Source organism: Dermochelys coriacea, chromosome 3 (assembly GCF_009764565.3).
Source record: "Dermochelys coriacea isolate rDerCor1 chromosome 3, rDerCor1.pri.v4, whole genome shotgun sequence".
NCBI classification, from domain to species: Eukaryota; Metazoa; Chordata; order Testudines; family Dermochelyidae; genus Dermochelys; species Dermochelys coriacea.
The window spans coordinates 158,743,262-159,287,514 of record NC_050070.1 but is presented as its reverse complement, the minus strand read 5'-3'; the positions used below and the strand labels follow the sequence as shown (position 1 = coordinate 159,287,514).

General features: G+C 41.5%; 3 protein-coding genes across 9 annotated transcripts; 2 read left to right on the top strand and 1 right to left on the bottom strand.

Annotated features, from left to right (window-relative positions):
* The first annotated feature begins 18,325 nt into the window (after positions 1 to 18,325).
* On the top strand, positions 18,326 to 50,298 carry PSEN2 (presenilin 2). Of its 5 annotated transcripts, none has more exons than XM_043511661.1 (13): positions 18,327 to 18,477; positions 19,669 to 19,735; positions 26,693 to 26,820; positions 27,539 to 27,700; positions 28,438 to 28,664; positions 29,892 to 30,033; positions 31,772 to 31,839; positions 33,239 to 33,459; positions 34,138 to 34,236; positions 37,641 to 37,718; positions 38,640 to 38,762; positions 44,649 to 44,767; positions 48,890 to 50,298. In XM_043511661.1, the coding sequence occupies exons 1-13, from the start codon at positions 18,445 to 18,447 to the stop codon at positions 49,043 to 49,045; spliced, it is 1,623 nt and encodes a 540-aa protein (XP_043367596.1). In that variant the 5' UTR covers positions 18,327 to 18,444; the 3' UTR covers positions 49,046 to 50,298. The 5 variants fall into 5 exon arrangements, with proteins under 5 accessions (XP_043367598.1, XP_043367596.1, XP_038249779.1 ...); XM_043511662.1 differs by lacking the exon at positions 26,693 to 26,820 and adding an exon at positions 18,581 to 18,590 and having other exon boundaries at positions 18,430 to 18,477; XM_043511663.1 differs by lacking the exon at positions 48,890 to 50,298 and having other exon boundaries at positions 18,326 to 18,477; positions 38,640 to 38,822.
* Positions 50,299 to 54,820: 4,522 nt separating this feature from the next.
* Positions 54,821 to 152,515, top strand: COQ8A (coenzyme Q8A). 3 transcript variants are annotated; one of them, XM_043511660.1, is made up of 15 exons: positions 54,821 to 60,682; positions 90,687 to 90,881; positions 95,031 to 95,441; positions 96,671 to 96,737; positions 118,098 to 118,172; positions 131,717 to 131,839; positions 136,550 to 136,635; positions 137,928 to 138,068; positions 141,232 to 141,313; positions 143,310 to 143,403; positions 144,735 to 144,876; positions 147,488 to 147,595; positions 148,967 to 149,032; positions 150,257 to 150,343; positions 151,053 to 152,515. In XM_043511660.1, exons 2-15 carry the CDS (start codon positions 90,705 to 90,707, stop codon positions 151,344 to 151,346), a joined length of 1,953 nt encoding a protein of 650 aa, XP_043367595.1. In that variant the 5' UTR covers positions 54,821 to 60,682; positions 90,687 to 90,704; the 3' UTR covers positions 151,347 to 152,515. The 3 variants fall into 3 exon arrangements, with proteins under 3 accessions (XP_043367595.1, XP_038249771.1, XP_038249772.1); XM_038393843.2 differs by lacking the exon at positions 54,821 to 60,682 and adding an exon at positions 67,060 to 67,613; XM_038393844.2 differs by lacking the exon at positions 54,821 to 60,682 and adding an exon at positions 78,662 to 78,723.
* Positions 152,516 to 156,552: 4,037 nt separating this feature from the next.
* On the bottom strand, positions 156,553 to 485,253 carry CDC42BPA (CDC42 binding protein kinase alpha). The gene is given in 42 exon segments (XM_043511659.1): positions 156,553 to 161,494; positions 162,947 to 163,104; positions 163,768 to 163,885; positions 177,775 to 177,892; positions 179,276 to 179,399; positions 185,610 to 185,694; positions 187,183 to 187,280; positions 189,602 to 190,195; positions 191,049 to 191,111; positions 193,768 to 193,984; positions 199,344 to 199,425; positions 200,139 to 200,278; positions 201,003 to 201,139; positions 201,881 to 201,986; positions 204,388 to 204,468; positions 205,218 to 205,337; positions 212,102 to 212,140; positions 218,339 to 218,415; positions 222,363 to 222,454; positions 224,586 to 224,734; positions 225,364 to 225,469; positions 234,623 to 234,747; positions 237,003 to 237,108; positions 257,043 to 257,287; positions 266,774 to 266,824; positions 266,826 to 266,885; positions 267,165 to 267,236; positions 267,238 to 267,261; positions 267,263 to 267,366; positions 267,369 to 267,405; positions 269,490 to 269,623; positions 278,600 to 278,722; positions 282,974 to 283,140; positions 285,403 to 285,482; positions 293,261 to 293,509; positions 294,105 to 294,305; positions 295,314 to 295,407; positions 351,578 to 351,726; positions 362,234 to 362,329; positions 370,794 to 370,877; positions 380,927 to 381,018; positions 483,560 to 485,253. Coding segments are annotated over 42 exon segments (5,307 nt in total). The 5' UTR covers positions 483,738 to 485,253; the 3' UTR covers positions 156,553 to 161,362.
* Between the last annotated feature and the right edge of the window lie 59,000 nt (positions 485,254 to 544,253).

Here is a 544,253-nt window from a genome sequence, read left to right as displayed (position 1 = left end):
ATTTCCTTGATTTCTGAAATGCAGCCATCTCTGGGTTAAACACTGTTGCAAAATCTCACTTTGTGACTGATCTCAGAATTAAATTCAGACTCAACTCTCACACTGTTTGCTGATACTAGCCAGGAAGCATTTTTTCCCACACTTTCCTTTTTTCATCTGTGCTATTCAAGAAGTAGAGTGAGGATTTACATACAAGCCACTAGGTAGTCTGTCCAATTCAAATTAGTTTCCATTGGTTAGACAGTTTTTCCATTTCACAGTTCAGGTAATGACAGCAGACAGCCTTCCCTGTTAATGAACAGCTGTGTCTGCAAGAAGATGAACGGTTTACTAATACTCTGAATTTACAGTCACTGGCATATTTCATCCAAGGAACTCAAAGCATTTTACAACGGTGAGTCTATTAGTCCCATTCTACAGATAAGGACACTTAAGGCAAAGAGAGTTGAAGTACCTTGCCCAAGGTTACACACAGAATGATGGCAGTTCTACATTGAAAACTTACAATCAGCATACCTACATCTCTCCAGGGTGTGAAAAATCCATTGGGCAGACAAGTCCCAGTGAAACTGACTAAACAGAAAGTGGGACTGACCAGCCCATTTTCCCTGCCTAAGCGGAAGAGTGAAAAAAGACCCCCCCAAAAAAAAGTAAACAGCAGAGCTGATGAAGCGTGAAAGAGATTTTAAAATTTGTCATCCAGTTTTCCTAAAAGCAAAACAAACTCCGGCCCCAGGCCCAGCCCTACACTCTGATCTGTAAAAAGAAAAGGAGTACTTGTGGTACCTTAGAGACTAACAAATTTTAAAAATAAAGTCCAGCCACGAGGAAGTCTCTGATCTGTGTAGAAGACCTTTAAGGTGTGCCTACACTGCATCAAAAGCCCCGTGGCACCACAGGGGCTGGCCTGGGTCATCTGACTTGGGTTCATGGGGTCAGGCTGCGGGGTTATACAATTGCAATGTACACGTTCAGACTCGGGCTGGAGCAAACCCGAATGACTACACTGCAATTTAATAACTTGCAGCCTGGGCCCCGGGAGCCTGCGTCAGCACTCTGACTTTGATCCAGCAAAGCACTTAAGCATGTCTTAACTTTAAGCACGTGGGCAGCCCTATTGGCTTCAGTGGGATTACTGGGTGGTTAAAAGTAAGCACATGCGTAAGTGCGCAATTTGCTGGATCAGGACCAGAGTGCTCAACATCTTGTAGGCTCAACCCCGTAATTTTATTTAAAATTTCATAGGTTTTTGCAGTAATTTTTACAGAATCTTATTGGTTTAATTCCAGGATTTTTCTACCTCAGAACATGTATGTATGTTAGCGGCCACATCTCTGTGATGCCATTTCAGAATGTGAAATCAAATAAATTTACCCTGGAATGTGAGAGACAAACTACTTGGGGAAGAAAATGGTAAGACAAAAGAAACCAGCAAAGGCCTTAATGACAGTGCTGAGGAATTTACCTCACTCAGGGTATTGTTACTGGTTTCAGAGTAGCAGCCCTGTTAGTCTGTATTCACAAAAAGAAAAGGAGTACTTGTGGCACCTTAGAGATTAACAAATGTATTTGAGCATAAGCTTTCGTGAGCTACAGCTCACTTCATGTTACTGTGATGTAGCAGTTTTGCAGTCTAGGAGCACTTAGATCATCCCACAGCATAAGTGCTACCATCACTCAGTGTAGACAACGAAGCGTAATTTACAAATGTCATGGTGTCTGACATGTGACTCACAACTCAGTGTGCCAATCTTAGGTCAGACTGTCAGAAAACAGAGCAGACACCCCAAACTGATGGTATATTCTATAATTAGATTCCACCAAGCCAGTAACAAATGTGCACTCCTGGATTACCAGATTAGTTTTACCATGGAGCTACTCACAGTCCCCTTAGGCTCTCCATCGCACCTTGCCACTCAGACAAGCTGGACTTCTGTGATGAAAGATTATTAAAACCAAAAATCGCCACACGTTAGGTTACTCCCAGCCCAAAAGGCCAATCACTTATCCCAAGTCCATGGATGCTCCGGATCTCACACAAAAAACAAAACCGATAGCCAATCCTTTAGTAAACTAACTAAAGATTTATTAGCTAAGAAAAAGAAATGGGGGTTATTGAGAGGTTAAAGCAGGTGAAATACATAACAGGTGAATCAGAGTTTGTAAGTTCAAATGATAGTAGTGATGTGGTATCTACTAGTTTCCCATAAGTCTTTCAGGGTTACCCAAAATGGCTTGGGGGACCTCTGTCTTGTACCTAGAATGCCCCCTGACAGCATCCAAATAGATCAGAGCTGCAGAATCATTCTCAGCATTCCTTCTTATAGTTAAAAAGAGTCTGGCAAGCTTTTCCATCACAGCACAGGTCCCTAGATTTACCATTGTTGAACACACTAAGACCAATGCTTTGAAGTCGACTTGTTTCTTCATTTACATTTCCAAGGCTCCAGTCTCCAATGGGTATACATAATGTAAACACAATGTGATAGCCAGAAACATTTCTTGATTGGTTTTCATGCAGCTTTACACATCAAGTCAATTCACATTTAAACACTAACACACATTTCAATCGAAGACTAATTAAGTACAGGATACAGACAGATGGAAACAATACAATCAACCTCTTGATTTCTATCAGCACAAGTGAATTGGTCTGAATACATATTGATACACTTAACCCTTCTTTGGTATTCATACACAAGTGAATTGCACTATTGCCATGATCTGAGCTGGTTTGTCTGTGTCACACAGCTGGTAACCTGTTTATTTGGTTCTGATGCTGTCTAAAGGCATTAACCTTCCTTCAAAATACCAAGACAGTACTTTTCTTGTCCATTAGTCTATGTTATAGCAAACCCCATTCAACTATTATGATTCAAATCCTTGGTCCACAGGGAGCTTGAGTGGCTAGGATGGGTAGGGGGACTCTCTGTGGGACACATTTTGGGAGCGGGGAAGGAATCTTTCCCCCAGCCTGCTCTGCAGCCACTACTTCAGCATCGGGGTTCCATTACCTGGGGCCAGTGCATTTCCCTTCCACAAGGAGGAAAAGGACCAGTATAATAGTGGATCTGTATGTGGAGATTTTGGCAAACCAGTAAAGTGTCTGAAACCACTATTGCTTATTGCTAAAAGTAGTCAAGTCAGCAGGCCATAAATTGGCCATGCAGTGGCCTTAGCATAACCAAGGCAGGTGGGGAGAAGCTTTGGGGTGCCACAGACCAGGCAGCTTGACCCCATGTCCTTCCTGCTAAGAATGTTGAATTTGCTGATATATGTATTTTAGGAAAACAGGAAGCTTGTCTATAACGTACCCTGAGGAATGTGTCTGTCAGGTTCCCAAGGCATGGACACTCTGAAAAAACCCCCTCCATATCTGGTTAATTGATGATCATAAGGAAACCTCTTGCTTGATCTTTAAAAATTGCTTGCTTAGCAAATTTTCTTTAAGGGATATGTCATTGTATTACTAATGTGGGGGAAAAGTTTGAGGTAGCGGAACTTCTCAGAAAGGGCTCTTCAGGGACTCTCTCTCTGGCTGCATCTTGTGTTCCCCACCGGCAGACAGGCTGCCGCTGTGCCACGGCAAAGCCATGCTCAGCTTCGGTAATTATCAAGGGTTGGGGGTGTTTTACCAGGGGTTGGGGGTGTTGCAGATGTGTGTAAGTGCTAGAGACTAAGTAAAGTTTAGCTTTAAGTGAAAGCACTCTTGTGTTGTTCTGTTTGTGCCATCCATCTATCGGTCAGACAGTTGTGTCTCCCCTGATTTATTTCCTGACAGCACCTCGCACAGAGTAAAAGTTACCAAGAGCTTTGGATTGAAAGAACCCCAGGTAACAGATCCATTGGCCCTGTCCTCACTCTCCCCAAAACAATCCCTTTCTACTGGGATGCAGGGTTCTCCTGTAGAGCAAACTTCATGTATGATTGCTATTTGTATTACAATAGCACCCAGAGGCTAGGTGAGGGATTAGGGTCCCATTGAGCTAGGCGTTATGCACTCACATATCTAGTAAGAGCCAGTCCCTCCCCCAAAGATCTTACAGTTTAAATAGACCAGACAGACAAAGGAAGAATTCTTATCCCTATTTTATCAGATCACATAGGCAGTCTGTGACAGAGCTTGGAATTCATCACCTAGGCTCTTGTTCAGTGCCTTATCCACAAAAAGCCAGCCTTCCTCAATTCTTCTGAATCCTACTTCCTTCCTGCAGTGGGTCTGGTGGTTAAGGGCTCTCCATACCCTCAGAAGAGTAGGCTTGACTGGACATTTGCTATGTAGGGGGTATCCATTCAAGGAATGGGGATAATCAGAATAGCTAGATTAGCTCAACATTGAGGTTAAAAGTCAAACTCAGACCTATTGAAAATATAGGGACATAACCATTCCAGTGGGAGAAACTTCAACAGTTAGGCTATGTCTATACTACAGCGGATGTCGGCAAAACTTATATCGCTCAGGGGTGTGAATCCCCCCCGCCCACCAAGTGAAGTAAGTTACTCCGACAGAAGGGCCAGTGTGGACACTGCTATGTCGGCAGAAGAGCTTCTCCCACCAACATAGCTTCTGCCGCTTACATCGGTGATTTTATTATGCCAGTGGGAGAGCTCTCCTGTCAGCCTAGAGAGTCTTCACCAGACACACTGCAGCAGCACCATTACATGTGTATGTGTAGACATGACCTTGTCTACAAAGACTTCACACCCCATCATTCAGAACTGCTGAATGCCTCCACTGTAGAGCTAACTATATTCACTGTAGAACTGGCTGTTTTGACTACAGGCCGAATCTTGCAGCCCTGACTCAGTCCAGAGTTCACCAGGAGTTTTACCTGAGTCAGGATGGCAGGATTTGACCTTAAAAAAAATATTTTCATGCTATGCTTCTGAGCCATGAAAATATTTTAACAGGGGAAATCATTTAACTGACATTTAAGATGGTTGCTTTGGATGAAACTGTGAAATGAATCAGAGGCAGTTAGGGAGCCCACAGCAAGAGGCCCGAAATAAACAAACATGAGATTAAACAGCTCTGCACTAGGCTATAGAAGATGAAAATAGAATTTTGGAAGGAAAGCAGAGGTTGAGTGAGATGATATTTAACAGCTGGCAGTGAGCACGGAGAAGTGGTGATCATTCATCTTCATTAAGGATAATAGTCACTTAGCACTTCAATGCCACTTTTCATCCATGGATCTCAAGACACTTTACAAAGAACAGTGATGCCAGGTCTACACTATAGACCTATATTGGTATTACTACGTCTCTCAGGGTATGAAAAATCTATACCCTTGAGCAACGCAGTTATACCAACCTAACCCCCCATATAGACAGTGCTATGTTGATGGGAGAGCTGCTTCTGTTGACATAGCTACTGCCTCTCGGGGAGATGGATTAACTGTGCCAATGGGGTAAGCTCTTTCCCACTGGCATAGTAACATCTTCCCTTAAGCGCTACAGCAGAGCAACTGCATCAATGCAGCTATGTGGATGCAGTGTTTTACGTGTAGATCTGCCCTTTGTATCATCACACCCACTTTACAGGTGGGAAAATGGAGGCAAGGAGAGATGAAGGCCAACAGTTTCAGAACTGGCCACTGCTTTTGGTGCCTCTGTTTTTGGGTGCCCAGATTGTGATAGCAGATTTTCAGAAGTGCTTGGCCCCCAAAGCTTCCACTGACTTCATGCAGAGTTGTGCCAGCTTAGCATATATGAAAATGAGGGTCAAGATGTCTCAAGTTGGGCACTCAAAATGGGTGGCCATTTGTGAAATGTTGGCCTACATGATATGCCCAGGGTCCTTACTGCACTTAAGAAAAAACACAAATGGGGACCATGAAAGGAGGTGTGTAACTCATTAGTAAAGTGTCAGACTTTCAAGTATCCAGGACAATCACAGATGTTAAGATTAATTAGCTAATTTGCCTCTCTCGAAGTGATCATGTCCATCACATGGGAAAACAACAAGGAAAGTGTCTTATGGTGAAAATGCTAGAAGAGTCTCCAGTTTTTGTTTTAAGTTTGTATTGTGATAGCAGGTGGGAACCCCTGTTAAGGTTGCATTGACTTTTGCACTTAAAGCATCCATTCAATCTCTGTTTTATAAAGACATGTTCTTGGTTCTGTTTTAAAACATACCTACAGTTTCAGCGTACAGTAGGAGAAACTAACAGCATGAGTCAAAACTGATTTAGTTAAATCAGTATAAACACCTCTGACACTCCTTTTTTGGTTTTAGTTAGGCTTAGCTGATTTAGTTTACATTGACTAGGAATGGTTTTAAACTCAAGCAAAATAAGCCACTGTGAAATCAAAATAGCAGCTACTCAGGGGTTTGCACCAGCTTCATTAATTGGCTTAAAAAGCAATCTAGTTAAACTGGTGCAACTTCTGTATTTAGACAGAGTCTAAGAAATAGTATGACATTTAATCCAAAGGAATTCCACTGATTAACGTGGAGAAGTAGGTGGACTTCATTTAGAGGAAGCAAATATTAAAATCAAAGGCCAGCTTGTTATTTTATAAAAGTGAAAATATCCCAGACGAAAACAAAACACGATAGCTCAGATTTCCTACCAAAGTAAGATAAAGTAAAGATACTTTAGCATATGCATAACTTCAACCATTTAAGTCAATAGGGCAACTCTTATGCTTAAAGTTATGCACATGCTTAAGGACCTTGCTGAACTGGGTCAATGATGGAAGCTCCAATGTGGACAAGACATGTCATTGGAACCTGCTACTTTAAAGAGGTGAGACACAGGAAAATTGGATGCTACTATAAACACATTTCTAATGCTTATTGGTGTATCTGTGAGAGAACCTTCAGATGAGGTTTCTTTGAGAAATCTTGGTGAGATCTAGTGCACCAGACAAAAGCAGCAAGGTTAGAAAAGAGATGTAGCACTGAATTAGGCACGTCTGACTAGCGTATCAGAATCTGTCAAATGGAATGCAATTTTAAAACAATAGCTTTAAATAGTGCCAGGGATTTTGCAAGAGACATTTTACAGATAAGCTCCCCATAAAGGGGAGCAGTCAATGAATTTCACATGTTTGATAAAATACACCTCAGAGACAGTCATGAAAGGTAACAGACTGCAAAGCAGTAATGTGTATAACAAGAGGTTCTGCTGCAGATGGAAATCCATATACAGAAGGTCTCTGCCCCCTAGTGTGTGTTCTAAGCATCTCTTATAGGATACAATGGGCCAGATGCAGAGATTACATCTACACAGCAACTGGGAGGTTGCTTCCCTAGTGCCAGTAGACAGACACATAATAACTTGAGTGGAGCTAGCATGCAAAAAATAGCAGGGTGACCACAGCAGTATGGGCTCTGTGAAAGGCTGGATCACAGAAACCCCCTTGGGGCTGCCAACTGATGTGCTGAGACTACCCCTGAGCCCGCTTTCCCTGCCAGCTTGGGAGTTCAGTGCCTTACCTGGTTTGAGCCAGACCCACTAGTCTGCTGCAAACCCAGACCCAGGTCTGAACCATGTCCCCCAACAGCTGCAGGCCTAAACTGAAAGCAGCCTAAGAAGTGTTCCTGTCTAACACTCGGATGCCCAATTCCCAATGCGGTCCAAATCCCAAATAAATCCGTTTTACCCTGTATAAAGCTTATACAGGGTAAACTTGTAAATTGTTCACCCTTTATAACACTGATAGAGAGATATGCACAGCTGTTTTCCCCCCTCCCAGGTATTAATGCATACTCTGGGTTAAATAATAAGTAAAAAGTGATTTTATTAAATACAGAAAGTATGATTTAAGTGGTTCCAAGTAGTAACAGACAGAACAAAGTGAATTACCAAACAAAATAAAACAAAACATGCAAGTCAATGCCTAGTACAGTAATAAAACTGAATATAGATAAAACCTCACCCTCAGAGATGTTTCAATAAGCTTCTAAAACAGACGGGACGCCTTCCTAGTCTGGGCACAATCCTTTCCCCGGTACAGCCCTTGTTACAGCTCAGGTGGTAGCTAGGAGATTTCTCATGATTGCAGCCCCCTTTTATAGCTTTGGCACAAGGCAGGAATCTTTTGTCTCTCTGGGTCTTGCCCCCTCCCGCTTCTATATGGAAAAGCACCAGGATTTAAAATGGATTTCAGTACCAGGTGACATGGTCACATGTCCTGTAAGACCCCAAGCCTTCATTCCCCCCAGCCTGACTCACAGGAAGGCCTGCAAGCAAACAGAGCCATCCACAGTCAATTGTCCTGGTTAATGGGAGCCACCAACATTCCAAACCACCATTAATGACCCACACTTTGCATAATTACAATAGCCCCTCAGAGTTATATTTCATATTTCTAGTTTCAGATACAAGAATGATACATACATACAAATAGGATGACCACACTCAGTAGATTATAAGCTTTGTAATGATACCTTACAAGAGACCTTTTGCATGAAGCATATTACCGTTACATTATATTCACACTCATTAGCATTTTTCATAAAATCATATAGAGTGCAATGTCACAGGCTCACTGCTTGAGTATGTACCCAGGGCGTTGGGCAGGATTGCGTGTGTGGGAAGCCCCCTCCCAGCTGCTATGTAGGTGTACCCAGAAATATGAATACTAATGGATAACTTGAATTTCTAGGTCCAGACACTCCCCTCCATTTCTGTGCGCAGAGGGCACTGTGACCAGGCAGATCCCACCTGAGAAGGATGGATCCCATCCACATCACTCCTAAGAACTATTTTTGTAAAAAAAAAAAAAAGTGTATATTTTTAAAAAACTTTTACTTTCTTTTATCCCAAGGTTGATGCTGCTCCCACTAAAGACAATGGGAGTTTTACCATTGATTTAAGCTTGGGCCCAAAATTCTGATTGCCCTACTCATGTGCACAATCCTGTCAGCTTCACTGGAACTAAGGCGAACAGGATTTGTCCTTCAATCAGCAAAACCAAGAGGAATCCCAGAGCTTCAGAGGGACAATACTGATTTTCCAGTCTATGACATTCACTCTGAAGGAGTCATCTGATTTCTGACCAACCTTGAGTCACGCCGCTAACTGGTTAATGTCCTACTAATGAACAAAATCTTCAAGAATTTACAGAAAGTCTTGCTGTGGGCATTAAAAAACAAAAAAAATCTCTCTCAGCCAGTAGTTCCCATGAGTGAGCCTTTGATTCTTAGAATCAAAACAGCTGATGGGAATCAAAACAGTGCTGGGAAGGGCAAAAGTAACTTGACAACTCCATTTCTCATGCTGTGATTTTTAAAGGATAGAAATGATCTAGTAGAAGTATTCTTAGCTTTGTTACTAATGCCTTACATTAGTAAAACTGAGGGCAAGACACTCTCCTGTGCCCAGATCACCCTGCTCTCTGCATTGAGTTGGCAGTCAGGGTGTAGATCAGAGGTGGACAAACTACGGCCCGCAGGCTACATCCGGCCCGTAGGACTGTCCTGCCCAGCCCTTGAGCTCCCGACTGGGGAGGCTAGCCCCCTACTCCTCCCCTGTTGTCTCCCCTTCCCCGCAGCCTCAGTGTGCCATGCCTCCAGCGCTCTGCCCGCTGCTACTGCCGGGCAGTGCGGAAGTGTGGTTGGCTCTGGCTGAGCGGCGGGGCTACAAGCTCGTGCTGCTCTGAGCGGCATGGTAAGGGGCTGGGGGGTTGGATAAGGGGCAGGGGGCCCCAGGGGAAGTCAGGGGATAGGAAGCAGGGGGCGGTGGATAGGCGTGGGAGTCCTAGAGGGAGTCTGTCAGGGGGCGGGGGTGTGGATAGGGTCTGGATAGTCAGGGGATGGGGAACAGGTGGGGGGTTGGATAGGCGTGGGAGTCCCCAGGGGCTGTCAGGGGGCAAAGATATGGATATGTTGGGGGAGCAGTCAGGGGACGGGAGTAGGGGGGTTGGATAGGAGGTGGGTCCCAGGGGGGTGGTTAGGGGTGGGATGTCCCGGGAGGGGGCCATCAGGGGACAAGGAGTGGGAGGGGTTGGATGGGTCAGGGATTCTGAGGGGAGCAGTCAGGGGGTGGGCAGTGGGAGGGGGCAGATAGGAGGCAGGGGGCAGGCTGTTTGGGGAGGCACAGCCTTCCCTACCTGGCCCTCCATACAGTTTTGCAACACCGTTGTGGCCCTCAGGCCAAAAAGTTTGCCCACCCCTGGTGTAGATGGTATTGCCTTGATGGCTCTTATTTGAATGAAAACCACTGAAATGAGTACAGTGCCCCAAACAGCTTGCATTCCATTATGTGAAACTAGTGTCTAGCACAGTGATTCTCAAACTTTTTTACTGGTGACCCCTTTCACATAGCAAGCCTCTGAGTGCAACCCCCCTTAAATATATAAAAAGTGTTTTTAAGTTATAACACCATTATAAATGCTGGAGGCAAAGCGGGGTTGGGATGGAGGTTGACAGCTCGTGACCTCCCATGTAATAACCTTGTGACCACCTGTGGGGTCCTGACCCCCAGTTTGAGAACCCCTGATCTAGCAGGACTGACCTGTGAGGATCATTTAAAGGAAGTTGGTATGTGAACTGCAGTCTGGCTAAAGTAGAGACATGAATGTTTATAAGTATCCAAAGGGTATAAAAACCAAGGAGAGGAGCCTTAGGCCAGATTATAACTCCCTGTGCTAGCCTTGCCAGTTGTCTCAGATTCCATATTGGTAAGTGAGGCTTATTCACCTTTGCAAAACACTTTGATATCCTTTGGTGGAAGAAGCTCATGAGTGATAAGTGTTAATTAATGTGATACTGCATTATCAACTCCATGTTGTCTGTTTTCCAATCCACTCTTGTGGTCCTCATGTCTAAGAACCTTCTATAGCAATAGTTATTTATCTTAATCCTGAATACACTTGCCCTCAAACAAAAAGACACACACAAAGGACCTAACAAACTTCTCTGCACTCTGTTTAGTGGCCTCTATTTTCACCTCTGCAGGAATACCCAGCTAGAGAAGTGGGAATTAGTGGGGAAGTAGGGTTTGCTTCAGAAGAGGCATAGGGCTCTGCCCCCAAACACTGAAATCTCCGGGGATTCATAGTAAACAAGGAGTTTATATAAGGATGAGCTTCGCCTCCCTAGTGTTGACTGGCCCCTCCAGCTCACTGAAACCATTGTTCATGGTTCCAGGACTTCCTCAGCCACCTGGTGCCTCAGGAAGTCTCTTGGGTGGGCAGGGTCCAGAGCATGTAGGGAAAACAGCATAAATTAACACAGATCATCTGCAGCAGTTTGCGAAGCTGTGGTCCTCATGTCTGGGCAGAGTGTGAGAATCCAGTGAGAATTGCAGGCCATCCCTTTCCCTTCCAACTTGGGAGCCCGGGTCCTCATGGAAGGGCTTTTCCTTTTGCATCGAAGTGGTACTTGCCTTTCCTGCACTCCTAAGGGTGGATCAGCAGGCACATTCTCCCCGGTGCTTGGAAAGCAAAGCATGTGGGAAGAAACTCATCCTTTGTTGGTGCAGAGCCCAGAGCAGGGATGGAGAGAGGGCAGCTTGCACATCCCAAATCCTGAAGCTTCCAAGGCTTGGTCTGGCCACAAGATCTAAGGATTGCCCTAGCCGTATTGTACAGCAGGGGTCGGCAATCTTTGAGAAGTGGCATGCCAACTCTTCATTAATTTAAGGTTTTGCGTACCAGTAATAAATTTTACATTTACGGGGGCCCCCGACAGAACCCTAGACTGGCAGCGGGCTGAGCGGGGCCGGCGGACGGAATCCCAGACCGGCAGCGCGGATGCCAGACAGAACCCCAGACCTGCAGTGCACTGAGCAGCTGGCAGTCTGGGGTTCTGTCCGCTGGCCCCTGCTAGCCGGGGTCCTGGCCCCCGGCCCTGCTCAGCTGGCTGCCGGCCTGGGGTTCCATCCATCCAGGCCAGCACCGGGCTGAGTGGGGCCGGCGGCCAGGACTCTGGCTGGCAGCAGAGTTCCACTAAAAATCAGCTGTGCCTCAGGTTGCTGACCCCTGGTGTAGAGGTTCTTGTAGGGGAAAGCAGGAACAGAGGTGGTTCTGGGCTTCTGCAGGGGTCTCCTTTGCCAGGGATACTGTTTGGGAAGACGGAAATAGGACAGATCAAGGAGCCTTAAGACAACAGTGGATGAGGCTCAGACTTTCTAGGTTCAATGCTGTTGCAGAACACTAGGGGGAGCTCCAGCATGCAGGGGATGCTGTTTCAATAGTCTGTATTGCCTACTTCAAAATCAGGAGTCAGGACCCCTTAGCTTAAGCACCACAAGGGGAGTTTTGTTTTTTTAAACTACAGTTTGGGTTCTTTTCCTTTGCCTTCTGGTTTGAGTCTGTAGAGTACACTCAGGTCATGTTTTCCAGTTTTTCTTCACAATCATGAGAGCTGAATTTTTTTTCCTCCCCAGGGAAAACAGAGATTCTCACAGTCATATGATTCCAGGAGCTGGTCCTTTAGAAGAAACACCAACTATCATGAGACTTGCAATAAAATTGCAAGAGAGTTGACAACACTGCCTATTCTCATAGCAAAAGAGAGGCTTTTGTTGGTGTTTTTGGAGGGTGGGGAGCAGCCTAGAGAATGTGCCTTGAACACAGTAAAACAGAGATTGATTCAAAACATTTAGAAACTAGAGAACATTGCACACCAAGTAATGCCTATTTTATGACAAATAAAATTTAGGAGCTTAACACTTTTACTGCTGGTCTGAGTCCTTTCCTACTGCTATATCAAGTCCAAGCATTGGGCTGTAAGTAGGGTTTTCATATTTTGACAGGTTCTGGATAAGAGTAATGTTTATCAGGGCACTTGGGACCCCTGCAATGAGCGTGTGCTGTGGATCTGCGGGATCGGTCGATGGTACACACGGCTCATGCGGTGCCTCATGGTCTCCGACACAATCTGATGGTCCAGGGACATCTACATCAAACACATCACCAGCCACCGACAAAACCAAGAGGTGTGAGCCGGTACGACATCGTGCATCAACTATGGGAAAGGGACTGAGAGACTTTTTCCATTAGACCAAATGAACTGGAACCATAAACTCACTGAACATTAAATCCCACCAAATGAGGAAACATCCATCCTCATCATCGTATCCGCTCATTATACTCCACAACGAACATAGCCATTATATGGACAACATACCCCCATATCTCAATGTCTGCACTTTGACCTGTTAAACTTTTACCCCCAATCGGGGAGATTGCAGATTACATATTCCTTACGCCACCTGTTTATAAACTGAATTTCGCACCCCTTGATAAACTTTATTCACTGATAACCAGAAACTTCTATGCCTAAACTCTGTACCATTTTTTTTTACTTCAACATTATCTTAATAAAATTATTAAATTTTAAAACATTTTAGATCTTTAGTATCATCAGTTCAATGTTGGCCTCCCTGGTAATTGGGCATTGTTGCTTATCTTGGATGGGATTACTGCTTTGATACACACATGCAGACCTCTGCCTAAGTAAATTGCTGATCCTGTAATCTAATCTGTGCCAGCTGACCTTTGTGCCTATGCAGAGTCCCACTTAAATCAAACCTCCTCACTGGTGTCAATGTCTGAGTGTGTGGCTCTGGTTGCAATACTATGCAGGGGTCTCCTGTGAGTAATTTTCTAGCTGACACTCCACTCCACCCCACCACCTTGGGCCCATGCCACTTCAACTGGTTTAGATCTCATATCTTGCTTGGTTCGCTGCTGTCTTATGACATCCATAACCACAGTATCTGCCATGTTATAAATATGGAAGTCAGTGGAACATTAGGCCCTACCTGGTATATGTATTAGTACAGCGTGAATGATCAGGGAACATTCAGCCAACTGTCAATCAGTACGTGCCCCTTCAAAGTAGATATGATCCTGAACAAAGTTCAGACTGAATCCAAATGTCCCTAGAATCTTGGAGTGTTTGAATCCAGATTTTAGTTCTGTCCATTATAATAATAGGGGCCACCCATACTGTTCAGAGCTGGATCCCAAATTCAGAATGAGGGGTTGGATTTGAAGCCACACAGCAGCATCTGGCACGCATACTAATTCAAGGACGCAGCAAAGGAATAGGTTTCCTGCTGTATGCCATTCCATGCCTGTCACCTGGTCAGCATCTCAGAGTTTGCAGTTCAAAAGGATGCAAAGTTCTGAAAGTCCAACAAATGTGCAGACCCACCTCAGTGTCAGCCAGTGTTTGTATGAGAAAGATGCATACCTTGATGTTACACAACTCCCCATTCTTCTCACAGCAAGACCCGCCGCTGCAGTGCTCTGCCTCAGTTTCCCCACTACATTCCTCAGCCTACTACAGCTGAAGAGGTGACTTGCTGAAGTGATTTTGCCCTCCAGCTAAATCAAAGTCCACCCCTTCTGGGGTACTCCTAGTCCAAAAACCAAAAATAAAACAAAGTCTTTGTCCCAGTGTCACACTGACCCAGGTCCTCCTTTCTAATTCCAGCACTCTTCTGCCCACAACTCTGGGTTCAGGTTTGGCTCTTCCCAGGCTCCTTTCCCAAGCAGCCACACCCAGGCCTTCCTACCTCAAGCCTTCCACAGGCCTCTGCCTGCCTCATGCTTTCCTCCAGCCCCACAGAGCTTTCTGCTCTCCCCTCCAGCCAGCTCTCTACTGCTGGGCTGCCTTCCTCTTAAGTCCAATTTTCCAGCACAGGTGTAGCAGGGAAAGGCTAGTTGATCAGGGCTGACTGACCCAAAGCCTCCTGGCCCTTAGATGGGCAGACCACCCTGTTACACTTCAGTAATTACTTTTCCCTGAGGGGTTGCAGGTTTCCAGGCTATGACAAATCTACTAAGGCTCTTGAGCAGGGGTGGCCAACCTGTAGCTCCGGAGCTACATGCGGCTATTCAGAAGTTAATATGCAGCTCCTTGTATAGGCACCGACTCCGGGGCTGGAGCTACAGGTGCCAACTTTCCAGTGTGCCTGGAGCTGCTCACTACTCAACCCCTGGTTCTGCCACAGGCCCTGCCCCCACTCCACCCCTTCCTGCCCCCTCGCCTGAGCCTGCCATGCCCTCGCTTCTCCCTCTCCCAGCCTTCTGCATGCCAGGAAACAGCTGATCAGGAGGTGCGGGGAGGAAGGGGGAGGTGCTGATCAGCGGGGCTGCTGGCATGCAGGAGGCTCTGGGAACGGGCGCGGGAGAGCTGATGGGGGGGCTGCTGATGTATTACTGTGGCTCTTTGGCAATGTACATTAGTAAATCCTGGCTCCTTCTCAGGCTTAGGTTGGCCACCCCTGCTCTTGAGGAACACGGTCTGTGTATTCTAGAGTAAATGTTCCAGAAACCCACACCACAGAATGATCCTCCTGCATGTCATCTAGGTAACTGAAGAGGCCTTTAATGCTATTCTGATGGATAGTGTTGTGCCTATTGCCACTGGAGAGCCAATGTAGCACCTCACTGTTTCACTTCTATCAGAAATCATGCTTCCAGCTGTTATTTATACCTCCTGACATTAAATGGCCATGACTCACTGCATATACCCGACAACTATAACAGTTTAGGCCAGATCAGCATGGTGCAACTTTTGCCCCTCCCATGAGGGCAACCCCTATGAATGTCTCTCTGTGTTTAGAAAAAAGGTCAGTCAGCTGACAATAGTTTCTGGAAAAAGAATGTGACTTTCTGCGCTGGAAAGCTGAGGTTTCGTTTGTCAGATCTTCTTAAGAGCCACTTCTCCCTCTATTATTTATGAAAAGTGCTTTAAGGAAATGACTGCACAAATTTGTTTGTATAAAAAAAAAACAAGCAGCAGAAAGCCTTTTTCCGGAGTACACACTAATATGGATTGGGCAGTCAGTAGAAAGGATTCTTTAGCTTCCTCTAAGGTCAGATGCTTCTAAAGGGGTGTATTCAGAAATAGCATGTGAAGGGACTCCCAGGCTGAAAGCTCCTTAGCAGGCACTCTCAAGGAAGGGGTCTGACAGACCACATTGTCTTAGAATTATTCACTCACATACCGCAGACACACATAACTAAAGCAGTTCTTTTCCCCCTGGAAACCAGATATAAACAGACAGAACATATACTTGGAGGGAAGCAGGCTGAGCCTTACATGACCACAGTCCAGTAGTGTTGCTAGTTAGGGTTGCCACCCTGCCCAGGTTTTCCCATGATTGTCTCTTTTTTGAGGTAGCTGTCCTGGAAAATCTGTAAGAGTGCTCAGCACACACTGCCAGTTGTCCAGTTTTATGGGCTCAGGAAATCCCAGTTTTTTGTACTTTGGAGGGGCATCCCTATTGCCATCTTGCAATTTTATTGTCAGTCTTGCAATATTTGGCATTTTCTTAAAGCCCCAACTCCTGGAGTCATATGAATACACAAGGTTCTCAGCTTTAATGTAAAAAAACAAAAGTAAGTTTCTAGTTCTGATAGTTGCAGGGGAAAATATGAATATCTTGCCCAAGTGCACCCTAGAGGCTTAAAAAAACAGAAGGCAAATAAAAAGCATCCCACATTTTTATTTTAAAATCTCATAATTTTTAAATTAATCTTGTGCTTTTAGGGGGCCTGTCTCATAATTTTTGAGCACTTATATTTGGCAATATTGCAGTAGTTTTTGTTCAGTCTCCCTTCTCCTCCTGGGACAGACAGACTAGAACTTTGGGAGTGCTGGTGTTGGGGAGAGAGGTAGACACCTAGTTTGATATAGATACTCCAAGATGTTTTGTTTACTCTGGTGACTAGAACCCGACAGAAGAAAGGAAGTCAAAGGGTCAGTTAGCCCAGAAAGATAAACCAAGAAGGCAAAGGCATTAACAAGGGGCACAGTTTTTAAACTGTCAGACCGTACTATGATAGTTTAAGATATATAGCTAGAAATGGCCCAAGTCAGAAGAAACCAAGAGTGAGGCAAGCAAGGTGACAGGGCTCTAGGCATATATACTGTAGTGCCAATTATCATAATATCTAGTAATCATTTCTTATGTAAGTTAAATCTGCACAGTGGGGTCCTTGGTGAACTTAATGGAGTTTTCTTCTCTAAGTTCTCACTTCCCAGGATAAGGGGACTGCATGGTGAATAATCTTTTTTAAAAACTCACTATCTTGCTGATTAGGGTCCAAATACTTTGTCAAGGAGGAGAGTATTGCAGGATCTCCTGAAAGCGGTCAGACTTACTGTAGAGTGAATACTTCCAGTTCTATGAGAGTGAGCCCACCTGCTCTAATAGAGAGTGAATTACTCCATCAGTTACTTTTGTATCTGCTAAAAACAAAACAGATTGGGAATTTTTTTTTTGCTGATATTCTTAATAGTATAGCAAAAAGAAAAGGAGTACTTGTGGCACCTTAGAGACTAACAAATTTATTAGAGCATAAGCTTTCGTGAGCTACAGCTCACTTCATCGGATGCATTTGGTGGAAAAAACAGAGAAGAGATTTATATACACACACAGAGAACATGAAACAATGGGTTTATCATACACACTGTAAGGAGAGTGATCACTTAAGATAAGCCATCACCAGCAGCAGGGGGGGGGGGAAAGGAGGAAAACCTTTCATGATGACAAGCAAGGTAGGCTAATTCACCATGAAAGGTTTTCCTCCTTTCCCCCCCCTGCTGCTGGTGATGGCTTATCTTAAGTGATCACTCTCCTTACAGGTTTCAGAGTAGCAGCCGTGTTAGTCTGTATTCGCAAAAAGAAAAGGAGTACTTGTGGCACCTTAGAGACTAACAAATTTATTAGAGCATAAGCTTTCGTGAGCTACAGCTCACTTCATCGGATGCATTTGGTGGAAAAAACAGAGGAGAGATTTCCTTACTCTCCTTACAGTGTGTATGATAAACCCATTGTTTCATGTTCTCTGTGTGTGTGTATATAAATCTCTCCTCTGTTTTTTCCACCAAATGCATCCGATGAAGTGAGCTGTAGCTCACGAAAGCTTATGCTCAAATAAATTTGTTAGTCTCTAAGGTGCCACAAGTCCTCCTTTTCTTTTTGCGAATACAGACTAACACGGCTGCTACTCTGAAAATAGTATAGCAGATGCTCAGACTACTGACAACTCTGAAGCAAAAGCTTCAGACCACTCCAAAATCCTCTGAACTACAATTAGTCAAACCGCAAGAATTCCTTAGCTGGGCTAAACCACGAGGGACCCAACAGCCCGGGCTCTGGAGCTGCGCTAGACCAGGCAAGCCAACAGGCTCCTATACAGCTCCAGAGCGCGAGCACGCTCACGCGCTGTATGACCCAGCCGCCAGCTGGGAAACCAGGGAACTCCGCCCACGCCCGCACACCGCCTTCCCAGTGGCGGGGCCTCAGCACCCTTCCCCGCCATTGGAGGAGAGGCTTCGGGGTGGGAGGAAGCAGGCGGTGGGTGGCAGCCGACTCGGCTAATCAGAGGCCGCGTTAATGCTAAGTCCGTGTTCGGAAAGGGAACGCGGCGGAGCCAATAGGAGCGGAGCGGAGCTGGGTCGGGTTGTGCCGGGGCTGGGTAAACAGGCTCGCGGCGCTCGTAGTGGTGCGGAGCCGGGTGCTGCAGATGTGGCTGGCGGAGAGCGCGACGCCGGGCCGGGTAAGGCTACCCCGGGCTGCGGGAGCCTCTGCGGCTCGGGCCGCCCGAGCTCTCCTTGCTCCGGCTTCCTGGAATTGCTCGCCCCGAAGTCCGCTGGGGTGGGGCAGGGCCGGGTGGGGGTCTGGAGAGCGCGGGCGCTGCCTTGAGGAGCCCAGCCCTGGGGGGGGGGGCACCGTGTCTCTGCGCCCCCAATGGGCCCTTCCTCGGACCCCCCGCTGAAGGGGCGCGACGGGGACAAGGCAGGCGGGCCGGCCCTGGTGTTGCAGCTCGGGGCCTCTGTGGATAACGCCCCCTTACAGCCCGCCCCGCCGAGGAGGGCTTGCGGGTGACCCCTGCCCAGCGTGTCACGGCCCTGCACGTCCACCCCCTCGCTGACCGACCTGTGTCTCCTGCCTCGTAGCTGGGGCGGTTGCAGTTGCGTTATTTGGGCTCAGTTTTCCAGGCACTTGCCTGGTGACCGTCCCAGGCTGGGGTTGACTCCTTGTCCCTGCGTGCACACTGGCAACGTGAAACCGCTGCCTTGGTAGGGAGAATGTGGACTCCCATAACGCTTAACCATAGGTGCTGGAACTGGGGCTGTGGCGGTCCCCCCGGCTGGAAGTGGTGTCCATGATATACAGCGTTTGCAGTTTTGTTAAATGTCTCTCAGTACCCCCACTATCAAAATTGTTCCAGCACCCATGCGCTTAACCCCTGTGCATAGTTGCTGTTAAAAGCCGTATTGGAAGGCCCTTAACTCTGGTTTCTAATGATACCTTTGGTTAAGGCCAAAATAACTTTAACAGTCTCTTACCCTTTATACTGTTAGTTCAGATCTGAAACAACCAATGAATTAAACTAAGCCAGTCAGTTTCACACCGGTGTTAGTTTTATTTTCTGTTTCTGATGCCCTAGTCTTGTGTTATGGTGTTTGGCTTGAGAAGGCTGCAGGACAGCTACCCACAAATTGTTTTAGAGGATTTTTTTTTGAAAACACTGGAGCTAAATATTATTTTTTGCATAGCTTCGTTCTTCCAGAATGAACTGATGTTAACATTGTTCCTTTCTGAATATTCCCTTTTTCATGAACTACAGCTACAGCATACTATCATGTTCATTCATTTATAGGTCTGTGATTTAAATTGGAGTGAACCTGGGGAGTTAACAAGTTAATCTTCTTGCTTTGTAAGTATTTCTTTTCTTTTTTTTAAGCATTGTTCGTCTGAGGATCTTCAAGCACTCAATGAACATCTAGCTTCACATCTCCCCTGTAAGGAAAGTGAGTGTTTGTCCCTATTTTCTAAATGAGTGATGAATCTATTGAATGGCTGGCTGCTAGGTCCTAGGGTAAGACTGAAGCAGAGCAATGAATGAAACCCAGGTCCTGATTCTTAGTACTAAAACAACAAAGAGTCTGGTGGCACCTTAAAGACTAACAGATTTATTTGGGCATAAGCTTTCATGGGTAAAAAACCCATTTCTTCGGATGCATGGAGTGAAAATTACAGATGCAGGCATAAATCTGCTAACACATGAAGAGAAAGGAGTTACCTTACAAGTCACGAGCCAGTGTTGACAAGGCCAATTCAATCCGGGGGGTGTGGTTCACTCCCAGTAATTGATGAGGAGGTGTCAATACCAAGAGAGGGAAAATTGCTTTTGTAGTGAGCCAGCCACTCCCAATCCCTATTCAAGCCTAAATTAATGGTGTTAAATTTTGCAAATGAATTGTAGCTCTGAAGTTTCTCTTTGAAGTCAAAGGTGCAACCTGAATCTTTGTTGTTTTTTGTGGATACAGACTAACATGGCTACCCCTCTGATATTCTTAGTACTGTGACTTAACCATAGGTAACATGCCCATAGTTGTAGAGATGAGCCCAAGATACAGCCTTGTGGTTAAGATACAGGATTGTTATTCCTCCTTCAAATATTTATCACTATTACCACTTGGTATTTGTTTGGAATGAATGTTAGTGATCTCGAATGAATGACCTAGAAAAATTCTCTGGCACGTGGTTCTCAGAATGTTTCATAGTGTGAATCAGCACCCAATACGCTTACTAGCAGCCTGCCCATTTGCAGTCATGTAACATGATGTAGTGACAGTTTCGTGTGATAGGCTCTGTTACTGGCTGTTGTGACCAAGCTGTATAGGAATGTTGTATAAACTTTAGGCTTTGAAAATGTTGCTGTGGATCACACTGAGATAAGTGAGACTTCCTTGACATTAGAAATCCAGCAATCTTTGCAAAAAGAAAGCTAGGCCATAGCTATAGCTAAGAAGTTATTGCACATCTGAGAAGGGTTTAATTGAGAGCCTGAATTTGGGTATACCTTCCAGAAGGGGAAGGCCTGACGGTTTCCCATGATGACTAGTGACAGCTTTACCTGGCAACGTCCCCGTTCTCTGTAAGCGGTAATTGCAACAACTTTCAGGCAACTATTGTAGATATCCATATGCATCCTCTAGCAACCCTACTTGAGGGTGGACTTTTTTCACCTACATGATCCCTACTCTTGTGTTCTGCTCTCATATTGGAATTTCCAGACATGTAGGGAGAGTGGACTGCCACAGCTGACAGAGTTTACTCTGTGGATATGAGACAGGGATTTTACCCTTTCAAAAATGTACAGAGTGAGGAGGGAGATAATAGGAAGATGGGAAAAATCTACTCTAAGTTATGCATACATCATTCATCTTATCAATATTTGAATTCATATCCTATTTGTTGCAGCAAATGTCTGTCAGACTTTCTACCTGAAGGGAAGCATGTTTGGTCAAAGCAACAAGACTGAAATGTTTAGAGTCCTTGGAACCACAGAGCCAAATCCAGGGGTGGATGATGATGACACAATATTTTTTACACCTTGGGGCCCTAGAATTTATTGGAGTCCATTGTACCCCAGCAGGGATAGTCTTACTACATGGTTGGCTGCCTGAAGAGTTTACAGTCTAAATAGACAAGACTGAGGGTATGAGAAAAGAAGCATTGTTCTAGTTTTACAGATGGGGAGCAGAGGCCTACAGACATGAAGTGCCTTACCCAAAATCACCTTGGAAGTTCTGTGGCAGAGCTTTGAACTGATCCCAGAATTCCTGAGTGACAGTCTTGTGGTGAAAGCACTAGAGTAACATTCCTCCCCTAGAGCTGACTTCTTAATACCAAGGCAGATGAATTCTGTACTGTGTACAATTTAATGGGAAGGTTAGGGTGGGGCACCTTTGGCTGAGTCACTAAAATTAAGTGTGGTCTACTCTGCTTGGTGGTTTAAAAATGTTTACAGAATTTCCTAGCAGACACATTTACTTCATTCTAGGCCAAGATTTCACCTCTCGTCACTCTTTAGAAATATGCTGGTTGATAGCTGACTATGTTGCTGTTGGCATATGGTTGATCTAGCGCTGTAGGATTCTTGGGATGAAAAACACTCTGTTCACCTACAGTATTTATCACCTCTTCTCTTAGGGCTCAGAAACAACTATAACAGTGTAACTGAAACAGGGATGTCCTATGCCAGTCCACTGAGCCTGTAACAATAGTTCTGAGAGGTGTGAACTGCCCCAGGTGTTAACTCGGATGCCCAGTAGTGATGATTTAAACGTCAACATTAAGGCTATACCTACACGAGAGCTTACAGCTGTACCGATGCAGCTGTGCCACTGTAAGATCTCTTGTGAGGCTGCTCTATGCTGACGGGAGAGAGCTCTTCCATCAACATAATTAAACCACCATGGCGGTGGGAGAAGCTCTCAATTTACTATGATTTGATATCTCATTTTGATGCCATAAGTGGGTGGTGGTTGGGAGTCGGGGGACACATAGTAGTGTCTCCTAATCAAGAAGGAACCAACCTCAGGGAGCCCAGCAGACCACATGGATGTAATCGGGCCCTGCTGAAGAGGGTCCCAGGCATCAATCAGTTTCATGCTTTGAATATCTACACAATTTACTGTGAGCCTCCTGTCATTTTGATGACTTGCATAGGTGATGCTTATTTTTGTGGGTGGAGTTTGTAAGAGTAACATCACCTCTGTATTTGTTTCCCCAGTTATTTTCTAAAATCTAACTCCCCCTTCCTTCTCTCTCTCCCTCCCCTCCCCCCTGTTTGGAGTGTTTACCAACAGCTGTGACCCTTGCAATCTAAACTTTAAGGAAAACCCTGTTTCTGTTGCTTCAGAGTGGCTTCCCTCACTCCCCCCATCTAAACATAGCTAGAAAAAAAAAATAGACTTCCTCACCTAATTAACACCAAAGGGAACTGTTTAAGTAGATCTCAACTTTCAAATCAATTAGTAAATCTCCTGCCAGTGTAGACAAGCGATTCTGTCCCCTGTACATACTGATATTCTATTTAATTTTCCAATGGACTTACTCTTGTGCAATACAAGGGGGCTTTAGCATGTGGTTCTGTGGAATAAGCCTAAAGGAAAACTCTACCTGTTGCAGTGGGATGATGTCACAGTGGGTCACATCCTCAGCTCTGTTAAAGTCAGTGGAGCGATACCCAGCTTGACCCACCCTGTGAAATAGATAGGAGAGTTAGAGCCAGGACTACTGGGTTCCATCCCCATCTCTGCTGCTTACTAATAGCAATTACTTAGTACCATAGGTTTCAGAGTAGCAGCCGTGTTAGTCTGTATTCGCAAAAAGAAAAGGAGTACTTGTGGCACCTTAGAGACTAACAAATTTATTAGAGCATAAGCTTTCGTGAGCTGTTGGTCTCTAAGGTGCCACAAGTACTCCTTTTCTTTTAGTACCATAGGGTCATCATTCCATTTCACTTTTGTTCTACGGGTCTGCAGGATCAGCCTCTTGACTCTGTTTGTTCTTTTTTTAATATAAACTGAGAGAATTGTAACAACCCCTGGCTCCTCAGAGGAGAAGTAGAAAAAGATGTGTGATTTTTGTAACTATTAGTATCATATTTAAAAACGGGTGTTGGTCTTCCTTATTCACGTTATTCAGAGGCTCATACTCGAGGAGTTTGAAAATATGAAAATGCAGACTTAACCTGCATTTTTTTTTTTTTAAAGCTGCTATCACTAGTGCCATAAAGGAAATGTGTTTGTCTCAACCTTTCCGGCTTTCTTTCCTAACTTCCTTTTCTGAAGTGTCTTTCCTTCTTCCAGCCTGAGCCTAGGAAAACTCATTGTCTATACACAACTTCCATTTGGTAAAATGGACAAATATATCTGACTCTGTGGAAGAAATTTTCTTTGCTTTCTGTTGAGTGGAACTCCCTCGCTGTCCTTGGGAGCCAGGAACCCCCTCTTGGTTCATATATATCTCCTTGCAGTCTATTGCTTCCATGAGGCCGGTCAACACTAATCCACCAGCCAAGTGGTGCAGAAACAAACTCTAATAATTTGACATCCTTTTCCTGGTCAGCTGGTGCTTTGTGTCTCCATTGTATTTCTGTTTGAAATGTGAGCTCCTTGAGCCAGAGGCCCGATCTTCCTCTGCTTTGCACAGATTTAAGCACACTGACAATGCTCAACAAATACATGAGAGAGATCAGATTGGATTCTAAAGTCTCCCTACTCCAAGGGAGCGCTCACTTAAACATATGAGATGTTTTGTAACAGACTCTGCTTGAGCTGCTAGACCTGAAATTTGACAGTCCAGAGCACAGCTTTTTAGAATCTGTTTAAAAAAAAAAAAAAAAAAAAAAAATAGCTGTGTTAGAAAAGCTGACTACCACAGTCTGTGGAAAGGGAGTGTGAATGTCCTTATTTAATCCCAATTTTGGGACTATTTACCAACCCCAAGGGGTAAATTCACATAAGGAATATGATGCAGAAAGGAAACTGCTTTGCATGGAGTCGATCATCTCTGAGATTGGTGACTAATTGAAGGATCAGTTGCTAGTAGGGATCTAGACTAGGCCTTGTAATACTATATTGTGATATCGGAGACTTTACACCAACACACCGTCAACACAAAACTCAATGAACAAGGGAAGGGGGGATTGGTAGAACTATATGGCTTGGTCTGACCTTATTAGCATGATTGGGATAGAATTACTCTGTCACATCTCTGCATTTCTCTGTGGTTTCTTTTATTGCCCTTTCAAAGAGATGCTGTCAAGCTTTTTTAAAACCTGATTTAAAATACAAAATGCCCTTCTGTATTGTATTACTATCCTTAAGATTACTGAAACTGCCAACCCCTAAGGTTAGTGAATGTGGAATACGTTTTGAGAATGTAACTGTTGTGTCTATTTGTTTAACTTCTGCACTTAGCCTGTTTTAACTAGCGAAGTTGTGCCATTTGGTGTCCCTTCCTGGGTCCTGTGGAGTAGCACCGCACTGTATTGTTCAGGTTGCAGAAACTGCGGAGGGATGCTTCTACCCAACTAACTGGGTTTCACTTGTGTGTGTGGGACATTCCTGACAATACTTGAGCTATGTAAAACCTAAATTTGGATCCAAACTGCTTGAGACTGGCCTCTTACTCTTCCCTTGGTTCTCTGGCATATACAGAAGCTGTGTGGAGCCATCTCAGCTACAGTGGTCAGAGGGTTAAATATTTATTATGATCGGGGGCATGTGTGACCTCACCTATTCTCACTTTACTGATTCAGAAGTATGTAGTGCCTGGATGATTGTTTTCACAACCATGAGCCTGACTTCACCTTTAAAGACTCAACTTCATGTATTCATAACTTGCCTAGTTTCTAGAAGCTTGGGCCTAAATTTTCAAGAAATGAGTGCATATGCACTCTCTCACAATTGTCTGATAAGCACCCATCAGCAGGTGACTTGCACTTGCAAGATGGACAGGCACAAAAGTGAAAGCATTCTCTTGAACTTGGGTCATTAGGTTTTATTCTACTGAGGTGAGAACGCAGCACTATTATGAAGCAGACAGCCAAAGACTGAGTGCTTCTACCATCTCTTCCACCTCTGAACTGTATTGCTTTTATTGATGATGCAGGAATTACACTGATACTTCAGGCTTTGAAGGGAAGGTAGGGAAGACTCTTCTGGAAAGAGTACATCACTTGGGAGATGGATTTTCTTTCTGAAACTTGCTCTTTGTGGGGGAATGGATAAAGTGAGTGAAGATCAGGAGTTGTGGGGGAAAGGGAATTGCTTAATTCCTCCTAAAGCTAAACGCAGTGAAAAGAAAGTAGAATCTCCCAGGTATCTTTCAGGCGACCAAGTCTGAAACTCTAGGCTATTCTCTCTCCCAGGAGATCCCACTGTTTAGACCATGAGTGTGAGAGTCAGGACTTGTCACAGACTAAATCAAGAGTCAGAACTGTGGCCAAGTCACTGAGCTTCTCTGTACTTTCACTTCAAGTTTAAAAGGGAGACAATATCTACCTCTTGGTCCATGTTGGGCTCCTTTGTCATGATCCTTGGATTAAATGCTCTATAGATGTCATGGGGAATCACATGCTTATAGCTTTTAAATGAATCAGTACAAACTGTCCAATGTCTGAAAGGTTTGGTTTTGCCCTCACTGAGAGTAGCCTGAAAAATGAATTTTGTCACTTCTTCTGGTTAACGGCCTCTCTAAGCTGAACTGTGAAATGCTAAAATGAATTCTCCTGGATTGAGCTGTCCTGAACCTGATGGAGTGCAAAAGCCTCTTTGATAGGGATGGGAGGGGCGAAGTAGGTGCATTCTTAGGGTTGACGGAAATCATGGTATCCTTTGGCTAATGCAGGCATGCAAGGGCAGTGCATGGAGTCTCTTCAGTGGATAAAATAAAGTTGTTCCTCTTGACTCTTCTCCATGTCACTTGTTGTTTCTGAGTAGCCACGTATAGAATCCAGCCTAAACAATGAGATCTGTGCTATTAAACTCCAAGATGTTTCCCTTCCAAGTTTCTTGCTCTTTCTCTATGAAACAATATAGCTGGAACAATGCTGGCTAACTTACAGTGAGAGAGAGCTCCTCTTTCAAGAAACTAGTTTTCTTACCATGCTTGGTGTAGGAGGGGAATCATTTCCTAGAAAATTCATAAGGCTGCTAGATACAGTAAAAGCTTTATCTGGCAAGTTGCGGAAGTGCCTGTAAGTTTAAAAAAAAAAAAAAAAAAAAAAAAAGAGAAAATATATTCCAGTTAACTGAGAGAGAGAGGGTGCAGGGTTGGGGCATGGGAGGGGTGTGGGCTCTGGAAGGGAGTTTGAGTGTGGGAGGGGGAGGGTTTTGGAATGTTGGATCCGGGTGGCACTCACCTCTGGCAGCTCCCTGGAAGTGGCAACCCGTCCCTGCTGCTCCTAGGTGTGGCCAATGGGAGCTGTGGAGGCGGTGCATGTGAGTGGAGGCAGTCCACGGAGCTACCTTCTGCACCTCTACCTGGGAGACAGCAGGGAGCAGGTCACTGCTTCCAGGGAGCCACACAGAGCCAGGTAGGGAACTTGCTGGCCCTCCGCCAACTGGACTATAAAGCCAACTTTCTATGAAGATTAGAAATGCTGGTCTATAGAGCTTTCCTGTTGGTATAGAACCAGATAACACAGTTTTTACTGTACTTACGTTTCAACAGATTGGCTTAACTATAGCCCAGGCTCTTAGTGACCAAAAATTTACCACCGTCTGGTTGCTGCTCATTGATCTATCCTGTGGGCATTGGACGCAATCTCCTTTTGAGCAGACAAATGACGGCTCACGACTGGCACTTGTCAGCGGTGAAGCTTTGGTTAGGCCATGGCAATTGAACTGCTTTCTAAACTTTAGAGGTCCTTCTTCTGTCTCAAAGTCAAGGCACCATGGCAAGGAGGAGAGAAGAGTTGCAACAGCCATGCATGCTGTGACTAAAAAGAGGACTTGACTCTCGCTCAGCTGCTAATCCAGCACTGAATTTCACTTCCCCATCCAACTGCTTAAAAGACGAAACAGGAAAAAAAAAAACAACCCCAAACCACTATCTAATTTCGTCTAAAGCATGATGCATTTTTCAATGTGCAAGTTTATCATGTTGTACTAAGATATGTAGTCACAACCCCTGCAAGAACATCCCCATTACAATTGCACTTCTTGCCTGTATTTCCAACTCTGTATCTGTGGCTTTTAGTTTGTATCATGACTTTAATGTTTTCTCTCTCTTCTCTTGTTGTTTGCTTCTAGGCACTATATGAGAGACTGATGATCACATTCATGAACAGTTCAGACAGCGAAGAGGAAGCCTGCAATGAGAGAACATCACTGATATCAGCAGAGAGCCCTCCTGCAGTCTCCTACCAGGATGGGCTGCAAGCACCAGAAGCAGCAGAGACGCAGATGTACAGGGTAGGTCTGCACTGTGTCTAGAAAGAGAGAAAATGTGGTATGATGCCATTGCTGCTCTTCTGAATAGATCACTTAGTGCCTTCCAGTGTATCCTAGAGTCAGTGAGGCCTTGTTTCAGAGGTACTGCAGTGTGTGTATTTCTTAAATAACAGCAATAGTCACTTCTTTCCCTATCTTTTCATGCCCCTCCCCTCCCAGTTGCTAGAGCTATGAGTTTTAAGCATGATCTGATACCTGTGACTTTCCTGAGGGATGTTCTCTCTGGACCTTTAATTAAACAACAAGGAAGCTTAAACTAGCTGCCTGAGCTATTCTCCAGAGCTTCCTCAGTACTGGGCAAACAAAACAGATGTTAAATAGGATCTTATGCAAGTAATAGTGAAGCAACCATGTAATGCAAGGACCGGATTGCTGAGAGAACAGATTCAAATGGCTGGGCATCAGACTCTTCAGCTGGAATTTCCTTCAAATTGTGTGCACTACCCCCTCCCCATTTTAAATGTCTGCAGATATTTATGCTTTAGACTTTATTTAAAAAAAAAAATCCAGTTCATAGCATGTCTGATGCAGGTGATGTTTGCATCGCTAGTCATAGGGCTTACATGCTCACTTCCATGTAGTGAGAGCTTTCTGCTATTTTATAGGGTGTTACTGTGTGTCACCAGGAAATCTAATGAATGAATGCTATGCATGGAAAATAAAAAGCATCTTATGCATATTCTAACCTCTCTTTACAGAAGAGGCATACTGGTGGCAGTTGTAGCCCTAGTGATGCTGACAGCGGTAATTCTGACTCAGGACTTCCAGTAAGAGACATTGCTGTGGACAATAAGGAGGAGGAACTGACCCTGAAATATGGAGCAAAGCATGTGATCATGCTCTTTGTGCCGGTCACGCTGTGTATGATTGTTGTCGTTGCCACCATAAAGTCAGTGCGCTTCTACACTGAGAAAAATGGGCAGTTGTAAGTAGGTTCCTAGAAGTAGCATGTGGTGCGTGGCTGTGATCTCTTGCATTACAAACACATTCTGTGTCCATATATGTAGAGATGCGTGCACCCAGAGGCCTTCCACAGTGGGATGAGAGAACCTTTACCCACTCAGTTAAAAACCTAACTCTGTAAACAGGCAAAGACTCAATTCTTTTGAATTGGGCTAAATATACTCAGTTCAGCTGACGGGAATGGACCCTTATGTATCCATTATAAACCAATGTGGGGGGAAAAGGGCACTGGAAGTTCAGATAGTCATCTGGATAGGACTTAAACTGATTTAACTCTGGCTACCTCAGAAATTGTGGTGAGGCTGCTTCCCACTACATTGTAAGAACTCAGGTTGGATTCCGTCCATCTCCCCCCTCTCCCCATTTTTTGTTGTTTTGTTTTAGGCGCCAGCTGGCAGCAAATGGGACATAGCACACTCGGGTGGACGGAAAAGTGTGTCTGTCTGCTGAATGATCTCTGTGGCTTTTAAAGACTTGCGTTAATAGGCACAGAGTACCATCCAGCCCTCTTGACCAGGGCCATGACTGAGGGCTGTAACGGGACTGGAGGATATTTCATAAGGGAATTAAAAGGGGACTGACACTTCCCTTGAATAGAGCTGAAGGAAATAATGTTAGGATGTATGAAAAACAAGAGAGTAATACTCTAGAAATCAATGGTGCAATCTTAACTTTTATCACACAAAATGTACAGCAGAAACAGAAGGGTCCAGAGACAAGCAATAAAAATGACTAGTGTCCTGGAAAGACCTCCATATGCTGAAAGAATGAAAAGTCTTTTAAATAAAGATGCTGAAGTTAATGGTCTCTTCCCTTATAAAAAGAAAAGGAGTACTTGTGGCACCTTAGAGACTAACAAATTTATTTGAGCATAAGCTTTCATGAGCATGAAGTGAGCTGTAGCTCACGAAAGCTTATGCTCAAATTTGTTAGTCTCTAAGGTGCCACAAGTACTCCTTTTCTTTTTGCAAATACAGACTAACACAGCAGCTTCTCTGAAATCTTCCCTTATCGTGATTCATAGGTTTCTCTGCTGTGGGTGCTCTCTAAGTACACTCTGGGGATTAGGGCTGGGATTCCAGTGATCATGGGAGTCACACACAGACATTGGAGGACACAGTTTATCTTGGTGGTGGTGTAATAGCATAGTATGTACCTGTCTACTACGCTGCGTCTCTATGCTCTGCAGGATCTACACCCCTTTTAGTGAAGATACACCTTCCGTGGGCCAGCGTCTCCTGAACTCCGTGCTGAATACCATCATAATGATCAGTGTTATCATTGTGATGACAGTGTTCCTAGTTGTGCTGTATAAATATCGTTGTTACAAGGTAAGGTATTTATGCTGGACAAAATATAAGTCGTATAGTAATCCAGTGAAAGCATCCCAAACTAGTTTTGGGACAACTTGTGTGTTGGTGAGAGACATATAGGCACTGCATTAGTTCTTTTCCTAGATTTTACACACAATAGGAATCTCCTTTCAGAGTAGCCATTACCAGCAATTATGGACTTTATTATCCTCTCTCTTCACGGCCAGTGGGCATTCACAGATAACTGACCTGATGGTGGCTTTATTTTTTTTGACTGTTGGGAGCTCAGAGCTAGATAGTTGTGAGGTGGTTTTTTTTTTTGGGGGGGGGGAGGGGGTTTGTAGAGAGTAAAACCAAAACTACACAGGCCCCATCTCCTCCACTCTTGTGTAACACCCTGTGTGACTGTGCAACAGTTGTTTGAGTTTTAGTCAAAGTTCTGCACTGAACAGAGACTGCATTTTTTCTGTCTCCATTTCTTGCAGTTGGTTTTGAGGTATGGTCAGTCTCTGGAATTTTGTAAGTACTTGAGAAAGTACACTTCCCATGTAACAGAGCTGTAAAAGTGCTCTGTCTAGGCTCCAGGATAACCTGGAGCTCAACTTGTGGATTTTTCTACCCCCACCCCAGCTATCCTCTCCTATAAATTAAAGGTCTGTGATATTTTTTTTGTACTATAGTCTCCATTTTGGCTTGAATTCTGTAGCTTTGAGTGAAGAGGTTTCAGAGTTTAAACTCTGTCCTAACTGATATTAGCAAATGAAGATGTCTTGATATAGCTACACTGTCCCATCAGTTTCCTCCTTTTCAAGCATGTGAGACCAGTTTTCTGAGGAAGTAGATAGTTCCTGGCTGTGAGGATTGGTTGGAGTTGTCTATGGTGGGTGGGGTGGGAGGAGGAAGAGGAGAGTTGTTTGAGGAAAAAGCAAATTCAGTTCTTGTCATGTTGTGTAAAGTGGCAGCAGGTTGCCCAGGAAGAGATGTGAGATTTCATTTATGGGGTAAGTGGGGGGCTAGAAATTGTGTGTGAGAGAGAGTGTGAAACTTGAACATACTAGTAGCTGAATGTCTTCCCAGAGAATAGAGAGGGAGAAATTGATCAAAGACAGAACCCTGTGGGGACACCAGCAGGCTATGGGGGAGGAGGGGAACTTACTAAGAGGTCAGGTGTGGAGGCAGAAGGACAATCTGAGCACAGTTGTGAAAGCCCAAGGAGGAAGTGATCTTCTGCTTTCACAGCTGATAAGTTTATCAGGATAACTGCTGATAATAGGAACCCTCCTCTGGCTTTGAGGAGCCAGTCTTTGGTGATATGAACCAGAGAACCTACCTACTGTATTTTCCACTCCATGCATCTGATGAAGTGGGTTCTAGCCCATGAAAGCTTATGCCCAAATAAATGTGTTTAGTCTCTAAGGTACCACAAGGACTCCTCATTCTTTTTGTTGAACCAGGGAAGTTTAAGTGTTTGTGGAGAGGTTGGAGGTCAGACTGCAGTGCATCGAAGAGGAAGTCAAAGCAGCAGGGTGCAGACTCAAAGAGCTTGGAAAGAAAGATAAGAATAGAGAGAGGGTGAGGTAACTGGATAGCCCTCTCCCTTCTCTATGGAGTGTACGGTGTATTGAAGGAAAAAGGAAGACTGTCAAAGGCTGGCAACCTGTGGATGTCCCTGACAACACTGGTGCACGCAACAGTACACCATGAGGAAAAAGCTATCCAGCCATGTCAGCTACTCTCTTATCTTTCCATTGAACAGTTTATCCATGGTTGGCTGATTCTTTCATCACTGATGCTGCTGTTCCTTTTCACCTACATCTATCTAGGGTAAGTGCAAACATTCTGCTTGTACTGTAGTAATTGAAGAATTTATTAAACTCTTGTGTTTGCAGTAGACAGCAAAACTTTACTAATTTGTACCAAGAAAAACTGAAGAGTACTTGTAGTGAGGCTGCCTGTTGCTCAGACTTCATTGTCTTTACAAAACGTGCTACGGTCCATCAGCTAGCATGCTGACAAAATATTGTCAAGGAAACTAAGCCTCAGTGGACAGTAAAAACTATGACAGATTTCAGAGTAGCAGCTGTGTTAGTCTGTATCTGCAAAAAGAAAAGGAGTACTTGTGGCACCTTAGAGACTAACAAATTTGCTCAAATAAATTTGTTAGTTTCTAAGGTGCCACAGGTACTCCTTTTCTTTTTTTTTTAGTAAAAACTATGTTTGCCTTATCTTTGCTTTTTAAAAATGATTTATTTGCTAATTTGCAACAGGTCTCCCAGTCATTAGTGTGAAGTGCTGAGGTTCTGACGTACCCTCCCCTTGAAGGCTCCCTGTTTGTAGAGTGCTGTCACTGAAGTTTGCCACTTGAATAGTGAGCTCTCAAAATGGGCTGTTGGTGCAGTAGTGGTACCTGAGAGCTGGGCCTGAGAGTGTGTGGTGTGTTTTGTTTTTGTTTCCCCCTGATGTGGGACGGGGGAGGGGGGGAATACTCTGACTTGACAGTGTGCCTTATTTTACTCTCTAACCACATCTCTGCAAATTTTTCTTTTCCCTTAATTTCAGTGCTGGGTCACACCTCGCGTCTAGCTTGCTAATGATATATTTATTGTCTTGAAAATTGTACCTTGCACAGGGCATTTCTCGTTTGCCATCTCTACTAAATGCTGTCCGCACTGCTGCATTCTTATTTTCAGCTATGTCTGGAAATTTTGCTCACCTGAGTGAGCAATCCAATCTTCGGTGTGTCTCGCTATTCACCCCAAAGTGTAAGGCAATGCAGTACTTGTGTGCTATCTAGTGTCCACCCTACTGCCATAAAACTATAGACAACTGGAAGCAGCCATTGACTGCAAGGCAAGTGGGCAATTAGTGATGGGAAGCAAAGATGGCACCTTCTGCTGTGAGTGAAAGCAAGGAGTTTGTGGAACTGTTGCTGCTTTCAGCTGGGCCGTGTGATTACCCGTCAGCCCACATTTGACAGCATGGCCTTCAGTTTCTGAGTGGCTAGCTATGGCACTGTAGAGGAGTCTGATGCTCGGAATGGGGAGGCTTATTTTACCAATCTCTCACAGCCCTTCTCTTGGGCAAGTGGAATTTTTTAATTCAGGACCTGACTTGCTTCATCTTAGTCAGGCCTGAGATATGCCTATTTGACTAGTGCCATGAAGGTGTCTTGCCTGTCAGCTGCATATTGCTTAGCTAAATCACCTTTGGTTTTGTTCTGCAGCGAAGTGCTGAAGACCTACAACGTGGCTATGGATTACCCCACCTTGTTCTTTGTCATCTGGAATTTTGGAGCTGTTGGGATGATTTGTATCCACTGGAAGGGTCCCTTGCACCTCCAGCAGGCCTATCTCATTATGATCAGTGCGCTGATGGCATTGGTTTTCATTAAATATCTACCCGAATGGTCAGCATGGGTCATTCTAGGAGCCATTTCCATTTATGGTAAGGGTTGGATGTGACTGTTTATAATGTCAGAACATGCAGAACCTATGCAGGAGGAATGACTGAATTTATGAAATCGCTTGGTGTGGACAGTGGGCTTTACCAGGAGTAACCTGGCAGTAATGCAAAACTCATTAGCTCGTTGTTGGGAAATCCTAGATTTTGGCATTAAGTAAAGTGTGGCTGAACCTGCGGAACTGTGGGAAACTTACCCCAGGTGACGTTCTAAATGATTTGGAGCTTTGAAGGGGGTAAGGTGGCTCACAGGAATGAAATGTACAAATGACATGAACTATATAAGACAAAATAAGGGTCTTGAACCAATGGATCTTGAAACATGAATAAAACTATGAGCTATCTGATCCTGTACACTATAGTCTCATTTTAAAGAAATGAAGGCCTGTTTGAGGCCACTTATAATGTTAGCACACTGAAAAATCTTATAACATTGAACTGGAAGATTGTATTTCAGCAAAGGGGATCTTCAAGCAGAAACTAAATATGAGATGTTGTTATGGTAATCTTACCAACTTTACATCATGACTGTTGTGCATGAAATATCTCTAGATGCCATTTTGAAGAGAGATGGGGGGTGGGGGCTGGAAATTGTCCATTAGATTTGAAATGTACCGAACATGTGGCTTGAGATTGGAGACTCCAGCCCTTTTCTCTTCACAGATCTGATCGCTGTGCTGTGTCCCAGAGGGCCATTGAGAATGCTGGTAGAAACTGCACAGGAGAGAAATGAACCTATATTTCCTGCATTAATATATTCTTGTGAGTAATCACTTCTAGATTTGAATGCTAGTGTTTTAACTGGATTTATATCCATTCCAAGCTTATAGCCCCACTGTACCAATGAGCAGCATTTTTCTTAACTCATTGCTCTCAAAACTAGCATTTATAAAGGTGTTGGCTAATTCAAGTTAACTAGTGGTCAATTAACTAACTACAATATGGCCACAAACCCTAGTCTAGACCTACCCTTAGAAAACCAGTTGTTTAAATGCTGATTTACCAGTTTTTATCACTTTAAATAACATTGGCATATGTGTTGTGTGGGTTATAGTCAACATCTTTCAAGATGGGAATCAGCCTATCGTGGCATTAAACACAAGCTATGTCAGAAGAACATTAAAGCTGCAAAGTCAAGCACTTCTATTTAGGAAATGTCAAAATAAAGGTTACATGTGTACATTGCATTATGTAGCACTTCCTATGTTCAAACCACACATCCCATTGACTTCAGTTGCAGTTGTGAGTGCTCAACACTTCTGCAAATCAGACTGTAGGGGTCTCAAGTTGAGCATGCAGAAAAGGAGGAATACACCATTTAGCTTTTCACAGGTGGTCACTTGGTTTTAAGTGACTTGCCCAGCATGCTGCAGGCACTCTGGCAAAGGCAGGGATAGAATCCAATTCTACAGGGCAGCATTCAGCTGCCTGAACCATGATACTGTCCTTTCTCTTCCTGCAATCCCCTTCCTCATTCACCACACACCTTCTAACCCTGCAACAAATGAAGCAGGGGTTCTTTGGACAACAGGCTCTTCCACTACACAAACCTTGATTCATCGTTGGTGCAGGTCCATCTTATGCACTGAATGAAGCAGGGGTCCAACAGGTAAAAAGTGATTATGCAATTAAAGACCATATGATGATGTACGTGCACAAGAGGGTTATGCTCTAAGGTGCTGGAGCATTCCTGCTCTGCACACAATATTCAGAGACTTGAGCTGCTAAATTGTAAGAAGTCTTCACTGAGCATGTACAAGCCAAGATTTTTTCAGAAGCTTAAAACTGGGCCAAAATTGGGCAGATGTTCACATGAATAGCAAAATTCACCTCCGTAACACACAGGGCACCCTCTGCTAAATTTCAAGTTCATGCTCCAAAGCATGGTGGTACTAAACTTCTCTCAAAAAAGGTCACCAGATTTTTTTTTTTTTTAAATATGAGCAAATAAATTTTTTCTTAGCCTCATCTTGCAAACAGCTACAGTCTTTTGGTTGGTGCGTTCCAAAAAAAAAAATTCAACAATAGGCATGTGCCCCGTGTGGAAAATTCAGCTCAAACCGTAAAGTTTGGTAACGTTTATAAGCAACTGAAAGCAGGGAGTTAGGGGAGATGTCGGGCAACCTTTATAATAGGTGGTGCTACCAGTCCCACTTATAAGATTTCTGTCTTAAAAGGTGGTATGCATGAGAACAAATGTCTCCTTCACAGAATCAGAAGTCCTAGAGAGAAACTTAAATCATCTGATTTGCACTAATATTTTAGCAGGTGTGACCACTGGACACAAAGGAAACCCATTTATGCCTGTGTTGATCCTTGCAAACAACTCTGAACTGGTATCTTTAAGGGTATAGTCTTATATTATTAGCCAGGACAGGGCAATAGCTGTTACAACAGTCTCCCAGCTACCTTCTTCTTTGTCATGTCCAATGCCTTAGAGAAATTTGGCGTGCATGCCCCAGATGTTGCATTGATATGACCACACCCATGCCTAAGACTGTGTGCAACGGTCCTGACAGCAGAATTACTCTGTAGGATTCCTACAGTCAGCCTCCGTGCTTTTTCTGTCTTGTACTGGTAAATCTCTACCATTAGCACACTGGTATCTGAGCACCTTTCAGTAGTGCATTAAGCAACGTCTGTCACGTGGCTGGTTCTTTCTCATCCTCCCTCCAGGGGGAGAATTGCAGGTGCAGTGTAGCTTTTTGTTGTTGGTTGTTACTCTCTGCTTCCCTATGAAAATGGGTAACTTTTTATTGGTGCAGCATTTTCCCCCACTCCCCCCATTTTTAAAACGTATTCTTCAGAAAAGGCACAATTATTTCAAAGGGCTTAGGACCTGTGCTGTTTAATGGTCTCACACCTTAACTAAGATATTAAACCCACGGTGTGGGGATTTTTATCATCTCTTATTAGTCTAGCCAGATTTCCTAGGCTGACAAATCTCTTACCAGGTTCCACCCTAAAAGGGAAGTGAAATGCTTATGTTAATAAATCCCTAAGATAGGGGGCTTATTATGAGAGCAGTGATGCTTTGGCTGGTACCACAGTCACATTGCTGCAGAAGTTATCTGACTGGCACCGAATATATGAGCATCCTGTATCTAAAGAGAGGTTCATCAGTCTGGCAGGTGGAAATTGACGCTGCTCTTTAAGCCTTTTCCTGGTTCATCCTGCTGCCATGGAGTGATTGGAAAGGACTTCTTTGGAATGTTGTGCTTTTTTTAGCAAGTCTTCTGTTATGCTGGGGGAGGGAGAGGCAGGGGGAAAGGTCTGGATAAAGTCAGACTCTCAGCACAGCTAATAAATCAAGAACTCCTTCTGTTGGAGAAGGAAAAAACACAGAAAATAGTAACCCAACAAAAAGTTTATTTTACCTGACATCCGTGTTTCTGTTGTAAGACCACAGTCTGCGGAGGCTTCCTTGCCGCAACTGAGCCTCAAATGGAATCGCAGTCTTTATATCTGCCTTGGCACTCTCAGAAACCATAAAGAAACCAGAGCCCTAGTGCACATCTCAAGTAAACTTCTGCTTCTTTTCTGATCTTAAAAAGGTCCCTGCCTTCCTTATTTTAGGGAACCATCTCAAAAGTAAACCCCAAACCAGCCGCTGGCTGGCTGCCCTTGGATATTCCCACTTACCTCCCAGGAGGCTCCCAACATTCCCCTTGCAGAAAAACGAGGGAAGGGGTGGCCAATCAGAAATAAACAGAAAAACCTCTCGCCACCCTAGGTAAGTGGGTTGCAGCATTCTCTCGTTGCCAAAGAATGTTACAGAAAACCTACCACTATCCCTCCCTTAGTGGCACTATTTCCTGGGCCGCCTCTTTTTCCTTTTAGCAGATCAAGTGAAGGAGTTGAGGTTCTGGGACCTTAGCTTTCTGAGAGCCATAGAAAACAAAATGGCTTCCTTGCATGCAATAACTTGTGGTCGGAGTACTGATACCTGTAATATGCTGCCTCCTATCTTGCCAAGTAAATGACTAGGGAATGAGAATATGCCAACCAAGATGTGGGTTTTGAGTGCATTTCCCCAGGGTGATTGTTTGGTTTCTTTGCCTGCTGTGTAAAATTCAGGATGAAAGTAGAGCCACTAAAATACTGTCTAGCTCCTCTGAACAGTCAGTGACCTATAATTCTCTACGCATTATTTCTTTTCCCTACAGCTGCTATGGTGTGGACAGTAGCAATGGCAAAGCAAGTCACAGCATCAAGGGACCTTACTCAGCAGACGTGGGATTCAGGTCCGTTTTGCTCTTAACGGAGAACTATGTACTGTAGTTAGTGTCTTTTGGTTTTCAAATTGCAAATCTGTGGCGCAATAAGCTTGTGCATGTTTTGCAGTTTGTTTCTATTGCATGCCAGACAGGACTGTAGTAAAACCTCACTGATTTGTTTTCTCTCTCAAATCCTCACCTGGCTTGTCAATAAAGATTAGCAGAGTGCTGTAGGGAGGTCTGGTGTTAAGGCTTCATTGCTTCTTTTATAAAAAAAGTGTTTTCTAATATGTATGAAAGTGCAGTTAGTAAAACCCCAATTATCTAAGTGCTTGGGGCACGACTGGATATTTCATGTAGTTTGCTTTAGATTGTAAGTTTAAAGCCAAACTACACATCTTAAAAATGAATGAGCTAAACCTGACGTGTGATGTAGTGTCTTGGGGCATGAGTGGGTTTTACTATAAATGGTTTTCCCATTTAATCACTAAAAATAGCTGCTTCTGTTGTGCTTCAGAAGCCAGTAATAGCTGTCTTAAACAGTATTTCCTTTTTTTAAGAAAGGAAACAAAACAAATGGACCTTAAGGCTTGATAACTAGGAACACTTATATTCAGAATAAACCAAACTAAACTAGATTGGTCAACGTACTAACTAAGTGTAGAGCAGCAATCACGCCCTGGATATGATGGAGTCTTTACTATTTCTGATGATACTGTAGGGGCATGCACTCTTGACAAAGCCATTTAGAATCTGTATTTAATCCAGTCCTAATGAACACTACAGTTTGTACAATGAGACTTCACCCACTCATCCCTGGTTTGGTATGGAGAAGCCCCTTCATAAAAGCTGCTTACTTCATGTTTCTCAAAACATGTTAATGTAGATGCCTTTGTTTTGTCTCTTCTTTGGTGTGTGGTTTGGTGTCTTTTTTGGGGGGGAACCCAGCTGAAGACATGAGAGAGATCAATGACAATCCTGCATACGTGGAGTCCGAAATCTCCGAGGCCAGGAGTCCAGCTCCAACCCATCCAACCACTTCCTTATTAGAGGAGCTGGAAGAGGAGGAAAGTAAGGCAAACGAGTCTTGAAAACTTGCTTTTAAATGGCATCCTGCCATACACCATAAGAGTCAAATTCTCCTACTCACATTGGGAGCACCTTCCTCTGAGTAGTTCTATTGAAACGAATGGGAGTATCTGAACAGTAAGTTAATGACTGAATGTGAGTAAGAAGGGTATCGGAAACTGACCCAAAATGATTTTCATGCTGCAATATCTATTCTAACTATGCTTAGAACAGGAGGCTCTTATACCTAAGGGCTGGTCTTCACACAGTTGTTTGTGTGGCTTTTTGTTTTGGTACCAATTTAATCATATCAGTTTAGAAATTGATGTAAGTATATTGCTTTCTAAATGGCTGTAGTTGTCAGGGGAACGCCCCTAGGGTGGATGCAGTTATAATTAAGGCTACATTTTAGTCACGGGTATTTTTAGTAAAAGTCATGGACAGGTCACAGACCATAAATTTTTGCTTGCTGCCCATGACCTGTCCATGACTTTTACTACATACTCCTAACTAAAACTTGGGCCGGGGGAGCTGTGGGCTCTCAGGGGGTAGGAGGGTTAGTAGGGCTGGCAGGCTCCCTACCTGGCTCCGACTGCACATCCCTGTAGCTCCTAGGGGGACGGGTGGCTAGGGAGGCTCCATGCACTACTTCTGCCACAAGTCTGCCCCCGCAACTCGCGTTGGCCAGGAACCACAGCCAATGAGAGCTCCAGGGGTGGGTCCTGCGGGCGTGGGCCGCATGCTGAGCACTCCCCCTCCCTCCCTGCTCCGGCTGCTCCACCTAGGAGCTGCAAGGACATGCTGGGGAAGCTGGGGAGACACCTCTTCCACTCATCCCCCTCCAGGTAATCGCTGCCACACACCCCTGCCCCAGCCCTGAGCCCCCTCCCACACACCCAAACGGCTGCTTCTAGCCCAGGGGTTGCCCCTTAGACAGCACTGGCCGCTGCAGAAGTCACAGAGGTCACGTAATCCATGACCTCCATGACAGACACGCAGCCTTAGCCCTGGTCTACACTACGAGTTTAGGTTGAATTTAGCAGTGTTAGATCAATTTTAACCCTGTACCCGTCCACCTAACGAAGCCATTTTTGTTGACTTAATGGGCTCTTAAAATCGATTTCTGTATTCTGTAATCCCCTGACGAGGGGATTAGCGCTGAAATTGACATCACTTGGTCTAATTTGGGTTAGTGGACACAATTTGACGTTATTGACCTCCAGGAGCTATGCCACGGTGCTCCATTGTGACTGCTCTGGACAGCACTCTGAACTTGGATGCACTGGCCAGGTAAACAGGAAAAGCCTCGTGAACTTTTGAATTTCATTTCCTGTTTGGCCAGTGTGGTAAGCTGATCACTACAGGTGACCATGCAGATCTCATCAGCAGAGATGACCATGGAGTCCCAGAATTGCAAAATTGCTCCAGCGTGGACCGAACGGGAGGTACTGGATCTGATCGCTGTATGGGGAGACAAATCCGTGCTATCAGAACTCCGTTCCAAAAGACGAAATGCCAAAATATTTGGAAAAAATCTCCAAGGTCATGAAGGACAGAGGCTATCACAGAGACCCACAGCAGTGCCGCATGAAACTTAAGGAGCTTAGGCAAGCCTACCAAAAAACCCGAGAGGCAAACGCCCGCTCAGGGTCAGAGCCCCAGACATGCCACTTCTGTGGTGAGCTACATGCAATTCTAGGGGGTGTCCCTACCAGTGCCCCACCCCTGTACATGTACTCCTGCAAGGTGGGAGTCTCGTGCAACAAGGATGAGAATTTTGGGGACGAGGAAGATAGTGCACACCAGGCAAGCAGAGAAACCGTTCTCCCTGACAGCCAGGAACTGTTTATCACCATGGATCCAATACCCTCCCAATCTGGGCTTCCGGACCTTAAAGGCGAAGAAGGCAGCTCTGGTGAGTGTACCTTTGTAAATATAATACTCTGTTTAAAAGCAAGTGTGTTTAATGATTACTTTGACCTGAAGACTTGGGATGCATTCGCGGCCAGTACAGCTACTGGAAAAGTCTGTTAACGTGTCTGGGAATGGGGCGGAAATCCTCCACGGACATCTCAATGAAGCTGTCCCTGAGGTACTCCCAAAGCCTTTGCAAAAGGTTTCTGGGGAGGGCAGCCTTATTGCGTCCTCCATGGTAGGACACTTTACCATGGCAGGCCAGTAGCACATTGCATAAGAAAGCATGGCAGTGTGTGGTCCTGGCGTTTGCTGGCATTCAAGCAACATCCGTTCTTTATCTCTGTGTTATCCTCAGTAGAGTGATCTCATTCATGGTCACCTGGTTGAAATAGGGGAATTTTATTCAGAGGTGGCCGTTCCTGCTGGGCTGTTGGCCTGTGGCTGAAAAGAAATCGTCCTCGCTGTTAGCCACGCGGTGGGGGGACCGGTGAAGCGATCATCCGAGAGAATTGGATGTGGGGGGTGTGTATGTGGGGTGGGGGAGGTGGGGATTAGTTAGGTTTGTGCTGCACTTTAACCCAAAAACATCAGCCCCTCCTTTTAAATGGCCAATGTGTCTCTTTTTTCAATTTTAATCTCCCTTTTTTTCCTCTCACAGCTGCAAATGTTTCAATGTTGTGACTAGCATCTCCGTCCCAGAGGCTAGGGCAGATAAGGCGAAAAAACCTCACTTCTATGAAATGTTCTCTGAGCTCATGCAATCCACCCAAACTGAAAGAGCCCAGAAGAATGTATGGAAGCAAACAATTGCAGAGTCCAGGAAATCACAAAATGAACGCAAGGACAGGAGGGATGTGCAAGAGGACATGTGGTGGGATCAAGAGGAAAGGTGGCGGCAGCATGATGAAAGGAGGCAGGATACAATGCTGAAGCTACTGGAGGATCAAACTCGTATGCTCTGATGTATGGTTGAGGTGCAGGAAAGGCACAGACCGCCACTGCAGCCCCTGTGTAATCAACCGCCCTGCTCGCCAAGTTTCATAGCCTCCTCACCCAGATGCCCAGAACGTGGGGGGGGGGACCCTCCGGGCACCCAACCACTCCACCCCAGAGGACTGCCGAAGCAACAGAAGGCTGGCATTCAATAAGTTTTGAAGTGCAGTGTGGCCTTGTCCTTCCCTCCTCCCCTACCCCTCCTGGGCTATCTTGGCAGTTATCACCCTATTTGTGTGACGAATTAATAAAGACTGCACGAATTTGAAACAACAATGACTTTATTGCCTCTGCAAGCTGTGATTTGAAGGGCGGAGGGAAAGGGGGTTGGCTTACAGGGAAGTAGAGTGAACCAAGGGGGTGGGTTTTCATCAAGGAGAAACAAACAGAACTGTCATACCGTAGCCTGGTCAGCCATGAAACTGGTTTTCAAAGCTTCTCTGATGAGCAACGTGCCCCGCTGTGCTCTTCTAGCCGCCCTGGTGTCTGGCTGCGCATAATCAGGGGCCAGGCTATTTGCCTCAACTTCCCACCCCGCCATAAACGTCTTCCCCCTTACTCTCACAGATATTGTGGAGCGCACAGCAAGCAGTAATAACAATGGGCTTATTGGTTTCACTGAGGTCTAACTGAGTTGGTAAACTGCGCCAGCGTGCTTTTAAATGTCCAAATGCACATTCTACCACCGTTCTGCACTTGCTAAGCCTATAGTTGAACAGCTCCTGACTACTGTCCAGGCTGCCTGTGTACGGCTTCATGAGCCATGGCATTAAGGGGTAGGCTGGGTCCCCAAGGATAACTAGGCATTTCAACATCCCCAACTGTTTTCTGGTCTGGGAAGTAAGTCCCTTGCTGCAGCTTTTCATACAGACCAGAGCTCCTGAAGATGCGAGCATCATGTGCCTTTCCCGGCCATCCCACGTTGATGTTGGTGAAACGTCCTTTATGACACACCAGTGCTTGCAGCACCATTGACAAGTACCCCTTTTGGTTTATGTACTGGCTGCCTTAGTGGTCCAGTCCCAAGATAGGGATATGCGTTCAGTCTGTTGCCCCACCACAGTTAGGGAATCCCATTGCAGCAAAGCCATCCACTATAACCTGCACATTTCCCAGAGTCACTACCCTTGATAGCAGCAGCTCAGTGATTTGTATTGGATACTTGGATCACAGCAACCCCCACAGTAGATTTGCCCACTCCAAATTGATTCCTGACTGACTGGTAGCTGTCTGGCATTGCAAGCTTCCAGAGGGCCACTCGCTTGTGAACTGTGAGGGCTGCTCTCATCTTGGTGCTATTGTGCTTCAGGGCAGGAGAAAGCAAGTGCCCTTAGGAATGTGAAAGTTTCACAGCCACTGGGAATCCTCGCAACGCTATGCGGTCCCACCAGTCTGTGCTTATTTCCCGGGCCCAGAATTGGCGTTCCACGGTATGAGCCTGCCCTGTTGCCACCGGGATGGCCAAATTGCCAGAGCCCGTGCTTTGAGAGAAGTCTGTGTCCATGTCCCCATCACTCTCCTCACTGTGCTGCCATCTTCTCTTCGCCTGCTTTTGCAAGTTCTGGTTCCGCATATACTGCATGACAATGCGCTAGGTGTTTAGAATGCTCATAACTACCACGGTGATCTGAGTGGGCTCCATGCTTGCTGTGGTATGGTGAGAGCAGAGTGGCGGCGGAAACGGTCGTTCAATGACACTGGTTTGGAGACCTACTGCACCGTCTACTGCCAGGACACAACAGCTGAGTGGGCTGCATGCTTGCTGTGTTATGGCGAGACGAGAGCAGCCAAGCAGAGTTTCAGCGGAAGTGGCCCTGCAAGACCACCAGGAGAGTAGAGCGGCAGCGGAAGCAGTGGCTGTCTAACTGCGAGGTGAATTCAGGAGAGCAGAGTCGCAGCGGAAGTGGGAACCCATGAGAGACAACATGGAGAAATTCACTATCAAGACAAGAGCCAGGAGAGCAGAGTGGCAACGGAAGCGGTGGTTCGATGAGTGGTTAGCAGTCCTACTGCACTGTCTGCTGAAAGCAATATGGCACCCGCATGGGGGAAAAAGCATGAAACAATTGTCTACCATTGCTCTCATGGAGGGGGGGCGACTGACAACATGTACCCAAAATCACTCGCAACAATGTTTTTGCCCCATCAGGCATTGGGAGCTTAACCCAGAATTCCAATGGGCGGTGGGAACTGTGGGATAGCTACCCACAGTGCAACACTCCGAAAGCCGATGCTAGCCTCGGTACTGTGGATGCACTCCGCTGACTTAATGCGCTTAGTGGGGACACACGCAATCGACTGTATAAAATTTGGTTTCTAAAAATCGACTTCTATAAATTCGACCTAATGTCGTAGTGTAGACATACCCTTAGTTGGTGTAAGGGCGTTTAAAGTCTGGTAATCATAAGATATGCTGATTTAAGCACTTTTTTTATCCTAGTATAACTGTCTGTGCTAGGGACTTGGACCCATTTTTAACTGTCTAAACCAGTATAGTTAAACTGGTACAAAATCTATATGTAGAGCAGCCCTTACCATGCAAATGTTTAGGATTTAATGGTGCCCACTAAGCTTGAGAAAGTGTCATGTGTGGGATCCAACAGGCCAAACAAGAGTAATGCTGTAGCTGGTTGGAGATTAGGTTTGCAGACGGGGGGAGAAGAGAGGAAATTCTTTCCCGTTGAAATCTTCTAACCAGCCCAAGGTAATTTTGACAGAGGAAATGTCCTGGAGTTTTTTGCCTCTATAGAGGAAAGTCCATTGGCTTCTGTGAAGTGAAAAAGTAGGCTGTCTGTACAGGGAGGATGCAAATAACTGTCCCACGGAACACTTTAATGTTGTCAGCATGGTGGTCTGAGTTGTTAGTCAAGAGTAGAAACTTTGATCAGTTGCACTGGAGGAGGGAGAAGGGATGGATGTAAAGCAAGAAAAACGGAAAGAAACAGGAGCATTGATGTGAAAATTTTTCACTTTTAACAGGGGGTGTCAAGCTAGGCCTTGGAGACTTCATATTTTACAGTGTGCTTGTAGGGAAAGCCGCTGCCACTGCTAGCGGAGACTGGAATACAACACTGGCCTGCTTTGTAGCCATCCTTATAGTAAGTAACACTGTAAAAGCTCTTTTTTTTTTTTTTTTTTGTAATGTACTTTATGGTATTGTACTATTGATTAACGTATCAGTAACTGGTCACTGTTAAATATTAAACTACTGCTGTGTAATATAGGGAGAAACCCACACACAAATCTACCCATCGTATTGTATGTAAAGGTGATCAGCATAGGCGGGCACTCTGATATCTCTGGGACAAGAATGTGATCAACTCTGGACTGTGCCTTTGGGCAAAAAAATCCTTGAACAAATAAGGGCTAGTCTAACTAAAGTGCTACAGCGGCACAGCTGTGCCTCTGTAGCGTGTCTGGTGAAGATGCTCTAAGAATATGGGAGAGAGCTCTCCCATTGACTTAATTACTCCACCTCTGTGAGAGGTGGTAGCTGTGTTGGCGGGCAAAATTCTCCCGCCGACATAGCGCTGTCTACTTAGGTTGGTGTAATTTACGTTGCTCAGGAGTATGGATTATAAATGGTAGTGTAGACATGCCTTAAGATCCACATCAGCTGCCAGGTGGAGACCATGGGGCAGAGGAACGAGGGTCTGGGAAAAGGAATTAGAATTGAACTGCTGGTGTTGTTGTTTCAGTGGCTAGATATCAGGGACTTTTGTCACATTTAAGAGTGAGTACTGAGATCTCTGGGCTTGACTGGCTAAAAAATCTGCCTCTGGACAACAGGAGCTGCTTCAGGAGGATAGAAGAGGTTTGTGCTTCTTTTGTATTAGTAACCCCTGACAAGTTGATGAGCTTTGTCAAGATAAAGAACCCTCATCAGTTTCAGGCTATCAGACAGAGGTGTGTTCTGTTCCATTGTTTGCTGGGAAGCAACAGAAATGCTGGAGACTGACTAACTCTGAAACAGTCCTCTTCATTGTGAAGAAATTACCATATTGTAGCTGTCATAGAACCCAGCCCTGCAAGAAGCTCAGCACCTTGCAAATCAGATCTCCGTGTGTGTTGAAGAGCACTGCTACGTGCTCTGATGTTGTCACTGCTGAGTCTGTAGGGTGGTGATTTTGAAGTTGTCAACATTCTAATGAAAGGTGCATGCTGGGCAATGGAAATTTAGTGGGCAAAAGAAGCAACTAATCCTAGTGTATCTAATGTAAGTAGAGTATGTGAGCCTAGCTTTAAACACAGCTTTCAAAACCTCACAGATGGGGGGGGGAGTGGCGGGAGGGAGAGTCCTATTAGGTCATCTAGTCCATCCTCTGGGCTGGTCTGTTCCCTACAGCAAGTGCTCTCCAGAATCTGCCCATGAGACTATCTGCACTGCACTGTTTTCCCTAAAATCTATTTCTAATGTGTTCTGGTTCCATCTGCTAGTTTTCAGCTCCAGAATGGTCTGTGGTGTTGTAGTGCTAAGCCATCCTTGTACAGACCTGCAGAAAGAAACCACACCCATTGAGGAGGGTGTGGGGACTGGTGCCAGCCCTGATGTATTTTTGTTCAAAGACTGTAGAGAGCCTGTGCTATCCATACAGAAGTGGAAGGGATATGGGGATTCATGTGGCTGCAGTAGTGGGCCTTAAACTGCCAGTTGCCTTAGATAAAGAAGTATTTTAGTTTGATAAATGTCAGTATTTTAAGTAGCCAAGCTGAAGCCCCAAGTACTCCCAAGCAATCTAGATCTAAATTCTGCAATAAAGCTTTCCCTGGTTTCTGTAGCCCTTTGGTATCGGTATAGGAATCCCAGTGAGGCAGTCTCTTATCTCAGTGTTTTTTTTAACACACTTTGGCAGTGCGACAGAACTACATTGCAGAAATCATTGGGGGAAGCTGGAGTTTTGGCAGCTGGACTGGTGTGGGGGGGACTCTTTGGGCTAGAATTCTCAAAGGAGCATAAGAGGGTACACCCATTTGAGAGTGTTAAGTCTTGGTGCTTTGGTACCTGGGAAGATGTTGAGTTGATTGGAGACTGTAAAAGCACAGTAATGATAATTGCATTAGCTGGATGTTTCTGCCAAAAAGATCAATAGTGAAGTAACTAACAATGGTAACATTTAAATTTATCTTGGGGTTTCAGAGTGAATGCCACATGGGGATGGATGGGATAGTTCAAACCACCTCATAGCTATTGTTTCAGACTGCCTGTGGGTCAGGAAGAAAACAATGAATCAATTACTCTTTTTTCACAACCACAATGGTTAAAATCATATTTTTCTCTCACTCCTCGTCCTACCTCGCCCAAGCTGGAGAAGCTCATGATCCAACCAGCAGACCAAATTCGGTGATATATCCCAGTCACGTGCCACCTGAGGCATGTTACGCATACACTAAGAAGTAGTACAAAATGAAAGCTTGGATTCTGGGCTGTGTTTCTTCAGCAAGGGGTTGATTTTGTGTGCCAGCCTGAGGCATGGGTTGCTGAGGCTTGCAGTAGTGCAGCGGTCAGCAACCTTTCAGAAGTGATGTGCCGAGTCTTCATTTATTCACTCTAATTTAAGGTTTCGCTTGCCAGTAATACATTTTTACATTTTTAGAAGGTCTCTCTCTCTAAGTCTATATTATATAACTAAACTATTGTTGTATGTAAAGTAAACAAGGTTTTTAAAATGTTCAAGAAGCTTAATTTAAAATTAAATTAAAATGCAGATCTTATCAGTTTAGTGCAGTGGTTCTTAACCTGGGGTGCGAGATGTCCTTTCTGGGGGTGCAAAACATGCAAGTTTTTTTTTTTTTAGAAGGCAAATCATCAAAAACACAAATTAAGCACAGGCACATAAGTACAACTACTTAGTTTCATCAAACCTATGTATTTATTAACATATACTTTTTTTAACAATTACTGTAATATACAAAGTTTTCAAGTTTTTAAGCTAATTGTAGTGTAATTTTTGATGAGAGCTGCAGAGCACTGGGCCCAGGCCAGGAGCAGAGCCCTGGGCTGGCTACCAGTACCCCAGGCCAACAGAAGGGCTGAGCAGGGCCGGACGCCGGATCTGAGTGGCTCAGCCCACTACCGGTCTGGGTTTCTGTCCGCTGGCTCCGGCCTGCTGGGGTCCCAGCCGCCGGCCCCGCTCAGCCTGCTGCCGGCCAGGGGGTTCTGTTCACCCAGGCTGGCAGCAGGCTGAGTGGGGCCGGCGGCCGGGACCCCAGCTAGCAGCAGCGTGCCAGTAAAAGTCAGCTTGCGTGCCACTGGTTGCCGACCCCTGCAGTAGTGCTTTACCTGTCTTCACTCCACTAATTTTCATTTAAAACAAATCTTCCCCTAAGCTCTACTTCTTGTTACTGAAGTGAAGTTTCAGACTTGGGGGAGGCAGTGGAAATTTCATCCCACCCATCGCTATATATTGAGATGAAATTGTCCTTGCATAAGAGTGGACTTCCCCCAAAGAGCCTGCCATGTGGGAGGGCAGGTTTGGAGCTTTCTTCACTTAGCGATGCTGGTGGTGTATGTGCCTATTGTAGTTTCGAAGTACTTAAATATCTTTTTTTTTTTTTCTCTCCTTCTCTCTCACTCAAAAACCTCCCAAAACTACAACTTTTGGCTCTGATGAAGATGCTCCATTTAAAACTGAGACCTTGGCCTGCTTTACAGCTACCAGTAGTATTTACTCCCGAATATGGAGAGAACTAGTCTGAGAGGAATCAGGGGTTTTTTTTTTTTTTGGTTTTGATTTTTTTCCATAGATCTTGACAACTGGAAAGGTGTTTAAAAATAGATCTTCTATGTGCTAATCCCTGTATGGAAAATGAAGCTTGCTGTTTGTAGCTGATTATAACTGGGACACTTATCTGTAACTGATCAGTAAATGCTACATAAAGGTATAGAACAAAGATTTGAAATATGTAAATAAATTAACTTTTCAATGTTAGTTGTATATTAACAAGGACATTTGGTACCTCTTGCTTATCCTGGCTGAGAGAGCTTGTGATCTAGATTGCTGAGGGAATCCCATGTCCGCTCAAACTGTGAGTCAGAAAATAGGCTGCCACTGTTTGTGAAGTGGGGGACTACATCCTATCCCCTCTAGCCCAGGCAGACTTCCCTTTTCTATGCAGTACATAGCATATTATTCATGTACTCTGGTGCCTACAATGAAAGCATTTCTGGGTCTGTTATTATGTGTAATGTCTTCTTTTGTTTTTGTTCCCCTCTATGGTAGGGTTTATGTCTGACTCTTTTATTGCTGGCTGTGTTCAAGAAAGCATTGCCTGCTCTTCCCATCTCCATCACCTTTGGCTTGGTATTCTACTTCTCAACAGACAACCTTGTGCGTCCTTTCATGGACACCTTGGCATCCCACCAGTTGTATATTTAAAGGTGAAGAAGAAAGATTAAGTTGGAAGGTGTGTGGGTTTTTTTTTTAAAAGCCTTGCTGTGAAGTATGGCATTTTAAATGAGGAAGTTGTATAGTTTTACACTTAGTGCCATATATTTTTAAGAAAACTTTTTAAAACTATCATGAGATACTTAGTAAAATCTAGTAGCTAACATCTAGGGCTTTTTCAAGGGAGTTAGGTACCCAACTTCCTGTGAATTTCAAGAGGAGTTGGGTACCTAACTCACTTGGGCTCCTTGAAAACCCAGCTTTGGCATTGGTACCTGAGCAGTACCTGAATGCACTTGATCTAAATATCGCCTGGTGTAAATAGAAAGAGTCTGTATATAGTACAGGCTGACCTAGAGATGAAGAACCTTACATGTGCATGTAGGGGAAGCCTAGGACCTGTGTTTAAGCTTTGACTTGAAGTTGCAAAGAGGGTTAATTGTATTCCAATACTTTGCACAGCACTTTGAAAGTGAAAAGTGCTAACACTAATTACAAGTAAGTCACAGAATCATAACTGGACAAGTGAGGTGGTCAGCATATATACAGGAGAGTAAACTAATGTAATTGGCTGAGTGTTAGAAATGAAGACTGCTATTCCCACAGGGATGTTTCCAACACTTTGGGCCCAATTCTGGAAGCCTCACTGAAATCCAGATCTGGTCCTTTGTCTAAAAAAATTGCTCATTACCCTAATGGGATGTGGCAAATGAAGTCTTGCTTTGTAATGAGATGTCCTTGGGTCAGATCTAAAAGCATGAGCCTGTACTGGCTGAGCTAAACGCTGAAAGGCTGTGTACAAACTCATAAACCTCTAAGCCACTCTGGAAGTGAGTTACATTTTCCTATCTTTTTCTGGCAGTTAAAGTGTTGGGAAACATCTTCTTTGTTCACCATTACAAACCTAGGATGACCAAAAAGGTTGGAAATGTGACAGAACTTCAGTTAAACTAATTGACCTATAGCTTCTTCTGTGTATACTTGGTCTGATTCCTATGTGTAATGTAATCACTATAGGGAGAACTGTTACCTCTCCTTTATAAAGAGATTCTTACACTGATCTAGGCTTGACCTATTTAATTTTTTTTGTATTGCTTAAATACTTTTTATGACAAGCTTAAAAAAACTATATAAATATTTAATGTAAGAGTGACTATTTTGGAAATACATTGCTACAGTTTGTATCAAAATGTGGATGCGACTTTTTTTTTTGATCTGCAGTCTGTTCTAAATAAGGCATGATTGAAACTGAAAATAATTATAAGTCTAACATGACCCCATAAAAACTACAGCGCTTGTTGCCAGCTAACATCACGTGTCTGACTCAAGCTTCCTGCTAGATGTGTTAACCATTCCATTTTTCAGTGTCAGGTTTCAGAGTAGCAGCCGTGTTAGTCTGTATTCGTAAAAAGAAAAGGAGTACTTGTGGCACCTTAGAGACTAACAAATTTATTAGAGCATAAGCTTTCGTGAGCTACAGCTCACTTCATCGGATGCATTTCCGATGAAGTGAGCTGTAGCTCACGAAAGCTTATGCTCTAATAAATTTGTTAGTCTCTAAGGTGCCACAAGTACTCCTTTTCATTTTTCAGTGTTCTTTTTCTTCCAAAAGTCCATTTCTAAGAAATATAACTCCTTTGATTTAGCTTGAGTGTCAAGTGCATAAACAAGCTCTTATTTTTCTTGAACAGTTAATCAATGTGCAAAATATACCATTGTGAAAGGCTTGTGTGAATGAATGTGATATGATCCCCAGGAGTAAAAATTAATGTCTGCAGATATTCTTTTTAGAAGAGGCACTGGATAATTTATTTTTAAAATTGTTTTTCCAATAGCCTCGTTAAATCTAGCCTACTTTGATATTTAAAAGGATGCTTATTTAATATCAATATATTAATAAAGATTCATTCAAATTGTTTAAAAAAACATTTTAATTTGGGTGTTTATAGGGATTTTATGTACCTCAGCTTGGATAAACGACTCAGTTCTGCTTTTTGTTTGTGTCGCTGTCATTTTTCTCACTACTGCTATGTGTTGGTTACAAATGCTCAGCAGAGTAGTTAATTGTTACTAAAAGGTGTTTCCATGGGAATCTAAAAATAATGAGCATATTTCTGTTTGGTTTTAAGGTTTGTGTAAGTGTTTTTGGTCTTTTAATAAAATCTCTAAATTTTGGGCCAGATTTTAATGTGATCACATCTAATATATCTAACTAGATGAATTTTTTTCCTCAGATAACATAGTGTGGAGTGGGTATAAAACTTTTATATACAGTGAAAAAAATCCTGCGGGCTACACATGTTTGTGGCCTATTTATTTGAGAACGAACTTATTTTTGGCGATCTGAAATTGTAAATGAAGGAACAAAGGGGTAACTCATCTGGTGTAAATTGACGTAACTCCACTGAGGCTGATAGTGCTGTACTGGTTATATCAGCTGAGGATCTAGCCTTGAATGCCTAAAATCTTTCTTTTGAATATAATTAAAAGGCAACTTGTACCAGACTCTGTTAGCTGCACTGAAAATATTATCGTGGAGGTGTGGTGGTGGAGTATATTGTGTGTCTACAGTAGAGCGGGTTTAACTGTGCAAAGTTTATATATAAACTTATGTGTACAACTTTTAAAGTGACCTTGGCTTATTTTTACGTAGTATGAAGTTCTCCGACGTGCACATGTGTTGCACAAAAGTTAGTTTGCTCAGGATATTAGTGTGGTGCAGAAAACTTGAAAAGGGAAAGGAGAATGGATAACCTGAGCTTTTTCCAAGCTGGAAGCTGCAGCACAGTGACCAGTATGTGAAACCTTTAACCTATGCACTTACAAGGTAAATCAGTTCTGTGACCCAACGTTTTAATATTTTAAAGTAAGTGGTTTTTTTGTTTTGTTTTTGTTCTTGGTCCGGTAAAGAACATAAGCATGTGCTTTAAGACCCAGCAAAATCAGTGGGATTTCAGGATATGCTTAAGTGCTTTGCTGAATTGGGATTTTAGTGGCCTTGCTAGTCAAGACATGGACTGTCTCCTACACTACATACAGAACATGTCGCACTGGAGCCCTGCTATGAGTAGGTCTCTGGCTGCTGCTGTGCTATAATAACTAATATCAGTAGGAGAGAACGGGACTCTACCAGGCACAGCACAGAGGCCAAGATTCTGTATCTTAACTGTGATAACATTCTTAAAGACAAACTTTTCAAAACTAAGCCAAATTTGGGTGTATGTGGTATAACAGAGCAGGATTTGGCCCATTCTCTCATGAACAAGTTAATCATCCACCAAAAAAAAGCAGCCATCAGTAATTCTCTATTGCTTAGAAATTTCTGCCAATGTTTTAATGTGGTGATATCTTACAGTCCTGGATGATGATGATGATGATAAAATCAATCACATTTTCAGCTGCCGTTTTCTCCTCTTTCACCCCAGTTTGAGGATCTTCAGGAGGCACTTGCTGTTTAAACTTGAAAGTACTACCCTTTCACCATAATTGTACCTGGGACTATATGTATCTGTAGAAGGCCAGAAGGAGCTTGCAAGCTTACAGTCCTGATCCAGCAAGCTGCTGTGTAACTGGTTGCTTCAGTTTGTGTCAAGCCTTCAGGGAATGCCTTACAGGGTCTGAGCCTTCATTAGATTTACTTCAGGGGAGCCATGCCACTTGCACTAGTTGAGGATGAGGCTGATGGTATCTAAGAGGAAGGACTGTTCCGGGCATACAGCATCTGTCTGAAAGGTAAGAGAGAAAGGAAACACTAAAGCAAGTATAGATGCTGGATAATTGTGCATTGGAGGCAGAATGGAAGTGGAGGATGCGGTGGGTGTATCTCATGTAGTGAGAGAAGCAGAAGGTGGCTTTTGGATAAGGGAAAAGGATAGGAATGGAGCATGGGAGGAGACTGGTCTAGCTAGTCTATTAGGACTTTGGTAAGCACCCAGTTACCTAGGGCCTGGATTTCAGAGGTGCCCAGCACCAAGAACTGCAGTAAATGGGGAGCTGCAGGTGTTCTGCCCTTCGCCTCCTTACTAGCTGGTATGAGATGCTGTAATGTTGGCTGTAGGCTGGGTAGAGAGGAAAGACTGACAAACATGGTGACTGGTACTGACTAGTCCCGTGTGTTCCCATGGATGTGATGAGAAATCCTCAACACTAATTGATCCCACTGCATGAGATGCCTTAAAAGGGATCACTGGTTTTATTTTCAAGCTATGAGGCAGAGAAGAGTGATACCTGTACTGAATGTGCCATATCTCAGCTATTCCTATGGAAAATTCCAGTTTCCAGACCACCTGAAGGGAGTGTGTCGGGGGGTATCTCTTTCAATTCTGCCTCCGATGTGGATTGGGGCATTCTGTCACTTCTGCTTCCTTCCCCACCTAGCCGAGAGACTGGAGGGTCTGTCCAGGTGAAAACTGCTGGTGAAGGTGGCTGATAAAACTCCAGCAGCTTCACTTGCAGATGTTGAAGGATCTACTTGTTACTTGGAGCATTTACCGCATCATTCAGAAAAGGGCGGGAGGTCTGTTGAGTCTATTGACCTGTCACCTTTTACCACTTGCTGCTGTCTGCTTCAGGGATGTTTTGAAGGGCCAATGTTGCACTGAAATCAGGTTTGTGATGCCTTTTGTCCATGTATAATATATCTTAAGCAGCAGCAAAGCCATGAACGAAGCTGGCATTGAGGGATGTGTACAATGCTGCTGTGCCACCTCTTAGCTAAGTCTCTCCAAGTGCTTTATGACCATGCATTAATTTAAGGCCCCTGACAACCCATATGAGCTCAGTGCTGTTATCCCCATTTTCAGATGAGGAAACAGAGGCACAAAGGGTGTAAGATACTTGCTCACTGTAGCATAGTGTATTGCTGTCAAGGCCAGAGAGAGAAGCCAGCAGTCTTGATTCCCGTTCCCCTGCTTTAACCACTAATCATCCAGTTTCCCTTCTACTACTACTAGCAGGGGTTAGTTTTACCATATAATCTCTTAACAACTTGTTCACTAAAGTAAAGAGTCTACAGCTCAAAACAAAGTTCCCAGTCAATTCTGTCTTACTCTTCTCAACCACATGATCTGTAATTTAATGGCACAGACTATTCCTAATATTCTGTTTGCTTCTAATTTCATCTGCATTTTAAATTGAATTTGGGGTAAGTTGTTTTCTTGATTTCCTGTTTTATTCACTTTCTGGACTTAAACAGCTATTGGAGCTAGAGATACTCTAGGATCACCACTAGAGGGCAGCACGTCTATAGGAAATAGCACCAACCATTTTAAAAGATCATTTTTAGGACCCTACCAAATTCAAAGACCATTTTGGTCAATTTCATGGTCATAGGATTTTAAAAATTATAAATTGCATTATTTCAGATATTTAAATTTGAAATTTCACAGTGTTGTAACTATAGGGGTCCTGACCGAAAAGGCAGTTGCGGGGGGTGTGCCAGGTTATTTTAAGGGGTGAGGGTGTCTCGGTATTGCCACTCTTTCTTCTGTGCCGCTGCTGGAGGTGGCGGCACTGCCTTCAGAGCTGGATGGCTAGAGAGTAGTAGCTGTTGGCAGGGAGCCCAGCTCTGAGCACCAGCACAAAAGGATGGCATGGTATGGTATTGTTACCCCTCCTTGGCCAGCAGCCACCCTTCTCTGGCCACCCTGCTCTGAAGGCAGCACAGAAGTAAAGGTGGCAATACCATGATCTCCCCCTGCCCCCCACAATAACTTTGCAACCCTTCTTTTGAGTCAGGACCTCCTGTTTGAGAAACGTTGGTCTCCCCCATGAAATCTGTTTACTGTAAGGTAAAAGCACACACAAGACCAGATTTCACGGTCCATGACACGTTTTTCACAGCCGTGAATTTGTAGTACCCTAATCACTTGGCTCTCCCTTCATACAACTTTTTTTTTCTCTCCTGCTGAAGTTAAAGCCTTTTGAACCTACCCTATTGCAACAAGATAGCAGGCCAACTTTGGTTTCCAAACATTGCCAGAGTTTTGGCACAGCTGGGGACAGATGTATGAGCTGATTCTGGTAGAAACTGTTCAAAATGTGCAGCCAGCCACAGTTCTGGCTGCATGTGCTGGGATATTGCATAGATTTTAATTTTTGGTTTGTGGGTGTGGCTTGCTTTTCTTTTTAAGCAAAGCTTGAAGGCCCTGCCAACTCCTGCTGTAAGTTAAAGCAGCCTCAAGTTTTCTAATGTGCATTCTGCTCTCCAGGGATCCTGTAGGTTCAGGGAAGCAAAACAGTAACCATAGTGCTTTGTGCTCTGTTCACACCCCCGGCCTGTCCCCTTCTGCTTTCCCCAATATGCCCCATAGGCAAGTGTTGGGGACAGCCCTTATACCAAATGTAGATGGGCCAGGAGCCCCCCTGTGCTTTTGTGGCTCCTCTATGGAGTGGTGAAAGAGGCCTTTTGTAACTGCGCCTAGGCCCAGTGTGTATTAATGAGGAAGAGTGGTAGTTCAGTTTAATAGGGACTTTTTTTTACATGTAATAGAGGTAGGAGGTTTTGTGTCCTTACCAAATGTCTCACCTAAGTAACTTACATGGCTCCCATTACTACAGTACCCAAACACCTCACAATCCTTAATGTCTTTATCCTCACCTCAACCCTGTGAGATAGGGTAGTACTCTTGTCCCCATTCTTCAGAGAGTTCCTAAGTGACTTGCCCAAAGTCATGCAGGAAATCTGTGTCGGAGCAGGGAATAGAACCAGTGTCTCAGGCGAAGGCCCTGAAGGCTAGATCATACTTCCTCTCATGCCTCATCTTTTACTATGGCCTTACTGTCATGCATCTCATATTGTGTCCTAAGTCAAGCTGCTGTGCATGCTCTGGGTACTGAAGGAGTTAACCAAATCTAAGCAGTGGGTTGTTTAACTGTTTTGACTGGTGCCAATAAGTGCATGGTTTGTCTGCATGGCTGAAGGTGTCCATGCTCAGCACTATTTATGGTATAATAAAAAAAGATATAAATAAACGGAGGCTTTGAAATGATGGCAGCTGGAGTCCTTTATAACTGGGCTAGGTACAGAGCCAAGCAGCTGCAGTGGAAGTTTCCCAAAACTGGGAGGTGCATGTGTCATCTGCAGACTGGACGAAGTAGCAGCTCTTGAGGCCATGTCAGGGTTAAACTAGTGCAGAAATAGTGTAACTTGCATGATCTGAGCATTCCAGGGATGTGCAAAATGAATGAGCCATGTAAGTCACAGAGATCAGCAGGAATAGCAACTAAGCAGAGGCTAACAGATCCCCATGCTCAGGACCTGATCCTTGACTCGCTTACATCAGTGTAAATAAGGAGTAACTCCACGGTTGTTCCTAATTTCAATGGAGTAAAACCATTAGCATTGGAACAATTTTTATAGTGGGGGTGCTGAAAGCCACTGGACAACGAATTCCTGTTTATGATGGAAACCACTTCAAGCCCAGGGGTACTGCAGCACCAGAATCACCTCTAGTTCCATCACCCTTGAGTAAAACCAATGCATGTGAGAGGGGAATCAGGTCATGTCCTTTAACATATCCCGCACCATCCTCAACTCTTCCAAGGCTAAACTCAGACCTACTGCAGCTACCAATGAAGTCAGGGGGAATTACATCTCTTTACAGAAGGGTCTAATTTTGTTGCCCATAAAATATCAAATTGGTGTAAATCACACACAGGAGTCACCAGATAATTGTGAGTTAAAAGGATTTTTTGCCACTTATGCCACCCCATAATTCATGCCAGTATTTGGTTGTGGGTCAGGAAAGTACCATACCACCTTTTAGTGCTGAATTTATTTTATTCACATTTAAATAATAAAAATCTCTCCAAGGCTCAAGGTGCCCTGAGATCAAATTAGCAGCACAATGAAATTGTAGCAGCATTAATATAATTTCAAACAGGAACTCAGCCAGCTACCCACAGAGAGTCATTTCCAGCTTTTCATCATGCTAGGAAGCATGCCCCAGCCTTCTCCAAAAACCCTATCAAACATGGCTTTTGCAGTGTGCCTGGAAGATTGACATTTTGGGCTACACTGAACCCAAAATAATTAGTAACTAAGAATCATGGATTGTGTGATCTTTTTAAAAACACCCCTTCCCCCCCCCCCATGATTTGTCATTGTGTGATTATGGTGGATGGGTAGGTAGGTGAATGAGATGGCGAACATATCAGTCAGTTTCAGAGAACCTTTAGTGCTGCTAAGTCAAACTCTGGGTCATACAGGAAGCTAACGCAGAGCAGGAGTGCTCAGCAGCCATGCTCTGGCCACACAAAGGCTTAGAACAGTGGACTCCCAGTGAGGTATTCATTTCCCTGCCTGGAAAGAATTCAAGGTTTAAAAAAAAAAAAAAAAAAAAGGCTGAAGACCTATAAAGGTCAGTTCTGAAGTGACAGTTCCTTTATCTAGATCTGCCCGCTGTTACCAATGCACATGCAAAGTTCAATGGACTTAAAGCTGGGGAAATAAAGGTTATTTAGGGCATGAAACAATGCCAAGACACCTGACTTTTTAAACTATTTCCAGGAGTTTTGCCATTTTCCCCATGACCATCCTGTGATTTCTCTAAAGCAATGCCATGATGCCAGGCTTACCCTGCCTAGGGTTTGAAAGCAGATTTGACCTTTTATATAGATTAATCTCAAGCAGCCCTATGTGTGAGTTTGTAGTGTGGCTAGTGCAGAAATGAATCAGCTTGCAGTGTGTAGCCATGGGCTGTCTTTTGAGAGAAGTGAGTGCAAGGTGGCACCTTAGGCCATTCCTACCTTGAGCCATTGGAGGCTAGACACCCAAGATGATCTCTCATGGTCCCTTCCAGTCCTGCAATTATATGATTCTATGGAAAAGTCTGGGATCCATAAGGAGGGTGAAATTACACTATTTACAGGTAGTTCCTCAAACATCAGACCCTGAGGACAGAGTCTGTTCCAGAAAAGCAACTAGGGAGAGCTTTACGGTTATACTAATAGCTTGCACTTCCCTACTGGCTTTCAGCTGAGGCTATCCAAACATCTTCTGCAGTTTAAAGGATCAAGCTTCATAACAGCAGTGTGAGGCAGAGGATTATCACTCAGCCCTGTTGTACAGATCTGATAAGTTAAATGGTTTGCTCAAGGTCCCAGGCTGAGTCTGTGGCAGAACCTAGATATGCTGACTCCTATGCTTGTGTCTTAACGTCAGGGCCAGTCATTCTTTTTCAGTGTCTTTAGTTTGCTGTTGAGCTGTTTTTTAGCTGACTGATGTGTGTCTGAGCTCAGCCAGAGATTTGCCACTAATTGGTCTTTATCTGCACAAATACAATGGAGGTAGAGCCCTATGGCTGAATTAAACCGCCTTCCCTGACTCACCTCAGGAATGGACCATCCGCTACCAAACAGCAGTAAAGGGGCCTTGTATAGCTCAAATGTGCAGATGTCTCCTATCTTCCACCCCCAAAGGACTGACTACGGGTAATGGGCCAGTCACTGGCACTGAGCTGAATTCTCTCCAAACTGTGAACCCCTGACAAACCAGTGACTTGCACCTAGAGCACATCCATTTAAATTTAAACATTCCAGCATTTCTGTCTGTTAGAGGGACAGAATCTTATTTCTATGAAGCTGTCCCCTCTCAGCTGGCTCTGCTGCCAGTATCGTGAGTGAAACCCAGACGTTCACCATCAGGACAGCCTGTTTACAGAAAGCAACCTTCAGCAATGTAGAAGAAAACATTGTCTTGTGAATAATACTTTCAGATTGGAGTAATGCATCCCCAATGCTTCTCACCTTCCAGCAGGAATAATTTAGAATGAATCTCTGGGAGTGAGTAGTAACTACTGAGAGCCAGTGCAGCTCTAACCAGCCCCAATTTCTAAGAAGCTGGATCCGGTAGGATTGTCCATTTTTTTCCTCATTATTAGTAACTGTGATCTTCCCTCTGAACAAGCCTGACACAGAGCCAGAATGTAAGACCTCCCCTTGCTTGTATGTAACTTGGCACAATGGTGGTTCTTCAGTATGCATCAATGTGGATACCACTGTTGATGTGCATGCATCTCATGCACAAAGCCAGGGGAGTTCTTTTACTTAGCAGTGTCTGTTGGGACCATCCAAGCTCCTTGTGCTCTCATATGAGGGCATAAATGACAGGGCAGACACCAGCCTTCCTCATTTCCCTCTGACCCCCCCCCCCCCCCCGGACATGTTGGGTCACCTAAATTAGTCAGTGGGAGACACTGACATCATTGGTGAGTGCTGTGCTAAGCCCCACCCGATCTTGGAGATAGGCACCTAAATCCAGGCTGGAGCCTGCGTCTGCTTAGCACTCCATTAATGGGAATCAGCTGCCTAAGACAGTTCTTGTGGGAATGAGTTAGGCACTGTAGGATAAGTGTAAACTTAAAGAGTTAAAGTTAGTTTAAGTTTGGTTAAGGAAATGTATGTGTTGTAAAGAAAGGTCCTGACTAGCAAGTAGAAGGAAGGCCTTGAAAATAATGAATTATAAGGCCAGATGATATAAAGTAGGGAGAATGTCTGGTTCAAAGATTAACTAATTGGATAAGGGGAAGTTTCTAAAAAGAAGGCCTCTGACCAACAGGGGTGACTACAGATGGTTTTAAATCAAACAGTGAATTTGTCTTAAAATGAGCTAACACAGCCCTTCCAACCCACACAGCAGTGGCAAAGCCTGTGTGAACCCAGGTGCAATGGGAAACTGTTGCACAGCAAAAAGGAGGGGAGTAAATGCCTTGGGAAGAACGGAGGTTGTAAACCTTATCTGGATTAAGAGGAAATAAGGGTGAATTGTCTCAAATTGGTTGCTGAAGTCAGTATAGGCAATTACATCACTTGTTAGTTAAAGGGTGTAAAAAGTAAACTCTTAAAGGGGTCACTGCTAATATCTGACCACTTTAGAGCAGACTAATATGGGTCTGAGCACCCTTGCGGTTCACCCATTTGTAAGTATCTTGATAAAATGCTTTTGTTACTGTTTGGATCTAGTGAGTTGCTTATTAGTTAGACTTTTTTAGGCATTTTTAGAGTAACTGCATAAAAGTACCATTTGGCTTTGGATTTAATAAAGGAATTTACAATTTCCCAATTAGTTTCAAATATTAATAATTCCAACGGGCTCTTGCCTTGATCCCATACAAAACAGCCAGCGGGTTGGGAGCCTGAGGAGGCAGCAGGGGTCAGGGATGCCAAAATACAAGTTTGACCAGGATGCCATTTTCTCTAAGGCCACTGAGCAATGGGATATTCTGATGTATTCTCCCACAGTCGCTCCTGTTGAAACTGTTCCATTGTGGATAAATAATGAAAGAGTGACTGGAGCAGAGAGACAGGACATAGGGTCTCCCACCTCCCATCCTAATCCCTGGACTACAGAGTTATTTTCTTACACACTCTCTCTCTCTCTCTCTCTCTTTTCCCCCCCGCCCATGCCTATTTTACTACTGGGGGAATTCTGTGCCACTGTGCATGTGTGGAATTCATGTCCCCTCGCAGAATTTTGTTTGTCTCTTCAGAAAATACATTCTGCAGTCACTCACCAGGGACTGCTGTGGCTCCAGAACAGAAGGCAGCTGCTCCTGGGTGGGAGCAGTGAGCTGCGGATAGGGAGGAGAAAAAGCTGCATTCCTCACAGCGCCCTGACTGCAGAGCTAGGTGAGGAGATATGGGATATGGGGGCGGGGAGAGGCAGACAGAGTGGGGCGCATGGGGCTGCTGGGAGGTCACAAACTGAGGTTTGGAAGGGCTAGTGGGGAAGACAGACTGGGGCAGGGGGTGAATGGGAGTGGGGGTGCAGGGCCACATGGGGACAAGGAAGGGGGTGACTGAGTGGGAGTGCAGGGACAGATGGGGACAGAGGAGGAGGGGTGGCTGAATGAGGGTGCAGGGAAACATGGGGACGGGGGGAGGAAGTGAATGAGTGGGGGTGCAGGGACACATGGAGATGGGCAGATGTCTGACTGAATGACAGAGGTTAAGGGTCAGCCAGGGTCTGCATGGGGGAGGCTTCCATACTCCCTAACAGTCCCTCAGCTCCCCCCACACTCCAATGATGCAAGTAGAAATCATTTCTTGCTGGTACTGCACTCATAGGAGGGACACAAGGGGGCATGTGACCCTTAATGTGACTCCTCCCCAGCCCAGGACTCCACGCTTTCCCTATCCCCTCCAATAACCCCCCTTACCTGTCTAAAATTTTATAATGGCATCTGTTGAACAGATGCAGTTGTAAAATGATACTTTGGGCCCCTGGTTCCACCTGTACTTCCAGATGTCATTGAGGGTCCAGCAGCACCCCAAATTGAAAACTTTTAAATGAAAGGAAGATAGGAAGGACAATCACCCAACTTTCTCTTAACACAGAGTGCCTCCCTAATGTCCAAACTAAGCTTCTGCCAGCTTACCTTTTATCTAAGTATTGCTCTCCACCAGGCACTAGGAAAGCAAAAATGGTGCGCCATCTGGGTTTGATGGAAAAGAGACACAGAACTGTGTGTGCCTTGTAGATCTTGATATAACTACAGCCCAAATTGTTTTATTATTTTCCTCAACATGACATACAGGAGGGGCAATCAAAATCAGCCTGGCAGAATGTGCGTGAGAACTGTCTGGAAAAGATAAGCAATTGATTTCTCTGATCTCTTGGGGCCAAATCCTGTTCCCATTGAGTTCAAAATGAGTTTTGCTATTAAGTTCAATGGGAACAGGCTTTGACATTTGGAGAGGAAAGAACAAAACCACTCAAGCAAGGGCTACGTTGCTTATACTACGGGTATCAAAGCCAGCTGACTCATTTGAGAAAGTCAGCAGACCTCTGATCTTTGCAGATTTCTCCCTTGCAATGGACAATCAATGAGGCTAGAACAGTCTCTGTACCATATCCAACTCATAAGTCCATCTGCAAGGAAATATGAAGGCTCCAGATTACCTTAAAGTCCACAGTTCCTTGGTTAGTGTGCTCCCATTAGTATATGTTCATAGTCCAGAGGCTGGAGCAGGAAAGAGGCAAAATGGAGATGTTTCCAGGCCAGGGCCTTTTCGCTTCTGCCAAGTAGAAGGAAAATTTGTTCTCACTGTGAAAGATGGTGTTTGGAGTCACGTGGGCAAGTTATATGTCCATCACCTCCACCCATATTCTAGTTAGAATGTTCACAAAAAGTCCATTAGGTGTAGACAGGTGTCTTCCAGGGTCCATTGTGAGCTAAGTGTTCCTGAGTGGGCCATTTAATTTGACTTGTCCCTTCATGTGCTAGCTAAATACCTCATGGGCGTTACCACAGGAGCAAACTGAGTAAACATAGCTAATATTCATAACTTCAGATACCAAGATGAATACACATGCATAGAAATAGCATAATCATAAGTACCAGCTATTTCACATACATGACTATTCCCAAAAGAGATTCTGAAAAATCACACCACATGCCTGAGACCCTATGTGCCAGCACCATGCCCCACTGGAGTTTTGTCATCTGTTATGTAACAACAGGGATGAAGCTAGTTACATGACTCTGTTTAGCTTAAAAGGACAAGATTGATTTTTAGCTGTTCAGGTGTCACTGCACTTTTAGTCAGTCAGGGCATACTGGCTGGCACACATTCAGGTTAAAGGGCTTCAGTGTTCCTTTGCAGTTAACTTTTTAATGTTCATAAACCTGGCATGTGCTGACGTGGTTTAAAGCATAACACAGGTTTTTAGGTTTGCAAATCTATGAACCCCTGCCTCTTTGAGATTTTGTTGTTTATTTTTGCTGGTCATAATATGGGAGGGTATCCTCTCTGCTCATTAGATTATGTATGTGTCTTGTAGCACTCTTCTGAACACCAGTTGGAAGGATTTTTTTTTTCAGTAAGTGTGGACTGATGCTTTCCTCTTAGAAGGCATGTAATTTTTTCAGACACATACTGATTAATACAGAAAACAATTGGTGCTGTTAAACTTTCTTCAAATTCCATAGAAAATTAAGTTTAGTTATATTTCCCAGTACTTTGATGAAATGGGTGTTTGTATATACGGATATCAACATGCTTAATTACTCATTTTCCCCTAAAATATGTAGTATTTCAGTCTGTTTATATGGAATATGGGAGTTGGGTGAGGAGCCATTTCAGCATATGTATGACTTATTAAAAGACAAATTTTAAGTAGGACTGTATCCTAAACTGCATTATGGTATTGTACCCAAACATTGCATTTCAATGGGAGATTCAACTTCCTTTAGAGGAACAGAACAGACTCCTGAAACTCTTCCACAAAAGTGGTCCATAGTCATGTAAATAGTCCCATTGTCTTCAATAGGATTGATCAAATGATTAAAAATTTACAGGAATAGATTCCAAATTTGTAAATTTTTCTGGATGAAACTGACAATGCCTGAGCTGTCAGATCAGAAGGAGCTTCATTCGAATAAAGGTGGACAGATGTGTGATAAGTCTTAGGTCCATTGCTAAGATGAGGAACATATTTTCAGCAAAGTTCCTGGCATATTCCTGAGGCAGCTGGTTTAAGTCCATCAGTGTCCGGCATTCTAATCTTCACTTATACTTCTTTCACCCACGAAGCTGGAAAATGAGGCATTTGTTTCCTATGTTTTGCTGCTCTAGTTCCAGTTAACAAAATGCATGTTAAACTAGATTTGCTGCAAAGAAGAATTCTATGTACACTGGTGACAACACCTGATTCCCATCAGGCTGCAGAACTGGACTGATATCAGAATTCAAACATCCTCTGGTCAGTGCAAGCAGAGGCATTCCTCTAATGATCTGGATTTGATGTGAGGCAGTATGAATGTCATGGATAATTCAGACCAATGGAGAGAAACAGAATCAAAAACACTTTTTAAACACACACCCTACACCCTACCCCCCTCTATAGGACTCCTGACCATCTTACCAGCACAATACATATACTAACAAACTTAAACAAAACCTTTGTGCTGTTAAAATCATATAAATGAATGCCCTCCCTAGCTGTGATATGTTCCTGTATGGGGGCGGTGAGGGGCTAGCCCCAAGTCTTTCCAGTACCCACTAAAAATCTTTTGCCGGTAGTGCATACTCGAGGGTACTGCCCTACTTGCACTCCTTTTCCCCCCCCCAACCAAAAAAACCCCCACTGTTCCATACTTTTCCCACCCACACCTAACAACCCTTCAGATTCACTCCCAGGTTCCTTCCCAGCAATGACTTCCCTCTCCCTCAGTTTCTGTATTACCCAAGACTCCTTGCCCAAGCCTTTGCATTGCTTCTGAGGGGGTGTGGGAAATACATTTCTGTATTGTAGTTAAAAAATGAATTATGACTCAAAGTTCTGTATTAATATGCCTAGTAAGGAATCTATTTGTCAAAAAACATTTCCTGAATCTTTTTGGTTGTCTGTATTATTACAGACATACTTGCTGACAGGTATTTACCAAAATAATTGAAACTGGTGTTGTGTTGTTTTGACAAAATATGCAGAATTTTAAAATACTGTGGGCAGAAGTTTTAACTTTTTGGCACAGAATTCCTCTAGCAGTACTATTTAAGTATTTATCCATAGTGGAAAAGTTGCTGGGCCAGAAACTTACAGGGCATCACAAAATCAGGGGGTATTCTTTGTGCCTTGCACAATAAGCATGAAAGATTCTTCAGGGGAAACTCAGATGACATAGGGTAGGCAACCTTTCCTACAAAGGGAGATGCTTCCCTTTCATAGAACTGGCATCCAAATTCAGTATAACAGTAGGCTAAATTAAGATAAATAGCTGTTTAAAGGAAGAAATCTGAAATAGATTTATTCTAGGTGAGAGTAAAGAAAATATTTCTGATACAGAAAATATTGTGGAATTAACCTTAAACGCGAGGGAGTTTTAGAGATGAGTATTGAAAATAAAAAGGTTAAAAATCTTCAGATTGAAAGCTCTTCAGGACAGGGATCATCTAGAACTACAAATCTGTACAACACCTAATACAAAGGGTATCAGGTGTTGATCCATCTGGTTGAAGATTCATGTTTGCCTACTTGGTTTTAGAGCCACAACTATTTTAGATACAGTCTGTACATAGGGTAGTCTCACCTCTATGGTGGTAGTTCAAATCCAGCCTGTCCTGGCACTGACTGAAACTTGTTACCCCATGCACATGATGAGTTAAAAGTTTTATAGGTCTCTGTTCAGTTCCTAGTGGACAAAGCACACCCATATAGCAGTCGGAGCATGGATTAACTGGATATACAAACTGATTTATTCTTAATAAACTCAGAGACAATATGCAACCCTTCTAAAATGCTTTACATGTTCCAAAGATTATCCAGTTAATCCTCATATCACCACTGCCAAGTAGATTTATAAATATAATCCCTATTTTAAAGATGGGGAGACTGAGGCAAAGAGGCCAGGCGCCTCAAAGCTATTTAGGTACTCAGCTCCCATTGAGATCAATGGGAGCTAGGCACCAAAGTACCTTTGAAGATCTGGGCTAGAGAAACTAACGCCAACATTTTCTAATATGGATGCCTAAAGTTAAATAGCTGCCTACATGTGGATGAAGGTAATTTACAGAGGTGCTGAGCACTGCATCTCCCACTGATTTAAATTCAAGTACTGATATGTAAATTTAGGGGCTTATCTTTATGCAGTTGCATTTGAAAATCTGGTCACAGCAAGTTGCTGACAAACGGTGGATAGAAATCAATTATTTTTAAAGTAACATTAGATTTTTAAATTTAAATAGTTAAAATGATTTTTTAATTTAAATTAAATACATCTTTTAAAAAATAAACCTATTTAAATTAATTAAAATACTAAGCAATGTTTGCTGCCAAACAGACCATGAAGAATGTATTTATTTTTATTACCCCTCCTCCCCCAGCAACTTTGAAACACCAGTTACTGGAGCCAGTGCTCTGGAAATATTCGGTGTGTGTGGTTCTATTTGCAATATATATCCACACACATCTTGACAATGGTAATGATTTTATATTTTAAAAGTTGATTTTTTAAAAATTGCTATTTACAGTAATGCAGTCAATAGCAATCTTCCTGGTACAGAGGGCACCACAAAATGATATTGCTCGGTGCTTGCTTGGACAATGGTTGGTATGTCCCTCCTTCTGCAGCTTCTCTATTGAAATTCATTCTGTTAGTTGGCATATATGTCTGCTGGTTTGTTTAATAAACTCAGCCTCCAGGCCCATGTCATGTATATAGCAGAAATGTTGGAATTCCTTTCCTTTCTGACAGTTTTGCCAAAAGAATTACCTTATTCTGTCCTAGATTAACAAAGTAACTCTCTCAAAACAAGACAGGCAAAGCAATTCAATTACATCCATGTCTCCGTGGCCGATAGTTACACTCCCCATCCATGCAGAGTAGGTGGACATCCCCACTTTATTTCCACTGTAGTGACATCCCTAACTTTGCCATTTCTTCTCCTGTCCCAGTTACTCCTGGGTATATCATGCCTCAATGTCACCCACATGCACTGACATCCCGCTATCACTTCCATTCTGGTGCTGATTTTTACCCCGTTACTTACTCGCTCCTTAGTCTTTTTCCCCTCTCCCAAGAGTAGACCAATTGTATGTGCGATTCTCAGCTCTTTGTACCCCATGATATTACCACAGGCACTATATGAAGGTGTAAGCTGAACACAGGTATAAGCTAGGCCTGGTCTACACTGGAAAGATGTATAAGCGTTATTCAGCAGGTGTGCACCGAGCTCCCTCCCCTGCTTCCAGTAGTGCTACCTGCCTTTTTACCACTTTGCTCTCTCACCCTCGCTGCACTGATCTAGAATAACAGAATTTCCCCCCGTTTCAATGCATCCATAGGCTCTGTCTACATTTCAGCATGTCCCAGGGACCGGCTGACCAGCACTCTGTCCTCTCGACCTGCTGCTCAGGGGGGTAAAAACACCAGCACCGGGGCTACACTAGAGCTCTTGCTATCAGCGGAGGGTTGAGGTGGGAGCTGCTGGGGGTGGGGGATCGCCTCGCCTACACACGTAGCCGGAACTGCAGTGCCCGGGGGGCGGGGCGGGAGAAGCACTGGCTGGCCGCAGTCCCTGGCCGGCCCCACGCCTGTGGCCGGGGCGGGACGCGGTCAGAGAGCGAGCCCTGCACACGGGGCAGCGGCACAGGGGCAGCCGCTCCCGGCCGGGCAGAGGGTTTGGGGAACGAGGGAGTTGGGGGTGGGCCGCAGGCGCCAACACCCAGGCGGCAAGTTCGCAGTTGCGTGCGGTGACCGCCCCCCAAGCCAGGCGGCAGCCCTGCAGCCTCCTGCCCGCCGCCAGGGAGGCCCGCCGCCGAGCGGGGATTCAGCCAGCCTCGCCTCCCCATTGGCTGGGGCTGCCCCCGCCCCCTTGTGGAGGAAACGCGGGGCGCACGGGCCCAGCACGTTCCGCTCCTAGTGGCCGGGGGCGGCCTCGCGCTCCCCCCAAGCCGCTGCGCCGGGGAGGCGGCCACAGCGGAGCCAATGGGCGCGCGGGGTGGGGGCGGGGCTGAGCCTGGCTTGGAGCCGCCAAGTTGGTAAACAAGCCCCGCGCCGCATGGGGCGGCTAGGCAGGCGCGCGCGGCGCAGTCGGACGTGGCGTTGTGCGGGGGCAGGTAAGCGGACGTCGCCCTTTCCCTGCGGGCGGTTGGGGGGAGGGGAGGCGTTGTGCCCCACCCCGCTCAGCTTCGGCATGGGGTTTCCGCCTCTTCTGCCCCGCAGCCGCGGGGGGAGGGGTGCCCAGGCCCTTCGCTGTGGGGGTGCCCAGGCCGTGCGGTTGTTCCCCCTCCCGCCCCTCCTCCTCCTCCCCCTCCGGGCGGCCCTCTGGCCGCTGCAGCCGCGGGCGCGCCCTTCACGCCGCTCTCCCGTTGCGGCGGCCGCTCCCCGCCCCAGGCCTCCTTGTCCCATCGGCTTTTTCATTTCGTGCTGCGGCTTGGGGCGGCTCTGGGCCAAGTGCACCTCCGGGCTGCGCCAGGCAGGTGGGAGCCTCTGCGGGGAAATCCAGCGTGCGGGGCCGTGGCCGTGAGGGTAACGAGTTAGGCACTGGGCGGGTTAAAGCAGCAAAGCACCATCAAGACCGAAAAGGTGGCCCCATCATGAGGCTGCAAACAGCAGACGCCAGGAAAGGAGGGGGGACGGGACCCAAAGCCAGTAATAAAGAACAGGAGGACTTGTGGCACCTTAGAGACTAACAAATTTATTTGAGCATAAGCTTTCGGGAGCTACAGCTCACTTCATCGGATGCATTATAAGCATAAGCTCACGAAAACTTATGCTCCAATAAATTGTGCCACAAGTCCTCCTGTTCTTTTTTGCGAATACAGACTAACACGGCTGCTTCTCTAGAGCCAGTAATGTACATCCACAGCCGTGGGTTTTAAGATTATATCGAATGTAAGTGGGAGCATGTCCTAGCCCCGCAAACAGTCATGGTAGGAAACCTCGAATTCCTCCAGATTCACAAAATACCCTTTTGCAGGCGTACGTGATTTTTTTTCCTTCCCTTTGCAGTGGCTCTGCTCCCTTTCCAGTCTTTCTCCTTTCCCTGTGCACCCCCTGTACAATTCAGTTGGTGTGGGGAGTGTTTGACCTTTGAATGTTCTGGGGGCCTGATCGTACACATCTCTGAGCTCTGTTCCTGTTTCTGAGCACCCTCAGATCCCCTTGACTTCAACACTTTTTGAGTAGACACAAGATCTTGTTCTTAGTCTTGATGGTTGTATGAACTGCATTTTGGTGTAGAAAGAAACTTTACCTTACTGGGGCCCTAATAAAATATGACTAGTGCCACGAGAGGTGTTTTGAAACCTGTGTGTGATAGCCACTTGGCCAATTTTGACTTGCTTCTGGGGTTATCCAGCGTGGTACCAGTGGCCCTGGGGCTGGTAGCCTGCAGCTGTGTTATGTCAGTTACAGATTTGTAATGGAAATAAGAGATCTAAACTTTTTTCTTCTATTGGGTGTGTATCCAAGTAGAAGCAAACAGATTCTGATATGGCCTTATGGAAATGAGACTTGGAAAAATAAAACAAACACCAGTCAACATTAGTTCAGAGCTCTTCATTTTAGAAGAGCGATGATTAAAGAGCTGGGTTAATGTGTTGCATTAGCAATATATGTCATTTGCCTCTTTATTAGGTAGAGGCTGAGAAATTATAACCATAAACAGTGTTTAAAGCTATCATTTTTGACTGATTGCTAGTGGTAAAAAGCACCACACTTGGATATTGGACCTTAATGCATAGTGTTGCTTAATATGTAATGTTTGCAATTCAGAATTTTCTCAATATTTGGCTTTTTGTATGATGTATTCTTTATATATATAAAAAACAGGGAGCCTTAGAAACCAGCCTATTTGAGGGTCATGATGCAACTTGATGAAGAAACTGATCCCTCCTCTGAATGATTCAGTGTAACAAGTTGCAAAGAGATGTAAAAAAATAATTACTTTGTATTGGTGTCTGTTAGTTGGTTTAATGTGTCTTCAGACCAAAATGTGAATGAAAATGTAGGCCATTCAGTATCTATAAAACTTTCAAGAAAAATAATCTTATTTCATATACAAAGAATCTACATTTCTTTGGAATCTATTATCTTGTGTAATAAAAATAGGCAGGAATTAATAGACCTACACTGATTTCTTCTGATAACCTTTTCAAAAGCATTTTGGATATAGATTGTTTGCACTGTTGTTGTATCCGTGTTGGTCCAGAATATTAGAGACAAGATGGGTCAGGTAATATCTTTTTATTGGACCAACTTCTGTTGGTGAAAGAAACAAGCATTTGAGCTTGCACACACAGGTGGTGGTCAGGTCACTAATTTGGATGTAGACCAGAGGTGGGCAAACTTTTTGGCCTGAGGGTCACATCAGGGTTGCAAAACTGTATGGAGGGCCAGGTAGGGAAGTCTGTGCCTCCCCAAACAGCCTGGCCTCTGCCCCCTATCCGCCCCTCCCACTTCCCACCCCCTCACTGCCCCCCTCAGAACCTCTGACCCATCCAACACCCCCTGCTCCTTGTCCCCTGACCGCCCACCCCTGGGACCCCCCCGGAACCCCACCCTCTATCCAACACCCCCCTGCTCCCTGTCCCCTGACTGCCCCGACCCCTATCCACCCCCCTGACAGGTCCCCCGGGACTCTCATGTCTATCCAACCCCCCCGTCCCCTGGGATCCGCTGGCCCTTATCCAACCACCCCGCTCCTAGTCCCCTTGCCATGCTGCTCAGAGCAGCAGGAGCTTGCAGCTGCCTGGCCGGAGCCATCCATGGTGCCCAGGGTCTGGGAGCTCAAGGGCCGGGCAGGACAAAGTTACTCAAACTTTAAACATTCAGATAAATGGATTGAAGTGCTGGCTATATTCACAATAGTTATTGACAGTCTATTCTAAACTGCTGAAATCTATGCTGCTGAGGCTGTGTATACACTTAAAAATGCCATGGTGACAGCTGCTGTTGCATTTCAGTATAGACACTCACTACAGTGGTGAGAGGGGTTCTCCTGTCACTATTGTTAATCCACTTCCCTTAGGTGCCATGTCTAGCACTGTCTACACCAGCATTTAGGTTGGCTTAAGTACGCCGCTCTTGGGTGTGGATTTTTCACATCCTTGGGTGACATAGCTGGATCGACTTAACTTTTCTTTGTAGACCAGCCTGTAGTAACAAATACAGTTGAGTTTTTTAAATGATTTTTACTTGATAGTCTCTGATAGTCCTTAAAATATGTGTTATGCACTACCTTAAGTCTTCTGCCTTTCCATAGCAGCCTTATAGAAAGTGTTTTGTACTCTTGGATTCTTTAACTTTGCTGGGATGCAGTTCTTGTTCAGTATTTTACAGTGTCCAGCAATGAGCATTGGATTAGATTTTAAGTATTGAATCCAAGAACCCAAAATTATTACTTTGGTATGGCATGGTGCTTGAATATCATTGACTTCAGGATAAAAGAATTATTAGCTAGACTAGAAACATCCTGAGATGGAAAAGTTGATGACAAAGTGGTATTTGTCTCAGTATAAACAAAATTCAGTGGTGTTTCCTGAGTTTGTCCTTGATATAGCAGGTTCTTTGACTGCTTCTGTTTCTGAGAAGATTGATGGAAGGAACAGTTTAACTGAAACTGATGTCGTTACCACTGTGATTTGAATTACTATCAGAGCAAACAGCTTAAATTTCTTTTAATATGTCACAGATGCTGTGTGTTTCTTTTACACTTTGTGTTTACCAGCAGTGACTTTTGTAACCTTGAAAGCTCAGATAAAACCTGATTGTAGTAATTCATGGTACATTGTCCTCAGATATGCAGGAGAAAAATGGGTGACCTTCAGGGCTATAGCACAGGGGGCAAGTGGCAAGCAGTTTCTGCTTTGTTAAAATAGTGTGATAAGGACTAGAAAAGGTCAAAAGAGAGAGGAAAGTTCTTTGTTTACCCTTTGATCACTAATCACTTTGTTTTGTTACTACCAAGGAACTGTATGTATGTACAATCAGACTTCCAGCTATTCTGTGCTATGCAATGCAGTAGTGAGTGTTTTATTTGCAGTATTTAAAAGCAGACTAAAAATAGCCGAGTTTGAATGTGTGCAAAATGAGGAGAATTTTTGGGGGGCTTGCAGTCCTTCAAAATAGCCCTCCTAAAGGCAGGTGGCAGTCTGTTATTTCTTATCTTTTATTGGACCAACTTCTGTTGGTGAGAGAGACAAGCCAACAGAAATTGGTCCAATAAAATATATTACCTCCCCCACCTTGTTTCTTGAATATCATGGGACCAAGGTGGCTACAACAACACTGCATATTTCTTATTATGTCTGTCAGATTGTGTGCTTTTTCTTCTTGGGGTTAACTCTTGTTGAGGATTTGTAGAAACTGACTGAGGGAGAATTGTTGATCACTGCATTGTAGCTTCCCCAGAATTACCTAGCTGTTAGTTCACACAAAATTTGTTAGTAGCAATTGGGTCAAGTTCATTGTGGGTGTCACTCTGACTTCAGTAAAGTGGCACCAAGGATGGCTGTGGTCCAGTGTGTCTTCATGACTTATTGTGTTCTTCCGTCAACCTGCCTACTGCCTCTCAGGGAGATGGATTACCTATGCCAATGGAAGAACTCCTCCTGTTGGCGTAGGCACTACAGCAGCGCAGCTGTGCTTCTGTGGCATTTTAAGAGTAGACAGACCTCTACTTTGTAAATGATATGAAACTTTAGCAGATTGCATTTAGACAAATTGGCTATGTCTTGAGCCAAGTTAAGAAGTGACATGGCATGCAGTTTTGCCCTCTCTGCCCATAACCATGTGTGTCACCGTCCCCCTTTTTTTAAGGCTTTTGTTTTTTAATTGAGGGATAATCAGTGAACAGATGCATGTTGATCTGCGTGAGAAAGATATTTAAAAATTATTTATAGAGCACCTCAAATGTGTAAGGTACTTTATAGAACATAGAAAACAGATGCTCTGAAGGTTTTATGATTACAGAACTTCTTGTTTAGAAATGTTATAAACTTAAATTTTGGGTTTTTTTGAATTATTTTATCCCTGAAACTGCTTACCTAACCAAATCAGAGTTTATAAGTAACTACTACCTCTAAGAAAGTGTGGAGATCCAACAACTTAATCTAGTCACCTTAGAATATAACCGTTGAACCCTAAAATAAAGGCCTGCACATCACCCTTAGAACATACAGATTCAGTACATGCAGACACAACGCATATAGTCTGCATGCACTTGAGACAATCACAGGGCTGTTTTGTCTCAAGTGCATGCAGACTATATGCAGATGTACAGTCAACATAGTTCTTCCTTTGTTCAAGTCTCTCCCTTCCCTTCCTTTGCCCCTGCTGTTACTCTATGCCCAATTTAGGGCTTCATTTATTCAGTATCACTGCTGTATTTGGATCGCCTCAGCTGTGTCATCTTCTCCTATCCCTTACCTGGGTCTCCTACCTGCGGCTCTGGCATGGTCTAATAAGGTGTCATCCAGTATTCGTAACTTTCCTGCAGCTTCTATTGTCTTCATTGTGGCAAATCCCAGCACACTGTGACATAAGACAAGTTTCAGAGTAGCAGCTGTGTTAGTCTGTATCCACAAAAAGAAAAGGAGGACTTGTGGCACCTTAGAGACTAACAAATTTATTTGAGTATAAGCTTTCGGGAGCTACAGCTCACTTCATCGGATGCATCTGATGAAGCAAGCTGTAGCTCACGAAAGCTTATGCTCAAAGAAATTTGTTAGCCTTTAAGGTGCCACAAGTCCTCCTTTTCTTTTTGTGATGTAAGAGTACATGTACATAATGATCAGGGCTGTGAGAAGGGTGGAAGAAAAAAATTGCAGTGAGAAAGAAAGCTAAGAGTAAAATGAGAATTTCTTTATCTTTTGTTTTTAAGGCACTCTCTGGAAATAAAGACTCTCCACAAGAGACAGTCATCTCGAATTAATCATATGTTTTATGCATATGAGCAAAGCTTATATTGATTGTGGGTGCATAGAAGGGAGGAGGCACAATTATAAACTCAACCTTTTTGAATATTTTAGAATTCCAAGACAGGAGTTTTTCAGTCTTGGCAAATGAGCAGTGAGATTCTGTGCTGTGTTTCTTGGAGGTGCAGCATACAACTTGCGGCTCAGGGGAAGAGGCATTGGAACACAAATGTAGCTTTTTGCCATTTTGGCGACCTTAGTATTCTGGGCTGCTCCTGGGGCCAAAACAATTCCTGGTGTAAAGTAAACAGCCCTGGAGTTATTCTAAATTAAAGCAGTCCATCTTAGGCTACCCATGAGCAGTGACGCTGACCGGAAGTCCTGTAGCCCTACCTGCTGTAGACCTAACTGTTGCACTGGAGCTTGTGAAGAGGCCTTCAATGCCTGCTGTTGGGGAGTTCTCCCCTGGCCACTACAGTGGTTTTACAGCAATATGTAAACTATTTTGGTATTAATACATAGCACTGAAGCTCTCTGTCTTCCAAGTGTTTTGTGCACGCTAATGCTCAAGGCACCCCGGTGATTATATTCATATAAATGAACAGGGAAACCAAAACAGAGAGGTTAACTAACTTTTCCAAGGTAAATATCAGAGCTGGAATTGGCACACAGGAATTTCTGGTTCCAATAGACCAGATTTCCCCCTATAAAAAGATGAAATTTGAGTATTTAGTTGGGCATTAAAACTGTGACTTATTTGACATGCAGCACCCTTAGGACTTTCTTTTGACATATCCCTGTATCCTATGCTTATGGTAATAAAGAGAACTTGTAGCAAAAACAGAACTGTAAATTTATTGTAGGAGCTAGGACTCCCGTTGCTAACTGGCCTATAAATAGGCAGCAGATCTTGTATGAATTATAAGAGGCTAAATTTGAACTTAACCCTAGCTTATGGGGCAAGTCTGGTTAGATATATGTACCTCCTAGATCGATAGTGAAAGGCTGGGGTAGCTGACCTCCTGTTCAGAATCATGATAGGATTATCTTCACCACATGGGCAGAGAATGTGTGCACTCCTATGAGTCCCAAGCAGTATGTGCATGTAGGGCAGTTGACTATATAAATAGTAACGTATGATAAGATGTGTGGCTCTATTTTGTATGTCTGAGGGGTGTAGGCACAAGATCAAAAACACATGGTAAATGTAGGTGCCTGGTGCAGCTGCACATTATATATAACTGCTCTTCATAAGTTACAGAACTCCAACCTGCATAGTTACACCTGATACCTGGGTAGTCAGAGCCTTCAACCAATCAGAGGCTTCCTTTTATAGTTACCATTGCTGAAATGGCTAGCAAATTGACCTGTTCTATGGTTAATTTTTTGCTCTGTGGGTGGGTTATTACTGTACATTCAGAGACGTATTATCATTAATTACTTCACAGAGGAAAAGCTCCTATTTTCTCAGCAATCTATAAATTGTCTCATGTTACAGGGTATTTATTTCTTGGGTCTGAAGGACTCCAGACTTGCTTCTGAAGTGTGCGTATAATTTATTAGTTTATAATCCCCATCCAGTTCTGTGTGCTTTCACAAAGTTAAAACTCCCCCCAAAAGAGAGCTGCTTATAGTGTAATACATAGCTGCTTATAGTATAATAGCCCCCAAAACATGAATTACCAGCTAATTAAGGAAAAATCCCTTGGTTATAAGCTGTATCCCACAACTTGGGGTTTGAATGGCCCTTCTGAGCTCTTTGCTACATGTTTGGAATTTAGTACTCTGTAGATATGCAACTTTCCATGTTTGCTGAAGATAGGGAACTGAACTTTGATAGGCCCTAAGTAGTTGGTAAAGAGATTTTTGTAGCTGGATAGAGCTGATTTGCAAGGGATTGTTAAGCAATTTTTATATATGAGAGGTTTGTGCTCTTAGCTTTATTTGAAATGTAGCTCCTGGGCTCAGTAAGCAGATCTTTCTCTTGAAACTGTCTTTCATTTGAAACAAAAATTGAGACATTATGGAACAATTTCAATCAGCAGTGGTTTATAAAAAAATCATTATTTTGGGCTGCAAATTATAGTGTCTGAAGCCTTTGTGTTCTCAAATTCTAGGATGTATAACAGACAAATGCAGAATAAAATCTTCATTTTTGTATAACTTTGCCTTAAATGTTACTGAAGGGACATAACTTGAAATCTGGTCAGTGTCAGAAAATGTGATAGTTTCAGGTGCTATTCCTGGGTCCCCCTTCAAATCTATGTGGTTTTGCAGTTGTATTTTCCAATTTTTTAACGTATTCCCTTCCCTGTTGCTGCATGAAAGAGCCACAAAAACAGGGGAAACTGATGAAAGACTGTCTTGCAAACACATGTGAGTAACTTTAATCATGTGAGTAGTCCCACTGAACTCAGAGTAAAGTTACACATATGTGTTTGCGGAATTGGAGCCTTAGCTTCCTATACAGTGGAAAGTGAATCAGACTATATATTTCAGCAAACTGAAGAAATAGGAAAAGTATGCTGTTTTTCCCCCCCTAATCTTTGGTACTCTACAAAAGTAATAGGTGCCTAGATACTACAGTGACAGCCATATAACTACCTAGATAGAAAGACTTTCAGACCAGAATGTTTTTTTGTTTTTGTTTTTTAAATTGGAAGTGTCTGTTTAAAGTGATAAACCTTTCCAGTGTCCACACACCACTTCAGTGTAGCTAGAAATTATAGTTACTGGGTAGGGGAATAGGCAGTTGATGCACAATAGTGCTCCCTAAGACTTATAGGGACAGACTGATTGCTTGAGAAATTAAATTATTGGCTCCGCTATGCAATAGAGTGCTATGACACACAGCCTTTGTCATGTTCTCAGCAGAATTGCTATTTTGTGATTGGGTTAAGGACTGCTTTTGTGGTGGTGGTGGTTCATTTTCTAGATAAAACCAAGATGGGAGGGAGAGGGGGAGAGGAGGCAGGAAGCAGGACTTCTTAAAATGTGTGGTGAAGTTCTGGCTGTTGAAACAGGAAATGGTACAAATGGTTTTGTTGGTAAACATACAGTATATGAGGCCAGTTGGAAAGTGAGGTCAGTCCTCCTTAATGGAAGGAATCAAAGCTTGTGAGGCATGACTGGTCCAGATTTCAGGTGCATGGCTCCTGCCTTTTAGAAGGGAAGGGGAATAGATTGCTTGTGATAGTCTCCTATCTTCTTGCCTGGGGAAGCTGCTGCTGCTGCTGAAGGGCCCAACTGATGTGTGAGATTCATGCAACTTGTTTTATAGATTCCTGGAGAAACTGGGAATAGCTTCAAACTTTATCTTTGCAAAATAGTCTATTTTAAAATCTTGATTAGAACAATAGAAGCACAGAACTATTCATGTGTCTTCCCAGTGTGAAACTTTGAATGTGGGGAAAAAAATGTTTGTGATGCATGGGCCAAATTCTGTGTTGACTTACACACCTACTGAAATCAAATGAGTTACACCAGATTTGTCCCAGTGGAACTGAGAGCAGAATTTGGGCTGTAGAACTTGTATTAGCAGGGTACGTGCAGTGTGTCAGGATGTACTGAGTGCAGTAAGTGGCCTATAATGAAGTGAATGCAGTCTCACATTTGTATCTTAATTGATGCAAGTGAATTATTTCTAGATCCCTGACCAGGGTAGAAAGAGGTTTAATCTATTCCGGGCATGTGGACCATGACTGTGTTTTTGCGTGTCCCCAGACAATGTCTGACCTAATCCGAATGAAGTAAATAAAACCGTCAGTCTAGAACATTCATTTTGCACTGATGTATCTGTGCCTAAAATAAAGTAGACTGCACGCTCACTCAGTGTCCAAAGCTGGCATCAGACTTTTTTTTTTAACCCCTATATTGTGTTTCAAGCCATGTATGGGGGAAACTGCTTGTGCAGGCTTCCTAGCCAGCCTATGCTAGTCAAAATGAGCACTAATCTTGAAATTTTGGGGAAGGAGAATGAGTTCTGGCTGTATTTGATGTTGCTTCAGTTTTAAATGTCACTGATAAATTTGTGCAAGGATGTTTAAAAATGTTCTATAGGTTAATTAAATTGTACGTCAGGGCCATCCTGCAAATATACCATGACTCCTAAAATAGAAGGGACTTGTTGGCTCTAAAACCAGTCAGTTCTTTAAACAAACCTTGTTGGGGGTTTTAGTCTATTATATAAAATCCTGCTCTTTTTATTGACTGATTTGATTCCTTTCTTGAAGAGGAAATGGCCATCCTTCCTTAAATGTTACTGTTTCTTGTGCTCCTTGCTTAGTTGAGATTTGGATGAGTCTGGACACAAGAAAGCCAGTTAACGAGAACAAACTCCTAAGGAGGGCAGGGTATTCTGCTATGCGGGGTGTTGGGGGAAGGATGTAGGTGTGCAGAACTTGAAGAGGCTGTAAATGAAACTGCCGCTAGTGTAGTATGGAAGGGTGGACATGGAATCAGATATACAAGGAGAAGTAGAAATAATCTTGATGTAAAGCACTCTGTAAGAGCTTGGTATTTATTTCCAGATTGTAGCCCGCTACACTTAATTCATGGTCACGCAAGGAGTTTATTGATTAAACTACTGCTTGTGCATTGTCTCAGTTAGCGTTTTTCTCCAAAATACCTACTGTTGCTACCACTAGTGGAGTTCCAATACTGATTGCCACTGGGGAGACTATCATAGATTAGCTTCTAGCATCCCTAGTCTCTTCTTGTTTGAATTAGATAACAGTGGCTGCAATGATGGTAAATTTTGAAAAAACTGTAAAGTAGACCCAGGTCTGGTCTACATTTAAAAACTACGGTGACATAGCTACTGTGCATAACACGGCTGCTACTCTGAAACGTAAAATAATGAAAACCATGGAAGGAGGAATTTTACTGGCTGAATTTGACTGTGTGGGTATCTGGTAGAACCACATGGGGTCAGAAGTTGACCAATTGATTCTTTTTTTTTTTTTTTTTTTAAATTGTGGAGGGGCTGATATAAATGCAAGAATCTAAGTTGTATCTGATAACGACTCTTGTTCAGTAGTTATACAGCTGGACTTTGATCCCATGCCTCACCGTATACTCTGAGAGAGTGCCTTGTTATAACTGCACACTTCTTGTGTGGTACTTGCTTTAAACCATCATTATAATGTTGCAACAACTCCTCCGAAGAAAAAGTTAAAATACATTTTGGCTCCCTGCATGTTCTTAATAGCATGCCATGTTCTGCTTTATTCCTTGATTTAGCTTGCAAGGCTTCAGCTGGGTTTGAAATTCAGTGAAGAGGCTGGAGAGCAGATTACTCACTGGTGTGGTATGTAGCTTAAAAACAAAAAATCCTACCTACCATGTTCACCTTGTTATATGTCCTAGAGTGACTTGATTCCAGCCTCATCAACAGCATTCCTCCATATTAAGAGCTGTGGGACTTTTTCCAGATATGCTTTGACCTATAAAAGGTTAACTAACCCAAACACTGTGGCTCTGATTATACTAGGAAAATAACCCATGGTTGATGTCTGTCAGCCAGCCACAGACCCTATTCTAGCCAGGCTAACAAACCATCTGACAGCTAGCATAAAAACATGACTTGTTTGTCAATACCTTGGATGCAAAGTGTACTAGTCTCTGCGTGCCTGTCCTGACAATGGTATAGGCAGGGTACAATGTGGTTAAAATGGTTTCTGAAAAGTTGAAGCTAAAGCCACTCCTTAAGGAAGTTGTGTGTTGAGAGTTTGCTAGCACAGTCCTTTTAGTAGTATAGGTGGAGTCCTAGTGGAACAGAGTCCTTGTAGAACAAAGCCTTCTTGCTGCAGTGGGTGTTCACAAAAGTTTGGCCCCTCTGCTCAATAACGGCCAAACCCTCTTCAACCCAGTGTGGCAGCTTGATGTGCTTCCTCGCTCCTCTCCCCCCCCCCCCCCTTTTTCAGTTTAACAACTTCGGTCTGTTCTCTTCCTGGGTCCCTGACTTGCTCTCATTAAAATAAATAGTTTTTGTGTTTTCTTCCTAATTAGCTATTGTTCCTTTTTTTATGATTGTTTTCTTCCATGCTTTCCTCTCCTTATCCTGATAGTCTCATTGACTTCTGCTTTCCCCATCCCTTCCAGAATAATAGTTTTGTGCTCTCCTGAGCATTGAGCTTGGGTTTTTTTAAGAAGGGAAAAACTGTCCTCCTGGGGAACATAATTCTGATGAAAAAGAATTTTAATGTTCTTTGCTTATAACTTCTGCCTGATAGTGGTAGGTGCTTCATTTCGTGCATTGTCTAAGCTTTAAAGGGTCATTCATTGCTACAGTGCTGTTTTCCTTTGCCCCGCTGCCCTTACTTTGATACTGACCAACATGTGGCAAGCAAGGGATGGGGAATTTAATGGGAGTTTACAGTAACAGTTGTATCAAAATACATGATGGTGTTGTCTGTTTGAGACCCACTTCTGTTAGCCTTCCTTCTTTGGTGGCCTCCTTAGCACTGATGTTAACAAAAGCATACCAGGAGTACTCTGTATTCCCGGTATACAGTTAAGCAAACAAACTTATTTCCAATTTAGCCATGTGTGGAAAAGCCCTTTTCCTTCATATGATCTACTTTTTGATGTTTTTGTAATTGGATTTAATATAGGAGATTTGGAGCCCTCTTTCAAATCTTGCTTCATAGTGGACTCAGGAACTATTTAGTGTGGTGGCTTCTGATCTAATACCCTAAAAACATTGCACAGGAAAGTGTAACACTGATTATTTTAAACACTTTTGTGACCTTCCTCCCCACCTCTTTACAAAGGTGAGCTCACCGTGTCTCTTTAGCTGAATGAAGAAGTACCAGATTTTATGCCTTGCTTCCAGTAAATTGTCTTGCAGCTCAGGACAGGGGCACATCACTGAGGCCTTTGAATTTTCAAATGGCAGACAGTGCACATAGGGGTGGTAAGGGTAAATTTATTGCAGGCATAAGTGGATGTAATCCCATAGAAATCAGTGATAGTTTGTCTGCAGCAAATTTGGCCCAGTATCTGTTTTCCTGCTAAAACTAACAAAGGGGAACTGGTCATATTTGCTCATTGATATATTTAGCTGTGGAGGATGAGGGCAAATTGAGCAATATATGATTTCCATTTGTGACTTTAACTTCTCTATTAATTTGAAAATTAATAAGTCTTCCAAAATAGTGTCTTATCAGCCACATTGTTTTATGGTATGGTAACAGAACCATTTCATGAACTCCTCTTCCTCTCAAATACAAGATTAAACCCTAATTGCTTCATAATGGTGAATTTGTATACTTAGCATTGTTGTCCAAATTGAAATACTATAGTGGCTACTTTTTCCTCCTGAGTTTGATTTGCAGGGATAATGCTGCAGATACTTTAAGTTAAGACCTAGCAAAAACTTCCGATGGCTAAGGATGAAAAAACCCTTCTGTTGATAGATGCAGTAAACCTCTTTTCTTACCTAACAAGTTAGGTTAAGTTTAAAAATACATAAAGCAACATTGCATTAATATTAATAGGCTGACTTTAACTCTTCAAAGCAGAAAGATTCAGAAATCAAGGTTTTATTTGGTGTCTCTCTTTTTTTTTTTTTAACCATTCTGAAGCCTATAGACACATCATTCAAAGTGACCCCTCCAAAAAATGACATGCATAGCCTTAATTCTAATTCTCATATATCGGTTTCATTGTGATACAAGTTCAGAGTCAGCATCTATGTTTCTGGCTGTGTGACTTGTGCTGCAGTTAGAGCATGGCCCACATAATTTATAATATTTCTTTGTTACTTTGGACTAGAGATAGCTACCCTTTGTCTTGGGCATTGATTATTCTGCTGTGTTAAACCAAGACTCCTGTAACTTGAGTTACAGAAACAGTTAGGTTTCCCTGGAATTCAGCTCTCTTAGTGTCAGAAAACACAGGCCACTTCTGTGTGATTGATAAATGGAGCTTGCTTACAAGAAAGTTCTTTGCATTTGCTCAGAAAATATCTGAATTCAGTCATTCATGTCTTGCAGTAGGGCATAATACCATATGTGCTGTTGTCTGAGTTTATAGTACTTGAATGTACTAGCTGTTTATAATCATTGTGCATATATATATATGTGTTGACAGAACACACTCTAAAAATGAGAACGTGCCTTTGCATTTACCAAGGAAACAGTTTAAATACACAGTGACTCTCGCAGTGCCCAATGGAGTCTGCAGCCAGAAGTGTTAAGGACATTGTCTGGAGGTCAGTATAGAGAATTCTCCTCCAAATGGGGATCGAGCCTTAGAAGGCATCCTGTGCCCAAGTGTATGTTCTCTATCAGAGTGGGTGTGTGAGCCAGCACTGGATAGGAGACATTTCAGAGTCCTGAAAACTTGTGGAGGACCATGTGTACAGTGAAATTGCTGGAGACGAAAGTGAAATAAATTGAAAACACTGTTTTGCCGGTAGCTTCAAACCTGCTCGGCACAACACACAGAGAGTAGTGAGTGTCCTGTTGCACTCATGGCTCTTCCAGTATGAGGAACAGTTATGCTCAGAAGAAATCACTTTTGGCTTATTTATTTGTATTACTGTAGCACCTAGGAGCCCTAGTCATAGGGCAGGACCCTGTTGTGACCCTGCTGTAGGAAAGAGTTGCAGTAATTGAGTTTATTATTCTAAACTAACATATCTCTAGCAAGCACCCAGCAAATCACTGTAATATGCTGAAATTACATTATCTGTTTGTTACAAACATAAGGCAGTCTGCCATTCAAATGGACACATGGTCCAGCATTCATTTGCTAATACTCTAGGAGGATTTTGAAATCCTTGTCTTTTACATTCAGAATGCCCCAAGATGTATATCACAATTAGCTGAGCTTGAAAAATCCACTAGCTCAGGGTGATCCATCCCATAAGAACAACCATAATGGGTCAGACCAAAGGTCCATCTAGCCCAGTATCCTGTCTTCTGACAGTGGCCAATGCCAGGTGCCCCAGAGGGAATGAACAGAACAGGTAATCGTCAAGTGATCCATCCCGTCACCCATTCCCAGCTTCTGACAGAGGCTAGGGACATCATCCCTGTCCATCTTGGCTAATAGCCATTGAAGGACCTATCCTTCATGAATTTATCTACTACTTTTTTTAATCCTGTTAGTCTTGGCCTTCACAATATCCTCTGGCAAGAAGTTCCGCAGCTTGACTGTTGTATGAAAAAATACTTCCTTTTGTTTGTTTTAAACCTGCTGCCTATTAATTTCATTTGGAGACCCCCTAATTCTTGTGTTATGAGAAGGAGTAAATAACATTTTCTTATTTGCTTTCTCCACACCTGTCATGATTTTAAAGACCTCTATCGTATCCCCCCTTAGTCATCTCTTTTTTCCAAGGTGAAAAGTCCCAGTCTTATTAATCTCTTCTCATATTAATCTCTTCTCTTTCCATACCCCTAATCATTTTTGTTGCCCTTTTCTGAACCTTATCCAATTCCAATACATCTTTTTTGAGATGTGGTGACCAGATCTGCATGCAGTATTCAAGATGTAGGAGTACTTTGGATTTATATAGAGGCAATATGATATTTTCTGTCTTATCTATCCCTTTCTTAATGATTCACAACCTTCTGTTTGCTTTTTTGATTGCTGCTGCACATTGAGTGGATGTTTTCAGAGAACTATCCACAATGACTCCAAGATCTTTCTTGAGTGGTAACAGCTAATTTAAACCCCATCATTTTATATGTATAGTTGGGATTATGTTTTCCAATGTGTATTACTTTGAATTTATCAACACTAAATTTCATCTTCCATTTTCAAAAAGAAAAGGAGTACCCGTGGCACCTTAGAGACTAACAAATTTATTAGAGCATAAGCTTTCGTGAGCTACAGCTCACTTCATTCTTTTTGCGAATACAGACTAACACGGCTGCTACTCTGAAATCTTCCATTTTGTTGCCCAGTCACCCAGTTTTGTGAGATCCTTTTGTAGCTCTTTGCAGTCTGCTTGGGACTTAACTGTCTTGAGTAGTTTTATAGCATCTACAAATTTTGCCACCTCACTGTTTCTCTTTTTCCAGATCCACTTATGAATATGTTGAATAGGACAGGTCCCAGTACAGACCCCTGGGGAAAACCACTATTTACCGTTCTCCATTCTGAAAACTGTCCATTTATTCTACACTTCTTGTTTCTTATTATTTAACAATTACTGATTCATGAGAGGACCTTCCCTTTTATCTCATGAGAGTTTACTTTGCTTAAGCATCTTTGGTGAGGGACTTGTTAAAAGAAAAGGAGTACTTGTGGCACCTTAGAGACTAACAAATTTATTAGAGCATAAGCTTTCGTGAGCTACAGCTCACTTCATCGGATGCATTTGGTGGAAAAAACAGAGGAGAGATTTATATACACACACACAGAGAACATGAAACATTAGGTTTATCATACACACTGTAAGGAGAGTGATCACTTAAGATAAGCCATCACCAGCAGCAGGGGGGGGAAAGGAGGAAAACCTTTCATGGTGACAAGCAAGGTAGGCTAATTCCAGCAGTTAACAAGAATATCAGAGGAACAGTGGGGGGTGGGGTGGGAGGGAGAAATACCATGGGGAAATAGTTTTACTTTGTGTAATGACTCATCCATTCCCAGTCTCTATTCAAGCCTAAGTTAATTGTATCCAGTTTGCAAATTAATTCCAATTCAGCAGTCTCTCGTTGGAGTCTGTTTTTGAAGCTTTTTTGTTTTGAAGCTTTTTGGTTGAAGTCTAGCTTTCATCCAGATCATACCACTCGATCCATTGTCTACAGCCAAGCGCTACGATATAACCGCATTTGCTCCAACCCCTCAGACAGAGACAAACACCTACAAGATCTCTATCATGCATTCCTACAACTACAATTCCCACCTGCTGAAGTGAAGAAACAGATTGACAGAGCCAGAAGAGTACCCAGAAGTCACCTACTACAGGACAGGCCCAACAAAGAAAACAACAGAACGCCACTAGCCATCACCTTCAGCCCCCAACTAAAACCTCTCCAACGCATCATCAAGGATCTACAACCTATCCTGAAGGACGAGCCATCACTCTCACAGATCTTGGGAGACAGACCAGTCCTTGCTTACAGACAGCCCCCCAATCTGAAGCAAATACTCACCAGCAACCACACACCACACAACAGAACCACTAACCCAGGAACCTATCCTTGCAACAAAGCCCGTTGCCAACTCTGTCCACATATCTATTCAGGGGATACCATCATAGGGCCTAATCACATCAGCCACACTATCAGAGGCTCGTTCACCTGCGCATCTACCAATGTGATATATGCCATCATGTGCCAGCAATGCCCCTCTGCCATGTACATTGGCCAAACTGGACAGTCTCTACGTAAAAGAATGAATGGACATAAATCAGACGTCAAGAATTATAACATTCAAAAACCAGTTGGAGAACACTTCAATCTCTCTGGTCACTCGATCACAGATCTTAGAGTGGCTATACTTCAACAAAAAAGCTTCAAAAACAGACTCCAACGAGAGACTGCTGAATTGGAATTAATTTGCAAACTGGATACAATTAACTTAGGCTTGAAAGAGACTGGGAATGGATGAGTCATTACACAAAGTAAAACTATTTCCCCATGGTATTTCTCCCTCCCACCCCACCCTCCACTGTTCCTCTGATATTCTTGTTAACAGCTGGAATTAGCCTACCTTGCTTGTCACCATGAAAGGTTTTCCTCCTTTTCCCCCCCCTGCTGTTGGTGATGGCTTATCTTAAGTGATCACTCTCCTTACAGTGTGTATGATAAACCCATTGTTTCATGTTCTCTGTGTGTGTGTATATAAATCTCTCCTCTGTTTTTTCCACCAAATGCATCCGATGAAGTGAGCTGTAGCTCACGAAAGCTTATGCTCTAATAAATTTGTTAGTCTCTAAGGTGCCACCGGTACTCCTTTTCTTTTTGCGAATACAGACTAACACGGCTGCTACTCTGAAACTTGTTGAAGTATAGCCACTCTTAGGTCTGTGATCGAGTGACCAGAGAGATTGAAGTGTTCTCCAACTGGTTTTTGAATGTTATAATTCTTGACGTCTGATTTGTGTCCATTCATTCTTTTACGTAGAGACTGTCCAGTTTGGCCAATGTACATGGCAGAGGGGCATTGCTGGCACATGATGGCATATATCACATTGGTAGATGCGCAGGTGAACGAGCCTCTGATAGTGTGGCTGATGTGATTAGGCCCTATGATGGTATCCCCTGAATAGATATGTGGACAGAGTTGGCAACGGGCTTTGTTGCAAGGATAGGTTCCTGGGTTAGTGGTTCTGTTGCGTGGTGTGTGGTTGCTGGTGAGTATTTGCTTCAGATTGGGGGGCTGTCTGTAAGCAAGGACTGGTCTGTCTCCCAAGATCTGTGAGAGTGATGGGTCGTCCTTCAGGATAGGTTGTAGATCCTTGATGATGCATTGGACAGGTTTTAGTTGGGGGCTGAAAGTGATGGCTAGTGGCGTTCTGTTGTTTTCTTTGTTGGGCCTGTCCTGTAGTATGTGACTTCTGGGTACTCTTCTGGCTCTGTCAATCTGTTTCTTCACTTCAGCAGGTGGGTGTTGTAGGAATGCATGATAGAGATCTTGTAGGTGTTTGTCTCTGTCTGAGGGGTTGGAGCAAATGCGGTTATATCGTAGCGCTTGGCTGTAGACAATGGATCGAGTGGTATGATCTGGATGAAAGCTAGAGGCATGTAGGTAGGAATAGCGGTCAGTAGGTTTCCGATATAGGGTGGTGTTTATGTGACCATCGCTTATTAGCACCGTAGTGTCCAGGAAGTGGATCTCCTGTGTGGACTGGTCCAGGCTGAGGTTGATGGTGGGATGGAAATTGTTGAAATCATGGTGGAATTCCTCAAGAGCTTCTTTTCCATGGGTCCAGATGATAAAGATGTCATCAATGTAGCGCAAGTAGAGTAGGGGCATTAGGGGACGAGAGCTGAGGAAGCGTTGTTCTAAGTCAGCCATAAAAATGTTGGCATACTGTGGGGCCATGCGGGTACCCATCGCAGTGCCGCTGATTTGAAGGTATACATTGTCCCCAAATGTGAAATAGTTATGGGTGAGGACAAAGTCACAAAGTTCAGCCACCAGGTTAGCCCTGACAGTATCGGGGATACTGTTCCTGACGGCTTGTAGTCCATCTTTGTGTGGAATGTTGGTGTAGAGGGCTTCTACATCCATAGTGGCTAGGATGGTGTTTTTAGGAAGATCACCAACAACTCTGACATCATCAAAAAGGCTGACAAAGGAGGTGCTGTCGTCATCATGAATAGGTCGGAGTATGAACAAGAGGCTACTAGGCAGCTCTCCAACACCACTTTCTACAAGCCATTACCCTCTGATCCCACTGAGAGTTACCAAAAGAAACTACAGCATTTGCTCAAGAAACTCCCTGAAAAAGCACAAGAACAAATCCGCACAGACACACCCCTGGAGCCCCAACCTGGGGTATTCTATCTGCTACCCAAGATCCATAAACCTGGAAATCCTGGACGCCCCTTCATCTCAGGCATTGGCACCCTGACAGCAGGATTGTCTGGCTATGTAGACTCCCTCCTCAGGCCCTTCGTTACCAGCACTCCCAGCTATCTTCGAGACACCACTGGCTTCCTGAGCAAACTACAGTCCATTGGTGATCTTCCTAAAAACACCATCCTAGCCACTATGGACTACAAGCCGTCAGGAACAGTATCTCCAATACTGTCACGGCTAACCTGGTGGCTGAACTTTGTGACTTTGTCCTCACCCATAACTATTTCACATTTGGGGACAATGTATACCTTCAAATCAGCGGAACTGCGATGGGTACCCGCATGGCCCCACAGTATGCCAACATTTTTATGGCTGACTTAGAACAACGCTTCCTCAGCTCTCGTCCCCTAATGCCCCTACTCTACTTGTGCTACATTGATGACATCTTCATCTGGACCCATGGAAAAGAAGCTCTTGAGGAATTCCACCATGATTTCAACAATTTCCATCCCACCATCAACCTCAGCCTGGACCAGTCCACACAAGAGATCCACTTCCTGGACACTACGGTGCTAATAAGCGATGGTCACATAAACACCACCCTATATCGGAAACCTACTGACCGCTATTCCTACCTACATGCCTCTAGCTTTCATCCAGATCATACCACTCGATCCATTGTCTACAGCCAAGCGCTACGATATAACTGCATTTGCTCCAACCCCTCAGACAGAGACAAACACCTACAAGTTCTCTATCAAGCATTCTTACAATTACAATACCCACCTGCTGAAGTGAAGAAACAGATTGACAGAGCCAGAAGAGTACCCAGAAGTCACCTACTACAGGACAGGCCCAACAAAGAAAACAGAACGCCACTAGCCATCACCTTCAGCCCCCAACTAAAACCTGTCCAATGCATCATCAAGGATCTACAACCTATCTTGAAGGACGACCCATCACTCTCACAGATCTTGGGAGACAGACCAGTCCTTGCTTACAGACAGTTCCCCAATCTGAAGCAAATACTCACCAGCAACCACACACCACACAACAGAACCACTAACCATCGGATGCATCCGATGAAGTGAGCTGTAGCTCACGAAAGCTTATGCTCTAATAAATTTGTTAGTCTCTAAGGTGCCACAGGTACTCCTTTTCTTTTTGCGAATACAGACTAACGCGGCTGCTACTCTGGGACTTGTTAAAGGCTTTCTGAACATCTAAGTACATTATATCCACTGGATCCCCCTTGTCCACATGCTTGTTGACCCCCTCAAAGAATTTTATTAGATTGGTGAGGCGTGATTTCCCTTTACAAAAAACATGTTGCCTCTTCCCCAACAAATTAAGTTCATGTATGTGTCTGACAATTTTGTTCTTTACTATAGTTTCAACCAGTTTGCCTGGTACTGAAGTCCGGTTTACTGGCCTGTAATTGCCGGGATCACCTCTGGAGCCCTTTTTAAAAATTGGTGTCACATTATTCTCCAGTCATTTGGTACGGAAGGTGATTTAATTGAAAGGTTACAAATTACAGTTCTACAGTTTCACATTTGAGTTCCTTCAGAACTCTTGGGTGAATACCATCTGGTCCTATTATTGTTTAGTTTGTCCTTTTGTTCCAAAACCACATCTAATGACACCTCAATCTGAGACAGTTCCTCAGATTTGTCAACTAAAAAGTGTCCATGTGAGCATGGTTGAAGAGCCTGCTGGCCCCTACTTAGGAAGGGGGAGGAAAACAGCAGAATGGTTAAGTGCCAATAGTTTTTTCAGAAGGTGGGAAAGAGAGGCAGCAGTGCTGCTGCTAGCATGGGTGGGGAGAGAAAGGAAACAGAGCTGTGCAACCATACTTCCCATTTAAGAAAGGGGATCAGCGGAGTGGCCCACGTGGAAAGTTGGAGCTGGGAGGCTGGGTACCTCTCATGTCGAGGAGGTGGTGCAGCAACAAAACTCTGAAAAGATGTAGGGACTCCTAGAACTCACTTGTTGCGGATGGTTGGCGGGAGACAGCTGAGAACAAGTCTATCTTTGTGTCTCCTTGAGAGCTGAGAATTGACCCACTGGGGTGCAGGTGTTGCTACAGGGGCTAGCAATACTATTTTTGGAGGGACAGAATTAACTGACTAGAGTACTGTTAGGGTTTACCTATTGGTGGGGGAGTGAAGATGTGGCCATGTAAATTAATTGGGCGAGGTGTGTGTGCAGGTGAGAAAGCATGTCAGTTACAGGTACTCTTTACTCAGATTAGCAGGCTTACTCCTTGGGGAGGTAGATATTAAGGAAATATTTCAAACCTTGATCATCAGATGTCAAACACATACACTGATACTCGTTTCAGAGTAGCAGCCGTGTTAGTTTCTAAGGTGCCACAAGTACTCCTTTTCTTTTTACTGATGCTTGTGTGCCTAGAGTAGGAAGGGAAGTGGGACCATATGCCTAAGGTTATTGGCTTTACCTAACTCTGCCTTCCCTAGAACAGTTCTGTATTAACCTGAAGGTATGTGAGTTCTGAAATAGTGTCCTTTGTGCACATTTGTAGGAACAGGGCTTCTTTCTGGCTGGCATTCAGGTTGGCTGATTAGCTAGTGGATCTCTAAACAGAGATTCCTAAGCAGAGCAGTTGCCCAAAGGGGGTGGAGGGCAATTTACTCCTGAGGGAATTACATGCCGAAAATTAAAAATTATGTGCACAATATTTTAAAGTTCTGCCAATTTTATTTGTCAATAAATAAATGTGGCTCCAGCATGAAAGTGGGGAGCACAGGCCACTGGCTGCATTGAGGTAGATCACCCTGAAACCCCCACCTCCTCCAGTACAGGGACTTGGCAGTGAGGCTGCACCTGACACATGCAAGGGCTGGGCCTGCCCCTCTGTGCCGGGTACACCAGGCGGGCAGGCTCAGCCCAGCAGGATCCATGTGTGGAGGGGCTCAGTTTGGGGGGGATCCAGGTGTGGGGTGAGAGGTTTCTGGGTGCAGGCAGCTCAGTAGGAGATCTGCATGCAAAGGGGATGTGCAGGTACATGGAGTCTCTGCAGGGTTTGCAGGTGAAGGTGGTTGGGGCTCAGCAGGGGGTGTTCGGGTGCTGGAGGGATGGAGCTTGATGGGGTGGGGGTCTGGATGTGGGGCTTGTCAGAGGGGTCCAGGTATAGAGAGATGGGGCTTGTCAGGGTGAGGGTTTGATGGGCCTGCTTAACAGGGGAGCCCCAGCTGCTGCTGAGGGGACACCACATGATGGGGCTCCTGCTTCACCCCCATGATTCCCATATCTCCTCTTCTCCATCCCCCTCCCCTCACTCCCACATTCCCTCTCCCTGCCTTATTCCGCTCACTTCCTTCCCCACTGCCTCTTCCCCTCACCCCCCTTACCCAGCCCCACCGCAGGCACTCACTGTTGTACAGAAAACAGGAAGGCTCCCAGCACACAGAAGGGTAGCACAACAGGCACTAGGAACCAGGAGGCCGCGTCCAGCTGCAGTGTCAGCGGAGCCCAGATGCAGCCTCCTTCAGCTGGGAAGCTCTGTGCTTGCAGAAATGGGAGGGGTGGCACAAAACTGCATGTGCTCCCCCCATGCCTTTCCATCAACCCCCCTTGCCCCCCTCCCAGCTTACTTGCCATTTTCTGCAGGGAAGCACAGGAATTCTGCAGAGGGTGGGAGGGGTCCCCCCAGGAATGTCAATGGGAATATGACGTTGACTCTCATGAGCAGCTTGATAAGGAGTTGAAGACTTTCTCTTACTGTTGCTATATTCCATGATTCTCTGTTGTGTTTTTCAGCGCTGAAAGGGGTCAGTCATGGCAGGTGATGCCATCATGCTGATCAGAGGCTTGGCTAAGCTCAGTAAGGCCATTATAGAAACCCAAATAGGGCAGCTGCGGCAAACAGTTGTTGGTGGCGATGCAGTTATCGTTGCAAGGACCTTTCAGACCACTGTTGAAGAGCAATTCAGTGCTGCCATGGGAAAGATGCAGGTAAGGAAGACTGTGTGTGTGTGTGTGTGTGCGCGCGTGCGCACTTGCGTGCATTTGCCATTTCGCAGGAGTAAGGCTTCTTTCTTCCATAGGTTGTATGTTACTTGTCTGTGAAAGGGGTCATCTGTGTCTAAGAGGTAATGGGTGGTTCTCTGCACATAGTACTCCTGAGGGCATTCTGCACCAAAAAATAAAAATTTCTGCTCACAATATTTTAAAATTCTGCAAATTTTATTTGTCAAATAAATGTGGAGGCTCCAGCATGACACTGGGGAACACAGGCCACTGTGCAGCTCCTCCCCGAGATACAGACTCAGCGGTGAGGCTGCACCAAACCCTGACACAGTACAAGGATCGGGCCTGCCCCAGAAACACCCCAGAGCCCTGCCCCTCTGTGTGGGCAGGCAGGCTCAGCAAAGCAGGATCGAAGTGTGGACTAGCTAGGGTTAAGAGGGATCTGTGTGGGGCAGTCTGGGTGCAGGCAGCTCAGTGGGAGATTTGGGTGGGGGGGGAGAATCTTGGATGCACAGGTGCTTGTTGGGGGGTGGGATTCTGGGTGCAATGGTAATGGGATTCTTCAGGGGAGTCCAGGTGAAGGTGGTTGGGGCTCAGCAGGGAAGGTCGGGGTGGGGTGGGGAGGGGTAAAGCTTGGCACGGGGGTCTGCATGTGGAGGGCTCAGTGATGGGGTTCAGATGCTGGGGGAGTGGGGCTCAGTGGGTTGGGGATCCAGATGCAGCAGGTTGGGGCTTGGTGGGGCTCGGGTACAGGAGGCTCGTCAGAGTGGTCTAGGTGCAGGAAGAGTGGGGCTTATGGGTTGATTTGATTGCGGGGGGGGGAGGGTGAGGCTCGGCGGGAGGGTCTGGATATACATGGGGTTGGGCAGATGCATGAGCAGCTCCCTGTACGGGGATCCCTCCACCTGCAGCTGAGGAGTGATCGGAGTGGGGTGGGAGGGGGTTTGCAGAGCTTCCTGCAGCCAGAGGAGAAATCTGTAGGTTTGATTCTGCCCCGGATGCTGTGCAGGGGATGAGGAAGTCCCATCCTCTCCAGCCCAGCCATGACTAGCAGCTGAGCCCAGTGCATGGAGGAGCCACCAGCTGGTCTTCCCTCGTCTGGACTCCTTCCCCACAGTGATTTATCTCTCTGATGGCTGCCCTGGTCACCCAAAACATATTGCCGTGGAGGGTTGCATGACTGCTCCTGTGATTTCCCTTTGCTTCCCTGTCAGTCATTTTTCTGCTGGGAAGCAAAGAAAGGGGACACAAATTCTGCACAAAATTCCCATAGGAGTAACATAGGGTCCTCCCAGCTACTGCAGGATGCTGAGACCATAGACAAGGTCTGCTGGTATTCTGAGACGTGGATTGTTAATGCTACACCATGAAAATTCAGATGATAGCTCCTAGAATATTGAAAAAAATTATCTTAAATCAATATTGTCAAAACTGATTCTACAGTTTGGGTGGGGTTTTTTTTTTAAACCTCATTCTTCAGTATTCTTGAAATACAGCATCTTTGAGTGACTTGCCCACAACCAGACCAGAGTGCTTGGGTTACCTGTCTTTCAGTTGGGTGAGTGGAATGGGCACACATCTTTCTGTTTCTGTGCACAGATGAAGGGATTGACATATGGATGAGTTATGCACTGTGAAGTCCTTTTGTGAGCAATGCTCTCATGAGCAGGCAAGGTACTGAATTCAAGCACAAAAGGGCAGCATGGTGTGTTCCAAGTGCGAAGGCATACCTGGGAGGCCTACTGTTCATGGCTGCTTTTTTGTTTTTCCCAGGAGAGAGTTGTGAGGTGAGGCTGAGGATTTAAGGTTTAGAGGACTCTTTCTTGAGACTGTGGTATGAAAACACAAAGCAAATGGGAGATCATGTTCTCCATTAGGATAAATATCCAGTAGGAATTTTTTGTTCTTTCAGATAACTTATTTGTATTGTGGTAATGCCTGGGAATTCCGATTATGGACTGAAAGTTTTCTTGTCAAGAGTTAAGGTCTGGCTAAGATTGAAAAGGGGAAAAGGTCAGCAGCTTAGATATTTACAAACTTGGGTTGCCAATGGTTACCCCTCTCATTTGGCTGTGAGAATGGACTTGTATAAGGTGAATTTTCTTTCTACCTTTGCACTTAGCCAGTTCTTGTTTCCTCTGTGGAATTCTGCTGCTTTGCAACTCTTCTGCAATACCCCATGGCAGGTAGTATTTTCTGAAGATCTCAGGGCCAGATTTTTAAGTGTTTAGTGCCCACAATTGGGCTGGAATTTCAAAGGTGCCATTTTCCCATATAGGAACCTAAATAAAGGCCAGATTTTCAAAAGTGCTCAGGAGTGCCTATTGTGATCCTTATGGCCAGACTTACATAAGTGCTCCATGCCCAGGGTGCTGACATCTCTTGAAAATCTGGCGCTTAGTGCCCTGGGAGGACATGAGTCTTTAAATCAAAACTTGCACGTCTTTCTAAAAGAGATGCTATAGCTGAAATACAAGTTATGGGCTTGATGCTGTAATTACTGGATGAGATTCTATGGTCTGCATTATGCAGGACACCTGAGTACATGATCATTCATAATAATGGTCCCTTCTGGCCTTAAAATCTATGAATCTGTCTCTTTTGGTTGAAGTTTGCCATGACTTTGGTGACCTGCAGAGCCCCCTAAGTGTATCTGGTAGTTGGTGCTTGTGGCAATAACTTTTTGGCTGCCATTACCTTAATCTTAGTTTTCCTTTTGCCACCCCAGGTTTGCAATATTTATTTTAACACTTTTCTTCAATGTCTCTGGTCCCAGGGTCTAATATTGAGTACTTTTTGTGTTCTGATCAGCTTTGGCAGGAGAGAATTGGGGAGAGCTCTGCTCAAACCATGGCAAATTTCTATAGCATTTCTTTATGCACTTCTCTGCAAAAGTGGAAGATCGTATTTATAGACTTGAAATACAGCTCGCTGTCTGAATCATTGTATTAGTAGCTGTAGCCAAAACAAGAGTATAAGAATCTGTCGGCAGTCTGGGGCTTGTCTGAAGAAGAGAATGTATATTACTAGATGGAAAAAAGAAACTTCTGCAGTAAATGAAACTCTCTTCATCCCTTGCCAAATACTGACTATTCAAGACTTAAGTACGAAGAGAAGAAATTTGCTCACTTCACACCCTGGTGGGAAGTGGGTTGCTGCTGCCGCACTGATTAAACATGCAGAGATTCTCTCCCCCCCCCACCACGTAATGTAGGTGCTGGAAATTGCATGATACCTGCCTGCATAACAGGAAGGGCTATGTCCTGCATTTCTTCCTCAAATAATTAGCATTTGGAAAGAGCCTAGAATATGCTGCTGTCTGCCTGACTGTATAATGATTGAAACATTGATTTGGTTGCAGTTCTCAGCAGCACCAACAGGGTCTATTTATGGCTGAGGCAGGTAACTGGAGTCCCAAGGGCATTAGGCAGTTCATTGAGTTAACACTCTGTTTCTTGCTTTGATGCTGCGAATCAGTTTACGGTATTCGCAGATACCTGGAATAGCAAGGCAGGACCCAAGTGCGTTGGGAGAGCTAGGTTGGAAAAGTTTGCCTGGCAACACCTCACATTGAGCTTAGCTGTGAGATCATGCCCTTGCTTTAAGCACAAAATAATCATGCTCGCAATGAAATGTACAAATACTACAATAACTTGCTGGCTGGTTAAAGAAATAATATTTTCTGTTGTTCGTGGAATCAGCCACGTGGGGCTAAGCTAAATTGCTCTATGATTAGACATTCAATTAACTCTTCTGAAAGAGTTTAAGGTGTAAAAATATCTAAACTATGAATAATGGGGAAGAGTGCAAGAAGGATAAAAACTGAAGTCTTGAGTGATATGCGAGGGAGTACCAGGGGAGGGATGATAGCAGATCATTTCTGTCATCAGGTCTATAGAACCCATCGCTGTAGTAGCCAAGTACTGTGTTCAATATAAATGGTCTCCAGAATTCTTGTACCTTCCCATGTACCCAGACTGTGTGTATGATGTGGGATTGACTGGATATACCTAGGAGTACCTCCCCTTGAAATCAGTACGACCTAGTTACACTCACAGTTGAGAGGATCTTTGTTTGGTGTCCTGTGGGTTTTTTAAATTTCTGGTTTCTGACCCATTCCAATGTTACTTGCAGGATCTGGGTAAACAGCAAGAAAATTTAACTGATCTCGGTGAGGATTTTGGGAGTGATTACAATTTCTCAGGGCCAGAGTCGTCGAATGCTACAAAGGACTTCTCATCTCCACGCCAGCCCGACAAAGGTAGTGGTACAGAGGGTCCAGCTTACAGCTATGCCACAAACGGACCTTTTAGAAATTTCAGTGAGATTGGAGATGCAACCCCAGGGCAGATTCCCTTCTCTGCGAAAGTGAATGCAAAGCTATTTGGAGGCTTTAGGGACCCTGGAAATCCTTTTGCTGCTACTTTTCGGCAAAACAGGGCTTTTCACCAGGACCATTCCTCTGTCAGTGGACTAACAGCTGAAGATATTGATAAAGCCAGGCAGGCCAAAACCGATCCAGAACACAAACCTCACAAACAAATGGTATGTGTTTTTATTAATTTCCAGTCCTCTGCTTTAGCCACACAATCATCCTTTCTCACCCTCTCCTCCCGCTTCTCCTCCTTTGAATTTGGCTTATTGCTATGTGGGTGGGAAGGGGGACAGTATCTGTTTTTTGTTTTTAATTTCAGTCTATGCAATGTTGTTCTATCACACCTTCCTCCTTCCCCCCCCCCCCCATTCATCTGCTGTCAGAGGATGGTTAAAATGTGTATGTGAAATTAGAATTGTTCTCTACTAACAGCTGCTCACCTGTCACATGTGTGCCACTGCATGCTTAGGATAGTTAAGGGTCTATATTTACTCTTAGTTTGCAGACTGAGACATGGAGCAGGTGCAGACAGCTGTAGGCTTTGGCAGTGCAAGGAATGTCCTCTGAAAGAATCCATTCTAGTCTGGAGGGGACTGTGTTGGCTAGATGGAGTGGGCAGTATATGCTGAAAGAGAGTGATCCCTCCAAGAGAGGCTGGCCCATAGGATAGCGTATGGGAAGCTTGCACTTCTACCCCAGAGTATAAACATACCTAGGAGTGGCATAATTTTGCAAATGCTGACTGGGTCACCATGCCCTCATGTGAAAGAGGGAGGAGAGACTATAGTGGAATGAGAGTGCACAGCAAAGAGATTTGCCATCATTGGTCTGGCTCTCTCCTTCTCCAAACCCACTCCAGATGTTTCCAGGGTTTGCAGTTCATTTAACCCACAGGGCTGCTTTTAGTAAACCCGCTTGTGCTTGTACTATACTTGTAACTGGGGGAGTATTCTATAGTGCTGTGAACATGGTAACTTTCAGGAGCATTAATTTCACTAATGCAAGGTGTGATGGTTTTATGGACCCTCTATATCATGCAAGTCAAAGGGCTGCACTGTTAGCTATAGACATGGGCTACTTAGACATGAACACAAACCCTTTTATCCCTCTTGCTTCCCTCTCCGTGGCTCCCCAGTATTTGTCACTGGAGATGTTTAATGTTTGCTTCAGTTTACAGTTTGCATGGTGCATTGTATTCACTTGGAAAAACATGAGCTTCTAGAGGCTATAGGAACCAGTGCCCTAGAAATACCTAGAGTGGAATTTGTGGGATGCTGATTTCTAGCATGGTGAATGTTTTCAGGCATCAAATAAGTTATGTTCTTATTTTCTTTGATAGCATCAACCTCTCCTAGCTGAATTTCACTGTGGATTTTTTTTTTTTCTCCCAATCATGCAGCTCAGTGAACGGGCCCGAGAGCGGAAGGTGCCAGTCACACGGCTTGGGAGACTCGCTAACTTTGGAGGTGAGTGTGTGTGTGAGTATGTGTGAATGGAGGTGAGGGTCTGGCACTTGTGCATGTATTTTTTATATTAGTCAATGGCCATGAGGGTGCTGACAGTGAGGCATCAGGGAAGAGCTGAGTGCTGCAGTAATGAATGCTAACCACTTCTGTTCTAGTTAAGGACTCCATTAGCATGTGCCTTGCTACAAATGGGTGGTTTGGATCAACGCTAAGCTCATGCTGCTTTATTATGATTACAGATCTCATCCACTGATCTGAGTGGAGTTGGAGCAGGGATGTATCTGCCTCACGGTGCAGTGGGACGCATTGCAGAGGCCAAACCCCCAAAGTTGTTATGATGTGCATGTTCTCAGACATGGCTCTGTCACTTTCTTCTCTCCTGTATTCTCTGGCTACCATGCAGCAGTCTGCCTCTAGTGGAAACATATGCTAGTCTTAGAAGTTCTGTGTGGAGGATTTGGTAGGGTGCTGCTACTCTTCTTGGTAATACTCTATTCCTTCACCTTTCTGTTTTTTGTTTAGTTACCTGTTAGCCAATAAAAATGCCTCTGCTCCTGCAGACTTGCATCCATTTTTTTGATGGAATCCTTCGTCTGGTTACTTCAACAGCATGAAGTACTCTACAGTAGCTTGCCTTAGTTTGAACTGATCCATACTGTTCACTTGACTAGCGGCCAGATGTTATGAAATGTATTATTCTGGTGGAGGGTGGGGAACTTATCTGCAGAACAGACATGGACAATGTATTTATCTCATTAGTAAAGCACTTTCTAATTGGAAGATATGAAGGGCCCGATCCTACAAGCTTTGTTTGTGAAGAAGTCTCACTGAAATCAGTGGGATTTCTGTGCATGAATTGCTTGCAGGATTGGGCTCATATTGAAAGAATTGGTGCTTTTTAAGATAGACCTCTTTATAGCAGTAATAGTAATAGCTGGCACTTGCATAACATGTTGAATCTGAGGATTTCAAAGGGCATAACAAATGTTCATGAAACTACACAGTATCCCTGTGAGATAAGGGAAGTATTACACCCAGATTATAAATGGGAAAACACTCATGGAAGTGCATGACTCCCAGTCCCCTATTCTATAATCATTAAACTTGCAGCCTTTTTTTCCCTCTTGCTTAGATGTGATCATATTGTTTATAGGTAAATGCAGCATAATTACATTGCGAGTTTTCTCTCAAGTAGTGATTTTAGAGCCTGTTCTCACATCTGTCAGGACTTCACAAAATCTGCTTGAAACACACAATCTAGACATCCCCAAATGTTTAATACCGTGAGGTGGTCTGCCCAATACTGTTCAGACCTGCCAGTGCACAGGAGTAGTTCCTTAGCCTACTTATATTGGAGAGTGTGTGCGTAATATGCTTGCTGGAAAGGAACAGTTCCTTGCAGTGTAGCTTTGCTTAGGATAAGCAACACTTAAATTGCAGAATGCGGGGAGAAGACTCCTACCACCTCCAGGGAATCTGAACTCTGCATTTCAGTGCAGGATTTCTTACCCACCTCATTCTGCTCTGCCACATAAAGAGGACAATGCATCACGATCCACTTATTGGAATAACAACAGCATCTCTTTAAAAACAATTTTTTTTTAAGTTCTGAGAGCATACAAGCCTCCTCAGATTTGAAGCACTGACATTGGTGCTTCCTGCACCCTAACCTATGTTTTGAGGAAAGCATGTTCCATTACTGCTGTCTGTTCATTTTCCATGTAACCAGATTTATCCTAGCTGCCTGCTGACCAGCTGCTTGATGTGAAATGGGAACAGTCCATACTGTCTGTCTCTGGACTTTCAGTACTGTAGGCATACAGCTTCAGTCCTTTGCATCCAACACTGTGTCATGAGGAATGGCTGACTCCTGCTTCAAGCTGGAAAGTTATCCGGAGAGGGTGGGGAGGAGAGAAGTGAAACTTCTTTATTAATAATAATGATAATAAAAAGAGTGGGGGGTGGGGAATACATTGTTTACAGCCAGGGCCATTTGGAAAACATTCTTCTCCATACATCACTCTCCTTTCTGAGGTGCTTGAAATTGAGGTCAGGAACAGCTGGGCTGTTGCTTTCAGCCTGTTCTTGGTTCCTGGTTTGCTTTTTCGGATCTTGGTGAAGGAACAGAGGGGGTTTTGTTCAGTTTCCCCAGGGTTATGCCTTCTTCCTTGATAGTGTCAGGAACTGATGAGCTTTTTCTGCAACAATAGGGAGAAGTATGATCTTGTCTGTGATCTTGTTAGCATGTAATAGGTGTCAAGCCTCAGGTGGGTTGATTCAGTACCAAAGCTTCTCCTTTGGTGGCTGGGTGGGATGGCTAATGTTTGAAAGGGTCTTTCCCCTCTGAAGTAATGAATCGGAATCAGAGGAATGATGGATCATCTGGAGTAAGAGGGAAAGCTCTTTAATTAAAGGACCTGGCTTGAGAGATATAACTGTAACTTCAGAATACTTCAGGCAAGTGTGAGGTCTATTGTGTGTGGAGATGTGGCTCTGTTTACAGTTAAAAGCAGCTTCTGTACATTATTTACTCTAAGTTTAGAACTGTTTTTGGCCTGCACATGTACTTAATAATAAAAACAGTATACTGTAAATCCATGTCTGGTAACTCCAGACAGTGGTTTTACTTGGCTTGCTTTAATCTGATGAGGTGAATGCCCTCTTCTAATTAAAACTTAATACATTTTAAAACTCTGGTGCTGTGTACATGACCTATGTGAGATTCCTTGAGCTGCTCCGCAGCAGTAATCACAGTAACTTCAAAGCTCAGGGTCTGGTTATTGGAGGTGCTGAATGCTTGCAGTTTCCATTGAAATTGTTGTGAGCTGAAGAATCTCTTCATTTGGAAATTGTCCCTCAGTTGCTTAAGAGAATTGGTACAGCATGTGGCTTTGTGTATGGGCGTTGGGGCAGGAGTAAATAACAAATAGAGAGCTTATAAACTGGCTAGAGCCAGTCACGTTTCTCAGATCTGTGTATGCTCCTATTTAATATCTGTGCAGTAACAGAGGTCTTAAGTAAGGGGCAGCTGCCAGTAAGACCGCAAAACAGTCACTGCTGATCCAGGGTAAAATCAGTAAGGAAAACTGTTCACCTACTAATGTGTCTGTTACAAATATAGGCTTTTAAAAAAAAGATATAGGTAAAGACTTGTTAGTTGTCCTGATTAGAAGTTTTCATGACATGACCAACTTAGGGCATGATGCACTGTTCACTTTTGCCTTGCTTGTAAATGCCATGTCAGCTCCAAACTGTAGAGTGCCTCCTGCAGGAATTGTAGTATTCACAGAGCAGAACCAGGCAGAAGTGGCAAGCCAGGTCAGCCTGTCTGCTGTTCAGAGAATTAAGTGTGACCCACTAAACCAGGGGTACTCAATAGGTGGACAGCAGGCCAAATCTGGACTGCCAGAAGCTTTTGAATGGACCGTGAAATCTTTTTATTTACTTATTATCATTGTTGTTTTCATATTATTTTCTCTGGAATCTGGACCTTGACTATATCTTGACCAAGAAATTTGGACCTTGACAAAAAATAATTGTTGACCCCTGCACTAAACCATCACCAATAGCTGTGATTAGCAAAGGAGGCCCACAGTAGCTGCTCCCATCTCCTTGCACATGCCCCTGTCTCTATGGAGGTTCTGAATGGCTATTACTAGCCTTTGAGGAGAGGGCAGCAAAGGTCTTACATGGTCTTCATCACTAGTACTGGATACCCCACAAGTCTTCTGGATGTCATCTCCTGCCTCACAGGAGTGTTATGAGAAATATTACTCCTGTTTTTATATGCAGGGAGCTAAGGCACAGGGCACATTAAGAGATTTGTGCAAAGTCGCAGAGGAAGTCTGTGACTGAGATGGAAATAGAACTCTGCTGAGAGTCCTAGACCAGTGCCCTGTCCAATAGACTAGCTTTCCTCTTGAAGGCAGAGTAAGCATGAGGCAAAGTAAATGCCCCACTTCAGAGCTCAGACTAATAGATCTGCTGAAGAGTTCCTGTAGCTACATAGCGTTGTCTCCCTCTACATTTCCTTTCAGCTTGCACTCTCAATAGAAGATGTGCTAGAGACAGGAATACTGCACCTGGGGTGATCTAAAGAGAGGTACCAGTTACACTGCCAGCGGTTGGGAACTGCTGCAGAAAGGAGTCTAAGCTATGCTGCAGAACAGAGGCAGGGCAAGAGAGACAAAATGTTGAACAGTGAAAGGGAAGCCCTAGGGGTTAACACCACATCTACTTCGTCCTTGTATTCCTTAGAATGTTGAGTGATCAAGATTGTGTGAGAACAAGAGTGCAGTGATCTGGCAAAAACACTTGGCATTGGGATAAGATCCTTTTCTGTTCCATCAGCTGCCTGTTACAATACTTAGCGGTGGTAGTGGCTTTGCTATCCTTGTATAGAAGGATCATTGCTCTTGTCCATTGGAGTCTAACCTGATTTCTAAAAGCAAGGAAACTGACAATGAGTTCTGAGTTTTGTTCTCCCTGAATTTTGAGAGAGGTCTTTACATGGCAATGATCTCATTTGAAGATTCATATGGGATGGGGAAGAAATTTTTAGAGAGTATATTTTTTTAATAGGTGGGATAGGTTTCTGCTAGAGAGATGAATATGGATTAAAAAGATGTGGAGTCTACAGAGTGGCATTTGGTCTTTCTCTAACTTGCTTGTGGAAGGACAGTAGCAGTTTAGTTCTCATTTTATTATGAGATGGGAAACTTCTGATTTATTAGGGAAGGATGGATGGGGAGGTGAAAACCTAGGTTAGATTTCAACTCTCCTTAGAGCAGTGATTCTCAGCCTACTTACCATTATGGGCTGGATATGCAGCTCTCTACATGGAATGTGGGCCACATCCACACTATATACTACTTGTATGGCACTGAGTATGTCTCACAGGCTGCAGCTGTGTGCTGATTGGGCTGCGGGTTGAGAACCTTTGCACTAGAGTATACTGAACTGAATACCAGGCTCTTTCAGGTTGGAACTGCCACTTTTCTTTCGTCTCTTCCACAATAAACCAGACAGGTGCCTTTCTTTTCCCCTTTGTGAATTTGAACAAGTTGGACATATTCTGGAGAACATACTCGTCTTCCAGCTGTCTTATTGGAGCCCTCGTGCCGAAATGGGAACGCTTGAGGTTTCCGTAACAGAGGGTGTTAAGTACGTGGTCTGTTGCTGTGAGCTTGCCTGGAATCACAGCCTTTCTGGGAGCAGAGGTGTAGACCGCCTTAAAGCTTGAGGATTCTTCCCTGCAGTGTGTGCATAGAACACTATGAACTAATTTGAATTTAATGCTGACTAGAAGTAAATTCCTTCATTGAACTTGGGTCTCTCTTGGCGTGCATTATACATATATTGGTTCTGTTGAGCTTCGTGTTTTGCTGAGGCTATTAAATGCTAGAAATGTCCAGTGGAGTCATTCTAGCTGTAATTGGTTTCTGAGCAACTTGCCACAAAGTACAGGCGCAACCATAATATATGGGGTCTGTTCTTTTTATTGTAATACAAATATTTCCAGGACTGATGATGATTTTGTTTACATTTTTTGGGGGGTGAGTTTAGTGCTCAGGAAGCTAGTAGGAATCAATGCCAATGGCTAGATTTGTGCTGTGCAAAGCTGTCTCACGCAGATGGCCAATCTGTCCTGCATTGCAGCACACTGTATAATGCTTGCAGTGTACAACATGACCATACCCAGAGCACATGCTGCTAGAGGGGAAAATACCTTTCACTTCCAGAGCTTGACAAGCTGTGCATATCAGTAGCAAACTGTTAAGCATCCATCAGCTTTGTTATGTCAGTTGCTCAGTGAGTGCGTTCCTTTTTGAACAGACCTGCTTTCAGGATGGCTCATGTTTTGATTTCAGTTTGTAGCATAATGGGAACTAGCAGACACCTGGCAAATGTTTAAAACAATACACTGGTGGAAAAAAAAGCTGTAGGCTGTAGCCCTGAAATTACCCATATGCCTGGGTAAAACATAGATGGCAGTTGCACTTTATATTTTTCAGAGTGGTAGTTGTGTTAGTCTGTATCAGCAAAAACAACGAGGAGTCCTTGTGGCACCTTAGAGACCAACAAATTTATTTGGGCATAAGCTTTCGTGGGCTAGAACCCCCGTCAGCAGATGCATGGAGTGGAAAATACAGGCGCAGGTACAAAGATCTGTCTGGTTTTAAGATTCTACTTGATAAGTTTATGGAGGAGATGGTATGATGGGATAATGGGATTTTGGTAAGTAATTGATCTTTAAATATTCAGGGTAAATAGGCCAAATCCCCTGAGATGGGATATTAGATGGATGGGATCTGAGTTACCCAGGAAAGAATTTTCTGTAGTATCTGGCTGGTGAATCTTGCCCATATGCTCAGGGTTTAGCTGATTGCCATGTTTGGGGTCGGGAAGGAATTTTCCTCCAGGGCAGATTGGAGAGGCCCTGGAGGTTTTTCGCCTTCCTCTGTAGCATGGGGCATGGTTGACTTGAGGGAGGCTTCTCTGCTCCTTGAAGTCTTTGAACCATGATTTAAGGACTTCAATAGCTCAGACATAGGTGAGGTTTTTCATAGAAGTGGGTGGGTGAGATTCTGTGGCCTGCGCTGTGCAGGAGGTCGGACTAGATGATCAGAATGGTCCCTTCTGACCTTTAGTATCTATGAATCTGTCATGCCATCAACTGAAATACATGAAAAGATGTGAATTGCCTTACCAAGTGTGAGGTTAGTCTAACGAGACAATTCAATTGACAGCAGGTTACCAAGGGTGAAAAAATAACTTTTGAAGTGGTAATGAGTGTCTGAAATGGGCCACTCTCATTACCACTTCAGAAATTATTTTTCCTCCCTTGGTATCCTGCTGTCAATTGAATTGTCTTGTTAGACTAACCTCACACTTGGTAAATTTCAGAGTAGCAGTTAGAAGAAAAGGAGTACTTGTGGCACCTTAGCGACAAACAAATTTATTAGAGCATAAGCTTTCGTGAGCTACAGCTCACTTCATCGGATGCATACAGTGGAAAATATAGTGGGGAGATTCTATATACACAGAAAACATGAAACAATGGGTGTTACACTACAGACTGTAACAAGAGTGATCAGGAAAGGTGAGCTACTACCAGCAAGAGAGCCCGGTGGGGGGGGGGGGGAGAACCTTTTGTAATGATGATCAAGGTGGGCCATTTCCAGCACTTTACAAGAACAGTAGGAGGGGAAATAAACAAGAGGAAATAGTTTTACTTTGTGTAATGACACATCCGCTCCCAGTCTTTATTCAAGCCTAAGTTAATTGTATCCAGTTTGCAATTAATTCCAGTTCAGCAGTCTCTCGTTGGAGTCTGTTTTCAAGTTTTTTTGTTGAAGGATAGCCACCCTCAGGTCTGTAATCGAGTGACCAAAGAGATTGAAGTGTTCTCCAACTGGTTTTTGAATGTTATAATTCTTGACATCTGATTTGTGTCCATTTATTCTTTTACATAGACTGTCCAGTTTGGCCAATGTACATAGCAGAGGGGTATTGCTGGCACATGATGGCATATATCACATTGGTAGATGCGCAGGTGAATGAGCGTCTGATAGTGTGGCTGATGTGATTAGGCCCTATGATGGTGTCTCCTGAATAGATATGTGGACAGAGTTGGCAACGGGCTTTGTTGCAAGGATAGGTTCCTGGGTTAAGTGTTTCTTTTGTTGTGTGGTGTGTGGCTGCTGGTGAGTATTTGCTTCAGGTTGGAGGGGTTGTCTGTAAGCAAGATCTGGCCAATCTCCCAAGATCTGTGAGAGTGATGGGTCATCCTTCAGGATAGGTTGTAGATCTTTGATGATTCGATGGAGAGGTTTTAGTTCGGGGGCTGAAGGTGATGGCTAGTGGCGTTCTGATATTTTCTTTGTTGGGCCTGTCCTCTAGTCGGTAACTTATGGGTACTCTTCTGGCTCTGTCAGTCCGTTCCTTCACTTCAGCAGGTGGGTATTGTAATTGTAAGAATGCTTGATAGAGATCTTGTAGGTGTTTGTTTCTGTCTGAGGGGTTGGAGCAAATGCGGTTGTATCGTAGAGCTTGGCTGTAGACAGTGGATCGTGTGGTGTGGTCTGGATGAAAGCTGGAGGCATGTAATTTGGAATAGTAGTGAGTAGGTTTCTGGTATAGGGTGGTGTTTATTTGACCATCGCTTACTAGCACCATAGTGTCCAGGAAGTGGATTTCTTGTGTGGACTGGTCCAGGCTGAGGTTGATGGTGGGATGGAAATTGTTGAAATCATGGTGGAATTCCTCAAGGGCTTCTTTTCCATGGGTCCAGATGATGATGATGTCATCAATGTAGCGCAAGTAGAGTAGGGGCATTAGGGGACGAGAGCTGAGGAAGCGTTGTTCTAAGTCGGCCATAAAAATGTTGGCATACTGTGGGGCCATGTGGGTACCCATCGCGGTGCCACTGATTTGAAGGTCCCCAAATGTGAAATAGTTATGGGTGAGGACAAAGTCACAAAGTTCAGCCACCAGGTTTGCCATGACATTATCGGGGATACTGTTCCTGACGGCTTGTAGTCCATCTTTGTGTGGAATGTTGGTGTAGAGGTCTTCTACATCCATAGTGGCCAGGATGGTGTTTTCAGGAAGATCACCAATAGATTGTAGTTTCCTCAGGAAGTCAGTGATGTCTAGAAGATAACTGGGAGTGCTGCTAGCGTAGGGCCTGAGGAGGGAGTCTACATAGCCAGACAATCCTACTGTCAGGGTGCCAATGCCTGAGATGATGGGGCATCCAGGATTTCCAGGTTTATGGATCTTGGGTAGCTGATAGAATACCCCTTGTCGCGGTTCTAGGGGTATGTCTGTGCAGATTTGTTCTTGTGCATTTTCAGGGAGTTTCTTGAGCAGATGGTGTAGTTTCTTTTGGTAACCTTCAGTGGGATCAGAGGGTAATGGCTTATAGAAAGTGGTGTTGGAGAGCTGCCTAGCAGCCTCTCGTTCATATTCTGACCTATTCATGATGACGACAGCACCTCCTTTGTCAGCCTTTTTGATTATGATGTCAGAGTTGTTTCTGAGGCTGTGGACGGCATTGTGTTCTGCGCGGCGGAGGTTATGGGGCAAGTGATGTTGCTTTCCCACAATTTCAGCGTGTGCACGTCGGCGGAAGCACTCTATGTTGAAGTCCAGTCTGTTTCGATCTTCAGGAGGAGTCCACCCAGGATCCCTCTTCTTGTAGTGTTGGTAGGAAAGTCTCTGTGGGTTAGTATGTTGTTCAGAGGTGTGTTGGAAATATTCCTTGAGTTGGAGATGTCAAAAATAGGATTCTAGGTCACCACAGAACTGTATCATGTTCATTGGGGTGGAGGGGCAGAAGGAGAGGCCCCGAGATAGGACAGATTCTTCTGCTGGGCTAAGAGTATAGTTGGATAGATTAACAATATTGCTGGGTGGGTGGGTTAAGGGAACCGCTGTTGTGGCCCCTTGTGGCATGTAGTAATTTAGATAGTTTAGTTTCAGAGTAGCAGCCGTGTTAGTCTGTATTCGCAAAAAGAAAAGGAGTACTTGTGGCACCTTAGAGACTAACAAATTTATTAGAGCATAAGCTTTCGTGAGCTACAGCTCACTTCATCGGATGCATTTCCGATGAAGTGAGCTGTAGCTCACGAAAGCTTATGCTCTAATAAATTTGTTAGTCTCTAAGGTGCCACAAGTACTCCTTTTCTTTTTAGATAGTTTAGTGTCCTTTTTCTTTTGTGGAGAAGCAAAGTGTGTGTTGTAAATCATAGAATCATAGAATATCAGGGTTGGAAGGGACCCCAGAAGGTCATCTAGTCCAACCCCCTGCTCAAAGCAGGACCAAGTCCCAGTTAAATCATCCCAGCTAGGGCTTTGTCAAGCCTGACCTTAAAAACCTCTAAGGAAGGAGATTCTACCACCTCCCTAGGTAACGCATTCCAGTGTTTCACCACCCTCTTAGTGAAAAAGTTTTCCTAATATCCAATCTAAACCTCCCCCATTGCAACTTGAGACCATTACTCCTCGTTCTGTCATCTGCTACCATTGAGAACAGTCTAGAGCCATCCTCTTTGAAACCCCCTTTCAGGTAGTTGAAAGCAGCTATCAAATCCCCCCTCATTCTTCTCTCTGCAGACTAAACAATCCCAGCTCCCTCAGCCTCTCCTCATAAGTCATGTGCTCTAGACCCCTAATCATTTTCGTTGCCCTTCGTTGTACTCTTTCCAATTTATCCACATCCTTCCTGTAGTGTGGGGCCCAAAACTGGACACAGTACTCCAGATGAGGCCTCACCAGTGTCGAATAGAGGGGAACGATCACGTCCCTCGATCTGCTCGCTATGCCCCTACTTATACAACCCAAAATGCCATTGGCCTTCTTGGCAACAAGGGCACACTGCTGACTCATATCCAGCTTCTCGTCCACTGTCACCCCTAGGTCCTTTTCCGCAGAACTGCTGCCGAGCCATTCGGTCCCTAGTCTGTAGCGGTGCATTGGATTCTTCCATCCTAAGTGCAGGACCCTGCATTTATCCTTATTGAACCTCATTAGATTTCTTTTGGCCCAATCCTCCAATTTGTCTAGGTCCTTCTGTATCCTATCCCTCCCCTCCAGCGTATCTACCACTCCTCCCAGTTTAGTATCATCCGCAAATTTGCTGAGAGTGCAATCCACACCATCCTCCAGATCATTTATGAAGATATTGAACAAAACGGGCCCCAGGACCGACCCCTGGGGCACTCCACTTGACACCGGCTGCCAACTAGACATGGAGCCATTGATCACTACCCGTTGAGCCCGACAATCTAGCCAGCTTTCTACCCACCTTATAGTGCATTCATCCAGCCCATACTTCCTTAACTTGCTGACAAGAATGCTGTGGGAGACCGTGTCAAAAGCTTTGCTAAAGTCAAGAAACAATACATCCACTGCTTTCCCTTCATCCACAGAACCAGTAATCTCATCATAAAAGGCGATTAGATTAGTCAGGCATGACCTTCCCTTGGTGAATCCATGCTGACTGTTCCTGATCACTTTCCTCTCCTCTAAGTGCTTCAGGATTGATTCTTTGAGGACCTGCTCCATGATTTTTCCAGGGACTGAGGTGAGGCTGACCGGCCTGTAGTTCCCAGGATCCTCCTTCTTCCCTTTTTTAAAGATGGGCACTACATTAGCCTTTTTCCAGTCATCCGGGACTTCCCCCGTTCGCCACGAGTTTTCAAAGATAATGGCCAAGGGCTCTGCAATCACAGCCGCCAATTCCTTCAGCACTCTCGGATGCAATTCGTCCGGCCCCATGGACTTGTGCACGTCCAGCTTTTCTAAATAGTCCCTAACCACCTCTATCTCTACAGAGGGCTGGCCATCTCTTCCCCATTTTGTGTTGCCCAGCACAGCAGTCTGGGAGCTGACCTTGTTAGTGAAAACAGAGGCAAAAAAAGCATTGAGTACATTAGCTTTTTCCACATCCTCTGTCACTAGCTTGCCTCCCTCATTCAGTAAGGGGCCCACACTTTCCTTGGCTTTCTTCTTGTTGCCAACATACCTGAAGAAACCCTTCTTGTTACTCTTGACATCTCTTGCTAGCTGCAGCTCCAGGTGCGATTTGGCCCTCCTGATATCTTTCCTACATGCCCGAGCAATATTTTTATACTCTTCCCTGGTCATATGTCCAAGCTTCCACTTCTTGTAAGCTTCTTTTTTATGTTTAAGATCCGCTAGGATTTCACCATTAAGCCAAGCTGGTCGCCTGCCATATTTACTATTCTTTCGACTCATCGGGATGGTTTGTCCCTGTAACCTCAACAGGGATTCCTTGAAATACAGCCAGCTCTCCTGGACTCCCTTCCCTTTCATGTTAGTCCCCCAGGGGATCCTGGCCATCTGTTCCCTGAGGGAGTCAAAGTCTGCTTTCCTGAAGTCCAGGGTCCGTATCCTGCTGCTTACCTTTCTTCCCTGCGTCAGGATCCTGAACTCAACCAACTCATGGTCACTGCCTCCCAGATTCCCATCCACTTTTGCTTCCCCCACTAATTCTACCCGGTTTGTGAGCAGCAGGTCAAGAAAAGCGCTCCCCCTAGTTGGCTCCCCTAGCACTTGCACCAGGAAATTGTCCCCTACGCTTTCCAAAAACTTCCTGGATTGTCTATGCACCGCTGTATTGCTCTCCCAGCAGATATCAGGAAAATTAAAGTCACCCATGAGAATCAGGGCATGCGATCTAGTAGCTTCCGTGAGTTGCCGGAAGAAAGCCTCATCCACCTCATCCCCCTGGTCCGGTGGTCTATAGCAGACTCCCACCATGACATCACTCTTGTTGCACACACTTCTAAACTTAATCCAGAGACACTCAGGTTTTTCCACAGTTTCGTACCGGAGCTCTGAGCAGTCATACTGCTCCCTTACATACAGTGCTACTCCCCCACCTTTTCTGCCCTGCCTGTCCTTCCTGAACAGTTTATAACCATCCATGACTGTACTCCAGTCATGTGAGTTATCCCACCAAGTCTCTGTTATTCCAATCACGTCATAATTCCTTGACATCACCAGGACCTCCAGTTCTCCCTGCTTGTTTCCAAGGCTTTGTGCATTTGTATATAAGCACTTGAGATAACCTGTTGATCGCCCCTCATTCCCAGTATGAGGCAGGAGCCCTCCCCTCACAGACCTTCCTGCCTGTGCTTCCTCCCGGTATCCCGCTTTCCCACTTACCTCAGGGCTTTGGTCTCCTTCCCCCGGTGAACCTAGTTTAAAGCCCTCCTCACTAGGTTAGCCAGCCTGCTGGCAAAGATGTTCTTCCCTCTCTTCGTAAGATGGAGCCCGTCTCTGCCCAGCACTCCTCCTTCATGGAACACCATCCCATGGTCAAAGAATCCAAAGCCTTCTCTCCGACACCACCTGCGTAGCCATTCGTTGACCTCCACGATTCGACGGTCCCTACCCAGGCCTTTTCCTTCCACGGGGAGGATGGACGAGAACACCACTTGCGCCTCCAACTCCTTTATCCTTCTTCCCAGAGCCACATAGTCCGCAGTGATCCGCTCAAGGTCATTCTTGGCAGTATCATTGGTGCCCACGTGGAGAAGCAGGAAGGGGTAGCGATCCGAGGGCTTGATGAGTCTCGGCAGTCTCTCCGTCACATCACGAATCTTAGCCCCTGGCAAGCAGCAGACTTCTCGGTTTTCCCGGTCAGGGCGGCAGATAGATGACTCAGTCCCCCGGAGGAGAGAGTCCCCGACCACCACCACCCGCCTTCTCCTCTTGGGAGTGGTGGTCGTGGAACCCCCAACCTCAGGACATCGCATCTCATGCCTCCCAACCAGCGGAGTCTCCTTCTGCTTTCTCCCCCCAGACATATCATCTGGTCCACTCTCCGCATTGGTACCTGTGGAGAGAACATGAAAGCGGTTAGTTACCTGTGTCTGTGTTACTGGAACCCGGACATTCCGCTTACCTCTTCTGGAGGTCACATGTTGCCAAGCTTCTTCACTGGCCTCTTGGCTCCTCTGTGCAACCTGCTCTACATCTTTAGAGCTTTGTGCCCCTAGAAGGCTATCCTGAGTTTGGTCCAGAAAATCCTCAGTCTCTCGTATACAACGCAGGGTCGTTACCTGTTGCTCCAGACCTTCAATCTTCTCTTCCAATATGGAGACCAGCTTGCACTTTGTACAGACAAAGTCGCTTCTGTCCTGTGGAAGAAAGACAAACATGGCACATCCAGTGCAGGTCACAACAGCTGAATTCCCCCCTTCCATATCACCTACCTACTACAGAGCTTCCTCAGAGACGTTGGCAAGATGTAAGCCTCACTGGGCTCCCTCCAGGCGAACTCCCAGGCAAACTCCTGCTGTGAGCTGCTCTGCTGTCCCCGCTGCTCCGCTGGTTCGCTGCCGCTCCTCAGCTGGTTCGCGAGGCTCCGGCTATTTTTAAACAGCCAGGCTTCCCTGACGCAAACACACAGACACCCTAATGCCCGCCCCCTGCAGGCTAGCAGCCAATCAGACACTCACTCAGGCTCCCTCCCAGCAAACACACGCTCGGATACTTCCTCAGCAAGCAAACACACACACTCGGATACTTACCAGTCCCAGGCAAACTCCTGCTGTGAGCTGCTCTGCTGTCCCCGCTGCTCCGCTGGTTCGCTGCCGCTCAGCTGGTTCGCGAGGCTCCGGCTATTTTAAACAGCCAGGCTTCCCTGACGCAAACACACAGACACCCTAATGCCCGCCCCCTGCAGGCTAGCAGCCAATCAGACACTCACTCAGGCTCCCTCCCAGCAAACACACGCTCGGATACTTCCTCAGCAAGCAAACACACACACTCGGATACTTACCAGTCCCAGGCAAACTCCTGCTGTGAGCTGCTCTGCTGTCCCCGCTGCTCCGCTGGTTCGCTGCCGCTCAGCTGGTTCGCGAGGCTCCGGCTATTTTTAAACAGCCAGGCTTCCCTGACGCAAACACACAGACACCCTAATGCCCGCCCCCTGCAGGCTAGCAGCCAATCAGACACTCACTCAGGCTCCCTCCCAGCAAACACACGCTCGGATACTTCCTCAGCAAGCAAACACACACACTCGGATACTTACCAGTCCCAGGCAAACTCCTGCTGTGAGCTGCTCTGCTGTCCCCGCTGCTCCGCTGGTTCGCTGCCGCTCAGCTGGTTCGCGAGGCTCCGGCTATTTTTAAACAGCCAGGCTTCCCTGACGCAAACACACAGACACCCTAATGCCCGCCCCCTGCAGGCTAGCAGCCAATCAGACACTCACTCAGGCTCCCTCCCAGCAAACACACGCTCGGATACTTCCTCAGCAAGCAAACACACACACTCGGATACTTACCAGTCCCAGGCAAACTCCTGCTGTGAGCTGCTCTGCTGTCCCCGCTGCTCCGCTGCCGCTCAGCTGGTTCGCGAGGCTCCGGCTATTTTTAAACAGCTTTTTTAAATGGCTTGTCTAGTTTTTGTAAAGTCCAGCCATGGGGAAGCTTGTGTGGAAGGTTGTTTTTTATGAGAGTATCCAGTTTTGAGAGCTCATTCTTAATCTTTCCCTGTTTGCTGTAGAGGAAATAGCTCACCTTTCCTGATCACTCTTGTTACAGTCTGTATGGTAACACCCATTGTTTCATGTTCTCTGTGTATATGAAATCTCCCCACTATATTTTCCATTGTATGCATCCGATGAAGTGAGCTGTAGCTCACGAAAGCTTATGCTCTAATAAATTTGTTAGTCTCTAAGGTGCCACAAGTACTCCTTTTCTTTTTACACTTGGTAAGGCAATTCACATCTTTTCATATATTTATACCTGCTCCTGTATTTTCTACTCCATGCATCTGCTGAAGTGGGTTCTAGCCCACGAAAACTTATGCCCAAATAAACTTGTTAGTCTCTAAGGTGCTACAGGGACTTCTCGTTGTTTTTGCTTCATATTTTGACACCAACAGACTGTCTTTTTCCTCCCCTCGCCTGAAGTGCTGAGGAGCTTCAGCTGCTGTTGACTTCAGTGGGAGCTCTGGATGCTCAGCACCTCTGAAAATAAGCTCAGGAATGTGTGGATTTTGTTATATAGGCTGCCAACTATTCAGAGTTAAACAGGTAGTGTAGGCCTAAAACCACAGCCTTTGGGATGGGTGGGTATGTAGAAGTTTTGGAAGAACAAATATTAATAGATTTTCTTGAAATTAGTGTCTTGTTAGGTCTAATTAATCCCATGCAGTATTTGTAGGCTTGGCAAGATTCAATATTTTTTCCTAATTTTGACAGTTAAGATAAAATTTTTATTTTTTTAATATTTACAGTTGCTGGAAATTTAAGTAGGGTGTAGGATTGGGTGTTAGGGCAGTGTTCATAGTGGGGTACAGGCAGCTCCTAGTGGCTTCCGGTATGGCCAAGGGGCCCAAGACACCTGGGGTGCAAGGTGTTGGGGATGCTGTGGTCTGGGCATGGCAAAGCAGAGACCACCAGCCGGGATGCAAGGAGGAGGGTGGGAGCCATCCCTGGGTGCTGCTGAACAGTTCCTGTTCAGGAATGGCTCCCACACTCCTGGCTGCTGAGTGAGTGAACAGGGCCTTCATAGTGGAGCTGCAGAGGGCACACTGTAGTTGGCTGGTGACATCAGATCCCTGCAGGCACAAGGGGTAGGGAAAGGTGGGGAAGGGTAGCCTGCGCTCTTGGCATGGTAGAGCAGAATCTTAGGGCCATGAGGAGGAGGAGGACATAGCCATTCAGTACCAAGGTGGCCTCCCCTGTGGTGGGCGCTTTTTGTCCTCACAGTCCTGGCTGTGGGGGTCTCTGTTCTGCTGGGCCAGCACAGTAGCCATGCGCCTGCAGGGATCGTGTCACTGGCCCTGCAGAAGCTCAGTGAGCCCATTGCAGTCCAGCTATCACATGAATGAGGGAGTGGGTCCATGATAGCAAGGACTCTGCACTGCAGCAAGGCCAGTGACACCTGATCCCTTCAGGGGCAAGGAGGGGAGGCTGCACTCCCACCAACTGTTACTGATCAATATCTTTTTGTGGATTTCAGTCTGTCAGCTGAACTAGATCTTTACCAAAAAGAAAAGGAGTACTTGTGGCACCTTTGAGACTAACAAATTTATTTGAGCATAAGCTTTCGTGAGCTACAGCTCACTTCATCGGATTTTACCCACATCTATCTGTTTAGATCAAATCCTGCCAAGCCCAAATATTTGCAATATTTGCTTGGTCATGTTCCCCATAACCCTTATTGTGAGCTAAGAAATACCCTAAAGAGCCCGTAAACAATGAATGCTAAATGAGTTCAGTGAAAAAGAAAATGTAGTGTTTTAAAAATAAAGCTCAAACTAGTCCCTAATGTAATTCTGTTGCAGTCAATGGAGTTGCATACCAGTGATGAATTAGGCCTGTGCTCTTAATTTTTTAATTTTGCAACTTTCCAGTAAATAACACAGGAAGGGGAATAGAGAGAGACATGAAGTGTGAAAACTCAAGATTTAAAAAAAATGACATAAGCCTCAAGGACCAGTGAAAGGCACCAGGTCTTGAGGAGCGGACTGCCTGATGTGCCCTTCATGGGAATAAGAGTCTTCAAGTTATTTAAAATATTTTTACTAGGTTGTTGCTTGGCTTGTTTGCTTTCTTGATGAATGGAGTGGGTTTGCAGTACAGTCAGTTACTGTCTTTGCAGACTTTGTTGCTGAATAGCAACAATCAAAGCAGCAGGATCCCACCCACCCCAAGGGCACTTTCTTCCCTCCCCCACTGTGTTTAGACCAGCCTTGTATATTGTCTTATTCTCTGTTACATTTCCAAATAGTTCATTTTATCAGCAGACCTGCTATGGGGTTGTTGCACTGAATTTCAGTATAATGCTCATAGGACAATAACTCAGTCAGCCTCAGACCACCACAATTATGCTTATAGCCTTTAAGTTTTTAGAGGCTGGAGTATGAAAGAACAGCTAAGGTTTAAGCTTGCCTAAGCCTAGGTTTTTTTGTTTTGTTTTTTCCTTCTCCTGTTTCGAGCACTGTTGGCTGACGCTTTTTAGTTGTTTTCTGCTAGAAAACCCCACAGAATTTTCCAATTTAAGAAGAGCTACTTTTAATAAACTCCTTTTTTAATCCCTTGCTCTATACAGTATAAATCCTTACAGCCTTTTCGCAGGGTGAATTGTTGTGTTGTACTTTTTAAAATTTGGATTAGAAACTCTTTAGGGTGAGGGGTGAAAAGCACTAGGCCAGATTCTGATCTCAGTTGTACTATTGTAAAGCAAAAAATACTACTCCGTGTGCTAGAATTGCTCCTGATTAGTACTGGTAACTGAGATAGAACCTGGTCCCTAATCTTTCATTTGATTGGGATACTGTAGAGACCAGTTAGCCAAACTAGTTCAGAATTGCAGTAACAATAAAACAGAGCTCTTAATGGGAGTGTTACCAACAGATCTGGTGCTGAATGAGCTATATCTTGGAGCTTGATACCAGCACTCATTCACAACCTAGAAAATTGCCTTTTGGTAAGGACTCTTTGCTCTCTTTAAATCTTCCTATCTGTTTCTTTTTGCTTGCTACTGTTCTGTAATATAGTGCTTGCTATTTTAGGTGCATCACCTAGAGGAGGAGGAATTTTTCAAGGAAAGGTTTTATAATCAGAAAATGCTGATTCATCAAGAAAGTTTCTCAGGTCCATGTTGGGAAGGAGGCCATAGCTGATAACTCCTTCCTGTCTTGGACCTCAGAAACCTTCCCAATGAATTGGCATTTTCTGATTTAAAAAAAAACCTTTTCCTAGAAAAATTCCGCCATCTGTAATTGGCAGACCCAGGTTTGAGTCCATGCTTTATCTGATTCAGAGGTGTCTTTTGTTTGTGGTTTCTCTTGTGGAAGAACTTTGAAAGGTCTCCATCTTGTTCCAGTATGGAATGAAACCAGTATTTTTCATGAAATAGAATTCTTGTTTTCTGCCCATCGCTAGTGCCTGCACTCTACTGGATGGAGGCTGACATATTTGAGTGTCTTCATGTTGTCCTTCAGTGGCTCTAACAGTGTTCCCTCTAACTTTTCCCACGCATATACAGAATAAATTTTATGTGCACCAAGATGGAAGCGATATGTCATATTGGTGCAATGATGTGTGACACATCACTTCCATATTGGTGCATATAATAAAATTCCTGTGTGGGTGGGGGGGGCCAAGGGATTTGGATTGTGGAAAGGGGCTCCGGGCTGGGGGTGTGGGTTCTGGAGTGAGGCTGGGAATGAGCAGTTTGGGGTGCAGGAGGGTGCTCCAGGGCTACAGCAGGTAGAGAAGACTTCCACCAGCTCTCCCCGCAGCAGCACCTGGACTGCAGGGGAGAGGCACCTCTCCCTGCTGCAGTAGCTTCAGGGCTGGAGCCCACCTCTCCCCCAGCTGCGGCTGATCCGGGCCAGGGCTGGGGAGGGGGAGTAAGAGGGGTGCCCCTCCCCCAGCTGTGGTAGGTCCTGGCCAGGTGGGTTTCCTGAGCACCTCCACAGCACTAAATAGGCTGCTGCGCAGCCATGCAGCTTACAGGGAACTTAGGCTCTAACCTTTATTGTCAAGTTGTTCCTGGTCGGGTATTTGTTTGGTTGTGGGAGCAAAACAGCCTTGGTTTTATTCCCTACTATCAGCTGCTGAGGCTTTATGGCTACACAGTTGTTCAGCGTGAGGAAGGTTATTGTCCTGTAATTAATTATCTGAGAAGTTTATTACTGTTTATAGCTTCAAAATTTTTACCTTTTAAAAATATGTTGAGATCCTCTAAAAGATGCTGTTAAGTGCAGAGTTTTATTATTTAACTTGCGTGCTTCATATATTATCAAATCTCAATACAGGAGGTTGAAAGTTCAGTTTGAAAGTGAACTGCCTTATCAGAATAAAATATGTAAACAGAAATGAAATCTATCAAAGAAAAATAGTCACTGCTGGTTAATGTTTGGTTATAAGCCACTGTAATGTCACTGGAGCGGCTTGTGGCGATGCCTAAACTTGCACTGGTATTTAGGTTGTGGAGAGGTTAATGTGTGAGATAAAGGTGGAGCTATGTTCCGAGTGGAGAGTACATATGATATCAATTTTAAAATCTTGCAGGGAATTAGAATTAATTGGGAGGAAGGAGAGACCCCTTATGCCAAGAGTGTCAGCTGTTTTGTGCCCTTGTTTGGTAAACTGGCATCGCAGAACTCTCCTTTTTTTTTTTTTGATACAAAGTACCCTCCCGTCTCTCAGCACAACCATATTAGTTGTCCTTGTGTGTCTGTACATATGTTGTCTGGCTGTTTTGTATCAGTGCATTATGGGAAACTATCCCTTGGTGCTCAGCAGGGGCTAGAGTCCTTGGAGGACATGCATATGGAATATCTGCTAGCAGTATGTGGGGCAATGCATTCTGGAATATTCTGATTTGCAGAGCTGGGATGTCGGGCTGGCTGGCTTGGTTAACTTAATACCATTGGGGTCCTGATTTATGCAGCAAAATAAATGTTACAACCTGAAAGAATGAAGGAAGGAAGCCAGCCTATACCCCTAGCAAAGGTAGTGTGTGGCTATCGCCATAGCTCTTGAAGTCCCACTTAGCTTATGGGGGGGAGCACTGATTTAAGTGCTGCACAAGCTCTTGAGGAGACAATTACAGTGCAGGTGGTATTCATAGATTCCAAGGCCCAGAAGGGACTGCTCTGATCATCTTAGCATGACCTCCTACATTAGTGGTTTTCAAACTTCTTTTCTGGCGACCCAGTTGAAGAAAATTGATGCCTGTGACCCAGCAGAGCTGAGGATGAAGGGTTTGGGGTGTGGGAGGGGCTCAGGGCTTGGGCAGAGGGTTGGGCTGCAGGGGGGTGTCTGGACTGGGGGTGCAGGCTCTGGGATGGGGATGAGGGGTTTGGGGTGCAGGAGGGGGCTCTGGGTATTGGGGGGGTTCAGGGCTGGGGCAGGGGGTTGGGGTGCAGGTTTATCTCAGGTGGCTTCCAGTCAATGACACAGAGGGGATGCTAAGGCAGGCTTCCTGCCTGTCATGGCACCGCAGACTGCGCAGTGCCCCAGAAGCAGCCAGCAGCAGGTCCGGCTCCTAGGCAGAGGCACCAAAGTGGTGCTGCACTGCTCTATCCTGCAGCCACCACCCCCGCAGCTCCCACTGGCCAGGAGCCAGTGCTCAGGGTGGGGGCAGCACGTGGAGCCCTGTGTTTGAAAACCTACAGTTTGAAAACCACTGTCCTACATAACATAGGCCAGACCTTTGTTAAACCATGTTGATTGCTTGGACGCAATTGGCATTTAGACCCAACAATGTTGCTATCTGCTTATGAGTGTGATTGGTTGTTTTATTGTGTAGAGATTTGGCTTAAGCCTCTGCCCTTACTATTGAAACTTTGCTAGCAACCTTTGCGTCTGAATATGTTTGCAACTTCCTTGACACGTGTGAACTGTTATCAAAAGCAGTATTGTAACCTACCTTCTCAAATAGCCTTCCTCCAGGGTGGTAATTTAAAGCCTAGCCTGGAGTGTGGAACCCTACTGCTTCACTCTTCTGCAGCATGCTTGTGAGCTGAGTATTTTAGAACTCTTTAGTCAATAATAATATAGCCCTGACATGCGAGAGTGAATGAAGAGACCTAGGAGAAGGGTGGGTAATTGTTAGCTTATATTGTCATGAAAGCCAGACTCTTCTAATCAAGTTACTTTGTACATTTATAAATGCTAAAGTCTTGTTTCCCCTATCTGTAGGGAAAGCTAATATTTCTGCAGTCCATGCAGTTAGGGGCTGATTACAAAAGAGCTACCTCTCAGTATCCTCTGAATGTATCAAATGGCTTAAGCATATACAGATGGCATTTTTGTGCTCATTCACCACTGACTTGTTTGCTTTTCCTCTTGTTTTAAAGGACTAGCTTTTGGTCTTGGCATTGGGGCCTTGGCAGAAGTTGCAAAGAAGAGCCTTAGACCTGAAGAACGCAATGGTGAGCTCTCTGGTGTGCTTGTTTTGAACAGGAAACCTAATTGCTTTCTCTTTTTAGGCATTATCTACTGTGTAGAAGAATAAAATCATGTGAGGTCTCTAAAGGCTGTGACTCTGCTGCAGTATATTAGGAGTGGAGGGTTTTTTTTCCAGTTTCTTTTGGTTGAATTAATTTCTTTTTAACCTCATAAGGCTTGTCTAAACACAAGTTGTATCGCTTTGCCAACTTAACTTGTATGGACTCAGCTAGATGGGTGTAAAGGCGCTTCAACTGATACAGCTTATTCCATAAGGAAAGGGGAGTAAGCTCTTCTGATATAACTATTCAGGTTAAAAAAACCCCAAAACGCACCCCTGACTGAAATACTTATACTAGTACAAAAACGGAGAGTAGACCAGGCCTTAATGTCTGAAACCTTGTGGTGTTAGTGGTTGAAGTAATAAAGACTTGCTTGACCTTCAGCAATATTCTACCTATTTGATATTCAGGTGATGACTGCTATAAAAAATCATGGGGAAGTAATTTATTCAGACACTAAATTGGCATTTCACTTCTTTCAGTATCTTTCTCTTGACTATTCTGTAGACATGCACAGAGAAAGGGCTATGTGCCATTCAAGCAAGTTTATACCAGACTTTGCATTTCCTCCTGTCTTCCTTGTCTCGTCCCCAAATTTTAAGAAAAGGGATGCTGTTTCTGGGTATGTCTCCTTTGCCCACTGGCATTGATCTGAATCAACATGTTTACTGCTTTTCTGCACCTGTATTCTAGCTGGGAGAGTTCCTGCCCCACATGATGGTAGGGAACAGCTAGTGCAATCCATAGTACTGAGATGCAGAAGATATGAACGTGATATTTTTTTCCTTCTTTGCGGAAAAAAGCAGCTTACTCAGGGCTTGTGGCTAGGTAGATATTCTTGTTGGGTTTCCTATCCACAAAAGCTTGGATGAGATGCAGCATCACTTTCCATGAAGTTCCTGCCTGCCACCCAATATCCCTGCTGTTATATTTGACTTGACACAATGGGGGTCTTGGTACCACTCAAGTTAACAGAGTTGATGTTGTAGCCAATGTTGGAGCTGAGCATCTTTCTGGCTCTTGCCCTTTTGGTTTTGACCACCATCCTTGAAATCCTGGCTTTTGTAACTGGAGGCTCAGTATTCCTAGAAAGAAATGCGTCTGTTTAGATCTAAGATGCTTGGGCAGTTGCGTGTCATATCAATAGGGAAGACATCTATAGTTTTTTAAATTGAGCGGGGGACAGGAATGAACTGGACATTGGTTTACTTGCAAGTTCCATTTCATGTGATAGGGATGGATGGAGGACATAATTAAGAAAATGACACCTGATCCGTGTGTGTGCGTGAGGTTCCCTTTGTTAGCTATCATTGACCTCCTATATAAAACTCATATGCTGGCATGGGGCAGCACCATCTCACCCAGCAGTGAGATGGCCCATTCTGGGAAGCCCCTCCAAACACCTCTTTATTTTCTTAATCACCTCAGGAGCTTCTTCATCTCAGATTTATTTAATAAGCTTAGCATTACAGCAGTGCTCAGAGGCCCCAGTCAGATCAGGGATCCCATTATGATAGGTATCGTGTGAACAGAGTAAAAGATATTCCTTACTGTTAAGAGTTTACAATCTGGAAGACAAGATGCAGCAAGTGAGTGCAACAGTGGAAGAAACAGGGAAGAGGTTGATGATTACAGTGATAGGAAATCATAGTTATGTAGTTTTGCACTGTTGCTAGTCCTATATGGATTCAATTCAGTTAAATATTGGATATCCCTATTGATGAGGTGGTAGCTTTCAGTGGGCATTGTGGCATTGGTGGATCTTGAGGGATTTGGAGGACAGGATAGTGGTGTTATGGATTAGTTTGGGGAGGGTGCATTCTTTGCACCAAGTCACTTGTGGGAAGCGGAGGGGTGGTAGATGGAGGCTGCTATTGCTGACTGAGAATTTGATCTGGGGAGAGGGACAGGAAGAGTGATGCAGTAAGAAACTGAGAGCAAATGAGTAGATGGGGACTAAGCTGTAAAGGTTCTTGAAGATGGCAAACAAGAAGCTTGTATTTCTTCCTATGGTGAAGAGGGAACCAGGACAGGGATTGAAAGCAATAACCTGGTCAGAACAGGCCAGGATGAGGTTAGCAGTAATATTTTTGAACTGAGTGGGGGAAAAGTTAGTGTCAGGAAGTCAGAGGTAAGGTTTCAGTAAAAATTGGAAATAAGGACCAGAGTGCATGCTAGTGTTATGGGCGGTAAAGAGGCCAGGTATTTAAAGGTGTACCAGAGGAAGATGATGCCATTTCCAAATCTCCTAGATGTTCAGGTCTGGAGAGAGGATGGTATCAAAGATTATTAGACTCGGAACTCAGTGCCTCCCCACAGCCTGTCTGAAGTCTTGTTTATATAGATCCTCCATGTGTTTTAAGCGAGCATCCTGTAGTATGACAGTCTCATGGAACTGAATCTCTTCATTCCCAACCTCAGCACTGTCTGCCTCTTAAAGTGATAGAATTGGAAAGTAAACATCTGATCACATGGGTGGCAGGGAGATGAGGGTGAAGAGGGGAAGGCTTCCACAACCAGGTTTGATTTTATGTTGTTGTGGCACTGGCAGTTTCAATAAGGTAGACTTCTTATCACAGGCAGTTGGCTGCAGGCTGTCACATGGAAATGACCCACATCCTTGCTGGATTCTGCATGGCTCTAGAAGGAATTATTTTGTACAGGGGATCTACAAACTAATACAGCAGCATCAAGGCCTCTAAGCAGTTAAACAAATTCATATTCCTTACATCTGTTGTTGTGGCTTTTTTAAGGAGTTTAAAGGAAGTCAGAGATTCATGGTAACAAAACTTTCTTTGGACTTCTCTACCAGTTCTTCCACTTTAACCTTAAAAATATAAGAGAAATGTCATGTTCTTGTTTTGCCATCAATAGCTCTTTTGTTTGCCTTACCCTTGGTGTCTGGCTAACCATCTGTCACTGAGGTGAAGGTTACAGAGTAAGTTAGATAGGGGAAATGCTTTTAACCATTGCAGGCTTTGTGCAGTGGGTCACCCCGGGGGTCGTATCGTAAGCTTGCTCCCACAATATCTGATTATTACCTGACCCAAAGGTGGATTGGATGCAGACTGTCAGAAAGGAGAGGTGGTGGGGGGAAATGAGGACAGGGCTTGCAAGCCCTTTTATTCTGGGTCCATTGTTTAACTTCCTTTGCTCAGTCTAATTTGAGGTGCTTTGAAACTCCCCATGAGGATGGTCAGGATTGTCACTGTTTGGGGATAGATACCAATTCTGCCATGTGCCTTGCTAGGAGAACTCCAATATTCTTCTATTATTGTCTCTCCTTTCCTAAGCTTTGAGACAACATGGAACTCCACTCTTGCCTCCAAAGTTTTCCTGACCTCCCTCTCAAGCAGCCCATGAAGTTAGTCACAAGTAGAGTCCAGGTTCAGAGGATTGACTCCCTTGTCATATTTCACTCTTGTTAGACTATTTTTTGCCCTTCCTCCCTCCCTCCCTCCTTTTGTTTTTTGGTTAGGCTGCTGCTTCTGCTTCCCGAGCCTGACTGTTACTTAGGTTGAGAGGCAGATTGCTTTCTCTGTGCAGTTGAGGGGTTGTGAAATTGATTCATAGATTCATAGATACTAAGGTCAGAAGGGACCATTCTGATCATCTAGTCCGACCTCCTGCACAGCGCAGGCCACAGAATCTCATCCACCCACTCCTATGAAAAACCTCACCTATGTCTGAGCTATTGAAGTCCTTAAATCATGGTTTAAAGACTTCAAGGAGCAGAGAAGCCTCCCTCAAGTCACCCATGCTACAGAAGAAGGCGAAAAACCTCCAGGGCCTCTCCAATCTGCCCTGGAGGAAAATTCCTTCCCGACCCCAAATATGGCGATCAGCTAAACCCTGAGCATATGGGCAAGATTCACCAGCCAGATACTACAGAAAATTCTTTCCTGGGTAACTCAGATCCCATCCATCTAATATCCCATCTCAGGGGATTAGTCCTATTTACGCTGAATATTTAAAGATCAGTTACTTACCAAAATCCCATTATCCCATCATACCATCTCCTCCATAAACTTATCAAGTAGAATTTTAAAACCAGATAGATCTTTTGCCCCCACTGCTTCCCTTGGAAGGCTATTCCAAAACTTCACTCCTCTGATGGTTAAAAACCTTCATCTAATTTCAAGTCTAAACTTCCTGGTGGCCAGTTTATACCCATTTGTTCTTGTGTCCACATTGGTGCTGAGCTGAAATAATTCCTCTCCCTCTCCTGTATTTATCCCTCTGATATATTTATAGAGAGCAATCATATCTCCCCTCAACCTTCTTTTAGTTAGGCTAAACAAGCCAAGCTCCTTAAGTTTCCTTTCATAAGACAAGTTTTCCATTCCTCGGATCATCCTAGTAGCCCTTCTCTGTACCTGGTCCAGTTTGAATTCATCCTTTTTGAACATACATGGAGGTGTGGCGAGAGAGACTTCTGATTGCAGTGCACACAGAGCAATAGCAATTACTTGGATCTTGCACAACTGCAGCATGGCATCATTTCAAACCCTGCATCCTTTCCAGCTAGTGCTTGATTCCAATGTTGTTGATGCTGATCATATGCTACATGGATGCCTTCTTTTGAAGAGTGTTCAGATACCACAGTGATGGGGATGAGGAGGGCTTGTAAGCACAGACACGAGGAGTTTCTGCAGTAGCATTTGCCCAAAGCCACATCTAAGAAACTGAGACCAAATACTTGCCCACTCAGCTGTGGCCATTTCTTGTAATGCATTCAAGTGTGTTTACTTTGGCTTTTAAACAGACTTGATCACTTCTTAAATCTTTCAGATGTTGCCATTTCAGCTTGGTCTCCACAGAAACATCACTGATGTAGACTGCCTAGGAGCTGCACATTAATCTGGATGTACCCTATCCATAACCTCTCTCTGGCAAGTGCCACTGATCTTTGGTTCTGTTACCTGGTTGCAAGCCATGAGATAGAGAAGGTATCATGAACTCCTTTGTCTTTGGGCCTTGTGCCGGCATATCACAGGGCTGAATCAAGTACAAAGTGTACTAAATGCTTCACATAGCCTAGCTGTTGGGGCCTTCAGCACCTGTTGGTCTGGTTTGGGGTGTGTGTGGGAAGGGTGGGGGTAGTGTCTTTAATCCCTTTTTCAGGTGGTTCAGTCTAGGCTTTGTCCTTCATGACAAGATTCTCTTGTATCTGAGACTCTTAGTAACTCCTTGTTTCTGGAAAATCAGCACAAGCTTCTGAAGCTTGTATGAATTGGTGTGGAGGGAAATGTATCTCTTATAGCAGGAGAGACTGCATATAGACACACTGATATGGCACACAATGCCATGCTGTTACAAAGGCCTGGATTTATCCTCCACTCTAGTACTACTGAATGCATCTGCTATGCTATCAGTGTGTTGGGTACAATGGGCAACCTCTCACTACTATATTGTTCTTACTGTGATTGACTGTAGTGACATCAGTATGATGCTGTAAATGCTTCTTTCCCAGTATAAATCCCTTTCTGTCCTTCTAGGAGGCACCTGCTGCTCTGCCAGGCATACCTGATATGTTCTAACCTCCTACTTAACCCTCTCTCTGCTGGTTTCCTCTTAAGCTCCTTAACTGGTAGAATAAGTACAGGAAACGAAGCCAAAGTGCTCCTAGTTCAGAGGCTTTGCTTTGAAGTGCATATTTAAATCTGAGAGGGCTCTGTGATTTTTTTTCATTTTAATATCCCCAAATATTGCTATGCTGGTTGGACCTACAAGGATGTTGATGATTGCTGAAGATTGAATCCCTGTCCAGTCAGCTGATGCTACAGTGTGAAGATGGGCCAATCTCTTGGAGACAGAATGGACAGTCTATAGCAAATTTCTCCATGGTATGGTGTTCATTTTCCATCTGTGCTCATCTGTAAATCTCTCATTGCATTCTCTCCTGCTTTCCCCTCTCTATATAAAGGTTTTTTAAAAAAACAAACCACCACCACAAATCAAAAACTAAAGCCTCATGCAAAGTCCTGAGAGTCCTTGATCTGTAAAAGCAACAATTGTCTGCAAGGGTTAGTTTTTGGTTGCTCTGACTTACATTGCACACCAGCACTATCTTGAATATATGTGAACAAACTTGGCTTGGCTTGCAGAATCCTTGAAGGCTTTTGCTTGCAGCACTCAACACCTTGTCTGTCAAGTTGCTCGTATCTGCTGCGAGATGGAGACTATCTCCACCTTTAACTGAGGAGGGATTGCACTGCTGTTTATATTTTTCTCCTTGCCAGGCACCTGCTAGCTGGGCACTTGCCAAGTGAAATCACAAACATAGCAGAATTATGAAACTTGCTGGAGATAATGAGCTTTGAATCTGTTCCTTAAAGTGAGAAGGGGAAGGGATTTTTTTTAAGAGAAATTGATACTTTTCTGCAACATGCAGAAACTGCAGTTGAGATTTTTTTTTTTTTTAAAAAACTCTAATATTACTTGTAAATTCTAAATGCACTGTCCGTAGCCTGCTCTGTAGTTTGAGCCAAGTACTGATAGTTGTAAGAGTGTCTTAAGCTGGCCTTGATGGAAAATGCAGTGATTGAATAAGGTGGTGATACTTAGGCCTGGGCTACACTCGGGGTGGGTGCGTTCAAACTAAGATATGCGACTTGAAATTGCGTAAGTATCTTAGTTTGACTTACCTGGCTGTCCTCATCGCGGTGAGTCGACCGTGGTGGCTCCCCCGTCGACTCAGCTTACTCCTCCTGCCGAGGTGGAGTACAGGTGTTGGTTCGGGATCTATTTATCACGTCTAGATGAGATGCGATAAATTGATCCCCGATAGATCGATCACTACCTGCCAATCCGGTGGGTAGTGAGGACGTACCCTTAGTGACTAGGGCATTTGGACCAGGCGTCGAAGATCTGGGTTTTACCCTTGGCTCTTCGATAGATCTGCTGTGTGACTTTCAGGAAATCATTTCACCTTTCTGTTTCTCTTTCTCCTCTTGCCCTGACGTCTTATTGTCAAGGCATTGACTATCTCCCAGTGTGTTGACAGTGCATAGTGAAATGGGGCCTCAATCCTGGTTGTGTCTCTAGGCACAACTATAATATAAATGATTAATGATCAGAAAAGTGACTCTAACATGTCTCCATGCCTGTTTTCTCGTGTTCCAGGTCAGAGACCGGTACTGCTTGGGCTAAAGATCTTGCCACTAGCCAGTTTGTTTCCTTTTTTATGTTCATATCTTGCTGTGTTCCCACCACTAGTAATCCTGTCCATCTATCCATGTATTTAAGTCACACACGATCTCTGCCCCCATTCTGATTAATTTAGCACAGTGTTTCTCAAACTATTTGCCATTGGGGGCCTCGTTCAGTAATACCTGTATGGCCCCAAGGATGTCCCATGGGCTGCAACTCTGTGCTGATTGGGCTGCAAGCAGCCCATGGTCTGCAGGTTGAGAATCACTGATTTAGCAGTTGTGCTAACGTCTTCAGCAGAGCTGTACTCCATTTTTTTTTCACACCCTTCTCTGTTCTTGGTTTCTGAGCCCCTGTTCCATCACACACATTCTCCTCAATCCCCTTCTTTCCGTGTGTGTGTGTGTGTGTGTGTGTGTGTGTGGGTTAGGATGTGTAGGGCCTGGGGACTCAGCAAAGGAGTCACTTCTTCCCTTGAACCATGAACTTGCGGTGATAAAGGCACTATTTGCCTCCTGATGCCCAGGACACATACTGATGCTCTCCACTGCTGAAACCCTAGTTATAGGAGTAGATAGTGAGGGCCTCCAAGTTTTAATGCTGCAATTCCTTCAACTTTAAGGGAACCACTTTATAAATAAAATCTTGGCTCTTCTAAAAAGGGAATAACATTGTTATTTCCAGTATGGAGCATGGATGAGTTTCACTGTCTTTGTCAAGCTAGCAAATTAAAAATAGCCCCTTGGGTCACCACTGACCTTCGCAGCAGTCTCACTATCGCTGCACACTGTGTATTATTTAGAATGTGTATTTAAAGCACAAGGTTGGCATAGGTGTAGGAACAAAGTTTTCAGGAATAAAAAAAAAAAAAAATGAAACGCTGCCTCCAGACAAATACCCTCTATTGCTGGCAAAGGACCTTGGCTTCAAGGTCAATTTTACCTGTATTAATGTCTTAATATTACAGTGGTGCCTTCATTATGCTAGGTGTTGGGCAAACAAAGAGCTTGTTGTGGCTCTCTGCCTAAAAGGCTAGCAATCGGCCTTTCTCAGGTAGAGTCAGTATTGAGCAGAACTTTGTCTCTAGAAATGCTCTCTTCCTTCAAATGGAGGGAGTGACAACATAGCTAAGTTCTAAGCTGTGTCCCCATGTCCCAAAGTTGATGCAAAGCAGACAGTCCTCAAAAAGAAAAAAACCCGAAAACTCCCTATGCAGTGACTTGCTCTGAGGGAACAATCTGTTATCCATTTTTAAATCAATCTAATTGTAAGGAAAAAATCAGCAGTTATCGTTTAGGATGAGAACAGTTATGCAGCTGAGACCAACTTAAATTTGGAGGCGGCTGGGCTAATTCTGGGGTTGGAACGGTGGTTTTAGAATTCTTGGGAACATGTACTCGCATGGCTTGCATAGAGAAGCTTAGCAGTCAACTTCTGCGGGGAGTTGTTTGGTCTCATGGTTGGAGTACAAGGCTGGGAGTCTGGACTCCATGTTGTCTTCCTGTCTCTGCTCCCAAACTTTTCTTTGCATTTTTCCATCTATGAAACAAGGGTGAAGATGCTCACAATCTTCATGACCTGCTTTGAGATCTAGAGATGAAAAGCTGTGTATAAGAGTACAAGGTTATTTCCGTCATTGAGAAGAGCGAGCCTACCTCTTCCATTTTGCCTCTGTATGAACTGAACTGAACTGGCTTGAGGGGTGTATTCCATGAAAAGTATTCAATCGTCCCTTTAAGCCTGTTTTTTTTTTTCCTTTTGTTGTGCCAATGATTCCCTTTCACCTACTGTTCACATAAAGACAGGTTTCAGAGTAGCAGCCGTGTTAGTCTGTATCCGCAAAAAGAAAAGGAGTACTTGCCACAAATACTCAGTTTATGTGAACAGAAAAGATCTCCCCTTTTCAAGTCACCTTCTGGGCTAGGTCCATTTTTAGCACAGTGCATAAACAGGCAACACTTCATTGCTAATGACAAGGCTGACTTATGTTCAGGTTAGTGTTTGTGTGGTTTTTATTTGTTGGAGAGAAACGTGCCAGGAAGAAATGATGGAGTGCTGCTGTTGGGGATTTTTCTTTCTCTGATAAGGTTGTTTTTAAGTTACTAGGGTTCATTAGCTTCTTGGAACCACCTTAATCATTAACTGTTTTCTTAGCCTGTTGTATGCAAAAGGGGTGTGTGTATGTGATAGGAAAGGGTGAGATTCAGACAGACACAGGGATGATTCAGTTTTTCATGGCTCAACTGTATTTTGAGCCACTTGTGTGCTGGATTATTTACCTTCCTACCCTCATGGCTGATGATTTAGAAGCACTTTCTGGCAGGAACAGTCAAAAGCCAGTGATCTTTGGGAGGTGGAGGGAAGGGGGAGATATTTCAAATTTGTCTGAAAGCAGATTTAAAAAAACTCCAAAACTAATACTAAATCCTGTTGGATTGGGCAGGTCCAGGAGACCCTGCTGTCTCTCAGGAGAAAGAAAAGCAGTACTTGTGGCACCTTAGAGACTAACAAATTTATTAGAGCATAAGCTTTCGTGAGCTACAGCTCACTTCGTCGGATGAAGTGAGCTGTAGCTCACGAAAGCTTATGCTCTAATAAATTTGTTAGTCTCTAAGCTTTCGTGAGCTACAGCTCACTTCGTCGGATGAAGTGAGCTGTAGATCACGAAAGCTTATGCTCTAATAAATTTTAGTCTCTAAGGTGCCACAAGTACTCCTTTTCTTTTTGCGAATACAGACTAACACGGCTGCTACTCTGAAATCTCTCAGGAGAGAATCCTTGAAACCAGGATCCTGAGCAATGTTCAATTCTAACTCTTCCTGTGCATATAATAAATGACTGCATGAGCCCCAATTTAAACCTGAGCCTGGTTTCTCTCCCTCTCCCTCTCTGTTCTCTTTCCTGTTCAATCTGCTACTCTAGTCACTCCTCTTTTATTCCATGTCCTCCACACATGCACCCTCCCACACTCTTACTCTTTTGGGGCAGGGAGCTGAAGAAGTCCTTGCCTCCTTATCTGGCAACACCAGAAACAGCTAATGGAAGTGGGAGCGGCAGAGTCCAGAAGAAGGCAGTGCCAGGCACCTTCCATGCGCATGTTGCCTGCCAACATTATGCACTGCTTAGGGGGAATTCTGATAATGACCACTTGTGCCTTTTGTCTTCAGTGACCACTCTGTGGGCCTTAGGCATGTTGACTGGGGGTATGTGAAGGAAAGTAGCTGACTCTGATTGTGCAAGTGCCTGTGTATTTGGATAGCAGGTGCAGGTTTGTGACCTGGTTCTGGCTTCTAAACTGGACAATCCAATGAAAAAGTTCATACCAAACCATGTTAAGTCAGCAGAGTTCATTATGGAACAGCCAAACGTGTCTGGATCTCACCGCTCCTCCAGCCAGCCTAGGTTCCCTCCTCTGTCTAGTTACCTTTGCTCAGCACTGGGGGAGAAGCCTCTCACCCTGTTGTCATTACATGGTACACTGAGTACATAGTGCTCCTTTTTGGCTTCAGCAGCTGGTAAGTCTATTTTCTCCCCCTTCTCTCCCACCAGTGTCCTCAGGTAATCCCTTTCTGACCAAAATTGGTGTGGTGGTGTGTACGCATTCCATGTGCAGTCAGTGTTGTCTAAACAAACAGCTCATTCTCAGGGAGGAGAGGCAGTGACATGCACAGACCTTTTGTAGCTCTGTGCACAGCCCTGCGTTACAAACTTGACTTGCAGTACTTCGCTATAACAAACCTGCCTGTCACTTGGCTATGAGATTTGACTGGTAGGTTACCCTTTGATCCTTGTTGGCACAGTCCATCACACTGACAGGTGGCTGTGCTTTCAGGAAAGTAGACAAGTTCGGCAGGAGCCATTGCAGACCCTGTGTTCCCTGTCTTGATGTCCTAGACAGAACTGCTCCTTCTTGGCATTTTTTGGCCTCTGGAAGGAAACTTGGGGACTGTGACTTGAGCCCTTAAGCCACTATCTCCCCCTCCTTCTCCCCCCCCCGCCCCAAAGGAGGAGTGTTCTCATGGTTTGTAGCAACTAATTGTTACAAACTGAAGGCTTGTCCGGTGTCTGTAGGAACCAGCTGTGAGCCTGTCCAGTGGCAGGCTTTGCCTGCTCAGTGGGGGAGCTGGATCATGTTGACATTGGGCCTAATCATTTATGCTTTAATACTGGTGTAATTGTGAGAGTAAGACCAACAGGATTTGGCTTATCTGTAGAGGAATGGGTCTTAAATTCAGACAGAACAGTGAGATCTTAACTAGCTTGAGCTGTTGCTCTGTTTAAAAAGCATAGTAGAAGTGACAGAAATTAAAGCTTGAGTCCCCAGTTAGGGGATGGCTAAGTTGGCCCCCACAAGTAAATGTGTAAAGGAACTGGCACCATAGTAGCTGGAAGACATTCCTCCTCCTACATCATTCTGGGGTCCAGCAGGCCCAGGATCTGAAGACTACATCTCCAATAGAATAAAATGCATGTTGTAGAGAATCAAATGAATTAAAGAATTTTTGAGTCTTAAAATAAAAATCAGCTTGGGGTGAAAAGCAGGTAGAACTGAAACATCCTGCATAGTCACAAATACCTGGAATGATAGCAGGCATCTGACTAAGGAATCCTTTGCAGTGAACATCACTGAGTGAGTGACCTCAATAACAGCATCTTAACCAAACCCCACAGAGCTGGAATTGAGATGCAGTTTTTCTTAGTTGAAAGGAAGTTAAAGCTGCAAGTATGTACATATTGTCATCTGCTGAAAATTACTTGATAGTATAGGGTGGGGACAGACTTGGTTCTGCTGTTGTATCTGATGGCATAATTAGGTCAGCTTGCACTGGCATTTTGTTCTAACCTGAATGAAGAGAGAAGGTTGACTGTCTCTGCTGTTCACTAGTCCTAGCGGATGCTAACTGTTTCTCTGCTCTGTTCAGGATGGCAATATCAGGACGAGGTGTGCTGGTGAAGTGCAGGTGGATTGCCACAGCTTTGTGGTGTGTGCCTTTGCCTAGCTCATAAAGCGCCACTGGACTTTTAATAAGGCCCATATTTGCCTTTGCTCACTTGTATCTTGTGATGTTTTGGGATCACCCAGACCAGTAAGGGGTTCTGTCACCGCCTGCCTTGTAACTTTGGGTGCCTTAATGCTGTCCTACTGTGGCTCAGCCCTGACTCCAGTAGCCATCCTAGAAGTACAAGGTCACACCCTGGCTTCCGCCAGCTCAGTTACTTCTTGCAGGCTGACCTCAACAGTCCTTCCAGTCCCAACTCTCCCCAAATCCATCTACCCCGAGCTCTTAACTACCAGACACTTGGAATATTCCCTTCTGGTTTGTCACCCCTGAAGGTGTGAAAACAGCTCCCAGTTATCAGTTCATTTTGCTGTGCACACTTCATGCAGTTTGCACACTGAAGATCTGCTAGGGGTAAAAATAAACAGTTTTATTTAATAGAAAAATCACATGTTCAAAAATTAAATAATAAGGAAGAGCATATGTAAGTTACACAGAAAAGAAACCTAAAGATGCAACCTCAGGCTTTATACTTGCATATTAAACAAATTCTCTTTTTGAATATAAATTACCTATTGTCTTCGAACAGTTTCCCTCTATAACAAAGGGCATGCAGGGAATCAGGAACAGCTTTCTGCTTAGAAGCTGCTCCTCAGTTTCTGGATACAAAATCTCTCAAGCCTGTTCTTTTAAAAGAATTTTTTTGTCTTGGCGTGGTGACTCGTTATTCAGAATGACGGGAATTCCCATTTGTCTTGATGTCTTTCCATTAACACTAATGGTTAACCATTATCTTTTGCTGGACTGGACAATGGAGGGGTACTTGAAGTTGGTTTTGTGTAAACAACTGGCTGGGGCCTAGGTTACCCCTCCCTGCTTGATTCTTTCACCGCCTTGTGAGATAGTTGCACCACCGTTGGTTAGTTTTCCTTTTTATATTTACATGCATGCATTCATAACCATGACTGTGTAATCTCATAATGACCGGCAAGCTCAAAGCATTACAGACTTTCATAAAAGACTGTACTTGACATATTTTTATACACAATACCATTGTATATAACCAGTTGATTCAGTCGCTTACTTTTGGGGGTTCAGACCCCCTGTACTCCCCTTGGGGTGTCTGGACCCTGACTGTCTCACATGCCTCAAAGCTGCCTCTCTGAGGAGTTCTGGGAATGGCCTTATGCTAGATGGAGGATAAATGGGTATGTTGGTTTCTTGAGAGAAGGGGGTGTAGGTTAAAATAGGATGATGTGGTGGGGTGAAGTCCATAAAGCATTAAAGCATTTTAATCTCTCTTCCTGCCCTCAGGAAAGAAAGCAGTTATGGATTCCAGTCCCTTTCTGTCGGAGGCCAATGCAGAAAGAATTGTGAGAACTCTGTGCAAGGTGCGGGGAGCTGCACTGAAGCTAGGACAGATGTTGAGCATTCAAGGTAAGTAACAGGTCTCTAGTGCTTCTCATCTTTTATTTAGTGACACTCACCTGGGGCAATCCACTTACTGTACACAGAGGGCAGGAAGGATGTGAAGTCATTGCTAATAAGAGACACTGGACATCAAGATCAATTAACAAGCCAGCAGCACAGCAGACTGTCCTCAGTCAAATAACTTCAAGTGAATGGTAACAGGTTAGCTAAGCAGTTTCCTCATAGGAGAATGAAGATTACAAAATTGCACAGTTCACTCTGATTAGTTCAGTTCCCTTTGGTTTCCTGAAGTCATAGGGAATGTGGTTGTTGGACCCTTCTCCTTTGTACATACATCCATCCTCCTCCCCACAGTGTTTATACTATAAACGTGAATTGAGTCCCATATAGCCAAAGTCCAGTAACTTCCTGAAGCCTAGTTTACCCTTCTGCAGTTGTCCTGAAATAAGATGGCCCTATACCATGAGGATGAGTGAAGGCAAAAATCAAATCCTGAAACTTAACACAAGTGTTAAAGACTGAGTTTGGTCAAATTGAACAAGTAAACCTACCAGCCAGACAGAGAAGGCAGGTGAGAGCACAGTCCTGCAACACAACACAAGCCTTTAAAGTACACCTCCAAATCTTTGCACTGTGCAAAAGTACAGATTTGTGAAGTGATGGTGTGAGTAGTTCTCCCTGGCTTGTTCACATGGTTCACTGGCCTGTGAACTCTCCTGGTGGCAAGAGATTGCTGCCGATGGTGACCCCAAACCTAGTTTGGTGCAGTAGGGAAATCTGAATTCCTATCTTGGCAAGAGTGATTGATTGATTGAAAAGTGAATGTTCCACCACCCTGGCTAATGCTGTGTCTGGGAAATGGTCTTCTGTTTTGCTGTAGGGGTGAGTGTTAACTTCTCTCCATGTACCAAATGCCTGATGCCCTCCTCCAAATCCTTTATTTTGCTCTGTATCTTCCTGCATATTCACATGTACATCTGCTATATTGAAGCTGGGTAGTTTTGGGTGACCGGATTGGTAATGAAGCCACAGAGACTTTCACCGTGAGATCAGTTTCTGGGAACATATTCTGTTCAAAATCTGTCCCAGAGCAGTGTTGACAAGCCAAAGGGCATGTCTTGTTGGTTGTTTCTCAGCTAGAAGAACTGTATTCTTAGGGTTAAAATGTGGAAAAGTGGGGACTGGATTGGTGGGACAATAGAACCTTTCATTTTCTGTTTACCAATCAGTTTAGATTGTAGACTGTGTGATCAGATCATCTCTGAGGGATCTACTTGGGGAGGAGATTTGATAATAGTGGGTTCTTTAATTTTGCAGACAAAAGCATAATGACATCTGTGGCTGGAGGTTAAAGGTAGACAAATTCAAACTAGCAATAAGGTCTACATTTTAAGTGTAGGTAATTAAACATTGGAAGAGCTCTCTTAGGGATTTGACAGTTCTGTCACTTGATGTCTTAATTTGAATAGATACACAGTTGTAGCAGCTTTGGTTTAAATTGATAGCAAAACCAAGGTAACTTCCCCAAAGAGCTCCAAATCTATAGAGCCAAAAGAGAAAGATGATGTGGTTACTCAGTGAGGTCATGGGCAATTTCAGAGTGCTGAATTACATGTTGAGTTTGTATTAAGTAACTGACTTGCTTGTGAAAGAGTTAGTGTTTGGAGAGATTTGAACAGAAAGGGTAATGGCTTGGGGAAGGTTCTGGGGAACAAGGCTACCTGCAGTCAGAGAAGGGACCCCTGAACTGCAGTGTCCTTGCATCTTTCTGAAGTGGAGCTCTGTGTAGCTCAAGCTCGTGTCTCACCAACAGAAGTTGGTCCAATAAAAGCTGCTATTTCACCTACCTTCTCTCTCTACAGGTTCCTTCTCAGTTGGGCTTTTCTAGCACATGAATGAGACATAAGCTCATACAAAACTGCTGGAGGCTTTTTAAAAAAAAAAACAAATAAAAGGGTGAAGACCATAGCTAACAAAGGCAGCTGAGAGGTGGTGGTTCCTCCTGGGCTTTTCCTTTCCCTGACTTTTACCTTCCAGAAATGCCAGGGTAGATTTTAAAGGGCCTCTGAAGAGAACACAGGCTGATGGGGAGAAAGGTGGTGCTGAACAGAATCTGTTTTTATAGAGTGGTTCATTCTGAGCTCTTGTCTGCAGCAGTTGATTCAATTTTACAGGCTACCATCTGTTTTCAGTTGCCTCACCCTCTGGAAACCTACTACCTTCTGTGGAGAGGTGCCAGGATGGAAGTAGAGTAAAGAATGGTATCTTCCTCCTCAACCTCTGCTCTGGTGCATGTTCAGAAAGAACTCTTTAGCCCTTCACCTTGTGCAGCCAGTGATCCAAATGTCCAGAGCTGAGTGAGCCTTGATTCAGTGCATAGTCATGAAGCCAGATTATTTGCTGGGGGTGCGGGGAGGGAAATATGCTTAAAATACTTTATACGTTAGAATGAGTTGCAATGGTCAAGTGTTTAGTCATTGGTCTGTGTGCACTCTGAAATCATGGGGACAAGGGAGGACAGGTGCTGACCTCTGGATCTGAGGAGCAGAAGCACTATGGATTTTCTTTCTCTTTCCTGCCTTCTAATAGAGTTAAGATTTACTAGCTGACTTAATTATTGTTTTTAATACTTGTAGGCAGTGTAGTTGTAGCCATATCTGTCTCAGGATAGCTCGAAAGCTTGTCTCACCGACAGAAGCTGGTCCAATAAAAGATATTACCGCATCCACCTTGTCTTTCTAATATTTATAGACCTTCAGGCATTTTCATGGAGTGGTTGCTATATTATTACTGTGGGGGAAGATAGGGCTGCAGTAACTTTGTTGCTGACAGGTTTCAGAGTAGCAACTGACAGTTGCTGACAGTGGTAGCAAAATGTAGGTGCCACCATCCTGTGATGGATCTGATTCTTGGGCTAGCTGCTGAGATATCAGAGCTAGTGCAATTCCTGCCACCTTGTGGTCTGGCAAGGTCACATGTAAGGGCTAGTAAGCAGATCTACTCTGCCTTTTTTCCTTGGTTTGTTTGTTTTTTTCCAGGAAAGCATTGGGTATCCCCAGGAGAATAACTTGCATTTGGTATGTCCTGGTATACCACACTTGTTTAAATCCCCTGGCCCTGGTTTTAGAAGTTGGCTGAGTTAGCAGGAACTGTTAGTAGCTCCTCTGAAGATTCAGGTGTGTGTGCATGTGTTAATGAGCACCTTGGGACCACATTGACCACAGGTGCATGCATTGAAGTCAGTGAGAGTGCAGCTGCTTATGCCAGGGGTGAATTTGTCTCCCAGCCTGTATTGCTGGACTTTACAATGGCTTTGTTTAGCTTCTGGACAATCTCATCAGTTCACCACTTAGTGGCTTAGCCTTGTTCAGCAGCACATTTGTTAATGTTGTAACATGGTCCTTTTTCCTGTAGTATTGCTGACTTCACTGCTGGCACTGTATTACTCTGCAGTCGTATCTGAGGTGGCATCTTTGTTGCATGGTTGACAGCACCATGCTGCTACCACAAGACAGTGGCTATCAAGCAACCTCAACTAGAACCTATTTATTTATTAATGTACAAAAAAATTCTTGGACATAAGTAATGATTATAAAACTAATGAACTAGAAGTACCTCTTGCATATCCAGCTCTCTCCAGGCATACAACTGCTGGGAACAGTGTCAGTTGTATGAAGAACCACTGTCCTCTTACTGCATGGACATATCAGGAGATGCAGGGATTATTTGGTACAGCATCTGATAAAGTGTGCCAGTGTCTTGTCTTTGAAGTACCTTTCTTCCCTCAAGAGAGTGCACTATTAAGTGACAGAGATGGAATCTCATTTTTTTCAGCCAAAATTTGGTGCTTGGGGTGAGACTGGGTATTAATCTTTAGTATCACACAAGCCTTAGAGAAGTCCCAATCAGCCAGAATTAAGATTGTATCTGGAAACAAATGCTGTGCTAATTTTGGACATGTGGTGGACGGATCTGTGCAGTACATTGTGTTTTGTGTTAGATGCCATTTCATTGTTTTGGATTTGTCCCGAACTACCACAATTCTTAATGAGGTACAGCACCACAAATAATTCCTTCCCGCATCCCTCTAGCAGCAGGATTGCCATGGAACATGCTGCTGATTCATCAGCATTTTAGTGAACAAAGCAGACAAACATTGGAAAACCAATAGTAGAATATAGTGTGTGCCAAGAGATTTTATTCTGACAAGTTTTTATGCTTCAGTTTGTGACTGTGGGGTGGGGGCTGTGGAAAAGTACAGAACTGATCTGTTTCTCCAATGCTGTAGCACAGTCCTGGTCACTTTGTTCTGGTCTGGAGGGATGGGGACAAAATGCAAGCTGTGTTGTCCCAGCTGTTCTGTCCCCAACCACCCTTTGCTCCTGCCATTTCTTTTGCCACAGGATTTGTGCAGGTGTCCTTTTTTACTGGTTACCTAACTTCCCAAATGTAATGCTCAGCATGGGAGAGTTTAGAATAGTATTTTTTTTCAGTGTTGGGAAGAACTTCTGATCATAATGCTGACAGTGTAATCTTGGATTTGGCTTCTGTACTTAGCAGTACCCCCGAAGAGTTGTAATTGACTAGAGAGGGCTTTGGACTACAGAGACATAATGGGTCCATATACACATTTGTCATTAGAAGCATGTTTATAAGTGTGAGTTTCTGTGAGTGTAGTTCGCTCTTTCTAACCAGCCTGTACTTTCCTCCTGGCAGATAATGCCTTCATCAACCCTCACCTCCAGAGGATTTTTGAGCGTGTACGTCAGAGTGCAGACTTCATGCCAATAAAGCAAATGATGGTGAGGAATATTCTGTCCTACTTAACGGGGGCGAGGGTGTAGGAATGGAATAAACATACCCTGTGACATGCCCCAGTTGAAGGCAGGGGCTGGTATTTTTAGAGTACTCTTTCAGTAAATATTTTGACTTTTAGAAGACATGGGTGCATCTAGTGGAGCTGAAAGGTTATACAAAACTTGATTAAGTGAGCTTTTCTTTTCCAGTAACTTAAACCCATCCACAGGAAATACAGAGAATACTCGGCACAGTACTGAATTAGTGCTGGGATCCACCACCCCCAAAGCTAGGCTGGCATAACTGGGGCTGTTTATGTACATCACATTTTCTGTTCGTTATGCTTTTTTTTTCTTTGCTTTTTTCCCCAGCCTCTCCTAAGCAGGAATGGGTTAAATTGCCAAAAGCACCTAAATCCTATTTTCAAAAGTGACTTGGACACTTAGGCACCTCAGTCCCATGGAAAGTCAGTGGATAAAAGTTGAGAAGGTCAATATGGCAAAATGAAGATTTTAGCTAGTAACTTCTCAAGGTGAAATTTCACCCACTTTCAAGCAAGGTCAAAACGAAGCAAATGAGTTTTTTGCCATACTTGATTTTTTTTTTTTTAAACTACAAAGATCAGTAAAGAGGATTGAGGCAGATTAACCCATGAGAATTGTTTGTTCTCCATAGGACTCAGACCCAAGTAAGCTTCCACACGTGTTTGGAGTGGAAAGTGAAATAACAGGTTGACCGTGGATCAAAATGCTATTAAGAGCAGATTACAAGTGCTGTTCTATATCCTGCACCTCCCTAGAGTGGTTCTCCCATGAGCCTGGGTTGCTCTTGTTCAGACTGGCAGCATGGCAGAAAAGGATGTATAATGATGATAAAGGGAATATCCCCTTGCCCTCTTCCCCACCTCCCCCGTTTTTTCTGGAAGATGGAGAAAAACAAGATAAAAGGCATTGATACCATGAGGATTATCAACTCCTTCTGTAGCTGTGTGTTTTTTGTTTTAAGATCTTGGCCCTCTACTTGCATGTCTCTGTAGCTTGAGCAAGACTGTGGCTGTTTGGCTTGAGCTTGCATTTATTTGGAGATAGGCTGTATTATATCTGACTAGATTTGCTACAAAGGAAAGATGATCTACAAAGCATGGGGGCTTTCAGACTCTGAGGCTCTCCGAACCTTGCCAGGCATCTCAGAAAAACCGGATGGTTTCCATCAGAGGGAAGTAAAATTTTGGCTCATATCCTAACTTTCCTTTATCCTGATTTCCCCCTCTTCCCCCCCTCCACCCCCGTGTGTCTAGAAAACTTTGAACGACGACCTCGGTCCCAACTGGAGGGATAAGCTGGAGTTCTTTGAAGAGCGTCCCTTTGCTGCCGCTTCCATTGGACAGGTTCACCTGGCACGCTTGAAGAATGGTAAAGAAGTTGCCATGAAGATCCAGGTGGGTTTGCAATTTCTCTTAGTTCTAAGATGGGCACCATGAACTCCTGTTTGGGCCCTAAATCCCCTCCAGCTCCATTCCCCTCTCCACAGATGTATCACATTTTACTATACAAAGAGGGGTTTGAAGTGTTATGAATAATACGCATGCCCAGGGCTGTGTTAATTTAGGTGCAAACACTTTTGCGCCACTGCGTGGGTGCAGAAATTCTGTTGTCCACATATTTCTTTGCTTCCCCACAGAAAAAATGACTTCTGAGGGGAAGCAAAGGGAAGCTGCAAGAGTAGTTGCTCGCTTCTCCTTGGCAGCCCAAAGCAGCCAGTGGAGATGTAAATCAGCATGTGTGGGGAAGGGATGTTGGGGGGAGGGTTAACTGTGCACATATGCATGGAGAGATGTCAGTCACCGCGGGGAGGAGTAGTGCTGGGTGGGTGTGCAAGCGAGTGAATATGAGACTGTCCCTCTGGCTTGCTATTGCAGTGTGCCTGGTGTGGAGGGACTCTGTCCCCTCAGGCAGAGCATAATGTAGTAGCCTGCCTGCTTAGTTGTTCCCATTCTTAGTGAATTCCCGCAGGAGCATAAAACAAGTATAAAGGTTTTAAGACTCCTTTACATTGCCAGAGTGGTGTAAAGAAGCATTATTGTAAATGACAGTATGGTCATATAATTGCTTATGGTGCTTTAGTGATTAGAACTGGTCTAAATATTTGGACTGAAAAACTTTCCTATTAAAATATGGTTCTGGGAACTGTTTACTGCTGACTTTTCTGAAGGTGATCGGTAGCCAACACAAATTAAGTTTGATTCCCCAGCCGTCGCTTGCTCTTCAGTTGCCTCTTCTGTTATACTGAGCATATGGCTGTGTATATTTGTTGACTAATATCTAGAAATAAAGGGTCAATACTAGCTACATTACTATTAGACAAAGCGGGGTTGGGGACTTTTTCAAATGCTCCCCATTCTCCATCCATTGTATTGTAGTTTAAATAAAATACCAAAATAATTGAAACTGGCATGATTGTGTTGTTTTGACTAATAAAATATGCAGAATTTTGCAGAATTTTAATTTTTTGGTGCAGAATTCCCTCAAGAGTAAAGCACAGAGTATTGGAAGGACAGGTTTCAGGTCTTAAACCAGTCTCTAGCTATTAGGGATTAGGATGAGATCTTCATAGGGGACAGACTAGCTCACTTCAGTCTGTGTTTTATACCTTCCTCTGAGGAATGTGGATCTGGTTGTTGTCAGACAATACTGGATTAGTGGACCGTGGGTCTGATTTGGAATGATAGTTCGTATATTTCTAATAGCATAAATGATAGTTGACTAATAGATCAGAATCCACTTGCAAGTGACTTATCTCATGAAAACGGTCCTCCTGACTAGTGCCCAGTGGCTGTTTTAAAAATCTGACTTGTGGCAGCCTGGTTTGTGAGTCAGATTTGAAATGGCAGATGCTCAGCCACGTCGCAGCTCTCATGCATATGAACAGTGTCTGTCAGAGCAATACATGACATTGTTTACCTACGCACAATAAAACTGTAATTAAAACAGTCAACAGGGGCAACACAAACTGTGTGTATGTGCAAACTAGTTTCAATGTTGACACCAATTTGGTGCTTCTAATATAAATAAATTCTGTTGTTGGAAGCGCTGGCTTTCAGTGTCATGTGTTTGTAATCTAGATCAGTGGTTTTCAAACTTCGGGTCATGACCTAGTACTGGGTCGCGGAATGCAAGGCACTGGGTTGCCCGGCAGTTGGCCAGTAAAAACTAGTAGTTCCTACCTGTTCTGACACCGAGCTGCATCACGGAAGTGGCCAGCAGCAGGTCCGGCTCCTAGGCAGTGGGGTCACGAGGCTCTGCACACTGCTCCCTGCCCTGAGCACTGGCTGGGGGTGTAATGCCTGCGGGCGAGAGCCATGTGGAACTGCTTGCATATCTCCGCCTAGGAGGTGGACCTGCTGCTGGCCGCTTCCTGGGGGCAGTGCGGTCTGCGGTGCCAGGACAGGCAGGAAGCCTGCCTCTGCACCCCGGCTGCGCCGCTGACCAGGAGCCGATGGAGGTAAGCCCAATTCCCTGAGCCGCCCCCCAAACCCAGAGCCCCCTCCCGCACTCCAAACCCCTCGCCCCAGCCCAGAGCCCTCTCCCACACCTAAACCCTTCATTTGCAGCCTCACCCCTGCACCCCAACCCTCTGCCTGAGCCCCTCCCACACTCCCCAGCCCTCAACCCCCCACACCACAACACTCTGTCCCAGCCCTGAGCCCCTCCCACACCCCAACCCCTCATCCCCAGCTCCATTGGGTTGTGGGCATCAACAGTTATTTTCAACTGGGTCACCAGAAAAAAAGTTTGAAAACCACTGATCTAGATGAATTAAATGTCCTCTTGATACAGATCTTAAGCCATGTGTGCAAGTCTTGATGTTTTCCTCTGTGATCTGTCTGTCTCCACTTCGGTTGGTGGTTGTGTTTGTGGGCTCCTTTTGTAAGGAGGGGATATTTTGTGGATACTGGTTGGCTTAGAGGATTGGTGATGTGACCTAGAGTCTTTCATTTCTAGGACATTTGTTTGAATTAAGGCCAGGTTAATAGTGATGGAAGATTATCATCATGGTATCACTTCAACTCCCAGTTGACAGGTGTTCAGATCACAAAAAAACAGTGTAGAATTGGCTCCCTTTTTGACAGTCCTGTGTAGAGAAGTGAAATATTGAACAGGTGAGGAAACTGATCCAGCCTCTTGCCAGTTCAGGGTTGGGGCACATCAGCGCACGGCATGTTATGCTTACCCTGCTGCTCTCCATGCACTTCTGTTCTGTGGATAAACAACGGACTTCAATAAATCCTAACTGGTCATTGTACTTGCAGGGAGATTAGGGTAGAACCTAACATCTCTGTAAGGTGTTTGTTCTGTTGCCCATCGTCATATGTCTGAGTACCTTCCAGGTAATAGATTTACGTAGTGAGGTCCATAGTGGAGTTCTTAGTCATTAGTCTTCTCTCTTCTGGTGTTTTGCTTGAGTGTATTTTTGAGGTGGGAGGTATTGGTGGCTATTGTAAGTGACATTCTGGTTATGGTAGAGTCCTGCAGTAGCCTAAAGATGCACTAATCCTGGAATGGTCTGACTTCATTGCTGTCCTTGCCCTTCTTCTCCTGCAGTACCCTGGTGTAGCCCAGAGCATCAATAGCGATGTTAGCAATCTGATGACTGTCCTGAGCATGAGCAACATTCTTCCAGAAGGTAAAGTAACTGGCACACTGGCTGAAGCCTTCCAGGGGAGAAACATCCCTCAGGGTTCCGTGAGGCAAGGTTGGGCGGATGAGAGATGGTTCAGGCACCTTCTAGTACTTCTCCTTGGTTACATAGCCACGGCCTTAACAATCAGCATCTGTGCTGGGCCTCTTTGCATCGCCTCTCCCCACCACTTGTTCAGTGCTGCACCATCAGAAACGTCATGGAGCTTGAGTCACTCCAGACCTGTCTCCTCATTATGGTTGGCACAGCCAAGATCTTAGTCATGCAGGCATATGGTTTAGAGCCCTGCAACCTGACCCAAACTCAACTACAAATGCCTGGTCTGGGTCAGGTGGGAAAAGAACCAGGGGCTTTTGGGCTTGGGTTGGTTCTTCTCTTCCTGTCCATGGGGAGGTGTGTCAGTGCGAATGCAGTGCAGCAGAAGGCGGTGGATGTCAGGAGCAGAGTGTGTATTTGCTGTTGCTCTGACCTCACAAGCTGGAAGTGGCGGCAGTGACAGTGACTCAGTTTCACAGGGGAAGGGTTGGGTTGGATTGAAAAATGTGGTCGAGTCCACATAGTGGACGTGGTCGAGTCTGTGGCGTGGTAAAAACTAAGGTCTGAGCAGACTTCTAGGATAGTTACCCCCCAAAAAAGACAGCTGACCTTCACAGGTCACTTTCTTCCAGCATCCTAAACTGATTGCGGGTGGCAACAAACCCTTCATTTAAGGGAGTGCCCTTCCTAGGTCCCTTGCGCCAAAAACAGGCCCTGTGGAGCTCTTTGGAAACCTAGTACTTCCACAATCAGAACCTTTGCCAAAGAGGCAGATTATGTAAAAGAGAACATCCCATCGAGCTCTTTCTGCGTGGGGAAAGGCCATGGCACATGGTACTGTTAGTCTCTGGACACAGATTTTTCATTCTCCAGAGAAACTGCTGATCTAGACTAGGTGGCAGCAGCAGCACCTGGGAGGAGGACTCCATTTGGAAATACTGCATGCCCGTGTGCAACAGGCATGAGTCATTTCACTAGCATCAGCACAGGGAACTCTCGCTCTGCCCAGCTTTCCTAGTGTGGAGTTTGTGCCTGATGGGTGTGTCTTGCCATTAATGCTTTAATAATCAAATACCTATTTGGCTGGGGAACCCCATGTAGAAACCGTCCCATGGGGGGGAGGGGCGCCTGTGCCAGGGGAGGGATGTATGCTCAATAGGGAGTGTACAAGGCCACCCCTTTCTTTGCCTGTCTGTGCAGGGGGGACCTGCTGGGACTCTTGCCTGGCTTGAGCAGTGCCTGGGAGAACTTGCTTCTGGTGACTTCCTGGGCCTGTGTGTGCGCAGCATAGACATTGGCTTACGGAGTGTCTCTTTAATGTCTATTATTTGCCATCACAAATCCCAGTGTTCAGCAAAATCCATTCTCCTTTCTGTCCTACAACTCTGTGCTCATTTCCTGCTCTCTCCAGCTATGGAAGTGAAGATGGCAGGGACGAAAATGACCATGGCCAGACCCCCTTCCCCTTCCCCTGAAATACAAATGTGTGATCCCTGACAAAGGCATATGTATTTCTCCTCCCCCCCCCCCCCCCGCCGTTGCAGTAGTTGGAGAGCTGGGTGGGATTTCTGTACCTTCTGCTGTTGCTGCTACTAAGTGTATTTGAAAGGGTTGCTGCTGAGTGAGAGGAATTATCCTGTCTGGCACCTGGGGAACAGGGTCCTGCATATGTGGCCCACAATACAATCCCAGCCCTCGCTGGCCTGGTAAACACAAGTTGCTTTTTCTGATCAGAGACTGAGGAATGAGAGTGAAAACTTGGTCACTGTGATTAATCATGGAATCCAAAACGTGAGGCACTTGGGGAGGCTGCGTTGCCTTGGCTCCAAGCTGTTTGCCTTGCAAATTCTCTTCAGCCAGTGGCTTGCTCCTTACTGAACCACTAAGCATTTCCTATGCCTGATAGTGCCTAAAGATTATCTTCCTTCTGCAATTCTGTTTCTAGGTCTGTTTCATGAGCACATGATTGAAGTTCTGAATAGAGAATTGGCCATGGAGTGTGATTACAAGAGAGAAGCTGCCTGTGCTAAGAAATTCAAGTGCGTTCACAGTGGTGCCCTCTGATGCTTCTTCCCTTTGTGCATGATGTTGGGAGGAGGGACCCCATTATTTAACTCCTGGTGCTAGGGCTTCTGCAGTGGCCTTGACTCCCAGAAGTTCTTGGGTGTGCCATGGGGGCAGGAGATGGGTGGGCACAGGGGGAAAGGGTAGTTCTTTAAGACTGCAGGAGTGTAAAATGCTCCCAGTCATCCCCAATGTAACTCCCTGCTTTTGGAGCTGGTTTTGTTGGTTGGACACCCAGTGGTGCCCAGCTAGGAGCAAGGCAGAGCAGCTGCTGCGATCTCTGATCCAGGGCACAATTGATGAAGCTGCCTGTTGGCCACCTGGGGAGGGGTCCTTCCAGCTGGTGAGGCAGGACTGAATTGCTCTTTTGCCTGCTGGGCACTCCTGGCCTGGTGGTAGAAATGCACTCGTATTCTTTGGTGACACAGTAAATGCCTCGCTTCAGACTTCTCAGCCCAGTGCCCATTCAGGTGTTTAATGCTAAGAGCACAACTCTGCTTCCCTTGTCTCCACCGGCCCTTCTGTGGAGTGCACTCACTGTGAGTGCAGCCTGGCTGTTTTATGTGGGGGAGAGATGGAATACAAGCTCCTCTTTCCCTTGGCCCCCCGCTTTGTCCCAGGAAAGAGCTGCTGGCTGGCTCTGCCGTGTACACTGCATTTGCTAAGGGGACCATCTGGGCTCTTTGGGTTAGCTAAGGTTTAAAAGCTTGTGCCCTCATCACAGTGTCATCTGGTTCTTTTTTATTAAATTGCCCCTGCATTCCCTGCTCTCTTCAGTACTGTGCCTACTTGGTACCCCTGCAGGGGGCACCCTCTCCAGGCACCCTGCTGTGCTACACATATACTCTCCTGTTGGGGGCGAGGGGGGGGGGGGAGTTCCTAGTAATGAGATTTTTCCATCCCCAGTGGTGGCAGGTGTCACCCTTATTGCCTTCACTGCCAGCCTTGCTTCTGCATGCAGTCTGAACTCTATCAGGCAGAGAAAAGAGAACTTGGTGGGTTCCCCCATTTCCAGGGAGCTCCGAGCAATTCTAGTAACCACAGTCTTGGCTGGGATTAGATGGAGTCTCCTTTCAGAGCCATCAGTGGCTTGAACCAGCTGGAGTGGTTTCTACTGTTGAATATGAGGGATTCCTCTCTCCCTATCCCACATTGCAGGAGCTGGGGACCCCAGGTGATGCCAGTGCAGGGCATTTGGGTGACCTGTAGGCAGCTGGTCTCTGCTTGTAAGGAGACTTTGTATTTGCAGTGATGCAGAAGTGACTGCCTCCTTGGGATCTCCTAACCCTTTCCTTGCTGTCCCCAGGGAGCTGTTGAAGGATCACCCTTTCTTTTACGTCCCTGATGTAGTGGATGAGCTGTGCAGCCAGCATGTCCTGACCACAGATCTGGTGTCTGGGTTCCCGCTGGACCAAGCAGAAGGATTGAGCCAGGAAATCCGGAATGAGGTATTACACCAGCACTACTGTTGCTGGGAGCTGTGAAGGGAGTCGTGTTTGCTTGGTCACTGTCTTGTGTCCTTCGTTTGTGCCAGTGACTTGGTCACTACAAAGTGCAAGGTGGAGGGAGAGCTGCTAGGGCAGGGGAATACTGATGACTCTTTCTGTGCTCTCTTGATAGAGGCAGCTTTCGATTATAATTGGTGGGGCTTGTATGGATTGTAATGGTGATTCTGGCAAGGTCTGTGGTTGAGTTTAGGCCCTGTAAACTTTATGCATTATTACAAAGAGAATGGTCATTCTCTCTGGGCTGGGGGAGTAAATGGCAGTGGAGCCTTGATTGTCCAAGGAGACATCTATGGGCATGATCCTGGCCCCCCAGCTCTTTTAGACTTTCTGTTGTGCTGTGTATCACTATACAGTTGAAGCAGCATGCTGTATTGTTACCCTAATGAGAGGCAGCCCCTCTTCTCTACCTCTCAAGGGGGACCTGACCTTGGGAGAGGTTCCCAGCTTGTTGAGAGGGGCTCTTTGCTTGCAGTTGCTCTCTTGGAACAAGAGCACAGAAATGCATCTCTTCCTATTGCATTAGCAGTCAAACATAGCTTCCCTGGCTGGATTGGCTTGTGTAGCACAAGGGTATTGGAAAAGTACCTCTCAGTAAACAAGCAGAGGGGAGGGGAAGCGAGGGATGTGAAGGCATCAGTGCTGAATATAGCAAGGGATGGAGAGTTACAGCAGGGCAGGCAGCTCTGGCTGCTGCTCAGTTAGCAGAAATAACTGCCCTGGTATTTGGATTGAGTTGTTTATGGGCTGGTGTGAGCTATCAGCTGTTAGCAGGTCACTGAGGAAGTGCACAGAGTATGTTCCTATAGATAAACAGATCCCAGCAACACACTGTACTTGGAGCTGTGCCAGATCCAGTTGCCTGGGCTGTTTGGTTGTTCTTGAGCTTGTCATTCGTGATGATGTGGCTGCTTATGTGTTTGGTGAAGGTTTTTTAAAAGCTCACCTGACAACAAAGCATTTCCCACTTATAAATGGAGATGATGTGGGATCTGTCCCTTACTCTGCACAGTATCTAAGTGGTTGACTTAGTGACTCTCTAACCCATGTCCTCCTGGCCCAAATGTGACTGTCTTGCACTAGTTTCAGCTTGTGTTCAGTGTTGCATTATTACTCTTGGATGGGGTGTTTAAAACCTGTTGCCTTCTATCCAGCACTGGATGCAAGCTAAAGATTTTCAGAATAAGCAGGTGGTGATGCTGCCATTGTGACTAGAGGGTGGTTCTCCATTAAATGGGCTCTGACACAATTGTCTCTTTATAAAAGAATCCTTTAGGATTTGAGAGTGAGACCCTTTCTATAGGTTCTTTTTGAGCAATTATATAGAAAACTATATTGCAGCATTCTACGCAAGGTTCATAATGCTGATAGTCTTGTTGCCTATTACTTCCTTAGGTTTTTAAGGATAACTTCTTGGGAGCCCTGTTAAATTTCTATAGAACTTTGTAGATTTCATCCTGACTAAGCTCTACAGGATTCTTTCACAAAGGAGAACTATAATTGGTGCTCCACTGGCCTCCCCAGTCTCTGCACTGTTGGATCTCCTTGCATTGTGAAGAGCTCCCCTTGCTGCCTTGGGGACACCAGGGAGAGACTTTCTGTGAGAGACCGTAAATCCTGTAAAAGCTGGGCAGGCCAGCAGAACTGAAAGGGACTGTCTATTCAAGTACCTGCAGTGATGATCGATCTCTCCCCACCCACCCATGTTCATGCTTTCTGGAGGCTGCTGTCTGCAACTACCACTTAGCAAACTTCGTTCTAATCAGCAAGGAAAGCATAGTACAGATATTGTGTGTGATGTAACCTGAGCAAGAGGAGTGTATCTCACTACATGGGGACTGGTAAAGGGCCGATGCTAACCTCCAGTCAGCCAGAAAGTCTGTGTCTTATAGTTAGCACTAGTGTAGAATTTTGCATCGAGGTTCTCTGACTCCAGCAGTTAGCAAGGGATCACCACACCTGCAGAAAACGAGGACTTCCTTTCATTGTCTCCTGTGGAGCCTTTGGGACTGGGAGCAGCTAGGTGGGGATAAATGCTCATGCTGAATTTTCCATAACTTTATTAAAAGCTACACTTTTTAGGAAAAAGAGGGGCCTAAGTAGACAACAGGGGCCTGGTCATGTGTTGGGCATGTATGCTTGCACATGCCACCTTTTGACTCTGAAAGAACAGTAATCGGCACTTGAGGGAGATGAGAAATTGCCATGAGGAGTCAGCTGTAATGGGGCCTCTATCCTCTTGTCAGCTGTCCAGCTAGACAAGTGCTAGTGTTAAATGAGGCATGTGGTTCTGTAGCAGCTTCCTGCACAGAACTCCCACTGGTGGCTTGAGGTTGGTGGGTGTTCTGTGCCTGGGGGAGAATAGGTCAGATGTATCTCAGCACCAGTAGAGGCAGTGGTACCACACTGTTACTCTCTCAGCACCTGCCCTGGCCAGTATGCTGATGTAGTTCCTGAGTGCTTAAATCTGGGGTGGGTGGTGTGTCTGACTTTGATAGCTGTGACTTGCTGCTTTCCTCACCCATTTTCTCTCTCCCTCGTTGTGCTTCCAAAGATCTGCTCCAACATTCTGATTCTGTGCCTGCGGGAGCTGTTTGAGTTCAGGTTCATGCAGACTGATCCGAACTGGTCTAACTTCTTCTATGACCCACAGCTGCACAAGGTAAGCCCAGCAACCAGCTAGTCCTATATTAAGCAGGAATTTTTGTTTGACACTCTCCCCACTCCCAAAGCTAAATAGTCTCCTATTGAGCCTCTTTTATAGATCCTTTTCTTTCAGACCAAAGGTAGGCGCAGGGGCTGTGGTGCCATAGTGGGTTATCTTTCAAAAAGGGGTGTGAGGTCTTCACAACGCTGCAGTCTGTTGGGGGAAGAAGTAGGCTTATTTCAATGACCTCTAAAGAGCTGGGACTCTGGCTTTTTGTTACATTGTGTGAAGCAATGTTGTACCATGCTCCTCAGTAGCAATATGCTTATGCTGGAGTCTAAGGCTTTCTAGTGGGAGGAGGTAGTAAGATCTTACATACCCCAATTCCATTGACCACTGTCTCCTGAAAGTGAAACTTCCAGTCACAATAGGCAGAGGTGCCAGCAGAACCAGCTGTCTTGCCAGCACCCTCAAAAGACCTCTGCATGGGCAGGGCACCACATTTTTACATGTCCTCCAGCTTCATTACAAACAAGGAAGCATAATGGGATACATCAAAGGAAGTCTCATTTTGCTTCCTCAAAGGGCTGAGAATGAACATTGCTGCCATTCAGCCGTGCTGATAGAATCTGCCTCTTTCATCATTCCTCATCAGCTGATGGTGGGGGGAGAATGGGTCCCTTTTACCCTGGCTGCCCACCCACTCTGCCCCGTATCCAGGACCAGTCTCCTAAGACTCTGGGTCTGTTCTGACTTTACTGAAATCTGTCCCTGAAAAATCACAACCATGTGTATTCTCTACCATAAGAACAGTTAAGGTATTATTGAGCAAGGGACACCTGAGTCAAATGTTTGCCATTTGTACTGTGCTAAACATATTGATATCTAGTGAGGTGATCCTGTATGGTCAGAATTTCTTTCCTCATGCTCCAGGGGTCTGGCTGCTGCATATATTTGTGCCCTGGTCAGGTAGGTTTGGAAATGGCATTGGTGCTAGGGGCTGTCTAGGGAACATTGGGCTGGCTGAATTCCACGTTTGTAAATGCTTGAAGCAAGGTTCTCTGCTGATGTGCTCCAGAGTAGAACCCATTGGTGTGGGAGGTGCAAACCCATCAGATCTCAGAGGTGCTGTCTCCTCTGCTGTCTGAGCATATGTATGTGCCTAGGAATGACTCTCTGTGCCATATGCTATGAATATGTTACAAGGCTTAATGTTGCCAGTAAGGAGGGAGTTAAGTGGAAATTCAGATGCTTTGGAAAGACCTCTAGCCGCAGGTGATTGTGACAATTGAGCTAAATGAAACCACTGCCATAGGCTTCCCATGCCAGGCTGCGCTCTTTTGCAGTGGTTTCTAGTGTAATGCAGAAGCATTTATCCATATCCAGGTGGCCCTGCTGGACTTTGGCGCATCTCGTGGGTTTGACGAGGACTTCACTGACCTCTACATTGAGGTGAGGACTCCAGCTGCACACGCTGCCTTGTTGCACTAGGGAGAATAGTGTCACTTGCACTGCCCTGCTTAACTCAAAGCTCTGTTGGGTTTCAAGATCTTGCATGTTTGAGGTGCACTTCTGTTTGCAGCTGAATCTGCTCTTGGGAGGAAACCTGGCCTGGGGCAAGTTGAAGGAGATCATGACACAGCTTTGCCCCTTCTCTTAGATTCACCTGTGTCCCTCACAAACCTGCTGATACCCCAGTTGTCCTGTTGAAAGTTTACATCATGAACAAGGAGGCTGAGGCTGCTGCTCTGTAAAGGTCCTGCCCTGGGTTTCCCCTGTGTAACTCCACTCTACTGGGGTGTTCTTGAGAGTGGAATTTGGCCCCACAGGTCTCGAGGAGGAAACAACACCTCCCCATCCCTGTTACTTTGTGCTCCCTGCACTCTTAGAGTCTTGTCTCTTCCCAGCTTGGGGAATGGGGGAACCTACAGTTGGCTACTGCAGACTAGTGTGGCTGCAGTTGAGCTGCTGTCCTGCTGTGTAATAGTTATGTGATAAGGACTTGGCTGCCACAGTGACTTCTCTCCTGAAGTTCCAGTCTCTTTCTTTGACTCCTCAACATGCACAAACCCTACTGCGGTGAATTGAAATATTGCTCTCTGGAAGATCTGAGCAGTAGTGCTTATTTTAAAGAACATGGTACCTTTCTGCCTGCTGGGAATTCAGCGATATGGGTGAAATGCATGGACTTGGAGCATTTCATACTCTGCTCATCTCCTGTAACTTCAGCCTGCTTATAAATTGCGTGACAAAGCCAATTAATATCACTAAGCCACTTTAATTACATGTCCATTCCTTTATCAGAGCACTGTATTCTGTACTTCATAAAATAAGTCCAAATAGCTAGGCTTGCCATCTCTCCTAAAACTGCTGGTGCCCCAAGCAAGGTTTGGTTCTAGAGTTCCACAGGAAGCCAGGCCACTTGTTTTGTGGGCCACTTAGTCCAGTCCTGCCAGGAAAGGCTTTTTTGCAGCAGATGTGTTTATGCAAATAATTCTGAAGCTGGTCATCTTCCAGATTGGTGCCATGCAATCTGCAGTTGGGGGAGGGGCAAGGAAGAGCGTGAACCTAATCGGGCAGCTTGATAGCAGATGCTGCTGCAATTGCTTAGTAGCATAAAGGCGTGTTGGATGCAAGACTGCTGTCTCCTTGTTTGATGGTGTTCTTCCTGTTCAGGTAATAAAGGCGGCTGCAGATCAGGACAGAGAGACAGTTTTGAGGAAGTCGATAGAAATGAAATTCCTTACTGGTTATGAAGTCAAGGTATGGAATGGAATCCTCCTCTATTATTGCTGGCCGGCTGCAGAGCTCTTGGGTCTGATGTTCTGTGGATCCAGTAATAGGGAAAAGCTAGCAACAATCCATGAAAGCTGCACTCCTGGGGTTGGCAGCAGGAAGGAAAGGATACAGGATTTCTGTGACACCGCTAAGTCAGCCTCTCCAAATTGAGCTAGAAATGAGAACTACAGCACTGGCTATAGCCAGGATGTATTTTATCCAAGCTTCTCCCTTCACTTCCTTTGCTGCAGCAAAGCCACCTTCATGTTTTATATCTGTGCAGCACGGGCTTTGATGAGAGCCCCACACACATGCCCAAGGGCAGAGTAAGAATCTGTATCTCTTTCCCCAGGGCATGAATGCACCTGTAAATAGTGTCCTTAGTGCACAACTCTGCATTCCTCCTGGTGACTCCCTCCCATTATCCCAGCTCAATCCTCCATGTTGCACAGTCTCTTGAGATCTTGTAACTCAATGGCCAGAGGTCTCCTTTGGGACTCTAATACAGCTGTAAGTGAACCACTCTAGAGTTTCTCCGGGTCTCTGTGCTGGAGACTGGACTTTACCTCAGGCAGGGCACCACCTTTCCCTTGCATACTGCTGAGTGCTAGCCCCCTGGTCTTTTCCTCTGTTAAAAACAGCTGGTGCTGGAGTCATCCTTGTGTGTTATTGACTCCTCTTTGTTTTTGGGCAGGAGATGGAAAATGCCCACTTAGAAGCTGTTCTCATCCTGGGAGAGGCTTTTGCGTCTGAGGAGCCATTTGACTTCGGCACCCAGAGCACCACAGAAAAGATCCATGGTTTGATCCCGGTCATGCTGAAGCATCGGCTTGTCCCTCCGCCAGAGGAGACCTACTCTCTCCACCGGAAGATGGGGGGCTCTTTCCTCATATGCTCCAAACTGAAGGCCAAAATCTGCTGCAAAAACATGTTCCAGGAGGCCTATAGCAAATACTGGAACAAGAGGGCCAAGGAGCAGGAGCAGTAGTGAAGATGAACTAAGTGTCTCGTTCTTAAGGCCCAATCTTACTGTATCTAGCAAAGAGCAATGTAGTCTGTCACATCCCCACATTCTCATCTCGAGAAGTAGCAGCCTGTGTGCTGGAAGTTCAATGTTTGTTTCACAAGGACGAAGTCTTTCTTTAACACAGCGTCTGTCCTAGACTCTGCCATTAGATTCCCATAGCTTACAGGAATTGTGTCCTCCTGAGGTAGTGGGGTTTAGTCTGCTGTGTTCTTCCACACTGTTCAAAGCACCAGCCAGCTATCTATCTCTAGTGCATTTTTAACATTGGTGGTGGCTGCATACTGTGGTTGGGTTTTTATAATGTGTTGGGTGGGGTTGAGAGGAGAGTTAGAGAGAACAAAACCAGGACTAGTTTGTATTGAAACCTGTTTATAATTCTCTGAAAATCATTTAAAAAAATACCTCCCCCCCACCTCTTTCTTTTTGCTAAGGTGGAATTTGAATGGTTTTCATAGTGTGAATTATAGAGTAATATACCTGGTAACCTACAACAGACTCCTGTTTTGTAAGATGAATGGTGACAGTCGGAGAAGCTGGATTTTACTGACAGGGATATAATGTAAGATGTGTACACATAGGATGAAATTTTATGCCTTCTGCCTCCCTTGCATCCCTTTCTGTCTTCGGCTTGCAAGCTAAAACTAGGAAGCAAAGAATTAAAATATCTGATGCAAGGGGTTCCAACATTTATATTTAAAGGTATCCACAGAGAACTCCTGCTCAGAAAGTCAGTCAGTTGTTTTTTAATTTTGAGTTGAATGTATAAGCAAAGGAGCTGTGCATAAGCACAAATAGTGGGAATCTTCCCTTGCTGGTATGTATCGGCTCTCCTTATGGCCAAAGCCCCGACGCTTCTTGGCTTGTTAGAGTCCCAGCAAAGAAACTAGTCTCTTTGCCTTCCTGTCTGTGCCCTCCAATACGGAGTTTGAGGGGAGGGGGAAACATACTGTGGGATTGTCTTATCCTCTTATGGGCATTTCAAGCTTTTGCTGAAATGTGTACTACATGTTTATAGCCAAATGCACAGTTTTAAAGAATTGGAGTCAGACTAGAAAACTTAGCTTGTTAGGGTTTTGTACAATTCTTGTATCTGTATGACTTACTGATTTCAATAAAAAAGTGCTTGTGCAGAGGCTTCTGCCTGCAGTTATTCCCTCTGCTTCCCATGACCAGGGTAAAAGAATAGCAAGTGATAACATGCAATCAGACTCTCTCTTTTACAGTATGAATAGAAGAAACTGGGCCTGGAGGAGAAGGGTCAGAGAACCTCTTCTAGTATTTCTTCCATTCTTTCCCAGAAGGGCAATGTCATCTTGCAAAAGAATCACTTCTATCAGTGTCTATTTCAGTCTCCATGGCCTGGTAAGATTTGAATGTCACCTTATTACCAGCCCCTTGGAGTGGATGCATTCCATCCTTCCTTCCAGGCACATGGAGGAAAAACTTCCCCTTGCATTAATGCTTTAACTAAAGCCAGTGGTGCAGTTCTACTGTGTCTGGATGGTACTGGGTGCTGAAAGGGAATTACTTTCCAGCAGGATCAAATGGAGTAGGGTCAACACGGAAACTGAACAGCTGTCAGCTCGTTGGTCTGCTCAGGATGGGAAAAGGCAGTGGGTGGATGTGTATTTTAGACTTTTAATACACTCAGCTGACAAACGGAATTTGGCATATCTGCTAGTACTTCACAGGCACTAAACAAAGAATTCGTAAGCATGAAGATGGAATATGCCCCGTCCCTCAGTTTTGCACTTATCCAGCCTTCTGTAATCTGGTAAGTGTACGAAGTTGACCTCTCCTGCAGACTATAAAAAAGTGTGTAGGAGTTTAATTCCTATTTGTGTCTAATTTAACCTTTTTTCCAAGCTCATGGACAAAATATGGAAATTGCTTCACGTGGAAGTTACAGCCTGCTTGATTTAAAAAAAAACCTGATAAACCAGTGAGTTTAGAGGACATACTAGAAAAGTGTAAATCTTATTGATTCTGTTGTCTACTGGCCAGTGCAGTAATCTTCCTGTACACAGGCAACAGTGATTAGCCCCTGCACACTGATATAAACAAAAAGACTGGCTTTTACTCTAGTTCTGTAGCATGCAGTACTTTTTCTTTTATCACTGATGGCAGCAGCCCTATGTGCAGAACAGATATTCCTACTATAGTCGTCTGTACCCCTTATCTCTAAATCTCTCTTCTCAACTCTCTGAATTCACTATAGGTTGCTATGCTTGTAGTTTGCTGAAGTGTCAGTTGTAGGTGGTAGTGTGTGGAGAGAGGGAGAATTTTTAATTACTGAAGGCTTTAAAGCTCATGAAAGTCGAGACCTAGCTCTTCTAATATCTGAGGAAGTGAAATATTTAGATGTTAAAGGCTTATATTAGCATTAAGAAGTATAAAAAGCTCACAAGGAATTAGGACCAGGTGACCTTGTAGAGGAGAAGGTTTAAAGCACCATTCAAGCAATACAGTGAGAGCTAATGCATTCAGATTATGTGAATTGGCTCAAAAGTCAACATCGTTATAGGTGATTTTTTAACATATTGGTTGGTAGCATTCAGAAGGGAGAGTTTGATCAGATTCTTGTACTTGTGACTGTAATTAGGGACCCATTGTCTAGTACTACATGTAATGCTGGAGGTGCTTGCGTCTAGCTTAGAGCAAAGGCAGTGTCTCCTGTGGGATACCTGGGCTAGGACAAGGTCAGTAGGTAGGTTAGAGAATGCAGGATTCACTGTAAGAATAAATTCCCGTAGAAGGTAAAGCCTGGCTTTGTTGGAGCCCTGATGATCAGAGCTCAGGCTCTAGCCCTCTTGGCCTCATTCGCTACTCAAGTCCCACAGCAGCATCATGGGATTATATATCTTGACTGTTGTAACAAAATGCCCTGGAAAACCCTCTTGACATAAGGGTAGTGTTCATGCCTGACTTCAACCCCCGGCCAGAAGAAAGTCCAGGCTATTTTATACTGATCTGGAATTTGTATTGGTGCCTCTCACTGTAGTTTAGCTAGCAAAGGTGCTCAAAATATAGGAATTAGGTCAAGGATGTGAAAGTGTCTGCTCTTGAGCAGATAGTTTGCAATCTCTGAGATCCTCTTCTCTAGGAAACAGCACCTCTGTTTCTTTGCTATAAACTTGAGATTATCTTTCCTCCTAAAGACAGCTTTCAGGGAGAAGAGTGGAGGCCAAACCACAAAGGACAGGCTGGACTTCAGGTGCCACCCTTTCAGTCAAGGCTGATCTGTTCACAGATGCCACAGCCACCATCAGCTCAAGCCAGGACATGGGTGTTGAAAAGTACGGGTTCCCTAGTGCTGAAGAGCCAAGCAGCAACTATGAAGGCCAAGCACAATGATGCTGCTCTTTTTGCTTTTTCCCTTGAATCCCTAGGACCCTCAGCTGTGGGGGAGGGGAGTAAAGCTCTGAGCCTTGTGCCAGGGCATTGAGAAAAGAGGCTCTTTCAGACAGAGTGCCATTAGCCAAGAGTGAAGACTAGAGAGAATATATGTGAAGCTAGGCCTACAGGATCAAACACAGGTTATGGAATATCCCACTGGCCACAATTGTTCTGATTAGAGTAGAACTTGACTGAAATTCAATAAAGACAAGTACAAAGTACTAGACTTAGGAAGGAAAAATTAAATGCATCACTACAGAATGGGAAATAACTGACTTGCTGGTGATACTGCTGAAAGGATTGGGGATGATTAAAGTAGATAAATTGCACAGGATTCAATGTGATGCAGATGTGCAAAAGGCAAATGTTCTAGAGTGTATTCTTAGGTGAGACAATTACCTCCCAAGTCTTACATACAACATTCCTATTTGGCACTGGTGAGGCCTTAGCTGATGGATTGCATCTAGTTCTGGGGGCCATACTTAAGGAAAGATGTGGACAAATTGGAGTGAGGCTAGAAAGGAGCAACAAAAATGATAAGGTTTATTAAGACTAACCTATGAGGAAAGGTTAAACTTGGGCATGTTTAGGCTTGAAGTCTTACCTCCCTGCTCTTTTCTCAACTATGTTAAGGACTGTTATAAAGAGGACAGTGATCAACTGTTCTCCATGTCCACTGAAAATAGGACAGGAAGTAATGGGCTTAATTTTCAGCAAGGGAGACTTAGAACATTTTTCTTAAGCTAACGTAATTACACAGGTGGTTGTGGAATCCCCATTCCAAAGCTTAACTACCTTTAGAAGCTTATCATTGGAGGTTAAGAACAGGTTGGACAAACACCTGTCAGGTTTACTTGGTCATGCCTCAGAACAGAGTCATGGACTTGATGAATTCCTTAGGTCCTTTTCAGCCCTGCTTTGGCCATGTCAGTAATGAACTGTGCCCAGGTGGTCATTTCTGGGAGAGACCTAGTAGCTGCAGGTTTACTTAACCCATCTCAGGACTTCACTGGGGGACATTGATCAGCATTCATATTGTGCTCCCTGTCAGTACTCACCCCAGGCTAGGAAAGCTAATCAATGGACCAATTCAGTGATGAATCCTGGTCGTTTGCCGAGTGAGGCTACTGTCAAGATAGGAATACAAGTGTTCAGTCACCAACCTCCACTAGGAACAGATTAGAGCCAACAGGCTCTTGGTGTTGTGCCCTTAGGCCAATCCCCAGAGTCCAGCATCTTCACCACATTAACTGCATGAGGATATGGAGTTCAGCATCCTTGAGAAAATCCCCCCACTGACAGAACTGGTAGGCTGCATGCCAAATTTGCAGCTTTGTTTGAGATTAAGATCTAGAGGGGGAAATGCCCCTATCATAGATGCAGGTCAGAAAAATAGAACCCTATATCCCTGTTTCCAGGAGCCTGCCAGTTGCCCTACTGAGACTGTTCAGGACATCTCACTGAAAAGCAAGGAAGTTAGTAACTGATAACTGATGAAAACAGGTTTAATTACAGTGGAACAGACTGAACTAATCAAAAAGCTCAGAGGAGCTGTACCTGATGCCATTCAATACACTGAAGTGCAAGGTGGCCAAAGTTCAACAGAACTCAACTCTAGCAGTGAGGATGAATGTCTAAAGAGAGCTTCATCTGTGTATGTCAATATCACTTAGTAATGGGCATGGTTATACTCAACAAGAATACAAAATTCATTCCCTCTTCCAAAATCTTAACAGAGGGAGGGGAGGGGAAAAAACACAAAACATTGATCTTTCTAACAGTTCCCTGTTTTTATTGCAATACATCAAAGTAGGTTAATATTAAGTGTTACCAACATAAAATATTGGTGTCAAGTCATTTATTACATTGTTGACTGTTCCACCTTAAATATTTCTGTGCAAAAGAATCTACATCGTTCTGTAGCAGAGAATCTCTTACAATGTCCCCTACCACAGTGAGGGCATAAAACAGTGAGAAGAGGCAAAAAGCAGTCTTTTCCCCACACGCACACTTGTCAGTTTTTCTACTCTAACACAAAAAGTGATCACACCTATGCCATGCAAACCTGTACAATAATATTACCATGAAAAAACCTCAAAAATATTTTTTTTAAAAATAAATGATATGAAACTGTCATACATAAAAAAGCCAGTATAATTGCTCTGAAATACCAGGAGTGGTTTTGTGTGAGGATTTCTTCCCCATGAATGAAGTTGGTCTCTCTCTCTTTTTTTTTTTTAAACTGTGGCTGGAAAGAAACAAGCTGTGGCACTGCCTCACTGCACAACAAGGTCTTGGAGATCTGCAGCAGATTGACTCTTTAGGGACTTTTTTCTCAAATAGGATTTGAGTACACAAGTCCATTTCATCTTCTAGAGCTACACTGGTGCCTACAGCCTTCGGGTGAGATTCAGGTCAGCACAGAGCATCTGTACCAGGCTTCTGTGTAGCAGGCCTGCACAAAGTCTACATACTACTTAGGGGTCCATAAGCCCTTTACACAAGGGTGAACTACTTTCAAATTTTTGAACATGGTTGAAACAAAAAAAAGCTTCCAACAACCTAGAAACATCTGGAATTTTAAGAACTCTTGTTATGATTTACCATTCAGTGGCTGGGCCTGCTCTCTTTTCAGTCTAACCCATCCAAGCTCCTTGATGTACAAAACTTGTATTATTAGGGTGCACTCATTTGTCAGAAATTCTTCTGACTGCAGCGTATCATTCTGAAAGTCTGACAGTTCTAGGATGAATGTTTTGCTTAAGCCCAAGGTTGTAGTTTTAGTTAACTACATCCAGCAAATACATTATCTGTGCTTTTGTATGCAGAGAACACTGCATCTCTCTGCTATGTTGTTTCATAAACCATACATCAGCATGCAACACGTGTTTGTAATTTTATCAGAATCAAGATTATTGCTCTTAACAGCACAAGTCAGAACTGCAAAACTGTTGAATAATAAAAATCCACATTTATAACAAACAAGCCAGCCCCTAAGAGGCAGCTTTTCTCTCCATCTCAGTCTAAGTGATAGAACTGTATTTTAAAACTAGCAAATACAATGGGTTTAGATGCGGTATGTGAAATGGACGAAGTGCTAAAGCTTGGTTTGGGAATTATGAAATGTGGGAAGTAAGTGTGATTTTTGGGGGTGGGGGTGGGGGGGAGCTTAAATTGATTTCCTGCACCTTTTTTCATTCTGGAAGCTATGGTCCTCAGGGACATGCTTAAATCTATTTGGAGCCTTTCAGTGACTGAAGCAAAGGCATTTGCTTAAGCGGAGTATGTCCGGTAAGTGAAGAATGTTTTCAGTCTTAGCCCAAAAAAAAAAAAAAAATTGATAGTGTATGCAGAACATAAGCTAATATATTAGTCAAAATTCAATTGGAGATTATACATTGCCTGGATAAATGCAACCATATATAACTGGAAACTTTAAACAATGCCTAGTAGCAAACACCAAACCTTACAAGCCAACTGCCTCTGAGATCTCAGACAAGAGTCTTACAGTTCAAATGACCAAGGTATTTTTCTTATCCCAATGAGAATTTAAAAAGCACACCTGCAACAGCCATGTTTTGTAACAAATGTTCATAACAAAAATTTCAAGTGGCCTACACTTACATGGACCTGTCAGAACCGATTCCTTATATAACTATAATTCCTAGAATGCTTTTTCCTTTCAAAAATGAATGTGGACAATTGCTGTTTCTCCCTCTTTTAAACAGGCATGATTTGTGTAAAATGTACAGTACCAGATCAAATACGGTTATTTTAAAAAGGACACTGCCAAGGGCTAGAGGCCAACATAGGTACTGTATTCAACAGGATAGGTCTCACCTTCTGGAATTCAGCTCTGTAAAGTGACAAATCTATGCTCCATCTGAAAATGTACATTTAAAACAGGTTCATATTCACCTTAAGAGGAGAGTAAGCAAATGTACTGGTTTGTTTAGGGTTAGTTTAAAAGTAAGCTGTATCTTGGTTCTTTGGTTCCAGTTTCAAATGGAGCAGAGATGAAGCAAAAGGAATACACAGTTTGATTCCAGATAAACTGACCCTCCCATGTGGGATTATCACACAGGTTTTTGCTAACAGCCTCAAATCTTCCCTTTAACAGGTTAACATCAAAATATGATTAACATTTAAATACAACATACAGTAAACACAAAACTAGTCTGCAACACTTTGAAACGTGTGTGGCCCTGGTGGGCTACACCAGGAGGAGGCGGCGGCGGCAACTGTAGGAAGAGAAGCCTTTGGTGCACATGGAACAATATACAACCTTTAAGAAAAAGGTGACACTGGACTTTAATTAATGCCAGTCCCTCTGATATTTCTATTTGCGTCTCCTGCAAAGACATGAAAAGCTACCATCCTGGGAAGGGACTCGGTGTTTGCCTGTTTGGTATAAATTTTACTACTAAATGCCAAGTTTATTTATGACAATGAAACACATGGCACCAACATACCACCAAACAGGACAGGCAGGATTTTGACATGATACTTTATAGAAATTTTTGTAATCTCCCTCCTCCTTGTCCCAAAAAAACAACCAAGCAACCAACCTTTGAATGACAGGTTTATGTGTGGACAATCCACTCAATGCAGAATTAAGCACAGAACTAGCACCTAGGAGACCCAGCATGGTTACAAAGTGAAGGCAATGACTTTGTCTTTCTTGTTGTGTTTTGGCTGTGCCTGTAAATTAACCTAATTCGTCTGCACCCTGCTTGAACTTACCCATAAATTCCTTCAGTGAATGGAACCTGGAAAATTCCCACTCATTTCAGCATCTATTAATGTGAATGAAACATGTTACACAGCTGACTGTAAGCACTTGGAATGGTTTGATAGAAGCCATAAAAAAATTCCAAATCATAGGAAAACCAGTTTTCTAAATACAAAAAGCCTTTTATATGCTTGAGCGGCGTGGTGGCGTAAAGCTAGCAATGATCCCACTGAGAAGAGAAGCTCACACTGGAAAAGGGAATGGATGATCTTCCTGCTTGACATTGGTTTGCTTTTTATCTTGCTTCCTCTTTATTCCCTTGATTTAAATGTCAGGCTCTTTGCTGAAAGACAGACCTGCATCTTCTGCTGAGCCTGTCCTCTGGTGGTGTGGTCCTTCTGCCTGCAACCTGCATTGCTATTGGACTCAAACAGCAGAGTATTGTATAGAAAAAAATTGAAACCACAGCCCAAAAATGGTGGGGGATGGAAATGATTAACCTCATCAGCATGGCAGCTATGGGCTACCAGGTGTCTTAAACTGCTACAGCATGAACAGTATTAGGTCAGCATCTTCAAGGTTCTTTGCAATGCTACAGCAACAACATATTCCACAGAGGCTCTTTTCAGGCTAACAGGACTCACATTTGACTGATGTGGATTGTATGCTAACGTTTGATGATCAATGTAACAGCTTTCTGGTTAACATATGGCCGAGGAGGCTCGCAAGACCATTTCCTTCATTAAACCAGGTCAGGCACTGACCTTCTTGAGAAATGGTAACCCCTACGATTTCTTCTGCACTGTTCCATTATTGCCGTAGGGTGTATACTGTATCCAGCAGAGATCCATGAGTGCCAAGGGTGTCAAGCTGCACAACTAGTGCCGGCCCCACTGGAAACCATGGTGACAACATGGCTGAATGTTGCTCTTTGTTGTAGATGGGAGAGTGGTTCACTTTCAAATCAACGTTATTCTTGTGGATGACAGGCAGGGTCATCTTCAAAATGAGGATTACAACTTTAATTCTGCTACTGACAAGAGGAATAAAGGTCACTGAACACACTGTGGGGGATTTCTCCTAAAACAATGCAGTCTCACCCAAAGGGAACATTCCGCTCCTGCATACATATAGGCCAGGCTTCCAATGTGTGTTTCTTAGCATGAAAACGGGAACACCATAAATCTTTTTAAATTAAAGGTTCTCTTAAATAGGCATCCATCTTCTTCTGCATACACGATGCTGCTTTTTCTCCTTTGAATATATACATACGTATTTAAACTCTGTACTGTAGTAAAATATGCATCGTTTTAATAAGGATTTGCTGGCGACAATCAGATTGACATTCAAACATGGTGGCTAGCTGAAAGCTTTCATGTGCCTCTGACAGACTGGTTGCTCCCCACCAGAAGTGGGGTCCCTGTGCTACTCTTGTACAAGATAATTAGTTCTTGTATGGAAACAATCCATCTGATTTATTCTTTTAATTGATATTGTTCTAGTCTATTTAAGCTACTTTTTTTTTCCCCCAAGTTGAGGTGGGGTAAATATATTTATATCAGAAGCAGCTGTAGCCACATGAAATGAAACCAGTACTAATACAAATCTACTGCATCTGCTGTTGACCAACACCCTAGGTTTGCTTGTTTGCCGCTGCTAAAACTGGGGAGGCCGAGGCAGTGCTGAATAGTACTAGAGAAGGCAAATCTTTTATCTTCTTCCCTCCCTTCCCCTCACATCATTTTCAGAGGGAGTGGGCAGGGTGATGAAAGTGAGAACTGGGTTGAGTGAAGGGGGAGCCAGAGGGATAATAAGCCGCAGTGATGTTGGATCTGAATGCTGAAGCAGTTCATGAGTCCCAACTCACGTGGTCAGAGCTCTCCAGGGAGAGACTCTTGGTCTTGTGAGGAGAAACTGGGCTGGGAGGACTACTTAGGTTGGAACTGTTAGAAGCTGTAGAATGCCTTGGAGAATCAGAATCCTGCAGCCCAAAAAATGCAGAAGAATATCAATAAGCAATAACACAACAAGAGTAAATCAGTCAGACCGAAAGGGACATACATTTGACCAGCAGCTGGGTGGAGCTAAAGGTCTGCATATATTTCCCCCCTAAGTTTTCTGTCCAATAACACTCTTTGCTCAATATTTGCTTTTTTGTGCATTCGAGCAAGTTGTCTAAAGCCCAGTTCACACAAGGCTTAAGTAATGATGGTACACAGAAGAAGCATCTGCCCTTGTTACTGACAAATGATGGGTATATCACCTCAGTGAGGTTTGCAACACTGGGTTGCTTCTGGACCTCTAGCTGCTCTTGGACTCCCATATAGCAGTGGTGGCTGGAGACATTTTGTTTGGGTTTGGTTAAGTCTCCTTTCTGATGTGGACCGTGCCACAGTTATCTGTCCCTCTGTAACTTTCAGAATGAATACTGATGCAAAGCACTCTACATGGACTACCCTTGAGATCATGTCAAAGCTTCAGTTAGTGTAGAATGCACCTGCCCACTCTGCAGTCACAGCTGGCACTTAGTTCACTTTCATCTACAACTGTAAGTGTTGATTTTGATCTATAAAAGCCCTGGCAGCCTCAAAGCCCCCATCTCTCCCTACATAACAATGCAGAGGGTGAGATTGACTGGGGCAGTTTTGCAGCCCTCTTCTGTTTGAACCAGCAGGAGCATGTTGTTCCTTGTGAAGGGCTCCTGACACTGGAATGTTCTCTCTCTGTTAGTCTGACCTTTACGCTCATCTGTTTAGTCAGGGTTCTGCCTGAGGAGCATGGGGGGGGGGGGTTGCAGTGAGGTGGTAACTTGGAGAGGTTGCATTCCTACGTGCACCTGGAGATGTAATGAAAGGCGTGTTTTATAAATGGTGTAACGGATGAAACAATTAACTTCTCTTATCTCCCTTTCAATATTTTGGTGGAATGCAGATAAAACCTGTCTGAAGAGAAAAGATTATTTTACATATTAACTGATTAGTTCTGTGTTCACTGAATACCTAGAATTAATGTGTCTTTTTTATGACTCATCTGCTTATGGCCTAAAGCTTTCTTGCTACCAAAAGACAAAAGGAGTACTGTCTTTTAGCTACAAAAGGTCAGTATCAAGTTTGTGCAGTTACTTTATCAAGCTACTGCATTCATGAGCCTTATTGATTCCAGGGTACTGAGTATACCACCTCAATGCATTTTCTACACATCTGTCCCGATGTTTAAAGCTGACATAGTCTGACCAAAATCCTGTCAACAAGTCTCAAAAGATAAATGATAGAACATTTTATTTTGAACAATGATTTCTAAGCTTCCTAGGGCCAAATCCTGCTCTGTTGCAGCAATGTTATTCCAGATTTACACCAGCAAAACTGAGATTAGAATTTGGGCCCTATCAGTATCCAGAGTTTGCAGTTTTCTTCCCTTTGCTTTTGTTACTCACCTCTCGTTCATAGTCCCTTGTCGGCACCTCATTGCCTTGGTCTAAACCACCAGAGGACAGTGAACCATCTGATGGTGATGCCATAGGCTGACGCTTGGCTCCATAGCTCCCGCCTGAAAATTCCCGCCGCAAAGCACTGCCGTTCTGTGCAGACGATCCTAAAAGGTGTGTGTGAATAAAACTGCATCATGGATGTGCGTGCAAGACACTAAGAAGTTGGCTAGCTGTTACTTTTAGTTTTGTTTTCCTACAGAACCTCCCTTTACATAATCTTACTTCCCTGTTTTCCAAGTACTCTGGATTAGATGGTGGATACGCTCATGCACTGGAACCCTGCAATATCTAGGCAGGATGGAGGGAGTAAAATTTAACCCTTCTATGTCAGCAGCCAGATTTCCAGTGGTGTTACATACACAGAAGGCTCCAAGTGGTTAACTCTAACAACAAAGTTTAAAAAAAACCCAAAACATTGGGGTGAATGGACGATTTGCCTCTGACTTCAATGGGGGCAGGATGAAGCCCTTAAGTAACGGTCAAGAAGTCATAGTATTGAGGAATACAGTACTAATTCTGATATTGTTATAATACCATCAAGATATATATGTTTTAAGACAGCAAACACCACGTGGGATTTTCAGAAATTCTCAGCATTAGTCCAGTTGGTAAAACACTCCCGTTGGCTTCTTTGGGAACAGAGCTGGGCCACTGCTGAGCAACTCTGAAAATCCTGCTCAACGAGCACAGCTGTAATGTTCCTGCATGGGGCAGTGTTAAGTTATAACGTTTCTGCACAGGGCTTGTGGCAAGCCAGAGACACTCACTTGCTGCCAACCCGCTACTGGCGCTCATCGATCGCCCTGGTTCTGTGCGGGATTTTGTGATAGATGGGATACTGACAGAGGCACTGAACATGGTCCGACTTTCCTGAGGCCGAAGGTTCTGCAGTGCAGGGAGACACAAAGAGAGAAAGGTTTGTGTTCATTAATTCATTTACTGCTGAGTCAGCAGTGGATGCTATAGGGAGGAGGTACCAAGTTAAACAAAAAAAAAAAACCCAAATGCCCTCACCTTCCCAGAGCTAATTTTCTGGGTGACAGGTCAGCAAATTTGCAGGATACTATTTTGCACTTAAGGGCAGAGACTGGAAGAACACACAGCATGAAAGTGAAGTTTTGAATTACATGGACATATGCAGACAGCTGAAAGAACATTCTAATAGAATCAGAATTTTCTTGCTGATGTTGACAAGGAGCCTGACAACTGGTATCAATTTACATAATATAGTCAGTTAAAAAAAAGATGCTTAATGTAATGCATTGTTTCTAGCTATATCTTTCCAAGTAGTATTTCATTGAAATGTATCTCTTTGATGCCATAATTCGTGGCTTGTATATATTTTGTATGACACTGTTATCTAATCAGCCCCTGATGCCTACAGTGTATTTCTTGCAGTTATATAGACGTATTAGGCCAAACTCTGCTTTCAATTATGCTCAAGTAACTCTGCCAGTTAGAGTGGAGTTACTCCAGAAATTCATGGGAATAGTTGAGCAAACTTTGGCCTTCAGTTTTCAGATTATATTGCACAGACAAGAATATTTTAGTGTGAACGCTAATCAGATGCTTTTGGTTTTCTAAGAGTATTTTCATTTATTGTCATCCTAAATTAGGGCTCACTCTACTGTTTCCAATGTGATTGCCTGTCTCCGGAGCTTTAGCTAAACATAAGCATGTGCTTATCTTGCTCCTCAGATGGTTTGTATATAGAACTCATTAGCATTAATGGGAATTAGGTATATCAAACCTCTTCACACAGAGGTGGAAACACAGCCCCTTTGTAAAAAAAAAAAAAAAAAAAAACAGACGCAAACAATTTATAGCACTGAGCAGTTTATAGCACTCATTCCATTTTGTCTTTAAAATGGACCCTCTCCTTATACTTTTTTTTTTAATCACTAATACCCATGAAATCTTCATTATACTAAGATAACGCAGTTAAGTATGAAAGAAAATTCACAACTGCAGCTGCCTTCTGAAGCAAGAATGTTACTGAAACTTAAAAATGCAATAAAAAGGTTGGAACTGGCTCTGCCCAACCCTCCTATGGGTATTTTCTCCGAGAGAATCAGACATGTAGCCATCAGTTAGCAAAATATCCTGCAGCACAAAAAATAAGAAGCTCAGCCAGACTCGCACCACGTTTATGGCAGGGAAAAGCCCTAACCCAGACATTCCATCGCTGTCATTCCATTTTCAGGGGCGTTTTTGCACACTTTGCAGCCCTTCCCCTTGTGCACATCATGTTCCCAATACGTAACCCTTTTATTATTAGATTTTAAAACCATTTCTCTCACCTATACTATATTTATTTCTACCTTTACTACATAAGAGACACCTGAGCTGCAAGGGATCTCAAATTTACCTTTAGGAAGAAGAGATGAGGAAGAATTACACTGCCACTTTTAGCCCCCACAGTGAGAGAGGTTAAAAAGATCTGAACACACATCTAGTGCCACACCATTTTATTAATCAATACTTTTTTTTTCTTTTATAGAAGAATCATATTAAGTTATGGTTTCTTATTGTCTAATAGCATGTCAATAATAATACAGGCATATCAAGTCAGTATGTAAAGTCAGTGTACAGGGGAAAATGTGAGCTTGAACTATTTCATGCAGTGTGCATCATATCACACTTTGTAGCTCTCATTAGTTGATAAATAGGTGTATAAAACATCTCCATATCTATACACTTATTCTCCTCCAATAGATGGTAAGAATATGTACAATAATTTAAAGTAACTATCGATTTCTCTAGGTAGGTTACAGCTAAAAGAGGGTTTCCAGATAAGGAATGGATTAAAGTTAGCAGTGCAATTAGAACATGTAAAGTGCTAAGAATTGTTTGTTACTGCCATTGTTTCTAATAAAAGGAATACTTGTGGCACCTTAGAGACTAACAAATTTATTAGAGCATAAGCTTTCGTGAGCTACAGCTCACTTCATCGGATGCATTTGGTGGAAAAGTTTTCCACCAAATGCATCCGATGAAGTGAGCTGTAGCTCACAAAAACTTATGCTCTAATAAATTTGTTAGTCTCTAAGGTGCCACAAGTACTCCTTTTCTTTTTGCGAATACAGACTAACACGGCTGCTACTCTGAAACCTGTCATTGTTTCTAATGCTACACTTACAATCAATCCTTCTGAGTTAATAAGAGATGCCCCCTCCTCATTCTTACATGTGGAGAGAACAATTCATTTTTAATCTGTAATAAGCAAACAAGAAGTGTGAATTTCTTTCCAGGATCTCTCTGTTACCACCATAAGAAAATCTGAGACGCTAGGGGTGGAAAAGCCCTATTGATTATCCAGTTTGTCTCCCTGCCAATGTTGGATTGTTCCCAACAGTACTTTAGCAAATACTTGCAGGTTTTAAAATGTGCCTTTCAAATAATTCCCAAGAATATATTGTCCTGCATTGTTTGTACACTTTTTTCAGAAAGCAGTGAACAAATGAAATATATTTGACAACAATCTTATCTCACTTATCACAGAACATTAAATGGAGTATCCAGTGCTTGTTCTTGTGCCATCCAGCACATGGTAGGCAATTTTGATATAGTTTACAACAACATGAGCATATGGATAGAACAGCAACAGTTAAGACTGCACAGAATGATAAGGTATTAAGCACTCAAGGGTGTTTGGCTATTGAGGTATTCTGAGACACACTAGGGAAAACCAAATACAGCACCCTGAGTTGTTATATATTGTGATTAATACATTGGAAATGCAAAAAGGGGCTTTTATGCTTGTCAGATGGTTCTTCAAAGAGAATTGGTAAGTTTAATGATAAGGTGGCTACCCTCAACGGAAACTAAGCAACATCAATCAACAAAGGGGATGGGGTTGGGAACAAAATTTTGGTTCTTGGAAAGAATACATTAATTTTAAAGAGATCAGCTGTGACACATTAAACCATTAAAGATGGCAGGCACAAAATTTGAGCACCATTGTTTTCTCTTATATCTGTTTGGAAAGTCCATGTAATCCTTATAAATGTTTATCCTTTCAGAGCAAATGTTCCACTCTTCTTTCTTCTAAAAAAAATCAATGCCAGTAAAGAACAGAAACAACGGTAACAAAACAGCATCTGAAAGCAGTGGTTATAAAACAGTAAAGAGCAACAAGTTAAAAGTCATTAAGAAAAAATAACCTTGAGACAACCATTTAAACACACAGAGATCAAACAATTCAAATCCCAGCATATAAAATCCATCACTAGCACTGAACCAAGCAAAAATAAACAAACGAACAGTGAATAGACGATAAGCCTTTGAAGAGGCAATAATTGCAGTGGAGACCTGCTTGCAGAGCAGTCTGAGTTAATTGTAGTGATGGAAGGTGAAAGTCCCTTAGTTCAGTGCATCAGAATGCAGATCATGATCTCAGCCAGATAATGAAACAGACGTGAGGAGGGTTGCTACTCTGCACATATACAATGGTTGGTAGATCTGTGTAATGGTGGATCTACTGGCATTGCTCCTGCTCCTCTACCATGTTGCCCCTGATCTACCCCCAAACCATACCTCCATGTAGCCTTCCTTAATTCACCTCTTTACGCAATGAAACTACATCAGTCCTGCTGCACATTGGCCTTCCAGAGACATGGGTGAAATTTGTCTCTATAGGAGATTTCCATTGTATTTTCTAAGCAGCCTCCTATTGGGATTTATATTTATCTATCACTAAACAAACCTTGTTTTACTGTTTCCCACTGTACAAGGTTATTTAGATCATATAAAATCACAAAGCAATATGAGAGCTCATATGCATTACAGACACATTTTTTGAACTCAGATTGTTGAATCCATCCTATTCAGGTTCTTATAGTGTGCCCATTGCTTTGGTATTGGAGCAAATCCCAAGTTCCAAGAAGAGTACTAGTGTCCTTAAGCTAAGTGGAAAAAAACCCAAACATCCCCTGGTTTACACAGTACCGTTTCTCTCCTCCAGCCACAGAGAAGATGCATTCCTTCAGACAAGCCAAGCGTCTTCTGCTGTAAGGAGCTCGAGCTGAGCCCCACACAGAGGGCTCCTGAGTCACTGGTGTCACTCCAGTTTTACACTAGTGTAACATCACTGAATTCAGTGTAACTGCAATGTTAGTACTGCGGGTACTCTATTTTTACCAGGATTTTACACAGCAAGGGCCCAATCAAGCAGCCCTCAGTGATTTCAGTGCGGTCACTCACAAGAGTAAGGAAGCGATGTAGGATTGGGTCCTGACGTGAATCACTTACTGAAATACACCTGCATGTTTTAAATATAGAAAATAATGGGTGCACCAAGGGGGATAGTCATTGATGCAAAGTGGGACTTCAGTGGGGCGTAAGCCGTGGGTTGGCCTTTGCATAAACCATGAATTTCAATCCTACTTAATAAGGATTTTTGCATTAAGTTGGGTATTCTTCTCATATATTCCACACAACTCTCCACCCAGAAAAAGCCACAAGTTTAAACAGATTGAACAAACCAGATGCAGATGACCACATATAGACCATCTTCTCTAAAATGCTGTTACTTCATTTTTGCTTATTTTGTGGTTGTGATGGCCAGGACTTTTCTGACAGTGACAACTAACCATGTATTCAGTCCTCGGGATTTAATTGTGCATGGCTGGCCTCTTCTGATTCCCCCAAATTTTCCTGTTGACAGCATGAACTCTGAATTGCAGTTTCCTCCCCTTTTATGTGAAAAGGGTAACTTTCTCTGAGGGGTCCAAATTCTTGCAAGTATTGTACATAGGCACAGACCTGAAAACCCTATCCAGCAACAGCAATCTGTAGTGGATTCTGGTTTAGGTTACCCAAACCTGCAGAAACACTGCTGTATAAGCCCTCTGCAAAAGAAGCAGTGAAAGGGCATTCCAAGCAGTCAAGCTTTTGCATATAGGTGCATAAAGGGCCTGAATCCAAAGCACACTGCAGTCAACAGGAGTCTTTTCTTGGAGTTCAGTGAGCTCTGAATAAGACCCACACAACCCTGATCAAGCAATGGCATCTATGTACAATCTCCCTTGCAGATTATTTCTGGTCCTACTGGAGATAATCTGGCAGGGCAGTGTATGGCAGAACTGTAGGCCAGAACACAGTGCACGGTAACAATATGTTATGCAATGTATGTTTGTGAGCATTTTATTATTATTCATTATTTGTATTACTGTAGAGCCCAGGATTCCCAGTGATGGACCATGGACCTCTCAGTACTAGGCGCTATGCAAACATAGTACAAAGTGGCTGTCCCTGCCCTAAAAATTTTACCATCCAAGTCAAAGTGTCTATTCATCGCCTCTTGTCCTACCTTAGTCTCTGCTTAAATATAGTTAAAGGATTTTCTTTCTCCATAATGAAGCTCAGACTATTTTTGTTTTTTTCCTTAGTCACTCCCTTTGTCTATCATCCTGTTATAGGTTTGTCTAATTTAGGCTGTAAACTCTTCAGGGCACAAAATGAGCCTCTCTTTTAACTCTTGTAAAGGACCATACAAAGTTCTTGCACTACAGAAAAGTTTATTTTTAATAAACAGCTCAAAAGTTTGGCTCAACATAGGTATATCCTGAGCCCTTTTCCAGCCCAAACCTATCAAGAATACAGAATATCTTTCCATTGCTGACAGCTAGAGGATGAACACTGTGGAATATAAAGCTCCATAATTTAATCTTCCACACCCTTTTTAGTAATTTAAAATGGAACATTATTTTCCTAGGAAAAAGGGTCAGTCCAATAATTTTGCTCCTTAATTTTTTAAGCTATGAAAAATTGTTTCTTCATATATCACCAACAGTGTAAAACATCAGGATGGAATGAGAATACAGAACAGCCAGGGGAGGGTTAAGAGGTGAAAGAAACCATTCACAAAGTTTTGTTTTTCCCATGTTATTAGCTAGGCAAAAGGAAAACCACACAGTGTTAGTACAGTGAACACCCAACTCAGCCGTTCATACCCTCAGAGTCACAAAGGCTGGTGTACCAGGGACAGAGCGCAGAGATGGGGAGTATGCAGGGTTTATGGAATCATAAAAGAGGAATTTTTCAGCTGAATTAACAGTCATGTGATAGATGTGCTTGAAGTTGCTCGGAGAGGAGATCAGACTGAAGTGATGATGAGGGGATGGATATGGAAAACATGGCTATCAAAGACAACAGAGAGAAAAAGATTATGAGGAACGGTTTCACTAGTTATACAGGAGGCGAAATGACTAGCAAACACCATCTGCAGGGATAAGCATAATTTGAAAGACTGGATCAAATTCACTGCAAGTATCCTGCTTGCAAGAAAATAGGCAGATCCTTAGATTACCCTACCAATCCCCTTATCAACTTCTTTACATTGTATCCCATGTCCCTGTGACCCTGGCTACTGCCATAAACTTAAAACAAATCAAACTTATAACTCATTGGGAATGGATTCTAATATTTATTATTATTATTAAATACTTCAAACAGCACCATAGATGTGCCTGGTGCTTTACAGACAAAGGAAAAGCATCAGATCCCTGCCTTGAGGAGCTTACAATCTAAGTTAGACATAACACAAACAAGGGAAGGTGAACAAAGATGAGATGGTAAGGGAGGGAAGATTGGGGGGCATGACAGTGAAAAAGCATAGGACCTGCTTCTTATTATGCAGACATTTTGAGGATTTTATTTAAAAAAAACCCCAAAAGTCAACATAAGGATATATTATATTTATAGTTTCAGGGAACAAAGGGTGTCAGCAGGGCAAGAGTGGAGGTGAGCATGGGAAGGCAAACTGGTTAGTTTCAGGCTAGTGGGGTGAAATTTACCCTGTGTAGGAGGACAGGGAAAGACCTATCCATCAGCAAAGACCAAAATAAGACCTATGGGACTTTAGGCCTTGTACTGTCTCTCTATGCAGCAGTGAATTACACCCTTAGTGCCTGAGGCAGAAAGACACTCAAAAATGCAAGTATTTTTATAGGTGAACTCAGCATTGTTGGGTGCTGTGCTCCCAAAATGTAAAATATAGACAAAGGAAAAAAGTGAATTAAATCTGCAAATTAGACAAAACCAATTTATATTTAGTCTCCAAAGAATGTGCTGACACAGGTGCTTTTGTGATTCAAAGACATCTACATCCAGGAGACTTATTTGAATATTTTTAAGTCTCATTTTCCCTCCATCTACAGAATCATTCCATATGTGAATATTCAGGAGGTCATTCTGCTTTGGGCTGGAATGGCCAATGGCAAACTAGACCAGTTTTTCCTAATCTCCTTTCTCCTTCCCTTGTCCAACTGATCTCACCAACTTTTGAAAAAAAAGAATCTGAGCAACGTTAGGACTTTAAAAACAAAATATGGTGCAAGATAGCTGCAAATCAATCAGCTGACTTGTCTGCTAAACCTAAGGCAGTTATTTTAACCAAGGAATTTATAGAAGTTCAGCGAAACAAAGTGACAGCCCAATATATATTATCTCCAGTCTCAAACAGTAGTTATTACTGTTCTCTACTGTTCCCTCAATCTGAGCTGGTAAGATCCCAACAATTTGCTTTTTTACATATTTGTGTTGTGAAGCATTGCACGTCAATAAAGCATCTATTACTGATTTACAGCATTTGGTGTATAATGTATACTAATTGCTGTTATTATGGGTAGCAGAATCTAGGATATCAGTACTATCATCAATGTAAGGGAAGCCACTTTTCTGATAATGGTCTCAAGTGGAAAGCAGAGATTGCTGAGCCATCTGTACAAAATAGTGTGCTTGCTGCAGAATGAAGCTATGTTTTAAAAAGCCAATAAGGGAAAAAAATCCTAACACTACAAGCTTGGAAGCAGACAGCAGGCCCCCAGCAGACCATAAAAATGTTTAGCCAGCATGCATTAATGTGGCAATGCCAGGATACAGCAGCACTTTTGGAAACCAATCCTCCGTCCAAGGATCACAGTACGTCTTCAAATGTAGGGTTCCCACTGGCTTTACGTAATACTAAAAGTACATAATAATAATTACTCCGAATGCCTCTGCATGTAAAATTCTACGAGTTTCAGTAAATCTGGTTGGTTACTGAATATAATGATTTATGCATCGTTAAGTCAGATTTAAGTATAATGAATACAAGTTCAAATATGATGGCTGTCAAGAATAATCCTGTAAGGAAAATATCAGGCATGCAGAGTATGAATGTAAAATCAGTCCTGCATATCCGATGGACACAGGTAGTTGGTATGTGCTGCAGTAAGTGTAATTCCAGAATTCGGATCTTCACTACAAGGGAGCATCCATGATAAAGTGGCTTCAAGAGTCAAGAGGGCAGAAGGGAGACCAGAAAATGTACTGAATTGCCAGGACAAAAGTTCACGTGTTTTTAATTGGTGACAGGCTGGTAGGGGAAAAAAGTGTAAATACATAAGTCTGGGGATACTAACAGGAATGATTCTAAATCACACAAATCAAGACAGTGATCCAGAATTAGGTGTATATAATATATATAATTACAGCTCTATTAGTAGCAGATAAGAACTTTTGTTCTTTTAAGAAAGTGAACCCACTTACCACAAAGAGACTCAAACTAACCATTAAAATATTATGAAAGTATAGTTGTTAGAAACTTTACAGTTTTCATTGCCTTTTGTATTTTCACCATGACGGCCACAATCCTACACCGAGCTCTGAGCAGACAGAGCCTACTTGGATCCCCACTGGGTATGTCTACACTACAGCTGGCAGAGAATCTTCCAGCTTGGGCAGACAGACTCATACTAAAAATAGAAGTGTGGATGTTCTGGCTTAGGCTGGAGCTCAGGCTCTGAAGCCTAGAGGACTAGGTGGGCCAGAGAGTCTAAGTTTCTGCTCAAGCCAGAATGTCCACACTGCTAATTTTAAAATGCTAGTGCAGGCCCTGTAGTGCGAGTCTGTTGACCCATGCCAGGAGACTTGCTCCCAGCTGCAGTGTAGACATAGCCCCATTGATCTCAATGGGGCTATGTGCAGATGCATGGGTAAATCCACAGCGAGTACAGCATAGGATTGTGTTAAAAGGCAGCAATTTACTCCAATCACATCCAATAGTTTGACTTACTCCTTAAACAGACAACTTTTCAAAAACAGATGTCTGAACTGTGCTCACAAAGTACATATAAGCACCCACAAACCTGCAAACTGCACACAGAAAGCAATGACATCTTTATGAGCATATTGTTACACGCATAGGCAAATTCAAAAATACATGGTGTGCATTTCCACGTCCATGTGCTGACATCTATTTTGGAGAATATGTCCCATAGTTTGGAACAGCTAAAAACTCTCAATTTTACTAATTATTTTATAACTTAAAGATTTTGAAATTGAAATCTTAAAATTTTAATTCATTTTTAAATTAGTGCTGTACAAGACCTATTTACAGACAGTCCCTGGTCAGAGAGTTTATACTCCAAAAGGAACACACAGATAAAACACTGAGAAGAGGGATTAGCATACAAAACTAAGCCTGTTTTCTCCCCGGCCCTCAATTTTTTAAAAGTGCATTTTAGTGCTTGTGAAAAAATGGGTACAGCATGGGCATAGACAGTACAAGATTTCCTCACACACTGCCCTGCCAATGTACCTCAACCTGGATCTGGAGGATCAACTCTAGGAGTTTAAGCTCTATAGTTCAGTCAGTCTTCGGCCTTGACACTGAGAATTTCAGTTAGTGCAAACCGTGATAGTGGATGTGTTTGTTGTAGGGACAGTTCTCCACTAGAAACTCAACCCATTTGACAATGGTCACCAAGAAGATGATAGACAACAGTTATTTTACATTACTACCATCTTGAGCTAGATACAAACTGTAGACCCAGAGATAAAAGTCTCCATATTTCACAATCAAACCCCTCTCATCTAATCCTGTGATTAAATATCTATCCTGCGTCAGGTTCTACTGGCAAGGACCCTACTGTTTGTGCAGCATCCCACTGACTTCAATGAAATCTCAGACTGGGTATATGGGTCCAGCTAGCAGATCCTCATGCAAGACTGGGGGTAGCTAAGGATTCACTCACATGAATAGGGTGGAAAATTAAGCCCTCTTTTTCTTTGTATTTTCAGCTTTTTTTTTTTAACATTTTTGCATTATAACATTTAAAGGACACATTGTTTAAATATAAAGCTATACAAATTCAATGCTTTGACTTTTCTCAAATAAAAAGAAAAATTAGAGCTGATAAAAATAGTCTGACAAATGCATTTTAGCTGTGAAATGATTAACCTGCACATTTTGCACTCCCAAGTGGTAGAAATCTTGAAATGTAAAAAGTATTGAGCTTGTCCCTGTCTAGTTCTGCTTTAAAAAGGAGTTCAAAAAATAAAATGTTCCAGTCTTTTCCATATTTCATGGAAATAATTTTCATGAACACTATTTTCTAAGGCAGAAAATGCAATCTGAGCACCATGAATATAAAAATCCCAAATCAGAATTATTACACACTCAGACATACACTCCTATTTAAATTTTCATAACAAGCTACGAGCTTGTGAAATAATTTCAAAGGCATTTCCTTTCCTTCAAAGTGGAACTATCATACAGGAAAAGCATAGAGATGTATCAGACTAACATGCTAAGTCTCTTCACCTTTTTTTTTTATTTTTGTACCTTGTGTTCTAGTTCTGAGAAGTATTTTGTGTTTAGATAATGGCTTGCCCACTCCCAGCCTATCTTCTATTCCCAACTGATCCTTGAGTGAAGACATTATAAATTGTATTTGATTTCCAACATCACATTCAGTTGTATGGTAACAGAGTGTAATGCCAGAAATATGGTATTTGGACTTCAAAGCAGCATGGGGAAACAGCTGCCTGGAGAAGAATCCTTATCCAGGTACAAATTCTGAAATTATGCAACGGGAGCGCAGAGAATTACTGTCTAGATTTAAATTGCTCTAAGTACAGATGTCCCCTTTTCCTTTTTGCTTCAGTGTGAACAAAATAGACTAATAAAAGGTCTGTCTAATCTGGTACAGTGTCTCTCTCAAGAGGAAGCTGTAAAAGAACCCCATGTAGTGCAATAACATTTCTTAGAGGAAATTTTCTTCCTGACCCCAGGTGATTAATATGGTGATTGACATAACTCTTGTAATTTTTATCCTAAGTCGTGTAGCACTGCAGGCACAACTGTAATAACAAATGTGAAATCCAGTCTAACTTCAGTAATATATCCTAAAATTGAGGTCCATATGTTAACCTATAGCAGTGAGTTCTTAAGGCTAACTTCAGTACTAAACTATAGTAGTGAAGAAGTCCTACACTGTATATAAATGTAATGTCCTTTAATCCATTCTAAGTGAAAAGTGGAAATCACATATTTTCTCCAAAATTTCATATTCCCTGGTGAGAATTAGAAAACTAATCCTAACTCTAAATGTGATCATTTAATTAAAATAAAGCCTGTTTAATCAGAATGAGTTTAGAGCAAAAAGTCTTTTAGAACTGGGGACATTGAGGAAAAACAATGGCACTTCCAAAATGTTAACACCGGATGAATGTATTTTTATAAACTAGCTCAGAAAGGGACACTTCACACTTCCACTCAGTTCAGTTTTGCTACTAGGAATAGGGCTAGGTCAATAGTCTTTGCAGCTATTGGCTCCCTTTCACTGAGGGTGACTAACAGTATTGCTTTTTGACCCACCTCCAGGAGAAGCAGATATTCGTTCCTCTAGAAAAGTCATGCTTTTTTTCAAGTTCCAGCTGAAAGTGGAAAAGTCAAAAGAAACGTTCTCCCATGTATAGCTTTAACCCTAAACCCTTGACCTCCATAAATTATTATCTTCTTTTAAAATAACTGAAGTTGGGATCCAAAACTAGCCCTTTTCCAGCAGTTCTTTATTAGTAAGATAAACGCTGGCTGTTTGCCAAGTTCCCTTAGATCTGCCTCAGGCACTTCACTATCTGGTTTGTTCTTATTTGACTAATAATTACCTTTTTGTTGTTTATTGCCTATTCTCACTATTAATGCTGTCAATACCAGGATTCTCAGAGTGTTCCATTACTGGTTAGAGAGCCTTCATTCTCTGCATTTCTACTTTCCTCAGCCGATGACCAGATACTGCCAAAATAGTTAATGTTCAATAGGCAGGGCTTTATGGTAATGTGCAATGTAAAAGTACCATCAGCTGCAAAACTGAGGTAAAACGAACATTCTGAGGTCAGAAATTATGCCCCAAACCCTAAGTAGTGCAATACCATTGCACACATCCTTTTTCTGCCTTACCACCATCTTCTCCACTTTTTCTCAAGGACCATTAACAGTTGCAAACATTTTCTGCTGCCTTAGGCCCATAAACTTTAGTTAAGAGTCATGATCATTTAGTTTAGAGCGACGATCATGCCCATTGTATTTATGATATATGCCTACAAGTTACATGAACAAAAACTTATTCAGGCCACAGCCCCTCAGAACTCATTCACTTCAGTGGGTGTTTAATTATTTAAAAAAAAAAAAGTAGTTTTCACACAAGCAGTTCTGTTTCAATGATGCCAGCAGACACAGCAGCCTGGTTAGAAAGAGTGGAAAATGGAAACTTCAGCATGGATGAAACCTGGGCCTAGACACAATAGAACTGATATGGTTCCACTATACAAGGGGAGCAGGCTGCAGAGAGACCAAGCAGGGGACTCTGCATAAGGCAATGAAACATTGGAGTTAGGAGAAAGATTCACTGGCCATTCCATGCATGAGTCATAACCAGGCACCACAGATGCTACTGTGTTCTGAGAACATAGTAGCAGTGTCAAAGCTGCTGTGTGGCCTTCGGCGGGGGAACCCATCTCTTTGAATTTCCACAGAAAACCCAAGTCCAAACCCTGTTAATTTGGACCGTGAGCAGAGGCTGTTGTTCCCCCCCCCATAATGTGTGCTGTATGAACAGCTTGTGTGAGTGACTGCGCATAAATTAATGGCGGCTCGTGACTTTCTTGACAGGTGAGACTTTAATGACAAAATCATTATTTCCACCTCTGCCCAATGTATAATGTAATAGCTATTAAAAGCTTACCTTATTTATAGCGAAAAAGCAACAGGTGGACTCGGGAGCTGGCGCTGCTGCTACGTGGGCTGGAGCATGAAGCAGGCCTGGGGCACAGCATCGGCTACTTGTGCACATGCATGAGCCCCACCAAAAGGGGGAGGGAGCTGGAGAGGTGCAGAGCACAGGCTCCATCCTTACCTACTCCCTACAAGCCCTCAGCAGCCCAGCCTTAACTGCATCACCTCACTAAGCCGTGGTTACCACAGCAATGCCTTCATAAAGTGAGTCCTGGGGATGTTAAGTTACTACAGTAAAAAGGCAGCTTCTTTTGGCACAAATAGCTATACCAAGACTTGAGCCTCACGCAGCACTTTCTTCAAACTTTCTGGTGTTGCATTTCACTACTGGAGAGAGTGAGTTGTGACATTTAAATCAAATCACAATTTGTTCTTAAAACTGCATATGTTTATCAATTACATAAAAATATGGAAAATGTATTTTGTAGTTTTTGGGAATTCTTGTTTAGGCTGAGCCTCACCTGTCTGGGCTGACAAACTGGCCTGGTATAAACTCAGGCGCCACCAACGAGTTGCCTCTCCAGTATGTAACTGCACACATTCCACCTTGGACAGTACAGACTCTTTATATCCATTTTCAATAGTTACGTTGCTGCTTGTATGAAAGATGGTAACATTTTGAATATATATTTAACACTAACCAAATTTTAATTTCTCTTTTATATGCAATTGCAGGTATATTCATTCATTCATATATTCTCTCCCACTTGCTTACCATAGGCAGGTCTTTGAGGATCTGTATTCCATCTCCTGGACCCATGTGTGCTATGTGGTTAAAATTAGTTGGATTAGAAATTAATTTATTTCTCATTTCTGGATCTCGTAGCATCTCCCTGTAAGAGAAAATACTTAGTTTAGATATTTTATACATGAGAAAGATGGACATTAAAAAGATCAAATAAATATAGTTTCATTATTTGTTACTTTAAAATGGAAATTGGTAAATTAAATATTTGGCCATGTTAAACAGATGGATAACCCTTGCTGATCTATTCCAGCCCCCAGCCTGGGGAAAGGGGGCAGGAAGAAAGGAATGTTGTTTTGCAGGCTAACAGCCCACACCCGTGAAAATCAAAATAGTTACTGAGATTCAGAGACTGCACAACCAGTATGAGCTGAGACAGTACTCAAGAAAAGATGCAGAATCGGGCTCATTGGTGACTTGGTGCTGCAAAGATGGAAGCAGAGATGAAGGACAGAAGATAAAAGAAGAATTAGAAGAATAGTGCACTACCTTTCACATTCTATGTCAGATTTACTTTAAGAGCTCTCCAAAAATGGCACAGATGCATTCATTTCAGAATTCAAAATATTTTTTTTAATAAAAAGACAGAACCTCAAGCAACTTGGAAAAGATAAAGACAAGAACTATGGCATTTTAGCATCACTGTACAACGGCTGTTCCTTTTCTTAGAGCTGAACAGGAAGCAAAGTGGAAGGTCAACCATGTTTTCCAGTGGAAAAGTTGGTAGCGAACAAAAACATTTATTTCTTCAGATGTGTTTTAACACAGTTGCTGGCAAAAGGAACTCAGGTAGCTGAAGTGGTCAGTGACATGAAAGTTAGGTTTAATGTGAACTCTAAAGATACTTCTGGACTATTTTGATTGACAGTCCTTTAAAGACATTTATATTTCATGTACATGTCTTGAAGCATCACCCTTCAGGTGACCTCTCTGTGAGTTAGAGCATGCTTATGGACAGTTGCATCAGACTCATCAGTTAAGTAATACATTCTTAAAAAAAAAAAAAAAAAAAGAGGCCTTGGAATACTGTTGAGGATGAGATGGGTATTGCCCTAAACAATAAAAGGCAGAACCAGAGTCTGAAAGTAATTAATCCATATCAATAGTTAGCAATGTAATCTCCTTTTGTAAAATGTTTATTATAGATTTTTATATATACAGAATATGCACACACACACACACACACATATATATGTATATACAGTATGTGGGGGCATGCATTCCAAATTACAGAAACTGTTTCACACAAATATTTTATTAAAAAGGAATCAAAGTACTGAAATATTCAGTGCATATTCGTATCCAGACTAGTATTAATACAAATTATACATCAAAGATAAACACAATGGTGAAAAGACAAATGTCTGAAAGCAACTCTCTCTAACAAATGAAATACTACACTGACATCAGACAGACATTCCTTCAGGGCCTACAGGCATGTACAGAAGACAAGTACAGGTTGAATACCGACCTCCTCTGCTGCATTCTCTCCTCCTCTGGTACTCTGAATGAATAACGACGCTTATTGTTGATGTTTCGAACCATTTGCTTCCGGCTGTTATCTGATGTCTCAGGAACTACCAGTTCATCTCCCTCTAGAAACAACATCAAAAATATCCAACAGGTTGCTTACTTGGTAATTTAATAAACCATTTAGAACAAATAATTTTATTTAGCTTTTGTACCTAAATCATCTGACAGCTGCCCTGTAAGAGAGCATAAAAAGCTGGTGGGTGTTCAGAAGGCCAAATAGGAAAACAGGAAGGTCATAAATAAATTAAAAAATCCTCAGTGGTAGATCAAAATACATTGGCTCTCTGGACACTCGGTCAACTCTAGAGTCACACTGGAGGATTCACCCCAGAAGTCACATCCTCTCAGGAAAAAACAGAATGCAAGTTATGTCTGAGCAACCAGAAATACTATGAACAGAACAACAAAGCTTGTAAAAATGTAGTTTAATCAGTAACAGCCTGATTCTGCAACATTTACAACTGAACAGTCCTACTGCAGTCTCCAAGAAGGCTAAATATAACCTCATTCTTCCCCCACAAACAGAATAAACAGCATGTTTAACCCATGCATATATATGCGCGCTGAATATTTGCTAATATTGATGAGGTTGCAATTAAATTTGTGCATTCTAGTGCGAGGGAGATCAATGTGTCATGACTAGTGTGTTTTCTTAACAGTTGGAGGCAGAAGGAAGTTCCTTGTGAAAATATGGAGTCTGTCTTTGCCAGTAGAAATGTGCTGTGTGGACAGTAGGGCATAGTACAGAAAGGAGTATCCCATGGTTTCATATTTACTTGCTTTAAGAGTTTGGGGGCAATACAAACTGAAATCCTTTTAAAAGTAGTTTTTGTTTATGGAATAACACTAAACAAGTCAGTTTCACATCACCTTGTCCTCCCTTCAGGTTCCCTGTTTCTTGGTTGTTTCATGTATCGGCCTTTCCTCATATGCTAATTTTTAAAGTCTTTAGGACAGGAACTGCCTTTATTACAAGTGTACCCTATCTAGCACAATGGGCCTTGATCGGGGGCTTCTAGGTGCTACAGCAATGCAAATATTGAGCAATAATTAAAATAACTGGGTAGAAATTGAAATAAATTGCTTATTACCATAATCATTGGGGAAAAGTCTCCTATTCAGACTACCCCAGACGACTTTGTTTCAAACCCTCTTATACTGAATACCCTAAATGCATGGAGAAAATCTATTGTGTTACTCAATTTCAATGCCTTTCTCACCTCATTTCTTGGCAATTTCAGATAACCCCCATTTCCTACCATGGATAAATAAAACTTCTTTGGATTTATGGGGTATGTCAGATGATAACAGGATGTTCTAAATTTCACAGTAGAGCTGCAACAAATACACTCCATTCTCAAAATACCTTTCTATCAATTCTGTCAAATAAGGCATTGTATAATGACAAAGAAAAGTCAATGCCCTTGAAAATCTACAAAATATAAATTTATTTTCTCCATACCAACAAAATCCACAAGGTTTCATCATACAACTTTTTAGCAAAGAAGGCTAGAACAGCCCCAAAACATTCAGAAGGCCAGAGAAAGGATCTCAGGCCTCACACACTAACTTTCTTTAGCAAACCTTGCTTAAAATCACTAGAACATCATACTTCTGCCAAACATCTAGAAACTCAATGCAAACTGCTTCTTCACTCATATCTTGCTCCAAAGAGACTATTTCTTATGAAACACTCGAACTCTGATATTTTTTGCCACAACTGTGGGAAAGGGGGAGATCCTCCCACGTCATGCCTAGTCATGTCCTAGTAGAGACTCATAGGTTCATAGACTTTCAGATCAGAAGGGACCATCATGATTATCTAGTCTGACCTCCTGCACATTGCAGGCCACAAAACCTTGCCCACCCACTCCTGTAATCGACCCATAACCTGTGGATGAATTACTGAAGTCCTCCAAGCATGATTTAAAGATTTCAAGTTAGAGAATCCGTCATTTACACTAGTTTAACCCTGCAAGTGACCCGTGATCCATGTTGCAGAGAAAGATGAAAACCTCCCAGGGTCTCTGCCAATCTGACCTGGGAGAAAATTTCTTCCCGAACCCAAATATGGTGATCAGGTGGACCATGAACATGTGGGTAAGACCCACCAGCCAGACACCTGGGAAAGAATTCTCGGTAGTAACTCAGAACCCTCCCCATCTAGTGTGCCATCACCGGCTGTTAGAGATATTTGTTGCTAGCAGTGGCAGATTGGCTACATGCCATTGTGGGCAGTCCCATCATACCATCCCCTCCATAAACTTACCAAGCTCAGTCTTGAAGCTAGTTAGGTTTTTTGCCCCCACTGCTCTCCTTGGAAAGCTGTTCCAGAATTTTACTCCTCTGATTGTGGAAACCGTCATCTAATTGCAAGCCCAGACTTGTGATGGCCAGTTTATACCATTTGTTCTTGTGTCCACATTGGCGCTTACCTTAAATAATCCCTCTCCCTCCCGGGTATTTATTCCTCTGATGTATTTATAGACAACAATTATATCTCCAGTCAGCCTTCTTTTGGTTATGCTAAACAAGCCAAGTTCTTTGAATCTCCTCTCATAAGACAGGTTTTACATTCCTTGGACCATCCTAGTAGCCCTTCTCTGCACCTAACCAGTTTGAATTCATCTTTCTTAAACGTGGGAGACCAGAATTGCACACAGTATTCCAGATGAGATCTCACCAGTGCTTTGTATAATGGTACTAACATGTCCCAGTCTCTACTGGAAATACTTTGCCTGATGCATCCTCAGTCCGCATTAGCCTTTTTCACAGCTGCATCACATTGATGGCTCATAGTCATCTTGTGATGAATCAATACTCCCAGGGTCTTTCTCCTCCTCTGTCTCTTCCTTCCGAGAAGTCCTAGCTTATAGTAAAAATTCTTGTTGTTAGTCCCTAAGTGCATGACCCCTTACACTTTGCACTATTAAATTGCATCCCATTTCTATTACTCCAGTGTTCAAGGTCATTCAGATGTTTTTGTACGATATTCTGGTCCTCCTCAGTATTGACAATACTTTGCGTCATCCACAAATTTTATTAGCACACACTCACTTTTTGTGCCAAAGGTCAGTAATAAAAATGTTAAATAAGATTGGTCCCAAAACCAATCCCTGAGGAACTGCACCAGCCTCTCTCCAGCCTGACACTTCACCTTTCAGTATGACATGTTGTAGTCTACCTTTTAACCAGTTCCTTTATTCACATTTCAATTCTCATATTAATCCCCATCTTCTCCAATTTAACTACTAGTTCTCCAAGTGGAACTGTATCAGATGCTTTACTGAAATTGAGGTAGATCAGATCTACTGCATTTCCTTTGTCTAAAAAAAATCAGTTATGTCAAAGAAAGTGATCAGGTTTTTCTGGCACAGTCTACCTTTTGTAAAGCCGTGCTGTACTTTATCTCAAATACCATTTACCTCTATGTCCTTAACTACTTTCTCTTTCAAAATGTGTTCCAAGACTTTTCATACAATTGAGGTCAAGCTAACAGGCCTGTAGTTTCCTGCATCACTTTTTTTGCTTTATTAAACATAGGTACTATGTTAGCAATTCTCCAGTCGTAGGGTATGACCCCTGAGATTACAGAGTTATTAAAAATCCTTGGTCTTGGGCTTGCAATTTCATGTGCCAGTCCCCTTAGTATTCTTGGATAGAAATTATCCAGGCCCCCCGATTTAGTCCCCTTAAGATGTTTAGTTTGACTTCCACCTCAGATGTGCTAATTTCTACTTCCATATTCTTCTTCCCATTAGCTACCCTGCCACTACCCACAAGTTTTTTATTACCCTTATTAAAAACCGAGGCAAAGTATTTGTTTAGGTGTTGGGCCATGCCTACATTATCTTTAATCTGCACCCCATCCTCCAGTACTTAGCAGTTCCACATCTTTCCTTGTTTTCTTTTTATATATATTGCTATAGAACCTTTTACTATTGGGTTTTAATTTCCTTTGCAAGGTCCAACTCTATTTGGCTTTTGGCAGCTCTCACTTTATCCCTATACTTTCTGACCTCCAAGAGGTAGCTTTCCTTGCTGATCTCTCATCCTCCATTCTTGGTAGGCTTTCTGCATTCTCTTAACCTGTTTGAGATGCTTGGTCTGCAATCCTTCCCTATGAATTTTTCCCCTTGCTTGGGATGCAGGCTTCAGATACTTTAAGTCAAAGTTGCAGAAGCTAACTCCAAACCTCCTCCTCTTTCAGCTCCTTGAATTCTTCAGTCCGGTCCATTTGCATTAATTTTTTTAAGTTTGCCATTTGAAATTAAGGATCCTCATTGCAGGTCTATCCTTCCATTTAGTTTAAACTGAATATGATCACTAAAACCAAGGCTGCTTCCTACAACCAACTCTTAGGCCTGGTCTACACTGGGGGAGAGGGGATTGATCTAAGATACGCAACTTCAGTTACAAGAATAGTGTAGCTGAAGTCGACGTACTTAGATCTACTTACTGTGGCGTCTTCACAGCAGTGAATCGACTGCTGCTGCTCCCCTGTTGACTCCGCTTGCGCCTCTTGTGGCGGTGGAGTACAGGAGTCAACGGGAGAGTGCTTGGGGATCGATTTATCACGTCTAGACTAGATGCGATAAATCAACCCAATAGATCGATCACTACCCTACCTGGCCTTAGGGATTAGATCTTTAGCAATGTTAACCAAACAACAGGAACCTCACTTTCAAACAAGGCTAAGACTGCTTTTTGGGTTTTGAACATGTGGATCCTACAGACACGTACCATGCATAAACTCATCCAACAGCAACTGCCCATTGTCATACTAGGTTTTGCATGCAACTTTGCATATAACTCCTTCTTTCCTTAAGATTAATGGCTGGTTTCATAAAGCATGGTCTATACTAGTATGAAAAAAATTACAAATCTTAAATGAGATAAACTTGCAGAATACGCTTTTTTGGAAGATGCTGAGATGTGTAGAGGAGCAAAAAGCCTGTTTCGCTCACTTTTCTGTTGGGGTAGTTTAGCTCCTGATCTAACTCCCAGCCCTCATTTAGATCTGCAAATTCTCTGTACATTCTGCCCCCTATTGCTCCTCTCTACCACTTCTATCCCACTGAGAGTAATTTGCTCATCAATAACTGGATCTCAATAGATACTCTCTCTCTCTAGAAAATTATATTCCTGTTAGTTTAACTTTTAGAGGCCACTTGTGCCTTTTTGGGTGTATAGTTATAAACCTACATACCATTGCAATCATTCTGTTCATTCCGCTTCTCGTGCATTTATATTTTTATACTCACAACAGTAAAAATTATTTACTTAAAGTAGTTACTCTCTTTTCTCTCTATGGATCAATTTTATATATTTAACTAAAATCTGATTATGATACTACTATAACTATTGTTACTATTACTATTTATATAGCACTTGTCACATTCTATTAATTTTAAATAAAAAGAAAATTAGAAAAAATCCTCACACACCAACAGTAAAAGTACTTTAAAGTAAAACAACAAAAAATGTGTCTGAAACTTATATTTTAGCTGATCATTTTTACTGAAGCAAGCAACACAGAAACATCTCATAGCAACGTACTATAAAGCAGCATAAGAAATTGTCAATATTTCAAAGCCAACTCTTTGGCACACAAATGCAGATGGCCTTTGTCAGTATGTTATAAAGAATGCTACTGCACTGCTTTCTGACCGTAATAGGTTCTGAGTCGTAGGGGGACTGTTTTGGGGGAAGGGGTTGGATATGTGTAAAAATGATTTTAAGCCAGAATTAGAGAGAACCTTATGGAAGCCTACATTTTCCCTATTGTATTTTTAGAAATCATTTTTTGGCAACAACGGATTCTGGATTTTAACAGTTTTTTAGTTGCTCTAATCCTTTACTTTATCACCAAGAAATTAAAGACAGTAACTAAGATGGTGGCATTGGGATCTGAACACACCAAAATACAAGAATCAAATTTTGAAGTAAAACATAATCATAGATTTTCCAAATATTTAAGGTGACGAACCTGGGCTTTTGGTGGGCTCTATTTTCTAATCTCTTTAAACTTAAGTTTAAAAAAATCATACTTTTCATTGCAAGTTTGAAAAGAGAAAAGGTTCAATGTAACTAGAGTAGACTTCTATACTTCTCCAAATCATTGTGATATCTGAGTATCTGATTTGCTTTCAAGTTAATAAATACAGATGGGTTTGAGATATAATAATCCACAACTCAAATATCCAGGCCAGAGCAAGGTGCTATTTCAAAAGAAGCAATAGCAGTTGTAAAATCTGCTCTCCCTTACTTACCTGCCATCTTATTTTTGAAATATATTAATCTAATTGTCTCCAGTCCTAAAAGGTTTAGTGATCCTTCTGTATTCAATGGTCGTACCTGAAACAATTTAAAACAAATATCTTAATAATAAATCATATTTATATAGTGCCTCTCGTCTTGAAAGATTCCAAAGAGCATTACAAACTGTGTAAAACAAGCTTTACTAAGATACAGCCATCTCAGAGGTGACTGGAGGGAGCCAACTGGTGCAGAGTATACAGCATAACAGTAGCATAAAAGCAGTTTTGGCCAATGGCACATGGGAATGCTCTAGGGTAACCAGCTGTCCCGATTTTGGGGTCTTTTTCTTATATAGGCTCTGATTACCCCCCCATCCCGATTTTTCACACTTGCTGTCTGGTCACCCTAGAATTCTCTGTTCTTGTGAGGAATGACAGTGCCTCTTTAATGATCACCCAATACAGAAGCAATCCTGGTTTTTAAGTCTTCATCTAAGTAACTTGCCCAAGGTAAATTGCATAAAACAATGTATTTAACTAAATGATGGAGGGCTAAATTCCCAGGATTCAAACATATGGTTCTGCAGTGAGTCTTTTTTTTTTTTTCAGACCTTAAGCCTAGAGAGCACTAAGACACACCTCTGTCAGGGCATTAGCATCTTTATGATGCTTTTGCAACTTGATGTTGTGCGGCAGTGTCAAGACACACAGATTTTTGCAGTTTCAAATTTCGAAAGATGAAAATCATTTCTTACTATATTTAGAGTGTATATTCTATTGAAAAATAAAAACTTTCTATCAAATCACCATTTTTGAGTCTCCTACATACAGCAGCTCCCCTCTTGCTGAAAAGTGGCTTCATTTGTTACACTACCATTCTGTGTTTACCAGTAATCAAAGATAATACATTTCATCTTGATTAGCAGGAATGAAACTTTTTGGCTGTTTAAAATTGGAACAACACATTGGTTAATCAAGCCCAAGGTGTGACAAACAGTTTTCAACTCTTGAACATTTGAGTGCAGAAAAATAAAGTATTTAGTAATGAAGTGACAGTTTTCTCCCAGCAAAAAAATTTTCTTTGCTGTGTTATGTTGTATTTTTGCAATGAAAATATTTCCTCCGTATCACTGATGTAGAACCTGTGTTCCAAAAAGCATTTTAACTCTAGTAGTATTTGTGCTGGTCCCACCAAAGTATTTCTAATCATAGCTGGTTATAACATCCTGAAATTCCAAGCGTGGCAAGACTTGTTCAGATCTTTTCAATCTGTAATATCTATTAGGTTATGGCAATAACACAGAAATAATCAGTTTCTATGACATTAATATTCTATAAAAAAACCCAACAAGTGCAAAAGACTTTCCTGGGTATTGATTCACCACTCATTTATCTGCAATGATGAAACTGTAGCCGAAGCAGACCGCAGGTCAAGGTGCACATTAGTCTTTCTATTAGCAGCTCCTTTCAGTTCAAGTATATTCTTTAATGATGTCCCATATCCCAGCTGCTATCAACTTTTTAGACACACTTGTTAGGAGTATCATAGCCTGGCCAAATTGGTTTGCTGCCTAAGGCTAGTTACCTTCTTGAGTGGAATAGTCTGAATCCATTCCATGGAGTTCACATCAAAGATATCGACCGCATTTTCACTGTATACTGAGAGGCATGGTGCATTGTAACCTGAGAGGGAAGGATTAAATACATTGTCATATGCATTTAGCCAACACAGGATTCATAGCACAGAATTTCTTCAGGATACTTTAACTACATTCATTGAAATATACTCCAAGTATTATTGATACTTCTGAGAACACTGGGCTAGCTTCCAATTCTGGAGAAGCAGAAGCCTTCTCTATAGTTAAGGATGCAACTGACTTTCATCACAAAACTGTATTTTGGCAGCCCTATAACATGTGCTTGGAAAGTCTGATTGACCTTAAAACTGCCGAAAGATTTATTTTGAAGGCAAAGAAGAATAATTAATTTTCTTAAGACTCTGCAGAAACAAACTATTTTGAGATATAAATCATAAAATATTATTCTGATTTGAAAAATTAATTTTAGTTTAATGTTTCTCTCTCTCTTTCTATGGTACCCTTAATTATTCATTACCTTGCTTTTAAGTGCTTAGGTTTTGTAAATGAAATGATGTGGTTGACAAGTACACAGTGACCTTGACTGGATTTTGAAACCAAGCTGTTCATTTCTGGAACTCTATACTGAACAGCAGTTGGAACCAGGAACTGAGAAGACAGTCCTCACATTTCCCCTGGTTTTGATTTTCATTTCCTATTTTCTAGATTTTAACAGAATTTAGTGCTAGTGAAATGTGCCAGACTGACAGCTCTAGAGAGTTAAGTCCTCCATTCATCCATAGATCAGATACAGCATGGAAGAAATAGCGTACTGCCTCTCTAATGTGCCTCAACTTAGTTCTGCTGGGACTAAATCTAACGGTGATCCATATCAAACAAGATTTGACCTTTCGGCTGAATTTACTAATGAAGGTTTAAATTTGTGATGATTGTGACAGTGGTTTCTGAGACTGGATGTACATTCATTAGGAATTGGAATTAGAACATCAACTTGCTTCACACAGGCAATCAAAAAATCTTAAAAATGGTAATGACCAGGTTGGGTAGTCTTTGAACTGGTGGCCTATTAGTGAAAATCTCAAACCTTTGCATAGGCAGTCCACATTTCTCCTTGTTTTGACCCATTCATTTTCAAGGCCCTAATTCTGTAGCCACCATCCTTTTGAATGAGAAATAGCTGACAAGTTTCCCTTTGGATCCTATCAATGCTTCTCCTTCAAGAGCCAAAAAGGGCTACACTCAGGCAATGTGAAACCCTCCTTCTTTCCCGAAGGCTGAGTATGCTGCTTTCACAGCAAAGAAAGAATTTCAATTATATATTTAAAAAAAAACAACAAAATCCAATTGGAAATATACCAGGCTTATTAACTAGCAAATTTTAGGACTTCTGTATATTTTAAACTAATTTTAAAATGAATTCAGACAGTCTTTTAAAGCCATAAGAAAAGTATGATAGGGTTTTGTTTTTTATTTTGTTTTTTTACTCTTTTAGACTGAAAGTCATGTCCTTAAAAAATGTGGAATAAATATTTAACAGAGAATGTCTTGGAATAAAAAATCTTGGCATGTTTTTATAAGGAAGATGATTTTTTCTTAAACTCATAGCATATATGGTCAATACTATCTGTTTGCCAGAATTCTTTTCTTTTCTTTTTTTTTTTGGGAGGGAGAAGGGGAAGAGCAGAGGAGTTGAGTGGGGAAAAAGAGGAGAAAATGGAGATGATGGAAGAAAGGAGTGAAATGCACAACAATATTAGAGACAGATATAAACCAAACCACCAGAACTGAATGGCCCTGACAGCTCCAGATGTTGACCAAAATTTTCACTTTTGGAGGCCTAAATTTAGACTCCTAAATAAAAGTGACATTATTTTTAGAAAGAAAAGGAGTACTTGTGGCACCTTAGAGACTAACAAATTTATTAGAGCATAAGATGAAGTGAGCTGTAGCTCACGAAAGCTTATGCTCTAATAAATTTGTTAGTCTCTAAGGTGCCACAAGTACTCCTTTTCTTTTTGCGAATACAGACTAACACGGCTGCTACTGTGAAACCTGTCATTATTTTTAGAAACGCTGAATGCATGAAAATCCCATGATCTCAGAAGGAGCAGACAGGTCTCAAACACTCTGAATATTAGGCCACTTATTTAGATGATTTTAGATATTCAAGTTTGAAAATCCTGAGTCTCTATTGTTCTCTCATTAACAACAGCATAAGTCAGATACACAAGTGTAAAACTAGGCCCTCTGACTAGATTTGGAGATCCAGGCAAAATTTTAGGTAATACATTCATAAAGTGCCCCCTGTGAGTGCACCTGGGGCACTGCACATGCAGTTCAAATACAAACAGTAGTAATTAATAATTATATACCCACACAATTATATTAATACACAGAGACACTTACAGCAAGAGGATGGTGTTGCAGGCCACATCAATTCCTGTTGTCTAGATCTTCGGCCCTGACAGTCAACATAAACCCCAACGCTGCTAAAACACAGCAGATATTCTTTATTTGAGATTTCGACTGCGCAAATGGCATCAGTTGGCTGCTGTGCAATAAATGATAGGGTGTGGTCATCTGGGTGGAGCAAACTGTATGGGTTCCCTTCTCCATGCAAGAGATATTTTAGGAATCCTGACTGGTAACCCACACAGAGCCGCTCACTGAAGACCGACATCCACTGGACATTTCCCAGGACTTGGATCTCCTTCATCTTTTTGTGACGCGTCTTGCTCTGATTCAGTTCATAACACAGGACCTGTCTTTTCATAGCCACACACAAGCAAGTAAGGGCTCCATGGCGTACCTGTCCAGAAACTATTGTCTGGCAGCCTTTTGTCTCTGCCAGCTTATAAAACTCAGTTTCTCTTCCATCCAGGGCTGCCATAGGGAAAAGCCGAACATGACGGTTTCGTCCTGAGATCACTGCAATGAGCTGTTCATTATGGATGAGCTCAATCTGATGAACCTTCTTATTATCACCAACACGAATAATCTCTACAAAACAAAAACCTGAAGTAAACCTATCTTAAAATGCATTCTGATTTAAAAAATTCTATCAAAAAGGATTAATTTAAAGAAAACCCTTTACTGCTTTCTTAGGACATATAAACACTGTCTCAAAATTACAACACAAATAAAACCATTTTTCCACTTGTTTTTATATTAGAAATACTAGGTCCTGATTTTCTCCTTCCTCTGCTTGAGGACCTGAGTAGTGATCTCAGTCAAATATGCTGTTCTTCCTCCCAACAGCTATGCAAGGGAGGAGAAGTGGATTTTTCTTGCAAATCGATTAAAGCAAATTCCATGTGAAAACCATTAATTTAAAAAGAGTGCCTATAGTGCATCTGATGAAGTGAGTTCTAGCTCATGAAAGCTTATGCCCAAATAAATTTGTTAGTCTCTAAGGTGCCACAAGGACTCCTCGTTGTTTTTGCTTATAGTCAGAAAAGTGACAAAGTAAAAATTTACTGAACAAGAAGGTCTGTACCATTGTGGTAGGTTTACTTACTTTGCAGAATTTACAAATTTTTATTTCTGTTATATCTGCAGAGACCATTCTGCTTAATGCAACAAAATCTTGCAAATATAGCAAAGAAGCTACATTTCAGTTGCAGAATCTTTATTACTGGCAATGATGCCAGAGGCAGAAACAACACAGAACAGCTTGGTTATCAGCTCCCATGTGGAAGCTACACAGCTGGCAGTTATTAAAATCATCTTTGGAACTGTAAAACTTAGAAAATTCGATCTAGAAGATACTGAAAGAGAACAAAGTTTAGAGTATCATTTTTCTGATTACTCAAACTGTACATTAGTATAATTAATACAATTCATTACATCTTACCATCTTTGGTGACATGCACAACAAACAACCCTTCTTCATTGCCCAGAGCTATTCTTTCATGATCTAGGATAGTAAAAAAACAAAAAAAAACAAAATTAAAAGAAAAACAAATAAAAAAAAGGTGAGGCATTTCTCTTTGGACACTGCTTCAAAAGAGGGACATAAAGCAGATACATGAAGTTCTGTCACTTATAGAAAATCATAAAATTCTAGAAATGTAGGACTAGAGGGACCTCAAAAAATAATCTAGTCCAGTCCCCCGCACTGAGGCAGAACTAAGTATTATCTAGTATTACCCGACAGTTGTTGGTTTAACCTGTTTTTAAAAACCTCCAGTGCTGGAGATTCCACAACCTCCCTAGGTAACTTGTTCCAGTGCTTAACCACCCGTACGATTAGGAAATTTTTCCTGATATCTAACCTACATGTCCCTTGCTGCAATTTAAACCCATTGCTTCTTGTCCTATCCTCAGTGGATAAGGAAAACACCCTCCTCTTTATAACAACCTTTTACATATTTGAAGACTGTGATTATGTCCCTACCTCAGTCTGCTTTTCTCCAGACTAAAACTATTTTTTTCAACCTTTCCCTGTAGGTCATGTTTTCTAGACCTTTAATAATTTTTGTTGTTCTCCTCTAGACTTTCTCTAATTTGTCCGCATCTTTCTCAAAGTGTGGTTCCCAGAACTGGACACAGTACTCCAGTTGAGGCCTTATCAATGCTGAGTAAGGTGGAAGAATTACTTCTTGTGTCTTGCTTACAACACTTCTGCTAATACAGCCTGCTAATACATTTTTTGCAACAGTTTTACATTGGTGACTCGTATTTAATTTGGTTTCAGAGTAGCAGCCGTGTTAGTCTGTATTCGCAAAAAGAAAAGGAGTACTTGTGGCACCTTAGAGACTAACAAATTTATTAGAGCATAAGCTTTCGTGAGCTACAGCTCACTTCAATGCATCCGATGAAGTGAGCTGTAGCTCACGAAAGCTTATGCTCTAATAAATTTGTTAGTCTCTAAGGTGCCACAAGTACTCCTTTTCTTTTTGCGTATTTAATTTGTGATCCACTAAAATCCCCAGATCTCCTTCCAAGGCAGTCATTTCCTATTTTGTATTTGTGCAACTGATTATTCCTTCTTCGGTGTAGTACTTTGCATTTGGCCCTATAGAATTTCATCCTATTTATTTCATACCATTTCTCTAGTTTGTCAAGATCATTTTGAATTCTAATCCTGTCTTCCAAAACTAAAACAATTATATGAAGACAACATGCATTGGTAGCCTCCCTTTTTATTTCTTTCATTGTAAAGCTGAAAGACATACCACAGCCTGTTTCTATTTCTCATGCTAGTAGAAATGTCACTATGTAACATTATACAGAACAACTTTTCAGAGCACTTAAGCACAGTACTGTAGTAAACAAATAAAATATCAAATTTAAATAATCAAACTACAGGAGCTGGGCATTAGCATGTAATAGATCCAGACTGAGTCTCTGTCCTAGGTTCTTACTTACAGAGGACAGGAGTGCTAATGGAAGCTGTATCTTCATTCCTGAGATGATAAAGTGGTGAGGGAAGTTATGTATTACTCACTCTGTAGTGCTACTTTTGGCTAGGTAAGGAGCTGTGGTCACACAATACAATGTAAATCATGCCCACTCCTTAGCCACAAGGATGTTAGTTACAAAAGAGGGTAGGGAGGAATGCTCTTAAGGATTTCCCAGAAACACTGAACATCCTACCACACTTCCCCATAGTACCATCCATACTGCCATATGGCATAAAATACTCAACAAATGTGATTCAGTAGCCAATAGAGAGGGTTATTTACCTCATTCTGTGGGTAATTCTTCTATCCAAACTACATTTCACGTTGTTGTTTAACCCAAGATTACTTTTGTGCTGAATTGCATACATTAGGATCCAGAGTCTTAGCAGGCCTCCTGAAGGGCCAAATCCTAATGTTCTAACCCAGATTTCCTTAGTCTACTTTACTCTGGCAAATTCCCATTTGTTTCACAGATTTTGCTGGAAATTTGCCTGAGTAAAAACTGAATAAGGGAGTCTCCGGGTTTAGTTTCAATTGCACAAATGGGATTAACAAGCACCACTATTTTGAATGTGCAAATCCATTATTTGCACATGTGGCTTTTGCTCATGCAATTACTCATTTTGCATGTGCAAAACCAAGTTAATACATGTTGAGGGGCACAATTAATAATAAACATAATAAATGGGAATTAATTATTTGGAGCTAGAATCTAAAATTTTATTGACATTGCTGTTTAAGTAAAGTGTATGAACATCTATCTTGGAACAGCAGAAGTCATAGACAGAAGCTTTATTTTTCTTAAATTTTCAAAGGGAGGGAGGAAACAAAGGGATTGAATTGATCTCTTTTGTTTAGTGAGCCAATATTGCTAGCATTTATGTGTCAGAAATATAGATTGTCACAGGTAGGATCTGAACTCAGCCCTTCACAGGAGAATGCAACCTTAACACAGCACCTTAGACTTTTTGGCTCCCCTAATTTACAAATCAGCTTGTTCTACATTTTAAAAAAAGATCTAGATGCAAATTTATGGCTCATCATAATTTCCTGAGACAGAGCTTTGTTGCACTGCCTAGGAAGAAAGGAGAGTGCAGGAAGTGTTAACATTGTAACTGTGTCCAGTAACACCCAAGATGTGTTTATGGCAGATTATCAACCTCATACCTATAATTGCTGCTGACTGGGTTGTTTTGATGAGAGGGAGGGTGCTGTCATAAGCCTCTTTGGGAACATAGACTGATCGGTCTTTGAGCTTGTTCTTCTTCAAAATCCTATGCAATTCATTCAGCACCCCTACCCATTTGCTCTTTTCATTCTCACTGTCTGCTAGAATCAGGATCGAACACTTATTACTGGATGCAGAGAGCTGGGAAGCTGTAACCTGAAAAAGTTTTAAATGGATATGCTTAAGAAACAAAGGAAAAGCATTAGTTATTGAAACACAAGTCCATGGCTATCAATATCCTTTTCATTAGATGCTGACTTGAGCTGAATTCAATCAACTGAAAACCCGGGTTTCTGCATCAGAAATCCATGCAAAAGTAACCTAGTGAAGGTGATTGAACCAAGAAAATTTTAATTTAAATGGATTTGTTGTTAGCGATATAATTCAGAGATTTCCACTCTAAATTATTTAGGGTATCTATGTCTTAAGACAGTTTTATAAATGAAAAACATGCTTACCAAGTATTTCTGAAAGTCTATTCTGTACGTGGTACACACCTATAATTTCTGTTAACATTAATGTAATGGGAACGATGCATGAGCAATCCAGACCTGTGAAACTTTTCAAATACCTGGACATTTGATTACATGTAAAAGTGAAAAACCATCTCTGACTTGAAACTGCACTCAGTATCAAACTCAACCTTTTTAAGAATTTAACTTCTTTAATGCCAGTGGCTGTTAATCCAGCTGTCAAATTCTAAGCTATATTAAAATATTCACTATTATTTGTTTTTTTTCCCCTGCTTTGACATGCTTTCTATAAATGTTTCCCTTTAGAACAAATCCTATTGTCACTCACTAGACTGAATGAGAGAAAGTTCTGGAAGATCTTTTCTAAAAAGTATTTATGATTTACTCTACCTAAATCACTAAAAAGTCAAGCTGTGAGAATATCACTGACCCCATAGAAGTATGGAGTTGCTAGTTTACTGCCAGAGATTGTGACTTGAAGAGACATCGGAGAAGACAAGGAGACACTAATAAAAAGTGTGAGAGTAGAGATCTCAGATAAGCAAAGTATCTTGTATTTCTTTTTTATTTACTTCTGTTTGTGGTGGGATCAGCTGAAGACTTGCATTTGACATGTTCAGTTTTAATTGGGCTGTTTGTAATGGATTTAGAGTAGCAGTTGTTGATGCTACTTTGTGAATTGCTGGAGAATAAAGTAGGAAAAGCCCCAAGAAAAAGTCTCCACAGAGCAGCACACTTTTGTTTTATGTTTTTCTCCCCCAAGGAAGTGGGTTTGTTCAGGAGACAATGCCTGTGTGTAGTCTTCTGTGATTCCTTGTGAATAAATGAATCTAACTGGGCTACAGTTGATTTTTTTTTTACCCTAATCTAGCTCATTTTATTTATTTTTTTCTTCTATTTCCTGGTAACACTTTCTTTTTTGTATTGAATAAGAATACTTTAAAAGAATTTGAACAGCCTCAAAGAGAAATATACTTTTTAATTCCTCTACATTCCCAGTAACTGCAAAGTTTAATCCAAATGAGACTCACGTAGTCATGAGAGGGAGAATGGCAAATGTGAGAAGGACCCTGTAATGTATTACCTATCTTTACTGTGTTTTTCATGTTCTTTTTCAGTTGCCATGTACAAGCTTTCTAAGAAGGACTCTCTGAAAGTAGGCCGGGAACCATGACATAATGAGGGGTGTACTGAACACCTGGTATTGAAAACCGAACAATAAAAAGGAACTGTTTTACTACCAGGAAGCAAGGGGGGAAAAAAAGGAAGGAGAGGAAAAATGCAATGCTTCTGTTAAATGCATTCTCAATTGAGGGAGAAATTGGATATTAAAGTCAGCCCCATGACAAAGGGTAAGGAAGTAAAGCCTTATGGCACCATGGAACACAGCACAAACTACGATGAAGGACGGAGAATAGGTCACAGAAAAAGGGCAGACAGTAATGCTGGGTTTCAGTACTTAGAAATGGAGACTGTACAGTGTTCAGTCATGACTCTGAATCTTGCATGATTTGTTGCCTTCTGCATCCCACTGTAGGTAACATCACATCCCAGGTGGACCAGCTGCTGGTAAAAATTGAAGAGCAGCTAGTAGTCTTGGTCCATGCTGGAACCAATGACACAGGTGGAAGCAGATTGGAGCTCCTGAAGTTCAGGTTTGAGGATTTAAGTAGTAGGATTAAGTAACAGAATTTAAGAGAAATATTCTCTGAAATACTACCAGTGGCATGATCAAGGCCAAGTCATTCAGTGGCAGATTAGGAATCTAAGCATCTTGTTGACACTTTAGCTCTGTGAGACACTGGGGATGTTAAAATAATAAATACAGTAACTCCTCACTTAAAGTCGTCCTGGTTAACGTTGTTTCATTGTTACGTTGCTGATCAATTAGGGAACATGCTCATTTAAAGTTGTGCAATGCTCCACTCTTACTTTGTTTGGCTGCCTGCTTTCTCCACAGCTAGCAGCCTCCCTACCCCCCCCATCCCCACATGCCTCCTGCCCCCCCGGCAGACCCTGCGGTTCAGCGCCTCCTGCCTGCAGCAATCAGCTGGCTTGCGGCGTTTAGGAGGCAGGAGCAAGGACTTGGCTCGCGGGCTCCCCCTCCCTCCCCTGCCTCCTGAACAATGCAAACCAGCTGATTGACCCAGGCAGAAGGCAGGGGAGGGAGGGGGAGCCTGCATGCCAAGTCCTTGCTCCTCCCTCCTGCCCTGCAAGCCAGCTGATTGCCCCAGGTGGGGGGGGGAGGGAGCGAGGACTCAGCATGCCTCCCCCTCCCTCCTGCCCACGGCAATCAGCGGGCTTGCAGTGTTCAGAAGGGAGTGGGGAGGAGCGAGGATGCAGCATGTGAAGTAAAGAGCAAGGAGATGGGGGGGAGAAGAGGAGGGCCAAGGGTGGGGGTTTGGGGGAAGGGGTGGACTGGATGGGCCAAGGGTTGAGCCCCCTGCCCCCGGCAAAGTCAGTGCCTGTGCTTGCAAGAACAGCAAGAGGAGCAGCCGGACAATCCATCCTCTTCCACTCTCTGACTCCACCACCTCAACCAAGCTTCATACTCAGCAGTGATGATTGTAGTATTAAATTGTTTCTTTAAAATTGTTTAAAACTTACACCTGTATTAAATTGCTTGTTTAAAATTATTTAAAATGTATATAATGCCTTTTGTCTGGCAAAAAAAAAATTCCCTGGAACCTAACCCCCCCCATTTACATTAATTCTTATGGGGAATTGGATTCACTTAACATCGTTTCACTTAAAGTCGCATTTTTCAGGAACATAACTACAATGTTAAGTGGGGAGTTACTGTAGAACTATACAATGGAATGGGCTACATTGGACTAAATACTGGTTGGTCCAATAAAAGATCTTACCTTACTCACCTAATCTCTTTAATATCCTGAGACTAACACAGCTACAACAGTGCAAACAACGTTCTGGTTGATAGGGATGTGAGTTTGGGTGAGAGTTTTAATTTGTAGAGAGATGGCTAGAGACAGAGATCAGCACAGAAAAGAGGCAGCAATTTAAATGAAATAGGAAAGATTATTAGGTAATGAAAAATATTAAAGTGAAGAAGAAGTGGGCTAAATATCCAGACAGTCTGACGATGGCCACATTAGCAAAGGGTCAAGTTCTGCAGTCTTTTATCAACCAAAATTCTGACTAAAGCCAACAGGAGTTTTGCTCAGTGAAGGAATGCGGAATTTGGCTCAAAGTTTTAACTGCAAGTTTACAAATTAAAACATTATATAAAATAGAAAGAGTAAAGGAATATGTACAGAGATGAGAATTCAGGACCAGGGCCATGATTAAAATGGACTGAATATCAGGAGCGGCTAAGTACAGAATCACAGATAGAGGGCCAACCCCCACCCAGACCATTAACTCATTTAGTCTCGTCCTATGCATTTTACAGGACCACTCACTATCGTATTTCCACTAGCACTAAGGAATCTAAACTGTTTAGAATTCAGAGACTGAGTAGAAAACAGCTGAAGAGGAGTAAGGCACTCATCCAATCCTGAAGTGATCTCTGCATAGATGCAGACTTCAACAGGACTCCATATGGGTGTGGGGGTATTACCACTGGGAGGTCACTGCAGGATCTGGATCTAAAAAGGAAGATTATAAAAGAAAAAGGGGGCACAATAATTATGCCCTGAAATCAAAGACAACAAAGGGAGCATACTTTTTAAGGTATGAATCAGACTTGAATTGCCTAATTAGAAGGAGCCATGAAGCTGAGGAGGTAGCTGAATTCGAAAAAGTTTGGGAAAAGGCATAACTAGCAGTAATAGGAGATTGCAGCTCCTGGTCATAGAGTGAAAAGTATACATCTAGCAAAATGTTTCTTGCCAGGGCATGGAACTGCTTCCTTCCATACTATGCAAAGGGAAAATCAGAAAGGAAGAAATTCATTACTTGGTTTTGAATTAAAGAAAAGACTTAATTTACTATGTGTACAGTAAATAGGACAGAATGTGAGCATTGAGTAATGATAATGTAATCTGTTAGCACTTGGAGGACCCTAAATACATGGAAATGTAGATGCTGAGTTTCAGCAAGAGATGTACCTTTACATCCAAATCTGGGATGAAATCCTGGGGCCACTGAAGTCAATGGGAATTTTGCCATTGACTTCAATGGGCCCAGGATTTCACTCCTGATCTTCCCTATAGTTCTGGCTCCATGTTGTGGTTCAGGCTTCTCTTTTGTTCCAGCACAATGAACAAAAGAAGAGGAGAAAAAGCATGGAATAAAATGGAATGGAATAACAGAGCAACGATTAGGAAGTTAATAAGAGGTGAATCAGACTGGCATCAAAGATAAAACAATGCATTGTCTAAGTTTGTGGGAACCATTTAGGAAAAAGGGTAAAAATATAAGAAAAAGCCAATGAAGGTAAACTCCTACTTTCAGATCTACAATCTATGTGTATATTTTGCACTCAATTCCTATCCGCTGACATAAATGGGAGTTTGCAGGGATCAAGCCCATATATTCAACAGAGATATGCACATATACAATAAATGTATGCATTATGGTTCAAGGAATAATATGAAATACAGATGTGGGGGAAGATTAAGGTCAGAAAATGTAAATGTAGAAGATCATTGGAGAACTAAAGAATAAAAAAGAAAGAAAAGACACTTCAAGAAGATTAACAAAAATAAGAGCTCAGTGAAAGGGAGACCATAGATCCTAAAAGGTACCAAAAGTAGTTTTACCATGAGAATGAGGTGAAAGTATATTCTTGAAACATTACTCAGATTGTAATCTCTTTGGGACAGGGACCATCTTCTTCTTCTCTTTTACAGTGCCTGGCACTCTCGGGTCCTGGTCTATGGCTCAGACGCCCAGGCACGATGGCAATACAAATAATGAATAATAATTCTATGCACCACTGCTACCATGGTGGAGCTGGATCTGTGTTAGCAATGGACAGAAATGTTCAAAAATTAAGGGCAGTGTGTGTGGCTTAATCCCATTGCACCAGGCTAACAAAGCTGCGCCTTTACCAATCAGGTTTAAACATACATACTTACTCTAAATATACAGGGAATATCTTTTCGATTTGCATGGATGACATCAGAGGCCAAGACAGAACTCACTGAGAATTCTTCATCCCTTACAGAGACAACAAATATCATTTAGAAGGGAGCAAAAGCCTGACATTTTACTTGTGCTTGCACAGTAAACGTAGAGCTATTGTCTTAAGCACACAATAATATAGCTCCCAGACCTCATTTTTAAAATAGCTTGATTTTCCATCCTCCAGTTAGTATCAGCAGAAAGAACTTACAAGTGTGTTGTAACCAATTTTTGACTACACAAATGATCACAAAGATAAATCTAGCCAGCTATTCTGCATTAGATTTCTACTTAGGTTAAAAAAAGCCAACAAAAACCCAATTTCCCCCTTCCCCGAACTGTTGGTGTCAGAACAAACTCTTGGGTATAGAGATATAAGAACACACTGGATTTTTATACAGAAACGCATACACTGATTATTTATACAGCCAAAGAGATAAAATTTCAGCAACAGCCACTAATCACTATCGGTTGTTATAACCACATTTGGTATACAACAACAAAAGTTTATTTAGCTCCCTGGCTGAGACCTTGTGTAGTAAGTTTTATACCAGAACAAATTTTTGTGATGTCTTAACTAGAAGTTTTCAATAGCCATGAAGTTTACTAGAAAACGAGCTTCAGTTTAAAATATTGCTCAGGGATACAGAACCTTCCTGGATGTAACCTTCATTCCAAGGAACTCAAAGTGAAGAATTTGCTGTCTCTTGTTTTCCACAGAAAACCCAACTCAGCACTAAACAGCTTACCTCATGTCAATAACCTGACTCACTACCACGCTGGGCTGGGATGCTTTTCCTTCTGCTATATCATATAGGAAGAGTTTGAAATCACAGACCACGGCCAGTGCTCTCTGCCAACCTTTCTTTACTCCAGCTGGTTTAGGAACCTATAGTAAAATAAATAGCACTGATCAGCTTTTCATGAATTGGTGTTTTCAAAAGAGCATAATGCAAGTATTGGGTCTGTCAGTGACAATGAAGAGTAGCATCAATACTAGAAGAAGCGTACAGTGAAAGAAACGAGAGCCAGCTCAGCAGCCTGTCCAAGTGTCAGATGTGAGCACTACACTATATTACAGAAAACCTGTAACATCCTGGGTTCTGTCCCTATCTCACCCTTCTACACCCACAAACTCATAACAAAGGAACCGAGCGATTGATACAAGAAGAAACAGAATCTTGTACATCTCTAGTTCACCTGCTGGAATGCAGCCCAGAGAGACAGTGAGGTAACATTTGATGGCTGTTGGGTGATCTCAGTACAATGCCCACACACCTCAGAAGAAACCATCACCACAGCTGACACTAGTCTCAATAGAAGGGCTGAAAGATTGACTGGACTTGTAGCTGAACTAGCCTCTTACTCTAGAAGCAGTCCCTCCAAGACAGGTTCAAAGTACATTGGCACAGCAGAATGAGAGGAGCTTGGTTGCCGCTACCAATGCTATAACTGTTCTGTGACTAATCAGAGGTCTTCAGTCTCCAAGGCTGTAACTTTAAAACAAAACAATATACTATAAAACAATTCAGAGCTAGACTTTAATTCCCTGACAGATTGGGACAACAACAAAGTTAACACCAGGCTACCAATTCCAGTTTCCTGATACTTACTCGAACATGACCTTCGTATGCAGTTCCTATGCCTTTCTGTGGATCTATTCCCAGAGGGCCCTTGGTCTGTTCAGGAGGGATTGGGCACACTGCTGGGGCCTTGTCTGCACAGGTCACATGGCATGAGAATCCACATACTTATCAGAGGAGAAAAAAGGCCGTTAATGTTTCATATAAAAATCTCCTTTCTTTTGTAATGTGAAAGCTATGGTAATAATACATGGAAAGCAGACTGAAGTGTACTCCATTGCCAGTAACTGAATTATTTCAATAAAACTTGCTATACTGAAAGAGGGGGAAATAAAGTTACTCATAGGAGCAGAAAATACATGGCCTTGAAAAGCCAGATTCTGATATGAATTCAAGCTTCTTTCAAAGTTCAGAGTGCCCGGTTCCAACACTCTGGTTTGGAATAAAAAGGAGAAAGAGGTGTCAGTTGTGAAGTTAGGACTGAGGCACTTGCAAACTTCAGATCTATTATTTTGGTGTAAAATTGGGGCTGAGCGTCAGCTTGCCTCTCATTTTCCCCAACGTCAGGCTGTTGTCAGCACACCTGACAACTACCATGTTTTCTCGCTGCCATTTTAAATCAAGAATAAATGACTAAACTGTCTTCAACTATCAACCATAATATTCTAAATATTTCACACCATGCCATTTCCTCAGTTACACAGTTTACTGTGGAATCCTCTGTGTGAGATGCCCAGAATGCTTAGCCCCCACTGTTACAGGTTGCAAGATGAAGAACACAACACAGGAGTTAAACATTAGAATTATGGAATGCATTATTTCAATATAATAATGCTGCTTGTACAGTTTGCATAACACCTTCCATAAGCCCCTACGCACTTCAGCTCCCATTTACTCATCACACTCACCTTCACAAGTGCAGCCCTGTCTTATTAAACCAACCATCAGAGATGTGCACTGATTGCATTTTGTAGGGGTATTAAAAGATTTCACTACAAACTGGTGGGCCTTAGGCTGTGAAACAAATGGACACAGATGTTAATTTCTGGTAACATTTTTCACAAAGAACAATTACTTTTTCACAGACATACCATACGTAAAAGAGCATACATGTGGGTTTAAAACTCAGCTTACGTTTACTAAAAACAAGAGCTGTGTACATGACTCCTTGGCTGAAAATTTACCTTGCAGCCCTTATCAGGTCTTAAAACAGCTCAATTTTTATGGATTGCTGCTATCACCCTCTGTAAACTAACTATGGAAACTTGGACCATGTCCCAGCATATGAGTTTGCAGCCACTGTTGAAAGGAAGGTTGTCAAGGTCAGTAGTCTATAAATTGTCCCCTGTTGCAACAGTATGCTTCAGAAGTTGCAGGCAAACATTTTTTTTTAAATGCTGGTCATGGAAGCTTTATGTTAAGGGTAGTGGGCCTGAGTGGAAGAGGAAAGTTATATGTGGGTGGGTCACTATAGTTTAAAATTCTGACTTAAATACTGGAATGGGTGATATAGTTCAGCTTTACAGTGCTAGGCATGGGTGGTTTCATAACGTCAATGGTAAAATATTTAAGGTAAGAGACTACATAAGGCTGATTTGGAAGGGAGTTCCCTTCTCCAGGACTCTGGGAACATGCGCTGTCTGAACCAATGCCTTTCCTCCACAGGGGGAAATATGCTGCCACAAAGATAGCAGAGACAAATGACTGTGTCTGTGTGATGAGTCTGTTTTGATTCATAAAAGGTTCTACATGATGCCCAGGAAGCTGCCTCACATATTTCCTGCAGATAGATTATTCCCACTCTGCCCAGGAAGAGAGTCTCCTCTAGAGGAGTATACTGTGGTGGGAAAGGGAACAGAACATTTTCCTACAGTACATTTCCTAAATGCAAAATATCACATCCATCTGTGTAATGTCTAGGATTTGAGAGAGGGAGACCTTTGTTGAATATTTTTTGATGGCTAGGAATATTATAGTTACGCTAGCTGTTTAAGATATTTACCAATTAAAGACTCTGCCTGCATCCATTTTTATGACACAGCCTTTTTGGTTCATATGCAGAGAGTTTTCTGACTACAGACTGAAACTGATGAGAAAATAAGTCCCATTTTAGAAAGCTTGTGGCACAGCCTAATATAAGATGACCCTTTAGGCAGCTCCAAGAACAGAAGATCACTTATTAATTAGTGCAGCGGTGAACTGCTCACAAAAACAGGCTAATTTTCCAGAAAAAAAAGCTTGTTTCACAAGATTTCACAGGTTCAAAAAGTTTTTGTTAAGAAACTTAAAACTGGCACTTAAATACATGAATGAAGTAACAGTCTCCTAGCAGGAGCTTTGGTAAACCTTGTTGCTATTTTGTGGTTACCTCTGTTTCCCATCTGTGTATAAAATGCTGACATAGCCATGGAAGGAAACATGCATTTCTTTTCTCTAATATTTCCATATGGGTAAACTTCTATCAACCATTTCAGAAATACAGCTAACAGAGATAGGGTAACATTTTCAAATGGGACTTGGGTCCCTAAGTCACTCAGCCACTTTTGAAAATTTAACCCTCTGAGTCTTTCCTTTCAAAACTGTCCATAGAAACTCTTCTACCCTTGCTTGAATACATGAAACTATTCAGCCAAGGGTGAAATTAATTCCAGTGACTGGCATAAAGTCCAAATATAGAGTTTCTGTGCAAGTGGAGTGCAGGAAAGCTGGAGAACTGGAATTCATTCTCTTAATCAGAGTCAGAGTAGGGGCTGACTGTGCCACCATGTGCTGGTTACAGAAAAGATACTGAGGTTCCTGGATCTACACAGATAAATCCATATCTCCTCCACTCTCAGCTCGCTCAAATAAGGAACTTCTATGCTGGGCCTACATTGGCCAGTGAAGTCAGTTTCATAGCATAGCACCCCTGCACAGCTGTTCAGTCGACAACCCCACAGCAGTATCCTTGTGCAGTGGTTAAGTGGTCAGGAGCTTCTTGCACTATCATTCCTTACCAGTAGTGAATTTTATCCCCAAATCTTCATCTCTCAGTCACTTTGAGCAGAAGGTGAAAAAGTGTCTCATGCTGCGTGCCAAAGACAGAGAAAGGGAGAATCTTCCCCTCAATTTTCTCTGGCATTTATTTTCCTCCATTATCTTCTAGCTCCATAATCTCCCTCTGTTCTTTTTAAATGGCCCAAGTTGGCACTTTTGCTGTGACCAGATATGCAGAGCAAATGATCAACTCCATGTATTCTTGCATTAGGCAATCAACTCCAATCTTTTGCATCTTGTTGGGGAGTTTAATTTAAACACAAACCACCCAGGCAACTCTAAGAAAAAAATTCTGATAAACAAGTTTCCTGAAGCCACTGTTTAGGAATGAAATGTGTCCCCTCTTCTATACAGAATTTGTGAAGGTTTGACTGAATACCTTTGGTGCAGAGAGTCCTGATCCAATATATGCTGTCCTCATGGCTGGTGTATGAACCAAGCGTGGAGGATGATCTGTAACCTGAACACAACCACCCCACAAAAAAGTAGTGAGACATCAAAGGCACATTATCAAAAGCTGCTTGACTAAAACAGAAAGGCCAAAAAAACCCAACAGAAAAGTAATCAAAATGGGGGACACGGACTAATATAGGAAAAAACTCAGCAAAAATTAATCTTAAGATGCACAGCAGAAAATGTCAAGAAAATGGTCTGCTATGTTAATAAAGAAAAAACTTATTCATTTAGTGTGGTTTAAAACTGCCTGGTCTGTACTGAAAGAATCAGTCCTAATTTCCAACTTTAAATTTTCCCCTTAAAAATCAACCTTCTAACAAGGAGATACAGGCCACATTATTATAGTTATTTAATACTTTGCCCTAATATGGTTATGAAAGTGATTCAGAATGAGTCATTAAACAAGACTACAGTATAATGTAATTTTTAGCACAGACTTTTTAAATATATACCATGACTAAAGAGGAGTTATTAAAAGAGATAGTGTGCACTTAACAATTAATTCCCTGTGTACTCCCCAGCCCAATCAGATGTATCCCGGGTGAAATTTAACTTGCTCTAAAGTGGAAAATCCCTGCAGTGTAGAGAACTCATGTTTACAGGCTTAAAATGGTGCATAGTCCTTGATGGGGCCTCTGCATGTGAGTGAATTTCAGCCTAAACAGAAGGACAAACTGTTTGCAGCAGTCATTTCTGTACAGCACAAACTCTTAGTTTGTAAGGAAAACGTCAAAGCATCAGCACGGAGATTACCTCAATTGATTCAATGTCACTAGCTGTGGAAGGAGACCTAGATCTTGAATGGAGGCGAGACTTGATATCTTCATCCCGTAAAGGAGTATTAGACAACGTAAAGTTCTCAACTGAATCAATCTATAGAAACATGACAGGGAAAAATAATTTTAAAAAAATCACTTTTAATAATTCACTGTTCTTCTCAAACTAAGATATGGAAACAGCAGAGTTCTTATGAGAGAACAATACAATTACAATGTTAAACATTTTTGCAAGAGATATACAACTCCAAGAATTAAATTTCCTTGTATGTGAGTATTTGTTGGGAAAAGCTGAGTGAGTAGCTGACCACTGGTGTGGCCAGCTCAATCAGGGCCCAGCTGGACCTTATAAGAGGGCTGTGGGCCAGAAGCAGAAGGAGGAGTCTCACTCTAGCCCTGGAGGGAGAAGGGCTGGCTGCCTGGGAGCTGAAGGTGCCTGAGCAGGGCAAGGGCAAGGGCAGCTCCCGCCTGGTAAACCCCTAGGCTGAGGCCTTGGTGAAGGCCTACACAGGTACTGGGGTTGCAGAGGTGCAGCCCCGGGTTAGGCAAAGGCAGCTGGTCCTAACCCTCCTTGCCAGTGATGAGTGGCCATTAAACTACAGTGTGCCCCCAGTGAGTGGGGGCTAGACGGTGACTGGCAGTAGCCACTGAGGCAAGGTGGGTATAGAGGGTTGGGGTTCCATTGGAAGGGGAGACCCAGAGCATGGTGGGGTACTGCTGGGGCAGCACCCCAAGGTAAAGGGCACTGGGGTCTGGGAGGGACACAGGGCCAGCGGCAGGTGAGACTCCGGCCTGCAGTAGGGTGCTCCAACACTGGAAAGAGCTAATTTCCAGACGACCAGCAGGAGGCGCTGCACCGGTGAGTTGTTGATTTGTTACAGTACAACTCCTCTAACTAGATTTGCTCGTGTGGGCCCTATATATTTGAAATCCCATTGACAGCAGTGGGTTGCTGCACAGATACAGAGAATCCAAGTGAAGGATTGGAGCTCTAAATGGAAAGAAGATCTAAATGTTTAAAATTGGAAAATCAGCTGTAAAAGAAAACACAACTTTTCTAAAGAAACACATTTTAGATAAAAATGTATGAAAAGTTTGTAATAAAGTATATTCTAGAATATTTCACTTTTGATAATTCTTCAGGTTCTAATTATTCACAGTATTTTGAAAGACAATAGAACAACTTTGTCTGTTACTGCAAACGCTGCTAAATTATATGAAAAAAATCCCCTGCCAAGTAAATTTAGTAACTTACTACAAAATTGCTAAATACTATGTTTAACAATCAGTGGAAAAAGACCGAGGAAACCACAAATTTCCTTTGCTAGGGAAACCACTGTTTCTACAGAAATGGCTGTTTTTTGAGGATGTAGGTGTATATCATTTGAACTGCAGGAAAGTAAAGCCATCCAGAGTATAGATGCAGCTCATACAAGGGGTCTTTTTCTTGACGCTTAATATTGTATGAGATGCTGACACTCAATCCTAACTGGGCTACCAAGGTTTTCTAAGGAGATGATTCTACTGCCACAGGGCACAGAGGCAAGACTACAACTCTCTATTGTGTAGCACTTGACCTGAGTCAATTTACCTGAAAATCTTGGACAGAAGCAAATCCTTACTGAAAAATGAAGGTTACTGGCTTGTACCCGAAGTTAGTCGAGATGGAGCTGCATACTTACACTTAAGGGTACTGCACCACCTTGAGGTCCTTGCAGTAGAACCATCTTCTAGCAGTGTCAGCTAGAGCACTCTTGGCACACCTAGGGTGAGGCTATGTCAGGGGTTGAGTGCCGTCCCTACCTCAGTTTCTTTCATTGCAAAGCCAGAGACCCAGAAAACAAGGACTCTGACACACGGGAAGGCAGGTAGCAAGTGTGACTATACAGAGCCATTTCAAAGAACTCTGATTACTGGTAAGTAACCTTCATTTCTTCTTCGAGTGGCTCTGCATATTCTCACTTATGGGACAGAAGTAATAAGCAGTGCTGAAACAAACCTGGAGGCAGGAACAGAGGCTTACTTGAATAGAGACTAAAGCACCGTCGTGCCGAATCCTATGTCCACCCTAGAAACCAAGTCCAGAGCATTGTGCTTGGTGAAAATATGCACCAAAATCCCAGGTTGCAGCTTTCAACAACTGGCCCCTGCCTAAAACAGATGAAGGACATAGCCACAGCTCTAGTGAAATGCACTTGAATTATAGCAGGTACGGGGACTTTTGCTTTAGTATAGCATTCAGCGGTGTATTGTTTAATCCACCGAGAAATAGTTTGGGAAGAAACCATATGCCTCATGTGGCTTTTGGCATAAGGCACAATCAATCTGTAAGATTTATGAAAATTTTTAGTCCTCTCTAGGTAATAGGTGAGGGCCCTTCTGGCATCCAAAGCATGTATGACCGATTCTCCTTTATTAGAGTGAGGCTTAGGGGAAAAAACTGGCATTGTCTGACTGATGTGAAAATCAGACACCACCTTATGTAAAAATCTAGGATCAGATCTGAGAACTATGTTGTCCTTAGGGAAAGAAATGAAGGGTGCATCAGCCACAAGGGCATTCAATTCACATACTCTCCTGGCCGACATGATAGCTATAATATCTGTTCTTTAAGTATATTAAGTATTCCAGAACAAAAAGCCAATATAGAGGGCCTGGATGAAAGATCCTGTGTCTTGCTGGGATAGGAGATCCGGGGATAGTGGAAGATGCATGAAAACTCCGCCACACAGTTGAAGGAAATCAGTCAATTGCTGCTGACATGGCCTAGTCGAGCCAATTAGTATCATCGTTGCCCTGTCCCAACATACCATCTTACTACCTGGACCAAGGGCGGGGGGGAGTGGACCTTCCCCAGTGTAGAGGAAGGCATTTGACAAAAACTGACTGTCCCAGCCTGTTCTGGAACATAAAAGGTGACATTTTTGTTGTCTGGTTGCAAACAGGTCTATGGCTGGTCAACCACAGCTGGAAAATAGTCTCAACCAATTGATCCTCTAGAGACCATTTGTGCACCGGGGAGTTGTCTCTGCTGAGATGAACGGCAAGTATATTGCTTTCCCCTGCTGGATGCAGAGCCATAGGGTAAATGTTGTGACGAAAACACAAATTTCACAGACTTATCTTTGAACACAGAAGAGCAGAGTGAGCACCCCCTTGCTTGTTGATTAATTCATTGCTGATGTATTGCCTCTAACCAGTTACACAACCCTCTCCTGCAGGTGATGGAGGAATGATTTGAGAGCCAGATGAACAGCTCTTAATTCCAATACATTGATGTGCAGGGTTTTCTTCTGAGCAGACCAGTGCCCTCGAACTGTCAGATGTCAGAGACAACTGTCTCTTGGTCTCTCTTCTGGAACCAGGGCTATGGTATCCAACCATATGGTGGTTTGTTTGGCCCTGTGCAGCCTCAGAGGCTTTACTGAGGGGGCCTCAGAAATTGGATTTGATCCCAGTCAGGAGTGCGACTTCTTGGAACACTTCAGTCCTTTGTTGGTGTGAGCAACAGGGGCCAAGACCGGTCTTTTTGACTCTGGATCGGAAGGTTACTTGGAACTACAGGGTCTGGCCTTGAGGGCTTCCTCCAGGAGAAGGAGCTGCAGACTATCCTGTTGGGCTCTGAGAGAAGAGGCCTTTAGATCGAACAATCAGAAGGTGAATACCTGAGGCACCACGCATGGTCATCGGGTGTTCGGAAGACAGCTGGGCAGGAAAGACACCTTTTAAAACCTGCCTTTTTCTGCTTCTTCAGTTCTGTCATAACACAGAACTGAAAAAGAATCACTAACTGACTAAACTAATAGCTAACACTATCTATCTAAGAAGAAAGAAGCTCTGGCTCTGAAGAAACCAGAGAGGGTCACATCTGTTTGCGGCATGCAGTTGGAAGGAACTGAGGTGATGAGGGTGCCCCACCCCCAATATAGCCTTGCCCTCAAGGGGCGTGAGTTCTCTAGCTGACACTGCTAGATAATGGTTCGACCTCAAGGCACCACAAGGTTGTGCAGTACCCTTAAGTGGGAATATGCGGAGCCACTCCGAAAACAAGATGTGTCCACTGAGTTGAACTTTCCTGTATAAATATATTTTTAAAAAGTAGGCTGACCAGGTAGCTGCTTTTCTCTCTGTTAGCAACTAAACTACTATAAATAATGGGGAGACCAAGGGTGTTTGCACTAAGCTAGATTGTTGACTGTCTTTTCTAAAAAAAAAAAAAAAAAAAAGTTATCAAATATCACAATTTCCCCATCTTGCCACCAAATAGTGCCTTGCTAGGTCAGTTGGGAATGGCCACCCTGGTAATCAAAAAAATAATTGCCCAGCAACAATAGGCTGGAGTACCACAAACTATAAAACCCTTCAGGAAACATGTTAAATTTCCAAGCTGTCCTTCTTGAACATGGATAAATGGTCCTTTCCATCTAAAAATATACTCACAGTAGTGAACAGGTGTAATTGTAAAAAATTTTTAAAACTAGTATGAGGGTGTGCTCTGGTTTGTAATTTTTACAAATGCTTCAAATTGTTTCAGAGAACTCTTGGTGGAGAATGTTCTTCATCTTAAAAAACTCAAGATGGATAAAGGTTTCTACCAGTTATGATGCACGTGTTCTCTTTCCATACCGAAAAGTAAAAATTCCTACTTACCAATATACCTGTTCGCTACATGTAGAAAATATATTTCCAGCATTATGGCAACAATTAGCAGTAAGCAAACTTTTTTGTGCTCAGATTTACCAGGTGCAAATTATAACTCCAAATCTTTACTAATGTCAGAAACTAATGATACCTTTAAGTAATTCTATCCCCATATGGTGCTACAGGCATTTTAAATTATTTTGCAAAATCCAAATATGAAATTGCTGGGGTCTCACTCAAAATCCCTACCACTGATACTTAAACAAAACAAAAAAAACCCAGCAATTGTAGGAGAAATTGGCAAGAGACAGAAATGCCATCCTTTTTGTAGTTAAATTTGGAGATCTAATCTGGAGTTTCATAAATATTTCAAAATATTCAGAAAGAAAGGAATATCTACTGGAGAGATAAGGTTACCTTGCAACCTAACATTTGCATGCAGAAGAACATCTTCAAAGAACATCCGTAAAGGTAAACTGCCACCAATCGTAGTAGAAGTTATGAAACTTTTCTGGAAAGATCTACATAGTTTTGTATTTAGGAAGTTATCTACTATGTTAAAAGAAATGTTTATTACTGCACTTATGAAACTGAAAAATTAACTTCGGGCCTGATCCAACACTATGGAAAGTCAATGGGAGTTTTGCTATTAACTTTAATATTGTAGAAGCAGGATCTTAGTTTGTTGGATACTGCAGTATTTCCAAAGTTTAGTTCCAAACAAAGTGGATTTAAGGCTTGTCTATAGGGTGAGGCAACATGCACAGCAGGAGCGTGTATTCTAAAACACAACAACTTATTGTGCACTAACTGGTTTGCATAGAAACTGCAGGTGCAAACTAAAACTCCTGTGCTGAAACAGTACTAAGTTAAAACACGCTAGGGAACTTTTAGTGCATACCAGAAGGGTCCACATGGGCGAGTTACTGTGATATAAAATTCACGTCCTCGTAGCGTATATTGCCATATCGTGTAGAAAAGCTCTCAGTAATGTCTAGGTCCTAAGCTGGCCACATTAAAATTCTTCAAATTAACCCATAAACTCTATTAACTATTAGATTATCTAAAGCATATGTTGTATCACCAAACTGTGCAGCCCTTAATCACGCAGCAAGCAGTCTTGCTGACTTCTACAGAACTACACATGTTTAAGGGTTGCAGGACTGAGACTGTGGGCCCCAATTCTGTATTTAAGTTTGTATTTAAATCCATCCATATCCAACAAAGCACTAAAGTACATGCTGAACTGAGATGAACTTCTGAATCAGAGCCACAGTGCTTAAACAGTAGATATTGTTCCCTGTAACAGGGTTGGGAAAAATACAATAATCTGTATTTTTAACTGCGGCTAACATATTATTTAATTCATTAATTAAATTAATATTATTATTATTTATTAAAGAGATCAAAATCATTAGCCTAATCATCAAATATTCATATAGGTGGTTTTTCCAGTACTCTATGACATATGTAATCACAAATGGTGAGAGTTCAGGACAGACATATTACTCTTGTTGGGTAATGCACCTATTCCGAACACATTCTGACAACACTTTGATATGATACAATCGTGCATGTTATATAAATTTTCAGAAATGTTTATAAATCCACTAAAGGCTTTAGATGCATCTCCGAGGTTGAAGATATTTAGCATCATATATTATCATGGATGTGAGTTTCTGCTTCTACTGGCTATTACAATTTACTTAAATTACCTGCTTAGAATTCTATTTTTTTTTTTTTTAAAAAGAAAACCTCTCTGGGCCATGACAGTTCCTAAATATGCCCCGACTGCCAAACTTCTGCTTTCTATGGGAAATTCCTGTAAAATACCTCCCTAATGCTTTCAGAATATAATGGAAGCAAAGAGGCTCTCATTTGAATCCTGCTCATCCACCTGCATTGCTATCTGATCAGTTTTCACAATGAGCTTTAGTGACTTTCCCTTTTGTATCAAAAAAGAATTAAACCCAAAGCACCATCTTTAGTTACTGTGGTATTCTGGTCACAGAAATCTTACCAAATAAAACATTCCTAAAGCTTTGAACTCATAGCTTTAAAACAACAAATAGCACAGCAGCAGCGGTAACAGCAGCATAAGACATGCAGTAAGATAAATACAGAAGCTGTAAATAGTCAACATAGGACAGTCTACATTAAACAAAGGCATGTACACCACAGGCAAAAAAAAGGGCCACACAGAGTAAGACAGCATCTTACATGTCTGCCTTTGTTAGCTGGAATACAGGAAGGAGAGCGCTTCAACAAAGAAAGGAGGAAAATGTGTTACAAAACTTAACACATGGGCACACGCTAGCTCAGAATTTGTCACTATGTTAATACACAAACTGTAGACATGTACAAATATATTTTTAAAATAAATATTTCTAAGACGAATATTTTGTCATATTTTGGGGATGTTACTCATAAGGGGGAACAACACGAGGAAAAAACATAGGAAAGAAACAGTTATTTCAAATCCTGTAACTTTACAGCAGACAATAATGCTCTACAGTTTACACTACATTAGACAACATATGCATGGCTTCCACAATAAATACCTTTATTATCAGTAAAAGATGGATAGTTTCTTCTCTTAAAGGCCCAATGTGTTCAGTTTAAAATACTATTAAGAACCATAATTCTTCCAAACTTAAGGAATTATCCATGTGTGGGTGCAGCCAGGGTTCTCAGAATGCAGCAAAGAGCTATTAAGTAATTAACTATGAAAGTTGTGGATCCAGTTCATACAGTGGAGGCTTATAAGTGCCAGATTCAATATTCCATATGTGGGAGTCCAACTGAAGCCAAAGGATATTTTAAACAAGAATTGATAGAGGGATAGGACTTGAAACACCAGCTTCAGTCACTCAGGAGGCAGACACATTTCATTTACTATTATTTAAGAATGAAAAAAATATCTGTTCCAATAAGTAGGGCAAATGCTTGCTAAGGCCACAGTAGGTTCCACTTAATATGAAATATTCAAGTGATCACAATCACTACCTTTAAAACATAGCCCAAGTTGCTATTTGATACAGGGAGGGGCATAGTGAACCATCAGCACAGTGACATGTTTCTCTTCCTCCTGAAGCATCTGCAGGCTCCAGTCATAGGCAGCTGGAGCGCAGACATCTATTTTTATTTTTCTCCAACAGAACTAGGGAAATTATAGTCTTCCTAGTTGGTACAATCAGAATAACTACAATCATTCCTAGTTTGCTATAAACATTTCAACTATTTGGATGGCAGAGATTCAAGCAGAGTTCTGCCCTTGTATGTAAATAGATAATTTGAAAGCATTATTTAGTGAGTCAAATTCTAAAGTGATTTGCACTCATGAAATTACATGGTCTTCAGTGGGCTTGCAAAGGGTGTAAAATGGCAGTAAAATTTAGCTCAATATCTTGGTCTCTAAACTATTACCAGCATTTTAGGGGGAGCATGGGGTTACTGCATGTATAGGAAGGAGATGATACAGGCCCTTAGCAATATCTGTTGCTGGGCCTACTCAAGAGAACACCCCACACGATATCGCAGCACCTGCAATCTCCTGAGGAACTCTAGCTATCAGAATTGATTGGGTAGGGGTGGTGGCAGGTGAAGGCCTTTGGTTTTGGAACTCACACTCCTTCTTGGTTTGACAGGGTTTAAATTTGATTCCCTTCAAGTCATGCTACAAAAACCTGCCATTGTTCTTCCAGGCTATTATTGTCAATCAGGGAGACTGAATGGGGAATGGAGGCCATGTCTAGGGTGATAATGCTATTTTTTAAACCTCCTATTTTACTTATTTAAGTTCTGTTTGATATACTGAGATAAAACTCGTTTAATAGGCCTAGAGCATGGAACTGAGCTACCTATGAATAATATATATATTTATTTTCTGTTTAATCTTTGTAATTCAGAGATAATTTCTTAAGGGTGTTGCTTGATAAATTAGATTGTGATCAATTAAATGAAAGATAGCATATTTACCTTGTGCAAATTCAGATGTCCCCTTCCAAATATATATTAACATAATCAAATAAGTTATTTAATGTATGACACTTTTGTTGTTGGCCCTTTCCCACAGCAACCTCTATGCTATCCTCATTCATTATTAATTCACGGTAGGCAACGGAATATGAAGAGGTACCTGCTACATTCAACAGCACAATAGGTTGGTTCTATCGGGGCATAACTGGAATGTTCAACTTCAGCAGCAATCTAGTCGTTTATCATACGCATTAAAAATTAACTAGAGGGGCTAATAAAAGAGATAGTTGGAAAATGTTATGTTCATTCTATGTTGAGTTTTGACTTTTTGAATTCTGTTTCCATTCCAAATTAGAATGAAAAACCACAATTTTCTGCAGAACAAATATTCTGAAAATGTTTGATTCAGAATCAAGCTGTTCAGTTACAATATTGAAATATTAAATATAAATATGACATTAATGTCAATATTTTAATATAAAAGTTGAAATGATAAAGTTAAAATGAAAAATTGCAACATTATCAAAATTAAACAAGTCGAAATATTTTTTTCAACTTTTTCCCCACTAAAAATTTTGTCAAAATCTGCATGTTCCTGCAAAACATTTAAATTCTGACAAAACTGCATTTTTTGATGGAAAACTGTTCCCCTAAATTTCCCTGTTCCCCTGAGATGAGCGAACCTCCCATTGAACACAGCCTGAAGACCCAATGGTGAATGTCTCATGTTTTGTATGTTAAGCATTAAAATGTTAACCCATCCAACTTTAACAATATATACAGTAATATCTAGAGTCCTGCAAAGAACTGCAAGAACAGCATTAGGAGAAGGTTAAATCTTGGTGGACCAATCAAGAAGACCATCTTCAAAGGCAGTGGTCACCAACTGGTAGATCGTGAACAATTAGTTGATCCTGAAGCCTCTGCCAGTCACTCATGATCTCCAGCCACTAAAAGTCTGGCAGCGCAGCGGGGCTACCTGCCCAGGCCCCACACCACTCCCGGAAGCGTCTGGCATGTCTCTGTGGCCCCTGGGGGGGTCAGGCAGCTCCATATGCTGCCGCTGCCCCCCAGCACCAGCACCCCAGATCCCATTGGCCACAGTTCCCGGCCACTGGGAGCTGTGGAGTCAGTGCTGGGGGGGCAGGGGCAGCAGCAATGTGTGGAGCCACCTGTCCCCCCCGGGGCCATAGAGTCATGCCAGCTGTTTCCAGGAGCAGCATAGGGGCCAGGGCAGGCAGGAAGCCTGCCTTAGGCATGCTGCGCCACTGACCAGGAGCTGCCTGTGGTAAGCGCTTCCTGGCTAGAGGGGGAAAGGGAGTGAGCAGGGTGGGGCCTTGGGGAAGGGGCGGGGTAGATCCTGGGTTGATCTTAAAGTCAAAAGTGATCTTGTGTGTAAAAAGGTTGGAGACCACTGCTCTAAGGCAAGTTAGCCAACAGTGGAACACATACAAACAGTACTCATTTGACAGTGACCCTGCACATGCCACAAGATCAACAGCTTGGCATTTTGCACTGTTATAATGTTACAGCTGTGATGTGAACCAATGGATAATACACCCAAGACTTTGCCAGAATTATGCTGGAACTATTGTAAATAATTTTTTCTGAAAGATGCATAAAATGCCTTTTCACCTGAATAAGGGGAAATAATATATTTGATTTGGTTGCAGTATTTGTGAAAAATATGCAGTCTCCAATTTAACAAATATTATTTTTTATTTATTGATACCTTTCAGAACTAAGTTTACAAGCCCAGCAGCAAATTTTCGTTTTCCCATCTCCTTCCTAAGGTGGCCTAGGTCCCCTCTCCAAAGGTAGGCATATTAAATGTGCTCCCAAACATTTATTTTATTACCCTTCTACAATGTTTTGAAAAGGGAGCGGTGTGTTTTTTTTTAAAGATCATGTTTCTCAGTCTATATTAAAGAGCAGGTTGAGCTGGGCAACCTTTTCATAATGTTCTCCCACCAAGCAGAATGCTTCTTTAACCCAAACATAGAACCATAAACAGTCAGGATAAAAGTTATCATGACAAAGATTACTTTGGTTTCTCTAGGCATAAGGATATTTCTAAGATGTCAGAGAAGCAATCTTTCTGGTTTGAATAATGATAATATAGACTATGGTCTAATACTTCTAATGGGGTACCACAAACATACAATCACACAGTATGTGCTCTAACCATAGGAATAAACCATATACAAGAGAAGAAATATTTTTAAGAATTTCTGTTGTGAAAAGGATATTATCAGGATAGGATTATACACTACATCCTCTTTCTTTCAACATTCTTGATGGACTCCCACTTTCAATTTTATAATGGTGTTTTTACAACACAATTAATTATAAGACATTTTAATGCAGCTGAGACCATAACCTTATATCAAACGGTGTTATAATGTAGAGTTCTATAAAGAGTGCAAAAGGTGCCTATTTTGATACAACACTTCTAAGTATTTAAATCTACTAGCCTACTACTTGGGTCTGGAAAATAAATAATGCAGTCAATTTACAGATTTTAAAATGATTCACTAGCTAAGTTTGCCACCAACTAGTGTACATATTTCAATGTTTTCCTACATTAAAAACAAATTCCAAACAACAAAAACAGATTGCTAACTCATTCTGGTTATGGTGAAATTTGACACAAATTACCGACCCAACCAGTTTTAATAGTAAGACCATTCACTAAAAATGAAAAATCTATTATTTATTTGAAAAAACTAAAAAAAGAAACTTCAGAAGTCATCCGGACAGAGAAAAAATCTTCAAAGTGACTGAAAACTGCTAGAAAGTAATTAGCGAAAATGGGTTCAATATACAACAACATACTGAAATTAATTACATAACATCACAGATGATTTCAGAACTGTTGTCAAAGGACTGAGAGTAGGTGACAATTTAGTAGATTAGCTCGAACAAATTGACAACATTTACAGCACCTTCCCATAATACAAAAGCATTTTGCAAAGAGAAATCTCAATACCTCCATTAAAGAGAGAAATATATTTCTTCAAACTGTGTATCTATACAAAGATATAGATATATTAGTGCAGGAGAATTTGGTGCTCTCAGATGCACTTGAAATCATACAATTCTTAAATTGACTGCATTATATTTGAATTTGCCAGATCAATCTACCAATTTATTTTATTGAGGGATTTACTGGTTTGAAGGTCAAAGACTTACATCATCCATAAAATCAATCAATGAGGATGAAGAAGAAGAAGAAGAAGAAGAAGAAAAGGAATCCTATTTAACGAACACAGCAGTAAAGAAACAGAAAAAAATGGATGAAGAGAACTATTCTGTAAAAATAAATAATGATACAGTGTTGCAAAAACAATTAAAGAAAAACTGTGAATGACTTTAATGCCAAATAACAATTACATCAGTTAAAGTTGTGAACTCTTTGTTAATTGCCTTTTGGTTTCTTAAACAGTTAATCCAAAATCCATCCATAAAAAAAGCAGACTAATGCTTTTTCTACCCTTCACTCAATAAAAACACTTCCAAATTCTGACAGAATTTTTGTATTAAAACCAACATCTGATAAATCATTAAAAGCAAATTCAATATGAACATCAGATGTGCAGAATGCATCAGAATGCAACAACTTTAGAAAATAGTGAATATGCATTAAAGAGGAGAGTAAAATTTTCAAATGTAACAATAATTATTATTTTCTTACTTAAATTGTAGGGGTCAAATTCTGCTGTATTAAAGATAGTCATGTGCATCTTCTGTTGACATCTGTGGGAGCCATGAACAAATTCTAGAATAGGATTTGACCTTAAGGGTAGCATCCTGACCTAACTAAAGTCCGTGGGAATTTGGTCATTGACTTAAATAGAGCCAGGATTTAAGCCCTAATATTTTATAGACATTTTACATTGTTTACTTTAGATAAATAAGAGAAGGCGTGAAATATGTTTCCATTTTACGTTTTCTCCTCCAGTTTTTCTATTTACCAGGACTTTGATCTACAAATTGCAAAGGAATTAAACAGTTTTACTTTAGTTTTACTCTGATTTTCTTGGACACATGCATGGTACCACTGATCTCAATGGTAGTGAGAACATCTGAAGGCAGTATTTAGCTCTTAGTTTACAAATTCCTATAAAAATGAATGAAGGATATGTAATCTGTGTTAGCTAAGCATTTATTTATTTATTTATTTTACAATGAAAGGCCATTTTAACTTCATCTTTCTTTTAGACTCTCAGATTTCACCATACATGACCTTTAAAAAGAATGGACCATGATTACAACTATTCAAGAACAGGAAGAAGGCATAGTAAATCAAACAATTATCATAAATTATTATTGTAACCTAAAATGATGTCCAAAATGTAGAAGGACAATGGGATTAAACGACAGTATTAACTCCTAAGCAAGTATGCACACAACCTGCATGACAGCAAGAATAAAACATTTCCATGTTTGCCACAGACATTCAAATGGATGCACACTTACTTCAAATTGATCCAGAGCAGAGGTAGGAGCATTCAAAAATGCCAAGAAAGAATTCTGTGAGTCTTGGTGCTTTACACCTAGAAAACAGCAGCAAGTTTTTTAAGCTACAGAAAAATGATTGATTCATGGAGGCCCTTTGTCTTGCGGAATCTGGTTATAGGTGAATCATCTAAAATTTATTATGGACTGTCACTTCTGGTCTGTTACTCAGTATGAAAGAGGTACCTTTTTAACACATGTGCAGAGAGTATACAGCATATGGTTAAATGTTCATTTCCCCGGATGTGTGTAAAGCCAAGATTATACATTAGATATACTGCACATATGTATATAGGCTGTGTAATGGACAGATATCTAATGTGTTTGTGTCTCTTTACAATGTGTTAATACTGATTCACATACATGCATGTACCTGGCTCATTTCACACCTTGCGCCAGTAGGGTTTCTATATCCCAGGAGAGGTGTACCCCTGGGAGAGAAAGGGGGTGCAGGTGGCCTTTGCACTGCTGCCCTTCTCTAACAATTCTGTCAGGAAAAAGGCAGCTTAAACTTGTGGGTGAGGTTCCAAGGAAGATATGCCAGTGTTGATTGTTACAGAAATGTGCTAAATCAGCACTTAATTTGGGTTCCTTGACAGTACCCCATGCCCAGCCAGTATTTGAGGACAGTTGAGCACCTAGTGTAAATGTTGCAGATCCTTTAGAAATGCAGTTCCACTCCTGGAGGTCTTTTCACCAGGAAGAGTCTAAATCCTATGAAGATACAGGGACTGGCACAACCTATAGGTGAATCAAGCCCAGTATGTCTGATGTCTCTTCTTGACATTATTCAGGTCCTCAATAATGGATAGTTTAATCACAAACACGTAATAAGCTCTCACAAAAATAAGATGACCACAGAGAATGCCTGAATTGCTGTTTCCCCAGAAGATTTGTCATTATATCAGAGCTTCTCTTCTAAAATGGATATAGGAATGTGGGCGTGTGTGAGAGAGAGAAAGTGACACACATTACAGTTCCTTCTCTAACTAGGATGTCATCCTGTCTACTCCATATCTATCTCACAATGAAAAATTAAATGTTATAAGGAGGATTTTTCCTTCCAAAATATCAAATACACATTACTTCTCTATCAAAACTCCATAACCAAGACTGAATGTATTTCTCAAAGGAGTTGTCATTCTATAGAATCAGTTTTTCCCTGTGCTATTTTATCACCCTCCCAGGTTTCAGAATATCAAGTGCACAGGATGAATCTACTAATCTAAATTACCCCTTCTTGGAAAACAATACTCAGGCACAGTGAGTTAATCTGCCACTATCACATGAAGTATCGGGGGGTAGCCATGTTAGTCTGGATCTGTAAAAGAGGCAAAGAGTCCTGTGGCACCTTATAGACTAACAGATGTATTGGAGCATAAGTTTCCGTGGGTGAATACCCACTTCGTTGGTGGATATAAAATGAATGCACTTGAATCCTCTGCAATGTTTATCTTTTAGTCATCAACATGCTTCTATTTACAAGAGACAGTCAAATTAAAATATAATAAACAATCTGGATTAAAGATGGTTTCTCAGTAGTTAAATATTTAAACAGACCACATACAATGTTATGAATTTGCTTCTGGCAAAAGGATACTAATTACTTCTGACTTTTTTAATCCAGAAGTTTTCAAAGTAAGTTTTACAATCTTTTCAGAAGTAAAATTAAACTCTTATCTCTATTAACACAAAAATGTAATACTGGAAAACACCAGATTTGGTAAACTATTAATTATAAATTCTTGTTTATGACTAAATACTGCAAGGCAGACTTGTTCAGCAGATTGATAATTAGTTTTTTGGGAGCATAATACTTTTGTACTGTTCATGAAGCTATAAATGGAAGGATTAACATATGGAAAAGAAGCATCAACAAGGACAAGTTTTCAAAAGCAATAAGCTAGCCCCAAATTCCCATTTTGCATCTCCATAAATATCAAGATGGTATTTATTCTGAATATCAGTGTGAAACATCATGGTGAGCAAGTATCAGTATTATAAATAATTTCCTCTCATCAGCTAATCAGCACCAGTCATTTCTGAAAATCATGTAGTACTTTTGGGCTGTCATAATTGTCACACTGCACTCGGAGGCCTATCTACACTAGGTGAAAAGGAGTTGCAGCAGACTACTTTTGGAATGCCTTGAGATTGCAAACCCTATAAAATGCTTGAATCTAAGCATAACAGTTGTCCCACAAATTTTTGAGTTTTGAGACAGTTTTGAGTTCTAATAACTAGTTGCTGCACCTACGAAAGTGACGCAAGTTCTTTAATTCGTGTTTGCCTGAAACAGTGCAATCTGCAATTGTTTCTTTCAGCCTGGACGGTAAGACATAAATGTTACAGCTACCCCATTGTAGCTGATTCACACAACTCCGTCTCTCAATTACTCCTGGGGTAATTCTGTGCTACTGCGTGTGCACATATTTAATAAGCCCTGCAGATTTAGAATTTTTCGTGCAGAAAAACGCTTCTGCCAAAATGTTGCTGCTGTTTGGCCTTTTACCCACCAGAGGGTGCTGTGGCAATAGAACAAAGTTGCAACTCCCCCCAGTGAGGGAAAAGAGAGCTGCCTTCCCAGCGCTTCTCAGGCCAGGTCAGGAGACAGGGGTTGTAGGGTGTTGGGGGTGTGTGCGTGGAGGTGTCAGACGGGGGCTCACAAGGGCTAGTGGGGAAGGACAGACTGGGGCAGGGGCTGAATGGGAGTGGAGGCACAGGGCCATGTGGGGAGGGAGGTGCAGAGACGCATGAGGACAGGAAGAAGGGAGCAGAGGTACATAGGGACGGGAGTGGCTGAGTGAGGGCACAGACACACATGGTGATGAGGAGGGGTGTAGAGCTACATAGGGACAGGGGCAGATGTGCCTGACTGAATGGGAGAGGCTAGGGACCAGTCAGGGTCTGCATGGGGGAAACTCCCTATCAATCCCTTCTTGGCTGTCCCTCCTCCCCCACCCCCGCAAAAAAACAAACAAAAAAACCAACAAAAAAACCCCCACAAAAAAACAACCCCTGTTCCTTACTTTTCCCAACCCTCCAAGTTCACACCCAGGCTCCTTCCCAGCAATTTACTTCTCTCTCTCCCTCAGCTCCTCCATTACCCCTGACTCCTCCCAAGCTTTGCTCTGCTTTTTAGGGGTGTTAGAAATACGGTTCTGTATTAATATGCCTAGTAAGGCATCTGTCAAAAAACATTTCCTGAATCTTTTTTGTTGTCTGTATTGTTACAGACATACTTGCTGACAGGTATTTTGAAATAAATGACCAAAGATAATTAAAACTGGTGTGATTATATTGTGTTATTCTGACAAATGATATATGCAGAATTTTAAAATATTGTGTGCAGAATTTTTAATTTTTTGTTGCAGAATTCCACCAGGAGTAGAGTCTCAATGCTCCAGCTTGTATTTGAAAATTACCCAAGAGTCTTTGCTCACAGAAATACTGGTTCAATCACAGTAAGGCAAAAACTAGTAAATTGATTCTGCATTGCTATGTGTAAGCAGTAATCTGCTGCAGGAAAAACCACCATTAAATGTTATCAATGCCCTTGCTATTGTTTCCTCTCTTAGTATAGACGTAGCCAGATCATTCAGAAATGGAGAGTACCGACTGACTATACTGAACTGTAAAAATCCATATCTACCAAAGAAAAAATGTTTATTGAATATTCTGTACTACTAAGGGTTAATGGTTGTCAATTCTATATACAAGTTGAAGTAAAAATAATTTAGTTCAAATCAAAATGACTCTTATGGTTCAAGTGCACCAAGAAAATTGAAGAATAATATATAACAGATTCGCACATAATTGATGCGGGTACATTTTACCGTGCAATAGCTGTATTAACATTTTAGATGTCGGAATCTCTCAGCATCATGGCTCTTGCATTTACATCACAAGATGACACTCTTAACTGATAAGATGTACCCGCTACTGTGCAGTATGTTCTCATTTATTTTGACACCAGTTGCCATACCCTTTTCTGATCTAAGGTCTTCTGTCTCCTTTTTCAGTTTTTCAATTTCTGACAACAGTTCCAAGTTCTTCTTCTCTGACTCTTGAAGTTTACTTTAAAAAAGAAAGAAAAACAAAGAAACAAAAAAATACAGTTATTGAGAGCCAGCACTGCAAATTCTCCCTTTTTTGGTCCATCTTTGCATGTTATTTGGACTACAGTTTGGTTAAAATCAATGCCAGCCAAGTTGCGTTGTCAAACAAAGCATGATGTCATCAAATGAAAGGCTGAGTTCAGAATTCTGTTATAACTTGTTTAGTATGGGACCTTGAAAAAGGAGTGAATAATTGCCTTTGTTTACCCTTTAGGTTGACCCATGCCTCTAATTTATGAACTGTGTGAACCCATGCCTTGGGAATGAGAAGAAAAGACCACATTTAAAAATAAACATAAAACAGATAATTTCATTTGCTAATTCATTAAGTTTGTGCTGCTCAGAGACTGTACATTGAAAGTTTTTCTGTTCAGTTATTCACAACAGAGACCATAAAAACATTTCGGTAATACAGTGCTCAGCTTAGTTTTCTCCTTACAAATTCTCCGATTCATAATCAAATAATTACTACTACTATACAATTCTACAGCACTTTTCATCCAAGGAGCTCTAAGCACTTTTCAAACACTAGTTATTCCTCTATCTTAAGGGTTTTAAGATAGGTAAACTAAGGCTCAGAGACATTGATTAGCCCCAAATCACATAGCGAGTCAGTGGCAGAGTCAAGGATGGAACTCCGAAGCTCTGCTCCCCAATTCTAGTCACTAGATTGCACTGCCTAAACATTCAAGGACTTTTTTCTTCTATGAATCTAAAACATTAAGAGGTCCAATTTCAACTTGATGTGCAGGTTTTTACTCCTTAACTATCATTAATGTTAATGGGAATTGAGTGGCTAAACGCCTTGTACAGTAAGTTGAAGATATGCACTCAAATCTCCCCATCACGCACATTAAAAATAAATTTTGCCACAACCCACATGACTTCTTATCTCCAACCTCCCTATCAGATCCAGCTAAGACAGAAAATCATCACTTCTCTCTCATTTTGATATTCACACATCAGTTCTTTATTCCATTCTCCACTACTGGTCCTTTCCACGTCGTACGTCTACTGTTTAGGTGCCTAGATACTGTACTACAGTGACAGGCATATTATGGTATAAATGCCTTATACAGAAACTTCAGCAGACAGGTTCATGCACATGTCTAGTCTCTTTGTTTAGAGAAAGGGAATTCAAAGGCTTTCAGAAGTTACCAGTATGGTACTTTTAAAACACACCATAGGGCATTTTTTCCAGTAGGACAGCCCAGGAAACTGAAGTCCACTACTTTCCAACAGAATAGGGGCAGCATGGATAGTGGCAGAGCACTTTTCTCTTACAATGAGCTCAGTCCTGACTTGGAGGGATCACTTTTAGGGATAAAAAAAAGTTGTTCAACCCTCATACTTGCTCTGTCTTTAGCCTCTCTGCTCAGGCTACCAACAAAGGAAATAATCAGTACCAATTTCAGTGGTGGATGTTGTGATGTGAGTGTTTGAACTGGACTCATGCCACCAAATTTATTTTCACAGGCTGCCAAGAAACCTTCTATGGTACCAGCATTCGGTAATTTGGCTGGATTACAACTCATGACCTACAAGTGAAATGCCCCATTATTTCCCACTACTAATCCTCTGCTTTGGCCAGTCCCCCTAATCAAATTAATTTTGAAATTGAAGTAAAGAAGGGATCAGTGAAGCAGGGAAGAAAATAATTCTTAAATCTCAATAGGCAGGCTTTATTCCTGTACAAATCAACATGCCAAAATTGATTTTGTCCATCCAATCCAATAGACCTGTCAATGGAGTAGAAAGGAATACATGTTTTGAGATAGACAAACAGCAATTGTCTGTTACTCAGCCCCAAAGTTGTACAATGTTTGTGGAAGAAATTATTTGATTTATGAAAAAGTGACATCTGAAAATCCAGAGAAAGCGCTCCAGTTTTTCATAGTACCTTTTCAGTTACTCACAGTATACAAAAGAGTATGGTCTTGTTTTTGAGTACAGCTATAAGAAACTAACATAATATTCATTATCAGATTTTGACAGACAAGATATTTAATATTTATAACTAGATGTTCTCTCCCCAAAAGGTCTTTGGCAAGCTACCATAGTGAAGTTCCATCAGAACCATTCAGTCTCACCATTCTGTTGAGATGCTGGAAGCTTTAACTTTATTTAACTCATCTTGAATGGCCTGTTTGGCTCGGATTTCTGCATCAAGGGCTGACTGCAGTTCCAGCCTTGCTGACATATCCAGTTTTGCAAAGCGGCGCATCTTCCAGGGCATGTCCTATTAAAAACAAAACAAACAACCCAGAGAGAATGCAATTATTTCAATATTATTAATTATTATTAGTAGTAGTACCTCAGCCTATTATGTTCTTGATGTGAGAGCTCATCAGTCCAAAAAGGATTTTGGAAAGTCCCCAAATACATCATCTATTTTTTCTCCTCAAGTTCTAAAGGAGGAAGATGACTGTCCCATGCTTTCATACTCTTACAACTTTGTGAACCATAATCATTTACATGCATGGATTCGAATGGCAACTATGATAAGACTCACAGAAAGGAATGACTCCTTCAAAGAGAATACTTTCCATGATGTGACAGGGCAGATCTTTTTCACCTCTGCAGTTTTATGCAAACATCCTCTCAATATATTAATACAAGATTGTCTGTAACCATCTAAACAAAATTACACATAAAATCCCATTATAGAAGAGGTGTCATTCTATTAATTGACAACAATTAAATTGTGGTGGTCACTTAATAGGAAAGAAAAGTTCCTAAACTTGCAAAATCTCATGAAGCAGCCTCTTTAGATAAGTTAATATTGAAGGCAAAACTGAAAAGTACTGACACAAAGTCATCATTTTTTTTTAACAAAATGTTTTTTGGTATGTTAAGTGTGATCCTTACGGTTGCTCTTGCACCCAAACTGGAGTTCCTCAAAGCCTCTAGCTCTTCTGTCATTTTAGAGGCCAAGGCTTGTAGATACCCTCGAGCATCCTTTTCATCACTCACCCTAAGGAAAAAAAATTAAATGAAAAATATAAAAGCAAGGGAACAATCAATTTAAAATAAACAAGGCAACCTCAGTAACTGTAAAGGCTAAACCCTTTGCTACTTTGCACAGTTAAAGTATACAGTGTGTGCTACAAAGACAAATGAAGAAGATAAAAAAATCAAATATCAAAGCTTAAGAAAGCAAATAAAAAATATTTGTCATGACCAGCATCATCTGACCAAAATACAGTCTGTAACAATGAAATGTAGCAGTTTATTTTTAGACAGTAAGTTAAAAATTAAATATGCTACCACAAATTAACAGTTAGAGCATCCAAGCAACATCAGGGATAAGAGTTGTCTTTCTAATCCTTCTAAGATGTTATCATAACTGACTGCAAAACTAGTGACATTAGATGCTTCCCCCAGTTCCTATTTAACAACTGTTTCTTATAGTAGTTTATTAAACAGCCTAAGTGAAATGAGGGCATTTTATTCCCTGAATTTGCCTTCTATAAAGACATGCCTTCTGGTTCTGATCATGTGAACAAGAGTCTCCAAACTTCCTGCTCTTTGAAGACAAGAGCCTCACTGCATCTTTCACAAAGACAAGGTTGTATTTCAGACTCCATTCTCCACAGCCAGGTGCATCAAATTCTGTATCACCAAAGCCTACCCATGTTGTAGATAAGCAGGTCCCAGAAGGGATCAGAGCTAGTTTGGCACACTCCAACTGGTAACCCGGATGGAAAGGGCCAGTGACTTTGAACATACAAATATATTTTGGCAGGAACATCCCCCAAGCAGTGGTCCCTAAATTCTGTAATTATAGTAACTTTTAGGGAAGGAGGAAATCTTATTCTTCTATCCTACTTACCTCTCCGTTCCTCCTCATATTACTGTTTATTACATTCCAAGTATTTTGGACCTGGAGAGAGACCGTGATCTAGAATGGTAAATCCATTACCTGGCAATTTCATTTCTGTGAAATCTCTCTCAGCCATCCCATCCAAGGTAAGTCCTTCGGGTAACCACACAGTGGCTTCTTCAGGGTTATGTACATGATTAATACGGTTGAATAAAGCATTATTGCTAAGAATTATTATTGCTAAGAATTAGTAGGTTTATCCTACTAATAAGAATTTAGTGTTTGGGAGTACTCGTTAGGAGTGAGGAGACAGAAGGGACAAGTCCTGGAGTGTCATGGACAAGTCTGAGCTCCCTCCAGTATTTGCAGGAATAGAAGTGCAACTCAAATGTTTTGGCCTGAGAGAGAGGTCATGATCCACAATCTATATATATAAAAAAAAACATGTTTTTTCACCCTCAGGTTATTTGGGGCATGCCGTTCCCAAGGTGGCGTGTCCAACCCTGTTTGCCATGTCCAGTGAACAAAGTCATGAATTAAGTGAGACAGTAATCATTATGAGATTTTCACATGTGGCCTTGGAATCCCATTGGGCTTGATATCAGCTGGGTTTCCAGCACCCTTTCCTCCGCTGGCAAAGTTGTTAATGACGTCTCTGGAGTATAGCAAAGCTCTCTGACTGAACTGTCTAGCAGCTCGTTCTTGCCTTTACTCCTACATCACGAGATGTGATAAGACTTGATCGATGGGGAAACCATTTGGTTCCCATCAATTTTTTTTATTTCCTTGGCAGGTCGATAGTATCTGACTTCCTCTGCTGCTGCTTCATCTGGGAAAACTTATTTGTATTCAAAACAATCTGTGACACTGACCATCAGTGCTGCCCCATCCGTGGCATATACAGGGTCTGGTTTTCTTAGTTCATCTTTAGCAGTGTGCAGTTTTGGTTTCTGATATACAACCGACTCAAGCTTTCACACGTCTTTTACCAAAAATGTTAAACAATTTATTATGCCTTCTTATGTGGACATTGTCCCCAAGTATGAGATAGAGATTCATATTTAGCAGAACAGTGTCTGCATTTCATGACTGATATTCCCCTCCCGCTAGATATTCCCTGGTGGGATATATGTTTGCCTTCAGTTTCAAAGCCATTAGGAATTGGCATTCAGTGAAACCCTGGTGATGTCTCATTCAATCATCGCTGATCGGATCATTGCGGAAATGTTCAATTCCTCCACCTTGGCATGGTGGTTCCTTCCACGGGAGAATTCTGCATCTGACCAGTTACAGGGATTGGGTACTTGAACCTGGGACCTGGCCTCTCCCACTCATTTAGCATTTCATGGATGCTCTGTGGCATTCTGTTATTGTCAAAAAACAGAACGGGGTCTGTTATTGCAAGTACCACTTCTACCTTCCCACCTGCTGCCAGACACAGTTTACTAAATTCATCTCAATATCACTAGTCAATGCAATGCTCCGAATTGTCTCATCTGTGGAGTGTGAAATTCTATTCAACTATCTTGCCTGAATAGATGATATGAGGCTAGCAAGTCTCGTCACTCCCAGTCTTCCATTTCTGGATTTGGCATAAATGAATCTACTGCAGGTAGATGAAGCCACCAAATGATGCTGTCACTGACGGAAAACCATAGGGTTCTCTTACAATTGGTGTGGTCTGCCAGATAGATAATTTGTGGTACAGTGAAGATTTTCAAGATTTCCAATTTTTGCAAAGGCCTGAGAAGTGCCTTGTCGATCCTCTTGAGCCACATGTCAAGTTTATTGGATAATGATGGTTTTGAGAATCCATGGGAGAATCCACGGATCAAGCTTTAGCCCCAAGGTATTTCTAAGACTTGCCTGGTCTTATGTTCAGCCCTCCTGTGTCAATCTTCCATGCATTGGTGGAGGGTGAACTCCCGCTTTGGGGAGGCTAGCCTGCCGGCCCACCCCTTCCACCCAAGGTCCTGCCCCCCAAACGCCGGAGCCCTGAAACCCCATCCCCCTAACAGGAGAGGCTCTGAGGAGGAGCTGGTCTCCGACTCACCGCCCCCCCCCAAGCACCAGGCCGAGCTGCCAGCCCCCCCAAGTGCTGGGCCGGCCCCAGCACCAAGGCAGGCCATTCCCCCCACTAGGTCGAGCTGCCGTTTCCCCCACCCTTGCCGACCCCCCCAGCCAAGTCGCCCGACCCCCCGTCAGTACTGGGCCGAGCCGCCAACCCCTCCCCCGCAAGGCACTCCCCAAGCCGAGCTCCTGTCCCCCACCTGTCCCACTGGGCCAAGTTGCCGGCCCTCCAAGCACCAGATCCCCCTGCCCCTGAAGGCCCCAACACGGCTGAGCAACCGGACCCAGTGCCCAGCCAAGCCTCCTCACTTCCCTGCCTGCTGCTGGTTCTTTGCATCTCTCCTCACTCTCCCGTCACCAAGGAGGAGGGACGTGACGAGTGTCATTTGTTTGAATCCCTTAAGGATTTTGTTCTGTGGTATGTGGCAGAACACCTCTGTCGCAGATAGCCAGGGATACACGAGATTAAAAATACACAGATTTTAAATAAGCACATTTTCTTATTTTTGTTACTAATTTAAAACAAAGAATTTAAAGACCCAGTTTGCTTGTCACTGTTTATGAAGTCTGTTTATCCTATGCATTTCCCTCACTCAGACAAGTATTGAAAAGTAGTGAAAAGTATTTCAGTCATTTATTTTATGTTGACTGTACTTTTTGGTTCTTAGCGTTGCAAAGTTGGAACTGAAAAAACTGCAGGAGAATATTTAAGAGAAAGTGTTTCAGTTGAAGCCTAATTGTTTTACAATTTTTGCTTTTAGAAAAATCTATATTTGAGGCCAAGGTTTGGTGGATAGCATCCCTTGGATCAGAAAATAGCTATGAACAAGTTAAAGAGGAAGATAAATATGAAATATTTACTCCAATCTAGTGCCCTGCTATCCCTCTGATAACCAGTAGGTGGCAAATGGCTTACAATGATTCGACTGTCTTCAAACTAATGTTGTGTGACCTCAGAAGCTCTTGCGCTTGTTTTAGGCATAATAGAGGCCTGTCAAAGTCTTAATCTCTCAGGTCTCGCATTCCTTCTCACAGTCCCTTAACAAATGTAGCAAAGGGTTTGAGGATCTCAGAATGACTTGGATCTACTAAATGCATTTTCTTTCTTTTACTAAACAATTGGATTTTCAATCTTTTTTCATATATAACAATGTCCCTTTCACACTGCTTGGACCTGCAAGTCTTATTTATTATTTAATTTTCTTAAAAGTAAAAAAGAACAAGGGTTTGATTTATGCCTATCAATCCAAGAGAATTTGGGAAAACAGGGAGAGAGTAAAAACTCTATGAGGTAAAGTTTCACTTCTTACCTCAAAAATAATACATCTGAGAAACTGTTTTCAATAGTGATATTTTAAAATTCTATTACTCTTACACTTTAAATCAATTGGCAAAACTTCTGCTGAGATTCAACTTCCATTCAGAGTCCTAAAGCCTGTTCCATAATGCATGCATGCTTTCTGCTGAGAACAATGGGGTTTGAGATTCAAGTAGTTGCTTTGGGACTTTTTTCCTTTTTATTTTTAACAAAACCTTTACAAGTCCTGAAAATACTCATTAGGACTGAGTGCTTGGCAAGACATCCTGACTGCACCAGAATTATCAGGTAAATCTTCTAGTTATTATTTGTATTAAAGTAGTATCTACACACCCCAACTGAGACCCCATTGTGCTAGATGCTGTACAAAGAGTAGGAGACACTACCCACCTCCAGGAGCTTACAATATAGACGGACAAGATAGACCAAAGGTGAGACGAGTATTGTTCCCATTTTACAGACAGAGAACTGAAGCACCAAGAGATTAAGTGACTTGTCCAAAGTTACAAAAAAAAAAAAAAATCTGCAGTTGAGCCAGGAACTGAGCCGAGATTTCCTAAGGTTCAATCCACCTGCTTTCTTTTTGATTGAATATATTTTAATAAGAAATCAAAGAAGTCCTGAGCTGGGTGAACTAAACATTTAAATACAAGTCTTATCCTTCTTTCCAGAGCATATCTTGAGTTTCAATGAGAGAAAATGAATGGAAAGTTTGACATTCTGAAGTCTCTGGTCTCCTTCAAATATGATTTTACGAGTCCATAGATACCTTTTAAATGAGGTAACCTGTCCCTATACTGAAAGTAAGAGGCTTAGGACAAAAGGCTTCCATTTTAATTTCAGAAATAAAGAAAAGGCCACTTCTGATATCCCAAAGAACAGATTTATAGCAGAGAAAGTTTGCAATGTAATATTATGTGGAAGTTGATATCTAGCTTTTGTAAAAATCTTTGTACCATACCTACATTTTTCTGAAGTAGTGCATTTTTCCCAGTTCTTCACCAAGTACAGTTGAACCCCGATTATCCAATTTAACTGGGATCGGGGCAAGATCGGATAACCAAAAAACTGGATAAACTGGAGAATGGGTGGCGGGGCTCAGGTTGTCAGACCCGTGCTGACATCGGGAGCCCCAGCTGCCCAGGGCTGCCAGTCTGAGCCCTGCTGCTGTCAGCTCTGGGCAGCTGGTGGTTCGGTTAATATGGAGAGCTGGATAACGGAGGCTTGGATAAACGGGGTTCTACTGTATTACTACTGCTAATGAATACTAAAAATACACTCATGCTATACTGTACAGCACCTTTTATCCAGAAGGCTCAAAGCACATTAAAAACTTGACATTAGAGAATTAAGCCTCTCACGCCTGTGAGATAGATACAATACTCATGTTACAGGTGAGCTCACTAAGGCACAGACATATTAAGTGCCTTGCAAAGTCACTCCGTGAATCAACAGCACAGATTGCTGTTCATCTCCTTTCTGCCACAGGCCTGAAATATAGTATCCCTAGCTATTTGAAAGTGTGGTGTTTAAATGGGACTGCATTAGCATTAGATGTAATGAGTCCTTTTCCTGGTGCCTAGGGGGAAAATTTATACTTTACTATATAAGTCTCGTGTTTTCTTATTCTTGTCAAGGGTTGGAGTGGTTTGGATAATATTGGCTTGTCAATCTAAGAACTCCGTTAAGAGGCTGGATGGTCTGTGAAGGTCTGTCGCCAGCATGTTAGAGTAAACAGGGGCAAGGGCGAGTTACAATTATTTGCATGCTATAACTACTGAGAGAGGGAAGAACACATTAGGATGGTTCAAGGAAGTATTAACTGTGTAAAGAGGTGACATTAACTGAATAAATTGTGAGTTCAGTACCAGAGCAGACTTCCTTACAGTGTTCTCTATTAAATTGTGGCAAAGTATCTCAAGGGAAATGATGGAAATCCAACTGCTTGTGCTATTTAAAACTGGGCTGGAAATAATTTTGTAAATATTGTAGGGAGCAACAATGTATTGGCTGTGGAGATGGTCCAGATGACCAGATAGGTGTTTCCCATCTCTAATTTCTATGAATCTGTCATAACTTTAGCACTGAAGAAATCTGCTGGTTTACACCTTTTATTGAGGGGTGGGGAGCATGCACGTAATTTAGACAGAAAACTATTAGATTTGGGGAGGAGCCTACCACCCCACCTTCACTTCTGTCAGCTATGAGCTACTGCGGTTGCCATAATTAGAAACATGAAGATTTGGATTAAAACTGTGAGTGCCTGAGAAAAAAGTTAAGAACTTGCAGATAGCCAAACTAGAAATACTCTTTTGAATATGAAGTGATTACTTGATATTTTCCTCTCAAAACACTTACAACTGCCACTGATGTCCAAGGGGACTCAAGGTATGCATGCAGAGGGATATATCTCCAACAGAGCATCTCATTTTAGTATGTAGCACAGAACTCTAAGGAGAAGAGAAGGATGCTACAAGATTATTTGAGTAACAAATGGAAGAACAAAGGTACAAACAGCACAAATTGAGTAAAGACATGGTGGCTGAGCACTGCTGAATGAATGTTGTTGGGTGTCCTCAGGATGGAAGAAAGAAAAAGATTAGAAGTTGTATAGCAATTAAGAATATGAATGTAGACAGGCTACCTGGGCCTCCTTACTGTTCACAGAAATGTAGAGCTGGAAGGGACCTAAAGAAGTCAAATCCAGCCCCCTGTGCTCTGGCAGGACCAAATAACCCTTGACCACCACTGACAGGTGTTTGTCCAACCTGTTTTAAGAAACTCCGTGATGGGATTCCACAATCTCTCTTGGAAGCCTATTCCACCTTAACTACCTTTATAGTTAGAAATTTTTTTTTAATACATAATCTAAATCTTTGCTGCACATTAACCCATTACTTCTTGTCCTATCTCCAGTGGACATGGAGAACAATTGAGCACAGTCCTTTTTATAACATCCCTTAACATATTTGAAGACAGTTGTTGTGTTCTCCCTCAGTCGTCTTTTCTCAAGACTAAACGTGCCCTGTGTTTTGGGTTTTTTTTCATTCCAGAATGCTCTCTGTTCCTACATAACTCCTTTTGTATTTTTGGAAAGGTTATCATACCTCTGTGTAGTTTAGCAAATAGGATGTCTAACTTTGGTTCTAAAAGTGTTACAGTTTAAATACTATTGATGTTTTGTTTTCCTTAAAAAAAAAAAACACTTTCAGACCACACACAGTTTTCTTTGGGCCTTACCTGATTATTTGCATTCATGCCATCATCATACATCTCAACAAGAGTGGTACTTCTTCAAAAACATTAATAGTCAAAAAAGCCAAGAGAGAAGGACAGGAGGGAGGAGAGGAGAAATAATGGCTTGCTTGATAATTATATGTATAAGTTTTATCCATCTAAATGGTCAAGTGAAACAATACAAAACTATGGCTGACTTGTCTTCTTTCACAGCTCTCAAGTGTTGGTTTATGAAGGCTTTGGATAACATGCTAATCCTCTATTGGGTTTGATTACTCTGACCATTTAACTAGATCACTATACCTTTTATTTAAAAATAAAAAATAAAAATAAATTGACATTTTACTTTTAATGACCAAGCTTTTTCTTCTTCTGTTTTGATTTTAACTGTACAAATAGTTCTGATCAATTCTAAAAGAACAGACTTCATCTGAATGGTTTTATTGCATTTCTGGTTTCTGTAATTCTGACATAGAGTCTACTACACTTACATTTGTGAGAGAGAATTGTAAATGTGACAAAGTGTTTGAAAAGAACATCCACAAATTAGGGTGATTTGATTTTTTTAATCTCTACCTCTTTGAAAACGATGCCTTCAGAGAGTATGGACCTGACTATATGGGTCTGAATTATGTACATTCATGAAACAAACTACATTGCTTGGAAAATGTCCAGAGTTCCAGAGCCCAACTTTTTTTATATATGCATTGAGTGGCCATATTCAAAAACCAAAGCTTTGTCCAAATACAGACAATAAATTACACTGATGTCAAAACATTATCAACCTAACCAGGTTTCCTTAAAAAGACAATGTTTACCCATTTTTTGATGCCCCCCCCCAAAAAAGGTCCGATTATTCAGCTGCTACAAGATGAGACAAAATGGGGGGGGAACAGCTTAAGAAATAACAACAAAAAATTAGCATAAGATACTGAAATCCCCTCAAAGTGACTGATATGTAGAAATGTTTGGATACAAATTGTTTTCACACAAGTTAAACATTACAATGGGCCAAAAAGAAAAAAAGATTTTAAAATAAGTAACATCCAGTAAAATTTCTTTCCATTAACAGTTTAAACTCAGACTTGTATTTTTCCCTCAGTGTTCTAGAAAGAGATAGGAACCATTATAAATGCAACATGACAGTTCGATGACAGCATTATTAGGGAGTTCACTTCAATGAAACTTCTTACTTGTTAACCCTCAGTGCTTCAGCTTTAGGAATTGTTGCTCTCTTGTAAAATTGCATATGAATTACACTGAGTTTGTTTTACTCTGCCACACATAAAATAGCCCACAGTAGTCAGTATTGAAAAAGAAATTATACATATCTTCCCAGCCTCCTTAGCCCCTTTTTGGAAGAGTGAGCTAAGCACATGATTCCTTTCTACATTCTCCCAAAGCCACAAGCCACACCCAATGGCTATGATTCTTTGTTGCTTAAACAGTTGCAGTTGTGAGGACAACTTTCGCTCTTAAGGAGGAACAAGGTTTTCTAAACCCCGAACATAAGGAAACACCCAGGAAATAATCTAGCTCAAACCTAGACAGTTGTGAGATTTTACCAAGAGAGTCTGGGTTTCCTGATGCAACATGCTAATGAAAATGCATTAGCAGCCCTACCCCACAACTGCCTTGTGCCAAGGAGCTCTGCAGTGACACTAGAGCTGGGTACTCACCACTGGATGATCTCAGTAATTTGGGCCTCCCAGTGTGCCACAGATTCCTTTTTATCTGCCAGGTCTCTCATTTCTTCTTCTAGCTGTCGGTTGTTCATACTTAGCCTCTCAAACATCGTGGTAAGCTGAAAGAGGATTTAAAAACCACATTTAATCTATAAAGAGTTATGACTTAACCCTCTTGCTGACCTACTTGATCAAGGAGTTTTGCCTTCCTATGCCCCACCCCTGGGTGCCCACTTTAAAAATCTGTATCACCCTATCAGAATAAACTGCATGTGACAACAAAGGCTGAAACATTTTCTTCTCATGTCCAAACTTAGACACCATGAGAATTACAATCTTGTAACATTCCTGACTATCTTAGGGCTTGATCTTGCACAGTACAGGTGTGTAGTGTTGCATGTAGAAGCACAAAATTAAAAATGTTGAGCAAGACAGGGACTGCAAGAGAGTCTGATCCTGTGTTACAGCTCTGCTATATAGCCAGCAAGTTACTCCTGCTTGGTAGTGTACCAGGAGTGTACCACTGTCTCTCCTCAGACACTCCCATTCTCTGCTCACCCCAATCCTTTTTTACCTTGCACATTTATAGATCGAGAATGGGATTCATCTTGCAACTTACTACAAGTTTTTCTACATAGAGCCTTTGCCAGTACAGCTATGCCAACAGAGCCTCCTAGAGTAGCATAAACCAGCAGGAGGTCTTCTGCCAACATAGCTACACATCACCTTTCTGAATGGCATTAGCTATGCTGACCCACCTCTTGTTGTTATCATAGTTGTGTCTACACTGGGGATTTTGCCAGGATAGCTAATGCAGCTCGGGTGTGTAATTTTTTCACACTCCAAGCTGACAGCTATGCCAACAAACTTTTGTGGTATAGACCAAGCCTAAATAGAGGAATATATCCAGTGATTAACCTTCCTTGCAGCCACACAGGTTCTATTCACATTTTCACACCCTACAAGATCAAGGCCAGAACTGGTTTGTGTTAATATCAGGGATCAAGGACAAATTAGACTACATAATTATTTGTATAGGTCAAATTTGGACCAGAGACTATGCAGGCTTGAACATGAAGCCCTACTCTATCTACCATACAGTACATGTATTTCTTTAAATACTGAATTATAACAGCAAATTGGAATGATGCAAAATTTAATCTATTTTGCTCTTTTTTTCCCCAACATGATTATTAAATTGTATATTTATCAGTAAAACGGGTCTCCTCTGTGGCCAACATCTGTAATTATACTTAAATAGGAGTCCCCTGAGCACTTTTTCCAGGTCCTAGTATCTGTGATTATGAATGTTAATAGGTCTATCTAAAAAATTCACGTGTCATTTTGCAAGGCACAATGAAAATTTTTAACAGAATAAGGCAAAGTACAAAAACATCAAAGCCTCTAATCTTATAGTACTTGAAGCTACATCTATATAAATGTCTACATTGTTATGGAAATATTCTTAGTTTGTACAGTATGGTAATTTAAAAATGTCTTCCATTATTTTTTAAAATACACATAAAAGCAATTAAAAATCAAGTGAACTTCTTGCTTTGGTAACCTTTGCCAACCAGCAATGAACTGGAACAACCCAGGGAAAAATGAACATTAAAGAGATAACCTAGCTTAATTATTTTTTGCACAATTATTCTTTCATTGTAATTACATCCTCCACTCATCACATGGTAATGTTAACACAGCTGCCTTGTAATTTGTAGCTTTTTAAGATCTCAAAGTAACACTTCATCTTCCAAGATAGAAATGACCAAGTACAATTTCATAGATTTCAGAGTAGCAGCTGTGTTAGTCTGTATTCGCAAAAAGAAAAGGAGTACTTGTGGCACCTTAGAGACTAACAAATTTATTAGAGCATAAGCTTATCCGATGAAGTGAGCTGTAGCTCACGAAAGCTTATGCTCTAATAAATTTGTTAGTCTCTAAGGTGCCAAAAGTACTCCTTTTCTTTTTACAATTTCATAGTAATCTACATGCAAGTACATGTAAAGTAATCATATTATTGGTCAATTACATGGTTATTTGGGTCATGCAAGCAAATCATTATTGTTTTATTTTGGTTTAAAGAATTGTCAAAAGTTTCTGTGAAAAAGCCATAAAATCAACATAATTTAGTTATTTTAAAAATACATTTAGAAGATCAGATAAGACTCGATTCTCTTGTCAAACCAAATGGGAGACACTCTTCTGTGCAGGATCAGTTGAACTTCTGATATATCCTATATTCGAGATTACATGTTGGATTCAGTTACCTAAAATGTGTCTTATACATCTCTACTAAGATCCTGTATTGTTGTCTTCATACAGGGTACTTGATGCTTGTAAAACTCTCTAGCTTCAGCCAAGCAACGCTCACCTTATCAAGCTCATTTGAGAGCTTTTTGTTTTCCTCTGTTAGCAGAGTCTTCTCCCATTCATACTTCTGTTTGAACTCTGTTTCAAACTCCTCTCTTTCACTTTGGCTAAGGTATAATATAAAATACAATACAATAAAAAGTTTCATATACTGCAAACAATCCACTATACTGTTTGATTAAACAAATATTATAATGTGTAAATATGTAAAGGCTCTAAAAATTAATACGTACAACAGCAGCTGAAAGAAAGAATATTAAACATATTATTAAAAATATTAACCCCCCTAAAATGTGAACAACATGATTATCTTCTTAGTCTTAGGACAGCGTATCATTAGACAAAATTAACCTTCCTTCACTGCAGGACTGCAGAGCCTCAGGAAACTAACATTTCTCAGCCTACTTATAAGTTCTTTATTCTTTGGGTAGATCTTCCAAATGCTCAGTAGTTATAATTTTGCAGAATAAAAGATAGGAATGTATTATAGTTCCAAGGCAACCCACAAATTCAGACACTCACAGTTAAAGGTAAAACCTTCATATATACTACTTTGTTAAAATGGCATTTTAATTTCCATATATCTCTGCACTTCCTGGTCCCAGGCAGGATTAAAGGCAGAACTGCCAGAGATGAGACCTTGTCCTAATAGCATGCCATGTGTGGAACAGTCATTGGAATGGCAGGATTAAACCAGTGATGAGAAAAGCTTCTGCTTACAATATTGCCAGGCTAATCTAGCAGACCTAAAAGGCCACTTATTGATGATTCACCCATCAGTATCAATAAGAAGAGAATGGATCAATTGACCAACAGGGACACAATCATGACTGAACTGGAGACATCAATATCAGCAGATTCTCAAGTCTGTTCAGATTGCTCATTCCGTGAAAAGCCTCAGGCTAGCTCCTGCTCCCAACCCTTGCCTTCTCAGGTGGGTTTTGTTCACCAGAAAGGGAACACGTAATATAATGCCGAATTAATCAACATTATCCTAACTGAAGGAATCCCTGTGGATTTGCAGATAAATGATGATGCTGTGGCCCTCTCTCCCTGCTAAATGGAGCACAATTCTCCCAGTCCATGGGATCAGAAGAAGGGTAATACAGTGCAGCAAAGCTACACAGCCCCCACTCCCCCTACACACACTACCACCTCCACTTCAAATCCACCCTTTTTGGATCCCCTACACTTGCAGAATTTCAGGAAGACCACTTTTTAGCATTTTACTTTCACTAATGGTAAGTAACAAGGATGTACTTTACCAGTGGGCTAATTAGGCTGTGCCACACATACAGCAGGTGCAAGAATATTAGTTCAATAAATAACTTTGTTCAAGTATTCAAATGCTTAGTAGGTACTCACTAAAAAGCCAGATAAAATAAACATCAAAACCTCTGTCCTGAAGTGTGTGAATTTAACGGCAAACAGGTCAGTGTTTCACATTATGTGATGGGGAAATTATATCCTGGTTTTACTCTGTCTCTGAGAAAGAATTTGGCAAAGAGTTATAACAGTTATGCAAGAACATCCTTAAAAGCTGAGAGGCCGTTGGTGACTATGCTGAGCCAATTTAAGAGTATTCCTGGTTTGAATTTCCTATTCCTAATTTGAAATTCATTTAATGTTTCAACCAGATTTTGAAATATAGTACACCATATTAGGATAATCTGTGAAATCGTTTGTTGCTAGGCATCCTTTGAAACATAACACTTCATTCTACCAATGTACCATATTAATCATTACTGTTTAAACTCCAGTTCTGAAATCTACCACCAATCCTTTCCCAGACTAAGAGATTCCATGCATATGATGAGCAGCCTGGGCAATAGCCAGAAAAAGATTAAAGCATTAGGGAAATGGATAATGAGTCTAGCTGCCATGTATGAGGAGCAGAATCAAAACTAATTTCTCAAACAGTAGATTAAGCCTTAAAAAAATTTGGCTAACTTTTTGTTTAGTTTTGTGTGTTTATTGCTATGAATTGTTTTGGTTGCTATGAATTTTGTCTAATATTTGCTCTAAAGCCTTGATCATCACAGCCACTGTGTTGATGGGTTTTTAGGATTTCTGCCAATTCCTGTTTCTGGGGAGGGGAGGAAAAGGGACAGGATACACGCTTGACATGTTTTTAGTATTTGTAACTGAAGTTCTTAATTGCAATGGTGATAGTTAAAGCTGCGAGTCTGTCACAAAAGTCACGGATTCCGTGATTTTCCGGGATCTCCATGACTTCTGCAGCAGCCGGTGCGGCTGGTCCAGGGACCCCACCCCGCAACAGCAGCAGGAGTTTGGGTGCGTGTGGGAGGGGGCTCAGGGCTGGGGGGTTGACCGCAAGAGCGGGTGAGGGCTCTGGGCAGCACTTACTTTGTGGGACTCCCCTGGAAGCGGTGACATGTGCCTCCTTCAGTTCCTAGCTCCACGCGCTGTCACCGCCCACAGGCAAGCCCCCGCAGCTCCTATTGGCAGCAGTTCCTGACCATTGGGAGCTGCGGAGCTGGCGCTTGGGGCGAGGGAAGCACGTGGAGCTAGGAGCTGAGGAAGGGACATGTCACCGCCTCCATGTAGTCACAAGGAGCTGGGTAGGGAGCCATGAAAAGCTGGGTAGGGAGCCTGCCAGCCCAGCCAACACTCCCCACCTGCACCAGCGGGGGTCCCAGGCCACTCCCCCCCACAAGCACCCATTGTACTCCTGGGCTGCCCCCCCCCCACAAGCACCCGTGGCACTCCCCGGGAACCCCCCCGATTTAGTCAGGGGTATATATTACAAGTCATGGACAGGTCATGGGCCAAGAATTTTTGTTTACTGCCCGTGACCTATCCATTACTTTTATTAAAAATACCAGTGACTAAAATGTAGCCTTAGTGATAGTCCCTATACCAGTAAATCAGACTGATCAGGGATGAGGCAAGGAAAGCAAAGGGAGGAGATAAGGAAATTTAATGGGGGAAAATGCAGCCTCAGAAATAAGAGGTAAATGGAAAGATCCACCTACTGCCCTCAAGTATCTCCTTGACAAGCTTTGAATCGCTGTCTCAGAAAAGTGATGAAATCCACTGGCATACACCCTGGGCAGGGAAAAAGATCAAAATCTCCCTCTCCCATCAACTTTTTATTCTCCTCTTAACCTTAGCCATCTATCTGCTCACAAGCTATAGAAAGCATACACATACACAAGATTGTCTTTTATTCTCAAAATAATTGTGAATGAGCCACAATAAACCAATGTAAAATCCATCTTTTAAGACATCGTGTAACCCTTAACCTTATTACTGGGACTGTGGGGGAGAGCACAAATTATTTTATCTTGCTATTTTGAAACAACAAAAAGGGGCCCTGAAGTCAAACTCAAACCTCCAACATTTGACAGACCTGTGTCACACCCTGTACAAAATTGACTTATAAACCTCTATGCTCTGTAAACCATCCATTAATTCACAGGTTCAGAAGAAACTTCTCCTAAAGACAGTCTATTCCATATTATCCAATGCAGGTTTCTTGTAGTTTCCTCTAAAATATTTGGTACTGATAACTGTCAGACACAGACAGGGCTGGCTCCAGCATTTATGCTGCCCCAAGTGGCAAAAAAAAAAAAAAAAATTGCCACCAAACAGGACTGGTGGCGCAAAACGTTGCCGCCGAGCGTGAAACACGCTGTGACAGAGCAGCCACTGAATTGCCGCCCAAGAGCCCAACGTCCTGCTGCCTCTTTACATTTGCCGCCCCAGGCACCTGCTTGGTTCGCCGGTGCCTGGAGCCGGCCCTGGACACAGAATACTGGACTAGATGGATTATGGGTCTGACCTTGTATTCCTGTGTTCCAATGGCATAAGGCATTTCTTTCATGACCTGGTAAATCACAAGTTATCACACCTTAGCAAATTGTCATCAGTGTGGAAAAAGTAGCATTTTTTTCTCCCTCTGAGACCTATGCACTAAGACTACTGGTACTAAGAAAACTTTATCTTTAGCAGTGGAGGGATATGAAAAATAGTACCAATAATTGTTTTTAAAAACTACGACTTTTCGAAAGCAGTTTTTCTGAAAACACCTAAAATATTTAGAATATTATGGTATAAAGCTCTTATTAGTTATGGTGTGGAACAACCTATATAACTTGCTCTTTTCTTTGCCACTTGTAAGTAATGCAGATGATAAAACCTTTCAATCACATCTCAGCTTTTTGTTGTTTTTTTGTTTTTTGTTTTTTTTTTTAACACACACACACACACACACACACACACACACAGGATCACATATAAATACTGACAGTTTTTCATTTGTATGCAAGACCTGTTTTTTAATTTCCATTTTGGTATATGCTATGTTTTTAGAAATGTCTTTGTTCCAATAATCGAGATAGGGTCAGTATAAAACTTCCCTGGTATTTCCTCATCCTTTGCAATACTGCTACCTAATGCCCCTTTACTATTGGCAGAGGCTCAGAAAACTTTCTATGTCTGGTTATGAAAACAAAAAACATTGCAGGTAAAGAGAAAAATGCAATAAAGTTTTATAAACTAAAACAATGTGCTCTAAAGACGACTACCAAATACTTAAAGTGGAGCAATACTTTAATTCTTCAGTTTGTAATATTTGTGCTTCACTCATAAATCAGTGAGCTACTTCAGATCCAAGTCAGGTCATCTTTTTTCACTTACTAAGGCCCCAGTCATGCATTAGTATCTGCTAGGGTAGATTTGTGTCTCTTTGTATCTCAGTGGAGTCCCAAAGACCGCAATGAGACTCTGCACATGCCTGTTCTAAAAGAGCCTGGTGCAAGGTGAGGCCCTTATAAAGAATGTTTTCTATTCTTGAGGGCTGATCCTGTAAGATGCTGAACTCTTCCTGTACTATGTGTCTTTGATTCCCACTGAAGGGTCAAGGCCCTTAATTCTGGATACTTGATATTTTTTTGTTCATGATTTTCACAGTCTTTCCTATATTACAAACATTATACAAAAAGAAAAGGAGTACCCGTGGCACCTTAGAGACTAACAAATTTATTAGAGCATAAGCTTTCGTGAGCTACAGCTCACTTCATCGGATGCATTTGGTGGAAAAAGCAGAGGAGAGATTTATATACACACACACACACAGAGAACATGAAACAATGGGTTTATCATACACACTGTAAGGAGAGTGATCACTTAAGATAAGCCATCACCAGCAGCAGGGGGGGGGGGGGAAAGGAGGAAAACCTTTCATGGTGACAAGCAAGGTAGGCTAATTCCAGCAGTTAACAAGAATATCAGAGGAACAGTGGGGGGGGGGGAGGGAGAAATACCATGGGGAAATAGTTTTACTTTGTATAATGACTCATCCATTCCCAGTCTCTATTCAAGCCTAAGTTAATTGTATCCAGTTTGCAAATTAATTCCAATTCAGCAGTCTCTCGTTGGAGTCTGTTTTTGAAGCTTTTTTGTTGAAGTATAGCCACTCTTAGGTCTGTGATCGAGTGACCAGAGAGACTGAAGTGTTCTCCAACTGGTTTTTGAATGTTATAATTCTTGACGTCTGATTTGTGTCCATTCATTCTTTTACGTAGAGACTGTCCAGTTTGGCCAATGTACATGGCAGAGGGGCATTGCTGGCACATGATGGCATATATCACATTGGTAGATGCGCAGGTGAACGAGCCTCTGATAGTGTGGCTGATGTGATTAGGCCCTATGATGGTATCCCCTGAACAGATATGTGGACAGAGTTGGCAACGGGCTTTGTTGCAAGGATAGGTTCCTGGGTTAGTGGTTCTTTTGTGTGGTGTGTGGTTGCTGGTGAGTATTTGCTTCAGATTGGGGGGCTGTCTGTAAGCAAGGACTGGTCCCTCTCCCAAGATCTGTGAGAGTGATGGGTCGTCCTTCAGGATAGGTTGTAGATCCTTGATGATGCGTTGGAGAGGTTTTAGTTGGGGGCTGAAGGTGATGGCTAGTGGCGTTCTGTTGTTTTCTTTGTTGGGCCTGTCCTGTAGTAGGTGACTTCTGGGTACTCTTCTGGCTCTGTCAATCTGTTTCTTCACTTCAGCAGGTGGGTATTGTAGTTGTAGGAATGCATGATAGAGATCTTGTAGGTGTTTGTCTCTGTCTGAGGGGTTGGAGCAAATGCGGTTATATCGTAGCGCTTGGCTGTAGACAATGGATCGAGTGGTATGATCTGGATGAAAGCTAGAGGCATGTAGGTAGGAATAGCGGTCAGTAGGTTTCCGATATAGGGTGGTGTTTATGTGACCATCGCTTATTAGCACCGTAGTGTCCAGGAAGTGGATCTCTTGTGTGGACTGGTCCAGGCTGAGGTTGATGGTGGGATGGAAATTGTTGAAATCATGGTGGAATTCCTCAAGAGCTTCTTTTCCATGGGTCCAGATGATGAAGATGTCATCAATGTAGTGCAAGTAGAGTAGGGGCATTAGGGGACGAGAGCTGAGGAAGCGTTGTTCTAAGTCAGCCATAAAAATGTTGGCATACTGTGGGGCCATGCGGGTACCCATCGCAGTGCCGCTGATTTGAAGGTATACATTGTCCCCAAATGTGAAATAGTTATGGGTCAGGACAAAGTCACAAAGTTCAGCCACCAGGTTAGCCGTGACAGTATCGGGGATACTGTTCCTGACGGCTTGTAGTCCATCTTTGTGTGGAATGTTGGTGTAGAGGGCTTCTACATCCATAGTGGCTAGGATGGTGTTTTTAGGAAGATCACCAATGGACTGTAGTTTCCTCAGGATTTCCCCATGGTATTTCTCCCCCCCCCCCCCCACACTGTTCCTCTGATATTCTTGTTAACTGCTGGAATTAGCCTACCTTGCTTGTCACCATGAAAGGTTTTCCTCCTTTCCCCCCCCTGCTGCTGGTGATGGCTTATCTTAAGTGATCACTCTCCTTACAGTGTGTATGATAAACCCATTGTTTCATGTTCTCTGTGTGTGTGTATATAAATCTCTCCTCTGCTTTTTCCACCAAATGCATCCGATGAAGTGAGCTGTAGCTCATGAAAGCTTATGCTCTAATAAATTTGTTAGTCTCTAAGGTGCCACGGGTACTCCTTTTCTTTTTGCGAATACAGACTAACACGGCTGCTACTCTGAAACCAAACATTATACACACACACAATACCATTATATATTATACATACTGTCCCATTCATGCTGGACTCAATTCACGTTCTTTACAGAGATCTAAAAGATCCTGATGGAACTAGATTTATAAACAGCAAACATGAAACAGAGTAACTTTATGAAACTGTTCAGCTATTATATTAGAATTGGAAATTTGATCACCTTTTGGCTTTTGTAGTTGCATGACTTTGGGTTGTAACCCAATAAGTTCTCATAAACCATGTAGAGTCAGGGCTGGTCAATATTTGGATGAGAAAGCTCCAGGAAAAACTTGCAAAAAGAAAAGGAGTACTTGTGGCACCTTAGAGACTAACAAATTTATTTGAGCATAAGCTTTCGTGAGCTACAGCTCACTTCATCAGATGCATTTGATGGAAAATACAGTGGGGAGATTTATATACACATACAGAGAACATGAAACAATGGGTTTTATCATACACATTGTAAGGAGAGTGATCACTTAAGATGAGCCATCACTAGCAGTGGGGGGGGAGGAGGAAAACCTTTCATGGTGACAAGCAAGGTAGGCTATTTCCAGCAGTTAACAAGAACATCTGAGGAACAATGGGGGGTCGGGTGGGGGGGAGAAACAACATGGGGAAATAGAAAAGGAGTACTTGTGGCACCTTAGAGACTAACAAATTTATTTGAGCATAAGCTTTCATGAGCTACAAGCTTATGCTCAGATAAATTTGTTAGTCTCTAAGGTGCCACAAGTACTCCTTTTCTTTTTGCGAATACAAACTAACACGGCTGCTACTCTAAAACATGGGGAAATAGTTTTACTTTGTGTAATGACTCATCCATTCCCAGTCTCTATTCAAGCCTAAGTTAATTGTATCCAGTTTGCAAATTAATTCCAGTTCAGCAGTCTCTCGTTGGAGTCTGTTTTCAAGTTTTTTTGTTGAAGGATAGCCACCCTCAGGTCTGTAATCGAGTGATCGGAGAGATTGAAGTGTTCTCCGACTGGTTTTTGAATGTTATAATTCTTGATGTCTGATTTGTGTCCATTTATTTTTTTATGTAGAGACTGTCCAGTTTGACCAATGTACATGGCAGAGGGGCATTGCTGGCACATGATGGCATATATCACATTGGTAGATGCGCAGGTGAACGAGCCTCTGATAGTGTGGCGGATGTGATTAGGCCCTATGATGGTGTCCCCTGAATAGATATGTGGACAGAGTTGGCAACGGGCTTTGTTGCAAGGACAGGTTCCTGGGTTAGTGGTTCTGTTGTGTGGTGTGTGGTTGCTGGTGAGTATTTGCTTCAGATTGGGGGGCTGTTTGTAAGCAAGGACTGGCCTGTCTCCTAAGGTCTGTGAGAGTGATGGGTCGTCTTTCAGGATAGGTTGTAGATCCTTGATGATGCGTTGGGGGCTGATGGCTAGTGGCGTTCTGTTATTTTCTTTGTTGGGCCTGTCCTGTAGTAGGTGACTTCTGGGTACTCTTCTGGCTCTGACAATTTGTTTCTTCACTTCAGCAGGTGGGTACTGTAGTTGTAAGAACGCATGATAGAGATCTTGTAGGTGTTTGTCTCTGTCTGATGGGTTGGAGCAAATGCGGTTATATCGTAGAGCTTGGCTGTAGACAATGGATCATATGGTATGATCTGGATGAAAGCTAGAGGCATGTAGGTAGGAATAGCAGTCAGTAGGTTTTCGATATAGGGTGGTGTTTATGTGACCATCGCGTATTAGCACCGTGGTGTCCAGGAAGTGGATCTCTTGTGTGGACTGGTCCAGGCTGAGGTTGATGGTGGGATGGAAATTGTTGAAATTATGGTGGAATTCCTCAAGGGCTTCTTTTCCATGGGTCCAGATGATGAAGATGTCACCAATGTAGCGCAAGTAGAGTAGGGGCATTAGGGGACGAGAGCTGAGGAAGCGTTGTTCTAAGTCAGCCATAAAAATGTTGGCATACTGTGGGGCCATGTGGGTACCCATCGCAGTGCCGCTGATTTGAAGGTATACATTGTCCCCAAATGTGAAATAGCTATGGGTGAGGACAAAGTCACAAAGTTCAGCCACCAGGTTAGCCGTGACATTATCGGGGATACTGTTCCTGAAGGCTTGTAGTCCATCTTTGTGTGGAATGTTGGTGTAGAGGGCTTCTACTTCCGTAGTGGCCAGGATGGTGTTTTTAGGAAGATCACCAATGGATTGTAGTTTCCTCAGGAAGTCAGTGGTGTCTCGAAGATAGCTGGGAGTGCTGGTAACGTAGGGCCTGAGGAGGGAGTCTACACAGCCAGACAATCCTGCTGTCAGGGTGCCAATGTCTGAGATGATGGGGCGTCCAGGATTTCCAGGTTTATGGATCTTGGGTAGCAGACAGAATACCCCAGGTCGGGGTTCTAGGGATGTGTCTGTGCGGATTTGTTCATGTGCTTTTTCAGGGAGTTTCTTGAGCAAATGTTGTAGTTTCTTTTGGTAACTCTCAGTGGGATCAGAGGGTAATGGCTTGTAGAAAGTGGTGTTGGAGAGCTGCCTAGTAGCCCTTGGACAGGTTGTGGTGTTGTCAATTCATTATATGACACTCTTCTCACTGAGTCAGTACTGAACTAACATGCCAACATGGTGTTAAAGGGTCACTATAGTATTCAGGTGACATCCATCACTCTATTTCAAATCACTAAAGATGTGGTAGCCTTTTTTGCATTTGTAGGGTTTCTGACCCCATTATTTTGTCAAAACTTTAATTGTGATAGTGATAACATGCTACTATGGAAACTACCTCTACCGTTTCAGCTGGATTTTATTCTTCAATTCCTGTCCTAAAACAAAGGTATAATGTACTGACACACAATGGGGTGCTGTCCCAAATATGGCTGTGTTCCAGTAGTAGTTGAAATGATTCCTTTGCACATTTCCTTCTTCTTGCATAAAACAATGCATTAGGGAAGAATTTCTCCCCCACGTCGCCCCCCCTTCCATTTACAAGACTTTTTAAAAAGCTATTTTTCATTTCATCCCACCTTCTACTATCAGCACCAGATCAATAAAGGTCGGGGAAATATCTAGTTTTTATTAGAACTGGAGGTATCCATAGGGACAACAGAGCTATTTCCTGTGGATCCCAGCTGCCTATACTTTCCTGAAATTAGCAGTCATCTCTGCTGTCCTAAAAATCATTTGACCCCCTCCCTTGCACCCCATCTATTTAGACATCAGAATATGTTAAAGCTGGAAACAAGAGCTACCATTGCTCAGGACAACAGAAATCTGCAATGTAGTCTGTTCTTTAACTTTGCTGTGAGAGGGGAAAAGGAAGGTTACTTAACTTTTAGTAATGAGTTCTCTGAGATGTGTGGTCCTATGGGTATTCACCATGGGTGCGTGCGCATATGCTCTATGCACCTGAGACAGGAAGATTCTTTGCTAGCAGTGTCTGTTGGTCCACACTTGTGCCCTGCGCCTCCTTGTGCTCTGAACCCAGGGCATAAGGGGTGGCACTGACGGACCACCTCTTCAGTTCCTATTCTATCACAAATCAACTAGTAAGTATCAAAAGGGGAAGGAAGGCAGGTAGTTTAATACACATTGGGATCACACATCTCAAAGAACTTCAGTTACTATAAGGGAAATAACCTTCCTTTCTTCTTAGAGCACTGGTCCCTATGTGTATTTCACAGTGGGTGGCTCACAAACAGTACTCACTGAGGAGGAGGGTGCGAGGATCCATGCTGAACCACAGATTGTAGGACTGCTGTGCCAAGGACGTATCTGCTGAAGAAGCTTGAACCAGTGCATAATGTCTGGTAAATGTATGCAGTGAGCTCCATATCACTGCTCTACAGATTTCTCTGAGAGGTATTCACTGGAGAGAAGCTATGAAAGTAGTATGTGCTCTATTTGAATGGGTGCTCATATCCTGAGGAAGCGAGGTTTCCATTTGTTCATAAAACAGCAGAATGCAGCCCAAAATCCATTTCCAGAGTCTTTAATCTACTCAGCAATAAAGATGAATATTTTAAAGGGATTTTTAAAGGGTTTCATTCTTTACAGATAGAAAGGGCTCTATGTACACCCAGAGAATGGAGTTTCCTATCCTCCTTGGTAACATGAGGTTTTGAGTAGAATACTGGTAGATGTATGGTGGAATTCAGAGGGAACCTTTGGGATGATCTTGGCGTGCAACTTCAGAGACTTTATCCTTATGAAACCACAAAGGGAGAAAGTCTGCCATAAGTGATGCAAGCTCACCTACTTTCCTGGTGGAGATGATTGCCATCGGGAAGGCCACTTTCTCGGGTAGATGGAGAAGGGAGCAAGAGGCCAAAGGCTCGAAAGTGGATTCATAAGAGCTGACAACACTTGGTTAAGGCCCCAGTACTGGAAGAAAAATTCTGAGAAGACCTTTCAAAAAACCTGGTTGTAGTGTAGGTGATTACGAAGAAGCTGTCTATCAGAGGACGGAATGCGTTAATCACTGCCACATGTACACAAAATAAACTAGTGGATGGGCTGGTGGATAAACTCGTTTACTTCAGCAACAGGAGATATGCCAAGATGGTAGTGATTGCAGAGTACAGCAAAAGTACCTGGTGATGTTCGCACCAGATGGAGAACCTCTTCCATTTGGCAGCATATCATTTTTTTCTAGAAGCCTTTCTGGTGTTAGTGAGAATGGATTGTATTTCTGAGCACAAGCTCTCTAAGCTCACTGCCCATCCAAATACCAGGCTTTGAGGTGGTCAGATGTTGGGTTGAGATGGCTGGTTTTACCTTTGTCTTGAGTCAGAGGGTTCAGCAATGGTTGTAAGCTGATATATGGGTGTGTGGACATCTGGAGGTTGCTAGTGAACCAAAACTGTCTCGGCCACCAAGGTGTCACTAGGATCATTGTTGATTTGTCTTGTTTGATCTTGTTAAGGACCCAAGGTAAGAGGGGAATAGTTGGGAAAGCATACATCAGTGGTTTTGACCATTGTACCAGGAATGCATCCCCTCTAGTATCGTGCACTGGAGCAGTAGAGGAGCAGCAGGTTGGACACTTCTTGTTTACCTGTGATGCAAAGAGGTCCCATTACAGGGACCCCCACTTCTGGAAGAAGTTCTGTAGCATCAACCTGTGAAGCTCCGACTCACGGTCCTTGTAGAAGTGTCTGTTGAGGCTGTCGGCTAAGGTGTTCATTATTCCAGGAAGGTGCACCTCTCAAAGGGTGATCTGGGGTTGGATGCACCAATTCCATAGTCTGACTACCTCTGCACAAATAGGGGTGGACCTCACTGTCCTCTGCTTATTTATGTAGAACCCTGTGGTCATGTTGTCCAACATGACCAGAACATGTTGGGAATGTGCTAAAAACAGATACCTTCTGCAAGCCTCATACCTTCCTTGAAGTTTGAGTAGATTGATGTGTAGCTGGGATTCTTTTTGGGCCCAAAAATTTGGTGCCACTTGGTTTCTCTGTTATGATTGAGATTGGTTTGTCTAAGGTATCTTTGTTCAGAGCATAAACCATGCATAACCACACCTGAAGGCAATGAAGATGAAGCCTTATGTAAGGTGTTATGTATAACAGGTGTCTATGTGAGCTAAAAGGATCCAATAGGAACAAGCTATCAGTCGGAGTTGGGCAGTGAGGTTCCTCATTGCGAGGAACCTGTCCAGAGTTAAATAGCCTTTGGCTGAAGTTGAGTCCAAAGTCACTGCAATAAATTCTGCATGGGTCTCCATTTGCTCTTCTTTTTGGGAAAAAGGAAATATCTCTAATAGAAACCCTTCCCCTTGCGTTGAGGGGCATGAGCTCTATGGCTCCCTTGCTGAAGAAAGTAATCTATCTCCTGTCTGACAAACCTCTCATGAGAGAGGTCCCTGAAGAGGGCTGGGGAGAGGGATTTCATGTAGGGATGGAAAGGAATTCTATTGTGTAGCGGTGAAGATGATCTCTGGGACCCATCTGTCTGGTGTAACATGTTGCTACATTGGAAAGAAGCGGAAGTGGGCATCTGGCGATGTGGAGACTGGCTGGAGCTCTTGAAGCTTCTGTCAAAATGACTTCTTGACGGGGCTGCGCGTGAAAAATGGTGAGTATGTTGTCTGCTGCAGTGTAACTTCTGGTGTTTCCTGGTGGTTTGTAAGTCTGTTGATTGACAAGGAGGTGGAGGAGGGATGCTGACTGTAAGGAGACAGTTTAGAGTACTTCCTTCAATGTGCTGGGGTATAATTCCACAGGGAGAGGAGGGTCATCTGGGAACCTTTGAGAGAGTGTAATGACTCATCCATTTTTTGCTGAACAGAAAGTTACTTCCCAAGGGGAGGTCCTCCACCATAACTTGGACTTCCTTAGAAAACCCTGAGGGGTGAAGCCGAAAGCCCACCTCATGATGACTACTGAAGTCACCATGGTACAGTGTCACACTGAGTAACACTTGCAGGGACAACTGCTATGATCTTTCCCTTATTGAGGAGAGACTGAAATTGGTAGCAATCTTTGAGTGTTCTCGGCTCTCAGTATTGAAGGTACTGGCCCATGCTCCCTGGCAACTCCAGACACACTCACACCAAGGTGCAGAGTCTCACCTGACTTAGAAGCTGTAGGGGAGGCAATCCTCTTCTTAGAGGGACTAGGTGAGGATTTCTCCCACTTCTTATTAGTGTGTTTTTTCTTACACCCTTCTTGTCTGTGCCTGCTAGAGCCTTTAAGTCTGGAGTTGGACGACACGGGACTAAGGTAAACCCGGTCCAGATGGCTAGTAATAGGTGGATCCTGCTGATGTACAGAAGGGTCAGAAGACCCAGAGTTGGGCTGTGGCCTCATGGAGAGCTCCATCAGATGCATCTTAAATCAGAATTTGCAAGAATGTCATGTACGAGGTGGAAATGAACAATAAGTCTTGCACTTGGATGGAATGTGAGCCTCTCCGATGCAGTACAAGCAAGAGGCATGGGGATTACCAATTGGGAAGACCCTGGGGCAGGCCATGCAGGATTTAGGGCATAATAGGTGACCTGAATGGTGGGAATAATGGGGGCAGAACTCCTAATCCCAAAACAGTATCTATCTATTATCTATTGTGACAGGGTCAGGCCAGATGGCTATAGGAGAGTAATAGAAGGCAGATATATTAGCCCCAGACTAAGTAGGTCCCTTTTCCCTGGGTAAGGTAACAGGGAAGGTTCCAGAACAATCAGGAACCTTCTGGAGACAACTAAGACAGGCTGATTAGAACACCTGCAGCCAATCAAGAAGTTGCTAGAATCAATTAATGCAGGCTAATCAGGGCACCTGGGTTTTAAAAAGGAGCTCACAACAGTTTGTGGTGTGCGTGTGAGGAGCTGGGAGCAAGAGGCACTAGGAGCTGAGAGTGAGTACGTGGACTGTTGGAGGACTGAGGTGTACAAGCATCATCAGACACCGGGAGAAAGGTCCTATGGTGAGGATAAAGAAGGTGTTGGGAGGAGGCCATGGGGAAGTAGCCCAGGGAGTTGTACCTGTCGCACAACTGTTCCAGGAGACACTCTAGACAGCTGCATTCCACAGGGCCCTAGGCTGGAACCCGGAGTAGAGGGCAGGCCCGGGTTCCCCCCAAATCCTCCCAACTCCTAGTCAGACACAGGAGTCATCGACCTGGACTGTGGGTTCAGAAAAATGGCCAAGCTGAGGGCTGCCGTGAAGCTCCAAGGTGAGCAAATCTGCCAATAAGTGCAAGACCTACCAAGGTAGAGCAGGAACTTTGTCACACTATCTACACAAAGATAAAAACTATTTACAAGAAAACCTGAGTAGAAGACAGGAATTCTAGGAAAGCTGCGGATACTGTTGGAGTTTCGTCTTGGACCATGAACAGTAGATAGGAACTGGAGAGACGGTTGGTCTGCGCCACCCTTATACTTTTGGTTTGGAGCCCAAGGAGGTGCAGGCATGGACCAAGGGCACTGCTAGTGAAGAATCTTCCAGTCTCATGTATGCATACTCACGGTAAATACCTATAGGCACCAGCACTTGAAGAACACAGCATTAAAGTTGCTGTTCCCTGCCTCTTGCCTTCTCTTTCACTCTTCTGCTCAGCTCCCCCTCTGTGGTCATGGAAGTACAAGATCCCATACACCTGCCTTTCCTCTTTGCATGAACTACACCCTTGAAGTCCTTCTATCTCACTTCCTGCTGTGAGAAAGATTAAGGAAACTGATGGGCCACTGTCTGTTAAGCACTTTGAAATCTTCATCGATGATGGTGCTACATACACTCAAGCTATTATTACTACGGCTATATTATCCAGTTAGATGAACTTGCCTTTACTGATGAATACCATTCAGTGAACCAGGGCCAGCCTCAATGAAAACTGTGCCCTGGGCAAACTTGTATTTTGGTGCCCTCCGTCCTCTCCTACCATCACCCCTGGCTCCTATGGGCTCCCCCTCCTCTGCCATCACCTACCTACACTCCATACGGAATGTCCACAGGAAAGTCCATTCAATGTAGATAGGTGTCTCCCATGGTCCATTGTGAGTTAAGTATCCCTTGATGAGCCACTTACTTTGACTAGTCCCTTCAAGATATGCTGGCTAACTACCTTGCGAGCATTACCCCAGGAGCCAACATTTGAAATACAGGTATAGAGCCAGTACTCATAACTTCAAATACAAAAATGATATATGCATATCAATAGCATAAACATATTCTGCAAATCATAACCTTTTCATAGACATCTTACATGCCACCTTTTGTACAAGATTTGTTGCAAATATATAATAGTGGTTGCAACAATGATCTACATGGTCATGTTTTAATCAGATAATGTCACAATGAGTAACTGCTACAACTAGCAAATTCCTACTCCTAGGCCACTGTCCGCAGAAGTAAGGGTGGCATGGTAAATGGTGTATTGCCACACTTACTTCTGTGCTGTTGCAGTGGCTTGTGGTGTCTGGCCTGCGACTCAAAACAGGCTTCGCGTTGTCGCATGGAGCTGCATCTTGCCAGAGCCCACGGCCCTCCTGCAGCCCCTAACCACTCCTGGCTCACCACAAGCATTTTGACAGGAAGTACCAAGCAGTAATAACAACAATAATAATACGTGTGTGTGTGTGCGTGCGCGCGCATGATAGAGAGCCTGTGTGTGAGCTTGGGGGATTGTGTGACAGAATGTGTGTTGGGGAGTGTGAGACTCTGTGTGTGTGACAATCTGTGTTGGGGGATTGTGAGACAGAGTATATGTGGGTGTGAGAGCCTGTATGTGTGTGTTTTAGGGAAGTTTGAGATACAGTGAGCACACTGTCACTTTAAGTCCCCCCTTGCCCCCCGACTCATGTGGAAATTTTGCTCCTCCTGGACCTGGCCCAGCCGGCCCCCACCGGAGATCAAGTGGCACAAGCAGGGAGGGACCTGGCTCTGCTCCATGCAGTGAGCGGTGTGCTGTGCCGCCAGTGACTGCTCCGGCTGCGCCACTCTGGGCTCCCCAAGGCAGACTCGGAGCCCTCAGCCAACTGGCTGAGGCGTGAGTGAGGGAAGCAGGAGGGGTCATGGAGAAGCCTGCTGGCCCACAGCAGGGGAGCGGCCAGAGAAGAGAGGAATCCAGCCACAGCCAGCCAGGGGAAGCCCGAGCCCCTTGTGGTGCCCCCTATATACAGCGCCCTGGGCGTGGGCACCGTTTGCCTGGCCCTAAGGCTGGCCCTGCAGTGAACATTCAAGGAAAATTGGAAGCTCTCTCAAATGACAATAAAAGCAGGTCTTTGACAAATCACCCTTTCAGAACACATGACGAGGCTTGTGTATACAGTAGCATGGTGACAGATGTTAGCACTGAATAAAACCAGTGCAGATCAGCCTCTGGCCACCTTAAGCTATTGCTCCCGGGCCAGCAGAAAGTGTAAGCACTAGCTGATCTCCAATGAAAAGATGAAAACATCAAACAGGGAAAAATGCTAAAAATTATTAAGCTACAATGGGGCAAATTCTTCTCCCGATTTACAACCCTGCAACTCCAGTTACTTTAATGGGGGTGGAAAGCCAGTGCAGAATTTGACACAAGGAAGAGTAACTGTTCCACCTCATCACATATATTTTTGAAGATGGCTAGCATAGGGTGTGACACCCTGGCACCCCCTTATTCACCATTGTCATAATTAGGATATGTTTTGCACAAGATATGCCTTGCGAGGTATCATTCTAAAAGTCTTGATCTGCAAGACATTAATATCTCGTTGGATTGTATGTGCTATTAGGTATGTGAAGTTATGAAGTTTGGCTAAGTATGTGTTACTGAAACATGTTGTGAGGTTGAAAACACCCACAAGCAGCCTTTCAGGTACAAAGGTAAAAAGGTCAAACAATGTTAACGGCTTGTTGTGGAAATGCACACAAACATAAGGATTACCTCAGGAACTGTGTACAACAGAAACCTCTCAGAGTTAGCACTAGACAATGGGAACTGTTTGACCCAGGTCACAGCAAAAGAGCTTTCCAGCAAGTACAAAGATGATTTAAAAGGGGGAAATGACATCATGATGGTACCTCACTCTCCCAACACCATCACACCTGGAAACACCTGACGCACAAAGACTGAACTGGGGAAGTGACGGTCCCAGACTAAAGGGATTTCTAGTTATGTATGAAAACCTGGGAAACCCAAGCTGCAAAGCAAAGGCAGCTTGTCCCTTAAGAATCTGCCAGCCTGTTTATCACTCAGGGTGAGAATTTGCTAATTCATCTAGTATGTTAAAACCAGTTTGCATTTTTGTTACTTACTAGGTAATCTGCTTCAATCTGTTTGTGATCACTTATAATCAGGTAAAATTAGGGCGGTCAATTAATTGCAATTAACTCGCGATTAACTCAAAAAAATTAATCCCGATTAATCGCACTTATAACAATAGAATACCAATTGAAATTTATTAAATATTTTTGGATGTTTTTCTACATTTTCAATATTGATTTCAATTACAACACAGAATACAAAGTGCACAGTGCTCACTTTATATTATTTTTGATTACAAATATATGCATTGTAAAAATGATAAAAGAAATAGTATTTTTCAATTCATCTCATTCAAGTACTGAAGTGCAAACTCTTTTATTGTGAAAGTGTAACTACAAATGAAGATTTTTTTTGGTTACATAACTACACTCAAAACGAAACAGTATAAAACTTTACAGCCTACAAGTCCACTCAGTCCTACTTCTTATTCTACTAATCGGTAAGACAAACAAGTTTGTTTACATTGACAGGAGATACTGCTGCCTGCTTCTTACTTACAATGTCATCTGAAAGTGAGAACAGGCGTTCGCATGGCACTTTTGTAGCTGGCGTTGCAAGGTATTTACATGCCAGATATGCTAAACATCCGTATGCCCCTTCATGCTTTGGCCACCATTCCAGAGGACATGGTTCCATGCTGATGATGCTCATTTAAAAAAAATATGCATCAATTAAATTTGTGACTGTACTCCTTATGGAGGAAATTGTACATCTCCTTTACCCGCATTCTGCATATATTTCACGTTATATCAGTCTCGGATGATGACCCAGCACATGTTGTCTGTTTTAAGAACACTTTCACTGCAAATTTGACAAAACACAAAGAAGGTACCAATGTAATTTCTAAAGATAGCTACAGCACTTGACCCAAGTTTTAAATATATGAAGGGCCTTCCAAAATCTGAGAGGGATGAGGTGGAGCGTGCTTTTAGAAGTCTTAAAAGAGCAACATGATGTGGAAAATTACAGAACCCAAACCACCAAAAAAGAAAATTAACCTTCTGCTGGTGGCATTTGACTCAGATGATGAAATGAACATCATCAGTCCGCACTGCTTTGGATCGTTATAAGCAGAACCCATCATCAGCATTGTAGCATGTCCTCTGGAATGGTGGATGAAGCATGAAGAGACATATAAATCTTTAGGCATCTGGCACATAAATATCGTGTAAATGCCAGCTACAACAGTGCCATGTTAATGCCTGTTCTTACTTTCAGGTGACATCGTAAATAAGAAGCAAGCAGCAGTATCTCCCGTCAATGTAAACAAACTTGTTTGTCTTACCGATTAGCAGAACAAGAAGTAGGACTGAGTGGACTTTTAGGGTCTAAAGTTTACATTGCTTTATTTTTGAATGCAGTCTTTTTTTACATAATTCTACATTGTAAGTTCAACTTTCATGATAAAGAGATGCACTACAGTACCTGTATGAGGTGACTTAAAAAAATATATTTTTTATTTTTTACAGTGCAAATATTTGTAATCAAAATAAATATAAAGTGAGCACTGTATACTTTGTATTCTGTGTTGTAAGTGAAATTAATATATTTTAAACATTGTAGTAAACATCCAAAATATATTAAAATAAATGGTATTCTATTTTTTTAATCGCGTGATTAAGCGCGACTAATTTTTTTTTTAAATCACTTCACAGCCCTACTAAATCTATCTTTTGTAGCTAATAAACTTATTTTATGTTTTAATCCAAACAGTGTGCATTTGACTAGGTGTCGGGGGATAATCTCAGTTTGGTTACCACAAGTGTGCATGGTCCTCTTCACATTGAGGGAGAGAGGACTGACCAGGTTAAACCCATATACTGGTCAGATTTGACCAAGTAAGATGGTACTGCTCTGGGGTCCTAAACTGGGAGGCTGGTGGTTAGAGAGCCCGCATATAATTGCAGCTGGGGTGTGTCCCTACAAGTGTGAATGCTCATGAAAGTGCAAGCTTGGAGGGCTTTGCAGCTGTCACAGCAGCACAGTGTGAGAGGGAGCCCAGGCTTGTGGGTCAGAGGGCTCAGTGGTACCCCAGATCCAGGTGGCACACTGTGAGAAAACCATCACATAGGGATTTCAGGTTTATTTATTTTCAAGCTATGACACTAGATACACCAATATGTCTCTGATTACAGCCAGAACCCTGCTGTGATGGTGTGGTCTGTAAATGCATCTGAAGCTATTAAGGTGTCTAGAGTTCACAGGTGAGCTGCAAGGATACACTTACCTCTCTCTCTGGTCTTTTCTAACTTGTCTTTCAAGATCATGATCTCTTTCTTGAGGGCAAGCTGTTGGCTCTCTGCATCCCGCAGTTCTTTCTTCAGGATTTGATTTCATTAGCATGTATATTTCTCGTTTTGGATAGTTCCTCTTCATAGAAACACTCTCCTTTTCCAACTCAGCCTTTATTTGGTGAATCTCTTGCTGAGTTCTGTGCTGCCTCACCCCTGGTAAGCGACCAACTTGTCTTTGCTATAAAAGGAACTCTCAAAATAGTTTTCTTGCACTACAGATCACCGCAAACATATGCTTAATAACAACTCAATCTTGATTACATTGTCATGTTTTATAGAGGCACACAGAGAGTATAATTTACACAATAGACTACAGTTAAATATACACATTTATCTCACTGCCATAAAGTCAGTGTCAAAGTAAAGTCAGGACGATACTCCTCTCTTCACCAGTGAGTGTACTCACTTTAATACAGTATAATTTTAAGGTCCTTGTATTATGTGGTTATATTGCCATTTTAATGCAAAAGGCACATTCTGGCATTCATATATATAAATCAGAAAAAGATCACAAGGTTCTATTCTTGTATATCGCAGTCCTGGTTCCCCCTAAATCTTTTGAGTTCACATATCTGGAAGGTTTACAGCATGAAGTTCAAGGTGACATTATGGAGTAGGAGGGTTAAGGTCCTGGTCCAGAGTCCACATATTTTAGTATGTCCTCCTTCGAATCCCGACACACAAGCGCCCGCACTTGAATTCCTAGAACAAGCAATTTGTGGAGGCAGTGCAGAAACTCCAATGCTGGTCAGAGTACCAATGCTAAGTACCATTTTGATTCCATCATTCTGTACCCTTGAGTCAGGAATAGCAAAAAGCACCAGAACATGACCCAGCATATTTCATTTATCATTTTCTATCACAGCATAAAAGCTAAACAGCTAGTACTACTTCATTCTATGTCAGTTTGAGTTCTGGAGAGGCTGTTTGGCAAGATATTCTGCTACTTGAATGCTCCTTAAATATTGCTTAACTTATTTTCGAATTGCAAGAGGTTAGTCCTGCACCCATTGAAGTCAATGGAAGTTTTGCCGCCTGATTAGTGTGGCAGCAGAGATCAGGCTCAAATCAGGTGGGGCTTATGTGTGACTGGCACTATTAATAATCTTCTGCTATTTAACATTAAAAACCAACACTCATTTTTAGCACAAGAGTACTTTTTAAAATAAAACATGTACTAATTATCTTTTTAAAACCCCCTGAAAACTGTTTTCTTATTTTTTAAATATATAAAAGAAAAAAATATTTAATAAAGCAACTGTGGAAGTGCAATTATACTGGAGACCTATTATTTAGAGTGACTGAAACTGGCCTATGCACCCGAGGTGTTTGGGTACCTGGTTATAACCACACTTTGTATCATGCACTATTACAATATTCTCAGTTAGAATCATAGCTTGACTTTTGTATCTTTACTTCTGCTGATGCTTAAACAGAATTTGCTAGCTTGATGCTGCGCAAGAAAGTCCAGATGATGTTGAATACAAGGACTGCTGGAGACCTCCTCTAGAAAAAATGAGCTTTGCAACTAGTGTCAGCATGGGAATGCAGAATCCCTGAGCTGTGCAGTTCCAGTTTATAGAATTACAAGATTTTATCTAACTCAGGCCACAGCAAAACAAAAATGATTTATTGTGATGTTCTAGCTACATGGGGACATCTCAGGAAAGTTAATCTGAATTCACAAAATATGTTCATTTAAAGTGGATTAGTTATAACAGCATTAAACCCCTGTATCGTCACTCTTACTCAGAATTAAAGTGGCTTAATTTGGTTTGATTAATTCATTTGTCAAATTCTCCACTTCTAGTTATTCAGAGTAACGTCCTGGATATCCCTGTGTAGACAAGCCTTATGGGTGAAATCATGCCTATAGCACGTGGAGCTTTTCTGGGGAATGGGGAAGTGGTCCTGCTTAAACATGCCTCAGGGTAATCTGATGTAGAAGAAAGGGGAGACACACTGCTAGGCAAAAGTCAATAACCATTTAACTGCTTTGGTGCTGCTTAACACTGCTAATTTAACTTCAGGGCAGCCAACTAGATATGGCAGGTAACTGCTCCTCCACTGCAACCTCATGTACCAGGTCCATAAATTTTTTTTTTACTGTAATTTCAGTGATATACTGAGCACCAAAACAACACTCGGCCCACAGCACAGGTGCTGTTGTGAAAGACAAAGTAGAGTGTGAACAATACGTATGTAAGCAGAGTCTGAATGAGCTCTCCCCTGACATCTAGTGATGAGCTGTGGAAGAGGACTTCAGGAGGCTGAGTCTCATTTGCATGCGACACCCCACTTGCCTAGTGCTCAGCATGATAGGATGCTTGCCCAAATGGTCACTTTGGCTGGTATTGAATTCTCAGTCTTCTTGTTATTGGGGCAGTAGTAATACAGGGCTGTTATCTTGTGTGAATTCAGGGCAGCAGAACTGTTACTGGCATTTCTGATTGAGGGACTCACCCTCAACTAACGGCACTCGCTAGGCAGGGGGACCATGGGTTCCAAAACCTAGTGAGTTGAGAGAGGGTGGGGACAGGTACTTGTACTTGGTGTTGTGGGCCTTTGCCTAAGGATCCCAGACACTATTTGACCCTTCCTCGTCTCCCTGTGTAATAACAGAGCTAATTTAGACTGAATTGAGAGTCTTGTTCACACAGCAGAGCTGAAATCACTGAGACTCATAGACTTTAAGGTCAGAAGGGACAATTATGGTCATCTAGTTGACCTCTTGCACAACGAAGACCACAGAATCTCACCCACCACCACTCCTGCGATAAACTTTAACTGTGTCTGAGCTACCTGAAGTCCTCAAATCATGGTGTAAAGACTTCAAGATGCAGAGAATCCTCCAGCAAATGATCCATGCCCCACGCTGCCAGGGGAAGGTTGAAAACCCCCAGGGCCTTTGCCAATCTGCCCTGGAGGAAAATTCCTTCCTGACCCCCAATTATGGTGATCAGCTGAAACCGTGAGCATGTGGGCAAGGCTCACCACCCAGATATCCAGGAAGAATTCTCTGTAGTAACTCAGATCCCACCCCATCTAACATCCCATCACAGGCCGTTGGGTCTATTTACCACTAACAGTCAAAGATCAATTTATTGCCAAAATCATTTTATCCCATCATACCATCTTCTCATAAACTTATCAAGCTTAATCTTGAAGCCAGATAGGTCATTTGCCCCCACTGCTTCCCTTGGAAAGCTGTTCCAGAACTTCACATCCTCTGATGGTTAGAAAGCTTTGTCTAATTTCAAGTCTAAACTTCCAATGACCAATTTATATCCATTTGTTCTTGTGTCCACATGGTACTGAGCTTAAATAATTCCTCTCCCTCTCCGGTATTTATCCCTCTGATATATTTATGGTGAGCAATCATATCTCTCCTCAGCCTTGAGTCAAGCTCCTTGAGTCTCCTTTCATAAGACAGAGTTTTCCATTTCTCGGATCATCCTAGTAGCCCTTCTCTGCTACCTGTTCCAGTTTGAATTCATCCTTCTTAAACATGGTAGACCAGAACTGCAAACATATTCCAGATGAGGTCTCGCCAATGCCTTGTATAACGGTACGTAACACCTCCTATCTTACTGGAAATACCTCGCCTGATGGCATCCCAAACCACATTAGCTTTTTGCATGGTCCTATCACATTGGCAGCTCATCCTGTGATCAAGCAATGCTCCAAGGCCTTCTCCCCTCTGTTACTTCCAATTGATGCGTCCCCAGCTTACCAACTAAATCTTGTTATTAACTCCCTAAATGCATGATCTTACATTTCTCACTATTAAATTCATCCTATTGCTATTACTTCAATTTACAAGGTCATCCAAATCTTCCTAAAGATATAACGGTCCTTCTCTGAATTGGGCAATACCTCCCAGATTTGTGTCATCCGCAAACTTATTAGCACACTCCCACTTTTTGTGCTGAGGTCAGTAATAAAAGATTAAATAAGATCTCCCAAAACCGATCCCTGAGGAACTCCATTGGTAACCTCCCTCCAGCCTGACAGTTCACCTTTCAGTATGACCTGCTGTAGTCTCCCCTTTAACCAGTTCCTTATCCATCTTTCAGTTTTCATATTGATCCCCATCTTTTCCAATTGAACTAATAATTCCCCATGTGGCACCATATCAAACGCCTTACTAAAATCAAGGTAAATTAGATCCACTGCGTTTCCTTTGTCCTAAAAAAATCTGTTACTTTCCAAAGAAGGAGATAGTTGGTTTGGCATTATCTACCTTTTGTAAAATCATGTTGTATTTGGCCCAATTCCATAGACCTCAATGTCCTTAACTACTTTCTCCTTCAAAATTTTTCCAAGACCTTGCATACTACAGATGTCAAACTAACAGGCCATGTAGTTACCCGGAATCACTTTTTTTTCCTTTCTTAAAAATAGGAACTATGTTAACAATTCTCCAGACATATGGGTACAACCCCCTGAGTTTACAGGTTCATTAAAAATTCTTGCTAATGGGTTTGCAATTTCATGTGCCAGTCCTTTAACATTCTCGATGAAGATTATCTGGGCCCCCAATTTAGTCCCCATTAAGCTGTTCAAATTTGGCTTCTACCTCGGATATGGTAATATCTACCTTCATATGCTCATTCCCATTTGTCATGCTACTATTATCCCTAAGCTCCTCATTAGCCTCATTAAAGATTGAGGCAAAGTATTTGTTTAGATATTGGGCAACATCTAGATTATCCTTAACCTCCACTCCATCCTCAGTGTTTAGCAGTCCCACCTCTTCTTTCCTTTTTTCTTCATTATTTATATGGCTATAGAACCTTTTACTATTGGTTTTAATTCCCTTTGCAAGGTTCAACTCTACATGGCTTTTGGCCTTTCTCACTTTATCCCGACATGTTCTGACCTCAATAAGGTAGCTTCCTTGCTGATCCCTCCCATCTTCCACTCCTTGTAGGCTTCTGCTTTTTCTTAATCACCTCTCTGAGATGCTTGCTCATCCAGCTTAGTCTACAACTCCTGCCTATGAATTTTTTTCCCCTTTCTTGGGATGCAGGCTTCTGATAACTTCTGCAACTTTGACTTGAATTAATCCCAGGCTCCTCCGCCTTTAGATCCACAAGTGCTTCAGTCCAATCCACTTCCCTAACCAATTTCCTTAATTTTTGAAAGTTAGCCCTTTTGAAATCAAAAACCCTAGTCGCAGATTTTTTTTTTATCCTTCCGTTCAGTTTGAACTGAATTAGCTCATGATCACTTGAACCAAGGTTGTCCCCTACAACCATTTCTTCTAGGAGGTCCTCACTACTCACCAAAACCAAATCTAAAATGGCACTCCCCTCCTGTTTGTTCAGCAACCACTTGGTGAAGGAATCCATCAGCTATCGCATCTAGGAAAATCTGAGCCCTATTATTATTACTAGGCACTTGTCCTCCAGTCTATATCTGGGAGGTTAAAGTCTCCCATGATCACGCAGGATCCCACTAGTATTTACTTCATTTAAAACATTAAAGAGGTCTCTATCCATATCCAAATTAGATCCCAGCAGTCTATAGCACACCCCAAGCACTATCCCGGTGAGGCTCTAGTAGCTTTCTTTCCCAATGTTGTTTTTGCCCAGTATTAGACCTGCTCGGGGACAGTGTCCTCTGATGCAAGAGATTACCCAGTGTGCACCAGCAGCGAGGCTCTCCCACTAACAGCTGAAATCACTGAGAATGTGTTAAGTGGGGGGCCCGAAGACATACTAGTTGTGGCTAGCAGGGCGGCTGGCGGAGGAGGCGTGGCAAGTGGCCAGCAGGGCAGCTGGTGGAGATGCCAGAGCAAAGTCCCGCAGAGAGAGGTGCAAGTGAGTGTCTGCGCAAGAGAGTGCATAAGGTGCCTCCTACACTCCCCCCCCCCCCAAGGTAGGAAATGAACTCTGCAGATGCACCTCTGAACTCTGGGTCTGCACTGTCCAAGGGTGTGAGTGTGGTGCAGAGAAGGGGACGGGCACATGTAAAGGGACCTTTGGGTTGCTGGACTTAAGAAACTGAGGGGAAACGGATACTTGCCCAACCTTACTTGGTGGTGGGGTTTTTTTGCTCATGGTTTATGTTTATAAACCCTGCTTGCGGTGTTTCCCGAAATTAATGCCTCATTATTTCCCTCCTTTTATTAAATGCTTTTTTTTTTTTTTTTAGACACTCAGACTCTGCTTGCGAGAGGGGAAGTATTGCCTCTTAGAGATGCCCAAGGGGTGGTGTGTAATTGTCAGTGGGTGAGGCTTGAGCCGGATTTGTGTTGTATTGTTGAAAAGGAAACTGAAGAAACTGAACCCGGCCCTTGTTGCTGCCAATTCTGACTGGCAGAAGGGTTACATGTATTTTCAACAGCTTAAAATTAACTACAGCTCATCAGTGAAATAAGTAAACAGAAAATAAATTTTGAGCTGGTCTGAGCTTGAGTTCTAGCTATGTATGTGTAACTATTTTTATATACATTTGTTTGACTGCACAAATGGTGTAACTGTGATGTATCCATTTGAGCAATAAATCTACTGTATCTGCACAAAGATGTTTAGAGGCCATGTTTGAGAATTTGAAACAGTTTCCATATCTCAACTAAGGCAAATAATACTTCCTTATTCCATCAAGATGTTGTGAAGCCAACAGATTCAAAATGTTATCAATATTATTAGCAATGTTACAAAATGTATTCAAGTGTAAGGATACTATGGTGTCTCTGATTGCAACTCGATAATTAAGAATGCATTGAGTCTTGTACTTAAGCATAGGGAATGTCACAAAAACTGCAGTATTGTTAAGTAGGAACAGTGGCAAAAATGTAAAGATTTAAAGATGATCATTTAATGTCACGCGTCCCTTTCCTTTATTTTTAAACACTGTGTTCAGTCAGATAATCTCAGAATTTTCTGCTTGGCTTCAGAGAGATAGCCATTAGTGACACTGCTATAGTTTGCTTGGTTTGTTTCAGGGCATGTATCTCCCTTTGTAGATGAATCACCACCATCATCTGTGGTGAGAAAAAAAATCAAGGGACTTAGTTACATCAAGAATGCAAACTTGTGATAAAGTGTTTAAACAGCGATTTAAGGTTTTATGGTTACAAAGGCTGGCTGATACAACTTGATAGGGAAGATGAAATAAATAATTTAAATTGAATAGGTATACATACAATTTTTGTTTATATTATTATTTTGCTTAATTTAATAATCTGTTGTTGCTCAGGGTAGGCAACAAAAGCAAAAGGGGAATGGAGCTGGGAATTTCAGTATAAATACAGTCTAAATATTTAACATGCCTAATTTATTTATTTTAATTTGTTTACCAATGTTTCCATCCAAAAAGGTCTGGGAATATGCCACAAAATATTAAAAAAATTCATGCAAGCGCAAATGGGCTGATGTCCAAAAACGTCAGTCTCCCAACTCAGGCTCTCACACCACATCCTTCTGTTCATTAACCTTCCCTTCCCTCCCCATCCAAAAAAATAACTTGGGATATAGGATAGTTTGAAATTCTGTTGACCTTACTTAACATACAAAAACCATGAAAATTATTCAGCAATATAATAAATGTGGTTTTTAATTTTTGGTTGGAAGAAACAGCACTAGATATTTGCATTTAAGTCTTGTGTAATAAACAGGAAGGGAAGACCCTATAAATGTATATAGAAATACACTGATATTAAGAGTGGCAATACAATTAAATAATTTGGAAATCAAGAATGCTTCTTGAATATTATTTAAAGAAAGTTACATTTGCCCTTTGATGGGAATACCGTCCTGTCTTACTATGTTACTTATAGTGCTAGTATTTTCAACAATACATTTTGTTATTATTACAAAAACAAATAAAACAGTAATCTATTTCTGCTTGCATCTTCTCCCTACATGTCAGCCAAGTCATTATCTGCTCAGTTTTACTAACACAAACGAGGTTTCATTACTGTCAGACACTACAGAACCCATAGAGGTGTTAAAGAGTAAACTATGTCTCTAAGGCCTCATGCCTCATCCACAATTGCATCTAAATTCTGATGTCAGACTCTTTTATGCTGATGAAGATATATGAAGCAGAAAGGAACACAACTTCATTCCAGCTGGTAGGCGGGATTTGCAGCACTAGCAGCCTTTATGAATCCTGTGTTTGGGACAAACTGATTCTTTTAAGGCCTACGTTCTGTATTCTACTTAGGGAAGAAAGGCAAATTAATACAATAGAACATCAGAGTTACAACACCTCAGGAACGGAGGTTGTTCATAACTCTGAAATGTCTGTAATCTGAACAAACATCATGGTTGTTCTTTCAAAAGTTTACAACTGCACATGACTTGATACAGCTTTGAAACTTACTATGAAGAAGAAAAATGCTGCTTTCCCTTTTATTTTTTTTAGTAGTTTACATTTGACACAGTACTGTACTGTATTGCTTTTTTTTTTTTATTTTGGGTCTCTGCTGTTGCTTGATTGCATACTTCCAGTTTCCAAATGAGGTGTGTGGTTGACTGGTCAGTTCATAACTCTGGTGTTATAACTCTGAGGTTCTACTGTAAATATGCGCAAAAGAGTTTGTGAACAGTCTTGTGGGATGCTAAGGGTCCCACAGAAATCAATGGCAAAACTATTATTCATAGATTTTAAACCAAAAGGACCTTATGATCATCTAGTCTGATGTGCCTAACCACAGGCCATAGAATTTCACACAGCAATGTTCTGTATCAAGCCCATAACTTCACAGGGAACTACTGCGTATGTTTTGGGAAGATGTGCTATCTTGATTTGAAGAATTAAAGTGATGAAGACTCACCATATCCTTGATAAAATGTTCCAGTGGTTAATTACCTTACTGACTTAGATAGGAACATGGTTTTTCCCTAAATGCATACTCACCTTCATATGGAACCAGAAAAACCAATTTATTCCTAATCATCAACTCTGAGGCATATATCTTCAGACAGTGGAACATCTACAGAGCATGCCTACACAACACCAAATCACGAGATAACATTTGTGCTTTTGAATAAAGTCCCTGATCCTGGAATACTAACACATGTGAGTAATCCACTGAAATCAGTGAGACTATTTAAATGCATAAAGTTACTCTCTCACTTAAGTATTTGCAGAATTGGGACTACATCCCCATGCTTGGCTGAGATAAGTAATGATACATTCAAAAATTTTCCTTTATAGGCACATCAGTTATTAGACATTTGGTTCTATTTAGACTTAAATATAATTGAAATATGCAATCATAAAGTAATGTTTAAAACATCTCCATAGAGCTCTGAATGTACCGATTAAGTTTATATACAACTACTCACTTATGCTGAAAAATCAAACATTATAAACACTTCTTTGATTTGTAGAGTGAGAAAATAGTTATGAAAGTCATTGACCAGGAATAAATACAGAAACTCAGGTGTCACTAGGATAGAGATGCTCCTCTAAAACATAGCTAACGATTAGCATGAAAAGAACGTAATGGTTAATAGTTGCGATTGTGGGAAGTTTTCGGTGTTCACTTAGCCTTTCATAGATACAATTTGATACAAATTTGCCTTTAAGTTCAATACAGAGTGAGGGTCACAAATTCACAATACCCTCTTGGTACTGAAAGCAATTTTTACAGCTCACATCTAAGCTGGCTTTTAACTTTAAAGGCATTGACCAAAAAAAGACTAACCTTTAGTCCTTCCAGTTCACTCTCCAGCTGTTTAGAGTACTGCTCACTTTCGCTCACGCAATTTCCTGTCCTTGGATGCCTCAGCAGCTGCAGCTTCAGCATGGACTTCCAGCTAAAAAAAAGGGTAAGAAACTTTTTTTCCCCCCAAAACAAAGTTATATTTTTTGGTGTAAAAGTTGAATTTTCAATACTAGTAGTGAAAAATTCAAAGCCCTAAAGAGAAACTAGATTTATATAGAAAGTAACAATCAAATGAATAAAGAGTAAAAAGGTACAGACTACAGCTTGAATATATTTTTAAAAGGCAGTGAAGTAAGCATGAATTATTGTATGAAAATCCTCCACATATAATTACTCCCTAAGGACTTACAAACTCCTTTTCACTACTTACTTCTTTTTGAGTCTTCTGTTTCCGTAACTCTTGCCTTAAGATTTCCACCTTTTGCATCACCACGTCCTACTCTTTCCTCTTTATCTCGAACCTGGCGGGGTAAGTTTCTGTTTTTGAGAGTGCAAGTCGGTCAGCCGCTCATTCATCTCTGAGAACTCCTGCATGGCCAGTTTCCGCTGGCTGGGTGCATCTTTTAGCTCTTGGTTTGGGATTTTAATCTCTCACTAGACTCCATCAGTTCCTACAGTTTAAAAAAAAACCTATAAAGTATTAGGGCCAAATTCTTCCTTTGGATGTGTGCATGAGGGTTTCACTGAAGTGAATGGGAGCCACATATATCGATCCAAAGATGGAAAACTGGTAACAATATATGACACCGACCAGGTTGCTTGCAGTGATAGTTCTTTGTAAAGGTAGTCGGCCAGATTATGATCAGTTGAAGTAAGTGGAATTGCTCACCTATACCAATTCTAAATTTGGCCATTATGTAGATTTAAAGCAAAGGCTTTGAATACATTTAAGATCCAATCAAATACATGATCTTTGCCTTAGGTGTCCAGTAACTCTTAACAAAAGTAAAAAAATATTGCATCATTAATTTATTTTAGCTGTCAAATAAAAAGCAGCTGTTAAGTGAATGAAAACAAACCCTTTGGGAAGTCAACCTCCTCCACACAGCATTATAAACTCCCATAAACTTTAGGCTTGGCAGGATTCAATTATCATCACTACACATCAATAAATGTTGATTTCACTGTACACTCACAAACCTACAAAAATATTTCCATTTATAATAATCGAAATTTACAGATAGGCCAAGTAACAAAAATGCTTGTTGAGAATTTATTAGAGTTTTGATTTAGGGATATTTACTTTGTATAGTTGGACAAGTGATGTTGCAACTTGTGTTTTATAAAGCATTAAGTTTTTGAATCTCATCATCTACTGTTAAATAATTATTGTGTGGACTACCTTCCTTGCATGTATGTGAAATGTAAATCTATAAAAATAAAAAAATCTGCTTAAAATAAACATTGATATTATTGGTTGAAATTCTAAAATAATAAAAGCAAATGCTGCTAAGCCTACATATATATACACCACAGTATCGAATGTTGTAGCAAGTAGCACCAACACAAGTGAATTATCCCTTTAAGGAATATGGGCATATAGGAAGTCTATCTAAATTCTGTGGATAACTCTCCAGGATAACACCACTGACAGAGTTTAGAGTAAACGCTAAGAATAATATACTCAGCTACTGGGATAAGACTGAGTCTCCACAACAGTTTGGCCAGATGTCATGAAACAATGAAAGACCAGTGCAGAAGGAGTGAGGAAAAGAGAGCCTGAATATGAATGCAACAGGGAATAGAGGAAAAAAATAATTTGCAACTTTGCTGGCTACACAAGTCAAGAGCATTTTCCAAATTTTCTAGCGTGTCAAAAGAACCTTAATGCCCAGAATCGTCATGAGGAGGGAGGGAGATGGTCTCTCTGGCAGATATGAAGACACACTAAGGGCTTTGTAGGTCAAAACCAACATCTTTAACTTCATTTGGTAAATTAGCACCCAAAGCAGAATCAGGGCACTAATTTAATGTTTTCATGTTGAGAGACCCTGTTTAATAAGCATGTTTCATATTCTGCATGACATCCTGTTTCCAAGTTGATTTTACAGTATAGCCCCATGTAGAGGTCATGTGAAAAAGCATGTATTTATGGGTAGCAAGATCTGCATACAAGAGAGAGGATTGCAACCACCTGAGCAGATAATAAGAAAATAAGGGGACGAGGAAGAAGAAATGGCAATGGTGAAAAAATATTGATTTTTTTCCTCCAAATATTTCTTAAATCCTCAGATGTGCAGATCTTCCTTCTCCCTCCCCTGGAAGTGTCCATATACCACAAAGTCAATGTTTCTTGAATAGCTGGAGCAACATTTCCAGACTTCAGTTTAAATCATTACTCTGTAGTTGTTCATCTATGCTTTGCCTGCTAGCCTTTATAATTATCACCTTAATCTGAGGCCAAGAAAGGCTTTCTGTGCAGCCAACATAGAGATCACTTCATGGATCTGTTTAAGGTCTGGAATCAATTTGCTAGGACCACACATATGACCAATGCTTTAAGTAATCTCTTTGTGTCAAAAAAAAAAAAAAAAAAGAAGTCAGAATGCAGAAGATGAGAGATACATTTGTATCACCTTCTAATTAATTTTATTCTGCAAATGAGATGTTAAGACAACTCTCATTTTAAGAGAAATATAATAAAAGTAAAACTGGCTTTATTGTCTAGAAAGATATTTAACAAAGCACTTTGTACCTTATTAAGATCCTCTCTCTCTTGCTTCAGTGATCTAATTTGTTTCTCAAAAGCCTTGATTTGTCTAGAAGCATCATCTAATTCTCGTCGTGCAGAACTGGCCTCCTCCAGTTGCTGTTCCAGCTGACCAGAATCTAAAAAAAAAAGGTAATGCTAAATATGTTAAGAGGAAATCATGCTTACTATCCATTAGCACAGAGTTTGGATGGCCTAAACTATTTTCATTTGCATTCCCTTATGCAGGTAGTATGACAAATATAATCTCAAACTAGGGTTGCTGTTTCGGGGTCTCTAAAATCTATGGTTTTTGATTGCCATGTTTGTTTTTAATGTGATGGAACAGACACAGTTACAACATGTTATAGTGTGACATGCCATATGACATGCATTGTCATTTTATTATGTGATATAATATGGCTAATACCACCTCATTTCATAATACAGCATGACATATGTCTTTAGCTATTGTACACTAGGATGCAGCATATTACCTGACACATTTCAAATGACACTGTATCCTAAAATGTTTTTTCTTCCCCCTTCAAGCAAAAAGAAGCAGCAAAAAAGTGCTGGGTTACTCAAGAGCTAACAAGTCTTCTTCTGTTGTTGATATCCAAATTATTTTCAGATGGTTTTATTTCCAGAGTTGACACCATTTGTGTTTATGTGACCTGCTTTGTTTATTATTACTGTAACTTCAGGAAGGCACATATTTCTGAAAATGGTTTATTATAAACTGTTACTCACTTAGAAAACAAAAGTAATTTTCAAAGCATATCCAAATTATGTCAAATATAAGTATACCCAAAAGATACAACTTCAAAAGCAGAATTGCAGAAAGTATAGTAGACCACAGAGAAGTTTGTGAGGGAAAGGAAAATGCATCATAAGTTAATTCCTGTTCTTTGCTACCTCTTTTCTTAAAAATTCTTAAAATTTGGATATATACACAACTGTGGGTTAAATCCTGGCCCTATGAAATCAATGTGAGTTTTGCCTTAACATTAATGGGGCCAGGATATCACCCCATATGCGTGTATCTACATAGTACAAACAGAAAAACATACACACTTTTAATAAAAGTCTAAAGACCTTACTTTTACTACATTTTCAAAAGTGCAACTTAACAGCCTGGCTCTTAAAGCAATCAAATACAAATACCATACGAATACAAATACACATATGTACACACAATTTTTAAGAGCTGCAAGTTTTGGAACACAAGGATTTTATCGGCAGATGAATAACTTAACTTTTATCCCTATAAACACTCTCTACTGTTTTAATTTGTTGACTCTTATTTTAAAACCTTAAAAGAATGTGCTTAAACTACAGATAGAGCTCAATGCCAGAAATTATTAACTGCCTGTCTCATGTATTCTACTCTGAAGTCACCAGCAGAAGAAAGTTTATATGTAGTTATACTGAGCCAAGATAAATCTCTCTTCTATGCGTGAACTACTTTCTTCCATAGCTTTATTTTCTTTCTTCTATTGCTATCCTTTATATATTTGGCAATATGAAGGATTCCTCAAAGTTTTCTTCTATGGGACTTACAGAACCATATTATATGTATATAAATATAACTTTAACCTCAAAAATTGAAAGCATATGTTTGGTTGTCATTTCCTGGAAGACTGGAGAGACAAAAATGTCATGATTTACGAAGGTCTCATTGGGGAGAGCCCTGAATCTGACACATTTCTAAATTCATTTTCACTATTTTCAGCAGGTGCTCATTATTAGACTAGTCAAGAAAGCAGGTAAAAGACTTGAACCAAAAACTGATAGCTACATTTTAATGACAAACAATAACTCTTCATCCAGATGCAGATATCTATGGATATAAAGCAAATATCCGTAGATATGCAGGGCTCTAATTATAGGCTTAATTCATTAGTCAGAGGGATGGGCCCAAACTGCAAAACGTGAATCTGAACTTTCTTAAAATTCAGAGGGCCTAGGGTTTGTGTTTAGAGATAAGGGCCAACCAGAATGTGGGCTCTAGCTTCTGGTCTGAACTCTCCCAAAGTTTGGAAGTGTTCAGATATGACTATTTGGTTTGGACCCATCTCTTCTCAATAGCCAAGTTTTATAATAAATGTTGAAAAAAGCATACGAAAACACCTACACTGCAACATTCCTGTCCCATCACAAACTTTTATTGGATGGGATCATATTAGTCAGAACGTAAGAAGCAGCCCAGAATATTCTATAATTCAAAGTTGGACCAGACAAGGCATTCAAGTATACATTGTGGGGAAAAACCATGCCTTGGCAGGGAACAGATTAGGTAACCGTACAGCTCTTTTTTGTCTCTTATTTCTGTAATCATACTCTACTTACAGTAAGTTAGAACAGCAATTCTTAACCGGGGACTGGGGCACCCTGGGGGGCCTCAAACAGGTTTCAGGGGTCCGCCAAAATAAACCAGAGAGGAGAGCTGGTGTTAGATTCGCTGGGGCCCAGGGCAGAAAGCTGAAGACCAAGCCCTGCCGCCAAGTGCTGAAGTTGAAACCCAAACAACTTAGGTTTGCAATTGCCCTGCTTGCTACCCCCTAACGCCGGCCCTGTCTTTTAATCTACTGGATATGCAGAAAAACAGTTGTTTGGGGCACAGGTGGGTATTGGAATTTTTATAGCATGGTGTGTGGAGGGTGGGAGAGGCTCAGAAAGAAAAAGATTGAGAACCCCCTAAGTTAGACAGCTAGTTTGCCTCTCTTTTTGTTAATACCTTTAAGTTTTTGCCTGAGAAGCTTAAAAATTATTAGTTCCAACCAGAGAGAAGAGCACATAATGTATGTACAAGTAAAAAACACACATCGTTACTTAAGTGATGTGCATAATGAAACTGAAAACTATTAATAGATATTGATTTCAATAACAATACAAAACAAAAAAAACTGCAATAAAAAAATTAATCACAATTAATCGTATACTTCTCACTTTATATTTATTGTTATTACCCATACTTGCACTGTAAAAAAAAAGAGTAGTAATATTTTTCAATTCATGTTATGTAAAAGTACTGTAATGCAATCTCTTTATCATGAAAGTTGAACTTACAAATGTTAAATTATATACAAAAAATAACTGCATTCAAAAATAAAACAATGTAAAACTTCAGAGCCTAAAAGTCCACTTAGTCCTACTTCTTGTTCAGCCAAACTCTCAAACAAGTTTGTTTACATTTGCAGGAGATAATGCTGCCTCATTCTTGTTTACAATGTCACCTGAAAGTGAGAACAGGCATTCCCATGGCACGGTTATAACTGGCATAACAAGATATTTATATGCCAGATGCGCTAAAGATTCATATATCCCTTCATGCTTCAACCACCATTCCATGCTCATGACAGATTCTGCACGATAACTATCTAAAGCAGTGCAAACTGACACATGTTCATTTTCATCATCTGAGTCAGATGCCACCAGCAGAAGGCTGATTTCCTTTTTTGGTGGTTTGGGTTCTGTAGTTTCCACATTAGTGTTGCTCTTTTAAGACTTTTAAAAGCATGTTCCACACCTCGTCCCTTCAGATTTTGGAAGGCATTTCATATATTTAAAACTTGGGTCAAGTGCTGTAGATAACTTTAGAAATCTCACATTGGTACCTTCTTTTGTTTTGTCAAATCTGCAATGAAAGTGTTCTTAAAATGAACAACATGTGCTGGGTCATCATCTGAGACCGCTATAACATGAAATATATGGCAGAATGCGGGTAAAACAGAGCAGAAGACGTACAATTTTTCCCCAAGGAGTTCAATCGCAAATTTAACTAACACATTACTTTTTTAACGAGCATCATCAGCATGGAAGTATGTCCTCTGGAATGGCAGCAGTATCTCCCATAACTTGTTTATCTGAGCGATTTGTTGAACAAGTAGAAGGACTGAGTGGACTTGTAAGCTCCTCAGTTTTACATAGTTTTATTTTTGAGTGCAGTTATGTAACAATAAAAAGCTACATTTTTAAGTTGCATTTTCACAATAAAGAGATTGCACTAGGGTACTTGCATGAGGTGTACTGAAAAATACTATTTCTTTTGTTTATCATTTTTACAGTGCAGATATTTGTATTCACAAATAATAATATAAAGTAAGCAGTGTACACTTTGTATTGTGTTGTAATTGAAAACAATATATTTGAAAATGTAGAAAAACATCCAAAAATATTTAATGCATTTCAATTGGTATTTTATTGTTTAATAGTGTGATTAAAAGCTGCGATTAATTGTGATTAATTTTTTTATTGCAATTTTTTTTGCGTTAATTACTTGAGTTAACTACAATTAATTGACAGCTCTAGTTGCAATTCTGCCGTTTACCAGGCAGCAGAAAAACTGACAATATTAAAATTCCAGCAGCTGCTTTGCTGCTACCACTCTGCAGCTACAACTAATGCACCCACCCAATACTTGTATGCAGTGTAGTTGTAGCCATGTCAGTCCCAGGATATTAAGAGAGACAAGGTGGGTAAGATGGTATCTTTTACTGGAGCTCTGTATAGCTCGAATGCTTATTTTTCTCACCCACAGAAGTTGGTACAATAAAAGATAGTATCTGCCCACCTTGCCACCCACTACTTCATGTATATCTTTAGGATAGGTTTTAGCTTTGTTCGATAGGAAGTATTGTGAGGTGATGGTAGCTAAGTAACTTAATTTCACAGACCAATAGAGGAGTGGATTGCATATTTAAATCTATTAAATCAACTATTCAATTTATGCTACAGATCTGTAAATTTCTACTAACTGTGTTGCCAATGAATTATTTATATCCCTGACTAGGAAGCATGCCAAAGAAATATATTACCCTACTTATTTAGAGCCGTAACATTCCCTCTTGTGGAAAAACCCATAGACAAGCTAGTTACTTGGAAAATTCAGCAATAATTTGAGGGTTTAGTGTCATAGATGTAAGGGTTATGGAGAACCAGGAACTGTCCTCTGCAGGCTACTAAAGGAGCACAGAGTTCTGCCAGGAACCCTGCAGAGGCTTAAAAACTCTCACATCTGAGGAGGGGAGTGATGGTAAGGGGGAGTACAGAATGAATGCCAGTGGACCACCTCGGACTAGTCAACAGCTCTCAATTCTGCTCTCAGTCTCTCCTGTCCTTTATATAAATATTCACTGGAGCAGGGATGGGTCTCTCCCCTCCCAGGTAAATGCCCTAAGAACCAGGTTAATCCCAGAATAGCCTAGCGCCTCTCCCAATCTCTCCTGCTGAAGCTGTTCTACGTTGTAGAACTATATAAATATTCACTGGGCCAATGGACAAGAGAATAAGAATGACTCTATAGTTTGGTGATTAAGACACTCATCTGGGAGGTAGGAGATGTGGAATCAAATCCTCCTCTTAATCTGGCAGCCACCTCTCCTGCCTTCCACGTGCAAAAAATCCCCAAAGCAGAGAATCTCAGAGCTCAGATCACCCAATTTAGGCTCATAATACAGGGCTAAAAAAGGCTGGAGCTGGGCTCTATACCCTAGTGCTGGGTTGTTGGGTTTCAGTACCCAGCCTTCAACCCAAGCATGAGTGTCTACACCACCATTTTTAGCCTTGTGGCGCAAACTCTGTAACCCTGAGTCAATTGACCCAGGCTCTGAGACTTGCTGCCATGGCTTTTTTTTTTTTTTTTTTTTTTTGCAGTTTAGACGTACCCGTGATCACCAGGCTAAAGAGTCATTCTTACTCCCTTTGGCCCAATGAATATTTATGTACTGTATCTATATAAAGTGGAACAGCTTCAACAAGAGAGACAGAGAGGCTAATCCCAGAACATTTTATATTCTGGTGGTTAGGGTACACGTTGGGGAGGGTGGGGGGAGATGGAGGGCTAAATTTAAGTTCCTGCTCCCATGGGGGTTCAAAACTGAGTCTCTCACATCCCCAGCAAGTGCCCCAACCACTGGCCTAAGAGGAAACACCCACCAACCCATCCAAAGATGACCAGACTCTTCCAGTTTGCTGAAAAATTCTGAACATTTTTGGAAGTGAACTTATTTGTTCTGATTTTTTGGTTTTCTGGATGAACTGAAAAAATATCAATGATTCACCCCCTGCTCTAGTCCACATTAATGTATGCATTAAAATATAACGCCACCCCACTACCATGCAGAATAATTCTTTCCTGACCATGACCTCCAAAACTTGCATGGCCCAAACTATACAAAGTTCTCACATAAACGCGTCTGTAGAGGAAAGAAAAGGAGTACTTGTGGCACCTTAGAGACTAACAAATTTATTTGAGCATAAGCTTTCGTGAGCTACAGCTCACGTCATCGGATGCATTCAGTGGAAAATACAGTGGGGAGATTTATATATACACAGAGAACATGAAACAATGGGTGTTACCATACACACTGTAAGGAAAGTGATCACTTAATGTGAGCTATTACCAGCAGGAGAGTGGGTGGGGGAGGGGGTGGACTTTTTGTACTGATAATCAAGGTGGGCCATTTCCAGCAGTTGACAAGAATGTCTGGGGAACAGCTTGAATAGAGACCGGGGGGGGGGGGGGCTTGAATAGAGACTGGGAGTGGATGGGTCATTACACAAAGAAACTATTTCCGCATGTTTATTCTCCCCCTCCACCCCCCACTGTTCCTCAGACGGTCTTGTCAACTGCTGGAAATGGCCCACCTTGATTATCACAACAAAAGGTCCCCCCCCCCGGTAATAGCTCACCTTAAGTGATTACTCTCCTTAAAATGTGTATGGTAACACTCATTGTTTCATGCTCTCTATGTAAATAAATCTCCCCACTGTATTTTCCACTGAATGCATCCGATGAATTGAGCTGTAGCTCACGAACGCTTATGCTTAAATAAATTTGTTAGTCTCTAAGGTGCCACAAGTACTCCTTTTCTTTTTGTGAATACAGACTAACATGGCTGCTACTCTGAAACCTGTAGAGGAAAGGGAGATGAGGACATTGAGGAGCTGAGGGATGCAATGTCCAGCTCTGCCAAGCTGCTGTGCTAAAAACAGAGCATAGCCGCAGTAGCACAAGTGGCAGGAGGGCCTATCTGGCCCGTGTATGTACCTAGCCTCTCTGACTTGGGAAGACCAGCCCTTTTTGCCACTACACCTACACTCTATTCTTAGTGCACGAGTGGATGAGAGCTAGTGTGGGTATGTCTCCTTGAGCTGGGAATCACACCCCCAGCTTGAGGTCTAGACACACTCATAGGTACAGCCCTCCTCCATCCAGCAGCTTTTGGGACATTTGAGAGATTTTCTGCTCATTCCACCCTCTCAAGGGCTAGTTTTACAAGTGGTTGTTTGGCCCATAATCCTTGTGCATACGGTACATGTTAGCAGTTATTTTTACTTGCATTTCTAATAAAGCCAAAGCCAACACAGTTCCTTTTTCTTTGCACACCAGCCTCACAGGTATCAGCAACAATGCATAGAACTCTGTGTTTGTTAACTTACTTTTTTTTAAAGTCAAATGAAGCTAAAAAGAATTAGATGATGAAAAAGTTTAGTGACTTTCTGATAGAGCTACAGATGTGATAGAAAAATTAAGATCCAGTGGATAATCCCTACATACTATCCCATTTAAGAGATTAGACAAAATGTGAGCCAAACAACTTGACATCATGTCCCAAACTAGGAAACTTCAGGATGTAGAAACTTTATTCACAGCCACCTCCTTACAACCAAGACAGAGGAGGATGCAGAGACATGTCATGAGGAATGAAGTTGTCTAGATCTCAATTGTCTGTTTCAAAGCAATCATCTTTCATGTGCAAATTTTTTTATGCTTTGCAAATTCGACACAGACAGATCATTAGAATGTCTCATTGTCACTGCCGATGACTCACCAAGTGCAATTGTAAGCGATTCCATTTTTCAGACACATGATCTCAATCTCAAAACCCTATATTTACAGATGGATCTGAATTCTAGAGTTCAGCTCAGGCGCATTTCTTGGAACAAGTGGTGTTTTCCATACAACAGAGCACTATTAATAAATTTATGCTTAATTCCTAAAACCTGGATATGTGTTTTACATAATATGAAATGTTAATCTTCCCCCCACAACAAGGCTCAGTTGTCATAGTTATTTGATTCATTTGTCTCCACTTGTTTTGGCCAGAAAAAGCCTTTCTGCAGAGCTAAACTCTCAGAAAAAAGTATCTACACTTTAGGATATTTCAGATAAAACAAACAAAAATCTTATCTTTTAATGTCATTCCACTATTGCAGCCAAACTGCTGGATGCACTTTAAAATGATAAAGAAAACTATGAGACTGCATACTGGCTGACACACTGTTGATTTTAAACATATTTTAAAGGAAGTATGATTATAATCAGAATTATGATCATAGCCCATTATGCTTGAAATATCAGGTGCCAAATTTAACTCACTCAAGAATTTACCGCACCCTGGCACCAGATTACTCAGCAAGAAGGATGAAGTGATATAAATAATGCTTCCTTGCAGTTTTTAAAATTTGCTAAGGCTGGAAGGACACAATATAATCACCCTTCTTGGGTTTACAAACATAAGCAAGAACATGAAAGTAACATTTACCAGTTTCACTTTATTGCTTAAATACAATAATGCAGCAAGGGATGGGACAGCAAGAAGTACTGTGCATACATATATGCCTGTGACTTTGCAAAAAAAAACCTGCTGTACGTTTACAACAATTAAGGTAAGTGAAAAACTTAATCTGTTCTTGAGAACACTGTTAGAAAAAATTATAGCAATGCAAATTAGAGTTGAGGTTTCACGGCTACTCTTTTAGGGCCTGATTCATAATCAGGTAAATTAGGAATAACTCAATTTACGTCAAAGGAGTTACAGTGGGCATAATAAGTAAAGGTGAATTAGGTCCTCAATGATAAATGTGTACAAAATGGCAGACATATAAATGTAACAGAATGAGAAGCAAAATGTTTTTCTCAGTAGTTACTGCTGAATGGTAAATTTAAGATGGGACATCAACAAGTAGATGCTGTCAATCTTATGAAATCAGCATTACTTTGAAAAGGAGTGTTTTTCTCAACAACAATCATTTTTTTCCTTGTTCATAATAACTTTGTAAGTGCATCCTTTCCATTGGAAGATTGTATGTAAATACTTGGGACTTACCGGTTATCTGTTTTCTTAACTTTTCAATTTCTTCTTTTAAGCTTTTAATTTCTAGATCTTTGCTTGCTGTTATTGGACCATCCACAGTTGAATACTGTAAAGCCTGGACTGTCTGGGTGGATTCTAAAAACAAAGAAGAGTATCACGAGACAAGCCTTCCACACTTCCCCAATATACTCTTTAAGATGTCAGAAGAAAGTGACACTATTGATAAATAGAGAATTGCACAAAATCGTCTCTATAGCAATGATAGAAGACTGGAAAAAAACAGGAGGAATTGAAAATTCATACTGAAGAGAAGAAATTTTACATACTTGACCTTACTGGTTCCAGCTGCTTTAATTGGAATGTTAAAAGCATTGATTATTGATTATAACCTGTTCAGGAAAGATAGCACAGGTGGAGAAGTGACATTCTACACTAAGGGCACAATTACAAGTAATTGGTAACTCAGAAGCACAGGATCTTTAATACATATGGATCAATGTATTAACCACCAGACCATCAAATCAAACTAGAGATCAGGATGAGTTACTCCATAAACACCTGTCTTTAATGTGTGTGGGGGGAAAATTGTAGTGTTACAAGGCACTTCAATTTGGTAAATGCATGCTGGAGATCTCATCCAGCCAGTAGTAAATCATCATTAGAGTTTCTAAAAATTATAGATAATTTTCTAACACAAAAAATATTACATCCAGCATGAGGGAAGGACATTATTATAATCGATAAAGATGAATTAATCACTGGACCAAAAGTTGGTGGGTGCCTAGGGACCAGTGATTATGAACGGATTACATTCAATATGGGCAAACAGAAGACAGGTCCAACCAGTAATATACACACTTGGTACTTCAAAAGGGGTAATTCCCCAAAGCTCAAGAAAATTATGAGTGACACTGATTGAGAGGAAAAGCTTAGACAAAAAATGCGAATGATAATTGGGAGATTTTTTTAAGCAGAGTTTATTAGATGGCTAAAAAGCCATGATTCCACAATCTTCAACTAAAAGCCCATCCTGGTTTGGGGGCGAGGGAAGACAGAAATTATAAATAAAAAACAATATATACTAAATTGAAAAAAGGGGGAATAGATAACAATTGATATAAATTAGAAGTTATGATGTTCAGAAAATTGACAAGGAAAGCTATCATCATCAGGGAAAAATCCATAGATAGCAGGGCTAAGGACAAGAAGTTTTTTAAAAGTATACTAGGAACAAAAGAGATGGTAAAATGTGAATCATGAAGAAAAGGCAGAGTGTTCAATTAATATTTTTGGTCTGTATTGGAAAGAAACAGGATGGTGTGGTTGTATCACATGGGGATGAAGAAGTAATGGAAGTTACCCAGTGCACAGGTAGGGTAATAGGGTGCAACAGAGTGAACTGTCACATGGGGGTGGGAAGGAAACCAAAAACAAAATACCCAAGAAGCTGACTCTAATTAGTATTCCTCTCAAAGACTGCTGGGAGTGGAAGGGGTGTGGGCCTATATAAGTTAGATCCAGCTCATTCCAAGGAAGAGAGAGAAGGATGAGGCAGTGCTCTGGAAGACTGGAGCTGTATCTAGGCGTGCCTAAGGAAAAGAATCAGGGGCAGGAGATTGAGCAAACACCCGCTGAGCAAAAACTGGGTTTGGGGAGAGCTGGGCACAGGCTGGGGCTTGCCTCTACAGGAAACAATGGACTTATTATGGAGGTAAAAAAACTGTGGAGAAATGGAATGAAGTATTTTGGGTGCAGATGATGATGATGATGATGATAATAATTAAACACCCTTTTGTGTCTATCACTGCATTCTCTCTAGCTTTTTTCTGGGGGGAGGTGAGGAGCGTTGTCTGGCCCTGTGTTTTGTGGTGGTCAGGTCATCCTGGCTCAGAAAACCTGGATAATTTGCATTCAAGGATCCTAAAAGAGTTGTCTGAGGAGATCTCTGGCCCTCTGATGTTAATTATGAATAACGCTTAGAATATCATGAAAATTCCAGTAGACTAGAAGAGTGCTAATGTTGCGCCATTATTCAAAAAGGAAAGCAGAATGACTTGGGAAACTACAGGCCCATTAACCTGACATAAATCTGAACCAAAATAATGGAAAAGCTGATTTGGAAATCAATTGAGAAAGAATTAAAAGATACGAATATAATGAATGGCAGTCAACATGGTTTTATGGAAAATAGGTCTTGTCAAACAAACCTGATTACATTCTTCCATGTCATTACAGGTTTGGCTGATAAAGGCAACTGTATAAGTATAATATATTAAGACTTCCGTAAGGCATTTGACTTAATATCACACAACATTCTGATCAACAAATTAGTGCTATACAATATCAATAAAACACAGTCAATGAATTAAGAACTGGCTAACTAACAGATCTCAAAAAGTAGGGGAAATGGGGAAATCACGGAATGGTGTTGTTTCTAATGGGACGACTCAGGGATTAGTACTAAGATTGCTGCTATTTACATTTTTCCTCAAGGATCTGGAAGCAAATATAAAACAATTGCTGATAAAATTTGCCAAACATGGATGAGTTTTGGCCCATTCAAGCAAAATGTGTTTTAATACAGTCAAATGCAAAGTGATACATCTAGGAATAAAGAATTTGGATCATACCTCAGAAACTATATCCTGGCAAACAGTGATGCCAAAAAGGATTTCGAAGTCATAGTGGACAAGCAACTGAACATGAACTCGCAGAGTGATGGTGTGGCAAAAGGGGCCAATAAAGTCATTTGATGTATAAAAAGGAGGAGGTTATTTTATCTCTGTATGTGGCATTGGTGAGATCGATATTGGTGTTCAAATTTTAAAAAATATATTGAAAAAACTGGAGAGGATACAGAAAAGAGCCACAAAAATGAGGGCTGGAGAAAATGCCTTACGGCAGGGGTTCTCAAACTGTGGGTCAGGACCCCCAAGTGGGTCACAATCCCATTTTAATGGGGTCACCAAGGCTGGTGTTAAGACTTTCTGGGGCCGAGGGCCGAAGCCGAAACCCTAGCCCCATCACCCAAGGCTAATGTTACATGCCTCCAGCCTAGGGCAGAAGCCCTTGGGCTTCAGCTTTGGGCCCCTCACCCGGGGCAACAGAGCTCAGGCGTGGGGCTTGGGCGGGCTCGGTCTTTGGTCCTCCCTCCTGGGGTCGTGTGGTAATTTTTATTGTCAGAAGGGGGGTCATGATGCAATGAAATTTGGAGAACCACTGCCTTACAGTGAAAGACTTTAAAAACTCAGTTCATGGGGAGAAAATACAAGGTACTAAAGGGCTCTTTAATATAGCAATGAAACGCATCACAAGAACCAATGGCTAGAAACTGAAGTCAGACAAATTCAAATTAGAAATTAAACACAAATTTCAACAGTGAGGGTGATTAACCGCTGGAACAAACTACTCAGGGAAGTGGTAGATTCTCCATCTCTTGATGTCTTCAAATCAAGATTGGATGCCTTTCTGGAAAATGTGCGTTAGCCAAACATAAGTTATGCTTTAGTTAAAGACAAGTTATTAGATTCAATAAAGGGGTAACTGGATGAAAATCAATGACCTGTCAGACTAGATGATCTAATGGTCCATTCTGGCTATAAACTATATGGATCTATGAAAAATGTGTGTGCTGAGGTATATTAAACAAACACATTGGTTAAGCTTTCAAACACTGGTGCCTAAATTGTGGTTACAATAATGTGTGTGCGCTCAAAAAAGCGGGAAATGAGAACAAAATAAAGAAACAAGGGATACTTCAGAAAATCCAAACAATCCATACTATTTGAATGCCTCTAAAGAAGAAAGAACAACATACTGTACCTTACACTTAAAGATGAGCCTTGCTTTGTAAGGTTGTACACTAATTTCTGTATTATAGCTTTCCCTGCCTCTCTGTAAACGGACTAAGGCTCAATGCTGTAAAGACCTACACATGTGAATATCCCCACTGGCATCAATGGAATTACTTGCATACATAAAGTTAAGAACAAACTTTGCAAATGTTTTTGTAGGATGGGGACTTTAAATCATACAATTTTCACTTGCAAAGTGCCAACATATCTTCAGTAGGTGCCAAATACACAAATCTAGATTCTCCCCCTCCCGCCCCCCAGATTATAAGTATGTAGTGTTCACAGCTGGAGTAATAACCAACCCATGGCTTCAGTGAATTCAACAGATTGTAAGTGGCATTTATGGGATGCTTTAGGAATTTTAAAAAAAATGTAATGTCATTTATCAATAGAAATAATGAAGCGGATTAATTTCCAAGGGGAAGCATTCCAGGAAACATTTTAATTTTTTTCCATAATATGAAAAGCACTTCACAAAAACTACAGCCTAATCCAACTGAAAGTGACAAAATGGTCTTTTTAATTGCTTTACCTTGCAGTTTTCTACTGAGTTCAAGTTTTTCCTGCTCCAGGCGCCTTATTCTCCTCTCATAAGCTTCTGTTGCTAAGCTATCCTCCAAAGTCCTTTGAACACTGGCATCAAGGTCCATAGAGGGTGGTCCAGCTGTAATTCTTAGACAACTGCGGTCTGAAAGCACACTGAAAAAAAGGATTTTAAATGTTAATGTTAGAAAAATAAATAAAATTAAATTAAAGCAGTTGGCTAGACCAGTAAATGATTGATGGAAAAATTTAAAACACAGTAAAAAAAAAAAAAAAAAGAACTTTCTAACCACTGTAGCAACTCAATTAGGGAAACCAACATTAGTACTTTGATATCAATTTAACGTATTATTATTAGATGGAAATTAGTGTATTTTGGTCGTCTCCTCTGTAATTAATTTCTCCCAGATTTCTAACTTAATTTCCCCATTGTAATGTTTGTTTTTGAAAAAATGACAGTTAAGAAATTTCAGAATTTAAAATGGAGACATTTCCAGATCCTCCTCATGAAGACATGTATGTAACTATATAATGAAAGTGATAGGAACCTGATTTTGCAAGCACTTATGCTCATGCTTAATTTTATTTAGATGAGTAGTTTATCTGAAGTCAATGGAACATCCCATGTGAGTACCATTAAGCACACGTTTGGCAGAGCCTTGGCTTTTTGGTACATTAGTATTTATTGTACCTCTTGGTAAATACTGACCGAAGTTAAACTCAAATCTTGCATCAGTTGTCACATTCATCTCAACAGTAGCTAATGTCAGACACTACCAGTAAAAAGTGAACAAAGACCCTACTCTCTTCTTCAATTCCTCCAAAAGGCTCGCTTCTTCTAGGAAAACTATAAACTCTAGCCAACATAGTTAAACAACTTCTTGATTCCGTTAATATTTAAGGGGCATGAAAGGACAGGAAAGAAAATAATTTAAAAAACAGTTAAAGCTGATACTTTCTCTGGGTCTCCCAGTGCATCTTATCTTATCTGTGTGTGTCTTTTAGGGTGAAATTCACATGTTGGCTGGAAGCTAGAATAAGATCTTAAAATAGGCCTTATGTGGGGCACAGACCTTGTGCTGGCTCTCTGCACAGGAGTAAATTGCACTCATAAGGTATGTCTACACTGCATGCTTCTTTCAGCAGCATGTAGAATACATACGTACACAGCCCTCCTAGCACAGATATAAACAGCAGTGTAGCCAGTGAGGCATAGCTTAGGCAAGCAGAGTAAAGACACGCCTGAAGGGTGTGAGTACGTATGCAAGTACGTACCCTATGCCAGTGCTGAATTTGTAATGAAAGAGGTGCTGGGGCTCAAGCAGTATTTTTACTTTCGTGACTGACGGACCAAGCCCAGAGGTGCCAGAGCTAAGAACTGCCAAGCCTAGAGGTGCCAGGGCTTAGCCATGACATAAATCAAGCACTACCCTATGCGCTCTATATTCACCCAAACACTGTCCCCCTCGCTACACTGCTATTTTTAGCAATGTAGCATCCTGCTACCTCCCTGCTACTAGAGTCTTTCCCCATCACAGGAAAAGACTCCCTCCAGCGGAGAAAGGCTCTGGAAGGGGAAAGGCTTGGGCAGCTCCATCACTGAAGAGCCTCTTCTTACTGCAGGGAAAGGCTTTGACAGCTCCCTGCTGCTGGAGCCCATCCTTGATGCAGGGCAAGACTCCGGCAATGGGGAAAGGCTGAGACTTTCCCCATGTCTCCCCACCTGCCAGAGTCTTTCCTTGCCACAGTGAAAGGTTCCAGCAGCAGTGAGCCGTTGAAGCCTTTCCCCAGCACTTCCCCTCCGCCAGAGTCTTTCACTATCTGCATAGCTATACACTGTAGTGTTGACACAGCCTGCTTTTTACTACAGCATGTATCTACTAGTACACTACATGTCACCACCAGTGATGTGTAGTGAAGACATAGCCTGAAGCTAGGTCTGCACTACAATGGCATTGCTGCAGTCCACCACTGTAGTGTAGACATTTGCTACAGTGAAGGAAGAGGTTTTTACGTTGCTATTCCTAAATCTAGAGGTGGTAGCTAGATCAATAGAAGAATTCTTCTGTCGACCTAGCAAAATCTGTACCGGGGCACAGGTTGGCTTAACTAATTCTCAGGGGCATGAATATTTCATACCTTTGAGCAATGTAGCGAAGTCAAGCTAACTTTTAGGTGTAGACCAGGCCTAAGAGAATTGGCTCCTTCAGGCAGGGTCTGATTTTAGATGTGTCCTACACAACTACTGAGCATATAATAATCTGCTTAATAAAACCATTTTCCTCAACAGCCAAGTGCAGTTGTTTCTTCATGCTCTTTATTTCATAGGTTTACATAAACTTGTGGCACACAACAGATCAGAAGTTTAGCACATTCATATATCCACGATACTTTGACAACTGAAGAACTCTGACTTACCAGCTACTTGTATATGTAAAACCCACGAATGGCAGATGATGACCAGAAAATGCAGTATGTGTTGGTGGAGGCATTGTCTCCTAGGAGATAAAAGAATATCTGGGTAAGCTGAATTCTACCAATTTGGAAAAACATTACTGGATAGTATTGAGTCATCAAATGTTAGTGCTGCTATTTCACTAACCAGATCCACAATGATCTTTATTTGAAGATTAAATATGAAACAGCAAAATCTAAACCTGTCTTTGAATTAAAGATACAAATAGTTCGCAGGAAGAGGACTTTTTTATTCAAATGTGGTATCATTAAAGGTTATTATGGAAATTAAAAGCTGGATCATTATTTTCCTTTCTCCCTAAGGATTCTCTAAGATGCTGTCAGAGCACAAAACAGCATCTTATATTCTTCCCTTTACTTTCCCTACCTCTTGAGTCAACTTGTTCTCCCTCTCTGCAGTCTGTCAATCCAACTCCTGAGATAGCCTAGTGATTTTCCTAGAGGGAATGTCACTCAGAGTTGTTGCTGGAAAGAATGACACAATAGGATGCTCAAACTCCATCCACAGTGCTTCTAGTTCCTGCCAGCCCAGAAACAACACACCAAGCTCAAGCCTTGAACTCTGATCCTCCATGTGCTAACATTTTGGGCTAGTCTACACTAGACTGTACAGAGGTACTGAACCGCTGTAGTGCTGCTTGTGCAGACACTCTATGCTGACAGGAGAGAGCTCTCCCATCGGCATAATTATTCCATCTCACTGAGGGGCAGTAGCGTTGTTCACACCAGCGCTTAGGTCAGTGCAAGTTAGGTCACTCAGGGGGTGGCTTTTCCATACCCCTGAGCGACTTAAGTTATACTGAAGTAAGCACTAATGTGTACAAACCCTAAGATATCACGAGGCCACACAGCTGCAATCACTATGGGGGGATGGAGAGGGGTGCTCCAAATGCCGTAATATCCTCTTCAATAACGGTGCAAGATTCATGCCTTTATACTCCTGTTTATCTCCCAGATTTTCTTATGTAGCTGCATTCTATTACATCATTGCTCACCAGAAAAAACTCATTTTGAAGAACAATATCACCTTGAAAGCTCTAAAAGGGCCTGTCATTTTAAGAAAGGGTTAAATTTTAGGAAAAGATGAACAAATGTAAAGGTGGAAAGCAACTCTCTACATGTGTTTTTTATAGTTTTGCATGCTAAATCAAGCAGGAAAAGACTGAGAACAACATGTTATTCAGAAAACCAAAGCCAAGTTTTAATGACAGTTTTGGATAGCATTACAGAAGAATCTTAACCTCTTGACACTCGGAGTCAAGAATTTCTAGCCTAAGTACTGTAATAACTTCTCAGAGCTACAGCTTAGTACACAACAGTCCACAGCCTTTTAGTGATTATGGATGAGTCCTCGTGGTCATTGATCATCAGAAAAAAAATTAAAAATTAAAATGTATGAACTATACATATTTTAAAAATGAATGTCAAAAACTATACAGGACTTTCTTAATTAGCATAATGGGCACTGTAAAATCTAAAGGATGGTTGGATAGAAATAGGCAGTGAGAAAAAAATTCCTTGATTTCTGCATTCTTTTTATCCTCATATTTAGAAGATTTAGTTTGGAAAACACTTTATCTAAATAAAAATTTAGAAAAATAACTAATCCATATTTTTGGGGAGTCAAATAACCTCTGATTGCATCCCATGTTTAATTTCAAATTCTAGTACATGACATCTAATTAGAACACTCATTGGTATGTACAAGATTTTCTATGACTATACATGCATGTTTGCTTTACAATCACTGTTGCAGATAGTCTTCATATGCTCTCAGTCCTCTTCTGGGATTCATAGATTGTATTTGTGGTAGAAGAATCCCCTTCCAAAACTTCATATCAGCAGAAGTAACAGTGAACAAATCATTCCCACTGATATATGAAAATTCACCAATCAGGGAGTAGTAGGAGTTAGAACGAAAGAAAGCAAGTTCAAAAATTCATATGGAAGTGAAACATTCTTTTGGTCATGGGCAGAAATTTAACGATAGAAAACATACTTCAACATGCAAAAATCAAATGGTTGAAGAGATTGCCCATAATTTGTCAGTTCCCAACTCCTTGCAATCCCAGACCATTTCTCCTTACTCTCATTTGGAAACCTTTATACTCAGATAGCAGAAATAGTGAAAATGGCATTAGATCATTCTAGAAGATACTCTTCCAAATTAAACTGGCAATCAAAATTTGGAGAAGCAATGTTTAACAGGAGATGATCTTTTACTATGCAAGCAAAGAGATTTGGTGGTTCAGGAAGCATATCCGAAGTTTGTAAAATTGGAATTAAGATTCATAATCAAAATTTGAATTATTCCATTTACCTGCACATAACCCCTCATAATAATGACCGTACCTACTGAGTGTGATATTTTATTTTTTACTGTGAAGCGACATATTTTACAAAAAACAGCATCATAACAACCTCTTGAGTGGAATATAAAAACTTAGTATAAACAAGCCTCAAACATTTTAGTCTGAAAGTACCAACATAATGCACACTAGAATTTAAAGGAGCACAAGTAATTTAGGACTGAAATTAAGATTTTGCCTTAAAAATAAATAAAAGGTGGTTACAGAAGGAGACATTCATAGATTTGTTAAGAAATTATTTTGTTTTAATTCAGCAAATACAGTTTTAGGCCTGATCCTGCGAACACTTATGCACATGCTTAATTTTAAGCATAGTCTATTGACAACTAGAGTGACCACGGCTGACGGTGTTGCACCAGGCATCAGATAGTGAAGTTCCCAAATCTGGCTCAAGCCTTTAAATCCATGATTCTCTGGGATGGCCCTGCAGGCAGTGCCATGCAGGGTCAGAGCAAGCACCCCTTTGTGTATCGATGGAGAGTTTCAGAGCACAGTGTGGATTTTTTATGCATCCTGATGATATAGCCAAAGAGCAGGTAATACAACTTTCAAATGTAATGAATGACTGAAGAAGCCCAAATCTCTACAAGACTGACACTTCACACAAAGTCAAACCACGTTATGCTCAGGATTTGGCTCCTGACAGCACATATGGAATGTCTTTAGACACTCAAAGTCTCCCTGTGAGAGGGTCCAGGTTTCTGACCAATACAGCTGTACAGGTAGGATATTAGTTTTATAGATGCTAAACTTTGTCTCAGGGCAAAGACGTTTGTGTCTGTAAGCAAGACAAGGACTTCATCAGGAGGAGGCAAAACCTATTCATTGAGGAACATCCAATTTGCTACAACCATTTAAACTATACTTGCAGCCTAGGTAGATGAACTAGTCAATACTCTTCACAGTCCTTGATTACCAGTGATTCTTGTGGCCCAGCTCCGAGGTTCTGTACCCTGGTTTTCTGCCATGAGATGTTCAACTCTATCACAGAAGTGGCATCTTGGAGATCTTGGCAGATGACTTCTTCACATGCAGGAAAGCATTGTCGACATAGTCTTGATTGGTGAATACTTCTTGACCAACCTTGATTCAGATGTGCGGCTCAGCAAGTCTAAATATCCAGGCAATAACTTGACAGAATAGCACCGGGACAAGAATGCATCTCTGCCACACACCAGTTGTTTCTTAAAAGTGCCTCGGAACCAGTTGACATTGGTCTGCATCAACTTTTCCTAAGTGTGGGCATCAGGCAAAATACCAGCAGAATGGAAAGATGGCATCATAGTGCCCCTATAGAAGGGCAAAGGATCTCACACTGAGTGTGGCAACTATAGGCTGACATCATTATCATCAGTCCTTGAAAAGGTCTTTGCTCACGTTTTGCTTAGTAGGATGCAACCTCTCCTCAAGAGTCATTGTCATCTTCAGCAACCAGGTTTCGCTGTTAGGCAGTTGACAATAAATGCTGTCCTTACCTCAGCCAGAAGCAGGAGGGTACACCTAGAATTTAATCACCTGCTTCGTGTGGTCCACATCATCATCATCAAAGCGGCTTAAATTTGGTCCAAAGGTCACTGCTTTGGCTCACATTGAACAGAATGGAGTTCCAGATGATCTGCTAAATGTGGTGCACAATCTTCACTCTGGTATTGGTGCAAGACAGCATGTTGGTTCACAGCTTTTGCCACATTTTTACACAGTGAGAATACCAACATACTTAAAGTTAAGCACATTTGCAGAGCCAGGGCCATACCATTTTGGAGGTTTTTTTGGTGGGCAAGGAGGAAAAAGAGGGAGGTGAGAGATACACTTTGGAAGGAACATATATTTGAATGTTCTCAGGTGATTTGGGGAACCCAGATATACTACAGATGTACTACTGCACAGTATCTGAAAGGATAACTGACTGGTCTTATCTCACAATTACTGCAAAATAGCTAAAAATACATTGGATTTAAAAAAAAATCTTTCAGATCGAGTAATTTAAGGTTTAAGTAAATTAAGGTTGTATTATTAACTATTTCTTCATTAAAATTGTGCATATTATTACTGCAATCTTGAAAGGGTCCCTTTTAAAAATAATGTCAACTTAGTATAAAAGTAGAATTGAGTGGAAATTGTCAAGCTTTGGCCCCAGGTTCTACAATGGGATACGCTAGCACAGACCCCTGAAATGTCCCACTGAGGTCATTGGGACTCCACAGGAGTGCAAGAATCCATACTACTAGACCACGCTGCAGAATTGGGACCTTTGTTTCTACTGTCACAATAAAACAAATTTCATTTCAAAGCAGAAAGGGGTGGCGGAAGGATTAAAAGAAGCGATCACAAACAGTCTAATGAAAAGATGACATAAAGGAGATAGGATAGTTATCTTCAGTTATGTAGCTGCAAAGTGATAGATGCAGTTTTAACCCTTGCAGGATTTCTGAAGGAATACACTGATGTTTTGTGGACTGCTGCAAAAGGATCAAGATATAGATTTTCTGCAATTTTCAACACACTTATGCTGATAGTACCATAAATTTAATCTAATCTAAACATATCACAGTACATACAAAACAACTATATTAAACAAATGTTGTATGAAGGTTGTAGAATCAAGCACTCAAAAGCTAGAAAATGCCAGAATTAAGGTAGCCGTGCAACCTTAACTTTACTTCCTTGTGCATATGCATGAGTATACAGTCTCTAGTTACATCATATATTACTTTTCCATAGGATCCCTGCTTCATTCAAATGTACAAGATGGACAATCATCAGTAAACATGGCAGGTACTTAATATTTATTTTTATCTCCAGGATTGAATGTGTGGTCCCTTACCTCATTTACTGCACAACATCCAAATCCTGCACCGTATACAAAAAATGTTAATGTCCTCGTGGACTTTACTATGGAATGACCATAGTATCTGAGTAACTTACAAACATTAATGAATTTTTCTGAGAATATCTCTGAGATAGGGAGGTATTATCATTCCCATTTTGCAGATGGGGACTGAGGCAAAGAAATATTAAGGCCAAAATTTGCAACAACATTTTTTAAAATGGCCATTAATTTTGTGTCAGATTTTTCAGAGGTTCTGAGAATCCACAGATGCACTTCAAAAGGAGTTGGAGGGCTCAGCATTTCTGAGAAACAGACCTAAGTGTTTCACATTAGGCACCCAGAAAATGAAGTCTAAACAATTAGTGTCCATCTGTGACAATTTAAGTGACTTGCCCAGTATCACATCAGATGTCTCCGGCAGGGATAGATTCTAGTTATATTTGGTTAGAGTCAAATGACAATCAGAGGAGCACTGTTCCTTTCCTCCAGAGATCCTGTGGAAAAAATTGTATGTGATCAGGTACATGAAGGCAGTATAACATATATCCATACTGGTATCCTTAATTCTGGCACTTCTACTTTTGAGTGCTTGACTTTGCAACCTTCATGTTCTTTTAACATATATCTTTGTATGTAAGTTTAAAAAACTTAAGAAAAATGAAAAAACAAATAATCAAAAACTTATGTAAAACCGTAGACATTCCCTACACAAGCTGACTCTAAGACCTTCAGCTATATAGCACGGATCTCTACCACGTGAACTGCAGTAGGAAGGGCCTTTCCACATTCCATTATGACAAAAGGCATGTTGATGCAGGAAAACAGCAGGAGCGGGAATTAATTTTGTCTATGTCCTACCTGGAGGTTCACGTCAGTTTGGCTGCATCAGAATAATACAGAACACGCAATGGAGCCTGGGAGCATATAGAGTGCAGCTGGCATGTCCAAAAATTCAGAAGCAAGTGCTGAACAAGCATTACTGCACATGTGCAAACAGCAGATTTTTATGACTTATAATAAATCTGGGTGTATTCTCACAGGGACAGCTAGAGGCAACTCTCTGATGCTAGGACTGTCCCCTCACCAAATTTCAAAGTTCCTGTTCAAAACCATGGAATTGCTAAAACTATTAAATAAATGACTGGACATTTTTTTTAGCAGGGGTTAAACTACTTATTTATTATCTTTCTTCTTGAAAATAGCTGAACCATTTTCACTCAAACATTCAAAAAATTCAACCTGAGGCAGAGATCAGGCATGGAAAATTTCAGTTACAGTGATTAAAAATTGGCACAAATGTGAGCCATTTTGAGTGGAGGGTTATAATCCACAGTGATAGAATAATAAAGTTACGTATACATTATTCTTTATTATTCTGGGCTAAGGATATGTCTACAGTGCAATTAACCACCCGCGGCTGGCACATGTCATCTGACTTGGGCTCACAGGGCTCAGGCTATGGGGCTCTAAAACTGTGGTTTAGACATTCAGCCTCAGGCTGGAGCCAAAGCTCAGGACCCCTATGGGGCCTGGGCTCTAGCTTGAGCCTGACCATCTGCACCAACCTCACAGCCCTGCAGCCCAAGCCCAGCAAGCTCAAGTCAGCTGACACCTAGGGGTTACAATGGACGAGAAGCTGGATATGAGTCAACAGTGGGCCCTTGTTGCCAAGAAGGCCAATGGCATTTTGGGATGTATAAGTAGGGGCATTGCCAGCAGATCGAGGGACATGATCGTTCCCCTCTATTTGACATTGGTGAGGCCTCATCTGGAGTACTATGTCCAGTTTTGGGCCCCACACAACAAGAAGGATGTGGAAAAATTGGAAAGCGTCCAGCGGAAGGCAACAAAAATTATTAGGGGACTGGAACACATGACTTATGAGGAGAGGCTGAAGAAACTGGGATTTTTTTAGTCTGCAGAAGAGAAGAATGAGGGGGGATTTGATAGCTGCTTTCAACTACCTGAAAGGGGATTCCAAAGAGGATGGATCTAGACTGTTCTCAGTGGTAGCAGATGACAGAACGAGGAGTAATGGTCTCAAGTTGCAGTGGGGGACGTTTAGGTTGGATATTAGGAAAAACTTTTTCATTAGGAGGATGGTGAAACACTGGAATGCGTAACCTAGGGAGGTGGTGGAATCTCCTTCCTTAAAAGTTTTTAAGGTCAGGCTTGACAAAGCCTGTCTGGGATGATTTAGTTGGGGATTGGTCCTGCTTTTAGCAGGGGGTTGGACTAGATGACTTCCTGAGGCCCTTCCAACCCTGATATTCTATGATTCTATGACACGGGTCAATCGCAGGTGGTTAATTGCATTGTAAACATCCTAAGTGTCTCATCCTGCAAACTTATAAGTATATGTGCAACTTTCTTCGAGTACCCACACTGATTTCTACACAACTTGAGTAAATTTATTCATCATCTTAAGTGTTTTCAGGATCAAGCCTCATTCCTTGGATGAGCATTTGTATCTGCTTCATACACAGCATCAGTGGGTATCATACAGAACCAAAGCATTCTGAAATTTCAGAGCCAAATTTTGGAAACCTCTGTAACAAATGAAGAAAATCAGGATTTGGAAAAAAGTGAATCTTAGACTTACAGAGTTTTTTAAACAATCGTCATCCACATCAAAGTTTGATGTATCAGTTGGACTACTGACTTCAGGGATGTAAGGTGCTTCACAGTTCCGAATGTTATCCCATTCAATCCCAGCAAAAAATGGGTGGTTCTTAAAGTCTTCTATCCCATTTTGCCCAAGTCGATGCTCCCTGCTGCAAATGAGCCTTCGAATGAGGTCCTTGGCATTTTCAGACACATCTGTCACTTGTGCAGGAAACTGAAACCTCTCCTTAAAGAATAAAACAGGAGGAAATAGTTTATTACCAAGAAAATGTCACAAAAGTCAGGTTCCTTCGTGATTCTTTCTGTACAGAAAGATAGAGCTTTGCAAATACTCAGGCTCTTACTGTTAAATTAATGCAGTAAGTTTCTAGGAAAAAATCTTCCCCAGATGATAAAAAGTATTGAAAATGCTATAACTGTCTCCTCCTTTTTTATTTATTTAAATGTCTCATGTACATTTTTGGATTCTATCTTTGCCTCCAGGTGGAAGAATGTTTAATGATCTCTTTCTTAAGCCAAAAAATGGATCCACCAGCAAAAAACAGAAGAAGAGTGATGTAGCATAGCCAAGACTTACTCCTTGGAGTGAACTAATAGCCACCATTGTATATCCAGGTTTTTAGTTTTGGACTATCTTATTCAAAAGCAAAGCCAATTGCAATTCATAACCACAAAATGTACTGTATGGAAACCAAATTTATATTTCAGATTTATGAACATGAATACGATCATTACATAAGAACTCTCTTTATAAACAGACCTTGAAGCTAACCCTTTTTATTCACTAAAATTAGTTCACAAAAGATAGAAAAAACACTAACTTTGTGGTTCATTATTTTCCCGTAGGTCTCCACCAATGACTCTGCATAAAAGGGTGTCTCTCCATAAAGCATTTCATACATGCAAACACCTAGGGACCACCAGTCACACTCAGGTCCATACTTCCCTTTTCCATCTTCCATGGCCTGCAGGATTTCTGGAGAGATGTAGTCTGGAGTTCCAACTGCTACCGAAGACTGGACCTGGGGAGTTAGCATTTCCATGAGTAAAAATGACATACACAGTTACAGACAGTAGTGCCAGGGGTGGAGAGAGAGGTTGAGGGGGACCACGTGCACGTGTAAGTTTATAATTCAAATTATAAACAGTGAACTCTAATACAAAAGGGGGGTTTCTAAATAACAATTGAGAAAAAAAATGTTCTCGTGTCAGAGCCACTTCAGTGTTTCAAACCTAAAGTTCTGAAAAAATTTACTGGGTAATCTAATAATTTACTTTTGCTGTGAACTGTGATGAATGCCAAAAATAAGGCAGTTTTGAGCCTGCAGTTATTATCTCCCTGATAATCGCACACGTTATTAATTCCGATGCTTTGTAACACTTCAGGGCATGACTATCACACTGGAATTACATTCTTGTCAGATACACCACACATTGTATAAGTTTAAACACAGTACTGCAATAGGATGAAGTAATGATTACGGCATGAGGCTCAAAATTGAGTCTTACACCTTTCCAATGGATATGTATTAATTTTGATTATATGCCCTCCCTTTATTAACTTTTGTTAATAAAATGAAATAAAAATGCACTTAAAGACAGAATTCAGATGGAATGCAGATATATTCTGAACTGAAACCAAATATTGTAAGGTTTCAGAGTAGCAGCCGTGTTAGTCTGTATTTGCAAAAAGAAAAGGAGTACTTGTGGCACCTTAGAGACTAACAAATTTATTTGAGCATAAGCTTTCGTGAGCTATGAAGTGAGCTGTAGCTCATGAAATCTTATGCTCAAATAAATTTGTTAGTCTCTAAGGTGCCAAAAGTACTCCTTTTCTTTTTGCGAATACTGTAAATACTTATAAAACTGTACAAATGCTATCACTGCCATTAATAAAAATGTGCACTTAAAAATGACATTTCCTTCACAAATAGGACTTCTTTATGAGCAGAAATTTCACTGGCAAGTAGAGGACAGAAAGGAAAGGTGGTTGAGGGGAGGTCATAGCTGTATCATTCTTTCTAATTTACCGTTCCATCTTCCATCAGTTTCAGACAAGAACCAAAATCTGCTAACCGAATATGTCCATTCATATCCATCAAGATGTTGTCTGGTTTAATGTCCCTGCAAATGAAATGTATTCAATAATTAGCATGAAGAAAAAGCATAATGCATCCTCCTGGCCAATAACTTTGAAACTTGTTTTTTCATTCACTGACAGTGCAACATCATTAGACTGAGTGTAGTGGCTCACTAGATGACTTAATTCATAAAACACTTGCCATCCAGTCAGTACATATAGTTGGAACTTTTTCAGTGAAGCATGTGGAGATTTAACCATGTAACTCCCATTAATCATATTAATAATCATGTGGTTAAATTCCACACATCACAGACAATTTACACCTGTATACATATAAAGAAAATAATGGCAGAGTGTCTGCATAGTCCTATGCATTCCTTATACTGTGCTATTATCTAATACTTTACTGAAATAACAGAGATGTCTAAATCATTTCAAGATGTCTAGAGGAGTACTCTTAAGTGACATACTGGCACTAGGCTAAGAAAACATCTCCCGTATGTAACTGTGGAACAAAGTTACAACAAATAATTTGTGCAATATTATGATTTAGCATCTTTCATCTATACATTTCTGTATTCCTACTATGTATTCCTACACCTTACACACACACACACACACACACACACACACTCACTCTTTTATTCTAGTTCATATTATCCACTCATAAGGCTAGGTGGACATTCAATCTGGAATTTGTGACAATGCCATTTCATAGATCTGCTGAAAGGTCTCTGAAGAATCCTTCACTAGCTTACAGCCTGCCCTGTTGGTGATACCCTTGTGAGTAGTCAACTTGTGTTGGTTTGAGAACCTATATTTATTTTTGGAGTCGCGCACATTTAAAAAAAAAGGATCTCTTCAAACAAACCAACAAACCACGAGCACACAGAGCTACCGCTCTCCTGTAAGAAAGCAATGGTTTTACAAACCCCACATGAACTCTGAGAATATGTCATTCATTTCTTAAGCATAAACAATTAATTCAAGAAACCTGATGACCTGCCAGCCTAATGGTGGGATTCCTGTATTATATACTGTAAACAGTGGGATTGTAGGAACAGATGTCGTCTAACTTGGCAGCCATAAATAAATAGGGCCATGTTCATCATTGACAGCTTCATGGAGCTCAACCCACATATGTCAGTAGTGTCTTTGATTCTGTGTGTGCTGCTTCTGTGACACCATCGGCCACAATCATTTCATAGGAGTCAGCTTAAGTCAGTGGCGATTTGGGATCTCTGGACCAGAAGAGTAACTCCTTGCTTGAAGTGGTATTATAACAGATTTACCCCAGCGTAATTAGGAACAGATTTTGGACCTTCACTTCCAAAGGTCCTAGTTACAAAAGTACTCCCATGAAATACCTCTAAGAGGGAAGAGCGTGGAGAAAGTGAGGGCCATAAAAGAATAAATAACTTAAGGAATTTACACCATAAATTTTGTTAAAGTACTGAGTTTATCTCAAAACTATAAAAGCCATGGGATTTAGAATTATGATTGACATCTAATAGATTGCAGGAGTTATTCCTTACAATTTAGCGGGTTTTTTTGTGGGGGGATTTTTTTTTAGATTTTTGCAGGGAGAGGGGGAAGGTGGAAGAGGAAGGGTTGTGGGGTTTTTGTAAAATGTTAAATTTAAAACAAGTTCAAAATATTTTTAAAATATGTATTAATTGTACAGCTCACTTTGTACTTAAGAGTAATGAAAACTGTGATTAGCTGTTCGTGAATTTTTATTTCACCAAATTAGGTTTTGGTTCTGTGAAGGGATCTACATAGGTAGAGCCCTGCATGGATATAAAATTTGAGTCCACATCCATCCGCGATTTGCAAACATGGTTCACGGATATCCGCATCTGCGGATATCCATGGATATAAAGCCAATATCCGCAGATTTGCAGGGTTCTATGTATAGGCATACGGTCCATCCTTGCACATAGATTTATACAGTAAGAGCGTAATCCTATAAAGGTGACGGTTTTTCATCTGAGGCTTTAATGTCTCCCAGGTAACTGAGTACACAGGGAATCTGAAAGTCATAGATTAATTGGGCCCAAATTCTGCAGCGGACTGTGTAAGGGCACACCCATATGGAGTCAAGTGCAGAACTAAGACCTTGGTGGTTAGGCATGTGAATGAGGTCCAAATGTAATCCAAATGACATCTTTTAACTATACAAATAACACAATACAAATAAATAATAATTAAAACACAGTTATAGCATTTGCCCATTAAACTGCATTTCTCAAAAATATGACAAGGGTATTAAATTCTCATCCTACTCTGACCTAAAATATTCAAAAGGAAGACCATGAATTGACTGCCACTAAGCAATGTTAGCTTTCAAAGATTTGAGCTGTTTATGAGGCATAAGAACAAAATAGGAAAAATTAGCAACTGAAAATACTAACTATTTCATTCTTATAACAACCTATAAATGATTAACATATAAATTAGAGACAAGGTGGCTGAGGTAATACAGTATCTTGTATTGGACCAACTTCTGTTGGTGAGAGAGAGATGAACTTTCAAGCTCACACCGAGCTCTTAGACTTCTTAGCTCTACTTAGCCGAAGAAGAGCTCTGTATGAGCTCAAATGTTCATCTCTCTCTCACCAATAGAAGTCGGTCCAATAAAAGATATCACCATACTTAACTTGGATCTCTAAAATCTTGGGACCAATATGGTTACCACAACACTGCATACAACCTATAAATGACTAATCAACTTTTTTCCCCCCAAATGTTGGCAAAAAGTAAACTGAATTATTCACAGGCTGAGACCTTAGTAGGCTATGCTATACCTCAGAGAATTTTTTTAAAGACTGATTTATAAACCTTTATAATTAAAGGTTTATAATGGAAAAGATGATAGATTCTATAGCACTAAGGGTAAGATGTCAAGCTTTACACACTTCAGAATAATGAAAACAGTACCAGTGAGTTTCAGGAAGCTACTGTACATGAATAATACATTTTATAATTTGTATTAACTTGTTATAGTTTGTAACAATAAAAATAGGGTTAATTTATTGTTTTGAGGGGAATTTCTTTTGTCAAAAACTGGTTGCTCTTTAGATTCTGACACTGCACCATTAAAGTCAATGGAAGCGTAGTATCAAGCAGAAAAGAAATTAATGTAGATTTATACAGATGCTAACATTTATTATGGTTGAAATTGACATAAGTACATGTTTTCAGTTTTCTGTCTATTTTCACAGATTGAAGCTCCTGACTCAATCATGATATACATTAACAGAAACATTTCTGTAAAAAGCAGAACTGTCCCTACAGCTCATTCCGCCTGACTGTCCCTTTCAAGGCAGTTTTTTGATTTTCACGAAGTTCTCAGATAAAATTATTACTGGACGTTGGTCCACTGAGTCCCCTACTTCACAAAAGTACTTGGAAGGGAACTCTCATTACTGAAGTTTAAAACATTGTTTCCATATTGTTTATGCGTACACCCTGCCTAGTCATGGAGATTGGTGGAAGTGCAAAGAATGGAGCAAACAGCATGCAAAAAGACAAGACGACGGTGGACATCCAAGGGGATCCCAGATCTCAGACAGCTATGCAAACCTGCAACTCCCTTGGCCACTGCCCTTCAAGCTCTGCTTTGACTCAGAAAAAGGATACCACAGAGTACAGGGTGGAGAGTTAATGTTGCCTTAAATATACTCAGTCCAGTATATGGCAAGTATAGGTTAATACTGTGTTATCCTGGGTACTGCTACCAGTGTGGGTAGCTAACTTTTTAAAGTATAATTGGTAAAACTACAAATTAGGCACTTCTGACTCAAGTCAAATTTAAAAACCAAACAGTCTTAGATTAATAGTATTTAGATCTTACTGCGTTTGGTAAGATCTTACTTGTTCCACTGACTTGGAAGTAAAATACTCAAAATAAAAAGCTCTATTTTCACAACATTTAGAAACAGCCACTGGTTTGGGTGACTCACTCTAACGAAGAGCTCCTGCCACTCTAGAAACACAGCAAATGCATTTATCAAAGGCAAGCAAGTATTATTAGATTTCAAATCTCAGAAGAGGGCACAATAAATAATGGCTAATTCTTAAAATGTAAACTGAAAGAAGCATTTGAGCATCCATTAAGCAACATTCTTCAGTCCCAGTTTTGCAGAATGTTGCTGACGCTACATGTCAAATAATTACTATTGCCAGTTTGAGATTTTTTTAAATGTATTTATTTTTACATTGTCCCATCAAAGTACATTTCAAATAAAAAAAACAGGAACATGCTACCAATGCCTTGGGAAACATAATTCTGGTGTGAAATGATTTGCAAAAAGTAAATCTAAAATCAAATTGCATTTCAAAATCTGGACCAAGAACAAGATAAACAAAAAACAGGAATTACCTTTGAGGCACCGTTTACCCAAGTCATCTGTCTTTCAAGATATACTCAAGAGTATTAAAAAAAAAATATGGACAGTGAGAGTTGACAGATTCCACAAAACAGAACCAAGAAAAATCTTGCTGTGATCGTCAGTATTACACACACTCACACAAACAAATTACACAGGGCACTGAAAATACTGTGGCTAAATACTTATTTTTAAGAGCCATTTTTGACACCAGGCCAAATGTTCATGTCCCACAGGAAGGAGAGGAAAAACGCAATATACTTCAAGCTTTTTCTTGTCACATCTCTGCTTCATCATCGACACACTGAAGTAGAGATGGCAGTCTTGCAGAAGAAGCAGGAGGTAGAGTCTATACAAACCAGAGGCCAAGAACTGTGGATGAAACCCTGGGGAAATCCCAATCAGATACATGGAATGGTTGTCCCTTCATAAGCCTCTTGGCCTCCTCTTCCCTTGCAGCAGGGCCAACCACTGTGCTGTGCTACCATTACCTACTCCACCACAGAGATTCCTACATAATCCATGGGAATCTAATGCTGTGAAAGAGGAATTAAGACTGGAGTGACCAGATGAATCCAATTTTTAAAATTCTTTCCATTTCCTATTAGTCACATGGGTAAGAATGATTATTTTTCATAAATATAGGTAGCCAGATCCGCAACTTCAGTAAATCTGCGTAGCTCCATTGACTTCAATGGAGCTAGGCCAGCTGAGAATCTGGCCCAACATCTTTTGGGTGCTTGACTTTGCAACCTTAATAATGTTCTTTTAACACTAATATTTAGACTAATTTCCTAGGCTTTTAAAAAAAATCAAACTAAAAAGAAATTCCATCAGGTTAAATCCTATTGACAACCTTATATGTTAACAGCAGGATTGGAACCTTTAAATCCACCACAAAGATCTCTGCCACCTGAACTAGTAAGTAGTAAGTGATAGTAGTAGTATGTTATCACCCTCTATGTGGACTAGTACAAGAGGAGGAAGATACATACGCTTTGCCAACAGGTTTCACAGATATTTGCTAACAGCAGAAGAATGTTGAGACTCAGGATTTTGAGTTCCATTCTTGGTTATGGAGTGTGCTCCAGTTATTACAGATCTTTCTGCTCTTGTTTTCCCCAAGCCTGACACTTCTGACCCAGAGCTCTCTCTTCCTCTCTACCACACCCTCCCTGACTCCTCACCCCAGTCGCATCACCTAGCCACTCCTCGTCTCCAGTCTCCATCTCATGCCTGTCTCCCCTTCCAGGCTTCCCAGCTCAGTCCCAGTCTTCCCTCCACCCAGCATCCCCTTCAAGGCTCCTTCTTCCAATCTCCTTACTCACTCAGCTCCAGTCCCTCTGCCCCTTCCTCAACCAATCTCAATCTCTCCCGCAACTCCCACTGGCTCCTAGTCCTCTGACCCATTCCTTACACACAACTGGCTTCTGGTCTCCTTGCCTGGCCCGTCCCAGCCTCCTCTTGCACCAGCTATTCATCCAACCTCAGTCTTCTCCTCTCTCAGTCCCCACCTACTCCTGTTTCCATATCCCCCATTCCCAGTCCAAGTCTCCTTGCTCAAGCAATCCCAGTGTCTCCCCCAATCTTTTGCCAGCTCCCAGCATCTCCTCCTGACCCAAATTTCTTGTCCTTAACTATTCCCTCTACACCACTCATTGCGGTTGAGGTTTTGGCCTCTCTACATTTGAGTCAAGTGGCTTCCTCCTCCATGGTACCTGGGGACTAGAAGGAAGAACATTCAGCACAGAAGAGATCATCTCCCTGCTCTCTATTCTGGTGCCCTGCACTACTGTTGACTACACCAGCAAGGAGCAGCAATTACAACGAAAGTCCCTCTCAGCCCCTGAAGCTCTGGGATGGAGCCTACCCAGTACAGAAAGCATCTTTGGAGAATGTAGCAGTCAAGTTCTAAAAAACATGTGCAAACTAAGACAGTCCGAAGGCTTAAAACTTGGCCAAATGTGGATGTTTTTTCATGAGAACGGCAAAAGGCCATGAAATGTTGTAATAATTTTTTTATCATAAGCAAAGAATGTAATTTTTTCTTATCACTTCTTTGAAAATGGCTGAACCATTTTTGTTTTAGGCGGACACCTGGGATGGAAAACTTCAGTCCACATGGTTAACATTGGCAAAGACATAAGCAACTGAAAAAAGGTCTTGCAGCAGGAGTGTTCAGTGCTAACAGCTCCCCCTATATTATCACTTGTGGGTGCTCCCAGGACCTCTCTAAAACTGAATGACTCTTCACAACAGATATAGAAGGTTTAAAGAGAGAGGTTTCATTTGTTAATATTTATAAAACATTTTGAGATCCTGTGATCAAAGGTGCTAAAGAATGCAAAGTGCCAATATTAACTGGGTAGTAGGCTACATACAGAGCACCTGTTCTTTACAAACCTTTCAATCCTATCAGGGGCTTCAAAAAAGAGAGATCATATGCTACTCTTAAACAGAAAAAAAAACCATTTCAAAATAGGATTCATTTGCAAACCCATTCTGTAAATCACATTTATAGTGGGAAGAGATGCTAAATTCAAGAAGTTTGATAGCATGGTGCTCTATGGAATCTGTAACCGACTCTTGAAGAAACCACATCCTGTTCAAGAGCAGAGCAGCCCTTTTCCACCCAGTTGCATGACACACTGTGCATACAGGCTCCAGGAGTTACTTTTGTTATCTTGAGTTGCTACAAGTACTTCAAACTGACAGCAAAGTAAATTAAAGGGCATACATGCTCAAACTATCAAAGGAAACAGTACAACTTTGTGCCCTTACTTCCGCTTCACAACAATGTCATCATTGGGTGTGATCTGTGAGTAAAGTCTAGATTTCTATCTGGAATGAGCGACATATAAAACTCCAAAGACCCAGAAGTCTGGAGCACGAGACCACTCTTAAGTACAGATGCTTACGTAAAGTGTTTGAGTCTGCAACATGAGAAACAATCATATGACCTACTGAATGCCTTCAGCTCCTGTGAATTACAATGGGAATTGTAGGCACTCAGCCCCTTGTAGTAGAAGCTTGGCATTGCATAGGATCAGAGTCACGGCTGGAAACGCTGTCAGAAGCAATTGTCCATGCAATTTTAGGTACTTCTTGTTTCTGATCAGCCTGGAAATACTGGGGGAACACCTGCTTCCATGAATCTTTTGTAAGTTTGCTTCCAGAATGAAAATAAAAAGCATTGAGGCTTGTGAAAAAAATATTTTAAATATTAACAGAACATTTTTCAAACCTCATAATAGAGTCTGGTTTAATTTGTGATTTGGGCAAAGCTTCAGATTGAGGTTTGTTTCTCCGAATGGGTTCACCCAGCTCTCTTTAAAATGAGTTTTTCTTTAACCACAAATAAAAGAGTAGTCATTTTGAATGCTGTGTTACTCTAACAGTGTTCTGATATGGGATCATAGTAGGTGTTAGAGAAATCAAAATGAATGACAATAATCCTACTAATGAACCAGACAGAAATTCTGTTTGTTTACTAAGGATCAAGAATAAACTGTTCTCTATGAAATATGGTAAATCTGTAGCAGTGTTTTATAAATAAATATCAGTAAATAATATCAGTTATTAAAAAAAGCCTAATTTTATGTTCTGAAACCATTTGACTAGGTTCATTTCTGAGACAGAAAATTACTATAGAAATATTAAGAACTTAGCAAATTGGAAATATGTATTATAATTGAATTTTAAGTAAAGTTAAATTTGTACCAAAATTCATTGCAAATGCTGGCATGTAAGACCCAAGGAAAAGCATATCTGTCAAGAAGACAACAGCAATTATGTAATGATTGTTTTTCAAGTATAGCTTCATTATGGGGCTGGGACTATTATTTCCAAATGCAAACAGCACACCAGATAGTTTATATTTCTTTGAAGCAATAATGAATATTGAGAAATAAAATATATTTCTTACAGCTCACATATTTGTTTTCTGGGTTTTCTAGAAAACCAGAAATCAGCAGGTAGCAATTTACTCCTGCTACTGTTATGTTTACTGGACTTAAAGTGTTTAAATCACTGAAGTTAAGTTTATTGCATAATTATGTTGGTGGTATCAAAGTCTGCTCAGGTATTGAGGTTCACCTGCATCACTCTACAAGTAATTGGATAACAGAATCACCAGGAGAACTGCAATAGGAAAACAAAGATTAAAATAGCAAGAATCTTAATGAGTTTCATCTCTCTCTCTATCGCTCTCTCCTGGAACAAGTGTCCCAGAATGGCTATGAAGAAGTGTCAGAGAGCACTATTACAAATGATTATGCCATTGGGTCAGCTTGCAGACATGCATATTAAATTCAGATGCTAAAAATTATTATGAAATTAGAAAACCTGAAAAGATCAGGAAATAATACTGTGTCTTTCAGCACATGAAGGAGATACTCTGGGTTTAAACTCTGTGACTTCAGTGGGAATCCTGTATGAAGAACGATTGCAAGAAAAGTCCCTTTTACAATATTACTCTATATTTAGAAATATAGACAAAGCTACCAGTTTATTTTAATCTACTGGTTAAACACATAGAGTGATCTCATGCATAAGCATTATTTTATCTTCATGTTACGAAAATATATACATATAATGTAAATGAAATGGTATTTGATTTTATAAATTACCTCTCTCCCACATAATCAGTAAGAGTTGTCAACACTGCAATTAAACACCTGTGGCTGGCCTATGTCAGCAGACTCGGGCTTGTGGGTCTCGGTCTACAGGGCTGTTTAACTGTGGTGCAGACATTCCGGCTCAGTCTGGAGCCTGGGTTCTGAGACCCCACAATGGGGGAGGGTCACACCCTAAGGGCAGGTCTACACCTAAAATGCTGAAGCGGCACAACTACACAGATGCAGCTGTGCCAGTATAGCGCTTTAGTGAAGATACTACTATGCTGACGGGATAGCCTCTCCCACTGGCGTAGTTAATCCACCTCCGTGAGAGGCAGTAGCTAAGTTGAAGATGTCCACCCTCCAACATAGCGCTGTGTACACTAGGGGTTAGGTTGGTATAACTGCATCGCTCAGGAATGTGGTTATACCGATGTAAGTTTATAGTGTAGACCTGGCCTAAAGCTCAAGATGTACTATCATTGCTAACCATAAAGTAAAAAAGCATGAATTGTATCCAGTATTAAACAATTTTTCTGTGAATTCTCCAAATTCTCAGTATTTTTCTCTATGTCCCTACCATCTGGGTTATAAAGTTAAAACCAAACCATTAGTTTGTGCAAAAAATAGTGGTTTTAGATATAGTTGCTAGACATTAGCACAGGGAAGCTGATATTGATGGCTTAGTGCTAACTGAGGGTCCTATAGAACATCATTTAATCATTATACATGTACGTGCATTCCCAACAATTACAAACCAAATGTCAGAAGCAGACATTTATTGGTTATAACTATGCATTTTTTACAACAGGCAGCAATTCTCTTTGCCAAGCTACCTGCCCTAGGAAAAAATGCTAGCACAGATCTGCCTACCATATTGGCTGGAGCTTCACTCCAGAATTCCTGCTGTACCAGAGATTTTCCCCTACGAGGACAGAAGATGGGTAAACTGTGCCTCTCCCTTCTGCTGTTTCAGAAATACTTTTCTTCCCCCACTGCCCTTCATTTGGTGCAATAAAAATACGCCCATGCCAAAAATAATACATAAATACATAAATAAAAATGAAGACACATTTACGTTTGGCTACTTTTCAACTAAAGACAACAATTTGTTGCTTACAAAGGTTTTATTGAGTTAATACATACAGCAATGCAGAACTGTGAGCCCCAAGAGATACTCAAAGCGCACTACATTTGGTGATCTTCCAACAAGTCTGGGAGTCACTTGATTTGGATTGGTAACAGTTAAACATGCAAAAAGAAAAGGAGTACTTGTGCCACCTTAGAGACTAACAAATTTATTTGAGCATAAGCTTTCGTGAGCTACAGCTCACTTCATCGGATGCATTCAATGGAAAATACAGTGGGGAGATTTATATACACCGAGAACATAAAACAATGGGTGTTAACATACACACTGTAAGGAGAGTGATCACTTAAGATGAGCTATTACCAGCAGGAGAGTGGGGGAGGAGGGGGAGGAAGAAAACCTTTTGTAGTGATAATCAAGGTGGGCCAATTCCAGCAGTTGACAAGAACGTCTGAGGAATGGTGGGGGGGGGGGCGCGGAAATAACATGGGGAAATAGTTTTACTTTGTGTAATGACCCATCCACTCCCAGTCTCTATTCAAGCCTAAGTTAATTGTATCCAGTTTGCAAATTAATTCCAATTCAGCTGTCTCTTGTTGGAGTCTGTTTTTGAAGGTTTTTTTTTTTTTGAAGACACTATGGTGCTAATAAGCAATGGTCACATAAACACCACCCTATACCGGAAACCTACTGACAGCTATTCATATCTACATGCCTCTAGCTTTCACCCAGATCACACCACACGATCCATTGTCTACAGCCAAGCTCTACGATACAACCGCATTTGCTCCAACCCCTCAGACAGAGACCAACACCTACAAGATCTCTATCAAGCATTCTTACAACTACAATACCCACCTGCCGAAGGGAAGAAACAGATTGACAAAGCCAGAAGAGTACCCAGAAGTCACCTACTACAGGACAGGCCCAACAAAGAAAAGAACAGAACGCCACTAGCCATCACCTTCGGCCCCCAACTAAAACCTCTCCATTGCATCGTCAAGGATCTATAACCTATCCTGAAGGATGACCCATCACTCTCACAGATCTTAGGAGACAGGCCAGTCCTTGCTTATAGACAGCCCCCCAACCTGAAGCAAATGTTCACCAGCAGCCACACACCACACAACAGAACCACTAACCCAGGAACCTATCCTTGCAACAAAGCCTGTTGCCAGCTGTGTCCACATATCTATTCAGGGGACATCATCATAGGGCCTAATCACATCAGCCACACTATCAGAGGCTCGTTCACCTGCACATCTACCAATGTGATGTATGCCATCATGTGCCAGCAATGCCCCTCTGCCAAGTACATTGGTCAAACTGGACAGTCTCTACATAAAAGAATAAATGGACACAAATCAGACGTCAAGAATTATAACATTCAAAAACCAGTCGGAGAACACTTCAATCTCTCTGGTCACTCGATTACAGACCTAAGACCTAATAAATTTGTTAGTCTCTAAGGTGCCACAAGTACTCCTTTTCTTTTTGCGAATACAGACTAACACGGCTGCTACTCTGAGACCTAAGAGTGGCTATTCTTCAACAAAAAAAACTTCAAAAACAGACTCCAACGAGAGACTGCTGAATTGGAATTAATTTGCAAACTGGATACAATTAACTTAGGCTTGAATAGAGACTGGGAGTGGATGGGTCATTACACAAAGTAAAACTATTTCCCCATGTTATTTCTCCCCCCCCCACCGTTCCTTAGATGTTCTTGTCAACTGCTGGAAATGGCCCACCTTGATTATCACCACAAAAGGTTTTCTTCCTCCTCCTCCCCCCCTCCCGCTCTCCTGCTGGTAATAGCTCATCTTAAGTGATCACTCTCCTTGCAGTGTGTATGGTAACACCCATAGTTTCATGTTCTCTGTGTATATAAATCTCCCCACTGTATTTTCCACTGAATGCATCCGATGAAGTGAGCTGTAGCTCACAAAAGCTTATGCTCAAATAAATTTGTTAATCTCTAAGGTGCCACAAGTACTTCTTTTCTTTTTGCGAATACAGACTAACACAGCTGCTACTCTGAAACCAGTTAAACATACAGCAATTTAAGAGACAGAATCTACTGCTATTTTCCATTATATTGTGCTGGGTTATATCAAATGCTGGAGTTGCCATATTCTGCCAATTTAAGCTTATCTGAACTCCAGCAAACAAAGCTAGAAATAAATCCCACCTGGCAAAAACAGCAGCACGCACTGCAGGCAGATTAGATTTGGGTAATCGGCAGCTACTCTTCAATAATCCCAGTAAAATAGGCTGCTCACGATAGCAGCTCAAGAAAAATGGACTTTGTTACACTCCTTTGACCAAACCTCTTATCAAGGCTCCTCTGTATCTCTACCTAAACAGACACTCCCTCATCCCATGTGTGGAACCCATAAAAACGTATTTCACTTAAACTCAGAATCACTTTTTGATCAAAATATATTTACCTGTATTATTATTATTCACACAGTGCTCAAAACACCACCATTATGTTTACATATAAATCAGACTCTGCCCTATGAAGCTGACAACATAAGGATTTGAACCTGCAAAGATGTAAGCATGTGAATAGTTCTGAAGTCAATAAGACATGCCTAAAGTTTTCAGGATTGAGTCCTTTATAGGCAAAATACAATCAACAGGGGATAAATGGAACAGATTCTACACACATTTTTATTTATATTTTTGTAGGGTAGATTTATAATTTTCATTTTTTAGAAAACCTTTATCCTATGATTGTAAACTCCACTCTGTTTTCTTATTAGCTGTTACACAGTATAGCCTTTACCACCCTCAGTATCATCCAAAAAATTCACCTCTAGTTTAGAAGAATCCCAATACTTTAAGTATCAAGAGCCCAATTTAAACTCTCATTAAAATTAATGGACAGATTCCCATTGAGTACAATGAGAGCTGGATCAGGCCTCAAGGGAACTGCTCCCAAGCCCTTGGAGACTGGCATATTTATTGATAATGGGTATATGATTTTACAATGTATATAGTTTTATACACAACAAATTAAGATTATTATTGGTAGTAGTATTACAATGGTGCATACAGGCGCCAACAGAAATCAGGGCTCCAATGTACTAGGCACTATATATACACAGTAAGAAAGAGACCCTGAAGAGCCAACAAGTTAAACAGAGTAAAAAGACAAAGGGTGGGAGAAAAGCAGTATTATTTTCCACAATAATTTTCCATAATAATTATTTATTATTAAGGTACATACACCTCATTCAAGGTTGCAAGGTGACAGAGTCAGGAGTTGAACCCAGATCTCCTGAGTCTCAGGATATACATAATCTAGACCAGGGGTTCTCAAACTTCATTGCACCATGGCCCCCTTCTGGCAACAAAAATTACTACACAACACCAGGAGGGGGGATAGAAGCCTGAGCCTGTCCGAGCCCTGCCACCCTGGGGGATGGGGGGATGGGGACGGGAGGGGAGGACAAAGTCAAATCCTGAGCCCCACCACTCCTGATGGGAGGGCAAAAGCCAATGCTCAAGGGCTTCAGCCCCAGGCAAGTTGCCTGTAATCTGAGCCCTGCTGCTCAGGGTTGAAGCCCTCAGGCTTAGGTTTTGGCGCCGCCCCACGCAGTGTAGGGCTCGGGTTTTGGTCCTGGGCCCCCGCAAGTCTAAGCCAGCCTTGGCGACCCCATTAAAGCGGAGTCACGATCTACTTTGGAGTCCCAACCCACAGTTTGAGAACCCCTGATCTAGACTTAGAGACACCCTGGTATTTTATTTTTCATTATTAAAAAAAATCCTTCTCCAGAGACTTACACTGTTCTTTAAACTAATTTCTGCTGTTCAAACAGCTATCCAGGAAAGGCCAAACTATTTATCTTCTGGTATCTGGTTTTCTTTATGAATTTCAAATGTTAATAAAGTAAGCAACAACACACAAGAGGGCGTGTGTTCGCCAGCCAACATATACACACTTTGGGTGTGCTCAGACATGGAGGTTCATTCCTGAACACACATATTGTGTGCACATACTGGCTTAGGAATATATCCTGATGTTTTTCAAAGAACTTACAAAATGGTCTTCTGAAAAATCAAGCAATTTAAAAACATTTTACTATAGCATCTTAAAAACTAATCTGCCAAAGAAAGTTGTTGCATTGTTGTATATTTATTTGCTGTAAAATATTTGGATGTTATAGTTCTAGAATTAGGTTAATTAAAAAACAACAACCCTGCTTTGTGTCTGAGTGTGTGCTGAAAACTCTCAATGTTTTTCTTTTCTTTTCCTTCTTACTTAAAAATAATGCACCATCGAGACAAGACCTAATAACTCAAAAAAAAAAAAGGTATAAAACAATGGTTTATCTCCAATCATATTCAGTTTCCATGGCATCACGTCAAATCAGATTAACCGAAATGGAAAGGATTATGGCAGTGGCTCCCATATATCACCTTAAAAATTGTTGTGATGTGACTGTATGGAACATTAAACTCATGTACCAAGAATAATACATGTGCCAGAGTTTAGGAAACCCTGGACTGGGGTCTGAGCCAAAGCCCACTGAAGTCAAAGGATGAGGCAGTGGAACTCAGATGTCCGTGCAGTTCCTGAATGTGATGTACAGAGCAATGTACTTTCAGAGTCAGTTTCCCCACAAACACCACTTACAATAAAATAACTAGATCAGAAGGATTTTGTGTGAATACTATCTCTACCACATGAAAAACTATTGGCAATATTATGCCTGCTTTAATATAGAACAGCCCCTAATATTTAATTCAAACAGAAATTACCAGATTCAAGCTAATTTTTTAGACTAATATGGATGTACTATAGAAAATTCAATCAAATTGCTTGTCCAGGGTTTTAAATTCATACTGGAATCCTACTGACTGTTTAAGACTATGTACTAGTTTGTCTGTCTCTTTGAACATGTTTATACCATATGCTTTATTTTAAAACGCAACAACCTGTGGGAAACAGAACACACTTCAAATATTTGGGGACCTCGTATGTGTGAAGTGCACAGCAATAAGTTTCTGATAGTGTAATAATGCAGATATAAAAAAAATGGTAGAAGGAATAATATATATATGTTATATAATTACTCATGCTATGTCCACACAGCTCTGTGCAGCATTTGGTATATATTCATTTCTATTGTGTAAAATAGTTGGGCTTTTTAAATTTAAATTTGGCTTTTTATTTGGCATTTTTTTATCAGGCAAGAAGCCCTACGGCAAAATAAAATAATTAAAATAAATAAAGAAAAATTATGGTTAGTGATTATGAATGTTAATAGAGTACAAAACTGAAGACAACAAAATTTTGGTAACCTTGAAAGTTTTGCAAAAAAGGGAGGTAAGAAAATTATCCATTTTATTAAAAATAAAAGCCATTTTAAGACTACTGTTTTGGTCTGAAGACTCCAACCATCATCAGGGGAAATTAGTAAAAATTGCTGCTAGCTGGATTTAATTTGTAAAGCTCAAGGAGGAGACAATCATGAGGAAATGAGATAAATAATCTTCAGCTGGAACAAGATAAATTATGACATAATTACAGAATAGTATTCCAAGGCTCTGGAGGTACCATCCCATTCATTAATCAAAACTAATCCAGAATTACAATGTTTAATTATTTGCAAAGCTTCTTTTTCAATTTTCTGTCTCCACAAGAGGATGCTGGTTTGATATAATGCAAACTCTCAAAGTTCAATTCTCAAATGCATTTAGGACAAGATTTTATATATTTAGTAGCAACAGTATTTATAGTTTCTTTGGCCAGTGATAGAATGTGCATTTAATTTCATCAATGTAAACCAAGCCATAGTAACTGGTGGTCTTAAAGGGTATGTCTACACTGCAATAAAAGACCCACAGTACCAAGTCTCAGAGCCTAGGTCAACAGTCTTAGACTCATGGGACTCAGACTGTGGGGCTAAAAATTGCAGTATAGACATTCGGGCAATTACAGCCTGAGCCCTGAGACTCTTTCCCCTTGCAGGATCTCAGAGCCCAGGCTCCAGTCCAAGCCCGAATGCCTAAATTGCAATTTTTTAGCCCCACAGCCTAAGCCCAGCTAGCCTGAGTGAGCTGACCCAGGCCAGCCATGGCCAGGCGCAAGTCATTTATTGCAGAGTAGACATACCCATAGATAACATTTATACTCTTATTGGAAGGTTTCAGAGTAGCAGCGGTGTTAGTCTGTATTCGCAAAAAAAGAAAAGGAGTACTTGTGGCATCTTGGAGACTAACAAATTTATTTGAGCATAAGCTTTTGTGAGCTACTTCTCACTTCATCGGATGCATTTGGATGAATTCCGATGAAGTGAGCTGTAGCTCACGAAAGCTTATGCTCAAATAAATTTGTTTGTTAGTCTCTAAGGTGCCACAAGTACTCTTATTGGAAGTTACAGTTGGCATAGTTTCAACCATAGGGTCTTTCTCTAAAAATCAATTTCCTGTGAATTTAGGTAGTCAGCAGGGTTCACTGACAGTACCCCACATTTAAAGTAAAGACCATTTAAAAACTATTGGCAAAAGGTCCCAAAATGACAGCCCTGCAGACTGACGGCCTTTATATTCCCACATTACCCAACACAATGCAACTGAACCTTAATACACATGGATCACTCCTAGGGTGAGAGGAAAGTTCTGGAGTAATAACTTCCTGTCCCCAAAGTGATTATCAGTTCAACCCTGTGCATGTAAGCAAGAATTACCATGGTTCAGCACCTAAATTTCGTTTATATTCTTAGCTCTAGGTTCACAAAAGGACATAGGAGCCTAATTGGCACTTGTGGTGCCTACATCCCAGAATCAGGCCCCACTGGGATTCACAAAACCCATGCTCAACTATTGCCGAACCCTGTAAGTATCTAAACTCACTTGGCACCTACATTTTTGCAATAAAAGTTCCCTAGGCATCTAAGTTTCTGCATCTGCACATGCACTCTGCAGCCTCATGCTAGGCACTTGGATATCTCAGCCCCAGTGCGACACACAGGAACAGAGGGAAGGCAGGTGTTCCGCTGCGTAACTTGCCTGCAGGGCGTAATCCAGTAGGTGAGATCCAAGCATGTTTACTGGATCGGGCCCCCACAGGTAAGTTCACACAACGTGAGCGAATGTCTGTGTGTCGGAGGAAGAGAATGTAGGAGACCCCCATTCAAGTCCTGTCTGCCTGAGATGGAGAAGGGATTTGAACAGAAACCTGCCACCTCTCAGACAAGTGCTCTAACCACTGTACTATAGGATATTCTGATATGGAACTCCCTCAGTCTCTTCTGTTGAAGCTGTTCAACTGGGGATAAATAACTAAAAAGTTATAGGAGCAGGGGGAGTGGATTCTTCATATCCTGGATGAGTACCCTAACCACTGGGCTAAAGGTTACCAGGGAGGTGGTCCCCCCTCGCACCAACCCCTTGCAAAAACAGCAGCAAGGGAGGGTTTGCAGATGAGAATCCCAAGCACAGAGAGGTGTCTCCCTCCAGCCCACGCTTAGGAGCCAACCTCTGTGAGGGGGTGGGGCTTGGACATATACCTCACTTTAGCATCTTCCACTGGCTAACTTTAGTGAGGAGTTGCCAAGCGTGCTGACTTTTGTGAATCTCATTCTTGGGGCTTATCTCTCTCCCTTGTTTAGGGAAGCCCAAGTGCCTCTCTCCGGCTTTGTAAATACCAGAGTTTTTTTTTAAGTGTCTAAAAGTTAGGTGTGGCAAATCTGAGCATTGCCGTGCCCAAGATCTTTTCAATCTACCCCTTAGGGTCTTCTAATGTTATTAGGATTTCTGCCATTAGAGCTCTTTAGCAAAAGTTGCCTTATTCATATCTCTCACAACAATGTCTAAAGCACAGAACTGAAAGAGACTGAGTCACTCTGCATGCCCCAACTTTTTGATAGTTTCCTCACCACAAAATAAAGGAAGTTTATATATATAAATTATTTTTATACATCTACCAGAAGAGCTGCTGAGAAGCTGTGAAAGAACAGAAAACTCCATGGACTTCACTATGCAGATTTAATTTCCTGGTGCACTACATAGTTACTATGGTGATGGGTAAGAAGGATGATCTAGTTAGGCGCTGTAGGGGAACACAGGAGTCCTGATTCAATTCCTCCTTCAGCCACAGATTTCCTGTTTGACCTTGTAAAAAATCACTTGATTTATCATGTATCTCATTTCCCCATCTGCAAAATGAGGATAAAACACTCTGAGGTAGGGAAGTGGAGAGGTTGATAGCCATTAATGATGGCGATGGCTAGGTGCCTCACAATGAGAAGGACCATACAAATACCCATCTAAATGGACAGGCGAATGATACTGAAAAGTCTAAGACACAGGAGATCTGTGTTTCAATTCCTGATGCTGCCATGGACTGTGTGCATGAACTTGAGCAACTTATTAAATGCTCTGTCCTCAGTTTCCCTATCTGTAAAATGAGAATACTACATATTTCACAGAGGAGTTATGAGATTTACTCTGTTAATGTTTGTGAATTGCTTTGAGATCCACAGATGGAAGGTTCCATAGAAATGCAAATTTTTTTTAGAACACTCTAATATAAGCTGCATCATTACTCAGCTTTACACACTGCCTCTTAACTGTTTCCTTTAGATCCTTATACATTGAATCAAGTTATTAGTAACTTTTGGCCTGATCCTGCTTCCATTTTAATTCAGTGGAAAAAATCCCACTTCTTCACTGGGAGCAGATTCAGGCCCATTATTTACTAGTTTTCCTTAAAGATGGTCCAAGCCTGCAGACTAAAATGTTAGGCTTAGAATAGCTTTTGCTTTTGTTTTTAACAAAAAAAAAGTATGTAGTTCTGGATCACTTTCCTCTAACCTCCTTTTGGCAAAACCTCAGAGGTAACCTAATTATTTTTTAAAGTAGCATCCTCATTTTATATACAAAGAAGACACTGTACAACAGATCAGTATCTTAGACAAGCAAACAATGTGGAGCACCATGTCAAAATTGAGCAAAAGAATGTGCAGCTAAGCCATTATAAATGAAACAGTCTCAAAGCCACTGAGGAGTGTCTATAGTCTACCAAACCAGTTCAAACACTCTTTCCTTTCTTGTTGCCACTCTAGTATTGGGGAAGTCTAGGACACAGTCTCAACCAACTACCTTTTTGCCACTTTCAACTCCCTTCTTAAACCATTCCCGCTCCTCCCTGTCTGCTTAGGACCTTGCTGACTTTTTCAATTTAAAAGTTGAAAAGATCTGATAGGAACTCCCTTCACCTTCCACTATTTTCCTTCTCCCTACTCTCCTTCACTGAAATTACAGATTCTCCTCCACTCTCCTCCTCTAATCTTTCCACCTGTCTCAGCAACCTCTCCCATCCTACTTTCTGATTTCCCCTATTCCCATGGTCATGTCTTCCCCACTTTCTCTTCAACCTCTAACTCTCCTCTAATTCTTTCCTCTCACAACACCCAATTGCTTCTTTAACTGCTGTTCCGTATCCTTTCTTCCTTTCATTTTCAAACCTACTCAATGCACTGCCTACACCCGCTGTCTGGCATGCCTTTCCCAGACTATCTTCAATACAGCTTTTGACTTCTATACTCCATTGAGACTGTTTTCATCAAAGTCTCCGGTGTTTTCCTGACCAAACCTCACCTCCCTCAACCTACCAATTGTACCCTTAACACTGAAATCTTATGTTCCACTGGTGTACATGACTCTGTCCTCCCCTGCTTCTCTTCATACCTCTCTAATTGCTCTTTCAGTGTTTAATTCAGAGGATCCTTTTCATTCCCCTCCAACTTTTAGTGAGGGTCCCACAGGATACTCTCCTTAACTCTCGCCTCTCCTCCTACACACTATTTCTGAGCAATTTCATGCAAAACCAAAACTTCAACTTTCATCTCTACACTGTCTACTCCCAGATTTTCCTCTCCACTCCAAGCCTGTCCAACCTACAACCTCTGTCTGTCCTCCTGACATCTCCTTGTGGATGTCCAACCATCAGATTAAGCAACCCATGGCAAGTTGAGCTTTTAATCTTTTCCTTGCAGTCCTCCTCCTTTTCTGAGTCACTGTGGACAATCCTGCCTGTCACAAAGGCTCATAACCTGGCTGCCATCTTTGATTCAACCCTATCTCAGACCAGCACATCTAGACATGTCTAAACCTTGCTGCTGCTTCTTGTACAATATCCTTAAGATCCGGCCTCTCTTCTCAGTCTACCCAACTAATAATTGGGTCCAGGTCCTCATTATCTTTCATATTTAATACTGTTACGTCTTCCTTTCTGGTCTTGTCAAATGCCATCTTGACCCCCTTATATCCATTCAAAACACTGCAAGGATCATCTTTCTCTGGTATCAATCCAATCAGGTCATCCCGCTCTGACTTGCCTATCTCTACCACATCAAACACATACTACTTGCCTTCATTTTTAAAGTCCTTCACAGCTTAGCCTAGACCTACTTATCTCCTGCACTTTATTGACTTATCAACTCTCACCTCTGCTCCAATACTGATGCCAGCCTTGATTGGTCATTAGTAACATTTTCTCACAAGCATCTTAGCTCTTTCTCCCATGTTGCTCGTTATGCATAGGAAAAAAGCTTCCTGTAAAAATCCACAAAGCCACTACACTTTCCTTTAAATCCCTCCTTAACATACTGCATCTTCACTGTGATGCCTACAGCTTTCTGTTACCTTGACCTCCTCCCATTTATTTGTCAAACCCATGTGTTGTTTCTCAGTTTATACTAAGATTGTATACTCTTTGTGGCAGAAACTGTATGTTTGTTATGTATGTACAGCGCCTAGCACAATCCCGGATTGTGGCCTGTAGGTGCACTTCAGTACAAACAGCAGTAAATACTACTATTACTAATAATGCTGTTTAATAGCTATAATCAGCCTTTCTACAGGCTCTTCTGAGAAATAATCAACCATGATATGTAACTTACATGATAATTTACACTTTTTAAAAATCACTCACATTCGTACCAAAATGTATGTGGTGTTTTACACAATAAGACACGTTTCCTAACCCAGAGAGCACGTTTACATAGGACCTTTCCTTCAATGATCTCAAAGCACAGTATAAATATTAATGAACTCTCAAACGTATCTATGAGATAGGTAAATATCACCATTTTACAGGTGAATACGTGTAAACACAAAAGGCCAATTCCTGCTCACTTTATGTAAGTAATCCCACTGAACTCTTACTTGTACGATGAAAGCAAAAAGATTTACTTACAATTGTATAGCAATAGAGGCTACTACATCTTGGAAGTTACTGAAGCTACACATGTGAGTAAAGTAAGTGAGCTTTGTCTCCAAAGCAATGGCAGAGCTGTGAATTAGAGCCCTGGTGGCCCCTAGTCCTCTGCACTAACCCTCTGGCCACACTGAAATGTTTAATATGAAGTGATCAATAGTGAGAAGTATCATTGAATTTAAATTCAATTTATGGGTAAGAAAATATATTTTATTTATTTATGGGTTATTTTTTGAAACAAATAATGTAACATTCTTAAAAGGCAACAGCCAGGCCTGCCGATGGGGAGGGAGGAAAGGGGGCAAAAGGAGCAATTGCCCAGGGACCCAAGCGATTTAAAAGGGCAGTGGCTGGGAGCCCAGGGTCCTTTTAAATTGCCCTAGCAGGCCACAGACCTCCTAGGCATAGGAGCCGAGTGGGTGCCAAGCATCCACCAGTGGGCCCCTCCTCCCCCCACAGCACCTCCCACCAGTGGCAAGCCCCAATGATCAGCTTTTCCCCATCCCACCCTGAGTCAGCTGTTTGGCAGCATGCTGGACGTGCTGAGGGAAGAGGGAGGGTGGGCCTGGGTGACACATGGCCCAGATGCCAGGCGTGGAAGGGGTGGAACCAGCCCCTTCTAGCCGCTGAGATGCTGCTCTACAACCCTGCATGATAGCTGCCTGAGAGAGACTGGCTGGGGAGGTAACTTCCGATCCCTGTGCGGGTTTGGGTTGCCGGGGTCCCCAGTAGCCGAGCAAGACGGAGAGTGGAAGTGGCCTCCTCCCCAGCCAGGCTCTCTCAGGAAGCTACCAGGCAGGGCTGCATAGCAGTGACCAGGAGGGGCCGGCCTTAAAAACGGCTCCCTCCTGCTCCCTGTCTGGGGTCCCGTCCACCAGGGAGAGTGGCAGAAGCAGCGGGAGAACAAAGTGCCTCCCCACAGGTAACATGATGCAGGGAGAGCATGGTGGCCCTGGACTGGGCAGGGGGATTGGACACATGTGACCTGCCCTTTAGATCGTACCCCTCCACTATGGGAAGGCGCCAGCTGTATATGGGGTGCCCTCGGGGGAGAGAGTGGAACAGGGATGGGAAGAAGTGGGGCGGAGGGTGGGGCATTGGGGGGAAGGGGCTTAGGACAGAGTGGGGCGTCAAGCACCTCCTGGGAATCTGGAAGTCCTAGCAGGGCGGGCATGTGGAAACCATGGCCGTGCCAGAAGAGCATGCCCAGCAGCGCAGCCAGCAGCTCACTGGGCTCCAGCAGGGGCCTATTGACTGTTCTGCCAAGGGGCCCAGAATTGTCGTCGGCAGGCCTGACAACAGTAATAACCTGAAACAGGGCGACTGATGCTAATTAAATTTAATTTTTATTCTAAGATGAAAACAGTATCTGTTTGTTTAAACAAATGTTTTAAAAGCAAAGGAAGTGATTTCTTGGATTTTGTATCCTTACTCCCCCTCTTTGTTCTTCCCATTCCCACATACTTCTAATCGATAGAGTAAAGGACTCATCAGAAAGCAGAGGATATTCTTGCATCTATACCTTGCCAGATTGCCCAATGCTTTTGTTTTTGATTCAGCCATTCTACTTGCTGCAATTCAGGCCAACCTTCACATCCCTCAAAAGAAACTTAACACCAGTAACATGCTATACAGAACTCTCCCATTTGTTTCAACACTTTGGAGAATTATGGCTTTCAGGTTACAGTCCCATACTGCAGTGTGGATTCCAAAACACTAGCATTTATAAGCTGAACTTCTGTATTAGCTCAATTCTCAAGGACTTAAAGAGAGTTACATGACTGCCATACAATGGAATTTGTACATGATTCGTTAACACTGACACTGCAAGTAACTGACTGGTCTTGCAGTGGGAACCCAGTATAGAGGACTGGGGGAAAAACAAAAACAAAAAATAAACTAATTTACATTAGTGAGTAATGATGAGTTTAGCTAACAGCCAAAATATATTGTGGGTGTGTTTTTGATAGAACACTATCTTGTTTCAAGGTTTTATATAATTAGAAGATAAAAAAGCATGTTGCTTGAAGTGTGTGAGCTGTAGCTGACAGTTATTTATAGGTTGCTGAAATGTGTTTATTTGCAGTTTTACCTACAAAATGACTCACTAAAAACATTACCCCAACTGGCCTGACAGTGACCAAAAATTAATATATACTATGAAGTTGTATTGGAATGTTAACTATTGTTCTGATTCCATTTTGGTTACTGAGACCTTAAGTAGACAGTTTAACAACTCCCCAACCACTACCCGGCAGTATATCCTAAAGATTAAAAAATTAAAGTCTGCTAAGTAAAGCTAATTCATGTCAAAGCGTTTACATTTCTATGGTGCTATGAGTTACTGGTTGGTAAAGGCATAGAGGGAGTAAGCTTCTTAAGAATGTCATGTCCATCTGGGGGTACCATCTGTCAAAGAAATCCTGGGAGAAAAAAAAAAGAGGCTAAAGAGGAATCCAGAATATGCTCAGCTGTTCTAACATAAATTGTTCCCGATACTACAATCCCAGTATATACTCTTAGATAGACAAATGCCTTTTTCCGTTTCAATTTTCATTTAATATAGGTTGTGCAAACTTTTATTCTCTGCAGTTCAGGACGACCTTACAGGTCCTCTCCTAGGAATCTCAATTTATTGAACAATTTGGAGGGTACATTAGACAACATAAACAGGGGACGATGATTCTGTTTCAGCCAAAAAGAAATTGACTGATGGCAAAACAAAGCATTGCATGGAAGAATACTGACATGCAATAGAATGGACAAGAGAACCAAACAGGTTTTTGTCATCTGAAATGTCTGTTAATCCCCTTAGCTGAAGCACAACTTTGTTAGTTGCAGACAAGTAGGTTTTCTGGGACTGTTCAATAAACAAATTATTCCGCCGTTCCCTGCTTCATCTCGTAGTCTGTCCTGCCCTCTTCCTACTAAGAGTCAGTACAAGAGTGTTGCATACATCAAGAGGTATGGGAGACAAGAAAAAAAAAGGGTTGTATATACTTAGAGAGAGGAACAGGACCACTGTATGTGTTGCATGGGTTTTAACAAAGGAGGGGAATAGATTCTTAATGTAAGTAACTTCATCTAATTCCTCCTCCTTTCATTTACTCCATCAGCAATACACATCAAAGCCATAAAAATATACTAAAAAAATCCAACGAGCTGAAGAATGCACTTTCAAAACATGTCAAACATTGGAAAAGACAGAGCAAATGACAAAGCCAAAGCCAGGGGTTTGTTGTCATTCTTGAGCTGTTTATGTGGGGGAATGGAATGAAGGTAGGATGGCTTCAAAATAAACCCTAAAGGTTTAAATTACTGAAATGTGACATGAAAACTAGTGTCAGCTTGAAAGGACAAAAATATGCTTGGAATATTTGCCCCCATATCTTGTAACATAGTTATAACAGCCACTGCATTCTGTACACTTTACCTTTGTTTCAGTACCTCTTTGGGGTGCATGACATTTTGGGGAGGCTGATTAGCAAGGGGAAGAATATTTCTAAAAATAAAATTATCCAGCAACTTTAATATGATAAAAGAGGGGGGGTATCTTTTTTGTCCTTTCATAAACTGAAAACTTACTCAGCAGTTCAATTATAGAACTTTATGATTCCGATTGCTGCAGAGGCGCATGTGGATCGGACAGAGACTTCTCTTAGAGGAGAGTCTATTGATAGAGATTCTCTAGGTTTTAGTCAGGAGGAGAGGATGAAAGAGGATAAAGTATGGGCCAGATCAGATGAGAAACATTCACATAAAGAATCTGACGCATCAGAAAAGGGCAGACAAATAAACAGTGACAAGTTTTTAAAGTGCTTGTACACAAATGCTAGAAGTCTAAATAATAAGATGAGTGAACTAGAGTGCCTTGTGTTAAAGGAGGATATTGATATAATAGGCATCACAGAAACCTGGTGGAGTGAGGACAATCAATGGGACACAATCATTCCAGGGTACAAAATATATCAGAAGGACAGAACAGGTCGTGCAGGGGGGGAATGAGGGGGTAGGTGGGGAGGGGGGGCAGCACTATATGTGAAAGAAAATGTAGAATCAAATGAAATAAAAATCTTAAATGAATCCACATGTTCCATAGAATCTCTATGGATAGTAATTCCATGCTCTAATAAGAATATAACAGTAGGGATCTATTATCGACCACCTGACCAGGACAGCGATAGTGACGATGAAATGCTAAGGGAGATTTGAGAGGCTATCAAAAGAAAGAACTTAATAATAGTAAGGGATTTCAATTATCCACATATTGACTGGGTACATGTCACCTCAGGACAAAATGCAGACACAAAATTTCTTGATACTTTAAATGACTTCTTCTTGGACCTGGTACAGGAACCCACAAGAGGAGAGGCAACTCTCGATCTAGTCCTGAGTGGAGCTCAGGATCTGGTCCAAGAGGTAACTATGACAGCACTGCCTGGAAATAGCAACCATAATATAACAACATTTAACATGTTTGTGGTGGGAAGAACACCTCAACAGCCCAACACTGTGTCATTTAATTTCAGAAAGGGGAACTATGCAAAAATGAGGAGGTTAAACAGAAATTAAAAAGGTACAGTGACTAGAGTGAAATCCCTGCAAGCTGCATGGACCCTTTTCAAAGACACCATAATAGAGGCTCAACTTAAATGTATACCCCAAATTAAAAAACACAGTAAAAGAACTAAAAAAGATCCACAGTGGCTTAACCACCATGTAAAAGAAGCAGTGAGAGATAAAAAGGCATCTTTTAAAAAGTGGAAGTCAAATCCTAGTGAGGTAAATAGAAAGGAGCATAAACACTGCAAAATTAAATGTAAAAATGCAATAAGAAAAGCCAAAAAGGAGTTTGAAGAACAGCTAGCCAAAAACTCCAAAGCTAATAAAATGTTTTTTAAGTACATCAGAAGCAGGAAGCCTGTTAAACAACCAGTGGGGCCCCTGGACGATAGAGATACAAAAGGAGCACTTAGACGATAAAGTCATCCAGAAAAACTAAATGAATTCTTTGCTTCAACCTTCACAGCTGAGGATGTTAGGGAGATTCCCAAACCTGAGCCATCTTTTGTAGGTGATAAATCTGAGGAATTGTCACAGATTGAAGCGTCACTAGAGGAGGTTTTGGAATTAACTGAGAAACTTAACAGTAACAAGTCACTGGGACCAGATGGCATTCACCAAGAGTTCTGAAAGAACTCAAATGTGAAATTGCGGAACTATTAACTATGGTTTGTAACCGGTCCTTTAAATCAGCTACTGTACCCAATGACTGGAAGATAGCTAATGTAACGCCAATATTTAAGAAGGGCTCCAGAGGTGATCCTGGCAATTACAGACCAGTAACTCTAACGTCAGTACCAGACAAATTAGTTGAAACAATTGTAAAGAATAAAATTGTCAGACACACAGAAGAACATAAATTTTTGTGCAAAAGTCAACATGGTTTCTGTAAAGGGAGATCATGTCTTACTAATCTATTAGAGTTTTCTAAAGGAGTCAACAAACATGTGGACAAGGGGAATCCAGTGGACACAGTGTACTTAGATTTCCAGAAAGCCTTTGACAAGGTCCCTCACCATTGGCTCTTACTAAATTAAGTTGTCATGGGATAAGAGGGAAGATCCTTTCATGGATTGAGAACTGGTTAAAAGACAGGGAACAAAGGTTAAGAATAAATGGTAAATTTTCAGAATGGAGAGGGATAACTAGTGATGTCAGTCCTAGGACCAATCCTATTCAACTTATTCATAAATGATCTGGAGGAAGGGATAAACAGTGAGGTGGCAAAGTTTGCAGGTGATACTAAACTGCTCAAGATAGTTAAGACCAAAGCAGACTGTGAAGAACTGCAAAAAGATCTCACAAAACGGCAAATGAAATTTAATGTGATAAATGTAAAGTAATGCACACTGGAAAAAATAACCCCAACTATACATACAATATGATGGGGGCTAATTTAGCTACAACTAATCAGGAGAAAGATCTTGGAGTCATCGTGGACAGCTCTCTGAAGATGTCCATGCAGTGTGCAGCGGCAGTCAAAAAAACAAACAGGATGTTAGGAATTATTAAAAAAGGGATAGAGGATAAGACGGAGAATATCTTATTGCCCTTATATAAATCCATGGTACGCCCACATCTTGAATACTGCGTACAGATGTGGTCCCCTCATCTCAAAAAAGATATACTGGCATTAGAAAAGGTTCGGAAAAGGGCATCTAAAATGATTAGGGGTTTGGAACGGGTCCCATATGAGGAGAGATTAAAGAGGCGAGGACTTTTCAGCTTGGAAAAGAGGAGACTAAGGGGGGATATGATAGGGATATATAAAATCATGAGTAGTGTGGAGAAAGTGAATAAGGAAATGTTATTTACTTGTTCCCATAATATAAGAACTAGGGGCCATCAAATGAAATTAATGGGCAACATGTTTAAAACAAATAAAAGGAAGTTCTTCTTCACTCAGCGCACAGTCAACCTGTGGAACTCCTTGCCTGAGGAGGTTATGCAGGGTTTAAAGGAGAACTGGATAAATTCATGGAGGTTAAGTCCATTAATGGCTATTAGCCAGGATGGGTAAGGAATGGTGTCCCTAGCCTCTGTTTGTCTGAGGGTGGAGATGGATGGCAGGAGAGAGATCACTTGATCATTACCTGTTAGGTTGACTCCCTCTGGGGCACATGGCATTGGCCACTGTTGGTAGAAAGGATACTGGGCTGGATGGACCTTTGGTCTGACCCAGTATGGCCATTCTTATGTTCCTGTCCTTTTAATGGAGTCAAGGTCATTAAAGCTATCAAGTGACAAATATACATGGAAGGCAGAAAGGACTACTGATATATAACACAGGACATGAAGGCATGGTTCTTTGCAAACATGTCTTCTAAATAAGTATGCTCCAATTTACAGTATATAGGTTAAATGCTTACTAGAGAGAAAATCATCCATAGTTAGCAGATAAAAAGTAGAACACTGTAGAGCAAAGAAGCCATGTATCTCTGGAGATCAAACTAAATTTATGACAGCCTTCTTTTCTTGCTGAAACTTGATCACTTTTTTTTAAACTGTGCTGCAAATACGGCATTACATTTATTAATTTTCCATCTATTAATGGTTCTTTTTTTGTGAATAACTAGGTGGTGGTGTTTTGTTTTTCTTTTTAGTTACCTTTCACCTAAAAGCAACAAAAGAAACAGAAGCTTACTAACAAACTAGGCAGCTAAAGAAAAATAAAGCTACTAAATTAAAAAAAAATATAAAGTACAGTGAACATAAATTATTTCACATTTAAAACAAACAAGCTTATCTTTTTTATGGATTCCACGTGAAACATATGAATTATTAAGAAAGTCTAGTGCCTAAAAGTAAAATTCTCCATTGTCAACATGGAGTTGATTCAGGCCTCTTGCTTCCCAAGGCAGAGGAGAAAGACTGTGCCTTTCATTGCTCAATGCCCTTGGGTCCCTCTTAAGAGTCCCACCCAATAGAAAGCAACATGGCCATGACATAAGAACCCACAAATACGAGGGTAAAGTAAAAAGAAATGAAGAGCTCCATAAGGAGTATATATTTTTCCCTAGAAATATGAAGTTTTCAAATGAACAAAGTAAATGACATAGCTCCATTTCTGTGTCACTACGCAATTGCAAACAATGTCCTTGATGAATATATTCACCACTGTTTCTCTACATTTCATAAACTACCAAGTTAAAATATATTCCAAGCTTCTAAATCTTCTGTATGGGATTTTCATTTATTTCCCCATCACCCTTCTGAAAGCTTTTCATATTAGAATTTACAAGTCCATTCCCAACTCTGAGCCCCAGGCTATCCAAATCACTGCCTGACAGATGTTGAAAGGTTCATCCAAAGTGTATTTTAAATGTACTACTTAAAATAGTCTCTAAGGCAGTCAATATTCACTAAGAATGTCAAGATGTCATATCTCTAGGTAAAAGAAAGTGAGAAGGTATACAAGAAAGTGGAAAAAAATAATTCATTACTTTGTTGCCAGTTCTGGATTTTTAACCCAGGCCTAATCATGTAGGTCACAAATCTATGCTTCTTGGAATCTAATACCTATAATCTCTGGCAGGTTCTATAATACTTATCTATTTTTAAATCACTCATATAATGATCTTTGCTAAGAAAACCAAAAAAGTAGTTTAAAAAAAAAATCACTCAGCTCAGATATGTTAACTCACTAGACACAAACACATTGCCTTTCAAATCATCTGAAACAGTGTTACCTAATCTGTGTGTTTGTTAAAGGGGAACCCCTGGGCTCTATGAAGAGAGACACACTCATCATTAGCAATTTGACCTCTCAAAATGTCTGAACAGTCAAGGAAGAAGTCACTTAGAAGGAGTGATGCAATTTTCCAAACAAAGTCAAGGAGCAAAGAAAGATATATTCTTCATGGGACCACTCTTTCCCTGTCTCTTGATTGCTCTGGATAGCTTATCACAGGCAAAAAGCAAAATGGGTGCATTTTTCAAATGAATTTGTTTAAGGTGATTGTAAAGCTTCGGCCAGCTAAGAAGATTGAGCTATAACAACTGAAAAGCACATCCCTTTTGCCAGTCCAGACAGACCTGTCAGCATGAGTCAGCAGAAATAACAGAAAGTAATACCATTGTTTACCGTTCTAACACTAGATGTTAGGGTGTTTCAGCAGAGAAGCCTTGTATTATTAGTGCAGGATCTTAGAACTTGCTGCCCTGTTAAAAACCCTACTCTTGCAAGAAGAGCTCTGAAATACTAAGTGGCCATAAGGCATTAGGAATTTGATTTCACCTTTCATCAATTACAATTAAAAAATGAACAACAAGGTGAAGTTAATAATAAAAAAGCACTTCCTGTACTTTATCCTTACAGGCCAGTTCCACACTCCAGTAGTGTTTTCTCCAAAAGACCCACGGTCACCAACAGTCCCTGAAGCAGCATCATTAAAAACAGGAGCCAAAGAATTTAGACTACAGGGGACCTATGCAAAGAAAGGGTAAACGTTTCAAATGTCTCATGTTCTGAATGTCATTTACTACTGAGATTACTGGGGACATGATTTCACCCAAGTTTCACCCACAGTCCAATTTTACCAATCTATGTTTGATTTTTGTGCTTTACATTCACAATTCATGTTTAAGCAGGCTTTCCAAGTTGTCATGAATACTTACAAGTCCAAGCACAAAATCTACTTGCTCACCTTTTACTTTAATGATGATTATAAGGGGAAAATATACCCATTAAAAACAGCTTCTTCCCCTGGATAAGTAGAATTGTGCAAGGCTGTCCTTATGTAAAAAGATGTAAGGAGGTATTGTAAAAGGAGGAACAAATAGTTTAAGAACCAATGACCTGAAGTTAAAAACAAAAACAAACAAAACAACACAAGGATGATGATTTCTTGAGTCTTTAAAATTCTGAAAAAAACCAAAACATGATGATCGCCTAGTGGAAAAGGACTAATTAAGTACAGTAGGAGTAGAAGGCATTTTGGGTAGAATTTTCAAAAGCACCTAAGTGACTTAAAAGCATAAATCCCATCGACTCTCAAGTCACTAAGGTACTTTTTAAGACCCTGTGGCAGAATAAATATTGGGAAGTTAAAAAAAATATGAGAAAATGTAGTAGGTGATATTAAATTACTAGCATTATTAAATGTTTTGTAGAGGATTAATACATAGTAGACTTGAAAAGTTTTAGTCAGATACCAGTGTGATGAATGTGGTATAAAAATGGTAGAAAGAAAATATGAGTGAGGTTGCTAAAGAGACCCACACTACTGCTCAGTAGTGCTGAATAGAGACAGTATTGAATGAGTATTCACTAATATTGTAAAAGCAAAAATAGAAGTTTAAAAAACAATTTATGAACATTAAAACAACAAAAGAATTAAATATTCAAAAAGATACTAACATCTTTTTTCCCCTGTTCAAGTAACAGGCCACTCTTAGGATGAAGATGCTATTTTCAGAATCACTTAGCCTACTGTTAATCTCATTGTTGTTGTCATGTTTAAGTAGAATTACTTGTCTACTACATTTCTAATGACAGAGAGACACAGAAAGTGTCCTCCGCGATTGCAGTATGTAATTCTGAAGTAGGTGTGTTTCTGAACTATTTTAATAACCATAATTTTAGCCAATTGCTTTTATAGGGTTGAGTGATTTTTTGATCCATCATCACCTGGTGGATTATTGGATTTGCCATTATTCATTGGCTGAGATTTGAGTATTGCTCTGCTCCCCCTCTCTAGAAATTAAACTGACAAGTATCTTCTGCAGGGCAGGGAGGAGTCTTTTTCAAGCCTCAACCTTATAATAAGCACAGAGACAAGAAAAGCTAATTAAAATCAAAACCCACCCCCAGGCCACATGTGTTGTATTAGCAGAACTCTAGATAATGTTTAACTCTTAGAATTTCAATAATTAGAAACTTCCCTCCTGTTTTTAAGGTGTGGAGACAAAAATCATATTCAGGGCTTCTGACTCAGCCCCAGTTGTGATACATGCTATTTCCAATTTTCAGAATTCACTACCAGCCAAATGGCTGCCAGCAGGTTATTGCTTGTTAAAAATAAAAATGCTTCTTACAATTCTTGTATTATGAATCCAGTGATCAGAATATTTGGTGGAGACAAAGAATATTTCTGCATAAGTGAGAAAACGTTTCCTTTAGGCCAGACAAAATACTTATTTTTATAGGTTTAAAGAAAAATACACATTTTCCTATACACTGTCTCAAGTTCATCTGAAATTATTTCCTCTTTCAGTGTGGAAAAGCTGAATGTTTAGAAAATAAATGGTGGTTATCAATATGTCACAGGCATAGGAACAATTAGATATCTGCTTTCATTAAGCAAAACCACAAAGATTAGTTAATCTAAAATGCCTGTATGAATTATCTCCCTTCTTCTAAGGCAGTGGTTCTCAGACTTTTGTACTGGTGACTCCTTTCACACTGCAAGCCTCTGAGCATGACTCCCCCTTATATATTAAAAACACTTTTTTATATATTTAACATCATTATAAATGCTGGAGGCAACGCAGGGTTTGGGGTGGAGGCTGACAGCTCGCATCCCCCCATGTAATAACCTTGGAACCCCTGAGGGGTCCTGACTCCCAGTTTGAGAACCCCCATTCTAAGGTATCAATGGATCTGAAGCTAAAGAGACTACAGCAAGGTAGTAGAGGAAAAGTGCAGTTTGGCATTTAGGGGAAGAACTCTTTTACAATGATTTGTTTTTTAAAAAATGAATAAAACAGAAATGCCCACATTCTTGTCTGAATTATTCACCTCACAACTGTAGCCAATGGGTTTACGTGGTATGTAAAATCATGTCTCGATCAAATTCAGCTACGGCATTAAGATGCACTGCTAATGGAAGACGCACCTACTTATGCCAATGCTGAATTTGACCTGAATGCTGCAAAAATATACTGACTTAACATTAACATGAAACCCTCCTTTGGCACGATTTCAGTTAGCTACCCTGCACAAAGTTTGCCTTTGCAAGGCATATAAAAAGGGACTTGTGTCTTTCCTTTTATAAAATGGAATGGATCTATTTAAAAATACTAAAAGCAGAAATTTAGGGGAGAAATTCTCAATTGGGTTAATTTTGTTAAAGATTTTATTTTGAGAGCCAGAAAAATTATAGTGCTAAATGGCAACCACTATCTATTTTCTGCATTCTTGTGATAAACCCTGTGGGGAGGGGGGTGAACAGCTTTCAACCAAAAAAAAAACAAACAAACAAGTATTTGCCAGTTTTTGAATTCTGTTTGATCCAATCATGTTTCTTCCCTAAGCTGCATTCTGTTCCCTATCTGCCTGTTGTCTGTCTACTGTCAGCTTTCAAGCCTTCTCATAAAGCTAATTTAAGTGACTGGCTCTGACCTTCTGTGAAGTGGCACATGGCAGCTGATATACACAGAGCTCTTATATTTAATCTATTATGCAAATGTAATTACAAACCCTGATAAGATGAACTATTACTGATGAAATCTGAATACCACAGAAAACAAAGGTCACGCAGTCAGAGACATTTAACCTAAGAATTCCCATCATGGTAAAACACAAACGCAGTAGAAACCTTTAATACACATAAGCCTGCAGCATAAACAATATATTTATAACATGTTATTTCAGAATAGACCTTTTACCTCTTTCATTTTTACTCTAAATGCACACACTTGGTCCTCACTCACTGCAATGCTTTAAAAAGTCTGTACCATTTTCTCTAGAAACACGTTTTTTATTTTCTACTCAGAAGATGTTTATTAGTTATTCTTATTATTCATAAGATTCCAAAAGATGCTGTATCAAGTGGTTGCTATGGACATCCAGCTAAACCAAACCCAGATATATCAGTAAAAATTAAGATATATTACAGACATGGCAAACAACTGAAAAGTAAAAGGGAAGGTTTGAAGTTTGGTGAGACACTGAAGGAAAGCAGCTTGGTTTGCGGAGGGTTCCATTGGTAACAAAACCATAGAATTAAACCAGGGTTAGCCCACATTTTCCAGTTTGATCCCAGAATCATCTTTATCCTGGCTCGATGTCCTTTTGGTTTTCTGTGGTAATAAACATTGCTTCTGGGCCTTTTGACAACTACACTATTATTTCATCATCACTGTGATGCGCAGCAGATTTGGGGGCTCCTGAGTGCTAAGATACTGTTGGTACTCAAGAGTTATGCAAGGTTTCAGAGTAACAGCCATGTTAGTCTGTATTCGCAAAAAGAAAAGGAGTACTTGTGGCACCTTAGAGACTAACAAATTTATTAGAGCATAAGCTTTAGTGATGCATCCGATGAAGTGAGCTGTAGCTCACGAAAGCTTATGCTCTAATAAATTTGTTAGTCTCTAAGGTGCCACAAGTACTCCTTTTCTTTTTAAGAGTTATGCAAGTTACATTATAGAAATCAATCAGAACAACAGTAGGGAGTAACATATTCCAAAGTTGGGCAGGGAATTCCTATTGATTTGAATGGCAGATATGTGGTCAAAACCTTTCACATTGCTTTTTAACATACAGGGGCTCAGTATTGGTAGTCAATAAAAAGGAAGGAAATTCCAAGTTAAGGCTGAAACTCCAGACTTTTACAGCAGGCTCTTTGCAATACACATCTAGACACTGCAATGATGGTGATCTTACATTAGTTTCACCACAATAATACCACAAAAACAAACAAGCAAACAAAGGAGTGCTAGGTTCATGCTGACTGGAAGGAAGAAATAAATAAACATACCTGTGTGTACACTTCATAATTATGGGAGGTACTAAGATAGAAAGTGATGGCACTGCATAACAAGGATAGATAGGCAGACAGATACACTACTTTTCATATAGCTGGATCCCAACGTGTTCTACAAATGTTCCTATCCAATTTACAACTTATGGGGGAAATTCTGGTGAATGATATGCACACAGAAAAATGACAAGAGAGTAGGAAAAAATTGGATATATTGATTCTGCCTCTTAGGAAAATTGTAAAGAGACTGCTCTGCAAGTGCTCCGTGCCTGACATAATGGAAGGGACGCAGCTATCAGTAGAGCAAGTATGGTTTTTATGTACCATATTTCTGTGTTAACACATTGTGGTTGCCCAAACTAAACAACAGCATACTGTATGCAAATCTCTCCCCCCATTCCAATCCCATGCAAATTATTCTCCCTTGGAGGAATTAAGCATGTGAAGGGGTTAATGCTCAAAGCTTATTTTAGGCCAGATACAGGGGCACACTAATGCTACTTTTGCAGCTTCTATAAATGCCTAGGATCTGAGGGATTTTTGGTGATGAGGAAGTAGTGTATGCCACTTGTACTTTTCCATATGGTGCCCAAACAGAAATCAGCCCAGGATGTTTATTGCTATGAGACTTGATTTTCACAAGTGTTTAGGAAATCAGTACTGCAGAGGTCTCAGAACAATGCTATGTATAAACTTCACTTGAGAGACACAATAGGACGAGCAAAAGGTTAAATGTCAGCCTGGAGTTTCAACCTTATCTCCAAGTTTTCTTGTTTGTGCATGTGATGTTCTCTGTTACTGTGAAACAGGTTTTTGTGGTTTAATTTCCTATCTTTTTCTTTATGATAGTAATAAAAGAGAAAAACAAATTGCTCCTGTAAGTGAGCTGATATAATGGCTTATTTAGACCTATTATGTTCATTAGTATAAATAAGTATTTAGACCATATTAAAATTCTGGATCATTTACTCCCTAGAATATAATGGACTCTTTGGAACCATTATGGCATATATCATGTCAGTATGGATGCATGTGAACAATGAAAATTACTTTACAAACTTTTCAATAAGATTTTGGTCCAGGTCCACAGCTGGTGTAAATCAGACAAACTGTTTATTTGCACGAACTGATGATCTGGTCTCTTGCTTAGAATCATGTCAAGAAGTTGACAGTAATTATTATTACTGTATTTTTGTCTCCACATTAAAAAACATCCTAAATAGCTAAGAATTGGAAGACTCAGGGAATAGTGGAACAGAGGCTAGAGGTTCTGATTCTCATTTACACCAAGACCTATTTACACCAATCTAGCAGTGTAAAAGGGCCTTATAGTGGGTGCTGACATTCTTTAGGGTTTCATCCCTAGAGGCAGTCCCTTCACGATAGGCTTGAAGAACACTGGCAAAAAGTTTATGCTGTTTATGTTGCATCTGATCTATAGGGAAACAGAAAGATTTCCATTGTCAGACACCTTTAAAGAACACTAAATTCACTCAAAATAAATACAAAATAATAAGGGTCAATCAGCCAGTTCATTAAACATGTAGAGTTCTGTTTTAAATGGCAGAAAATGGTAGTGCTTCCAGGTAGTCCAACGTGAGAGATGTTATCAAAGCAATTTGCTCTTTGCATAGCAAAAACATTATAATTTGTATATTTTACATACAATTACACCTACACACACACGCACAAAACACACACTTATGCACATACTTAAAATATCCTTACATATGTGCATATTATACACAAACACCATTTTATTAAATGTAACATACCACTAAAGTAGGAAAAGGAAAAATGATCCTATTAAAGCCATTCCACTTTTTGTAAATAATTAAGTATTCATTGAAGCAGGTACTTGAACCGGGGTCACTCACCTCCTACGTAAGTGCCCCAACCAATTGGCTATAAAGTCAGTGTCTCTCTCTTGTTCTCTCTCACCCAATTAATATTTAATTATATATAAAAAGTTAGACTGATACACCTTACCCTAATTTGAACCCAGAGTAAGCCACTTCACTTCAACAGCAGGGATTTGCACAATGTGCAGCTACTCAGTGAGCAAACAAACAAAAAATCTCACAGTGTAGACAAGCTCTGAGTCAGAGGATTGATTGTTTCGCTAGCCATAATCCAATTTTTATTAAAAAAAATTCTTAATGGAAGTGCTGGTTCTTAGAAAGATTATTTGATATTGAATGATCCATAAAGATGGAAGTAAACAGGCCAAAACAAATGACATCTGTGATGTATAAACACAGTCTGAGTGGGTTCTGGAAGATGAGGAGCATATACAGACTTTCCCTGGAACTCTCCTGCTAGATTTTGCTTAATAAGAGGTTAACTTTAAAGGTGCCTCCCACTACACACCCATTTCAATGGTCAACCCCAAAAAGCAGTCTAGGTGTTCTCCCTATCATTCCATATGTCAATGGAAACAACCTTCTTGAGTGCATAGCCTGATTTAGAGCAACTTCTAAGACTCTGTATTTATCACTCAAACTTCAAAAACAGTGCCCTAACCCCCCACCCCGGTGTAATTCCAGTTATACCAGCATACCATTCCACAATATCAGTGTTGCGTGTCACACAAGCAAAAGGCTTTTTTGGTCACAAATCCTGTGCCACAATGGTCTGCTAATACATATAACAAGTTGAGATTCAAAGATGTTTTTCAGAATAAAATGCTGACTTTTATTAAACTTATTTAGAAGCCAGAAGTATATTGAAAAGTCTGTTTAAGGCCTGATCTTACAGTCCTTACACTTAGGCAAAACTGACAGCTCCCTGTCTTCACTTTTAGCAATCAGATTCTTTTGCTTCAGAGTCTCCATGTGAAAATTTTCTAGAAGGATACAAGGAGGAAACATTTCAACTAATAACCTACTGCGGAGAAAAGGAAGCAGGAGGATTTCCTATTAAAGGATTTGAGTAACAGCAATCCAAAACACAGTTAAAAAACAAACTTTCTGCTCATTATATCTGCCAATCAGGGTTGGTTGACTCTAGATCAAAATGTCCTCATGAACACTGGTTGGAAGGGATGCCACCAATAGCAAGGAACTAGGTTCAGTAACAGACTGCTTGACTTATTGTTGTGTCAAGTACTCACTGGCATCCTGTCTTACAGTAACATAGCACTGTATTACCATAGGTAATATATTTTAACGCAAACAATTTTTATTTATGTATACAATATCTCAGAATTTTCACAAACATATAGGAAGACAATGCCATGAACAACTTCCAATCTAATCTAGTCAGATAAAATAAAAGTGAGTTTCACATACAAAGATAGGAACAAAGAAACCTCCTGATACTACTGAGAAAAAGAAAGGATCTTAAAAGAAGGATTTAAAGAACAGCAAGGATGTGAGGTAAATGAGAAGTGGAAGACAGTAGCATAAACAAAAGGTACAGTATCCAGAAAAGGAGAAGAAAAAGGAAGAACTAAGGACAGAGGACTGGGAGAACAAAAGACACTGGGAAATGTAGAAATCAGAAACAAGAACAGAGATATACAAGGTCAGCTATGCAGGGACATGAAGATAAGGATAAGGAGCTTGAACTTTATGAAGGGAGAGCAAACCATGGAAGGAATTCATGGAAGCAGGTGAATTCTAAGAACAAGAAGCCATCCTGAGTCAACAGATAATGAACCAGTTAGAAGCAAGGAGAAAACCATGTGCTTCAGAATCACACTTAGCATGGCTGTGTGCGGAAATGAGGAAAAACTATCTTGGTCCTACTTAGTTGCTATTGACTTTGGAAACTAAAGCAACTAGAAGGAAGAGAACATTTGTCCAGGCCTGAGAGAATCAGAAAGGAAATAACGTAAAAGAAGTTTGTCTTATAAAATTACTGCCTATAATGGGAATATTTTGTCTTTATCTGGAAGAACAAATATGACATGACATCGTGAAGACCTGAGTTTAAATGTCCTGGTAATTTAAGAATCCTCACACCAGAGTCATAATATTCCAAATGAGGATAGCTTATTTAAATAAAAACAACAACAACAAAAAGGATGTTGTATAGTCCAAGGATGAAGAACAGCCCTCAGGCCCAAATTAGCTATACCTCTGAGAGCAACATCCCACTCAGCTACTAATAAACCTTGCTATAAGTGCTATTACATGGAAGGCAAGGCTAGTTTTTTAAATGGTCCAATTCAGTGGAAGTTCCATGCAGATATCAGTGGGTAGAATTGGTCCTTAAGTCTCTCCAATCAGGACACAGAACTAACAGGCACCTTTCTTAGTCAAAGAAAAGTACTTCCTGGTTGTATCTTTCATCTTCACCCAGGGCAATGTTCTTCATCACTTTGTTACAAAAAAAAAATAATCACATTAAAATCCTTCTAAATGGGAATATATTTCCACACTGCCTGACAGCAAATCCATTTATCTGCCTCTTGAAAGATGCTGCGTACAGGGGATTTGACAAACCTATCTCCAGTGAGAGAGGGAACAAGTGTAAAAAAAAATATTAAAGAAGGGGAAAATGTGTCTTTTATCTAAAAAGTTCTTGGCTTCCTATGGGTTTTCTTCTTCAGATTATAACCACCCAGCCCAAGGGGTTGGTAAGTTTATGAGCAAAAGACTCATCAGAACAGATAAAGTAGGAGAGATTTTGCCTTGCCGGCCTCCCACACCTTGACCACATTGTAATCAAGGATTTTCTCCTCTAAAGCTGGGTATCTGAAGATGAAGGACGAGGATTTTAATATTTAAGCACATCTTGAGGGTTTTGTGGACAACTGGGTTGATTTTTCTTTTTCTTCCAGATGTACCAGTTCAGGCAATTCCTGTGACTTGCAAAAAGCCTTGTTTAATACAAAACAGATCTCAAGTACCACATATCAATGTGGAATAAGCAATAATATGGTTCTGTGACTAGGGCCTCCAGTTCTGAGTTTCTTCTGACCAAGGTTACAGCCACTAGAAATGCAACCCTGAGCAACACAGAATGTAATAGTTTAAATGGGTATTTAATAAGAACATTAAACTAGGGAAGGCCCCATAACGGAATGCTGAACAAGTAGAAACAATGCTCTAAGAAATCTTTTGATGTCTGGATAAGACTAGATCTAGTCTACTGCAGAAGCCGTTGGACAATCAGTATCCCAGAGTCTAGTAGTTTCAGAATATTTCCATCCCATCCCAAACTCCTCAAAAAAACCTGGTAGCAACAGCCATCGGTGCCAGAAAATCTGTGCCAAGGCACCATTAGCTTGCATAGACTGGAAATCTCCCCAAGGGGGACTCTGGGAGAAGATGCCAACATCTGTAGCCAAGGCGCCTGGAAGAAATATGGAAGCCTAGAGACTGTGGAAATTTCCTTGATTTCTGCCCTATTCAATGGAAGAATGGGGAGGAAACTCAAGAGCTCAGAATCACAGTGTTTTTTTACCTTTACAAATGAATAACTTATATAGGGGAGCATTAGCTTTATGAATTATCTCTAAAATGAATACCAGTCCTATACTTGTTAATGTAAAATTAAATCTTACAACAATTCAAATTAATACAATTTCACTAGACTACTAAAATAATCTATGTTATTTTTTCCTTTGCAGCTCTGCCTGTTTCCTTCACTCTCAGCAGTCTTGGTAAGTACATCTTCTCATGTGTTTTGGACATTATGTCTATTGCAGAGCCTGGTAAACATGCTTAAAATATGCAGTTGTGATCTTTTAAAGCCACAATTATGGTTCACTTTACCAAAAGCCAGCAAATTTGGATCACACATGTGTCGACTTGACTCACACATACCACTCAATGCTGCTAACTTTTTAGATGTGTCCTCCACTCCAAAATTTTCCACTTAAGCAAATTATTGATCAAGAAATACAGGACACACCCAGAAGACAACAAACTCCTGACTCAGCACATCGAAAATAGATATACTGGCAACAAAGTTTATAGTTGAAAAATGAAGGGCATCTTGTGAATGATCTTAAATCCTAAACTCTCTGGTAGCTGAAAGGAAATATTTCAGGGATCACAGAATACCAGGGTTGGAAGGGACCTCAGGAGGTCATCTAGTCCAACACCCACTCAAAGCAGGACCAATCCCCAACTAAATCATTCCAGACAGGGCTTTGTCAAGCCTGACCTTAAAAACTTTAAAGGAAGGAGATTCCATTTCTCCCTAGGTAACACATTCCAGTGCTTCACCACCCTCCTAGTGAAAAAGTTTTTCCTAATATCCAACCTAAACCTCCCCCACTGCAACTTGAGACCATTACTCCTTGTTCCGTCATCTGTTATCACTGAGAACAGTCTAGATCCATCCTCTTTGGAAGCCCTTTTCAGGTAGTTGAGAGCAGCTATCAATTCCCCCCTCATTCTTCTCTTCCGCAGACTAAACAATCCCAGTTCCCTCAGCCTCTCCTCATAAATCATGTGTTCCAGTCCCCTAATCATTTTTGTTGTTCTCCGCTGGACACTTTCCAATTTTTTCACATCCTTCTTGTAGCATGGGGCTCAAAACTGAACACAGTACTCCAGATGAGGCCTCACCAATGTTGAATAGAGGGGAACGATCACGTCCCTCGATCTGCTGGCAATGCCCCTACTTATACATCCCAAAATGCCATTGGCCTTCTTGGCAACAAGGGCACACTGTTGACTCATATACAGCTTCTCGTCCACTGTAACCCCTAGGTCCTTTTCTACAGAACTGCTGTCTAACCATTCGGTCCCTAGTCTGTAGCTGTGCATGGGATTCTTCCATCCTAAGTGCAGGACTCTGCACTTGTCCTTGTTGAACCTCATCAGATTTCTTTTGGCCCAGTCCTCTAATTTGTCCAAGTCCCTCTGTTTCCTATCCCTACCCTCCAGCGTATCTACCTCTCCTCCCAGTTTAGTGTCATCTGCAAACTTGCTGAGAGTGCAATCCATGCCATCCTCCAGATCATTAATGAAGATACAAAACTGGCCCCAGGACCGACCCTTGGGGCACTCCACTTGATACCGGCTGCCAACTAGACATGGAGCCATTGATCACCACCCGTTAAGCCTGACAATCTAGCCAGCTTTCTATCCACCTTATACTCCATTCATCCTGCCCATGCTTCTTTAACTTGGTGACAAGAATACTGTGGGAGACCGTGTCAAAAGCTTTGCTAAAGTCAAGGAATAACACGTCCACTGCTTTCCCCTCATCCACAGAGCCAGTTATCTCATCATAGAAGGCAATTAGATTAGTCAGGCATGACATGCCCTTGGTGAATCCATGCTGACTGTTCCTGATCACTTTCCTCTCCTCTAAGTGCTTCAGAATTGAATCTTTGAGGACCTGCTCCATGATTTTTCCAGGGACGGAGGTGAGGTTGACTGGCCTGTAGTTCCCTGGAGCCTCCTCCTTCCCTTTTTTAAAGATGGGCATTACATTAGCCTTTTTCCAGTCATCCGGGACCTCCCCCAATTGCCATGAGTTTTCAAAGATAATGGCCAATGGCTCTGCAATCACATCTGCCAACTCCTTTAGCAATCGCAGATGCAGCGCATCCAGCCCCATGGACTTGTGCTCGTCCAGCTTTTTTAAATAGTCCTGAATCACTTCTTTCTCCACAGAGGACTGGTCACCTCCTCCCCATGCTATGCTGCCCAGTGCAGTAGTCTGGGAGCTGACCTTTTTCGTGATGTCCACAGGAGGATTTTTACTGAGGGCAAAATGGTATCTTCCTACTAAAAGCAAGGCAGAGGCAATCATGATTGGAAAGGAGAGAGCACTTTCATTCTTTTAATAGATTTATTCTTACATTAGGTCTCTCAGAAAGGATGTCAACTCTGCAGAGAATTCAAGTGCTCCATTTTAAGAGCTCTCTGATACAGTCCAACTAAAAATTACATTTCAGAACAGAAGCTGAAGTTAAAAAAAAAAAGTAGAAGATGATCTGATATATTTTTGGTTTTAAAATGTCAAAATACATTCCATTACAGACAAAATATAGGAACAACTTTTAGGAGTCCAGAAATAAAATAAGATTGAGCAGGGTTGTAGGCGTGTGTACTTGTTCAAAACATTCAGGAATTACATGTGTTTATCATTTGCATACTTAATCTTTTCAGCTGTAAGAATAGGAAAAGTTTATGAAGAACTAGAACTTGACAGCTCACATCCCATACTTAGCTGCTCTTCTGTAGCATTAACCAAAAAGGATAAAGATGTTTAATCTTTCAAAAATATTTTCTTGTAAGGATGTAAGTGAGGATTTGTCATTCATCACAAAGAAAAATGTCTAATTTATGTGAGCACGTACCAGTATGTGGATATTATTTTGTTTACAATTGCTTTGTGACAATCTGGAGTATCATGAGATTGGGAGTTGAATGTTCCCAAATTCTAATATTGGCTCTAACATTCAGATTCATACATTCCAAGGCCAGAAAGGACCACTGCAATCATCTAGCCTGACCTCCTGTATAATACAGCCAGAGAACTTCCCCAAAATAATTTCCTAGAGTAGAGCTTTTAGAAAACATCCAATTTTGACTTAAAAATGGTCAATGATAGAGAATCCACCATGACCCTTGGTAAATATTCCAATGGTTGATTATCCTAACTGTCAAAAGTGTATACCCTATTCCCAGTCTAAATTTGTCTAGCTCCAGCTTCCAACCACTGAATCACGTTATACATTTCTCTGCTTGATTGAAAAACTGATTGTCAAGTATTTGTTCCCCATGCAGGTACCTATAGACCAGTGGTCCCCAAACTGTAGGGCATGCCCCCCCTCCCTCCCAGGAGGGCATGAAGAAATGTTCAGGGGGCAGGGAGGGAGCACCACCCAGCCCAGCTCTGCCCCCAACCACAACCCTACTTTGCCCCCAGCCCAGCTCTCCCCTCAGCCAGAGCTCCAATCTGTTCCCTGCTCTGTCCCCAGCTCAGCCAGCAGCCCCAGCCCAGACCCACCCCCTACTCTGCTCTCATTCCCTCTCCATCCCCAGGCCAGCTCTGCCTCTAGCCTTGGCTCTCCCCCATCCCCAGTACTGCCCCCCAGCTCTGCCTTCAGTACAAGCCCCTCTGCTGAGCCAACTGTGCTGTAATGGAAGGGGGCATGGACAGATTCCATTACTGGTAAGGTGGGGTGTGACAGCAGTGGTGCCCAAACTTTTCCTATCAAGTCACCACTTTTATTTTTTCTTTGTTAAGCTAAACAGACTGAGCTCCTTGAGTCTGTCACTGTAAGGCATGTTTTCTAATCCTCTAATCTTTCTCATGGCTTTTCTCTGAACCCATTCCAATTTATTAACATCCCTCTTGAACTGGGGACACCAGAACTGGACACACTATTCCAGCAGCAGTTTCAAAAGTGCCAAATACAGAGATAAAATAACCCCTCTTTTTCTACTTCAGATTCTCCTGTTTATGCATCCAAGGATCCTATTAGCCCTTTGGCAACAGCATTACACTGGAAGCTCATGTTCAGCTGACTGTCCAGCACAACTGCCAATTTTTTCTTTTCAGTGTCACTGGGTCCCAGGATAGAGTTGCCCATTCTAAAAGTCTGGCCTACATTCTTTGTTCCTAGATATATACATTTACATTTAGCTGTAAATTAAAATGCATATTGTTTGCTTGTGCCCAGCTTACCAAGAGATCCAGATTGCTTTGCATCACTGACCTGTCCTCTTCATTATTGATCATTTCCCCAATTTTTATGTCATCTGCAAACATTATCAGTGATGATTTTATGTTTTCTTCCAGGTTACTGATAAAAAATGTTTGCTAGCGTAGGGCCAAGAACAACTCCCGATCAGTCAGCCTGCTTTTAATTCATATAATGTGTGCCATGAGTCATTGTGTGGCCTTGAACCTCTAAGAGGCACAGAAGTTGCAGCCCAGGAGGAGATGAGAGCTAAGGTGTATTTAAACCACCTTTGTACCCTCCTGATGCTGGGCTGCTCTGGGAGCTGAAGACACTTCTGGTGTAATTTAGACAGCCCTAGAGACCTAAATTAATGGCAGCTCGATGGACCACACAGTGCTGCCTGAAATCTCCACAATGGTGCAGCCCAACCTCAACTGCCCCTAGCACGCCATGTCCCCTATGGTAGAGCTTAAGAGGGATCCTCACGCTGTCTTCTGCAGTGCCTGGGAGAACTGAACTCCAAGGTGAGCCGGGGCGTTAAGGGCAATTTTGCCTGACATAAAGGGGCTGCAGGTGTGTGTGTGCGCGCGCGCGCCTGCCTCTATTTCCCTTATGCATAAAATGGGGAAAATACTTATCCTTACATCATAAAGATATAGTGAGGATTAATTAATTCATGATTGTAACTTGCTTTGAACGTGTAAAGCAATATACAAATGTTAAGTATTATTAAGACAATAGCATAGAATTTAGCTTGTATAGAGCCCCACTGACTTCATTGTATCCATGAGCAGTCATTTGCTGGATCAGGTTCTAGCTTAGTAAGCGGTACATGGGTCTCAAAAACGTTGCTGTACATATTCTTAGGCAAAAAATAAATAAATATTGTTAAGGATGTGAAAAACTAAGTTTTGAAGAGAAAGTTAGACCTGAAATTTTAATTTATTCTTTGAGAATGTGTTTCGTCTTTTCCCCATGTAGCCTTTTCTGTGATCAGACAAGGCTAAACAAGGTTCAGGTATACGTGTATCTGAAATAACCCCCCAAACAGAATTGCTTTCAGCTTTCTTCCCACAGACTCTTCTTCCCATCCTAGCCCCTTTGTCTTCCCCAGATACAGTCTCGCATCTTCTGACAGTCCTGCCTAATCCAATGTTCCTTACACCTACTTCCCCCAGCTCCAAGGCTGAACCCATCTTCCTCCTACTCCTACATCCTTGATCTTTATGCCAAGGGAGATAGCCCAACACACTCCAGTAGGCAGTTGGGTGGCACCACTTAACTGTGCACCAAATTCCCTTCTTCTCTGATTCTTCCTCACTGCTATGTATGGAATACCTCTGATCATGGGACTGATATCCCTCAGACCTGCCACAATTTAATCCAGGACCTTGTTTTTGAAATATTATTAAAATCAACTACAAGAACAAAAATGGAAACTTTTTTCCAACAGTTGTCAAAACACATCACTGCAGTCATCTATCTACCACACATGGATGTGTATCATGACAAGGACATCACCACATTTGTGACAATGCTAAATGTGAAAGGAACAGGAAAAGACTACTTACCTTGTACAGTATCTGGAGTGCGTGGTCCCTTGCGCGTCAGACCAGAAGATGTTTCATTAGCAGTGTCCATTGGTCCATGCCTATGCCTTCTCTTTCTCATGCTCTGAACAAAGAGTATAAGGGGCAGGGTAGACTGACCACCTCTTCAGTTCCTTCTCCGTCATGAATAACCTTAGGACAGGGGTAGGCAAACTTTTTGGCCTGAGGGCCACATTAGGGTATGGAATTTGTATGGCGTTCCATGGATTTGGGGGTGGGGATGCGGGAAGGGGTGAGGGTTGGGGATGAGGGGTTTGGGATGCAGGAGGGGGCTCCAGGCTGGGACCAATGGGTTCAGAGGGCAGGAGGGGGATCAGGGCTGGGAGTTAGGGTACAGGGGAAGGGTGTGAGGGCTCCGGCTGGGGGTGCAGGCTCTGGGGTGGGGCCAGGGATGGGGGGTTTGGGATGCAGGAGGGTGCTCTGGGCTGGGACCAATGGGTTCAGAGGGCAGGAGGTAGATCAGGGCTGTGGCAGGGGGTTTGGGACCTTCAGAAAACTTTACTATAATCAGGTGAGCAAAGATTGTATAGTCATCCACTGGGAGAGTGAAATAGCTGCCAAGTACATTCATAAAGAGCTGAGGGACAACCCTGTAATTTTCAGAGAGAGGAAGTAAACCAGTATAGTTGGAAGCTCAGAATCCTCTGACGAGGGCAGTGCTGACACCATACAGAGAACCTTTCAATTTATTATACAGTATTTCCTTATAGTGTCTTTTCTGCTGTTGCTAAGGATGGGCTGTACAGAAATCAAGCAGGATTTTTTTAAGTTCATTGTCCAAATATCAAATTGCCAGATGGAGAGATGCTGGGTTGGGATGAAGGACCATGCTTCTGTCCCGGGTTAAGAGGTCTGGCAAGAGCTGAATGTGGATGCATGGGCGCATGGCCATCTGGAGGATATGTTGCTTTGTCTTGTCTGATCTTCCTCAGAACTCGTGTTAAGACAGGGCTAGACAGAAACATATAAATTACTGGTTCCAATCACCAGACAAGAAATGGAGTACTTGTGGCACGTTAGAGACTAACAAATTTATTTGAGCAGAGGATGAAGTGAGCTGTAGCTCATGAAAGCTTATGCTCAAATAAATTTGTTAGTCTCTAAGGTGCCACAAGTACTCCATTTCTTTTTGCGTATACAGACTAACACGACTGCTACTCTGAAACCAGACAAGAAATGTATCCCCTCTGCAGCTGTGGCCATGGACCACTTAGGAACAGTTGGCTGAGCTTTTCCTGTTCTCAGAAGATGCAAAGAGATCCCTCACCAGGAATCCTCTTCTTGAAACATACTGCGCCCTCCCAAGCGGTGTAGTTCCCACTTGTGGTCTCTGGAGAAATGTCTGCTGAAGCTGTCAAAACGTTCTGCACTTCTGGTAGGTGCACCACCAAGATGGTGATAAGGTGATGGAGGCATCAATTCCCGGCATTGAAAGCCTCTGTGCACAGAAGGATGGAAAATGCTCCTCGCTGCTTGTTGATGCAATAGACTGTTTTTATGTTGTCTGACATGACTTGAATATGAAGGTTACAGGTAAACAACAGGAACCATTTGCAAGATTCTGTGTGGGAGCATGATCAATTTATCCAGACAGTGCTTGCTTGGTGCACAGAATGTTCACAATCATGCCTGTAGACTAGAGCCCTGCATGGGACTATTCTTTGATCCTACTGCTACTGCTATTATGACAGCCAGTCCTGCAGGACCCTCATCCCACTGCAGGGCTCTACACTAGTCCCATGCAGGGCTCTACTGTAGACATCATAGATGGAGCCTCACAAATGATATCACATATGTACCCGAGACAATGTGGCCTAGGAGGATGACGGGGCCTTACTTGGGGTAGAGTGATCAATTCCGTCATAGCCTGCAACCAGTCTTGAGGTAGGTATGGTTAGGCTGTGACTGAATCCAGGATCGCCCCAATAAAGTCTATAGTCTTTGTGGGAACTAAAGTGGACTTTTCTGCATTTACCTCAAGACCTAATGATTGTAGGAGTTAGAGCAGCAATAAAGTTGTCACCTGAACTTCTTGGTATGACTTTCCTGTGAGCAGCCAGTCTTCCAGGTAAGGGAATACTGAAGTACCCTGACGATGCAGACATGCCGCCATTACTACTACCTTTGTGAAGACTCTGTTTTGGTAATGGTCTAGGTCAATGGTAAAACGCAGAGACCTCGTGTGTGTGGAGCAGATATCTACATGGAAATAAGGATCTTTCAAATCATTGTCACTGAATAGGTTATTTCCCTTAAAGGGAAGATCCTCCACAGGTAATTGGACTTCCCATGTAAATCAGCATCCACCCACTCCTTTGCTTTGCCAGTATGGAGAAGTGTCTTGCCAGTTCTGTGGATGACAGTCCTGAGGCACTTTTGGGTCCTAGTGCTGAGGAACTAGTAACATGTTCCTTTTGAGCTCCTGACACAACCCATACCATGGCACAGAGTCTCACCAATTTAAAATGGGTCAGGGAAGAAGTTATCTTCTTAGACGAGGACTTAGAGGGGGGTTTCTCATGTCTGTCCTTGTGAGAATGCTTACTTTTAATCCTCCTCCTGTCTGCCTTGTTTACTGCTAGAGTCCTTAAACTCTGCTCTCTGAGGTCTAGTAGCCAGAGCCATCGTGCTTGAAGAGGCACTTCTCAGTGCCTCTGCCTGATGTACCTGGGTTCTGATGGGCCAGGGTCCAACTGTGGCCTCATTGAGTGATCCATCAAGAATATCTGAAGTCTGAGCTCACAGGACTGATTCATTCAGTAAGGAAAGGACCATTAGATATTACACTGGGAGGGGACATGAGCTTCCTTGAGGCAACACAGACAAGCGTTGTGGCCACCGCTAACTGGGAACGCCCATGGACAGACTACACAGGTCTTGAATCCTGGGGTCATAGACATTCTAGGTACCTTTACAGAGAGATGGGGGGGGGGTACCCCAGCCTCTAAAAGATTCACTAAAAAGAACCCTAACACTGAAATCAGAATTTTATCAGGATAACACCATTTACAACTATTTACACTAATAAAACAAAGAACGTTAGCTAAAGCTGCGGGTGCCAGCGAAGTTCCGTCTTAGACCACTGGTGGCAGAAAGGAACTAGAGAGATGTTCCCTGTATCCTTGCTTTAGAGCCCAAGGAGAAGAAGAGAGTAGGTGCAGATCAAGGGACCTTGCTAATGAAACATCTTCCAGTTTCAGGTGCATGGAGTGTATGTGTACCTCTAGTGGAACACACACAGGAACCATCACTCAAACAAGAAGGTGGTATTACTGAAGTGTATGCACAGTGTATCCGTACACAAGGCTCTTCTTTTAAAATGTCAAAAGAATTTCTCCTAGGCACATGGCCCTTGTTCTCTAAAACTCAAAATTAACTATGTTCTGGAACAACATTAACGAGTATCAGAACTTTCATAAAGGTACAAGTCACAAAGGAAAACAGTATCACAAGAATTTCATAGCTAAAAATGGAAAGTTCTTCGATCTATAAAAAGAGCATATTCTGCTTGAACTTTTAAGGTTATAATAAAATCTGTTTTATTTCCATTTGGGACATCTGCCTTTTTAAAAGTCCATCAGTGTCTCATATGAGCTAACTGCCTATAGCACTATACACCAGGAAGTACAGCACAGTTCAAGAGTTGAAGTGTTAAAGTAAGATTGAAAAAAAGGACATACGATCTTTTAATGTTGCTTAAAAAAAGTTACAAAAGTTAAGAATTGTCAAATGGAAGTAAAAATTTGAGCCCAAGCCTGCAAGGTTATGACTGCTCTGAGCTTTCTTTGAAGTCAAGAAGAGAGGGAGCACTCACCTTGCAGACCAGACACCCTGTTTTATATTAAATACTCCAGATTTTTGCATGAAGTGGCTAGCTAGAGAATTCTGCTCTAAAATATTTTTAAATACAAAAGAAGAGGAATGAACAAAGCTTTGATTTCAATATGTCTAACTTGCTGAGAATCCTCAACTATCTTTAGAGTCATTGGGAGTTGAGGACCCTCAGCACCTCTCAGAAGTTGATCAGCACCTCACAGTATCAGCCCTGATGTGGCCAGTGAAATGACATGTATGAGCTAAGTACTCAGGCTCTGATTCAGAAAAGCATCCCTATTCAGGAAGGATGCTTAACTGAACACTTAAAATTAAGCAAGTTGCAATGTTTCCATATAGCAGACCCGCAGGAAGGAAATCACCTTCGTAAGACAGAGACCTTATCAGACATTGTTTTAAAAAGGCACAAAACAAACTCCAGGTAAGTGTCATGCAGATTACATTTAGAAATATCAGCTGGAAGCTGATGGATGTCAGTGACACAACTTCATAAATGAATGAACTTTAATTGAGTCTTTAGGATTCAGTTGAGCTAAAAACTGCAAAAGGAAATTTAAAGAGACAGCCATCCGGCCATGTTTTAGAAAAAACAACATTGATTTAATGTGTCAGGAGCATACAAAACAGTAGACCTCCCCCCATCTCCACCCCCAAAAGATATCCTTGCTGCAAACAACAGACATCTATTTTTTGTAGATTGTCTAGCCTAAATCTCACAGAAGCTATATACAAAGCTGATTGGTGACACAAAAACATTCCTATTTAACAGAATCTAGCTTTAGTTACTTTTGAAATTTGAGCTCAGAGAAGAGGGATCAAACAATGCAAAAATGTCTAGTCGTGGACCCAAATTTTGGGTTTGTATGCATAAAAAATTCCTAATGATCTTCATCATGTAGAGGCATCTGACGACACAATTTGGCCCCAAGAGGAGTAACAAACAAGGCTGAATTTCTGTCCAACAAACTTAAGTGATGGAAGAACAGACATTCTAAAAATCTATAAGCTATTGTTTCTCTCTAAAGAATGGCTTAGTTGTCAGTCATGTTTACATAGTGTAACCCTTTGAAGATTTAAAGTACATCATCATCAACACTCCTTTATAATATTTTTCAGTGTTATCATATTTACTTCTCAGAAAAGTAAGCTTATTGACAGAGAGTTTAAGTTACTCACTCATGGTCAAACTGCAAGTCATTAGAAGAGCTGAAAAAGAACCCAAAAACGAGTCCTCTTCTCTTCTCTCATCACTAAGCAACACAGTTATCTTGTTTTGCTATTTAAAAAATATCAATTTTAAAGGTTTTTTTAGTTTATCCTTGGAACCAGAACTGTGGTTTTGCAATTAAATGAAAGGTTTTATTGTTCAAAAACTCCAATTTAAGATGTCAAACTCTTCAATGGAAGTCCCATTGGGTACATTCAGAGAGCTCTCAGTGCAGTCAGTGGAATATACATGCATAATTCAAGTGCTGAATTGGGACCAAGGGATAATAGCTATTCTTCAAGGGGAGCTTTAACCACCTACAGTGAAGAACATTTCTCTTAAAAAGAAACTTTCACTTCTTGGCAAGTTACTATAGAAAAAGTTTGAACACATTTCTACATACTGTATGGTTCTAATATGAATTGTTGCAAAACAGCTTGAGTGCAAAGGGAAGAAAAGCTCTAGAAATAAAATTAATTGTTATTGCTATTATGAAAGTATCCATTAACTTTATGAATCTGTTTTAGCAACTGCTAAACTGGCTTCTGAACTTCTATCTACATACAGTAAAAGGCTTCTGCAGGCCACCCAATAAGCATCCATAAATTAGCACAAACTAAGGAGGATACACTTGAATTATGGTTTTAACCTTTGCCATTGCTTAGTTTAGAATAGGACCCTTTCCATTTTGTAGTGGAGTCTCAGATTATGTGACTATAATAATTTATCAAAAAATATAAACTAGCAGCAGGGAAATGCCGAGTGAAATAAAAACAAAGTATTAGCAAATGAATATTATCATGCAATATTAATGGACAGATATTTTTATTTTGTTTTTAGGCCAGTATCAAGTGAGTGGATTTTTAAAAAAAATGCAAAACACAATCACTCACAAATTCCTGAATGTTATTCAGTGTAAAAAGGCTGCTGACATGTGTTAAACACAAGAGAAGGCAGAGATTTATGTCCTTTGTACTCAGGATGATCACCTATATTACTATTCTCCTGCAGGATCAGGAGATGGTTCATGGAATATACAAAAGGTTGGATTACAGCACTGCCCTGTCTCTAACTGTACATAGCAGTCTTTAAACCCAGGTAAAGAGCATCATCAAAAGTAACATCTATCCTCAAGTGAAATCTTTGATATATATTACTGTAGTATGTGGATTTAAATAATTCAAGTCAACCAATAGTCAATGGCTCGGCATTAATTTAAGCAAAAGGCTAGTTTAAAATCTCACAGGAAAAAGAGACACTAATTCCATGTGTTCGTGACATGATGTCAGCCATATTGCTGTACGTACAGTAATGAAGACTAACTACCTAATTCAAGACAAAGATTGTTTAGATATGGGTTAGGGTCAAACTCTCAATGATTCATGGAAGCAGAGCCTTGCAATACATATGAAAGGGAATGATTTACTCCTAATCACAGTGGAAACAGAAAAACCTTTTAAAACCAAACTAGCATTAATACAGGTTGAGAAATTTCACCAGAAACATAATGAAGATGCTATGATCCTTTTCATTTTCCTCTTACTTTACAGTGTTTCTGTTGTCTACAAGTAAAACCATATACTGTACAGGAAAGTACAGCTTACACACAAATGGCACAAGGCAATATTCAACCTTGGCTTACTACCAAAAGAACATAATTTAATACTTTTTTTAAAACTAATAAATTAAATAGGTACCACTAGTAAACACAGTCCTTACATGAGCTCCCAAGGAAGTCTTATTTGAGTAAGGGCTGCACAATCAGGCAAGAAGTATATATGCAACCATGTTCAATTAAAGGTAATTCATATAAAGTAATCTTTTCAGAGTCAGTCATGGAGCTCTCAGTGCCATTGGTTAATGCAAAACGCATCAGTGACTTGCACCAAGAATAAAGTAGTTAACCTATGTATTACTAGAAAATGCAGTTTAATGATTATTAGAATTTATAAGATTGCTAAAACAAATGGGTAACACACTTCACAATTTGTTCTTGAAATCCATGAGCAGAAGTGAAATATCATCATGTAAGTTTGAACGCAGCTCTTTTCAGATGTTTAGAGAGAGAGTGCGCTAGCATATATACACACTTGTCTATCTGCACCATATATACATATATAGTGCAGATACACACACACACGCTAGCTATACGTTAGTTAACACCTACCATTCTCTAGACTTTACAGCCTTCCAAATAAGGGTTCTGCAATCCAGCAATGCCCGCTCAGAAATTGCCTAAGGGTTTGCAGCACAGCAACACAAAGCTGAGGAGTTCTGCAATAGTTTATAGTTTCAGAGGCGCATAGTTCTAAGGTTGCTTGTGTTTCATGTCCATAAGCTCTCCTGACAGTCCATTTTGGAAGGTCAACAATGGCTTGAGTGAAACTCTTGGGTTATCTTGCAGGATAACTATCATGGTGATCAACACCATTCTCCAGAAAAACTTCACTCTTCTACAGCTAGAATACAAAAGCAATTACTGAACAGTAGAAAAGACTGGAATGGATGAAGGATAAAGATAAAAGGGAGAGGAAGAAGGATAAAAAAAGTATACAAGAAATATAGGCAGGAGGGGGAAGTGCTCTTATCACAGACTATGAGACTAGTTGTGGTCAATGTGAAAATCTGTCCTGAAAGAACTGGGACACCAAAAAAGCAAGACTAAATATTCAAACCCTGTAGAGTTCTGAATCTTGATAGCAAAATAACCTTGAAAGAAAGATGTATGAAATATAATGTTTCTAATTCACCAGCTACTAACACAGTTCAAATCCCTATGCATACTGCCTATCCATCAGAAGTATTGGCACAACAGATATTACATTATCACTTTCTATTAATATTTGTTCTCTTTTGCCTTTCCCCTGCCCTCGACCTCCCACAACAATATTTCCCCCTCGCCAAAGGAGGAGGCCACCAGGGTTATTCTTTCAGGAAAGAGCACTGCTGGCACTTACAAATGTTTTCCTTTCTTCTGCTGTAACAGCTGCAAACATCTCAATAAAGTAACAGGGAAATGGATCACATTTCAAAGGCTGATCAGTTAACACTTACTCAAGGCCCTTTTGAATTTTTCATCTTTGCAAAAAGCTTTTTTCCTTATAAACACACTTTGTGTTACTTCTATTTGAATTATAAAAAGTGTCGTTTTTGGACTGACCTTAAAGAGAAGATTTATGAATATGCTACATGCAGCTAACTGGCAAAGCTGCAAAATAATAATACAAAAGGACTGGGAGTCTATTTTGAAATAAGTATGGGTAAGTTAATATGTCCATACAAAAAAGAAAAGGAGTACTTGTGGCACCTTAGAGACTAACAAATTTATTTGAGCATAAGCTTTCGTGAGCTACAGCTCACTTCATCGGATGCATTCCGATGAAGTGAGCTGTAGCTCACAAAAGCTTATGCTCAAATAAATTTGTTAGTCTCTAAGGTGCCACAAGTACTCCTTTTCTTTTTTGTGAATACAGACTAACACGGCTGCAACTCAAACCTATGTTCATATACTGATTCCTACAAGCATCTATCTTCAAATCTAACAGTTCTGTTGCTGTAAAGCTCCTATAGGATGCCATTTAATTGTGTATCACAAGTTCACATGCAAACAAATTTAACATTGGGGACATACACAATTTGAAAATGGAAATGTCACCTATGTTGTACATTATGTATTACAAGTACAAGAATGACAAGATTGTCTTCTGAAAGAAACGTCTTCAATTATTTTTCTGAGAACTGTAGCTACTCTACAGGCAGACTTAAGAGAAGAAGTTTAGCAGCCTAGCTACCATCTGAAATGCTCTTTCACTGCCATCAAAAATAGTCAGTCAGCAGGCTCAACAATTCACACACAAGTTACTTTTTAAAAGCCTGATCCAAAGCCCATTGAAGTCAATGGCAGTCTTTCTATCAACTTCAATGAGCTCTGGATCAGGTGCAAAATGATTTAAGAATACATACCTTCTCAAAGACACACACTTGAAATCATATGAATTCACAAATATCATAAATAAGATACTTCTGATGGGTCTTTTCCATTAGGAAGTTTCACAAAGAGCTCCTTTCCACATAAATTCAGTCTGTTGACAGAACAACCAGCTCTTTTCTCCTCTGGAGATGGTGAGTCACAAGACTTCAAACACATTTCACATGAGAAATGAGGAACCTGACAAACCCCAATTCCAATGATGCCTAATTCAATGCTTAAGCAAGACAAATCAGAGCTTACCAACGTAAAATCACAAGGTGCTCCTAGCTAGTACCCTTTCATGAAGACCAACCTCAAATCAAAATAAAATCAATCATTAGGACATTTCTTCATACCAAACTCATGCTAAACTGAACTGGATCCCAAGGGCAACCTTGTGATCACTTCTGGAGAGGAGATCAGGCCAATACAAATGGCCAAACAATCACTAGTGTTGCTTGTGCTCAAAAGGAGTCTTGGGTGGAATTTTCAAAAGGGCTTATATGTAGTTAACTTAACTCTGCTCCAACTGAAGCCCAGGGGAGTTTTACTATTAACTTCAATGGGAGCAAAGTTAGCTCAATGTTGAGTCATTTTGGACAACCCACTCGCTCTCTTTAGGCAGTATCCTACTATCATTTTGGAACTACCCCTGCCATCATTATGAAGCTGTTACTGAAGTCAGCAAGAGCACTGTGTTAAAAGCAATGGCAGGAATGAGCCATTTTTATACATCAAACTAATGCACCACATCTGACATTACCTTTAAATTAAGTTCAAATGCTTTCAGTTATTTGCACAAATAACTTAGTCACTACCATAAAGCCATCAGCAGTTGATTGCTAGAAATGTTACCAAATCCAAAACAAAACTTAAAAAAAAATATTAAAAAAAATAAAAATTCCAACACTTAATTTTGTGCTTTGAAATATTTATGCACAGAAGAAACTAATCAAGAGACACATTCCAAGCATAAGACCTGATCCTGCAATGTGACCCACCCTCCAGGAATCTGCACAGATGCCTGGTGTCCAAGTTAGCAAATCACACAGCAGCCATATTTTGTGAAAGATATATATTTAACAAATAAAAACACGCACGTTGATTTAGAAGATGCCAATGACAAAGATTTTTTCGAGAAATATCTTTAAGCTTGTTGAACAAGCCTGGCAACAGTTCTGAACATCCAAAAAATGAAGCCGCATATACAGTGGTCACCATTACATTCAATATTTGCCAGTTGCACCCACTCTGACCACTAAAGCAAAATCTTGCCCTCAGGTAAAACTCCCCTTAACTTCAACAGGAATTTGGTGAAGTTAGAACTGCAGGAAGTGGTCCATAATGCAGTGTTAAAGTCATCTCTGTATTTCAGTGCTGGATTTCCTTACCTGTGGACGTAGTGTAACTGATGTACAGAATCAATCGCCATCACCATTTCAGCCAAATAAAAACGAGCCATATCTTCAGGTAACCTGTCCTCAAACTTGCTGAGCAGAGTGAGCAGATCTCCTCCAACATAGTAATCCATAACCAGGTACTATGAGTAAGGGGGATGGGTGGGAGAGACAAAGAAAAAAAAACTGTTTACACGACTCAAAGACCAATACAATCCAAGTATAGCTAAAGAACGGCAGACAATTATTAATACTTTAGACACCACTGAAGTGCTCTTCATGACATTTTCTTAAAATGGTGACAAAACATTAAAAGAAGCATTTTTTTAAAAAATAGCCTTCATAAATGTACCTTTTCAAATAACCTTTGACATTCCGTATTATCCTGCAAACCATAAACTTGTTTTTAGCAAATCTTTTTTTGTAAAGATTTCATATTTACCTATGTCCAAATAAATTAAACAACAAGACAGGGAAAGTGTCTGTCTGGTTCACCATTCCAGAATCAAACAGACAAGATTATGAAATTAAGATCTCTCAGTTTCTCTAGTTATAAAAATCTCCTTAAATGGAATACAAAAGTCTTAAAGTATTAAAAAATATAACTGAAAAAAAAAAGTTGGGTTAGCATGGGATCTTATTTAGGGGCCACACATTTCCTCTAGTTTGACGCAGTTTCTTCCTGCACATCTACCAATGTGATATATGCCTTCATGTACCAATAATGCCCCTCTGCCATGTACATTGGCCAAACCAGGCAGTCTCTACACAAAAGAATAAATGGACACAAATCAGACGTCAAGAATTATAACATTCAAGAGAACAATCGGAGAACACTTCAATCTCCCTGAACACTCAACAACAGTCTTAAAAGTGGCAATTCTTCAACAAAAAAAAATTTTCAAAAACAGATTCCAATGAGAAACTTCAGAACTGGAATTAATTTGCAAACTGGACACCATCAAATTAGGCCTGAATAAAGACTGGGAGTGGATGGGTCACTACAAAAAACTAAATTTCCCCCTGTTGTTACTCACAACTTCTTGTCAACTGTTTGAAATGGGCCATCCTGATTACATTAGCCTCATTACCGCTATAAAAGTGATTTTTTCTCCCTTGGTATTCTACTGTTGAGAATAGCCCACTTCCACTTTAATTGAATTGTCTCGTTAGCACTGACCCCCCAATTGGTAAGGCAACTCCCATCTTTTCATGTACTGTGTATATACACCCGTCTACTGTATTTTCCACTCCATGCATCTGATGAAGTGGGTTTTAGCCCATGAAAGCTTATGGCCAAATAAATTTGTTAGTCTCTAAGGTGTCACAAGTACTCCTCGTTGTTTTTGCAGATACAGACTAAACACAGGTTCCACTCTGAAACCAGAAAAATAAATGCTTTACCTTAAACCAGTCTTGGGATGGGGAAGGACCAACAGATTCCCTGTTCATAGTACTGGCTCCTGGTAGAATATCCACAGACAGTGGAAGGGATTACCATTTTGTAATTTCAATCACAGAGAAAAGCAATTTTTGAGTTTACTGATTTAAAGTTAAGTAAATGTTTCCCAATGAAACATAAAATATGATTGCAACTGGATGTGGTGATCATAGATTTTGAGAGACCATAACCCCTCTCTATTTTCCTATATTATGCAAACTAAACTCTGAAAATGCATTCAAATATATGATCAAGATGACCTGAAACAGATCAAATAAGGTAAAAACTTTTGAGACTATGAGTACCTTATTTTTCTTGGTATTCTGGTATTATTTTTCTGTAATTGAAAAAGTCCTCCAAGGGCTTGTCTATATAGCAACATGGTGAGGACTACTGGGGTGTGAATTGTGGAGTGCTCTAACATGTTGCACCCCAACTACTTGTTGTACACCCCGCTGGTGAGAACAAAAAGATGCCTAATTCATGTTGATGGTAGCATCAACACAAACTAGGTGCCTTTTAGTTTACGCCAGCAGGTTTTACAGAGGGCAGTTAGAGTGCAACATGTTAATGCACTCTACAGTTCATACTTCCGTAGTCTTTACTGCTTCCATGTAGAGAAGCTCTAAGATTCTGGACTCAGGCATAGCAACTGAAAAGGCAAAATGGGAAAAGAAAAAAAAAGCCTTATTTTCTGGAATTTCATCAGCAGCTGAACAAACAAAACTGGCACTGTCCATCACTGTTGCTAAAAAACCCTTATAATGTCTGTGACGCTGGCAGACCCAGTGCCTGCTCTTGCCAGGGCCCCAGGCCGCACTGAATACTGACAAATGCACAGCTGGAAACCAGACTGGCTTACCTATTCTTAAAATAGATATTAGAATTATAAGAATGGTTTTTTGTTTAGACTTTACCAAGTGCTTGTAGGATGCTGCATGTGTTAATCCTACTTATAGTATCTATATCCGATTTATAAGGCAATGTTTAAATGTTTGCTCTGTAACTATGAAAATGTTTGCTAAGACTGTAAATCCCCCACAGTGAAGAGAGAAGCATTACCAAGTGTAAAATGCTAGTTTACCACAAGAAGTGTTATCTCCTCCCCAACAACAGAAGTTATGTGCATAAGCTCTCGTTCCATCACAGCATGAGCCCTGGGGGAAGGCAATAAAAGTGCCTGTTAAGAAGAAATTTGGTTATCCCTATACTGCTTGATCTCGGAGAGGCAGAGATTTCTAGGCATAAGCAAGGGATCTCCAACTGTGTTTAGTTTGGGTTAGCTCTAAAGGACATAGAAACTTCTATAATAAGTAAATTCTATATTATCTTTTGAAATCTAAGACGACATTATTTATCTGCTTTAACCTTGCAAATAACATTTCTTTTTCCTAGTTAATAAATCTTTTGATAATTTATTACAGTATAGGCTACAAGAATTTTCTTTGGTTTAAGAGCTGAAATACAGTTGACTTGGGGTAAGAGACTGGTCTTTTTGGTACTGGGAGTAACCTGAATATTGTTATGATTTTTGATGGAAGGGACCATCTATCACAGAGACAAACTTGCCTGTGTGGCAAGACAGACTAAGAGTAGTGTCTGTGACTCCATGTTAAGGCTATTATAGTCCTTTAGGAGTTCACACTTGTTATTTTGTTTGGTGAAATCTAATTATAGAACATACAACCAGTTTGGGGTTTGTGTCCTGTTCCTGGACAGTCTGCCTGAGTTTGGAACTCTCACTCATGAGCCACTCCAGATGGCATGACGAAACCTTTCCTGTGAAACTCTGAGGCAAATTCGGACTGTTCCACACACAGTGTGTAATTAGACTATCTGGACTTGTTGAGGCTAGGAAAACTATTTATGGCTGACAAAGATTGCTAACAGTATGGGTCCCCCTGGAAAAACATCCAGCTGGGTTTGAAAATGGTCTGGATAATCTGCATAGGACCAAACTTTTCAATCTATTACAGAAAGCACATTACGATAATATAACCTTGATCATCATGATGAAAGACTAATTAATTGATCACATTTTCCACCAAAATTCACAATAATACCTGAAGGTCTCTTTCTCACGTTCATTCCTTTATTTACTATTTTTCTATTTTCAAGGAAAATAGTGTATATCCACATTTCCAATCATCTGTCTTACAGTAGGATATAATGATGTAGGAGTAATATAGCACAAAGGTATGGTGCTGTATATTTTCAATTTGCCTATTTCTAACTTCAATGCCAACATTTTGTGGATAGTCAGTTTCATGGATGTTCCTTCATAGGAAGTCATTTTTCCTTTGTGTGTGTGTGTGTGTGTGTGTGTGTGTGTGTGTGTGTGTGTGTGTGTGTGTGTGTGTGTGTGTGTGTGTGTGTGTGTGTGTGTGTGTGTGTGTGTGTGTGTGTGTGTGTGTGTGTGTGTGTGTGTGTGTGTGTCTTTTGAACAGCAACAGAGGAATGAAAAACATTTTAAAATAGGACAAAATAATTGCCAAAACCAGAATAATTTGGCAGGGGAACTCAGGACAGGTGGGGAATCTTGTGCCTTGCCCGACTAAGAGGTGAGCAAGGGACTGGGAGAGGGGGATCTCCCCAACATTAGAGTCTACATCTGTGAGGAATAACTTTTACCCCTCTATATTTGGTCATCCTTAAGATTTTTTTGTTGAATGTTTTTAGACCCTGTTTGAAGAGGAAACAGATTCTGCTGAAAAGAAAAGTAGTTTTGGATCCTGTGTTTTAGAACTCCACTGACTGTAACAACTTGAAACAGCATATTGTGACATTCTCCTGGGAACCATTTTTAAATTTACCAATTGTTGTGGAGAAATGAATAAAGTCTTTGCACAAAGTCTTCAAAATATTGATAATCAAAATGTTACTGTGTTGCTGTCTGTCATTGAGTTGCAATCCTACTATGCTGAAAGATGTCTTGCCAGCATGCCTTACACAAGGCAAATAAGCTATGGTCACCACTGCTCTGAAAAATCCCAGTGAAATCATAGAATATCAGGATTGGAAGGGACCTCAGGAGGTCATCTAGTCCAACCCCCTACTCAAAGTAGGACCAATCCCCAATTTTTTTGCCCCAGATCCCTAAATGGCCCCCTCAAGGATTGAATTCACAACCCTGGGTTTAGCAGGCCAATGCTCAAACCACTGAGCTATCCCTCACCTCCAAATGAGATGTGTAATATCGGATAGCCTTCCAGGTAATATTTTTTAAAAACTGAAGTGGTTGTATACAGAATGTGATGATTATTAACTGATTTGCTGTGTCATGGTTTTGCTTTCATCCATCCATGCTTTAGTTATTGCTAGGATTAGATTGTTATTGGCAAATGTCTGTAAACATCAATTTTGCTGTCCACCCACACACACACACAAATTGACAAAAAATATTTCCTCCTTAACAACAGAAATTTACAGACAGGAAAAGAAAGAAAAATGCTGCTCGAGAATGCAGAGTTTGTATATTTTGACATGATCATGACAATTTGTATTTTAACTGTTATAAAGCTAACTTTTTGAATCTCATCATCTACTCTCATTAAATAATTATTTTCAGACCCTCCTCCATAATTTCCCACAACTGTGAAAATTTACATCAATCAAAACAGAAAAAAATGCTTAAAAATAAACATTGATATTATCCATCAAAATTATAAATAAACATTGAATTCTGCCAAGCCTAGTTATTGCTGAGAAAGAACGCGGGAAAAAACTGCAACAGCATTCCTTTTTCTTCACTGAAACACGATCTTGTGTATTTGTCTACAGCGATCATTCACCTTTTTTAACACAATATTTTTGGAAGCTATTAAAAAAAATGTAGTTGATGCAACCATAAATACAAAGGGATTTTTTTTTGTTTTGCTTGTTATACAGCACTTTTATACCTTCATTCTACTACAAAAGAAATTTTTCCAGGTGTAACAAAAGCAATAAAGTGATGATAAAATATCACCCAACACATAAGCCTGCAAGTAGTCACATTGAAGTTATTGGGACTAACCATGTGCTTGAAGTTAAAGGTGTGCACGAATATTTTCAGGATCAAAGTTATTCCAAAGATTTCCAAAGAATTCACTCCATTGTTGCATTAAAAATTCACCTTACAAATTTAAATTTGTAAGGTGAATTTTTAATGCAACAATGGAGTGAATTCTTTGGAATTCTTTGAATATTCAAACCACTGCCCCAAGTAGTATCATTCATTCACATAAATGCATTATTTTTTTCTTCTAAGACCAAGATCATTAAGAAGATCAAAAAAAAAAAAAAAAGAACATTACAAAGAGGAGATTTCTATTTTAAAACTGTTCTTTATCTATACAGCAGTAAGGTGCAGTTCAACGGATTTCACAAGTTGGTTGGCTGGTCAGTTCTCATGTTGTCAGCTGAACAGTATAGAGGTCAACAAATGTCTTATGTGCCTACATCATGCTCCATCCTGAGCGAGGCAGAAGAACTAAAAGCTGACCATATAAATTCTTTATATAGCAAATATATATACCTTTCTACCCAATATAACTCTGAAGAATTCTCAGATATGCAAATAAATTCTTTGGTTCTCGTTTGGCAGATGAAACAAGAGTTAGCCAACCAAAGATGATCTTCAGCCAAAGATGATCTGATTCTCTCATTTCAAGTCATAGAATCATATAATATCAAGGTTGGAAGGGATCTCAGGAGGTCATCTAGTCCAACCCCCTGCTCAAAGCAGGACCAATCCCCAACTAAATCATCCCAGACAGGGCTTTGTCATGCCTGACCTTAAAAATCTCTAAGGAAGGAGATTCCACCACCTCCCTAGGTAACACATTCCAGTGCTTCACCACTCTCCTAGTGAAAAAGTTTTTCCAACCTAAGTTTTGGTTCAATATCCAACCTAAACCTCCCGCACTGCAACCTAAGACCATTACTCCTTGTTCTGCCATCTGGTGCCACTGAGAACAGTCTAGATCCATCCTCTTTGGAACCCCCTTTCAGGTAGTTGAAAGCAGCTGAAAAATCCCCCCCTCATTCTTCTCTTCTGCAGACTAAATAATCCCAGTTCCCTTAGACACTCCTTGTAAATCATGTGCTCCAGATCATTTTTGTTGCTGTCCACTGGACACTTTCCAATTTTTTCATATCCCTCTTGTAGTGTGGGGCCCAAAACTGGACACAGTACTCCAGGTGAGGCCTCACCAGTGTTGAATAGAGGGGAATGATCACGTCCCTCGATCAGCTGGCAATGCTCCTACTTATACAGCCCAAAATGCTGTTAGCCTGCTTAGCAACAAGGGTACACTGTTGACTCATATCCAGCTTCTCGTCCACTGTAATCCCTAGGTCCTTTTCTGCAGAACTGCTGCTTAGCCGCATGGTCCCTAGTCTGGGATTCTTCCATCCTAAATGCAGGACTCTGCACTTGTCCTTCTTGAAGCTCATCAGATTTCTTTTGGCCCAGGCCTCTAATTTGTCCAAGTCGCTCTGTTTCCTATCCCTACCCTCCAGCATATCTACCTCTCCTCCCAGTTTAGTGTCATCTGCAAACTTGCTGAGAGTGCAATCCACGCCATCCTCCAGATCATTAAAGAAGATATTGAACAAAACCGGCCTGAGAACTGACCCTTGGGACACTCCACTTGATATCGGCTGCCAACTAGACCTGGAGCCATTGATCACTATCCATTGAGCCTGACAATCTAGCCAGCTTTCTATCCACCTTATACTCCATTCATCCTGCCCATACTTCTTTAACTTGCTGGCAAGAATACTGTGGGAGACCATGTCAAAAGCTTTGCTAAAGTCAAGGAATAACACGTCCACTGCTTTCCCCTCATCCACAGAGCCAGTTATCTCATCATAGAAGGCAATTAGATTAGTCAGGCATGACTTGCCCTTGGTGAATCCATGCTGACTGTTCCTGATCACTTTCCTCTCCTCTAAGTGCTTCAGAATTGAATCTTTGAGGACCTGCTCCATGATTTTTCCAGGGACAGAGGTGAGGCTGACTGGCCTGTAGTTCCCAGGATCCTCCTTCTTCCCTTTTTTAAAGATGGGCACTACATTAGCCTTTTTCCAGTCGTCCGGGACCTCCCCTGACTTTTTTTTTTTACACTGTTTTTTAATGGTGAATAGACAAAATAATACAAATACCATGATGAAAAAGAATTCACTCCACAGAAGTTGTTAAATTCATATTTTGGTACAATATTCATTCATCTACACTCCAACATAGAACAGTAAATAAAACAAACTTAAAATTTACATTTGTATTAGTTTACGATATTAGTCCTTCAAAATATTCTCCAGTTTGTGAGTAACTAAAATAATCTGAAAAATACTGAAACCCGATAACAAGCAGCTAAAACATCCTCAATTTTTATGATAGCAGTAAACCTGTACATGAGACATTTAGAAGAGACTACAATAATGCTGAAAAGGAAACAGATATCATCTATAGAAATAAATTAAGATGCCACTAGGACACAGTAACCCCAACTCAGTTGTGCATATTTATATTATGTCAGAGTCTTCTTCACAAAAATGTTCCTTACATTTTTTTTTATACTTTTGCTTTCACAGTTGTAACAATAATAAATAAAGATTTAAGGAAAAACTGAGCTGATTAAGCTGCAGATCGAAGTTTTTCATTATAATAAAAACTGCGCTACCAATAAATTGGGCAACATATCCCTTTTTTAATGTGTGCAGACCCATCATATCTATTACCATATATACTCATTCATTAGCACGTTCGTTTATAAGTCGACCCCCCAAGATGGATAGGTAAAAATTGTATGACCCCTTCATAAGCCAACACTATATTTCAGGGGTTGGCAAACTTTGGCTCCCAGCCCTTCAGGGAAAGCTGGCGGGTTGGGACATTTTGTTTACCTGGAGCATCTGCAGGCATGGAGCCCCTCAGTTCCCTGTGGCTGCGGTTTGCCGTTCCCAGCCAATCGGAGCTAAGGGAAGTGGCGCACCACTTCCCACAGCTCCCATTGGCTGGGAACAGTGAACCGTAGCCACAGGGAACTGAGGGGCTCCATGCCTGCAGATGCTCCAGGTAAACAAAACAACAATGTTAGATATTCAATTCAATGATTTCATAGAGTTTAAAAATCATGAAATTTTCGTGTAGACCCATCTATAAGCCAACCCCTGCTCTTTGATGCATCACTTTTTTACCAAAAATATTCGGCTTATGAATGAGTTATACAGTAATTATTTTTATATACTGCACATGTCACTACTGCACAGCATGACAATGCTTCCACAATTAAAAATCAAACATCAATTTAAAAAAAAACCTATTTAAAAGGGTAGACGTGCAAATTAAGGCTGTTAAACTCCAGCAATAAATACATATTTAACACAAAGGCATTCAATTCAGGTCATAGATCTGCCTAAATTCTGTATCACAGGTACTTTTCAAATGTTTATTTTATCACAAGAAAAAAATAATATGCTCAAAGCACATATTAAAATACTGAGAATCAGAAAGTTTTCCTGCCTTTTTCTCCCAAATGAAACACAATTTGCAAAACTAGCACATGTTTAACAGACTATCTATGATAAAGAATGGAAGCAGCTCTGTGCTCAACGAGTATATTAAGGAAAGAGGCTAGATTAAAATTAGTTCTGGCAGGCTGCAACTGAATATATAATGTTTTCTTAGTAATACTGCTAGTCGTCAGAACATATTTATAGTTTTTACTGGTCCATATTACTCAGTGAGGAAATGGAAAACCTGTGCCCTGATCCTGTTAACAGATACACACAAGCAAAGCCCTGAACCTGTGCCAAGACCAACTGAAGTCAAGGGAATGCTGCAAGATTGCAAGAGGCTGTGCTAGTGCATTTAACTGCAGTATCATGACCAAAGGTCCCAGTTCTGCAAGTCCTACATTCACGAATTTCCTTTACCTTAAGGACCAAATCATACATGCTTTTCTCCAGTAATTTTACTGAAGTTAAAGTGATTTCATCCGTGAAATGACCAGGAAATAGCCTTTAGTTGAAAACTGGGATTTAAAAAAGAAAAAAAAACATAACACCTACTAATGACAATGCTAAACAGAAGTAATGGGGTAGTAAGACTTCAAAACTACCAATTCGTGTGTATCAAGTGTACTTTGCAAGACAGGAAAGTAAATACAATAAGGTTAGCAACACAATTCAAGTATGCTAAATTTATTTTTTAAAATGACAAAGATTTAGTAAAAGCTTATTATCCTTTATTAATTTTCCTTCTTGAATCCTATATATTACCTAACAGTTAAATGTAATATGAAAGATTAGATTCTTTCAATGAAATTTATGATGGAAATACATTTTAGACATGTACATCAATTTAAGTTTCAGCATTAGCATGCAATAATTCATTTTACTATGAAGAGTACCAAACCACTCCCTTTTTAAATGACTAAGAAACATAACAACCCAAACTTTTCAGAACAAAACCAAAAGGCATTCCAATTACATTTCAGACATACTTCTTAACATAAACGTATTTAGATACTTTCATCTGCAATTATAATCTTCAGTTCTATGCAAATTGATTTTTTTTTAAGTGGCTTTTCTAAGTTATACAGTGGCTTTCTGTTCCCTTCTGGGACTTTTGTGGTTAAGCCCCCCAACCAGCAGGAGGAGACAGTTCAGAATTGAAATTATGCTTCTCTACTCTTTGCCAGAGCCCAGCTGGGTGAATTTCAAATCAACAGGACCATTCCAGTTCCAAAATTTAAAAACAATAATCAAGATTAAACAAACTTTATATCTAACTCTAATTTCATAGTAGGAAAAAAAATTACTGCTATTTCATTCTGTGAATCAGACCAGGATTACTGGGACAAAGTAAATGACAAGATTATAGAAAAGGTACAGTAATATAATTGCAAGAGCACTCCCAAAAGAAGAATAGTCAGATTACCGGATACCTACTGGTCACAGAAGTCTGCCCAATAATTGCAGACTCATAGAAAGAACAAAGCAACCTAGCATCTTGAGATATTCATGGCCAAATTCACTAAACCCCCCTGACTAGTTTCCATACTATAAACCTCTATGCACAATAATGCATTTGACAAGGTTTTGATGCATATGGAGATTCAATTTCAAACATAGGGCTAACCATTGCACACACACTATATCTGTATTTCAATATCAGACTAAAGCCTAAAATCACTTTAATAGATATCTAAAGGAACACTCACTAAATAGTTGTCATCCTGGAAGGCATAGTGCAATGTTGTGATCCACTGGTTATCTCCATTCACTAGTACATCCCTCTCTTCTCGAAAACAGGCTGTCTGAAGGGGGAAAAAGAATTCTTTAGTTACAATAAATGTATGTCATGAAATGGCAATCAAATACATAGGATGACATTACAAGGTACATTTATCCCCCTTCAGTAAAAGGCATTTAATCCACACTCCTGACATGTTGAGAACATGGGGCCAGCAGTGTATCAACACTTTACATCTATTTCGAGTACAACTGTACTTCCTCGTTATTGTTCTTGGGATGAAGACAGAAAAAAAACAGACTGTTCTGCTCACTGTCTCCAGATCACAGGTCAAAATCTGCTCTCAGACCTGTTCATGGGGAAGTCAATGAGATTATATTATGGTATCCGAGGGCAGAACTAGCCCTACATGTGCACAATTTCTTCTGTGAGCTATATATGTTTCTATTATAAACACTCATTTTCAGGATTTATAACTTGTCCAAAAAATTACAGCCCACACAACTGTACTGCAAGATTGTTTGATTCAGTACAAAACAGTGCTGTCTTATCTACAGCAACAAGACAATGTCAGATTCTCACCCCAACCTCTGTATTTTCTGCATTGAAAAAATACAGCAAGATTATTTATTTTAATCAGAGCTGCTTCTCTGTGAGACTATTTGCATTATATAATTTATAAGCACAAATATATTTATATAAGTACCCAAACACAATGACCCCTATAGTAATGCAGCTGAAGTCCACAGGAGTAGGATCTGGCTCTACATATTATGGGCTTATTTCATAGCACTGTCACTCCAGGTTTACACTGGTACAGTCATATTTTATATATGCAATATTTTTCTAATGATTATAAATAAAGTAACCTCCAGCTACTTCCATCTTCCCCTCAATCTGTTAGTCAAACTAGCTGATTTCTTTTTGGCATCATATTTGAGGGTTTGGCCACGTTAGAATTAAGCTGATGGTGAGACATCCAGGAGGACATGTTAGAGACAGGTTGAGATGCAAGATGGGATTGAAAGAAGCATATTTGCAAGTCATTGGTCTAAAGATGGTAGTTGAAATCATGTCAGCAGATGAAATCACCCAGTGAGAAGATATAAAGCAAGAAGAGGAGCAAGCCAAAGATGGAGTCCTCCAAGATCCCACACAGGGTAGAAAAGGGGAAGAGGAGAAACCACCAAGAGAGGCTCAGGAATTGCCAGAGAGGTAGGAGAACCACAGGAGCACAGAGTTGTAAAAGCCAAGGGAGAGAATGGCTGAGAAGGAGAACAAACAGTGTCAAAAGTAGGAGACAGATCAAAGTGATCAGAGTCCTTGAGACTTGGCGAGGAAAATGTCAGTAGCAATCTTGGAGAGAGCAGATTTGGTAAACTAGAAAGGAAGGATGCCAAACTGAAGAGGATCCAAGATGTAACTGCAGGACAGGAATTCCAGACCACGGTTGTAAATGATCTTCAGTGAATTTGGAGTGAAAGCCAGAAGAGGGATAGGGTGATAGTTGAAGAAGCAGATGGGGTTTTTTAGTTTTTGAAGATGCAGAGACCAGGACATTCTTGGATTTTGAGTGGGAGCTGGCTAGAAAAGGATGAAAGAGAGAAGGAGATTAGTGGATAGATGGAGATTTGGAGGTAAAGTGTAGATGAGAAACTCTGCCAAGATATACTGTAAATATTCTGCTACTCCAGATACACATTTAATCAGTTTCAGATAATTTCATCATCTTATACCATATCCTGTGTCTTCATATTTAAGCAATAGCTTAAAGAAAAATCAAACCTTTTCTTCCTTTTTATTTTTTCAACCTCATTTCCAAAAACAGCCAAATACCAAAATGAGTATGACAGGTTTCAGAGTAGCAGCTGTGTTAGTCTGTATCCGCAAAAAGAAAAGGAGTACTTGTGGCACCTTAGAGACTAGCAAATTTATTTGAGCATAAGCTTTCGTGAGCTACAGCTCACTTCATCAGATGCATTCAGTGGAAAATACAGTGGGGAGATTTATATACACAGAGAACATGAAACAATGGATGTTACCATACACACTGTAAGGAGAGTGATCAGATAAAGTGAGCTATTACCAGCAGGAGAGTGGGTGGAGGAGGAGAGGGGGAACCTTTTGTAGTGATAATCAAGGTGGGCCATTTCCAGCAGTTGACAAGAAGTCTGAGGAACAGTGGGGGGGGGGGAAGAGAATGGGGAAATAGTTTTACTTTGTGTAATGACCCATCCACTCCCAGTCTTTATTAAAGCCTAAGTTAATTGTATCCAGTTTGCAAATTAATTAAGTATGGTTATTGTTGGCAGTGAACTTTGGAGAGGGAGAAACGAAGAGTGCAGCTTAATGATTTTTGCGCAAAGCTGAAGCTACACTTATAAGAGCAACCAAAACACACCAAACCTTGTTTTGACGACTAAAATGAGCAAATGTGAGACAGAGGTCGGAAAGAAGAAACACTTACTCACTTTTTACACCTGAATAGTAACACTATGCAAGAGAGAATAGGAATGACTGACGCAAGATTCAGTAATAAAATACACTGCACAATAAACAAAAGATCTTTATTCAGAGTCAAATGAGAAATAGCATGAGAACAAAAAAAGAATATGGGGGAAGAGTGGTTTGGTTTTGTTTTGTTTTGTTTAAGTCTTGCCAGAAATAGAGAACAATGAGAAACTAGAAACTCTTTGTTGTTCCCACAACATAATGACAAGTAAACAAACTGCATGTTATTACACAGATGCATGGAGCTAGTTTCTACAATGAGTCTATCTAATATTTATTGTGCCATCGTATCTGACACAAATTCACAAAAGATCTTGCATTCCTTGAGCACAAAACGCTCCTGGATGTGGAGGAGAATGCCTGGAGCTGGCAGCAATTTTTACCACAGTAGATCACATTTGAAATTTTAATAGCCTGGCAGAGAAAGCAGAAGCAGCTCTCTCACCAGTACCACTTTGTCTTGGGCTCCTGATCTTCTCATATTACTCAACCTCTCCCTGGATCCTCAGCCCCACTTCACTAAGCTCCCTCTGGATGAAACTTTTCCAAGTACACAAATCCTGAGGCTTACAGTGTGGATTCATTTTTAGGGAAGATGTGTATCTAAGTCTCTTAGATGGCTTTGACAATCTCAACCTACACACATCAAAAGTAAATGTTTAAAATGTATATGTATAAAAATAAACATTTATTTTAGATGTATGAAATCTGCTTTAACTTGTAATATCCTTGGGTTCCTTCTAGTCTAGATAGAATAAACAATACTATTGGGTGCCTCTCCCCAGCCTATCTGGCCAAATTTTCTTGTACTTCACTTTTTCCTTGACCTGTCTGGCCTCCACTCGGTGGACAGCTTCTCTTGGACTGCCAATCCTTCCCTTCCCCACTTCAAACAGTCCCAATGCTTTCTGTGGGTCTACTACTAAATTATGTAGGGCCATCAACAAATAATGGAGCTCATTATATGGTAAATTATGCAACTGCATAAAAACAGGCCCTTGAAAAGTTATCTACAGGATGGGTCATGCGGTGCTCCTACTCTCCCAGCTGATGAGAAGGCCAACAGGACTGAGTGACAGCCAATTAAGACAGATTAATTTTTCCCCTTAAAGGATAAAATGAAGGAGCAGTAAGCAAATTTAGTACTAGATTTAAGACCCAAGGTAATATGACAAATATGACTAATAGCTTCAGTGTACGTTACCAAACACTTGATAACGTTTGTAAAGTGCAAAATTATTGTACATTAATCTTAATCAATAGATCTTCTGCTGATCTATTGATCAGAACTATTTTATGAACTGTTGGATCTTTAGCACTCAATGCTCTACAACACTTAATCTCTTCATATTAGACTACACCAAAAGCTTGTTTTAGTTAAAGTTCTAGAATGAAATGCAGTATAAATAAGCCACACATGATGGAATTCAGCTGCATTTTTTGCATTCCAATTTATTTCTATCTTGGTGTTTATATTCTGATGATCTCCAACGCGCTCAGTCAACTGTTTAATAAGTAAGATTAAAGGGAAATCCATTGTGTTTCTAGAGAGCATTTCCAAAGAAAAATTAAGACCAAGTGTTGATTTATATGGCTCCTGCATGTTTTATGAAAATTATATCACATTAAATGAACATAAATGACAGAATCATAGAAATGTAGAACTTGAAGGGACATAGAAAAGTAATCAAGTCCAGCTGCTTGTGCTGTGGCAGGAACATGTAAACCTAGACCGGGATCGGCAACCTTCGGCACGTGGCCCATCAGTGTAATCCGCTGGTGGGCCACGAGACATTTTGTTTACGTCGGTCATCCACAGGCATGGCCCCCCGCAGCTCAGAGTGGCCACAGTTCGCCTTTCCCGGCTAATGGGAGCTGTGGGAAGCAGCAGCCAACACATCCCGGCGGCCCTCGGGTTCCCACAGCTCCCATTGGCTGGGAACTTGTTTCAGCTCTAGCGGTGTTTCCCCCCAAAGTTAGATGAAATTACAGTGTGTAGTATGTTTCATTATTTCAGCATGAAAGCAAGATCAGATAAATCAAAACTAGAAATAAAACTCCATTATATTTTTAAATGTACCCTCTTAAAGCCAGTTTAAAAATTGTATTTCTTTCCATTAAAATAAGGTTATAAATAGTTTTGAAATATCTTCTCTATGCAAGGTATTTAAAATACCCTTCCCACAGGTCCCAGTGGGTTTCTTGAAGTCTGCACAGCCAGTCTAAAAAGAACTACAGCTTTATTTTTCCACTGGTTTGGTGACCAGATGACAAAAAATGGAAACAGAACCTTCTGGAATTAAACTGCATTACACAGTGTGACCTTCAATGCCCCACATACCTGCAAATGTTGTTCTTTTCAATTTTTGCAGTGTGTGCCTGCCCTATTATTATAATAACAACAATAAGATTTAGTAGTGTCTACAATATATTGCACAAATACCAAAGTACATGTAAAAAGCTTATACTATAAAAATACAACACAGGGATGGACGATAGGGAAAGGAGCACAACAGAGAAAGAAAGCTATCAAGGGCTAACTACCATGTTTTGATAGTCAATATCTCCCAAATACACCACAATCTAGGCACAGTCAGCCAATTGATTTCTTGTATGGATCAGTAAGCCAATAGAAGGCATTTGTCAAACTAAGTAACATTACATATAAAAAGTGTTAAAAATATTTAGGTTGCAAAGGCAAGCATGCAAGTTAGAATATGATAGATTTATGATTGCTCTTGCAACCTTAGTTCAGCATCCTGGTGTGTCCAACCTGTTCACTGAATTAGGCAGGGGCCTTGTGGAAAAAATTGTATGGGGTCATGTAATTAAGGGTCATAACCATACATAAGGGGCCAAATTAAGGTTGCATGGGCTACTGTTAATCTGACATTTTCCTTACTTTTCAGTTCTTGATTTTGCAACCTACATAACATCCTTGTAATGTAGTTTTTGTACTTAATGTCTTAGGATGTTTTAAAGAACAAAAGTAAAAACAAATTCTGTTACGTAGAACTGCAGTAACCTCTTCAAGGTTTGAACCCTGAGTCTTCTGCACTGTAGCAGAGACTTCTACCACTTGAGATACAGGACTAACTACATTAGCTGGAAGATGTTATGCCAGACTTGGGGGGAACTGCTGGCACCATGTACAAGGGTTAACTTTTACTCTATGCAATTGAAATGTTACACAAGCACACATATTTACGGAACATACTATGTTAAAATAATTTAAGCCCCTAAAATAAATTTACAACAAAGCTGGTTTTACTGCTATAATTTATCCTTTCCTACTTTTCAATAAACTGATATCTGTGGGCTGGTCTACACTGAAAATTTACATAGCTATGTCTATCAGGGGTGTGAAAAATCCACACCCTTGAGGGATATAGCTGTCAACCTAATCCCCAGCGAAGACAGCGTTAGGTCAATGGCAGAATTCTTTCATCAACCCAGATACCACCTCTTGGGGAGGTGGATTAACTACAGCGATGAAAGACCCCAACTGTCACTGTAGCAAGTATCTACAGCAGTGCAGTGTTGCAGCTGTAATGTTTTAAGTGTACATATTCCCTAAATCAACTGTATTTGTATCAGTATAGTTAAAAAAAAAATCACATAATAAGGGCTGCATTCCAAACAGGAAGAAAGCACCTGAAGCATAATAGGGTTATAAGGATTAGCCAGCATGGGTTTGTAAAGAACAAATCATGCCAAATCAACCTGATTTCCTTCTTTGACAACGTTACCGGCCTAGTGGATAGGGTGGAAGCAGTAGATGTGATGTATCTTGGTTTTAGTAAGGCTTTTAACATAGTTTCACATGACATTCTCATAACCAAACTAGGGAAATGTGGTCTAAATGAAATTACTATAAGGTGGATTCACAAGCACAACTGGTTGAAATACTGTACTCAAACCCAATAAGGTTCACTTTCATTTTGTTTAAAGAGGAGAAAAACTATACAAACTTATCCAGATACCCAAGACATGCAACTTGGTTCCATGGAATACAGACTGATGTTATATGCAGACAATGTCCTTTTGTGTATATCCAAACTACAAATCACTATTCTAACCTCCTATCACCAATTCAAAAATTTGGAGCAATAGCTAGTTAAAAAATAAATTGGGAAAAATAAAAAATATTACAAATCTCCTGGTTGTCATGTTGTGGGGCTTTTTCCCAAAGGAATTTCCATAGGCAACCTGATGTAATAAAGTATAAAAGTACCAAGAAACTTTAACAAACTAGTGAAGATAACTTTAGATCCTGTACTCTTTGAAATAAGTAATGATACAAATAAGTGGCATCTTCTCTCCCTGAGCTATGGGGAAGGTCAATACAGTAAAAATGAATATTGTTTAGGCTCCTCTATATTCTAAATGGCCTACCTATATATATATCCCTCTTTTCATTTTAAAAAATTTACTAACATTGTTAGAGCATTTCTGTGGGGCCCTGGTCAACACATGACTATCATTTAAAAACCTCCAGCTCCCTAATGTCGAAGAGTGGTTTGTGCTCCCAGACCTACAAAATTACTATTATCCTTTTCATCAGGTCACAGATGTCAAATTGGTTCCAGCATGCTAACACCATGATACCTACATACGTGGAAACTGGACGGGTATTAATGCATCTAACTCCCTCAGCAGGAAAATGAGTTTTTCTTTGTCTGATAGAGAAAAATAGGATGCCTGCATCAGTGACTATGCAAAGGGTCTGGGCTGTCCTAGCTAAGAGGTATCCATTTCAGCCTTGCTGTGCTCCAAAAGTACGCATCTAGGGTAACCCAGATTTGAAAATTGGGAAAAAACCTGGAGAAACTGGCTGAACAGGGGTTTGATAAGGATGTCTAAAATTAAAGAAACAATATAACCGGCCATCCTTAGTGGAGTGACTGTACTAACAACTAAAACACTTGCCAACTTATCAGTTTGATCTGGATGCCCTAGGACTGCCACAGGCCTCAGAGTTACTAAGAACCCCTGGAATGTTCATACATTCCCCAGGCCCATGTCCACTATGTATGCTTTACTAATGAAGAGGAACTCCAGCAGTCTGGAGTTCTTTGTGAAAGCGTGGGAAAGGGAATTATCACAGTCCTTAAAAGTACCCCAATGGCAGAGCATATTACAGAATGTTAAAAATGCTTGTGTGGATCTCAGGCTATGCCTGATACAGAAAAATATTTTATTCAAAATGTACTAGACTCAACAGAGGTTGCACAAGCAAGCGGTTTGTTGATGCTGTAGTAAAGAAAATGGAATCCTGATATATATGCTATGGACTGTCCAACAGCTAGGCAGCTGTGGAAATAGGTGGACACAAGAGTGAAATTAGTTGTTGGCTTCTGCAACCAAACCTCAGTTGAAAATTATAATCCCAGGTTACGTATCTACATGCTGGTTTTATCTCCACCACTAAGATTTTGGCTCAGAATTTAACAAAAAGTGGAGGAGTAGGTTTATGCCCAGAATAGAGTAGTGGTATTCATACCTTCTGCATTAGCAACAAAAGAAATAATAACTTATTGAGACTGAGAGCAATTATATGAATTAGAAGAAATTTTGAACCTGATTCTTGATATACTTGGATAAAGAATGCTGAGATAGCTCAAATAATGCCAGGGTACCATTGCACCTACCCTTTCTGCTTTTTCTCTTCCTCTTCCTGTACTCTCTCCCTTTTTTTTATTTTTTATTTATTTGGAGGGCGGGGTTGGTTACCCCCAACTCTAACATGTTAGGCCTGTGTAATACTGTCTGATTTTGTACTGTATGGTCTTTCAGCTTTGACCAGTTATAAAGTTGTGTAATTGCATACATTTATTGGATATCCTTGGAAAATGTGGCTTTGGGTAACATATACAAGCTATAAATCTACTACCTTTTTGTATTTTTATTGTTTGTTTCTTTATGAAAATTCATCAATATTTTTTTAAAAGAAGAGTAACTGAATAAAGTCCTCACAAGCAAGTATATGAACACTAAAAACATTTCTGTAGTCTTACCTCAGCTCTCTTCAGCATCTCCCATTTATTCAGTATTTTCATGGCAAATACCTTATCTGCATTTTTCAGTTTTACTACTGCAACCTGGAAAACATAAATTGCAGATGAATAACCTAAAATAGGAAAATAAGTGGTTGCCAGAATAATCCTTTTTTGGAAATATGTAGATGGCTGAGTTGCTTTAATTTATTTTTGTTGTGATAGGATTTTGGACTCTTTGATTTATAACTTCACTCTTTGTACATGATGCCGTACCAAGCATTCATCATCACAAACCATGAAGAGTAATTTCACAGCTGTCCAGGGTATTTGTTCTGTAAAAGTTCTTAAATTCCCCTTAAGCCTCCATTACATAAAAGTATATCCTTCTACATTACAATAGCTGATCACAGCTGAAAGATGGCACTTCTATCAGTACAGCACTTCCTTCCCCCTCTATCTTATTACTGCCATATCATCACTGGATATGTTCCCAAAACTTGGAACAGTTATTGAACCCACTCTCTTCTATCACTGAACTAAATGGCTGCAGCGACAAACAAGAAAGAGCTCCTGGTAACGTAGTAGTCAGGTCCCAAAACCAAGAAACATCAGAATATCAGCTGGTACAACAAATCATTTACTGGAGATTTGCTACAGGATCAATCTTCTAGACCCATTTCAACAGGGGAACAGGGGAAGCTATAATAAATAAAAAATAATTAAGCATAATACTCTGCACTCCTATACCATCTTCCATATGAAGCTTTCACTGAGGTCTCTTTACACCCCCATGAACTAGGAGAATATCATCATCCCCATTTTATGGATTGGAAAACTTAAAAATAGAGAAGTTATGACTCTTACTTAACATTTACATTAGGTATCATAGGTACATTTGACAATTTACCAAGAGAAAAAAACCCAAACTCCTTGTCCTCAGGATTTTACAATCTACATTAGATACACTATGACAAAAGCCAGGATGGGATCATATCAAGAAAGAGGAAGGGCAAGTGGGAGGTGGGGACGTTTATACAAAACAAATTTATTATTTTTCTTGTTTTCACAATGTAGACATCATAGCTACAGTCCTGAATTCCTTAGTTTGGATAAGACATAAAAACAAAGAAAGTCTGAAGCAAAGCTAACAACAGAACCCAGGACTCAGCCTCCTGAGCCACAAAATTAACCTTCAAATATGAAAAGTTCAGTGCTTCATAAATTTTAAAATTCATACATCAATCTACCCCAATTCCCATTCACTTGCAACGAAAGGCATGCTCCCAGGGCCTAAGAATAGAAAAGACTGTTTTTGTTTTGGTTGCAGACCAGGATGTTGTCTCACAGATTAGCATCATCTTTACCCTGCAGGCTAGTGACAACATACATACATACGCTATTTTATATATGGTTGAACTCTACACTTTCTCCATCTCTTTCATATTCAGCAACCTGGCTACATGCTAGAGAAATAATAACAGGAAAGAAAATGCAACAGATGCTGACAGCTTGATGAAGGAAATGTCACACAAGGCTCTTTTCAACCCTTCTTCAAAGGTGGCACCAGCTGAAACAGCTTCATCAAGCTAGTATAGGTGCATGTTAAACTCCATTTACAGTTCTTATAGAAGTCTAAAGCAGAAACACTCTCTTTCTCTTGCTAAACTATAAATTGGGTGGAACAGCTATTAACTCCCAGAGGTGCTATGGTACATTAATCAGTCCTGCCCTCATCTCACCCCCTTCTGAAAATAAAATGCAATTCAAGAAGAAATGAAAAGAGAAGAAAATACAAGGATATCAGACCTAGCTGTTGAAACTAGTTTCCAAACTAAATTTTTAAAGACTATCCCCAATAAAGGTCAAGCATATGAACCTAGGTTCCCATACACAGATTCATTAAAAAAAAATATAGATTCTAAGGCCAGAAGGGACCACTGTGAACACCTACTCTGACATACTGCATAACCAGGCATAGAACTTCCCCAAAATCATTCTTGTTTGAACCACAGCAGTTCTTTTTAGAAAAACTTCCAGTCTCGAGTTAAAAATTGACAATGATTGAAAAATCTACCACAGACTTCAGTTTAGATTCATATTCATAAAAGACTTTCAGGTCCAGACTTGGGATTTCTCAAGACTTGCTCAAATTTGGTACTGAAAAAGATTTAGATTCCTTGTCAGTTTCCTTAGCTGTCCCAAGGTTCTAAATACAAGTGTTGAAACTTGTTTCAGTTTTACTCTGTTGCTGCTTGAGAAATCTATGAGCAATTCCAAAGGCAGTGGAGCTGGATGTCTCATTCACGAGACAACACTGCATCAGTTTATATTTTTTTTCATATTTGGAAGGTGACCTTTACAACCATAAGGGCTCGAAAGTTTTTCTTTTGTTTTAAGAAGAGATTAAATTCTGCAAAAATTAACAAGTAAAACCCCTTCATTTACCAGGGAACCCTTCTGCTCGGCACTAGTAAAGAAGTCAGTGGACTTTTCAAACTCTGTCAAGGAGTTAGGTATTTCCAAATTGGCCCATAGTGTTGGAAGTGGCTGCTAATGATCCAAGGTCTGAGCACGTCTGCTACGATTTTCAAGGAAGGCTAAAAGAGTTAGGTCTCCAACTCCCATTGACTTTCAATGGAACTTAGGCACCTAACTCCCTTTGATCCCTTTGAAAATCGCAATCATTGCATGCAGAGTGATCTCTACCCCAGCTGATCTGGGAAACAAGAGGGCATTTATTGTCATTTTGGGTTTTTTGGTAGCTTCTGTTAGAAAAATACTTGAGGAAGCAAAGAGAAACATGTTTACATATAGTTAGAGATGAGAAGCCTAGCTAATAAGGGGCAGAAGCAGTTGGACAGCATGCCAGGCAGCACTGCTGTTTGTGGGAAATATGTAAAACTGTTGGAAGAATGAAAGAGAAAATAAAATCCAACTAAAATCAAAACGTTTACATCAGCACATACCAAACATTTTTCAGTGGGTTACTCACAGAAAAAAAATAAATTTAAAAAAATTTAAATGTCCAGTTTTAATAAGTTCCAGGAACCAGACTTTTATGATGAACAGAAGGGAGTGATTATCAGTTCTTCCTTTCTTTGACCGTTCAGAACATTTTTTGAGGATAGCAGAGCATCAAAAAGGCCCCGTGTACGAGTTTGTGTGTATATGTATTCCATATGCTATCCACACACACACACACACACACACACACACACACGTTAGTGTCTATATAACGTTTCAGAATTTTCTTTTAATTTTGATTAGAAACAATAGCAGCCTTGTTGATTACTATTTGCGTAGCACCATTGTGGTTCATGTTGCACAATGCATAGTAAAAGCAAACTCTTTAGTTCAAAGAGCTTACTATGTAACTAGATAGACAACACAAAATACAGTACACCCACAGGAAGTTACTCTCCATAGCCAACACAGTTTTAAACATGACTTTGTATGGGACATAGACAGAATGAGTTTTATCTAGGGACATGGTAGAAGGTTTACATAAAATAAAGGTTACAAGGTTGCTTGGTACAGATTGACCATGTCTACTAGAAAAATATGTTGCGTTTTTAAAAACACGTTAGCTAACCATGTTTTAACTAACACAATTTTAAACAGGGCAATTTATGTTTAAAAACATGTTAACTGGTTGTGATCAACCCTAGGAGTTGATCACAACCTGATAACACATTTTTAAAGATGACTTCATAGCTTTTAAAACCAGAAGGGACCATTATGGTCATCTAGACTGACCTGCTTCATAACACAGGCCTGTGACACTCTATGCCCCAAAATGACACTCTGCATCCCATATTCACCATTGGTGATATAATTATATGTTTTGTCCAAAGTATGCTTGTGAGGTATCATTTTAAAGTCAATCTGTTGAACATTAATATCCTATTAAGCTGTATGTGCTACCGCTGTATATGACATTATGAAGTTTTGCTATGTATGTGCCACTGAAACATGCTGTGAGGTTGGAACACCCAACAATCAGCCTTTCAGGTACAGTAACTCCTCTCACTTAACATCATCCCAATTAACACTGTTTCGTTGTTCTGTCACTGATCTATTAGCGAACATACTCATTTAAAGTTGTGCAATGTTGTTTGGCCGCAGCCTGCTAGCAGGTGGGGGCTTGGAACCAGGGTGGGCCGGCAGCCCCATCAGCTCCCCTCCAGCCCACCGGTGAGCCCTGCGGATCAGCAACTCCCCCCACCTCCTGCCCACAACAATCAGCTGTTTCACAGCATTCAGGAGGCTTGGGGGGTGGGGAGGAATGAGAATGCAGTGTGAAGCCTCCCCCGTCCCTCCCAATGCCTCCTGCCCGCAGCAATCACCTGTTTCGCAGCATTCAGGAGGCTGGGGGGGGAGGGGAGGAGCAAAGGATGCAGCACGCTTGCGGGGGGGAGGGAGGGGAGTGGGGGCAGGCCTGGGGCAGAGCCGGGGGTTGAGCACCCCCCAGCACTTTGGAAATTTGGTGCAGCCCTGCATGCGCCGTCCAGAGAACGGAGTGGTGCACTCCAGCAGGATAGCATGGGTTCATCATCATTTTCAGTTTCTGCAGGAAGTGTTTGCAGTCGCTGCTGTGCATCTATTGTGTCTCCTCCCTCCTGCCTCTCTCAGTGCTGTCGTGTAAAGTGTGTGGTTACATTAACAACAATGTGTTAACCCTTGAGGACTCAGCCAGGTACTAGTTCATCATTTAGCAGCAAGGCATTCCCTGGGAAATATCCCACCTGATATCAACACGATTGCTTTAGGAGAACCTCAGGGAGCTTATGAGCAGGTCCCCAGACAATCCTCTGATTAGAACTTGTTTAATATGTATATTATATAATTTATATATATATGTATATGTATATAATTTCTGTCTGGTAAAAAAATTTCCCTGGAACCTAACCCACCCTACTCCCTATTTACATTAATTCTTATAGGGAAATTGTATTCACTTTACATCGTTTCACTTAAAGTCGCATTTTTCAAGAACATAACTACAACATTAAGTGATGAGTTACTGTACAACAATAAAAAGGCCAAATGGCCCATTCAGAAGAATACAAACACTCACAAGAATTATACCAGGAACTGTGAACAATGGAAACCTCTCAGAGATAGCACTCAACAATGGGAACTGTTTGACTCAGGTCACAGCAAAAGATCTTTTCAGCAAGATGGAAGAAGCTATAAAAGGGGGAAGTGACATCACCACTGGGCCTCACTCCCCACACAAGGGAACACCTGGAAACAAAGGACGGACAATGACTGAACTGGGGGAAGTGCTTGTCCCAGGAGGGAAAGAAGGAAGCCCAACTGTGTATGGAAGTTTGGTGGACTGTTTGTACTATGTAACAGGGTGTACTATTTAACTGTTTGAGTCAAATCCAATCCAGTTTAGAGAATTTAGATTGCAGTCTTGTTTTATTTCTTATGGTAATCTGTTTTGACCTGTTTGCTATTACTTATAATCACTTAAAATCTATCTTTTAGTAGTTAATAAATCTACCTTATATTTTACCTAGAAACAGTGTGGTTTGAGTGAAGTGCTTGGGGAAAAATCTCAGCTCAGCTAACAAAGGCTTGTGCATTGTCCTCTCCACTTTGAGGGAGGGTCAGACTGGGTAATAACTCATACACTGGTGAGGCTTTTGACCAGGGCAAGACAGTACAGCTCCGAGGTCCTAGGCTGTGGAGCTGGAGGATGAGATGGCTGGAATCGCTCTATTATTAGTTCATGTATGGTGGAGGAGAAGCCCTCATGTAACTGCAGTCCTGGGTGTGTCCCTGCCTATGTAAAGGTTTGTATGAGTGCAGGACCAGGAGCGGTCTTCAGCTTGTCACAGCAGCACAGTGTGAGAGGGAGCCCAAGCTGGTGAGACAGAGGGTTCAGCAGTACCCCAGTTCCAGGTTGCACTCCTGGGGTGGAGGGAACCAATCACAAGGCTATAGAAACTTACCCTGTGTTTTCTGCATCAAACCCATCACCTCTTTTTACGCTATAGCACAGACGTTCTCAATCTTTTTCTTTCTGAGGCCCCTCCAAAATGCTATAAAAACTCCATGGCCACCTGTGCCACAATAACTGGTTTTCTGCATATAAAAGCCAGGGTCAGCGTTACTGGGAAGCAAGCAGGGCAATTGCCTGGGGCCCCATGCCACAGGGACCTCACAAAATTACATTGCTCAGTCTTCAGCTTCAACCCCGGATGGCGGGGCTCTGGGCTTCAGCCCTATGCGATGGGGCTTTGGCTTTCTGCCCTGGGCCCCAGCGAGTCTAATGCTGGTCCTGCTTGGAGGCCCCCATGAAACCTGCTCTAGGCCCCCTAGGGGACCCCAGATCCCGGTTGAGAACCACTGCCATAGCATCTCTGTTAGAAAGACACCCAATCTTGACTTAAACTGCAAGTGATGGAGAATTCCTCTTGTCTGATGCCCTATACCTTTTCTTCCAATCATGTCAATAACCTAGATTATAAATTCCTCAATGCAAGGATTGTGTCTTTACAGAGAAAATAACGTGGTATTTATGCATCAGGTGCTATGTAAAAGTGTTAAACAACAACAGTTTATAGGCAGTTGTGGCAGCACCTATAGAAGTGTGCAAGGAAGGCTTAGATTTTTTTTTTTTTTTTTTGGAAAGCATAGCATAAATTTCTTCCTGCTTCATGCAAATGGGTGCCTGGCATTTATGGTAAGATTCAACTGGAATGCTGAAGGTTGGTTGCAGTATTAGGGCCCTGTTCTGTTCTAAATAACTTAATTTAGACTATTTTAAGCTGCAATGATGTGTAGTTTAGCAGCCTTTACCCTTTTTTTTTAATTATTATTTTACATACATAACAGTTAAAAGGATATTTTAATGCACAAAGAAATGTTTGGTAAGAATATGTTATTCCAAATCCATTTTTTAGAAGGGACAATATCAACCTGTACAGGATTTAAAATGTACCTTCCTTAAACAATGGTAAAATCATAATTAGCATCCTTGACGGATGCCCTTTAGCTATTTTAGAACTCTTTATTTTAAAAAAAATAACACATTGGGTTTTTACCAGTTTCAGCATAGATTGTTAACGTTTCTTTTTACTGAAGACCAAAACACTAAAAAAAAAAAAAAAAAAAAAAAAATAAGAGAGACACAAATTCCAAAGTCTTTTTAAAAGACACTTTTATGCATTGCTCTCCAGCAACATGGCATGGAGTTACCTGGTTACTATCCTTTATGGAAGACAGGTGTCAGGAATTAAATAGGTCAATGGTATCCATTAAGGCAAGAGGATTTTATTTTTAAATACTAAAGAAAATCTAGAGCAGGGGTCAGCAACCTTTGGCATGTGGCCCATCAGGGTAATCCACTGGCGGGCCGTGAGACATTTTGTTTATGTTCACCATCCGCAAGCACGGCCCCCTGCAGCCCCCAGTGGCTATGGTTCGCCATGCTGGCCGCCGCTTCCCATTGGCTGGGAACGGCAAACTGCGGCCACTGGGGGCAGCGGGGGGCCGTGCCTCCAGAATGTCAATGTAAACAAAATGTCTCGTGGCCCACCAGCGGATTACCCTGATGGGTCACGTGCTGAAGGTTGCCGACCCCTGGTCTAGAGCCACCCAATGTGCAGAATCTCAGTATTAGCTAAAGCTGACAGTAGATGAAGGTGGGGAAAACTGTGCTTTAATTATGAACTGGAGAGGGTAGTCAACTGAAGCAGGAGCAAAAGGGAGCAGACATGAGCATCTGCAAAGATGGGCTCCTCTTGATAATATCTTACAGAAGAAAAATTACTTTCTGTGCATCAAGCTGAAAGGTGTCTGAAAAAAGATATTGGGTACAGCTCCCTAGATCTCCTTGGATGCAAGGGCTTATAGGGCTGAAATACCTTCCAGTTCTTCAGAGGTAGAGGGGAATAGATCACCCACTCTGAGAGGGAACTCTGACTCCATATGCAAAATTTCCTGATCCCCACAAAGATAGCCTGTGTAGCAGATGATTTAGGCTTCAGTACATAGGGTCCTGAGAATAGTTGGCAGAGAATAAAAATCCCAGTTCCTTTAACATATCCAAGTGGAACAACAGATTAAATAAATGTAATGTACTTGCTCCTGGTAGCACTGCAATGGGTATCTGCTGTGTGATGGTTCTCATATTTTAAACATGTATGGTGGTGGTGATAGCAATAGTAGGGACCTACATTAAAGTAAAAATTACAGTTCCTTTAGTACAGCTACAGAAACTAAGCCTTCCATGACTCTAGACAAGCACAGACTAATTCTTACTCATGAAAGAAAATAAATGTCCTTGAACCTGCCTCTTCCCTGCCACCCAAATACGACATATGCTCTCCAGAGGAGCCATCATACAGACCCCAAATCACATAATATTCTAAAAGTCCTTAAATTCCATTGGCAACAGGAATATTCCTCAGATGCTGCCTCAAAAAAAAAATTGGCTTTCTGTTGCCTAAGTTTTTTTTCCAAGGCAATAAGGAAAGTTTTCTGCCGAGGATCTAGCATGAGCTCCTATCCCTAGCACATTAGGCTGTCAAAAAATTCAAGGCCCCGTTTGCTCACAAAACTACCCATTCTGCATGTGCACTGCTTGTTGGTATATGGAAATCATGAGACATGTTCACTTAGTGGATCTTAAGAAATAGGGGCTGAATGCTAAGGTTTCTTCAACCTGGAAACTTCAGTCTCTGCTATCTCCACAGGCTGTTCGGTTCCTTGGAAGCGAGTGACTGGTCACCCTGTCTGACAAGTTCGAACTGAAGAGGGAACCTCTGATCTAGGCTGTTTAATGAGCAGGAGCAGAAAATTAAAGCTTTACAACTCCGTTGTACATGCTAACAAATGAGGCATGACAAAACTCTGGTATAGTTTTAGAACAATAATAATGCAAATATCATCAAATAACCATTCAAAATTGGAAGCAAAATGGGAGGAATAGAAAGGGAATAATTAATGTTTTTAAAATGTTTGGATTAAAACATATACCGTAACAATTAAATTCACAGATTATATCTATTCTGAAAAAGAGATAATGTGAGCCACAAATATTTTCATCTTTCACGATGGTCTTGGAAGTGTAACATGGTTGACCTTATCTATCATTAAACACTAAAAATTGGGGGAAAAACACCTTCTAAACAAAACATCATTAAATGTTTAGTAAAGTGCTCATTTGACAGTCTCAGTTCAACAGCACAGCTTTAGTCCCAAGGACCCTCAAGCTGGGTGGAAAACCAAAAAAATCTGTAACAATTTCAGTAGAGTCCATCCATCATCGTCAATGTTTTCTACGCACAAAACAAAACTGGGAAACCCCTTTTTCTTGACAAAACTAGGATTAAAAAAAAAGCCTACACAGATCATTGAAAAACTTAATATCATCTGTCTCCTGAACAAGGATTGGGCTCTGCAGGCACAAAGACCATGGTGTTTTCACAGCTATCCACCACGGAAAGCCTATTTGAGTGTGGGCAGAGATCGTTTTGGTGGAAAAAAAAGTAATAGTGAAATTATGATTTATCCACATCTATTCTCATTTGCTCATTAAAATAAGAAATGTAAATTAAAGACACACAAAAGACTAATGACTTGCTGTGTAACTTTTTCAAATCACTTAGCCTTTCTCTGCTTAGTTTCCCCATATGCAGAATGGGAGTAACACTTATTCAACTTTGTAAATCACTTTCAAATCTTCAGATAAAAAGTACAAAAAGACAAATATTCCCTACCCTGTAAATTTTCTGTACCAGATCAGATGCTTGGATTAGTGGCCTTAATACAGATTTTTAAGGTGATCTTCTGGGCATCAGCCTGCATCTTTGCCAAACATTATGAAATAAATGTGCATGCTTTCACAGATATGGACTTTGGCAAACAGTTGCTGCAGACAGGCACTAATACCTCCTATATATACCAAAATATATGAACTGCCTTGGGAGGTCACAAGTGGAGGTGATCAGAATTTTTTTTTTGACAAATGCAGATTTGTGGAACTTGAAGTATTTTCACAAAACATTTCAAGTTCACTTAGTTGTATTTCTGTGTATTTCTAGAGGACTTATATTTCAATATCCTGGTACCCATAAACTTTCCGACTGCAGAAGATTTTCTGTAGTACATTTAACGTCCCAAAAAAACCTTACCTCTCCAAAGGCTCCTCGACCAATCACCTTCAAGATTTCAAAATCTTCTTTATGTAGTCGCATCTGTTTCACCTTAGATGTAAAAGGTTTGGCTGAAACAAAGGAAAATGTCAATCATTAAAATAAAGTAACATTAATAATATAAAATATTAAATTATAAGAGCCCTGAAAATAATAGAACATTTTGCTTATATACATCTATTCCCTAAAGTAATATTACAAAATATAAAGCTGAAACTAATGACCAATAAGAGCTAAGCCAAACTTTCTGTCTGCTCTGAAAGGAATTTTATGGAGTACATATTTTTTACAGATAGAATCAAGCTGCCTGTATCCTTCTATATTTCTTATAAATCCACACGATGATTTTCAATATAGGAGGTTTCCAAGTGTTATAGATTGGTATGTCTGGTTGTGAAAGTACAGTATGGTAAAATTATGACATCACTCTGGACAGAAATATGCCAACTTCTATACCAGCTCAGTATTAATGATAATATTTTACTCTAAGGAAAATTAAAGAGCTGATGAAAAGGTGCTGGACTGATAGCACTGTCCCATGAAGGTATATCAATACATACTTCCTGAGAGATCACTACTTTATGTGCAAGGGTTACTAAATTGACCTTTAACCCTTGGTTCAGTAGGTTTGCTTGGGGTTTTTTGCTTTAACCTCCATTTCCCTCCAAAATCTTTTTCTAAACCATATATTTTTACTCTATTATATTTTATTTTAATTTGGTGACCAAACTTGAACAAAACATTCCACACACAGGTAATTCTAGTGTTTACATATAATATTTTCTGTATTTTTTCCAGAGTCAAGTTTATAATAAACAGCAGACTTTTTCCAAAAGAAAATTTGGTGAACTGAAATGTTTTAGAAATAAATATTTTAAAACCATTTAGATCCCAAATGATTAAGTGCATATGTGCAGATAAACATTACAAATATATTTAAAAACCATGATCTAGTATCCTCAACCCTTATTTATAATTTTGCAAGTTTTAATTATGTAACAGCACCTACAGCTATGGAAAGGCAAGGTAAACATTGCCATGAGAATGAAGTAAGTAAAAATGACTATTTTAAATCAAGTCTACCTTAAGTTATGTGCCAAGATTCATGTTTAGAATTCTGCCTTGCCCCTCTTAAATTGAACTCAGCTTTAACACAAAGAGAATGCCGGGAAACATTTTGGTCTGCATTCTTGTTTCAGATTAACTCTTCCAAGAGAAACACAGAAGTCTAACTTCATGTCTTGACAGGTAATAATAGGCCAGCCTATTTATCCCCTACATCCATGTGCAGAGGGGATCCTCTGCATGTGGAACACCTCCTTTCTAACTTGGAGTACTAAACTCTCTCCCCCAAATCCCAGGGGCAATAAAATGAAAAAAAGGTAAATTCTCAGGATGCATTGCTAAGAGCCATGGAACCCTCCAACTGAAGGACAATGCCCTACCAAATAAAAGTTCTAGGGAAAATTTCCTGGAGGGGAACTTCATTGACCCACCGACATTTAAACACTCATCATCGTCAAAGGACTTTACTAATATTAGTGTTATGATTCCTCAAGTCTTTAAAAGCTGAACCCCAATTCAGGATTATGAAATCAGAAGAATTTTAGGAAATCTGATACTGTTTCTCTTTCAGTCCCACACCTTGTCAATGGCCTACCCACCTAATTTTTACATCTTCTGCACCCAAATCTGGCTAGCTATCTGCATGTCCTCAGGGAGACATGAGCCATGTCTCTTTGAGAAACATTATGTATATGAATTAACTTATTAAGGTTAAAAACAACAACCTTGTTTTGAAATATTTTGTTTTATAGAGCAATTATTTGACATTCTTATCAATTCATACAATGTAAATCCTATTACTAATGCAGGACCTATTATTTAAGAGGAGGAAGGGTGATCTAGAATATAGGGAACTGGAATGGGATTCAGGAGAAGTAGGTTCAATTCCCAGCTCTACCACAAACTTCTTATGTGATCTTGGATTAGTCACTTAAGATACTTTGATATAGATTCACAAAAGGACTTAAACACTTGGTCCCACTGTGATTGACAACCCCACCCTCTGCCCCTAAGCTGCCACCAAACCCTGTAGGGAACTAAACTCACTCAACTCAGAACTCACCTACCAGACTGGACATCATATACAAACTCTCACAAAACTGCCAGAGGACCTCCCTTATAACTTTTAGGTACTCACCTGGGATCTGGGAGATCCTTGGTGCAAGTCCCCACTCTGCCTGATGCAAAGAAGGGATCTGAACAGGGATCTACCACCTCTCAGGAGAGTGCTCTAACCACCGGGCTACAGGATATTCTCCCTCAATCTGACTTATTTAGGCTGTTCCACTGTGGATAAATAACGAAAGAATCACTTGGCTAGAGAGAGATTGAGTAAGCATGAGAATGACCCTGTAGCTTGCTGATTAAAACAGTCTCCTGGGTAGTGAGATGCCCAGAATTCAGTTCCCCTGCTCCCCTGACTATTTGAATTATTCATCCATAGTGGAACTGTTTCAACAGAAGAGACTAACACACCTCCCACCCCTCATCAGAATATCCCATAGCTCAGTGATTAGAGCACTCACCTGAGCAGTGGCAGATCCCTGTTCAAATCCTGCTCAGGTGGAAGGGGACTTTAACTGAGGGTCTCCCTAACCACTGAGACACTGGCTTTTGTGAATCCCATTCTTAGGCACCGATTTCTCCCCCATTCAATGTATAAGGAGCTTAGGCACCTAACTCAATCTTCATGAATCCCAGTGATTTTCAGGTGCTTAGATGTCAGGCATGGTGACACTGACCATCACCACACTTACATTTCTTTGTGAATCTAGTTCCTCAAGCCCCAGTTTTGCTTCTGTAAAATGCACTTAGCACTTCCATACCCAAGTAGTCCCCTACCTTACAAGTGTGTCAAGAGGATAATGAGATGCCTACATACTAGAGTGACAAGACCACACAAGTACCTGGACAGAGAGGGGGAAATGGCATGTTCCTCCAAATCAGATAAGCTATCTTAGTTGTACGCATACAGGTTTTGAACATGCAGATAGGTGGGCATGTAAAAATGATGGTTAAGATTTAAAAGGGACATTTGAAAATGTGGCCATAAAAATCTTTTCAGATTGATTTAATGGGATACTGTGTGCATTAAAGGGCATGTGTGGGCAGATTCATTTGCAGGATCAGGGACTAGAACTGTGAAAAAAGTTTTTAAGTGGAAACAATAATTGCTTCTTCGCTACAGACAGCAACAATGGTACAACAGGTCCCATTGGATTCTCCTGGCATTAAAATGAATTTGGATTCTCCTGGCATTAAAAGTTCTGGCTTTCTGAAAAAGATTTTTTTAAAAAAATAAAGCACCGGTATGAATCAATCTAGATGGAAAACAAATATTCAAGTGTCTGGCTAATCATTTCATTTTATTTAAAATTAAGACAGATAGAGATTATACAGATATAAAAACATGCTCCAGGGCTTTACAAAATCCCTCTCCAAAATGAAGTAGCACAAAATGATAAGCTAAGAAATTCAGTTTTAGATACTTTTCCTTCTTAAGAAAAACAGGCACAAACTTCAACCGAATGAAAAGTCACAATTCTGAGATTTGATAAATAAGTGAGACAATTAAATTCATAAGTGCTCCAAATGTCATGTGATAAATAGGACACAGACCTGTTAATAAAATTAGCTTGTTCAAAGAAGAGAAGCTCACATTGTATTCATCAATTAAACTCATGTCCATGCACAATATCAGTGAAAACATACCGCAATGAGTGTCTTGTTACAGAACATAATAGATATTATAGGGATCCACGAACCCATAGCAGAACAGACTTTAAAATATGACTCTATTACAATGACATCATCAGCAACTTCTAACTAAAATTCAAACCATTCAACTTCAAATGCAGTTTAAAGTTTCAATCCAAGAAAGAGTTCTCCACAAAGCTCTTAGTTAGGCTCTGATATTAAGGGTTTGGCATTAGGTATAGGTAATTTCATAGCCTTATAAAATTTCTTAGCAAACTGTAGTGATTTTCAAAATTAAAAAAACCGCAACCAGCGGAGACAGCACAAAAAGTAAAGGTTAATTATATTTTATCCTGTGAATGCCATTCCTTTTACAGGCAAAATTACTTTGCTCATTAAAGTTAGTTCCTTTTTTTATTCCAGAAGGATATCAACTGCTTTAGAATTCTCTTTTTAAAGCACTAACGGCCCAAACCTGCTTTTCTTATTCTGACATGTAGTCCCACTGAAGTAAATAAGAATATTCTAAGACAAGGGGATTTGGTTCTACAGCCGTGGTCCCCAAACTTTTCAGGGTCACGCCCCCCCTTATCCCTGTTTGTGCCCCCCTTAAATTCTACAAAAATTTCTAAATTATATTATATATATATAAATAATTACATACATACACACAATCTCTAGGACAGGGGTAGGCAAACTTTTTGGCCCATGGGCCACATCTGGGTATGGAAATTCTATGGTGGGCCATGAATGCTCACGAAATTAGGGCTGGGGTACAGGAGAGGGTAAGGGCTCTAGGGTTGGGCCAGAAATGAGGAGTGGGCTCTGGGCTGGGGCAGGGGGTTGGGGCACAGGAGAGCATCATGGGTGCAGGCTCCGGGAGACGCCTACCTTAAGCAGCTCTTGGAAGCTGCAGCATATCCCTGGCTCTGGCTCCTATGCAGAGGTGAGGCCAGGTGGCTCTGCGCACTGCCCCATCTGCAGGTGCCGCCCCTGCAGCTCCCATTAGCAGCAGTTTCTGGCCAATGGGAGCTGCGGGGATGGTGCTTGGGGCGGGGACAGCACACGCCGCCCCCGGCTACCCCTAAACGTAGGAGCCAGAGGGGGGACATGCTGCTATTTCCAGGAGCCTTGGCATGCACACGCATAGTGGCCTCCAACCCCGCTCCCCGGCTGGAGTGCAGGAGTAGGGTAAGTCCCAGACCCTGCTCCCCAGCGGAAGCTTGAGGGCCGGCTTAAACAGGCTGGAGGGCCAGATGTGGCCCCCAGGCCATAGTTTGCCCACCCCTGCTCTAAGACTAGTAGTAAGGTCTAAGGTCCCAAGCTTGCAAAGACTTACACATGGGATTAATTTTAATGATGTGAGTAGTCCCCATGAGTTCAACATGTACTTGCCTTTGCAGGTTCAGAGCCTAAAAGGGAAATTTAAAGCTAAGTATTACACTGAAACTCGTATTTCCTCAGACCTGCCCACTTTCTGACCATAACCCTCCTTCATCCTGCAGTCTTGCAAGTGCACAGGGGGCTTCTGACTAACTACCACACAGCACCACAACTTCTAAATGCTTAATATTACTTGCATCCATGTAGAACTTCCAGTTACATGAACTGCAGAACAACAACTCTTCACACTTTACTGTATAGTGCACAACTAAGTCCTCAAACAAAAAAGATGACTGAATTTTCCATTTGAAGACAGAAAAAAAAATGCAGCAGTTGTATGTTGGACTACCAAGAGAACAACCTCCATGAATAGCTAGGTAAATCCTGACAGTGCTTTACTTTTTTTTTTTTTATTATGAAACAATTCTATCCCAAAGGGGTTACAATACCATCCCCTATTACAAAGCATTGCATTAAGGAATCACAATAAATATTATTTTTAAAATGTAGGCACATCAGCTTTACTTTCTCTTTCTGTTGAGCTCATTGCATTGCCACAATACAGGGTCAGGCCTCTGGGAGCCTTCCCTGTTTCAGGGTTTGCAGAGTCTGAACTTGTTGCCAGGTTTTCTAAAGCCAAGGGTACAGTAGACAGTATACATCTTCCACCCACTCTGTGTTTAAACCTTTTTATATCTTAAACAATTTTTTGAATAGTTGAGCTGAAACCAAAACATGATTTCTGATTGGCCAAGCGTAAATTATATTATACTATGTCATTTGAAATATTTTAAACCAATATAAAGATGTCGATATCATTGTTCAAATATTTTTCAATAAATAAAAAGCACACTATTATAGGAGGGGGCTTTTATGTTGAAGAGCGACAGACTAAAAACAAAGGAGCAGCTCGTGATATCAGTGGTTTTTGACCATTATAGGCATGGCTGGAGTACAAGGTAAAATATTTTGTTAACAAGCACCAACATAGCTGTTTAAACCACCAAACAATTGTTCACTTTTCACTGTAAGGAAAGGCCTGTCATTCTTCAGTTATTATATTCTGGAATCTTCCAGGGTTCCCATAGGGATACTGGAAAAATAAACATCACTAGGTCTACTCATGTAAAAACACAACAGAGAAAAATAGGCTAGGGCTGTATATAGTGATTCATGGTGTCATGTTAGTGGAAGGTTTGTAAACATTTTTGGTTACTTTATTATCTCAAGAAACAGACATGGCAATGTATGGCCCAAGGGCTCCATAAAGAAAGATAATTACTTGTCCAAGAAAGATCAATTCCCTAGGCAAATTTATTTTAAAATGGTTTGTACCATAGAAAGGTCAATTTGCTTGGTCATCAACATTGTTTGTTATGCATACATCTGCAGCTTCTGTGGCAACATCATAATTTAAAGTACAGAAAATGGGTCCTGGTCCAGGGCCGGCTCCAGGCACCAGCGTTCCAAGCAGGTGCTTGGGGTAGCAGTTAGAAAGGAGCGGCAGAGTTTCCGCAGCGGTGGCAATTCGGCGGCAGCTCCTCTGTCCCACAGGCCATGGTGGCAATTCAGCGGCAGCTTTTCCCGTCCGTGGCGGCAGTTTTTTTCACTGCTTGGGGCGGCAAAAACTGTAGAGCCGGCCGTGTCCTGGTCAAATGTATTGGAAGGTATATCTTCTGACAGCATTCTCACACATTGCTCTCCTGGCTAGGAGGTTGGGGGCAGATTTGACACCAGTTGTTTGACAATGTCATATGAGTTATTTCAAAGGAAGCAAACTACGAGGTCAAGAGAAGGTTTTAATAAAATATCTCTAACTGCATCCCTTGAAGGGCTGTCTATGCTAAATAGATTGGTAATAGGATAGGTTTAGTGATAATAAATCATGCACCCCTCCTCAGAGCTAAAACATCTGGAATACGTTTTTCTTGACAATACTTTGGGTGATACATTGTCATTCAGCAAGATGAAAGATTTGTGGGAGCAGAGGATTGCGCATGTGACTTTCCTTCAGTACCTCAACTTGGTGATAGCAATAGCTAAGGCAGTAGGTTTTTCCACTTTATTTTCCCCTTGTTTAAAGAGCACCATTTTTTTTTTGCCCTTAGTGCTGTGAACCAAATGTGATATAGATAGGCTTCAGAATTTGAGTTTTATTTGTTTATAATTTCAATAGATATCAATGTTTATTTTAAGCTTCTCCCTCTCCCCAATCTGTATCAATTTAAATGCTCATAGTTGTGCAAAATTATGGGTTTTAAGCATTTTTTTTTATCAAATTTTATTAATTTTCATGGTTGTGGGAAATTATGGGAGAGGTTGGACAATAATTATTTAAACAGAATAGACACTGATTCAAAAAGTTAATGCTTTATAACCAACACAAACTGTCAAGATCACACATCAAAATATACAAATGTAAATATACAAAAATAGATATCCTTAAATCAAACTCTAATAAGCTCTCAAGATTTTTCTTACTTTGCTTCTCTTTAAATTTCTGTTATCAATGAAAATATTTTTTTCAATCACTTTGTACAATGAAATCAACATTTATGGACACGTACCAATAAAAATCTAATCCTCCCAAGCCTAGATGTCGAGTTTTTAGAGTAAGTTCTTTTTGAAAAATGTTCCATTCTGCTCTACCTACCATTATGACTGAGAGACTAGTTAGTTTTCAAAACACAAAACCAACCAACCAAACAAAAACCAACTACAATTATGTGATCCTCAAAACCCAACCAGAGAAATTCTTTTCAGACTTGTCCCTACCTAGGAAAACTGTTGACATTGCCCTCTTGGAAAGATTTCCTGCTGTCATTCAATCAATTGATCACAAATAACCAGGAAAACCAATCTAAACAGTTCATCCTAAGGAGAAGAAATCTATCTATTAACTAATTAAAATTCCTTAACTTGCTGAACAATGTATCCCTAACATGTCTGTTTCTTCTAGCCATCCTCTAGTTAAATGCTTCTTTTCCCGCCTTTTATTTTCTACCATTTCAGTTATGCCTCTAATGGATCAGAGCGATAAAAATAAGTAAAAAGGGGGAGAAATACAAATCTGTATGAAATGTCTACTTAAAGCACTGGAACTGGAGCTCCAGCTGCAGCAACTATATTCTTAGCATGGATGCAAAGAGAAAAGTAGTAGTAATCAAATCTTCATCGGCCAAGCCATCCTGGCCACCATGCAGGAGGATGATAGTCTCCACCCCAAATACAGAGAGAACTATAAAATCTTTCCAGAAGAAGAAAGGCAAAGCAGGAGATACTGAAATATTATATTAGATTGCAAGATTCCTCTACTCTGCCTGATGTATTCACAGAGATGTGCATTAGTTTATTACTATTATTTACAGTTTATTTAGCACCAGAGAAGTGCAGAGTGCTTTTCAAACAGATGGAGAGTCTGACTTGTCTTGTTCTGAAGAGCTGACAATATAAATTAAGATGAGAACAACCTCTAGGAAAATTGATGAAATGTCATGGGCTTAAACATCAAAACATACAGAGGGCACACAGCTTTCTCCATCTTTCACAATATAAAAATCACTGCATCATAGAAATGTAGGGCTGGAAGGGATCTTGAGAGGTCTTCTAGTTCACCCCTCTCCCCCATCATGATAAAGTAGGGTTAAGTACACCTGGATTATTCCTGACAGACGTTTGTCTAACCGGTTCTTAAAAACCTCCAACGACAGGGACTCCACAAGCTCCCCTTGGTAACCTATTCCAGTCCTTAACTATCCTTATTGTTAGAAAGTTTTTCACAATATCTAACCTAAATCTCCCTTGTTGTAAACTAAGCCGGTTGCTTCTTGTCCTGCCATTGTTGGACACTGAGATCAATTGATCACTGTCTTCTTTATAACAACCTTTTACATTTTTGAAGATTGTTATCTTCCCCTTCACCCTTCTCTTCTCTGGACTAAACGTGCCCACTTCTTTCAACCTTTCCTCAAAGCTCAGGTTCTCTAAATCTCTTATTTTTGTTGCTCTCCTCTGACTCTCTCCAATTTGTTCACATTTTTCTTATATGACAACACCACTGTAACCAAGCTAGGCCAGAGCCTGGGTGAGATAAACCCAAGTGAGACTGGGTCATGCTGATTGGCAGGAGTAAATATTTTGCAGAATCCGCAGCAACAGAGCAGCCTCCTCTGATTGAAGATTCACATGCACAGTTGGTCAAGTCAGTCCACAGTTAAGGAGTTCTAGATACCGATTTTTAGCTCTTCCACAGTAGCACTTCTGAATAAGACACTACTATCTCTAGCTAGCCAGAACAGGGATTTGCAACATACATTTTTTTAAATGAGGGACCCCCCAAACTTAAATAGGCAAATCTGAGGACCCCCAACCAGAGGTCACACACGGGGTGGGGGGGGGGTGGAAGGGCATGTGGGGTCACATCCCCCCTCCAGATTTCTGCCTTTATTTGGCCATGCTCCCTGAAGTGGTGGTGTACCGGAGCAGAGCACTGGTGTGTCTCCTTGACTAGCTTCTGCTTGTGGAGTCAATGGCTTGAGGCATCCCCCTTCTGATGGCAGGGGGAGATCTCTCTTTTGTAGTGATGCTGCAATTTTTGTGCACTGCCTGGTGCACTACCTGGACCCAGGTGGCCCACTGAGGTGAGTCAGGGAATGGCGGAGGTGCTCCCTCCCTGAGCTCCACCGCTTGGGGCTAAGCCCAGTCCTTGTCGAACCCCTGAAACCTGCTCAGTTGAGACCCTGTGAGCTAGAAGACTGTCTCCCATCCTGGAAGATGATGATCTTCCATTCCCTCCCAATGGAGCCACATCAATGCAAATCTACATGGACAAGAACCATGCAGCCCTCAGGAAAATGCAGGGTGCCTCCTCACCAATATGAGCACAACAAACCTACCCTCTGCTCATTACACTGGCTCCCTGGAAATATCATATCAAGTCAAAGCTGTTGGTCCTTATCAAGAGATTTCATGTTCTGGGGCCAGGATAAGAACTCTGCTACTTTGTCTACTGCCAAAGTAAGCTCATTCGTGCAGCAGATACCAGCTTTCTTGGGGGCAGGACCAAGCCTGTGGAACAAACTCCCGCAACAGCTATGAACCACCACAAATTTCATCACTTTCCATTCTAAGAGGAAGGCTCTTGCCTTCACTAGCACATAGCATATTAAATAAAATTTCAAAAATCCACAATCATTTTGCCATGGGAAGAGAAAGTACATATGACCGCTGTTAGTCATCTTGCTTAACACACTACTGGAAGGCACTCAGATAATACAGCTATGGACAAAGTGTAAGAGATTGAACAGAACACTTTTGCAGTAACAACTTTTCCTGTAATAGATTATAAGCACTTTATAGTTTGGTAATTTCTGCAGAAGGACTTTTTCCCCTCTCCCCAACTTGGAAGGAAAGAATTTAATGTTTTATTTTAGGGATTAATCCAAACCCATTGAAATTAAAGTTTTTCTATTGTCTTCCATCAGCACTGAATCAGGCCTTTAGTGATTCTGAAATATGTTAATGGTATTTTTAAGGTTTTAGCATAGGGTTTAACCAGAGGATTAAAAAAATATAGAGAGTGAGGTGGGAATGGATGTTTAGTCATGGGAAGAGGGACCCTAGGGAGAAAGCCCTGCCTTGGGGGGGGGGGAGGTTGAGTTAGGAAATATAGAAACTATATCCCGATGAGCGGCACACAGAGGCTCACATTCTCCTTTCTCTTCTATGCATTCCATGTTTTATGGTGGGCACACAAAGAGTTAGACTCTAGAACGACTATGAAGGCACTAAAGACCTTGTTGATTGTTGATCCAAGAGACTGCTTTGAAGTACAGAAGTTCTGACCTAATTGGCCTTGAAAAGATGGTATCGTTTGGGCAAAGCATTTCCTGGTTTCCTTTTGACTCTGCTGCTAAGGAAGGAGTGATGAATACTTATTAAGGGCACTGATGGAGCTCAGAATCTCACAGGATTAGTTCCTAAAAACTCCTCTAGGAGCCTGGCATGAGCAGAGCAACCCATATATAGTACAAGTGCTATAGCATCAGCTTGAAGTGAAGTGCTGCTACAGTGTACATTTGGTGAATTTTTGTTTTTCTTGCCTTCCATAATTCTTTCCTCTTGATCTGATGATGTGTACATGAAAGAAAACTTAAACCACTGTAAAAAAAATAAACGTCTCCAGTAAGCCCCACTTCAAAAAACAAAAAGGGGAGGGGGAGTGACTGAGCAAGAGGGAGCTGTCTAAAACATGACCAATTTACTTGAAACAAGAAAACAAGTGGGGAAAAATAAAGGAAGCCCTGCCCCCAAGATAGCCCAAAGGCACAAAAAAAGCTCTGTTGGAACTGGCTGCCAACTCTGTTTAGCACATGAGATGCAAAACCCTGCAGTCAGCAGTGATAGAAGCTGGATTACAGAATGTTATTTAGACCAAGGTAAAATATAAGCCACAAAATTCTTCTCAGTTTTAACAGTTCAGACTCTGTTTTCACTCTTTTGGAATTCTTCTTAAAATATTTTTCCTGATGAACAGTAAGTGCCAACATCTGTAGTGCAGTTTAAGAGAAGCTGGCATTTCCTGCGAATATGAAATACACCCACAAGTTCCTGTACTGTAATGGTATAGTTAGATACACAATATTCTGGCTCCTATTCACATTGAAAAAAGTAATGAGTTCCCAGCTAGGTCAATTGGAGATCATCCAGCCATCTTTGGCTACAACTTATCCCCAAAAATTCTTAACCAGGGAATTTCAGATCAGGGTAAGAGATGAGATTTCACTTTCACATAAAAACAAACAATCACATGCAAAACAACCCCAGTGTTAACAAAATATCCACTGCAGATAAATGCATCTCTGTCCCACAAAAATAAACCATGCATTATTAAGGATGTAAAGTCAAGCACTCAAGCTTTTGTGTATGTATTATGATACAGTCTTTAATTACATGATCATATACCATTTTTTCCACAGGACCCCTGCCTCATTCAGTGCATAGGATGGACCTGCTCTGGGGATGAATCATGGTTGCATAGTAAAAGAGGCTGCTGTCTGTAGGATCCCTGCCTTATTTTTGCAGAAGTAGAAGGTGTACAGTGAGCAAGGCAGGAGATTGCAGGAAGAGAAAGGATGGCCAAATATTAAGGAGGTTGAATATCGCCTTAGAAAACTGGATTCTATCTGACACAAAGTTCCTGTGTGATGCTGGGCAAGTCACTTTTCAAAGGTGGTAACTAATTGTGTGTTCTTCATTTTTTGGATGCCTGACATGAGACCCTGGGGTCTGATTTACAGAAATGCTGAGCACTCACAGCTCCAACTGAAGTCAACAGTAACTGTACTTTGAAAATATAAAGTGCTATTTAAGGTTAGTTGCTCTGAAAAATCAGATCCTAGGTGTCTCACAATTGGCACCCAGAATTAGTGGATACTTTTGACCTCTCTCTCTCTCTGCCTCAGTTCTCCATCTGTAAAATGAGGATAATACTACTGCCTCACCTCACCCGCAAATTGTGAAATAAATCCATTAACGTTTGTGAAACATTAGAAACATGAGCATCATAGATAAACCCAAGGAAATTCATAATTCTGTCTTCAGAGCAGAGTTTGAATAGTGGGCAGTAAATAAGGCACAGGGTCAGTCACTGGACAATAAGAGAAAAACAAAATATTGAACAGATGCTCATTAAGTGAGCACAATCCATTCTGTGCACTGATTGAGGCAGGAGTCCTGTGGGAAAAATAGCATGTGGTCACGAAATTAAAGACTATAAACTATATCATAATGCATATACAAAAGGGGGCAAAGGTTTCCTTACGTTTGATTGCTTCACTTTGCAGACTTAAACCTATTATTTTAACACAGTGTTTTGGGTACAATTCCCTCCATTTTTCAAAAAGAAAACAGAAAAACAGAAATTCCATCATGTAGTGTCATACTGAAACCCACATAGTTTATCAACAAGGCTGCAACCTTTAGATCCACTGCATAGCCCTCTGACCCTTGAGCTAATGAAGTAATAAATAGCAATAGTCAACCCCAGTCATTCCCTATATGGACCAGGAGGATAAATTTCAGAACTGTAAAAATACTGTGGTTTGATTCATTGCAAGAACAATCAAATAAAGCAAAGAGAGGGCTTTGAACAATATTAAACTGTATAGCTCCTTACATTGAATTAACAGAAAATCTAAAACTAAACAGAAGTATGTGCATCTAAAAGAGAAAAAAAATCACCTACACAACCTTGGTCAGGTCTCCTTTTACTTGTATCATTTTTAGAGAAGAAGTTGCATATCTTCAAGCATTTGCTTATAGTAAATGTATTAAGTTTAACAGTTTGATTCTTACATCAGGCATTGGGAATTTCATTGCATCTTATGGGATATAAGGAAGACAGTCAGTATCACTCATTTTTACACAAGACATTTCCTGTAAAAAAAAAAAAAAAAAACACCTATGGAAAGCTGCATAAGCCTTTTGCCCTCCAGTCTTACAACTCACGATAGAAAATGCTCTAAGCCCAGGGGGAATAAAACATACATCACTTTTCTTCCGATACAATTTTTTGGATGCATAGCTACGCACTTATTTACATTTCAGCACAGAACTTGTCTAAATGTTTTGCTTCACTTCTAAGCTCCATATTACTTCATTAATAATTATTATTATTTAATAAATTTTCTCTGGTAACACCTAAATATAAATATAAAATAAAAGGCATGGCCCTCATCCAAATGAGCTTCAATATGCAGCATCTTTCATATGTCCCAGCAATATTGCTCAAGCTGCCATTACAGGTCAGAGGGATCTGTGCAGGCAGACCCTTACGCCCATGCATACTTAATGGAAATCCACGTGGGCACAAAGGCTTGAACAGGCAGTTCTGTTTGTATGATTGGGACCTCAGGCTATAACATATATAAAACTTTTCTTGGAATTTTAAAAATATTTAAATGCTTATGTATAACAAAATAATCTTTAGTATCACCTTTCTAGAGTCTAGAATCGCACTAAAAGTAAAAAATCTCCATTTTATTATACAAATGTAAACTCCATAAAATGCACCACTCAATGTGAGAAAATGAAACTTTCTATAAACATTTGTTTTATTTAGTATAAGTAGAGAGCACGTTTTTAAAAAAACAGTCATCTATTAACACACTAAATTAAGGGATTTCTCATTACTATATAAAAGCCATTATACCTTACAAATTTATAAACAACTATTTTTGATCAACTTAGAGAATGAATGCAGTTTACCGTTCTTTACAATTTTTCAAACACCTTCTGAAAAATGGAGGTGATTGATGTAATATATTTCAGTAGGGAATACAAAAAGCTATAGTGGTTTTTGCCATAGCTAGGAGAGGAAATAGGGCTGCCAGATGTCCAGTTTTCGACCGGACTTCCCGGTTGGAAAGGGACTCTGGTGGACAGTGCTGACCAGGCCATTAAAAGTCCAGTCGGCGGTGCGGACTGCAAAGAGCTACAAAATGAGCTACAAAATGATCTCACAAAATGGGGTGACTGGGCAACAAAATGGCAGATGAAATTCAATGTTGATAAATGCAAAGTCATGCACATTGGAAAACACAATCCCAACTATTCATACAAAATGATGGGGTGTAAATTAGTTGTTACCACTCAAGAAAGAGATCTAGGAGTCATTGTGGATAGTTCTCAGAAAACATCCACTGCAGCAACCAAAAAAGTGAACAAAATGTTGGGAATCATTTTAAAAGGGAAAGATAATAAGACAGAAAATATCACATTGCCTTTATATAAATCTATGGTACGCCCACATCTTGAATATTGTGTGCAGATGTGGTCGCCCCATCTCAAAAAAGATGTAGTGAAATTGGAAAAGGTTCAGAAAAGGGCAACAAAAATGATTAGGGGTATGGAACGGCTTCCATATGAGGAGAGATTAATAAGACTGGGACTTTTCAGCTTGGAAAAGAGATGACTAAGGGGGATATGATAGAGGTCTATAAAAATCATGACTGGTATGCGGAAAGTAAATAAGGAAATGTTATTTACTCCTTCGCATAACACAAGAACTTGGGGTCACCAAATGAAATTAATAGGCAGTAAGTTTAAAACAAAGAAAAGGAAGTTTTTTTTATACAACACAGAGTCAGTCTGTGGAACTCTTTGTGATGGGATGTTGTGAAGGTCAAGACTATAAGAGAACTAGATAAGTTCATGGAGGATAGGTCAATCAATGTCTAAGAGCCAGGACAGACAGGGATGGTGTCCCTAGCTTCTGCTCTGTTTGCCAGAAACTGGGAATGGATGACAGGAGATGGATCACTTGCTTACCTATTTTGTTAATTCCCTCTGGGGCACCTGGAATTGGCTACTATTGGAAGACAGGATACTAGGCTATATGGATCTTTGGTCTAAACCAGTATAGCCGCTCTTATATTCTTAAGAAACACTTTCTCAAAATGTATTTGAAAGCTGCTTTTTTCATTATCCTCAGAAACACCTGCTAACAGTCATCATATCTATCTGAAATAGCACATTTGTACTCTGATTACAGGGGAGATCATTGTAAAAGATTTTAAACCAGTTTTTAAAAGAAAGATTCTGCCCTCACATGTATCCTATATGAGCAGCTTCATTGAAATCAACTGGTCCATTTTATTAAAGTTCTGCTTCTGTTATACCACTACTGAAGTACAATGAAAAACAATTTTCAATCTTTAATGGAGGGTTCCAATACCATTGCTGTCAAAGGCACTCAATCGCCTCATGGTCTACTATAAATATACCTTCAGTATATGCCCTGATGTAAATAATACAATAGGGTATGGTTTTTTGTATATACTTCAGTCAAAATGTGTAATTGAATGAAAGTAATACCTGGTTAAGTGGATCTATTATTTTATTCCTACAATAAGTCCGCTGCACTTATTAAAAATGCTCCAGGTCCATGAACAATTCATAATAAAAACTCATTTTACAAAAAAAAATATAAATCTAGGCTGTCACAATACTAACTAAAAAAGAAAAGGAGTACTTGTGGCACCTTAGAGACTAACAAATTTATTAGAGCATAAGCTTTCGTGAGCTACAGCTCACTTCATCGGATGCATTTGGTGGAAGGCCTTTATTTCTGAAACCTCTACAGCAGTCACAATCTTGTTTGCTGTTTCCTTATTAAATGATCGCTATAAAATAAAGTTTAAATATTCTATGCCTTCCTTCTAACTCATTTTATTTTCATGGGAATGTTAATCATTCAAACAATTTTCATTAATTTGGATGTATATGTTTGCATTTATAATAATATATAGTTACTGAATTACTAATTCCTATTAATTAGTGTTTCTAAAATTAATCACCCACCCAATCATTAATGCAAATAGACTGGAATTCACTGTGAAGATGCTGGTTCAACTGACACTGAAAAATAAATTTTCTAATGCCCATGTTAACTTTGCATTCCGTAGTTTCCATTAACAGTTGGCTCTCATATAAACTGAAATAGATTATGCTCTCCTCATGCAACATCTACATGCTTTGGTACACAATCTTCTTAAATAAAAGCAAGGATTTTATGATGTCTCTAGCAATTCATTTGTAAAGCATAGTTTTGGACCCAGGATGCTAATTTATAGATTCCTGATGGGAACCAAACATTGTAATCTAAGTTAAAATGTACTTAATTGGAATTTCTTTCTTCATCTTTTAAAAGGAGACCCTCCAGGTCCTCATGTTGTCCAACTTTACTAACCCTCCCCCCTCATTCTACCCTCAAAGGTTCTGTATACCTACCCAAAGGACAAGATGGTTCCAACTAAGACCTTCAAAAGCTGGAAGGGTTCCACTCTCAGCAGCAATTCTAATTACTGTTTCATAGTACTAAATACATCACCACCGTGGCATCATTCCTAACCACTGCTGGCTCAGAAATAGGAGGTAAAGTCCCCATCTTGCAAACTCTTATGTGTATGTATTTGCAGGGCTTGGGGTAAATGAAGAATCCAAACTTGGATCCCCTGCAATGAAGCAGAGAGCTGTGATCTATGTGACTACATAAGATAGGCTAAAATTAAGTTTCAGAACACGTATTTATTAATACATTAATTATTACATTGTCATGTATAATTAAATAATATATTGATAATTGTAAATACAGTATGCTTCCTCATTTTGTTTCTGTATTTCAGTGCATGATAAAAGATAATGAAATTGACATTGCTGGTTTATGTCACCGGGTTAGACTAAAATACTACTATTCCAACCGAGTACAAGGTAGTACCTTCACTCTAGTTACGGCAAAAACTTGCATTCCATTATGAATCCAAATTTTCCCCCTCCATCACATCTCCAAATCTTCATATAAGGTCTTTTCCCACTTCAAATGTTTTAGGCCTTTTGCATGCATGGCTAGCAAAGATCTTTTTGCTCATATTAGAGGTGACTTGAATAACCTGTTGTCAAAGATACGCTGTCAGTGGGTAAAATACACATCATGCTTTAAAAATTCTTCTACTGCATTTTTGCCAGGATTTATCTCAAAAGGGGATTCTTATAGAAATTTGCCTTAAACTATAGTTTATTTTGAAAGATCTTGGCAAGATGTAGTGCACGCAACCAATTCGGAGATAAGTAAAGGATTATTTAGAAGTTGGGGCTAGATTTTCAGCACAGCTCAGCACCCGGCAACTCTCATTTAAGCACCTAAATATGTGGCCTGATTTTCAGGGCTGTTCAGTTCCCATTTAGTCACCTTAGTGAAGTGCTCAGTTTTTCAGAAAAGTGCTCAACACCTAGCAGCTCCAATCGTTCTTATCTAGGTGCCTAAATGGGAACTGGGTTCTTATAAAAATCTGAGCTCAGTTATGGGTGCTGAGCACTAGTGTTTAGAGTCCTAAGCTTTCGTTTTTAAATAAAGAAAATCCTCAGCCCCATTTCTGGCAAATATAGAGATAGGTTACATTTTGAATATTATGTATGTAGAATAAGTATGTCATGGTGATTAGAATATTTTTTAAAGTATTTTAAAATTGCACAAAGACAATCTCCCCAACAGTCCTCTTGTTCAACAGTCCACAACAAAAAAGTTATTAGGGCAAAATAAAAATAAAAAATGGCAATTTCAAAAGAAGTGCAAAACTTAAACTACTTAATTAGCAAATTATTCTCTCAGCCATATAACAAGAGCACCTAACTCAACAAGAATGCCTAAATCAAACACATGCACCTGGTGTCTTCTACTTCATATCTACATTTTTGTTGAAATCTTCTTACCAGCACTATTAATTACTTAATAATTAATTCGTACAAGCACAATAAGGTTGCAAGACTGTCACACCACATGAATTTCCCTCTGAAGTACGAATGTCATAATTTCTCCCCATACTACATATAGGGAACAATGCAAAGATGCCAAGGCAAAAAATAAAAATAAAAGGAAAAGTAGTCATTAAGATTAGATTTTACATGCACCCACATTATAGATGTGTATGTATGCATAAAATCTATCTTTCTGAATTAAACATGCAATATATATTTTTAAGTAAGGTCCACAAAATCCATTACTGTTGAAAGGGACTTCTAATGGGTCAAACAGTACTTCTTTCTACAGCATGGCAAAATTGAGCTAATTGCTTTTAAACAATTCTTGATAGATGGGTCAAGCCAAGCCTGGACTATTTCCATAGCAACATGTTCCATTGCTTAAAGTTTTCCTTAATACTTGGGGATACAATTTCCCCGCAGCACTTTAAACATATTTCTTGTTCCCGTCTCACATCACTATTTTGATTCCTGTATTAAAACATAATTCTACATATTTGTAGACTGTTATTCTGTATTCCCTCTGGGTCCTTGCATCTAAACTGAACATTCCCACTGCTTTTGCCTCTTCAGTTTCACTTTCCTAGAACTTTATTATTTTGCTGCTGTTCTTTGTCTATAACTTATTTGATAGAATGTGATTATTAAAACCAAATACTGTACTTTAACTAAGGACTAAATCACTCCAAATACAAGAAAATAATCACCTCCCTTATTTACATGCAATATTCAGATTTATGAAACACAAAATAGCATTTTATTATCAAATATTAGCAAATTTATTATCCAATACAACTCACAGATCACCACTTTTCCTTTCTAGATGTATTTGATTAGTCCTTTCTACACAAATCATTTTCCACTTTGTCATAAAAAAGTGCTCAACTGTTCATACAAATTCAATTAATCTATCTTCAAGTGCATTCCAAAAAAATCTATACTATAAGAAACACCCAAATGAGAATACAGAAGTAATTCAATTCAAAAACAGAACCTAGTGTAAGCAACTTCAGTAGTATTAGTTCACAGGAAATGGGTTGCTTATCTAATTGTTTTAATGAACAGGGCTTTTTTATACAATCTGGTCTCCTGGAATTTCTTTGTTGTTGTTATGTTTTCAAAATTATTGTGGAAAAAATAAAGTTATTACATTCACTAAACTGAAAACAAATACAGAAGTCAAAAGAAATTTATATTTAGGATAGCCATTGCATATATTTTCCCCCAGATAGCCCAAACAAAAAAAAGGAAGCATAGAATTGGATTGCTTAAAAAGGAATTGAATTGGATTGTTGTTCAGGCATCTGGTTTTTTTAATCCTGCAAAATTACAACCGACTTCAGAGAGCAATTTTTAAAAATGCTTTTGAATAAGCAACTCAACAAACAACAACAAAAGTTTAAGATGCTAAAATGCTTGACTCTCAGGAAAGACACGAAGAGGAAGAACCTATTATAGATTGAGAAAAGGTAACATTTATTTACCTACCTGTAACAGTGCTTTCTTTGACGTGATCACCTGATATTTTGTTATCCATTATAAGTCAGTTCTTCTCCTTCATCCTCCACACATGGATGTTTTTTTCCTAAACATCTCACTCTCTAGCTTTCCAAAGTACTGCCAGTGGGAAGAGTTGTTCAGAGAACTAATTACCACTCTAACTCCCCCAGCCAACTGCCATAGCCAAGAAGAGACTATAAATTCAGATTAATAAACATTGTGTAAGAAACCATCTCCTGATATGATCCCTTAACTTTTATCGCCTTCAACAGCTCCCAAACTTTATTTCTTCATGTACCACCTTCTTAAATAATTGTTGTGAAGTAAACTGATTGACTATCAAGCTCACGTACCCCAGTTTGGGAACCCCTGATGTACTTCTTAATTTATAATACAAAAAACAGCAAACACATCTTAAAACAAGATCCTAAGAAGAGGAAATCTAAAGATTTCTTCATCTCTCTCCAGGAACATGTCATTAGGGAAAATGGAAAGACAGATATTTCCTTTCCAACGGGAATTAATGCAAATTAACCAAATTAGGCAACCTCATAGGTGGGGTTTCACAAAGCACCAGTTATCCACTTAGAGAAAGCAAAACTATGGGTAGGTAAGTAATTTTTATCATTCTTTCCCACAGGCAGCTGGGACTCCATTACAAGTGGGGAAAAAACAGCAGTAAAACAAATCTCCACAAATGGAAGGGAAACTTAAAAACATCAAGAAAACTGAGCCAGGAAGCAAAACAGGTCTTATTTTAACCCTCCTCATACCATCATAAGGGTTTTAATGGAGGAAAACCAAGGGAAAGACTGAAAAACCATTTGTCACAAGACATACACTGTAAATAAGCATCTGTCTGGAGAAAGAGGAAAGACCTAAAGAAACCTTCTCTTTCTCCAAGCAGAGGTGAGAGTCTCAGGAATTAGCGAGGCAACCAGCTCTCTGAACGGCTCTGCCTGTTGTCAGTATACTATGAAGCTAGAGAGGAGAGTGGCTGGAAGTTGAGGGGGGAGAACCCAGTTGTAATGAATCATGGAGCACTAGATCCCACAAGGAAGAAACTAATATTTAGCAAAATTTGAATAATTTTTTCTTTTCTCCATCTTGTTTCCATGTCTTTATATTTGTTGCTTTTTTACCTAGATGATAAATTAATCCCCTTTCCTAATTATCAACTACTACTGGAAAATTTTCTATTGCTTTCTCAGGCTTGAGAAAACATATTCTTTCTTATAATTAACTGTGGGTTGTTTCTTCATGTTTTAAGGCATTAGATATATGGAATAAAATACTGTGATATAAAATATAACGACCAGAGATCATAGTGTATTTAAAATGTATCAATAAAATCAAGTAATGTTATTTTAGTGATAGCTATGTGATATATGAACCTGTGTTATGGAATTACTTCATCACCTACCTCATACACAATTACTCTAAGGCAGGGGTCTCAAACTCAATTTACCTTAGGGCCAGTGCCAGTCCTCAAATCCTCCCAGTGGGCCAATAATGTCACTGAAGATGGTGTTCAGAAAAGAAAATATTTATATTGTATTTTTTTATTTCAAATTTCTTAGAAATAATAAAACTGTCATACAACTTTATACAAGTCTTGCCTGTCAGAGTTTTTAGTGTTTGCAGGACAACCGGCAATGCTTCAGTTCTCTCAGTCTATTGATGTTTGGCCTCAGTGACTGAGCAGTTTAAACCTTCAGGATTGCAGCAAAGTGTGCATCAGACAGTTGTGTTTGGTATTTTGACTTGTTTATATTAATTGTGGAAAAAAGTGACGCTGCCTCCATGGCTGACTCTGCCCAGCAACTAATGATGCTGACTCTGTGATGGTATCTCTGTCCCTCTCCCCAGCCAATTGGAGCTGTGGGGTGCGGCGCCTGCAGCAGACAGAGTTGGAAGCGTGGCAGTTCTCAGGCCACAGATGGCCCACAGGCCAGGACTTTGAGACCCCGGCTTTAAGGGGAAGGTTAGTTTTAGGTTTTCTGAATATTTCCAAATACATCCCACATAAAACCTCTATCATTCAAATCATCATCATCCACTTATGCATACATTCCTAAATTATATCAAAGTTGGTTGAGAAACAGTCCAGGACTAGATTTTGAATGCCAAGTTTCAGCCAAGATGGAACATTTTCAGACAGGTTATAAAACACCAGCATAAAAGGTGTTTATATTGGAATGAGCTACTGTATGTTGTCTTAACAACTGCAGTATTAGAAGGTTCATCTGAAATAAATTTACATTTTGAGGAAAGAATTTTCCCTTACTAGAATTATTCACTATTTCTATGCATGAGAAAACTGCAGTGACTCTAATTCACTGTATCAACCTACAAAGGATCAACAGCCATTGAAGAGATGGAATCTCATTGCTAGTAAGTTCCAAACATAGAATGAGCTATTCTGTACCGTTTCAAATGCTAACAGGATCTCTAGTGTAACACAGCCTTTTGAGTCAGGAAAGTGCAAAGCTATTTGATTTAAAACTACTGAGAAAGAATATACACACATTAGCAGATCTGGTCTAACCCACAATTAATATTTTATTTACTTTCATTCACACACAAATCTGTTAATACTGTTAATCACAGTAAAATGCTGTCAACATAAATAAACTTTTCATCTACATTCTGTTAAAGTTGAAGTATTTCCTTGCAAATGTAGAGGAACTGTATACATTAATATAAAATTCCTTTTGAATATTTTAAACTTGAACCTGACATGAAACTCAAGGGATAGAGCTTGCTCTCTGCGATGCTTATTAAATTGAATTAATACCCATGAAAATAGACAAGGTCTGTATGGGTTTAATTTACTCAGTGTTTCTTGTTCACAGAACACTTCATCTAGACTCCGGCTGTGAAACAAAGAAGAATCAGACTAGAATCTCTGTATACCTAAATGCACAGCCATTAGCTCGCGCACTGACCAAGAGCCAAATCTTGTTCACCTAATACCACTAATGGTAGAGTGATTACTGTATTCATGTGAGTAAGGCTAGCAAAGTGTAACCTTTAATCTATATAACTGACAATTAGAGGTGATTTAAACATAGCACTTAGAAATAAATGATAGATTTAATTTGAACCATGGAACTACGACTATTGCTCCCTAATTAAAAGGTCAACATTAAGGAACAGGTCCTTGGAATAAATCAAGCTTTTGCGTTCCCACCTTATCTTTGCACAGTAATTTTTTCAAAAGGTATTTTTGTATGCAAGTGAATTTATTGCTTGTGAAAAGCAGTGGACTGAGCCTTTGAAGCAGGTCAACCCTAGTGAATATCAGCAGGTCAAGTTTCCCTACACTGTCCTCATGAATATATTCTGATCACAGTTTCAAATGGAGTGACTCCTCTAAAACTGATGGGATTTCTATCTCCATGACCCTCTTGGTCTCTGCTGAAACTAGCAAAAATGCTAACAATACTTTTATTACTGATTTTACTCTCCCCATCCAGGGCACCACAGAAATATCCAAAACTGTGTTAAAATTACACCAAATAAATGGTTGGTATTAAAAGCTCACTCATTACAATTGACAATTAAAACTAATTTGACAGAGTCAGATTAAAAAAAAACAGGGAGGAAGTGAGTGGGAGGGAAAGGTAGTATACCAGGCAGCCAGCACTGTGTCATTCTAGAAACCTCTTTGAGAAAAGTGCTTTTAGATGCTTTTTAAAAGGAAAACAGTTGAACCAAGATTTTTTTCAGAAGTAAGCAAGTTATACACCTATCCACAATAGTAAAGATACAACAATTTGTGGACATAAGACACAATGGCGGAATTCTTAAAAGTTTACTTATAAATACCAGTGAGGATGAAGCTTAAGGAGAAGTTCCTGAACATAGCAGGGTCTGCATCATAAGGGCTTTAAAAGTAAATACTGCCTGTCAAAAGTCAATCCACCAATTTCTAGTCAGGCAATGTAAACACTACAGAGCGGACATAATGTGCTCACAATTGGCTCAGTCCCAATGAGCAAACAAACTGCTTCACTCTGAATGAACCAGAAGTGATGGAGAAACCATGCTGTAAATCCTACAAAGGCAGAGTAACAATAATCAAGCCTCCCGATCACTTGTGAATATGTGTTGCTTTCGAAAGGTTGTCATGGGATAAACAGAGGTGTAGCCTGTGTAAACTCAGCTATTAAAACAAACACTTTTATATCACATCCAATACATGGAGCTTTCCTGGGAAGGGCTTGCCTGAAGCTAATGCCAAGTTTCTCAGCCAAATTCACTACCTCCAAGTAAATCACCTCAACAAATGGAGGCACAAAAGAGAAGGAACTTGCTCTTATTGAGGAGTTTTGTCAGTAGTACCATTTGTTTTCCCAGGGAGGAGGACAAAGTAGTTTAGAAATACCCAGATGGAAATGTTTCAGAGTGGCAGCTGTGTTAGTCTGCATCTGCAAAAAAAGAAAGGAGTACTTGTGGCACCTTAGAGACTAACAAATTTATCTGAGCATAAGCTTTCGTGAGCTATAGCTCACTTCATCGGAAATGGAAATAGCATTCAAACATTCCTCCAGATTAGAGACAGAATTGGCAGAGTCCTAGGGCCAAGTGACATACAGCTGTATAAAGTTTCAAATCCTTCAGTGATGACCACACAATTGCTCCAGCACCACCAAATCTTGTAGGTCTGACTGGAATCATTACAACACACCTAGTCATTGAAGCAACAACCCCTGTTCATTCACATGAATGAGATCCAGCATGACCAACCTGCCAGCTGACACCAATATAAAGCTAGTTGGAGATCATTCACGATCCTGAACAGTGCCAAACACACCAAAAGACAGGTCAGAACACAGAACCCTATAACTGGATGTCATTGATCTTCAATGCACCTGGATTTGAATTAGTTCCAACAGTTATGGTATTTTTTGTGATGTGACTCTTGCTAATTGGGAATTGGACAGAGATCACTAACATCCTTTCACATAGGCCACCAAATAGCCACCAAATTTTGAACATTTTAACTCACTAACAACCCTGGGCTAGTTTCACACGTGAAGCCGCAAAACTCTCTATATACCAATTACTAAGCTCCTGAAGCAATCCATTGTCCACTCAAATTTCTTAATGTACACTGCAAGTAATGCAATGATGAGTGCAACTTGTCTACCAGCTTAACATGGCAAGCCTGACAACGTTTTTTTTTTTTTTTTTAAATCAAGTTTCTGACAGCACCACTTTAAACAATATATCCTGAGTATTTTAAAAAAATCATTTAAAAAAATCATAAGCAATTTAATGCTTCTCTGCTGATCTTCTAAAGATTCTTTTCAGCAAAGGAAAGTGTGTGGGACCAAGCACACAATCACCAAACATACCCAAGTGAGGCTCCTATTGTTCTTTGACCCTCTGCACAATTCTAGGTAAGGACGAAGAGACTCTCTGCCCCTTCCCAAGGGAGCTTTTTCTCCCTAGTCCTGTATAGAAGTTTGGGAGAACCTCCTTCTTCACTCCCCTAGCATATGCTAGCTTCTTATGTTCCCAAACCCTATGCAGAAGTCCCAGGGGGAAAAAAAAGGTCTTCTTTCCCAAAACTCAACTTCAGCAATTCTGATGCTGACATTGGTAAAAACCCCCTTGAAGAACATGCATATGAGATTCACCCCCAGTGCCTAGGACTGACATCTTCATGCATCCAATGAAGTGAGCTGTAGCTCACAAAAGCTTATGCTCAAATAAATCTGTTAGTCTCTAAGGTGCCATAAGTACTCCTTTTCTTTTTGTGAATACAGACTAACAAGGCTGCTACTCCGAAACCTATCTTCATGCTTGTACGTGAGACAGGATATACACTTGATCATGATAAAAACAGTGAAATTACATAAAGCATAAAGTAAATTAAATGAAAATATAGGGAAAACTTTTTTTGCTAACCTCTTGTATCTCGGATGAGTGTAAACAAAACTTGAAATAGCAAAGATATTTCCAACAGAAATGTGATTTTTCAAGTTGACTGTGTCCTCTTTAAATGTTCTCTCTCAAAATAGGACACCCAATCTTTCCTCTTACTTCTAAAGGCACCAGTAATTGAGAATGACAGAGCATTTTTTCTCCAAGTTAGCCTGCTATAATGGCTCTGAAAGGCTGTGCATGTCAGCAATGGTGATCAACATATATCAGAGAAATTCGAGAAAATAAAATGCTGCTGAGTCACAAAGTGGGAGAATCAATGTCAAAGCAATCTGTGCCTCTTCAAGGCATGGTGTCAATGAACAACCTCAGAACCCTTATGAAAAAGATGAACATGACAAAAATGCTGTAGTGCAATTATTCTCAAATGGATCAAACAAATTCCACACCATGTCTGCGTAAGTCTTAAACTTTAACAGTGCTTGAAAAGGGGAGATAAAATGCAACTGAAAGGTTAAATGAACTTTGTGCTACTCTTAGCTTTTGGCTGACAACAGATGAAAAAACAGTTACTAACCTTTCCACAACTGTTGTTCTTTGAGATGTGTTGCTCATGTCCATTCCACATTAGGTGCATGCATACTGAATGCGCTGTTGCTGGAGATTTTTCCCCACAGTGGTATACCGTAGAGCAGAAGTGGGCAAACTCCATCCTGCGGGATTGTCCTGCCCGGCCCTTGAGCTCTCGGTCGGGGAGGCTAGTCCCCAGCCCCTTCCCTGCTGTCCCCCGTTCTCCCGCAGTCACGCCGCCACACAGGCAACGCGGCTGGCTCCGGCCGGGCAGCAGGGCTGTGAGCTCCTGCGGCTCTGAGCGGCATGGTAAGGGGGCGGGAGGGGGGGTTGGATAAGGGGCAGGGAGTCCTGGGGGGGGCAGTTAGGGGACAGGGAGCAGTTGGATGGGGAGGAGGTTCGGGGGGGCAGTCAGGGGTTGGGGAATGGGGGGTTCAATAGGCGTGGGAGTCCCCGGGGGCCTGTCAGGGGGCGGGGGTGTGGATAGAGGTCAGGGCAGTCAGGGCACGGGGGGGAGGGAGGTTGGATGGTGGTGGCCGAGCGGGTGAGGTTGGATGGGTCAGGAGTTCTGAAGGGGGCAGTGAGGGGGTGGGAAGTGGGAGGGGGCGGGGGCCAGGCTGTTTGGGGAGGCACAGTCTTCCCTACCTGGCCCTCCATACAGTTTTGCACCCCGATGTGGCCCTCGGGCCAAAATGTTTGCCCACTCCTGCTGTAGAGCCAACTCTAGTGCCCTCTAGTGCCATGTGCTCATGTGCCACTGTCCCCACACTCTTACAGTTCCTTCTTGCCAGATATCTCCGACAGCGGGGTAGAAGGGCGAGTTGTGGAATGGACACGAGCAACACATCTCGAAGAACAACTGTAACAGTTACAGAAGGGTTAGTAACCATTTTTCTTCAAGTGCTTGCTCATATGTCCATTGCACGTTAGGTGACTCACAGGCAGTACCTGAGGAGGTGGGCTCAGAGTTCATGGATATGACAACTGCAACACTACTCTCCTGAACCTGGTGTTGTCTTGAGACTGTTGGGCAATGGCATAGTGGGATGAAAAGGTAAGTACCAATGACCAAGTTGCGGCCCTGCAGAGATCTTGAATCTGAAACTGGATGAGGAACGCTGCTGACGAGGCCTGAAATCTCGTGGAGTGAGTGTTCAGGATGGCTAGAGATGGGACATTCGCCTGCTCATAGCATGCCCGAATACAGGAAGTTATCCAGGATGACAATCTCTGGGCTGACACTAGAAGGCCTTTTATCCTCTCTGCCACTGCTACAAAGAGTTGCGTGGATCCACAAAAGGATTCAGTCCTTTCTATGTAGAAGGCGAGGGCATGCCTAACATCCAATGAGTGAAGCCGCCACTCTGAGTTCTTGTGAGGCTTTGTGAAGAAGACTGTCAGAAAAATGGTCTTGTTGCTATGGAACTGCAAAACCACCTTTGGCAGCACGGCTGGGTGGGGTGCAGTTAGCACTTGTCCTTAAACAACATGTACGGTGGCTCTGACGCAAGAGCCTTAATTTCAAAGACCTTTCTGGCAGAGGCAATCGCTACCACGAAGACGACCTTTCAAGAGAGAAGCAGCAGAGGGCACGATGCTAGCAGCTCAAAGGGAGTACCCATGAGCCTCGACAAAATCAGGTTTATGTCCATGCGGAGATCGGTTCGCGGGCCTGAGGATACAGTCTCTCCAACCCTTTAAGAAAGTGAATTGTCATCTCGTGAAAAAACTGTGACCTGCCATTCACTGGTGGGTGGAAGGCCAAAGTTACTGCTAAATGTACTTTGATAGACATGAGGGCCAGACCTTGTTGTTTTAGAATGAGCACGTAGTCCAGAATAGACTGAAGGGAAGACAGTCAGAGAGAAGTCTTGTTGGGACGACCATGTTAAGAAAAACTTCCATTTAGCAAGATAGATAGCCCTTGTGGACAACTTCCTACTATCCTGTCAAATTTGTTCCAAACAGTCCTGCTCCTCCGGGTTCAGCCATGTAACATCCATGCAATCAGGTGAAAGGAGTCAAGATTTGGGTGGAGTAACCGACTGTGGCCTTGTGAGATCAGGTCCAGGCAAAGTCAGAGCGGTAGCAGGGTTGCTACCAATAAATCTAGTAGCCTGCCGAACCAGTGTTGGTGTGGCTATACTGGGGCTATAAGAATAACTCTCTCCTTGTCCTGCTTGATTTTCAGGAAGACCTTGTGAACCAGAGGAACTGGAGGGAATGCGTAGAATAGGAACTCTGTCCATAGAAGCAGAAAGGCATCGGAGAGGGACTGCCCACATAGCAAGCAAAACTGAGGCATTTCCTATTCTGCTGGGTCACAACAAGTCTACCTGGAGAGACCCACCACCTTTGGAAGATTAACCTGGTGACCTCTGCGGGAAAGGGAATACTTGTGGTGAGAGGAGAAGGATCTGCGGAGGTGATCAGCCAGTGTGTTCCAGGCTCCCGGAAGATGTGAAGCCTCGAGATGGATGGAGTGCTTTCCACAGAAGTCCCATAGATGGACGGCTCCTGACACAGAGCAAAGGATCGAGCTTCTCACTGTTTGCTAATGTACAACATGGCTGCGATGTTGTCTGTCAGTACTTGCAGTACCTTGCCTGAGATCTGGGGAAGGAACACTTGGCAAGCTAAGCACACCACCCCGAGCTCCCTGACATTTATGTATAGGGAGACTTCTTCCCGGGACTACATGCCCTGGGTACTGAGGCTATCGTGGTGGGCTGCTAGGTCTGATGTGTCTGAGACTAGGGACATTGACGGCTAGGGAGCAACAAAGAGGACACGCATCATTACTGACCATGGGTCCCAGGAGATTGAAGCAAACCTGGGCTGTCACGACTGGATGGACCATGACCTTGGATATCAGGTCTGACATAGTCTGGAACCGGGCCTCCAGAAGGAAGGCTCTGGCTTGGGTTGAGTCAAACCCTGCATCAAGAAACTCTATTCTCTGAACTGGAAACAGACTCAACTTTTGCTTGTTTATACACAAGCCCAGGGCTCAGAAGGTAGCTTGGAACACGCTGATGCTGTTCTTTACTTGAGCCTCTGAACGACCCTTGATCAGCCAGTCATCGAGGAATGGGTAGACTTGAACACAATCTGAGGAAGGCAGCTACCAGCACCATGCACTTTGTGAAAACCTGCAGGGCTGCAAACAGGCCAAAAGGAAGAAGGGTGAATTGGTAATGAGTCTGGTTTATAATAAACCTGAGGAATCTTCTGTGACTACGGAAGATGCAAATGTGAAAGTAAGCATCCTTCAAGTCAGGGTTAGCATACTAGTCCTCTGGACTCAGGGAGGGAATGATGGAGGCCAGAGACACCATGCAGGACCTCAGTTTCTTGAGATAGTTGTTGAGGCAAGGCAGGCCCAGGATGGGCCAAAGGCCCCCCGTGGCCTCTGGGATTGGGAAATATTGAGAGTAAACCCCTTCCTTCTCAAGTTTTGTGGTACCTCCTCCATGGCCCCCATCCATAGGAGGGTCTGCACCTCCTAGGAGCTGCTCATGAGAAGAATCCCTGAAAAGAGACAGGGATGGGAAGGATGAAAACTGAAGGATATGACCGCCCACCACTGTATTTAGCCCCCAGTGGTCCGATGTGATGAGGGACCGCCCCAAGATGAAGTGAGACAGTCGGTCCAAAAAAAAAAAAAAAAAAAAAAAAAAAAAAAAAAAAGGGGGGGGGGAGGCAAGATCCGAAGTGGGAACTGATATAGCACCCTTGGGCACACCTTCAAAAGGCCTGCTTGGGCCCACTAGACCACCTATGCAACGCTAGCTGGGAGGATGATATGGATGGAAGCAGCTGATGGCGCTTGTAATGTCTACCCTTTCTCTTGTAGGGGTCCTGTCTCACAGGTGGAACTGAGAAGAGTGGCGGCTGCTGAGACCAGTCTTCCCTCTCATTTTTTACCTCATTTCATGTGAAGAATGAATTTTGTTATGTGAACCAATATGGAGGTGATGTGGCAACATGTGGGTCGCACTAAACTGCCTTCCCCCTTCTTGCCTTTCTTCGGCACCAGCAAGTGCACTCTGTTGATGTGCTGTTTTTTAGGCTTCTTCCTTGGCACTGGAGATGAAGAACAGTACCAGGAGGCGTGCAGTGCCGGAGGAGGGCGTTGCACCTAGGCCAAAGTGCTTGGTGCCAAATCTGAGCAGCTTGGTTCCGAAACCAGTCTAAAGAGTGGCTTCCATTAGGATAGCCTTCAGTCTGATCACTGCCTTTCTTTGTGTAAGGCTTACAGTACTGACAAATATGACAGCAGTCTTTCACATGAGATTTTCCCAGACACTTCATGCAACTGGAATGCAGGTCGCTCATGGGCATAAGCTTGCCACCGGAGGTACAAGGGCTTTAAAGCCCAGGGACCAGGGCATGCCCGGCCCCAGAGGTGAAGGGGGTGAGGTACTAACTATCTACATTCTCATTATTTAGAATGTATACACTATAACTGAAATATATACTAAAATTACAATATAGAGAATAAAACCACTGAGAAGAACGTTTTGCCGAAGCAAGAGGAGAAGTTCCAGCAACCATGACAGGCGGTAAGAAGGAACTGAGAGTGTGCGGGACTGGCAGCGCCCCTTAAACCGGAGCATAAGCACATGGAACCAGAAGGTGCTAGAGCCGGTCCGATGGATACCACAGAGGGAAAAATTTCTGGCAACAGTGCACGTGGAATAGACATGAGCAAGCACTCAAAAAAGAACTATAAGCATAAGGTGGTGTACGCTAAGTTCGGCTTCTTCATTCTGACTTTAATGAACAAGACAACTTCAAGTCTGAGCACCTATGGTGAACTCTGTCTAAAGCTGTCTGGTTCTGCAGCTCTTGTGTTCTGTGTTATGACCTTTTCCAAGACACAAAGCAAGAATAGAGCTCATAACAGGTATCTTCATGTGAATCTATAATAGGCATTTTCCTGGAAAATTTGGAACTCTGTTTGACAACACAGCATTTGTTTTTAAATCTTTTAAAGTTCAATTGCTGCATTACAATGCTAAAACAATAACTGAAGTAAAATTTTGTTGCTCAACAACAATAGCAAATTATACACTATCAAGACTGAAAAATCTAAAGAAAGTAGAAGCAAAACCCTAACATGTAAGCCAACCTACTCTACACAAGGCAAGTCTACACTACAGCGCTACAACGGCGCAACTGTATCTATGTGCGTCTGGTGAAGACGCACTATGCCGACGGAAGAACACTCTCCCATTGGCATAATTACTCTACCTCAGTGACAAGCGGAAGCTGCATCAGCAGGAGAGTGTCTCCTACTGACATAGCTCTGGTGGTGGACAGCACAAAACTTGCGTTGCTTGGGGTGGGAGGGGACTTTTTCACACCCGAGTGACATAAGTTATATCGACTTAGGCTGGAGTATAAACCTGCCCACAGCAAGGTCAGAATTAGAAAGCCATTTCCCACAAGCAAGTTCCAATGATGCTGATGAAAATTTTCTCTGATTCTTTATCAGAAACGGTGGAAAGAGGCTGTGATGTTGTTTACACAGAACCCCTAGATGCACAAGAACAAACTTCCTAATGCATGAAGACTAGCACGTGCTATACAGCACCTCATGTCCCTACAAATAAGAACAAGACTGGTATGAAAGATTTTGAGAATAACTTGGAAAAACTCTATCCTGTCTCCTGACAGAAAACTGTTTATAACTTTTCATATGACTAAGGACCAAACCGTTCCTTCCTCTGCTCTGGAACTCTGCAGTGATGTGGGGCAATATCAGCAGTGTGGAACTTAGATGCTATGAGATACTCTGCTTATTCAGAATGAATGGTATCAGCATGCCTCAGATAATTGAAGGGAGCACAATATGTAGTGCTATTTAGAGCTCTATGCGCCTGTTCTCTCCCCAGCACTTGAAGCCAAGTCTGAGGGTGGACAGCTGGCCTTGATCTGTTGGGACTATGAGGATTTATTGGATGAACTATCTAGACTCTTCTTTCCTCCACCAAAGCACCCTAGAGGCATTAATTATGGCAGATTCCTAAATACTGCATGTGAGCACTCACGGATGATGATGGTGCTGGAGAAATGGAAAGGTTCCCTTGTGAATTTTTCTCCAGTCCTCTCCCACACACCTAGGTAGAACAAGCAAAAGTTAGGCCTGGTCTACACTACAGGGTTAGGTTAATGTAAGCTGCCTTGCATCAACCTAACTGTGGAAGTATCTTCACTTAAATTTGGCTCCCGCGGGCGTAAGTGTCTTTCTATGCTGATTTAGTAACACCACGTCCCTGAGCAACATAGAGTCACGGTCAATATAATTAGGTTGACACAGCATCAGTGTAGACAGTACATTGCTTACATTGACTGCTACTGGCTTTCAGGAGCCATCCCACAATGCCCCATACTAACAATGTAATTGATACAAGTGCTCCTAGTGGGGACGCGCACTGCCGACACAAGGAGTTAAGCAGGCATACACATAAACGATTTAATAACTGTGTTGGCTGCATGCTGACATAAGTTAGGTCGACATAATTTTGGTAGGGTAGATATGGCCTTAGTCCTACACGTACTAACTACTTCCACAAAAGGTAAAGCTAAAACATTTTTGACTTGTTCAGAATTCTTTGGCAGAATTATTGACATTGGCAACATGAGTCTTTTACTTTGTTTACTTAACACCAAGGAGGCAGTTACTATTTATTTTAAGCTATGCTGTCAAGTGGATATTTTGTTGCAGTAACATGTCAACAGTTCTACAGACACTAAGAAAACAGATCCAATTATACAGGCATTTGAATTTTAGGAATTTTTGACTAAATGAAAATTTTCACAAAAAAATGTTTCCTTTTCTCACACATTCTACAGGAATTTTGTAAAAAAAATGAAAACAATCTTTTTTTTGGTTTTCAGAATTTTCAATACCCTGCCCCATCCCCCAAAATAATTGTTAAAAACAAAATAATTTGGTTTTGTACATATTTTTTGAGGAGGAAAAAATAATTTCCTCACCAGCTCATTAAAAAATACCAGAAACATCCTTTTCACCTATCTGTCTTCACTACCTGCCGGAGCGGCGAGCAGCGATTGATCCAGCGGGGATCGATTTATCGCATCTAGTCTAGACAAGATAAAATCGACCCCCAAGCACTCTCCTGTTGACTCCTGTACTCCAGCGCCTCAAGAGGGCACAGGCAGAGTCAACAGGGGAGTGGCAGCAGTCGACTCACCGCGGTGAAGACACCGGTAAGTCTATCTAAGTTATTCATGTAGCTGAAGTTGTGTAACTTAGATCGATCCCCCCAGTGTAGACCAGAGCTAAGAAGCAAATATTCCTGACATTTGTGGGAGGAACTGATTGTTCTCTCTTCATATATTAACACTACGTATACACTGAAATAGGCAGAATGAATTACTACTAATTTGTTCCCAGGCTACTTGAACAATAAACTGATTTTCTCAGTTCTACACAAATCTCAACTCCAATATGCTCATGAGAGCTCTGCGCATAGGAGTAGTGATGAGTAATAAAACTGATCCACCGTTCACATCTCAGAGGAGCATTTTGACTTGAGAGCATATTTGAATATACAAATGGAATAAAAAAGAATTCCCATCCCATCAAATAAATCTAAACGTCTTATATAACTACAATGGAACAATTCTAACAATAAATCCTAGGAGTATAATACAAAAAATACCCAAACAATTGTCTAAAAATAAAATTCAATATCAAACCTCACACGTTATAAAAGATATCCTCTATTTTTGTCCTGCTGGAGGGAACATTTTTTTTAAATACACTAACTTAAGACATTAGAAAGTTCTATGTCTTCCAAAGAGAAAAAAAATAGGTTACTTTCCAACTAAACTTTGTTCACTGACTCTATGGCTTCCACAGAGCCACATGGCAATGTGAATGGCCAGCAGCCAATGCGAAGGCTACATCATGAAGAAGAAAAAGTACCCCACCCATCTTTAGCAAATGGCATCAATAGGAAGGTTTCAGGGCTAGCTAGATTATATAAAAAGGAAGATTTCTTCCCAAAATCTTTTGGCCACAATAGCTGTTCCAGTAAACAATTTCCTCTCTTTCATTAGCCAAACAACAAGGAAATACTCTTCTTGATTTGTGAAACATTACATAGTTTAAAATGCAGAAAAACTGACTTCTCTTCAACACCAATTGAGAATATTTACTGACAGGGAAGATAATACATATTCTTAGAGGAAATACAAGAACTGTCTAAAAGACCCTTCCTTCATTCTTTTCCCCAATCAAGAGGCTCTTGCCACTCATTTCCATCCCATCTTCAAAGCTCCTGACTACCTCACCATTTCCTACTTTAAAAAGAAAATGCACCTGATCTCCACTATTTCCACCTTGTTGTATTAGCTATCAAGATTGTAACACATATGACTGCTCTGTTCACAGCCCTCTCTGTACAACGACCTCTATAAATACACAGGACTACTGTTGCATCACTGGTATCATATGTGTGAAGACCGGAGGACAATATATGGTTCACAGATTTCATTACATAAAAGTTAACAGTAGTTTTCCTTCCTTGCTTTAGTTTGACTTTTTAAAGGTCACCGATATCATCTTTATCTACAAAGAATATTTACTTAACAAAACACACTCCCTCTATGTTTGTATGACCCACTGAGATAAATGTGAGTTTAATATGGTCTCTGATGAAGCATACACTAATAAGAATCAAATATTTTAACAGCTAATTTAAACTGATTTATCAAATATACAGGACAGAATTTACCCAAATTAAAAATCCAGTTACTTAACTGGCTTTCCTGATTTTATCTGCTTTTTCATGAACAGTGTTTTTAATCCCTAATTTTTATCAGGGACAGTACAAGGCAAATATGACAAAAGCATTAGGTATGAATTTAAGCTCCAAATCTGTACTAACAGGGAAATTTTTTATTTCATCTCATCTTGTAAATACCATCTTTTATGAATATTTATACCCCTGAATATTTTCATCATGTAGAAAATGTAAAACTACAGTCTGTTCTTTCAAACAAGGTATGAGGTGAAAGCAATCCTGTTAATAAATACAAAGAAACACACATACTAATGTTTTTTTATGAGGCTGTGAACAAAAATGACAAAAGCAAAGGTGAAACGTTCTATGAGTCCAAATCTGCTCTATAATACTGATTTTACACTAATGTAACTCCGAAGACCTCAAAGGAAATTATTCTGATTTACCCAAAATTAAGGTCTATATGTTCTCTAACTTAGACACAATAAGACACAAGTACACATGGGAGCAGAACCTGATCCTGTTTTGTCAAAATAATTAACAGTTACTAGCAGTTATTAGCAAATGTATATTGTATGCTGAATACCAACACCATCATGTTACAAAATATTTGGAAAAACAACGTCAGGCATCATAATGTTTGTTTAATATGTTCTGAGAATGATTCTGCCTTCTGATAGGTAAGCACAACTCCCATTGACTTGCTGCATTTGTTGTAGTATGGCCAAATGTATCCGTCTTCACCTGAAAATTTCCTTTTCTCCAAGTATAAGATTTACAGATCAGCATCAGCCTATCTGCAGCTTTGGGGGCAGAACCAGACTTAATATCAGTGGCAGGAAGGGTGATAACCCAGCCTCTGAAGACAGCCAGTTTGAAATAATTTCCACAGAAGAGGACAACTGCCTGGTCAATAAGCTGAAAGAGGAGCTATTCAGACATTTTCTCCAGGGGGCTCAAATCGGTGTTTTGTGAGAATGTTGAGAATCAGATATAGGTCCCAGAGAGGGGTCTCTGAATCTAAACTTGCCGGGGAGGGGAGAGGGGAGCTGAGAATATGTTTGATGAGTAGGAGAAATGAGGGCCTCTTTTTGCCTACTGTTCTATGTACTAAGATCAAGTGACAACTTGTCCTTCATTGGAAATGTTGATGCCCCAGTAAGGCCCTTCTGCAGGAATTCCAAAACATGGCCGATGCCGGAGAACTGTTATGGTCTGTATGTCATTAGCTCTGAATGTCAGCCATGTTTGCATATACTTAGTGTAGGAAGATTCTTTTCTTAAATCTAGCAGGATGGAGATGACCTTTTCAGACCATCCTCTTTCTCAGGTGATAGACTAAATTTTGCTTAAGTAGTGTATCTGGTTTAGGACTTGAAACTAAAAGGTCTTTCTCCTTCATGGCTGATTTAAGGGAGGTGATACCAGAAAGATGAGTAAGTTTAGAGAAAACAGACTCCAGTGCAGCGCTACTAAGTTTACTAACATGTTTATCTCTCTCTTGATCTTCTGAATTGAGCTTGAGAGAAAAGGCATAACAGTGCTCTTGACCAGAAATGAAAAAGGCTGCCACATACTTTAGGTCTCCAGATCCACTGATAAGCATAAACTATGAGTGCCCCAAGACTGAAGAGAAGCAAACAGGACCACTGCTGAGTGGATTGATACTGCAATCTTCTATATTGTCAGCTATAATTACTGCTCTCCAGCTTGCATATGAGCAATAATTACAACCTTCCATTCCCTCATGTCACTTCTGGGAATTATGGGGTTATGTACAGATTTTCTCCAGTGGGCCCGAGGCTTCCAAGAGCTCCCTCTAGAACTTTTTTTTGGTCTTTTCCACAAACCTTTATGTCTTTTCTAAACATCAAACATGCAACTCCTCTGAGCAGTACTGATGTTCCTTCTCTGGTGTCTGAAGAGCTGTTCTCTCTGCTCTTGAGTTCTTCTCTCTGGAAGCCACCAGAAGAGTGCTTGGCCTTGCTATAGTATTCTCTTGCAGGGGCCAGTGACTTCGTGCACTTTTCTGCCACAAACCACACTGGCTCTCTCAAACTTTCTGCCTCCACACTTCAAGGCTGACAGGACCAGTTTAGCCTGTTTATCCATCTCTGAGTCATGCAAATACCTATGCTGGTAACCTACTGTAAATTTTTAGGCCATGATCCTTCTTAGTTTTGAGAATGATGCCTAGCAGACTATTTAAGGAAGAACACATAGGGAAAGTATATTTTTAAATATATTAGCAACAAAAGAAATTATCGCAGTGGTATAGGCCCATTACTAGATAGACATGGTAACATTGTTAATAATACTGAAGAAGAGGTAGAAGCTTTCAGTACATAGTTTTCTTCTGCATTTGCAAAGAAACAGAATGAGGCACTCCTATCACATGTAGATGGCTGTTCTTTCCTGATCATTAGTAATTAAGCAGGTTATTAAGTAACTTCTATTAGGGTTATACATTTTTAAATCCGCAGGCCCAGATAAACATACACCCAAATGTCCCAAAAGAGTTGGCAGAGGAGATCTTTGGCCCACAGATGTTAATTTTTAATAAAGCCTGAAATACCAGGAAGATTTCTGAAGATTGGAAGAGTGCTAGTGTTGTACCAATATCCAAAAAGGGCAAGTGGAATGACCTGGGAAACTACAGGCCCAATAGCTTGATATAAATCCAGGGCAAAATAATGGAAAAGCTGACATGCAATTCATTTGATAAACGATTAATGGACAGGAATATAATTAATGCCAGTCGACAGTTTTATGGAAAATACTTCTTGTCAAACAAACATGATTTTATTCTTTTATGAGATTAGATACATTAGATTAGTTAGATATATTACACCTACTCAGTTTAAGGTTGCCAACTTTCTAATTGCACAAAACCGAACAGCCTTGCCCCGCCCCCTGCCCTGCCCCCGCTCATTCCATTCCCCACTCCCTCTGTCAATCGCTCTCCCCCACCCTCACTCACTCACTTTCACTGGGCTGCTGCTGGGGTTGATGTGCAGGAGGGGGTGAGGGTTCTGGCTGGGGGTGCAGGCTCTGGGGTGGGGCCAGAAATGAGGATTTCAGGGTGCAAGAGGAGGCTTTAGGTTGGTGTGCGGGGAGGGGGCGCTGAGGGCTCCGGCTGTGGGGGGAGGTGCCATGGGATGGGGCCAGGGATGAGAGATTCAGGGTGCAGGAGGGGGCTAAGGGGTGGGGTCCAATGGATTTGGGGTGGGGCTCCAGGCTGGGGAAGGGGGTTGGGCTTTGTAAGGAAGTTTGGGTGCGCAAGGGGACTCGGAGCTGGGACAGAGTTGGTGTGTGGGAGCGGGTGAGGAGTGCAAGCTCCAGGTGGCGCTTAGCTCAGGTGGTGCCCAGGAAGCGGCTGGCATATCTCTCCAGCTCCTAGGCATGGGGTGGCCATGGGGGCTCTGTGCACAGGCCCCACCCGCAGGTGCTGCCCCCACAACTCCCACTGGCCGCGGTTCCTGGCCAATGGGAGGTGCAGAACCAGCACTTGACACCTGACAGAGCCAGGGCTGGGTCAGTGCGCAGAGCCCCCATGGCCACCCCATGTCTAGGAGCTGGAGAGACATGCCGGCCGCTTTCAGGAGCTGCTCAGAGCCGGGTAGGGAGCCTGCCAGCCCCCCGCCAACTGGACTTTTAGCAGCCCGTCAGTGGTGCTGACCAGAGCCACCCAGTCCCTTTTTGACCGGGTGTTCTGGTTGAAAACCTGACACCTGGCAACCCTAACTCAGTTACCTGTATGTCTTTTAATTTTACTTAAAACTGCATGGCATTTTGGTTTAAAAATTGACACTGTACAATATCAATAACACAAACATTAAATAAATTAAAAACTGGCTAACTGACAGAACTGAAAAAGTAATCGTCAATGGGAAAAATCACTGAATAGGAGTGTCTCTAGTGGGCTTCCACAGGGACTGAACCTAGGCCCCAGGCTATTCAACATTTGCAGCAATCATCTGGAAGCAAATATAAAATTACTGCTGATTAAATTTGCAGATGACACAAAGATTGGTAGAGTAGTAAATAACGAGTATAGGCTAGTCATACAAAACTATCTGGATTACTTGGTGTAAACTGGGCCCACTCAAACAAACAAAACGTGTTTGGATACACAGCCAAGTGCAAAAACTAGACATCCAGGAACAAGGAATTCAGGCCACACCTACAGACTGCAAGGCTATATCCTGGGCAGCAAAAGAGCTATTGCAATCCTTTAATGCAGGGGTCGGCAACCGATGGCACGCAAGCTGATTTTTAATGGCATGCTGCTGCCTGCCGGGGGTCCAGCCGCTGGCCCCGCTCAGTCCGCTGCCGAACCCAGGCCGGTGAAGGAGCAGGGTGAAGAAGCTGGGTCCTGCTGGCTGCTGCAGCAGGGCAGGCGAGCTCCTCCCTCCCCCGCCTTTTCCCCCACCATGCTGGGTTCCTGCCCCTCCTCCTCTCCCTCCCTGAGGCTGATCAGCTAATGGCCCTTACGAGGGAGGGGGAGAAGCAGAGCCACAGCTCCGGGGAGGAGGCAGAGAAGAGGTGGGGATGAGGTCTTGGGGAAGGGGGGTGGAATATCCCCTCCAGCCCCCTGCCGTGAGCTGCTCTGGGCACCCCCACGACCCTAGCCCATACCTCCAGCCCTCTGCCCTGACCCCTGCATCTCCCCACAACCCCAGCCCTGACTCCAGCACCCCGCACACATACTCAGCCTCCTGCACCCCCCTCACCTGCCCCCAGCCCTCTTCCCCGACTCCTGTACCCTCCTCACACACACACACTAAGGTAATTTGGTGAAATTTAATTAATGGCTTGTGATAGACAGGAACTAAGAGTAGATGATCTAATGCTCCCTTCTGAATCTATGAACAACCTATGGGGGAAAAGAAAGAAATAAGTGAACTTAGATTAAGAATCTCCCAGGGAGGTAAGGAGAACTCCTGCATCTGTCTCCTCTCTCCCTTTTGGGGACTGGAATTGTCCCAATCCCTTTGCTCTGTAACAGAAAAGAATGGGAAGGGACTATGAAAAGGAAGCTAATGGGATGCTTATCTTTTTTTGGGGTGCCATCTCTGGCAGCATATCTTTTTGTAACCCATTTTACTTTATTTCACAGCACCACTTGACTACAAGGGGAAGAACTCTCTTGAACTCCTTGAAAGAAGCAGCAGATGGAGGGGTGAGAGCTATGTTTGCTCCTCATATAGTTTATCCCGCTATCTTCCAGAGTCAGCCCCCTCTTCTCCTGTAGCCATCCCCACATCTGAGGTTCCTTTTTGGGGATTGGGAAAGGTACTTGAAGCCAATGCTTCTCGGGGGGATGACGCTGAGTCTCAAAGTAAGGGACCAAGCCTCCACCTTCCTGGAGAAGACAGCCTCAACAGCAGTAGTTGTTGCTACCAAAGCAAAGAATATCCCCACTGATGGAAATCCAGATTCCAACCCAGAACATACAATGGATAGCATGGAGCACACCACTGCAGGGCGAATCCCATTTGGGCTCAGTTTACTGAAAACAAAGGCTGGAAGGGGCATTGCTACAAGAGCAGGAAGGGAACAAAGAAGCTGGAGGAGTGGGTCCAGGTCACTGATCACATTCTCTCCATTCCTCAGCATCTGAGCTGCAATCACCAGCCTCCCTTTGTATTGTCATTGCTGCACTGTAATCAGTGATTGAGACTGGCATTTGCGCACTGCCTGTCCATGTCCTGTGAAGGGACTCCTAACAGTGCTCTCCGCAGAGAGGTGAGTAGGGACCTGTCATGGGCTGTCAGTTACTCCCTCTACTTCCTTGTCGTTTTTGATGGTGGAGCTGGCTCCTTATTATATTAATAAGAAAACACCCCCTGGAGAGTAAACCCACTACTATCCCATCCTTCTGCAGAAGCAGTGATCCAAGAGAAGCAAAAGGGTCTGAACTTCACAGGGCAATCAGCTTCCAGCCCAGTAAAATCTAATGGGTACCCTAGGGCACTCTAAAACTTAAGAACTGAGAAGCCCAAGAGCTGAAGATGACTCTGAAGGAGTAAAAAGTAACCTGGAGATACTGGCTTGACTGAGATCTAGAAGGTTATTTAGTCTGGCCCCCTAATGCACAGTCCTAGCTTTCTGTCTGGCTGTTCAGAACTATCCTCCTTCCACAGTCACTTGTGAGGATGCAGGAAATCTACTCAGTGGTCAATTTACCTCTGTTGCTAAAATGAAGTTTTTACTATGTACAAACCATTTAGAATTAAGACTATATTGTCTATGGCAACAGCTACTGAGTATCAGAAAGAGTCATTTTCCTGCTAAGGGCATATTTCCCACCAACATTTAGTATCAACTTCCAGCTGAGGAGAAAGGAGAAGTGAAGAAGCACAGTACATTCAACTAACTACAAATACGATTAATCAACCCATGTAGGAAGCAATAAGCATGGAACTTTACTACAAGTTTAGAAGTACACATATTTAAGAAAAAAGAAAAGGAGTACTTGTGGCACCTTAGAGACTAACAAATTTATTAGAGCATAAGCTTTCGTGAGCTACAGCTCACTTCTTTTTTTTTTTCTTCACTTTTCTTTTTGCGAATACAGACTAACACGGCTGCTACTCTGAAACCTATATTTAAGAAAACCACTGAAAATAAGTGTGTATTTGTACATTGCCCAGCACTAGACCCTGCTTCTGTTAATGTCTTTTTAGTACTACTACAGTACAAATATTTTCAAGTCCCCCACTCATAATATTCTGAAAATCAGAAGGAGACCTTAGAAAACTAGGTAGAAAGAGAAAAATGCAGGAGCTGACATGATGCTAGATTGAGGAGCTGAAACTAAAAGAAAGCACAAATACTCCCTCTTTCCCTTTCATCACTTATCTAGGGGCTAATGATTAAAACGTCATAATCCATAATGCATCACACAAGAAAGGGGAAATTAAAACAAAAAGGTGCAAAACCGAATAAAAGGAAAGATTTACAGAGGGTCAGCAGCCGCCCACAGAATTCTTCTCTAGAGAGAAAAGCCAATTATTCAACTTTCACTTATAATATTGACGAAAGGCATGAGAGTGGGTGTCAAATAAGCCCTATTCAAGGGAGATGGTAGAATTCCCTGGTATCCCGCTAGCTGTTGTGCTGCACTGCAAAGCCATCATGAAAATGCCTAGAAAGTTTCTTTCCCACTAAGGATCATCTGAAAATTAATACACATTAATATGCATTTATTCTTATAGCTACAAGCTGCTTAGATGCAAGAAGTGCATTTTAAGTCCTTTATTTTTAATCTGGTGGCACAAACTAAGGAATTTATGAGAAAGGACATTCACATTAGTACACGCTCTGTGCAGTTCTCTAGCCCCACAAAAAAAAACCACCTGATGAGGCACAAACAAAAAGTCTATCCTTTATAACAGTTGTAATAGTGATACAGGATAACCATTTGAAATGGCATGCAACACCACATCACACAAGATCCAAAGGTTAAAAAATGTTCTTTCACCAACAAGTTTTTAGTAGTCTACACATACATTCTAATTCAGGCCTGAAAGAATATTAATACTTCTGGGGCAAATTATAGTTCTTAGTACTTATATAGAGCTTTTCATGTTCAAACAGCTATACAAAAGCTGACTGCTCCCCATGAAATCCATGAGGAGGGGAGGGTAGAGGAGAGGTATTACTACCTTCATTTAATAAAGAGGATAAAGATCAACTGGATAAAACTGAACCCAGACCAGACTGAGATTATGCTTGTGGAAAGAGCAGTTTGAAGTGCTTCCCTCCTGTATAAAATCTGAGGACATCTGCCCCCTGATTGTCAAATCACTCCACAGCCCTGGAATCCTTTGGGTTCAGTGCTACAGGATGCTCAAATAGTTACAATAGTAAATATACCCACTTTAATTTGTGAATGGCCAAGAGATTGAATCAGACTTCAGACACAAATCTAGCCACAGTGATCCACACATTCATAATCTTCATCTTGGATTACTGCAACTCATATCTAGAAATTAAAACCGAAACACAGCTCCAATTACTACAAAATGTAGGAGCCCTTCTGCCTACTGGCACAAGTCACTGAACATATCACCCTAGTGCCTTGCTCTCTGCACTGGTTCTCGGCTCACAAACACATCAATAGAAGAGGTATGATAATGCAAGAGATCCTGGCTCCCTTTCTCCATGCTCACATCTCTAGATTATGTTGCATCATATGATCTCGTCCACCTTTGGCTTTTCCTTTTCTGACTACAATTTCATGATGTGACTTATATTAACTTTAATGCTCATACTCATGACAAATTATTGGGTCAATGGAATTATGACACTGCAGGTAGCTCCTGCCCTCTCCTTACTTCTCACTCTGCTTCTCCTTTATGAGCAGTTGATTGCTAAATGCCATTCCAAAGATAAATCACCTCTTCTCTCCACACGACCTCCTGAATTGATTTATATTTGCTTTGGCAATCCTGTTAGTTGAGTTCAGATAGCAAATAAGCCAAAAATAGAAGGGCTATACAGAGAGGAAAAGCTATGGTTACTTATACATGTAACCTGTATATATGGTAATATTACAAAAAATACATTAAATTATTACAAAAATTACATTAAAGAAATATTAAGGTTGCAATGACAGCTGGTCAAAACGTGGAACTTTTGTTTTGTGGGAAATTTTGAAATGGATTTTCATTCTGCATTGGACTAAAAAACAAATGTGAAACATTTCCCATGAAATAGAATATCTGAAAAAATTTCATTTCAGAAAATTTGTTTCAGAATTTTAAAATTTGAAATTTGATACAATTTTATTTTATGGCTTTTTTTTTTAATTTAATATTACTTCATGATACCAGTGCACTACTACTCATGGTATATCAGCATATTTCAACTATGTCATTATATTACATCACTTTTATTTTATTTTTAAAAACCATTTAGGACAACAGTTACTTAGTACTGATTGAAATATCTTATCTTCTAGATCAAAGAGTCTCCTGTTTCTGTAGTAATGAAAAAATTTAACAACAGCCAATACCCTAGGGGTAAGAGCAATCACCTGGGAGGCAGAAGACACAAGTTCATGCATCAGCAGAGCAGGGCCCTGACTTGGGTCTCCCACATTCCAGTGCCCTGGTCATCCCTGGGAGTAGCTGAAGTTTCTCTCTCTCTCTCTCTCTCTCTCTGTGTGCAAAAAATTTTTAAAGGGCTCAGCTCCACCTCAATGTGTAGTGGGAAATTTTTTGAAATCTCAAAAAGTTTCATTGGACAGGAAAACTGTTTCCTTCCCAGCTCTACTTCTCACCCTTTGCATACCACACGGGCTGTTTCATTCTTCCCTAAACTGCCTATGTACAGGCAGAGGGAGCACTGTGAGCATAGGGAAGAGTGTCTCCCTGCTCTCAATTCTAGCGCCTGTGCCAAAGTGGCCTTCAGCAGCAGTGAGGAGCAATTGCAGCAAAAATCCTGCTCAACCCTGGTCTGGAACCTGCTCAATGAGCTCTGTGGAGGTAAAGCATATTCACTGGAGATGGAATGTTCAGAGAATTTTGTTGTCAGCTGCTGACAAACCTTTTCTGAGTGATTTTCAGAAGGGTATTATTGGGCCAAACATGGTAGATTTTCACAGAGACAGCAAAATGCATCTCTCCAGCTCCTGGGTCTTTATCTTGCCAAATTTCAAGTCTCTGTCTCCCTGCTTTGGAATACTAGCTCTTCCCACTGAAACATTTGTAAGAATTTTTTTTTAACATAGGTAAAACAAAAGTATTCCCCCTGCTCTTCTCCAGTCTCATGCAACCATAGGAAACAGTGAGAGCTGTTTTAGCGGAAGTTTCAAAAATGAAATTTAAAAAAATCAGTGAGAAGAAGACACCAACATGCCCAATTTTAGCCTTGTGGGATGAAGTTTTTCAAAATTTATAAGCAAGTTAAAACAGGCTCTTATAATGGAAAGCATTAGGCAACCTTAACTATAGATGTTACTGCCAGCTCTTCCTATAACAGATATCTGACCAAAACCACTTTGAACAAATTTATATGGGTATCCTTTGTAATTTAACAACTTCACCTACCTCTGATGATCTCAAGTATATTGTCAGAATTGAACAACATATAAAGCAGTGGTTTTCAACCTTTTTTCATTTGCGGACCCCTAAAAAAATTCGAATGGAGGTGCGGATCCCTTTTTAAATGTTAGACATAGTCTGCGGACCCCCAGGGACCTGCAAACCACAGGTTGAAAACCACTGATATAAAGGAGAAAGAAAAGGCTCCTATTTTGCCAGAAGGAGGAAAATACTTGAATTACAACTGTGGGAGTCAAATAGTTAAACTGCTCCTTGAAAGATTGCTGTGGGTTAAAGAGTGCAAAGGATTTTATACCCATTTCCTTCTTGGGCCCCTTTCTCATGCTGTGAAGTGACCCCATGAAGGAGCTTCTCCACTAGTTAGCTCACTAGCTTCTCCTTGGTTATTGTGAGAACTTCTTAGCTTGCTTCCTGCGCCCCAGGAGATCTCACGATTAAACTGTGTGTCTGACCTGGAAAATTCTGCATCATCTGATAAGTTAGAGTTCTCTTCAGATACAATGGCCATATACACTAAAACTGGGAGGGGGGGGGGATCAAATCTTTGAATAGGCTTTACTATATCTATTAAATAGTTGAAATTCAGAGAAAGATGGGGACAGACTCCCCCACCCTTTATTTGAATTCATTGAGCTGGTATCGACTTCCTCTTCCCTACTCTCCCAATCCTTGGATTCCTCACAAATCAAAACCAAAACAGGATCCAGCTGTCCCAGGTTGTTGCTGAAACCCATTCACTACCACTAGAAAGTGGAATGTATTCTGGCATCAGTTTCCTATGGGACACTTATTTAAATGAATGAAACATAAGGACCAACTGGGTATATTCAGCCACAATAAAAAAAAACACTAGATATACTGGCAACATAACAGTGAAAACATTTAAGTGATTATAAACCAGAAAGAAGAATACATTTAGTATTCTATATTCAACAGCAGGAAAAAATTAATTAATTTATTGAGCATTAAAAGCAAAGCCATTCAATATTGCTACAAGGATAGTGCCATATTGTCCAGCAATTTAAACTATCACTGTCAGGTGTTTAAATCCAAATTTTAGGTTCTGTAAAACAGGATTCCACATTTTGTCATTCCAGTTTGATATACTGAAGTTGATTGTCTCTGTGTGCAGGATAAATAGTTATTAGAAAATGTATCTACTAAAATCCCTAAACTTGTGACAATCACTCTGAATATTAGAGATTCACAGAAATTTTATGTTTGCTAACCCTTTGCCACAGGGTAAAGGAATATCCACAATTACCCAAAAGTCTGACAGTTACAGAACAAAGAGGACGAGAAGGACATCACTGTTTGTCTCTGAAGAGGTTGTACTCCCATCCACAAACTAAGCCACATTTGAAGAAACATTTCTCTCCTAGAAATGAAGTCTAGTTATGCAAGTCTAGACCAGTGGGAGTTTGAATCCAACTCTAACCACTTTAATAATATCTGTAGTCTGTTCTGTGTGACCCCGAGATACCCTAGAGTTTAAAATAGTGTCGACAATTGTCTCAGATTTAATTTGAAGTTAGTCATCCACAAGACTATTTTATGGAAAGAGCAGTCAGATATGCTGAGAGATCTCTCTTTCCCCACACTAACATACACAACAGCAGCACACTTATAAGCACAATCATTTTGGATTTTTCTAACTAAAATTCTGCATATTTTTATCTGGTACCAATAACAATTTGTCAAATAAGCTAATTAGATTGCTAAGAGTTACTGGTGCTACTTTTGACATCCAAAGTGCTACAATAACTGGATTTTTTTTTAGGGTTTATCTTCATAAAATATTGCCAATCTCCTTTCCCCTACACACAAGCCTAATCCTCCACTTGCTCATGTCTATGATATTTATGGCATAGTACAAACTGGAGTTAAGGTACTAAATAGTAATTGTGAAGAAATTACTATACTAACAACATCCTAAGGGTCACAATTGATTTTCCTATGGAGGTGAAAAGAAAAGGAATACTTGTGGCACCTTAGAGACTAAAATTTAGTCTCTAAGGTGCCACAAGTACACCTTTTCTTTTTGCGAATACAGACTAACACGGCTGCTACTCTGAAACCTATGGAAGTGGTTAAAGCTAATCCACCACCAACTATTATCCTTGTGAACTGTTAAGAATCAAAAAGGGGAAAGAAAGCTTGGGATGCCAGTTAAATAAGAGTAGTAAACAGCTTCCTAGTACAATTTACCTTCTCTCAGATAATAAATTACTACAATAGGTTTAAATTTAACTAAAAGGACCCTGGTCACTGTGACTTGCACAGACAAATTCAACAATTATGCCTTTAAAAAATACACTTTGTGAAGACTTTCTAGGAAGAAATGTAATAAAAAAAACAACAAAGAACACAAAGTTGAAAGAGTCCTTTTTGGAATTATGTTAATTCCAGATGTGGACCAAAATAAGGTTTAATGAGAGTTTTACAAAAATATTAATGGCAGAAAGGGTTCCATTCTTTCTCCATGAATGTTATCAGTTTCCTATGTTTGTAGTATCCTCTTTGAAATTGATTTTTGTCCTCTACATAGCCACCAGGAGTCCTCTTCCACTTGGCTACTTGGCTGACAATGAAGAGTTGATAAGTCAAGTTCTCTGATGGGATGTTCACCAGACACTTGCCCAAAAGTGTGGGGTTTATAAAGACTAAGACAAAGACTATTTAACCCAACAAGCCACAGCTGAGGAGAATCAGATGGCTAAGCAATCCCCTGACTGAGGGAGGGAGCCCAGTGGGGAGGAAAGAAAGACAGGAAATTGGCAGCTGAGGTGGCTGCTGGAAAAAAGTCTACAGTCACTCCCTGGGAGCAGGGAGGAGTGTTTGGAGGCTACAGGAACAGATAGCCCATATTTATTCGGGGGAAGCCAGCAAACCCCAAACAGCAGGGAATGGCAGATAGCAGGAGAGAGCTCAGGGAAAGGCAGTAAGGTCTAAAGGGGAACAGACCTTGACTGCTGGCTAGAGGGTCCCTGAACAGGAACCCGGAGTGGAGGGTGAATCTAGGTTCCCCTGCCAGCCACTGAAGCAGCGGCACTATGAGGCAGCGAACAGGAAGACTGCCCACGATTGTTGAAGGAGACTTTGGTACCCTGGAAAAGAAAAACATCCTGTGACCTGGCCAGGGGGCCAAGTCACAAATAGGGAGCAGCAGCTTGTGGAAAGAGAGAGAGAGAGGCTGCAGATCCAGAGAGGCAGAGAGATGGTTTGCAACCACAGGCTATGGTGTCAACCTCATGAGCTATTCCTTAGAACAACCAGGAGAAGGTGTCATCCTAACAGTGACTGAAGCACCACATCACAAGCTCCACCACGTAGTAGGGCAGCTCAGTGATGCCACCATTAAGTGGATCTACCAGCATTACTTGCCACAGAGCTTGGAAAGACTGGCTGCCCCATAACCTGGAAGATCACAATGCATAGAACTGCCCCATAACCTGGAAGATCACAACGCACAGTCCATTACTCAGGATGTGCACTGATTCTCAACATTTGGGCCTCTTTATGGTTCTTCAGGGCGTTTTATGGTATCTAAGTAATGTTCCAATGTTCCATATACGAGTTGTACATAACCATCAGTATACTTTTGATTACTGTTTTTCATTACAACTTATACTGTAATTAAAAAACAAAATAAAAATGCAGCATGGCTGAAACAGGATACATTAGTACCACAGAAACATATTCCCACAAAGACACAGAGCAACGTAATGTTTGTACAACATTATGTACATGTATGGTGTTCAATAATGAATAATAAGGATTCATTATTTCAGAGCAGCCAAAATGAAATTAGTTACACTGCACTAGGTAAATAACAGCTGCAGAATCCTTTAAAAGAGAAGGTCAGATGGTGCCAAAATTGGAAAACAACTGCTTCTCCTGCAGACCATAATGGGCATTACCCTGCAATAACTCTCAAATGCAAGCCATTTTGAGTAAAATTTAGAGCTAAAGATATCGAAGATCAAAGCAAGAGTTCCCACAGAAATCAAAGCTGCCATGCTGAACAGTTAATATAGTTCAATAGTAAATGTATCTGTTTGTCGCTAATTGCAACCCTAACTTCATAATAATTATATATATTAAGTTTGAGAAAAGCATTATGGTGACAACTAATTTATTATAATATCAGAGATGTTAGAATACAGCTGAAAATTTTCTAACAATATAACTGCCTCTTAAAATATATTAAATACCCCAAAACCCTGTAATTATATGTTAAAAATGCTGTGACTTAAATTAAAAAAAAAACACATTCTAAATCAGAGTTCTCATCTTAGATCCTGAAATTAAGTTTTTGTACATTTTTGCAACAAAATATTTTCCACTGTATTTCTCTATTTATGATCCTTCTACTATCCTCTCCTCCTTGCAAGCCTTGCAAGCCTTTAGCTAATATTTCTTTTGATGGAGTGACTTTCTTCTCATATCAATGAGGATTCTAATCTGTAAATTAATTCTGCCTCCAAGTATGAGAGTTGATGATAATTGTTTGAAACAAGTCCCAGGCCTCACTATCACTCTTACCACAACACCACCACAAACTAAAACACACAACTGAAAAACAAATAGCCCATGACAGATCTGCGTTGAAATTCCTAAAATCAAGATAGCTTAAATTTTTAAATCAGGCTAAACTCCTCCAGCAGGGTTTCCATTTTGAAGTCAGTGGGACCTGTGCTCCCATGTCACATAGGTGTTTTGAAAATCCCACTCTTTAGGTGACTAAATATGGGTTTAGGAGTCCATTTAGAATTTGGTCCTCCATGTTTTATAGTTATATTAATAATCTTGGTATTTCGTTTGTTTTAAAATTCTTTATAGCTATAGAAATCTTATGTCATAATAGGCCTCACAGCTGTAGAGAAATCTTGGATGGCACTCAAAAAACAGTTTTTATGAGGACTAGTTTGTCCTTGAGTTAATATCCTTCACGTGAACAAGCTGCTCCAATAACTCCCACACCTCTCTCACAAACCCTTTCACAAGTAAGTATCAGAGACAGAGCAGAATATGCAATTCTGGGACTAATGCAATGGCAAAAGTGACTTAGTGGCAAATAATGGGGCAAAAGTCAAGAACTGATGGAGTGAGGAAGTAGTTCAAGCCCTCATCTCTTAAAAAAATTTCTGCTTGCTTCTGTACCTGCCCACAAAGGACAAGGAAAAAGATATAATCCATACATCTCCTCCCAAAAGCCAACACTCTCAATAATGCCATAGGAGCCAAACTCTAACTGCCTCCCGTTCTCCCAGTGCCAATAAAATGTTATACAAGATCTGTTTATTTGCTTTTGTTGTGGCTATCAGACACTGGATTGTCATATTTTAAATTTCATGTTAGAGTTTGAGAGGGCTCACGTTGAGGTTTGGCGGGCTTAATAAAGATTAGCTATTATCAGATTCAGATACAATAGTTAGCGAATGTTAACAGTAGTACAGTAGAACCTCAGAGTTACAAACACCTCAGAAATGGAGGTTGTTCGTAACTCTGAACAAAATGTTATAATTGTTCTTTGAAAAGTTTACAACTGAACATTGACTTAATAAGACTTCTGAAACTTTACTATGCAGAAGAAAAATGCTGCTTTCCCTTTTTTTAGTAGTTTACGTTTAACACAGTACTGTACTGTATTTGCTTTTTGGTTTTTTTGGTTTTTGACTCTGCTGCTGACTGATTGCATACTTCTGGTTCCAAATTAGGTGTGTGGTTGACTGGTCAGTTCATAAATTTGGTGTTCATAATTCTGAGGTTCAACTGTAAGACAAAACCAGAAAGCTCAGAGGGTTCATAATAGAATACAGACCCTTTCACTTCTACAGTAGGTCAGTAGTTTGAATTTGGACCAAGTCAATATTGACTTATCTTCAACAATTGAAGGCTTTTCAATCATCTTTGTAAAGTGATTCTGTGGTGTCACCCTGGTTTCTAGTGACTAGCATTAATTCACATCACTGCTGACAATCTCAGAGGGACCACGGGCTGAAAGGGCATGGATATTGAACTATTCACTCCCCCAGAGATGACCCCCAAGAGATGTTTGGCACATTATTGGGACAACCTGTACTGTACCTGTTCTGTAGATAAAGACAGGACTTCAGTATATGAGGCTGACGATCTTGCAACTTACACCAGCACTAAGTTCACATCAATATTTTTAAAGGAGTAATTACAACAGAATCCCAATTTATTCAATTTACCAAAGCTAAATATGACAACAAATAGCACACAAGTTTAAAAATGTACAAGCACAATTAGTACACTATATGTGTACAGTATGTCAAGGAGACAATTACAATGAAAGATCAAACGTCAAGTCTGTATGGCAATACAATGAGTTTGTAAACTGGGATTAAACAAACAAACAAACAAACAAAGATAGTTCCTGGAAGAAAAAAAGACAGACTTAAATTCCTTTGTTTACAAGCAGACTACAATTGTTGCAAGACACTGAACGGCAAAGGGAAGATTTGAATTTCTCGCTGGACAAAGATTTAGAAACAAGTTATTTATAGAATAAAAACCTGTCAAATGGTCAATGGGTTTATATTTAAACTCTGAAATACTATACAAATATGATGTGCCTTGGATCATAACTAAATTATCTCAAATAGATTCCAATGAATTAGATACATTAATATTGATACATATGTGCATCTGTGACAAAATATGGACATTTTAGTCCTTTGATATCAATAGCAGTTGAATTCTATTACAATCTTGTACAGAAAGGTAACATACAGAATTAAGAAATTCTGCAAATAGCTAAAACCCTGGGATGTAGAGAGTCTGCTACGAAGGATTTAAGATATAACTTTTCTGTTGTGCTGTAAAAATGATGTACTGATGTTATAGGCAAGGCTGGTAGTACCACCTATGATTAACGTTGCCTAACACTTCCCAGTATAATATCCTGTTTTCAATTGCTTAGAACTCTGCCAAACTTCAACTGTTTGGGCTGAAATTTTTCATGCTGAATGTCTGACTTGGGCTGATTGATTGAAAATTTCAAACCAAACAGTTCAGCCATTTCTGAGAACAAGTTTAGGGAAAACCAAGTTTTTCATTGTTAAAATTCTGGTGATTTGGGGGGGGGCAAAGGGGAGACATATAACAAGAAGGCAGCAGGGGAAAACTGGGACTGGTTGGGCAAAGACACTGGAACAAGGAGCTGGACGAGGTGAAGACACAGATTGGATAAGAAACCTACGAGCCAGTGTGGATGGGGAACATGGGAATTGGGGTGATGGAAGCAGGCGACTGGAGGCCAGAGGGGAGAAAGTGAGAAAGATTGAGGAGTGGGGGAGAGAACTGGCACTGACTGGGGAGATCAGAGGGGGTGAAACTAAGACTCACTGGGCAAGACGACTAGAACTGTGATCAGAAGCCTGAGGAGAGGAGACCAGAACTTACTGTGTGAGTTGATAATCTCAGCTCAGTAAAGGCCTGATCCAAAACTCACAAAGAAAGATGAGTTTTTCCATAGACTTCACCGGGCTTTAGATCAGGCCCTAAAAGTGCTCCCTCTGCTTAGTCTAATATTTAGTCATTTAATTAAGGGTCTGAACCTGCCATGTGGAGGGCACTCAACATCTCCCTAGAGGCACTTAGTGCCTCGTAGAATTGTGCCCTAAAATGTTCAATATAGGGCTAAACGGTTTAAAAAAAACCCTCAAAACCTAGCAAACCTCTGTTTATATAAAACTTTGCAATTATCACATATCTATCCCTGATGAGTGGCTATTCATACTTTTATACACTGACAGTCTTCATCAACCCTGAAGTAAAATAATTTGTTAAAGCAGAAACATCTTCATATCCTGCAGTTAAATTGTGTTTCCCAAACAGCTCACAAATTTCCAGTTACTCAATGGTGGGGAGGGGCGGGAATTAGTCTATTTGAACCAGATTCCCAATATTATTATACGGTAATCTCTCTGTAAGAGGATTCTGTTATTTAATCTACTCATTAAAATGACATACACAGAAAAAAGAAAAGGAGTACTTGTGGCACCTTAGAGACTAACAAATTTATTAGAGCATAAGCTTTCGTGAGCTACAGCTCAAGTGAGTCTCTAAGGTGCCACAAGTACTCCTTTTCTTTTTGCGAATACAGACTAACACAGCTGCTACTCTGAAACCTGTCATTATACACAGAAAACAATTTCTAGAAGAAAATATCTTGAAGACACAGTTGAGAGTAGAAAATTAGCTGAAGGTTAACCTTCAATTTAGCATGGTGCATTTCTCCCAAGGAAGTGAACAGCTTTCTTATTAAAAGTAGTATGCATATATTTCCAGTACCTGCGCTTGCTGCTTTTTACACTACTAACAGACTCCGTTGCACATCATACTACAAGAAAGATTGATTCTTGGGTCAGTTTCTTCAAAAACCAAGAGCGCAGTTGTCCACATGTCAGTATAGCTATTTCAGGGGGGAAGGGGAGGGCGGCGATTTTTTTTTTTAAACTGAAATAGCTATATTGGTACAACCCATAGCGTGGTACAAAAGTGCTTAGACTGGAGTAGCTTATTTCTCTTTCCACAGAGGGATAAACTGCATCAGTATAAGCAATTTTACACCAGTAAAACTGCAACCATACTACAGGGTTTGTACTGCTTTAACTATACCTGTACAATTAAAGCAGTACAACTTGTGCATGTAGTCAAGGGAAAAGTCACTTACACAAAGTTTATTTCCAGAAAAGGATTCTCTCATCTTTCACTACATGTATATCATGTTATCTAATTGTAGGGTTGTCTTTCTTAGCATAAAGGAGAACAGATTAAACATATGTCCTAAAGGTAGAAGGTAGGAGCAGAGGGACTATAGGTCTTTTTAGGTCTCTGAAAGAAACTAAGACCACCATTAAAGGCCAAAAAAATCAAAATCAATGCATGTTTAACTGTTTTATTAACGTGCAAGCAAAGTAAATATACAGCTGCAGCCTCCTAATTAAAGAGTAAATTAAATTAACACCCCAAGATCTGTTAATCGTAAAATGCAGCTCTGTATAAAATTTCTCTTTGTGCTTTCAGATATCACTTGTTTATGCTTTTTCCTCCCAATGCACTTATTCTAGTTGCATAGTAGGTGGGAGTAAAACATTTGTTTTCTGAATGTTTGGATGTAATCTCCAAGACACTTACTAGCAAAATATATTGGCACTGGTTTGTAATTCTGTATTAGGAATACTTCTGAAAGTAGAACTGCATTCTCATCCCATGTATAGTCAAGAACTGTACTGCTCACTCTCCCTGCCCTCCAGCCATCTCTACCCTACAGTTTGTCAGACACATGGGAGACGGATATCTTCCACATCAGAGCAGAACAATGCTACAAATAGGAATATAAATCTTTCCAAACTAGGATTTCTTGTTTCTTCTGCTGGGGTTGTGCCCTATTTACTGACATTTGCTTGGCCTTATAACTACAATTATAGGCAGAGAGGTTTTTCCTCTTTCTCCATGTACATTCTTTAGTGTTTCAACAAAACTCAGAATGTTTTTAGAGAATGTTTTGAGAATGTTTTTTTTTTTAAATGACGAAAATGGGGGAAGAAGGGGCACAACACCTTCCACAACAAGTGAATACATCCTCCTACAATCTTAAAGTGGACAGTCGCATAAGGCGAAACTGGAAAAGAAGAAAATATTTATGAACACGTGTTATTTATATTGCTGGTTGTCTTCCGTATCTCCACTTCTTTACCCAATACTAATATAAACCATTTGGGTTTCAATAAAAACTTCCCCCGAACCATCCAATGTTAAATTCTACTGTATCCCACACTGATCTCATAATCCTTTGTTTAGGACAACCCAAAGATGGACAAATGACAGTGATATCCAAAATTTCAACTTCCTAATAAGATTATAAAAAGAAAAGGAGTACTTGTGGCACCTTTGAGATTAACAAATTTGTTAGTCTCTAAGGTGCCACAAGTACTCCTTTTCTTTTTGCGGATACAGACTAACACGGCTGCTATTCTGAAACCTGTAATAAGACTATGTAACTTATGCCTGCTTGGTGTGGCACTCTGTCCCTCTCTGTATAAAAGAGGAGGACATGAGCAAAGAGAAAATTAATTTAAAACAAAACAATAAGCAATTATTGTTTATATAACATTTTCTACCTTTAAAGTACCAAAAAAATCGACACCATTTTTCTACCAACTGTAGCAAAAACAGGATTATTTGGGGAGTTGGTTTTTTAAAAACATACTTTCAACTTTTGTACATCTGTAATTTCCTCTGAGCTTGTTCTAGGGAATAGATCATCATCATCATCAAATTATTTTTTTCAAATCACTGTGGGAAAGCACTGAAAGTAAGGTAATTTTAGATAGATTTCAGTTTACTAAGCCAGACCCCCCCGCCAATATAAACTGGCAGTTTCAGTTTTTTCAGTAGAGTTATGCCAGCATGCACCCGCTGAGGATGTGGCCCATTTTTTTTTAAATGTCTAAGTAAATGTACTTGTGCTTTAACTAACTTAGGTCTCCTTAGGCTGCAGTCATCCTAAAGTTTTGCCTAAATTAGGGAAATGTGGAATACTAACAGCTGTAGGGACAAAATTAGAAAGGCCCAGGCACAAGACAAGATTAAACTAGCGAGGGACATAAAAGGTAACAAGAAAATATTTGACAAATACATTAGAAGCAAGAAAATGCCCATGGGCAAAGTAGGCCCATTATTCAATAAGAAGGGAAAGACAACAGAAAATGCAGCAATAGCCAAAGTGTTAAATGCCTTTTTTATTTCAGTTCTCACCAAAAAGATTAGTAGGGGTGATTGGATGATTAATATAGTGAACATCAGTGTAAATGGGGTAGGATCCGAGGCTAAAATAGGGAAAGAAAAAGTTAAGAATTAGGCTCTTTACATTACAAAGTTAAGTCGACTTAAGTTACGTCAACGTTCAGCCATCGCTGTAATTAAAACGCTACTGCATGTCCACACCATGGACATCTTACTAGTTTCCAGATGCTTTTCAACTGCCCTTGTAACCTGCAAGCCGCCCATCTGTGTCAGAAAGCATGTATCCTGCGCTGCTCCTCAGTATCGTGCTGTGCGTTTTGAACACAAGGCTATCAGCAGAGCTCAAAAGGAGAGCTATTAATCATCACCCTGACCCCTGCCACCTCCTTGTAGAAGCAACACGTCTGCAGTTCTGCACCAGAGGCAACTATTTGCTTCCCTTGCATTCTGCTATGCCTGCTGCAGCTTTAAATTTTACACAGCACTGGTCCATGTCTCTATCATAGCCCTTCCCTTCCGTGCCCCGACCAAGTTCCTGCAGCTGGATTGGAGCTATGCCTCCACAGCCTCCACTCCACAGACCCAGGAGATCCACCATCTCCCGTATGCTGGAGTGCATTTGCTGCGTGGAGCCAGCATGCTCAGTTGGGAAGTTGCTATGTTAGCTATCCACACCAAGCAGACAGAAAGAGCAACTTCTGAACTTCCCAGGGCTTTAGCAGGGGAGGGGGATTCACTTGTGTACCTGGCTGCAGGGCAGTGGAGTTCAAAACAGTGACCAGAGTGATCATGGTGGGCATTGTGGGATACTTCCTGGAAGCTACTTAGGGCAACATAAGCAACACAGTGTTTACACTGACTCTGTGTTGCTCTAAATCGCCCTAAGCTCTACGCCTCTTGTCAAGGTGGTTTTATTATGCTGGCATAACAGGTGAGTTAAAGCAGTGGGAGGAGCATTGCAGTGTGTACACTTCCACCGTTAGATTGACGTAAACTGGTTTATGTTGACAAAACTGTATCACGTAGACATTACTTTACTTAGACACGTTAGATGTCTTCAAGTCACCAGGGCCTGGTGAAACATATCTTACAATACTTAAGGAACTGGCTAAAGAGATCTCTGAGCCACTAGCATTTATCTTTGAGAACTTGTGGAGGATGGGAGAGATCCTGGAGGACTGGAAAAGGACAAATATAGTAACTATCTATTAAAAAACAGGGGGCGGGGAGGACAATCCAGGAAATTATAGACCAGTCTACTTAATTTTGGTACCCAGAAAGGTTACAGAGTAAACAATCAAACACCTAGAAAATAAGGTAATAAGTAACAGTCACAAACAAATTATGTCAAACCAACCTAATATCTTTTTTCAACAAGGTAACACGCTTTATGGATTGGGGTAAGCAGTAGATGTGACATATCTTGACTTCAATAAGGCTTTTTATATTGTCTCACATGATCTTCTCATAAGCAAACTAGGGAAAAGACAAACCCACTATAATGCAGGTGCACAACTGGCTAGAAAACTGTACTCAAAGTAGTTATCAATGGTTCACAGTCAAGTCGGAAAGGCATATTGAGTGGGGTCCTGCAGAGATCTGTCCTGGGTTCAATTCTAGTCAATATTTCCATAAATGATTTGGCTAATATCATACAAAGCCCATTTGTGAAGTTTGTGGATAAAACCAAACAGAGGGATTGCATACATTTTGGAGGACAGGATTAGAACTCAAAATGATCTTGAACTGGAGAAACTGTCTGAAATAAACAGGATGAAATTCAATAAGGACAAATGCAAAGTCCTACACTTAGGAAGGAATAATCAATTGCACAAACATAAAGTAGGAAATGACTGCCTAGAAAGGAGTACTGCAGAAAAGGACCTGGGAGATTATAGTGGATCACAGACTAAATATGGGTCAACAATGTAAAATTGTTGCAAAAAAAGCTAACAGCTTTAGTAAGAGTGCATTAGTAAGAGTGCTGTAAGCAAGACACAAGAAATAATTCTTCCACTCTATTCAGCACTGACAAGGACTTAACTGAAGTACTGCATCCAGTACTGGGCATCACCCTGGAAAAAGAGGACAAATTGTAGAAAGTCCAGAGGAGAGCAATAAAAATTAAAGGTATAGAAGACATAACCTATGAGTAAATATTGAAAAAACTGGGTTTGTTTAAATCTGGAGAAGAGACGATTGAGCGGGGGACATGATAACTGTCCTCAAGTATGTAAAAGTTGCTATAAAGAGGAGGATGATAAATTGTTTTCCTTATCCACTGAGACTAGGACAAGAAGTAATGGGCTTAAATTGTAGCAAAGGAGATTTAGGTTAGACATTAACTACCCTTACAGTTAAGATGTTTTTCCTAAGTACTTGAACAAATTATCTAGGAAAGCTGTCAAATTTCCATTGTTGGAGGTTTTTAAAAACAAGTTAAAACAACACCCATCAGGGATGGGCTAGATAATACTTAGTCCTGCCTCAGTGCAGGGGACTGGACTAGCTGATCTCTCAAGGTCACTTCCAGTCTTATATTTCTATGATTTTGTATGGTCCCATTAACACCCCTCTAATATGTCTGTTTTCTGCACCAACTGCCCCCATTTGGATCAGACATGCTTTGATCAAGGTTAACTACCTTGTAGTCCTAAATTGTGCCAGTGTGGAGCAGGAGACGCAAGAAGAAGAAAAAAGAAGAAAAGGTCTCCCTTAGCTCCAGTATCTATACTCTGTGTAGTTCTGACATTACAGGAACCTCACCTGCTTCAAAGGAACACAGGGAAGAATGAGAACAAGATAGTCCACGTTTCTCGGTGGGTTTCAGTCCCTGAAGTGGGAGGCTGTGCTCGTTCTTAACATATGAAAGATGCACATACATTGTCAAAATCATCTCTTTCAGAAGTGCAGAAATTACAGCGGGCTAAGTAAGAGCACTGAGGAGATGGAGACAAGAAACATCCTGGGTGTCTGTTGATGGCTTCCATGTGGTGATCTTATAGACAAGATGCAGCCCTTCAGAAGCAGACCTGTGGAACTTGCAATCGCAGAAGCTCCCTTTGTACCCTAGAAACTATTAAGTCTGATCCTTCCCCTACAATAAATTCGTGAGTGAATTCTGATTGCCTTATAACTTCTCTAAAGCATTAACACACAATGGGCCCTATTCTGTAAGGTCTTCAAAAATGACATCATGGTATGCAACACCTTGCAGTATAGGGCCTATTATGGCCGACTTGTCCTGAAGATAATCACATGATCAAAATTGTTCATTTCAACACTTGTCCTCCCCCCCCCCATGAATTTTACAGCCAACATAGCATAAAAGAGCTCAATCAATAAAAAATCAGGTGTGCCATTAGGACATCTGTCATGAAGCCAAACCAAGTTCAAAGGTTTCTCGGAGCCAAACAATTTGGCTTGCCCAACAAGCTACAACACTAAGTTAGATAACTGCTAATCATGAACCTGCTCTCAGCACTTCTCAAATAGCACACGCCTTTCCACAATTTACTAGTGATGACAGTAACAAACAATGGTAACTTTAGGGTTTGAAGTTTTTTAATTCTTACTTATTACTCTATCTATTAATAGTCTTCTGCAAAGTCATACCTTAAATACAAGATTTTTTTTTAAAACGTTCATTCATTTCCTGGCAAACAACCAAAAAACAAAAAAACAAAAAAAAAACCACACCCACACCCACCAAAAAACCCAGCCTTAACTTTTTTTCTACTTACAGCTATTTTGAAACCTGATAATACTTTCCTCAAGCCATCCCACAGAATGTTCAGATATTAGCAGCCTCTTGAATTAACCTACATTATTTCTAAGTTTATGAATTTCATTTTAAAACCTGCAGTGCCTGGGCATGATAACAATTTATTAAAATATGAATTCTTACTTTAATGCAGATTGCAAGTACTGTTAGTATTACAATTAAAGGAATATTATTTTGTTTGTAATTTGGATAAATAAATTATTCTGCCCTTACATATTGGTACAGAATTTTTTTCAGGCTGTGTACACTTTATGGTATTTTATACCATGCACTTTATTACTAGGAGAGAAGAATTTAAGATACTCCTCACCATGTGTTGGTCTCCTTGGCTGCCTGAGAATTTTATTTTGAAGAGGTTTAAAAGAGGAGAGAGAGAGACTTTATACTAAATGAAAGATAAGACAGGTAAAGTAGTACCACTTGTTAGCCTTTATTTTGACTGATACTTTTCCTGAGCCAGCAGCATATTTTCTTTAGCCCATTTCCAATCATCACAATAATTTCCTTTAATAACAGCAATCAAGGAAGAGTAAACAAATATATGGACATTACAATGCTAGGAACAACATATTTAAAACTATTCTTCATTAAAAATATGCCTAGTTTAAAAACCAAACACCACATAATGCATGAGCACAGGCATCTGCAGGACAGAAGGCAGATGCATTCTGTTTAACTCTGCCAGTCTGTATCTATTCCTTGGTTTGGTTATCTTAGCAAAACAGCTTTTTCATAGAACTTGCACTGAAGCAGCTGAAAGTATAAACATACAAAACAAAAAAAAGCCTTCAATTCCTCTGGAAAACTTCTTTAGACAACAGAGATTGAAGCCCAAAAATGGTGGCACTGTCCACCAAAGCAGCAGAAAAGTGGATCCTGAGTGGGACGCAGAATTGTGGGATACGAAAACTACAAGCATCAGGAGTTTAACAAAATGCATAAATGACTGAATGGGAAACGGATTCTCTTAATACTGTTAAAGCAAAGTGGAAAATATTTAAATTACTAGAAATGGAAACTTATGTAACATATCTTGAAAGTAAGGCTTCAGGGCAATATGTAATCTTTACAAGTTTCATGGCATACAGTAAGACTTTAAAAACAAGGACACTGAAGAGAATAAAATGAGAACCATTAACTTTTGACTGGTTAGCGTTCCTGGGAACACTGCATATGTTTGTGTTGTAAAGTCTGAAACATAACTAAGTGATTTATTAGCCCGTGTATTTTAGCAACAGTTAAACGAGTTGGAGTGTCTTTAAGGTAAAAGGTCTACTTCCAATTGACTCTAGAACAATTCTAATTATGCACAAACAGTAGTCAAATATATACATGTTTAAGAGCAATCAGACTAACAAACTTGAATATGAAGGGCCCCATATTGGGATATATCCAGATTACTTTCTCTCCCTGCTAAAATGATGGAAGAGTTTTGTAGAAGTCAAGAAAATTAGCCATCTATTAGATGTCACTGTGGTAGTTCTGTATCCACAAGACCACATTTGGATTCTGCAGATAATACTTATTTCTTTCAGTCACCTGAGGAAGCCAGGATTTTCCTTAAGGCTAAGCAAGAGAAACCATCCAGTCAAATTACAGAAGCTGAGGCACCAATGGACTGAGTTTTGTCTATCTTGCAAGGTTTAGTTCCATTTTAATGTTCCCCAAATATACTAGTTAATTTCTTTGATATTATTTCAATGTGCAAAATTTCGCAGAACATTCAGAAAATTTAGTATGTGTAGTATTAAGTTTAAAGTATGATCCCAGTTTCCTACTTTGAGTCGAGGCCATAGACTCTGCCCCAACGCTGAGGGCCCAGGTCACTGCTGTACAAGTTCCCCATTCTGTAGGCATCACCTGCATTTCTTGTCCCTGGATGGAAAACTTTGCATTTGACTGTATTAAAATGCATTCTCTCGGAATGATTCCAGCATATCAACTGATCCAGATGGCTTTGTCTGACTGCTCTGTTCTTCTCATTAGTTACCACTCAGTCAATCTTTGGGTCATCTACAGAATTTATCAGTAGTGATTTTATATTTACTTCCAGATGATTAATGAAAATGTTGAACAGCATCAAGTCTAGTACTAGAAACACTCAATGAGGATTTCCCACTGGCAACTACTTTTTGAGGTCAGTCAGATACCTCTTAATCCATTCAACGTGTGCTTTATTGATATTGTATAGTGCTTTTTTAAAAAAATCAGAATGTCCTGCAGTCCTAAGTCAAATGCAATATTTTTCAATCACTGTATTTTTATAATAAAAATAAAAAGGCACATATCCAGTCTTTTAGCCACAAATTTCCTGAGGTTGTCTCATTTACCACACAGTGATATAATCAATTAAATGTGACTTCCTATGACAAACTAGGAGGAAACCAGAAGGAACTTACTCATTTGACAACAGGCATTGCCTGAAGAAATAATATTATCTTCCAATGATAGCATAGATTATAAATATTCTACAATTCAAAAGTATTGTTTTAAGAGATTCAGTTTTGTGTGTTCATCAAAATGCAATACACAACCAACTACTGAGGAAACAATGGCTGCAAATCAAACAATACAAGAGTGTAGTGTAACAATGCAAGTCATGAGATATCAAAACATTAAGAAATTCTGTTTATTCTAAATACAGTACTTACCTCATCTAACAGACTGAGGTATGACTGTTCTAATTATGTAATTTGTAACATAAGGATGTCCTGTTGATTCATTCTATGCACTTTTTAAAATAAAACCAGTATTGCTTGTCAGTATTGACAGCAGATTCAGATTAGAAGTATGTATAAATTTTGGTTGTGTGTATACTAGTATTTTTCTTGATATATCCCAAAGTTGTACTGGCACCAGTTCAGGTCCACCAGATACAGCAATGCCGGGAATGCTGGTGTAGACTCAGTCATGAGCATTTTAATCACGTCATCTAAACCTGCTCTAAGCTCCAACTGTTGCTACCACAAATGAAGCTGCACCAGTAATAGTACAATAAGAATTTTTAAGAAAAATGCTTGTGGAGACAGTGCCTATTTTTAAAAAAGTAGATATACAGGGCAATTATACATTTCAAATCCAAAGTAGATGGGGAAAAAATAATCAATGCAATTTTGGGCCTTGTCTTCAGTAGTTAAAAAAAGAAGGTGTGCTTTTACCATGGGGTAACTAACACACATGAGCTTTCTCGCTGTAAAAGACACAGTGGAGACAAACCACTTTAATTTTACTGCGAGGTAAATTAGACAAAGTCAGCACTATAGTACTACTAGACATGTGACAGTGTGCTTCTTTGGAAGATTGTTAATATGAAATAAGTAGCAAACAAAGCCATAAAAATGTCAAGTCTATTTTCATCACCACAGATGGAGTTTTAAAAAAATGGGAGGGGTGAATAAGTGTCCATTAGTCACAAAGTATCATCAGCCTGTACAGCGAGCTCCAATCCAATTTCACAGTTCATTACCTAGGATAGATGTCTGTATCAGCTAGGTTTCAGAGTAGCAGCCGTGTTAGTCTGTATTCGCAAAAAGAAAAGGAGTACTGGTGGCACCTTAGAGACTAACAAATTTATTAGAGCATAAGCTTTCGTGAGCTATGAGCTGTAGCTCACGAAAGCTTATGCTCTAATAAATTTGTTAGTCTCTAAGGTGCCACCAGTACTCCTTTTCTTTTTGTATCAGCTAGCTTCAACCCACACCAGATGCACTTTCTACAGGGCAATGCTGCACTAAAATTTAGTTTAAAAAATACAGCTATTAAAATTGATTTAAAATTCACATAATTGCTGTACAGTCTTTTCAATGTGGAAAAGCCCTGTAATTCATTTAAAATCTACTATATTAATTATTACATGAGAAAAAACATTAGTAGGAGATGCATATGGGTTTACAATTACCCATATGAACTAGTGGAAACTGATGTGCTCAGAGAATATAACATGTTATCATTACCTCTAGGTAGATGTTTAGAGTAGATTGACACTATGTTAAATATGCAAGGGCAATACAAACAACAACAACATCCCTGTCAAATGCTCCTTGTTAATCATTCTTTTTTATGCACCATGATGCATTCAATAAAGGCCTCACATCAGAACTGAGACAAAGCTCGGCTGATCTAGCAGCCAAGTGACCGTGCTCTAGCCAAATAAAGTGCATTAACAGACTCCAAAAGGAGTCCTCATCCAGTTTTCGTCTGACAAAAAGCTGATGATCACAATGAGTAACTTCAGGAAAACAAGGGTAGACAATCTGGTGAAAAATCTTTCATTGGCAGGGTGGATGCACTAGATGACCTCAATCTAGGCCTTTTCCATTTTTATGGTTCTAGGAAAATGAAAGGGCTCTGTCCAGGATGAGTAAAACCTGCACAATAATTGGGGAGGGGGAAGAATTAAACACAGACTAAATACTGCTGTGAATTTTTTTAAGCAATACTTGAAATACTCATTTTCACACTAATGGGGACATAGAAAAATGACAGTTTGCACTTTTTGCCATCAGAATTTGAGTAGAGTTCCCATCCTGTCAAACTAGAATTCCTGGGAAGAAATTATAGGCTTTAGTGGAATACCTTCCCTTTCAGGATCTCTCCTAAATGGTTTCTTTTATCATGCTGAATTTATTTTTAGGCTTGGAAGGATTAGATTTTTAATCAGTAAATGTCAATTTCACCACACACACACACACACACACACACACACACACACAAACCAACACCACATATTTCCATCCATGATAATAGAAATTTATGGATAGGCAAAGTGGGAAAATGTTGCTTGAGAATTTATTAGAGTTTGATTTAAAGGATATTTACTTTGTATATTTGACATGTGATGCTGACAATGTGTGTTCTAACAGTTATAAAGTTTTAAAATTATTGAATCTCAATGTCTTGGCATTAAATAATTATTGTCTGACGTTCCCAAATTTTCCAACAATGGTGAAAATTTAAATCGATAATCTAAAAAGAAGTTTAAAAATAAATACTATCATCAGTCAAAATTATAAAAAAAATAAAATTTTGCAAAGCCTATTTTATTTTAAAACTCAAGTTTTTGTTTTGCAATGGAGGTCAACAATCTCTTTTTGCTGTTGACAATAAGAAAGTCTCTGAAAATAGCATAAGCTTTCTATATTGGTTTCTGGAAAAGATTCTATAGCATGGCTACAGCTAATATTGTGTGTATTAGCTTAACTGAGTGACAATCATAAATAGGATCTTCAATCTAGATTCAAGAAAGCATGTAAGTTCATCTTTATTTAGGAAATCACATAAGCATGTACCTAACTTCATCCATATGCTGAGGTCTCACTGGCACTTTTTTTTGAAAGGAGTATCTTTGCATCTCAGTAACAAAGACTCTTTCCTTGATCATCTGATTGGTTAGATTGTGATCAATCAGGAAAAGAGTGAGTTTTTGTCACACTCTATACTGGAAGCACTTCTGTGTTAGCTACAACAACGTTCAAAGGTGGCTGTCTGCCAGAACCATGTTTGACAGCTGTTTCAGAACATGGCAGTAGTGAACAGTTTCAATGCCTTATGTTGACGGGGATTACTTAAGACAACTGTGCTATAAAAACAGTGGTGTAGTCTACTCAGCACAAATGCGTTAGTAACAAAGTCTGGGTATTGAATGTGGAGAGAACTGTAACTGTAGCAGCATCTGAAAACTGTGTATGAAGTTATAAGTTCTCATGCACAAAATATTATAGATAAAAAATTTTACTTACCCCTTTTACTTACCTGCTAAATTACCTTCAGGATTCTGTATTTCCCACAAAACAGTTGATACCATCAACATAATAAAAGCTATTTAAGGGAGGCAGGTTTTTTTTTACATCATTTTAACTGTTACTGAGGCCATCAGCCATTCTGTGGGAGACAGAACCATGAACTTGGGTTTTGACAGGTACAGTGTCCTTCAATTCACATATAAAACTGATTTACCTGGAATGTTTAAGTTCATACATATATTCTGCTCATGATTTGGGATCTCAGACTGAAATAATTCTTTTGGACAGCCATTTGATTAATGCTGCTGCCCAATCTTGTGAGAACAAAAGTGGCAACCCAGTGAATTGGATCTGTGGATCTGAAAGTGCAGAGAGGGATCTAATGAAAAAAATGCCAGTGTAAATTGTAATTAAATTGTTGCCTCTCCTTTACAATTTCACATACTAGCTCTTTGTTGTTTTGTACTGTTCTTGATCTCCCATGCCTCCCACATGTTAGTTTACATCACCGTCAATTTAACACCTCCAAGTGGTGGCAAATTAACAAGAGGTGCTAAGATCAGAAGCAGGGAATACAAACTGAAAAACACCTAGTAAACTTGATTTAATAGTACCAGTGTTCTATTCTGAAAATTATAAACCAGATTGTCTTAATTAATTATTAATATTTATTAATGGAAAACTTGAAGCCTTATTTTTTTCCAGTAAGGTTTCCAAACTGGTAATCAGCTGATAGGAAAATAAACTCTTCTTTCTTTTCTTTTATTATTGGTAATGTTTCCCCCACAGCTGGTACAAATTAAAATAACGGAGAGATGGATTACCGTGGGTGGGAGAGGTAGTCACAGTGAGTACATATTTTAAAATAATGTTTTTAAAAAACAATTAAAAAGTTTTTAAAATTCACAATCTTAATTGGCCCTATTCTACATTGCAATTGATGTAGACAAAGTATTGTGGTTTTCAAAGCATTTAAAATTTCAAATCTATGCTTAAATAAAGTGCATTAATAAACTAATAATTTTAACTAATACACACGACTATAATCATTTCTAATTTAAGTGTTTCGTTACTTAAACTAAATAAGAGGGGTTTCAGTATTTAACTAAGATGACTGGACAGAAATATGCATTTAATATACTCATTATTTTGTTCCCAATGTAGAAGGCTTGACTTTCAATTAGGCTAATTTGAGCTCACAAATTCCTGACAACACCATTTCAAATTCAAAGTAATGTTCTGAACAGGGATTAAATTAAAAAATAAAAAGCTATAAGAGCAGCAATTTTTAAATTAATCCTGCAAGCCTTTGCTGTAGGAGAAGATCTTCAATGCTTTTCAACTCGTCAAATGAAAAGGTTGTTGTCCCTTAAAAATATCTAGATTAGATTGGTGGCTAATCTTTTTCCTCAAGAATCCACCCCCATGCACAGTGCTGGAATTACATAATTAATCTATGAAACAAAGGCTCTAGTAATTTCCAGATACAAAGACTCCTTCCTGTCCACTGATATAATGTAAAAAAGTCAGACAGACAGAATCTGAGAAAACAACAGAACATTTAGCCCTAAAATTAGGGTATTTGCTCAATATTTCATCTATTATACCCTGTTATCATCCAGCAAGACAAGATGTGCTGTAATGCATAAACTGACATACTGGAGAATGAAAATTAATCAGTGTATTTTAGTATTCTAAATAGTCTCTCAGTAACCTTAACTAAACTGTGCATATGGATTCTCTCAAAATTATTAGTTATACTCTTTGATGTAAACCCAATATATAATGGACAAAACCTGCTCTCAGATAGTCGGAATTTGGGGGCCTGACTTCAATGGGAGTTGCACAGATGCATTTTAGGGCATAATTTGCACATATATGTGCAATGTGTGGGTAAATTAACTTCACTACTACTACTACTGTAAAAAAAGCTTAACTTCTGAACTAATTTCAATAAGTTCTTTGAGTTTTTAACTCATAATGTTCTACTTTCACAATGATAACCCCATATATTGACCACTGGTTCAAAATCATAGAACTAAGACTAAGGGCTTGTCTACACGGCCCTGTAGTTTGGACAGTGCGGGAGTGAACAGCAATGTGTACCAAAATGCTGCGCTGTAACTTCCCCATGTGGGCACTGAAGGTGTGAACTAAAAAGGTTCCTAGTTTGCATTAACATATTCCACTTTCAGTTTGTGCCTGCAGCATCTACACAGGGGAGTTACAGCACAGCACTTTGATGCACACTGCTATTCATGACAGGTTTCAGAGTAGCAGCCATGTTAGTCTGTATTCACAAAAAGAAAAGGAGGACTTGTGGCACCCATAGTCAAAATCACAGTGCAGTGTAGACTTAGCCTAAGTTTCACTTTGCTTCTAGGCCCCCTCATGCTATTTCTACCTACGAATGCAGAAAGCAGATATAAATTAAACGTATTTGTGAAAAAAGAAAAACCAAAAGATACTAGAAAAAGTAGTCCTGTTTTTAATCTATAGAATAGGTACAAGACTCACAGGCAGGGATTCCCCACGCTACAATGTTAAATATGCCTCTACCATGACATGTAGGCACCATTTCTACGGAAGAGAGAAAAGCTCCAGCCAGTGTGACTCATTCAAGCTTTGACTTCACAGCTGTGACAGCCATGAAAAGTGTCAATGTCAACATTGATGTAGCAGATAATGTCACTGGGAAGTAATTTTACTTTCCATTACACTAGGTTCTTCAAATCTTTAAATCTTTAGTAATATACTTGCCTGATATCAATCCATTGTCAAACCTCTACTTCACAACCAAAACCACTAACCCAGGAACCTATCCTTGCAACAAAGCCCATTGCCAACTCTGTCAACATATCTATTCAGGGGATACCATCATAGGGCCTAATCACATCAACCACACTATCAGAGGTTCCTTCACCTGCACATCTATCAGTGTGATATATGCCATCATGTGCCAGCAATGCCCCTCTGCCATGTACATTGGTCAAACTGGACAGTCTCTACATAAAAGAATGAATGGACACAAATCAGACGTCAAGAATGATAACATTCAAAAACCAGTTGGAGAACACTTCAATCTCTCTGGTCATTCGATTACAGACCTAAGAGTGGCTATCCTTCAACAAAAAAGCTTCAAAAACAGACTCCAACGAGAGACTGCTGAATTGGAATTAATTTGCAAACTGGATACAATTAACTTAGGCTTGAATAGAGACTGGGAATGGATGAGTCATTACACAAAGTAAAACTATTTCCCCATGGTATTTCTCCCCCCACCCCACCCCCCACTGTTCCTCAGATATTCTTGTTAACTGCTGGAATTAGCCTACCTTGCTTGTCACCATGAAAGGTTTTCCTCCTTCCCCCCCCCCCACCCCGCTGCTGGTGATGGCTTATCTTAAGTGATCACTCTCCTTACAGTGTGTATGATAAACCCATTGCTTCATGTTCTCTTTGTGTGTATATAAATCTCCCCTCTGTTTTTTCCACCAAATGCATCCGATGAAGTGAGCTGTAGCTCACGAAAGCTTATGCTCTAATAAATTTGTTAGTCTCTAAGGTGCCACAAATACTCCTTTTCTTAAAACCAAAGGTGGCCATTAAAGTATTTATAATGAGTCCAAATAAATCAAATCTCTAGTGTTTAATTATTTAACCTCTTTCCCCTCTCCACACATGCACTCAAAATCAGCATAAACACAATTAAAATTAAATCTACTGAAAGCTGTATCTATACTGTATCCGTAACTGATGAGAGACAATCATTTCAGCAGCACAATTAAACAGTAACCTTCCTACATATAAGTTACTCTATGCCTGTCCTGAAAAGAAAAAAATAAATACGGACAGAACATGTGGCGTGTACTGGATAATATTATTTGGCTACATTATAGTTTTTGATTTAAAAAAATCAATATAATTTTCTAAAACAATCCCATACACCCTTAAAACCATTGTTGTAGATGAGTGAACTCTTTCTGACCCCCTACAGCCACAAGAGACCAAAACCCAAAGGACCCACTATGATTCTGTTACCCAGTGGGGCAACGAAGTGAGGAAGGTCACAATGGAATTCTGAAATTGATTTCTTCAGAGTCTAGAGGCAGTGGTTGCTGGGCAGCCCTGGTAATGGAAAGGTCATAGCTCCTGGATTCTCACAGGTTACAGATCCCACAGTCATAAACCCTGAATGATGGAGAAATGCAGTGGGCCACAGACATTACTAAGTCTATGGATTCCAACCCCATTACTATTTGTATTGATCTCCTACACAAATTTTGTTTACTCTGGCTCCAAATGTTGGCTATTAAAATGTATGGATTTTCCAGACTATCTAAATCCAGAAACAGTGTCCTTTATGATCTCATCAAAGTGCTCTGATACAAAGTTTCTTACAGTATGTGGCCAATAGAAATAAAAGTCCAAATTCATCACTAGCATTGCAGCAATAACTCCACTGAAGCCAACATAGTTGCACTTACGTTCCACAAGGCTGAATTTGGTTCATTTTTAAAAAAAATGTTGTAAAGTTCTTAAATTTCCTTATGCTATTTTTGGATGGCAGACTTTAGAAATATGAAAAAATGAGTGAAAACCCACTCCAAAAATCACAAAGCCAAATCGCTGAAAGGCATGTCTCTGGCTTACAATTTAAGACAAATTCCAACTTTCAATAGTTCAATGCACATGTATAGGTATCATCATTTTCCACTATGATTGAATGGGCAACGTGAATGTCACTCAGAAGTACCCATTAAATTAACTCATTTTTATTTTTAATAGAGTGAAATATATTAGAGAATGCTCGATTCCCCTTTATTTTTCAGTATCGACCTTCTATACATCATTCTTTCACAAGGATCAGTCTATAGGACTCAATTCTCCTCAATGGGGAATCAGGTAAATCCAACAATGGTTATCAAGTGAACTTGAACAATACATCTCAATTCCATTTTTAGTACATGTGCAATTTCCTTTCTGTTCCTTACTGTCAATTAAATCAATTTTCGTGTCTCTTTCTGTCTTAGCAGCTATTAAATAGGAATTTATCTGAAAGACCATTAAAACATTAAAAACTTGGCCATTATTTTATTTATAGGCTTTCTATTGTGCTATCCACAGTTGTATCTGAGAACCTGCAGTGCTCCTAATTTAAAAAAAAAATTAAAGAGTCAGGCAATTCAATATTAAGAGCAACAATCCACTGCTTATCAGGACTCAAAATATTACCTTTACAGACTGCCTTGTTAAGTTGCTTTCTGATGTGAAGAAAAGAGTTGGAGTGAGTAGCATAAAAAATGATGGCACTTCCCCATTTCACTACAAGAAGCCTCATGTAAATTTGCATTACCTTATATTCTTGACTCCTTTAGGGCTGAACCCTATCCAGTTGCATCCTGGTTCATAGATGCTATAGAAAACAAATAGTCTCGCATATATATGATCAGCACCAATGTGGTTACTATAAAATGCCTTTTAAACTAAAGTTATGGTTCATTAAGGTTGCACAAGATTTTCAACAAAAATTTGACATGTTGTGTACAGCAACACCGTTCCCCCTTCAGTGACTATTCATGGAGCAAAGCAAAATGTAGTTGTTTAAGAGAGGTAGTCTTTCAATCAATCAATGTGGAGCACAACAGTACTTTATCTTTGAGGACACTTTGGGGGGCTCTTTTAAGACAGAAGTTGCCTTATAAGGGTGGTCTCTTGTACAGGTTGCACTGTTTTTATTTCCCCATGAGGAAACAAAGTGATAACTCACCATGTCAAAAGGAAAAAGTCATAAATTGTATCTATCAATATATTAATAAATTACGCAGAGCAGCTATATCCATGCATCTTTTAAAATATAGTAATAATTAGGTTAAAGATAGAAAAGCCAGAGATTTCAGCAGCAGATCCATTTCAAATTTCTGTTGGATCCTGGAACTGTGACACTTCTCACATTTTTGCCTGAAACTGGCTTGTGGTGCTAGTGAAAGGAAACAATTTGACCTCTTTACTGAAAAATCAGAGTGTGTGACTCTCAAGTGGATTTCAACGGATTTGCCTGGCCGATTATTATTGCATAATTTACAGCCATAGGACTCTGTTTTCCTCACCTCCATAGGTCATAAATAAAATAGGTGAAAAAAAAAAACCCCAAAGCAAGAGAAAGGAGGGTAATGCAATAAGTGTGGCATACAACATCCTTTCCTCCGCACTAGTGAAAGCCCAGTCTCTCCATCACCGTGCTGTTGGGAGTTCCAAAAAATCTGGAGAGAGGCACAGTAGTGGCAGGGAGGGCTAAAGCATTGCATAGCATGTTTCTCTCACAATAAGGAAGACAGCAGCAGTACATCACACTCCATGCGCAAACCTCTGAATGAAAAACATGGATATTGTGCAGGCACAAACAGGAATTATGGCAGCATGGCTCAAAGAACCTGGACTGAAGGGGAGAGAAGGAGTTAGACAGCACCTGAGAGCTCTGCAGAGGACCAGCTCCCTCTTATGTCTGGAGTTTACTTCCCATGGGAACATGGGATTCAAAGTCCTCCCTTCTGAGGAAACCATTCATTGGAAACTATGAGATTAACAATTTTCTTTGATCTTTCGTTCTCCTCCTGAGGATCTTGCCACAGAATGGCATGATTCAGACCAAAATTAAATTATTCAGTTATAGGTTTTTAATACTTAGTATTATATTTCACTTTACCTACATTTTCAAAGCACACCACAAACATTAACTAATGAAGCCTCCCAAAATAGAGAGATGGATAACAAGTGTTGTCCACAATTTTTAGATCGAGAAATTTAGAAAAAGAAAAGTGACTTTCCCAAGGCCACCAAGAGAATTAATGTCAGAGTTAGAATTAGAAATATAATCTGAGGACTGATCTGTTCCTGTCAGATTCCTTTGCGACAAGGAATGGAACAGAGTAATGGCATTGGCTATATCATTCCATTAGGCAGCAGATGACAGATCGCCTTCAGTTTGTTCCAGTTCTTTTCTGGATTGGGTGATGGAGACAGGATGAATCTGTGCCTGGGACTTGGCTGGATTTACAAAATATCCCTTTAAACCATCTCTAAAATTCATTTGCTTAATGTGGAGAACAATCCACAAACTGAAAAAAGATCACCACCTTCTCAGGGTTCTAGTCCAGACTAGGCTGCAAGGAACTTTATGGACTGGTTAAATGATCATGTGGATCTATTTGGAAAGTAGCCTTCATCTTCCACTGAAGAAGCTTCTCTTTCTGATCTTGAATTTTCCTGACTGGTTCTGCCAAAAAACTGGTATTCTCTTCTATAGCATCTAGCGAGGATCAATAACTTCACGGCCTTAACTGGCAATTCCACCACCACCCTGTTCTTCAGGTACCCCAATACTTTTCCACCTGAATTCACAGGGCCTGCCAGGAGTAGTTTAGCCTGCACATCCAATACCCAGTGGCACAAACACCTATGCCAGTGAGTCACATTATTGAAGCCCACTATACTGCCTGAATTCTGAAATGCATCAAGGGCACTGCAGACAAAGATTGCAGCCAGAAAAATCTTGAGTTAGATGGGGTGGAGAAAGGCTTCCAAACCTTAGGCCTATCTAAGCTTGAGAAAGATGTTTGCAAACTAAACACACAGGAAAAGAAGGACTGCATTTCCTAGACTGAAACCTTCTGTGGGCAAGAGAAGGAAAGAACAGCTGAGTCTGTCTGACTTTCCCCTTTGGGGACTAAGATATTCTCTATATCAGCAGTTCTCAAAACTATGGGGTGGGTCTCTAAGGGAAGCACGGAAATGTGTCAAGGGAGGCACGAGTGTGTGGGTTTGTTTGATGTGTTGGTTTTTTGGTTTTTTGTTTGTTTTTAAGAGCTCTGGCTGTCAGCCCCAGGTGGCTGGGGCTCATACAGAAGGGCCGTGCATAGCTGCGCAGAGGGAATAAAGGGGACAACCAGAGCCCCGTCATCCGGACTCACTCCCGCCCAATTGTCTCATCAGGAGGCAGCCTGGGCTCAGGCTCTCCTTCCCCCCTACACCAATCCCTCATCAAGAGGCGGTGGGGCTCCAACTGTCAGCCCCAAGGTGTCAGCAGCAGTACAGAATTTAAAGGGGACAATGGGATGCTAAGTCTGCTGTGAAAAGTGATATTAATGAATATCAGTGCTGCTGCTGGCAAGGTACTGCCTTTAGAGCTGGGTGCCGCTGCTCTCTGCTCTGCCTTCAGAGCTGGGTGGCAGTATATGTACTTGTAGAGAGGTCAGGGGGCATAAATGACTACAGACACAAAGGGGAGCCCAAACAATTAAGTTTAAGAAGCACTGCTCTATTTTGTTCCAACCTCCTTGTTCTGAATTAGAGATGGTTTGTCTTCCTTCACACAGCCACTTCCAATGGGGTATTAATTCTTTTCTTGGGGTGCCTGCAATGGGAGGACCTCTTTTTGTAGCCCCCTTTCCCTCACCTTCTCATTCACTTCTCTTTTAGAGAAGATAACCTAGCAGGTGCTACAACTAAAAGTTTTGTTACCTCTACCCAGTGGGGAATCTGTCTCCAGCTCTACAAATCTAGCATGTACCCTGAAGTAGACCACTTCAGAGAGCAACCTATTTGGGCTGTGCTATCTGAGAATATCAACTGGGAGATACCCTGTTACAAGAGCAGAAAGGGTTGTAGGGTAGCAGCGAATGTACCCAAAGGTCCTTTACTGTGTTCTCCCTGTCCTTGGTATCTGACCTGAGATCAATATCCTCACCTGTTTTTTCTGAGGGAGGTGATGCGATTTCACTGCAATCAATGGATGGAGGCTGTGGGTACAGGCTCCAGTGTTTTGGGCATAGCCTCTCCCTTGGAAAGAGTCTGATGATTGTTCTTCCTTAAGAGTTTAGGGGAGTAGAGCACCACTGGATGCTAATTACTTTTACTTCCCTGCCTTTACAATGTGCCCCCGGCAGGGCTGACTAAAAATTGGGAACATCCTATATTTTTTATTACCTTGTTTCCCACAGCAGCCACTCTGCCTCACTGATTTCTCTAATACTCACTACGTCATGTCTTTAAGACTGAAAGTTATTTGGGGCCAGGACTGGCACATATCTTTGTACAGCACCATAGCAAGACAGGACCCTGATGTTGTTGGCCTCTAGGAGCTGGCTTCCTGCCAATCACTATATTTGTGAAGACAGCCTGGAGGAGGACAGAGCCCAAGCAGTAGAATCACACTATTCTACCCTTATGCAGAACTAAGGTTCCAAGGAGAATAAAGGGATCTGAACCTACCAGGGTACCACCCTGTAAAACTACAGGAAGCACTCTGCTAGAGGGAATAGGCTTAAGGGTTTTGCATTCTTTCAGAGCTGTGTTAGCACTGGACGCTCTGGCCCCTTACTGCACTGTTCTGGCTCACTCACTGGCTCTTCAGGGTCGCCCAACCTTCACCGTCATCTTAATGAAGAAAGAGAAACAGGAAATCTGCGCTGCAGTCAGTAAGATTGAGATCATGAGCATGGGCTCAAACATCCTAGAGCTGGACTTCTTCTGGCTCATCAAAAGGGAATTTAGGCACTCACCTACCTGAAGAATGATGGGAGTCTGCATCTCCTCACCAGAGTTTGTGCTAACAGAGAGAAGGACTCAGGCAGACCCTCCCACAGTAGGATCATAAGTGAGGGACCCAGCTTCCAACTGGACAAGACACAAAAATCTACACCCACATTCTATGTGAGGAGCAAAGGAGTTAGAACAGTGCAAGCCTGGTTTTCTTTCTAGTTCTGGTTTCTTTCTGATTCATCTGCCATGTTGTACTCTGAAGGCAAGAAAGGATACTAACAGGATTTAAGGTTTATCTTCCATGCTGAACTACATGAAGAAGAGGAGCTCAGCCTACTGGAGTCTCAGCTGAATAGAAAGAAGGGCTTTCCCTTCTTGCAGCACAACTCCTAATATTCTGGAGCTGCATGAAGAACCTCTCTTTTTGGTTTCAACTTCTGCCCTATAATAGTGGAATCTGGAACTGCCTCCCTGAAGTTTGGAGGCAGAACTCAAAGCTGATTGATTGGTTCTTCAGAGGCCAGGCTGAACTCCTTCCTGCCAATAACTGACAGTTCTACTTCTGCCACCAAATATGCAAGAGGGCTAAGGAGTCACTGTTACAATATGTGAGCCCTATGATAAAGAAACATCTGGAACTTCGGCAACGAAGTAGATGGTAAACCTCTCTCTCCAGATCTTAAGAAGAGGAGCATTTCCAGTATAAACAACCCTGCCACTTGCACAGGAATAACAACATAGTGCTCTGGCCCTGAAAATGGTTAACCAGAATGCATAGAGAACTTCCATTATCACTGGAGCTGAATATTATCTTTTGGCCACAACAGCTGACACAGTATAGTTCAGAGTACTGAGTACAGAGTAAGTAGTTGGAGCTGGAACTGAGATATGGCTGTTTTTCCTATTGGCTCTGAAGCACATTACTTTAAATGGTCAAACATCATGCCTGCTGAAGCAACTGTGGTTTCCCCAGGCTCCCCTATCAAAAGTAACTTAAAAGTCAATCATCAAGGAAAACATTTTGGACTGCATCACTAGACCTGAATTATGATCTTACAAAAGGAAAGACAAAAGCTGTGAAGCATCAAAGTAGATTGGCAGACGCCTTTCCCAGAAGTAGAGTATGTTCATCTATAGATTGTTACAAAGCTATGTCAGGAAGAAGTTCTCATGTGAAGATTTCTAAGGGTTCACTGGTAAATGCTGACATCAAGGAGGAAGAAATAAAGCCCAGAATCCCGCTGTTTCATTTTGTTTTTTGGGGCAGACTCCAGATGGTCAAATAGTTGGTTCCCCTCTATCCACTCAGTTGATTTCAGTCCCAAATGACTGCTTCTTTATCTCTAAGAAGGTGACTGGGGAAAATCTGGGGGATATTTAATCTCTTCCAAATAAAAAACGTTCTTCCCAAAGAAATAGTTCTGAGAAACTAGCTGTTCAGATCTATTTTACATGAAAGAATGATGAATGGATTGTAACATGGCAACCATACATAAATAGTCTGCATGAATCTCATCAGTGCACAGTTTATGCAGATGATTTAGTTTGGGTAAATAAACAAAGGATCATGTAACTTAGAAGTGAATTTTAAAAAGGAACTTATGACAACAGTTAAAATGACGTAAACAAAGATTTTTGTTTACATTGTTCTAAAATCTATTTCTAAATATAGACAAATTAATTGAAGATTGATAATTTCTCTTAGCATCAAATCTAGTAACTTGAAAAATATTGTACACATAGTTTTATTATATGCAGGGCTCGTAGCACTACTTATTATGAAGGTTGCCCAACATTTCCCATTATAAAACCCTGTTTTCACTTGCTTAGAGCTTTACCAAACTAACTGTTGGGGCTGAAACTTTCCATGCTGGGTGTCTACCTGAGGCTCACATTTTTTCTCCCCAGCCAAAAAGGTTCATCCATTTCTGAGAACGAGGCTAAAGAAAGACACTTTGTTTTGCCCATGTTAAAACATTCTGGCAACCTTTTCTTTAAGAAGCTTTAGTACCCCAATGCTTTGGAGCAGGTACTTGAAATTTAGCACGAAAGCTGCCTTTGTAACAGGGGTTTTATTTATTTAATGCCGTTCCTGTGAAAATCTGCCCAAATCTGGCCAAGTAATAAGCCTTTGGGGAAAAAACAAACCAGAAAAACAAAAAACAAACAAACAAACAGTTCACGCATGCTCAACAGAGCCTTGCTAGAGACTGACAGCTAACCTTCTTGACTGACAGCTAATCTTCACAAGGCCTCAGATTGAGCAGGACTTTCCCTGAAATCACAGCTCTGGCCTGCTATGAGCCAGGGATGAAGAAGAGACAGGACTTGGACACGGACAGCGGGAGGAAATTGGAAAAAAGAGTCAAGCATGGGGATGGTGAGGTAACAAACAGAAGACTGTGCCCACTGGAGCAAATTCCCCTCCAGAGCCTGGAACGGATCCCAAGATTCCTGATGCTCACTATTCCTCTGCTATTGGCAATGCTAAACCCAGGGTAGTGAGTTCAATCCTTGAGGAAGCCATTTAGGGATCTGGGGCAAAAATTGGGGATTGGTCCTGCTTTGAGCTGGGGGTTGGACTAGATGACCTCCTGAGGTCCCTTCCAACCCTGATACTCTGTGAAGTGAGTGTAGCTCACGAAAGCTTATGCTCGAATAAATGTACGTGAAACCCACTAGCAAAACAGGGATCTTACAGACAACAGCCTCCTTCGCTGCACAACCCTGTTCCACTCCGAGAACACGTTCATCTTTGTGTGGAAAAAACAGTATGCAATCATGTAATTAAAGGCTGTATTATAATACACATGCACAATGGAGATGAATTAAGGTTACACAGACAACCTTAATTCTGTCATTTTCTAACTTTTCAGTGCTTGACTTTGAGACATATTTATAGATATTTATATTATAAAACAAATAAAATGTGTTCAGTATAAAAAAAATTACATTGCAAAAGGTGCCTTTTCAAAGCATCCAAGTGACTTAGGAGCACAAGACCCACTGAAAGTCACTTAGGGGACTTTAAAAATGCCATTCAAAATGCACATTAATTTAACATATGGATTCTAACTGGGGAGGGGGATTTGAAAACAAGTCCAAGAGAGTCAAGACCACCCTTCCTCTCTTTATGGCTATATGGGATTCCCTGAAAGTTTTTTCACTTGTAACACGGGGTCACAGTATGGAAAATGTATGGAACATTAAATTATAAAGGTCCTTAATGTCCCGCTTTAATAAGATCATTTTTAAAGCATTTCAAGAAATACATACTAAATATCCAAAATCCTATCCATGTCTATTTTTACAGTTCCTTTATGGAAAAATTTGATTTTTTTTCAAGCTCTTACATGGTCAGAAAATTTCTTCGCTGCAGCAACGGAAGCTGCATACAATATTTAAAGAGCAATATTCAAAGCACTGCCTTTTTTTTTTCACGTAAGGAGAACTAGTACATTTTGTACCTACAAAATCTATTTCCCACTCACCAGCAGCATGTGGAAGTATTCACTGGCAATTCAGACACCTAACCATCATCAGTTTAAGATCTCTTTTTTAAAAGTTGCTAACCTTCATGACTAGGGCCCTACCAAATTCATGGTCCATTTTGGTCAATTTCAAAGTCATAGGATTTTAAAAATTGTAAATTTCATGATTTCTATTATTTAAATCCGAAATTTCACTGTGTTGTAATTGTAAGGGTCCTGACCCAAAAAGGAGTTGGGGGGGGGTCACAAGGTTATTGTAGGAGGGCTGCAGTGCTACTACCCTTATTTCTGTGCTGCTGCTGCTGGTGGCAGCTGCCTTCAGAGCTGGGCAGCTAAAGAGCAGCCACTGCTGACCGGGAGCCCAGCTCTGAAGGCAGAGTCACTGCCATCAGCAGCGCAGAAGTAAGGATGGCATGGTACGGCCACTCTTACTTCTGCATTGCTGCCTGTAGAGCTGGGCCCTCAAATCTTCAGCCACCACTCTCCAGCCGCCTAGCTCTGAAGACAGCAGAGCAGAAGTAAGGGTGGCATGGAACCATATTGCCACTCTTACTTCTCCGGCTGCTGCTGGCGGTGCTGCCTTCAGAGCTGGGTGCCTGGCCAACAGCCAGTGCTCTCCAGCCACTCAGTTCTGAACATGGTGCAGAAGTAAGAGTGGCAATACTGCGACCCCCCCCCAAAATAACCTTGCAACCTCCCTGCAACTCCCTTTTGAGTCAGGACCCGCAATTTGAGAAACATTAGTCTCCCCTGTGAAATCTGTATACTATAGGGTAAAAGCACACAAAAGACCAGATTTCACAGGGGAGACCAAATTTCACAGTCTGTGATGAGTTTTTCATTGAGTGAATTTGGTATGGGTCTATTCATGACTGCAAAAATAATCTGCCACGTGAACTGATATGCTATCACCAACTAGCTACAGGGCCACTCAGTGGTGCTGGAACAATTTTTATAGTGAGGTTGCTGAAAATGGAAACTATGTATTTCGGCTGTTATTACTACTACTAAAGTCTATGGCATTTTTGAGGCATTGTGACATTCACTCTGCACATCAACCAGTAACAGGCGAACAAACCAGGTGGCGCAGGAAATGGATTGGAAGGACAAGAATAGAAAGCTATTACTCTTCACTTAATCCAGAGCTGACCTACTGTAGAGCTGACCTCATAAGTGGGGTGGGGAAAAAACATTAGATCCAACACACTATATGGAAGGAAGCCTCCGCTATTACTAGAAAAAGACAAGAATCCTCTGGAAAATAACTTTTCAGCTAGTCTTGAAGTTCAGCTTAAGGAAATCACCAAAGGAGAGACTATGTATTATTTAATACCTACCTACCTACCTACCTCACTCACACACTCTGTGTGTGTATGTGTGTGTGTGTGTGTGTGTGTGGAGAAAGAATATACCAAAGAAATGCATGATAGTGTTGTACTGTGTGTGTGTGTGTGTGTGTGTGTGTGTGTGTGTGTGTGTGTGTGTGTGTGTGTGTGTGTGGAGAAAGAATATACCAAAGAAATGCATGAGTGTTGTACTGTGTGTGTGTGTGTGTGTGTGTGTGTGTGTGTGGAGAAAGAATATACCAAAGAAATGCATGATAGTGTTGTACAAAGGTTTCCTCAGCATGAGATGGGGATGACTGCTTTACTCATAACAGGTGTTATCAAGGTAATCCAAACCAAGTACCAACATAGGGTCTGATTCTCCACTTGCTTGCATCTTGTGCAGTCATTAACTTCTGTGCAATGTGAATATAAAATACTGTCATTCTGATCTGATATCATTTTACACAAAGGTAAACGACTATAAAATGTTTAAGGTACTGAAGAATCAGGCTGAAAATCTTTACACCACATCATGTATTTGTTTACATCATACTTTCAAGAGAATTACCTTATAATTGGTTTAAGTAAGCTTTCATGTTTTTATTGTAATTATTTTCTGTATCCATCCACTTATAAAGCCAGGTTGAATTAGTATCATGGGTTCAACTGTACAGGAAGGAGAGAAAAATAACTAATTTTAGTCACTCTCTCTCAAGATTTTCCAAAGTTAGATACAAGTGCTGTATCCCACTGCAAATGTGGAGAGAGAGAGAGGGAGGGAGGATTCCCAGGTCCTATTCCCAACCAGAAACCAGAGCGCTTAGGCACTACTGTAATACAAATAAATGAGGAAACAGTGGGGTCAGGGAATAGTCACCTCCACAACAGCATTCTCCATCACCCTAGAGGACTTTCTGCACAGTTCTGGAAAATATACATATGGGATGGCAAAACAACAGAACAGAGCAGATGGGAGGAACAGGCTGATAGCAAGATCAGGGAGGTAAATGCCAACCTCCCACTTCCACCAGAAGAATTTGGTGAAACCCTCAAAGGAAACCTGCACACTAACTCAGCTGTGTAAGGACCAGAAATTTCCGAGCCATCACAGAGTATTTATTTATGAACACAGCTTTTGCAATTAGAACTAGGAAGACTGATCAGAAACTATAATAATTGTGGAAATTTGAATTTACCATAAAACAAAAATCTGAAATGACTGCAAGTTTTCAATAAACAATAAAACCAAAATCTATTTTTTAAAATCTTAACTGAAAAATAAATCCATCTCCCTATTAAAGAGATCATTTTATTTTTCAGACAAAAAAAATCACTGATGTTGTTAATGTACTATGCAAGACACTTTGTATTATATAAATTATGTGGTGCCTGGAAATAAACTCCACTTGTGTTGTACAGTCTCACGAATAGTTCTTGTTTTTAACGGGACTATAAAGCAAAATTCAGTATTTCTATCCTGGGCACATTATGAGTGAGACACTATAAATATGGACAGACATACCTCAGGGCACCATATACAAGTATTTAAAAATCCTTAAACATGACATACCATTACAAAATTAACTAAGGTCTAGTGTATCCACTCCCATGCGGAGGATCCATGGGAAGAAGGCACAGAGGCCAGGAAACAACTTGGGTTCACCGTGTAGAGTTTCTGTAGAACCATTTCCTAAAGGTGAAATATTTCAGATGTGGTGGGAATGGGCAAGAAGCACAGACTCCTGGAGACAAGCAAGGAAAGCCATTTCCTAGTCGACAGAGGCAATCACATAGAGCAATTGCTCCTCTGTGCTGTCCTACTGCCTTCACTTGCCACTGGCAGCAAGACTCCTTGAGGAGCTGCGTTATCATCAAGTAATAACTCTTTCAGACAGTACTAACACCCACAAGGATTTCCAATGAGTAATTCACTGGGTTAGCTGAAAACTATACCAAGAAGAGTTTCTATCTTACTCTTCCATCAACAGAATTGCCTTCCTCAAACTCCCCCATCTCTCCATATCTTCAAGGGAAGGGCTTCCAGGAAATCCCAAGGGGGATTGTATTATGGTGTATAGCTACATCTTTCCCCTTTCCTTCCCTACAGCAGTTAGCTCCACAGCACAAAAACAGGTTACATGATTTAGATTTCAGCTAGTTCAATAACCTGATTACCTGAACATCTCCAAGAATCTGGTCCAAAACCCATGAACTCAACAGGAGTCCTTCCATTGACTTCAGATCAGGCCTTAAATGTTCTTATAATTAGTGTTCACAGATCTTCTGAAATAACTTTTCTTGGTAATATCACTAGATTATTATTAGCTCCTTGGGAGACTGGAAGAAATATTTTCAAAGTTAAAGATGAAACCATTGTAAAAGTTAGAGGAGGTCCAATTCAACACACATGTACAGCTGAGTATAATTGTTGCAAACATCCTCCTGACTTCTGAAAGATATTTTTTTCAAAGTATCCCACTGATTAAGAAAAACAAAACACCACCACTGTAAACTCTCCTATTCTGAAGCAGAGAGAGACTGCAAAGAGGACATCACAGCAGCAAAGTCACAGAATGATGGCTCCAAATCTGTTAGGCAGACTTCTCTAGTAAACTTTATTACACTGAGAGGAGGAACATCATGTAGTTCCCAAATGGTAAATTGAAGGGTTTTTTAAAAAAAAACAAAAACAAAAAAGCCATTAGTTTAAAAACCACACACACACAAACTTTCAGGTAGTCCCATAGTAAATAACCCTGTCCAAACCTTAATGCATATGAAGATACATCAGATGAATGAACCTAATCCTAAGCACTATTCTGCCACTGGATTGCTGTTTTAGCAAATCATACAACCTCTGTGCCTCAGTTTCTCCATATATAAGATGGGCATGATAATACTTACTCGCCTTTATAAAGTACTTTTTGATATGTAGACAAAAGGCACTATACTCAAGTGTAAAGCATCATCTGTCCACAACTTTCTCCCTGACAACTTCTCTAGCTACAGAGAGCTCAAGAATATATACACAACTCATATAAGGATGTCAATTAGTATCAAAATAGCGTGGTTCATAAGTAACTCCTCTGTTTCTGTTTATTTGGTTCAACAGATTTGAAAGGACCTGAGTAGGTGAAAATAGATTTTAAAAAACTAAACTTCTTTACATGATACTAATACTACCTTAGATTTAAAACAAATTCTGTTTTAACAATCTGATTTATTTTCTGTGTTGTTTATAATGCTTGTTTATACCCTAGCACTTTGCTTGGAAACTAAATTAGTCATTTTCACCTTCTGTTTCCAATGTTGTTGCTGTTTCAATTCAACACATTTACAAATGAATGTTTAAAACTTCTCCCCAAAAAACTACTTTCCCCCCCTCCAAATGTAATGACATTTCTGTTCCTATTTGGGTTTGTAACCCCCACTTTATTCCCCTCTTTTATTTTAAGAAGCAATTTAAATTTAAGGTTTGCAACTACTGATAATATCCCTTTCAAAAAATTCTCTCTCTGAAAAGATGCCAAAATAATGATGTACAAGAATTTTTGCATTGTAATGCAAACGAGACAGGCCAAATTCTGTTTGCATTTACATCAGTTTAAATTCAGAGTAATTCCTGTGGAATCAATGACGTAACTCCACATTTATATCTGTGTAATGGAGAGCAGAATTTGACTCACAGATATTGCCTTCTTCTTACCAATATGAGTCACGATTTTGACCCCACAGCGGTATGTCACCTCATGCTATTTAAACTATAAACACGAAAAAACTGTCCCAACTGTCCCAAGTAAATGAAACTGGCCTCTAAGATCCACTAGTCAGCCTGGCTACACTATAATACAGTGCTTCAATGCCTGTACTTCCTTTAGTTAGTTGTACTGATTTTTTAAAATACTGATCAAAGGGGGTAGAATACACAAGCGGTTATTACTCAGTGAAGAACATTTACACTGTAAATTTTTAAACACCAAAAATTTGCAATAATCAATGGGGAGTCTATCTTGTTTAATACTGAAGACATTACTGTAGTTTGGTGTGCCTGAATTGGCTCCCATTGAAGCCTATGGGAGTTCTGACCCAGACTTCAATGGGAGCAAAGACAGGCCCCTTAAAGGATTATCAAAAACAATGGTCAGCATACCATGAAGAAGAAATCCTTGTAGCTTCGCCAGAATTACTTAATTCACCATATACTCCCTGATGCCATTTTCCTCTGCCCTGTCCCATACGAAATGATTTTGTATCCTTGACGCTATGATAGCAGTACAGATTGACCTTCCCACCCTGCCACGGCATTCTTTTCACAGCGCTGATGTTCTTTGACACTGAGAGGGAGGGAGAGAGAAAGAACTGGACAAGACAAGTTTAAGAGCACAAAACTGAAAAACTAAATTAAAAAACAAGCACAGCTGGTAGTTTAACATTAGAAAACCATCATGAACTTCTACCAGCTCAGATTACTCAACTGTCCGTACTAGAATGGTTAAAATAATGCAAAAACTATTTTACTTTCTCATAAAAAAATTACTGGCCCCATGCAAGTGACCTACTCTACCTTTGATAGACACACAAATGTTCTGTTACAAGAAATTATTTCCTTAAACTTGGGAGTGGAGGAGAGAACCAAGAAGCTGTACCATACCTCACAAGTGAGCCAAGTTGTTAAAGACTTTTTTGATAAAACACAGCTATTCTCATTTATTAAAAGAGAATAGTTTAAATAGCTCTTAGATTGTGAGAGCTAATACACCTCTTCCCCGATATAACATGGTCCTCGGGAGCCAAAAATCTGACAGCATTATAAGTGAAACCGTGTTATATCGTATTTGCTTTGGCCTCGAGCATTTCCGTTATTAATAGTCACTTCCCCCCCCAACCGACTCCTCAGAACCCCCGACCCATCCAACCCCCACCCCGACCCCTATCCACATCCCCGCCCCCGACAGGCCCCCCAGGATTCCCACGCCCTATCCAAAACCCCTGTTCCCCATCCCCTGACCGCCCTGCCCACAGAACCTCCGAACCATCCAACCCCCCCACTCCTTGTCCCCGATTGCCCCGAGACCCTCTGCCCCTTATCCAACCCCTTGGCCCCAGCCCAGCACCCTTAACACACTGCTCAGAGCAGTGTGTCAAAGCCAGACACGCTGATCCGCCGAAGCACACAGCCCCGCCCCCCAGAACACTGCTTTACCACATTATATCCGAATTCGTGTTATATCGGGTCCTGTTATATCGGGGTAGAGGTGTATTTGATTTTGCTGCAGATGAGCGAGTTAAAAGTGATAGTCTAAACATCCAACAATATTACTTCCTAAATAATAAGATAATATACAAATAAGTTAGGCAAGTTACACAAAAATCACATTACAGTTTATGTGATATGAAGTTTTTATGGACAGTTCAGTACTGCAATACTTACAAGTTCTTTGTGGTTTAGAATCTAATGCATCCTGCTTGTGAGATACCGGAGCAATTTACTCCACAGTTTGCAGCTTATGCAGTAGTTGCAGAAACAGAGGCATTTGTGATTAATATCATGACATCTTTTTTACACTCTTGACAAAATAGATTAACTGGCCAGAACAAGGACATGCGATTTAAAACAATTTTGCATGATTGCCTCTACCTTGCCAATAGTTTGGATTTAAACCAACTAGTCAGTGACTCTGACAGGGTGACAACCATGTGATCAACAGTAGTCAAGCCTAAGGATATGTGATTCTGCAGCAGTAAGAGGGTAAAAGACCCTGGGGCTGTATCACTCTCTTGTATGGAAAACCTAATGGGGAGGTGAACATAAAGTTCAAAGGATTAATCTCAAGGTATTTCCTGGAAGATGTGTCCGCTCAAGTGGGAATTTTAGGGACCACAAAATAGATGGAAATACGGTCACCCAGCTTTGTGGCTCCCCAGGCATCTCATAAAGAGGAGACCCGACATGCACGATGGCAGGATGGGGCAACACGAAGGTTCAGCATCTCCATGCTTCTATTTGGTCCTTCCCTCTTTTCCCCAGACAGCACAGCTCCAGCACAAAGATGCTGCTCTTGGCTAAAATCGGTCAGCTTTACAGTAGGAGTCATGGAAGCAGGGCCAGCGACATGGGCAACTGCCCAGGGTGCTGTGGTCAGGGGCAGAACAACATGGTCAAGAGGCTGCAGAAGGCCCGTGCCCACCTGGGGGGCAGGAGGAGAGGATAAAGGGGGCTGTGGGGTAGGAGCCAACTCTGTCACCACTCTACCTGCTGCCGCTCTGCCTGCTGGAGTGGCCGTGGGTGAATAGTACATAAAGGGCACCAAAGAAAGTTCACCCAGGGCACCATTTTCCCTAAGGCTGACCCTGCATGGAAGAGACTTTGAAGTGGTTAATGCTGGCTTAGGCAGAATTAATTCTCAAGGGGATATCTATGCAGATATTCATGAGGTAAGCAAGAGATGATGTTACAGAGGGCAGCTGGTCCCCAGCTTCCATCCCCTTCCCAACCTAACACATTACAAGTATATACAGCTAATGCAAACCAGCATCATCATTAATAACTCTTTTGACTGTAATTAGGTGCGTCAACCCCAATAGGGAGCAGAATTTTTCTTCATTGTAAGGTTACCGGAATTACTGATGGCCACCAACTAAAAGCCATATCGTTTCTGAAATTACTGGAAAAAGCAATTATTTAAAGTTTTATGCAGACAATGTTATTTCCCCCTCCTGCCCCCATCCCCCAAAAACCCCTATGTTTCAGAATTAATGCTCCCTATCCAGGTGTTTAAACAAGCATTTCAGCTAAACTCATAAAAGGGAGATATTTTTTAGTCATCTCCTCACTCACTTCACAAGAAAACTCTACAGCAATTGCCTAAGGCAGTGCATGATCCATACACAGACACAAATCTATTTACTTATGTAGTTAAAATTATTGCACGACAATGAAAAACAACACAAATGAAAAAAGTCAACTTCATAACATGGTAACATATACCATACATTGTTGTTTCTTAGCAGCCATGATTTCATATACGGGATTGTTTGTTTGTTTTTTTAATATCTGAGTCTGAATTTTCATCCCTGACAAGATTTCCATCATTCCTCAGTTTTAGAGACAGGTGTAATTCAAGAAAGCAGGTAAGGTACCAAATTTTTTTTAAAACCCACTAGACAATTTTTAAAGATAGTTTGGCCATTTTTTTTCATAAAGAGTTAAATAACAACTTTGGCAGATGCCACTGAAGTTTAAAACAGACCTACTATTTCTCTAGCCAAAGGTTGTTTTCTAGGCCTGGGGGAAAAAACAAATGCAATTTAAAAAAAAAATCTGAAATACGATGCCTAAAATGACAATAAAAAGTGTAGTTGGAATGAAGTTACATTTCTCCATAAACTTCTCTATTTGTATAAGAAAGCTGCTTCCATAACTTGCCTCTGACAGATCAAATCATGACAACAACAACAAAAATGTCTTGTGTGTCAGACACTGTTGAGATTATAAAAGACACACTTTCAAATTATCCCAAGACAGAATGGCATAGTTCATCAAGTGCTTTTCATGGGCTGGAGGAAATAACACGGCTGCTCTAAGTCTGCTAAGACAAGAATCAATATCTTTCAATTGAGCTATATCTAAGGCAAACAGGCTAAAAAATGGTCTTATCTCTGCCCAACTGCCTTGTGGCACTTTCCATCTGAAATGCTAAAACTCAGATTTTTTGGGTGTGTTCAAGAACTATTTTAGGTAATTACCTTCGGGCTACAGAACACATGCATACAGAGACACTTACTTGCAAGAAATATATATTATTGATATGAAACAACACTTCTTTGGAATTCTATCCATACTTATAAAGTATACCGTTTATGGAACAGACGGTCCAGCTATTCCTATGGGAAATCTGAAAACTCTCACCGAGTGTTACCTCAGTCAATATGGACATGGCAAAAATTGTGACTCAAAAACCGTATGTAGCCTGGTATAGGTCTCACAATGGCAGAAAAAGCAGCTAAATCAACACTGAGCTAGCAAGCTAGAATAAGAATGCCAGTTTCTATTTGTCCCACTTATTGCTATGAATGTGAATTGGCACAATATTTAAACAGCATTTCACTACAAAAGGGAGTGTGATAAATGGGGAAAGAGCTATAATGAGAGAATTGCAAGTACCATGGGACAGTGGTGTCCCAAAAGTACGAACGTTATCTGTAACCATTGTCCAACCCAGATCACAAAAAAGTGTTTTGCCACCACCTTCCTCGTTACAATGCCGAATTCTTTAACTAATAGGTTTTTTAATTACCATTTCTCTCTGGTCTCTAAAAACCTTAACATTTGGATAATGATGTCCACATCAACATACCCTGAAATCAGTTTTGATTTTAATAAGCTCATCATAAATATAAAGGGAAGGGTAAACACCTTTAAAATCCCTCCTGGCCAGAGGAAAAACCCTTTCCCCTGTAAAGGGTTAAGAAGCTAGGATAACCTCGCGGGTACCTGACCAAAATGACTAATGAGGAGATAAGATATTTTCAAAAGCTGAGGGGGGGGGGGGAGAAACAAAGGCTCCCTCTATCTGTATGATACTTTTGCTGGGAACAGAAAGGAATGGAGTCTTAGAACTTAGTAAGTAATCTACCTAGAGATGCGTTAGAGTCTGTTTGTTTAAATGGCTGAGAAAATAAGCTGTGCTGAATGGAATGGATATTCCTGTTTTTGTGTCTTTTTGTAACTTAAGGTTTTGCCTAGAGGGATTCTCTATGTTTTGCATCTAATTACCCTGTAAGGTATTTATCATCCTGATTTTACAGAGGTGATTCTTTTACTTTTTCTTCTATTAAGATCCTTCTTTTAAGAACCTGATTGCTTTTTCATTGTTCTTAAGATCCAAGCGTTTGGGTCTGTGTTCACCTATGCAAATTGGTGAGGATTTTTATTGAGCTTTCACCAGGAAAGGGGGTGTAGGGTTTGGGGAGGATTTTGGGGGGAAAAGACGTTTCCAGGCGGGCTCTTTCTCAGTTATCTATCTATCTATCTATCTATTAGACGCTTGGTGGTGGCAGCAATAAAGTCCAAGGGGAGAAGGAAAAAAATAAATAGTTTGTACCTTGGGGAAGTTTTAACCTAAGCTGGTAAAAATAAGCTTAGGAGGTTTTCATGCAGGTCCCACATCTGTACCCTAGAGTTCAGAGTGGGGAAGGAACCTTGACTGCTCTGAAGACATTTCAAACAGTTTTCAGTTCTTAAAACACCAGAATTCTGTAGGGAAATATAGAGATTGTGCAGCAGCTATTTAGAGATGCTTCCTACCTAACACTAAGAGTTCTCCGAAAGTAAATATGGGATTTTGGAGCAGAGTTTTAAGCTCTAATGTTGATAAGGAAGCTCAGCAGAAGCACCTAGACCTGGCAAGAGACAACCAAAGATTTCAGATTATGAGTTAACCAGCAGAAGTTACTTTTCAAATACCTCTGGAAACACTAAAAAAAATTAAAATGACAAAACCTGAAGTCAAAAGAGACAAATAATGGAGCAATATAGCAGCAAATTTATTGGAGATCAGCACAGGAGAGATGGAGACTTGTTCAGTGAGTTATTGGACTCAAAACTGAAAATACCAAGTAGGTGTGCACAGACCCATACAAAAACTGGTATTATTAGTAGCATATTTAGTGAAGTACCAACTAAAAATAAAAACCTAATGGGAGAAGCATTCATAGATTCAGAAATGGCAACATTCTAAATGAGCCTAAGCAGACTGAAGAAGTCAATGTTTTGCCTGAACAAAGGACTACAAAAGACTGATCACAATGCTGAGGCATTTCTCCTACATGTTAGGAAATGAATTGTTCCTATCCACTACACACCAAGAAGACCATTTTCTTAACTTTTACAAAAATGGAACAGATGTTCCCTGGCACATAAGTACATTCTGAAATTCTTGTCTATCTTTACATTAGTTATATTTAAAGACCTCTATCACCATGACATCTAAACAGTGACAATTTTATCACTTTCATGATATCTGCAATACTTTATATATTTGTATAAACATAAGGAGAGCTATGCACTATAATTTAATTCAACAATGAATACAGATAGAGTTTTGATGTATAAACGCCATTCAGTATCTCCTGCCACAATTGCCATGTACTTCTCCTTACAAATAGTGGCAAGAAGATTTAGACATGGCCTGGTTGTGTGGATCTAAGGAAAGTGCCAAGTCAAAGATGATGACCAGGTGACAAGTCTGAATGACAAGGAGGGAGTAGCTGCTGTCCATGGTGACTGAGAAAGTAGAGAAGGCCTGGGGAGGGGGAAGGGAAGATCAAGAGCTCAGTTTCAGCCACATTGAGAAGGAGTTGACAGCTGGATATCTATCAGAGATCAGGAGTACAGGCTGAGATTTTGGTTTGGATGGAATAGTGCACAAATATACCTGTGCACTATCAGCCTACAGATGATCGCTTAAGCTATGTTTATGAATGAAATTACCTAGAGTGTATGTAGCGGGCATTGAGAAGGGGCCAAGAATGAAGCCATGAGCCCCCCCCCCAAAAAAAGTTTGAGCAAGGAAGAGGAGGACCCACTGAATGAAACACAAAAGAAACAAATCAGAGAGGCAGGAGAATAACCAATAGTTAGAAGACAGAGTCACACAGCCTGAGGGAAGGCAGAATTTCAAAATGAAGAACGTGGCTGACTGTGCCAAAGGTAACTTAGAGGTCAAGGAGGACAAGTATGAACTACTGGTTCTGAGCTTTGGCAAGGAAGGTGTTATGAAAGAGTTTGGTGAGAGTCATTTCAGTGGAGTGTAACTTGAGGAAGCCTGACTGGAAAGGATCTAAGATGGAGCTGGAGGAAAGGAACTTGATACAGCAACTGCAGACAGCATGTTCAATGAGCTTAGAGATGAAGAAGGGGAGAGAATGGGACAACAGCTGGAGAAGCAAGATAGTTTTTGTTTTCATAGAGACTTAAACATGCTTGTATTATGAAGAGAATGAACCAAAGAAGAGGGACACATTACGGAGAGAGGTAAGGGATGGGGTAAGAGTGGGGCAAGCAAGATCAGATGATTGAATGGGGTTGCTGATACATATGGGTTATAAGAAAGCTTAGCCTCAGTGACCGGGAAGAAGGTGGTGATGGTAGTAATGGTGGGGAGAGGCCCTTTCAATGGGGATTTTAACTTTATACCAGAAATACTAGAGAAACTGCTGTTGACCAGGTACAGTAATGAAAATGTACTTCTCAGATCCTGACCTAACAAGACACTGATTCTAATCAAAGCCTCAAACTACTTAGAATTTCACAGGAAAAAGAAAGCAATAAATCAGGAGCACTTTAAGCATAACCATGACTATAGACAAAATTTGAAATTGAAAATACCAAAAATGATTGCACAACATTTTTCAAACACTTAATTTTTCTTCAGCAATTTAACATGTCCTCCTCTCTCAATAACCAGTAATACATTATGTGAACAGTTGCCATAAAATTCTAGTAATAAAACTATGATCAAATTACAGCTGAAATGCAAAAATTACTATTTCACGTAAGGTTTTAGTTTCAATATGACCTAAAAAAATATAGTTTTCAATACAAGTAGGGCTGCAATTCAAAACCTTTTAAATAGGTGCCAAGAGCTGTGAAGTACTATGTACCTTCTACCTATCAAAAAGTTAATCCTCGAGAATAAAAGAGGTCTAACTAAGTTGTGTAACAAACTAACTTAAATGAAACTGCAAATCTGGATATGGACAAGCAAGATTTATGAAACAAAGTTTTAAGAGTCTGGGTGCAACTCATGTGGATTTTATCCATGGTAACTCTAGTAAACCTTATTAGACTGTATTACTAAGAATAAAGTAAACTGACCTGTCTGAATAGAGGGTTTTTGCACTTATTAAGCCTAATGTCATCTTTAAACTAGTTGAAATAAAAATCCTGCAGTGAGCAGAAGGTTGCACATAACTGACCTAAATCAGTTACAGTTTTTTAAAGATTTTTGTCCCCATTATTAGCATTCCCAAGCTTAATTAGGATTTTAAGAAAACAAGAATGTGGAGGTAACTTGGCCAAGAAAGGAACAAAATATTCCAAATGTTCAGCCAGAAACAGGAAATCTGTTTAAACTAATGCAAATAATATACTCATGGAAGTTTTTCCCCAAAAAGACAAAACCAAGGCAGTGTTCTAACATTACAATCTTCAGAATACCATATAAGATTTCTAACCCACAGTCTCAAATACCTACTCTACCCAACACTGAAATAGTCCATTCACTACCTACGTTTTGCTCCTTGGCAACAGCAACTAATTATTTCTGGATGTTTCCTATACAGATTGATCATAGTTATGGCAAAATAGATTACTGCGGTTTTTAAATACAATTCAGGATGTTAAAATATTGGCTAATACTATGAAAAGAACTAGCCTCAAGGTCAGGGGTGAGATGGAGCCAGAATTTACCTATGTACATTGCCAAAGAGCCACAGTAATACCTCAGCAGCCCCCGACCCCCCCGATATGAAACTGTAGAAAAACCTGAGTGTCTCTGGATTAAGTTTAGAAGCGTGAGCAACAAGGGTGATGTCGTGGTGGGAGTCTGCTATAGACCACCAGATCAGGGGGATGAGGTGGACGAGGCTTTCTTCCAGCAACTAATGGAAGTTACTAGATCGCAGACCCTGGTTGACATGGGAGACTTCAATCACCTTGATATCTGCTGGCAGAGCAATACAGCAGTGCACAGACAATCCAGGAAATTTTTAGAAAGTATAGGGGACAATTTCCTGGTGCAAGTGCTAGAGGAACCAACTAGGGGCAGAGCTCTTCTTGGCCTGCTGTTTACAAACCAGGAAGAATTAGTAGGGGAAGCAAAAGTGGATGGGAACCTGGGAGGCAGTGACCAGGAGATGGTCGACTTCAGGATCCTGACACCGAGAAGAAAGGAGAGCAGCAGAATACAGACCCTGGACTTCAGAAAAGCAGACTTTGACAACCTCAGGGATCTGATGGGCAGGATCCCCTGGGAGAATAACATGAGGGGGAAAAGGAGTCCAGGAGAGCTGGCTGTATTTTAAAGAATCCTTATTGATGTTACAGGGACAAACCATCCCGATGCGTAGAAAGAATAGTAAATATGGCAGGCGACCAGCTTGGCTTAACCGTGAAATCCTTGCTGATCTTAAACACAAAAAAGAAGCTTACAAGAAGTGGAAGATTGGACAAATGACCAGGGAAGAGTATAAAAATCTTGCTCGGGCATGCAGGAGTGAAATCAGGAAGGCCAAATCACACCTGGAGGCGCAGCTAGCAAGAGATGTTAAGAGTAACAAGAAGGGTTTCTACAGGTATGTTAGCAACAAGAAGAAAGTCAAGGAAAGTGTGGGCCCCTTACTGAATGAGGGAGGCAACCTAGCGACAGAGGATGTGGAAAAAGCTAATGTACTCAATGCTTTTTTTGTCTCGGTCTTCACAAACAAGGTCAGCTCCCAGACTGCTGCACTGGGCAGTACAATATGGGGAGGAGGTGACCAGCCCTCTGCGAAGAAAGAAGTGGTTCAGGACTATTTAGAAAAGCTGGACGAGCACAAGTCCATGGGGCTGGATGCGCTGCATCTGAGAGTGCTAAAGGAGTTGGCGGATGTGATTGCAGCACCATTGGCCATTATCTTTGAAAACTCATGGCGATCAGGGGAGGTCCCGGAGGACTGGAAAAAGGCTAATGTAGTGCCCATCTTTAAAAAAGGGAAGGAGGAGGATCCGGGGAACTACAGGCCAATCAGCCTCACCTCAGTCCCTGGAAAAATCATGGAGCAGGTTCTCAAGGAATCAATTCTGAAGCACTTAGAGGAGAGGAAAGTGATCAGAACAGTCAGCATGGATTCACCAAGGGCAAGTCATGCCTGACTAACCTAATTGCCTTCTATGACGTGATAACTGGCTCTGTGGATGAGGGGAAAGCAGTGAACATGTTGTTCCTTGACTTTAGCAAAGCTTTTGGCACGGTCTCCCACAGTATTCTTGCCAGTAAGTTAAAGAAGTATGGGCAGGATGAATGGACGATAAGGTGGACAGAAAGCTGGCTAGATTGTCAGGCTCAACAGATAGTGATCAATGGCTCCAGGTCTAGTTGGCAGCCGGTATCAAGTGGAGTGTCCCAAGGGTCAGTTCTGGGGCCAGTTTTGTTCAATACCTTCATTAATCATCTGGAGAATGGTGTGGATTGCACCCTCAGCAAGTTTGCAGATGACACTAAACTGGGAGGAGAGGTAGATAGGCTGGAGGGTAGGGATAGGATACAGAGGGCCCTAGACAAATTAGACGATTGGGCCAAAAGAAATCCGATGAGGTTCAACAAGGACAAGTGCAGAGTCTTGCACTTAGGACGGAAGAATCCCATGCACCGCTACAGACTAGGGACCGAATGGCTAGACAGCAGTTCTGCAGAAAGGGACCTAGGGGTTACAGTGGATGAGAAGCTGGATATGAGTCAACAGTGTGCCGTGGTTGCCAAGAGGGCCAATGGCATTTTGGGATGTATAAGTAGGGGCACTGCCAGCAGATCGAGGGACATGATCGTTCCCCTCTATTCGACATTGGTGAGGCCTCATCTGGAGTACTGTGTCCAGTTTGGGCCCCACACTACAAGAAGGATGAGGAAAAATTGGAAAACATCCAGCGGAGGGCAACAAAAATTATTAGAGGACTGGAACACATGACTTATGAGGAAAGGCTGAGGAAACTGGGATTGTTTAGTCTGCGGAAGAGAAGAACGAGGGGGGATTTGATAGCTGCTTTCAACTACCTGAAAGGGGGTTCCAAAGAGGATGGATCTAGACTGTTCTCAGTGGTAGCAGATGACAGAACGAGGAGTAATGGTCTCAAGTTGCAGTGGGGGAGGTTTAGGTTGGATATTAGGAAAAACTTTTTCCTCTAGGAGGGTGGTGAAACACTGGAATGTGTTACCTAGGGAGGTGGTGGAATCTCCTTCCTTAGAAGTTTTTGAGGTCAGGCTTGACAAAGCCCTGGCTGGGATGATTTAGTTGGGGATTGTTCCTGCTTTGAGCAGGGGGTTGGACTAGATGACCTCCTGAGGTCCCTTCTAACCCTGATATTCTATGATTCTATGATCAGCTGCCCCCCACCTGCCAGCAGCCCTGATGATCAGCGCCTCCCACTCATTCCCCATGCGGCATGCAGGAGGCTCTGGGGGGGGGGAGGGGAAGGAGCGAGGGCGTGGCAGGCTCAGGGAAGAGGGCAGGAAGGAGCAGGGGCTTTGGGGGGGATGGGTGAAGTACGGGCAGGGCCTGGGCAGAGTTGGGTTGAGCAGTGAGCACCATCCTCCAGCACACAGGAAAATTGGCACCTGTATCCCCAGCCCCGGAATTAGTGTCTATGCCAGGAGCTGCATATTAACTTCTGAAGAGCCGCATGCGGCTCTGGAGCCACAGGTTGGCCACCCCTGCTCAAGGTAAACATTAATGTATAGATCATTCTCTAAAAAACAAGCATAGCCATACAGTAATTATAGAAGTAATAATAAAACAAAGGGATAAGAAATTGATAGCAGAACACAAGAGACCTATAGGCCTAAACCTGTAAGAATAGCTTAAGCAGTTAACATAAGTATAAGGCATTACAGCCTGAGTAAAAGTAGTTGCTCAATACATTGGCATAAGTAAGCAAACAAACAGTGACCTTAAGTTACAAGATGGCATAAGACTTTGTTACAAAACAATAAACAGTCACAAGTGTTGCAAGAAGGCAACATGTACCAGTTTTAAGAGTATTTTTGGAGGAAACATTAGCAAATGCTTAAACGCAGGTAATACAACTGATATATATGTTCATGAATTTACCTTCATTACTGTACTAACCTACAGGATAACATTATGAGAGTGAGCAAGTTAAAATATGGTAAAGGAGAGATGAGTTTTGCATACATATGCCTGTGAACCATCAAGGTCTATAAAACACCCTGGTCTCAGGTACTGCCATTGGGAGTTCTTCATTGGCGTGCCCGACTATGATCTGTCTCAACTTTTAGAACTCTTCCCAAGGATACAGTGAGTATATGCCTATAATGGTACTGGCGGTATTAACAGTGTTGTATTACATCAGTTTACTTGTCTGGATTGGTTTATTTATTAGACTAATCATTTTAATAATAAAAATTTTACAATTACAGAAGATTTTCCCTGAGTGTGAGTGTTATTGTCACCGTCATGCCCCCGTGGGGTTCCCAAAGCAGTAATACTGATAATACTGGGCCTAATCTTAGGTCAAGAACCTACTACATTTTAGTGTTACTTGGGGATTCTAAATCAATAATCAATCAATAGATCAGACAAGACAAGGGAGGGGGTAATTTGCAGAAGGGCCTCCATTCGTTTTGTGCTTGGAGTTTTGCACCTCCATCTGAATAGCAGTAGCAAATTTGAACAGTTGCACCTATAACTACCCAACCATGGGTGAAAATCAAGTGGCTAGAAGTGAAGTTACTCATTTTTGCAGCTGCACTTCATATTGCAGGGGACAATATGTGAGTGCAAATTGTATCTGCAAACAGGAAAGAGGAAGGGCCTCTCAGTCTGCTGAAAAACACAGCCCAAATTATTTAATATATTGAGCCAAATAAACTCATTAACCTTATAGCACTATATCTTTGTGAATTATTTATGTACCATAGGATATAAAAGATGTAGTTTAGTATAATTTATATTTAGCGTGTGGCGGGAAGGGAGAAGAGTTTAATTTTGATACATATACTGCATTGTAAATTAAACTACACCTACCTCACATTGAGTTTATGGATTTGTACAGAGATCTTTAAACAGTCCGAGCAGAATATTTAAAAATCAAATCATGATTTTATACCACAAATAAAATAATGTATTAACACTTTAGTCTGAAAAATGTTTTAATCCTGAATAGTTTATTAATCAGGGCATGAAGATTATAACACGGTTAGCATAATATCTCAGATAATTATATTTTCCCTTTCATTTCTGTTAAACCAAAGCATGCTAAGAACTTCCACATGGAATAAAAGAATTCCTAATTCCTGAAGATGTGCTAAATGTTAGTGTGCTGTTCTCATTCATCAAACAGCACTGTACTCCTTTCAAATCAAATCAAAACAATCAGCTCTCAAAATCTTTCAGTCTACACTCCCAAACTACACAAAAGCTCCAAAAAGAGCCCAGTGGTGCAGCCCATGAATAGCTTCAAATGCAGATGACATGCTCATAAATTCTGAGGGATTTTTTAAACAAATACGATAGTCTAAAAATTAAAGTCTTGGGATACCTTGAGCTTGAATATTTAAGAAACTGACTGACAGCTCAGTGGGTTAATACATTACTCTTTGGCAGATTGACTTAAAATCCCAAATTAAGATAAGTAAAATGAGTTTGGTAGTCTCACAGTTCATTTGACTACACAGTAATTATTGCCTTGTTTACCATAATTGGTAATCTATACTCAAGACAGAAAAAGGTGTGCTAGAAAGGTGTGCTTACACGGTTTATAATATAAGATGGCTCAAGCTGCTATTATTGTTCTCACTTTCATGTACTAAATTCACTTATATTTTATACAAAATAATTTGGTATAGAAATTCACAAATTACTCTGATAAAAGATACAACTGCAAGGCAGAAACCTCTATTTAGTAATAGAAGAGACATTTGAAATTCCAAATGTATAACAAATACAATTGAACCTTGATAATCCATATGAATGACTGGTGAGGGGACCCATTAGGAATTATGCTGCAGAAATTTGGGAATTAAGCTCCAATCCTGCAAGGGCTCCACACAGATAGCCCCCATACTCAGCCCCTATCCCCAGTCAATGCAACTACTCATGATTAAATGTAGGCACCTCACCTGTTTAACTACCTTGCCGAACTGAAGCCTTAGCTCTTCTTAGCTAATCCTGCTGTCACTGAAGCTAACAGCAACATTTTTATTAATTTCAATTAGACTAAAGACTAGGTCCTAAATGAATAAACATACACACACTAGGACAATTCCTGAGAGAATGTAATTTATTTTGAAAAGTATCATTTATTTTTAGTTATTTCTAATACCTTATATGCCACCAATTATATTGGAGAATATTTTATAAAAACAATGAACTCTTAGTAATAGAAGACCTAACTAAAACGCTCAACTAGTCTGTGTTTGCAGAGAAGTGAGGTCTGACTAAGGGGTTTGTTTGGTTTATGTTCTTGGGGTTTTTTGTTTGAATTATCAGGTTTGCTTATACATACATGACTAAACTGTACCTGACAACTCCTGTTATTTTTGCCATGACCTACAAAGGATTGAACAACTGAACTGAGACAGAGAGTAGGTTTGTTTGTTTTTTAAAAAACAAATCTAAAAAACTAAAGCTAAAACCAAACCATTCATTCTCTAATATTTCTGTGTGCATTTATCTTAAACTATTCAGAAATTTAAATCTTTAAAATTGTCTTAGCAAACAATTGTAAATTACAGAACTGTTATTTTTACAGGACTAAAAAATAAAAAAGATACATGTCCCTCTTCCAGTCTCAATGGCAACAGTTGCACTCCAAAAACTGGGCTGCCATCATCAATGATGCTGATGCACACACAAAAAAGAGACACACAAAAACCCATAATTGTTTCATGCATTAAAAATAAAGTGAGGAAAGTAAACTTCACCTATCAGAAACAGGGGGAAAAAATGGTAGTGAAAGTCATTTTATATTTCTCATACAAGTTAGAGATGAAAGAGTTTTACACGGTCATCTACTTCATTCCTCTGTTAGTGCTTTTTTTCTCCTCCTGTATATTTTGGAAGGCTTTCTTTGATCTAGATTAAAGTTTCCCAAGCAATGTGACTCTCTTCACTTTTCTTGAGACTATTTGAAATCAATCTCACTATAAGAAAGTATTTAAAAAATGAAGAGCAAAAAAAATTTATAAACCTGAATTATTTTTTTTTTAAATCAACACCTCCTCTTTACTATATTTTTCTTCTTATAATCCCCTGCATCCTGGCCTGCATCCCCCGGCTTGCAAGCATCAATGAAAATCAATGCTGTTGTAGAAAAGAAAAACAACATGCCTAGCATTCTCAGTCTCTCCTGCTGGCAGTCTCCAGTTGCTGCAACTAGAGAATCTCTCTATTCTGAACCAGAAATACAATTGACCATCAAAACTAAAACCGGTTTGCACACACAGTACACAGAGTGGGACCAAGTCTGGCTATATCATTTATTTCCAACATTCATGCTGATTAACTCTCAGAACTCATTCACGCTGACCGTTTCCATCAATGAGTTATGTAATGTATTTATTACCTGACAGAAATAAATGATGAATATATAATCAAGCCATATTACATTGTATGTCATATCATTGATAAAATATGAATACATGGGGAAAAGAAGTTTTATTTTAAGTCTAACCTAGGATTTAAAACAAAAACAGATTCTTAAATCAAAAATAATTAGCCTGATACTTCAGGTTCTTCTAACGTCTCTTACCATGATGAAAAAAAGTTGAAAAGCTAAATAAAACACATGCTTGTTATATTGAAATTAGCATCCACTCCTCCAGTTTAGCAAGTTACATTCACCACAGCAATCCAAAAATGAAAGCTGAAAAACCTGGTTAAGATGTCCATCATTGCTACATTGCTTCACTTTATAAGTAATCATAGTATTGAATAAGAACAGATAACATATTTCAAAAGAACTGACCTAAAAGATCCAATGACTAGCTAAATACAAGAACATCAACATTCTTAACTAAATATAGCTGTAGTAATACTGCTATTGCTAAGATTATGTCAACTTTTCCATTCTGAACCTCCTCCTAACCCTTTTCCAAGAGTTTATAATGCCACTATAAATATTCAACCTGGCATGAAATTTAAGATACAAAGACTCATTCCTGAAGCAATTTTTTTAAACCCAAAATCCCAACTCTTCTCCCGACCCTCTCCAAAAAGCCAAAAATCTATTCACATGTTTTTAAACTTACAGGAGTGCATAAAAACTGGAAGTTCACTGACTATTCCTCTCCCCCCCACCAACACACACACTGTAACTTAATTCCTAGCTTGTGCTCAATAACAGGCTAAAAATATACAAAGTCTCGATTCTGCAATACACATGCGCTTAACTTTATAAACGTGAGTAGCCCCACTAATTTTGATGGGACAAGTCACAGGGCCATACGTCCCGATCTTGCAAAATGCTCTTTACCAATGGATTTCTACTCCCATTTCCAATGGAAGCAGGATCTGGCCCCTAAGCAATTTTAGTCTACTGATGAAAAACAGATTGAAATGCTTTGCATTTGTTTAAGACTTTTTATCTGAGTAGCTCTAAGTGATTTACAAACTGTAGCTCTTGCAACTCCCCAGGAGAAAAGTAGATATTATATTCCCCATCCACAAAACAGGGAAGCTGAGACAGAGATGTGAAATGACTTGCATGTGTCACTGACAGAGCCAGAAGGAGAATGAGATTTCCTGGCTGCCAGCCCTATGCTCAGACTACTATCCCAGTGGTGCCTCTGACATTAAATACATGTGTAACTGCCCCCACCTCCACCCACTATCACTGTCCCTTTTCTGAACTGATAAGTGTGTGAGTGTGACTATCTTACAAAAAAAAGAAGCGAGTAACTCTTTATTACACATTCTAATACCTAAATATAATGAGACATCTCAACAACAACCTAACCCTGCAAACCCTTACTCATGTGAGTAATTAGTGAAGTTAGTGGGAATACTTGCTTGAGAAAGCACTACCCACATGAGTATGGGTTTTCAGGGTAAGGGCCTCATTCAATAAGTCACCTTCCTTGTGCCTCAGTATCAGAGGACACTGCTGCAACTTTTCATTCTTAACCAACCCTTGACAAACCTATTTGAAATTTACAAGTTAAAAATCAGAATGGCAAGTGCTATGGCAGACCCTTGCCTATAAACAATGTAGAAATTCACCCTCAAGTGGAGAGAGTCTCTGGCGTGGAGCTCTTGCAAGAGGAGGAGAAAAGGGTGGTAAAGCAGAAACTAGTTCCAGAAACAGGCAAACAAGAGTGTTTATTGCTATCTTTCCAAAATAGCATTTGATTTGTGTTTGCACTATTAAAAGTAATCTAGTAGATCCCACACAAACTTAATGTAAAAATCTGCCATCACTGTCAGAATCTTAGGATGACAGAGTCAGATGTCAAGTGACTATCACTGCATGATGTAAGTACCAGCAATCAATGTGGAAAGTTCTAAAAACTCCATTATCCCGCTCCCATTGATATCTTTAACCTATTTACAGGATATCAACTTGCCGAACCAATGAACCCTTGTTAGCACAATAAATTCTCCAATGTAAGACTTCTTTGGAGCCACTAAATTTTAAAAGACATTCCCTGTCAGAGAATATGGCAAACATCTATCACAGTACTAATTTTAGAGCATGAATTCTTAAAGTATTAAAAAATTACCTTTTCAGCTTGTCAAAATGTGTTATATTTTGCTATTCAGGTTAATAAAAGCACAAGACCAATATAATTATGAAGAGTTCAAGAATTTCAATTATTGAGTCAGATATTCTTTCGATGTCAGTATGAATATAGGAAAGAGCACACAAATAAAATTAGCAAACAGTGCAGAACTGCTTAGTATTTTTTGATAACTGACCCAACAATAATCTTCCTTCAATGACTTCATTATGAAGACTCCAGCTAGCTGTTTAACATATACAATGCTAATTATGAAGATTGGAAAGGTGTTCTTAAAGACTGAAGTCTGCTTATGTACATTTTGTGAAATATAGATGATAAAGATTTTATATTCAATTTAAAAGTACAGCATGACTTTGAAGCTTGAAGGTCACATACAGTAACTGTCCTCATCAGGATTCTTATGTGAGACTATATCTTCTGTGCTACATCTATATTTAGAAGAAGAAAAACAGGACAATCTGCCCTATCATGAATTCAGGAAAGTTCAGCCACTAATTATCATCATTAATCTATTTCATTAAAAATTCTTAGCAGTCTATTATTGTGCTAAATCTCAAAATAGCAAGAAAAAAAGAAGACAAGTTGACTCTGCTTTCCAACTTTATTTTCCCTACCAGAAACCAGGCATTATATTCAGGTCAGCAATGACCTTAGGTAACAGGTGACATATTTTCTCTATTTTAACAGACATTTCAAATGCATACATCATTTAAGAAGGTTGACTTCCCCCCCCCATCAATGCTTTTTACTTTAATAGACCATAAATTTGATTGCACAGAAAAGTTACAGAACTGTGCACTTGTCTTTTTTCCTATCAGGGGATCTACCCAGCATCATCCTAAAAAGCTTCAAATGCAAAAAATTACATTAGGTGGCCTAAAACAAACAAAAAAAAACCTCCACATGCCAGAATCTGGTGGTGTCAAAAGATGAATTCTCATCTTTATTGAATCCTTCACCTGTGATAACTGATGTGAAATTATTGCAATAAAATATGAGTAAAAAACTGTAAAGTACAGATATTATAAGACTCTTGAATAAAATATGGGCTATAAACAGATCCCAGCTATACATGTATACTGTAGTGACACACTACAAAGCACATGTGATCATGTAAAGGATGCAAACAAAATAAATATGTTCAGACTTACCCCATTCTAGATACTCAAGAATATTCTTCTCTCTCCTCAGGGGGGAATTATTACATTCATCATAAAGGCAGATGAGTATATCCAGCAAGGTTTCCACACTGAAGCATTGCCCATTAGTCCGAGTTGGCCCATCCAAAATAAACTGTTCCAACTGCCTCAAACGCACCTCTCCAGACATGGTTGTTTCAGTTTGTATTGGGGTTTCTTTTTTAATTATTATTATTTTTTTAAAAAAAACTAACTTTTAAATGAATTGTTAAAAAAGAAAATCAACAACGTATTTTTTAAAACAAATGCCAATGTAGCAAAGGTGGTGCTAAATTTACAATCCACCTCAGTGTTCCTAGTCTGAAAACTGAATCTCGGTCAGTTTCACTAATATACACACACATATACAGTATATACACATTTGAATGAAAAGTTATCCTAAAAAAAATATTTTAATACTTTTAAAAAGAAAGAAAAAAATATATCGTCACTCTTGACATTTAAATAATAATAATTAAAATGAAATTCAACCAAGACTGACACCAAATTTTATCATATATAGAGCAATAGATATATTTATATATTTAAAAAGGTCTTCTCCTTCATTCAAAATTCAAATCATGCAACATAATCCTGAAAAGAATCCCACGGCATCACTAAAGTGTAAAAGCCCCATTCAGTTTGCATCAGCAATTCACTTCCCAGGAAGGAGCAGCAGAAGGAAAAATATATAAAAGGAAGAAGAAAATTAAATGCATAGAGGAGGGGAGGGAAAGGGCTACAAAATACCCACCACCTCCACCTCCTCCTCCTCCTCCAGCACCACTCGGTAAATGCATCAGTGGCAATTTCTTCAGAAGGGGGGGGAACAAGTCGCTGGAAGCAGCCTCTCCTCAGGGCTCAGCCAAGTCCTGTCTGAGGGAGGCTTTTCCTTTCTCCTCCTCCTCCAGGAGTCTCCTTTTAAGGCTTTTCAGTGATCCCCAAAAATAAAAGGCTTCATCCCCCCCCACCTTCTTCTCTGCTGTGTGTGGAGTGGGGCGCTAACCAGCCCCCGAAATACCAGCACCACCCAGGGAAGGTGGGGGGCAGGCTAATAACCCTGTCAAATCCTTCCCATGTCTGTGCGTGTCCTCCTGCCGGGTGGCGGCCCTGGGGAGCGGGGTGCCGCCCCCCCTCCTGCTGGAGGAGATTAGAAGATACTGGGCATGTAAGGCCCCCAGGTGCTAGGAAGTGCTGCTGCTGGTCTTTTCAATCCAGGGGATGGAGAGATGCTGCCCCGGCTTCGCCCCACCGGGCTAAGGGCATCTTCCTCCGGCGGGGAGCAGGGAGGGCTCACAGCCTGCGCCCCGCTTTCCGCTCCGCCGGCTCCTGCTCCTCCACACGCGCCCCCCCCCCTTCGCCGGCCCGGCTCCCGGGTCTCCCCCTCACTCACACCCACAGGCGGCGGCGGCCGCTGCGGCTGGGCTCTCAGGATCCAACATGGCGGCCTCCCCAGCCCTAGCGGACGGAGCAGCCGCGGAGCACAGCTGCAGAGAGCGGCGCTGAGCCTGGGAGCTGCTGCTGCTACTGATGGGATTCGGGGGGGGGGGGGGAGCCGTTGCTGCAGCAGGGAATGCAGGGATACAGGCGGACTGTGGGAGTGGGGGGGGGGGAAGGAGGGGAGACCAGGGTGCAACGCCCCGAGAGCTACTGCAGGAGCTGCGAGCTCCTAGTCTCTCCTTGGTGGAGCTGGATGGCTTCCCTCGCTCACCCCCGCATGGAGCCCCCCCCCCTTGCTGCTGTGTCACTTCTTTCCCATCCCCTCTCCTCTTAGCCCCCCCCTCCCAAAAAAGCGGTGGGCGTGGGACCCACCTAGCCCCGGCTGCGCCACTGGCTCCCTAACTTCTCTCCCCATGGTCCCTGCCCTTTGCTGCTACCTGGGCTCTTTCATTGTCCTCTTGGTGGCAGTTTTGTCATTTCTCTAGTTACGCCCTTCCTCCAAAAAATAAATAAACGATGCCCTGTTTCACCTGAGGGGCCAGAGGGCAGTGAGAGGCATGCTACTTGTCTAACTAGAAGCCGTGCCTCGTTATTAGAAATGCTTCAGGTGCTAATACTAACCCTGTTACACTCAAAACACTTCAAATTTAGTCTTAACGTGTACCTGATCATTCATGGTGAGAACATCTACATGTATACACAACACCTTCCACCCCAAAGGGTCACACAGTGCAATGCGAGCTAATACGCACCAGGGATCGCTTTCCTCAGCACTGAAATTCAGCCATCTCTGGGGTGGAAAATGGCAGCTGTTTAACAGCACATGGCTATGCCATTCAGTGTAAAGATGCCATGTGAAGAATGCAATATCTAATTGAAACTCCAAGGGCAGGAGGGTTAAATAAATGTCATCTCCAAGAAACAGAGTTTAAACTAACCACCTTTCCACAAGAAGTCAGAAAAGCAAGGAAAAGAAAAGACTGTTGGGGTTTAGACCCTTCCAGCAAAGGCTTAGCAGAAAAGGTGAACTTGTACTATTCTCGGAAGGCTAACTAAGTAGCTCTGTTGGAGTTCCAGAGGTAAGGTCCCTCCAGTGACAATGCCCTTCCTCCTATCCTTGGGTGTGCATGTCTGGAGTTGGACTGTAAGCAAAAGTGCGTCAGCTGGTCTTGGTCACAACTATGGTCAATACAATACTGGCATTTTCTACCTTAGCCTTCCTACTAGGTAACATAAAGCACTAAGAGTTTTATTTGTACCGGTATGTGCAAAAGAATAAGAAAACACAGATAAAGATTAATCATTACATGATCAAGATTCAAAAGAGAAACTCCAAAGCATTTTTCCTACATTTACAGAAAGATATGAGTCTTTTCAGTAGCCTAAAGTTACTTAAGCAGCATCTTATCTGTAAACCCTGTGGCTGAAGCTATAGAGGGTAGGGATGGGAGCTCCCTAGTCCCTACATCATTTGCTGGTGAACAGGAGAAACAGCCGATAGAATAAACTCCATAGGAGAAGAAGTTCTCTGCCACCATCTGTTGGTGAACAGAGCTGCTTTATAAGCTAAAAGAAAAGGAGTACCCGTGGCACCTTAGAGACTAACAAATTTATTAGAGCATAAGCTTTCGTGAGCTACAGCTCAAAGCTTATGCTCTAATAAATTTGTTAGTCTCTAAGGTGCCACGGGTACTCCTTTTCTTTTTGCGAATACAGACTAACACGGCTGCTACTCTGAAACCTGGCTTTATAAGCTGTTTGTCCAGAACTCCAGATAGAAGTTCTATAAGGAAGGAGCACTCTACTCCCAACTATCCATGAACAGGGGAAAGTACAATTACAGAGAGAATTAATTTGCATAAGCTTCCTATCCAGAAATCCTCAATCCTCTTTGCACTTTGAGAACTCACCAACACTGTACATGAACTCTGAATTGCTGGCAAAATGGGACTGAACTGAAAAAGAGAGAACAGTGGATTCCAGTTTGGGGTAGGGAATGCATCCATCATGGCATGGACTCTGTTCAAGGGTCCTATAATGGAAGACAGAAAGCAGAGGGGAGAGTGCTGAGGTCACTCTGTTGAAGCTGTAGACGGCAGCAATGGAGTTGAGTGAACTCTGCTGAAAGGTCTCCTACCCACCATCACTAAAAGCTGTATTAAGTGGTGGAGCCTCAGGTGTAAATCAGGCAAGTACTTTCCCAAGGCCTGGAGACAGGTCAGTCTCTGGGACTGCATGATCTACCAACGCCAAACTGTGAGTGGGATGTAGCAGTCGAGGAAGAGGGGACAGTGATATATTTAAGAGACATTTGCATATGAGATATTTATGCTGATGAGTGGAGAATGAATTTAAGGGAGTACTGCTAAAGATACCCTGGTGGTGTGGGTGTTTCACTTATTATTCATTTATATTTATTGCTGCTGTGTTTTGCTACATTAATGCTATGTTCCCTTCTTCCCAATAAAATATTTCCTAATTTTTTACTGAGACTTGTGCCTGCAAGTGGGGAGTTATTGCCTGTTAAGGGTGCCTAGTGAAGGTATCTAGTTTTCCCCTGGTTTCTGAGTGGGGAACTTGAGCGGGTAGCGCTTGTTAATTTTAAGAGGACACACATGACATTTGAACCCAGCCCTTGCTGCTGCCAGCAACACCTGGCAGAAGGTTACACATCATACCAGGTCTTCTTGAAGTGCTTTCAGTCAAATTCTTCCTCCTTAGAGCTCAGCTGAAGGCAAAATGTGTCTTTCTCTGGTTCGCAGGTGGCTCTATTTCACCCCCAGCAATTATTTCCTCTTTCCAGTCAATCGCCTATTCTAGAATTCCTGCATGCAAAAGTATACAGGTTATTTCCATTACAACCCATTACATCACCTGAAGAATATCTCTAGTCACCAGTTCTGTCACACAAACCATGAGAGGTTTCAGAGTAGCAGCCGTGTTAGTCTGTATTCGCAAAAAGAAAAGGAGTACTTGTGGCACCTTAGAGACTAACGAATTTATTTGAGCATAAGCTTTCGTGAGCTACAGCTCATTTCATCGGATGCATTTGGTGGAAAATACAGTGGGGAGATTTATATACACACACAGAGAACATGAAACAATGGGTTTTATCACACACACTGTAAGGAGAGTGATCACTTAAGATGAGCCATCACCAGCAGCGTGGGGGGGGGGGGGAAGGAGGAAAATCTTTCATGAAGAGTATGGTTGGATAGATTAACAATATTGCTGGGTGGGTTACGAGAACCACTGTTGTGGCCCCTTGTGGCATGTAGTAGTTTAGACAGCTTAGTGTCCTTTTTCAAACCATGAGGAATCTAATCCCCCTGTAACAAATAACAAGGAGCAATACTTAATATTTATACAATGGCATTTTTCATCTTCACAGCATTGCCCATATGCTAACTGTTTAATTCTCACAAAACCTCTATGAGGTAAGAAGTATTAACATCCTTGTTTTGCAGGTAGGGAAACAAACAATCAGAGAGGTTTGGCAAAGGCCACACAGCAAAACAGGTAGACCATGCTGCCTCCCAATGAAATAAGACATACAAAAACAAATAATGCTGACATAGACTCATACAATTGAAGGGCGGGAAGGGACCAGCTCTGGATTGTAGTATTTCTAAAATAATCATAGTGTGTTAGGTTTTTTCCCCATCCTAATTTTTACTAGCACCTGAATAATATTTAGCACTTATTATTTCATAGTGCCATAGATGTGTATGGTGCCTTATGAAACAACTGAAGAATAATGTATATATTGGGACTGGTCAAAACATGGTTGTTGGGTTTTTTTTGCCAAGTATTTAGAATCATAGCGTTAGAAGGGACCACAAGGGTCATCTTGTCTAACCCCCTGCCAAAGTGCAGGGAAAAAGTCATTTACAAAAAATCATCCTAATTTTTTATTAAAAATTTAAATTTGGAAAATGTTGATCAGTTTTAATATTTTTAAAACAAAGATGATTGGTTTTGTACTTTCCCAGGTTTTTTCTTTTTCCTTTTATGTAGTTAAGATGGGATCATTTTGTTAAATATATGGCATGGAGGACATCACCAGAATATTGAAATTAAAGGAGGCAATGACACTGACAAAGCTGATAATGACTAGAAACAAACCAATTCCTTAGTAATTTTAAAATTGTTCTGTGGAAAGAATTGATCCACCAAAGCATCCCAGAATGTTGGTAAAAGTCATGGAAAGTATTTGTTGAAAATACAGGCCTTTGCCACTCAAAGAAAATTTCTGTTACTTTTGTGGTATAGACGGACACTTATGATCTTTCTAAACTGAAACCAGCCGATAGAAGGCAAAATGTTACGCAGTTGCATGGTGCCCAATCCTGCTCCCACAGAAATCAAAAGGAATTTTTTGCCATTGATATCAGGGAAAGCAGGATTGGGCTAGAGTGACCAGACAGCAAGTGTGAAAAATTGGGACGGGGTGGAGGCTGGGGGGGGTGTAATTTGGTGTTTATATAAGACAAAGCTCCAGATAATGGGACTGTCCCTATAAAATCAGGACATCTGGTCACCCTAAATTGGGCCCATAATTACCTCTGAAACTAATGAAAATGGTTTAGATCCAGAATTATCCACAGCAAAAACAGTTGTTAACTTTGCACGATTCCAACCTGTTTTCTCCATATTATAGCAAGTGCATGAGTTTTTAAGGAGACTTAACTCTATGGAAAGTTTGAATATCTAATATGAAGTCTTTCTGATAAGGAGAAAGACAAGGCCTTGTTTACACCTACCTGGTTTAACTAAATCAGTTTAAGTGAAGACAATGGCAAAGAAACATTAATCAAAAGCAATGTTCCCTCTAACTTTTTACATCCATGTGCGGAATTAATGTTATGTGCACCAATATGGAGGTGATGTGTGGCAGGGGTGGGGCCGAGGGGTTTGGAGTGCAGGAGGGGGCTCAGAGCAGGGCAAAGGGTTTGGGTGCAGGAGGGTGAGGGGTCTGGCTGGGGACGTGGGCTCTGGGGTGGGGCCAGGGATGAGGGATTTGGGTGTAGACTACTCCCAGCCCTCTCTCACCGCAGCAGCTTCGGCGGGGCTGAGGGAAAGTCGCCTCTCCCCGTCGCGGCAGCTCCAATGGGGCCAGGGGAGAGGCACATCTCCCCTCTGTGCACCTGCATGGCCTTTAATAGCCTGCAGCTTAGAGGGAACTCAGGTCAAAAGAAAAATTTCAGATCAAGGTGCATTTTAATAACCTGTAACTCAAAAGTTGATTGACTGATTTTCTTCAGTTTTTGCAGCTGCAGTAGCCTTTGTCTTTACATGTATGTGGCGATTTTCAGACTAAACCATTTTCCGAATCAAGATTATGAGGCGGGCAGGAGGAATATGGTGTTATCATGGAAGCTGGTTTCAGTCTTAACTATGGATAAGCTACTGCCTGTCTATGACATCCTAACATCTTGCCAAAGCATACAACAAATGAAATAAAATCACTGCTTATAATGGTATGCTTGTGAAACTTAGTATAATATTCTATTTACTTGCCTCAGAAATATTAAGCATAATAGACCTACATCTCAAACCATTTTCCCCCAAATACCAAGACAAAATCTGAACTTCACAGTATGCCTGAAAGATTGACAAATAGAGATTGTGATGGCTCAGGAGAGGAGTGAATTCCAGTCTTATCTGGATGCCCAATGATCATTGTGAGTTCTTGACTTTCTTCTGTAGAAGAATCTTTCATTTCAAATGCTATAAATACTGATTTTCTATTGAAGCAATAAAATGATCTTTAAAATAATATCCCAGAGGAAGGAAAATGGTTGTTTATAATATCGAATGGTAGTTAGCTAATAGATATGGATTATCAAAAAAGACAATGATGGCTTTGAAAAATATTTGTTCAGACTTTGCAGCAGCGTGAAACTGTACAAATGTGACTGAATAATGAGGAAAATAGTTGATGATCTAAAATTAGCTACTGCATTATGTATTCAGGAGACACTCTTTCTCTGTCTAATTAAATTTAGGGCCAAATCTTACAGTCTTTAATCTCATTGTAGCAATGGAAGTTCTCCTGAATCAAGACTGAAGGATTTGGCCCATAGTTCTAGAACCTACTTTTCCCTTTGGTCAGGGTTTCTTTGACAGCCCTAAAGGACAACGTCTCCAACTATGCTTTCATTTATTACTCCCATTCATTTCCTGCTCTGAAGGCATTTTCCCATATTAACCTGAACCCAAAGTAATAATAATAGCAGAGAGTTGCTGATTCAGAAAAGCACTTAAGCACATACTTAAAGTTAAGTGTGTTCTTAAGTGTTTTACTGAACTGGGGCCAAGGACAGATTATCTAGTAGTTGGAACAGGGGACTGGGAGTCAGGGCACCATTTTCATCTCCTGCCAGTTCACTGTGCGACCTTGAGCAAAGCATTTAACCTTTCTGTGGCATTATTTTCCCATATGTAAACTGGGAAATGTTAAAGGGTTCACATTCTGATGAAAAGAGACTGCAATAAAATAAAAATAAAAAATGTGGAGAGGGAAGAGAGAAAGGCACTTTGGGACACCTTGCAAATGAAAACTGCAATATACAGGAAAAAAACAAACTTAATTCAGATCTAATGTAAATTGTATTCTAAAGTAATAGAATCATTGAATCGTAGGACTTGAAGGGACCTTGAGAGGTCATCAAGTCCAGTCCCCTGCACTCATGGCAGGACTAAGTATTATCTAGAGCATCCCCAACAGGTGTGTGTCTAACCTGCTCTTAAAAATCTCCAGTGATGGAAATTCCACAACCTCCATAGTCAATTTATTTCAGTGCTTAATGACCCTGACAGGAAGCTTTTCCCTAATGTTCAGTCTTAACTGCCCTTGCTGCAATTTAAGCCCATTGCTTCTTGTCTTATCCTCAGAGGTTAATGAGAACAATCTACCTTCACGTCCTTGTAACAACCTTTTATGTACATGAAAACTGTTATCATGTCCCCTCTCAGTCTTCTCCTCTCCAGTCTAAACAAACCTAATTTTTTCAATCTTCCCTCATAGATCATGCTTTCTGGACCTTTAAACATTTTTGTTGCTCTTCTCTGGACTTCTCCAATTTGTCCACATCTTTCCTGAAATGTGGCACCCAGAACTGGACACAATACTCCAGTTGAGGCCTAATCAGTGCCAAGTAGAGTAGAAGAATTACTTCTCACATCTTGCTAACAACACTCTTAGTAATACATCCCAGAATCATGTTTGCTTTTTTTGATATAGTGTTACACTGTTGACTTATATTTAGCTTGTGATCCACTATGACCCCCAGATCCCTTTCCACAGTACTTCTTCCTTGGCAGTCATTTCCCATTTTGTATGTGTGCAACTGATTGTTCCTTCCTAAGTGGAGTACTTTGCATTTGTCCTTATTGAATTTCATCCTGTTTACTTCAGACCATTTCTCCAATTTGTCAAGATCATTTTGAGTTCTAATTCTATCCTCCAAAGCACTTGCAACCTCTCCCAGCTTGGTATCGTCTGCAAAGTTTATAACTGTACTCTCTATGCCACTGTCTAAATCATTGATGAAGATATTGAACAGAACCTCCAGACCCAGAACTGATCCCTGTGGGACCCCACTTGGTATGCCCTTCCAGCTTGACTGTGAACCACAAATAACTACTAGCTGAGAACAGTTTTCCAACCAGTTATCACCCACCTTATAGTAGCTCTATCTAGGTTGTATTTCACTAGTTTGTTTATGAGAAAGTCATGCGAGACAGTATCAAAAGCCTTAATAAAGTCAAGATATACTACACTTACTGCTTCCCCCATATCCACAAGTCTTCTTGCCCTCTCAAAGAAAGCTAAAGCTACTAGGTTGCTTTGACATGATTTGTTCTTGACAAATTCATGCTGACTGTTACTTATCACCTTATTATCTTCTAGGTGTTTGCAAATTGATTGCTTAATTATTTGCTTCATTATCTTTCTGGATACTGAATTTAAGCTGATTGGTCTGTAATTCCCTGGGTTATCCTTATTTCCCTTTTTATAGATTGTCACTGTATTTTCACTTTTCCAGTTGTCTGAAATCTTTCCCGTCTTCCAATAGGCTTAAAGTTTGTCATACTTTCTTGTTTATAGATGGAAAAAATCATCTTTCAAGTCTATTAAATTCATTATCATGGACAATTATCAGGTAACGTGTTCAAATGGCAGATATTTTTAAAAGTTAATGTGCATTCTAGACAGTAAGGGTGCACTCCTGACCCCACTGAAGCCAAAGGAAGTGATACTGTCTGCAGCACAGAGGAGTTGGAAGGGGAGAGGAAAGCAGGGGCTACAGTGCTTTTGAATCATCTTTTGTGTCCTCCCAATCCTGGGCTGTTTTGGGAGAGGCCTCTGGCATATTTTAGAAAGTCCAGGGCTGTCCTGCATGCAAGAGCACTGCCCAGAATCTCTGCAGTGCAGTATCATGCTGCAGGCTTGCCTTGATACGACCCTCTCATGCCAACCTCTGCCCCAACATGCCCCCATATTAGGGCTTGCAAGTTGTCCTCACAAGACAATCTTAACGCTATCTGTACAGTGCCTCTGCTGACCAGATATAGATTCATAGATAGATAGATTCATAGATACTAAGGTCAGAAGGGACCACTCTGATCATCTAGTCCGACCTCCTGCACAGCGCAGGCCACAGAATGTCACCCACCACTCCTATGAAAAACCTCACCCATGTCTGAGCTATTGAAGTCCTCAAATCATGGTTCAAAACTTCAAGGAGCAGAGAAGCCTCCCTCCAGTCAACCATGCCCCATGCTACAGAGGAAGGCAAAAAAACCTCCAGGGCCTCTCCAATCTGCCCTGGAGGAAAACTCCCTCCCGACCCCAAACATGGCAATCAGCCAAACCCTGAGCACATGGGCAAGATTCACCAGCCAGATACCCAGGAAAGAATTTTCTATAGTAAATCAGATCCCATCCATCTAATATCCCATCTCAGGGGATTTGGCCTATTTACCCTGAATATTTAAAGATCAATTACTTACCAAAATCCCATTATCCCATCATACCATCTCCTCCATAAACTTATCGAGTAGAATCTTAAAACCAGATAGATCTTTTGCCCCCACTGCTTCCCTTGGAAGGTTATTCCAAAACTTCACTCCTCTGATGGTTAAAAACCTTCATCTGATTTCAAGTCTAAACTTCCTGGTGGCCAGTTTATACCCATTTGTTCTTGTGTCCACATTGGTGCTGAGCTTAAATAATTCCTCTCCCTCTCCTATATTTATCCCTCTGATATATTTATAGTTATGGGGCTTTTCGGGCCCTTATACCAGACTTAAAGGGGTCAAAGCAGTTTGGAGGACCTCGCTTTAGGAGTTTTGCCATTGACTTCAGTGGGGCCTGGACTTCACCAAAGTGCTTGCAGGATCAGGCCCTAATTTCTTCCGTTTTGATCTTTACTCAGAATATTGCAAGGTTATAATTTACTGTGCTGTCTTGCAAGAATGCTGTCCTGAATACATATGCTTACTAATTTTTTCCAGTCAATTGAAAACACATTTATTATGCATATGGAAATTAGCATGACAACTATGTAGTAAGAATAGATTGTAACTGTAATTGGATATTAGTTTTGAGGCTTCAAAAAAAGAAACTACAATTATAATCCATTCTATGCAAAATGAAATACAGAATCTGCTTATGTTTAGTTTACAGGTATGTTTGTGCCTTTAGAGTGATATTCTCTTCTGTTTGGTCTTGGTCTAATATATATCACACCAAAATAGCTAAAATTACTCTCCTGATTAACTGTTGCCTACTGACAGTCATGTCTCATAAGCAAAATTGCTAGCAAGATCCAGATTTTTTTAATATTACAGTGTCAGCAATGAAACTAGAAAACAATATGGTGAACAATTTATATAAGTAATATAGTCATTGGATTTTGCTTCACCTCTTCCGAGGAGGGGAAAGTAACCTATTCCTCTTATAGCAAATTAACATGTACCTATATTCTTGAGCAAGAATTATAGCATGTTGTCCTTTGCTTTGATTCTACAAAAGCCCTTCTGCAGGTGCTCCCCAGGTCTTGGCCTATAGATGGAAATGGATTTGGGGGAGTGGCCAATATCTGTATTACTATTCCTCTCCTTACTACAAAATCCATGGGCCAATCTATCTGTGGGGAGTGGAGAGGGAAAAATAAAATTCAGAGGGCCAAATTATCTCCCTTATTCTTGTCTCTTTTCACTGCTCCTTCATGCAAATGGGTCATAATTGAACCTTATCTAGCCAGCTGAGATTCTCCTGGTGTGGTTAGCTCCTTATTTCACTGCCTCTTACCTCTGTCTGGCGACATGCAGGGGATAGGAGGAGGCATGGCTGAAGGGTTACTGCAGTTTGGCTGTTCTCAACTGGTAGACAGACTTTGTCAGTCCTTTACTGATTGGCATGGGTTACAGCAGCCTGGAGGCCATCCTAACTTGTGCCAGGTCTTGGGAAAAGCCGGGCAGAGAATCAAGGGGCTATAGATTGGGTCCTTGACAGCCCCCCTACACGTTTGCCACAATAGAGAATAGCTCAGTGAATCCGAACTCAGTGTTTCCCCAGTTCATGGGTGGGAATAACCCACATGAGGGAGTACTTAAAGAAGGCTTACCAGGTAGGTAGATCTTGTTAGATAAGGAATAAATGGTGGAGAGGTGAAAAGGCTGATATTTAAAGCAAAAATGACTGAGTAACATGTAGAGATTCAGTTGGAAAAAAATAAGCTGCAAGGATAGGAGGAAACAATAACCACATTATTCAAGCTGGGATGGGGAATAGAGCTTGGATCCAGTGAAAAAAGGTGTGATTCATTCCTCCTGGAAATGACTCCAAAGTTTCACATGAAAAGATAAAAACCATCAAGACATGAATTACATCAGTGTAGTGTCTAGCTCAAGAACAGAGCTAGAGAAGAGTACATAGTGTGTAATTACAACACCAATTCAGAATACAGTATATGTATATAGATATTTCCCAGCTATGCAGCTGTAGTTAAGTATCTGTCAGCATACCCAGTAATTTACATATGATGTCCTTATATCATGCCTATTTCTGTATGCATAGACAAAGTGTGTATGCATATCTATGCACACATAGATAGGTATGATATAAGCACATGTTCATTCAGAGGATTTTAATATGGTTAAAATACTGTGCCAAAAATGTGCACCATCTGTTTTCAATCAAAATATCCTATTTTAGAGGAAGGAGTGTTGTCTGATGATTAGAGCAGGGGATTAATCCAGGACTCCTGGATTCCACTCTTGACTCTGCCAGGGACATGCTGTGTGGTTTAGGGCAAGCCACTCAATCTTTGTGCCTCAATTTCCCCATTCATGAAATGGAGCTAATAGCATTTAGCGATTCCCAGGAATGTTATGAGGGAAAGCTTAATGTATGCTTATTGAGATCCTTGTATCTCAAACAGTGTAGAATTGAAGAGTGTTATTCACATCATTAAATAAAATGAGATGAAATATATATGCTAAATCATATACACCCAGGGGCCTAATTTTCACAGTGATTAATGCTACATCTCCCACTAAAGTAATGGGAAGTCAGGGTGCTCAGCAAGCTGAAAGTCTGGCCAATACAATGCAGCAAGTTTCTGCAAGCTTTGAAGCCAGGCCCCAGTGGGGGACATGGGCACCATCTGAATGGGGACTGAAATTCCGCTCTCCCTCCCCCCGACACACACACACACTTATTTGAAAAAGGAGAATGCAAATGGCTGCAGGGGATTTTCTTTCACATTCCCTTTGGTGAAATCCTGGGCCCCATTGAAGCAAATGGCAAAATTACCATTGGGATGGCAGAAGGGCCATGATTTAACCCCAGCTTGAGTCTCTCTCTCATGAAAGAAGCAAGGCTGCTGGGATTTGATCAGCATTTCAGCAGTGATTTCTCATAGGGCCCTGGGGCCAGGTGTAGCACCAGCATTGAGAGCACGTAAAGTATCTCTTCCTCTGTTCTCCATGCTTCTCTGCTGGTGCCCAGCCAGGATGTAGGGTGACCAGATGTCCCAGTTTTATAGGGACAGTCCTGATATTTGGGGCTTTTTCTTACCTAGGCTCCTATTACCCCCCACCCCCGTCCCGATTTTTCACACTTGCTATCTGGTCACCCTACCAGGATGGAACTTCTAAAGATAAGAAAATGTGGAGGAGGATGAGGTGGCAGCAGCACCTGCAGGTAAGAGGGGCAGAACCAAGAGACGGGGCAGAAGGGGAAGCAGGCTGGAGAGAGGAGATGTGGAACAGGGAACTCAGGAGGGGGGTGTAATGTGAAGCAGGGACAGAATGGGAGAGGCTGCTCCAGAGTCCCACCCAAGCACCTCCCCAAAGCTCCAAGATCCCTCTGTTCCTCAACAACCCTCCCAGGCTTTCACTTCCCCATGCAGGCTGCCCATGACTCCCTGAGGTTCCCCCACAACACACACACACCCCCTTCCACGTGTCTGTAGGGTGTGAGGGATAGCACCCACAGATCAAACCCCCAGAGGTAAATCAGATCAGAGGCTGTTTTCATGTGATGAGAAATGTCATACATGGAGTTGCACAAAATGTGGCTGCTGTGGGATTCAGGGATGAGAGGAGAAGAAATACATAGTACTTCTGGCTTTCTCGGGTTGCACATAGAAAAGTGGCAGTGATAGAAATCATGCATGCTGACCAGGGTTGATATATTTTAGATACTTAGTATTCTAGTGTTTCATTACTAGTTGATACATACATGAATATGTATGTAAATCTAACCCATTTTCTGTAGCACACCATCAGATACAGCCTGAGCTAATTTGTTTTGCTATCCGTAGGTCATGATGATAAAATGTTTGACAGTCACCGCTCTTCAGGATTCACCTTATGTATTATTACTGATTTATTATTTGTTTTAAGTGTGGCCCCAGCAGTGTGCTAAGAATATAACTATGAATACTTATAGAGAGAGGCCTATTATTGTTTATCTTTGTGTGGATTGGTGCAGTTTTTTGAGTGTTTTAAACAAGGACAATCCATAGAAATATGGATCTGATAACTGTTGCATGCTTACTGTACATATAATTTTGCCTTGGATATAAGCATTTCTTATAACATGGAGCACAGAGACTATGTAACTGAAGGCTATATTGGAGAGAGAGAATAATTGATTTGGACACAATTTGTGGGAATTGTACTCCCACTTCTGACAACATAAAAAACATTGACACCCTCTGGCCTTAGTAAAAATACCTGCTCTTTGGATCCCATCAATTTCAGAGAGAGAATGTGTTCTTAGCAACTATTCACAAGCAGCTAGAATGTGCTTTGCTAGCCTATAGTCTTTCTTGGAATTTGCTAGACTTTCCAATAATAGAAAAGCTCTATCATGTATACACATCACATTCACTTTCAAATGACCTGAGTCAGAATGCTGAAGGTTACAGATTTGCTGGCCAGGGAAAGTCACTAATATGAAACATTTATTTTTCTTCAGTTCCAGGACCTTTGTTGAGTTTAATTCTTTTAAAAAGAGATAAAATTACCTGCCAAAATGAGGCAATGTGTTGCTTTTAATTTCAGTGATGGCAAAGCAGGTCTTCTTAAACAATTTTTTTAATGTAAACATTTATGTAGTAATAATGAAAGGGGCCACATTAATAACATTGGAAATTGAACTCCTCTATCACCAAAGTAGGTATTGTTGTAATATACTGAGTTTATGTGTGTGATTAAATTGTCCTCTAGTGTCAAGTTCACAGAAAGGATAATGGACCGTCTCCTAGTGACACACACACACCAGATCTTCTTTAGTTTAGTTGTGGGAATCCTGTGTTTTGAAAATTAAGGGACCAGGGTTTTGGATACAACTCTGTGTGTACGAGAGAGAGGAGAGAGACACATAGGAATTGTATCTGTTCTCTGTACCATATAGATTCATTATCTAGGACAACTTGGGACGTAAATTTACACACACATCAACATGTCCTCCTGCAGTGGTTCTCGACCACAGGGGTAGGCATATCCCTAGGGGTATGCAGAGGTCTTCCAGGAGGTTCATCAGCTCATCTAGATATTTGCCTAGTTTTACAACAGGCTACATAAAAAGCATTAGTGAAGTCAGTATAAACTAAAATTTCATACATACAACAGAGTGTTTATACTGCTGTATATACTATACACTGAAATGTAAGTACAGTATTTATATTCAAATTGATTTATTGATTTATTTGAGACCTATCTGGCTTTAAGATTAGACTCAATAAGTTTATGGAGGAGATGGTATGATGGGATAACATGATTTTGGCGATTAATTGATCTTTAAATATTCATGGTAAATAGGCCCAATGGCCTGTGATGGGACATTAGATAGGGTGGGATCTGAGTTACTACAGAAAATTCTCTCCTGGGTATCTGGCTGGTGAATCTTGCTCAGGGTTTAGCTGATGGCCATATTTGAGGTCAGGAAGGAATTTTCCTCTAGGGCATATTGGAGGCCCTGGAAGTTTTTCGCCTTCCTCTGTAGCATGGGGCACAGGTCACTTGCTTGAGGATTCTCTGCTCCTTGAAGTCTTTAAACCACGATTTGAGGACTTCAATAGCTCAGACATAGGTGAGAGTGGGTGGGTGAGATTCTGTGGCCTGCGTAGTGCAGGAGGTCGGACTAGATGATCATAATGGTCCCTTCTGACCTTAATATCTATGAATTTATAATTATATGGTAAAAATTAGAAAGTAAGCAATTTTGCAGTAATAGTGTGCTCTGACAATTTTATAAACTAGTAGTTTTAAGTGAGGTCAAACTTAGGGATACACAAGACAAATCAGACTCCTGAAAGGGTCACAGTAGTCTGCAAAGGTTGAGAGCCACTGTCCTATTCTATTTGGACCACCTCTACGGGTGGGATGTGATTTCTATGGACCATTCATTTCTTTATATGTCTATTGAGACTCCCTTCAGAGATGCTAGAAAATGTCAGTTGTGTTGGTTTGGTTTTGTGGACATTTGTCCACTAAGAACAGAATTGAGACCACTTATCTCATTGGACATAGACCAGTAAACAGTATTAGATGAAAATTGTATTTGCTTACTACTGGGCTGCAGTTGAATTAGTGACCTGGAGATGAAAGGCTCTGTGTGTTTTTTTTCTTTTAATCCGAGGTTGATCTCATAATAATTCCCATACTATATGATTTTCTCCCTTGCCCTTCCCTTAAAAACCAAACTTGTTAAGCAGTTCATGGGGATCATAGTGTTCTGAGGCAGTTATAATTAAAGGGATTTCTGTTTTGTAATAGCTTTTCATTATATGCAGAAATTACTCCTAGCAATGTCAAGAAAGACCAGATGACTTTGTCACATTCAAACAAATCAGAGGAAGAAGAGAAAAAATACAAGTTAGCATATACAAGTTGTTTATTCAAATTATTTGTGTGTGTGTATATATATATATATACACACACACAGACACATTCAACGATTTTTTTTGTAAATTAATGAAAATTTATGGACATTCCTAGTTTACAGTTTTATCATTACTGAGATATGTAATCTGTACTTAGCATAGTTATAGCTGATCTCAAAAGAAGGGCAGATGTTCAGCCTGGTGTTTTATACATAAATATACTGCATTAGTTGTATTTGCTTACACTAAAGTGCACCATTCACATGTGTGGCCTAAATGACACAGTGACATGAACTACCTGACTATATCTGAATGTTAAGATGTCCTTTGAACACAATGAAGTTATTGTGATATGCCATAATATATTTTTATCAGAAATTGATTCTGACTATTATATGTTGGCATGGCGTATGGACTTTTTTATTCTAGACCCTTCTCCATTCCATGTTTGAGCAGAGCAAGAAAGTGAATTGATAAGATCTGTGCAGCACATATCTCTTGCCAATTGTTACTTTGCTGTTTTTGTTCACACTTGGAGCAGAATAGTAGGTATAGGGAAAGGGCCGGCCCACAACATTTTGGCACCTGAGGCGGGGAGCTCAAACGACGCCCCCATGCCCCCGTGCTTGGGCCAAAACTTTGAAGGCTCACCGTGAATATTTGTGTCTATGTATCTCAGGATAGATACATTCTGCTTAGATAGAAAAGCTTCCTTTGCTCTCGTTCTTTTTCGGAATGCTGCCCCAGAGGGGCGTTTTCTTCTTTCACTCAGGACGGCTGTTCTGTGCCAGCTATAGTGGCTCTCAACACTCAGTGGAAAGGGACAAATAAGCAGGCAGGTAGCAGGGCCTGAGTGAGGGAAGATATCAGCGTCTTAAGGGCCTAACTGGCTCCTACTACTTCAGTTGACTGCCTGTTCTCCTCAAGTGGGTTCAGGGAAGCAGCAGGAAACAGGAAGCTCCCTGAGAAGCTGGTGTTAATCAGTCCAAGCTCCTGGGGATGCCAGAGAGGTACATAAGAGGCTCCTCCTCCTCTCTCTCCCTGCAGCTCCTGCTGCTTTCTGTTATTCCCTCTCACCTTTTCTCCTGCCTGCCTGTTATGTCTCTTGTGCCCTCCTTCCTCCAGCACAGCACTCCACCGTCTCTGTGCATCTAGAGCAGAGAGAATACATGCACCAGCAGCAGACACAATTTTCTACACTCTGGGTCCTAGTGGCACCCCCCCCAAGTCTGGCACCTGAGGCGGCTGCCTCAGTTTGCCTCATGGTAAGGCCAGCCCTGCGTAGGGGCAATGCTAAGGTCTGAGGGTATAGCAAATGCAATAGCCTGAGAATGTTGATGTCCCTTCAACCTCGAAGATAGTTAGCATCTATATGCCTTGTCTGATAGATTCTATCTTGTGGATAATTATCCATCTTCATCTTTCACTGTATATTAATTTCCTTAGCCTCTGGACTGTGACAAACAACCCAGGTAAGACTAGCAAAGACTGCATACATATGTCAGACACAAGAGGTTTGCTATTATTACAAAGACAATGGAACAATATGTGATTAAATGTCTGAACATTCCAAACCACAGCCTTTCTAAACGACTCATTCTTCCAAGTCTGATGGGGATCCAGACACAAAGGAAATTTTCCAAAAAAAAAATCGTGGCTGTTTAAACCTGCAGAGCATATAATACAGTTTCTGAATTTTTTCTTTGAGAACTTTTTTTTCCTGCCATTGTATTTCATGGATCCAATTTCCTTTTTCCATTTTGTTCACAGTTACCAGTATGTCTATTTTCATAGTGAGGCATTAGAAAACAAAGTTATTTTTTTCTCACTAATCCTTTAACCCTCACCCAAGCTGTAGATGGAAACCAAAGATTAACACATAATTTTGGATAACAATTCCTTTCTGCCCTCTTCACCCCCACCCCAGACCCACACTCACGCACAGCGCACTTTACTTGTGCCTTTATTATATTAGCAATACAGAATGAAGTGTTCATGGCTGTTTTCTAACATCATAAAGAAACGTAGGCATGATTTAAGCTACGTGCGAAAAAGAATGTTGGCTCAGGTAATGGAACACAGAATCTTTTACCTCTATGCCTAGGTTTGAATCTAGCCCAGCTCAGTAATAGCCGAAATGGTTACCAGCTGATGGCTGTTTGGCGGCCTAAGTGGAAAAAGTTGGTGTTCTTAGTCCAGTTTCCAATGTCCGCATCCCAAAAAACAGGAGACCAAATAATACTGCACCATCATGTGAGGTTCATTGTTGGCAGTCTTGATGCATAAGCCAAGGTCTGAATTAGCATGGTAAAAACCTTCCCTCTCAGTGCACCATACCTGTGGTGAAGAGGGAGTCATGAGAGAGTTGTAGGGGGCCCTAGAGCCAGTGCAGAGGTAAAGGGCCACTCTGTGCAAATGAACAATTCCTCCAGGAGATCCCACTATATCTGTGTCTGAAGGGTTTTTGGGGGCTAATTACCTGCTGGGAGATGTCTGAAAGGAGACTTCTGTCTATGCCATTTTATGATTGATGTTAATTTCTGCTTCAATAAAGTTTAATAATAACCCCTCTCACCAACACCAAGATAGAAGAATTTGGAAGAAACTCTCACAATGTTCTTTCCTGACATCTCCTGTTTTTTTTTTGCATGAAGGAGTGATTGGATCCTAAGATATTACACCTAGTCTAAGCCAAAAGATGGACATGAACTGATAAACACACACACCAATAAAGCAAGTACATTAGTGAAGTTAGCGCTCATGAAAGGTATTTGATTCACAGCCTGACATGCTGATTGATGTCTTCTGTCCACAGAGCTAGTATGCAGAAATACAAGCTTCACTAGTGTACTTTGCTATTGTATTCAGTCCCTAACTTGCAGGTGTCTCCTGTACAGATGTAAAGACTCATGCATGGACATACATATGGATGGATCATAGATCATGCTTACCAGGGACCCAGTCCAGAGGGGTGTGTCGGGCCTGTTGCAGTATACTGGTGCTCTCAACGCCAAATGATTCCAGAGTTGAGGATGCTCACCACCTTGCAGAAATAGGCAGAATAAAGCTAAAGAACCCTTAGACCAGATCTTCCAGTATGATGTAGCCACTTTGCATCACTCATCCAACATAATTTGCCCGTTATGAGCTAAGCAGCCTGTAAATATGAGCAACAATAGAGCTGACCCCAGCTCTATTTTCTTATGTCACATACTTATTTCCTCATTGCCAGCATAGCAGGAAAAGCTGATGTCACTGAGGAAAAGGGCATGGCCTGCATTTTTGGTCCATTGTGGCTATTACAGCTTGGTGTAAGGTCATACACAGAGAATCACCAGGATCAAGGGAGAGCTTTGTATCATCTTTGCACAACATCTCAGCCCTGTGCTCTGTGAAGGTTGGCTACACCTGAGGATGTGGCTTCATACCAGAGGCTCCATAAACACTTCCCCCCAAAATCTATAATTGTTCTTTCTCCTTTTCTCCCCAAAAGGACAGAATTTCTTTCCACCTTTTTGCAGCACTTGAATGTAGGACAAACTAGTGATTTTTAAGTTTTTAAGAGTGGCATTTGGCTCCCCAAGGCCAGCTACAGTTAAACAAAATGTTTCCTCTACATAATGAAGCATCAGCATCAGTAATTTATCAGTATTAACATTGAGTTTATTTCCAGAATTGATATTATAAAATGAGATTAATTTTCAACAAGATTAAAATAATTGCATGTAACATTTTAGCAGATTTTTTCAGGTGATAACAAATTTGTGAATGTCAAATTACCATCATAGTTTTAAAATGCAGTCACATGTTGTTTTCACAAGTGCTGAACAACTGGAGATAAGAAATGTAAAATGTCAGTGTTAACATCCATCAGAACCAAGATTCTTTTAAAATGTCATTACACATTCTCTTAAACTCTTCCAATAGATTTGGCCACAGAGTCCTTAGTGATATACAGACCCTCAAATTTGTAGAAATGTCGTAATACCAGTGTGAGTCACTGGCTTGTGTCTGTTACAGTGCACACCATGTTCCATCTACCATTTATTCTGCAAACTCTTTTATGACATTTTTACTACTTGGTAATCTAATTCTGATTTTATGAATCCTTTTCTCTCTTGCCTTGTTTATGAAATCATACTCCTGCCGGTAATGTAGTTCTTACTCATTTCTCCCAAGAGATGACATTCACCATTTCAGCTGGATTTCTTACAGGAAGAATATACAAAAAAGATTTGGGACCCATATTTGCGGGTAGCCTTACATTTCAGATGCATTGCTTTCCGTAGGCCATTGCTAGTCATTTACTGCGGGTTCCAATGACCCATGAGGTTTTCTCCACATATGGTCTCCAGAAATAATCCTCCTACCAATCCCACATTACTGGCATCACAAAAAAGTGAAAAGGAGTTGAGGCATCTTTTTAAGGCACATGTAATTAAGGGTGTGATCTTGCCAAGTCTAGAGCACCCTGAACTCTAGATGACTTCAGTGCAATTGCAACTCTCAGTTCCCATTTTTGTCAATTGACTCTTTGCTCATACAGATCTATGTACTTGATAAAAGCCAAAATTTATTTCTATGTCAAGCCCATTAACTTGGCTTTGTGTGGATGGATTCTGTAGAGCTGTTGGGCACCTGAACTGCAGGTGCTTCATGGTCACATACTGGCTCATCAGGGCTATGTTAACCCCAGTGGCTGCTGCACTGTCCTCTCCAGGCAGACCTTGGCTTAGCAGATTTGCATAGAAATGGGCAAACTTCATGGAGTCTGAGATTTTTCTTATCTCTTTTTGGTGATCTTTTTCCTGACCTATTTTTGCGGTTTCCAAAACTACAGTGTTCTGACTATTTCCCCCTATAATGTCACCCCGTGTGTTTTGTGAGCTATTAGGCAAGGTTGTGTTATTTTTAAGGGAGAGACCCTACCCACTCCACACCTCTGCTTCCAACAGAAAAAGCTAGGCTTGTACAAATGGATGCCTTGAAATAGTATGCGTACCATGTTCAGCTTTTCAGTAGGGTTTTTCATTCTTCCCCCATTTCAGACTCTATCTGTATTTGCTTTCACTCTGCCCAGTCCCAGCTTTGTTTACATCCTACGTTTTGGATGGTCTTCTTTTCTGAGCTCCTCTATCTCTTATTTTATCTCCAGACATCTCTACTAAGAGCTTAGCAGGATCTAAAAAACAATCAGACATTTATATGGAGAATGTTACCTCCACAGTTACATTAAAGAAGATAAAATATGATTGGAAGGGATATCTCATGCTTCAGAGTACAAGTTAAGGCAACCTCTAATTGATGGGGCATTATTCCATAGCTATCCTCTTTAGGTTTTTCCTTTTCACCTTCCTTTGCAGTGGCTGGTACTGGCTACTGTTGAAGAAAAGATACTGGACTATAGGAACTGACTACTGGTCCCACCCAATATGGCAATTCTTATGTTCCTATGTATGTAAACTTAGCAGCATTTCAGAGTGAGCTGCACTTTCAAATGCATGGCATTAGAATAGGGTTGGAAATGAGATTGCTATTTCCCACTACAGAAACGCATTGACATTTGTTTGCCATAGAGAAATGGCTAGTGGCTTGTACAACATAGGAGGTCTCCAAGGTTTTATACATGCTGTACTGAACACTGAATTCCATTATGAAACCTGGAGCAACTGGACATTTCCACCTTTGTTTTTGTATGAGATTACATAAATAAAAAAGACATTCTAGGTCATCTAGATCTTGTGGATTTCTACATAAAGAAAAATTAAATGTATAGACCACAAAAAATACATTTTAAAAGTGTATTTACTTTTTTTAATTTAATGCCATACATGGATTCATTAGAATGTGCTTCCTTTGAAAAAAAAAACCAATGTCACTAGGCTGGGCATGCCAATATATTCTTAAAATAGGGAGTTGTTTCCGTAGGCACTTAGCTAGCTTAACTGGAACAATTGCTTCCTTTCTTCCTGTATTTCCGCAGGGCATTTTATAAGTCAGAGCCCTTGGGTTTCTGTTGACCAGAGCAGGAAACCAGAACGATGTCCATTCCACAAGCTGCAGCCAGATTCTAGGGACAAAGCTGATTAACGCTGGTGAAGCAGTAATGCAAATCCCCTCCCATTTAATTCCCCAGCCCCTCCTCCACATTTTATTATGCTCCCCTGCAGATGCAGTCATATCTTACCAGGTCCCATAACACCAGCAGCTTTACATTAAGCTTACAGAGCTCTAGGCTGCCAGATTCAGTTCAGTGAAATTCCCCCTTGTGCATTGGGACAGCATAAATCCTATGCTTCACATAAGTCACTTAAACCCATAAATAGTCTATAGAATTTGTGCCAGTTTTATCCGAGGCAGTCTGCATGCTCATTCTAAGTTTACTTTGTCATGCTATCTGCCAGATTAGTAATATAAATATTTATCAGGTGTGCAATACTGTGACATCAAACTCTATTTTACATAAATTAGAATGATACCAAACAATGTATTCTGAAAAAATAGGAGGCCTATATTTTGATACTTCCAGGGGTGATAACATATGGTAGGTTCCTTGAAGAGATCTATTGTGGTGGAGGTGGTGAGCAGCTAGTAGACTGAGTCAGATCCAGGATAACCCTACTGAGGTCCATAGAATTCCACTGGATTTGCATCAGTGTCATAGAGATGAGAATCCAGCCATAAGTGTCAGAAGATTACTAGGCTTGCCGTTAGTGGAAAGCCTGACCAAAGAGCTGTCTCTTACATCTTGCTCTGGTTTTGGCCAGATTCAGGCAAATACAGTATCTGGAGAATTGAATTTGAAAGGCATGGCCTCATTTGATGGGGTGTATACTCCAGACAGCCTTTGAAAGGGTTAATGTGGGCCTGCGAGGCCAGTTATGCTACTTGGCTGCACCTAAAGATAGGCCCAGTTTAAGTAAAGATGGTTTCTACAAAGAGAGGAAGCCCAGAGTGGAAGGTGGTTGCAGGGAGAAACGGTGTAATCACTCTCTGGGTTGAGAAAGACAGGGTAAGGAATTGACTCTGGCATCCTTTCCTAGATAGAGAAGACTGGCAGGAGGCCAGGAGGGACACAGAGCAGCCCAAAGTCTCTGGTGGTGAGGAACCATGCTAAAAGGGCAGGATCTGGACTTCCAGGGGGAGAGCCCTGGGAAGTGATCAAATGAGGAACAAAGAGAGATGAAAGATCAAGCCTAAGGAGGGAAAAGTTGGTTTATATTTCTACTGTTAGTTTAGCATTTTGTTGGGGGATTCCAGGGAGAAAGCCCCATGAGTCCTGGCCCTGAGAGAAGGATGAATTGAACCTAGTGAATCTGTGGGAGATGCCAGTCTATGGTAGGAAGAAGTCTAGGGAGGCAGCAGGAAGGAATCTGACAGAGCAGACCTTGGTTGCTCATCCCTAGATTGGAACCTAGTGTAGAGGGTGAGCCTGGGTTCCCCTAACAGCCACTGGGGAAGGTGATGTGAGGCTCATAAGAAAGGTATAAGGAGGACTCAGAGCCCTGAGAGAAGAGCCAGGGGACCACAGTGCCCAGCGTTGGGGCTGAAGGCCATTTGTAAGGACACTGGACTATTATTTGTTGGGCTCTTGGTTACCCTGAAAGGGATGGAACTTAAGTGTAACCTGTCCAGAAGCAGACCACTGTAAGACCAGAGCAGCTGTTGACAGAAATGCTAGATGAGGAAAGAGTTGCTATGCCAAGTCCAGGTGTGAGGGGTGAGTCCACCCTGCTACACCCTGCCAGAGAGAGTACTTGTCTATGAACAGCAGATACTTTGACCTCTTCCCATTTATACATAGAGTCTAAAGCTCTGGAGGTCAGCTACAACTAGAAGTCTGGATAGAAAGGTAGTCAATACTTTTGGTGCATCAAACAACAAATGCAGATGCCCATCTCCCCTCCTCTCTCTCGTTTTGAATTTTATTCAAACTGCCCTGAAGTACAAACTTGTCTTTTTATCATAGGTTCCCTTCAGTGTAGATATCTTGGCTTTCAGTGAGTCAACAAAGCTACTAAAGGTTTGTCAGTCATTCGTGGATAACCAGATGCTGGAAAAAGGATGGTGTGTCATCTCCCTGAACAAACATTCAGGGCATTTCTGTGTTTCCTCAAAAGTATGCTTTTTTTTTTAAATAGTAAATTTAGTGCTGATGAAAGTGAGGGCGTGGGGGAAATGTATTTCTATGGGGTTGATAAGGGGCTATAGAACTTTTCACCTCTGGTTTTCCAGTTCAAACCCAGCCCATGTCTAAGTAGTGAAATAAGTTGTTGCTACCTAATGGATATGTGGTAGCCTCAGTGAAATGAATCTGGTGGTTTCGTTCTTGTTCCCTGGGAACAAGTGTTCCATCTCACAAAAAGCACCACCAGAATTCACACCTAATTAATCTCTGCAGAGAGGCCAAGCAATAAACCAACATGTACCCTGAACTTCCCACTGACAAAGCTTCCCAAAACACAAATTCACCTTCCTCAGCCCATCTCTAGAAATATAACGGAGTTATTAAATACATTGTCTGACGTTCAAAATGATTTCTATGTAACATTTAGAATGCAAAATGATTCAATGTAATTACTCAGCTCAGAATCAAATGCACCATTTCCCTCCTTTAAAATGCCACTTGTTCGCTACAGATTATTAGATGGATTTTAAAATGTACAGTGTTGCAAAATTAGGTACATTCTATGGACTGGCTAATGTAATAATGGAATCCTCTATTCTAATGAGAAATTTCTCATTTTCTGCTGGACCTTCAAAGCATGTATCAGCCATAACACAGAATCAAGGAGAAAGCAGAGCATAGTTTAAGTGATAATAATAATCTTTGTGAGAATTTCTCCAACACACTGTTTTATATACTACTGTGCTTTAAAGTGTTCATGTCACAGGGGTTCCAGCCCACGAAGCCTAGAACATCTCAGATTAATGAATCCATGACAGCCTCTAACAGCAAGTGGTGAGAGAGGAGGGAACTAAAAGTTAAATTCTGTCCTCTGTTACACTAAGTAACAGATTCCATCAATGTAAGTAAGGCCATACTTTGGTTCAATGGTTTAAGATGCTTTTATATATTTAAACAGCTCATAATAGTCACTTGAAATAATTCTAGGTAGCAATCCATATTAAGGACTTAGTCTGCTCTTCTGGTATGTAAAATAAATATTCTGAAAATTCCTAAACCATTAACCTGGGCCACTGTGCATGTGCAGATTTTCTCCCTCTGGTTTAGCGGTTTGTGTAGGGAACTGGGAACTGGGATTCCTTGGTTCTATTTCTGAATCTGCTGTTGATTTACTGTGTGAAATAGGTTCTCCTATCTCACAAGGATGCAGGGACACTTCATTGATTTGAAGTCTTTGCATGAGGCATGCTATATAATTGAATAATTTTATGCCATTGTGATTAGCTACCAGTAGCTCTGCATACTGCTGTGTGTTAGATTCTCACAGAGGAAAATCAGTAGCTGAAATATCTTATTACTACCATTACCGGGCTCTGTTCACAGATTGTTTTTAAAAAAACTTCTGCTTGGTATTCCTTCTGAACAGGTAAATGTTAGCTAGTTCCCACTATCAATGGACTCCAGATTGACCTGGAGTCTGCTTGTAGCTTTCCCAAGTCTCCATCTCATTATTAGATCTTCCTGTACATTTAAAGCTCCGCTGCCCTCTTCTGTTCACTCATGTACCTACTAAATCACCTATATACCTCAATATTCAGGCCCCCATCCTTCCTATCGAAATCAATAGGAGTACTCATCCAGTAAAGACTGAAGGATCAAGACATTAGTGTCCACAGATTTGGTTTTTCAGCCATGTTTCGTGATCCCGTGATGACTGAAGCTCCTCCATAGGCAGAGATTTCTCGTTCTTGTATTTTTGTCAGACTTCTTTTATTTACACAGATACAAATTGGAAATTTCCACATGGAAGCTATTTTATTGCTTTCTGTTTAAATTCCTCTACTTTGTTTTTGTCTCTGTTAACATTCTTCCTTTTTCCTCGCTATGCCTTATGTCTCTTTGTTACTGTTTATTTTCCATCTGTTCACTCATTTGCTTGTTTTAGCAGCTTCTTCCTTCCTCTGGAAGCTTTCCACATATACTCACTCAATAGAACTGGCTAGGACAACTTGGGCACTACTGTGAAATAAACAGTTATTAACAATCACTGACAGTCACACAAACTCTACTTCAGTTATACTTGTGTCACCCCACTGATTAAGTCCCAGAGATTTACATTTGGCTCAGTAATTACAGTATATCAACCCTGACAGCTCCCTAAAAGCTCCCCTCAGGATAACGCACCATGCTTTAGGAGCAGGGGCAAATCTACACCTAAAATGACAGGATGGAAGTCTAGAGAAAACAAAGTAACTGTACAGTAATTCAGCTTTTATACCAGTGGTGCATAAACTTTTCCACTCATGCCCCCCCACCCCCCGTTACCATTAATGGAATTTGTCCACAACCTCCTTCCATTACTGCACAGACAAGGCTGTCTCAGCAGCAGAGCTGGGGTGGAACTAGGGATGGGGGAAGGCTGGGGCTCGGGTGAAGCTGGTCTGGGGGCAGAGAGGGAACGAGGGCAGGGCAGGGGTTAGGGTGAAGCAGGCCTGGAGGCAGAGCTGGGCCTGAAAGTGGAGCTGGACTGGGGGCTGAACGGGGTTGGGGGAAGAGTGAGGCTGGGGGTGGAATTGGTCTTGGGGTGGAGCAGGGCTGGAAGTGTGGTTCTCCCTCCCTGCTCCCAATGCGGGCTGGCCCAGGTCTGGAGACAAAGCAGGAATGGGGGTTGAATGGAGTTGGGGGAGGAGCAAGGCTGGGGGTGGAGTAGGGCTGGAAGTATGATGCTCCCTCCTCACCCCCCATAGGGGCTGGTCTGGGCCCTGCCACCCCCCGTCCCCGAATGTTCCTTTGCACCCCCTGGGGAGGGCACACCCCACAGTTTGGAGACCACTATCGTATACTGTTCTTGGCACGATATTGCCCACTCCATAGTTCTACACAGCTGTGTCTGGGGACTATGTATATCTATTGCATTTGTTCTAAAAGGAGCCTTAAGGGTCCCACCATCCTAAACAACTCCTGTTTGCACCCACTTTTCAGCCTCACATTCAGGATCTCAGTTTGCTACCATTTCTTTGGCAATGAGCTATGCACTGCTAGCATTTCTAGGAAATAGTTCTTTAGTCAGCTGGTTTCCTAATATCCCCAAATCAGAGAATGGATCCAGTGAGGTACTGAATATCTCTGGCAAAGGTACAGAGCACCCTCAACTCCCAGTAAAGATAACAAGGGTTATTGGGGAAGTACCACTCCTCAGGAGACTCTCAGCTGTCTACAGAATAGAGGCCCTGGTTTGTAAGTTTTTCTTTCCTGGTAACACATTGACTCCAGTATGGATCAAGGCTACTGGCTCCTCCCAAGTTCCTGTGAAGAGATTGGTGCACAATGTCTGATGTTTTTCTTCACTACCCACAATATTTTCTCACCTTCAAGATTCTGCAGAAATGAGTACTTGTTTGATACTGTCACTGTGTGGTTTTCCTTCCCTTTTGGGTATCTCTGTGTCTTCCTTTTCCTCTTCTGTTTACAATACCCATCAACCTCCGTGTGCCTCTCTATATTTTATATTGTGCAAGCCAGTTTTTTCCTGAGCATAGTGCAGACACTTTCCCAAATTCTTTGCCAATGAACTCTTCATTATCCTGAAGCACATACAACATTGTACACTACTTCATACATTCACACTCAGCTCTCAGTCTTGCTCTTGAAGTGCTCAGCAGTCCAACAATACATGCACTCATGCTTGCATCTCAAGGTGTTTGGTCAAGAAGTGCCTAGTCCTGCACTGCTCAGGAATCAAGGGATTTCTTTCACCAGAATCATTGTTCTCGAGACTCCAGATGGGAAGCTGCAGAGGAAGAAAGGACAATGTAGCATGATGTCCAGGATGTTTGTCACTCAGTGAGTCATGGCCACCAAACAATTGGCAGGCACCAGCTGCAGTCTACCTGAATTTAACAGTTCAAAGATGCTCATGTGAGATGTCGCATACAATTTAGGCAAACAATTCCACCTTTAACCTTGTGAGAAGCCTGGGTGTAGGCAGGCAATATTTCCTGAGGACAGGTTTCTTTTGTTCTCCTTCAGCAAGCCTTTCCCTGATTCACTGGTGGAGTTCCGTATTGGTAACTGTTAGGATCTGATCCAAAACCCATTGAAGTCAATGGGTAGCTTTCTATTGACTTAAGTGGGATCAGGCCCTTAGTGTCTGGCCATATGTCCTTATTGGGTCTGTACCATTTTGCAGAGCAGATACTAGAGCATGAAATGACAGAAGAGGATGGACAGGGCAGAGAAGCTAACTACATAGTTTATTGCTGCCCAAGCTGAGAAAAATAAGAAAAGCAAGCAAATAGTAGCTATGGTAAAAGTCAAATTAAGATTTTTATTTTAATAATCTAAGGGGCTTGTATAATATAAGTAAATAAGTTTTGGGTTTTTTTAAATATAATTTTTAACTCAATAGCATCACTTTCAACATTCCCCTTTGGTGTTGTCAATCCACACATAATAGCATCTTGATGTATATGAAGTGTAGATGTAAGGGTACACAGATATGTTCAAAAAGAAAAAGAGTACTTGTGGCACCTTAGAGACTAACATATTTATTTGAGCATAAGCTTTCATGAGCTACAGCTCACTTCATTGGATGCATGCAGTGGAAAATACAGTGGGGAGATTTATATACATAGAGGACATGAAAGAATGGGTGTTACCATACACACTGTAACGAGAGTGATCAGGTAAGGTGAGCTATTACCAGCAGGAGAGCAGGGCATGGGGGAAAAAAACCCCCAACCTTTCGTAGTGATAATCAAGGTGGGCCATTTCCAGCAGTTGAGAAGAACGTGTGAGGATCAGTAGCGGGGAGGAGAGGAGGGGAGAAGAATAAACATGGGGAAATAGTTTTACTTTGTGTAATGACACATCCACTCCCAAATAGTTTTACTTTGTGTAATGACATATCCACTCCCAGTCTGGGGGAGTGGATGTGTCATTACACAAAGTAAAACTATTTCCACATGTTTATTCTCCCGCCCTCCTCCCCCCCGCTACTATTCCTCACACGTTCTTGTCAACTGCTGGAAATGGCCCACCTTGATTATCACTACGAAAGGTTTTTGTTTTTGTTTTTTCCCCCATCCCCCCGCTCTCCTGCTGGTAATATCTCACCTTACCTGATCACTTTCGTTACAGTGTGTATGGTAACACCCATTGTTTCATGTTCTCTGTGTATATAAAATCTCCCCACTGTATTTTCCACTGCATGCATCTGACGAAGTGAGCTGTAGCTCACAAAAGCTTATGCTCTAATAAATTAGTTAGTCTCTAAGGTGCCACAAGTACTCCTTTTCTTTTTGCGGATACAGACTAAGACGGCTGCTACTCTGAAACCAGACATTTTCAAGTACATGACAGATGGGGCTCAAACCACAAACAGTTTAGTCTAGCTCATGCAGTATAAGCAATGCGAATCACTATGTGGTGATGGACAAATCACGTATATAAAAGTTTTCATAGGCGGCCACTGTGAGTTCCTCATTTTCTGGCTACTCAGTCTAAGAAACTTGGAGTCTGATTTGCAGAAGTGCTGAGCACTCCCAGCTGCAACTGAGCTGTGCTCTGAATATATGAAGTGCTGTAAAATACTAAGTATTCTGAAAAATCAGGCCCTCCGTGTCTCAGATTGGGCACCCAAAACTACTCGACATTTCTGACAGTTCTGATTTTAATTTCTGCGCCTCAGTTCCCAATGTGTAAAAAGGGAGCAATAACACAACTTCATCTTGCAGGGGTATTCTGGAATGAAATGTATTTGTAAAGAACTAAGAAAGTACGATGATTGGCTCATAGAAAAGCCCAGGAGGAAATTAATAATTTGGTATTCAGTGCAGCATTTGGATGGCATGTAATAAATAACATAGGATCAGTCATTAAATGATAAGGATAAAAAATTATGTATTGAATAACTACCCTTTCACTCAATGAGGCAGGGGTCTTGTGGGAAAAAAATTATCTGATTATGTAAGTAAAAATTTTGTCATGGATATTCACCAGGAAGCCAAATTAAGCTTTCCTGGGCAACCTTAATTCTTGCATTTCCTAATTTTTGAGTGCCTGATTTTTCAACCTTGACATTCCTTTTAATGTAATTTTTTGGATTTACTAGTCACATAAGATACACCAAATAGCAATTGGAAAAGAGCACACACCTAGTTAGTTTCACAGAACAAGTATGAAGGAAGAAAGAAAGAAATATCTGGATAGTTGAAAAGTGGGTAGGATGCTGTGTGAAAGATGTGGTGTGAAACCAAGTGTGAAAGGTGATGAAGGGAGTTGTGAGAGAAGCATAGAGTATGAGTTAGGGGCATAGGGAGAACTGGGAGTTCAGTTTCTGTGCCTTTGGGCAAGTCACTCAATCTCAATGGGCATTTGTGCTGGCTTTCCCTTCTGTATGATGGGAATGATATTGCTTCCTTTTAACATCTTTTCTTTGTAACCTTGAACTGCATGTTACACTTTGCAGTGTTGGAACCGTGTTGGTCTCAGGTTATTAGAGAGATAAGGTAAGTGTGAAAGCTTGTCTCTTTTGCTAACAAAAGTTGGTCCATATTTCACTGACAAAAATTGTTCCAAAGATATTGCCTCACCCACCTATGTATTACAATGTAATGCAATGGGACTCTCATCTTGGTTCTGGCCTCCAGGGCCTTCTCTACTACAAAGTATAATAATAGCAATAATTGAAGTGAAGTAAGGCCATCAAAGAAAGGATGAGGAACTTCAACTTCATGTGGCAAAAGAAAGGTAGCTAGTGACGGAATTAAAAAAGAGGGGAAATAAAATTCTTGGCATGAGAGTTTGGACGGAGGGGGAAGTAAATAAAGATGCCAGGAGGCCACAATGGAGAAAGTTGATTAGAAACTGAAACTGATTTGTCCCCACTGTCCAAAAGGAAAAAAATGTAAAAAATAAACAGCATAAATGGTAAAAGGTAAATTGATTTTAAAAATTCTTACCATTGTAATAATCTAAGGTGTTAGCAGTAACTCAAGTAAGGCAAAATACTTCTGTAAGCCCCAAATAACTCACTTAAATGGGCACTGCTCCACTTATGCCAGCTGGGAATTTGATCCATGATTTTGAATCTGACAGAATCCTTTGATGAGTTCAATTTTTAAAAAGAATTTCCTTGTTTTTCCTCTTTCTTTAAATAAGACAGCATCATAAACCAATTAACTTTTGAAAACCAGACAGATAAAATTCCAGCATATTCAGATGCATTTTTACTATGTGCTTGAAAGCTTTTTACCTTAAATGTATTGGATGTTGGATAACAGGTTTTAAAAGCTTAAGCCCATTCCAAAAACACCATGCATGGTTTTCTGAGAAGGAAAGACTATATATTACATTTGGCTCCTCTCCAAGATTAGTATGTCTCACATGAATACTCCTCTGTCTCCTTCTGTGGTGACATTTCTGAGATCAATTATGCCAACAGTAAAGTCTGGAATTTTTATGGTCAAACACTTTATGAGAATTTTCCTAGGAGAACTTACGAAGTTTGAGGCATAAGAAAAGGCCAGACTGTGTCCAATAATCCTGACCTGATATCTTCATTATCTCCAGTTTTGTGTCTTTTCCTCATCAGACAAAACCACTCACTGTTACACATATACACACTCCATTGTGATTGGCTAAACTGTTATGTATATATTTGTGCTGAGAGTCCCATTGATTGGCATCTCACCAGTGCTTGTGTCATGGAACAATAGGCCAAGTTCTGCCTATATTGGATGGAGTCCCTTTCCGCTTTATCCCTTTTTTGTCCATTCCTCGCTTGCTCTCCCTTTCTCTAAATCTTCATTCTTTCTCTATACAGGGTTATTTTCCCCAAAAGCTGTTCACACAATATTTCTTTGGCCAAATCCTTATCCTTAATTTGCTTTTATTCAGTCCTTTCTCAGGAAAATTCGTATTGAAAATCAGTGAGAATTTAGCCTGAATATGGGCTCTGGGGCAGATTCTGATTGCTTTGGCCATGCTGAATAGCAGCTTGTTCCCATAAGTGATGTTAATGAAATCATGGTGTAAGGTAGTATTTAGCAGGATCGGTCTCTAAGACCCTGTCTACACTGGCAAGTTTCTGTGTGGTAAAGCAGCTTTGAGCGCTGTAAGTCCCAATATGTACTCACTGCCAAGCCACTTAGTGCGCAGAAACTGCGCAGATGCAGCGCTCTAAAAAACCCACCCCGACAAGAGGCATACAGCTTTCTGCGCTGGGGCCATAGCGCTGCGGTGCCAGTGTAGACACAGTGATGATTACAGTGCTGCAATTGTCCTCCGGGAGGTGTCCCACAATGCCTGTTCTCACCTCTCTGGTTATCGGTTTGAATTCTACTGCCCTGCCCTCAGGTGACTAACCGTCAGCCCCACCCCGTACATTCCTTTGCAAATTTGAAAGTCCCCTTCCTGTTTGCTCGGTGATGCATCCAGTGGTCTCAGCGCATCTTTCGAGGTGGCCATGTGATCCCCTGCTTGGAGCAATGCCGAGCTGCTGGACCTCATCAGCATTTGGGGAGAGGAGGCAGTGCAGTCACAGCTGCGCTCCAGCCGTCAGAATTATGATACTTACGGACAGATATCTAGATGCATGATAGAAAGGGGCCATGACCGGGTCACATTGCAGTGCAGGGTCAAAGTGACGGAGCTGTGGAATGCCTACCACAAGATACCTACCACCGCCGCTCCGGTGCTGTGCCCACGAGCTGCCAGTTGTACAAAGAGCTGGACGTGATACTCGGTGGCGACCCCACGTCCGCTGCGAAGGACTCTGTGGATACTTCATTGGCTCATGTGCCAGCTGAGAGTGGACCAAAGCAGGAGGAGGCAATCTTGGACGAAGAGGAGGAGGGGGACTCAGAGGCCAGAGATGCATGCAGTCAGGAGCTCTTCTCTACCCTGGAGGAGCCTAGCCAGTCACAGGAGTCGGCGAAGCACGAACAGGAGAGGAGGCCCCTGGTAAATGGATGATTTTGGGAATTGCAGAAGCGAGTTATTGTGGGCAGGAGGGTTGCAGGAAGCAGGCTTGTCACCCACCTAATGCCTAGTCTGAGCGGCGGAACAGGCTGTTGATACATTCCTCACTTCATGGGAATCTCCCTCAGAGATCTCCAGGAAACTCTCATAGAGATACTGGGCAATCTGCTGCCGCAGGTTCCTTGTCAGAGCTGCTTTGTTTCTTGCCCCATTGATGGTAACTTTCCCATGCCACTTTGCCGTGATGGGTGTTGGTCAGTGCAAGCAGCATACTGATCAACACCTTGGGATCCATTCCTGCAGCCCGAAAGAGGCAGGGCAGAACGTGCAATACACAAACCATTGAAAGATGGTGCCAAATGTGGATGGAAGCACAGGGATTGCTGAGATGCGAAACAATGCATCACAGGGCATTGGGACTGGACCCAGGATGCCCCGCAACCCCCTTCGCCTTCCCACAAATCTTAGCGGCAAAAGAGAAAGAGGTGCTCTGTGGGATAGCTGCCCAGAGTGCACCGCTACGAATAGCACCGCAAGTGCCGCAAGTGTGAACTTGCTATTGTGCAGCAGCTGTCAGTGTGAACACACAACAGCTGTTTTCCTTCGGTGCTCTCTGAGCGGTGCTGTAACTACCGGCAATGTAACTTTGCAAGTGCAGACGTGCCCCCAATAAAAATCTAAGGACTTCAAGGTTTGCCCCAATGTTTATTTACTTTTTGCTGGTTTTTTTTTCAGTCCAGACAAGAATAGACTAATTGGTTTCATTTGGTTATAATCGATTTTCCCTTTCATGCCCTAATTGAACACTGCAGCATTTGGGTTGCAAATATTGCCGGGGAATGCTTACTGGTTAAAAACAAAAACGTTTTCACTGGATTTAAAAAAAAAATAGTTCTTGGAAACATTTCTGTTGGTCTTAGATTTTGATAAAATTTATTTACACACAAGATCCAAAGTGTGTCATGTTCACTCACATTGAATAGTCCAGAAATAGTCTTATTGGATATACATTAATAAGTGTCAAAAGCCACAAGGAAGCAGACTCTATGCTCCCCCAAGTGTGGGGACTGCAATTTTGACAATCTGTGATGGGGTGTCTACCCCTCCATGTGGTGAAAGGGTTAATGTGTAAGTTGGCTTCTCAGCCTACCCCGGTCACACCTGGAGGGAGGCCAGGTCTAATTTAAGATGAAGTCCAGAGAGGGAAGACTGGTGGTGCTATGAAGCAAGGCAATCTGGAGCAGAAAAGAGCTTCAAGGAGAGATTGAAGGACTATGCAGTTGCTCTCCTGGTAGTAGAGAAATTGGTGGGGTACAGGAAGGCTCTTGCAGGGAGAAGAGGAAGCCTGCGGGGGTGGGGGAGAGGAGATACCTGGAATCCATAGGATTGGAACAAGCACCTATGGCTAGGGTTGCCAACCCTCCAGGAATTAAAGATCAAGCTTTTAATTAAAGATTATGTCATGTGATGAAATCTCCAGGAATGCAACCAACCAAAATTGGCAACGTTACTTATGGCTGACCCTGTCACAAGGGTAGGAACTGGACCTCCTGGGAGAAGCCTGAGGAGGTGTTGCTCATTTCAAATATGCCAGGAAGGAGCTGGGGGAAAGGCCTGAAGAAAGGCTAATGATAGGAAGAAGTCCCTGGATGCAGTGGCAAAGTGTCTGACAGGGCAGACTCTAACTGCTTGTCTTTGGGTCCCTGGACTGGAACCAATCTTGAAGGTGGCCCTGGGTTCCTCTACCAGCCACTGGGAAGGTGACATGAAGCCCATGACATTAGGGGAGATGGATGATTTAAAACCCTGAGAGAAAGGTGAGAGGACCATGGGGCTGAGGACCAGATGCAGGGATATTAGGTTTGTTATCCTGGAAGGAATGAGACTAAAATGGGATCTGTTGGGAGGCCCAAGTTGAGAAGAATAACCACCACAGGGCCAGACCAGCTGTAGTCGGGGGTTGTAGCGGGGAAAGAGCTGTTATGCTACACCAGTGATGAGGGGATGCACCAGCAGGGAGTCCTTCCATGTGTTTGCTTTCCCAGGGGTAGGGAGGTTCTGTGGGCTAGATACATAATGAGACTTAGGGGGCTGCCACTTTAGATGCTTAAGTCCCTGATTTAGGCACCACTGATATTCACAAAACTCCTGCTTGGCTGCCACCTAACCCTCTAGGTGCCTAAACTCACTCAGGACTTACATTTTTGCAGTAACAATTCCCTAGGTGCCTATGTTTCTGCTTGTGGGCACATGCACTGCTGCCTTACTCTAGGTATCCAGACACCAAATCCCTAGTGCCAATCGCAAATCAGGGGAAAAGAGGTGATCCTCTGCCTAACTTGCCTGAGCATGCCTAACTCCTCACAAAATGAGCCAGGAGCTGCCTGATAACTTCTAGCCTAGTGGTGTTAAGGTACTCACCTGGGATGTGGGAGACTCCTGGTTCAACTCCTTCCTCTGCCTGAGAAGAGACTTGAATAGGGATCTGCCACCTCTCTACTGAGGTGCTGTAACCACTGATATATGGGATATCCTGGGGTGAGGTTCTCTCAATCTCTCCTGTTGAAGCTGTTCCACTTAGATAAACAAACAGTTATTGAAGTACGGAGACTGGATCCTGGGTCTCCCACGTCCTGGCTGAGCGCTCGAACAACCAGGTTACAGAGTCGTTCTCATGCTTGCTGTCTATCTCTAGCTGGCCTAGTCACTCTACTTGTTTTAATCCAAAGTGAACGGTTTCAACAGGAGAGATTGAGGGAGCCTCACATCAGAATATCCCATAGCTCAGCAGTCAGGGCACTCACCTAAGAAAGTTTGAGATCCCTGTTTAAATCCCTTCTAGTTGTGGTAAGGGGAGGGTCTCCTGCACCCCAAGTGAGTAGCCGAACCACTGGGCTATAAGTTTTCAGGGAGCTGTCCTTCCCACTCCTTCCCCTGGCTTCTTGCAAGAAAGACCTTCAGCGCCTGAGTCCAAGAGGGTTCACAGATAAGAATCCCAATCTGAGAGAGGCACCAAACTCCCTGAGGGGCTTAGCGCGCATGCATCTCCTTGGTGTCTCTCATTGGCTAGCTTAGGCAGGGTGCTGCCTAGCATGCTGGCTGTCGTTAGTCCCATTCTTAAGCACCTATCTCCCTACATTCATTCTGTAGGAAGCCTGAGTGCCTAGTTCAGGCTTTGTGAATCCCAGTGAGTTTCTAGGTGCCTAACAGTTAAATGTTACAATGGTGAGTGTCACAACATGTAAGTCCCTTTGTGAATCTGGCCCCTTGCACACTCTTCCATATATGGACCTTCATAGGGAGCTGTCAATCTCCCTCTTGTGTATCCATACTTGAAGACAGAAGAGTTTTGTCCTTATACCAGCAAAACTCTCATCAGATTCTACAGTGGCTCTGTTTGTGCTCCAGACTGCATTCTCAAAGAGTCATAATGTAAGGTGAGGACTTTGGATTTGTCAGAATGGTATCTTAGCGTTCCTCATTGGTCTTGACATGATTTCCAGATTGCTCAGTTTTAATTAACTATCTGTGCTGGGAGCTCTACCTGCAACCTTACAGTCAAGCTGGGTTTTTCTGGGTTGTGCATCACCAACAATACAATCAGCAGCTGGAATTTAGGGTGGGATTTTAAAAAGTGCCTGACAGTACCTTTACCACTCCATGTTCATTGCAAGTCAAGGGACGTTAGGTGCTCATCTCCTTTAAGTGCTCTTGAAAATCCCAGCCTTAGTTGATAACTTTGTCTGAGGCAGAACAGAAGCCAGCTCACTTTCCTATAGCTGTGTTGGCTGTGCAGGGCTAACAGGAATAACAAAGAGTATAAACTGATTTTTGTCTGTTAATAAGCAGACATAACTCTGAGTATACACAGGCAGCAAGTATGTGGGGGAAGAAGGTGCCAGTTTTACTTCTAGAACTTTCAGCCTTCAGATAGTTCTGAGTTATCTGTAAGAAAATATGGACATTCTTTCCTATTTTTAGGACTAGAGCTATGTTTCAGCCTCATGTAATTAAAAATTGAGTCAACACAACTGGCTGAAAGTGTTCAAAAATTCACATTTGGACAAAGACCAAACATGGAAAATTTCAGCCCAAAAGAGAATGTTTTTGAAAGTTATGAGGAAGTGAATAGAAGATATTAGTCAACATTTTTGGCTTTGTTCTTAAAATCCTACATTTTGGTATTAAACTAACTGACTATCACTTTAAAAAAGACTGCATTCCTGTCAGCTAGACAAAGGCCAAATATGGGACAGAGTCTTGGAGAAAAACGTTGAATAGTGCCAAGAGGTTTAAATTAGTACGGGCTTCATTTCTGCATAATAAACAACCTTACTATAATCTCTGTGTGCTAATCTAGCACCCCAATGTAAAGGATTAAAGGAGAAGTAACCCTTGACTTGTGGAGTTGTAGTAAGGCAAATGTGACTCTAAAATGGAGTTTGTGTGGATCAGGGAGATATAGGGCAAAATGGTTTAATAGCCTATTTGTGTTGATACACTGCCACCTTGTGCTGAGGTTGATAAAGAAGACTTGTCCACAGACTTGTAACTGTTGTAAATATTACATGGTGTAACTAAGGAGTTTAGGCTCAATCTGATCTACTTGGCTCAACACTAAAGAATAGCAATGTAAAAATGACATTTTCCTACTCAATGCATCCATTTCCTGCAGGTGTCCTAAGAGTTATATCTGCTCAAATAATGGTTAAATGAAGATTTTTACTATGTTTTACATCTGTGAGCCCTGAAGAGCCAATATGCCTATAGGAAAGTGAGCTGGTTTCTGTGAGTGTTAATTAAGAACCAGTTTCTGCCCTCACTTCAATACAAACCTGATGCAGACAATGCGTCAATGGAACAATACTTGGGCCTGGACAAGCTGTGTTTAGTACAGGATCTGAGGGAGGGGGAAAAAGTGGCTCTAAGTCTCTGTGCTTTTTCAGTCCCAGAGGCTGCCCTGGGCTGCCTTGATTTCCAGGGGAAGTTAGAGCAATCCTTGTAATTCTCTAACTTTCACCACCTGATACTGTCCCCTAGGGGTCGTTCTGTCAGCTAGGGACTGCTGGAGTGCAATGTATTCTTGCCACCTCCCCAGCTAGGGTGACCAGATGTCCCAATTTCATAGGGACAGTCCCGATTTTTGGGTCTTTTTCTCACATAGACACCTATTATCCCCTACCTCCTGTCCTGATTTTTGACACTTGCTATCTGATCAGCCTATCCCAGCACACTTTTGACATGCCCCCATGGGGGTGTACCTTGTGCTACACCAGCTCTACATCAGCCAGGAATTTCTGCCTCTGATGGTGGATTCCTCACCTGTCCACTGAAGGCAGGTTTACGGCCCTTTTTCACAGCTGGATCTTAAGCAAAGGCTTAAGTACTCAAGATAAAGGCTTAAGTAGCCCTCTATCCAGGGTGAATTCCACCTTATATTTAATAAATAATCCATACTGCACTCCCACCCTTGAAGCTCTGTGTCCATTCATTCCCCTGCCCCCATGCTCCTGTGGATGTCTTTCTCACTCTCTTCTCTCCCTCTCATGAGGGTTGTGACATTGCACTCCATATGTTTTATGGAAATATGTTTATAAGTGTGAATATCATGCACCTGGAATATGCTTCATGCAAAAGGTCTCTTGTAAGGTATCATTACAAAGCTTATGATCTACTGAGTGTGTTCAACCTATTTGTTTGCATGCATTATTTCTATGTCTGGAGTTAGGAGAATAAGATATAAACTTGTGTTATTGATGTATACATGTTAAGTGGAAGCCATTAAGGGTGCTTCAGAAGCAATGAACTGTGAATGGATTTGTTTACCCGCAAGCCTTCCTATGTACCTGTCTTTCAGCTACTAGGTAATGAAGAAGGAGGTCTTACAGTGACATATGATCATGCCACCTGAACTGGAATCCATCTTAAACCTGGTGCTTTTCCATTCAGAAAGAGGAGTGAGGACCCAGAGAGACAAAAGATTCCTGCCTTGTGCCAAAACTATCAAAGGGGACGGAACAGAACAAAGGGGGCTGCCAGTCATGAGAAATCCCCTAGTTACCACCTGAGCTGAAACTAACAAGAACTGTACCAGGGGGAAGGATTGGGCCCAGACTAGGAAGGAGTCTAGTCTGTGAAAGAAGCTTATTGGAACATCTCTGAGGTTGAGATTTATCTGTATTCAGTTTCTTAATGTATTAACCTTAGACTTGCATGTTTTGTTTTATTTTGCTTGGTAACTTACTTTGTTCTGTCTGTTATCACTTGAAACCACTTAAATCCTACTTTTTATACTTAATAAATTCACTTTTGTTTATTAATGAACCCAGAGTAAGTGATTAATACCTGGGGGAGTAAACAGCTGTGCATATCTCTCTATCAGTGTTGTAGAGGGTGGACAATTTATGAGTTTACCCTGTATAAGCTTTATACAGAGTAAAACAGATTTATTTTGGGGTTGGATCCCATTGGGAACTGGCTGTCTGGGTGCTGGAGATAGGAGTACTTGCTGAGCTGTTTTCAGTTAAGTTTGCAGCTTTGGGGGCATGGTTCAGACCCTGGGTCTGTGTTACAGCAGGCTAGCATGTCTGGCTCAACAAGACAGGGTTCTGGAGTCCCAACCTGGCAAAGAAAATGGGCTCAGAGGTAGTTTCAGCACATCAGGTGACAGTCCCAAGGGGGTCTCTGTGACCGAACTCGTCACAAGGGTACCTCTTTCTTTTCTCCCACGCTGCTTGGGAGTTGTTTTTCCTCTCTTGTCCTACCTGCCTCACCCCTTGTGGAATACTGTCTTATTCCATTCTGTGGGTGTCTCCCCCTCCTTCAGGTGATCACTTAATTCATTTGAGAATCTTCTACAGAAGAATGAACCTCCAATCAGCTCCTGGCAGCCCTTCCTCCCTCCCTCCCTCCCTCTCTCTCTCTCTCTGTGGCCTGGCTCTCTTGACTGAGAGACTTGTTCTGTATTCAGCATCCAGCTTGCTGCTGGGATTTGAACTCAAGCTGCAGGAAAAAAAACTGACCAGCCAGCGCCTGGCGGTTCAGTGTGCAGAGCCACTGCATCAGCTGGAGCCTAACTCTTTATTACAACCAGATGCACAAACAGTCCAGCTGCCAAGAGTATACTTGGTGCTTCATGAAACACTATCACTGAAATAGATTAGTGTCAATATAGCCAGGAGCAACTTTCAGGAAACACATCAGGAGGGAGGAAGTCTTTGCATGTATGAAACCTCCATAACAGGAGATAGATTTACTTTTGAAAACTGTCATTTTGTTGGTTTATATATTTAAAAAATACAGAGGAAGAAAACAAATAGAATGGAAAGTTTGCCAAGTGACCCTCACCAAACCCAGATTATAAATTGAATAAGAATTGAACTCCCTCTCCCCCAGGCTGTAGAGTCCCCTGTCAAACCTCTCCCTGCACAACACCCTTCATTTCTAATCCTGGCTCTCAGCTGTGCAATTTCTTTAATTCTGCCTCTTCAACTTGGAATGGATTTAAAGTTCCTTTCTCCCAAGTGCCCCCTCCCATCCCTGTGGTCCCTCCTTCAGGCCCACTTCTTTGGTGTACCCTTCTGCTGATCATCTCTTCATTCAGGATGTCCCTAGTGCTTTCCAAATCTGAACTGGTACCCCATCTTCTGTTTTTTGTCCAAGTTAAAAACTAAGGCTTCTATCCTTTTATCACTTTTCCAAGTGGTAACACTACTCATGTGAGTAAAGCATGCTTGTAAGCATTTGCAGAAGTTGGATCTCAACTCGTAGGGTCAAGGATCATAGATTATTTTTAGCTCTCATATAATGAAAGATAAGTTCTATCATTACTATTGTTAATAAAATATTACTAGTATGGTTAGAGATGGACTTGGTCAAAACCCATGGATCCAAACACTCCCCACATTTGGATGGTTTGTTGGAAATCTGAACCTGTATCTGTAGCCACATATTTTCAAATAATGTCTAGCTTTATGGAGGGTTGTTTTCCCCAGAAATTCAAGCTTGGATTCAATTTTTGCATAAAACAGTCCTGCTATGAACATGTTTGAATTTTGGGATATTCAAAATCCAATCTGAATGAGGCTTGAGACCACCTTTATAATAAAGTCAGACATGTCTGAGGCTCTAGTTATCATTTGGCTAAGACTTTATCCAAGAGCTGCTGCCCCCCAGCAAAACACATATAAGAAGATGCTCTGTTACTCACGCTGGAGTGATTTGTTTCAGACCTCCAGACAGGGCTCCAGCTCTATGACTGTGCCCTAATCCTTCTCGCTACACAGATGAGAACTGTGTAGCAGGGAAGGACTGCAGCGAGATGGAAAAATATGCCTTTTCCCTTCCGCTTTGCCAGGCAGTGATAGAGGCAGCCACAAAAACTGCGCTCCAGTGTGTACTGATGTGTATGGGAAGTGCTCAGGGCAGGCAGTAGTGAGAGAAGAAAAGGTGGGCATCCTACCTGGCTGGGGGCTTACTGAGGATATATTGTCAACCCTGACCCAAACCAGTTATAAAGAAAGAGAGAAGATTAGTAAGACTCGACCTGGTGCCGCTGAAAGGAAACTCCCCTTTAGGAGAGAAATGTCACTTCCGGAGCATGTGGGTCCCAGTTAACATCTTTAGTGGGGCAATGTGCAGCTCGTGCGCACACACACACTCACAGACACGTACAGACAACTGAATAGGAGACTTGTAAGTGGAAATGTACACACACACACAGAGCTGAATAGGAGACTTGTAAATGGAGATGTCCAATTTAGTATCTGGCCACTAGGGGGAAAATACCAGGCAAATAGAAAACTCTCCATTATATATGAATCAGGAACAGTTAATGTAACAGCTATGAGTTAGTTCCAGCAAACCTGACGAGAACACAAATACCAGTCAGTAACAGCCAGACATAAAACCACACAGCATACAGAAGATCGATGAATTTAAAGCATGTACATTCCAAGGGCAGCGTAGAAAAACAACCCAATAAATTTTTAAACATTTATAGCTAAGGAGGAAAAAAACCCAACCCTGAGATCTAAGTAAGCAAAATATGAAATAGTGCAGAATGTCTGCCAAAGGCTCTAGCTCTATTATTAAAAAAAAAAAAGTAAAAGAAGGCATGAAAAGAGAGACCGGATGGTTCAGAGGATTAATAATGAGCTGCAGACCCTTTCATTTCTCAAATTCGTAGATTTACATCCAGGCAAACTAGATAGTGAACAGTTATTGCCCTCTGAGGGCTGTTTGGTGGCCCATCTAAGAAGAACTGAGGTCCAGTGGACAATTGTCCACCTTCTGTTACTAATGGGTACCTCTATTGGCTCTATCAACAGAGAGGCCAAGAGCTGAATGGGCCAGGAAGCCTGAAATGTCTCCTCATACAAGTGGTCTTATCAGGTCCCAGCTGAGACATGCTGGCAGGTAGAGTTGGGAATGCTTCCCTTGCTACTGCCTGTGCTAGATGGATTCTATGCATTGGCAAAGAAGTTTTGTCTTTGAAACAGCTGTTCTCACACCATTCAGCAGCACTAAATTCATTTGAAATTTTTCTCTAATTCACTGAGTAGCCTCCCTCTCCTTTTTATGCAAATCCTTCTTAAACTGGCCACACCAAGATTAGCCTGAAGTGCCTCCCACATCTGAACTGTTGCTCCAGGTGTTGTTTCAAGTCTGTTTTCAATTTTTAAAAAACATTGTCTTCATCTTTGTTTTGTGAAGTACCAGGACCATTTATGGGGCCATCAACTAACCTACATTAATAATTGACAATTAATCAATTAACATTCAACAATACAATATCCACAGCTGAAAACTAGTATTCTTGGTGTGGAATGTGATCTAATGGACAAGTGTGTTGACGTCAGGTCCTCGTGGAAGGAGACGGATGGTACCAGGATAAGTAGGCTGTAAACTAAAAGGGGTAAATAAAATCTCTCTGCCTTGACAAGCTGCCTGCGTTCTCCTGGATTTCACATGTCTGCATGCTGCGAGCAATGTAAGGAATGCTCCAGGCAGTGTGTCTGCAAGCTGGGATATTAAAAAATAAAATCTTTGTGTAAGCCAATAACTGTTTCCTATGTCCGCTTTTTGTCCTTTTTTCCTTACCCGACAGCAAATACTGGAGATTGTTCCCACATGAAACATTCCCCCAATCTTTTGTCACTGCTGCTGAATCACTGGCATAACATTCCATTGCCCCAGAGAATCCATGAGCAACTATTGATATGCCTTTGCCAGGGCTCTTCTGTTTTATTAAAAAATGTGGCTTCGTTTAACTCCTTATGAAGCAATCATTTGCCAGAAGAGAACTACAAAAACATTCAGGCCTTCAGAGTTGATTTAAGATGATTTCTTGAGCAGTTCTTGCCATCTTGTGGAATTTAGGAGAACTGCAGCTTTACTGATGCTTGACATTCTAATTTTCCTTGCTGCAGTTTGATTTTATGTATGATTCATACCGGTCAATTAATGCTAGAAAGAGATACTGAGACAAATTCTGCTCTCTGTTACACCAGTATAAACCTGAGGTAAATCCACTGACTTCAGTGAAGCTACTGTGGATTTATACTAGTGCAGTTGAGAATAGTCTGGCCCATTATATATTACTTATCTAGACGCTATTGGGAGAAAGGGATCAGAATATGTAAATACTGTATTTTTATTGTTCTCCTTTGTATATGATGTCTGAAGAATCTTCATCTCCATTGGGTCAGTACATTAGGAAGTATAAGATTCATACCCAACAGAGTTATCAGAGAGAAGTTATGGTGTAATGGATAGGGCTGGATTAATGCCATTGGTGATTGCCAATAGCAAAAATCCCTAACTGCTGGAGACAGGACACTAGATGGCGAGGGCTCTGAGTTACTACAGAGAATTCTTTCACAGGTATCTGCCTTGCCCACGTGCTCAGGATCTAACTGATTGCCATATTTGGGGTTGGGAAGGAATTTTCTCTCAGGTTAGATTGGCTGAGACCCTGGAGGGGTGCGGCGGGGGGTTCATCTTCCTCTGCAACATGGGATCCGGGTCACTGCAGGTTTAAACTAGTGTAAATGGTGAATTCTCTGTAATTTGAAGTCTTTAAACCATTATTTGAGGACCTCAGTAACTCAGCTAGAGGTTAGGGGTCTATTACAGGAGTGGGTAAGTGAGGTTCTGTGGCCTGCAATGTGCAGGAGGTCAGACTAGATGATCATGTTGGTCCCTTGTGTCCTTAAAGTCTGAGATTCTGGGAGATCGGAGGCCCAGGGCTAATGTTTTTTGGAGGCCTCCTTTTCAGGGTCTTGGTATTAATGAAAGCAAAAAAGTACTGTATCCAGCTTATGACAATCAACAGGTCATATATATTACTGAAGGAACACAAAGAGAAAATCGAAGACAGTGAACAGGTTATGTACTTCCTGGGTCACAGAAAACATTAAGAGTCAAGTGAAATTCTGCATGATTAAACTGGCATATTGCAAACTTTAAATGCTGCAAATTCAGTTATAGTATCCTCAACAACAGTGTGTGAAGTAAATCCCATTCAACTGACACGATAACAAGAGCATTAAGCTTCATTTCTACCATATTTAACCAAAGACTATTTTTTTAAATTAAGGCAAGCTTAGAGAATAATTGCTCTGCTTCACAACTGGCAATGGGTACAGTCAAATACAGTCTCAATGCCATGAAAGTATTTGGGAAGATGTTACTCAGCTGTCGGTCATACATATATTTGATGATTCCAGTAGCAATGCCCAAGGGCATGTTTTCATTTCCTTTTCACTTTGTACTTGATCAAGAGGCATAAGAAAGCCAACCTTGTGGATAGGTTTCAGAGTAGCAGCCGTGTTAGTCTGTATTCACAAAAAGAAAAGGAGTACTTGTGGCATAACCTTGTGGAGTGTTCAGCTAACTTCTTCTTTTTAAAAAGAAAAAGAGTACTTGTGGCACCTTAGAGACTAACAAATTTATTTGAGCATAAGCTTTCATGAGCTACAGCTCACTTCATTGGATGCATCTGATGAAGTGAGTTGTAGCTCATGAAAGCTTATGCTCAAATAAATTTGTTAGTCTCCAAGGTGCCACAAGTACTCCTTTTCTTTTTGCTGATACGGACTAACACGGCTGCTACTCTGAAACTATTCTTTTTTAGTTCCTAATTTTATTGAGGACAACATAAAAACTTTCAATCTCAAATTTCCTTTTTCCTCATTGTGTCATTTTTGCTATCTGAAATTTTTTTGCTGTATAGCAATTTTTTTTTGCTTGCTCCTCAAAATTGTCAGTCTGAGACTGTAAGCTGCAAGCTTGTGACAAACTGTTGCATGGAAGTCAGCAAATCAAGAGGAAATGACAAAATCCACACGCAGGTCCTATGACCTAAGGCTATGAATCTGTCATGGATTTCATTATTTTATGAGATCTCTGCGACTTCTTGAAAATTCCAACAATTCAGTCCTGGGCGACGGGGCTAGGGCTTCCACCCTGGGTGATGGGGCTAGGACTTGGACTTCAATAAATCCATGATTTATTGTTCATTGCCCATGTCCTGTCCATGACTTTTAATAAAAATACCCAGCCAAAATTGTAGCCTTGCAGAGGTGTTAACAGGCCACTCTACTTTGAATAGTCCCTTACAGTATGTGCTAACTACTTATGCTAAACAATCTGTTCCACCTTGCATTTTGCTCTGATGCTGGGAGTGCATTTCCCAGACCTGAAGAAGAGCACTGTGTGTCTCGAAATCTTGTCCCGTTTACCAACAGAAGTTGGTCCAATAAAAGATATTACCTCACCCACCTTGTCTCTCTAAAATCCAGATCTGACTTTTAAAGCTTTACAGTAATTTTGGCAAACCTTTCTAGTATCACATTCCATAAGATATTCATAAATACAGCCCTGGTCTACGCTAGGAGTTGAGGTGGAATTTAGCAGTGTTAAATCGATTTAACCCTGCACCCATCCACACAACAAAGCCCTTTTTTCTGACTTAAAGAGCTCTTAAAATCGATTTCCTTACTCCACCCCTGACAAGGGGATTAGCACTGAAATTGGCCTTGCTGGGTCGAATTTGGGGTACTGTGGACACAATTAGACGGTATTGGCCTCCGTGAGCTATCCCAGAGTGCTCCATTGTGACCACTCTGGACAGCACTCTCAACTCAGATGCACTGGCCAGGTAGACAGGAAAAGGCCCGCGAACTTTTGAATTTCAATTTCCTATTTGGCCAGTGTGGCAAGCTGCAGATGACCATGCGAGCTCATCAGCAGAGGTGACCATGAAGAGCTCATCAGCAGAGGTGACCATGATGGAGTCCCAAAATTGCAAAAGAGCTCCAGCATGGACCAAACGGGAGGTACAGGATCTGATCGCTGTATGGGGAGAGGAATCCGTGCTATCAGAACTACATTCCAGTTTTTGAAATGCCAAAACATTTGTCAAAATCTCCCAGGGCATGAAGGATAGAGGCCATAACAGGGACCTGAAGCAGTGCCGCGTGAAACTTAAGGAGCTGTGGCAAGCCTACCAGAGATGCGAATGGTCGCTCCGGGTCAGAGCCCAAAACATGCCGCTTCTATCATAAGCTGCATGCCATTTTAGGGGGCTCTGCCACCACTACCCCAGCCGTGTTGTTTGACTCCTTCCATGGAGATGGAGGCAACACGGAAGCAGGTTTTGGGGACGAGAAAGATGATGATGATGAGGTTGTAGATAGCTCACAGCAAGCAAGTGGAGAAACCAGTTTTCCTGACAGCCAGGAACAGTTTCTCACCCTGGACCTGGAGCCAGTACCCCCCGAACCCACCCAAGGCTGCCTCCCGGACCCACCAGGCAGAGAAGGGACCTCTGGTGAGTGTACCTTTTAAAATATTATACATGGTTTAAAAGCAAGCATGTTTAATGATTAATTTGCCCTGGCATTCGCGGCTCTCCTGGATGTACTCCCAAAGCCTTTGCAAAAGGTTTCTGGGAAGGGCAGCCTTATTCCATCCACCATGGTAGGACACTTTACCACTCCAGGCCAGTAGCACATACTCGGGAATCATTGCAGAACAAAGCATTGCAGTGTATGTTTGCTGGCATTCAAATAACATCCGTTCTGTATCTCTCTGTGTTATCCTCAGGAGAGTGATATCATTCATGGTCACCTGGTTGAAATAGGGTGCTTTTCTTAAGGGGACATTCAGAGGTGCCCGTTCCTGCTGGCCTGTTTGCCTGTGGCTGAACAGAAATGTTCCCCGCTGTTAGCCATGGGGAGGGGGGAGGGTGAAGGTGCTAGCCACGTGCTGGGGGGAGGCAAAATGTAACCTTGGAACGAAAGCACATGTGCTATGTATGTAATGTTAACAGCGAGGTTTACTGTGAAAGAGTGTACCCATTGTTCTATGAAATGTGTCTTTTTAAATACCACTGTCCCTTTTTTTTCTCCACCAGCTGCATGTGTTTCAAGGATCACAGGATCTTCTCCTTCCCAGAGGCTAGCGAAGATCAGAAGGCGAAAAAAACGCACTTGCGATGAAATTTTCTCTTACAGTATGTCTACACTACGAAATTAGGTTGAATTTATAGAAGTTGGTTTTGAGGAAAGCGTTTTTATACAGTCGAGTGTGTGTGTCCCCACACAAATGCTCTAAGTGCATGTAGTTGGCAGATTGTGTCCACAGTACCGAGGCAACATCGACTTCCGGAGCTTTGTACTGTGGGTAGCTATCCCACAGTTCCCGCAGTCTCCACCGCCCATTTGAATTCCGGGTAGAAATCCCAGTGCCTGATGGGGCTAAAATATCGTTGTGGGTGGTTCTGGGTACATATCGTCAGGCCCCCATTCCCTGCCTCCCTCCTTTAAAGCAAGGGCAGACAATCGTTTTGCGCCTTTTTTCAGGAGTTACCTGTGCAGATGCCATACCACGGCAAGCATGAAGCCCGCCCAGCTAACTGTCACAGTATGTCTCCTGGGTGCTGCCAGACATGGTACTGCATTGCTACACAGCAGCAGTTTATTGCCTTTTGGCAGCAGACAGTGCAGTATGACTGGTATCTGTCGTCGACGTAGTCCTGGGTGCTCTTTTACCGGGCGTCTGGGCAAATATGGGAGTGACTCAACCAGGTCATTTCCCTTGTTTCGTCTCATGGCAATTGAGTCCTACTGGCAGCGCACTGTCTTTTAATCTGCAGCCAGCAGAAAATGATGGCCAGCAGTCATACTGCACCATCTTCTGCTGAGCACCCAAGAGGTGACGATGGCTAGCGGTCGTACTGCACAGTCTGCTGCCAGCAAGATGTATAAAGGTAAATGAAGTGGCTCAAAACAAGAAATATACCAGATTTGTTTTGTATTCATTTTCTCCTCCCTCCCTCCTTGAAATCAACGGCCTGCTAAACCCAGTTTTGAGTTCTGTCCTTGAGTTTTATCCTTGAGGGGGCCATTCAGTTTCTTGCAAAGCCACCCCCTTTGTTGATTTTAATTCTCTGTAAGCCAACCCTGTAAGCCATGTCATCAGTCGCCCCTCCCTCCGTCAGGGCAACGACAGACAATCGTTCCATGCCTTTTTTCTGTGCAGACGCTATACCACACCAAACATGGAGCCCGCTCAGATCACTTTGGCAATTAGGAGCACATTAAATACCACACGCATTATCCAGCAGTATATGCAGCACCAGAACCTGGCAAAGCGAAACCGGGCGAGCAGGCGATGTCAGCGCGGTGACGAGAGTGATGAGCACGTAGACACAGACTTCTCTCAAAGCATGGGCCCTGACAATGTGGGCATCATGGTGCTAATGGGGCAGGTTCATGCAGTGGAACGCTGATTCTGGGCTCAGGAAACAAGCACAGACTGGTGGGACCGCATAGTGTTGCCGGTCTGGGACGATTCCCAGTGGCTGCGAAACTTTCGCATGCGAAAGGGCACTTTCATGGAACTTTGTGACTTGCTTTCCCCTGCCCTGAGAAGCAAGAATACCAAGATGAGAGCAGCCCTCACAGTTGAGAAGCAAGTGGCAATAGCCCTGTGGAAGCTTGCAACTCCAGACAGCTACAGGTCAGTCGGGAATCAATTTGGAGTGGACAAATCTACTGTGGGGGCTGCTGTGATGCAAGTAGCCAATGCAATCAAAGATCTGCTGATATCAAGGGTAGTGACCCTGGGAAATGTGCAGATCATAGTGGATGGCTTTGCTGCAATGGGATTCCCTAACTGAGGTGGGGCCATAGATGGAACCCATATCCCTATCTTGGCATCGGAGCACCAAGCCGGCGAGTACATAAACCGCAAGGGGTACTTTTCAATAGTGCTGCAAGCACTGGTGGATACAAGGGACGTTTCACCAACATCAAGGTGGGATGGCCGGGAAAGGTACATGACGCTTGCATCTTCAGGAACTCTGGTCTGTTTCAAAAGCTGCAGGAAGGGACTTTCTTCCCAGACCAGAAAATAATCGTTGGGGATGTTGAAATGCCTATAGTTATCCTTGGGGACCCAGCCTACCCCTTAATGCCATGGGTCATGAAGCCATACACAGGCAGCCTGGACATTAGTCAGGAGCTGGTCAACTACAGGCTGAGCAAGTGCAGAATGGTGGTAGAATGTGCATTTGGACGTTTAAAAGCACGCTGGCGCAGTTTACTGACTCCGTTAGACCTCAGCGAAACCAATATTCCCATTGTTATTACTGCTTGCTGTGCACTCCACAATATCTGTGAGATTAAGGGAGAGACATTTTTGAGCCACTTCATCTATCGTTATACAGCTTGCTGGCAGCAGACTGTGTAGTACAACTGCTAACCATCGTCATCTCTTGGGTGCTCAGCAGAAGACGGTGCAGTATGACTGCTGGCCATCATCTTTGGCTGGCTGCAGATTAAAAGACAGTGCACTGCTGGTAGGACTCAATTGCCATGAGACAAAACAAGGGAAATGACCTGGTTGAGTCACTCCCATGTTTGCCCAGATGCCCGGTTAAAAGAGCACCCAGGACTACATTGATGACGGATACCAGTCATACTGCACTGTCTGCTGCCAAAGGCAATAAACTGCTGCTGTGTAGCAATGCAGTACCACATCTGCCAGCAGACACACACTGATTTTCTTCAGGTCTGGGAAAGGCACTCCCAGCATCAGAGCAAGGTTGGCTTTCTTATGCCTCTTGATCAAGTACAAAGTGAAAAGGAAATGAAAATATGCCCTTGGGCATTGCTACTGGAATCATCAAATATATGCATGACCGACAGCTGAGTAACATCTTCCCAAATACTTTCATGGCATTGAGACTGTATTTGACTGTACCCATTGCCAGTTGTGAAGCAGAGCAATTGTTCTCTAAGCTTGCCTTAATTAAAAAAAAATCTTAACTTAACTATGGTTAACTATGGTAGAAATGAAGTTCAATCGCCATGAGATGAAACTTAAAAGAGAAATGACCTGGCTGAATCACTCCCATGTTTGCCCAGGTGCCCGTGACCTCATCGAGATCGGTTAAAAGAGAACCCAGGACTATGTCGACAACGGGTACCAGTCATACTGCACTGTCTGCTGCCAAAAGGCAATAAACTGCTGCTGTGTAGCAATGCAGTACCATGTCTGCCAGCACCCAGGAGACATACGGTGATGGTTAGCTGAGCGGGCTCCATGCTTGCTGTGGTATGGCGTCTGCACAGGTAACTCAAGAAAAAAGGTGCAAAATGATTGTCTCCCCTTGCTTTCACTGAAGGAGGGAGGGAAGGGGGGGCCTGACGATATGTACCCAGAACCAGCCGCAACAATGTTTTAGCCCCATCAGGCACTGGGATTTCTACCCAGAATTCAAATGGGCAGCAGAGACTGCAGGAACTGTGGGATAGCTACTCACAGTGCAAAGCTCTGGAAGTCGACGGTTGCCTCGGTACTGTGGACAGAGTCCGCCAACTACATGCACTTAGAGCATTTGTGTGGGGACACACACAATCGACTGTATAAAAACGCTTTCTACAAAACCGACTTCTATAAATTCGACCTAATTTTGTAGTGTAGACATACCCACAGTTTCCAGCTGGCATACTTCCTTGTACAATGATCATGCTTGCCTTTGAGTTTCACCATTTTCTTGGCATTGTTAATTATTTCTTTCAAACTACATGGAATGTCCTCATAGTTCATTACAATTGTTTTATAAGAGTCATTGTGACAGGACTATCTTGTATCTGACAAGGTTTTTAGGACAAGGGAAGTTCCTTGTTTACTCTTGGTGAGATTATTGCACAGAATCTGTCATCACTTGGATGATGCTGCCAACAAAAGGCAAGACAAAACAAAACTGACAAAGTTTATGGCTTCCATGCAAAACTCAATGCTGTAAGTTCCAACTAAATTCAGAAACTTAGCTGTGCAGAGCACATATGTAGCTAATGAGTTTAATCCTTTATCTGAACTTGACAACCTATATACTTTCCTGACATGTTACTTGCGTTATCATATGACTGATCTCTGCAGTTTTCAGTAGCAATGTCATTTGCATCCAAAAAAGACTTCGTGTCTGGAAGAGTGACTTGCCTATGTGGCTTTCAATTGGTATAAACCCAATGAAATGCTAATATACAGCACCATGTAAGCAGTATCATAAGATGACCGATAACTGATCAACATGAGTGATATCAGGAGTTGAATCTACTATCAGAGTAGTATTTCAACTGTTTGACTTCAGTTGCAATGAATTCCAAAACCTCATATCCCATTAGCTCAATGAACCCATCACATATTGTTTTTGACAAGTGGATGGGTGACCTTTCTTTTTGTTTCCATAACTTTTAATATGCTTACTTAGAAGTGGATCAAATTCAGCACTGTCTTCAAGAATAGCTAGATAATTTCTGTTCTGAGGAGAGCTGATTACTTCTTCCCTTTCCCTAAAAGCTAAACCATGTTCAACAAGAAGCTTAACAATTGTCACAATGCAGTTTATTTATTTAGCGTGTGCATAGTCATCTAGCCAAGTGATGGCATCTTCAGTGGCGTGATGCAATTCTTCTAGGCCACTGCTGAACCTAGTCAGCAGGCATTCATCGACAATGTGCATCATTGTCTGTGTTGCACCGCAGCTACACAAAGAACTGTCACGAAGGCCCCAATGATACTGGTTGGCTGCATAGAGACCTTGCCCAGTCCGAAACCTGTGCAACAGGGACCATTGATCATGGTGCAGGTCAAAACCAGGTGGGCAAATTGTGACATCAGCGATGAGGGACTGATTGGGAATTATAACAGATATCCATTCCTCTCACTACACTAACATCCTGGCGTAGGAGATGAGACCATAATGGGCTACATGATGGCAAACGAGCAGCTGGTGGTTTAAAAAGGTCATTGTGCAGCGGCAGGCTTGAGTTGGCATGTACTTTCTCCAGTAACTTGCCAATGCACCTTATAACATCCTTCCAGTAAACAGTTTGCATTAGCAGTGGCTGTAACATCTCCCTATAGAGGTGATTCTAGTCTCACATATGTGCTATTCGTGCAACCATAGCATTACAATATTCCACACTGTTTTCATGAGAACGCGTTGTTTTCTCTGCTTTTTTCCATTTGTGCTAGGTTTGTTAGGCGATGAAAAGAGTTTGAAGATGAAACAGAATACTGCTCCTGTGGAATTAGAATACATCAGCCAAAGCCTCTGATAGTTTTTGTTTGAAAAGAAGAGATATCAGAGAGTTTTTCTGATGTTTATATTGCTGCTCGGAAGCTATAAACTTGTCATTGCAATTCTGAAAATAGAGTGGACCTTTCTCAATATTCAGGGTGTTAAACTCCTCCATTATCAAAGATAGCCATTTAGTAGGATCTTGTTTGATGCTAACAGCAACATTATCCTCTTTATCACTACTATTCTCTCCACCTATGTCGACATGTGGTAGGAAAAGTGGGTCATCTCTTTCATCATCGCTTTTTTTGTCCTGGATTTCAGGAAAGTTTGCCTTTCCTTCTGTCCTCTCTTTAGGGAACAAGTTCATATCTATATCTTCACCTTGATTATCGTTTTCTGAGAAAGACGGTCCAACATCTTTGGAAGATGATTCTGAAGCAGTACAAGCAGAGAAATAGTTAGTAAGTTCGGGTAACTTGCTTACTATTTTTCTTTCTTTCTAACTTATCTTTCTTTTTCTGTACTCCGATTAGAAATTTGTTGCTGAGACATCTTGTTGGAGCACGGTTAAAACAATACTAAAGAAGTACGGGGCAGTGCTGTCATTAGCAGCCGGCAGCTGGAGATTAACTGGCACTGCCAACAACCGAACATCTGAAAAAAAAATATTTAATTTAAACGGTGAAATGTAAGAAACTGAGACAAAATCTATGTCAGTGGGAGTGTAGTGAGGTGGTGTGGCTCCCCGCCGCCTGAGAGAGGGACGAGCCCCTCAAGGTGCTGGAGTGGGCGGAGCTAGGAAGCTCAAAGCCCACCACCCAGAGGGTCAGGCAGCAACCTGGAAGTATAAAAGCTCACACTCGGAGCTCACTGGGGGCCCAGTTGCCAGGGGGCCAGACTCCTCCAGCCTGGCCCGCGACTGGGAAGCACCCACAGCCCAAGGTGCACGCCAGGACTGGCCTGACCTGTCCTGCAACCACTACCCGAAGGAGTTGCTGGACCTGCCACTTGCCCGCTACCCTGAGGAACCCATGGTGCTGGAACCCTGGAAGACACCGCCTGGACCCAGGTACCCCAAGAGGGGGAATCAGGAAGTAGCCTGGGGGCAGCTGACCATAGTCTGGCTGAGGCACTGCCAGAGCCTAGGACAGTGTGTTGTGGCCAGGAGCCCAAATGATGCAGCAGCAGGTCTTCTGCTGCTGCTAGGGCCCCGGGCTGGGACGCAGTGGAGTGGGAGGGTCCTCCTCCTCTTCCACGTCCTTTAGAGGCTTGGGCCTGCTAACACTGAACTATTTGCTCAGCCCCTGCTGGAGGGCCTGAGCACCTGACTTATTGTTGTCCCGCCCTGACCTAGGGCCTGGGCTTACGGTGCTTGTTTCAGTTGCCGCAAGGGCTGCTAAGGGAGACGCCTGCAGCCGGACTAATTTCTCCAAACATTATCTGTGTGTAGTGAGCCTGTGTGGCTCCCCGCCGCCCTAGAGAGGGTCGAGCCCTGGCTAGCCACTTTACACTTGGTGGAGAATGTGGGTACAATCCCTTGGCCCCTATGAGAAGGGATCTGAGGTGGAGAGCCACCCCGAGAGAGCCATGGAGGTGGATCGACTAATTAAGCTCCTGACAGAGACCCAGGAGCGACAGCAGCCGCCCAGCTCCAGCAGCAGCAGGCCACTGCCCAGCTTCAGCAGCTGCAATAGCAGCGTACAGCTCAGCTCCAGCTGCAGCAGCAGCTCATTCAGCAGCTAGGAGCCCAGCTGCAGCAGTTAGTGACGGCGTTACCGCGCCCCACGGAGCCACAGCAGGGAGATGCAGCTGGGTCATCGCGCACCACCGCGCTGGTCTGGCTAACCAAGATGGGACCAGACGATGACCCTGAGGCTTTCTTGGTGATGTTTGAATGGGCGGCGCTGGTTGCTGGGTGGGCCCCTGACCAATGGGCCACTCTTTTGGCCCTATACTTGACTGGAACTGCCCAAACAGCATTCTGGGGGCTGGCTACAGAGGAGGCAAGGGATTATAACCAGGTAAAAGCAGCGATCCTGGACGCCTTGGATGTCAGCCCAGACACCTTTCTGCAGCGGTTCCAAAGTCAGACCTACCCCACAGGCACCTGATCCCAGCTGGTGGTCCAAGCCCTGAAGAAAATGTGCAAGCGGTGGCTACAGCCGGAGAGGACAGCAGAGGAGGTCACAGAACAAGTCATTCTAGAACAGTTCGTGCACCTCCTCCCGGCCCGAGGACGGGCCTGGGTGCTCTACCATTGGCCAGCGATGTTAGTAGCCACCGTCATGCTGATAGAAGACTTCCTCGTGGCTGAAACGCTGGTGGGTCCCACCATCCGAGCCCAACCCCCCAGGCCAGAGCGCCCTAACACCAAAAGGAAAGGGAGCACCCCGACCGAGTGGCGGAATCTCTTCTGCAGGCAAGAGGCTTGCCCAGGGCTCTGAACTCCCCCCTCGACAAGGGTCTGTAACCACCATGCTGAATGTCCCGGGGACCAGTCGGAGTGCACCCAGGAGCCCGCTGGGAGCCCCCACCCAGGGCAGTTGTCCTGAACTCGGGCCCTGCTTTCTATGTGGGAAATATGGACATTTGCAGTGGGACTGCATGGAAATGGACTGTAGCTTCAGCCATATCTGTGCAGGTGAAACCAGAGCCCGGCTACCACAAGCTCCCAAGATCACGGTTCCAGTAGTTGTTGGGGACCATTCCACCCAGGCCCTGATAGACTCCGGCTGCAGGCAGACACTGATTCACCAGGCTTTGGGACCCCATGATGATCCCCACTTGGGAACAATTTGGCTGCAATGCATCCACGGCAATATGCGGCCCTACCCCAGTGCTTGGATCCCATTGATAGTGACAGGGGTCACCCAATGAATCATTGTCACCTGGCCCCTCGAGTTGCATACCTGGTGATCCTGGGGCAGGATTGGCCCACATTCGAGGAGATCCTCTGCTCAACCCTGGTGCTGGAAGGAGAGTGTCCCAAGGCTCTACCGGAGAAGGATGAGGACAGGACCCCAGAACCTGAAGGAGGGACTGAGGAAACAGACGGCCCCATGCCAGGGCTCTCTGTCGAACCCCAGCTCCATACCGATTTTTGCTGGGACCAAAAAGCTGACCCCACCCTGAGCCGGGCCTATGAACAGCTAGCAGTAGTCGATGGGACCCTGGTTGAACCCCAGTGCGCAATCCAGTGGCCCCACTTCAAGTTATGCTGGAACCGTCTTTACCGGATCGACCGCGACCCCCACACGAAGGAACCATGAACGCAGTTGCTAGTACTGCGGTGTCACCTATGGGCCGTGATGAAGCTCACGCACAACATCTCCGCTGCTCTGCACTTAGGCCATGAAAAGATCCCTGCCTGGATTTTAACATGGTTCTTCTGGCCCAGTGTTCACCAGGAGGTGAGGATCTATTGTAGCTCCTGCCCGGAGTGCCAGTTAGCTGCTCCCCTGCGAGTACCCAGGGCCCCTCTAGTTCCCATGCCCATAGTGGAGACGCCATTTGAGCGAGTGGCCATGGACTTGGTGGGCCCGTTCCTGAAAAGTGCTTCAGGGTTCCAGTATGTCTTGGTCATTGTTGACTTGCCACACGGGTCCCGGAGGCCATGCCATTGCAGAGCACCACCGCCTGGACCATCACCGGTGAACTGGTGAAGGTCTTTGCTCGAGTGGGCCTGCCCTGGGAAATCTTAATGGACCAAGGCACTAATTTCACCTCCCAGCTGTTGCAGCAGGTATATGAACTCCTAGGGGTGAAACAATTATGCACCTCCGTCTATCACCCGCAGATGGATGGGCTGGTGGAACGGTTCAATCAGACCCTAAAGGAGATGTGTGGAAGTTCCCCCCAGAGGAGCTATGCCGGTTGGACCAGCTGCTCCCTCCCTTGCTGCTAGCCATCTGAGAGGTACCCCAGTCGTCGACAAAGTTCTCCCCATTTGAGCTGCTTTATGGACGCCATCCACGGGACGTGTTGGACCTCATGCGGGAAACATGGGAGCAGTCCCCTTCTCCAACCCAGGCCCTCCTGAAGTATGTCCTCCAGCTGCAGGAATACCTCACTCAGGCTGGAGCCCTAGCTTGCGAGAACTTGAAGGCCGCACAGGAGACACAGGAACAAACTTATAACCAGGAAGTGCAGGTGCATACCTTTGAACCAGGGGATCGGGTTCTACTCCTCCTGCCATCGAGCAAATCGAAGTTGTTGGCCTGTTGGCAGGGACCCTATGAGGTGGCTTGGAAGGTCGGGCCCGTCACCTACAAGATCCACCAGCCCGACTGGTGCAAGAAGACCCAACGATATCACGTGAATTTGTTGAAACCATGGCGAGAGCGGGAGTGTCTGCTGATTAATCCCTACCTGCCAGAGCCAGAGTTGGGTCCTCACGCGCCCCTGATCGAGGACCCCGCCAGCCCCCAGCTTGGTGACACCCTCATGGAGGAATAGCGCAAGCAGGCCCAATGTCTCCTACAGGCGTTCTGGAGAACCTTTACGGCCCTATCTGGTTTTATGACCCTGGTCCATCACTCCATCCAGACCGAGCCGGGGAAGGTAGTCCGGGAAACGACCAGGCCGCTGCCATACCGAATGTGACAGGCGGTGGAGGAAGAAGTGCAGGCCATGCTAGCCTTAGGAGTCATCGAGCTGCCGCAGAGCGAGTGGCGTAGTCCGGTGGTCTTGGTGTCCAAGCCCGACAGCACCTGGCGCTTTTGTATAGACTTCTGGTAGGTGAAAGCCATCTCACGGTTCGATGCCTACCCTATGCCCCGTGTAGATGAACTGCTGGGCTGCCTAGGGGAGGCCCAGTTCATTACCACCCTCAACTTCAGTAAAGGGTACTGGCAGATCCTGCTCGACTACACCTCTAAGGTGAAGACGGCATTTGCGACCCCATTGGGACTCTACCAGTTTACCCGGATGCCTTTTGGCCTCCACGGGGCCCCGGTGACCTTCCAGCGATTAATGGATCGCCTGTTGCGACCCCATCAAGCCTATGCGGTGACCTAGTTGGATGATGTCATGATATACAGCCGACCTGCCGCTTGCCCGCTACCCTGAGGAACCCATGGTGCTGGATTCCCCGGAGGACACCGCCTGGATCAGGTACCCCAAGAGGGGGAATCAGGAAGTAGCCCGGGGGCAGCTGACCATAGTCTGGCTGAGGCACTGCCAGAGCCTAGGACAGTGTGTTGCAGCCAGGAGCCCCACTGACACAGCAGCAGGTCTTCTGCCGCTGCTAGGGCCCCAGGCTGGGATGCAGTGGAGTGGGAGGGCCTGCATCCCCCCTGCCACCCAACTCGTGGGTGGCAGTCTCCTCCTCTTCCACGTCCTTTAGAGGCCTGGGCCTGCTAACATTGAACTGTTTGCTCAGCCCCTGCCTGAGGGCCTGAGCTACTGACTTGGTTGCCCCGCTCTGACGTAGGGCCCGGATTTACGGTGCTTGTTTCAGTTGCCGCAAGGGCTGCCGAGGGAGACTCCCGCGGCTGGACTAATTTCCCCAAACATTATCTGTGTGTAATGAGCCTGTGTGGCTCCCTGCCGCCCTGGAGAGGGTCAAGCCCCGGCTAGCCACTTTACAGGGGGGCATAAATGATTATTTTTTGTTTTTTATTTTTTAGTATTAGCACTAATATGATCCAAATCTCCCTTGTGGATAATGTATATTTCATGCATTGGAGTGCCTCAGAAAAGCAGAGTCCCAGGGCTGCAGCTCTCCTTTAAACCAGCAATAATGGACTGAGCACAGGACTGGAAGGACTCCTGAATGCTAATCCCAGCTCAGCCATGCTTGTGTGTGGGGCCTTGGACAAGTTACTGAGCACAGATCTAGAAGCCAAGAACTCTTGAGTGATAATCCCAGTTTTCCTTACTATGCGCTTTCCTTCACTAGACTTCTCTTATTAAAATTTCCCACTGTTGCTAACAACAATGTTGCTCTGTAAATAAGACATCGGAAGCCACCAGCATTTGAACCACTATGTCATGCAGGCCTACTCTGAGCCAAGGTAAATGATACAATGGTTAACATACCAATTGCCTAGACTAATGCTCCCTCTGTTGTTAGCACTGGTAGGTCTTCATTAGTGGTAACAATGGTGAGAAACTTTAAGAAAAAAATCAGTGTTGTCTTGGTGGGACCCAAGTGCTTCAGGGTTCCAGTATGTCTTGGTCATTGTTGACTATGCCACCCGGTTCCCGGAGGAAATGCCATTGCAGAGCACCACCACCTGGACCATCACCGGTGAACTGGATACCTTGAATTTGTTCAAACTTTTCTAGACCTGAAGGTAAATAAATCTTCAGGACCATGCATGGTAACAGCCTGATTGTCCTCTCACTAGGACCTGATCCAAAGCTCATTGAGGTCAACTGGAGCCCACTGAAGTCAATTCTACTTAAATTCTATGGGCTGTGGGTCATAGATTCATAGATACTAAGGTCAGAAGGGACCATTCTGATCATCTAGTCCGACCTCCTGCACAACGCAGGCCACAGAATCTCACCCACCCACTCCTAGGGTCAAGCCTTTACACAGATTTAACCTCAGTATACCTCCATTGATGTCAGTGGAGTTACTCCTGGGTTACACCCATGTATGTGAGAGGATAATTTGGCCCAACAGGGTTAAAAACCTGTATATTATATACACTTAAAAAGTGTATATTAAATTAGATTAGATTAGATTAAAGTGCTATGGATATTGTAGGGAAAATATGCTGAAGAGCTGGTGGCATCTAGGCTGCAGCAGCCAATGGTGTCTGTCCATTATCAAAATGGCCCTCTATGACTGGCCAGTAAGGCTGCCCCCCAGCTCCTGATGAAGACTTCACTTTGATTATCTTCACCTTTGTAATATCCAGCATAGTCTGTTGCAACATACTTTGCCAGGCACTAACTACATAGCCACCAGGCAGCTTTTGCTAGTGCAGAATGAGGCTTCTGGCATCCTACTTTGGTGATGGGTGTCCTACAAATTGCTAACAAATAAGTCCCTTGCCTCTGCATGTTGGATTCCCATGTATGTCAATGGGAATGACATGAAATGAGAAATGCTGAGAATAGTCCCAAAGGATACAACATCTGCCAAAGCAGCGTAAAGGG

Coding starts and splice junctions, on each gene's coding strand:
- PSEN2 (XM_043511661.1), top strand. CDS start 18,445: ATGTGGCTGGCGGAGAGCGCGACGCCGGGCCGG. Junction 27,701..28,437: donor CAGAGACGCAGATGTACAGG/GTAGGTCTGCAC, acceptor CTCTCTTTACAG/AAGAGGCATACTGGTGGCAG. Junction 38,763..44,648: donor GGAGCTGGAAGAGGAGGAAA/GTAAGGCAAACG, acceptor CACTTTTAACAG/GGGGTGTCAAGCTAGGCCTT.
- COQ8A (XM_043511660.1), top strand. CDS start 90,705: ATGGCAGGTGATGCCATCATGCTGATCAGAGGCTTGGCTAAGCTCAGT. Junction 131,840..136,549: donor ACAGATGTTGAGCATTCAAG/GTAAGTAACAGG, acceptor TCCTCCTGGCAG/ATAATGCCTTCATCAACCCT. Junction 141,314..143,309: donor GAGCAACATTCTTCCAGAAG/GTAAAGTAACTG, acceptor TTCTGTTTCTAG/GTCTGTTTCATGAGCACATG.